Below are 576,716 nucleotides of genomic sequence, written 5' to 3' on the forward strand. Positions count from 1 at the left end.
GGACAAGATCTTCTCGGCAATGGTGATGTAACTGTGAGGCTGTCTATCAAAGCATTTCTCGTCATTGTGAGAGACTAACGGATTATAAGACTGTAAGGAGAGAGAAGTAAGATTGTGTTTGTGTTAGGACAAATAAAGAAATCTTACATTCATTACAGATTCATTAGTGAAATATAAACGATAAGTCATTTTTTTTATCTTGAAATAAATGTTGAATTGATTCATTCGCCCAAATAATCCAGATAATTTAATCATGCATTTATTTTCATCAGTAACATAAAAAACTGGCATCATTTTTCATAGGGAATGGGCCCTCATATTTTCACAGTAGGAAGTGACATCATGTGTTGTCAACATTGTAAAGGCACACCTCCTTCATAGCAATGAGGAGGAGGGCATGAGATAAACCCTGGTAGCACATTCTGAGACAGACATTCGATTGACTGCTACTGTGCTAAATTCAGGATTGTCAACCGCGTGAATATAACTCCTCCACGGATATTTGGATTCTCTCTCCATAGCAACAGAGCGTCGGGACCCAGCTGGGGAGTGTTTTATCTAGCTCTGCTCTGCCGACGAATGGCAGAGCAGAGCACAGGGAGGTAGAGACAGAATTTAAAAAAACTTGCATTCACTTCAGCTGTGTTACTGTGCGATTGTCTCTCTTAGATCAGCAGGCAGATCGACAAGCATTTCCACGCAGATACCAGAGACAAATGGAGAGATGCAACAATTTCACTCTTCACTTGATCTGCCTGAGACTGAATCACCCCAGCGCGTATCCTTTTGTGTCAGAGACCCATGTGTCCTCCTCAATCAATCCCCCAAGACCGACTGTGGGTTAACCCGGCAGACAGAGCCCCCTCCTCAGCCTCCCTCTCCCTGTCTGTGCCTCTAATGTTGCTCTGTTCCTGCTTTGCCAGTTTCTATTTACCCCAGCTAAGTAACCTTCCTCTTTCTGCAAAGCTCTCGCCCTTACTCTCGCTGTCTCCCTCTCACTGCTTGCTATCTCCCTACCCTAGCTTCTTCAAAGCCAGCAGCTTGCTTTTCTCTCCAGGCTGCTTGCTACATGATCTCTTGGAAAACAGTGCTCGAGGCTGCTCTCTCGCTGCTCGATGCCGGAGCTCTCTCAGATTTTCATCTCAAGAACGTCAAGATGCTCCTGCAGAGGGATTGATCCCACCTTTTCCCCTCTTGTTCTCCCCTTCCCCTCCCCTTTCCTAATCTCCTGACCTCTGACCCTCACGCCCCCTTCTCTTTCCAGACACCCCTTCCCATTCTTCCTCACCCCAAGTCTCCACTCCTCCTCTCTGCGCTTACCCTGTTGACCATGTTGCCATGTGTCTGCTGGCTCCAGCCTCTCGTCTTGCTGTCCTCTGTCTTACGGGCTCAGGGGGAAAACTGCCCAGCGAGCTGCCTGTGCCCGGATCCCCACACTGTGGACTGCAGCGGCCGTGGACTCACCCGTCTTCCCGATGAGATCCCCTTGGACGTCCGCAGGCTCCTTCTGTCTGACAACTGGATCCCCCGCATTCCCTCTGACTTCCTAGTGCTCTACAGTGACCTGGTCTACCTGGACCTGCGGAACAACGCTCTGTCCCACATCGAGCCGGGCACCCTCAGCACCTCTTCCAGGCTGGTGTTTCTGGACTTAGGCAGCAACAACCTGACTGACATCCCCTCGGGCACCTTTGGGCAGTCCCGTAGCCTGATCAAACTTCGCCTGAGTAACAACCCCTATCTGAGCATGGTCAACGAGGACGCGTTCCTGGGCCTCACCTCGTTGCGTGAACTGGAGCTGGAGCGTAATGCCCTGTCTGGCCTTCAGGTGGGGGCGCTGAGCCAGTTGCCCTCTTTACGGGTGGTGAGGCTGGAGGGCAACCCTTGGGTGTGCAACTGCAACTTTGCCAACCTGTTTGCATGGCTGGAGGAAAACAGTCACAAGCTTCCAAATGGTAAGTGGCTTCGTCAGGGGGATGCTACTTTGCTTACAGCTTGCTTGACCTAAATAAAAAGGAAAGCCGTGCAACACTAAGATAATATTATCTTAGCAAATGTTCTGCCATGCTATTGCTGTGTGTTCTATTTATATTTTCCCAGTAGAAAGAGGAACCTCTTCGTCTGTTCTAATTTTGGCTTCCTCCTTCTTTCCTGGCTAAACCCACAGTGCTAGGGAGAGTAATGAAAGAGAATGAGAGACGAGCTCTGGGGGGAGACCTTCAGGGGGATGGTCTCAGATTTATTACACAACAGAGTGTCTGTAGCTTCACCCACAGCAGCAACACAACAACAGAAAACCAACACCTCACGTTTTCTGCTTGAGCATGAGATGTTGCCATGGCTGTGTGCGTAGTGTACTGTCCATGCCAAACACCTGCCTCTCTCCTCAGGCCGGTGGTCTATTAACGTTGTGCTAAATCAATCAATTAGTGAGTACTGTTTGTATGACCAATGTATCCAAGCCCTTCCTCTCTCCTTCCTGGTGGTGGAGGCTGGAGGCCATCGGGTCCTTCACCATTGTGTTTCTGCCTGGGTTAGTTAGGTCAAATTATGGCATTGATGTGTTGGCGTGGGCCCCATCTCTCTCTCTCTGTGTCTCAAGAACGCAAATTTGGAAAACAACAAAAGACAAAGGGGATGACAATTCTCCCACAGGAGTGTGTATCCCACAAAGGGTAACATCTGCTTACATGGAGATGATTAGACTGAACATCCAAACCCAGAGGTTATTGTTCTGGGATTCATGTGTTAGTAATGCAGAAGGAAACAAAGCCCAATTGAGGAGATGTTCATTTCTTCCACTCTTTCAAGATAGAAACATAACAAATCCCAGACTACGGGATTCACAGTAGCCTACACTGTAGCAACTCAATAGTTTCACATTTTACAACCTCGTCACTTTAAGAATTTACTCCACATTACTCCAATCACCAATCGTTGTATTTGGAGCTACTAACAATAGGACGGCCATATGTTGTTTGCTTGACATCCTATTTTAATATTATTTAGATATTGTCCTTGAAAACGCAGAGGACATCTATTCATGATAATCATTTTTAGCAAGACTGTGTATAGACTACCAGTTAATATATAGAATCCACTAACATACAGCACACTGTTTGAATATTTGCACGAAGGGTCAAATAGTTCAGGTCTGCTAAAATAACCCCTGATGAATGTGGTAATACACTGATGACATCTGTGGGTGTACAGTATACTGCACATGTGCACAGTATTCAATTCCAAGATTCACAGCATAAACATCATGAATACATAAGTGGGCATATGAACCAATAGACATAGTACATAAATAAGCGTGCACGGCTGCCAAGGTCATTCCACGGGGGACATTAGATGACAATCTACATAAACATGGGACATCAACACAATGTAAAGACAAAGATCGTCCCATAAAAGCCTAAATAGGCTTTTATCCTTTTAAAAATATGATTTCTTCCGGTGAATGATGAAGAAAGTATTACAAAGATAAACTAATACAATCTATAATTCAGGCAAAGTGGGTAAAGCTTCTAAAAGCCCAGGGATCCTATCCATTATGTCTGTGTGCGGAGCTACAGTAAATATTAACATCATGATCACATAAATCAAATCAAATCAAATCAAATTTTATTTGTCACATACACATGGTTAGCAGATGTTAATGCGAGTGTAGCGAAATGCTTGTGCCTCTAGTTCCGACAATGCAGTGATAACCAACAAGTAATCTAACTAACAATTCCAAAACTACTGTCTTATACACAGTGTAAGGGGATAAAGAATATGTACATAAGGATATATGAATGAGTGATGGTACAGAGCAGCATACAATAGATGGTATCGAGTACAGTATATACATATGAGATGAGTATGTAGACAAAGTAAACAAAGTGGCATAGTTAAAGTGGCTAGTGATACATGTATTACATAAGGATGCAGTCGATGATGTAGAGTACAGTATATACGTATGCATATGAGATGAATAATGTAGGGTAAGTAACATTATATAAGGTAGCATTGTTTAAAGTGGCTAGTGATATATTTACATCATTTCCCATCAATTCCCATTATTAAAGTGGCTGGAGTTGGAACAGTGTCAATGACAGTGTGTTGGCAGCAGCCCCTCAATGTTAGTGGTGGCTGTTTAACAGTCTGATGGCCTTGAGATAGAAGCTGTTTTTCAGTCTCTCGGTCCCAGCTTTGATGCACCTGTACTGACCTCGCCTTCTGGATGATAGCGGGGTGAACAGGCAGTGGTTCGGGTGGTTGATGTCCTTGATGATCTTTATGGCCTTCCTTTGACATCAGGTGGTGTCGGTGTCCTGGAGGGCAGGTAGTTTGCCCCCGGTGATGCGTTGTGCAGACCTCACTACCCTCTGGAGAGCCTTACGGTTGAGGGCGGAGCAGTTGCCGTACCAGGCGGTGATACAGCCCGCCAGGATGCTCTTGATTGTGCATCTGTAGAAGTTTGTGAGTGCTTTTGGTGACAAGCCGAATTTCTTCAGCCTCCTGAGGTTGAAGAGGCGCTGCTGCGCCTTCTTCACGACGCTGTCAGTGTGAGTGGACCAATTCAGTTTGTCTGTGATGTGTATGCCGAGGAACTTAAAACTTGCTACCCTCTCCACTACTGTTCCATCGATGTGGATAGGGGGGTATTCCCTCTGCTGTTTCCTGAAGTCCACAATCATCTCCTTAGTTTTGTTGACGTTGAGTGTGAGGTTATTTTCCTGACACCACACTCCGAGGGCCCTCACCTCCTCCCAGTAGGCCGTCTCGTCGTTGTTGGTAATCATGCCTACCACTGTTGTGTCGTCCGCAAACTTGATGATTGAGTTGGAGGCGTGCGTGGCCACGCAGTCGTGGGTGAACAGGGAGTACAGGAGAGGGCTCAGAACGCACCCTTGTGGGGCCCCCGTGTTGAGGATCAGCGGGGAGGAGATGTTGTTGCCTACCCTCACCACCTGGGGGCGGCCCGTCAGGAAGTCCAGTACCCAGTTGCACAGGGCGGGGTCGAGACCCAGGGTCTCGAGCTTGATGACGGGCTTGGAGGGTACTATGGTGTTGAATGCCGAGCTGTAGTCGGTGAACAGCATTCTCACATAGGTATTCCACTTGTCCAGGTGGGTTAAACTTACTTCTTTATTTTTTACCCTGTTTTTCATTTCATGATAACTATCTTGTCTCATTGAGCTCAGGAGAGGTGAAAGTCAAGTTACGAGTCCTCCGAAACATGACCTGCCAACCTGCGCTTCTTAACACTCGCTTCTTAACCCAGAAGCCAGTCGCACCAATGTGTTGGAGGAAACACTGTTCAACTGACGACCGAAGCCAGCCTGCAGGCACCCGGCCCGCCACAAGGAGTTGCTAGAGCGCAATAAACCAAGTAAAGCCCCCCCAGTCAAACGCTTCCCTAACCCAGACAACGCTGGGCAAATTGTGTGCCACCCTATGGGACTTCCCAGGCTGTAGTGATGTTGCAACACTGCGATGCAGAAATCTTAGACTGCTGCACCATTCAGAAATCTCTCGTAACTTTACTTCTTTCTTTTTAAATCATAGGAATGCAAGTAGTTATGTTTTGTAGAGGCTTATGTGGACACAAGCAGTGGGTGGACATTGCAAACTGCTGACAACTAACAAAAACATTCTCACACATTTAGTTAGTGCTGTACCATGCAATTGTCTACCTTGTTTGTCTCCCTCCTACTCCTCAATAAGAAAGCATCCGCAAAAAGTTGGGTCTGTGTGAGAAAGAGAAGTTGATAAATTGGCAGGAATATCTCATTCCCCCTGGTAAGAAGCTGCAAATGCATTCATCACTTGTCCTCAGTGTTATCTACTGCAGGCTGTAATGAATTCTATTAGATATGCTGGAAAAGCACACATCAGCAGCAACAAATAACAGGCCATTGGCCCAGTCAGGCAAACCCTCTGGCATACCTGCCAACTGGGCCCCGAGATGCACTCTCATATTGAGTTAGCAGTGTAGCGTCTCACCTCATGTAATGTATTTACATTGAAATCAGTGTTTGCTGTGTGACCTGGCTAGGAGGCAAAACCACCTGCTAACTATTAATAAACCATAGTGACCTTTTCTATTTAGCATCATCAACCAAACATACACACACACTCACACACAGACTGTATAGCTTTATTTAGCAGTAGACCTGAAGAACACTATGCAGTTTGCATCAGCACTGGGCATATGCGTGATACAGTACATACTGATGAATGCATTTGCAAGTAGGAAATTCGTAGAGCACAGGGGTGCAGTATTATTCTGTGACTGCCTCTGTGCTCATTAAAAGGAGGAAATGTTGTTGATGCATATGGGTAAAATTAAGAAAGCCGTACATTCGAAATCAAAGGAGAACTTATGATTTCAAGTCCCTGGCTGAAGCTCCAAAGGCATTTTCAGGTAAATGTCATTTCTCAGGGTATCTGAAACTCTGTGTATGATTCAACCAGTCTCTTCTCAACTGCTCACATTTAGGAGGAATTGTTGTGAACCACACATACAGAAACTGTTCCAAGGATAGATTAGAGTCAGACACACCTACACACTGCTAACAATAACAAGTTGCTCTTGCTGAACAGAAGTGTTGGTGTGAAAACTTCAAACCACCCAAAAATGTATTGAGTATTATGACAGGACCTGATTCATGAGTGGTGAGTGTGTGTGTCTGTGTGAGTTTGTGTGTGTTTGTGTGTGTGCATGCGTGTACGCTTGAGTGCATGTGTGCATGTGTTTTTGTGTTTGGGGGTAGGTCTGTTGACCACCACTACTCCTACAGTAAAGGATGGACAGTCATTTATAGAACAAGGCTGACTTGATAAGCTCTTCAACATGTATCAACACTTCACAGAACCATCATCAGCATCCTCCTTGGCGCATGATTTGTCATAGAATAATGGTACCCTTGAATCCAGAGCTAAAATGGTAATGGTTAGGATTGATGCACAACCAGCATCAACAGTCAGTTTATATTACCATAGAGTGGTCATGGAAACATGGAACAATGAAAATATAGACAAATTCCTCCACCCATCAAATCCTTCCCAAATCACCACCCAAGAATCCCCCCTTCTGTCCTAATCCTGTTATCATGGATTAGACCCTGTTTTGCATTACTGTAGCAGCAGCAGTGTAGACATGCTCCGGACCTGTTTGTGCCTGTTCTCACATGCTGATTTCCCATGTGATAGACGTACTGTATTGTACCAGTCCACTGCACTGCACACAGCATACGTTGTGCATAATCTGTTTGCATAACTCTGATTGGGTAACTGTGTAAACTGTGTTATAAATGCCAAATATGTTGGGCTTTTATGGATTAAAAGGGTCACTGTCCAGATGACTCTTTTTTTTAACCAAATTGACAGATTTCCAAGACACATATTATCGAATTAAATCAAATCAAATCAAATCCAATTTTATTTGTCACATACACATGGTTAGCAGATGTTAATGCGAGTGTAGCGAAATGCTTGTGCTTCTAGTTCCGACAATGCAGTGATAACCAACAAGTAATCTAACTAACAATTCCAAAACTACTGTCTTATACACAGTGTAAGGGGATAAAGAATATGTACATAAGGATATATGAATGAGTGATGGTACAGGGCAGCATAGGCAAGATACAGTAGATGGTATCGAGTACAGTATATACATATGAGATGAGTATGTAGACAAAGTAAACAAAGTGGCATAGTTAAAGTGGCTAGTGATACATGTATTACATAAGGATGCAGTCGATGATATAGAGTACAGTATATACGTATGCATATGAGATGAATAATGTAGGGTAAGTAATATTATATAAGGTAGCATTGTTTAAAGTGGCTAGTGATATATTTACATCATTTCCCATCAATTCCCATTATTAAAGTGGCTGGAGTTGGGTCAGTGTCAATGACAGTGTGTTGGCAGCAGCCACTCAATGTTAGTGGTGGCTGTTTAACAGTCTGATGGCCTTGAGATAGAAGCTGTTTTTCAGTCTCTCGGTCCCAGCTTTGATGCACCTGTACTGACCTCGCCTTCTGGATGATAGCGGGGTGAACAGGCAGTGGCTCGGGTGGTTGATGTCCTTGATGATCTTTGTGGCCTTCCTGTAACATCGGGTGGTGTAGGTGTCCTGGAGGGCAGGTAGTTTGCCCCCGGTGATGCGTTGTGCAGACCTCACTACCCTCTGGAGAGTGCTTTTGGTGACAAGCCGAATTTCTTCAGCCTCCTGAGGTTGAAGAGGCGCTGCTGCGCCTTCTTCACGACGCTGTCAGTGTGAGTGGACCAATTCAGTTTGTCTGTGATGTGTATGCCGAGGAACTTAAAACTTGCTAACCTCTCCACTACTGTTCCATCGATGTGGATAGGGGGGTGTTCCCTCTGCTGTTTCCTGAAGTCCACAATCATCTCCTTAGTTTTGTTGACGTTGAGTGTGAGGTTATTTTCCTGACACCACACTCCGAGGGCCCTCACCTCCTCCCTGTAGGCCGTCTCGTCGTTGTTGGTAATCAAGCCTACCACTGTTGTGTCGTCCGCAAACTTGATGATTGAGTTGGAGGCGTGCGTGGCCACGCAGTCGTGGGTGAACAGGGAGTACAGGAGAGGGCTCAGAACGCACCCTTGTGGGGCCCCGTGTTGAGGATCAGCGGGGAGGAGATGTTGTTGCCTACCCTCACCACCTGGGGGCGGCCCGTCAGGAAGTCCAGTACCCAGTTGCACAGGGCGGGGTCGAGACCCAGGGTCTCGAGCTTGATGACGAGCTTGGAGGGTACTATGGTGTTGAATGCCGAGCTGTAGTCGATGAACAGCATTCTCACATAGCTATTCCTCTTGTCCAGGTGGGTTAGGGCAGTGTGCAGTGTGGTTGAGATTGCGTTGTGTGTGGACCTATTTGGGCGGTAAGCAAATTGGAGTGGGTCTAGGGTGTCAGGTAGGGTGGAGCTGATATGGTCCTTGACTAGTCTCTCAAAGCACTTCATGATGACGGAAGTGAGTGCTACGGGACGGTAGTCATTTAGCTCAGTTACGTTAGCTTTCTTGGGAACAGGAACAATGGTGGCCCTCTTGAAGCATGTGGGAACAGCAGACTGGTATAGGGATTGATTGAATATGTCCGTAAACACACCGGCCATCTGGTCTGCGCATGCTCTGAGGGCGCGGCTGGGGATGCCGTCTGGGCCTGCAGCCTTGCGAGGGTTAACACGTTTAAATGTCTTACTCACCTCGGCTGCAGTGAAGGAGAGACCGCATGTTTTCATTGCAGGCCGTGTCAGTGGCACTGTATTGTCCTCAAAGCGGGCAAAAAAGTTATTTAGTCTGCCTGGGAGCAAGACATCCTGGTCCGTGACTGGGCTGGGTTTCTTCTTGTAGTCCGTGATTGACTGTAGACCCTGCCACATGCCTCTTGTGTCTGAGCCGTTGAATTGAGATTCTACTTTGTCTCTATACTGACACTTAGCTTGTTTAATATCCTTGCGGAGGGAATAGCTGCATTGTTTATATTCGGTCATGTTACCAGATACCTTGCCCTGATTAAAAGCAGTGGTTCGCGCTTTCAGTTTCACGCAAATGCTGCCATCAATCCACGGTTTCTGGTTAGGGAATGTTTTTATCGTTGATATGGGAACGACATCTTCAACGCACGTTCTAATGAACTCGCACACCGAATCAGCGTATTCGTCAATATTTTTATCTGACGCAATACAAAACATGTCCCAGTCCACGTGATGGAAGCAGTCTTGGAGTGTGGAGTCAGCTTGGTCGGACCAGCGTTGGACAGACCTCAGCGTGGGACCCTCTTGTTTAAGTTTCTGTCTGTAGGCAGGGATCAACAAAATGGAGTCGTGGTCAGCTTTTCCGAAAGGGGGCGGGGCAGGGCCTTATATGCGTCGCGGAAGTTAGAGTAACAATGATCCAAGGTTTTACCACCCCTGGTTGCGCAATCGATATGCTGATAAAATTTAGGAGTCTTGTTTTCAGATTAGCTTTGTTAAAATCCCCAGCTACAATGAATGCAGCCTCCGGATAAATGGTTTCCAGTTTGCAAAGAGTTAAATAAAGTTCGTTCAGAGCCATCGATGTGTCTGCTTGGGGGGTATATATGGCTGTGATTATAATCGAAGAGAATTCTCTTGGTAGATAATGCGGTCTACATTTGATTGTGAGGAATTCTAAATCAGGTGAAAAGAAGGATTTGAGTTCCTGTATGTTTCTTTCATCACACCATGTCTCGTTAGTCATGAGGCATACGCCCCCGCCACTCTTCTTACCAGAAAGATGTTTGTTTCTGTCGGCGCGATGCGTGGAGAAACCCGTTGGCTGCACCGCCCCGGATAGCGTCTTCTTACTCCGGCGCCGACAGAGATGGCCGCCTTGCTTCGCGTTCCTAGGAAACTATGCAGTTTTTTGTTTTTTTTACGTGTTATTTCTTACATTAGTACCCCAGGTCATCTTAGGTTTCATTACATACAGTCGAGAAGAACTACTGAATATAAGATCAGCGTCAACTCACCATCAGTACGACCAAGAATATGTTTTCCGCGACGCGGATCCTGTGTTCTGCCTTACAAACAGGTCAACGGAATGGATCGCATGCAGCGACCCCCAAAAAAAACAACAATGTCCAGTCTCTTGACAACAAGGTTGATGAAATCCGAGCAAGGGTAGCATTCCAGAGGGACATCAGAGACTGTAACGTCTTCTGCTTCACGGAAACATGGCTCACTGGAATTATACATATTGATTTCAGAGTCCCAATTGACTGTGGATCCCCATAGACAGTCAGTAGATAATGCAACTGTTGTAAAATGAGTAATAACAGATATTAATCTGCATAATATGTAAAGATTACCAACCTTGCAAATCAATTGACAACCTCTCTCCATAAACCTGTCAAGGATACAGTCTTTGTAATCAGATGTTTGTCAGTCCACTCTTCCGAGGGGACGTTCCTTTGCGCAGGTCTGCCATCAATCAGGTGCCTAAATGTTTTATCAGGGAATGAGTGTCAACATGATCCACTGCTGTCTCCAGAGCTCTTGGGTTAAGGAGGAACATGTATCATTTAGAGAAACACAGTTCTATAGCACCAACCTGGCCTCAGGTAACATAGTAAATGTAAATCTGGGACACTCCAATTAATATTATAAGTTTGGTTTTGTATGGTAAGTATTCATTTGTTTCGTATGATCCATTTCGTATGATATGTTACAAATTGCAATTTGTAAAATATATTAACAAAATTGCAAAACGTATGACATGATACCAATTCAAATATATTGTGGCTCATGTTAGCTAGGTGGTGAAGGTGGCTAACGCTAATGCTAAAGTAAGCTAGGTGGCGAACGTTAGCTAGGCTCTCCAAAAATGTCAGTTCCAATACCACACTTACAATGTGCAGGGATACTGGACTGATAGAGCTAGATACAGTGCCTTGCAAAAGTATTCATCACCTTTCGCGTTTTTCCTATTTTGTTGCCTCTCCTATTTTGTTGCCTATATTTTAAATGTATTTTAATTTGAATTTCATGTAATGAACATAAACAAAATAGTCCCAATTGGTGAAGTGAAATGAAAAAATACTTAAAAAACTGAGATGTGGTGGTGCGTGCATATGTATTCACCCCTTTTGCTGTGAAGCCCATGAATAAGATGTGGTGCAACCAATTACCTTCAGAAGTCACATAATTAGTTAAATAAAGTCCACCTGTGTGTAATCTAAGTGCCACATGTTCTGTCACATGATCTCAGAATATATACACCTGTTCTGCAAGGCCCCAGAGTCTGCAACACCACTAAGCAAGGGGCACCATCAATCAAGCGACACATTTACATTTACATTTAAGTCATTTAGCAGACGCTCTTATCCAGAGCGACTTACAAATTGGTGCATTCACCTTATGACATCCAGTGGAACAGCCACTTTACAATAGTGCATCTAAATCTTTTAGGGGGGTGAGAAGGATTACTTTATCCTATCCTAGGTATTCCTTAAAGAGGTGGGGTTTCAGGTGTCTCCGGAAGGTGGTGATTGACTCCGCTGTCCTGGCGTCGTGAGGGAGTGTGTTCCACCATTGGGGAGCCAGAGCAGCGAACAGTTTTGACTGGGCTGAGCGGGACCTGTACTTCCTCAGTGGTAGGGAGGCGAGCAGGCCAGAGGTGGATGAACGCAGTGCCCTTGTTTGGGTGTAGGGCCTGATCAGAGCCTGGAGGTACTGAGGTGCCGTTCCCCTCACAGCTCCGTAGGCAAGCACCATGGTCTTGTAGCGGATGCGAGCTTCAACTGGAAGCCAGTGGAGAGAGCGGAGGAGCGGGGTGACGTGAGAGAACTTGGGAAGGTTGAACACCAGACGGGCTGCGGCATTCTGGATGAGTTGTAGGGGTTTAATGGCACAGGCAGGGAGCCCAGCCAACAGCGAGTTGCAGTAATCCAGACGGGAGATGACAAGTGCCTGGATTAGGACCTGCGCCGCTTCCTGTGTGAGGCAGGGTCGTACTCTGCGGATGTTGTAGAGCATGAACCTACAGGAACGGGCCACCGCCTTGATGTTAGTTGAGAACGACAGGGTGTTGTCCAGGATCACGCCAAGGTTCTTAGCGCTCTGGGAGGAGGACACAATGGAGTTGTCAACCGTGATGGCGAGATCATGGAACGGGCAGTCCTTCCCCGGGAGGAAGAGCAGCTCCGTCTTGCCGAGGTTCAGCTTGAGGTGGTGATCCGTCATCCACACTGATATGTCTGCCAGACATGCAGAGATGCGATTCGCCACCTGGTCATCAGAAGGGGGAAAGGAGAAGATTAATTGTGTGTCGTCTGCATAGCAATGATAGGAGAGACCATGTGAGGTTATGACATAGCCAAGTGACTTGGTGTATAGCGAGAATAGGAGAGGGCCTAGAACAGAGCCCTGGGGGACACCAGTGGTGAGAGCGCGTGGTGAGGAGACAGATTCTCGCCACGCCACCTGGTAGGAGCGACCTGTCAGGTAGGATGCAATCCAAGCGTGGGCCGCGCCGGAGATGCCCAACTCGGAGAGGGTGGAGAGGAGGATCTGATGGTTCACAGTATCGAAGGCAGCCGATAGGTCTAGAAGGATGAGAGCAGAGGAGAGAGAGTTAGCTTTAGCAGTACGGAGCGCCTCCGTGATACAGAGAAGAGCAGTCTCAGTTGAATGACTAGTCTTGAAACCTGACTGATTTGGATCAAGAAGGTCATTCTGAGAGAGATAGCGGGAGAGCTGGCCAAGGACGGCACGTTCAAGAGTTTTGGAGAGAAAAGAAAGAAGGGATACTGGTCTGTAGTTGTTGACATCGGAGGGATCGAGTGTAGGTTTTTTTTCAGAAGGGGTGCAACTCTCGCTCTCTTGAAGACGGAAGCGACGTAGCCAGCGGTCAGGGATGAGTTGATGAGCGAGGTGAGGTAAGGGAGAAGGTCTCCGGAAATGGTCTGGAGAAGAGAGGAGGGGATAGGGTCGAGCGGGCAGGTTGTTGGGCGGCCGGCCGTCACAAGACGCGAGATTTCATCTGGAGAGAGAGGGGAGAAAGAGGTCAGAGCACAGGGTAGGGCAGTGTGAGCAGAACCAGCGGTGTCGTTTGACTTAGCAAACGAGGATCGGATGTCGTCGACCTTCTTTTCAAAATGGTTGACGAAGTCATCTGCAGAGAGGGAGGAGGGGGGGAGGGGGAGGAGGATTCAGGAGGGAGGAGAAGGTGGCAAAGAGCTTCCTAGGGTTAGAGGCAGATGCTTGGAATTTAGAGTGGTAGAAAGTGGCTTTAGCAGCAGAGACAGAGGAGGAAAATGTAGAGAGGAGGGAGCGAAAGGATGCCAGGTCCGCAGGGAGGCAAGTTTTCCTCCATTTCCGCTCGGCTGCCCGGAGCCCTGTTCTGTGAGCTCGCAATGAGTCGTCGAGCCACGGAGCGGGAGGGGAGGACCGAGCCGGCCTGGAAGATAGGGGACATAGAGAGTCAAAGGATGCAGAAAGGGAGGAGAGGAGGGTTGAGGAGGCAGAATCAGGAGATAGGTTGGAGAAGGTTTGAGCAGAGGGAAGAGATGATAGGATGGAAGAGGAGAGAGTAGCGGGAGAGAGAGAGCGAAGGTTGGGACGGCGCGATACCATCCGAGTAGGGGCAGGGTGGGAAGTGTTGGATGAGAGCGAGAGGGAAAAGGATACAAGGTAGTGGTCGGAGACTTGGAGGGGAGTTGCAATGAGGTTAGTGGAAGAACAGCATCTAGTAAAGATGAGGTCGAGCGTATTGCCTGCCTTGTGAGTAGGGGGGAAGGTGAGAGGGTGAGGTCAAAAGAGGAAAGGAGTGGAAAGAAGGAGGCAGAGAGGAATGAGTCAAAGGTAGACGTGGGGAGGTTAAAGTCGCCCAGAACTGTGAGAGGTGAGCCGTCCTCAGGAAAGGAGCTTATCAAGACATCAAGCTCATTGATGAACTCTCCGAGGGGACCTGGAGGGCGATAAATGATAAGGATGTTAAGCTTGAAAGGGCTGGTAACTGTGACAGCATGAAATTCAAAGGAGGCGATAGACAGATGGGTAAGGGGAGAAAGAGAGAATGACCACTTGGGAGAGATGAGGATCCCGGTGCCACCACCCCGCTGACCAGAAGCTCTCGGGTGTGCGAGAACACGTGGGCGGACGAAGAGAGAGCAGTAGGAGTAGCAGTGTTATCTGTGGTGATCCATGTTTCCGTCAGTGCCAAGAAGTCGAGGGACTGGAGGGAGGCATAGGCTGAGATGAACTCTGCCTTGTTGGCCGCAGATCGGCAGTTCCAGAGGCTACCGGAGACCTGGAACTCCACGTGGGTCGTGCGCGCTGGGACCACCAGATTAGGTGGCCGCGGCCACGCGGTGTGGAGCGTTTGTATGGTCTGTGCAGAGAGGAGATAACAGGGATAGACAGACACATAGTTGACAAGCTACAGAAGAGGCTACGCTAATGCAAGGAGATTGGAATGACAAGTGGACTACACGTCTCGAATGTTCAGAAAGTTAAGCTTACGTAGCAAGAATCTTATTGACTAAAATGATTAAAATGATACAGTACTGCTGAAGTAGGTTAGCTGGCAGTGGCTGCGTTGTTGACTTTGTAGGCTAGCTGGCAGTGGCTGCGTTGTTGACACTACACTAATCAAGTCGTTCCGTTGAGTGTAATAGTTTCTACAGTGCTGCTATTCGGGGCTAGCTGGCTAGCAATCAGTGTTGATTACGTTACGTTGCGTTAAAAGAACGACAATAGCTGGCTAGCTAACCTAGAAAATCGCTCTAGACTACACAATTATCTTTGATACACAGACGGCTATGTAGCTAGCTATGTAGCTAGCTACGATCAAACAAATCAAACCGTTGTGCTGTAATGAAATGAAATGAAAATGTGATACTACCTGTGGAGCGAAGCAGAATGCGACCGGGTTGTTGAGTGCGGAAGTTCTATTCAGTAGACGTTGGCTAGCTGTTGGCTAGCTAGCAGTGTCTCCTACGTTAAGGACGACAAATAGCTGGCTAGCTAACCTCGGTAAATTAAGATAATCACTCTAAGACTACACGCTCTAAACTACACAATTATCTTGGATACGAAGACAGCAAAGACAACTATGTAGCTAGCTAACACTACACTAATCAAGTCGTTCAGTTGAGTGTAATAGTTTCTACAGTGCTGCTATTCGGTAGACGGTGGACGTTTGCTAGCTGGCTAGCTGCTGGGCAGATAGCAGTGTAGACTACGTTAGGACGACGAAATACAAAGTTGCAATAGAAGTGCTGACTGTTTCACTTTGTTGTCCTCTTTCTTTTCCTTTTTCTTCTGTCCTTCTTTTGTCCTTATTTTGTCTTCCTTTCTTCTGTTAACTAGATATTTTTTGTTGTTATTCTTTGTAAGCTAGCTAGCTTCTTCCAGGAGAGTCCCTAGCAACTGCTTAGCAACAAGTAAACAATTCTGCTAGCAATTCAGTTAGCTAAGATAACTGTACAATTTTATGAAAAATAGTTAATTTTTCAAAAGCCTGTCTTTTTTGGTTTGTTCCTTGTTTTGTCTTCTATTGAGTCTTGCAGTTTTCTCTTGATTTTTTCGATGTACTTCACTCTAAAAAAACATTTAAATCTCAATATATACAGGAGCTCATTTTTCAGCAGCTGCTCAATTTAGAACTCCGGAACATACCACCAAGGAACTCTCCAAACAGGCCAGGGACAAAGTTGTGGAGAAGTACAGATCAGGGTTGGGTTATAAAAAAATATACAAAACGTTGAACATCCCACGGAGCACCATTAAATCCATTATAAAAAAAATTGAAAGAATATGGCACCACAACAAACCTGCCAAGAGAGGACCACCCACCAAAACTCACAGAACAGGCAAGGAGGGCGTTAGTCAGAGAGGCAACCATGAGACCAAAGATTACCCTGAAGCAGCTGCAAAGCTCCACAGTGGAGATTGGAGTATCTGTCCATAGCCATAAACTCCACAGAGCTGGGCTTTACGGAAGAGTGGCCAGAAAAAAAGCCATTGCTTAAAGAACAAAATAAGCAAGCACATTTGTTGTTTGCCAAAAGGCATGTGGAAAACTCCCCAAACATATGGAAGAAGGTACTCTGATTAGATGAGACTAAAATTGAGAATTTTTGGCCATCAAGGAAAATGCTACGTCTGGTGCAAACCCAACACCTCTCATCACCCAGAGAACACCATCCCTACAGTGAAGAATGGTGGTGGCAGCATCATGCTGTGCGGATGTTTTTCATCGACAGAGACTGAGAAACTGATGATGGATGGTGCTAAATACAGGGAAATTCTTGAGGGAAGCCTGTTTCAGTCTTCCAGAGATTTGAGACTGGGATGGAGGTTCACCTTCCAGCAGGACAATGACCCTAAGCATACTGCTAAAGCAACACACGAGTGGTTTAAAGGCAAAACATTTACATGTTGTGGAATGGCCTAGTCAAAAACCAGACCTCGATCAAATTGAGAATCTTTGGTATGACTTAAAGATTGCTGTACACCAGCGGAACCTATCCACTTGAAGGAGCTGTTTTGCCTTGAAGAATTGGCAAATATCCCAGTGGCTAGTTATGCCACGCTTATAGACTCATACCCCTATTGTTTCACAATAAAAAATATTTAGCATCTTCAAAATGGTAGTCATGTTGTGTAAATCAAGTGATACAAACCACAAAAGAGTACTTTTAATTCCAGATTGTAAGGCAACAAAATAAGAAAAGTGGGGTGAAGACTTTCGCAAGCCACTGTATGTATGGGGTAAGGTGACTAGGGATCAGGATATATGATAAAAGAGTAGCAGCAGCGTAAATGATGATTGTATGTCCTTGTGTTTGCGTGTGTGTAGAGTCAGTAAAAATGTGTGAGCATGTTATGTGTGTGTTGGAGTGTCAGTGTGCGTGAGTGTGTAGAGTTCTATGAGTGTGCATAAAGACAGTGCAAACATAATATACAAGGGTCAACTCCAATAGACCGTGTAGCCATTCTATGAGCTATTTAGCAGTCTTATGGCTTGGGGATAGGGTTAGGTTCGGCTTAAGGTTAGGTTAAAGGGTTAAGGTTAGGGTTAGGGGAAGGGTTAGCTAACATTCTAAGTGGTTGCAAAGTAGGAAAACATTTGTAAGTTGTTTCAAAATTGCTAATTAGCTAAAATACTAAAATTGTCCAAGGTGAGAATCAAACACGCAAACTTTTGGTTGCTAGATGTTCGCATTATATGTCTACCTTAGTTTTTGCCTAAAAGGTAAAGGTATACTTTGGGATTTTGGCAATGATACCCTTTATCTACTTCCCCAGAATTCATGGATACCATGTTTATGTCTCTGTGTGCAGTTTGAAGGAAGTTGCTAACTAGTGCTAGTAGATACCCATAGACTTTCAGTCATTGCGCTAACGCTAGTTAGCATTGGCTCGCAAAACTACCTCTGACTTCCTTCTTATTGGACATAGAGACATAAAAATGGTATCCACGAGTTCATTTGACTCCGACTTGCCAAAATCCAGAAGTATCATTTTAAGTAATCTTCTGTCTTATGTAACCATACCAAACGTAACATATCACACAATTTGAGTGCCCTGGATTTATATTTACTATGTTACGTCTAGTCTATAAGACCAGGCTGATACCACAGTGAATAGCTGGGTAACAAGGGCCACAGTCATCCACAGGGCAGGCCAAAGCAGGGCATAGCAGTGCAGGGCGGCCTAGCTGCCATGGGTCCCATGGGCCAGTGTCTGAGGCCTAATAAGACAGCTATCAACACTGTTCATGATCCACAGCTCATGTGACAGGGTCAATGTCAAAATGTTCCTTCACAGCCTATCAGGTTACTCCACAGAGTGCTGTTACCACACTGCATGAGCAGCTCTGTAAATATGACATCACTGTGAATTCACTGGCCTTCCACATCAATGTCTCATATTATATTCAGTAAGGAGTTAACATTGCATTACATTACAAAATCATCAACTGTCTTTGCCTCGGGCATGGATGTCAGGAAAAATGTATTATTTCACTTACTTGAGAAGAGAATGTATTTGACCTTGGCCATTTAATATTTATTTAACATTGAATGAATTCAAGCTGACATTGAAGTGTATAGCTTAGAAAGCAATCAAAAAGGTGCTATGTTATGAGTAATAGATGTCTAAATGGCAAGTATATAATTCTGAGAAAAGAAAGATCAAGCTAGTGCTTTTTACAGCTGTGGATTGTCTGTCTGTTTTATGTGCGCATGTGTGTTGAATGAGCCGTGCTAAATGTTTGTGCTGAGAGTATCCCCATGTGACTATGAGATCACTGAGTCCCTGTGCATAAGGTAAACCCCTCCTGATTTGAATGACTCACACTTGGCCTCACTGTCACATGAAGGGTTGTCACTTTGTTCATTCAGACACTCTATCTCTATTTGTCTCTTCCCACTCTCTATCTCCCTCTGACTCTCTGTTCTTATTTTTCTTTGATTTCTTCTCTGTGATTGTCTTTGAGTAATAGAAAATACATGTATACCCATTCCACAGTTTAATTAGGAATTATGAGACGATTGCCTTTATGCCATGGGTCAATCTAATGATTCTCACTCTTCTGCTATCGACGTTGGAATAAATCACGACAGCCACTGTTGTGTTGAAGTGGGAGGAGAGACAATCCTCCAAAATCAGCCTACGACAGCCAGCTAGATCAATCACCCAGGAGACAGGAATTTGGATACAAATGGATACCACTATTCCCAAGGCTGGCTGTAATCCTGATTGTAATCCATCACGAGGCAACACGAGCTGTAACATAACCGTGTGGTTGCCCATACCTGTGCATGCTGGCCAACCGGATTGGTTTCTAGCTGTATCATATTCTGGATGACTATATATTGGTGCACCTTACTCTTGTGGCCCATACTGTATTTATGGCGATAGCAGTAATAGACTATGGCTATTACTCACCAATATCTGATCCACCTCTACTCAGACAACACCATTCTGTATACTTCTGGCCATTCTTTGGACACTGTGTTAACTAACCTCCAGACAAGCTTCAATGCCATACAACTCTCCTTCCGTGGTCTCCAACTGCTCTTAAATGCAAGTAAAACTAAATGCATGCTCTTCAACCGATCGCTGCCCACACCTGCCCGCCCGTCCAGCATGACTACTCTGGACGGTTCTGACTTAGAATATGTGGACAACTACAAATACCTAGGTTTCTGGTTAGACTGTAAACTCTCCTTCCAGACTCACATTAAGCATCTCCAATCCAAAATGATATCTAGAATCGGCGTCCTATTTAGCAACAAAGCATCCTTCACTCATGCTGCCAAACATACCCTCGTAAAACTGACTATCCTACCGATCCTTGACTTCGGCGATGTCATTTACAAAATAGCCTCCAACACTCTACTCAACAAATTGGATGCAGTCTATCAGAGTGCCATCTGTTTTGTCACCAAAGCTCCATATATTACCCACCACTGCGACCTGTATGCTCTCGTTGGCTGGCCCTCGCTTCATATTCGTCGCCAAACCCACTGGCTCCAGGTCATCTATAAGTCTTTGCTAGGTAAAGCTCCGCCTTATCTCAGCTCACAGGCCACCATAGCAGCACTCACCCATAGCGCGTGCCCCAGCAGGTATATTTCATTGATCACCCCCAAAGCAAATTCCTCCTTTGGCCGCCTTGGTCGCCTTTCCTTCCAGTTCTCTGCTGCCGTTGACTGGAACGAATTGCAAAAATCTCTGAAGTTGGAGACTCATATTTCGCTCACTAGCTTTAAGCCCCAGCTGTAAGAGCAGCTCACAGATCACTGCACCTGTACATAGCCCATCTGTAAATAGCCCATCCAAGTACCTCATCACCATACTGTTATTTATGTTATTCATTTTGCTTCTTTGCACCCCAGTATCTCTACTTGCATACTCATCTTCTGCACATCTATCACTCCAGTGTTTAATTTCTATATTGTAATTATTTTGCCACTGTGGCCTATATATTGCCTTACCTCCCTATCCTACCTCATTTGCACACACTATAGACTTTTTCTATTGTATTATTGAATGTATGTTTGTTTATTCCATGTGTAACTCAGTGTTGTTGTTTGTGTCGCACTGCTTTGCTTTATCTTGGCCAGGTCGCAGTTGTAAATGAGAACTTGTTCTCAACTAGCCTATCTGGTTAAATAAAGGTGAAATAAAACAATAAAAAGATTTGGTGGAAATAAGATATTGCTCTGGCAATGATTGAGAATTTGATACACTAGCCTGTTAAGACTACAGTGGCCAATTCCAGACACTAGATTTACTGGTAATTACTGATATAATGTTTAAATGACTTATTTGATTAATTTCCCACAGTTTTATAAGTCAGAACAATAAAAATGTGACAGTTCAAGGACACTCATAGGCCTCGCTGTCGAACAAACGCGTCTATAGCCCCCTCTAGCGGTTGGCTGCGTCATTACAATCAATTTGGTCATCTCTGCTACTTCACGTCAAAGGGGCGGTCCTTAGAAAAGCAGCTCTTTAGGTTGACTTGCACACTACACAGACATGACACTGGATTCCTATGAAACAGGCAGTTCTAAATATATAACTTTCATAGCTGTACAATAAAGAATGCGACTTACACACTTCCTAATATACGTTATTTATTATTTTACAAATGACAAATTACAAAAGTAATTTTGTCAAAAACAACGTCTCCTTGTCGATAGGGTGGACACGCTGAATAAATGCCCAAAATGTGATTTAGATGTTCACAAATGTCATACATTTTGACTTGCACTAATGTCATGATATTTTGGGTAAAGTAATAAAAAGGTTAAATATTTTGGATAGATGTGCCTAAAACTGATTGTAACTCACATCAACAGCATCCTCCCAGATACCTTAGACCCACACCAATTCGCATACCGCCCCTACAGATCCACAGATGACGCAATCTCAATCGCACTCCACACTGCCTTTTCCCACCCGGACAAAAGGAACACCTATTGTGAGAATGCTGTTCATTGACTACAGCTCAGCGTTCAACACCATAGCGCCCACGAAGCTCATCACTAAGCTAAGGACCCTGGGACTAAACACCTCCCTCTGCAACTGGATCCAGGTGGTAATGGTAGGCAACAACACGTCTGCCACGCTGATCCTCAACACCGAGGACCCTCAGGTGTGTGTACTTAGTCCCCTCCTGTACTTCCTGTTCACCCACGACTACATGGCCAAACATGTCTCCAACACCATCATTAAGTTTGCTGATGACAGCCTATAGGGAGGACGTTAGAGAACTGGCAGTGTGGTGCCAGGACAACAACCTCTCCCTCAATGTGAGCAAAACAAAGGAGGTGACCATGGACTACGGGAAAAGGCGGGCCGGACAGGCCCCCATTAACATCAACGGGGCTATAGTGGAGCGGGTCGAGAGTTTCAAGTTCCTTGGTGTCCACATCACCAACAAACTATCATGGTCCAAACACACCAAGACAGTCATGAAGAGGGCACAACAAAGCCTTTTCCCCCTCAGGAGACTGAAAAGATTTGGCATGGGTCCCCAGATCCTCAAAAAGTTTTACAGCTGCACAATCGAGAGCATCCTGACCGGTTGCATCAACGCCTGGTATGGCAACTGCTCGGCATAAAAGGTGCTACAGAGGGTAGTGCATACAGCCCAGTACATCACTGGGGGCGAAGCTTCCTGCAATCCAGGACCTATATAATAGGCGCTGTCTGAGGAAAGCTAATAAAATTGTCAGAGACTCCAGTCACCCAAGTCATAGTTTCCTCTGCTAGTGCATGGCAAGTGGTACCGGAGCGCCAAGTCTAGGGCCAAAAGTCTACCCCCAAGCAATAAGACTGCTGAACAATTAATCAAATGGCCACCAGACTATTACATTGACTGACCCCCCCCCCCTCCATTTGTTTTGTACACTGCTGCTACTCGCTGTTTATTATCTATGCATAGTCACTTCACCCCTACCTACAGTACATGTACAAATTACTTCTAACTCGTAACTCCGCACACTAACTTACTAACTACCCCCAATTGAGGTAGTACTGTCAGATATTTTTTACTTGAACCAACAACATCCTGAACTTCTGTGTCATAAAAGACCATAAAAGACCAGTCCAGAGCATGCCAGACATGGGCTAAAGTACACTTACATACGGTGAGGTAGTTGCTCTTAGCAACACTAGTAACACTTCATTATTTTTATGTTATTGTGTTACATTTGATTATTTTTTACTTTAATATATTTGGTAAATATTTTCTTAACTCTTCTTGAACTGCGCTGTTGGTTAAGGGCTTGTGAGTTAGCAATTCACGCTAAGGTCTACACTTGTTGTATTCGGCGCACGTGACGAATAACGTTTGATTTGATTTGAACTACATGTCAAGAATTCATTATGATATCATCATATTTGTATATGGTTTATTATACTTTTATTCTGTACTACATAATATGAGTTGAAAGTGTTATGTTCAGGTGAAAGCCAATGTCCATAAGCCCATAGCAAAACAGTGCAAAACGGATGTTAGCTCAAGAGGCTAGCTGTTCTGTCTTGTAACATCTGCACATAATACCTTTGTGGTTTAAGGTTTAGAGGCCAGTTGCAGAGACTGTAATCCCAGCACCCAGAACCAAATCATATCAGTCTGTCACAAGAAACTACAGAGCCTGTGACAGACAGGAACTAAATGAGCTGTCTGTCATCTATAGGAAATCAAACTAGGATGTTTGTCTCAGAGACAGACAGTATTTTGGAAATCGTCCCAGTCAGAATTATTGTGTCCGAATTATATAATAGGGAATATTTGTGTAACAGGTGTCCACTGAAGCTTAGTGTATGTACAGTAAATTGCACAAATATTTGGGGCACAGTGTTCAAATATTTGGGGCACAGTGTTCAAATATTGGAATTTCTTTTCTATTAAAGCGGCAATCTACAGTTGCTACATCCATTTTTAGACTGATAAATGTATAATATGCACCCATTGATTCTTGAAGAATATAACTTAGATGAACTTAGTTAAAATCTCATCCCCCATCATAACCCAAAATACAAGCGTGTTTTATTTACTCCAGTGTTTGTAAACAAAGTAAATGTCAACAAACCCTATATAGCCTCAAAACATTGTTAAACGTATGAAACTATTGATAGTTGTTACATTTCTCCAGCTCAATCCCTTAGTTTTTACCAAAACAGTATGTTTTGTTATTGTTTCAACTGCTGATTGCTGCTTTAAATAAATTATAATACCATAATACTGCTCCATTTGCAAAATAATGAAGGCCTATTGTTTTCGGTGTAAACTGATTTCACCCATTTTCAGTAATTTCCACATACCGAAAAAGTGTCTGTGGTTTCCTGCATAATGTATAAAATAACATGTTAAGCCACTGGATAATCAGTACAGATTAAAAATATCCACTGTCAGCTGAGCAGGGATTCATTTAGTGCTGGGAAATGGGGCCTGTCGTCTTGCCCCACAGGGAGCAGGATAAAGTTAATATCAGTAACTCTAACAGGACCCTGTTAAACAGGCAAACTTTGATATCCAATCTCATTAATCACTGTGTAGGGTGATGCTGGGACTGAGTGGCCAGAGAGACAGGCCCATCTCAGAGCCTAAGGCTGGGTCTCCTGGGTGATGAGTTTGCCATTTAAAGTGTGGTGTGAATATAAATAGAGGCCATTAATCTCATACTTAAGTGGGCAACACAGCTGGCATAAGCAATGCATAAGATTCCCAAAACTATACCCGACTCCTCTCAACTTTGAGTTGAATTGATATGAGTTGAATTGATATGCAGCCTCTTTATACATTTTCTTTGGCTGTTCATGTGAACTTTCCATCTGACCATGTAATCCCATTATAAAAGCCTAAGTAAGTTGTCATTTGATTTTATTTGATTTAGTAGGATCCCCATTAGCCGACGCCAATGGTGACAGCTAGTTTTACTGGGGTCATGCACTTCAAAGTGTTGTGAAGAACAGCATTGTGACACTTGTAAATGGGTGGAGCATATGGTAGATGATGTAACACTTTCATTTGAGCCTTAAGTTTATGAAACATATAAAATAAACAGCATTATGCCACACTGCATATATGACAAGTTCTAAAGCAGAGTGGATTGTAATGTTGACAGCAGAACATGCTGCTACAATCTGGGCTATCTGTGTGAGAGCATGTGTGTGTGTCTGTGAGAGAGCGTGGGAAAGCGTTTGTGAGTGCATGCTTTGGCATGTGGCAATGGTAAGTATGCACCCACCTCCTCTAGGCTTCCTTTCTGACCACCTGGGAGTTGACATTTGCATCGATATGTCTAGATTTTTCATCCCAGTGTAAAGAGGCAATTTATTTACTGTACATACGGTTCTCCTTTCAAGCGGCCAACCATGTTTGAGGAGGAAAATGCAGTTCTCATTTTATACCTACCTTTGCTAGGGGTTCTGATTATTAAACAGTGTTGATAATAGCCTGTGCTGTGCAACAATATTGAGGGAAGAAAGGGATATGGTCAACTATACAGCGATGACAGTGTAGAGGTCAGGGGTCAATAAGTGTGTCAGTGTCGGTGACTAACCAGTGGCCTACAGAGCTTGTGTTAGACAACTATAAAAATGCATTTCAAGCAAAAAAGACACTTTGTATCAAACATTCATCACCAGCCGGCCTCCACCCAGTACCCTGCCCTGAACCTTAGACACTGTTACGAGCCGGCCTCCACCCAGTACCCTTTGATTTGATTTGATTTGTTTAGCTTATAGGGAAACATATCTGACTAAAGTACAGTGTCTAAGGTTCAGGGCAGGGTACTAGGTGGAGGCCGGCTAGTAACAGTGTCTAAGGTTCAGGGCAGGGTACTGGGTGGAGGCCGGCTAGTAACAGTGTCTAAGGTTCAGGGGCAGGGTACTGGGTGGAGGCCTGCTAGTAACAGTGTCTAAGGTTCAGGGCTGGGGTACTGGGTGGAGGCCGGCTAGTAACAGTGTCTAAGGTTCAGGGCTGGGGTACTGGGTGGAGGCCGGCTAGTAACAGTGTCTAAGGTTCAGGGCAGGGTACTGGGTGGAGGCCGGCTAGTAACAGTGTCTAAGGTTCAGGGCAGGGTACTGGGTGGAGGCCGGCTAGTAACAGTGTCTAAGGTTCAGGGCAGGGTACTAGGTGGAGGCCGGCTAGTAACAGTGTCTAAGGTTCAGGGCAGGGTACTGGGTGGAGGCCGGCTAGTAACAATGTCTAAGGTTCAGGGCAGGGTACTGGGTGGAGGCCGGCTAGTAACAGTGTCTAAGGTTCAGGGCTGGGGTACTGGGTGGAGGCCGGTTAGTAACAGTGTCTAAGGTTCAGGGCAGGGTACTGGGTGGAGGCCTGCTAGTAACAGTGTCTAAGGTTCAGGGCTGGGGTACTGGGTGGAGGCCTGCTCGTAACAGTGTCTAAGGTTCAGGGCTGGGGTACTGGGTGGAGGCCGGCTAGTGATGAATGTTTAATATTCTGATGGAGGTAGAAGCTGTTTATCAGTCTCTCAGTCCCAGCTTTGATGCACATGTACTGTCTCTGCCTTCTAGATTGTAACGGGGTGAACAGGCTGTGGCTTAGGTGGCTGAGGTCCTTGATGATTGTCTTGGCCTTCCTGTGACACAGGGTGCTGTAGATTTCCCTCTGGAGAGCCCTGTGGTTGCGGGCGGTGCAGTTGCCATACCAGGCGGTGATACAGCTCGACAGAATGCTACATCTGTAGAAGTTTGAGACGGTCTTAGTTGAGGAACTTGAAGCTTTTGACCTTCTTCACTGCGGCCCTGTCAGTGTGGATGGGGGAGTTCTCTCTCTGCAGTCTCCTGTAGTCCACGATCAGCTCCTTCATAAACAGCCATGATTGTAATTTAGCACACAATACATGAGCTAATTAAACCAATGAATCAGCTGTTTAACAACATAGTTTTGTCAACCAACATTTTTGCAGCAACAATTGTCAAGAGGCTTGTTTGTTCATTACTTTGCATTGCTATTCTCGACAGCATACAAATAAACGAAGGCAGTAATAGCTCAGCTGGCAATAAAATCCTGGATTGGAAGTGCGTAGCATGACAAGGTTGTTTGAAGTTGCCAAAATACATTATAGCATTTTATTCTGTTCAGTTTTGGGAGTTGTGCAGCCAAGCCACCTGAAAATCTCTCTCACATAGCGCATAGCTAAAAGCCTTCCATTTGCGGAGGTAGAATCAGTGGAACTACAACAGCCTGTGAACTAGCCAGCTCTCTCGTCTCACGTAATGTTATCCCATCAGCACAGCACAGGGCATGTCAATGGCACTTTAAATATTTAGTCACTGTTAACAAATTGGTTCAGTGAGGCGATGATCCACATCTCGTGTAACCTTGGGACTCAGACTTAAGACTAATGACGTTACAATGGAAAAAGACCAATGGTTTGTTCTTCCCTTAAAATGAATGGGATGAGTGAAAACTAACCTTGAAATCCACAATGTGTTGTGTTGTCATCACAGCCACAGGAAGATGTTTTGAGATGGGGATTAATTTGCATAGTACCATACAGTGGAGCCGACCAGGTTTTACGAATTCCACACATGGGAATTTTTTTGTTGTAGGGATGGTAAATAATGTGCCTTTTATAAAAGCCTTTCATGCAATTCTACATAATTTACATGATAGAAGACATAAGCAGAATATTTTTTTCAACCACACAAATTACCAAATACTGTGTAACACGTCATTCAGGTAGGATGCAATTTTGGAACTTGTTTTTATCATTATTCTTATTGAATATCATTGCTATTAAAGTAGGTATAGTGGCAATAAAAAGTATGTGAACCCTTTGGAATTATCTGGATTTCTGCATAAATTGGCAAACAATTTGATCTGATCTTCATCTAAGTCACAACAATAGACAAACACAGTCTGCTTAATTAAACTAATAACACACAAACAATGGTCAGGAGGAATTTCTGTTGAGCTTCAATTGGCAGACAGATAGCCTTACATTCTCCTGCAAAATGTCTTGATAAACTTAGGAATTAACTTGTCTGTCAATGATAGCAAGCTGTCCAGGCCCTGAGGCAGCAAAGCAGCCCCAAACCATGATGCTCCCTCCACCATACATTACAGTTGGGATGAGGTTTTGATGTTGGTGTGCTGTGCCATTTTTTCTCCACACACAGTGTTGTGTGTTCCTTCCAAACAACTCAAGTTTAGTTTAATCTGTCCATAGAATATTTTGCCAGGAGCGCTGTGGAACATCCAGGTGCTATTTTACGAACTTCAGACGTGCAGCAATGTGGCACCGTCGCTTCTTCCATGGTGTCCCCCCATGAACACTATTGTTATTTAGTGTTTTACGTATCATAGACTCGTCAACAGAGATGTTAGCGTGTTACAGAGATTTCTGTAAGTCTTTAGCTGACCCTCTAGGATTCTTCTTAACCTCATTGAACATTCTGCACTGTGCTCTTGCAGTCATCTTTGCAGGACGGCCACTCCTAGGGAGAGTAGCAACAGTGCTGAACTTTCTCAATGTTTGGACAATTTGTCTTACCGTGGACTGATGAACATCAAGGCTTTAAGAAATATTTTTGTAACCCTTTCCAGCTTTATACAAGTCAACAATTCTTAATCTTAGGTCTTCTGAGATCGCTTTTGTTCGAGGCATGGTTCAAATCAGGCAATGCTTCCTGTGAATAGCAAACTCAAATTTTGTGAGTGCTTTTTATAGGGCAAGGCAGCCCTAACCAACATCTCCAATCTCATCTCATTGATTGGACTCAAGGTTATCTGACTCCTGACTCCAATTAGCTTTTGGAGAAGTCATTAGCCTAGGGGTTCACATAATTTTTCCAACCTACACTGTGAATGTTTAAATGATGTATTCAATATAAACAAGAAAAATACACAAATTTGTGTGCTATTAGTTTAAGCACACTGTGTGTGTCTATTGCTGCGGCTAAGATGAAGATCAGATCAAATGTTATGACTAATGTATGCAGACATCCAGGTAATTCCAAAGGGTTCACATACTTTTCCTTGCCACTGTATATGTATTAATCTTGCCAGTTCTTTAAATAAGCTAAATGTGTTTTGTTTCACTCTGTTGAGACATTTTTGTTGGATAAATTAATTCAATCTGTTTTTTTAATTGTGTGCTCTGTAATTAGTTTAAGATTATAAGTAGGCCTTTTGTAAAATAAATGTTATTAGCCTATTGCTTTAATTTGTTTTGTACTGCACCAGCCTTTCTTGGTAATTGCCTGTTAAAAAGGTTTGAATCATTTCACATGTGTTTGTTTTATTCTGCTGAGACATTTTCTTTGGCCAAATTAAGCTCCAACTGTAATGTGGCCTAATTTTGGCAAAATTATTTCAATATATCGGGGGGTGCAGCACCCCCAGCACCCCTACTTCCCTCAGCTATGGTTGTCATTGATGGTTTCATAGAGCCGCTGTATGATTGGTAAACGATATGTCATAGCGACTGGGACACTGGCGAGGATGACAGACCGATTTATAATGCTTACATCTTGAGATGAGTTCAGTGAACGTGCTCCTTGCCTTCCGGCTGTTCCAGCAATGCCTTTTCCAAGATGGCGTAGCAGTAAGTCGTCCTGCCGTATCGTCTCTCTGTAAATATCGTCTCTTTTTCGTTTTAGATATTTTTCTTCGCATATCTTTAAACATTTTGCTAAACCTAAGCTTCCAAATACTCTCCTGCAACCCGCCTCACCCAATGTAGCTACTTTTCCTAAAGTATTTATATTTACTTTGGAACCGGAACCCCTCAACTGAAGCTAGCCAGCTAACCACCAGCTATGCTAGCGGTCTTCAGCTAACCGGTCATCAGCTAACCTTTAGCTCGGAAATCTCTCACCAGTTCGAACAACGCGACGCTAACCAGAGCATAACGGACCTATTTATTTTTTTTATCCCCGGATTCCCACCGCAAACTGAACATTTTTCAGCTGGATCTTCACAACTAGCTATCGAGCTAAACCGCAACCCTGGTTGATTACTCCTGGCTAGCGTTTCCACCCACGTAGCTTGAAGCTAACCCGGCCAGAGCTCCTGTGCTCCTAGCACACTCCTGGGCTACAATACCCGGACCCACGACCGGTCTATCGATGTCACTGCATGAAGAGGAATAAACAGACTCACCCCATCGCGACGTTCTCCAAAGGCTAACTCTCTAGCCCTCGCTATCTCCTTGCTTGCTAATTCGGCATGCTAACTGCTAGCTTGTTTAGCCCAGGTCCGCTAACTACTACCTTGTTTACCCCGGCCTGCTAATCTGTTAGCTTGTTAGCACAGGCCTGCTAACCGTCTGCATCGCCGCGTCCCAAACACGCAGTGGCCCATATGTACTTTCTATCTCTTCCCGATTTTTAAAAATGTGTTTATACCTTCCGGAAACCTGCCTCACCCAATGTGATACGGAATCACTATTATTTTTAATTTTTAGAACACACTCAAGAACCTCCAGAAGCTATCCAGCTAACTAGCTATGAGCTATTTAGTCATTGTTCGTTTTTTAACCTGGATAACACTCGCCAGTCCAGCCCCCCTGCCCCATCCACCGCTGCCCCTGGACTCTGATCACTTGGCTACATAGCACGCTGGACTGTCCATTAATCACGGTACTCCATTCTGCTTGTTTGTTTTATCTGCCGGCCCCATTGCCTAGTCAATGCCATTTTACCTGCTGTTGTTATGCTAGCTGATTAGCTGTTGTCTCACCCACTGTTTTAGCTAGCTTTCCCAATTCAACACCTGTGATTATTGTATGCCTCGCTGTATGTCTCTCTCAAATGTCAATATGCCTTGTATACAGTTGCTCAGGTTAGTTATCATTGTTTTAGTTCACAATGGAGCCCCTAGTGCCACTCCTCATACCCCTGATACCTCCTTTGTCCCACCTCCCACATATGCGGTGACCTCACCCATTACAACCAGCATGTCCAGAGATAAAACCTCTCTCATCATTACCCAGTGCCTGGGCTTACCTCCGCCGTCCCGCACCCCGCCGTACCCGCACCCCACCATACCCCTGTCTGCGCATTATGCCCTGAATATATTCTACCATGCCCAGAAACCTGCTCCTCTTATTCTCTGTCCCCAATGCTCTAGGCGACCAGTTTTGATAGCCTTTAGCCGCACCCTCATACTACTCCTTCTCTGTTCCGCGGGTGATGTGGAGGTAAACCCAGGCCCTGCATGTCCCCAGGCACCCTCATTTGTTGACTTCTGTGATCGAAAAAGCGTTGGTTTCATGCATGTCAACATCAGAAGCCTCCTCCTAAGTTTGTTTTACTCACTGCTTTAGCACACTCTGCTAACCCAGATGTCCTTGCCGTGTCTGAATCCTGGCTCAGGAAGGCCACCAAAAATTGTGAGATTTCCATACCCAACTATAACATTTTCCGTCAAGATAGAACTGCCAAAGGGGAGGAGTTGCAGTCTACTGAAGAGATGTAATGTCATACTTTCCAGGTCCATACCCAAACAGTTCGAACTACTAATTTTGAAAATTACTCTCTCCAGAAATAAGTCTCTCACTGTTGCCGCCTGCTACTGACCCCCTCAGCTCCCAGCTGTGCCCTGGACACCATTTGTGAATTGATTGCCCCCATCTAGCTTCAGAGTTTGTTCTGTTAGGTGACCTAAACTGGGATATGCTTAACACCCCGGCAGTCCTACAATCTAAGCTAGATGCCCTCAATCTCACACAAATCATCAAGGAACCCACCAGGTACAAGCCTAACTCTGTAAGCAAGGGCACCCTCATAGACGTCATCCTGACCAACTGGCCCTCCAAATACACCTCCGCTGTCTTCAACCAGGATCTCAGCGACCACTGCCTCATTGCCTGTATCCGCTACGGTGCCGCAGTCAAACGACCACCCCTCATCACTGTCAAACGCTCCCTAAAACACTTCTGTGAGCAGGCCTTTCTAATCGACCTGGCCCGGGTATCCTGGAAGGACATTGACCTCATCCCGTCAGTTGAGGATGCCTGGTCATTCTTTAAGAGTAACTTCCTCACCATTTTAGATAAGCATGCTCCGTTAAAAAAATGCAGAACTAAGAACAGATACAGCCCTTGGTTCACTCCAGACCTGACTGCCCTCGACCAGCACAAAAACATCCTGTGGCGGACTGCAATAGCATCGAACAGTCTCCGCGATATGCAACTGTTCAGGGAAGTCAGGAACCAATACACGCAGTCAGTCAGGAAAGCTAAGGCCAGCTTCTTCAGGCAGAAGTTTGCATCCTGTAGCTCCAACTCCAAAAAGTTCTGGGACACTGTGAAGTCCATGGAGAACAAGAGCACCTCCTCCCAGCTGCCCACTGCACTGAGGCTAGGGAACACGGTCACCACCACCACTGTTAACCCTCGCAAGGCAGAAGGCCCAGACGGCATCCCCAGCCGTGCCCTCAGAGCATGCGCAGACCAGCTGGCCGGTGTGTTTACGGACATATTCAATCAATCCCTATACCAGTCTGCTGTTCCCAAATGCTTCAAGAGGGCCACCATTGTTCCTGTTCCCAAGAAAGCTAAGGTAACTGAGCTAAACGACTACCGCCCCGTAGCACTCACTTCCGTCATCATGAAGTGCTTTGAGAGACTAGTCAAGGACCATATCAACTCCACCCTACCTGACACCCTAGACCCACTCCAATTTGCTTACCGCCCAAATAGGTCCACAGACGATGCAATCTCAACCACATTGCACACTGCCCTAACCCACCTGGACAAGAGGAATACCTATGTGAGAATGCTGTTCATCGACTACAGCTCGGCATTCAACACCATAGTACCCTCCAAGCTCGTCATCAAGCTCGAGACCCTGGGCCTCGACCCCGCCCTGTGCAACTGGGTACTGGACTTCCTGACAGGCTGCCCCCAGGTGGTGAGGGTAGGCAACAACATCTCCTCCCCGCTGATCCTCAACACGGGGCCCCACAAGGTGCGTTCTGAGCCCTCTCCTGTACTCCCTGTTCACCCACGACTGCGTGGCCACGCACGCCTCCAACTCAATCATCAAGTTTGCCACAACAGTGGTCGGCTCCAACAACGACGAGACGGCCTACAGGGAGGAGGTGAGGGCCCTCGGAGTGTGGTGTCAGGAAAATAACCTCACACTCAACGTCAACAAAACTAAGGAGATGATTGTGGACTTCACAGATGGAACACCCCCATCCACATCGATGGAACAGTAGTGGAGAGGGTAGCACCTCAATACACATCACAGACAAACTGAATTGGTCCACTACACTAACAGCGTCGTGAAGAAGGCGCAGTTTCAACCTCAGGAGGCTGAAGAAATTCGGCTTGTCACCAAAAGCACTCACAAACTTCTACAGATGTACAATCGAGAGCATCCTGGCGGGCTGTATCACCGCCTGGTATGGCAACTGCTCCGCCCTCAACCGTAAGGCTCTCCAGAGGGTAGTGAGGTCTGCACAACGGGGGGCAAACTACCTGCCCTCCAGGACACCTCCCACCCGATGTTACAGGAAGGCCATAAAGATCATCAAGGACATCAACCACCCGAACCACTGCCTGTTCACCCCGCTATCATCCAGAAGGCGAGGTCAGTACAGGTGCATCAAAGCTGGGACCGAGAGACTGAAAAACAGCTTCTATCTCAAGGCCATCAGACTGTTAAACAGCCACCACTAACATTGAGTGGCTGCTGCCAACACACTGTCATTGACACTGACCCAACTCCAGCCACTTTAATAATGGGAATTGATGGGAAATGATGTAAATATATCACTAGCCACTTTTAACAATGCTACCTTATATAATGTTACTTACCCTACATTATTCATCTCATGTGCATACGTATATACTGTATTCTACATCATCGACTGCATCCTTAGGAAATACATGTATCACTAGCCACTTTAACTATGCCACTTTGTTTACTTTGTCTACATACTCATCTCATATGTATATACTGTACTCGATACCATCTAGTGTATGCTGCTCTGTACCATCACTCATTCATATATCCTTATGTACATATTCCTTATCCCCTTACACTGTGTATAAGACAGTAGTTTTGGAATTGTTAGTTAGATTACTTGTTGGTTATAATAATAATAATATAATAATAATTTATGCCATTTAGCAGACGCTTTTATCCAAAGCGACTTACAGTCATGTGTGCATACATTCTACGTATGGGTGGTCCCGGGAATCGAACCCACTACCCTGGCGTTACAAGCGCCATGCTCTACCAACTGAGCTACAGAAGGACCGTTATCACTGCATTGTCGGAACTAGAAGCACAAGCATTTCGCTACACTCGCATTAACATCTGCTAACCATGTGTATGTGACAAATACATTTGATTTGATTTGATTTTATTTTGATCCATAATTATCGAAAACTTCAACAAGCATTTCTCAACGGCTGGCCATGCCTTCCGCCTGGCTACTCCTACCTCGGCCAACAGCTCCGGACCCCCGGCGCTCCTCGCCCAAGCCTCTCCAGGTTCTCCTTACCCAAATCCAGACAGCAGATGTTCTGAAAGAGCTGCAAAACCTGGACCCGTATAAATCAGCTGGGCTTGACAATCTGGACCCTCTATTTCTGAAACTATCCTCCATTGTCGTAACCCCTATTACCAGCCTGTTCAACCTCTCTTTCATATCGTCTGAGATCCCCAAGTATTGGAAAGCTGCCGCAGTCATCCCCCTCTTCAAAGGGGGAGACACCCTGGACCCAAACTGTTACAGACCTATATCCATTCTGCCCTGCCTATCTAAGGTCTTCGAAAGCCAAGTCAACAAACAGGGCACTGACCATCTCGAATCCCACCGTACCTTCTCCGCTATGCAATCTGGTTTCCGAGCTGGTCACGGGTGCACCTCAGCCACACTCAAGGTACTAAACGACATCATAACCTACATCGATAAAAGACAGTACTGTGCAGCCGTCTTCATCGACCTTGCCAAGGCTTTCGACTCTGTCAATCACCATATTCTTATCGGCAGACTCAGTAACCTCGGTATTTCGGATGACTGCCTTGCCTGGTTCACCAATTACTTTGCAGACAGAGTTCAGTGTGTCAAATCGGAGGGCATGCTGTCCGGTCCTCTGGCAGTCTCTATGGGGGTGCCACAGGGTTCAATTCTCGGGCCGACTCTTTTCTCTGTATATATCAATGATGTTGCTCTTGCTGCGGGCGATTCCCTGATCCACCTCTACGCAGACGACACCATTCTATATACTTTCGGCCCGTCATTGGACACTGTGCTATCTAACCTCCAAACGAGCTTCAATGCCATACAACACTCCTTCCGTGGCCTCCAACTGCTCTTAAATGCTAGTAAAACCAAATTCATGCTTTTCAACCGATCGCTGCCTGCACCAGCATGCCCAACTAGCATCACCACACTGGATGGTTCCGACCTTGAATATGTGGACACCTATAAGTACCTAGGTGTCTGGCTAGACTGCAAACTCTCCTTTCAGACCCATATCAAACATCTCCAATCGAAAATCAAATCAAGAGTCGGCTTTCTATTCCGCAACAAAGCCTCCTTCACTCACGCTGCCAAGCTTACCCTAGTAAAACTGACTATCCTACCGATCCTCGACTTCGGCGATGTCATCTACAAAATTGCTTCCAACACTCTACTCAGCAAACTGGATGCAGTTTATCACAGTGCCATCCGTTTTGTCACTAAAGCACCTTATACTACCCACCACTGCGACTTGTATGCTCTTGTCCGCTGGCCCTCGCTACATATTCGTCGCCAGACCCACTGGCTCCAGGTCATCTACAAGGCCATGCTAGGTAAAGCTCCACCTTATCTCAGTTCACTGGTCACAATAGCAACCCCATCCGTAGCACACGCTCCAGCAGGTGTATCTCACTGATCATCCCTAAAGCCAACACCTCATTCAGCCACCTTTCGTTCCAGTACTCTGCTGCCTGTGACTGGAACGAATTGCAAAAATCGCTGAAGTTGGAGACTTTTTATCTCCCTCACCAACTTCAAACATCAGCTATCTGAGCAGCTAACCGATCGCTGCAGCTGTACATAATCTATTGGTAAATAGCCCACCCATTTTCACCTACCTCATCCCCACAGTTTTTATTTATTTACTTTTCTGCTCTTTTGCACACCAATATCCCTACCTGTACATGATCATCTGATCATTTATCCCTCCAGTGTTAATCTGCAATATTGTAATTATTCGCCTACCTCCTCATGCCTTTTGCACACATTGTATATAGACTCCCCTTTTTTTTCTACTGTGTTATTGACTTGTTAACAGTTTACTCCATGTGTAACTCTGTGTTGTCTGTTCACACTGCTATGGTTTATCTTGGCCAGGTCGCAGTTGCAAATGAGAACTTGTTCTCAACTAGCCGACCTGGTTAAATAAAGGTGAAATAAAAAATTAAATAATAATAAAATAAAAAATAAAAACCAGAGGTTATGACAAGTGATTTATCTTGTTAATTGACTTATATTTAACCTCAAGGATCATAATTCATAGAATTTGAAAATAATCCAGACATTCCATTTAGGAAAGAAGACGTAAAAAAATGTGTCTTGAATAACAAAGGTTATTGCATCTAGAGGTCAAAATCTCTAGAGTTGATGTTATTTGTGAAGGTTAATATAATAGTTTCTGCCAGAGGAACGGTTTGTTTTACATGATGATAATGATAATGGGGGCTATATTGTTGGGTTTTCTGTCTGGTCCTAAACATATCCCTCTTCTTTGTCCCCTTGTAGGAGTGGAGGGCATAGAGTGTTCACTACCCATGGATGGCAGACAGGTGTCCCTGAGCCAGCTCTCACAGGACAGCTTCCGGGAGTGCCAGATCACCCTTACCTTAACAGACTTACTTATCATCATCTTCTCCGGCATCTCTGTGTCTGTAGTGGCCATCATGACCAGCTTTTTCCTGGCCTCCATTGTCCACTGTTTCCAACGTACAAGCAAAACCTCTAAGGGAGATGAGGAGGAGAGTGAGGAGTGAGACTGTCTTAGCCCCAGAGCATGCCTGAACTGACACTTCATCTGGTTCAACCTTGAGACCAGGCTGCTGCCCAACAACAACTTTCCACCTCACACTGGTAGAGAACTGGGAGAGGGATAGACTGTTTTAGTGGCACATTTTGCAGTGGATTGTGGGGTTTTATAGGAGCCCTGATATTGCAGGAGATATTGTCCTCTCTAGGTGGGAAAAATATATAAACATGTCCCAGTATGAATTATAGTCACAGACAGAATATACAATACTCTCTGTCTGTGCTGTTGACAGTATACACTCTTAGAAGTAAAAAGGTCTGGAATATCTTTTTGGGGTTAAAAAAATTGCCACAGAGGTGGAACCTTTCCCGTTCAAAAAGGTTCCCTGAGGAACCCCTCTGAAAAGATTATTTGAAGAACCCTTTGCTACATTGAAACATTAAAGGTTCCTCCAAGAACGTCTCAACTAACCAAAGGTGCAAGTATGAACCATTGACCATCAATGCTTCCTTGAGGAACTCCAAGCATTCCTTGGGGATCGCCAGGGTTACGGAAGTCTCCACTAATTCTAAGAGTGTACTGTGGTTGCTCTTTGAAAAAATACTGTATAGCTCTGTTATACACACAAATTAACTGGTGGCTGATGATTCCATAGGAACACCAAGATGTAGAAAAAATCTCAAACAATGTTTAGAAAGAATTGCACGTTTTGCAGTTAGCTTTTCGGTGCCCAGACTCAAACAAAGACATGCATTCTTTGACGAAACATCTCCAATCAACAGTGGATGAACAGAAGAGAAAAGCAAATAATACAGACTTTACAGGAAAACTATTTAAATTTTAGGTTTGACATTTTTACATCTTAAAGATGTTTATACAGTCATCAAACTGTGAATAATTGTGAAATGTATTAACAGCACCAGCTATAAGTAGCAGCAGGCACTTTTAAAGCCCAAAATGAATGCACTGAGCAAGTGAAAACGTTTGTAGGAGGATACTGTATGTGTCATATTGAACCAGGGCCTTAGACTGCCAGCCATGTAAAACACATGATACACTATATGGAGTGTCCTACCTTCTCAAGGAGGTTTTCAACATGTTTTATTCTGAGATTGCTTCACAAGTTAGCTAGCATTCTACAAAAATGGCTTTGCTGTTTCAGCATGCGATAGTGATTCAGGGCAGCAGCCTGGGTAAGAGGGGTGTGATGTGATGGACAATATAATGAATCTGACACATGCAGATAGACTCCGATGTATAGGTCTACAAATGGTTTTATATACAATATATCTCCACAAATGTCTGTGTCGATGGAAATATAGTAAGCAAAATGTTAGACAAAGAGGATAAATGTTTCCTAGATTGAGAATTGTGAATTGTGTAAAATTCCATGCATATATTCTCATAAACAATGAGAATTAAATAGGATTGATGTGTCAAATACTGCACTTTAAATGGTGACCATTGTACCTGAGTTTGGCCCATAAATTTATAGAGTGGACTAGTGTTACCTATATCTGCCAAAGATTAGGTGTAGAGGAAATTGGTATTAGGAACTTACATGTGGATTATGTTGTGTACAGTGTAGGAGAGTTGGTCTTTAAAAGGAATCTGCAGTATAACCAAATATTTTATCAATGTAATTGTAAAATCACTTATTTATGGTCTCCATGCAGATTGCAAATTGCCTCAAACCTTGGATAGGTTGCCTATTCAAAATTATCATTCCAGCTACTGGTGTTCCCTCAAATGCAAAGAAAAATTACATTATATACAGTACCAGTAAAAAGATTGGACACGTACTTATTCAAGGGTTTTTCTTTCTTTCTTTTTTACTATTTTCTACACTGTAGAATAATAGGGAAGACATCAAAGCTATGAAATAACATATGGAATCATGTTGTAACCAAAAAAAGTGTTTAACAAATCAAAACATATTTATATTTGAGATTCTTCAAAGTAGCCAAACTTTGCCTTGATGACAGCTTTGCACACTCTTGGCATTCTCTTAACCAGCTTCATGAGGAATGCTTTTCCAAGGAGGGAGTTCCAACATATACTGACACTTGTTGGCTGCTTTTCCTACACTCATCCCAAACCATCTCAATTGGGTTGAGGTCGGGTGATTGTGGAAGCCAGGTCATCTGATGCAGCAATCCATCACGCTCCTTCTTGGTCAAATATCCCTTACACAGCCTGGAGGGGTGTTTTGGTTCATTGTTCTGTTGAAAAACAAATTATAGTAACACTATGTGCAAACCAGATGGGATGGCGTATTGCTGCAGAATGCTGTGGTAGCCATAATTGGTTAAGTGTGTCTTGAATTCTAAATAAAACACTGAGAGTTTCACAAGCAAAGTACCCCAACACCATCACACCTCCTCCTCCATGCTTCACGGTGGGAACCACACATGCGGAGATAATCTGTTCACCTTCTCTGCGTCTCACAAAGACATGGCGGTTCGAACCAAAAATCTCAAATTTGGACTCATCAGACCAAAGGACAGATTTCCATCGGTCTAATGTACATTGCTCGTGTTTCTTGGCCCAAGCAAGTCTCTTCTTCTTATTGGTGTCCTTTAGTAGTGGTTTCTTTGCAGCAGTTCGACCATGGAGGCCTGATTCACACAGTGTCTGTTACTTGAACTCTGTGAAACATTTATTTGGGCTGAAATTGTCATGGTTCAACTTGTCAACAGAGGGCGTCAGAGACCATCCTAGAGACAATTATGACACTTCAGTGCACTCTATTAGTCATTATGATTTCCCCTTTAAAAGAGGTGTGTTTTCCGTTTCTCTTTACAGAAGATTGAATTGTTTACCATGTGCTTTTGTTTCCTGAGTGAGTTTTAGAGACTTAGTATTTGTTTGTTTTTTCCAGTGTACTGTGATCCTGTGGCTACTGTTTCTCAGTAAAGTATTTATGTTTATCCTTAACCACTGATGGTTATATATATTTTTTTATTAAATGATCGTGATTCACCGAATTGGGGTTGGAAGGAGCACAGATGTTTCACTGTGGGGGTAGTCCTGAATCAGGACAAGGGGTGACAGTGAAGGGTGGGGGATACAAATATTGGTTAAGGGTATAGTAATTGATGCAGGGAATCTTGTTGGGTCTGGTCTCTTCTCTGCATCTGGGTCCAACCTCGCCATGTCAGAGCAATATGAGGTGCTGTTAACTCTAATGAACTTATCCTCTGCAACAGAGGTAACTCTGGGTTCCTCCTTTCCTGTGGCGTTCCTCGTGAGAGCCCGATTCATCATAGCGCTTGATGGTTTTTGCGACTGCGCTGGAAGAAACTTTTAAAGTTCTTAATTTTCCGGATTGACTGACCTTCATGTCTTAAAGTAATGATTTGCTGTTGTTTCTCTTTGCTTATTTGAGCTGTTTTTGCCATAACATGGACTTTGCCATTTACCAAACAGTTTATCTTCTGTATACCACCCCTACCTTGTCACAACACAACAAATTGGCTCAAATGCATTTAAGAAAGAAAGAAATCCCGCAAATGAACTTATAACAAGGCACACCTGTAAATTTAAATGCATTCCAGGTGAAGCTAGTTGAGAGAATGCCAAGAGGGTGCAAAGCTGTCATCAACGTGAAGGGTGGCTACTTTGAAGAATCTGTTAAACACTTTTGTTGGTTACTACATGATTCCATAAGTGTCATTTCATAGTTTTACTGTCTTCACTATTATTTTATAATGTAGAAAATAGTAAAAATAAGGAAAAACCCTTGAATCAGTAGATGTGTCCATACTTTTGACTGATTAAATATATACTACCGTTCAAAAGTTTGGGGTCACTTTGAAATGTCCTTGTTTTTTAAAGAAAAGCATTTTTTTTTGTCCGTTAAAATAACAGAAATACAGTGTAGACATTGTTAATGTTGTAAATGACTATTGTAGCTGGAAACAGCATATTTTTAATGGAATATCTACATAGGCGTACAGAGGCTCATTATCAGCAACCATCACTCCTGTGTTCCAATGGCACATTATATTAGCTAATCCAAGTTTGTCATTTTAAAAGGTTAATTGATCATTAGAAAACCCTTTTGAAATTATGTTAGCACAGCTGAAAACTGTTGTTGTCACAGTCGTAAAGAGGAGACCAAAGCGCAGCGTGATTAGAATACATGTTATACATTTTAATAAAGACGGACACTAAACAAACAACAAAACAACAAAACAATAACCCAAGAAATACCCAAAGAAGATGGCTGCCTAAATATGGTTCCCAATCAGAGACAACGATAAACACCTGCCTCTAATTGAGAACCAATCTAGGCAACCATAGACACATATAAAACACCTGGATGATAAACAACTCCATAAACCTACAAAACCCTAGACAGGGCGTGACAGTTGTGCTGATTAAAGAAGCAATAAAACTGGCCTTTTTTATACTAGTTGAGTATCTTGAGCATCAGCATTTGTGGGCTCGATTACAGGCTCAAAAAGTTCAGAAACAAAGGACTTTCTTCTGAAACTTGTTAGTCTATTCTTGTGCTGAGAAATTAAGGCTATTCCATGTGAGAAATTGCCAAGAAACTGAAGATCTTGTAAACGTGGTGTGCTACTCCCTTCACAGAACAGCGCAAACTGGCTCTAATCAGAATAGAATGAGGAGTGGGAGGCCCCGGTGCACAACTAAGCAAGAGGACAAGGAGATTACAGTGTCTAGTTTGAGAAACAGACAACTCAAAGGTCCTCAATTGGCAGCTTTATTAAATAGTACCCGCAAAACACCAGTCTAAATATCAACAGTGAAGAGGTGAAAACGGGATGCTGGCCTTCTTTCTGAAACATTATATTTACATAAGTATTCAGACCCTTTACTCAGTACTTTGTTGAAGCTATTTTGGCAGCAATTACAGCCCCAAGTCTTCTTGGGTATGAGACTACAAGCTTGGCACACCTGTATATGGGGAGTTTCTCCCGTTCTTCTCTGCAGATCCTCTCAAGCTTTGTCTGGTTGGATGGGGAGTGACGCTCCACAGCTATTTCAGGTATCTCCAGAGATATTTGATCAGGTTCAAGTGCGTACTCTGGCTGGGCCACTAAAGGACTTTCAAGGAGACTTGTCCTGAAGCCATTCCTGCATTGTCTTGGCTGTGTGCTTAGGGTCGTTGTCCTGATGGAAGGTGAACTTTCACCCCAGTCTGATATCCTGAGCGAGCTGGAGCAAGTTTTCATCAAGTATCTCTCTGTACTTTGCTCCGTTCATCTTTCCCTCGATCATGACTAGTCTCCCAGTCCCTACCGATGAAAAACGTCCTCACTGCATGATGCTGCCACCACCATGATTCACTGTAGGGATGTTACCATGTTTCCTCCAGACGTGACTCTTGGCATTTAGGCCAAAGAGTTCAATCTCGGTTTCATCAGACCAGAGAATTTTGTTTGTCATGAAAAGCCCTCATTTCAGCAAACTCCAAGTAGCCTGTCATGTGTCTTTTCCTGAGGAGTGGATTCCGTCTGGCCACTCTACCATAAAGACCTGATTGGAGTGCTGCAGAGATGGTTGTCCTTCTAGAAGGTTATTTTTCTTGGTCACCTCCCTGACCAAGGCCCTTCTTCCCCGATTGCTAAGTTTGGCCGGAAGAGCTCAAGGTAGGAAGAGTCTTTGTGGTTCCAAATGTTTTCCATTTAAGAATGAGAGAGGCCACTGTGTTTTGGGGGACCTTCAATGCTGCAGACTTTTTTTGATACCATTCCCCAGATCTGTGCCTCGACACAATCCTGTCTCTGAGTTCTACGAACAAGTCCTTCGACCTAATGGCTTGATATTTGCTCTGACATGCTCTGTCTACTGTGGGACCTTATATAGACAGGTGTGTGACTTTCCAAATCCAGTCCAATAACTGTAATTTACGACAGGTGGACTCCAATCAATTTGTAGAAAAATCTCAAGGATGATCAATGGAAACAGGATGCGCCTGAACTCAATTTCGAGAGTCATAGCAAAGAGTCTGAATACTTATGTACTAGTCAAAAGTTTAGACACATGTACTCATTCCAGGGTTTTTCTTTATATTTACTATTTTCCACATTGTAGAATAATAGTGAAGACATCAAAACTATGAAATAACACATATGGAATCATGTAGTAAGCAACATAATTGTTAAACAAGTCAAAATACATTTTAGATTATTCAAATTAGCCACCCTTTTGACTTGATAACAGCTTTGCACACTGATTAGAATCAATGTGCCCCATACACTTTTAGCACAGAGAATTCATATAAAAGGAATAGTTAAGAGCTCTCAGACACCGCCGTTGGTTGTTGATTATGTACTGATTTCTTTTCTTCAATGGGATAGGTTGATCAGTAGAATATATTCTAGGAAGATTCTAGTTCATATTTACAACCCTCAGATGATAGTTTTTCATCCTCTGAATATGATGTCTCCTATCATTAGTGTTGGTTGCCAAGGACAGCAGGGAAGATGAAGTTCATATATTTTTTGGGCAACTACATAAATGTTTTATTATAGTTAGTTATATGTCCATCATACGCCATGTAGTATAACATAGATATGTGTTACCAATATGTCTGTTTAGGCAGTTTCCTATGAACATAGCCTGGTGCATGAAGTAACGATAATAGCAATCTGTTAATTGTCAAGCATGTTTGTCATTCATCATATTCAATATAAAGGCAATTAATTATCCTGACTAATAATCCACCACCACCACAGTGGGCAATGTGAAAGTTATTGTTTTTCTTTTTACCATGAATAAGTAACAATGTGTAATAGCGGATATATCTTACATGAATCCTTAGAATATTGGAAGTTGAGGTCCTAAGAGCCACAGAAATACACCTTGCAAGTACCGCAGATTACTTCTAACTACCATGTAGTTACAGTGAAATTCATTACAAATATTTTTGTTAGCTTTGAGACATTTTCAGCATGTCGTTTATTTAATTATTTTGATTATTTGTAAGTTAACGAATTTATCATTAGATACAAACAAAGAAGCATGTAACCCTAGTTTTTAATTCTGATTTCCAGATTAATTTGTATAGTTTTCTATTAAAGTTTATGGGATGCAAGTCTACTGTGTTTTCACATATCACATGGGAGGTCCCCTGGCTGTCTGTGCCAGTTCACCTAAACAATGGTTGTATAACCGTGAAGAACACGTCATCAATGGATACTCTCCTATGTGTTTATCTCGACATCAAATGAGACGTCACTCCACTTAATGTTGAAAAAGTCGAAAGAGGTTTCAAGGCTATTGAAACCATTTGTATGTTTGCAAACATTTGAAAGGTGTGAGTTGTGTGAATCCATGTCATAAAGATTGTAACAATGGTTTGTCAGTGTGAAGACTGTCTAAAACCATACGAGACAAAGTCAGTTAGGCTTCGTCTGTATTTGTAATGTTACCAGACCTGTAAGCCTTCTCGCGTAAAGGCGTACTATTTTGCTCATGTCATTACATTTTTCTCTCAGGCTGTGTAATCTTGTGTTAAGTACATAAATCATTAGCATTTGCATGGCCTGGACATCCTCTTATTCTTTTACATGCATCAATACATTGTTACCTGGTAATTAATCACTCTTCAAGTGGCATATGCAGTAAAATGTGTAATACAGCTGTACATCTGATGGTAGGCTATATGCAATCGGAATGTTTCAGTTGGCAGCACTTAGGAAAATAATGTTCTCAAAATATTTGTTTTGCTCCGTTTGCTGTGTTGCTGTGCGTTTTGTTGCCAACCTTACTTTGCTACCTGACAACTTTACGGTTTTTACTTTTTAATTACCGTTTATATTTTTTGTTTTTCCCTCACTCAAAAATGTTTTCATTCATATTTTTCACTCTGGACGTTTTATCTGGACATGGTTCATCAGGACCTCCAACAGCAGAAGCTTAGTAAGTAACATAAACATGATGCCTTCTAATTGCAGTGCTAATAATATACAGGAGAATGATCACCCTATGGCGAGGATAGCTGTGCTGCAAGCCCAGCTTCAGATGCAAGCGTTAGGCAAGGGTAATTTCAGTGTAGGAAAGGATGAAACAGCGTCTGTGCCACCAGTAAGTACAGATAGTAACTTTAGTATAAATCCCCTCGCACGGTCCCCGCAGCCGGACAACTTTCTCATGGCTTCTGGAGGGAAATGCTGTAGGAATGCTCAACCGGTGTCGCTCATTCAGCCAACAGAAACTTTCAACCGGTTTTCCCCATTAAACAGCCAGTTGGAGTCTGAGGCTGAGCCTTCTCTTGTCTCTACTCCTCCAGTTACGGGGTCTGAGAAGTCGAAGCTTCCCACCATTAGCTCTGACAAATTGAAAACCCTAGTCATTGGCGACAGCTTTTTTCCATCTACGTAACATTGCAGAAATAGGAAACTTTCTGTCCAAAAATTATGCAGACAAATTAATGCATGCTTTTGTTATTTCTAGGATAGACTACTGCAATACTCTACTTTCCGGATAAAGCACTAAATAAACTTCAGTTAGTGCTAAATACGGCTGCTAGAATCCTGACTAGAACCAAACAATTTGATCATATTACTCCAGTGCTAGCCTCCCGACACTGGCTTCCTGTTAAGGCAAGGGCTGATTTCAAGGTTTTACTGCTAACCTACAACGCATTACATGGGCTTGCTCCTACCTATCTTTCTGATTTGGTCCTGCCGTACATACCTACACGTACTCTAAGGTCACAAGACGCAGGCCTCCTAATTGTCCCTAGAATTTAAGCGAAGCAAACAGCTGGAGGCAGGGCTTTCTCCTATAGAGCTCCATTTTTATGGAATGGTCTGCCTACCCATGTGAGAGACGCAGACTCGATCTCAACCTTTAAGTCTTTACTGAAGACTCATCTCTTCAGTGGGTCATATGATTGAGTGCATTCTGGCCCACGAGTGTGAAGGTGATCGGAAAGGCTCTGGAGCAACGAACCGTCCTTGCTCTCTCTGCCTGGCCGGTTCCCCTCTCTCCACTGGGATTCTCTGCCTCTTACCCTATTACAGGGGCTGAGTCACTGGCTTACTGGTGCTCTTTCATGCCGTCCCTAGGAGGGGTGCGTCACTTGAGTGGGTTGAGTCACTGACGTGATCTTCCTGTCTGGGTTGGCGCCCCCCCCCTTGGGTTGTGCCGTGGCGGAGATCTTTGTGTGTAAGTTGGTGGTTGAAGATATCCCTCTAGTGGTGTGGGGGCTGTGCTTTGGCAAAGTGGGTGGGGTTATATCCTTCCTGTTTGGCCCTGTCCGGGGTATCATCGGATGGGGCCACAGTGACTCCTGACCCCTCCTGTCTCAGCCTCCAGTATTTATGCTGCAGTAGTTTATGTGTCGGGGGGCTAGGATCAGTTTGTTATATCTGGAGTACTTCTCCTGTCTTATCCGGTGTCCTGTGTGAATTTAAGTATGCTCTCTCTAATTCTCTCGTTCTCTCTTTCTTTCTCTCTCTCGGAGGACCTGAGCCCTAGGACCATGCCTCAGGACTACCTGGCATGATGACCCCAGTCCACCAGGCCGAGTTTCAATTGTTCTGCCTGCGGCTATGGAACCCTGACCCGTTCACCGGACATGCTACCTGTCCCAGACCTGCTGTTTTCAACTCTCTAGAGACAGCAGGAGCGGTAGAGATACTCTTAATGATCGGCTATGACATTTACTCCTGAGGTGCTGACTTGCTGCACCCTCGACAACTACTGTGATTATTATTATTTGACCACGCTGGTCATTTATGAACATTTGAACATCTTGGCCATGTTCTGTTATAATCTCCACCCGGCACAGCCAGAAGAGGATTGGCCACCCCTCATAGCCTGGTTCCTCTCTAAGTTCTTCCTAGGTTTTGGTTTTTCTATGGAGTTTTTCCTAGCCACCGTGCTTCTACATCCGCATTGCTTGTTGTTTGGGGTTTTAGGCTGGGTTTCTGTACAGCACTTTGAGATATCAGCTGATGTAAGAAGGGCTATATAAATACATTTGATTTGATTTTGATTTGCAATTCCAACAGCAAAAGTTATGAACGTCATTGTCAAAGCAGGATGTTTAATGTACATGTGTGTGTCAATGTTTAGCAAAAGAAAAACACTTGAAAAAGTGCATTTTTTAAATAAATATGTCTTGTTTTTACCTTTTTCAGTAGGCATACACACACACACACACTCACAGGCATACATGCACACAATCTCACACACTCTTCTATAACACTCTAAATGAGGTGCACACTGTTGCGATCATCGTACACAGCAATATACAAAAATAGATTGAATGCGGCATCCCACACTCCACAGAGAGGTGAAGGAAGAGGCAGCATCTGACTTTGGTCAACTATATCCACTCTCAACTCACTGCTCCACCTTAACTTTCAAGGACTAAATTTGTGATGATAATGGGCTAGTACACGGTCAATTTCCTGATACCAGTCAAGAATACCAAGAATACCAATAATGGTTTGTTGTATGGGCTCAGCCATTCACTGAGCCCTGCTGTGTTCTGCAGTAAACATCTCTGTAGTCACTGCACGCTTTGTTACCGAGCACAACACTGTTATCGTACAGTGGGTATGCAAACGCTACTCTATTTTTGGCAATTGTGAAACAGAGAAGTAAGATATTTTACCAAACCATTGTATCCCTCTCTCCATTCTGTATTTGAGCTGGTTGGTCCAGATATATTCTTCCAAAAAGATTTGTCATTTATGATGAAAAAAGGTTGATGTACTGTTATTATACAAACGTATTATGAGGCCAAGTATAACACACTAAAGGAAATGCACAATTCCAAATGAATGCCACACATAAATTATTCACTTCACATCTGACAGTGGGGCTGCTTTTGCAGATTTCTCAGGTGAATATAAGTCGTAAGGGCATGGCAGTTGGCTGAAATCCGGCTTGTGTTTTTTCCCTTGAAGATTTTTCCACGTGTCTGGCACATACGCAGGTATCTCACTATTATGTCCTATAGTGTTTGTCAGAGGCTGTCTTTACAAAAGCACAGGGCTGGAGAGTGATCTGACTAAAGCAAGATGACCCTATAGGCAAAGAGGACACAAACCCAACCAGAGACATAGCATGGCTATTAATGGGAAGACTATCTCTGGAGAATTCCAAAATGCGAGGAAGGGGCATAAATAGTATGGAGTGTGTATATCACCCTAGTGTGAGCCAATGAACAGAGCCCAGGGAGGTTGGTGGTGATGAGGATTCTCCTGCAACTATTTACCTCATTTGGTTGTCATGGCTACACAGCCAGAGGCTGGTGCTCTTGGAATACAAGGTGGGAATGGAGAGAGGAGAGGGAGAGATGTGGAGCATGGCCCTGAGCATGTCTGCATTGCCTATCCCTCTCCCACTGATCTAACTGGACCTGGCATTTTTAAAAAGTCCTCATAAATCACTATGCCTCTGTGAGCTGGTCTCTGACTCCTGCCTCCGACTAATATACCTCCTGCAAATCTCTGACTCCTCTACAATATGACATCTAATAGGTTTCCTAAGGTCAATTTTTTCATTGCCTCTTTTTTGGCATCAGGCTTTTTGGTGCCATATTGGCATTAGAAACATCCTGCTACACATATCAGTAGATACTCCTACACTAATCATTTCAGATTACAGATGTTACATCCAATCATCTCTGTGTTTTGTCTTTTTACACAAGATTGCAACATCATACACATTATATTGTCCCTGCAAGTACATGCCCAGCACACATTCTCTGTATGGAAAAAGATTGCAGTGGATTAAATTCTATATAAATACTAATACTTGTTTCCACCCCCTTATATACAGTGGGGCAAAAAAGTATTTAGTCAACCACCAATTGTGCAAGTTCTCCCACTTAAAAAGATGAGAGAGGCCTGTAATTTTAATCATAGGTACACTTCAACCATCGACAGACAAAATGAGAAAAAAATTGTAGGATTTTTAATGAATTCATTTTCAAATTATGGTGGAAAATAAGTATTTGTTCACCTGCAAACAAGCAAGATTTCTGGCTCTCACAGACCTGTAACTTCTTATTTAAGAGGCTCCTCTATCCTCCACTCGTTACCTGTATTAATTGCACCTGTTTGCACTTGTAATCAGTATAAAAGATGCCTGTCCACAACCTCAAACAGTCACACTCCAAACTCCACTATGGCCAAGACGAAAGAGCTGTCAAAGGACACCAGAAACAAAATTGCAGACCTGCACCAGGCTGGGAAGACTGAATCTGCAATAGGTAAGCAGCTTGGTTTGAAGAAATCAACTGTGGTAGCAAGTATTAGGAAATGGAAGACACACAAGACACTGGTAATCTCCCTCGATCTGGGGCTCCACGCAAGATCTCACCCCGTGGGGTCAAAATGATCACAAGAACGGTGAGCAAAAATCCCAGAACCACACGGGGGGACCTAGTGAATGACCTGCAGAGAGCTGGGACCAAAATAACAAAGGCTACCATCAGTAACACACTACGCCGCCAGGGACTCAAATCCTGCAATGCCAGATGTGTCCCCCTGTTTAAGCCAGTACATGTCCAGGCCCGTCTGAAGTTTGCGGAAACATCATGCTTTGGGGCTGTTTGTCTGCAAAGGGACCAGGACGACTGATCCGTGTAAAGGAAAGAATGAATGGGGCCATGTATCGTGAGATTTTGAGTGAAAACCTCCTTCCATCAGCAAGGGCATTGAAGATGAAACGTGGCTGGGTCTTTCAGCATGACAATTATCCCAAACACACCGCCCGGGCAACGAAGGAGTGGCTTCGTAAGAAGCATTTCAAGGTCCTGGAGTGGCCTAGCCAGTCTCCAGATCTCAACCCCATAGAAAATCTGAAAGTCCGTGTTGTCCAGCAACAGCTCCAAAACATCACTGCTCTAGAGGAGATCTGCATGGAGGAATGGGCCAAAATACCAGCAACAGTGTGAAAACCTTGTGAAGACTTCCAGAAAACGTTTGACCTCTGTCATTGCCAACAAAGGGTATATAACAAAGTATTGAGATAAACTTTTGTTATTGACCAAATACTTATTTTCCACCATAATTTGCAAATAAATTCATTAAAAATCCTACAATGTGATTTTCTGGATTTAAAAAAAATAATTTTGTCTGTCATAGTTGAAGCGTACCTATGAGGACAATTAAAGGCCTCTCTCAACTTTTTAAGTGGGAGAACTTGCACAATTGGTGGCTGACTAAATACTTTTTTTGCCCCACTGTATGTACTGTAAATGACTAAGCTGCCACCAGTCCGAATCACTGTCATCCATGCAATGACCTGGAAACCACTGTATCAGGAAACTCTGCAGCTTAAGGAGGAAGGTTTGAATGAATAATGGCATGCTGGCCCACAGTGGGATTGGAGGTGAGGGAGGAGTGTCACGTTGACACCGGTAACAGGAGCGTCTCCTCATACTAGCTTACCCAGGACTGGCCTGAGTGCACAGGGACACGGGTGGTTTCAACTCTAGAGCTTCATGAAAGTAAAGTGTGGGTAAATCCTGAGGTCTATATATGACCATACAATGATTGTCAGTTTCTAAAGCCTTGTTCACGCTGCAGACCTTACTGCTCAAATCTGTGTTGGAATAGTGTCTGTCCAAAAACAACAATTTACAAGTGACCAAATCGAATATATGTGTGTTCAGACAGCAGTCATTTGGTGACATGGCTACATAAATTGTCATAGTAATGATGGGTGTGTCCGCAGTTGTGTAGGCTGATTGGTGGTGGTGCTCATGCTTTCCATCACACAGAAGTTATGTACTGTAGCAAGCTAAGATGACAACAATGCCTGTCATGGATGTTTCCCAGTTGCTTTGAATGGTCGAAATTGGAGTGTAAGAACACTTAAAGCGTCAAAGGATAAGATTATTCAACTTTCAAAACAAGACCTTTTTGGCTAACTAGCTCTGTAGCTGTTTAGCTTTCTATCACATTCACTCATTTGTTTGTGTTGTCCCATGTTCTTGTCATATTGTCAATGGAGTAGCTGGCAACAAGATGCTGTATGCCAAATAACAGTCTGAAAAACACAAATAAATCAGGTTTGACCGTTCAGACACATGGCCAGGAATCAAATTTGTATCTGATTTCAAAACCCTCTACAAAAGTGGTTTGAAATGTGGCTTAAAATATCAGATTCCATGTTCTTTTTGGCTGTTCAGACTGCAGGGAAAACAACAAATTCGAAGCGGATATGCAAAAAAACTGCAAAGCTTTGGGAGGAATACCTACAGTAGCGGTGGACATCCAAGCATTCACTTGGCTAAGGGAGCAGCCAGAATTTACACAATTATTACCTGGAGCAAAATGGGGAAGGGCCATGCTTTTTCAATTTCAGTATTTTTTTATTTAGTCCAGGGGAGGGTCATGTCATTTGTAATTGATTAAATGTCATAATGCTCAGAGTTTGAGAGAGTTTCTTATCATTGTATCTCACGTGTGCCCCTAATCCCTGATTCTCTGCTGGGCAGATTTCTGTCTGTACATAAATAAATAAATAATTTTTGATTGTCTTTTGTTTGGAGCGCTCCATGTGAACATTGAGCATGTGTCTGGTTTCTCTGTTGAGGGAGCATGCGTGCGTGCCTGAGCATGCATAGAAGTACCTGGCCTGCTGTGTGGAAATATAGGAAAGTGTTTTTTTAACATCCATTGCTAATGATAATATACAAAACATTTGACAAATCTTTACACAATCTCCCACTCGATAATCACCAATCCTCGGTGTGAATGAGCAACGGAAGTTATAGGCCTACTGATGCATTGGCCTATAGGCCATGAGTTCCGTGTGCTCATTTCCAATGGATCATGGCGTCTCAATGTGTCCATATTGCAGAGACTTAACATTTAGATTATAATTTTAATTGATATTTTATGCTAAACAATGTGATAATGATTTTGAGAAACAAACATATTATTGTTGAAAGAACACTATTCCATGAAAATGCACATATGAAAATCATAACTGGCATGTTACAAATTGTAAGCTTTCCCAAACTTGAAACTCACATGCCACCTATGAAGGCTTATAAAAATAACTGCCTCCACATTTCCATTGTCGGATTTTGTAAACAGTGCCTTCGGAAAGTATTCAGACCCCTTGACTTTTTCCACATGTTGCTACATTACAGCCTTATTCTAAAACAAATTTGATAAAACAATATGTCCAGCAATTTACACACAATACCCATGCTTTGATTGATAAAAGCATAGGCCTACTCCTTGTTATCTTAAGATTTAGAAAAAAGTTAAATGGACCTGATTATATAAAATGCAAAAAGACGCGAATCCAATGCATATGGGATATCTTTGGTTTGTCAATGATATTCTGACACTGCACTACAACCTACATATATATAGCCAAGGAGACTCTTTCCCTATCAATTGACTTTCAACATTTCAAAAAAGCTATTAAACAACATACTAACACTAAGCAGGAATGAAAATGAATTATTTCGGCTACATTATGTTATTTTAAGGCTACAGTCTGCCATTTAAGAAACAAATTGTGAAGCATATGTGACATGCTACAGGCTGGCAGGAGTGCTCAGCATTTCAAAAGCAACTACATGCCTATAAATGTCGCATTTAGGCTGTATACAAATAAAATAAATAAAAATAATGACTTTGAATTGAATAATGAAACAAAAAAATGCCTTATTAGGCTATACAGTCAATCTACAGTGCCTTTGAATTCACTTTTAGAAATATGAGTTTGGTCAGTCTTTGGTTTGAGGATCATGCCATGCATGCCTAGTTTGTTAATTTAGCCTATCAGATGCTCTTATATTCCCATGCCCGTATCACAGTCAACACAAATCTATTTTGTAACAATATCATGGAATAAAATATAATACATTTGAAAATTATATGTTCCCAAATGAAGAAAAAAAAGTTACAAGTGCATATAGGCCTTCCTGATGATATGCAGCTACTGTGTTAAACAACAAATGGACTTTTCTAGAATTCATTTATTTTCAGATACTATCAGGAATCAAGGTAAGAACCAAGCACAGACTGTGAAGTAAAACTGTTTAATGTAACCACAGGTTACAAGATGGTATCATATGAATTACCCAACAAGATACAGTGGGGCAAAAAAAGTATTTAGTCAGCCACCAATTGTGCAAGTTCTCCCACTTAAAAAGATGAGAGAGGCCTGTAATTTTCATCTGTAATTTTCATCATAGGTACACTTCAACTATGACAGACAAAATTAGAAAGAAAAATCCAGAAAATCACATTGTAGGATTTGTAATTAATGTATTTGTAAATTAAAAATAAGTATTTTTTCAATAATAAAAGTTTATCTCAATACTTTGTTAAATACCCTTTGTTGGTATTGACAGAGGTCAAACGTTTTCTGTAAGTCTTCGCAAGGTTTTCACACACTGTTGCTGGTATTTTGGCCCATTCCTCCATGCAGATCTCCTCTAGAGCAGTTATGTGTATTCGTCAATATTGTTGTTTGACACAATGCGGAACATATCCCAATCCACGTGATCGAAGCAATCTTGAAGCATGGAATCAGATTGGTCGGACCAGCGTTGAACAGACCTGAGCGTGGGAGCTTCCTGTTTTAGTCTCTGTCTATAGGCAGGGAGCAACAAAATGGAGTCGTGGTCAGCTTTTCCGAAAGGAGGGTGAGGCAGGCGCCTTATATGCGTAGCGGAAGTTAGAATAACAATGATCTAGGGTTTTACAAGCCCTGGTAGCACAATCGATATGCTGATAGAAGTTAGGGAGTCTTGTTTTCAGATTGGCCTTGTTGAAATCCCCCGCTACAATCAATGCAGCCTCAGGATATGTGGTATCCAGTTTACATAGAGTCAAATAAAGTTTGTTCAGGGCCATCGATGTGTCTGCTTGTGGGGGACTATATACTGCTGTGATTATAATCGAAGAGTGAGGAATTCTAAGTCAGGTGAACAGAAGGACTTGAGTTCCTGTATGTTGTTATGATCACACCACGTCTCATTAATCATAAGGCATAATACCCCCCCGCCCCTCTTCTAACCAGAAAGATGCTTGTTTCTGTCGGCGCAATGCGTGAAGAAACCAGCTGGCTATACCGACTCTGATAGCGTGTCTCGAGTGAGCCATGTTTCCGTGAAGCAAAGAACGTTACAGTCTCTTCTGTCTCTCTGGAATGCTAACCTTGCTCGGATTTCTTCAACCTTGTTGTCAAGAGACTGGACATTGGCGAGTAGTATGCCCGGGAGTGGTGCGCGATGTGCCCGTCTCTGGAGCCTGACCAGAAGACCGCTTCGTCTGCCCCTTTTACTGCGTTGTTGTTTTGGTTTGCCGTCTGGGATCCGATCCATTGTCCTGGGTGGTGGGCAAAACAGAGGATCCGCTTCGAGAAAGTCATATTCCTGGTCGTAATGATTGTGAGTTGACGTTGCTCTTATATCCAGTAGTTCCTCCCGACTGTAATAAAACCTAAGATTACCTGGGTACCAAGGTAAGAAATAACACGTAAAAAAACTAAATACAGCATAGTTTCCTAGGAACGTGAAATGAGGTGACCATCTCTGTCGGCACCGGAAGTGTACAATGACACCTTTGTTTTTAAGCCCTTATTTTCTAATCTCTTAATATTATTGTTGGGTAGGATTTTAAAAGCTAACGTTTCGATGGCAATAACAAATAGATATGCTGATAGTGGACAACCTTGTTTTACTCCTCTTGACAGATAAAAACTTTCTGAGATGTAGCCATTATTTAGTATTTTACACCTAGGTTTACTATACATAACTTTAACCCATTTTACATGGATCGTTCTTACAGTATTACAGACCCCAAGTCATAACCGTAGGATAAATAAAGGGCAGATAATGGAAGCTCTTACAATATTGTAACAGTGTTCTTCTGTTGAAGGAGAAGCGGACCAAAATGCAGCGTGGTGGTTACTCATGTTCTTTAATGAAGAATCGACGATACATGAAATAACTACACAGAGACAGGAACAATCACCCACAAAATACACAGTGAAACCCAGGCTACCTAAATATGGTTCCCAATCAGAGACAACGAGAATCACCTGACTCTGATTGAGAACCGCCTCAGGCAGCCAAGCCTATGCTAGACACACCCCTAATCAGCCACAATCCCAATGCCTACAAAAAAAAAACAATACGACAACACAATAAACCCATGTCACACCCTGGCCTGAACAAATAATTAAAGAAAACACAAAATACTAAGACCAAGGTGTGACAAATATTCGGTGATGACATTTCTCTAAAGCAGGCTAAAGGCTCCATGTGCACCACCAAGTCAGAACAGTAGGCTAAATTATGAGGGGAAAAGGGACCAAATTATTAGGGTGAGACACTTGGGCTACTAACACCTTACTACACAACATACACTTAATAATACTTTCTTAGCTACAGCATACATATCTCCCTGGCATATTAAATCATTTATGCAGCCGCGTACAAGACATTTTTGTGCTGTGCTCAGTTGAAAAGGAAGGTGGCGTGGCGGTCCTTCGTGGGCAAATTGTGTCATCAAACTTTGTCATCAAAGTCTGGCATTCTCTGGATTTATGTTGCTTTCAAGACAACTGGAAACTCTGGAAAAAACAAGGTTGAACTAGTGATATTCATGTTGTAGCTCTAGAAAGAGGCCTGAGTTCCCCCCACCTTGCAATTCTGAGTTGGATGACTGCTCAAAACGTATTTTCCCAGTCGGAGCTCATTTCATTTCAATTTCCCAGTTGTCTTGAACTCACTGAATTCTGAAATTTCCCAGTTCTGAGTTTCCAGTTGTTTTGAGCGTGGCAGAAGTCATGTTGGATTGACAGCACACTACACACTTCCACTGAATAGAGGGTTAGTGATTGCTGTGCAATGCTTGCAGTTAGCCGCTGATTCCTTCCATCCCACTCATTGTTGAATTTGCAATTTCCAACTTGTTGTGCAATGTTTATGTCCAATGGCTGATGAGCACCGATATGTTTTATCCATCATTTCTGTTCATATGACAAGGATTAAAAATGATTTGCCAGTAGATTGTCGACTTGATTCATGATGATGACTGCTAGCTTGCTAGCTAAGGTTTTGAAAGTATGATTTTGCCATTTGTTTTAGCTTAAGGTAGGGCTCAGGTAGGGCTCAAAACCAGGTAGGGCTCAAAACAGCTGGGGCTCTGCACCTGCCCTGAATGACCGGTCGTCACTGCATACACATAATCTGCAGAATGTGTTGTTCATACTCTGATGAGCTTTTTTATTATAGGCTGTGATATGAAATGTATTATGAGGACATTGAGAAATGAAACATGTTTCCTAATCATACTAAACTTAATGCCATCTCTTTTCAATTTTGCATGACAATGGGGATGTACAGTAATAGGTAGAAGATTGCCATCTAGTGATGTGGTTCTGTGACTACACTGCACTACTCTGAACCTACTTAGCTACAGCAAAGAAACAGATATCCTTTAGGTAGGTACAACTAAATTAGGAAAATTATTTTGAAATTAGGTCAACTATACCATCAAGTTACTTGAAAAAGATGGTAAACTAGTAGTTAAAATATGGGTGATTTATACTCCCCAACACTGATGCACTGCAATATGGAGAATTAAATGCCCATGCAAATTAAACAAAATTATGAAAGCATGTTTGCTTGCTTGCCTGATGTAGATAATATTTCATTAGAAATAAGAGGCTGGCTATAGCCTGGAGTTTGGTTGAACAAAGAGAGGGTTCATTCCCACCACTAGAGGGCACCGTAACAATGTAGGAATGGCAGGTACGTTATCATGATACAGTCCTTTTTTATAAAACAGTAACATCTGAAACATAAACATAACAGCCAGAGGGATTTCACAAAGAAATAAGAGTAGAAAAAAACAAAAAAACACACATCCACATTCTATATATTGTTGACAAAATGATAATAGAACAGTTACAGCTTCGGTTGGATAAGAATACAGGTTTGTATTCAATCCCTCCAAAGGAACACATTTCAAACCGAATTTAAAAGCAGAATTGGCCAGCTCACCTTAAAATCTATGTTTTATCTACAATTTATCTTGTGGAGACTTGGCTTGCCTTTGAGTCCTCGTGTGTCATCCCCACCCCTATAATGACACAATGAGGGAGATTTTACAGTATTATATTGTCATTCTAATGATGTGTTTAATCCTTAACTTTCTTTATTGGACTCCTCGATTTGGCTGAGATTCAGCAGAGATCAAACTATTATCCACTCCACCAACACACTAGATCTGTTCATGGATATTATATGATTATAGTATTAACAGGGTACTATACTATTATTACTATCTGAGAAAAATAATAATCCTACTGCAATTTATTTTTAAGATGCAGCCATTTTGTTGCAGTCCTGTCAATGACATGACTTGTCATGTCCTTATATTTGTAATGCAAGTCTCGTTAAAGGACAGGTTGACTTTTTTCTTGTTCTAAAAGTGTCCAGACACTTTTTTTGCGATTTCTCTTGGTTTTGAGAAACTTATCCCACCACCGATGGACTTCCTCATGTTCGTTCTGCAGTTCCAGTGGCACATATTAAACACCCAAATACATCATTTTAGAAGTGGCAATACTTCTTCTGTGTACTTCCGTGTAGCCCGTGCATGCACAAATGGAAAAGTATCGCTTGAGTCCAACTAAATGGAATATAAAGTTGCATATATAGTTCAGAATGACACAATTTCATGTGTACAATATCTAAAAAAAGTGAACCTGTCCTTTAACTATCAACTCAAACAGTTGTGCCACCACCACTGTACCGCAAGGGGGTGCAAAAATATCTTTTTTCACTCGTGTCAGCTGTGCAGCTGACATTTTATTGATTCTACAGGTTAACAGGTTAACTTAATTTGATCACTCTTTTGTTGCTGATCATTTTGCTGCACTGCAGGAAATGCAGATGAGATTTGTGATTTACAAAAATTAACTGAAAACCCACACTAACACACATGTTAACATTATTGCACTTTTCATGCAGTCTACTTTTCGCCAGCTGATAGCCTAACCACTGATCAAGCAACATTCTGGATTAAAGGTGCAATATGCAGTAATCACTAAGCCATTTCCTGATTGCAGAGATTCTAGTAGTTTGCCAAATTTCAGTTTATATGACAACACAAGCAGTCATTGTGTAGATAATCATTCTACCATCTAAACCGCTCTGAAATATATTTAACCCATAACCCAATATATTTAACCCATAACCCAAAATATTGTATTTTCAGCTGTTTCAAGTTGGTGTCCAAAACCGAAAGTTAAAGACGCAAAACCAAAACTTAAGAACAGAAGCATAGAAATATTGCATATAGAACAGATCTACTGCTTCTAAGACTTCTTTCAATGAGAATGACAGATCTATAACTCACAATCTATGTGAATTTGGTTGGGTCGTACAAAAGTTACATATTGTAGATTTAAGCGTTCAAATGTTGTTGCTGCAGAATCATTAGGTCAAATTAAGATCCTAAATCTGCAGGCTGTTTAGTCATTAAATAATGTTGATAATTTTAAGAATAGGCTGTCACTCAGAGATAAATCAAATCAAATGTTATTTGTCACATGCGCCGAGGTGTAGACCTTACAGTGAAATGCTTACTTACAAGACCTTAACCAACAATGCCTTAAGAAGTTAAGAAAAAAAACAGTGTTAAGTAAAAAATACAAAAAAGTAACAAATAATAAAGCAGAGGCAGTAAAATAACAAGTGAGGATATATACAGGGGGTACCGGAACAGAGTCGATGTGACGGGCACCAGTTAGTAGAGGTCATTGAGGTAATATGTACATGTAGGCAAAGTTAAAGTGAGTATGCATAAATTATAAACAGAGAGTAGCAGCAGTGTAAAAGAAGGGTCTGGGTAGCCCTGTGATTTGCTGTTCAGGAGTCTTATGGCTTGGTGGTAGAAGCTGTTAAGAATCATTTTGGACCTCGACTTGGCACTCCGGTACTGCTTGCCGTGCACTAGCAGAGAGAACAGCCTGATATAGAGGTCCTGGATGGCAGGAAGCTTGGCCCCAGTGATGTACTGGGCTGTATGTACTACCCTCTGTAGTGACTTGCGGTCGGAGGCCGCACAGTTGCATTACCAGGCAGTGATGCAACCGTTCATGATGCTCTTCATGGTGCAGCTGTAGAACCTTTTGAGGATCTGAGGACCCATGCTAAATCTTGTCAATCTCCTGAGGGGGAATAGGCTTTGTCGTGCCCTCTTCATGCCTGTCTTAGTGTGCATGGACCATGATAGTTTGTTGGTGATGTGGACACCAAGGAACTTGAAAGTCTCAACCTGTTCCACTGAGAATGGGGGCGTGCTCGGTCCTCCTTTTTCTGTAGTCCACAGTCATCTTCTTTGTCTTGATCACGTTGAGGGAGAGGTTGTTGTACTGGCACCACACTACCAGGTCTCTGACCTCCTCCCTATCTCATTGTGGTCGGTGATCAGACCTACCACTGTTGTGTCATCGGCAAACTTGATGATGGTGTTGGAGTCGTACCTGGCCATAAAGTCATGAGTGAACAGGGAGTACATGAGGGGACTGAGCACACACCCCTGAGGGGCCCCTGTGGTGAGGATCAGCATGGCGGATGTGTTGTTCCATACCCTTACCACCTTGGGGCGGCCCCAGGTGGTAACGTCCAGGGTCCAGTTGCAGAGGGAGGTGTTTAGTCCCAGGGTCCTTAGCTTAGTGATGAGGTTTGAGGGTGCTATGGTGTTGAAATCTGATCTGTAGTCAATGAATAGCATTCTCACATAGGTGTTCCTTTTGTCCAGGTTGGAAAGGGCAGTGTGGAGTGCAATAGAGATTGCATCATCTGTGGATCTGTTGGGGCGGTATGCAAATTGGAGTGGGTCTAGGGTTTCTGGGATGATGGTGTTGATGTGAGCCATGACCAGCCTTTCAAAGCACTTCATGGCTCCAGACTTGAGTGCTACAGGTCGGTAGTCATTTAGGCAGGTTACCTTAGTGTTCTGCTTGAAACTTGTTGGTATTACAGACACTGTTAGGGACAGTTTGAGAACGTCAGTGAAGACACTTGCCAGTTGGTCAGCGCATGCTCAGAGTACACATCCTGGTTATCTGTCTGGCCCTGCGGCCTTGTGAATGTTGAAGGTCTTACTCACACCGGCTACGGAGAGCCGTTGTCCAGAACAGCTGGTGCTCTCATGCATGCCTCAGTGACACTTGCCTCGAAGTGAGCATAGAAGTAATTTAGCTCATCTGGCAGGTTTGTGTCACTGAGCAGCTTGTGGCTGTATTTCCCTCTGTAGTCTGTAATAGATTGCAAGCCCTGACACATCCGACGAGCATTGGAGCCCGTGTAGTACGATTCAATCTTAGTCCTGTATTGACGCTTTGCCTGTTTGATGGTTTGTCGGAGGGCATAGCGAGATTTCTTATTAGCTTCCGGGTTAGAGTCCCATTCCTTGAAAGCGGCAGCTTTTTTGGCTTCTGGTTGGGGTATGTACGTACAGTCACTATGGGGACGATATCCTCGATGCACTTTTTAATGAAGCCAGTGACTGATGTGGTGTACTCCTCAATACCATCGGAAGAATCACAGAATATATTCCAGTCTGTACTAACAAAACCATCCAGCAGCTTACTATCTGCTTCATCTGACCTCTTTCTTATTGACAGAGTCACTGTTGCTTCCTGCTTTAGATTTGGTTTGTAAACAGGAATCGGGTAGATATAATTATGGTCAGATTTGCCAAATGGAGGGCAAGGGAGAGCTTTGTACGCATCTCTGTTTGTGGAGTAAAGGTGTTCTGGAGATTTTTTTCCCTCTGGTTGCATATTTAACATGCTGATAGAAATGAGGTAAAACTGATTTGAGTTTCCCTGCATAAAATTCCCGGCCTCTAGTAGCGCTGTATACAGTTGATTGATTGTGGTCTTAGTGCCAGCATCGGTCTACGGTGGTATATAGACAGCTATGAAAAATATAGTTGTAAACTCTCTTGGTAAATAGTATGGTCCACAGTTAATCATGAGATTGGAGGGCGAGGGAGAGCTTTGTACGCTTATCTGTGTGGAGTACCTCAGGTGAGCAAAACCTCGAGACTTCCTTAGATTTCGTGCAACAGCTGTTGTTTACAAATATACCTAGGCTGATGCCCCTTGTCTTACAAGAGGCCGCTGTTCTATCCTGGCAAAAAGCTTAAAACCCGCCAGCTGTATGTTAATCATGTCGTCGTTCATCCGCGACTTGGTGAAACATAAGATATTACAGTTTGGTAGGATATACATGCTTGTAGTTTGTGTATTTTATTATTGATTGATTGGCTAATAGGACAGATGGTAAATGTATTTTCCTCCAACAAATGACGGGGACGAGGGCCTTGTCGGGTGTCTGGAGTAAATCCTTCCCGTCTGACTTGATGAAGAAGAAGAATTCCTCCAGTACGGGGTGAGTGTTTGGCGACATGAGTGAAGGAGGCTTTGTTGAAAAATAGGAAGCAGATTCTAGTTTTCATTTTGGATTGGAAATGTTTGATGTGAGTCTGGAAGGAGAGTTTACAGTCTAACCAGACACCTAGGCATTTGTAGTTGTCCAGATATTCTAAGTCAGAACCGTCCAGAGTAATGATGTTGGACGGGCGGGCAGGTGCAGGCAGCTATCGGTTGAAGAGCATGCATTTAGTTTCACTTGTATTTATGAGCAATTAGAGGCCACGGAAGGAGAGTTGTATGGCATTGAAACTCGTCTGGAGGGTTGTTAATTAACGCAGTGTCCAAAGAAGGGCCAGAAGTATACAGAATGGTGTTGTCTGCGTATAGGTGTATCAGAGACTCACCAGCAGCAAGAGCGACATCATTGATGTATACAGAGAAGAGAGTCGGTCCAAGAATTGAACCCTGAGGCACCCCCATAGAGACTTCCAGAGGCCCGGACAACAGGCCCTCCGATTTGACACACTGAACTCTATCAGAGAAGTAGTTAGTGAACCAGGTGAGGCAATCATTTGAGAAACCAAGGCTATCAAGTCTGACGATGAGAATGTGGTGATTGACAGAGTCGAAAGCCTTGGCCAGATCAATGAATACGACTGCACAGTATTGCTTCTTATCGATGGTGGTCCTTCTGTAGCACAGTTGGTAGAGCATGGCGCTTGTAACGTCAGGGTAGTGGGTTCGATTCCCGGGACCACCCATACGTAGAATGTATGCACACATGACTGTAAGTCGCTTTGGATAAAAGCGTCAGCTAAATGGCATATATTATTATTATTATATATTATATATTTATTATTAAGATATAGTTTAGGACCTTGAGCGTGGCTCAGGTGCACCCATGACCAGCTCTGAAACCAGATTGCATAGCGAAGAAGGTATGGTGGGATTCGAAATGGACTTTAGGAAACAGCAGAGGGTGCACCCCGCTATCGACATCGACGGAACCGCAGTGAAGAAGGTGGAAAGCTTCAAGGTCCTTGGCATACACATAACTGACAAACAGAAATGGTCCACCCACACAGACGGTGTGGTGAAGAAGGTGCAACAGAGTCTCTTCATCCTCAGGAGGCTAAAGAAATTTGGATTGTCACCTAAAGCCCCTCTCAAACATTTACAGATGCACAATTGAACGCATGCTGTCGGGCTGTATCCGCCTGCACCGCCTGCAAGGCACTTCTGAGGGTGGTGTGGTCTGCCCAATGCATTACCTGTGGCAAACTACCCGCCTTCCAGGACACCTACAGCACCCGATGTAACAGGAAGGCCAAAAATATCATCAAGGACATCAACCACTCGAGCCACTGCCTGTTCATCCTGCTATCATCCAGAAGCAGAGGTCAGTACAGGTGCATCAACGCTGGGACTGAGAGACTGAAAAACAGCTTCTATCCCCAAGTGATCAGACTGTTAAGCGGCCATCAATAGCACATTAGAGGCTGCTGCATATAGGCATAGCCTAGAAATCAATGGCCACTTTAAGGAATGGAACACTAGTCACTTTAACTTCTTGGATATAGGGGGCGCACTTTTAATTTATGGATAAAAAAACGTTCCCGTTTTAAACAAGATATGTTGTCATGAAAAGACGCTCGACTATGCATATAATTGACAGCTTTGGAAAGAAAACACTCTGACGTTTCCACAACTGCAAAGATATTGTCTGTGAGTGCCACGGAACTAATGCTGCAGGCAAAACCAAGATGAAATTACACACAGGAAGTGCCCCAGATTTTGAATGTGCTGTGTTCCAATGTCTCCTTATATGGCTGTGTATGGGTCACGAATGAGCTTAGACTTTCTGTCGTTTCCCCAAGGTGTCGACAGCATTGTGACGTATTTGTAGGTAAATCATTGGAAGATTGACCATAAGAGACTACATCTACCAGGTGGCCGCTTGGTGTCCTCCGTTGCAATTATTGCGTAATCTCCAGCTGCGTGTATTTTTTGTTTGCTTCGAGGAGAAACACAGCTGCCACGAATGATTTATTATCGAATAGATATGTGAAAAACACCTTGAGGATTGATTCTAAACAACGTTTGCCATGTTTCTGTCGATATTATTGTCGTTAATTTGGTAAAAAGTTCGGTGTTGTAGAGACTGCATTTTCAGATTTTTTTCTTAGCCAAACGTGATGAACAAAACGGAGCGATTTCTCCTACACAAGTAATCTTTTTGGAAAAACTGAACATTTGCTATCTAACTGAGAGTCTCCTCATTGAAAACATCCGAAGTTCTTCAAAGGTAAATGATTTTATTTGAATGCTTTTCTTGTTTTTGTGAAAATGTTGCCTGCTGAATGCTATGCTAGCTATCAATACTCTTACACAAATGCTTGTTTTTATAGCTTTGATACTACAGGCAAAACACTTGCACTCCCCAATGAACATTACACTTTCATCAATACTAATTTCTGTCTTATCAAAAGTGATTATTGAAGACATTTTTCAGAATGTAATAGCAAGACAATGTTTAGCAGGCACTAATTTGAATCTTGCCAGTATTCTCAATTGAGTTATTTTTATTTTTTATTTTATTTAACCTATATTTAACCAGGTAGGCAAGTTGAGAACAAGTTCTCATTTACAATTGTGACCTAGCCAAGATAAAGCAAAGCAGTTCGACACATACAACAACACAGAGTTACACATGGAGTAAAACAAACATACAGTCAATAATACAGTAGAAAAATAAGTCTATGTCTCCATCTCCCTCCAGGTGTTGCCCTTCTTCCCCATTATTCCCTGTGAATTTATACCTGTGTTCTCTGTTTGTCTGTTGCCAGTTCATCTTGTTTGTTCAACTCAACCAGCATTTTGTGTCTCAGCTCCTGCTTTTTCCAGTCTCTCTTTATCTGACCCTCCTGGTTTTGACCCTTGCCTGTCCTGACTTCGAGACCGCCTGCCTGACCCCTCTGCCTGCCCCTGATCCTGAGCCTGCCTGCCGCACGGTACTGTTGCCCCACCTCTGGTTTACTGACCCTTGCCTGCCTTGACCTGTCTATTGCCTGCCCCTGTATATAAAACTATTGTTTATATGACGTGGTCTGTATCAGGGTCTTACCTTTATACCTGATAGTACGAACTGGCCAAGACTGACCAAGCAGACCCGGACCAGCTGCCCAACGCCATTTTCTCCCAAGGTGCCTCCATTGGTAGGCACGAGAAACTGCTTTGTGGGCTGATGGAGGGGGTCCAAACCTTGGCTGAACACCATGACCGGGCATTGGACATGCTGCTGGAGAAATTCTGCAGGTCATCTGGGGGGCAGCCTGCCACGGTGGACACCACACTGGCTTCTGGGCGGAACACCCCCACTCAGCCCCTCTCCATTCCCGTGGATGTTAGAGCGTTGGAAGGGTCACCCTTAGAACCACACCCATCAACCTACGGGTGTCAGGGAATCACATCGAGACCATTCAGTTCTGGTTTTGGGATTTTCATGGCTCCAGCGATTGTCTGAAGTCGGCACAACCTGCCCCAGTACGTCTTCCTGGGTCCTCGGAGGTGGTTCGGAAGTGGTTCCGGAATCTCTCTGCCATTCCCCCGGTGTACCAGGATCTCCAGGACGTGTTCAGCAAGTCCCGGGCCACTTCCCTTCCACCCCGGGGGCATCTGTACTCGCTGTTGGGACCTTGAAACCAAGGCTATAGAGGACTACATTGGGGACTCCCTAGCTAATGGATTTATCCGTCCCTCTTCCTCTCCTGCTGGTGCAGGATTCTTGTTAGTGGAGAAGAATGACAAGACTCCCATGCATTGACTACCGGGGACTAAATGCCATGACTGTTAAGAACCGTTAAGAACCGTTATCCGCTACCACTCATTTCCTCTGCCTTCGAGCTGCTCCAGGGGGCCACTGTGTTCTCCTCCAAGCTGGATCTACATAACGCCTACCTCCTGGTGCGGATACGAGACAGGGGCGAGTGGAAGATCGCCTTCAACACAGCCAGCGGCCACTACGAATATCTGGTCATGCCCTTTGGCCTCACCAACGCCCATGCCATGTTCCAGGCTCTGGTGAATGACATTTTCCGTGACATGCTGAACTGGTTGTCTTCGTCTACATTCATGACATCCTCGTCTTCTCCCTCTCCCCCCAAGATCATGTGCTCCATATCCGGCAGGTTTTACAGCACCTTCTGGAGAACCAGTTGTTCGTTATGGTGGAAAAGTGTGAGTTCCATCGCTCCACCATTCCCTTTCTGGGCTACATTATCTCTGCTGGGAGCTTCAAGATGGATCCCGAGAAGGTGAAAGCGGGGTGGATTGGCCTCAGCGTACATCCAGCTGCAAAACTTCCTGTGGTTCCTCAACTTTTATCTCCACTTTATGCGGGGTTACAGCACCCTGGCCTCCCCCTGTCTGCCCTCAGCCCTACTAAGTTTCCGTTCACGTGGTCCACGGCTGCAGACCGGATGTTCCGGGACCTTAAACACTACTTTGGCTCCGATCCTGGTTCATCCGGACCCTTCCAGTCAGTTTGATTTAGAGGCTGATGCTTCGATTGTCAGAGTTGGGGCTGTTCTTTCCCAATGTTCTGCCCTGGACTTTAAGCTGCATCCCTGCACCTTTTTCTCCCATGGCCTCACCGTCAAGGAGAGGAACTGCGATGTGGGGATCGGGAGATTCTCGTAGTGAAGATTGCATTGGAGGAATGGAGGCACTGGCTCGAAGGGGCGGAACATCCGTTCATTGTGTGGACCGACCACAAAAACCTGGAGTATCTCCGCACCGCCAAGTGCCTCAACTCCAAGCAGGCGAGATGGGCCCTGCTGTTTCCCCGGTTCAACTTTTCCCTCTCCTACCGGCTGGGATCCAAGAATGTCAAGCCTTATGCTCTGTTTCACCGCTATAACCCCACGGCTACCACTCCTTCCCTCCTCATGCCTGGCGACGGCACTCAGCTGGGGTATCGGGAAACAAGTCCGGGAGGCGCAGCTGTCCCAGCCGAACCCTGGGGGGGACAGATAACCGGATGTTGGTGCCTAACGCTGTCCGCTCCGCGGTTCTGGAGTGGGCCATTCCTCCAGGCTTGCCTGCCACCCAGGCTCCCGTCGGACCCTGGCTTTCGTGCGACAATGCTTTTGGTGGCCTACCATGGTTCCGGACGTTGCAGCCTTTGTCACCGCCTGCTCAGTCTGTGCAAGGAACAAGACCCCTCAACAAGCTCTGGCTGGCCTCCTCCAACCTCGGCCAATCCCTCATCGCCCTTGGTCTCACATCTTGCTGGACTTTGTCACAGGTCTCCCCCGTCTGATGGCAACATCCACCACAGCCACCTGACTGTGGTGGATAGCTTTTCCAAGGTCGCCCACTTCATTCCTCTCCCCAAGTTACAATCTGCCAAGGAGGCGGCCCAGTTCATGTTGCAGCACGTCTTCTGGATCCATGGACTCCCCTTGGACATGGTCTCTGACAGCAGCCCTCAGTTCTCGTCTCGGTTCTGGAAGGCGTTCTGCACCCTCATTGGATCGTCGGCCAGCCTGTCCTCTGGGTTCCACCCCTAGTCTAACAGCCGTTCGAGCGAGCTAACCAGAACCATGAGACCCCCCTGTGCTGCCTGATCTCTGCCAACCCCACCACCGAGAGCCAGCAGCTGGTGTGGGTGGAATATGCAAGCAACACCCTTCCCTGCTCTGCCACAGGCCTATTGCCCTTTGAATGCCGTCGTCGTATCTGGAGGAGAGCCCGGTCGGCCATCCTCAAGACCACCTCCAGGTATCGCAGACAAGCGTATCGCCATTGGACCTCGGCCCCCCGGTATCGTCTCGGGCAGAAGGAATGGCCAAAGTCTCCCCCTGGTTTATTGGCCCATTTCCCAAATCTACAATTATTAGTCCCTCTGCTGTTCATCTTCTTTTGCCGCATACCCTTCTTATACACCCCACCTTTCATGTGTCCCGTGTTAAACCCGTGTCTCACAGCGCTTTGTCTTCTGTTTCCAGGCCCACCCCTCCTCCCCATGTCATCAATGGCCATCTTGCGTACACGGTGAGATGTCTCCTGAGTGTCGACCACAGGGCAGGGGTTTCCAATACCTGGTTGACTGGGAGGGTTATGGCCCGGAGGAGAGGTGCTTGGTCTCCCATAGTGATATCCTGGTTTTGACCCTTGCCTGTCCTGACTCCGAGCCTGCCTGCCTAACCACTCTGCCTGTCTCTGACCCTGAGCCTGCCTGTCGAACTGTACCTTTGCCCCACCTCTGGTTTACTAACTCCTGCCTGCCTTGACCTGTCTATTGCCTGCCCCTGTTGGAATATTAAACTATTGTTTATTTGACGTGGTCTGCATCTGGGTGTTACCTTCTTACCTGATAATATTGCATCACCTTTGATAGCAGGACTAAAACTGCTCCATGATATTTGTCATGTCCACTCCTGCCTTCCCGCTCCGGTGCTCGACTTCACAAGTCTACCAACCACCGGTCCTGACAACCCATCTTTACGCACACCTGGCAACTATCATTAAGAACACATGTGTCTCATCATCAGTCACACATGAACTTCATTATTCCCTTAATTACCTACTAATTACCTACAGTGGCTTGCGAAAGTATTAACGCACCCCGGTATTTTTCCTATTTTCTTGCCTACAACCTGGAATTAACATTTTTGGGGTTTTGTATCATTTGATTTACACAACATGCCTACAACTTTGAAGATGCAAAATATGTTTTCTTGTGAAACAAAAAAAAACTTGAGCGTGCATAACTATTCACCCATCCAAAGCCTTTTTAGAGACACTTTTTGCACAAATTACAGCTGCAAGTCTCTTGGGGTATGTCTCTATAAGCTTGACACATCTAGCCACTGTGATTTTTGTCCATTCTTCAAGGAAAAACTGCTCCAGCTCCTTCAAGTCGGATGGGTTCCACTGGTGTACACCAATCTTTAAGTCATACCACAGATTCTCAATTGGATTGAGGTCTGGTTTTTAATTAGGCCATTCCAAAACATTTAAATGTTTCCCCTTAAACCACTTCAGTGTTGCTTTAGCAGTATGCTTAGGGTCATTGTCCTGCTGGAAGGTGAACCTCCATCCCAGTCTCAAATCTCTGGAAGACTTAAACAGGTGTCCCTCAAGAATTCCGTGTATTTAGCGCCGTCCATCATTCCTTCAATTCTAACCGGGTTCCCTGTCTCTGCCAATTAAAATGGATGGTTTTCTCTGGGTGATGAGAGGTGATGGGTTTGTGCCAGACGTAGCATTTTCCTTGATGGCCAAAAAGCTACATTTTAGCCTCACCTGACCAGACCACTCTCTTCCATATGTTTGAGGTGTCTCGCACATGCCTTTTGGCAAACAGCAAATATTTTTGCTCCCTTTTTTCTTTAAGCAATAGCTTTTCTGGCCACTCTTCCGTAAAGCCCACCTCTGTGGAGTGTACGGTTTAAAGTGGTCCTATGGACAGATACTCCAATCTCCGCTGTGGAGCTTTGCAGCTCCTTCAGGGTTATCTTTGGTCTCTTTGTTGCCTCCCTGATTAATGCTCTTCTTGCCTGGTCCATGAGGTTTGGTGGGCGGCCCTCTCTTGGCAGTTTGCTGTGGTGCCATATTCTTTCAATTTTTTAATAATGGATTTAATAGTGCTCAGTGGGATGTTAAAAGTTTTGGACATTTTTTTTATAACCTAACCCTGATCTGTTCTTCTCCACAACCTTGTCCCTGACCTGTTTGGATAGCTCCTTGGTCTTCATGGTGCCACTTGTTTGGTGGTGCCCCTTACTTAGTGGTGTTGCAGACTCTGGGGCCTTTCGGAACAGGTGTATATATACTGAGATCATGAGACACTTCGATGGCAGACAGGTCGACTTTATTTAACTAATTTTGTGACTTCTGAAGGTAATTGGTTGCACCAGATCTTATTTAGGGGCTTCATAGCAAAAGGGGTGAATACATATGCATGCACTACTTTTCCTTTTTAATTTTTTAGAATATTAGTTATTTTTTATTTTCACTTCACCAATTTGGACTATTTTGTGTATGTCCATCACATGAAATCCAAATAAAAATCTATTTAAATTACAGGTTGTAATGCAACAAAATAGGAAAAACACCAAGAGGGATGAATCATTTTGCAAGGCACTGTACCCTTTATTTAGCAGACTTTTTGTGCAGTCATTATGTAGTATTGTTTGTGTTTTCATGTCAGGCGCTTCGCTTATTTTGTATCATTCCATGTTCGTTGTTATTAAACTCACTAACTGCACCTGCTTCCTGACTCCCTGCGTCTACGTTACAATGCATCACTTATTTTAGATCTATGTTAGACAGAACTGGAACGGACTAATACCACATTCCTCACCCCTCACTGTTTAACATCCAGCTCTCTCTATATTCTCTTCCCTCTTTTGCACGTACACATGCAAGCATGCACAGACACACACACTCCACATGCACTCACAATCCTTCACCATCAGGATGTAGGGGTAAGGAAGTGGAGTGGAGGGGCTATACACTTGAAAGGGCTCTCGTCTTCCTGAAAGAGAAGTCAAGAAAGCTAACTAGGTGACATGGAGTGGGGGTGGTGGTGGAGGGGTTTGATTCTGCTCTGGAAAATGTATTGGCCTATTTGGAAAAACACACCAAAAAAAAGAGAAGAGCAGGAAAATGTGAGGGGTGAGGGGAACCGGAGCTGTGGCCTGTGGATGAACTCAACAGGGACTTTGCTTGGTGGGGTCATCCCAAGTTCAGGTCTTTCCCTCACTGACTCCACGAGAGTGGAGGAGCTGTCCGTGGCTGACGGCCTCCAGCCCCCACAGAGAGCCCCCCAGGGTCCCTGTAACACAAACCCATTTCCAGCAGTCCTCTGGGCTGTGTGGGGGATTTGGGCTCACCATGGGTTAGGGAAGGTCACGCTGAGGGGCGAGAGGGTGGGGAGCCACCACGACCAATAAATATCTGCTTCACAGATAAGGGCCTGTTTTTTTAAAGTGCCCATCTCTATTTCCCACTCTGTAAAGGTTCCAGTTACTCTCAATAGAAAAGCTTTGGCTCAGTAGAAAAGTCCTTATAGAGGAGCCACACTGACATGGGAAGAGTGGAATCTAAAACAGTCCGTTTTTTGGGGTGTTAAGTTTGTTATGGCTGCAATGATGATTTGATAATAGAATAAGTTTACTTGAAGTTCTATCCCAAAACTACTTGATCAATCAATTTTTCAAATGAATAGTCATAAATACTCACACACGTATGATTGAAAGGGAATGACAGGAGGTCCAGGTGGAGACATGACTGGTACAGATGGACACAGAGACTCCAGCGGTCTTTGATGGAGACAAATGAGAGACAATCTATTATTCTGCACTCACAGAGCCAACAGTGAGTCAGGGGTGGCCAACTAATCAGGCAGTTTGCACAGACAGCCCAGCATGGGTTCTTTGAGTGGATAAGTGGTCCCTCCCATTATGTCAAGAGTAAAGGCTGTACCAGGATGGTGGGGAGAGGTTGGCAGGGAGTTAATGAGACCTGTTCTTCCCCTGCAGAATGAACATACTTGTTTTACGTCTATCACGGCTAATGTAAGCATTCAAGCTCCAACTTAGGAAACAGAGCATCGCTACCCTATCCTCTGGGTCAGTTGTGTCATTAAAAGATGTGATTACGCTGCATTGTTGAATAGATTTAATTGTATTGAATTTTCCTCTAATTTTCAGTCTCTTTCAAAAATCTATATGTTGTAAGTTGCTTTTTTAAATACAATACTATATTCAGCAGTTTGACATAGCCTACACCTGATGAAGGCAGTGTAGGCGGGGCTTTCTGCAACAATAATAGAATTGGCTTTTTGCTGGTAGGAGTTCAGTTTCTCTTGATACAAACACCAACATTCGAGCTTACATTCGAGCCTTCATATAGAAACCTGCAGTCACAACTTCTAGGCAGCAGGAAGTTCCACATTCACCTGGTCATACAGTAGTTTACGTATATCTACAGTATATTACAGTAATTCTGACCTTGGTATGCATCATAACATTTCTCAATTTTAAAAAATGCAATCAAAACTAAAAGTAATTTTGCCTGTGTCACTAACATCCCTTACGGAAAAATCACATGCATTTGACATGTGTTCTTATGTGAAGTTAATGTGATAACATGTCAAAGCAACATGATAGATCACATGAAACTACACATTTGAAAACATTTGATCTCATGTGAAATCATGATATCATGTGAAGTGTTCCAAAACCACATGGTTTCACATGATTTCACATGTGTAATTCCACATTAAATAACATTTTACATGTCGAAGATGTGAACATTTCACATGTGAAATCATGTGTTTTTTTCATTAAGGAATGAACATGCTGAAACTTGTTTATGAGTGTGGTCTGTGTGGTTAAGTTATAACACAAGGTGTCTGGTATGTAAAGCAATTTGTTCCGAATGTGCATGTCTGTAGGAGCCGTCTTCCTGAAGTGCCAACATGCTGTGTAGAGACTGTTCCTGTCTTGTGACTACGGCATGCGAAAACTACACGTGAAAACATTTGAGCACATATGAAAACATGATATCATGTGAAATAAATGTGACAACATGGGGATGCAAAATTTCAATATGTGATAGTTTCAAACTACACCTACAAATGCAGTTCCACATGTAAGAGTTAGATTTTCACATGTAAATGTTTCTTACATGTGGAATTGCAAATGAGATTTCACGTGTTTGTTTTTCATATGTGAACTTGCAATTCCACATGTGAATGTTTTTAACATCTGAAAATGCAATTCCACATGTGAAAATTCTAATTTGATTTTCATGTGAAAGTTTCTGCAATTCACGTGAGGTGAAAACATGTTATTCGTCTCACATGTGAAAAGGTGGTAACATGTAAACTCAAAATGTAATACATGTGAAGATATGGTTTCCACTCAGCATGTGAAAACAACTATTTTCCATGTGAAATTCTTATTTGAAACGGCAAATTTCACATTATATTTTTTTGTAAGGAAAGTAATTAAATGCTATGGGGGGTTTTAAGGTAAGTGGTACGCTTTAAAATCTTTAATCAAAGCTCATGACCTTTTACATTAACACTTAACTACCACTGACTTTTCAATATGACTCCAACTGGGATTTTAACTCACAACTTTGGAGTATGGCAATATTTCTGCTTCACCAGAAAGTCTGACGCATTCTCAGAAGTCCCCTAGAAATTCTCTGCATTTAGCAAAATAGTGCCATCTGCACTGCTTTTTTAGTTATCAGTTAATCTGACTTCTCTTATCATTGATTTCATTGACTTATTTCAGCAATTTAAGGGTTTTCTGTATAGTTGTCTAATGTTGGTGGGACATATTATTCTGTTTTAATGTTACTTCTGAATCACTATGAGAAATATAATAGCTTTTCTTAATTGCATTTTCTACAAAACTGAGATTTACTTGGAAGTCAAATGTAGGAATATGGGTGAAATCAGTCATTGACACAGCCATGGTGGTGCAACAGGAAGATCAGAATGCCATGAACCAAGAGTTTCTGAGTCCCAAATCCCAAGTGAGGACAATGTAATCACGTATGTCAAATAAAATATATAAGTTGAGAACACTGCGACTGTTTGGTGACATTCTGGGGACATCTTAACAACTCATTTTTGTTTGCAAGGCATTACCTGTGAAATCTCATGTAAAAAATATTCACGTGAAATGTTTTAACCACATGTGAAAGGTTAGGTGATCACATTGGAAACGTCATGTGAAATATCATCACATGTGAAGTGTTCCATATGAAATAACACTTTGAAATCATGTGGTTTTTCAAGGGATGAACTTATTGAAATTTGTTTTATGAGTCTGATCTGTGTGGTTGAGTTATAACACAAGGGGTCTGGTATGTAATTTGTTCTACATTTGCATGTCTGTAGGAGCCGTCTTCCTGAGGTGCCAACATAGAGGCTGTTCCTGTCTGGTTAACTACGGCATGGTGGAGAGAGAAAGAGGGAAAAGAAAGAAAGGGAGTGAGTAATAGAACAGAGCACAGAGGGAAAGCTTGAGAGAGGTTGAAGGGAGAGGGAGGGTAAAGAGGTGAAGGAGGGTGTTGAGGGAGCTGAAAGGGGGTGAGGAGTGGGAGGGAGAGGGGGGAGAAGGGGGGCTGTGCGTGAGGAGAGGACCTCCTCGTGAACTGTGCAGTCGCGAGCCGGGTCATCGGGGCGAGGTTGTGAGAGCGTGCCTGAAACAGTACACCCAGGGGTTCAGCCAGAGTTCACACACTCAATGTGCAGGATCCATGTCCTTCAGTCAGCGCTCGCCAGCCAGCCCAGCCACACTGTACACCAGCACATACACAGAAACACAGCCACATAGCACACACTCACACAAACATGAGCTCAACACAGACAGGCAAACACAGATACAAACATAAAACCTTATCAATCTGCTTAACTTTGAAAGATGCAGACCTAAATACACACATGCAAACATAACACATTGCCCCACATTGTCCAACAAGTCATACAGAGAACATGCTGCTACCATCTCAACGCATCACACGGATGATGACACATGATAAATACGCACACAACAACATGATCTGATGAACTCTGCAAAGTAAGTAAACAGAACTGTTTGCTCCAGGAAAAAAGGTACTTCTGTGAAACTAATACTGTAACTGATATTTCTGTCCGTAGCCTGTAAAAAGAGCCGCATGGTTTGAACTGTGAGAAAGATTGCACTAATTTCCAGTCAGTATGGTTTAAATAGGAAAGGCCACTAAGCCAGCATCCCCTCTGTGTTAATGAGCTCTTTGTGGGAAGCTGTCTGCTTTACTCCCATTGAAGACTGGTTGGCCCATTGTCAAACCCAGAGCTTGACCTGGTGCTGAACTCAATTGTCAAACTGGCAGTGTAGTGTGGGACTTTGGTGAGGGAGGAGGGGCAAGAGTGTGGCTAAGTTGAGTACAGGAAGTTTTAAACATTATGAGTCCCTTGTGATTTTATTTCGCTGTGCTCAATATACACAATCAGCCAAATATGTTTCTATTGTTGGAAAAGGCACAATTTCAGGACAAAACCATTGGCACACAATTCTTATACAATCACAGTACTGTTGGTGTGAAAAATGTTGGATATTCTATGTGCCTCAGAGGCCTATCCGTCTGATGGCCTGCCCTCCTCATTCTCAGGCGAGGGATAAGTCGTTTCTCTCCTCTGTCACATGAGTATTTGACAGGCAGGCCCAGCTGTGGCTGTCAGGCGCCAGAGCACCGCGCCCTCGGAGCCTGAGGCAGACAGGGCCCATAACCCAGAACAATTCAGCCTTTGTGGATCTACTGGAAACCATCAACTGCATCCAAATGACCGCAAGCTGCAGATACAAGCCAGATGTTGGAATTCCATGGCTCAGTTCAATCCCAGTCCAGTCCGGCTCATCCCAGCCTGGCTCAGTAAAGCAGTGGCAGTCAGGGTAGTTATGGAGCAATGGAAGACACAAACTCATCCCAATGGCAAGTTAGATTGGGATGTCCACAGTGAAAGTAATCTGCTGAGAGGGGTAACAAGTACACTGTAAACACCAATGCAATGTAGAAACAAAACATATTTATTAGGCCAAACATTACTGCTGTATACAGTAGCATACAACAAAACCATAAACATATGTAAACCAAAAGTATATTCTTTAGAATACAGTAAAGAACACAATGGTGTGTGTGGGGTCCCGGGGGGTGGTCCAGGAATTGGTGGGGGGAGGGGGGGCAGTCACCAGTGCTAAGTTACGCTTCATCTCTTCTCCGGCCTGGGTCTGGCCACAATACTTTGTCCACATCACAAGATACGTTTTCTCTTGCCAAACATCAAGGGGAGTATCTCCTAGCATGGCGTATCCAACCTTGGACAGAGGCAACCTCTATGTCCCCACATGGAGGGAAGTATCTCCTAGCGTGGCGTATCCAACCTTGGACAGAGTCAACCTCTATGTCCCCACATGGAGGGAAGTATCTCCTAGCATGGCGTATCCAACCTTGGACAGAGGCAACCTCTATGTCCCCACATGGAGGGAAGTATCTCCTAGCATGGCGTATCCAACCTTGGACAGAGGCAACCTCTATGTCCCCACATGGGAGGGAAGTATCTCCTAGCATGGCGTATCCAACCTTGGACAGAGGCAACCTCTATGTCCCCACATGGAGACAAGTATCTCCTAGCATGGCAGAGGCAACCTCCAACCCTTGGACAGACAGAGGCAACCTCTCTGTCCCCACATGCGTCCTACATTGCCTGGAGAAGCGACATGCGGGCATAGGGTTGGCGATCATATACTTTACAGCGCCAGGCTGAGAACAATTCCTCTATGGGATTCAGAAAAGGTGAATATGGGGGTAGGTACAAAACTACAAATTGTGGATGGGTGGCAAACCAGTTTTGGACCAGAACAGCCCGGTGAAAACTAACATTGTCCCATAAAAACGACAAATCTAGCAGGCTCCTGATCTGGATCAGGGACAAGCATTGTGTACATTGCATCCAGTAAAGTGAGCATATGGCCGGCGTTGTACGGACCCAGTGTGACATTGTGATGGAGAACCCAGTTTTGAGTGATGGCAGCACACAGTTATATTATCCCCACGCTGTTCAGGGACATTGGTAATTGCCCTCTGTCCTATTACATTTCTTCCGCGGCGCCTGGTTTTGGTGAGGTTGAAGCCAACCTCATCCACATAAATAAATTAATGGCGAATTACATGGGCATCCAGCTCCAATACTCTCTGTAAACGACAAAAAGGATATACAGATGAGTAAATATGGCATGTCTGAAGTACTGGAAGTAGTGTTGCATACATACCTCTACAAAGTCATGTCGCATATTCTTGACTCTGTCAGAGTTTCTCTCAAATGGCACCTTGTAAAGTTGTTTCATCGTCACTCGTTGCCGTTGAGGGATGCGTTGTGTGGTCGACAGGCTTACAGCATTGATGTTGTTAAATATGTTGTCATTATTCAAGATATGCTTTCTTATCTCCCGAATCCTAATTGCATTGTTGGCCAAAACCATATTTATAATTACAGTTTCTTATACATATGTAAACAAGCGTCCTCGTCCTCCATGATGTCTTTGCCTTTCCACTCTGTACAGAATTCAAACACAGTATGTGTTCAGCACAGGAACTGTAAACAATGTACAAAAAAATGTAGTACAGCATGATAATCAACCTCATTCATTCATTGCAGTGCAGTAAATGGATGGCTCTAGTTGCATACCTGTTCTCATTTCTGAAGGTTTGAATTATGGACGCCACTGTAAATCGACTCAAGTTGGGCTGGACTCTCAGTCCAGCCTCTCTCATGGTCAAACCGTGGTTGATCACATGATCAACAAGTGTTGCCCTAATCTCATCATAGATGGGTCTCCTTCCTTCTCTTCTTTTCCCCCGTCCTCCTCTCCCTCTTCCTCTCCCTCCTACTCCTCTTGCTCTCTGTCCATTGTTGGCATCCATTGTTAAAAACAGGTAATCTGACCTTTGACCTATTTATAGGCCTATACTACAGTAAAGCAGTGATTGGTAAGTGATCAGTTAAACTATGTGTTTGTGAGGAGTGTGTGTGTGACCTGGTGAATAATTGTAGCATTTTGATTGGTTGCGTTTGGAAAAGGAAAGCAAGTCACTTCATGTTAGATTTGTGTGTTTTAGGTAGAGAATTGTGTGTAGTGTTTTGAAAAAAAGTGTTTTATACAATTGATAACTGAGTCAAAGGCTGAGAAATAGCTTATGGTTTTGGATATTTGGTGTGTAGTTTTGCACTTTGAGTGAGAGGTTTCAAAAATTGTGTGACATGAAAAGATTTTGTGTGTAAGCAGTTGGAAAAAACTTTAGTAGTACAGACTAACCTATAAACAGAATGTTCAGGATGACATGATGACATCTTGTCAGGGCCCAATTCAGACATGCCCAAAGCTGGTTGTTAAAATACTATTTTTTTCCTCTGCAGGATAATTACGACAAATAGTGAGAGCCCCTGTCTCCACAGTCGATCTTTCACCTCAGAGGTGTTGAGTAGACAATTACTCATTTCAGCTTCTGTGTGAGGCACAGACTGTTTTTGTGTGTGTGTGTGTGTGTGTGTGTGTGTGTGTGTGTGTGTGTGTGTGTGTGTGTGTGTGTGTGTGCGCGCATGCGTGTGCGTGCGTGCGTGTGTGTGTGTGTTTGTGTGTGTGTGTGGGGGGGTCGTTCCACGAAAAGAGTACCTTTTGTGTCCTTTTGGTATTTTAAGTAGAAATTGTGCATCAACATTGAATTTTAAAATTGAAATGCCCTTTAATATAGACCACATGGAAAATGGAATAAATCTGATTTTTAATATGAATAAAGACTTGCTAATGGCAAAATGAAGCCTCTGTGCATCCTGTGTGACTTATTTTATCCCACTTAACCCCAACATTTCTACAAGTTTACAACATTATTGTAAAGCCCATGTGACCTACTTGTTGTGTGTATGTACTGGCATGTACAGTATGTGTAACTTATAGATGCACATACACACACACTACATATTCATGTTTTTACATTTTTGTCAATTGTCACATATTTTGTCTGTAATGTCTTTTTGGTTTTGTGTCGGACCACAGTCACCATTGACGTCGGGGATCCTAATAAATTAAATCAAACAATCATTGTAAAGTCCTAGTTATTTTATTGCTTTGACAAACTCATTACTGAAGACTATTATTTATTTCATGTGATTAGGCATTCATTTACATCTTTCCCTCATTTTAAAGTCAACCCTGTTATGTGAACTGAACTCTAGTTTTAATATGTTGAAACTATTCCTTTTAAAATATATATACAGTACCAGTCAAAAGTTTGGACATATTCAAGGCTTTTTCTTTACTTTCACTATTTTCTACATTGTAGAATAATAGTGAGGACATCAAAATTATGAAATAACACACAAGGAATCATGTAGTAACCAAAAAGTTATTTATCAAATCAAAATAGATTTTAGATTCTTCAAAGTAGCCACCCTTTGCAGTAATGACAGCTTTGCACACTCTTGACATTCTCTCATCCAGCTTCATGAGGAATGCTTTTCCAACAGTCTTGAAGGTGTTCCCACATATGCAGAGCACTTGTTGGCTGCTTTTCCTTCACTCTTCAGTCCAACTAATCCCAGGTCTGGTGAGGTCAGGTGATTGCGGAGGCCAGGTCATCTGATGCAGCACTCCATCACTCTCCGTGGTCAAATAGCCCTTACATAGCCTGGAGGTGTGTTTGGCGTCATTGACCTGTCAAAAAACAAATAGTCCCATAGTCCCACTAAGTGCAAACCAGATGGGATGGCATGTCGCTGTAAAATGCTGTGGTAGCTATGCTGGTTAAGTGTGCCTTGAATTTTAAATAAATCACAGACAGCGTCACCAGCAAAACACCCCCACACCATCACATCTCCGTCTTCATGCGTCACGGTGGGAACCACACATGCGGAGATCATCCATTCACCTACTCTGCGTCTCACAAAGATACAGTAGTTGGAACCAAAAATCGCAAATTTGGAATCATCAGACCAAAGGACAGATGTCCAGCAGTCTAATGTCCATTGCTCGTGTTTCTTGGACCAAGCAAGTTCTTCTTATTATTGGTGTCCTTTAGTAGTGGTTTCATTGCAGCAACTAGATCATGAAGGCCTGATTTGAACTCTGTGAAAACATTTACTGGGACTGCAATTTCTGAAGCTGATAACTCTAATGAACATATCCTCTGCCGCAGAGGTAACTCTGGGTTATTCCTTTCCTGTGGCGTTCCTCATGAGAGCCAGATTCATCATAGCGCTTGATGGTTTTTGAGACTGCACTTGAAACTTTCAAAGTTCTTGAAATGTTCCAAATTGACTGACCCTCATGTCTTAAAGTAAAGATGGACTGTCATTTCTCTTTAATTATTTGAGCTGTTCTTGCCATAATTTGGACTTTGTCTTTTACCAAATAGGGCTATCTTCTGTATACCACCCCTACCTTGTCACAACACAACTGACTGGCTCAAATGCATGAAGAAGGCAATAAATTCCACAAATTAACTTTTAACAAGGCACACCTGTTAAGACACTAACAGCTTACAGACAGTAGGCAATTAAGGTCACAGTTATGAAAACTTAGGACACTAAATAGGCCTTTCTACTGACTCTGAAAAAAATCAAAAGAAAGATGCCCAGGGTCCCTGCTCATCTGCGTGAACGTGGCTTAGGCATGCTGCAAGAAGGCATGAGGACTGCAGATGTGGCCATGGCAATAAATTGCAATGTCCGTACTGCGAGACGCCTAAGACAGCGCTATAGGGAGACAAGACGGACAGCTGATCATCCTCGTAGTGGCAGACCACGTGTAACAACACCTGCACAGGATCAGTACACCCGAACATCACACCTGCGGGACAGGTACAGGATGGAAGCAACAACTGCCCGAGTTACAGAGAGAGGCTGGACTGAGGGCTTGTAGGCCTGTTGTAAGGCAGGTCCTCACCAGACATCACCGGCAACAACGTTGCCTAAGGGCACAAACTCACTGTCGCTGGATCAGACCGGACTGGCAAAAAGTCCTCTTCACTGATGAGTCGCGGTTTTGTTTCACAAGGGGCGATGGTCGGATTCATGTTTATTGTCGAAGGAATTAACATATTGTCGAGGCCTGTACTCTGGAGCGGGATCAATTTGGAGGTGGAGGGTCCGTCATGGTCTGGGACGCTGTGTCACAGCATCATCGGACTGAGGTTACTGTCATTGCAGGCGATCTCAACGTTGTGCGTAACAGGGAAGACATCCTCCCCCCTCATGTGGTATCCTTCCTGCAGGCTCATCCTGACATGACCCTCCTGCATGACAATGCCACCAGCCATACTGCTCGTTCTGTGCGTGATTTCCTGCAAGACAGGAATGTCATTGTTCTGCCATGGCCAGTGGAGGAGCCCGGATCTCAATCCCATTGAGCACGTCTAGGACCTGTTGGATCGGAGGGTGAGGGCTAGGGCCATTCCCCCCAGAAATGTCTGGGAAGTTGCAGGTGCCTTGGTGGAAGAGTGGGGTAACATCTCACAGCAAGAACTGGATAATCCAGTGTAGTCCATGAGGATGAGATGCACTGCAATACTTAATGCAGCTGGTGGCCACACCAGATACTGACTGTTACTTTTGATTTTGACCCCTCCCCCCCTTTTTTAAGGGACACATCATTCCATTTCTGTTAGTCACATGTCTATGGAACTTGTTCAGTTTATGACTCAGTTGTGGAATCTTGTTATGCTCATACAAATATTTACACATGTTAAGTTTGCTGAAAATAAACGCAGTTGACAGTGAGTGAACATTTATTTTTTGCTGAGTTTAGTAGAAATAAAGAAAAACTCTTAAATGAGTAGGTGTGTCCAAACTTATGACTGGTACTGTATAGATTACACCTCAATTGCAATGTCAGGATAAGATAAGATAAGTGTGTTGAATATGACTGTCAGCTCTACCACATGACATCACATGAAAAGATAGTAGGTAGAAAAAAGTGGATAAATCCTCTTAATAAAAAAATGTCAGTCTTGTTCTTGACATTTGTGTTGTTATTTTGCCAGGTGGGAGATGTAACGATCCTGGTGAATAACGCTGCAGTGGTTATGTGTGTGTTCACAAGCACTTTCACAAATGACTGTACCACCTCCACTGTCAGTGGACCACCATGTGTAGGAGGATGCTCTGTTTACACCACCCACACTTTGTAAGCTCTCAGTCTTTGTGTGGGTGTTCTTTAACGCACAAACTTATACGTTTTGTACATTTGTTAGTGCAAGGTTTTTGGAGAACAATTTATATCCACGTTGGGATTCCATTTTCCTGTTTGAAGCCCGATATATGCTCAGCTGTCTGGTAGACTTCTCGTTCACCTACCCTATCCTCTCTGTCAGTATTTGGGGCGGCAGGTAGCTTAGTGGTTAGAGCATTGGACTAGTAATTAAAAGGTTGCAAGATTGAATCCCCGAGCTGACAAGGTAAAAATCTGTCATTCTGCCCCTGAACTAGAGAGTTAACCCACTGTTCCTAGACCATCATTGAAAATAAGAATTTGTTCTTAACTGACTTGCCTAGTTAAATAAAGATAATAAATATTTAAAGGGGTTGTGGAAATGCTAGCCTAACCAATGTGAAGTAGGAGCTGCTGCCATGTGCAACAACGTGGACTGTCCAAATTCAACAATTGGAGAAGTCCAGAGCCAGTGGTGAAAAAGGAGGGAAGGTTATGTACCAAAGTGATCAGAGTGGTTTGATTATCACCTCTATAATTACTGTGTTTTTCCACAGTGATATTGCTGCCTAGACAGCTATCTTAGCTACTCACTCCTCTGGGAAAGAGCTATTCTTCTGTCCTGCACTGCTTGATAACCCACATCCACTCCTCAAAACACCAGCAAACAGCTCTCTGGGGAAATGCTTTCATCATGACGCACTCTGTGTATTTGGGCTGTTTCCATTTAGCTGGGTTCAGGTGTAGTTCACAGAGGCCGCCTCCAAACCCTGGTCACATGACTAGTGCTTAGGCCGTGGACGTGAGAGGCCCTTGTTGATGGAATATTGCCTTGGCATGGATTAACAGGTTTTCCATGCCAAGCCAGCAATAAAAGTGCAGTTTGACTATACCACCTTTTTATATAAGTCCAGAAAATGAGATATTTATTCCATCAAACGTTCCTGTTAATAGTAACAAATGGCCTAAAAAGTCCACACAAAAGTTCACATCTGGTGTCTCACTCAGTCGTGACTTGGCTGCCGTGATTTGGAGAGAGAGAGAGTGCATAAGCTTTTTAAGATGGTCCCTGCTTTTGCCCAGGGCCCTGTGGTAAAGACTGTATCCTCCTCCATTTGACCCACCTGTGATTCACCTTGATCAAGGCAGGCTGCTAGCAGGGCAGCAGGGAGAAGCTGATCTGAGGCTGATCTGACAGTAGAGTAAACTGATTCTGTGCACCTTTGCGTAACCTATACTGAACAAAAAATATAAATGCAACATGCAACGATTTCAAAGATTTTACTGAGTTACAGTTCATAGAAGGAAATTAGTCCATTGAAATAAATCAATTAGGTCCTAATCTATGGATTTCACATGACTGGGCAGGAGTGCAGCCATGGGTGGGCTTGGGAGGGCAAAGGCTCACTTACTGGGGAGTCAGGCCCAGCAAATAAGAATGAGTTTTTCACCACAAAAGAGCTTTTCCCCCTCCTCAGATGATGCTTCAGGTGAAGAAGCCAGATGAGGAGGTCCTGGGATGGCGTGGTTACACGTGGTCTGCGGTTTTGAGGCCGGTTGAATGTACAGCCAAATTCTCGAAAGTGATGTTGGATGTGGCTTATGGTATAGAAAGAAACATTACATTCTCTGGCAATAGCTCTGTTGGACATTCCTACAGTCAGCTACTTGTGGCATTGTGTTATGTGACAAAACTACACATTTTAGAGTGACCTTTTATTGTCCCCACCACAAGGTGCACCTGTGTAATGATCATGCTGTTTCATTAGCTTCTTGATATGCCACATATAAAGAATATATCCACGTCAGATGGATTATCTTGGAAAAGGAGAATTGCATAAAATTTGAGAGAAATAGGCTTTTAGTGCTAATGGAACATTTCAGGGATATTTTATTTTGGCTCATGAAACATAGGACCAACACTTTACATGTTGAGTTTATATTGTTGTTTCAGTATATAAGGAAGCAGTTCAGTAATAAAGAATCTGCCTGAGACGGTCCATCTGGGAACAACATTTTTCAGCCTAGCCTCCTGACGTGATGCCTGGTGGGCTTTATAAATATCCCCGGCCCATTCACACAGTGTGAACTGTGTTTCACCTACACACACCCTTCCCTCCAACAGTTTGCCAAGGCTTTGCTTTGTTTGCCCCTGAGCGTTTACCTCCCACTTTCTCCAGTTAACTGTCAATGTTCAAAAGCATAACATTCAAAGACACACGCACACCAGTCCCATCTCAGTTTGACCTTAAGATAATCATGCCTTTAGCAAATATCAGGAAAGATTAACAAATTCCATCTAACTTTAGGGTAGAAAAACTGAAACAAATCGCAAACATTGATTGACCGAACCCAGGTCTTTCATGCCAGACTGTTTCAACACAGAGACGCTTGAAAGTGATCAAGTTTCTTTCACGAGAGTCGAGACTCCGTTATGCAATTCCTTGTCAGCTGGGCACGGCGCTCTCTGTGATCTCTGTGACAAGGTTGCTGTTCCTGATCAGATATGCCCACGTGATAAGCTGTTCCAGAAATAAACCTTCATGAAAAACAAGAGATAAGAGTAGAGGAAGTTTGCAGTGTGGCTCCAGCCCCCCCCCCTAAAAAAAAAATCATATGAAGATATGGTGTTCTGCACAGTTTGTTGAGAGACCAGTAGGGCTTTGTGTGGCCAACAACCAATAATGAATTGCACTATACTCTTAGAAAAAATGGTTCCAAAGTGTTTTTCAGCTCTCGCCATAGGAGAACCCTTTTTGGTTCCAGGCAGAACTGTTTTGGGTTCCATGTACAATAGAAACCTTGGTGGAAAGGGCTCTACATAGAACCCAAAAAGGTTTTTACCTGGAACCAAAATAGGGTTCTTCACAGGGTTATCCTATGGGGACAGCCAAAGAACCCTTTTAGGTTCTAGATACCACTTATATTTCTAAGTGTACTCAGTACGTCTTTTTGTATTGAATTGGTACACTTTGCAGTCACTTAGTAGTATCAAGAAAATACTTTAAGATTTTGATTTTAAAAAATAAAAAATTCAGTAATTGCAAATATCAATCAATGTTAGGTAGTATATGAAGTAGTAAAGCAATGAAAATCACTCACATTTGACCATCATGGAGCTGTATAGTTGCTTGATTACTGTCAGAGTGGCTGGCCAGGTCACCTTCAGTGTACACAAACAGTTTGGCCACAGCGTGTGTGTTCGGCCACAGCTATAACCAAAGGCATTTACTGGCCTTCGACACCCTCTGAGCTCACTGGTCCTTTGACCTCTAACCTGCTGCTCAATATTTCTTATTGTTTGACAGGCCAACCGAGGCTGGAGGTTGGCCCCTTGCTGGGGGTTAGTACTGAACCTTTTATCACACAACCAACCTGCCTCTTGATGGATGAACATAGCATCAGAGTGGCAAGAATGCTAACAAAAACGAACAGAAAAATAGGATAAGGCAGTGCAGCAAGTAATACAATTAATGCACTCTTGGTCCTCCTATTGTGGGACATATCTGAGACATTTGTTTCTCTCATTGGAATACAATAACTGCATTGAGTCAGAATATTTATTGCAGGATAATTCCATTCCTCATTGTACTCCTAGCACTTATCAGGATTTTTTTTTTTGGGGGTGAGGAACCTGCAGCCAGGAAAGTCAGAGTCGGGGGATCCATGAGATTATGGGAAGTGAGAGACGACAGAATCCTCCACTGCCCAGAATTTTACATGCGTTCGGCATCACTGCAAAACCAGCTAAATGGACTCCAGATCCTAGGGCCTATAACATATTTAATGGATCATTGGAGGGGGACTTTCCAAGCCCTTCTGTTGGGATTCCAAATGCTTGGAAATCATATAGGAAAGTACACTTAGGCTTGTAGCTTTAAAGTGAAGCACAAATGTGGTAGATTATTACAGTTAATTTAAGATCAATACAACAATAGTTCCTAATTGCTGATGGGGGAGAAGGCTGTGAAAGAGAGGACAGTGGACTATATCTGTCTTCGATTGAAACTTTTAATTTTTTTATTTCACCTTTAGTTAACCAGGTAGGCCAGTTGAGTACAAGTTCTCATGTCCAACTGGCCTGGCCAAGATAAAGCAAAGCAGTGAGACGAAAACAACACAGAGTTACACATGGGATAAACAAACGTACAGTCAATAACACAAAATAGCTATTGTCTTGATTTGAATCTAAGACAATTGCTGCACTGAATTCTTCATCAGCTCAAATCCGTTACTATTACTGAAACTTTAGTAACTTTACAAAGCTCTGCATCCTATTTCTTTGGTTACTTCATGCCAGAATGTCATAAGTGTAGTTATTCTGGATGAGGTCAATCAAATAGTGTAACATGTACTGTAATTCTTTCAATCTCTCTCTATGCATCAACATCCCAACCCTAGTCAACCCTCTGCTTCCCCATGGTCCATCAAGCTCAGAGAGAGTGTGTGTGTCTTTCCAACCCCCCTCTGTCTCCCCTCTTGATTTATCCACTATTTGGCTAACCTTGCTCTGAACCTGCCCCGTGAGACTCAAGCCATTTCAGCCCTCCTCTTCCACCATACTTGCACTACATGGCTCCCTCATCGACCTAGTTCTGTCTCAACATGCCTCTATCTTCTCCCTCCTCTTTCGCAACAGCTATAGCCCACTCAGGGAATGAAAAACAGGCCCTTAACAGAGGCTAAGGTTCTCACCCAGCAGAGCACATCCTTTCTCCCTCTATCCAGCCTGGTGTGGGTCACCTAGTGATCACAATGAGCGGCCCTATCGTGAGCGCACAGGAGGGCATTTATGGTTCGCTTGGATTCAAATGAATGTTTATGAGCCTTGTCTGGCAGCCAAAGGGCAGACACTATTCCCGTTTTTACAGTCATCTCTTATTGGTTGGCCCGGGGCTGTGAGTGTGTGCTTGCCTTGACTTGTGCTCAGACATAGGGTATGTCACAACAACACAGCTCTGGGTCTCTAGATCTGTACACTATAGATCACTTCATTAAGTGGGTGAAGTTTATATCTCATAGCAAGGAGTGGAAATCTAACTGTACATTCTTCCTCTGATGCTATGATACAGTATGTGAAAGTCAGAAGCAAGGCCCATTCATTAATCATTAAAGTCATTCTTCTAAATCAGGTATTCCCCCACAGCACATATACTGTAATTTGGACAGGTTATCTTTGATGATCTCAGGAATACATGTTGCAAGGTCTTTTGAACCATGTTTTAGATTACTCAATAAAACATCTAATGGTTTCATGAATAACCTTTTTCCAGCATGTAACAACTTGAGCCGTGATTCAATCCGAGTGGCAAGTCGACAATGCAGCTCTTAAATGCAATTTAAAATGTCAAGCGCACTATAGCATTGTTTTGGATTGGATTCCAGGCCTAACCTACTTTACAATGTATAAGTTTGGGGCGGCAGGGTAGCCTAGTGGTTAGAGCGTTGGACGAGTAACCGAAAGGTTGCAAGTTCAAATCCCCAAGCTGACAAGGTACAAATCTGTCGTTCTGCCCCTGAACAGGCAGTTATCCAACTGTTCCTAGGCCGTCAATGAAAATAAGAATTTGTTCTGAACTGACTTGCCTGGTAAAAAAGTTAACAGTGTACGGCTGTTTTGCCTTCCAATGAATGTTGCTCATTTGCTGTTTGGCATAACTGTGTTATCATTCTCTATCATTTCATCTGGTTAGCTCTGCTGTGCTGACGACTCACTAGACATTTGCCAGTCTATGTTAACAAAGGGACACTTTGGTTGTCTGTAACATCAATTTATTAATGTGATTCCATTCAAAGACACATGATTGGTAGAAAACAAAGGATAATAAAAAACAGACTTGAAACAAAAAACTGCTGTTTATCCAGACTAGTTTTGCATGGCTTCTGCTCAATGTGTGAATGGTATTTAGTCCGTCCAACTACACACAGGAGATCAAGAAAGAGACCAGGATAAGTTCCAGCAGCGTGTAAGTGAAATCTACCCCGTCGGAGCAACCATATACAGTACGCTAAAGTCTCCAAGACACCTTCCTGCATACTTTCAAAGGGCATCCATTGTTTCCCAATGTCCTGTAGCCCATGGATACTTCCCTTCAACATCCTCCAGACTTAGTGAGATTCCTCTGATATGTATTGACATTCAGGATCATTAGTTTTTATGTCCTCCCCTTGAATGTATTCATGCAGGTATAGCTTCCAGAGAACTTGTGGATCTCTTCAAGAGCAGCTTGTGGCATGAAGCTAGGGTGTAGAGACAGTAAAGAGATATGAGGTTACATATGAGGTTACATATGAGTGAAAGACATGTACAGTTGAAGAAGGAAGTTTACATACACCTTAGCCAAATACATTTAATAAACTCAGTTTTTCACAATTCCTGACATTTACCCCTACAAGAAAATTCCCTGTCTTTGGGTCAGATAGGATCACCACTTTACTTTAAGAATGTGAAATGTCAGAATAGTAGTAGAGAGAATGATTTATTTCAGCTTTCATTTCATCACATTCCCAGTGGGTCAGAAGTTTACATACACTCAATTAGTATTTGGTACCATTGCCTTTAAATTGTTTAACTTGGGTCAAACGTTTCAGGTAGCCGTCCACAAGCTTCCCAGAACAAGATGGGTGAATTTTTGCCCATTCCTCCTGACGGAGCTAGTGCAACTGAGTCAGGTTTGTAGGCCTCCTTGCTCCCACTCACTTTTTTTCAGTTCTGCCCACAAATTTTCTATAGGATTGAGTTCAGGGTTTTGTGATGGCCACTCCAATACCTTGACTTTGTTGTCCTTAAGCCATTTTGCCACAACTTTGGAATTATGCTTGGGGTCTTTGTCCATTTGGAAGACCCATTTGCGACCAAGCTTTACTTCCTGACTGATGTCTTGAGATGTTGCCTCAATATATCATCATAATTTTCCTACCTCATGATGCCATCTATTTTGTGAAGTGCACCAGTCCCTCCTGCGGCAAAGCACCCCCACAACATGATGCTGCCACCCCCGTGCTTCACGGTTGGGATGGTGTTCTTCGGCTTGCAAGCCTTCCCCTTTTTCATCCAAACATAACAATGGTCATTATGGCCAAACAGTTCTATTTTGTTTCAATAGACCAGAGGACATTTCTCCAAAAAGTGCGATCTTTGTCAATGTGCAGTTGCAATCCGTAGTCTGGCTGTTTTATGGTGGTTTTGGAGCAGTGGCTTCTTCCTTGCTGAGCGGCCTTTCAGGTTATGTCGATATAGGACTCGTTTTACTGTGGATATAGGTACTTTTGTACCTGTTTCCTCTAGCATCTTCACAAGGTCCTTTGCTGTTGTTCTGGGATTGATTTGCACTTTTCACACCAAAGTACGTTCATCCCTAGGACACAGAAAGCGTCTCCTTCCTGAGCGGTATGACGGCTGCGTGGTCCCATGGTGTTTATACTTGTGTACTATTGTTTGTACAGATGAACGTGGTACCTTCAGGCGTTGGGAAATTGCTCCCAAGGATGAACCAGACTTGTGGAGTTTTTTTTTCTGAGGTCTTGGTTGATTTCTTTTGATTTTCCCATGATGTCAAGCAAAGAGGTACTGAGTTTGAAGGTAAGCCTTGAAATACATCCACAGGTACACCTCCAATTGACTCAAATGATGTCAATTAGCCTATCAGAAGCTTCTAAAGCCATGACATCATTTTCTGGAATTTTCCAAGCTGTTTGAAGGCACAGTCAACTTAGTGTATGTAAACTTCTGACCCACTGGAATTGTGATACAGTGAGTTATATGTGAAATAATCTGTGTGTAAACAATTGTTGGAAAAATGACTTGTGTCATGCACAAAGTAGATGTCCTAACCAACTTGCCAAAACTATAGTTTGTTAACAATAAATTTGGGGGTGGTTGTAAAACAAGTTTTAAGGACTCAAACCTAAGTGTATGTAAACTTCCGACTTCAACTGTATGTACTTTAAATAGCCAAAATGATATGAGACATTACCTTTTGAGGACAACGAGAGCATGCATGGTCCAGGGCATGTAAACGTAGGCTGTGTTAGTTCTGACTGCATCCACAGTCCTTTCAGCAACTGTCTCTGGCTTGAGGGGAGGGAAGAGCGCTGGAAACCTACAGGACCAGAAAACCCAGAGAGATTAGCTTTACAGTAACTACAATACATGCATGTAGAAAATGGTGCATAGCAGTAGTGGTGGTGTAATCTAAACTAGATTGTGAAGAACCATGTTGTAGGCTTGCTCACCTGACTCTCATGCCCTGGAACATCTCAGTGTTGGTGTGGAAGGGGAGCACGGTGGTGCAGCCCACTCCGGGACAGTCCAGCAGGCCCAGAGTCAGGCTCTCCATGAAGGCCAGGGAGGAGGCCTTGGAGGTACAGTAGTCGATGGCCCCAGGGATGGGCGACTGGGACAGGATGGAGTTTATACAGACCACGTGGCCGTGCTGGAGCTCCAGCATCCGTGGCAGGAAGGCCTTTGTAGTCTGGATGAGGGAGAAGAAAGGGGGGCATTGGGGAAAATGTACAGTTATACACATGAAAAAGAGACACACAGAGGAAACAGGCCCAAGTGGAGCCACATATTGAGTTTACATTTTTTTTCGCTGATGATTGCATTTATGCAACCTGAAAGTTTGATCTCTATTCAAACAGAGACTGCTATAGGTTTCAGAGGCCCTCTGATGTTCTACCTAGGGGCTGAAGCAGTAAGCCTATAATTTGGAAATACCCCAACACTCCTGTAAATTAACCTGAGACTGACACAAAGGGACATTGGCCAATAAAAGCAATTTTGGAGAATGATAAGACTGATCTAACTGTAAGGTAGCACGCACCTCTCTTCCTAAACCTCCACAACACTTACCCAGAACTGTCCCATTGTGTTGATATGTTGAGATTTCAAAAGACAGTCATCGTCGCTGTCCATCAGACTTTTCCCATGGACCACTGCAGCGTTATTCACCAGGATCGTAACATCTCCCACCTGTAAAAATAATAACAAAACAAATGTCAGAAACAAAACTGATGTTTTTTTATTAAGAGGATTTATCCACTTTTTCTACCTACTTTCTTTTCATGTGAAGTTATGTGGTAGAGCTGACAGTCATATTCTTATCTTGACATTGACATCTTGACATTGTGAATCATACAGTATCAGTCAAAAGTTTGGACACGCCTACTCATTCTCAAGGGTTTTTCATCATTTCTACAGTGTAGAATAATAGTGAAGATATCGAAACTATGAAAAAACACATAAGGAACCATTTAGTAAGCAAAAAAGTGCTAAACAAATCAAAATATATTTTATATTTGAGATTCTCAAAGTAGCCACCCTTTGCCTTTATTACAGCTTTGCATTCTCTCAATCAGCTTCATGAGGAATGCTTTTCCAAAAGCCTGGATGGAGATCCCACATATGCTGAGCACTTGTTGGCTGCTTTTCATTCACTCTGCGATCCAACTCATCCCACAGCATCTCAATTGGGTTGAGGTCGGGTGATTGCGGAGGCCAGGTCATCTGATGCAGCACTCCCTCACTCTCCTTCTTGGTCAAATAGCCCTTACAAAGCCTGGAGGTGTATTTGGGTCATTGTCCTGTCAAAAAACAAAATGATAGTCCCACTACGCACAAACCAGATGGGATGGCGTATGGTTTAAAAATGCTGTGGTAGCCATGCTGGTTAAGTGTGTCTTGAATTCTAAATAAATCACAGACTGTCACTAGCAAAACACTCGCACACCACCTATTCAATGCTTTACGGTGGGAACCACACATTCGGAGATCATCCGCTCACCTACTCTGCTTCTCACAAAGACACGGCGGTTGGAACCAAAAATCTCAAATTTGGACTCATCAGTCCAAAGGACATATTTCCACCTTTTAATGTCCATTGCTCGTGTTTCTTGGCCAAAGCACATATTTTCTTCTTATTGGTGTCCTTTAGTAGTGGTTTCTTTGCAGCAATCTTATTTTCCTGTGGCGGTCCTCATGAGAGCCAGATTTATCATAGTGCTTGATGGTTTTGGCGACTTCACTTGAAGAAACTTTCAAAGTTGTTGAAATTTTTCAGATTGACTGACCTTAATGTCTTAAAGTAATGATGGACTGTCCTTTGTTTTGCTTATTTGAGCTGTTCTTGCCATAATATGGACTTTGTCTTTTACCAAATAGGGCTATCTTCTGTATACCCCCCTACCTTGTCACAACACAACTGATTGGCTGAAATGCATTAAGTAAAGAAATTCCACAAATTAACTTTTAACAAGGCACACCTTATTTAAAAAATATTTTTTTACTCCTCCGAGGAGGACAAATATCTTTTAGGTTTTTTTTACAGCTTTTCTGCTACATATACAGTTGAAGTCGGAAGTTTACATACACTTAGGTTGAAGTCATTAAAACTCATTTTTAAACCACTCCACAAATTTCTTGTTAACAAACTATAGTTTTGGCAAGTCAGCTAGGACATTGATGCCATGGCTTTAGAACCTTCTGGTAGGCTAATTGACGTCATTTGAGTCAATTGGAGGTGTAACCTGTGTATGTATTTCAAGGCCTACCTTCAAACTCAGTGACTCTTTGCTTGACATCATGGGAAAATCAATAGAAATCAGCCACAAAAATAGTAGATCTCCACAAGTCTGGTTCATCCTTGGGAGCAATTCCAAATGCCTGAATGTACCACGTTCATCTGTCCAAACAGTATTACCTAAGCAGAAACACTATGGGACCATGCAGCCATCATACCGCTCTGGAAGGAGACACGTTCGGTCTCCTAGAGACGAATGTACTTTGATGCGAAAAGTGCAAATCAATCACAGATCAACAGCAAAGGACCTTGTGAAGATGCTGGAGGAAACAGGTTCAAAAGTATCTATATCCACAGAAAAACTAGTCCGATATCGACATAACCTGAAAGGCCGCTCAGCAAGGAAGAAGCCAGTGCTTCAAAACCTCCATAAAACAGCCAGACTACGGATTGGAATTGCATATGGCGACAAAGATCATAGTTTTTGGAGAAATGTCCTCTGGTTTGGTGAAACAAAAATGGCCATAATGCCCATCGTTATGTTTAGAGGAAAAAGGGGGATTCTTGCAAGCCGAAGAACACCATCCCAACCGTGAAGCACGGGGGTGGCAGTATCATGTTGTGGGGGTGCTTTGCTGCAGGAGGGACTGGTGCACTTCACAAAATAGATGACATTATGAGGTAGGAAAATTAGGATGATATATTGAGGCAACATCTCAAGACATCAGTCAGGAAGTTAAAGCTTGGTCGCAAATGGGTCTTCCAAATGGACAATGACCCCAAGCATACTTCCAAAGTTGTGGCAAAATGGCCTAAAGACAACAAAGTCAAGGTATTGGAGTGGCCATCACAAAGCCCTGACCTCAATCCTATAGACAATTTGTGGGCAGAACTGAAAAAAAGCGAGTGCGAGCAAGGAGGCCTACAAACCTGACACAGTTACACCAGCTCTGTCAGGAGGAATGGGCAAAACTTCCCCCAACTTATTGTGGGAAGCTTGTGGAAGGCTACCTGAAATGTTTGACCCAAGTTAAACAATTTAAAGGCAATGCTACCAAATACTAATTGAGTGTATGTAAACTTCTGACCCACTGGGAATGTGATGAAAGAAATCAAATCTGAAATAAATCATTCTCTCTACTATTATTCTGACATTTCACATTCTAAAAATAAAGTGGTGATCCTAACTGACCTAAGAAAGGGCATTTTTACTTGGATTAAATGTTAGGAATTGTGAAAAACTGAGTTTAAATGTATTTGGCTAAGGTGTATGTAAACTTTCGACTTCAACTGTACATACATTTTACATATATATTTTGCATGCACATTTTGAATACACATTTTATATACATGTTACTTTTATATAAAGTATAGTTGAATAAAAAATAATACATTACCAAACATAAGCGCTTTAATCCCACCCCTCAGCCACTCTCAGCCAATCCTACCTATCACCATAGACCAGCCTTGTTTGGTTTACATGTGCCAGTTATATTTCAATTGTGCTGTGATGTTTTATATAATTTTTTAACCTGTCTAATGTGGCGGGCCAGGCGCACGCAAGCTGACATGGTTGCCGGGTGTACGGTGTTTCCTCCGACACATTGGTGTGGCTGGCATCCAGTGTCAAAAAGCAGTGCGGCTTGGTTGGGTCGGGTCGTGTTTCGGAGGACGCGTGGCTCTTGACCAGAAAGTTCGTATGGGAGTTGCAGCGATGAGACAAGACTGTAACTACCAATTGGATACCATGGAATTGGGGAGAAAAAGGGGTAGAAAATGAAAACCTTTCCTATGAGTATTATTTATTGACTGACTATGGCTTTCCAAATGTTTTAACCATTCCTTAACCTGTGACCAGAAACAAGCTACATAGGTGCAATACCAGAATAAATGATCTATTGATTCTGTCTCTTTGCAGCAAAATCTATAGAGCTGAGAATGTTGTATGCCCCATATATATAGCATTCTGTTGGTGGCAAGAATTTTATATAATAATTTACATTAAAAACTCGAAGTGTTGAATCAAGTGCAAGTGTAGTTTTTTCTTCTTCTCCATGTGCCATGGAATTGGTACATCAGAAATCTCTTTCCATTTAGTTTGTAACCTGTATGGCACAACTGTTAATTGAAAGGCATGAGAGAACGCCAATAGTGTGCAAAGCTGTCATCAAGTCTACTTTGAATAATATAAAATATATTTTGATTTGTTTAGCACGTTTTTCGTTACTAAATGATTCCATATGTGTTATTTCATAGTTCTGACGTCTTCACTATTATTCTATAATGTAGAAAATAGTACAAATAAAGAAAAACCCTGGAATGAGTAGTGTGTGTCCAAACTTTTGACTGGTACTTTATGTCAGATGGGGAGAGGAATTAAAATACAATGAATCCCTGCCAGTTCTGTAGACAGGAGTAACAGCAGTGAGAGAAACATTGACCCATGAGCGTTTCACTGGCTCCAAACAATATGTATGTGTGGATAAAAATTGGATTTATAATAGATCTAAATAGCGTACCTTCTCCCTGACCACCTTGGCCTGCTTGTAAACTTCCTCCCGATTGGCCACGTCGCACAGGAAGTAGTGGCACTCTGTTCCAAATTGGGAGATCTCTTCGCATGTCTCTTTCAGACACTTCTCTGTGCGGCCCCACAGGATCACCTGTAGAGGGTAAACATTAGCCAAGGGTTATAAAATTGCATAATAGTGTAATATGCTCTGAATAAAATATGAGCAATTAGCTCAGCTGAATGAATAGTAATATTTTGCTTTTCAACAATCAGTCAACAATCAGCTATCTGTACACTTATTGTTATCGAAATCCTGAGAAAACATGGCTAAAATACGTTTCATGGGTTGCCAAAGCCAAACAACTATGCCGATGGCACATGCTCTCAACAGGTGTACAGACATTTCATGTTTGCAGCATTTGGCCCTAGGATGAGATGAGATAATTTTGTTGAAATGTTCCTTTCATTCAGAGAACAGAGAGACCATGTTTAGAAGCAACAAATAGTTTCAGAGTGAGATTAAGGGGGTGGGGTTGCAGTGTGAATGAAACGTCTCTTCATCAGCCTGGAGAGGGTAAATTAAGCTCAGTCATTTGAGCAGGGAACATGGGCTAGGATGGAGGTGGGGGGCAGCGATTGGGCAATTAGATCCGTCAGTCTATGGGGTCAAGGAAAGGTAATGAAATCAGGGGGTGAGCCCTCCTCATCTCTCAAACACACATTCTCAAAGAGATTACACGGCCTGTTGGGCAGATGAACCCAGTCATTTCTGGTCAGGGAGTCTGAAAACAGTTTGTGTGTGAAGTGCTGATGGGGCCAGTGTAGGGCTTGGCTGGTTGCCAGTGACCAAGGTTAATATTTTTGCAGAAAGTCCTCTGGAAAGTGATCCTGTGTATGTGTGTGTGTGTGTGTGTGTGTGTGTGTGTGTGTGTGTGTGTGTGTGTGTGTGTGTGTGTGTGTGTGTGTGTGTGTGTGTGTGTGTGTGTGTGTGTGTGTGTGTGTGTGTGTGTGTGTGTGTGTGTGTGTGTGTGTGTGTGTGTGTGTGTGTGTGTGTGTGTGTACGTGCCTTTCATCCACCCTTACAGTATGATATCAATATTGTGTGAATACAAACAAATCTTAATTCTACATGTAGATAAGGAAGATAACAAACACAAGCAGAGGTCACAGTGACATCCTTGTCCTGATGGAGAAGAGTACAGAGACAGCCAGGCTATAGCCACTCATTTATTTAGGAATGAATAGGAGGATAGTGAATGTATATCTCAACATCTTAAACATGCTTAGCTAGCTTGCCGAAGGTTTTGCCGCTATCTGTCTTGTTTTACTGCAACACTACATCTAGGGCAGCTGTCTGTGACAGTGTATTCAGATCCCACCAATGTTTTAATGATGCTAGTCCCTATGGGCTTATGTTTACTTGCATAATGGGAGCATTAAAACTGTAAAGCGAAATGTTTGCTTTGGGGGAGATACGGGAGGGTCACAATCTGCATGATATGCAGTTTTGAGCAAGTTCCAAGAGTTAAAAAATGTTTGGCTTTCCACTGGATGGGTCTTTGTTTGAGTTTCTTTAGATTGCTTTTGTGTTTGCTTCGTTTGCCAGCCCATTTAAGTAATCAGCAGAGGTGAACGGATGGGTCTAGGTAAATTACTGAAAGCCTTTAATAGGATTTCATCCTAACAAACAAACCTGACATTTCTCATTAAAAATCACCACTCACCCTGTGCTCTCCTGTTATTTAATTCATTATGCTTATCTGCCAGTCCCAACACACTGGGGCTTCAGGATAAACAATGGCTGGCCAAATCTAGAGCTATCAGCTTAGAATGTCTAAGTGTTACGGAAAACGAATTCTAAATTCCCTCACATCGAGTGACTAAGTATCTCTGATAAACCAGTGATTACTCTGTCTGAGGTGCCATATCTGACTAGATTAAACAACATTCACCAATTGTGTAAAATTGATGGTCTGTTCAAGGACATGATTTATTCAAAGACATTAAGTCTTGCAAATCGCCAAGTGTTGGTGTATCAGGGTGCAATGATGATGAGCTGGTGATGTGGTGGACCTCATCCACATCCCTACAACAGAACGCAATAATATTTCACAAGGAAGAAAATGGGTTCAAGGATGGGCACGAACCCTCTTCTTCACACCAGTTGTAGGGGATAGGGGCTAACAGGGAGGGGAAACAGGGAGTTCAGGAGGCAGTCGCCTGCCCTACCGCTGTCTAATTAGTGCGGAGACAACAGGGTCAGTTGCAGGGCAATACCCAGCTGGGAACAGTGTGCTTCCCGCCTCCACAACCCATCCACACACACACACACACACACACACACACACACACACACACACACACACACACACACACACACACACACACACACACACACACACACACACACACACGCACACACACACACACACACACACAATAGAGCTTGCCAATGTGTAAAGCCACTATCAACCTGGGTAGTGGCATATGTTCCCAGTTCTCCTAATGAGTAGCCGTGGTTGAGAACGATGCCAATATCTCTTACTATCTTCAATTGTACTTTCTTCGCCACATGTTCAAAATATTATGATCCACAAATTGAGTCGCAAAAACAAAATGCACAACTAAGTACCTTATTAAATTCTACATGCTGACATTTTTAACCAAGGGCATTTTGGATTTCTGGTTTGGGATGCCAGTGGAATATACTTGAATTGCATAGGGTACATTGAGAGCATATGTGAATATGTTGCTTCAACCTCTGAAACATTTATTGTGGTTGTGCTAGAGGCCCCCTCCCTCTTTCTCTGTTCTCTGAACTTGGGTGCTCAGCTTTTGTAAAGTTGCTGTGGTTTATTGTTTTAGTGCTTCACTCTGTAACGGCTCTTTTGACGACACACACAAGGCCTCACTCCCCCTCTCACCTCCCTCTATCCCCCTCTCACCAGTCTCTCCTTTTCACCTCACATCATTCTTTCATCAATGCTGTGGCTAGTGCACTCCCTACCGTGAAAGCACCAAAGCTACTAGAGAGAATAGAGAAATTCCGTCTGCCAATCACAATGGACCTCAAACTGGGGTAAAGTCTTTCCTAGAGGTTATTTGTGATGAATGTCCTACTTCTTTTTAGCATATCTTAGGCGGGGAGTGATTGTGAGGCACATTAGTGCAGGTGTTGTTTTCAAAGCCTTTCACACCTTGATAATACCCAACAATGGGGTCCTGACAAGAATGGTGACTTCCTTTGTTGTGCAGCTGCAAATTATAGCGTTTAAAAGCCACAGTTTTTTGTGGGTTGTTCCCTGAGGAGATGTTGATGGAAGGATGAAGAGCAAGGCCAAAGCACTTAAACTTAATATGGGATATTTTAGCTTGGACACATAATGTAAGGATATGCAAAAGCTGCTACATGTGGTGCTCCATCTGACAATTCATAAAGCTATAATTATTCCTCTAAGTTTGCATCGGTGAAAATACAACTAGCTATTTAATAATTTGTAAAAAATAATACTGAAACAAATAAAGTGGGGTGGGTTGGTGGTATTCACATGGAATCATTGTGAAATGCTTATGTCGCCATCTGTGTGTCTGAGACTCTGTCCATTACAATTCAGAGCTAACAGAACATTATGGTGGCTCACTATGCACTCAGCTGTGTAATGTTTGGATTGTAATTGGAATAGTGGGTAGTCCGACCAGTAGTGGCGGCCTGGCGGGGACTGTCAATGTAGTCACTGGGGCATTTCAAGCATAAGTGACTGTTTCTTGTTAAGGGGGAGGGTGGGAACAGGTTATTTATAAGAACTTTGGCTGACAGATGCATGTTTTGGATGGGTGAGGCAGCTGAAACATGCCATTTTCCTCTGTGGGCTTAATTTCACCTCAATAATAAACTCAGTGTAAGGTAGCAGGTTGATGTTTATTGTCTTGTGTCTTGTCCTGGGGGCAGAACTGGGCGATTTCTCCTTTGATAGGCCAGCTGCTAAGTCAAAATTGGCTATATTGTAAAAATTAATGAAAACAAAAATGTGCTTTTGGTCTTAAATTATGGTTAGGGTTAGGAATTATGGTTAGCAGTGCAGTTAAGGTTAAGTTAAGTTTCTGCCTTGCTGGTTTGTTTGAAAAACACATCTGAATCAGTGTTTTATTATGGCATTGTGATGTCTTGTGTAGGCACTTGGCACAGTTAGTGTTTTTCTGCTAATCCCAGCAGGACTACAACATTTCTCCTGTGAGGATAAGGTGATTAGCTTTTAAACATGTTTCTTCAGAAAGTTGAAAAACTTCATCCCAATTCCATAGAAGTGATATGTTATCACTTGATCAAGGTCACTCCTGTTGGCAGTCATCAATGTATGCACACATGACTGTAAGTCGCTTTGGATAAAAGCGTCAGCTAAATGGCATATATTATTATATATTATATTATCAACAATAAAACTTTATTCTGGACATTAATGATGCTTGATCTCATCCAATATCAATGTTAAGCCATAACTCCTTTTTCTGAGCTTTGGCTGAACAGAAATCATTCCGTGAGTCACTATAATACGGCAGCAGTCAAATGGTCAGAGGGAGACTTTTGCCCTTCTGCAGAGCTACTCCTGAGTGGCGCAGCGGTCTAAGGCACTGCATCTCTGTGTTTAGAGGTGTCACTACGGACACCCTGGTTCAAATCCAGGCTTTATTACAACCGGCCTTGATTGGGAGTCCCATAGGGCGCTGCACAATTGGCCCAGAATCGTCAGGGTTTGGCCAGTGTTGGCCTGTCATTGTAAATAATAGTCTGTTGTGCCAAAATTGAGGGCCCTGTCCTGCAATCTGATTGGCATGATCTACTCCATTCATGTTACAGAGGAAACAATAGATTGGAGGAACATGTGGACAAACTAATGTCGTTGCCCTTGCAATGTAGGCTACCTGCTGCAAACCTATGGTGCTTTTGGTTAAGGAGGATACGGGATACGTCAATACAAATAATAGTTATGGAAAGAAGTGCGCATAAAAAATACTAGGTATCGCACAGAAGGTGTTCAGAGGTTGGCTTCAGGGTATCAACTCAGTTATCGTTATAACCATGTAGCCTAATCAATGAGCGTACTAATTCAAAAGATAGAAAATATGCACAGGTCTGGGGAACTATAGGCTATTTTAGGAGTGCTTATATTACTCAAGGTTAAGTGAACCCAATCACGTTTGATGCTCAACAAGTTGCATAATACAATTAATAAAGTGCAAAAAGTAAACGCATGCATGTGTTTTATTTACCTTTTTAGCCCCCTGCTTGGCAAACTCCTGAGCCAGGTGACGACCGATACCTCGTCCCCCGCCTGTGATCAGGACCACCTCCTTGATCAGGGTTCTTCGTCTACTTGGTAGAATTAAGTACACACTTGCTTTCAATATGTAGTAGACAATGTGTATGGGGAAAAACACTATACAGCTCAAACACTTAAAATCCATGTTCCTTCTTCTTACAGTAACCTAAATGCTCTGAATTTTTCGAACACAAACAGTTTGATATAAGTTTGATATCCTCCAATCGTGATGTCCTTGGCAGAGCGGATTTTAGGTAAATATCTGGTTAAAACCAAACTCAAACTAGCCAACTGCAGCACTTGAAGTCAATGTTTCATAACATTTAGGCTATTATGTCCCAAGCTCAGAAATGCGTCAATATACGGAGCTCTGGCATTTTTATCGATTATTCAGTTTATTGGCAAACTATTTTTTTTTTTTTTTTTTTACTAATGACCATATTACACCGGTAATCCGCTGTTACTTTTCAACTATCCTAAAGAAGGCGAGAGTGTCTCCGAAGGCATGCGCTACTGAATCGTCTACACAACAAGTGTGTTGTGTTCCTATCCTTGGCCGTTACCGCCTCTGACTCCGATAGCTTACTTTATAGCGCTCTGACTACCCGTCCCGGCAGTGTTGAAAAAAAGACCTGCGATCTGAAGGGAGTTTTTTTTAAAGACCATTAATCCTGATTGACAGGTTGAATGGTGAGGAATATATTGCTTTACTGTGTGTCGACTGTGACTGGTTTTATTTCTACCCAGCCCCGAGAAGCGTCTGCCACAACTGCTGTGATGCCGTGAAGTCATATTTCAGTATTTCAGTCCTCTATTAAAATCAATAATTTTCTTCCTCCCTAAGTTATTAACAGTGAGCTAAATGCTCTGTTTTACGGTTTTTGAGATGTGCCAATGTTTCTCAATTCTCCTTCAAGCTGTGACACTCTCTGGGAAATAATAGTTGGATAAGCTTCTCATGCACTTGAGAAGTGCCATAACATACTTTGATAGCTTACTTTGAATAGTTTGATGAGACAACATTCACCCAAACTGGTTGGGCTTGATTACATCACATGTATCCTACAGTACTAGTATCAACGTTTAAAAAAAACACACACTTTCACCTAAGATGCTGCGTGATGCTGCTGCTACTCTGTTTATTATATATCATGAATGCCTCGTCACTTTTACCTCTACCTACATGCTGTATTACCTCAATTACCTCAACTGCCTTGTACCCCTGCACAATGACTTGGTACTGGTACTTCCTTGAATATATCCTCGTTGTTATTTTATTACGTTATTATTTCCTTATTATTTACATTTATTTAGCAAGCTTGTTTCTTACTTTTTAACTCTGCATTTTTGTGAATGGGCTCATAAGTAAGCATTTCACAGTAAAGTCAACACCTGTTGTATTCGGTGCATGTGACCAATACATTTTTATTTGATTTTACACACACGCACGCGCAAGCACACACGCACACACACACACACACACACACACGCACGCACGCACGCACGCACGCACGCACGCACGCACACACACACACACACACACACACACACACACACACACACACACACACACACACACACACACTATCTCTCTCTTGCTCTCTCCCTCTCTCTCTACATGTATCTTTCTATCTCTTTGTCTATAATCACAATGTATCAGATATTTGTTATGACTGTGTGTTTTGCTGCTTGTAATAAAATATATTGATCCACTCCTTTTTTTAAAGTGTATACGGTGGGAGTAAAAGTGATGAATACTCTATAGATTTTTTGGAGAACCACCCTCACATGATGAGTAACCTTGCCTGAGACCTTAAGTCTTGCATGAGCTCCCTGAGCTAATGTCTAGACTTGAGTTCAGTGGGCTAACACAGTGGTGACCAGGTGACCCGAGTTCAAACCCAGTTGGCTACATCTGCATTGACCTACCTATTACAGGTAATACACAGGTTTTACTATCTGCATTGACCTACCTATTACAGGTAATACACAGGTTTTACTATCTGCATTGACCTACCTATTACAGGTAAATACACAGGTTTTACTATCTGCATTGACCTACCTATTACAGGTAAATACACAGGTTTTACTATCTGCATTGACCTACCTATTACAGGTAATACACAGGTTTTACTATCTGCATTGACCTACCTATTACAGGTAAATACACAGGTTTTACTATCTGCATTGACCTACCTATTACAGGTAAATACACAGGTTTTACTATCTGCATTGACCTACCTATTACAGGTAAATACACAGGTTTTACTATCTGCATTGACCTACCTATTACAGGTAAATACACAGGTTTTACAATGTGATGTAAAAGTTGGTCAATCTAGCTGACATGAAAAAAGGGTGCTTTTTGCGTATATAACGGTGGCATACATAATTACACACTACTTCATGTGATAAAAGTTCATTTCAATGCATGAGAAGATGGGACGCTGTGAAGACTAGACATAAAGACCCCTGATCTAGTGATCTGTCACTTGAAACACATCTCTCTCTGTGACAATACAGAATTGGGTCAGTCCCAGAAACTTGGCAAGGTAAGAATTAGGGACCTGCATAAATACCTCCTAAACAAATCCAGTAAATTCATGGGCTGCAGACAAGATTCCAGTCTGTGATTTTTGGGCCAGGCCCTGTGATTTTTGGGCCAGGCCCTGTGATTTTTGCTGGGTATAGCTGATGAATGGAGGGCTTTTTCAGAAACTGGGATGGGTTTAAGAGAGCAGTTTGACAATGGCGGCTTTGTGCTGGGCTCAGCTTCTCAGAAAAAAAAGGCTGAGAGACTCTTTGGGACAGCTAAAAGGTTGACTAGTCCTAGAAAACAGCTCCAGTTGCTGTCATTTTCATGCACATTTCACAGAGCTACAAATCATAATGCATTGAAATACAACACCAAAGTATTTTCAGAGATTTCATTCTGAATTATAATGAACATAAATTGTTTTGTAAACACCACCACATTATAGGGTTCCAATTCGAAATACCATGCATTTTGTTTACAAATGTGTCTAGACTAGAGATCTTATCTGACGGAGAACATCATCTGCTATCACTAGGCATCACTGCCATCTACAGATTAACATTAAAAGTTCAGATACCAGTGTCCTCTGCTTCACAATAAATGATATGATTTATTTGAAAGGACATTTAAAAGGTATTATTACAATTGTATATATGCAAATCTATATTCATAAAAATATCTAATTGTGAAATATGTGTTTAATGTGTAATTGCTTTAGCCCATAAAATACATTGAATAAAATTATGAATGTTCCTTTGTCACTGGCACTCAAAGTCATCTCGATAGAACAAGGTCAGAGCAGGGTGTACACAAAGTTGTAGGAGGGGCAAGGATACCCAAGCAACTGGATAACATATTCACACTTAATGACTTACTTCTACTGTAGCCTACTTGGGATCGCACTACAGCACCATGGACATCAGCACTGCAATTTTAATAATTGGCTTTGCTGCAGTGATTGCAGCCTTCTTCCTTCTGGTAATTGGTCTAATGTACTCTGAGATGATGAATTCAGACATTCCTCAAGGGGTTGCAAATCGAGGGAAACTGCATGTAGTTCATGGCTTGTTTGTTGGCATATCAATTGTGGTGAGTATCTACGGAATTGTTATTGCTTATTATTTTATGTTTTATGCAAGTCAAATCATGTTCAAGTCTGTAGAAATAATGAATTATTCTTACTCTTTGGTGAAAACAAAAACATGCTTGTACTCGAATACTAAAAGAGAACTCTGCTCTTTTAAAAGATGCTTGTCCTTTCTCTGTAATCGAAACACTGATAAAGCGTCAAGTGTGTAGATAAGAGAACAGGTCTGAATAAATGATGAAAAGCCAAAGTCATTCAGGCGTTCCATTGTTTGGGTAAGGACATAGCAGCAGAGTTTCACGATACTAACTAGGAGTGGTGAGGAGGTGGAGTCTACCGTGTCCGGAAGAGACTTCACCATTCATTTCCGGGATTCAGGTTCACTCAAACATTGTTTTAAGCTTCGATTTAGTATTGACAGTTACAGCTGTCTGATTTCGGGAACTGTATATCGATTTGGTCTCTTTTAAATATTTGCCACTGATTTATTATTTTGAGTCTCTGATTCGTTTAAACAAACTTTTCACCTCCGGCTCCTGATATCAAGGCATAAAACTTCAATCTAAAAGCAGATTCAGCTTTGAGATCTTGGAACTGTGACAGCCTCTCTCCTCAATGGGATTTTTAGTAATTGCACATACACTCATACAGTAGTGGGCAGATACATCTTCATACTGGTCCCCCATGAGAATCAAACCCACAACCCTAGCCTTGCAAATGCCATGCCCTACCAACTGAGCCACACAGGATATTTAGTAAGATTGCCATCAGAGCCACATATGTACACAGTGTTGTGCCCTTAACCCTTTCTAAACAGACTATTGTATTTGTTAATTAAATCTGACTTAATTTGTATTATTATTGTTATGTCATTTCTTTAGTGGGTAGATCAGCTTCAATATTGCAAATATATTGTGGCTTGTATCAATGTAATTGTCTGGATCATTTCCAATCCCCCATATTATTTTGGGGTAAATATCTATATATACTGAACGAAATTTTTAACGCAACATGTAAGGTCTTTGTCCCATTCTTCATGAGCTGAAATAAAAGATCCCAGAAATGTTCCATATTTCTCTCAAATTGTGCAGAAATGTGTTTACATCCCTGTTAGTGAGCATTTCTCTTTTTCCAAGGTAATCCAGCCACCTGAAAGGTGTGGCATATCAAGAAGCTGATTAAACAGCATGATCATTACACAGGTGCACCTTGTGCTGAGGACAATAAGGCTACTCTAAAATGTGCAGTTTTGTCACACAACAAAATGACAAAGATTTCTCAAGTTTTGAGGGAGCGTGCAATTTGCATGCTGACTGCAGGAATGTCCAACAGAGCTGTTTCCAGACAATTGAATAAGCCACCTCCAACGTCGTTTCAGAACATTTGGCAGTACATCCAACCAGCCTCATAACTGCAGACCACGGGTACCCATGCCAGCCCAAGACCTCCACGGCTTCTTCACCTGCGGGATCATATATCGGGGGTGGGGGTGCTCAAGAGTATTTATGTATGTAATAAAGCCCTTTTGTGGGGAATAACTCATTCTGATTGGTTGGGTCAGGCTCCCCAGTGGGTGGACCTGGCTTCCAAGTGGGTGGGTATATGCCCTCCCAGGCCCACCCATGGCTGTGCCCCTGACCAATCATGTGAAATCCATAAATTAGGGCCTAATGAATTCATTTAAATTGACTGATTTCCTTCTATGAACTGTACCTCAGTTATCTTCTTTGAAATGGTTGCATGTTGTGTTTATATTTTTGTTCAGTATATATACTGTATATATTTCAAATATATTTTTGTTCTTCATTATTTTCCCCTAACCCTACCACCCCTACCCAAATTGAAGTAAACTAATGGACAACGATAATACAGACACAGTGTACATTAGTTTTCTTTTGTTCTGCTTTTAGTCCCATCCTTCAGCTACTCTCAACCCATCCCATCTATCTCTAGCTGCCCTATATTTTTCCACTGTGCTGTGATGTTTCACAACAGTTCTCAACCTTCATATTCTCATAGCAACTCTACAGAGCGCCAATAGCTACCATGAATGGCTAAATTACTTCCGGACACGAATGGTCCACAGAGCTCCTCCTCCTCCTTGCCACTCTATTGGAGTCAATACAAAGTCCACCTATTGGTAAAACCTTAACTCTGTCATGGTGTCATTATGGCCCTATTCCCTGTATTACACTCTTGAATATTGCAACAATTCACAAGCATGTATGTGCAGACAATTTTACAGGGTTTATTTTCTTGTCTGTAGGCTACACTTTAGTTTCAAGACAAAAGCACAGAATTGCTATAATGGATGTCTTCAGTACCATTAACCTATCAAAAATGAACAATTAACCCTCGTAAGAATTTAAAAGTACAGCAAACCTACCTTACAACGTTACAACACAATTTACTCAAATGTAATCTAAACGTAAACCAGGCTTCATTTTTATCAACATCATGCAAATCCTTACCTGGTGAAATCCATTTGCAACTGAAAATGTGGGTATAAGTGAATTCACTGAGAAGAGCTGTTTTATATGGAAGCCATATAAATGTTGACATATCATGCCACATGATTTGTCAACATGCACAATTAGTCTGTGCCTTAGTCTGATCAGCAATAGCCTACTGATAACAACCACAGCTGCAGGTAGCCTAGAGAAGCCTATGCGCTCTGATCCCATCTGGATCTGGCCAGGGGAAATGTAACATCATGTTTTCATAGCCTAAATGATGTATTTATAGCCTAAAATAGGCCCATTTATTTGTGTTCTGAGAAAATGTGAATGTGATGTTGCTTATATTCACACTTCGGTTGGCTATGCTACCTAGGCCTTTTTAATACCAAATTATTGTCTGGAATGAATCAATCAACACAATAGTGATGATATGCTGTCTGACTATCTTTTTAGTTACAGGTGAAAAGGCCGACACAATGCAACCTTGCATACAGCAAGCTCAGCCTCGTTAGTTTTTAACCAATCACATTTGTTGTCTCTGTCTGTGAAAAAGGTTTTCATGTTTTCATCCTCCCTAGAGCCAGGATTATTTTTTACTGTATGACCTGATTAGAAAAATTATCTGGTCCCATCATAGCCCATATAAAACTTTTTAAAAAATAATAATTTTACAGCTCATTTATGACTATGTCATACTCTACAACTATGGTCTGGAGTTGGTTAAGTTAGCCTACTACCAGATCAGAAAAAAATCTGTGACCCAATAAAACAATCCCCCAACTATTCTGGGACCTGTGGTACCACCTCTGAAATCACCACACAATGTTACAAATGAAAAAACATATCCTATTTGTATGATCCAACACAGTTATATATATGTTGGGGATGGGCTTCCATAGTTTTACGTGGCTCAGTGCAGCCGGCAGCTACTGTCACTATTTCAGAAAGTAACAGGCTGTTACTGCAATTGTAGTTAAAAACTCAAAATAAGTCTCAAATATTATGAAAACGTACTGTGTATACAGTGGGAGTGTTGTCTCATCAAGACAATTCTGTATACACTGCACTGCATCAAGGTGGGCAACTGTCGGATGAGTGTTGTGCGTTGAGACGTAGCAAGTATCCAAGTTTACATTTGAGTCGCAGACCATATTTCTACAATGTTTAGTAAGTGTGAAGAGGCTCCTTAAAATTAACTGAGCTGTTGCATTCATTGTAGCATAATTTGCAAGCAACAAGAAAAGCTATATTGTTGTAATTTAAAAATATTCCAGCTCACAATGGTTCGTGTTGACCTTATTTCTAAGATAGGCTATAGGCTAAGCCACCTGAATAAAGCTGCATACAATGTATTAGTCCTTTAACAAGATATGCCCCCCCCATTCTCTGTCTTGTCAGGGCCGTATCCTGGACCGTCTGGGTCTGTGTCATCAGGTCAGGTTCACCAGGTGGTTCAGAAGACGGTTCCTGGTCCGTATAAGACCAGTTCCCCCAGGCCTACGTGTGAAAGACCTGACCTTCTCTGAGGTGCCAGTCAGAGTGTATGAGCCCACGACTGGTTCAGTGGGCCTGAGGAGGGGACTGGTGTATTTCCATGGAGGAGGATGGGTGTTGGGCTGTTTGGGTAATATGATAAGACAAAAATAATGTCTAGATGAAATACTCTGAGTCGATATTGATGTAATAATAAGGAATTCTCCTCGACCACTCCCACACATTATTTCCCATTGACCCCAGTGTAAAAGAGCCAACTTCGTTGTTGATTTTTTGTTATAAAGAAATACTGTAACAAAAGATGACGAAAAGCTGCTGTGTTATGCAATTTACATGTAATTGGGTCAGAAATCCCAACATACAGTTCGCTCAGTAATGCTCCCACAAACGGAAGTAAAGCCTGTGAGAAGAGCCCTGTGTTGTGGAAAATTGTGGGGAGCCGGTGTCCAAGTAGGATATATGTACAATGTATTTGGAAATTATTCAGACGCCTTGACTTTTTCCACATTTTGTTACATCACAGCCTTATTCTAAAAAAAAATGTTTTTTTAAAATCCTCATCAATCCACACACAATACTTCATAATGACGAAGCGAAAACAAGTTTTTAGGAATATTTGCAAATGTATTAAAATAAAAAACAGAAATAACTTATTTACCTAAGTATTCAGACGCTTTGCTATGAGACTCGAAATTGAACTCAGGTGCATTCTGTTTCCATTGGTCATCCTTGAGATGTTTCTTCAACTTAATTGGAGTCCACCTGTGGTAAATTCAATTGATTGGACATGATTTGGAAAGGCACACACCTGTCTATATAAGGTCCCACTGTTGACAGTGCATGACAGAGCAAAAACCAAGCCCTGAGGTCGAAGGAATTGTCGGTAGAGCGCCGAGACAGGATTGTGTCTAGGCACAGATCTGGGGAAGGGTACCGCAAAATATCTGTAGCATTGAAGGTCCCCAAGAACAGTGGACTCCATCATTCTTAAATGCAAGAAGTTTGGAACCACCTAGACTCTTCCTAGAGCTGGCTGCCAATCTAAGCAATCTGGGGAGAAGGGCTTTGGTCAAGGAGGTGACAAAGAACCCAATGGTCACTCTGACAGTGTTCCAGAGTTCCTCTGTGGAGATGGGAGAACCATCCAGAAGGACAACCATCTCTGCAGCGCTCCACCAATCAGGTCTTTATGGCGGAGTGGCCAGATGGAAGCCACTCCTCGGTAAAAGGCACATGACAGCCCTCTTGAAGTTTGACAAAAGGCACCCAAAGGACTCAGACCATGAAACAGGATTATCTTGTCTGATGAAGCCAAGATTGAACTCTTTGGCCTGAATGCCAAGCGTCATGCCTGGCGGATACCTGGCACCATCCCTACGGTGAAGCATGGTGGTGTAAGCATCATGCTGTGGGGATGTTTTTCATCGGCAGGGACTGGGAGACTACTCAGGATCGAGGGAAAGGTGAATGGAGCAAAGTACAGAGAGAGATTTGATGAAAACCTGCTCTAGAGCGCTCAGGATCTCAGACTGGGGTGAAGGTTCACCTTCCAACAGGACAATGACCCTAAGCACACAGCCAAGGCAACACAGGGGTGGCTTCGTGACAAGTCTCTGAATGTCCTTGAGTGGCCCAGCCAGTGTCCAGACTTGAACCCTATCGAACATCTTTGGAGAAACCTGAAAATAGCTGTGCAGCAACGCTCCCCATACAACCTTGAGAGGTTGAGAGGCTCTGCAGAGAAGAATAGGAGAAACTCCCCATATACAGGTGTGCCAAGCTTTTAGCGTCATAGCGGAGAAGACTCGTGGCTGTAAACACTACCAAAGGTGCTTCAACAAAGTATTGAGTAAAGGGTCTGAATACTTATGTAAATGTAATATAATCTTTTTTTATTTTAAAAGATTTGATAAAATAAATAATAAAACGTTTGTGCTTTTGTTCTGGTGTATTGTGTGTAGATTGATGCGGGGGGGACTATTTAGGCTGTAACGTATCAAAATGTGGAACAAGTCAAAGGGTCTGAATACTTTCCTAATGCACTGTAGCTCAGTATGTGTCAAACATTTAATCACATGTAAGACATTTAACTTGTTTGGTCTAGTCTGTTTGTAACTCTATTCACTACTTGTAGCTGTATAGTCTGTTTATTTGTGTTGTTGGTCTTGGCTAGCTTAATTTTCTGGTTGGTGGCTAGCACTCACTCACGTGGCTGCTAGCACCATCATGAATTTTCTTAATTTTTTTCTGCGAAGTAGTGAGAAAGCTTGGGAGCAGGCAATATTGAAAAGTAATCTTTAGACATGTACTTTTCTTAACTGTAGTTTTACAATTGACTAAAACAACAAGAAAATTGTGTTTGAAAAAAGTTTTTGCTGTGAGCAAATGGGGTAACCCAGGTAACCGCAGGTTGTTTTCCTGACAGGCTGGCGTGGCTTACCGATTGGGAGTATTGCTTGTCTTGCAAAATGTTCATCCTCTGTTTACTAAGCCTAAAACTAATTTTCTGTTTCTCGTGATTAGACACTGCAGATGACGTCTGCAGGCACATTGCCAAGGAGGCTGAAACCACTGTGATTTCTGTTGGGTAACTTTTACTTTCTGACTCACTGCCTCAAAATGTGATTCCAAAGCTGATTAATGCAGTGAAAGGGGCTGTGAAGCTGTCAAAGACTTGACATGTTGCTCCTTTCTCTACCCTCATGCCTTTTAGATATCGGCTTGCCCCTGAACATCGGTACCCCACTCAGCTGGATGACTGTGACGCTGCAACGTGCCACTTCCTGTCTGTGGCAGAGGCAGAGTTCGGGGTGGACCCAGGCAGAGTGGCAGTCGGGGGTGATAGTGCTGGGGGAAACCTGGCAGCTGCACTATGCCAACGTCTGGCCAAGAGAAAAGATGGACATCTGCTGTCTCCCTGTGCCCAGGTTCTCATTTACCCAGCTCTGCAGATGGCAGATTTCAACCTGCCCTCATACCAGCAGAATCATGCTGTGCCCATATTGTTCCGTGGCCGGGTGGCATTCTACTTCCTGCAGTATCTCAACGGGGACACGTCAGTGTGCCAGGACCTGCTGGAGGGGAACCATATCCCTGCTGAGATGAGGCTAGCCTTCAAGGAGTGGCTCTCCCCAGAACACCTCCCTCCTGAGTGCAAGGTGCGGGGCGAACTCCAGCAGGTACACTCAGCCTTAGACTACAAAGGAGAGGTGTACCACATAATCAAAGACGGTTTGGATCCGGAGGTCTCGCCGCTTCTAGCGGAGGATGCTGTTATCCGTCTGACCCCACCGGCCTTTATCCTGACCTGTGAGTACGACGTGCTGAGGGATGATGGAATCCTGTACAGGAAGAGGCTGTTGGACCTGGGACTGGATGTCACATGGCATCATGTTCCAGACGGCTTCCATGGAATTGTGGATTTTTTCAAAAAGGGCTGGCTAACCTTCCCGTCTGCAACACAAGCTATAAATAGTATTGTAAGCTATGTAAAAACACTTTAAGAAATGGATGTTGAAGTTTGATCTCTATTTCATGTTCCTGGCAAGGGAAAGCAAATAAACACCTACACAGCTTAGTACATGTTTTACTCTTATTTTAATCAATTAAGGCATTTGTTTTCATTTCTACAGAAAATATAATAATATTCATTATTTTTTTAAATTAAGACATATATATCATGTATGAGCTATAGACTAACTGCTGCATAATTATCTGACATTTTATAATACATTTTATAATGCAATTCTAAAGTTTTGCATGCAGGTCTTACTATAATGCAGGTCCTGTGCCTCCTATTTGCCTCCGCTACTGCTCCAGTATTCTGTCTGTCAATCACAGAATGTTTGCTGTATCCATCGCAACAGAGCTTCCTCTCCTGTCTGGTGCCTATATGACAATAAGATCAGGAGGAATGCACCATCATCCGTTCTGTTTGATCTAACTATGCTCTGATATTAGGACCAAACCAGCTCATGATCGATCAGCTGTATGTGACACATCATGTTTAGTACCATGTACAGTATGGGCAAACAGGAAAATGGACCCAACCTGGCTGGAGAATGGCGCAGAGGTATGCAAACAAAGTTCTAATTGGAAACTGGGTGGAAGAGAAGCTGCAGGTAGGGTTTATAATCTATTACATATTACATTTTCAGAGGAGACTGTCATGCCTCAAAGAAGAAAAAAACATTGGGGACTCAGCATTCTCCACCCTAGGCATTAGGAAATGGAAATCCCTCCCAACTACCTTAATCACTAGTGACTTAGATCCTCCTCCATGGAGGTCAAAGTGTGGATCAAGGAGAATCAATCCAGCACACATTGACTTATTCTTATTCCACTCAAGTTTCAAGTGTCCTGTATATATGGTATTATTTGTTCTATTTTGTGTTTCCTGTATTTGTTTTAATCTGTTTTGTGCAGGTGGGTCTAATCCTGAATGCTGATTGGTTAAAACCGCATTCCAGACGGTTGCTATTCCACAAATTACCACCAGCGAAATCTATGACGTGCACAATCCACTGTCTCATCAGTTTAGCCAAACAATTTATAAACTTGACCTCCACTATAAAAAGCATCTAGACATTATTTCACATTTCCTTTAGACTAACATTTAGCTTTCAACAGCGGAGATTTGAATAAACCTTGCTGTCTGTCTCTCCGACATTGATTCAATATTCAAATTTCATCTCCAGCTGTCCCATAGCTATAGAACAAAAAGACTGAACGACTGGGTCGCATCTCTAGCAACAGAACCGATAGAACCAACGACGAGCCGGCTTGGGTAGCAACCCTAGATTTGTGTCGGGACTAAATCTTGTGGAATATAAATAAATTAATCAGAATAACGTTTTTAATGAAAATATGTCAATCATGATTTGAATATGTTGGTTGGTAACCCGTTGTATAAAGGTGATAATGCCCTTGAAGCCGATGTTTGGAGGATATATCGGCCCTTCGTCTAGGGCTTAACAACACCTGTGCCAATATATCCTCCAAACCCCAGCTTCTTGAGTATTTATCACTTAAATATCCCACTATACTACTGTGTGAGTGATGTGTTTATGTATTGAATTAACTTAATATAGGACTGCCGATGAAAATGAATTATGCTTAGATAACTCTGTTGCAAACATTGACTATTTGAAATTTGTTTAAAAATTGCAAATGGTCCCTTTAATGTAAACTACGACTATAATCATATAAGTTTATTTGGGGATTTTCAGCTAACGTCTATGAATTGCTGTTGCTATTATACGTTGCCTGTGATGAATGTTGATAATTCATCAAATAATGCAACATTTGGCAAGAGTCATGAACAGTAATTATCAAGAGTTTAAATTACAGCAAAGTGTTGGCACAGCAGCCTTTCCTTTCTATCCAAATGAGATTATCCCAAGAAAAACCTGCACTGAATGTGAGAATGTGCTCTATCTCCTGCTTTCGGTAGCCAAAGATCTTCAACAAACTAGTTCAATGGCTGGTTTCCAAGGGTTCTGCTGCTTCTCAGTTGGTTTGCAAAATCTATACAAAAATGATTAGAGGGCTTCATTTAAGCTATCTACATCAGCACAGACTCCCAGTGTGAGAGACTTGAGAGTCAATCTAATTGCATTGATGCCAAGCAGGGCCATGGGCTGCTGCTTCAGGATCTGACTAGAGGGATAACTTTAGAAATACTGTACAACAGCATGGATCGATGGTGAAGTGTGAGTTTTGCTGAGCTCATGCTGGGCTCAAGCTTAAGTGGCTGAGCATTCCCTCTTCTTCTCATCCTCCTCTCTCCCTCTCCTCCTCCTCTTCCCGTCTATTTACCTTGTCTGTCCAAGACAGTTCACCCGAGAGTGTAAGACAGCCACAACAGCACCAACTGTGCAGACTACCAGCCACAGAGGGCCAGACGTCATCGTGAGACAAATGGCGCCATGGAAAGCTGAGGTCAGCCTTACACAGCAGGATCATGATGTTATTAGCATTAGCAAAAAGCTAGTGAAGTCTGTTATAACAAAATCCAAACCTAGACCATTCGCATCCACCGAGATAATGAGCTAATCAATCAAAGAAACAGTGTGCCCTCTTGTCATTCAATGCCATACAGCACTCCTTCCGTGGCCTCCAACTGCTCCTAAACGCGAGTAAAACCAAATGCATGCTTTTCAACCGATCGCTGCCTGCACCCGCATGCCCGACTAGCATCACCACCCTGGATGGTTCCAACCTTGAATATGTGGACATCTATAAGTACCTAGGTGTCTGGCTAGACTGCAAACTCTCCTTCCAGACTCACATCAAACATCTCCAATCAAAAATCAAATCCAGAGTCGGCTTTCTATTCCGCAACAAAGCCTCCTTCACTCACGCTGCCAAGCTTACCCTAGTAAAACTGACTATCCTACCGATCCTCGACTTCGGCGATGTCATCTACAAAATGGCTTCCAACACTCTACTCAGCAAACTGGATGCAGTCTATCACAGTGCCATCCGTTTTGTCACTAAAGCACCTTATACCACCCACCACTGCGACTTGTATGCTCTAGTCGGCTGGCCCTCACTACATATTCGTCGCCAGACCCACTGGCTCCAGGTCATCTACAAGTCCATGCTAGGTAAAGCTCCGCCTTATCTCAGTTCACTGGTCACGATGGCAACACCCATCCGTAGCACGCGCTCCAGCAGGTGTATCTCACTGATCATCCCTAAAGCCAACACCTCATTTGGCCGCCTTTCGTTCCAGTACTCTGCTGCCTGTGACTGGAACGAATTGCAAAAAATCGCTGAAGTTGGAGACTTTATCTCCCTCACCAACTTCAAACATCAGCTATCCGAGCAGCTAACCGATCGCTGCAGCTGTACATAGTCTATTGGTAAATAGCTCACCCTTTTTCACCTACCTCATTCCCATACTGTTTTTATACTGTTTTTATTTATTTACTTTTCTGCTCTTTTGCACACCAATATCTCTACCTGTACATGCCCATCTGATCATTTATCACCAGTGTTAATCTGCAAAATTGTATTATTCGCCTACCTCCTCATGCCTTTTGCACACATTGTATATAGACTGCCCATTTTTTTCTACTGTGTTATTGACTTGCTAAATTGTTTACTCCATGTGTAACTCTGTGTTGTCTGTTCACACTGCTATGCTTTATCTTGGCCAGGTCGCAGTTGCAAATGAGAACTTGTTCTCAACTAGCCTACCTGGTTAAATAAAGGTGAAATAAAAATAAAATAAAAATTGTTTTAAAGCCATGATGACCAGAATAATAGTGTGTTGTGGTGTGTTCCAGGGCCTTGCTGCCAAGCTGCTCCTCTCCCACCACGGCACGCTGCCTTCCCATTACCTGGTCACCCTCTATGATGAGATGTACAGGCGCCAGGGCTCCTCCACCCTGCTCACATTGTGCTCCTGGCATCCAGACAGGCTGGCGAGGATCCCAGAGAAGTCTGACCACCACCGTTATCCAATCTTGTCAGCTGTAATTACAAACTGGTGTCAAGTAAATAAAAGAAGTCAAGAAAAAAAGAAGCAGTGTTCCACAGTTAAAGTTTAGGCAGAATAAATGGCCTTTGATTATTCCAAATATGTCACAGATATACTGAAACTAATGGCTGCATCACTGTAACAGCTGAGCTCTCTCTCCTTCTCTCTCCCTCCCACCTCCAACTAACTTTGGCCTGGTGGAGTCTAGACAGGTCTGTCTGGACCAGCAGCAGCCCCCCTTCTCGACGCTAAGTGTGTACAGGACAGCGTACCAGAGGCACCCACTAAGTGCATTCTGCCAGCCCCGCTTAGCCAGTGTGCCACGTGACCTTTCCAGCAAGCTCCATCCTGACAATCTGAACAACAAGGACCTGGAAATCAAACAACAGTCTTGTAGACAAGTCCAAGACAACTCAGTCTCCGCGAGCCTCTTCCCTCCCCTCTCTTGGGTGTAGTAACAGAGCTCAGGCTCACAAGCTGTTTAGATACTCAGGGGCCGTACTCAACGTGGTGCTGTTTGAGGATTACATTTTTTATTAGTCTGAGGCATGAAAAATTTAATGGAGCAGAACATTTGGGAAATCAAAAGACGTAAAAATTAAACAGGAGTCTCATTATAATCTCTTAAAGTCTAGGCTCTCTCTTCCAGTGTGTGTGTGTGTGTGTGTGTGTGTGTGTGTGTGTGTGTGTGTGTGTGTGTGTGTGTGTGTGTGTGTGTGCGAGCGTGCGTGCGTGCAGGAGAGGGAGGGATGGAGAGTCCGCAAATCATCTGATAATTTAGGATAATCACATGTAAATTATTTTTCTTCACACTTATCTAATATTTGCTACTCAAAGGGCTGTTAGTAGTGCCCTACCCTAGGTACTTTGAAATCAAAGAAAGTGTTGATGTCAGAGCTGACCTGGGTATTCATTCAAATCAGGAGCCATGAGTCATGTCAGGGGAACTCTGAGGGGACCATTCCATTAGGTGTTTAATTACAGGGAATCAAAGTGTTTAATTAGGAGGAATCAAAGATGCTTATGTTTGATGGTCAACCATCTGCGTCTCTCTTCTGCTGCTGCCTCAGCCAGTGCAGCTGAAGCCCTTTGCCTGCTTCTCTGTTACTCATCTCAATACTTAAGTGCACTGCTGATTTTGTGTGAGTCAGAAGACGGGTAGGTTGTGTGTTATTGGTTATGCTACACACAGTGCAAATTACTCCTTTGCACTTTCATGTTTAGTTATTCAGACACAGTCTATATATACAGTGTACACATATATATATATATATATATATATATATATATATATATATACATAGACCAAACCACATGATGGCGCTATTGCGGCATGTCACAAACTGAAATCCCAGGCAAGGGTGCTGTATCACTCACTGTTGTTCTTAGTCTATGATTGCTCTTTGTAAGAACAAACAGCTTGTTTTAAATGAACAAAGAATTATACTTTTATTTCAAATATGTATATTGTCAATGTAATTACGCAACACATCCATTATTAACAGCCACATCTATCCTCCTACAAATGCATTAATGAAGTCTGCTGTCAGAAACAACACATCACACAGAGCAGAGCTCTGTTTGTTAGATTGTTGATGACTTATCATTGGAAATCTGTCACTGTTTGGAAGGAAAATGAATTTAATTTTAATAATGTTTAACCACATGACACAAACGCTAGCACATTGTTGCACAAAATGCTTACCGTTTTTTTTTTCAACAGGGTTGTATGACTGCTTAGATAAGTCACCTTCAATGAAATCTGCATATTTCTTTCTTCTGGTGATTAATACTTTACAAATGTAAGGATAAATGTTTGTACTTTCATTACAGTCATTCGTTATTTTGGTACATGAATAACTGAACATGGTTCAGTGCTATCCTTATATCAACAATGTTGAAAACAACAGCAGAAATCAGGCGTATACTATGCCCCAATCTTGGAGGAGATTCAAAATGAGCAATTACTTTTGTTTATTGAAGCTCACATACATTATGCTGTAAGTCACAACCTTTTACATCATGTCATATTTATAGATCACATGTGGGTAATTGTATTGAGTCCAGTCCCTGTGTGAGTAATATTTGTTCCCTATATAGTAACCAACTGTGATGGATTATTACTATATTACCCCACTGCTCCAAAGCATTATGGCTAGAGTGAATTAACTTAAGAATTTTTTATGAATTATTACAGGGGAGAAAGTGCACATCTTGCATGATTTAGGAGTAATGTAGTGCAAGGCAGGAGGAAAATGAAAAGAACAAAACACCTTCACAATACATAGAATTTCTATGGCAGTGTACCCTAAATAAATCTAAACAAGCAGTAATCGAATTACCATTAATGATGTTAATACTTTACTTTCATTGCCTCTGATTAAGACAGCTGTGCTTCTCAGTAGGATACACTCAGCTCTGAAAAATGGCCTTGGTGCACAAGTGAATTAGATACTCCCTCACTGCTCTGTCCTTGTCTGTGCTGAGGAGAAGCATTCCAGGTTACACACTGGTCTGGTAAGCCTTCGTATCAGGAAGTGAGAGGACAAACGGGAAAAGGATGCCCTTGGCTCCAGAGAGGACACTCAAATCATCTGCTACAAATCTTGGAGAGATCTCTTCAACCAGGAAGCTCATGGTGAGCTGGTGGCTCATGCAGTAGATGGTGTCGTCCAAGGCGACACACTGGAAGGCGAGGCATTGGTCAAGGCATTTGGTGCAGCACTCGTAACATAGTCGTGCCACAGTGTGATAGCGGTACACACTGATGCCTAGCTGCGGGCTGACATCAAAGCAATATAGGAAGTTCCTCACTCCCACTATCTTGGTGGTTCTCTCTTTGCTGCCCGTTATTGAGCTTTTCCTCCACACGTTGATATTTGGGTTGTAGCGCAACATTGTGTATCTCAGTGTTCCTCCTAGAACAAAGAGCTTCCTGTTGCACACTGTGACATGATGGGCCACAGCAAATGTATCATTGGGCAGTGGGGCCACAAAAGTCCATCTGTCAGAGCGGGGGTCATAGCGCTCTACGGTAGACAGACACTCCCCTCCGATTGCATAGATGTAGCCCTGCAGGGCTGCCAGTTTGCAGTGGGGCCTGGACTCGTTCATAGGACTGATCTCTTTCCAAATTGATGTTACGGGGTTGTAGCAGAACACTCTCTTGGAAGGCTTCATCTCTCTATCTGCGCCCTGCTGGCAGCCCCCCACTGCTACAAATAAGTAGTTGTCCATAGTGCACATGGCACAGCCTTTGGAGATGACTTCCTGAGGGATGGGACACAGTGGGTGCCAGCTGTCTTTATAATCATCATAATAGTAGAGACCACTACATGGTATGGTGGTGACTCCCTGCTCCCTTTTTGTCCCTTGAGGACTACTCCCCACCCAGTCCTGAGGGCCCATGTTGCCTGCCATTAGGAACTGCCTTCCTCTCATACGCTGTTTCTGGATCTCATCCTGATCACCTGCTCTCAGCCTCCCATACAGACCTGGGTCCCTGAGGATCTGGAGGTAGTTGTCAGACATTACTCTAAGAGCTGACTGCTGCAGAGGGGCCTGCCAATGCTTCTTAGACAGCTCCACCTCCACACAGTTGCCCAAATCCAACTTGGCCTTAAAGATCTCCAACTCTGAGCTGCCCATGTTCTCTGGAGGCAGATTTATACATTTGGCCCCAGCTATGGTTTCTAGGCTGTGCTCCTCCCATGCACTGGGGTGCTTGGTGTCTGTGGTAGGACTGAGTGGGCTGGTGAACTTAACTAAACGACGGAGAGTTTTGATTGTGTGATATTAGATTGCTTCTTGTGTAAATATTTTCTGTCTGGATTTTAATGATTTGTATGATCCCCTGATGAAGAGGCCCAAGAGTGGGGAGGCTCAGTGAGGCTGCTGCCACATCTTCCAAACTCCACCGACTGTGAGTCCAGTGAATTCCCCTCAAACAGACCTAATATGGAGTCTGTGATGGAGTGCGAGGAACATTCCACATAGTATTCATAAATCTTTCCTCGCACAACGCTCTGCTTCCCAGGTCCCTCCATCACGAGGTTGGCATCCTCCACTGTGATCTCTGCCTTTGAGAGGAAGGTGGAGTAGGCCCCATGCAGCCCCAGGTCTTGCCTCAGTTACCTGCCCACACCCACCCCCACACTGCCCTCCAGCCTCTGCAGAAAGCAAGGGGACAGATGGCCCGATGGGCTGGCCAGACCACTGTTATTAGGATAAGGGAGTTTCAAGGTGGATCCAAACTTGCAATTTCTGATCTTAATCTCAGCCTCTTTAACTAACATGGGGATATCTATCTCAGCCTCCTCAACAAACACAGGGACTTCTCCCTCCAACTCCAAGCTGTTGTCTTCTACATTATTATTTGATCCATCCTGCGGCGTAACCATTTCTTCAGTGTTTGCGAGCCGGCAAAAATATTTTGTCTGGGGCAATTCTCCTTCCCCTGTTCCTGTATTGGTGTTGTCAGGTCATCCCTCACAGGGCTAATCTGTGAGTGGCCAGGCTGTTTGTCCCCATTGTTGCTGGAGTCATGTTTGGCTGTGCTTTGAGGCAACAGTTCCATCTTGCAGTTCCGACAGATTCCATTGGGTGCTTCAGTGGGCCCGTCTGAAGGAGGCCTGTACCCATGGGGCTGTAGAATCTGTATACACAGGAGATGAGCAGCACAGCGGCCAACGAACACGTCAGCCTCCCCAGCAGGTGAATGTCAAACTGGACACCCAGCAGGTCTGCTATGGGCATATCTAAACAGACGAGTTGCCAAGTTTAACAACCTTCTTGTCTGGGTATTTCTTTCAGTGCATCTTAGCCAATGGTAGCTGGCACCCAGCGTGCTGCAGAGATCTGATGACTGTGTCTGTTCTCTCTTCTCTCTCTGGACAACATGTAAACTGATACTTGCAGCAACACTATTTGCATCCCTCACCGGAGGGGTGGGGCAGCGGTCACGTTCTACTTGCAGCAGGTGATCATATTTGCTCTGTCCTTCACTATGTAGAAAATAACATATTTATACCGGGATGTTTTTTGACTCAACTCAAGATGAGTTTATGATGTTGTTTACTGAGTGAGTATTTAAGTGTTTTAACAACTTGGAAACTACTGTATACCACCACAAGGTTAAACTTGGATTCAGACTATTTGTGCTGTTTAGCCTAATGTTTGCATTATGTGTAGGAGTGGTCTGGATCATATGTCTCTATAGATATATCACACTCCCTCTCCAGTTAAACACATGGCAGGTTGCTATCTGCTGAGAACAGGGTTTGACTAAGGTGTGCAAAAGGCTGATTGGAGGCATTTGAGGCCATAATTACCAGGATACAGTTGTTTGCACAGGCAAAAGCCAATAGCAAATGTCTCTTACTATGCAACACACACTATACAACACATTTGTTTTGGCTCAGCTACAGAGGGAAAAGAGACCAGGGGTGATGTATATGTAAAATGTAACTATACATTTGGTAACACTTTATTTGGATAGTCCATCTGTACACGCTTAGAAAAAAAGTTGCTATCTAGAACCTAAAAGGGTTCTTCAGCTCTCCCCACAGGATATCTCTTAAAAGAACCCCTTTTGATTGCAGTTAGAACACTTTTGGTTCCAGGTAGAACCCTTTCTACAGAAGGTTCTACATGGAACCAAAAATGGTTCTACCTGGAACGAAAAAAGGCTTCTCCCTGGAACCATAAAGGGTTCTCCAATGGGGACAGACGAAGAACCCTTTTGGTAACCCTTTTTTCTAAGAGTGTAGATGCTCTACAGAGTATCAGTAACATTTCAAATAACTATGTACTAACCCTTATCCTAACCATAAACTTTACCCTAACCCTAACCTTTATTCTAAACCTAAACCTAATTGTAACCTTTGCAAACAGTTGCTTATCAACAGATAGTTTGTTGATAATATGACAATCTGTAGAGCATCTACATATGGAAAATTCGGACTATTCAAATGAAGCGTAACCATACATTGGTAATTTAAGCACAGACTTTTAGTTTCGAACGAAATGACTGTGTTAAAGTATTAATGATGTTGTCACTTCTATCACACTCCAATGAACACGTATTGTACCATGTAAGAGGGATGCAGTCAGACAACCGTCGGAGCCTCAATGCCAAAAAGGAGTGTTGACTGTATGAGTCTGACAATATCATCCATATTTATAGACTGAATGGGCATACACACATACATCTCTGTCACACTGGAGTCCTATCGCTCAGTCACTGCAGTTGAGCTGTCAAATTTGAATTTGTGTTGCCGATAACGCTTGACTGAGTCCAGGGTCACAACAAAGAGCTGGTCCAGCAGCGATGCAGTGACACTCAGGGAGACGTGTCACTCAGGTAGCCATTTCAACGAGTGTCCTCTGTGACATAGACACTATTTGGCCATCTGATAGCATAGCTTCCAGAGGCCCGTAAAGGGATCTTGATTCAGCAGGCACGGTTAGTCGTGAATAATTCACTGGTGTGCCACAAAGGCAGCTCCTTCTCTTCTGTGCCGCCGCTGTCTCAGGTGTACCATTCAGGAGCACTGCAGAACAAAATGATTGCCAGCATGTGCAGTGTTGTGCGGAGACTCTTTCACCTCTTCCCCTTCTGTGATATCATATGGACAGAAAGTGGGAAATGTAAAGAGTTTAAACAGCCGTAACTATTTGAGGTGAACCATACTACTGCAAGCGTTATTCTTGGAGGATGGGTGGATTGTGTAATAGATTAAGATCATGAAAGGGAGGCTATGGGGAAGTGAACGCTGTGGCTACATGACTAGCAGAGGACGAAATAACCTTAAGGTAATTCTGATTACAAGTTTAGCACTGAAGTATGAACAAACAAAGCAATTGATGCGTATATGTAATTCAAGCAAATATATTTACCATACTCTATATTTTTTTTCATTTGGTCTGAGCCCCTTTGAAAAAGCACTGATGTACTCATGAAAAACTATTATTGCATACTTCACAAAAATGATTACATTGGCAATCAGATATGCATGCCCTTCAAATAATGCGAACACAGCAGAAATGCATACTATAGAGCTAGGATGTCAAACAGTTTTCATAATTCAATGTGGTGTGCTTTAATTTGGTCTACTGTCTCTTTTATCATGGATGGCCTTCAATGAAGATCCACATGTACTTTTTGTAAGTTAAATACTGGAAGCGTTCTTTTCTCAGATGGACTCTGAGAAACATAAATAGCAAAACAAATGAGTATAATCATGCACTCACAGAATTGATAATTTTGTAAATAAAGTAATGAAGTGCATTTTATTCAGGCAGAATAATTCAAGTCATTAAAATACAATTAGCATAAATCATAGCTGATCCAACAAATGTAAATGCCTGGATATGGCTAAACACCATTGGGACTTTGAACCGGTGCTTTGGTCAGATGACATGAAAATAGAACTCTTTGGCCTTGCACATAAGAGGTGGTTTTGGCATCTAAATGAGAATGCATAAGTAGAACAAAACCCCATTCCTACTCTAAAATATGGTTGTTGATCTTTGATGTTACAGGGCTATTTTGCATCCAACGGTCCTGTGGCCCTTCTATACCTGCATTGCTTGCTGTTTGGGGTTTTAGGCTGGGTTTCTGTACAGCACTTTGTGACATCAGCTGATGTAAGAAGGGCTTTATCAATAAATGTGATTGATTGATTAAGGTCAAAGACCCCATTAACTTTTCCTAGTAGCAGGACATTTTAGCCATAGACCTGGTTGCCTCTGCCAGTGAATCTTCCAGCAAGACAATAACCCCAATCATACATCAAAATCCACAAAGAAATGGTTAATTGGTCACAAAATCATTTTGCATCTCAGTCTCAGGACTTGAAACCCATTGAAAACCTATGGTTTTAATTGAAGGCTTTCCATAAGTGCAGACAAAGGATATTAAGGAACTGGATTGTTTCTGTATGGAGGAGTAGTGTAAGATCCCTCCCAATGTGTTCTCCAACTCATAAAATATTTTAGAAAAAGGCTCAGTGCCATTATCCTCGCAAGGTGAGGTATTGAAAGGTATTGAAAACAGGGGTGTCAATAATTTTGACCCCTTCCTTCTTGAGAAAAATATGTTTAACTTGTTAAACAAAATATCTTTCTCTGAGCAATTCTATTGGTATAAAATAATATAATTTCCCAATTATTTTGAGAAAACAGTATACAGTACATGACCAAAAGTATGTGGACACCTGCTTTTCAAACATCTCATGCCAAAATCATGGGCATTAACATGGAGTTGGTCCCCCTTTTTCGGCTATAACAGCCTCCACTCTTCTGGGAAAGATTTCTACTAGATGTTAAAACATTGCTGCGGGACTTGCTTCTATTAAGCCACAAGAGCATTAGTGAGGTTGGGATCGGTGTTGGGTGACGAGGCCTGGCTCGCAGTCGGCATTCCAATTCATCCCAAAGGTGTTTGATGGGGTTAAGTTTAGGGCTCTGTGCAGCTCAGTCAAGTTCTTCCACATCGATCTCTACATAAGAAATGTTTATGGACCTCGCTTTGTTACATGGGGCTTTGTCATTCTGAAACAGGAAAGTGCCTTCCCCAAGCACAGAATCATCTAGAATGTAATTGTATTCTGAAGATTGTATTCTGAAGATTTCGCTTCACTGGAACTAAGAGGCCTAGCCTGACCCATGAAAAACAGCACCAGATCAGTATTCCTCCTCCACCAAACTTGACAGTTGGCACTATGCATTTGTGCAGGCATCTGCCAAACCCAGATTCGTCTGTCGGACTGCCAGATGGTGAAGTGTGATTCATAACTCCAGAGAACGCGTTTCCACTGCTTCAGAGTCCAATGGAGGCAAGCTTTACACCACTCCAGCCGACGCTTGACATTGTGCATGGTGATCTTAGGCTTGTGTGCGGCTGCTCGGCCATGGAAACCCATTTCATGAAGCTCCCGCCGAACAGTTCTTGTGCTTCCGGAGGCAGTTCGGAACTCATTTGTGAATGTTGCAACCGAGGACAGACGATTGAAAGTCACTGAGCTCTTCAGTAAGGCCATTCTACTGCCAATGTTTGTCTATGGAGATTGCTTGGCTGTGTGCTCGATTTTGTACACCTGTCATGCTTTGGTATATATAGATTAGCTCTGTACATGAATTCTTTATTTTATACAGTAATTTTTGGCTCATTTTTATGAGGGTGTCAATCATTTTGGACCCCACTGTATCCAGATCAGCATAAAGGGGTTTAATGTCCGTGTCAGAATACTGTATATTCCAACCTAATTATTTCCAGAAACTGAACTTGAAATATTTGGCAGTTTTATTGTAGATCTTCTGTAAAGAAAAGGCCCAAGGGATAATCTCTTGACCTCTGGAAGGTCATCAAATATTCCTGCCAAATACCTCCATATACACTTTGTCATGTCCCCAAAGTAGAGAAAGTCATAGTTGATGTGTTGAGAGGACATTTGCATAGATTCTTAATTTTTCCTCATATATTGGAATATGATTATTCTAAAGGTCATGTATGTATATTAACCTGTTATCCAATATGTGATGAAATAAATGATTAGGTAGGCCTATCTATCTCCCATAGTAAAGAGTGTAAGGCCGTTTTACTGTATGTCATTTAAAACACCCTTAGGTTGTAGAAGTAAAGTCAAGGCAGATTATTTGATAATCTCTCCATTTTAATACAGGTGATATGAAACAAATGCAACAACCCTGTTAGCACTCTGCTTCAGGTGAGCATCTTCCTGAAATGGTGGCTAACATGATCCTACAAGGAGATGTCAGGGGGAAGAGTTACATATTGTACATAATGCAACGTCACTTAAGTATGTAACAAGTAAATAACTGGATTACAGGCCAGTGACAATGAGATGCAGTGTTGACCACTGCAAAACACGAAAAGGAGAACGAATTGTCAAACGTCACATGCACTACAAATCCAAAACGGCAGACATAATGTAGGATATTTGCATTGTTTTTTCTGTCCTCATTTTCAAACTTGTCACACAGATGTAGAGACTGAATGAATGGGATCAGAAGGCTGTAAACTGTTCTGTCCTGACAGCCTATAGGATTATCTCTTGAAACAGCGATAAAGGATGAGAAAATACAAAACAAAGGCTGTGAGCAGCTGCAAACCCTCCCAACTCTTCACCAACCAATCCTAACCTGAACCCATAAAACCTCTTTGATTATCTTCAATATTTACACAGATGTACACAAAATACACTCAAAAAGGAGATTTTCCATTTTCTCTTTGCGTTTAGTCCTCTTGTACATTCCAAGCCATCCAAGAAAAGAAATACCTGTAATCGTGATAAAAAAGAATGTGCTCATTGAGCGGTCACATTTGTTCCCAGTTGTTTATGTGTAGCTTAAAGACTGGGTACAACACAGCCCAGTGAATGGGACAACTGGTTGGCCCTCCCACACTCGTCGGCTCAATGTCTCTCTTCACACTTGCAACATTTGAACATATCAAAACAAACCCAAATGCTTTTTATTTTCCTTTTTTAACAACTAATTTTATTGATCAACAGGCAGAGGTGTGACAAGAAACAAAAAGAAGGTGTGGTCGGGGGAAGGGGTATACTGGAGGTGGTTATTCTCATGTTCAGGAAGTTGTTTTCTTTATATTATAATCTTTGTTATTATTTCATTTCAAAAACAGAGTAGAGGCCCATCGGGTGGTGGCACTGGCTCCTGAAAGACTGATGCATGGAGGGCAGGTCTGATGACTGGAAAAGGCTTGCAGGACTGTGTGGTGTGGTTGTATGTGTGTCTGTTTGTGGTGTGGTGGTGTTTTGGGTATGTGTATGTGGTGTTTGTATGTGTGTTGGAAAGGCTTGGGATTGTTTGTGTGTGTGTGTGTGTGTGTCTCTGTGGGTCTACTGTGTGTTGTGTGTGAATTGTGTGTGTATACAGAGTGTGTGTTGGCTGGGAGTGTTCACGTCAGTTCCACGGTCACTGTGAGGGCCAGGGACAGCACCATCCATATTAGTCCGACTACATCCACGCGAGGGGCTCCATCTGCAAGGGCCAGAAAAAGAGAGAAGAGTCAGATACAATCACTATTTATAATTGCCAGTCACTAGACAAAACAGACTTTAATCTCAATAAAAACACTGATTGGTCAGTTACTTCTTTGTCAGGTCATAATTTCCTTTCTATGTAATAAAAATGAATGCAACCAAATCATGTACTGCCAGAGCAGATCTGGTCAGATATTATGTCTCGGTAAAGCCTTTCAAATCAAGGGCAATTGGGAATCCTGGCTCTTTGCTTTTATGTCAACTTAACCACATTCTCCACTGATGTTAATGATGCTAAACATGATATTCCTTCTAGAACTACAATTGTAATAGCCTTACGCATTCCGCTTGTTTAAGTAGGATTGCAATAAACAACTACTACGGGCCACTGCCCCACTTCCCATGCGTCTCTATACCTCAGTTAATTTCCACTATCATCAATATTCTAAAACATTTGTTAGGACAGCGAGAGGGTTGAAACTCTGACAGAGATGGATGGTGGCCCTTAAAAGGTATGTGGTTTGTTGCTGTTCTCTGCTGTGGCCTCTGTGCTGACTGACAGATAGGGTGGACTTCCCACACACACAGAGGGAGGAGTTGGCAGATCAGCCACTGAGCGATCAGACACGTGTGCGACCTCAGGGGCCATGTTCTACACCGATTTGACTTGCATGCGAGGCATATCTGCGCCTCGCTCTGCGATCAGTACCTTCCTCACTGACCTGATTCTGTCCTTGCTGTGGCAAACCTGCTCCTGCCGGATCATTTGCATATTAAAATTTACATCCGTAAGATATGGCAAGCAAAGCAGCAGAGAGAGAGAGAGACTGAGAAAGAGAACTATCATATCCCTCTGCGCTTTTTTTGACAATGCCTCATCTTAACATATGATAATTGGAGGTGCTGCAAATGAGGCCCCACAGTGTGTATGAAATAACCCTAATCTCACAGTTCTCACAAATGTATACAAGTGGATAGTGACTGAAGGAGTATTGTATCTGAACATAGGGGGAGAGATTTGTGTTGACGATAGAATGACAGACAGTGTTCACCTGTCGTCAGTGTGTCTGTCCATCAAACCCTAACCAAGAAGTAGCTAGTAGCTAGTCATTTGTTACTGTCCCATTTTGGATACAGATTGCATGCTTGTCATCTCAAATGTATTCAAATACATCTTCAAAAATGTGTGAGAAAAACAACATTCAAACAAACAAAAAGGAGAAATGCTCTTTAAAAGACTACAAAATAAACTTTCTCTGTGAGTGGTCTTCATGGGTGCCATACTTACTGTTCAGATTCTGAGTGTTTTTCATCATGGCAGGATTTTCTGTTGATAGAGATGAAGGGAAAATAGAGAGAGGGTAAACAGAAAGAGAGAGAGAGATATTGTACTATTACACTAAAAACTTTGAGAGTGTAATGTTTACTGTTCATTTTTCATTGTTTATTTTACCTTTGTTTATTATCTATTTCACTGCTTTGGCAATGTAAACATATGTTTCCCATGCCAATAATGCCCTTTGAATTGAATTGAGAGAGCGAGAGCGAGAGCGAGAGCGAGAGCGAGAGCGAGACAGACAGACAGACAGACAGACAGACAGACAGACAGACAGACAGACAGACAGACAGACAGACAGACAGACAGACAGACAGACAGACAGACAGACAGACAGACAGACAGACAGACAGACAGAGAAAAGAAGTGAAGTGATGATGAGAAAATAGTGAGCTGACATGGGTAGGGGGTCTAATGAAGCTGAACTCTACGTTCCTTAAGCTCATGTTAAATGACATCCCGCTGGTGAGCCTGTATTAATAGAGCTGTGGACATTGGGCTCTCTGGTAAGTTAGAGCAGCAGTTAGGTGGGGCAAGAGGGCAATAGCAGAAAAGAAACTGCTGATCTATTAGCATCCACATGCGATTTCCCTACTCAGTCCACAAAGACAGAGATAAATCAGTGTGTTTGTGACAGCCAGCCTCTTCACTGCTGAGTAAGACCTTTAAACAGGTTAACATTTACAAGGCTGCAGCACCAGACGGATTACCAGGACGCGTATTCAGAGCATGCACTGACCAGCTGGCAAGTGTCTTCACTGAAATGTTTAACCTCTCCCTGACGTAGTCTGCAATACCTACATGTTTCAAGCAGAACACCATAGTCCCTGTGCCCAAGAACTCCAAGGTAACCTGTCTAAGTGACTATCGCCCCTGAGCACTCACATCTGTAATTATGAAATCCTTTGAAACGCTGGTCATACCTCACGTAAACATCATCATCCCAGACACCCTGGACCCACTCCAATTCACATACTGCCCCAACAGATCCACAGATTATGAAATATCTACTGCACTCCACACAGCCCTCTCTCACATGGACAAGAGGAACACCTATGTGAGAATGCTGTTCATTGACTACAGCTCAGTGTTCAACACCATAGTGCTCTTCAAGTTCATCACTAAGCTAAGAAACCTGGGACTGAACACCTCCCACTGCAACTGGATCCTGGACTTCCAGAGGGGCCAAGTGGTGGGGGTATGCAACAACACATCCACCAACATGAGGGCCCCTCAGGGGTGTGTGCTTAGTCCCCTCCTGTATTCCCTGTTCACCCACGTCTGCATTGAGGTGCAAACTTCAACACCATTATTAAGTTTGCTGGCGACACAATGGTGGTAGGTCTGATCACTGGAAAGATGAAACGGCCTATAGGGAGGAGGTCAGAGACCTGGCAGTGTGGTGCCAGGACAACAACCTCTCCCTCAACATCAGCAAGACAAAGGAGCTGATCATGGACTACAGGAAACGGGGGGACGAGCACACCCCCATTTACATTGACAGGGCTGTAGTGCAGCGGGTCGAGAACTTGTTTCCAAACAGCTACAAGAGCATTAGTGAGGTTGGGCACTGATGTTGGGCGATTAGGCCTAGCTCACAGTCAGCATTTCAATTCATCCCAAAGGTGGTCGATGGAGTTGAGGTCAGGGCTCTGTGCAGGCCAGTCAAGTTCTTACACAATGATCTTGACAAACCATTTCTGTATGGACCTCACTTTGTGCACGGTGGAATTATCATGCTGAAACCGGAATGGGCCTTCCCAAAACTGTTGCCACAAAGTTGGAAGCACAGAATCATCTACAATGTCATTGTATTCTGTAGCGTTAAGGCTTAAGAGGGTGTGAACAATGCTGAATTTGAAACATCACATGCACTACAACTCCAAAATGGCAGACATACTGTAATGTAGGATATTTGTAAACTATTTCAATTGTTTCTACATAAGACCGAATCGAGGCGGTCGGTCACATATGTGACTCACCACCTGGATTCCGTCTTATGTAGCAAAATTTGAAATGTTTTTTTTTTACATTGTCAAAAAGTAGAGACTCAGATCTACCAAAGGGTATGTCATACACTGCATTTTCGAAGAACAATGGGGAAGTAATTCTGCTTTGAAAGGTGATAAACTTGTAAACGCATTTTGATTAAAACAAATAAAAATGTACATTCGAACGGCTCTCCTGTGAAGTCGTGACTTGTGACATATGCCTAGTTTCCTGAAACCACTCACATATATAATGTGTCAAGTCCAGACACATCCAACACAGTCATGAAGAGGGCACAACAACGTCTTTTCCCCCTCAAGATGGTTTAGCGTGGGTACTCAGATCCTCAAAACGTTTTACAGCTTCACCATTGGGACCATCTTGACTGGCTGTATCCCCGCTTGGTATGGCAACTGCTTGGCATCTGACCGCAAGGCCAAACAGAGGATTGTGCGTATGGCTCAGTACATCACCGGGGCCGAACTCCCTGCCATTCAGGACCTCTATACCAGGCGATGTCAGAAGAAGGCCTTAAAAATTGTCAAAGAGTCCAGCCACCCAAGTCATAGACTTGGTCTCTGCTACCGAACAGCAAGGGGTACAGATGCAAGGACCCCGAACAGCTTCTACCCGAAGCCATATCACTGCTAAATAGTTAGTTAACAAGTCACATATGTTGTATGGACTTACTCTGTGTGCAATACTAGTGTTTAACATGATTTTTTAAATGACTACCTCATCTCTGTACCCCACACAAACAATTATCTGAAAGGTCCCTTTGTCTAGCAATGAATATCAAGCACAGATTCAACCACAGAGACCGGGGAGGTTTTCCAATGCCTCGCAAAGAAGGGCACCTATTGGGGAACATTTTAAAAAGCAGACACTGAATATCACTTTGAGCATGGTGTAGTTATTAATTACACTTCGGATGATGTATCAATACACCCAGTCAGTACAAAGATACATGTGTCCTTCCTAACTCAGTTGCCCGGAGAGGAAGGAGACCCCTCAGGGATTTCACCACGAGGCCTCATGGTGACTTTAAAACAGTTACAGAGTTTAATGGCTGTGATAGGAGAAACCTGAGGATGGATCAACAACATTGTAGTTACTGCACAATACTAACATATTTGACAGAGTGAAAGAAGTAAGCGTGTACAGTATAAAACTATTCCAAAACATGCATCCTGTTTGCAACAAGGCACTAAAGAAATACTGCAAAAAGCTATTAACTTTTTGTCCTGAATACAAAAGTGTTATGTTTGTGGCAAATCCAATACAACATATTACTGAGTACCACTCTCCATATATTGAAGCATTCAAGCATAGACACTGGCAAATTAATTCACCTTTCAGCAGGGCAATAACGCAAGGCCAAATCTACACTGGAGTTGCTTACCAAAAAGACAGTGAATGTTCCTGAGTGGCCGAGTTACAGTTTTGACTTAACTCTACTTGAAAATCTATGGCACGACCTGACAATGATTGTCTAGCAATGAACAACAACCAATTTGAAAGAGCTTGAATACTTTTAAAAATAATAATTGGCCAATGTTGCACAATACAGGTTTGGAAAGCTCTTAGAGACTTACCTAGGAAGACTCACAGCTGTAATTGCTACCAAAGATGCTTCTACAAAGTATGGACTCAGGGGTGTGGATAATTATGGAAATGAGACATTTCTGTTTTTCAATTTCAAAACATTTGCAAACATTTCTAAAACCATGTTTTGACTTTGTCATTATGAGGTATTTTGTGTATATGGGTGAAAAAAAAACCATTGAATACATTTTTGAATTCAGGCTGTAACACAACAAAATGTGGAATACGTCAAGTGGTATGAATACTTTCTGAAGACACTGTATGTACATATCTTCCTCAATTACATCATACCCCTGCACATAAACTCGATACTGGAACCCCATGTATATAGCAAAGTTATCGATACTCCTTGTGTATTTATTATTACTATTATTATTACATTGTATTTATATGTTTTAGTATTATTTATCTATTTTCTTTGTCTCTGCAAGGTTGGGAAACCCCTATAAGTAAGTATTTCACTGTCAGTCTACACCTGTTGTTTACGAAGCTTGTGACAAATAACATTTGATTTGATGAGTCACTTCAGTGTAATCACCAAGGGTACGTGGATATGTTCATGATCAAGATATGAGAACTGCTTTCTGCCAGTGGAGAGTCTCAATAGCATGCCATCCTTATACTCTGTTATACCTGATGATGTATAATGAACAGTTTGCCAAGAGAACAGAGCTCCAAATATCCACTCTGGCCCTGGAGAGAGAACACACTAGGCACACACTGGTTGAATCAACGTTGTTTCCATGTCATTGTTAAATGAAGTTACACCGAAGTAATGTGGAATAGATGTTGAATTGACATCTCGGCCCAGTGGGAAGTGTCCCATTTCAAGGCCGCGGGGGACGGTTTCAAGGTCACTCAATCACCATTCTGCTCCTCTAAACATGAGTGGAAGCCATCTATACTAGGACAGAGACATAGACACACAGACAGCCAACATTCTGCACGTAGCATCAGGGTGTTAAATAGGCATTAGTGTTCTTTCTACCAAAACGCTCCCAAAGGTAACACCTTCCCAAAGAGACAGTTTCACTACCATATTTTTAAAACATTGCTCACTGGAGGATGTCCACGTGCGGATTTATCAAACGATGGACAGATAATTTCTTAATGGCAGTGCAGGCAGATTACTGTGTGGAATGGCCTTCTCTGCTGAATGGACCTGAGCTGATTTACCCTCTGATTGTCCTGCGGTAGCTACACACATGTCCATATATATATATATATCAATTCCAACTCTTGCATGGCAGTTATCTCTAACACGAGAGTAGATAATATATAATACAGGGGAGAAGACCTTCATCCTCGTTGCAGCGGTTTTGATTAAAACAGAGCAGCTATGATTGACAGGCCTCTGATCAAGTTCTCACATAGGAAGCAGTCATTCCACAGGGCCCAAGGGCAAACACACCAGGGCAGCAGGACATACAGCAGTAATAGAGTCAGGAAGCAAGCCAATTCCCACATCAACTAAAGCAAACTCAGGACTTGGGCACTGCGATAAATAGCAGCACATCATGAAAAGACTGATCTAGCTTGCTCAAGGTGGGTTGTTGAACAAAGAGATGACACTGTCAACAACAAAGATAATTTATTCTATTATGGGCCTTTCATGTGATTATTAGTAGTCAGTGTTGGAGAGAATGGGTACATTACATGCTGCTTGTGGGATTCCCATGGCTGTTGGATTTCTACTCACCCACATGAGGGGCATTACTCACTTGCATAAATCAGCCTTTGTACTAGAGACATTGCTGAGTCATTTAGTGATACAATCACTTATTACTCATGCACTTAGTTCGCATTGATAATTCATATCTAAAAATGGGCAGATAAATATATATTTTTTACATAAATGCATTGCTTAATACTTCAGAGTATGTGGATGCATAATATTAACAGTTGAAACACAATTTTAATGGTTTTTGAAATTTGAATGAGGATATTCCTTTGACTAGTGGGAATAAAACATACCATGAACAAGAACAAGTACTACATTTGTGATTCTCTGCAATGCCCTCTAGGATGACAGAATATGGTAACGAGTTTGGACACATACCAAAGACGATGAGGCGGGTGTGCGTGTCCGTGGAGCCCAGAGGATTCTGGGCCGTGCAGCGGTACATGGAGCCGTTGAGTTCGGCTGGCACTCGCTCCAGAATCAGCTCCTTCCCATCCCGCTCAGCACTCCCGTCAAGCAGACGGCCCCCGACCCGGGTCCAGGTGAAGAGAGGCTCAGGGAACACCTCATTCTATTAACAGACCACCACAAGTGTGTGTGAGAGAGGGTTGGACAAGAGGGGAAAAAGTTTAAGTCCCAGTCAAGAGATTAAGAGCAAAGGCTACATGAATAATACAAGCTCAATTCCCTAATGCAATGGTACGTTAGCAGTATGAATTAATAATCAACACTACATACTGACGCCACACACACAATCACACAATCACACAAACACACAAACACACAATCACACAATCACACAATCACACAAACACACAATCACACAATCACACAATCACACAATCACACAAACACACAAACACACTTTTGAAATCACCACATACGCTGCTGCTGCCTATTATCTATCCTGTTGCCTAGTCACTTACTACTACTATATGTACATACTGTACAGTAGCTACCTCAATCACCTCCTTCCCCTGCACATCGACTTAGTACTGGTTCTCCCTGTATTTAGCCTTGTTATTTTGACTCCTTATTGTTATTCGTTATTTACTATGTATTTATTTCTCTGTTACCATTTAAAAAAAAATATATATATATATATATATTTATTTTTTTATATTTTGCTCTGCATTGTTGGGAAAAGGACTCCTAAGTAAGCATGTCACTGTTAGTCTACACCTATGAAGCATGTGACAAATAAAATATGATTTACATTTGCAAATGTTTTCAGATGCTCATGCCTCTCAAGAAATTTCCCAGTTTCAAAATATTCCCCTTTTCAAAATGTCATATAATTCTCCCTCTGAGGGAAGAAGCCTTTCTGCAGTACTCCTCTGGATGTCTTTTCTGCCATCTGCTGGATACAGACATGTTATTCAAATCAAAACAGCTGGAGAACATGTCAGTAGAGGAGGAGAGGGCGTTTAGTAGTAAAGTGCAACGAGGGGTTGTGGCGCTCAAATTCAAAGGGAATTCAAAGGGAACAAAAGACCATCAGGAATTATGATCACTTCACACATTGTCAAAGAAGGACAGGCGTTTCTTCTGTTTCTGTGAATCCAGCTAGGGAACCCCGTTTCATCTAGTTTATACTGCAGGGCCGAGGGCCAAGAATGTTGCTGTCGTACATCTTGAGCGAAAGGCCAGAAAAAGATAGATGTCTAATCCTGAAGTGTGATGCAACAGAATGAAATTCCATTGAGATAAACTATTGATAATATGACCAGATTTTCTTTTACCATTTTGAAATGTGACCTCCCAGCCCTTTTGATAAAGGCCCAATGCAAACGTTTTTTATCTCAATATCAAATCATTTCAGGGTAACAATTAAGTATATTACCGTGATTATTTTTAATGAAAATGGTCAAAAACAATCAAAAAATTGCTTATTAGCAAGAGCAGTTTCTCAAGCAAGAATTTAGCTAGGACTGTTTGAAAGTGGTCTGAGTGGGGAGTGGAAAACTGAAAACTAGCTTTTATAGGCAGAGGTTTGAAACTCTCTTTCTTATTGGTCTATTAACTAATTTGCCGCCTTGTGACGTCACCAGGCAGGCCAAAACTCCATCCCACCAAAACAGGCTGACATTTCAGGTAGTCTTTTCAAACAGCTCGCACACTACAAGGACATTATTATCAATTCACAATTGAAAATGTCTTAAAGAAAATACCACGACTAGACTCTTGTCACTGTGTGACCCATACTGTAGAAATGCTTTAATGAACTGAATGTATGCCTTTAAGGAGCTGGTGTGTCATCATTCTGACTAAGCTAGTGTGATTTGTGTAACCTTTAAAAATGACTGCCCTGATAGGAGTTCTGAAACCAAAGAATTCACATGGTGACAGAAGTGAAAGTAGTTTGTTGATCAGGGGCAGTCATGGCATAAGGTTCTATCAAGATAAAAAACATGAAAGGTCCTATCACATATCCCCAATGGCATTACAGAGCCTAAATGAAAAAGACAGCTCCAATAAAAGCACCAGGGCCTTTCTTATCTTCATATGGATTAATACAGAGTGGGGACAAAGCATATCAAGTGGAAAGAAAACTAAAAGCCCACCCTGTGTGATTATGTATAATTCTGATATTATAAACCGTAGGGGATACTGATATCTTTTTTATCACACAATGAGAAGACAAGAGAGGTATATGTCTTAGCACTAAATCTTATCTACTAGTGAAACCCTAGAGCCTTGGTCCAGTGAAGGATAAGGGAGATTTTCTTTGGGATGAATCTCCATGCACGGATGTTTGTTTCCGAAGGGCCTAATTTGCTCTATGTCCCAGTCAAGCCTGTTTATAGTGACCATTCTTAACACTATTCAAAGGAGATCTTCAAATAATATGACATTAATGGGTGGAGATAGTCGTATACATCTGCCAAGACTCTAAACTGCTACACTAAACCCAAGGCACCGAATAAGTGCCATTATTAGATTGAAAGTAGCAAACCAGAATAAAGCAATGAAAAACAAACACTTTATAAAAACACACAGCGCTATCATGCCCAGAAATTCATGAAGCATTGAATGAAAAGTAACAAAGGTGATTGGTGTGCTGGTCCATTAGCATGGCATATCAGAATTTGCCTTGTACTCTCCACCTGGTTGGCTCTAGCAGGCAGAGCCAACACCGTGGCATCCCTATTCCTGTCACTGAGATGGGGATCAGCTACTACTGGAAACATATCATTTTTGGGGGCAGAGGATGATAGTTACACAAGGACAATCTCCTGACTGGAATGCTCTAGCAGGTACAAACCCAAACTCTGCTCTGCTGAGCAATCCTCTAACAGCTAGCTTGAGATGCATGCCTTAAGGAGATAGACTTAAGAAAATAAAAAAACATCAGAGAATTGGAGCTATCCATAAACAAACAGATTTTGAATGGGTTATTTATTTCACATTGAAATAGTTTATTGCCTTGAGGCATAGTCAGAACCCCACATTGAAAAAATACATGTGAAAAGATAAAACAATTCCCCCAAATTTCTAACAAGTCACTTTTTCCAATAGTGCACTTTTTTCCAAACAAAAAACAGTATGCTAGCCTTAGACCGAGAAGACGTATGGTATATCTCTCACCCTGTAAGAATGGCCACTATATCAGAAAACTCGACAGGCTTAACTGCACATCTCCCTATCCCGTCCTATCCCAAACTGAACATGGCCCTCCGGTTTCATAAACCCCCATGCACTTACCCCAGGAACCCCAGCGCCTACCTGGAATCCTTGCACGGTGATGCGCACCGTATCCCCTACCTTTGCCCTGGTGGGGGTCATCAAAAGCTTGGGGCCCTTAGGAGCCGCTGGGAGAGAGAGAGAGAAAGAGAAAGAAAATAGAAAAGAAGTGTCAACCCAGTGGCATGTCAAGTAAATACAGGAGGTACCTATTTTGTTTGGAGGGAAGAAGAGGAGATGGAGGCGAATACAATTTCCTCGGGACCTCCATGTCCTTTCATCCACAGCTAAGGCCACTGCAGATTTATTCCCCCTTGGAGAGAGAGGGGACTAAATTGGATAGACAGTCATTACTGGAGGAGAATGGGAGCGCACCAGTAGGAGTGTGGTGGCAACGAGAGAACTAATTCCCTTGTCTTAGCACATACGGAGCCCCCAGATGGTATCCATTAGGTTCCTATTGAAACAATGGGAGTTTCAGGAGAAGGGACAGGGAAGCTTTCATATTGTTCACTTTCAGAGGGGCCTATATGGATTATGTATGGAGCAGAGATTGAAGACATTGAATGATTTGCATATGATTTAAGGGTGCAATATGCAGAAATAATCAAGCTTTGATTATTTGAGTCAGATGTGTAGTGCTAGGGGAAAAAAACTAAATGTGCACCCCTTGGGGTCTCCAGGACCGAGTTTGGGAAACACTTGTAGAGACTCATTGTACAATCTAAACCGCTGTGAAATATCTGTTCAATAACCAAAGACGTTGTATTTTCAGCTGTTTGAAGCTGGAGTACAAAACTGAAAGTAAAAGACTAAAAAACAAAACTTAAGAACGGGAAGCATAGAAATAGCATACATAGAACATATCTACCGCTTCTTAGATTCGCTTTCAGTAAGATCTATACCTCGTATTTCTATGTGAATTTGATCAGGTCTCCCAAAAATGTACATATTGCAGCTTTAAGATTGAGTGTCATCCATTTAAGATTACACTATGCAACCTTAGTGATGTACTATACAGCATTGTAGCAGGAGGACAAATTGTAATTCTGTGGTGATGTGGTAGTCGTAGGGGCTTAAATTGGGCCTGCATAAACTGGTTCTGCTTCGCTTCAGTTGACTGACAATTTCCCTCTAGATAACCATATAGCACGCTTTCTGATCCCTTATGTTAGACAATGAACCAAAAAGAAGTAATGAGATTTGGTTGGACGAGGGGAATCCTAAATAGGTCAGATATGCACGCCAACATCTAGTTATTCAGGAACCTTACAATGAATCAAATTCACTTTTCTCAATATAAATCACAATGTGCTTGTTTCAACTGATGAGCGAAACTAAAATAAATAAATAAACAGATAAATGACCTAAATTCCACCCATAAATCACGTCACAAAGCGTCGGCTGGAACTAATGAAGCATGCCTTTTCTTGGGCAGACACTGATTCTTACCCTGCATCTGGCTAATGGATTAGGAGATCTTCCATCACATTTGAAAATATCGGAACAAAAATATAAACGCAATATGTAAAGTGTTGGTCCCATGTTTCATGAGCTGAAATAAAGGATCCCAGAAAAACAAACAAAAAGCTTATTTCTCTACATTTTTTGGCACACATTTATTTACATCCCTGTTTGTGAGCATTTCTCCTTTGCCAAGATACCTTGTGCTGGGAAAAATAAAATGCCACTCTAAAATGTGCAGTTTTGTCACACAACACAATGCCACAGATGTCTCACGTTTTGAGTGAGAGTGCAATTGGCATGCTGACTGCAGGGATTAAATGTTAATGTTCATTTCTCTACCATAAGTCGCTTCCAACGTCATTTTAGAGAATTTGGCAGTACGTCCAACCGGCCTCACAACCGGCCTCAAAACACACCACGTGTAACAACGCCAGCCCAGGACCTCCACATCTGGCTTCTTCACCTGCGGGATCGTCTGAGACCTGATGGAACTATGGGTTTGCACAACCAAAGAATTTCTGCACAAACTGTCAGAAACTGTCTCAGGGAAACTAATCTGCTTGTTTGTTGTCCTCAACAGGGTCATGACCTGACTGCATTTCGGCATTGTAACTGACTTCAGTGGGCAAATGCTCACTGAAGTGCTCTTCACAGATGAATCCCAGTTTCAACTGTAATGGGCCGATGGCAGACAGCGTGTATGGCATTGTGTGGGGCGAGTGGTTTTCTGAAGTCAACATTGTGAACAGAGTTCCCTATGGTGGCAGTTGGGTTATGGTATGTGCAGGCATAAGCTACAGACAACGGACGCAATTGCATTTTATCAAAGGCAATTTGAATGCACAGAGACTCATTGTAGTGCCATTCATCCGCAGTCATCACCTCATGTTTCAGCACGGTAATGCGCAAGGATCTGTACACAATTCCTGGAAGCTGAACATTTCCCAGTTCTGGCCTGCATACTCAGACATTTCACCCATTGAGCATGTTTGGGATGCTCTGGATCGACATGTGTTCCAGTTTCTGCCAATATACAGCAACTTCGCACAGCCATTGAAGAGGAGTGGGACAACACTCCACAGGTCACAATCAACAGCCTGGTCAACTCTATGCAAAGGAGATGAGCATGGTCGTCACACCAAATACTGACTGGTTTTCTGATCCACACCCCTACTTTAAAAAAAAGTTATCTGTGACCAACAGATGCACATCTGTATTCCCAGTCATGAAAAATGCATAAATTAGTGGCTAATTAATTTATTTCAATTGACTGCTTTCCTTATTTGAACTGTAACTCAGTAAAATCATTGAAATGGTTGCATGTTACATTTGTATTTTTGTTCAATGTACAGTATATCAAGTCAGGTGACCCTTTAAGATAACATGATCTCCTTCCTTCTACTTCTGTTACTATCTTCCAGAGATGTGAATTAGATTGTGACATTACCGCGTAGAGCACAGAGTGGTGAGATAGATGCAAGACAAGAGAGAAGCTTGTCAATACATACCTCAATGACAACAACGACTCCCTACAGTTACTATGTTGAAATTAAATGGATCTAAGTCAGGCTACCTAAACGTGGAAAAACAATTATCTGAAAGAACTGGACAGAACTGGGGAAACTATAATCCAGCTCTTGCATTGAGTTAGGCCTAAAGTAGACATATCAATTATCAGCCCTAAATGAAAGATTTGACATTGAATCAAGCTCATCATACACATCAACATTACAGTATTACACTATAAGTGGTCTCAAGTCCATGATGAAGATGTCACTTGTCCAGTTACCTGGGGAGTGTGATTGCTACATTGTCTGCTTCCCACCTCCCACTTCCCGTCCGAAAGGTATTTTCAGTACTGGTGTCATGACGTCACAGTGCTTGCTGGCACCGTTGAGAGGATGATGGCTAATTTCTGGGACCCACTCCAACAACGACAGTTGGCGTCCAACGTCATCACCTTTGATTAGAACAGCATGCAATGTGACTGACATACTGCGGCACCTGGGAGGGCATTGGCCTCACAGGGAAATAAGCCCTACTCTCCCAAGATGTTGACCAGCAACCCAACCTCCTCACTGGTCAGCCTGGAACTGTTAGCACTGTGGGATGGGTCAGTGGACACACAGTGCTCTCAGTAAACAACAGCGCTCTCTGCATCAGGTGTGCTTTGTGATTCAGCCAAACATCAGCAGGCCTAGTTTCTGACTCTACAGATTTGGATGACTGTCGATAACTCAGAAATAGACAGAGAACCTGCAGCTTTGTCTGGTTGAGTTGTAATCGAAAAATAGTGATGGAAGAAATGTGAATGATTATAAAACCAGTGATAAAGATTCAACTAGCTTGGCGTGTTGATTCAATTTGGCATTATCCATATGGATGGCTGTATCTCACAGGAGGGAGCCACACCTTTGCCGTGGCAATGTCCACGACGAAACATTAGCACGGAAGTACTGGGGTCACTGATGCCAGGAGAGGTGTGGCGACTGATGAAAAGTTGAATTTACAAAATGTATGTTACTATTTGCTTAACACTATAAGGATTGTTTTAGAGTGTTCTCATTTGTTCCAAACTCATCCCTCTTGAAGGGGGGGGAGAAATAATTGTTCATCACCGTATATTGTTTGAATTTTTATTTGCAATGATGCTGGATTGTAATGGTTTTTTGTTGTGGTTGTTTTTTACTTGTTTCCTTTTGTCCATTCAGAACTTGTGTCTACTAACTCGTCCTCCGTTTGGGTCAGATAGTTGATGGGATAATTTTGTTGGCTATTTTCTATATTAATGATAGGGAAACTTTATTCACAACTCTTGTCATGAGACATTTACTGCGTAAACTCTATTTTTCATACATTGTAGAATGTTGGCAAGTTGAAGTGTGTACTTTCACTGTATTGCTATTTGGAATGCTTTCCAAGGCTTTCACAAAGAGTGGGGATTCATCGAATTTGCAAACTGACTCCGATGATGGGCCTGAATTGTCCAGCTAACCCACACCTTCTGATGGAGGTGATGGAGGATTCCACGATGGGACAGCTGAGAATTCTATGCAGGGTACCTCTAAAGACTGACATTCCACCCTGGTGGGACTATACCTTCTATGAGGAGAGCTCCAGGACTGTAACTGCCATGGATGAGCAGTTCATGCAAGCCAAGCTGGGGGCGACCATCTTCTTGAGTGCCTCCACTGCCTTGGCCAAATACGCATACACCTGGGACTTGGTGTATCACGCATGCGTCTTGGCGAGCCTGCTTGTGGTAACTATAACACTGGTTCAATGCTGTTATTTCACAACTCAAAGGTTCCAAACGGGGGATTACTGTAGTTGCTAAAAATAGAAAGAGTGAACAAATGTGAACGATGATGAAGGCCAGCGACGAAGAGGTGTCATGTAACTAGCCTGGCGTGTTGATAGTTGATAGTAATTTACTCTGTTATTCTGTAACGCATCATGTATTTCATGTACACTGTAATTGTTTGAGTGTTAATTATTTCATGACTAATAAATCCAATTAGTTGAATTGAGTAAATATATTCCTAATTTTACAGAGTGATTATTTGATTGACTTTACAGTCATAATTTAGTAGGTGTATTGGTAGTTGTTATTTACACTACACATAGCATATGCTTGGGTTCCACCTTGACATCCTTGATCTACTTGACTCAATAAATTAATGCTAGAACACTGGTTGCCAGGATTAGCTATTTGTATCTAGCCTCTTAATAATTGCACAACGGTCCAAGATAGACACATGTTCATTATAGTCATACTGAGTCGGTGATGCAAGGATTCACACATTCATCTCACACATCCAACCCGCAGCCTGCACTGGACTCCTTACAATACCAAGATGAGAGTGTGATAAATATGGAGATGAGACACAGGTGAACATAGAGACACACGCATGCACGCACACGCACCACAAACATCAACACACAGACAGACACTCTCAAACTGTACACCAGCCCTCCTGAAATAGAACATCTGCTCTGTGATTATCACGGTCTGGGGAGGAAATGACTGGTGGACGCAGGCATGGATCATATTTCAGCATCGTATATGAAATGATAATTCCTCCAGTCTTTTCATGCTGCTGAATAATAGATGATGCAAATAAAAGGAGTACAGTCCTTTTAATTATTCAGATGCACTGAGTTAATGAATTCTGGAACTGAGGCGAATGGTGAGACCCAGGCAAGAAACTCATAGAGGTGTGGTCCATTCTGAGAAGCTCCCAAGGCCCCATCCCAAATCAATTTGTAAGGCGAGCACAGAGCAGCTTGTTAATATTCATGATATGTAATACAACTTTGGTCAGTTGCCAGAATGTCGCTCTGTCTCATTCGGTGTGCATACCATCCACTGCTTTCAAGTACATCATTCGCCAATGTTCGGTCCCTGGACAATAAAGTAGACGAGTTCAGGGCGAGGATCTCCTTCCAGAAAGACATCAAGGACTGTAACATAGTCTGTTTTACGGAATCATGGCTTTTTACGGATAAATTGTTCCTGTCCATTCAGCCAGTGAGGTTCTCCATCCGTTATGCGGATCGACAGGAAGAAAGAACTCTCCAGGCAAAATAAAGGTGGAGGGGTTTGTTTCATGATTATCAACTCATGGTGTGATTGTGGTAACGTACAGGAACTCAAATCCTTTTGTTCTCCAGATCTGGAATACCTCCTCAACATATGCCGAATGCATTACCTCCTGAGAGAATTGTCTTTGATCATCGTCATTGCTGTGTATATTTCCCCCAAGCTTACACTGAACTGTGAACTGCATATCCTGAGAACACACACTTTTTGTATCTGGGGACTTTAATAAACAAAATCTTAGGAAAACACTACAGAAATTCTATCAAGATATCTCCTGTGCTACACGCACAACAAGGACCCTGGATCATTGCTACGCTCACTTCCGTGAGCATTACATAAGGCCCTCCCCACCCTTCCTTTGGCAAATCAGATCACGCCTCCACTCTGGTCCTCCCCACCTATAGGAAGAAACTTAAACAGGGCGGCATTCAGTAAGTTTTTATGTTCTGGAACGTTCAATTGAATGGAAAGAGTGCTGTGATGAACGACCAGTTGAAAAACAACTGACGTGGAGTTCCAGGTCTCCGGTAGCCTCTGGAACTGCCGATCTGCGGCCAACAAGGCAGAGTTCATATCAGCCTATGCCTCCCTCCAGTCCCTCGACTTCTTGGCACTGACGGAAACATGGATCACCACAGATAACACTGCTACTCCTACTGCTCTCTCTTCGTCCGCCCACGTGTTCTCGCACACCCGAGAGCTTCTGGTCAGCGGGGTGGTGGCACCGGGATCCTCATCTCTCCCAAGTGGTCATTCTCTCTTTCTCCCCTTACCCATCTGTCTATCGCCTCCTTTGAATTTCATGCTGTCACAGTTACCAGCCCTTTCAAGCTTAACATCCTTATCATTTATCGCCCTCCAGGTCCCCTCGGAGAGTTCATCAATGAGCTTGATGCCTTGATAAGCTCCTTTCCTGAGGACGGCTCACCTCTCACAGTTCTGGGCGACTTTAACCTCCCCCACGTCTACCTTTGACTCATTCCTCTCTGCCTCCTTCTTTCCACTCCTCTCCTCTTTTGACCTCACCCTCTCACCTTCCCCCCTACTCACAAGGCAGGCAATACGCTCGACCTCATCTTTACTAGATGCTGTTCTTCCACTAACCTCATTGCAACTCCTCCAAGTCTCCGACCACTACCTTGTATCCTTTTCCCTCTCGCTCTCATCCAACACTTCCCACACTGCCCCTACTGGATGGTATCGCGCCGTCCCAACCTTCGCTCTCTCTCCCCCGCTACTCTCTCCTCTTCCATCCTATCATCTCTTCCCTCTGCTCAAACCTTCTCCAACCTATCTCCTGATTCTGCCTCCTCAACCCTCCTCTCCTCCCTTTCTGCATCCTTTGACTCTCTATGTCCCCTATCCTCCAGGCCGGCTCGGTCCTCCCCTCCCGCTCCGTGGCTCGACGACTCATTGCGAGCTCACAGAACAGGGCTCCGGGCAGCCGAGCGGAAATGGAGGAAAACTCGCCTCCCTGCGGACCTGGCATCCTTTCACTCCCTCCTCTCTACATTTTCCTCCTCTGTCTCTGCTGCTAAAGCCACTTTCTACCACTCTAAATTCCAAGCATCTGCCTCTAACCCTAGGAAGCTCTTTGCCACCTTCTCCTCCCTCCTGAATCCTCCTTCCCTCTCTGCAGATGACTTCGTCAACCATTTTGAAAAGAAGGTCGACGACATCCGATCCTCGTTTGCTAAGTCAAACGACACCGCTGGTTCTGCTCACACTGCCCTGCCCTGTGCTCTGACCTCTTTCTCCCCTCTCTCTCCAGATGAAATCTTGCGTCTTGTGACGGCCGGCCGCCCAACAACCTGCCCGCTTTACCCTATCCCCTCCTCTCTTCTCCAGACCATTTCCGGAGACCTTCTCCCTTACCTCACCTCGCTCATCAACTCATCCCTGACCGCTGGCTACTTCCCTTCCGTCTTCAAGAGAGCGAGAGTTGCACCCCTTCTGAAAAAACCTACACTCGATCCCTCCGATGTCATCAACTACAGACCAGTATCCCTTCTTTCTTTTCTCTCCAAAACTCTTGAACGTGCCGTCCTTGGCCAGCTCTCCCGCTATCTCTCTCAGAATGACCTTCTTGATCCAAATCAGTCAGGTTTCAAGACTAGTCATTCAACTGAGACTGCTCTTCTCTGTATCACGGAGGCGCTCCGCACTGCTAAAGCTAACTCTCTCTCCTCTGCTCTCATCCTTCTAGACCTATCGGCTGCCTTCGATACTGTGAACCATCAGATCCTCCTCTCCACCCTCTCCGAGTTGGGCATCTCCGGCGCGGCCCACGCTTGGATTGCGTCCTACCTGACAGGTCGCTCCTACCAGGTGGCGTGGCGAGAATCTGTCTCCTCACCACGCGCTCTCACCACTGGTGTCCCCCAGGGCTCTGTTCTAGGCCCTCTCCTATTCTCGCTATACACCAAGTCACTTGGCTCTGTCATATCCTCACATGGTCTCTCCTATCATTGCTATGCAGACGACACACAATTAATCTTCTCCTTTCCCCCTTCTGATGACCAGGTGGCGAATCGCATCTCTGCATGTCTGGCAGACATATCAGTGTGGATGACGGATCACCACCTCAAGCTGAACCTCTAGGCAAGACGGAGCTGCTCTTCCTCCCGGGGAAGGACTGCCCGTTCCATGATCTCGCCATCACGGTTGACAACTCCATTGTGTCCTCCTCCCAGAGCGCTAAGAACCTTGGCGTGATCCTGGACAACACCCTGTCGTTCTCAACTAACATCAAGGCGGTGGCCCGTTCCTGTAGGTTCATGCTCTACAACATCCGCAGAGTACGACCCTGCCTCACACAGGAAGCGGCGCAGGTCCTAATCCAGGCACTTGTCATCTCCCGTCTGGATTACTGCAACTCGCTGTTGGCTGGGCTCCCTGCCTGTGCCATTAAACCGCTACAACTCATCCAGAACGCTGCAGCCCGTCTGGTGTTCAACCTTCCCAAGTTCTCTCATGTCACCCCGCTCCTCCGCTCTCTCCACTGGCTTCCAGTTGAAGCTCGCATCCGCTACAAGACCATGGTGCTTGCCTACGGAGCTGTGAGGGGAACGGCACCTCAGTACCTCCAGGCTCTGATCAGGCCCTACACCCAAACAAGGGCACTGCGTTCATCCACCTCTGGCCTGCTCGCCTCCCTACCACTGAGGAAGTACAGTTCCCGCTCAGCCCAGTCAAAACTGTTCGCTGCTCTGGCCCCCCAATGGTGGAACAAACTCCCCCACGACGCCAGGACAGCGGAGTCAATCACCACCTTCCGGAGACACCTGAAACCCCACCTCTTTAAGGAATACCTAGGATAGGAAAAAGTAATCCTTCTCACCCCCCCCCCCCCCCTCCCCTTAAAAGATTTAGATGCACTATTGTAAAGTGGCTGTTCCACTGGATGTCAATTTGTAAGTCGCTCTGGATAAGAGCGTCTGCTAAATGACTTAAATGTAAATGTAAATGTAAAAACAAGAAGTGTTTGGGTTGCAGGTTGGGGAACGCTGTCAGCATGGTCACTGCCCTTAACGTCATTCATTGCTTCAAGCCACACCTCGCCACACCCACCAAACTGGAGCAAAGGTACCTCAAAGTCTATTCAAGAACATACAATAACGTTTTGGGGGACTGTGCTGACCAATCGGAATCTATGCTTCAAGATTGTTTTAATCACGCGGAATGGGAAAATGTTCCAGGTCGCCTCTGAGACAAAGATCAACAGATAAACTGACGTGGTGACGGAGTTCATCAGGAAGTGCATAGAGTATGTTGTTCACACTGTGACGATTAGAACCAAACCAAAACCTGTGGATAAATGGCAGCATTTCTGCAAAAATGAAAGCGCTTTTAACCATAGAGAGGTAACTGGGAGCATGGAGGTGTACAAACAGACAAACAGACCAGCTACAAACTCAGTAAGACAATCAAAGAGGCAAAACGACAGTACAAGGACAAAGTGGAGTCACATTTCAACGGCTTAGACTTGAGAAGTACAGAACCAGTCAAAAGTTTGGACACACCTACTCATTCCAGGGTGTTTCTTTATGTTTTACTATTTTCTACATTGTAGAATAATAGTGAAAACATCCAAACTATGAAATAACACATACGGAATCATGTAGGAACACAAAAAGTGTTAAACAAGTCTAAATATATTTTACATTTTGATTCGTCAAAGTAGCCACCCTTTGTCTTAATGAAAGCTTTGCACACTCTTGGCATTCTCTCAAAAAGCTTCATGAGGAATGCTTTTCCAACAGTCTTGAAGGAGTTCCCACATATGCTGAGAAGTGGTTTCTTTGCAGAAATTCGACCATGAAGGCCTGATTCAGGGTGACATGTAGCCTAGTGGTTAGAGCGTTGGACTAGTAAACGAAAGGTTGCAAGATTGAATCCCTGAGCTGACAAGGTAAAAATCTGTCGTTCTGCCTCTGAACAAGGCAGTTAACCCACTGTTCCTAGGCCGGCATTGAAAATAATAATTTGTTCTTTACTGACTTGCGTAGTTAAATAAAAATAAAAATAAATATTTTTTATAATCATGCGGTCTCCACTGAACAGTTGATGTTGAGATGTGTATGTTACTTGAACTCTGTGAAGCATTTATTTGGGCTGCAATCTGAGGTGCATTTAACTCCAATGAATTTATCCTCTGCAGCAGAGGTAACTCTGGGTAGTCCTTTCCTGTGGCAGTCCTCATGAGAGCCAGTTTCATCATAGAGCTTGATAGTTTTTGCGACTGCAACAGTTCTTGACATTTTCCGTATTGACTGACCTTCGTGTCTTAAGGTAATGTTGGACTGTCGTTTCTCTTTGCATATTTAAGCTGTTCTTGCCATAATATTGACTTAGTGTTTTACCAAATCAGGTTATCTTCTGTAAACCACCCCTACATTGTCACACCCCCGATTGGCTCAAACACATTAAAAAGGAAAGAAATTAACTTTCCACATATTCACTTTAAAAAAATCACACCTGTTAATTGAAATGCATTCCAGGTGACTACCTCATGAAGCTAGTTAAGAGAAGGCCAGGAGTGTGCAAAGCTGTCATCAAGGCAAAGGGTGGCTACTTTTTTCAACACTTTTTTGGTTACTACATGACTCCATATGTGTTATTTAATCGTTTTTTTCCTTCACTATTATTCTACAATGTAGACAATATTAAAAATAAAGAAAAACCCTTGAATGAGTAGGTGTGTCCAAACTTTTGACTGGTAGTGTATATGACAGGGAGTCCAGACATTTACGGATTATAAATGGAAAGCCAGCCACACTGACGCCTCGCTCCCGGATGAGCTAAACACCTTCGCCCACTTCGAGAAAAACAACATAGAGCCGTCAACGCGCTCCCCCGACGGTCACTTGGACTGTGTGCTCTCATTTTCCGTGTCAGATGTGAGTAAGTCATTTAAGCATGTTAACCCAAGCCTTATCTTAAAAGCATTTGTAGACCAGTTGGCTGGAGTGTTCATGGATATGCTTGAGCGGTATACAGTATATACCGTATACCGGGGTATTTGGAAAAAAACACAGGATGGTTTTTCAATACAGTCAAAACTATTTCTTCAAAGATGTTCTATAAATTAGAATATTAGTAGCTACTTCATAAGTAAATACCTGCAGTCAACTTGTGCAATGCACTACATTACAAAGCTTACCGTAGTTCCCCAGAACAGTTGAGCCAGTCACGTGTTTGTTTGTTATAGCACAATGGGAGAAAGCGGGAGATGGTGAGTCCATATCGTTCTGTATCTATCGGCGAATTTCTGTTGTGCGGCGCACATGAGGTGATGAAGTTACACTTGTATGCAATTCACTACTAAATATTTGCCATCAGATATCTAATAATGGATTTCTGCCAGAAATCAAAGAGCTCTGGATGAGTTATCTGTACAGTTGTCATTTCTTCCTACTAGCTTTTCCCCTCTGCTCCTTTCCTTCAGAAAAGCATGCATCACAACTTTGTTAATTTGCACAATTTCTCTAGTTCCCTTTCGCTTGAAAATGTCCACACTCAACGAAAATGGCAATCGGTAGCTATTAGATATGCTTGTATTACTTTATGAGCTGTATTTGCTTGTCTTTGCAATTAGTTTGTTCGTTTTCACTCATTTAGCTAACAGCGTCTATGTGATTTTGCTATTGGCTTGTGCTAATTTTGTTAGCATTATGGGAATTGAGGCCCAATGGGATTTTCTTTTTATTTTAGCACCACCTAGCCGATAATACCGTAAATCCCGGGATGAGAGAAGACCAATAGGACAATATGATCATCTGGATACCACCCCAGCCTAATTACAGACATATTCAATCTTTCAATATCCCAGTCTTTTGTACCCAATTGCTTCAAGATGTCCACCGTTGTTACTGTACCCAAGATAGTGAAAGTAACTTAACTAAATGACTATAGCCCCGTAGCACTGACTTTGGTCATCATAAGGTGCTTTGCGAGGCTAGGGAACATCTATCACTTCTACCTTAGCCAGCACCGTAAACAAACTACAATTTGCATATCTTCCCAACAGATCCATGGAAGACATAATCGCCATTGCACTGCACACTGCTCTATCCCACCTGCACATGAGAAATACCTATGTAAGAATCCTGTTCATCGACTACAGCTCAGCCTTCAACACCATATTCCCTCCAAGCTCATCACTAAGCTCAAGGCCCTGGGTCAGAACCCCTTCCTGTGTAACTGGGTCCTGGACTTCCTAATGGAAGTCAGCTTGGTCCCTAAGACCATCACAAACTTTTACAGATGCACAATTGAGGGTATCCTGTCATGCTGTATCACCGCCTGGTATGGAAATTGCACAGTCTGCAACCGCAGGGCTCTCCAGAGGGGGGTGCGGTCAGCCCAACGCATCACCGGGGGCACACTGACTACCTTCCAGGACATCTACAACAGCCAGTGTAGATGGGAAGGACAAGAAGAAGATCATAAAGGACAATTTAGAAGGCTGGAGACAGTAGAGGTGCATCAAGGCTGGGAACGAGAGACTGAGAAACAGCTTCTACAGTATTTTCAGGACAACAAACACTCACAACTAGCCGGCCTCCGCCCAGTACCCTGCCCTGAACCTTAGTCACTGTTATAGCCGGCTATCAACTGGTAATCTACCCTGCGCCTTAGAGATTGCTGCCCCATGTAAATAGTAATTGAACACTGGTCACTTTAATAATGTTTACATACTGTTTTACCCACTTAATATATACTGTATTCCAATCATGGTTCATCCTATAGCACTACCACTGTACACACATCTTCTATTCATATACTGTCCATACTTCCAAGATGGCGTAGCAGTCGGACGTGTGTTTTGTCTTGTCCCGTCCTGTCTAGTGTAAATATAGTTTTCTTCGTTTTTTTTCTGTATATATTTCGTACATATTTTAATCTCACTTTCAAACTAGAGCTGAATATACTCTCCTGCAACCCGCATCACCCAATGTGGTACGGATCTGCTTTTTCTATACTTTACTTTAGAACCGGAACCACCATTAGAAGCTAGCCAGCTAACTAGCTACTAGCTCGTACTCAGTTAGCCATTGCTAGCGGTCTTCTAAGCTAACTAGGACACCAGCGCGACATCAACCCAGAGCATATCAGACTGCTCTTTCTCTACCACATCTCCGGATTCCTACCGCAAGCTCTGAACCTTTACACCGGATCATCGCAACTAGCTAGCTGCAATCCGAGTGGCTACTCCTGGCTAACGCCTCTGTCCCAAAACAAGCTACAGTTAGCCTTGAGCTAAGCCCATCTCCCGACTAGCCGAAGAGGCCCAACAATATCTCTTTTGCCAATTGGCCTGGACCCTTTACTGCCGACACGGAGCCCCGCCGATCCATCACGACTGGTCCGCCAACATAATCGTCCGAGGTGGTTTCAACAGGCTTTTTCGTTGCGACATCGCCAAAGATCCATCTGCTGGCCAAGGCCCGCAAGCTTTCTGAAACGCTGTGTCTCCAGCTCACCCAGCGTACTAGAGCTCCTGTAGCATACTCCTGGGCTACAATTACCCGGGCCCACGACCGGTCTGACGATGTCACCGCAAGAAGAGGAATAAACAGACTCACCCCATCGCGACGTCCCCCAAAGGTTAGCTCTCTAGCCCTCGCTATCTCCCTGCTTGCTAATTCGGCCTGCTAACGGCTAGCTTGTCTAGCCCGGGCCTACGAACTGTTAGCTTGTTAGCACAGGCCTGCTAACCATCTGACTCACCGCATCCCAAACACTCTGAACCCATTTACTTTCTATCTCTCTTTGATTTTTATTTTGTTTATACCTTCCGGAAACCTGCCTCACCCACTGTGATACGGAATCGCTATCACTTTTAATTTTTATTTTATTTTTATGACACACTCAAGAACCTCCAGACGCTAACTAGCTAACTAGCTACAAGCTATTTAGTCATTGTTCGTTTTTTTTTTTTAAACCTGGATAACACTCGCCAGCCCAGCTTCCCTGCCCATCCACCGCTGCCCCCTGGACACTGATCTCTTGGCTACATAGCTGACGCACGCTGGACTGTACATTAATCACTGTACTCCATTCTGCTTGTTTGTTTTATCTGTCGGCCCAGTTGCCTAGTCAACGCCATTTTACCTGCTGTTTGTTGTGCTAGCTGATTAGCCTCGCCTACTGTTTTTAGCTAGCTTTCCCAATTCAACACCTGTGATTACTGTATGCCTCGCTGTATGTCTCTCCCAAATGTCAATATGCCTTGTATACTGTTGTTCAGGTTAGTTATCATTGTTTTAGTTCACAATGGAGCCCCTAGATCCACTCTGCATACCCCTGTTACCTCCTTTGTCCCACCCCCACACATGCGGTGACCTCACCCATTACAACCAGCATGTCCAGAGATACAACCTCTCTCATCATCACCCAGTGCCTGGGCTTACCTCCGCTGTACCCGCACCCCACCATACCCCTGTCTGCGCATTATGCCCTGAATATATTCTACCATGCCCAGAAACCTGCTCCTCTTATCCTCTGCCCCCAACGCTCTAGGCGACCAGTTTTGATAGCCTTTAGCCGCACCCTCATACTACTCCTTCTCTGTTCCGCGGGTGATGTGGAGGTAAACCCAGGCCCTGCATGTCCCCAGGTACCCTCATTTGGGGCGGCAGCGTAGCCTAGTGGTTAGAGTGTTGGACTAGTAACCGGAAGGTTGCGAGTTCAAACCCCCGAGCTGACAAGGTACAAATCTGTCGTTCTGCCCCTGAACAGGCAGTTAACCCACTGTTCCCAGGCCGTCATTGAAAATAAGAATTTGTTCTTAACTGACTTGCCTGGTTAAATAAAGGTAAAATTAAAAATAAAAAAAAATTGTTGACTTCTGTGATCGAAAAAGTCTTGGTTTTATGCATGTCAACATCAGAAGCCTCCTCCCTAAGTTTGTTTTACTCACTGCTTTAGCACACTCTGCTAAACCTGATGTCCTTGCCGTGTCTGAATCCTGGCTCAGGAAGGCCACCAAAAATTCAGAGATTTCCATACCCAACTATAACATCTTCCGTCAAGATAGAACTGCCAAAGGGGGCGGAGTCGCAGTCTACTGCAGAGATAGCCTGCAAAGTAATGTCATACTTTCCAGGTCCATACCCAAACAGTTTGAACTACTAATTTTGAAAATTACTCTCTCCAGAAACAAGTCTCTCACTGTTGCCGCCTGCTACCGACCCCCGTCAGCTCCCAGCTGTGCCCTGGACACCATTTGTGAATTGATCGCCCCCATCTAGCTTCAGAGTTTGTTCTGTTAGGTGACCTAAACTGGGATATGCTTAACACCCCGGCAGTCCTACAATCTAAGCTAGATGCCCTCAATCTCACGCAAATCATCAAGGAACCCACCAGGTACAACCCTAACTCTGTAAACAAGGGCACCCTCATAGACGTCATCCTGACCAACTGGCCCTCCAAATATACCTCCGCTGTCTTCAACCAGGATCTCAGCGATCACTGCCTCATCGCCTGTATCCGCCACGGAGCCGCAGTCAAACGACCACCCCTCATCACTGTCAAACGCTCCCTAAAACACTTCTGTGAGCAGGCCTTTCTAATCGACCTGGCCCGTGTATCCTGGAAGGACATTGACCTCATCCCGTCAGTTGAGGATGCCTGGTCATTCTTTAAAAGTAACTTCCTCACCATTTTGGATAAGCATGCTCCGTTCAAAAATGCAGAACCAAGAACAGATACAGCCCTTGGTTCACTCCAGACCTGACTGCCCTCGACCAGCACAAAAACATCCTGTGGCGGACTGCAATAGCATCGAATAGCCCCGTGATATGCAACTGTTCAGGGAAGTCAGGAACCAATACACGCAGTCAGTCAGGAAAGCTAAGGCCAGCTTCTTCAGGCAGAAGTTTGCATCCTGTAGCTCCAACTCCAAAAGTTCTGGGACACTGTGAAGTCCATGGAGAACAAGAACACCTCCTCCCAGCTGCCCACTGCACTGAGGCTAGGAAACACGGTCTCCACCGATAAATCCATGATTATCGAAAACTTCAATAAGCACTTCTCAACGGCTGGCCATGCCTTCCGCCTGGCTACTCCAACCTCGGCCAACAGCTCCGCCCCCCGTAGTTCCTCACCCAAGCCTCTCCAGGTTCTCCTTTACCCAAATCCAGATAGCAGATGTTCTGAAAGAACTGCAAAACCTGGACCCGTACAAATCAGCTGGGCTTGACAATCTGGACCCGCTATTTCTGAAACTATCTGCCGCCATTGTCGCAACCCCTATTACCAGCCTGTTCAACCTCTCTTTCATATCCTCTGAGATCCCCAAGGATTTGAAAGCTGCCGCAGTCATCCCCTTTTCAAAGGGGAGACACCCTGGACCCAAACTGCTATAGACCTATATCCATCCTGCCCTGCCTATCTAAGGTCTTCGAAAGCCAAGTCAACAAACAGGTCACTGACCATCTCGAATCCCACCGTACCTTCTCCGCTGTGCAATCTGGTTTCCGAGCCGGTCACGGGTGCACCTCAGCCACACTCAAGGTACTAAATGATATCATAACCGCCATCGATAAAAGACAGTACTGTGCAGCCGTCTTCATCGACCTCGCCAAGGCTTTCGACTCTGTCAATCACCAAATTCTTATCGGCAGACTCAACAGCCTCGGTTTTTCGGATGACTGCCTTGCCTGGTTCACCAATTACTTTGCAGACAGAGTTCAGTGTGTCAAATCAGAGGGCATGCTGTCGGGTCCTCTGGCAGTCTCTATGGGGGTGCCACAGGGTTCAATTCTCGGGCCGACTCTTTTCTCTGTATATATCAATGATGTTGCTCTTGCTGCGGGCGATTCCCTGATCCACCTCTACGCAGACGACACCATTCTATATACTTTCGGCCCGTCATTGGACTGTGCTATCAAATCTCCAAACGAGCTTCAATGCCATACAGAACACTCCTTCCGTGGCCTCCACCCGACTAGCCTGGATGGTTCCAACCTTGAATATGTGGACATCTATAAGTACCTAGGTGTCTGGCTAGACTGCAAACTCTCCTTCCAGACTCACATCAAACATCTCCAATCAAAAATCAAATCCAGAGTCGGCTTTCTATCCCGCAACAAAGCCTCCTTCACTCACGCTGCCAAGCTTACCCTAGTAAAACTGACTATCCTACCGATCCTCGACTTCGGCGATGTCATCTACAAAATGGCTTCCAACACTCTACTCAGCAAACTGGATGCAGTCTATCACAGTGCCATCCGTTTTGTCACTAAAGCACCTTATACCACCCACCACTGTGACTTGTATGCTCTAGTCGGCTGGCCCTCACTACATATTCGTCGCCAGACCCACTGGCTCCAGGTCATCTACAAGTCCATGCTAGGTAAAGCTCCGCCTTATCTCAGTTCACTGGTCACGATGGCAACACCCATCCGTAGCACGCGCTCCAGCAGGTGTATCTCACTGATCATCCCTAAAGCCAACACCTCATTTGGCCGCCTTTCGTTCCAGTACTCTGCTGCCTGTGACTGGAACGAATTGCAAAAATCGCTGAAGTTGGAGACTTTTATCTCCCTCACCAACTTCAAACATCAGCTATCCGAGCAGCTAACCGATCGCTGCAGCTGTACATAGTCTATAGGTAAATAGCTCACCCTTTTTCACCTACCTCATTCCCATACTGTTTTTATACTGTTGTTATTTATTTACTTTTCTGCTCTTTTGCACACCAATATCTCTACCTGTACATGCCCATCTGATCATTTATCACTCCAGTGTTAATCTGCAAAATTGTATTATTCGCCTACCTCCTCATGCCTTTTGCACACATTGTATATAGACTGCCCATTTTTTTCTACTGTGTTATTGACTTGCTAATTGTTTACTCCATGTGTAACTCTGTGTTGTCTGTTCACACTGCTATGCTTTATCTTGGCCAGGTCGCAGTTGCAAATGAGAACTTGTTCTCAACTAGCCTACCTGGTTAAATAAAGGTGAAATAAAAAAATAAAAATAAATACTGTCTTTACACACCATTATATGTATATATATATTTATATTCAGGTCTCTGGCATTGCTCGTTCTGATAGTTACACTTGTATGCACTTTGTCTTTTACATTTTTATTATTGCTTGGTACTACCACATTGTTGGAGCTCGAAACAAACATTTTTCTGCATCTGCGATAGTATCTTCAAATCTGTGTATGTGACCAATAAGCTTTGACTTGATATTAAATCAGTGAAATATGTATTACTTATGGACAGTGCAAAAACTTCCCTCTGATTCAACACTGGTTGAATCAACGTTCTTTCCACGTTCTTTCCACGTATGAAATTATATTGAACAAACGTGGAATAGATGTTGAATTGACGTCACTGCCCAGAGGGTTCCTTTTAATTTCCTCACCAAACACAGATCTGAAAGCCAGGGCCAAGGGACAGGAGTGAATGACAGGTCCCGGGAGCAATTAGCTGGATTAAACTGTATAATCAAAAGATGGGTTCTGGCCCGTCTGGGGGAAATACTTCAAATGAGTCCAGTTTTAGATTATTACATCCAACCAGGATAGACGTATATTAGAGATAATGTTTTCAAGTGGTGACATAATTCTAACCATACGTGATATTTACTACAGTATATGAACACATGTACTGGCTATTATTACTACTCTATAACAACAGCAGTTCTCACTCATACTACCCCAGGTTCAATCTGCTTCAAGCAGGTTTATGAATGCTTTGAATTTCAAGTGTACTCCAATTAAAATCAACAAATGCACATTTTCTGTTCTCGACTCTCGGGGTGGTGAGGAGGAATGTCTGCAGAAGCTGTTTTCATCCCTTTAAAGAAGAAAGCTACTGGTAAATTAATGGCTTGAATCACAGCATAGAAAAACCTTGTCAAAATGTGAAAGCCATTGACAGTTAGCAAGGCTTTCTCTGGGCCTACACCCCTCTGGGTCCAGAATATTTTTACCATTAACATGTAACAACAGTAAAGAGGAGGCTGTTAAAATCATAATTTCAGCAATCTGTCCTGAGAAGACAGATAATATGAGTATATCCTTATGAAATAGTTTTCCTTCTAAAATATGGTAATTAAGTATGTTAAAAAGCAGCTTTTTTGTGTTGGAATTGTGTGGGCGTATCCCAACAACAGAATGGTGTGGGCGTATACCGGTCATTAAAAATAATCATGCAAATAGACCTCTAATTGACCAGATCATCCTTCTCTAAACTGCTGATTTGCCAGCTCATCCTCCACAAGGAGATGACATCATGTTCTACGTGGAAATAGGAAGCATTTTTAAATGGTCTGTGTTTTTTTTTCCTTCTACAATTTATGCTTTGGCCACAAATATGAGTATGGGACGAGTCAATTAAATTATTTGGATGAGTTAACAGAATATGAACTTTTAAAAGTGAGATTTTCACTGGGAAGTTACTTTAATATACAAGGGTATAATTACAAACAGATTGAACGTGTATTATTTGCAGTATGCAGGCCCTTAAGCAGTGAGCTAGCTCTATGCTGACACATAGGCACTTGTTAGCCATGATTGGTAAACCCTTATAGACCCTAAACACTGGTCCTTCTGTGTTGGTTGAGGGTTGTTGTTCTAACAGAAAATCTCCAAAAGCTTCACACAGTTAAAGTGTGAGCGGTTAGAGCCGCCCCATGTCTATCAACACACCACGGAGAGAAAGGGACACTAGCAGGAGGAGAAGGCCCCTCTAAAGGTGTGAAGGAGATGAAAGCTGGCGCTCTGAGGAAATTAAGTGTGCACACAGCGTGTAACTTGTAGCAGTACGAGCAGTAGCAGCTTCTCCTTACTGCACCACACTCCGCCCTCTACCATTTACTCTTTTCTCAGTGAACTTAATGTTTCTGTTTATCATATCAGCACTGCATCGCCTCATCCAAGAACCTCCTCCAATACAGGACATCACGTGGCTGATTGTGTATAAATTCTCATTTGACTTCCTTAATTCAGGTTGACTTCTTCAATAACGGTTGTGAGTTAACTCAATTTAGCTACAGACAGCTCGATTAATTGCCTTGTCAGTCACTACACAATTAAGCATCAAATGGAAATCAGTGTTGTTCTGAGTAGATTCGCGAGGGATACATAAGGAGGCTCAGAGATTGAGTACGGCGATGGGGAAACAAGGAGAGAGGAGTGGGTTAGGAGAAGAATATTTCTGTTTTACTCACCCAGTGTGACCTCTGTCTGCATGGGCATGGAGAGTGCTGGGTGCTTGACCTCACAGCTGAACATGGCGTCATTGTCCAGCTGGGGGTTAAGGGTCCAGGTGAGTCTGGCCTGCACCAGAACAGAGCCATCACTCTGGGAGATGTGGGTGTGACTGAAGTAGTAGAGTGGATCAGTGCTCTGGACCCAGCGAGGGAACTCTCGGCTCACAACTGTCTCTGGAATGATCTCAGTGGCAGGGCTGGGCTGCTCCTTCTGCTGCCGACCCTGGGTGTGCTGGCCCGGGGTCCAACGACGCTCAGGGCTCTCGGTGAACATGCGGGCTGGCCGGCCCTCGGGGTCCAACAGGGAGAGGGACCTCTGCAGCTTGGTGTCGTCTAGGTCTCTGCTGATGAGTGGCCTGGCACCACGTACCCCTGCTGAGCCACCGCCGTCCTCGGCTGAGGGGTGGATGTAGGATATCACCTCTATCAACTCTCCATCCCGCTTAAAGTACACCTGAGAGAGAGAGACCGAGGGGAGAAGGGGAGAGATCGAGAGACAAACAAAAAATTGTTAAGAGAGGAGAGATTTGGGTTGAATTACAGTATATCCTTTCCAATTGTCTTATTACAACTTATTACAACCAGTTGTGTTAATGGTATGTGGTTATTCAGTCACCAGTGAGCTGGTGACGAGGAGATATGTGTAACGGCTCTCTTCTATCTCCTCCTCTGACGAAGAGGTAGAACAAGGATCGGACCAAAATGCAGCGTGATGATGATTCATGATATTTTAATGAAGGAAAAACTAACATGCAGAAACTACAAAAATAACGAAACGAAATAACGAAAACCGAAACAGCCCTATCTGGTGCAAACACAAAGACAGGAACAATCACCCACGAAACACTCACAGAATATGGCTGCCTAAATATGGTTCCCAATCAGAGACAACGATAATCACCTGACTCTGATTGAGAACCGCCTCAGGCAGCCATAGACTACGTAGACACCCCACAAACCCCTAAGACAAAAGCACACCACAATAACCCATGTCACACCCTGGCCTGACCAAACAAATAAAGAAAACACAAAATACTAAGACCAAGGCGTGACAATGTGTCAGATGTTTGCTCGGTGCTGGTGTTCAGCAGGGATTTTCAATGATATTACAGGAGTTTCCTTACATCATTATGAGGATATAATGATCTCCGGCTGGTTAATCTCTTGATGGGAAATTCAAGCTCCTATTTTAACACATAACCTCCAGATATTAGCTTTAAAATCAGGATGCAGAGCTACTGCCCTTGGCATCGGTAGTTGTGAAGCTCCCTACTCATACCGTGATTTTTGATTTTCACTTTTCTTTATTTGAAGAGAAAAATGTAATCCGCAGTCAGTTACGGGACCTTTGGACATTTGGAACCAATTTGCACGAGATCAAAGTATCGTTACCTTATATAGTACATTTTACGCCAATGTTTGGATTTTCTGTTAAAGGGGATTGTTGAGGCATGCTTTGATTTGACGCCACCTCAGGGGCTTTTCACTCTGCTGTGTAAATAGCAGTAATTTGTGTAAACAACTGTGACGTAAGGCCATGCTCCTGGGGATTGACTCTGTATGGCTCCATGTGAACAATAGGGAGGAAACAGACAATCAACACTCTTCCTAACATGAACACAACACTTTCAGGTTTATAGGCTTTCACCTACAGCACATCATAGACATTCCACAGCCATTGGTTAAACAATGATCAAGGGATTAAACTGACACCTCCATATGGTGTACTATATCTCCTTGTGTAGCACAACAATGCATGTACAGTATCCGTGCAAGTAACAAGATAATACAGTAGTACTACAGTGTATATTGTACAGTAGTAACACAAATACAAATACAGAGCCTTGAATATAAATGAACTAATCAGTGCTGTGTTGACTGCACTGTGTAGGCCTATACCTGAAACATCAAGGGAGATTACGAGCACTGTAGGTTCTGGTATGTACTGACCTCAACGCCTCCTAAACTGACTCTGTTTAACAACTTTCACAACTCTAGAGTATCAGCTAATCATTGACCTTCCTCCCACCATTACCTTCTGTACTACCTACCTGCACAATAAAAAATCATTTTGTTTGGGTACTGTAGAAAACCAATTTGGTAAGAAATGTGGAGAAAAAGGATAATGTAATGAACTTGTGCTTGTTTTCTCTTGGGAAAACATTGTGTGGGCTGTAAGTATTTAATTATGTCACTGGTGATGGCTGGCTACATTGGCTGGCTACATTGGCTGGCTACATTGGCTGGCTACATTGGCTGGCTACATTGGCTGGCTACATTGGCATTTAAAAAAGTTCTGAATCTATAAATCACCACTGTTTTGATCCAGAACATACAACAAAGACAAGCTCTATGATGTGTCATTCCTATTCAGAGAGGGGAAATATGATCAAGATTTGCAGAAGCAATGGCACATTTGATGCAGTTCCATCTTATCTATCTACTCCTGACCAGTGTGGGGCACTATCTCTCCTACTTTCCCAAACAATGAAGTTAGTGCTGTACCCATTGTAAGTCACAAGGACTCAGCCAATGCTGTAAAAACTAAGTGTAGTGATCTCCAAGGTTAATACTACTGTACATTCAGTTTATTTATGCTTTCTTTAATTAAAATACTATACATTTTGACAGAGAACTGTTGCTCTGTTGTGTTAGGCCTGGAAGGTTTGCATCATATGAACCTCAGGTGCTAGTGAGCGAGCATCATTACACATGTATATACAATCCCATTATTATTTTATTTTATCTTGAAGTGGCTCAATAATTCACACACAGGTACTGCATATGTGGGATAGACGGTACTCTCTGGGAGATAGAAGGCTTTAAAAATAGTTTTATTTTATTGGTTTACTATACACATAGCTTACAATTACTACATAGTGGTGGGAAAAATACCTTTTGTTGCATTTCATGGATTCCCTTTTATGAAATCCTCTGTCACATTATGAAAGAAATACACTGATCACTCTAACATTGCTTTAAATTTGTAAATACACCTTAGGTAGAAGAGATAGAAGATATCTTCATATTCACAAGTCAAACTGATCCACCTACCTAAAATACCTAACCGTCCAGTTTTCACTTACTTTAGGTTAGGCCTAATCAGCATGCTCCAGGCAATGAAAACCCCATTATTATAGAGATGTCTTGAGCAGGCAATTTTTTGGGGGGTCAGCATATGAGTCTTGCTGCTGGCTGTAATTTAGACAGTGGGCAGTGGTAGCTGTGCTGTAATGAGAAGCTGTTTGTGGTTTTCAATGGTCTCTATGCATGGCCCTTCACAGTGGAATTAAGTGATTATCAATCACCCCTCTGTTCTACATCCCCAAATGCTTCAGACAATGGAGTCAGAGAACACTCCACCTGCTTCAGAGAGCTTCGACAAACAAACAAGGAAGTCATTCTGAACGCCCGCCAAAGCGCAATGCATTGGCAAAATTAAGCTGGTGCGTGTGCGGCATGAGGTAGGCTCTGCATTCCGCCTGTGAATAGACATTGATGAAAAGCACCTGCACTTCAGATAGTGCCAGCCTTAACCCCCTGGCCCTAACACCTCGACTCCAAAGCTCATTTGAAACATAACAATTAGCGTTGCAAAGCTACCGGTACCTTACCAAAGTTACTGGAATCTTCAGTAATTTTGGTAATTAACTGACTTGCCTAGTTAAATAAAAAGATTACAGACACCTGTAAAAATAATAACTACCCAAAAGGATCACTAGATGTATTGTTATAGATTATATACAATCCTTGAGATATACCCAAATTCTAGGAAATTTACTGGCAAACATTGAAGGTTTCCAGTAATATACCCTCCCTTTGCAACCCTTTCTCTTCACTCAATGACCCAAATATACCTTAATGTTGCCACAATGAATCATTGTGCTGTCAGAAGGCGCGTGAGAGAGAGAGAGAGAGAGAGAGAGAGAGAGAGAGAGAGAGAGAGAGAGAGAGAGAGAGAGAGAGAGAGAAAAAAAGCGAGAGACAGAGAGAGAGCACATGAGAGAGAGAGAGAGTGAGACAGTGAAAAAGAAAGAAGCTTAATCATCTCTCATTATTTAGCTGTCATTATCCTTCCCGTTTTCAATCAATGGTTACTTGTGCTCTGAGGATTCTGTAATGGATGTCATGAGAACTATTACTATTATGTGAATAGCTTGTTAAAAGTATCTAAAACGGAAGATGATGCACCTTCTACAGTACCTAGTGACAACAACAACACGCTTGTTCCTTGTATAATAAGCTACAAGCAGACAAATTAAGCGTTCTGATGAATAACTGGTGAAAGAAAGGAATGCACAGTCAGTGCACAGCTCTTTGTATACAGCCATTGATTATGCTTACATGTTATATTTTGTCTCAACCAGTCATGTAATGGTACAAAAATATGTGGGTAAAACAATATTTAGTTGCAGTGAAAAAATGTTTTCTGCAAATTATGGGTAAACTTGCATTTTCCCTTCACTACACCACTGGCCTCAACCTAAAAAACTCCTGCCTAGAAACAAATGGCGGCTGAGCACATAAGCTGCAATGTGAAAGGATGTAGGCTACACAAAACTGTTGACCAGTTAAATGGTGTTTGTATAAACACAGAACATGCTTTGATAAACATTTAGAAAAGCATCTAAGACTGGGCTTGCAAAGATATGACAGAAATAGGGCTGACAACAGCTAGTTTTGTATTAAGATGCCAGGCAACAGCACTGACAAAGAGAAAATGAGTCACATTAAAAGGCAGAAAGGCCTCAGTATTCTCTCAGAAAAAAATAGTTTAGATTTGTTCTTAAAGAAGAACAACTGCTTGTCACTTGGTTTGTATCTTGTAAGGTCATCCTTTGTACCTTTTAGTTATAGGAACATAATTTCCCCCAGTTCATATCTGAGGTAGGAACTGGGGAACCCCCACAGTGACAAAGCCATATCCCACTGGGCGCAGATGTCAATTCAACATCTATTCCACGTTGGTTCAACATAAGATGGAAACAACGCTGATTCAACCAGCGTGTGCCCAGTGGGATGTTCCTAGTAAGTGACAAAATGTACCTCCACCATAGACCACTTTAACAGGTACAACACAAAAAGCCATACTAAGCCATGCCTCCAATATAGTTTCCCAGTGTGCCTTGCCTTTGAGTGAATTGTAGAGTTGTTGAATTCATTCAATTTCAGGCACATCAGGCATACATGTAGGGTTGCAAGAAAATCCTTGTTGATGGATTTCCTGCTTATTCCCTCCCATTTTCAGGAGGGAATACGGGATTTCTGAGGGATTTCTGGAAAACGTGGGACATTTGAGAAAGTTACCAGGATTTTGCAACTCTAGTTGCAAGTTACATTATACTGCTTTCAAAGTGATATGTAATTCCTATTGGAATCCAGACAGAATTAGGATATCCAACAGTTGGAATTTTGATTCACCTGCAACCCTCATTCATAATGGGGATTAGGAACATTGTGAGGAGACTACTTAAACCATTTAAACTGGAACAACCATTTCAGTAATGGGTGCATAAAATCTAACTAACTGATTGGATTAGTTTAGAAAAATGTATGTTGTTTATCTTTGTGTAGCATAAGATTAATCAATCAATCAATGTACATGTAAAAACGCAGATATTAAAAACAATTATTTAAAAAAATCTATGTGCAGTAGAGCATTCTAGGAAATATGATAATGATTATTTTACATTTACATTTAAGTCATTTAGCAGACGCTCTTATCCAGAGCGACTTACAAATTGGTGCATACACCTTATGACATCCAGTGGAACAGCCACTTTACAATAGTGCATCTAAATCTTTTTAGGGGGGGGGGGGTGAGAAGGATTAATTACCCTATCCTAGGTATTCCTTGAAGAGGTGGGGTTTCAGGTGTCTCCGATTATGGTACAAAGGGTACCACCTCAGTGACAAAGCCTTTAGTTTCTTGTCTGTGGCAAAACATGTGTCATTGTACCTTATGGCCGGTGGGTACTGAGGGTACACAAAAACATTTGTACCCTTGGAAACAGAAATGTAGCTTCACACCTTAATCCATTTTTGAGAGTGTGATTATTGTACCTTCATATTCAAAATGTTGGGTACAAAAATGTACCATTACTCTCTTTATCTACACATGTGCCCTAAAAGGTACTGGACAGTACCATGTGAGATCCCTGTGTTTTCCTCTGGTTAGTTTCTGATATGCACAAAAAAAGTTGCAAATATTGGAAATACTATGCTGGTGATTTCTTCTTATTTGACTTTTATTATTATCAATGCTTTCATCCACTGGACCACAGCACTAGATCTTCAAGGAGATTAAAAAGAGAAATGTGCAGGATTGAGGAGTGGAGAGACACTCCTGTTATAAAATCTATCTCTGAACACTGTCAAAATATGTTTACTGGGGTTTGATTTAGTCCTACACCACTGGGCAATTCTGGCAGGGTGATTAACTCTCCACAGAGGCATTACAACTTCTTCTGGAGTCAACAGAATTATTCGCCACTACTTAGAATTATAGCTTAGCTATGTTACAAACACAGACAAATTATTCATACAGTACTTCAAGCACAGTTGCTTTGACTAAAATGGTTACATTTCCTTGGAGAAGACTCTCCTGGTCAACCAGTTTCCTCCTCATAGCACTCTCTGCCCACTCATACCTCTCAATCTTCATCCTGAAAAATGTAAGATGAATGTTACTTGCCTCCTCTTAATGCTTGAAGCTCTGAGTGCTTTTGTATTGAGTCCCTGATTTATGCTTGGGCTGGCTTAGTGATGATTTATTTTTAAAGACATGGGATTAAATAATACTCAGTAATAAAAGGCAGGTTTCTTGTCTAATTTCCCACAGCCTAACAGTTAAACAAAAGTTCAAAGGTTATTTATTGAATCGGTTGAATGATACATACCCTTAGGTTGGAGTCATTAAAACTCATTGTTCAACCACTCCACAAATTTCTTGTTAAAACCTCTTGTGACTAGGGGGCACTATTCTCATTTTTGGAAAAATAACGTTCCCAAAGTAAACGGGATATTTTGTCAGGACAAGATGCTAGAATATGCATATAATTGACAGCTTAGGATAGAAAACACACTAAAGTTTCAAAACTGTAAAAATATTGTATTAATATTACTTTTTCTATGTATTCCCCAAGGTGTCTACAGCATTGCGACGTGGTTTTAAGCATTTATGTAGAAGAATACCCGTAAGCGGCTACATTGTGTAAGTGGTCACCTGATGGCTCTCAGAGTGATTCTCGAGTAAAATACAGAGGTAGCCATTTTTCCAAACGGTCCTACTGAAAAACCAATTGTCCCGGTGGATATATTATCGAATAGATATTTGAAAAACACCTTGAGGATTGATTATTAACAACGTTTGCCATGTTTCTGGTGATATTATGGAGCTAATTTGGAATATTTTTTGGCGTTTTCGTGACCGCAATTTCCGGTCGATTTCTCATCCAAACGTGAAGAACAAACGGAGCCATTTCGCCTAATATATAATAATAATAATATAATAATAATAATAATAATATATGCCATTTAGCTGACGCTTTTATCCAAAGCGACTTACAGTCATGTGTGCATACATTCTAAGTATGGGTGGTCCCGGGAATCGAACCCACTAGAATATTTTTGGAGAAAAGGAACATTGGCTATCTAACTTCGGTAGAAGTCGTGACAAAATGCTTGTCTTGCTTTGGCTGTAAAGCATATTTTGAAAATCTGAGTTGACAGGGTGATTAACCACAGGCAAAACTGTGTCTCAATATATTTCACATGTGATTTTCATGAATAGGAATATTTTATAGTAATATTTATGTCCGTTGCGTTATGCTAATTAGCGTCAGTCGATGATTACGCTCCCGGACCTGGGATGGGGTGTCACTAGAGGTTATTAACAAACTATAGTTTTTGGCAAGTCATTTTTCCAACAATTGTTTACAGACAGATTATTTCACTCATAATTCACTGTATCACAATTCCAGTGGGTCAGAAGTTTACATACACGAAGTTGACTGTGCCTTCAAACAGCTTGGAAAATGCATGGCTTTCGAAGCTTCTGATAGGCTAATTGACATCAACTGAGTCAATTGGAGGTGTACCTGTGGATGTATTTCAAGGCCTACCTTCAAAATCAGTGCCTCTTTGCTTGACATCATGGGAAAATCAAATGAAATCAGCCAAGACCTCAGAATTTTTTTATAGACCTTCAGAAGTCTGGTTCATCCTTGGGAGCAATTTACAAACACCTGAAGGTACCACGTTCATCTGTACAAACAATAGTACAGGAAGGAGACATGTTCTGTCTCCTAGAGATGAACGTACTTTGATGCGAAAAGTGCAAATCAATCCCAGAACAACAGCAAAGGACCTTGTGAAGATGGTGGAGAAAAGAGGTACAAAAGTATCTATATCCACAGTAAAATGAGTCATATATCAACATAACCTGAAAGGCCGCTCAGCAAGGAAGAAGCCACTGCTCCAAAACCGCCATCAAAAAGCCAGACTGTAGTTTGCAACTGCAAATGGGGACAAAGATTGTACTTTTTGGAGAAATGTCCTCTGGTCTGATGAAGCAAAAATAGAACAGTTTGGCCATGAGAACCATCGTTACGTTTGGAGGAAAAAGGGGGAGGCTTGCAAGCCGAAGAACCCCATCCCAACCATGAAGCACTGGGGTGGCAGCATCATGTTGTGGGGGTGCTTTGCTGCAGGAGGGACTGGTGCACTTCACAAAATAGATGGCATCATGAAGATGGAAAATGATGTGGATATATTGAAGCAACATCTCAAAACATCAGTCAGGAAGTTAAAGCTTGGTCTTCCAAATGGACAATGACCCCAAGCATACTTCCAAAGTTGTGGCAAAATGGCTTAAGGACAAGAAAGTCAAGGTATTGTAGTGGCCATCACAATGCCCTGACCTCAATCCTATAGAACATTTGTGGGCATAACTGAAGAAGTGTGTGCGAGCAAGGAGGCCTACAAACCAGACTCAGTTACACAGTTCTGTCAGGGGGAATGGGCCAAAATTCACCCAACTTATTATCGGAAGCTTGTGGAAGTCTACCCGAAATGTTTGACCCAAGCTAAATCATTTAAAGGCAATGCTACCAAATACAAATTGAGTGTATGTAAACTTCTGACCCACTGTGAATGTGATTAAAGAAATAAAAGCTGAAATAAATCATTCTCTCTACTATTATTCCGACATTTCACATTCTTAAAATAAAGTGGTGATCCTAACTGACCTAAGACAGGGGAATTTTATCAGGATTAAATGTCAGGAATGATGAAAAACTGAATTTAAATGTACTTGGCTAAGGTGTATGTAAACTTCCGACTTCAACTGTAGATATGAATGGTAAAAATGACCTCGGTAGGTTTTAGCGGGATATGTTAGGGCATAAAGTGCATTAACATGCCCAATCGAATCAATCTCTGTGAATAATCTAATAGCCTTCTATAATGATTAGCATATTGTAAAACTGAAAGCACGTATCCATTTAATCATGGCAAAGCGACTGGAAATATGGGCGAATACAAACAGTGTAGTTATTCCCTCCGTAAGGCAATCAAACAAGCAAGTGTCAGTACAGAGACAAAGTGGAGTCGCAATTCAGACGCTCAAACACGAGACTACCATTCAAACGTTTGTGGTCACTTAGAAATGTCCTTGTTTTTGAACGAAAAGCAAATTTTTTGGTCCACTAAAATAACATCAAATTGATCAGAAATACAGTGTAGACATTGTTAGTGTTGTAAATTACTGTTGTAGCTGGATATGACAGATTTTTTATGGAATATTTACATAGGCGTACAGAGGCCCATTATCAGCAACCATCACTCCTGTGTTCCAATGGCACGTGGTGTTAGCTAATCCAAGTTTATCATTTTAAAAGGCTGATTGATCATTAGAAAACCCTTTTGCAATTATTGTTGGCACAGCTGAAAACGGTTGTCCTGATTAAAGAAGCAATAAAACTGGCCTTCTTTAGACAAGTTGAGTATCTGGAGCATCACAATGCTGTGTGCTACTCCCTTCCCAGCGCAAACTGGCTCTAACCAGAATAGAAAGAGGAGTGGGACTGAGCAAGAGGACAAGTACATTAGAGTGTCTAGTTTGAGAAACAGACGCCTCACAAGTCCTCAACTGGCAGCTTCATTAAATACTACCCGCAAAACATCAACATCAACAGTGAAGAGACGACTTCGGGATTCTGGCCTTCTAGGCAGAGTTGCAAAGAAAAAGCCATATCTCAGACTGGCCAATAAAAATAAAATATTAAGATGGCAAAAGAGCACAGACACTGGACAGAGGAACGTTTTACGCGCTTTGATGACAATACAGTGCCACCAACGCGGCCCACTACCAAAGACTGTGGGCTCTGCTCCGTGGCCGATGTGAGTAAAACATTTAAACGTGTTAACCTTCGCAAGGCTGCCGCCCAGACGGCATCCCTAGCCGCGTCCTCAGAGCATGCGCAGACCAGCTGGCTGGTGTGTTTACGGACATATTCAATTAATCCCTATCCCAGTCTGCTGTCCCCACAAGCTTCAAGATGGCCACCATTGTTCCTGTTCCCAAGAAAGCTAAGGTAACTGAACTAAATGACTATCACCCCGTAGCACTCACCTCTGTCATCATGAAGTGTTTTGAGAGACAAGAAAAGGGATCATACGGTATCACCTCCACCCTACATGTCACCCTAGACCCCCTTCAATTTGCTTACCGCCCCAATAGGTCCACAGACGATGCAATCACCATCACACTGCACACTGCTCCATCCCATCTGTACAAGAGGAATACCTACTTAAGAATGCTGTTCATTGACTACAGCTCAGCATTCAACATCATAGTACCCTCCAAACTCATCAATGAGCTTGAGACCCTTGCTCTTCACCCCATTTGTTGCAACTGGGTCCTGGACTTTTTGACTTGCCGCCCCCAGGTGTTGAAGGTAGGAAACATGCCCACTCCGCTGATCCTCAACACTCGGGCCCCACAAGGGTGCGTGCTCAGCCCCCTCCTGTACTCCCTGTTCACCCACGACTGCGTTGCCATGCACGCCTCCAACTCAATCATCAAGCTTGCAGACGACACAATAGTGGTAGGCTTGATTACCAACAATGACAAGACAACCTACAGGGAGGAGGTGAGGGCCCTCGGAGTGTGGTGTCAGGAAAATAACTTCTCACTCAATGTCAGCAAAACAAAAGAGATGATCGTGGACTTCGGGAAACTGCAAAGTGAGCACCCTCATTCTCACACCGACGTGACAGCAGCGGAGAAGGTGGAATGTTTTAAGTTCTCAGTGTACATTTCACCGACCAACTGAAATGGTCCACGCACACAGACAGTGTAATGAAAAAGGCGTAACAGCGTCTCTTCAACCTCAGGAGGCTGAAAAATGTGGCTTGCCCCCGAAAACCCTCACTAACTTTTACAGGTGCACAATTGAGAGCATTCTGTCGGGCTATATCACCGCCTGGTACGGCAACTGCACCGCCCACAACCGCAGGGCTCTCCAGAGGGTGGTGCTGTCTGCACAAAGCATCACCGGGGGCAAACTACCTATCCTCCAGGACACCTACAGCACCCGATGTCACAGGAAGGCTAAAAAGATAATCCAGGACAACAACCACTCGAGCCACGGCCTGTTCACCAAGATTCCACCCAGAAGGCGAGGTCAGGACAAGTGCATGAAAGCTGGGACAGAGAGATTGAAAAATAGTTTTTATCTCAAAGCCATCAGATTGTTAAACAGTCACCACTAGCACAGAAAGGCGGCTGCAGACTTGATATCATTGGCCACTTTAATAAATGGAACACTAGTCACTTTAATAATGCCATTTAAGAATGTTTACTTATCTCGTATTACTCATCTCATTAGTGTATCATGTATACTGTATCCTTCAATATTCTATTCTTTATGATCTATTTCATCTTAGCTGCTCTGTCACTGCTGTATTTCATCCATGTATTTTATACTTATATATTCTCATGTCATTCCTTTACGAGATTGTGCGTATTAGGTTTTGTTGTGGAAATTGTTAGATATTAGGTTTTTTGTTGTGGAATTATTAGATATTTCCTGTTAGATACTGCTGCACTGTCGGATCCATAAGCCTTTCGCTACACTCACAGTAACATCTGCTAACCATGTGTATTTGCCCAATACAATTTGATTTGATTTGATATTTGATATTTGCTCCAGAGCAGGAAGAGCAAATAATGGCCATGCATGGTCAGCATTTAGTCTTTATACTACCTTCTATATGTATTTAGACAGAAGATTACAGTCTGACCAAGTCCGTAGAAGCATCAGTGATTTGATGAGTCATCACCATCTCTGAAACCAAATTTCTAACCAATTGCATGAGTTGATTCTCCCTATTACCAGGGCTACTCAGGGAGTCTAATGAACAGAGTACAGGCATGTTTGGAGAGATGGCCTTTCAGATCTATCTCATTTCCTCCAACAAGGTTGGTAGAAAAGTCCAGCAGCGCAAGAGTGTAATGACTGTGGGATCCTTATACCAGAGTGCTAGGAAGACGATTGAATGTACTCGTGTTGCTTTATATAACCAGTCAGTCAGTACCTGAGAGACGGAAATAATGTTCACCTTGTATTCACCTCTCACTGGGTTCATAATTGCAGGAGATAAGCTGTGAGATGGATCTGGAATACATTATGATACACCCGTGGACCATGATTAATGGACCAGTAGGGATGAACAACGAGTGGCTTCACTCAAGCAGCTCATATGCTAGAAGACAGAGGAGCATGAGGATTCAGCTATCTCTACTACCCTGTCTGCCATCTCAAAAAGTTGAGGGAATAGCATTGGGGGCCATTACGATGTCTAATGGCAATTCCTGGTACAATCATTATTAATGATTCACTTTGTGATAAGATTAATGATCCTAACTCGGACTACACATGTGTCTCTGGTTGATATTTTTTTTAAATAATCTCTATAGTGATTACATTGCCAGGTGTATTTGTAGTAATTATGATTCACAAGTCAAACTTCCATTGAAATGTATCTCTTCAAACATCCCCCTCTACAACTACTTTTCCTCATAATGTATGCTTCAACCGTGACTGTGGTCACGGCTCAATGCGGTGGGGTACACATGACTGGAACCTTTCAGAATTATTGTTAACAGTGAATTGGCTTCAAGTCATATGTGTGTCTGTCCCTATATATACTGCACTGAATGTGCACTGTATATCATGTTCAAGTGCCTAAATGTGACTCACTGAAGGTGCAGGTTTGCCTCCCTTTGCAGTGCACAGCAGTGTGAAGTTCTGGGCCTGGTACCGGCTGAATGGAGCTGGACAGTTCTCTGCCGAAACTGAGATGTTGTTTGGAGGTGCTGTGGAAAGAGAAAAGGACAGGTTAGGCAACAACACATGACGGCTAAATACATTGACACAGTGTGCTCAGTATTGTTTGTGTCATAAAGCAGGGCTGTTGGCTAGGGCCCTATGCTGTGTTCAGGATCACCTGAACACAGGGGATCCTGTGGTCCAATGGGGCTGGTTGAAGATGTGGAGCGGAGCTCATGCATATCATACAGTATCAGCAGTCTATCGTCTGGCTGTCTTAGGGGAAACCTACAAGCTTGTCACTGCAAAAGTAAAACATGTGAGCACAACTTCACAGCAGAGTGGAGCAATGGGAGTTAAGCGGAGGAAAAAGGAAATAGACCCCACATCAAATGAGATGCTTAGCATGTGATACATATTACAATATACTGGTGATGCTTTTTTGAATGCAAGTTCCTAAGATAGCAACCTTTCACTGAATGTGTAAATCAATAACAAATCAATCAAGGCTGATATAGAAGTGGATGTCCAGGCATGTGAAAAGGGGTTGAGTTGAATAAATGGATGAATCACTATGTAAATTCAGATGGCTGTCACAGTGACAACATCAGTTGAGGAGAATGTCTAAGTCTAAGACATCTGCATTTCCTTGCTACTCTGAATGTTTAATGCTTTCCCAGTTGCTGCATTCTCGTGGGGGGTATTAGATATTCTGTCTGCTATATTATCACATGAAACACTTCCTGTGAATTTCCCTTCACACCCGGCGTAAAGGAAGCAGAATGCGGCAGTAGCACTGTTCTGGTCCGTTTGACTTCTCTGAGCCTTTATAGGAAATAGAAACAGTGTGTGTAACCAGGGGAGAGGGTTAAAAGAGAGCCCAGTGGGAGTTCCTCCATGAATCTCTCAATTGATAAGATCCCACATCAGTAGTGCTGGCCTGGGAATAGAGATGTTTCATGTGTCACTTTTACGTCTAAATCCATTTGGGGTTTTCAAACAAAGATGCCAAAGCGATTCATTGATTAGAACAAAGGGGGAAAACGTCTGCTGGCCAGAGTGCCTTTCATTTCCACACCTCTTAATTGCATATTGATGCAGGACGTATGGCTGGAAATTAATATTAGACAACTCCATTAGCTGTCTAACAGAGGCCGGTCTCAAACAGGAGCATGATTAGCTGTTAGAGGCATCACAGGTGCAGATGGCCAGGGATAACAGTAGAGCCTAACATTAAATGTACAGTAGCCATACATTTATCTAATCAGTTCTCAATTGTTTTTATTCCCCTTTCTGCATTTCACAATTCCTCTTCATCTTCATTCCATTTCCAGATTGAAACTAGAATTTCTACTGCATGGTAGAAAATCTACTGTATGTAAAAACACTTGTAAAATGTGGTAAGTGGAAAAGCCATAGCAGCTAAGTTTTCTAGACACACGTGAACAGTGACCAACTAATTTCATATTAAAAAACAATATCCCCTTGTTATGTAAGAAATCCAGGGCAGAGTAATATTTACACTTTGAAGAGGATGTCAATGTCTTTGACAGCTGAGGTTTGTCAAAAAAAAAAACCTGAGCGCAACTGGATAGACCAGCCAGAGACCAGGCCTCAATGCTGTTAAACACAAATAATATTGAACATGTCTGCCTTTTCTCTGTACATGTAAAGCCTCACATTCTAGTGCTTTGCACATGCTGCTTAACTTTGTGCCTTTGCATCCTGACTGCTACAGCCTCAGTAGCAATATCACGGCATTAAATACAAAGGCAAAACGTGTTTGAGAGGACATTTGAGAGAAGGCCTGGGAAGAGAATCAAAAGGCCCTCAAATCCAGGATATTAATCTTATCAACCACTACATTTGAAAGGGTGTATGGTAAAACTGCTCTGAACTTATTGGCTACGACAAGGTCAGAGCCTTTAAAGATACAGCCCCTTCTCCTACATCTATCAACTCTAAAGAAATATAACAAAGTGGAAAACTATTTATTTTCCCTTCTCAGTCAACTCGACAGAACGGTTTATACCACTAACTGTCCATGCCCCCCTCCCCCTCTACCGCTTCCTCTGCACACCCTCAAGCACCATTACCCTGAAGTCTTAAAAAAAACTGCAAATGGGATTGGAGAGTGTGTGGAGCAGGACCACGTTTAACAGAGCTCCCTGGGGACTGCTCTCCCAGGCCTGCTAATTAAGGGATTTAGTGCTCTGTAGACAGTGTTTGAACAAGGCATACTCCCAACATCCCTTTTTACTCAGCGTGCAGGTCTCAAGTCCACATCTCCAGGGTTTGAGGGAGAAAGGACAAAAGGAGAAGGTCACCGAGGCCATTCTTGGCTCCTTTTCACAGAAAGTAATTTAGTGATAACTATTTAATGGATTTGTATATTTTTTATCATGTGCTAAGAGGTCCCAAAGTAATCAGTCTAAATGTATGCATGGCCTCTCATTTGTTTCAGTCTCCCAAGAGATTGTTAGAGGTGTTGTCCTTTGTGGCTTGCTCATAATCACAGACAAATTACCTTCTTGACAAATGAACAGCCTGTGTAAAATTGGACTCAATAATATCCATAACAGCTCTCTGTCATTGATGGTGATAAGCTACTTATCAGACTGTAGGGCGTTCTGACTCCAAGTGTCCATATGACCTAATTTGAGTAACATACTGTATCTCCTCCCTGTAACTGGCAATTGGTGCTAAAATGTAACCTTTGTATGAAGTTATTATTGAGGAGTTGGAAACATACATTAATATTCCAATGAATATTTAAACTGAATATGTGCACATTACTCAGGCTTGGTAATAAATCATGCATTTGTAACCATAGTTTTACTGGGTGGCAGGTAGCATAGTGGTTAGCGCATTGGGACAGTAACTGAAAGGTCACTAGGTCAAATCCCCAAGCTGACTAGTTAATTATCTGTTGTTATACAAGGCAGTTAACCCCACTGTTCTTTGGCAGTCATTGTAAATAAGAATTTGTTCTTTAACTGACTTGCCTGGTTAAATAAAAAAATGGTGTATATAATTAAATTAAGCTGGGTGCTTATCCAGAAATGAATATGCACCAGTATTTTCAGAGACAAATTATTATTATTATTATTCCTAAAAAATGTATTTCAAGAATTTAGAAAAACAGTAATCTCAAGTAAGCAATTAAATACAACAATTCAGAAATAAACCAATGCCCATAGTAAAGGAAACCCCCCACCAAAAAAATGCATATCTAAGTGGTACCACTTTCTGCAATGTTTTTGAAGAGCCCTGATGTGATGGAGGTGGATCTATGTAGGCCACTAGATGATCCTTCGCTGATCATGTAATCCTTCGTGATTACTTCAGAACCAGTTCCACCTTGTAGCAACAACAATGGTGAACAATGTACAGGTGCCCACAGATCAAATCATATCAAATAAAATATTATTTGTCACAAGCTCCGAATACAACTGGTGTAGATTTTAGGTTTTGAGGAAAGAGATGAGGTGACGAGTGGCTAAACTGCCCTTGCCTTCCGTTCTGCTAGCTAACGTTCAATCGCTGGAAAATAGATGGGGTGAACTGAAAGCACGGATATCCTACCAACGGGACATTAAAAACTGTATTATCTTATGTTTCACCGAGTCGTGGCTGAACGATGACATTAAGAACATACAGCTGGAGGGTTATACACTCTATCGGCAGGACAGAAGAGCAGCCTCTGGTAAGACACGGAGCGGGGGCCTATGTATATTTGTAAACAATAGCTGGTGCATGATATCTAAGGATGTCTCAAGGTTTTGCTCGCCTGAGGGATACTAAAGCTGTAGACCACACTATCTACCTAGAGAGTTTTCATCTGTATTTTTCGTAGCTGTCTACATACCACCACAGACCAAGGTTGGCACTAAAGGCGCACTCAAACATCCAGAGGTGGCGCCCCTAGTGGCCGGGGACTTTAATGCAGGGAAAATTAAATCAGTTTGACCTAATTTCTATCAGCATGTTATATTTGCAACCAGAGAGAAAAAGATTCTAGACCACATTCACTCCACACACAGAGGCGCGTACAAAGCTCTCGCTCACCCTACATTTGGCAAATCTGAACATAACTCTATCCTCCTGATTCCTGCTTACAAGCAAAAATTAAAGCAGGAAACATCAGTGACTCGGTCTATAAAAAAAAGTGGTCAGATGAAGCAGATGCTAAACTACAGGACTGTTTTGCTAGCCCAGACCGGAATATGTTTCTGGATTCTTCCAATGTCATTGAGGAGTACACCACATCAGTCACTGGCTTTATCAATAAGTGCATTGAGGACGTAGTCCCCACAGTGACTGTACGAACATACCCCAACCAGAAGGCATGGATTACAGGCAACATCTATACTGAGCTAAATGGTAGAGCTGCCACTTTAACCTCTTGAAGCTAGGGGACACTATTTTTATGTTTGGAAAAATAACGTTCCCAAAGTAAACGGCCTATTTCTCAGGACCAGATGCTAGAATATGCATATAATTAGGATAGAAAACATTCTAAAGTTTCCAAAACTGTCAAAATATTGTCTGTGAGTATAACAGAACTGATTCTTCAGGCGAAACCCTGAGGAAAATCAAACCAGGAAGTGGCTTCTATTTAGAAAAATCCATGTTCCATAGCCTGCCTTTGCTCCATTTAAAGGGATATCAACCAGAATCATTTTCCTATCGCTTCCTCAAGGTGTCAAAAGTCTTCAAGACATAGTTTCAGGCTTTTATTTTGAAAAATGAGCAAGAAAGATAACATCACGCCAGGTGTTCGCATGAGTTTTACTCGTGCAACAGTTTGGGCAGCCATTGTCTCTCCCTCTCCTACTGATAAAGACAGTTGCGGTTGATATATTATCGATTATATATTTTAAAAACAACCTGAGGATTGATTATAAAAAACGTTTGACATGTTTCTGTGGACATTACGGATATTATTTGGAATTTTTTGTCTTGACCGCCAAACAAACGGAGGTATTTTGGATATAAAAATAGTCTTCATGGAAGAAAAGGAACATTTATTGTGTAACTGGGAGTCTCGTGAGTGAAAACATCCGAAGATCATCAAAGGTAAGCGATTAATTTGATTTGCTTTTCTGATTTTCGTGACCAAGCTACTTTGATGCTATGTTCATAATGTTTTGTTGAGTGATCGATAAACTTTCGCTGTAAAACATATTTTCAAAATCTGAGACGACAGGTGGATTAACAAAAGGCTGAACTGTGTTTTGCAATATTGCACTTGTGATTTCATGAATATAAATATTTTTAGTAATATTATTTTAATGTGGCGCTGTGCAATTCAGCGGTTGTTGATGACAGTTATCCCGCTAAAGGGATGGGTAGCGTCAAGAAGTTAAAGAAGTGTGACTAACCCGGAAGAAATCACGCTATGCCCTCTGACGAACCATCAAACAGGCAACGCAACAATACAGGACTAAGATCGAATTGTACCACACCAGCTCCGATGCTCGTCGGATGTGGCAGGGCTTGCAAACTATTACAGACTACAATGGGAAGCACAGCCGAGAGCTGCCCAGTGACACAAGCCTACCAGACGAGATTAATAACTGCTATGCATAAAAGCATAATCTGTTTTGGACGACTGTGTGATCACGCTCTCCACAGCCGATGTGAGTAAGACCTTTAAACAAATCAACATTCACAAGGCCGCAGGGCCAGACAGAATACCAGGACATGTACTCTGAGCATGCGCTGACCAACTGGCAGGTGTCTTCACTGACATTTTCAACCTCTTCTTGTCTGAGTCTGTAATACTAACATGTTTCAAGCAGACCACCGTTGTCCCTGTGCCCAAGAACACTAAGGTAATGTGCCTAAATGACTACCGACCCATAGCACTCAGGTTTGTAGCCATTAAATGCTTTGAAAGGCTGGTCATTGCTCACATCAACACCATCATCCCAGAAACCCTAGACCCACTCCAATTTGCATACCACACAAACAGATCCACAGATGATGCAATCTGTATTGCACTCCACACTGCCCTTTCCTACCTGGACAAAAGGAACACCTACGTGAGAATGCTATTCATTGACTACAGCTTAGCGTTCATGTTGCCCTCAAAGCTCATCACTAAGCTAAGGACCCTGGGACTAAACACCTCCCTCTGCAACTGGATCCTGGACTTTATGACGGGCGGTTGGTTAGGGTAGGTAACAACACATCCACCACGCTGATCCTCAACACGGGGGCTCCTCAGGTGTGCGTGCTCAGTCCCCTCCTGTACTCCCTGTTCACTCATGATTACATGGCCAGGCACGACTCCAACACTATCGTTAAGTTTGCTGATGACACAACAGTTTACAACTGGCTTGATCACCGACAACGATGAGACAGCCTATAGGGAGGAGGTCAGAGACCTGACTGTGGTGCCAGGACAACAACCTCTCCCTCAACGTGATCAAGACAAAGGAGATGATTGCAGACTACAGGAAAAGCAGGACTGAGCACGCCCCCATTCTCATCTACGGGGCTGTAGTGGAGCAGGTTGAGAGCTTCAAGTTCCTTGGCATCTACATCACCAACAAACTAACATGGTCCAAGCACACCAAAACAGTTGTTGAAGAGGGCACGACAAAACCTATTTCCCCTCAGGAGACTGAAAAGACTTGGCATGGGTCCTCAGATCCTCAAAAGGTTTTACAGCTGCCCTATTGAGAGCATCCTGACGGGTTGCATCACTGCCTGGTGTGGCAACTGCTCGGCAGTTGAGTGTCAATTTAATGTGTGTGAGCTTTTATATGGTTTGTATACAGTATATAGTTTAGTGAGGGTACGTAGGGTCAGTGCAAGATAAAGTCAGTGCAAATAGTTTGGCTATTAACTGTTTGGCAGTCTGGCTATTTAGCAATCCTATGGCTTGAGGGTAGAAGCTTTCTCGGAGCCTGTTGGTCCAAGAGCCAATGCTACAGTACCATTTGCCGGATGGTGGCAGTCAACAGTCTATGGCTTGAGTGGCTGGATTCTTTGGCAATTTTTGGGGTCTTCCTCTGAAGATGTACTGTGCTGCACCACCCTCTGTAGCACTTTGTGTTCAAGAGTGGTGAATTTGCCATACCAAGTGGTGATGCAGCCAATCAAGATGCTCACGATGGTCTTGCTGTAGAACCTTTTGAGGATCCGAGGGCCCATGCCAAATCTTTTCAGACTCCTGATTGGGGAAGAGGCACTGCCGTGCCCTCTTCATGACTGTGTGGGTGTATGTGGACCATGTTAGGGCAGTAGTGATGTGGACAACAAGGAACTTGAAGCAATCAACCAACTCCACAACAGTCCTGTCGATTTGGAAGGCGTGCTCTCCCCTCTTTCTCCTATAGTACACAATCAGCTCCTTGGTCTTACTGACAGTGAGGGAGATTTTGCTGTTCTGGCACTATACTGCTAAGTCTCTGACCTCCTTCTTGTAGGCTGACTCATCATCGCTGATGATCAGCCCTACCATCGTCATGTCGTCAGCAAACTTATTGATAGTGTTGGAGTCGTGCATAGACATGCAGTCATGCAGTCAGCCATGCAGTCACACTGACCCCTTGTGTTGAGGGTCAGTGTGAAGGAGGTGTTATTGCCTACCCTCACTGCATGGGGCAAGCCCATCAGGAAGTCCAGGATCCAGTTGCAGAGTCAGGAGTTCAGTCCAAGGATCCCTAGCTTGGTGATGAGCATGGACGGGACTATGGTGTTGAACACTGAGCTGTAGTCTATGAACAACATTCTCACATAGTTCTGTTCCCTCTTGTCCAGATGGTAGACGGCAGTGTGAAGTGCTATTGAGATTGCATCATCTGTGGATTTGTTGGGGCGGTATGCAAATTTAAGTGGGTCTAGGGTGTCTGGGATGATGGTGTTAATGTGTGTCATGACGAGCCTTTCAAAGCACTTTATAACTACAGATGTTAGTGCTACAGGGCAATGGTCATTTAGGCAGGTTACCTTGGCGTGCTTGTAAACAGGGACAATGGTGGTCAGCTTGACACAGGTTGGGATAACAGACTGGGACAAGGATAGATTGAAAATGTCTGTGAAGACACTTGCCAACTGGTCTGAGCATGTATTCAGAACAAGAATGTGGCGACTTCAACCTCCCAACATCTTAATTTCTTACCAACTCTCACTTTCCCCTCCTTGCCTCCTTTTACCTACCCTTTCCCAGTCCCCTCCCACTCACAAGGCAGGCAATACGCTTGACCTCATCTTTACTAGCGGCTGTTCGCCTACGATCATTTGAGAGATATAAAGGTGAACCCTAAAGAGCATGGAGGAGAGGCACTTCATTCCCACTGCGCCCTGCCCTCTAAGACCATCCTACTCTACAGAACAAACTGCAATAGGAACATTGAGCTGTACTTTCAGGTTTAAATATAACCACAACATGAAGCCATGAAAAGAAAACAGAGGGAATGAGAGTGGAGTGAGACAAGCAAAGACAAAGCCCACCCACTGGAAGGAGAAGACCTTAGACCCCAAAAGAAAGACTGCATCCATTATTCATATTGTAAAATGACACAACGTAACACTTGCATTTTGAGGCAGACCCTCCTCTGACTCAGAAACGAGCTTAGGCATAATAATAAAAAAAATGTCTCCATACTTTCATGCAGATTTAGGAGATATTAGTCCCTGACTTATGAGTCAGAGTTCCAGGGAAGGCATTTTGCTGTTGCACATATTCCAATGTCTGATTCGCTCTATAGAAATGTATAAATTCTCACAGCACTGTGTATGTGTGGGAGATGCTAAGATGATGAGAGCATCACTATAGCAGACAATGAAGCATAGACAGATGTTAATGTTACAGGGAATTTACCATTGTAAACAACCAACAAACAGCAGAAGCTCTTTTATAATAACTGACACTATCTCTTCAGATGGGACTTACTATGCACTTGAGAACTAAGAAAACTTGTATACTGTAGTTACACCTCCACAATGACAGTAATTCTCTCAGATGAAACTAGAGTGGGGCTAAGTGAGACAATGACATGCGACAACTTTGCCAAACTGCTTGCTTTAAGTAGTCCTGCACTTGGAAGGTATACGATAGAAGGCAGAAGATGGAGGGCAGCCTAAAAAACTAGATACATTAAGTCCTCTCTGGGAGGGGGGGGGGAACGTTGAAATGAGTGCTGGTGAAAGGCTCCAAGACCTACAGTGGAGAGAACAAGTATTTGATATACTCACGATTTTGCAGGTTTTCCTACTAACAAAGCATGTAGAGGTCTGTATTTTTTAAAATCACAGGTACACTTCAACTGTGAGAGACAGAATCTAAAACAAAAATCTAGAAAATCACATTGTATGATTTTTAAGTAATTAATTTGCATTTTATTGCATGACATAAGTATTTGATCACCTACCAACCAGTAAGAATTACGACTCTCACAGACCTGTTAGTTTTTCTTTAAGAAGCCCTCCTGTTCTCCACTCATTACCTGTATTAACTGCACCTGTTTGAACTCGTTACCTGTATAAAAGAAACCTGTCCACACACTCAATCAAACAGACTCCAACCTCCCCACAATGGCCAACACCAGAGAGCTGTGTAAGGACATCAGGGAAAAAATTATAGACCTGCACAAGGCTGGGATGGGCTACAGGACAATAGGCCAGCAGCTTGGTGAGAAGGCAACAACTGTTGGAGCAATTATTTGAAAATGGAAGAGGTTCAAGATGACGGTCAATCACCCTCGGTCTGGGGCTCCATGCAAGATCTCACCTCGTGGGGCATCAATGATCACGAGGAAGGTGAGGGATCAGCCCAGAACTACATGGCAGCACCTGGTCAATGACCTGAAGAGAGCTGGGACCACAGTCTCAAAGAAAACCATTAGTAACACACTACGCCATCATGGATTAAAATCCTGCAGCGCACGCAAGGTCCCCCTGCTCAAACCAGCACATGTCCAGGCCCGTCTGAAGTTTGCCAATGACCATCTGGATGATCCAGAGGAGGAATGGGAGAAGGTCATGTGGTCTGATGAGACAAAAATATAACTTTTTGGTCTAAACTCCACTCGCTGTGTTTGGAGGAAGAAGAAGGATGAATACAACCCCAAGAACACCATCCCAACCGTGAAGCATGGAGGTGGAAACATCATTCTTTGGGGATGCTTTCTGCAAAGGGGACAGGACGAGTGCACCGTATTGAGGGGAGGATAGATGGGGCCATGTATCGCGAGATCTTGGCCAACAACCTCCTTCTCTGAGTAAGAGCACTGAAGATGGGTCGTGGCTGGGTCTTCCAGCATGTGTGTGTGTTCCACCAAAACACACAGCTAGAGCAACTAAGGAGTGGCTCTGTAAGAAGCATCTCAAGGTCCTGGAGTGGCCTAGCCAGTCTCCAGACCTGAACCCAATAGAAAATCTTTGGAGGGAGCTGAAAGTCCGTATTGCCCAGCGACAGCCACGAAACCTGAAGGATCTGGAGAAGGTCTGTATGGAGGAGTGGGCCAAAATCCCTGCTGCAGTGTGTGCAAACTTGGTTAAGAACTACAGGAAACATATGATCTCTGTAATTGCAAACAAAGGTTTCTGTACCAAATATTAATTCTTTCTTGATGTATCAAATACTTATGTCATGCAATAAAATGCAAATTAATTACTTAAAAATAATACAATGTGATTTTCTGGATTTTTGTTTTATATTCCGTCTCTCACAGTTGAAGTGTACCTATGATAAAAATTACAGATCTCTCCATGCTTTGTAAGTAGGAAAACCTGCAAAATCGTCAGTGTATCAAATACTTGTTCTCCCCACCGTAAGTCTGTGCCTTTGAAATCCCCTTCACAGGACGAGCAGTACCAGGAGATAAAAGACACTGAACTGATTTTTAATCACTTTTCCATTGTGCTTTCAGCATTTGCATTTGCCTCCACCCCTTCATTTGCATTCATCATAACTGCGCTGTCAGCTTTTATCAAGTTCTCTCACCGCTAACGAACCAGGAACAAGGAGCAGGAGGGAGGGTAAGATGGGGTTCCTTCAACTCTGTTGACTGTCAGGAAGAGGAAGAGGATGACACACACAGACAAAAGCTTGTGTCACTTTGAACTAATTTCCTAGTTAGGAAGCCCATTAATCAAACCAAAAGCTGTTGAAAATGTAGCATGTACACCAGTGGCAGTCGGTGATGTTTAAGATGAGGGAGGACACTTCTTTTTTGTTCATGACCATGTCCTTATTTCTATTATAGAGTTTTGGATGACTGTCATTTATTTTCCATTCACCCTGTTCAATATAACATCGATAGGTTTGGGGTACGAAACTCAGCTAAAAAAGAAACGTCCTCTCACTGTCAACTGCGTTTACTTTCAGCAAACTTAACGTGTGTAAATATTTGTATGAACATAACAAGATTCAACAACTGAGACATAAACTGAACAAGTTTGACAGACATGTGCATAACGGAAATTGAATAATGTGTCTCTGAACAAAGGGGGGTGTTCAAAATCAAAAGTAACAGTCAGTATCTGGTGTGGCTACCAGCTGCATTATGTATTGCAGTGCATCTCCTCCTCCTGGACTAGATTTGCCTGCTCTTGCTGTGAGATGTTACCCCACTCTTCCACCAAGGCACCTGTCAAATTCCTGGACATTTCTGGGGGGAATGGCCCTAGCCCTCACCTTCCGATCCAACAGGTCCCAAATGTGCTCAATGGGATTGAGATCTGGACTCTTCACTGGCCATTGCAGAACACTGACATTCCTGTCTTGCAGGAAATCACACACAAAACGAGCAGTATGGCTGGTGGTATTGTCATGCTGGAGGGTCATGATGAGCCTGCAAGAAGGGTACCACATGAGGGAGGAGGATGTCTTCCCTGTAACGCACAGCGTCGAGATTGCCTCCAATGACAACAAGCTCAGTCCGATGATGCTGTGACACACCGCCCCAGACCATGACGGACCCTCACCTCCAAATCAATCCCGCTTTAGAGTATAGGCCTCGGTGTAACGCTCATTCCTTTGATGATAAACGAGAATCCGACCATCACCCCTGGTGAGACAGAACTACGACTCATCAGTGAAGAGCACTTTTTGCCAGTCCTGTCTGGTTCAGCGTCGGTGGTTGGTGCCCATAGGCAAAGTTGTTGCCGGTGATGTCTGATGAGGACCTGCCTTACAACAGGCCTACAAGCCCTCAGTCCAGTCTCTCTCAGCCTATTGTGAACAGTCTGAGCACTGATGGAGGGATTGTGCATTCCTGGTGTAACTCGGGCAGTTGTTGTTTCCATTCTGTACCTGTCCCGCAGGTGTGATGTTCGGATGTATCGATCCTGTGCAGGTGTTGTTATACGTGGGCTGTCAGTGCAATGAGGATTTATTACCCTGGCCACATCTGTAGTCCTCATGCCTCCTTGCAGCATGCCTAAGGCACGTTCATGCATATGAGCAGGGACCCTGGGCATCTTTCTTTTGGTGTATTTCAGAGTCAGTAGAATTGCCTACCGTCTGTAAGCTGTTAGTGTTTTATTGACCGTTCCACAGGTACATGTTCATTAATTCTTCATGGTTCATTGAACATCCATGGGAAACAGTGTTTAAACCCTTTACAATGAAGATCTGTGAAGTTATTTGGATTTTTACCAGTTATCTTTGAAAGACGGGGTCCTGAAAAAGGGACGTTTCTTTTTTTGCTGAGCTTACATGATACTCAAATGTTCCCTATACCCATCATGAGTTTGCTATAACCTAGCCAATGAATGAAACATAGGTGCACACAGATTGAGAGAAACATTTGAGGTGACAGACAATGACACGTTCAATACCTCTTAGTTACACTCTTGCCTGCATCTAGCTGATCTAGGGTGTAATCATGAGTCCAACAGTTGCAAACCAGAGATTCTATTGGACAAATTCAGGTATGTTTATCCCCGTTTCGTTCCGTTTGCTTCCGTTTCAGAAACGTTTTTCAACAAAATCTGCAGAATGAATACACCCCTGATCACGCATAAACACAGTTCCCTTTCATGGCAGCCATGTGTTATTCCTTTTTGCATCTATGTGCTCACCTCCACTCGCCTTTTCCCTTCGCTTGTGGACTTTAATGCACAACACATCAGCTGTAGGAGACCAGGGGAAAAAAACTTTCCAAGCCAAACCATATCATAACCAATACACACAGCCTACATTGTTGTCACCATATTAGCTAAAGTAATCATAGTCAACATGGCTAACAGATATAACAGTAAACCCGCTACAATCATGCAGTAACATTACAGTGTACAGTCAGTCATTAAGCAGTTAAGCTGTTACACCGGTGGGCCCCAGTGACAGAGAATTAGTAAAACCAAAAGCTTACCTTGACTTAGAAGAGTTCCAGTGTTGTGTTGGATAGATATAACCAGCTCGCGAACATAGCATCCCTCTGTTTGAGCAGGGTGTTTGAGTAGGATAAACTAGCTGGCTAGCTAAGTAAGTGAAACTGAATGTGAAAAAAAGAAGAAGAAGACATCTCTCTCTCCCTCTTGCTTCACCTTCATTTTTGAAGAAATTAACTTGTTAAAAATTATTCAGCTATTGTTTTTCTCTCTCTTTTAGTCAACTACTCCCCATATTATTTGCACTGCAGTGCTAGCCAGCTGCAGATTATGCTTTCAGTACTAGATTCATTATCTGACCCTTTGATTGGGTGGACAACATGTCAGTTCATGCTGCAAGAGCTCTGATAGGTTGTAGGATGTCCTCTTCAAGTTGTTATAATTACTGTGTCTATGGAAGGGTGTGAGAACCATTATTATTTTTCCTTTAGGCAAGTCAGTTAAGAACACATTATTTTCAATGACGGCCAAGGAACAGTGCCTGTTCAGGGGCAGAATGACAGATTTGTACCTTGTCAGCTCGGGGGTTTGAACTTGCAACCTTCCGGTTACTAGTCCAACGCTCTAACCACCAGGCTACCCTGCCGACCATCAGCTTAATAGGTTTTGTATTAAAGTCAATGTACCCAGAGGAGGTTGGAAACTAGCTGTCCTCTAGTACACCATTGTCCATCATTGAAAAATAGTGTTTTAATCAACTATTTGGTGACATTAATATATTTAGCATAGTTTTATCTAAAGATGATCCTTCTAAATAAATAAATAAATACATTTCTTAATTAAATTTACTGAGGAGGATGGTCCTCCCCTTCCCCCTCTGAGGAACCTCCAATGATGTACACATACTATGTGTTGGAGAGCTTCTGTGAGTGCATGTGTGATTGTGTGTGTTTGCGTCTTTGTAAACATATGGTTTCATTGATATACTGTATCACCTAGCTGGAAGGGCTGTCATTAACATAGGGGTTCACAAACTTTTTCCAACTTTGAATGTTTAAATTGTGTATTCAATGTAGACAAGAAAAATAAAACAATGTGTGTGTTATTAGTTTAAGCACACTGTGTTTGTCTATTGTTGTGACTAAGAGGAAGATCAGATCAAATGTTATTGTCAGCGTTTTGCTGCTGGTCATTCGAGTCAAGTGCAGGAGAGCAGAGACAGACGTTCCATGAACGCCCTCCAGACTCTCGAAGTGAACTGGAGACCTCGATCAGACACTATATCCTCAGGCACCCTGTAGTACCGGAAGATATGTGTAAACAAGGCCTCCACAGTCTGTAGGGCAGTAGGGAGACCGGGCAGAGGGAGGAGACGACAGGACTTAGAGAAACTATTCACAACGTCCAGGATCGTGGTGTTTCCCTGTGAGGGAGGAAGATCCGTCAGAATATCCACCGACAGGTGTGACCAAGGCCGTTGTGGAACAGGTAAGGGATGTAGCTTACCTCTGGGCAGGTGTCTAGGAGCCTTACACTGGGTGCACACCGAGCAGGAGGAAACATAAACCCTCACATCCTTTGACAAGGTAGGCCACCAGTACTTCCCACTCAGACAGGTCACCTTCCGACCGATCTCCGGATGACCAGAGGAGGGTGAAGTGTGGGCCCAATAGATCAACTGGTCACGGAGAGCAGACGGAACATACAGCCGCCTGACGGGACACTGGAGGGGGGAGGGTTCTGTACTTAGCGCCTGCTCCCACACGACCGGCACTACCAGGCAGGAGGCCGGTAGTATGGGAGTCTGATCCATGGGCTGCTCCTCTGTGTCATACAGCCGGGACAGTGAGTCTGCCTTAACATTTTGGGAACCTGGTCTGTAGGACAGGGTAAACACAAAATGGGTAAAAAACATGGTCCACCTTGCCTGACGAGGATTCATTCGTCTCCATAGCCGCCGTCTCCGCTTGTGACAGAGGATACGCGTGACTCCTGGGAAGTGTAGCGTCTACCAGGAGATTTATCGCACAATCCCCCTGTCGATGGGGTGTTTTTCCCACTCCAGAGCTCTCCCCGAGAGACACGAGACGAGGGCGGACACCCCTCCCTTCCCGAGGGAGCTGGGTGAACAGTGGCGAGGTATAGGTCCAGTTGTAATGGGAACCCCTGGCACCATGCTGTTGTCCCATCATACTCCCTGGGAAAGGAGAGACGCATCCCACTGGGACCGGATACAGGAGGGACGGCTAGAGGTAACCCCGGTTGTGCTGGTCGAGACGCTGGAGAGACTCCCTGTCTCTCCCAGTGGTCCATGGTCTGGACAACGCGATCCATCGTGGCGCCGAGATGTTGTAGCATCGCCAAGTGCTCTCGGACGCGCTCCTCGACTCCTCTGACCAGGATACCTGCTCCTGCTGACTCCATGGGTGGTGTGGAATTCTGTCAGGGTTTTTGCTGCTGGTCATTCGAGTCAAGTGCAGGAGAGCAGAGATAGGTGATCAGGCGACTTTATTTGCCAAGAGCAATAATAGACGGGCGCAAACAGCTATAACTCAAGCCAACCGGCAAAAGGGCAAAATACCGTCACGAATACAACCATACGTTTCACCAAAATTTCCCCAATAGGGTACAGGCAATGCCCAGGGTGAAAAAAAACAGACTGGCGCGAAACAAAGCATTTTACACAAAGACATGGGGGGAACAGAGGAATATATAGATGCAGTGTGATTAGGGAATGTAAATCAGGTGTGCGGGGAACAAGACAAAACAAATAGAACAATGAAAAATGGAGCGGCGATGGCTAGAAGTCCGGTGAAGTCGACCGCCGAACGCCGCCCGAACAAGGAGACGAGACAGTTATGACAAGTCGTGACAGTTATGACTAATTTATGCAAAAATCCAGGTAATTCCAAAGGCTTCAAATACTTTTTCTTGCCACCGTATGTATAAGATGTTGGAAAATATACATTCCAGTCAAAAGTTTGGACACAGCTACTCATTAAAAGGTTTTCTTTAGTTTTTACTATTTTCTGCAATATTAGTGAAGACATCAGAACTACGAAAAAACACATATGGAATCATGTAGTATCAAAAAAGTGTAAAACAAATCAACATATATTTTACATTTGAGATTCTTCAAAGTAGCCACCCTTTGCCTTGATGACAGCTTTGCACACTCTTGGATTCTCTCAACAAGCTTCATGTTGTAGTCACCTGGAATGCATTTCAATTAACAGTTGTGCCTTGTTAAAAGTTAATTTGTGGAATTAATTTCCTTCTTAATGGATTTGAGCCAATCAGTTGTGTTGTGACAAGGTAGGGGTGATATACAGAAGATAGCCCTATTTAATACAAGACCAAGTCCATATTATGTGTCATGATGTTGGCCTCTTTGGGTATAGCAAGCCCCATCCCCCTCTCCCTGCCTCCCCCTTTGCCACCTTCAACTAGGTTGCTGTGGTCAGAGAGGTCGTAAATAGCTGAGAAGACCATGCCACATGGCCACACAGTATAGAGAGAGTAGATTTTCATGGAGAACAAAGGGGTACGAACAAATTTCGTGTTCCGGAGAAAGTATAAAAGATCGGTGAAGAATCCAGCTACGAACTTGTCTGTTTGTCACAACTTGGGGAAGCTCATGGGAGACGGTGTGGCCACATTACCATAACACTGTTTATATAATAGCCCCATATATGAGGTTTACATCTAATTGTTGTATAAGATGAATGAGTGAGTATGATACTGTTTACACAATTTTACAATGTGATTTTGGTTTTCCTTCTAATGAAGGAAAACTCAAAAAGGGAATTGGATTTGAACTAAATCAGAGGACCGCCCCTGAGCCCAGTTAGGGTCAGACATCCTGAGACAGCCCTTTTCTGCCATTCCGAAAGAAAAAAAACATTCGGGTTTTCGATCAGCAGACCGAGTTTACCTCAATTACGAGATGGCTAAAGGTTGCAGACCATGTTTTTCTCCATTAGGAAGACAAAGGTTGTAGACCATTGCTCAATCTTTTAACCATACCACGTGGTTAAACTCTTAGACTATTGATACCGACAGAATAAGAACAAGTCTTTGATATGAATTACTAGTCTGCAGCTAGGAATTCGGTATCATAGAACGCGAAGAACGACAACCGCCGAAACATCCACTCTATAACGAGATGAATGAATGTCACTCTGAACTATCCACTATAACCACGTCAGAGAGAGAGAGGGAGAGAGACGGACATTCTACAAAATACATTTTTCAACAGCGATCAAGATGACACACTGAGCGTAAATATATATTTTGATTGCAATTGTTCCCGAATGAGTGAGCGTTCATGTGCAAAGGATTAGCATTTCAATTGTTATAATTATCACTTGTAGTGACTTCTTAGTCAACCCCCACTTCCCCTTTTGTCTAACAAGCCGCCATGCTGATTTAGGCCACTAGGGCACATTTTCATTTCATGTAACCACATTTACCTTGTTTGTTTGTTTGTTTATGCATTTCTGTGAATTACTTAGTTAGTAATAAATAAATAATTGAAGACAATTGATGTATGGATGACTCATAGTGAAGACTGGGTTCGTGCAGATAACCAACAATTTACGACGTTTGGAATGAGACTAACGTGAGGTAAAGTAAATAATTCATTAATTCGAAGACTAATTGATCAGATAAAATATCTGAAAAGTTATTTTAGGAAATTATAACTTTGTAATCTGAATATTTTTCCTTGGTGCCCCGACTTCCTAGTAATTACGGTTACATGATTAATCAGTCTAATCGCGTAATAACTAATTACAGAGAATCTTTGATAAAAACGATCAGTCTTCAGTTAATGATAGTAAAGACACGACATATGGTTAAGAACAGCTCAAGTAAGCAAAGGGAAACGGCAGTCCATCATTACTTTAAGACATGAAGGTCAGTCAATACGGAACATTTTAAGAACTCTCAACGTTTCTCCAAATGCAGTCGCCAAAACCATCAAGCGCTATGATGAAACTGGCACTCATGAGGACCGCCACAGGAAAGGAAGACCCAGAGTTACTTCTGCTGCAGATGATTAGTTCATTAGAGTTACCAGCCTCAAAAATTACAGCCCAAATAAATGCTTCACAGACTTCAAGTAACAGACACATCTCAACATCAACTGATCAGAGAAGTGTGGGAATCAGGCCTTCATGGTCGAATTGCTGCAAGGAAACCACTACTAAAGGAAACCAATAAGAAGATACTTGCTTGGGCCAGGAAACAGGAGCAATGGACATTCGATGTGGAAATCTGTCCTTTGGTCTGATGAGTCCATATTTGAGATTTTTGTTTCCAACCGCCGTGTCTTTGTGAGACGCAGAGTAGGTGAACGGATGATCTCCACATGTGTGGTTCCCACCGAGAAGCACGGAGGAGGAGGTGTGATGGTGTGGGGTGCTTTTCTGGTGATAATGTCTGTGATTTATTTAGAATTCACGGCACAATTAACCAGCATGGCTACCACAACATTCTTCAGCGATACGCCATCCCATCTGGTTTGCCCTTAGTGGGACTATAATTTGTTTTTCAACAGGATAATGACCCAGCACACCTCCAAACTGTGTATGGGTTATTTGTACAAGAAGGAGAGTGATGGAGTGCTGCATCAGATGACTTGGCCTCCACAATCACCTGACCTCAACCCAATTGAGATGGTTTGGGATGAGTTGGAACACAGAGTGAAGGAAAAGCAGCCAACAAGTGCCCAGCATATGTGGGAACTCCTTTAAGACTATTGGAAAAGCATTCCAGGTGAAGCTAGTTGAGAGAATGCCAAGAGTGTGCAAAGATGTCATCAAGGCAAATGGTGGCTACTTTGAAGAATCAAAAATGCAAAATATATTTTGATTACTTTAACCCATTTTTGGATACTACATGATTACGTATGTGCTATTTTATAGTTCGATGTCTTCACTACAATGAAGAAAATGGTAAAAATAAATAAAAACCCTTTAATGAATAGGTGTGTCCAAACATTTGACTGGTACTATATGTGACATCATACGAAAGGGGTATTTTCTAGGAGAGCTAAATATTGACTGGTTGTCATCAAGCTGCCCACTCAAAAAGAAGCTCAAGCTGTAAACAGTGCCTGCAATCTGTTTCAAGTCAACAGTCAACCTTTACAATCAGAACAGGAACTAAATCATCCACGTGTATGGATCGCATATTTAATAATGTTGCAGAAGTCTTCTCTAAAGCAGTCTCCATACCCATCGGATGTCGTGAGAATAATATAATAGTCATATCGAGAAAAAACTAAGTTCCAAATATTGGACCTAAAATTGTCCATAAACGATCATACAAGAGGTTTTTCAATGATTCCTATTTCAAATATGTGAAAAATATTTGTTGCTCTGATGTGTGTAAGAGGAACATCCGGACACTGCACTTGAACCATTTATGAAACTTCTTCTGGTTAGAGCTGCCAAATCCCCATGGATAGATGATGGATAGATGATGAATTGAAAAAATGTATGGTTGAGAGGGATGAGGCAAAGGGAATAGTAAATAAGTCTGACAACATAGCAGACTGGCAAACATAGAGTAAATTGAGAAATCACGTAACTAAACTCAACAAAAAGATTAAGAAACTACACTCTGGAACAAAGATAAATTATATAAAATAATATCAGTAAAAAGCTCTGGAGTATTTTAAATGAAATTCTAGGCAAGTAAGCAAACTCGGCACCATCTTTCATTGACGCAGATGGCTAGTGCATAACAAAATCCTTTGCTGTTGCCAACCACTTTAATAACTTTTTTGTTGACAAGATTAGCAAATGTAGGTATGACATGCAAACCACACATGCTGAGCCTTCATTGTAATGAATACTCAGGGAGAAAAAGGTGTAGATTCACGTGCAGGGCGCGGCAGATGTTTATTACACCATCGCAGAAGGCAGGAATTGTGGTCACAGGCAGGCAAAGGACAAACACAGGTAGGCAGTTGTTATGGATTTTATGAATAATGACTAAACAATGTATACATTTAATGAGGACTATAACTAATTGAATTCTACCCTGTTTTATTATATCTGATTAATAATGTTAGTTCATAAGAAAGAGGTTATATAGCATGGACAAGGTGTAATTGGAAATGATAACCTTTGTGGAAGAAGGAATGTATGTGTGTGCCTAAAGTAAGCAAAGGGAATCCTTAACCTATGTTTGAACCGACCCGGCTATAACTCCTTGGACATAAAATAAGACAGAGAGAGCCCCTGGGTTTTCCATATCTGGGGGGGACTGGAACTGTTAGCTAAGTGGTAATAAACTGTGGTTAGACTTCAGGAGATAATCCAGTAATAGTGTGTAATGTATGTACGTTAGTGGGTTGGAATGGATTTTTGAAGCTGCTTTGTCCTTGTCGGAGAGAAGGAGGGGCATTTAAGACGCTATGACGAAATGTGATGTGTATAAACCAATGTACATGGTATTATGACCAGAGCTCTCGGGAAGAAGCACTATTAATTTATTTTGAGACTGATCTTTGTCTATTTTATGAAACGGACAAAGTGCTTTGCTTTGTTATAATTTAATTGGTTAATGAACATATAGGAATTGTTCAATTCCTTTAATTAACACCAGTCAAAAACAAACAATACCTCACAACCATACAAACAGAAAGAACTGAACTAAATAGGGAGCTGAAGAGACCAGGTTAGAAACAAACAAAGGTGAAATCAATGAACAAAAATAAAAGGCAGGGCTATGTTCCAGAACACAAAGAAACAGGGCTACGTTCCAGAACTCAAAGAAACAGGGCTGTGTTCAAGAAAACAAAAAAAGAACAGAAGGTTAACTAAGAAAAGAAAAGCAAAACCTTACATTCATATGCATGAATAATGGAACAAATAATGAAAGACAAGTACTGTAGTTTTGAGTTCCATAAAGTAGATGTGGAAGAGGTGATTTTTATTTTTAAATTAGGCCAACCACCTGGTACCGACAACCTGGATGGTAAATTGCAGAGGTTGGTAGTGGAATACATTGTGACTCCTGTTTGCCAAATCTTCAATTTAGGCAAAGGTCATTCTGCTACCCAAGAATAGCAGAGCAACCTTTACTGGTTCAAAATGCCGATCAATCAGCCTGTTACAAATGCTTAGCAAACTGTTGCTTGATCAAATACAAAGTTATTTTTACAGAAAACAAATTAACAACAGACTTTCAGCATGCATGGAGAAGGACACACAACATGCTCACCACTGACACTAATTACTAATAATTGGATGAAAGTCATTGATAGTTAGAAGATTGTGAGAGCTGTTTTTTAAGACTTCAGTGCAGCTTTTGATGTAATTGATCATATCCTACCACTGACAATGTTTTGGTGTTATGGATTTGCATCCTCTGCCGTATTATGGATTGAGAGTTACCTATCTAATACAACACAGGGTTTTCGTTAATGGAAGCCACTCTCATGCAAATTCAGTGTGGTGTACCACAGGGCAGCCAGCTCGGGCCATTACTGTTTTCTGTTTTTACAAATGACCTTCCATTGACCTTAAATAAAGCCAGTGTGTCTATGTATGCTGATGACTCAACAGTATACACACTGGCTGCAACATTAAAATAAATAACTGAGTCACTTTACATAGAGCTCCAGACAGTTTTAGAATGGGTAACTAGCAATAGGCTGGTGCTAAATATCTCAGAACTAAAGGCATAATCTTTCGGACAAATCACTCGCTCAAACCTAAACCTCATTTAGATTTAATATTGAATAATGTGGCTATTGAGCAAGTTGAGGAGACTAAACTGCTGGATGTAACCCTAGATAGAAAGCTTCATGGTCAAAACATTTAGACTCAGTGGTTGCTAAAATGGTAAGAGGTCTGTACTGTACATGATGGGCATTGCTCTGCCGTCTTGACATCTTAGTCGACCAGACAGGTCCTACAGGCTCTAGTTTTGTTACAACTGGACAACTGCCCAACTGTGTGGTCATGTGTGGCAAAGAAGGACATATAGTTGAAGTAGGATGTTTACATACACTTAGGTTAGAGTCAAAACTCATTTTTCAACCACTCCACACATTTCTTGTTAACAAACTATAGTTTTGGCAAGTCAGTTAGGACATCTACTTTGTGCACGACACAAGTAATTTATCCAGTTAGGGCTAGGCAGAATACTGCCCCCTTTGGATGAATTGCGTGCCCATAGTAAACTGAAATAAAATCTGTCCAAAATTGCTAATATATGCATATAATAATTATTAGAAAACACTCTAAAGCTTCTAAAACCGTTTGAATTATGTCTGTAAGTATAGCAGAATTCACAGGGCAAGCAATCTCCCAAACTATTTTTGGGAGCCTGAAACTTGGGGCAACTTTGACGTCATCGCCCCCACCCTTCCCAACCAGCTATGGATCTGGAGACACTTTCTATGTCTTCCACTAGATGTCCTCATTCAGTACAGCGTTTAATTGTGCAAATCCCGCAAGTTTTGACCCTTTGGGAGGCGAAAGAGTGGATGTCGCGAGAAAATACCTGGAGACTAGAGCGCGCATTTAGGACAGATCTTCCTTTGTTCCAGAATGCCTCAGAAGAAGCACGTTTGTCCGATAGATTTGAGAATGGTTTTGTACGTTTAGAACATCCTAAAGCTTGATTCTACACTTAGTTTGACCAGTTTAGTCGACATACAATATGTAATTTTGAAGTTTTGATGCGCAACTGTTCAGGACCAGAAGTAATTTTGTTAGGATTTCAGCTGGAACTCGTAGCATATACTAATACAAAGACACACGACTTGAAACCAAACGATGTATTGGGTAAGTATGACTCCTTCCACTACATTCTGATCGAAGACCATCAAAGGTAAGGGAATATTTATGTTGTAATTTTGTGTTTCTGTTGACTCCAACATAGCGGAGAAATATTGCTTATGTCTGAGCGCCGTCTCAGAATATTGAATAGTGAACGATTTCTGTAACGTTAAACAGAAATGTGACTAAACGAATGCATTAAGAAGCAGTGTATCTTTCTAACTACATGTAGAACATGTATATTTAGTCAAAGTTTATGATGTGTATTGCTGTTATCTGGCATTATCTGGTGGAGCTATCTATAATTTCTCCTGACATTTTTTAGCATTTTCTGAACATGGTGTCAATGTAAACGGAGATGTATGGATATTAGATATACACAGAGGGAAAGTGTCAGTCACATGCATTTTAGTCTCTCCTGGCTCAAAGTTTAGGAGATTATGACTACATCACTATTGGTCTTTGTGCAAGCTATTGATCTATTGAAGGTACGAAACTGTCTGTTCAAGCAGTTGGCACACAGTTCGGACAATCATCGGTACAACACAAGACATGCAACCAGAGGTCTCTTCACTATCCCCAGGTCCAGAACAGAGGCTGGAAAACACACAATATTAAATGGAGCCATGACTACATGACTCTCTGCCACCCCAGGTAACTCAATCTAGCAATAAAACCAGTTTACAAAACTGATGAAAGAACACTTTACGGCACAAAGGGGATTTTGAAGAGACACAGCCATTTTATATATCTTGTATTGTAATTTGCACTGTACCATGTAATAGACCTAGATATTGTGTGTATGTACTGATATGTAGGCTTTGTGTGAAGTTTCACAATATACAGTATGTATTTTTTTAGTCCTTGACTTATTTCATGTGGACCCCAGGAAGAGTAGCTGATGCTTTTATTTAACCGAAAATACCAAAAGCCCAGTGCTACCTGCTGTCTGCAGTGTTTGGATGTATCGCGGTGGATATGTCTCTGTCAGATAAAGAAAGCTCTATTGACTTCTTTTTTTAATCCATTGTTTCTTAAATATGCCACCTTGGACTGATAATTCTTAGTCTTTCAGAGCAAAACCTCTCAACGTTTCCAATCAAATAAGAGCACACACATTTACAAAGGATGGCTTTCTTTTACTAGGGAGCGATTTGCACATTTAAGCTCAATTGTGAGATTATCTGTTTTCGCCCTCTGTTCCCATACGATGTGTACAGCTTTATTGTCACTCCACTCTCCTGTGCCTGCAGCTCTCTGAGGGTAAAAACCAGCTGTGGAATTAGAGCTCTGTGAATAAGGCCTGGTTCAGAAGGGACAAAAGGGAAGGATTTTTTGTGAAAAGCAGAGAGTGGCAGATGGGCACCCAGTACATGGCACAGTATCAGTAATGCCTCGACTGGCACCTTCATCCATAAAGTATTTTTTCCTTTTCGGATGGAGAGAAAGGGGAGGGTTGGGGGAAGCTATGCAATCTGCTCTGACTTGGCCCCCTTTTACATCTGGCCCAGTCCCCTTCACTTCGGCAGCTTGGTTATTTACAGGGTCCAGGCCTGCCCGCTCCTTTAGGGCTCCCTGGTGCCCACGGTCCCCAAGACAAATTAGTTGATCAGTGTGGTTGTAAGGCCTGGTTCAGATGCTTTCTTTATGACACCTAATTTATAATACAGGGGGCCATAAAATTATACGAGGCCAAAGACAGTCAGACGATGAGGTGGAGTATCTATCATTCAATTCTCCACCGTTGGTCCTTGACCATCTTTTGAGCAATCCCTAAAGAAGTCTTTGAAAGAGTTTACATCAAATTCCCTCAGCTAGACGGCCACTAGCTCCCCAACTGTCGGCAAGTAGTATACTCAGCTTTCGAGGACAGACAGGCAGAGGAATTCATATTTCAAACTGACAACGCCTGGGGGTTTGATGGGGAACAGCCATGAACTCATAACAAAGACAGATGGATGACAATGCACCCAAGAGTTCTTTTCAAAACTAGAAATTCTGTACCCCCAGAACCTGCTTAAAGAATTCCTTTGGTAGTGTAGTGAAGGAAATAGGCGGCAGGTAACATTAGAAAGGAGCAATAGCACATTTTGAGTGGATGTCTGTGTATCTGCCTCAGTGGTATCATGGAACACAAACTTTGTTTTACCTCTGTAAACCAATAATTAATTAAATGATTATGGCAAAATGGCACTGTCTATTACATTTTCCCATTTCTGATTGTGTATGTCAAGGAGTCGTGTGGCTTAGGGACAGAAGCTGTTCAGGAGCCTATTGGTGTCAGACTTGATGCACCGGTACCGCTTGCCGTGTGAAAGAGAACAATCTATGGTTTGGGTGACTGGAGTCTTTAAAGATTTTCCGGGATATAGAGGTCCTAGATAGGAGGGAGCTCGTCCCCAGTGATGTACTGGGCTGTCTGCACCACCCTCTGTAGGTCAATGCGATTGAGGGGGTTGTTGTTGCCATACCAACCAGTGATGCAGCCAGTCAAGATGCTCTCAATGGTGCAGCTGTAGAACTCTTTAAGGATTTGAGGGACAATGCCAAACCTTTTCAACCTCCTGAGGTGGAAGAGGCGCTGTCGTGCCTTCTTCACGACTGTGTGCAGAGCCTGTGTAATATGATTACACTTTATTCCTATAATGTCCTATTGCTCGTTTGATGACTCTGTAGAGGACATAGTGGGACTTCTTGTACTAGTTCCTGTCCCCAGCCGTAGCTTCAGGGTTGTCTGTGATAGCCCTGTGTGTGGTAGCCCTGTCATTTAGCTTTGCTACAAGCTCGGTGTTAATCCAGGGCTTTTGACTGGGGAAGCAGCAAACCAATGTGCGGACAACGATGCATTGCCTTACTAAGGATGGTGGTCAGCTCGTCGACGTTATTGGCAGAACATTTTCCAATCAGCACTAGCAAAGCAAATTAGAGCCTTGCTCAAGGGCAGATCGACAGATTTTTTACCTGGTAGGCTTGGCGATTCGAACTAACAACCTTTTGGTTCCTGGCCCAATGCTCTAACCTCTGTGTGTGTGTGTGTGTGTGTGTGTGTGTGTGTGTGTGTGTGTGTGTGTGTGTGTGTGTGTGTGTGTGTGTGTGTGTGTGTGTGTGTGTGTGTGTGTGTGTGTGTGTGTGTGTGTGTGTGTGTGTGTGTGTGTGTGTGTGTGCGTGCGTGCGTGCGTGCGTGCGTGCGTGCGTGCGTGCGTGCGTGCGTGCGTGCGTGCGTGCGTGTGTGTGTGTGTGTGTGTGTGTGTGTGTGTGTGTGCTAAAGCATTTAAAATGGTGAAGTCACCCTAGGTGGTGTTGGTAGCACTGATTGGAAACTCTGCCAATATTACCTCTCACTGGTTGCCCACAATAACCAAAGTGCTCTGTGAAACAACTTCAGAGGCTGTTGAAATAAATGGCATATAAAATATTTACACTTGAGAATCCACTGATGTAGTTCGACCCAGAGTGTGCCGATCTGCCTGCAAATCAACTGTTCACTTTATATCCTGCACTCCCCCTCTTGCATAACACAACTGGTCAGCCTAGATGTTACATAAATGTCGTCATCAGGATATGGAAATACAGTAGTCACGCTAATAATGGTAGTTATTTTGTATATTTTTTCTCCATCCAACATATTATTCTTACTTCCTGAATAGGTACATGTTCTGCTTTGACAAAATACCCTTCCACCCTGAAAAGCTCTATTTCTTGCTAGATCTGCACATTTCCTGTGTTAAGCAAAGGGAAATGTTGCCTAGGTCTATTTTTGGGAGGGATGGGGTGGTTACGACATAATATCGGACTGGGAATTAATTCATAAGCAAGGAAATCCATTCATGAATTCTTCATGGGGATATTTTCCATCTGCATCCAGAGAATTTCACATGGATACTGTAGAGGTGTTGGGATTGTCTCTTGTATCGTAAATAGCACATTGTGTTGGGGACTGAGAACAGCTCTGTTCATTTAAGCCTATAACTGACAAGCTGGACCTCTTAGCAGAGCATAAAACAAGGAAAGAACAATTAAGAATTATCCCCGAGTATCTTTGTTGCTGATATGTTTTAGAAGAAGCAGACACAGGGGAATTAATGAAAGAAAACAAATTAAGGGAGTTTGTAGGAATATTTAAATACATTTGTCAACCTATGTATCCACTATCTATTTGTAGTGTCAATTTAGTTGCAAAAATAGGGTATTCCGTTGGGATAACTGTATATAAGTCTGCAGCACTGGGAATTTGTCATCATCAACCCCTCCTCAATCTGAAGAACAAAAAAATTCAATTTTCCACCTGAGATATTTCACTCTCAGCAGATTGCCAAACATCCTAAATTGAATCTGTAACGTTTTCCTCTGGACATGAGATACTTGGTTTCAAGGGTGCCTTTCATTACTCAAATACTTCAGAATTTCATCTCCCAAGTGAGCCTTTTATTGTCATAAACCCAGTGGCTATGGTAGTATTGGCATTGCTATAATAGTAAAAGAGCAATGGAGAGGAAAAGTAATTATATGTTGAGCAGGTAGAAATGTGCTGTGAATGAAAATAACAGGAATATCTCACTGAAGTGCATTCCTCTGTGGTCTGTGAGCATGTGTATGTGTGTGCCTGTGTGTGTGTGTCTGTCTGTGTGTGTGTGTGTGTGTGTGTGTGTGTGTGTGTGTGTGTGTATCTGTGTGTGTGTGTCTATCTGTCTGTCTGTCTGTAAGTGTGTGTGTGTGTGTGTGTGTGTGTGTGTGTGTGTGTGTGTGTGTGTGTGTGTGTGTGTGTGTGTGTGTGTGTGTGTGTGTGTGTGTGTGTGTGTGTGTGTGTGTGAAGCATGATAAGGGTTCTTTGATGTATTCTGAGCCAGAGCAAAAGCTTAATTACATGACTCTGGGCTTATATTATGAGCCCCAGCATGTCTTTTTCTTGTAGGCAGTACTGACATCATTTCAATAATAAAGTATCAGTGTAATATCAGGAACAGGGGACAGCAGCACATTAATGTATTCTCTGTGAGATTACCACTTTATATCCACACCCCAACCCCAGTTGGTGCTAAATATTCTCTCTTAAAAAACTCACATTGGAGTTTGGTATCTAAGCTTGTCAGACACACAAATTGATGTTTCCACCCCTTACTCCTAAAGCAGACAACCTACAGTATAGCAGTATGAGGACAGAACAAACCAAAAGGACATGGAAAACCATATGACTTTAAACCGTCACTTTCAAAGTATAGATTTAGGCTAAATACTTCCTATTGACAATAGGTTGAGACTGAATGTACATTTACAGTATAGAGTACATGCCTACTGCACACACTGTCTTTGATCAGAAGGTCATGAATGTGCATAGAAATGTCTCCGTATGAACCTTATGTTGATCACCAGCAGAGCGCTCCCTGAACTCTCCTGTATGTCTGTCTGTGACTGTGATTAAAGGCTGGCTTCAATCCCCTGCCTGTCTCTGATACAACATGCAATAATTAGGATGACCAGATTGCTCTGATTTACCCTGGGGGCTGTAGAGTGGAGAGGGGGGTTGTGTGTCCGCTAAACATAGTCATTTGTCACTCTTAGACGCTACTCCTCTATGCAGTGTAACTACAGGGCCAGACTGTCTCACACAATCCTCTTCGCTTGTACGTTTCAATAGGGAAAATATATCAAAGGAATAATTATCATCCTCTTCTCATATTACAAATGGAACATGGAAATTATAAGTTGACATGAGTAAAGTCATCAGAGGAGAGCTTCAGAAGATAGGTAATTTGTGTTCTACATTCTTTAGACAATGAGCCACTTTCACTCATATGTTTGGTCACTGATGTAGTCAAGTTCACTCTGAAGGTTCAGCCCAGCCTCTAAGGTCAGGTCAACCAACACTAACACACTGTCACACAAGGTTGAAGGTGAACTTCACACTGCTGGTCATTGAATCCAAGGACATTCACCTACCACAGTGAAAATCCTTGCATGCTGATGTAACATGTTGTGTTGAAGGACAACAGTGTGGATTACGAATCTTGATATGTCCATATAATACCTCTTAATGAATGACACCCAGACCCTCCCCTATAGGTTTAGGTTTTGCGGCCGGAGTCCAAACTTTTGGGGGGGGTACTGTCACATTCTGACCTTAGTTCCTTTGTTTTGTCTTTTGTTTTAGTATGGTCAGGGCGTGAGTTGGGTGGGTTGTCTATGTTAGTTTTTCTATGATTTTCTATTTCTGTATTTGGCCTGGTATGGTTCTCAATCAGAGGCAGCTGTCAATCGTTGTCCCTGATTGAGAACCATATTTAGTTAGCCTGTTTTCGATTGTGTTTTGTGGGTGGTTGTTTTCAGTCTTTGTGTGTCTACACCAGACAGAACTGTTCCGGTTGTTTCTTTGTTGTTTTGTTATTCAGTGTTCAGTTTACTTTATTAAAAGGGTGAACACATACCACGCTGCGCATTGGTCCTCTTATTCCACCGACGACGGCCGTTACAGTGGGGCTGCAGTCATATCATTAATAATGGATGGATGATTCTCATAAGTTTCTGTGAAATCAAGCTACTAGATATAAATCTGCTACCTGTCAAAATATAATGACAATAAATCATGGAAATATGAGGAGAATTCAGTGGGGAAAAGAAATTCACTTTTTGAATTGTCATCTAAAACTTTAAAGGCAAAATGCATAATATTAGCTACTCTGGTTTGAATGTAATTATGCATTAAAGACATGATAGATGGTAATCTTCACCTCTCCTTGATTTCATTGACCTTCACCGGGGACAATTAACTTCATTATATTCTGTTTGGAGAAAGAAGAAAAACACCACCATTATACATCTCTCCATGTATTTCTCTTCAGATCAGTAGAGCATAAAGCCAGGGCAGAGACAACCTCTCACGTCCAAACAGGAATAGTCTGGCTATAATTGTAAGTCAGGTTGTGAGCCCATTTCTATTCGACAGTCATTCAGTCACAATAGGTTAGAACAAGTGAGAATATGCTCTCGGGCAAAGTCACAGCCAACAGCAAGTGCCAAGTGAAAGAGTCTTCATTATATGGAACAAGGTATCATTTATGGAGCCGGGCTACTCTGTTCAGGGGCAATCTGACAAACATATTGACTTTGACACCATTTGAGGCTGCAGATATTTCTGCACCTCGTTTCCATTATGCCCTAATATGATTTCGGAGGTACCTTGGCTCAGTAGAAAGATACCTTCATTTATGCACCTCATACCATTTTGGGTGTCAACATTACAATGGAGGTATTTCAAGTCTCAAAAGAAACAGAAATTAAATGTATAATACAACTACATCAATTGACTACAATATGGTATAATAAAATATTTGGATTTTCCGACTTAGGGTTTTTTAAGAACAGACGCTGGGAGACGAGAAGCAAGTAAAGGGAGTGAACATTTAATAAATAACTGACAAAAAAACCAACAAGGACAGTGTCAGAACAGAGGAAACATAACGACAATAATGATGACACAGGGAACAAACTGAGGAACAGGCAGCTATAGAAGGGCTAATCAACAAAGTGAAGGAGTCCAGGTGTGTGGGCAGTCTGGCGCCCTCGAGGGCCAAGGAGGGGGGAGCGGGAGCAGCCGTGACATTACCCCCCCTAAGGCACCAACCGGCGTCCCACCTGGGCGAGCCTGACGGGCCGGCCCGAGACATGGGAGCCGGACGAGCCGGCTGAGGCGTGGGAGCCTGACGACCCGGCTGAGGCGTCAAATCAAATCAAACTTTATTTGCCACATGCGCCAAATACAACAAGTGTAGACTTTACTGTGAAATGCTTACTTACAAGCCCTTAACCAACAGTGCAGTTCAAGAACAAGAAAAGATGTACCAAGTAGGCTAAAATAAAAATAAATAATAAAAAGTAACACAATAAGAATAACAATAATGCGGCTATATATAGGGGGCACCTGCACCGAGTCAGTGTGCATGGGTACAGGCTAGTTGAGGTAATCTGTACATGTAGGTGGGAGCAAAGTGACTATGCATAGGTAAAAAACAAACAGCGAGTTGCAGCAGTGTATAGGGGGGTGTCAATGAAAACAGCCTATTCTGGAGTCTCTGACAATTTTATGGGCTTTCCTCTGACACCACCTATATTATAGGTCCTGGATGGCAGAAAGCTTGGCCCCGGTGATGTACTGGGCCGTTAGCATTGCCCTCTGTAGCACCTTACAGTCAAATGCCGAGCAGTTGCCATACCAGGCGGTGATGCAACCGGTCAGGATGCTCTCAATGGTGCAGCAGTAGAACCTTTTGAGAATCTGGGGGCCCATGCCAAATCTTTTTAGTCTCCTGAGGGGGAAAAGGTTTTGTTGTGCCTTCTTCACGGCTGTCTTGGTATGTTTGGACCATGATAGTCCGTTGGTGACGTGGACACCAAGGAACTTGAAACTCTCGACCCGCTCCAGTACAGCCCCATCGATGTTAATGGGGGCCTGTTCAGCCCGCGTTTTCCTGTAGTCCACTATCAGCTCATTTGTCTTGCTCACATTGAGGGAGAGGTTGTTGTCCTGGCACCACACTGCCAGTTCTCTGACCTCCTCCCTATAGGCTGTCTCGTAATTGTCGGTGATCAGGCCTACCACTGTTGTGTCATCAGCAAACTTAATGACGGTGTTAGAGTCGTGTTTGGCCACACTGTCGTGGGTGAACAGGGAATACAGGAGGGGACTAAGTACACACCCTTGAGGGGCCCCAGTGTTAAGTATCCGCTTGGCAGACGTGTTGTTGCTTATTCTTACCACCTGGGGGCGGCCCGTCAGGAAGTCCAGAATCCAGTTGCAGAGGGAGGTGTTTAGTCCCAGAGTTTTTAGCTTAGTGAAGAGCTTCGTGGGCACTATGGTGTTGAACTGAGTTGTTGTCGGTGTACATTCTTGCATTCTCACTAATCTCAAGCCACTTTAATAATAAGTAATTGAATGTAATAAATGTATCACTAGTCACTTTATACATAACAATGCCACTCTATATAATGTTTACATACCCTACATTACTCATTGCATGTGAATATACTGTATTCTATACCATCTCCTGAGTCCAATATTGCGCTGATGCGCATAATGATGGTGACAGGTGCGCATGATTATGGGCAGCCTGGCGCCCTTGACCGCCAGGGAGAGGGAGCGGGAGCAGGCGTGACAGGATTTTAGTGTGTTCAGCACAAGTAATGCGAGAGTATTGCAGATTACATTAGCATCCCTCTGTTATTCAATAGTTGGTCATGTATGGATATGTGGCATACAGACACAACTCTTTCCAACCACTACCTCATGCTCTTATGGTTGGAATGTGCCATAGAGTACATTAATAATTCAATAACAGTAATGGTACTTCATAAGTACACAAAAATAGTTGCGCCGTGTCATTGACATTGCCTGAGGAGCTCACCATTTGTGACAGAGTTTGCTCAAGTTACAGTGAGAGGCCACACATAAACTACATGAATATGTAATAGATAAAAGCCAGTAGTGTTGTTCTCCCATGAGGAGTCGTTACACATCTCTCACTCCAGTGCAGCCTCGTAGTTACATTCCAGACATCTTGTACATGGCTTTTCCATTTAGTCAATTAAAATACCCTCCCACCCTCATGGTCTAACGTGATGGATTCTGCAGTTGAAAAGTAAGGTCCCAAATTCAGGCTGAATTTCCCTTTCTAATGTCTCCCTTTTCGCTCCCCTCATCTAATTTGTATTCAAGTTTAGAAAAATGGGCATAGTGGAAAGAAATCCATTAGATGCATGCCCAAAGGCTGCTTTCAGGAGCTCCTAAACCTGTATTTCATCCATCTCCACAAATGTATCGCCTGTCCTGCTGCCTTTTGTGCAGCCGCCAGAGATGAGTGTGGAATATCTAAGACCACTGTCAAGGGGTGCTCAGCAATGCTCCAAAATGTCTGCCGCATGTCCCTCTCAGACTATGGCCTGTTAAAGTTTGGCCATACCAAGTGTCATGTACAGTGTAAGCTCAGGATGTTTGAAAAGGACTAGGATTTGAACCTCACTAGTTGGTAACAGCTATGCCATCAACTATACCCCTACTATTGTATAGTTGTGCTGGCTGTGCCACAGAACATTGGCTTTATGTAAAGAACTCCAACTGAAAGCTACAACACTCCATGGTTATGCCAATAATATCACATGGTTGGTTTTATTTCAATTGTAAATTAAAACATTTTCTGACACAGTAAACTTTTGTTGAACTTATAAAGTCAGGGACTATTTTAAGAGGAGGTAGTTTAGAGGAAAGGGAAAGTTATTATGCACAGTGATATTCAGGCTTCCAATAAAATAGCTTGTCACACAGAGGGAAAAGGTATCATGAAAAAATAGATATATTTTCTCATCTTCGGGTACAATCAGCGTATCTCTGTGGAGGAGCTGTATCTCCTCTGTCGCCCCCCTGCTCAACAGAGGGGACCTTGACGGGGAGCGGGAGTTGGTAGGGTGCTGGGAGCAGAGTCGAGGCAGTGATAGAGACATCCTGGGAGGGGAGCGAGATAGACACACTTCTACACCAGGAATGAAACCCAAACCTCACACTGATGAGACGTCAGGAGAGGACTGTACACAATATCAGACACACATCAGATACAGACAGCAGGATGAAGGGAGGAATACTACTCAGGAAAACAGAAAAGAGCTGCATCACAAAAGACCTCACAAGGTTATGTTTTAAGCAAAACATTTTTGTATTTTTTTTAAAGGAGTTTGGGAAATATTTGAAGATGAATACTTTCAGAGGTTTTTAACTGTATTCCTCCTAAAACTTTGCTGAAAGTTACTTTTTGTCAAGAGTGGCTCTATGTCTGCATGAATATGATAATCACCAGTTATCACCCAAGTGTGAATAATTAATAAGGGTCATGTTGATATTGTGATTCAGAGTGCACACTCATAATAACGACTCATAAACATATAAATCAACTCTATTACAAGGGAGGTTAGAGAGATTATCTGAGATTAACACTGGGTAGTTTGAGGATTCTGCATTCTACAGCCTTTAATAAAGAGTCGTTTGGGCTCATGCTGTGAAAATAATAATGTTTTTTCCACAGGGCTGCCCAATGTAAATGCATGCTATTAAACAATAGCCCTGCATGGGGGAGAACACACAGCAGGTCCTACTCAGGGCACTGAAAAGTCAAGTGAACCACTTATGTGCCTGCAGGATCCCTTGTCTGTAGATAAGTACACTTAGTACGGAGAAGTACACAAACACTTTCAGAGACAGGTGCTGGATTGAGCGGTTGGGTTCATCAATTACTATGTAGAGACATGTACTCTATTTTCTTTGTTTTCATATGATTGTCAATGCTACTGCTTACTAGTTAAAAGAGATTGACATTGGTTTCAATGCATATGATTAACAATGGCAATGTGTCAAGACTTCCTATACAGTCCTGACATCAGCACAAACCCATCAACAACAACAAATATCACTGCAATATTAAAGATGGCGTAGCAGTAAGTCGTCCTGTCGTATCGTCTCTCTGTAAATATCTGTAAATATCTTCTCTTTTTCATTTGAGATATTTTTCTTCGCATATCTTTAAAAACATTTTGCTAAACCTAAGCTTCCAAATACTCTCCTGCAATCCGCCTCACCCAATGTAGCTACTTTTCCTAAAGTATTTATATTTACTTCGGAACCGGAACCCCTCAACTGAAGCTAACCAGCTAACCACCAGCTATGCTAGCGGTCTTCAGATAACCGGTCATCAGCTAACCTTTAGCTCGGAAAGCTCTCGCCAGTTCGAACAACGCAACGCTAACCAGAGTATAACGGACCTATTTATTTTTTATCCCCGGATTCCCTCCGCAAACGGAACATTTTTTTCAGCTGGATCTTCACAACTAGCTATCGAGCTAAACCGCAACCCTGGTTGATTACTCCTGGCTAGCGTTTCCACCCACGTAGCTTGAAGCTAGCCCGGCCAGAGCTCCTGTGTTCCTAGCATACTCCTGGGCATCTATACCCGGATCCACGACCGGTCTATCGATGTCACTGCATGAAGAGGAATAAACAGACTCACCCCATCGCGACGTCCTCCAAAGGCTAACTCTCTAGCCCTCGCTATCTCCTTGCTTGCTAATTCGGCATGCTAACTGCTAGCTTGTTTAGCCCAGGTCCGCTAACTACTACCTTGTTTACCCCGGCCTGCTAATCTGTTAGCTTGTTAGCACAGGCCTGCTAGCCGTCTGCATCGCAGTGGCCCATATGTACTTTCTATCTCTTCCCGATTTTTAAAATTTGTTTATACCTTCCAGAAACCTGCCTCACCCAATGTGATACGGAATCGCTATTATTTTTAATTTTTAGAACACACTCAATAACCTCCAGAAGAGAACCAGCTAACTAGCTACAAGCTACTTAGTCATTGTTAGTTTTTTTTTACCTGGATAACACTCGCCAGTCCAGCCCCCCTGCCCCATCCACCGCTGCCCCTCGACTCTGATCACTTGGCTACATAGCTGATGCACGCTGGACTGTCCATTAATCACGGTACTCCATTCTGCTTGTTTGATTTATCTGTCGGCCCCGTTGCCTAGTCAATGCCATTTTACCTGCTGTTGTTATGCTAGCTGATTAGCTGTTTTCTCACCCACTGTTTTAGCTAGCTTTCCCAATTCAACACCTGTGATTACTGTATGCCTCGCTGTATGTCTCTCTCAAATGTCAATATGCCTTGTATACTGTTGCTCAGGTTAGTTATCATTGTTGTATCATTGTTTTAGTTCACAATGGAGCCCCTAGTCCCACTCCTCATACCCCTGATACCTCCTTTGTCCCACCTCCCACATATGCTTTGACCTCACCCATTACAACCAGCATGTCCAGAGATAAAACCTCTCTCATCATCACCCAGTGTCTGGGCTTACCTCCGCCGTACCCACACCCCACCATACCCCTGTCTGCGCATTATGCCCTGAATATATTCTACCATGCCCAGAAACCTGCTCCTCTTAATCTCTGTCCCCAACGCTCTAGGCGACCAGTTTTGATAGCCTTTAGCCGCACCCTCATACTACTCCTTCTCTGTTCCGCGGGTGATGTGGAGGTAAACCCAGGCCCTGCATGTCCTCAGGCACCCTCATTTGTTGACTTCTGTGATCGAAAAAGCCTTGGTTTCATGCATGTCAACATCAGAAGCCTCCTCCCTAAGTTTGTTTTACTCACTGCTTTAGCACACTCTGCTAACCCTGATGTCCTTGCCGTGTCTGAATCCTGGCTCAGGAAGGCCACCAAAAATTCTGAGATTTCCATACCCAACTATAACATCTTCCGTCAAGATAGAACTGCCAAAGGGGGAGGAGTTGCAGTCTACTGCAGAGATAGCCTGCAAAGTAATGTCATACTTTCCAGGTCCATACCCAAACAGTTCGAACTACTAATTCTGAAAATTACTCTCTCCAGAAATAAGTCTGTCACTGTTGCCGCCTGCTACCGGCCCCCCTCAGCTCCCAGCTGTGCCCTGGACACCATTTGTGAATTGATTGCCCCCCATCTAGCTTCATCGTTTGTTCTGTTAGGTGACCTAAACTGGGATATGCTTAACACCCCGGCAGTCCTACAATCTAAGCTAGATGCCCTCAATCTCACACAAATCATCAAGGAACCCACCAGGTACAAGCCTAACTCTGTAAGCAAGGGCACCCTCATAGTCGTCATCCTGACCAACTGGCCCTCCAAATACACCTCCGCTGTCTTCAACCAGGATCTCAGCGACCACTGCCTCTTTGCCTGTATCCACTACGGTGCCGCAGTCAAACGACCACCCCTCATCACTGTCAAACGCTCCCTAAAACACTTCTGTGAGCAGGCCTTTCTAATCGACCTGGCCCGGGTATCCTGGAAGGACATTGACCTCATCCCGTCAGTTGAGGATGCCTGGTCATTCTTTAAGAGTAACTTCCTCACCATTTTAGATAAGCATGCTCCGTTCAAAAAATGCATAACTAAGAACAAATACAGCCCTTGGTTCACTCCAGACCTGACTGCCCTCGACCAGCACAAAAACATCTTGTGGCGGACTGCAATAGCATCGAACAGTCCCCGCGATATGCAACTGTTCAGGGAAGTCAGGAACCAATACACGCAGTCAGTCAGGAAAGCTAAGGCCAGCTTCTTCAGGCAGAAGTTTGCATCCTGTAGCTCCAACTCCAAAAAGTTCTGGGACACTGTGAAGTCCATGGAGAACAAGAGCACCTCCTCCCAGCTGCCCACTGCACTGAGGCTAGGGAACACGGTCACCACCGATAAATCCATGATTATCGAAAACTTCAACAAGCATTTCTCAAAAGCTGGCCATGCCTTCCGCCTGGCCACTCCTACCTCGGCCAACAGCTCCGCCCCCCGCAGCTCCTCGCCCGAGCCTCTCCAGGTTCTCCTTTACCCAAATTCAGATAACAGATATTCTGAAAGAGCTGCAAAACCTGGACCCGTATAAATCAGCTGGGCTTGACAATCTGGACCCTCTATTTCTGAAACTATCCGCCGCCATTGTCGCAACCCCTATTACCAGCCAGTTCAACCTTTCTTTCATATCGTCTGAGATCCCCAAGGATTGGAAAGCTGCTGCAGTCATCCCCCTCTTCAAAGGGGGAGACACCCTGGACCCAAACTGTTACAGACCTATATCCATTCTGCCCTGCCTATCTAAGGTCTTCGAAAGCCAAGTCAACAAACAGGTCACTGACCATCTCGAATCCCACCGTACCTTCTCCTCTATGCAATCTGGTTTCCGAGCTGGTCACGGGTGCACCTCAGCAACACTCAAGGTACTAAACGACATCATAACTGCCATCGATAAAAGACAGTACTGTGCAGCCGTCTTCATCGACCTTGCCAAGGCTTTCGACTCTGTCAATCACCAGATTCTTATCGACAGACTCAATAGCCTCGGTTTTTCGGATGACTGCCTTGCCTGGTTCACCAATTACTTTGCAGACAGAGTTCAGTGTGTCAAATCGGAGGGCATGCTGTCCGGTCCTCTGGCAGTCTCTATGGGTGTGCCACAGGGTTCAATTCTCGGGCCGACTCTTTTCTCTGTATATATCAATGATGTTGCTCTTGCTGCTGGCAATTCCCTGATCCACCTCTACGCAGACGACACCATTCTATATACTTTCGGCCCGTCATTGGACACTGTGCTATCTAACCTCCAAACGAGCTTCAATGCCATACAACACTCCTTCCGTGGCCTCCAACTGCTCTTAAACGCTAGTAAAACCAAATGCATGCTTTTCAACCGATCGCTGCCTGCACCCGCATGCCCGACTAGCATCACCACACTGGATGGTTCCGACCTTGAAAATGTGGACACCTATAAGTACCTAGGTGTCTGGCTAGACTGCAAACTCTCCTTCCAGACCCATATCAAACATCTCCAATCGAAAATCAAATCAAGAGTCGGCTTTCTATTCCGCAACAAAGCCTCCTTCACTCACGCTGCCAAGCTTACCCTAGTAAAACTGACTATCCTACCGATCCTCGACTTCGGCGATATCATCTACAAAATTGCTTCCAACACTCTACTCAGCAAACTGGATGCAGTTTATCACAGTGCCATCCGTTTTGTCACTAAAGCACCTTATGCTACCCACCACTGCGACTTGTATGCTCTAGTCGGCTGGCCCTCGCTACATATTCGTCGCCAGACCCACTGGCTCCAGGTCATCTACAAGGCCATGCTAGGTAAAGCTCCGCCTTATCTCAGTTCACTGGTCACGATGGCAACACCCATCCGTAGCACGCGCTCCAGCAGGTGTATCTCACTGATCATCCCTAAAGCCAACACCTCATTCGGCCGCCTTTCGTTCCAGTACTCTGCTGCCTGTGACTGGAACGAATTGCAAAAATCGCTGAAGTTGGAGACTTTTATCTCCCTCACCAACTTCAAACATCAGCTATCTGAGCAGCTAACTGATCGCTGCAGCTGTACATAATCTATTGGTAAATAGTCCACCCATTTTCACCTACCTCATCCCCACAGTTTTTATTTATTTACTTTTCTGCTCTTTTGCACACCAATATCTCTACCTGTACATGATCATTTATCACTCCAGTGTTAATCTGCAATATTGTAATTATTCGCCGACCTCCTCATGGCTTTTGCACACATTGTATATAGACTCCCCTTTTTTTCTACTGTGTTATTGACTTGTTAATTGTTTACTCCATGTGTAACTCTGTGTTGTCTGTTCACACTGCTATGCTTTATCTTGGCCAGGTCGCAGTTGCAAATGAGAACTTGTTCTCAACTAGCCTACCTGGTTAAATAAAGGTGAAATAAAAATACATTTAAAAAAAGAACGGGAAAGCTGCTTTCAACCTTGATGCAGAACTATTCAAATGTATTCTATTCAAACATAGACATGTAGTTGTAAATCGAATGCAGAAGGGTTCACTATCAAACTGCAACATCACGTGGAACATCACATTTTGGTTTACACCATTTTTAAAAAATACATTTTTTAATAGGCAAGTCAGTTAAGAACTAATTCTTATTTTCAATGATGGCCTAAGAACAGTGGGCTATGTGCCTTTTTTCAGGGGCAGAACGACAGATTTTTACCTTGTCAGCTCAGGGATTCAATCTTGTAACCTTTTGGTTACTAGTCCAACACTCTAACCACTAGGCTACCTGCCGCCCCACGGAACATCACACTTTGATCTATACCGAGAACAAAACAATATACACACCACGTTGACCAGCAATAAACAAGCTGATTTCAGTAAAGGAAGGAGCTGAAAATACCAGGATTTTTTTTCATTCTAACCAGTGTCAATGAGCACCACTGAGCATTGCAGCACATGGTAGTAATCTGCCCGTATTGTAAACATCATTCAGTGGTTCAACAGCAATGTTATTTCACAACTAGACAAACTTTGATAGACAAATACAGTATGTTAGTTCAGCATATCTTTGTTTCTGTTTTCAATAAACTGGGCCATGCAACATACAAGACAAAGCATGAGGAATAGAAAGCAGATGAAGAGCCGATGCCCTTGCCCGTTTCTCATACACCAACAGACATACCAACACATACTGAAGAGAAGAAAGAGACGTCAGTCCTATGGACAGAAAGTCAGGTTGGTTATCAACTGCAACAACAGCACAGGTCTGCAAATCATCAACATAGAAAGTAAGACCTGAGGAGTAAAATCTTGAGTCAATGTACAATTTCACCTAACTGTAAGTCGCTCTGGATAAGAGTTTCAGCTAAATTACTAAAATGTACATGTAAGGAAGTAAAAACTACAAGGACATCTAACCAGGGATAGCAAAACATTATGTAAGTATACCCTTCAAAACTAGCCACGGCTAGTTTAGGAATCAAGTCCAAAGGCACTTGTACAAATATGAATGTGTATGTAAGTGCTCCTTGACAATACAAACAATTTCAGATTTGTTCTCGTGGGTAATTACTGTATGTGTCCCATTCGGAATTAATTGGCCAAAAACACACAAATCAGTCGACACTTTTTCAGATAAAGGTGAAAAAAAATACTTTTTAACAAATTCACTTAAACATTTTGAGGCTTCAAATCAACAGATAACCAACATGGTTTTATGTCTCCAAACTTCAGGAAGCAAAACACATTAAAAATAGGAAAAATTAAATAGGTTTAGTATTTTTATTATGTGATGTGCATACTGTTCGATGTTGGAGAGGAAATCCTTGAGGAAGTCAATGGGTTGTTTATTTTCCCCTCAATTATCACCCCAGAGTTTAGCTCAGAGAGTGTCACACCCTGATCTGTTTCACCTGTCCTCATTATTGTCTCCCCCCCCTCCAGGGGTCGCTTGTTTTCCCCAGTGTATTTATCCCTACATTTCCTGTCACTCTATGCCAGTTCCTCTTGTATCTTTCCAAGTCAACCAGCGGTTTTCCCATTCTCCTGCTTTTTGCATTCTCCTTTTTCTAGTTCTCCCGGTTTTGACCCCTGCCTGTTTCTCGATTTTGTACCAGCCTGCCTGACCATTCTGCCTGCCTTGACCAAGAGCCTGTCTGCCACTCTGTACCTACTGGACTCTGATCTGGTTTTGACCTTTTTGCCTGTCCACGGCCATTCTCTTGATAAACATTGTAAGACTCCAACCATCTGCCTCCTGTGTCTGCATCTGGGTCTCGCCTTGTGCCTTGATAGATAGATGTTTAATAATTCAATACATTTTGACTACATTTCAGTCTTTATTTTCAATGAGAGCTCCAAGCCAACCTATTATAATGAAACAAAATGCAGAAAACATCAAGGGGTCTGAATACTTTCCGAAGGCACTGTATACACCGATCAACACTATTTAATATATATTTGTGGTGTATACAGTGCCTTCGGAAAGTATTCAGACCCCTTGACCTTTTCCTCATTTAAAAAAAGACTGAGGTAACAACATGTGGAAAAAGTCTAGGGGTCTGAATACTTTCCAAATGCACTGTATACGGACAGATTGAATTTGGATTACTGATGAAGAGCTATTTGGGTTGTTAATTCGATTCGTTCTGACATTTCTTGATTTTAGTTTTTTCATTATTTTTTGTGTACTTCTTTGACATTTTACTGCACTGTTAGGAGCTAGTCAGACAAGCATTTTGCTGCACCCGCTATTACATCTTTAAACTTTAGGTTTGATTTATTCGCACTAAAGAAAATGAGTGAAAGAGAAAACAGTACAGGTAACAAACTGGTAAAAACAGTGTGCAATTGAGGTTGGAAGCCCAAAAAGCAGGAGAACGGGAAAACTGCTGGTTGACTTGGAAAAATACAAAAATATGAAAACCACACCACAAATATAAGTGCAAATGTTTGTTCAATCAGTTAGAGAAATCATATTGATTTTAATTGTACATAATATACTCAGTAGACAAGAAAAACAAGAAAAACCCTTACGTCAGGCATGGGATAGAGGTGCTCTCTCATCTCCTAACAAGTCCAGGGCACAGGGGGAATAGCTGCCCCATAGCCATCCAACAATACCCCACTGCCCCGCTATCCCTAAACTCTGACCACTAAAGCATGAAACATACCGAGAATCTTACTGCCGATATACTGCCGATTGGTACTTATCACAGTAGGAGGCTGTTCCTTCTCTTGCTAGAACAAAAGCTGTACCTGCTGCTTGTCAACCCGATAGCAACGAACCTACAGAGTATACTTAGAAAATCGCAATGCTCGTCAGTGACTTTGAGCCAATCAGTGAGAACAAACCCCCACTTGAGGGAGCCAAAAATAAAAGGGAAAAAGAAGGCCTTATCTCCGTACATCCATCCACATCCATAGCAAAGTATGCTATGGCAGGTTTTCCAAAACTCTGTCCTGGGGCACCCTGTGTTGCTGGTTTTTGGGCTGGCTGTGACCATCAGGGCTTTCTACAGAATATCAACATTATTGTAGATAGCTTCAAATCTAGACCATAAGCAATATGCACGGATATGCATTGCCAAACAATGCTACTGCCACCTTCTGGTTTGGAGTATTTAAACAAGGCTGAGTGGCTGACGACTTGCATGGTCTATGCTATGTGAACACAAAAGAGATTGATTGCCGACTCCCTGTTCAGAGGCGCTAAATACTGTTGACAAGCAAATGTTTGACAAATCTACCGGCGTGTCTGAGCTTTAACCCTTACTGCTGTGTCTGCAGGCGTTGCTGTGTTTGGGAATGACTGGAAGGTCATTAATCCAAGCCGTTTATAAACGAGTGGCTAAATATACACAGTGCTTAATTACAGTTCATAATTAAAGAAGGTATCCCAGTTTTATAGGATGAGAGTAATTAGTCCTATACACCTTAGAGCTCATCTCACTGTTTATGGGTATATACAGAAGTCGGAAGTTTGCATACACCTTAGCCAAATACAATTCCTGACATTTAATCCTAGTAAAATTTCCTCCTTGTCTTCAGTCAGTTATGATCAACACTTTATTTTAATAATGTGAAATGTCAGAATAGTAGTAGAGAGAATGATTTATTTAAGCTTTTATTTCTACACATTCAACGTGGTTCACAGGTTTACATACAATCAATTAAAATTTGGTAGCATTGCCTTTAAATTGTTTAACTTGGGTCAAATGTTTTGGGTAGCCTTCCACAAGCTTCGCACAATAATTTGGGTGAATTTTGGCCCATGCCCCCTGACAGAACTGGTGTAAATGAGTCAGGTTTGTAGGCCTCCTTGCTCGCAAACGCTTTTTCAGTTCTGCCCACATATTTTCCATAGGATTGAGGTCAGGGCTTTGTGATGGACACTCAAATTCCTTGACTTTGTTGTCCATAAGCCATTTTGCCACAAATTTGGAAGTATGCTTGGGGTCACTGTCCATTTGCAAGACCCATTTGCGACCGAGCTTTAACTTCCTGACTGATGTCTTGAGATTTTGCTTCAATATATCCACAACATTTTCCTACCTCATGATGCCATCTTTTATGTAAAGTGCCCCAGTTCTTTCTGCAGAAAAGCACCCCCACAACATGATGCTGCCACCCCCATTATTCACGGTTGGGATGGTGTTCATCGGCTTGCAAGCATCCCCCTTTTTCCTCCAAACATAATGATGGTCATTATGGCCAAACAGTTCTATTTCTGTTTCATCTGACCAGAGGACATTTCTCCAAAAAGTACGATCTTTGTCCCCATGTGCAGTTGCAAACCGTAGTCTGGCTTTTTTATGGCAGTTTTGGAGCAGTGGCTTCTTCCTTGCTGAGCGGCCTTTCAGGTTATGTCGATATAGGACACGTTTGACAGTGGATATAGATACTTTGTACCTGTTTCCTCCAGCATCTTCACAAAGTTGTTTGCTGTTGTTCTGGGATTGATTTTCACTTTATACACCAAAGTACGTTCATCTCTAGGACACAGCGTCTCTGTCCTGAGCGGTATGACGGCTGCGTGGTCCCATGATGTTCATACTTGCATACTATTGTTTGTACAGATGAACATGGTACCTTCAGGTGTTTGGAAAGCTTCTAAAGCCATGACATCATTTTCTGTAATTTTCCAAGCTGTTTAAAGGCACAGTCAACTTAGTGTATGTAAACATCTGTCCTAACCGACTTGCCAAAACTATAGTTTGTATACAATAAATGTATGGAGTGGTTGGTAAACTAGCTTTAATGACTCCAACCTAAGTGTATGTAAACGTCCGACTCAGCTGCCTCATGAAGGGTATCCTCTAAATTCCATATTTGTGCCCTGCAAAGGATAAAACAAGGGATTACTTGACATGCCGTTTAAACCCAGCGCGTGTCGCCGAGATGCTCTTCATCAAGAAGGTGAATCTAAGCCTGACATTCATTCAGCTGATGTGTTTTATAACCGACACTTGAAACACAGGAGGTCAACAGATCAATAGACAGTTGTCTTAATATGGCTCTCAAGGTTCCTCTGAGGTGCTGGACAACCACATGTACATACTGGATAAACAGTAGCTGAATTGGCGTGCTGAGACAAGGTCAGTCTGATCTCTAAGACATAAATTACTACTCCTAATATTTGAAATGTCACAGAGGTAAAAACAAATAATGACTCTATTTCTACCATTGGGAAAAGAGCTATTGATTTTTTTCATTTAGCAATGTCTGGAATTATGACCTTTGCATGCGATTTACAGGAGATTGATATGTCGCTGGAACTCTAGTAAAATGAAATTCTTTAATCTTTTGTGGTTAGCAGCAGTCAGTAACTGAACCTCCGGTGCTGTGAAAACATCAAAACCAACCCAATCACTGTATCTGAAACTTCCCTTTCATTTCACATGTCTACTAAATGACTTTGCTATACCTCATGATTCATTAGTTTTTCAGATAAGGACAAAATAAATGAATTCAAAATGACTGAAGAGGTCATACAGTTTAAGATCTACAGTACCCAAGGGTTCTCTGATTTCCATTTCAAAACCCAGCTCTTGGATTTAATTGATGTCATAATTTGCTCAAGTGAGCTAAAATTGAACTGGTGATCGTTTTAAGATCACTTGTATTGGTGTTAAAATGTTCCCTGTCTGGCTACATTTCCACTGGAACTATGGGCTCAGTAGAGAGATGTGTGAAACACATGCACTGAATCAAATCTTTACGCATAATACTGTATGTGACAGATACATTGATGCATTGTCACCCTACAACAAGTTTGCAAGATCAAAGTATATAGAAGTAACTGCATGGCCATGTTAAACTACAGATGAACTGCTGAATAGGTGTTAATAATAATGTTAATTTTCTGATATTTCATAATGGTTGGACATGCCCTGTCAAATGTATATGTTTTTTCAACATTGCTTTAACCATAAGATGACTCAAATGTTTTCTCCAGCACTCTCTAACCCGTTAACTATTTTACTCCAATGGAGAAAAGAGACATCAGAGGAACAAGTTTTTTGTTATCTTGAGCATACCTTTGAGATATAGTTTTAGTGGTTAACTGTCAATAACCATTGATTATAATAGCATTGCCTTAATAATACTCTAGCGTTGCCTTAATAATCCTCAAGGCAAAAGTCTCCCATGCCTTGAGGCATCACCAAACCATTGTGAATTTACACAGTTGAGGATAAAAGTAAAGAACATAAACTTTCCTTGAGTGAAGGAGAGTGGCAGAAGTACCAAGAGTTCGAGGTTTGGCCTTCTGAAACTGAATGATTGAATTTCTTGGCAGGGGATTCATTAAAATTATAATTCTTATTTATGAAGCCCTTTAAAAAAACTGCTTCCTATTAATTTACTTTTTTCTCTCATTTTCTTTCTTTCTCCCTTTTCCTTTTTTTCTCACTTCCCAGTGAACTTGGCACACTAATAGGTTATGAATAATTCTGTTTCAGCTTAGATGGCAATTAGCCACAATGCCAGAGGCCATTCTTCTTCTCCTCCACCAGGGGAGATTTAACACCCAGCTGAGAGAGAGTTCCCACACTTTCCCCTGGCTATATCATTCTTATATCTTGACCACCACCCCTTAATGATTAAGGGGTTAACTTGGGTGAATCCTCTCCCATTGATAAAGCTCTTTTCGCTGTGAAGAGTTCATCTGGTTTGGTTTTTCTTGTATATTGTATGGTTTTATGTTATTATGGGAAAGTGAAGGTCAGCGGAGGAGCTCTGAGAACCAAAACTAGTCTTTGGGTACACCTGCAGCCCAATGTCAAGAGCCATTGGCAGGCAATACGGTGAGGGAACAAAATGAACAAATGGACTAATTATGTCCTTGTCTTTCTCTCTCTCATGTTTTTGCGAGAAATGTTACTGTTGGTAATTAGCGATAGGCTGTACATAGAAAACCTTGCTGCTGGACTTCAAACACCAGAGAGAAGTGAGCCAGCTGTCATTAGAGAAAGTTGCACCAACAATTACTACAAAGAGGGAGCGAGAGAAGCAGCTCCTCAGGTCACTGACAGAAACATGGGAACAAAGAAACAAGTAATTCTCCAAAATAGGGTAGGTTTGCAATTATACAGATCGAGACTGGTTCAAATCCCTGTCTAGTAGTGGTCTCAGAGGCAGCATTAGATGGCATTAGAGAGGGGAATGGTTCAGTTTTTTTTGTTGTATTTTTATTGTTGTTGCTCCAGTCATGGTTGCCGTATGGAACTTGGGATTGAAGAAGGGAGAGTGAAATTGTGTTACAGCATGATATAGTACAAACTCTGCCTCTGTCTACTCTTGAATCTCTTAGACATTCCTCTAGCAGTCCCACTATCATCATGGCTGTCTCTTACCTTCACTCACAAGGAGTGCCAATGTAGATTTCTTGTCATTTTTTTGCTGCTTTACAGTATTTCCCCTTTACATTTATCTTATATAATGTGTTATTTCTTCCATTTCTAGCTATCGAAAGTCAATCCCGTTAGAAAGACAGCAGAACACCCGAGAGATAGAACTGATTAATGTTGCAGGATGTCAGAGTAGAGCAGAACTAGCCATTTTTGCATATTCACAGTCACAGGCTGACTACAGAGTAAAAATGACTCACACATAACGGTGAGAAAGACGTTTCCTGATGCCAAGACCACCTTTTCTCTCGTCGCTCGGTCGTAGATGCCCACGTGGCATTCATACGGTCCATTGTCCGAGATCCGTACCTCCGGGAGCCTGCAGAGAAGAGGCAAACATTTGAAAAAAAATGAAATACATAGACATTTTTTCATAATTTATCATTTTCACAGGAAATAGTTTGGACATTTTCAGATAATTCAATCCACTTGCAAATTGCATGACAATGTCCTTTATTGTGTTCCTGCTTTTCCTCCAAATGTCCCTATTGAATGATGTTGAAAGGAGGTGAACAGCAGACATACTCAGAACACTCAATTTGTTTGAATTCAGGAATAAATCATTTTGCCAAAACCTCATTCTTTTTCAGGAGTAAAGCCTCCATGTTTGTGTGGAGAAGTAAATGAAACCAAACAATTATTCAGCCAGCCAGCAGATATGATACGACCATTTTTGAAAGGTCTGGAAGCTCAATCTGTATTCTGTGCCCAACTAATGTGTCAACAGCAATAATCAAAGTGAGACATTACCAGTAGCATTATGGCCCCGTGATTCATTACCACAAAACGGGAACAATTGTCCTTCCTGCCCGGCGGTTTCAGGTGGAGACCTCTGTTGGAACAACGGCAGGGCACCCAGAGCGCCGGAACTCTAATGATTTCAGCAGTGCTGAGTGTGTGTGTGTAGTGTGGAGGGTAAGAGGTGATCATTCTCTTGGTGAACAGTCAACCCTGTGTGGGGCAATCATGCACCCTTCACACCCCCAGCCCATATAGAGAACATGTCCACAGTCACTTTCAAGAGTCCCCATTGGGTCACGGCTGCAGATGCTGACTGATAGAACCTCAGTGGCAGTCACATTAACATTGTATTTTATTAAGTGTTTGCTAGATTAAGATTTTACTATTTGATAATTACAGTTGACAGTATATGATTGATGTTATGATTGTACATTTGTGTACAATTCAGTCTATGGTTGCAAGAAACCAATTAAACCTACTACTACTACATGACAGGGCTGTGTTAATGCTGCCTTCAACAAAGACCTCCAGCTTTAAACAACTTCACCAAGATGATAAACACGTGATGATTGACTGACAGTAGGCTGATTTGTATTGAAAGGTGGCAACAGTGGACTCCGCTGTGCATCTCATAAACATTGCTCTGATTTAGCCGAACATTTTTTTCAGCATGTCAGATCACATGCTATGAATCTTGACCAGATATGCATTGTACTGGAATTCTTTTCACAAATGAATAATAACAAAGATGACCACAAAAAAAAAAACTTTTCCTTTAGGAGTAGCATGCAATTTCACCCCACTAATTCTAGTTTTGAGGGCACTTTGTCAAACTGTGATTATTATGTTGTGATGAGCCCTGGCACCGGTGATACCTAAGCTGGCATTACCCTCGCATCCCTCTCAATGAATTTGGCTCCACGAGCTGTGCCCACCAACTGCCATGTGACTCCAGTCCAGCATATCTCTTCTCTTTGTCTCTCTCTCTATCTTGCTCTCTCTTGCTCTCTCTCTTGCTTTCTTTCTCTTGCTCTCTCTCTCTTGCTCTCTCTCTCTCTTTCCCTCTCTCTCACTCTCTGTCTCTCTCTCTTGTGCTCTCTGTCTTTGACTTTCTCTCGCTCTCTCTTGCTCTCTCAATTCAATTTCAATTCAAGGGGCTTTATTGGCATGGGAAACATACAGTGCCTTCGGAAAGTATTCAGACCCTTCGACTTTTTCCACATTTTGTTATTTTGTATTTTTTTTCCCTCAGCATTCTACACACAATCCCCCCATAATGAAAGAGTGAAAACAGGTTGTTTGAAATGTTTACAAATTTATAAAATGAAAAAATGGCAGAAACACCTTATTTACATTACAGTATTCAGACCCTTTGCTACGAGACTCGAAGTTGAGCTCAGTTGCATCCTGTCTCCATTGATTATCCTGGAGACGTTTCCACAACTTGGTTGGAGTCCACCTGTGGTAAATTCAATTGACTGGACATGATGTGGAAAGGCAAACACCTGTCCGTATAAGGTTCCACAGTTGACAGTGCATGTCAGAGCAAAAACAAAGCCATGAAGTTGTCCGTAGAGCTCCGAGATAGGATTGTGCCGAGGCACTGATCCGAGGAACGTACGAAAAAATGTCTGTAGCATTGAAGGTTCCCAAGAACATGATTGGCCTCCATCATTCTTAAATGGAAGAAGTTTGGAACCACCAAGACTCTTCTAAGAGCTGGCCGCCCGGCCAAACTGAGCAATAGGGGAGAAGGGCCTTGGTCAGGGAGGTGACCAAAAAAACGATGGTCACCTTGAGATGGTCATCTAGGTCACAGAGATCTAGAGTTCCTCTGGGAGATGGGAGAAACTTCCAGAAATACAACCATCTCTGCAGCACTCCACCAATCAGGCCGTTATGGTAGAGTGGCCAGATCGAAGCCACTCTTCAGTAAAAGGCACATGACAGCCTGCTTGGAGTTTGCCAAAAGGGAGCTAAAAACTCCCAGAACATGAGAAACAACATTATTTGTTCCGATGAAACCAAGATCATGTCTGGAGGAAACCAGGTAGCAACCCTAAGGTCCCTAAGTTGAAGCATCGTGGTGGCAGCATCATGCTGTGCGGATGTTTTTTAGCAGCAGGGACTAAGAGACTAGTCAGGATCAAGGGAAAGATGAACGGAGCAAAGTACAGGGATATCCTTGATGAAAACCTGCTCCAGAGTGCTCAGGACCTCAGACTGGGGTGAAGGTTCACCTTCCAACAGGTATAATGAAATAACTGCAACTCTGAAAGTGTACATTCTATTTATCAAGTTTACATCTAAGTGTTGTATAAAAAATATGATTCATTATGAGAGTACTTTTGTGAAGGTAGAAATGTGATTTTATTCTTCAAAACTTTTGCTCAGTCAGTAACCATGCCCAAGTGAGCACAGACATTGTGTTGGCGTGATGGAACACCCCCTTTTTACACGAGGATAAAAGCCTTGGTAACAAAATTTACATTAGACCAAGCAGACGACGGTGTAAGCCGGACGTTACAAATGGCTGAAGCTACCAGACCAGAAAGCATGGAGTGGTGGCTACACTTTGAAATGGTTAGAATCTCTGAAACCACGCAACATGTGAGAATAAGATAAAAACTAGACCAGAACATTTGACAGTCTGCAGCTGTGCATGTAAAGAGACCTAGAACTTTGACTAAAGTCACAAGTTTGGAAGCAAGAAACCTCATCTCAGACTATCACTGATGCATCTGAAGTATCTGTCAAACAAACACTTCACTATCAAAGAAGCTCAACAACTAAGAAGGACATTGTGACCTCTGGTGGACAACCAGAGTCTTACATTGAGCCACTCCCCAGAGACGGATCGATTGGTTTCAACAGAGAGACGACAAAGAAAGACATCTAGACGTAAATATATACATCACATTTCTTATCCGAATGAACTGTGGTTCATGTGCAAAGTATTACTATGCCTTTGAGCTTAGGGTCCAAATGTATCCAAGTGTTGTCTCTCTTTGTCTCTTCCTCTCTGTACCCCCCTCTCCATACGTGTAACAAGCCGTCATATCTTGTCAGTCCACTAGGGACTTTTATCTCATGTAAGTGTGTATGTGTGTTCTGTGTTATTATTTATTTAGTTTTGTATTTATATTTGTATTTATTATGGATCCCCATACGTTGCTGCCAAGGCAGCAACCATTCTTCCTGGGGTCTGCAAAATTAAGGCAGTTATTTAATTTAAAAAACATCACAATGCATTCATGACATAATTCACAACACACTAAGTGTGTGCCCTCAGGCCCATACTCCACTACCACATATCTACAACCCAAAATCCATGTATACGTGTGTGTGTATGGCGTGTATGTTATCATGTGTGTGTATGCATGTGTCTGTGCCTATGTTTGTGTTACTACACAGTTCCCGCTGTTCCATAAGGTGTATTTCACCTGCTTTTTAAATCTGATTATACTGCTTGCATCAGTTACCTGATGTGGAATAGAGTTCCATGTAGTTATGGCTCTATGTAGTACTGTGCGCTTCCCATAGTTTGTTCTGGACAAGACTGGCATGTCTTGTGGGGTATGCAAGGGTGTCTGAGCTGTGTGCTTGTATTTTAAACAGACAGCTTGGTACCTTCAGCTTGTCAACGCCTCTTACAAAAACAAGTAATGTGGAAGTCAATCTCTCTTCCACTTTGAGCCATGAGAGATTGACATGCATGTCAATAACGTTAGCTCTCTGTGCACTTTTAAGGGCCAGCCGTGCTGTCCTGTTCTGAGCCAACTGCAATTTTCCCAAGTCCCTCTTTGTGGCACCTGACCACACGACTGAACAATAGTCCAGGTGCGACAAAACCAGGGCCTGTAGCACCTGCCTTGTTGATAATGTTGTTAAGAATGTAGAGCATTGCTTTATTATGGACAGACTTCTCCCTATTTTAGCTACTTTTGTATCAATATGTTTTGACCATGACAGTGGTTATAGTGATATGATGTGATATGATGTGACTATCATATGACATGATAGTGGTTAGAGCGTTGGACTAGTAACCGGAAGGTTGCAAGTTCAAACCCCCCGAGCCGACAAGGTACAAATCTGGCGTTCTGACCCTGAACAGACTGTTCCTAGGCCGTTATTGAAAGTAAGAATTTGTTCTTACTGACTTGCCTGGTTAAATAAAGGTAAAAAGTAGTTAAGTCCCCTCCTCATTATTCATTACAAGATGTAGTTGAGATTTTGGGTTTCGTGAATGATTTGTCCCAAATACAATGCTTTTAGTTCTGGGAATATTTAGGACTTAGTTATTCCTTGCTACCATTCCAAAATTAACTGCAGCTCTTTGTTAACCTCTTGAAGCTAGGGGGCACTATTTTTATGTTTGGAAAAATAACGTTCCCAAAGTAAACGGCCTATTTCTCAGGACCAGATGCTAGAATATGCATATAATTGACAGATTAGGATAGAAAACTCTAAAGTTTCCTAAGCTGTCAAAATATTGTCTGTGAGTATAACAGAACTGATATTGCTGGACGAAACCGTGAGGAAAATCAAACCAGGAAGTGGCTTCTATTTTAAAAACTCCATGTTGCATAGCCTGCCTTTGCTCCATTTAAATGGATTTCAACCAGATTCCTTTTCCTATCACTTCCTCAAGGTCTCAACAGTCGTTAGACATAGTTTCAGGCTTTTATTTTGAAAAATGAGCGAGAACGATAACATCGCATCATTGTTTGGCTGGGTGCCAGCAGCGTTTTGGTTGTGCAACAGAGTTTGGGCAGCCATTGCCTGTCACGAATATTACCAAAGGTGACTCCCCTTCTTGTTCGGGTGGCGCTCGGCGGTCGTCGTCGCCGGTCTACTAGCTATCGCCGATCCGTTGTTCTGTGTTCCTTTAGTTCTGTCTAATTGGTAGCACCTGTTTCTTGTTTGGTTGTTAGGGTAGGGTTATATATAGTCTGTTCAGCCCGCTTCTGTTTCGTGCGGGCTTGTTCGTCTGTTTTGTTGGTTGAGTGTATTTTGTTCGCATTTGGGTTTCACGCTGGCCGTTTATATTTCTGTTCATTTGTGTTTCCACTTTTGTTCATGTTATGTTTCCGGGACATTAAAGCGTGTTTTTTTCCCACATATTTTGCTCTCTGCGCCTGACTCCACACCTCATCACTCATTTACCGTTACATTGCCATTCCCTCTCCTACTGAAAAAGACAGTTGCGGTTGATATATTATCGATTATATATTTTAAAAACAACCTGAGGTTTGATTACAAAAAATGCGTGGCATGTTTCTGTGGACATTACGGATACTATTTGGAATTTTTGCCTGCGTTGTCGTGACCGCTCTTTCCTGTGGATTTCTGAACATAACGCGCCAAACAAATGGAGGTATTTTGGATATAAAAATAATCTATATGGAACAAACTGGGGGTCTCGTGAGTGAAAACAACCGAAGATCATCAAAGGTAAACGATTCATTTCATGACCAAGCTACTTGATGCTAGGTGTTCATAATGTTTCGTCGAGCGATCGATGAACTTACACAAAGGCTTGGATTGCTTTCGCTGTAAAGCATATTTTCAAAATCTGACACGACAGGTGGATTAACAAAAGGCTAAGCTGTGTTTCGCTATATTGCAATTGTGATTTCATGAATATAAATATTTTTAGTAATATTATTTGAATGTGGCGCTTCAATTCAGCAGTTGTTGATGACAATTATCCCGCTAAAGGGATGGGTAGCGTCAAGAAGTTAAGTGTTGCAGTCATTTCAGTCGCTGTGGTAGCTGACCTGTATAGTGTTGAGTCATCATGCATACATAGGCACACTAGCCTTACTCAAAGCCAGTGGCATGTTGTTAGTAATGATTGAAAAAAATCAAGGGACCTAAACAACTACCATGGAGAATTCCTGCTTCGACATTGATTATGTTTGAGAGGCTTCCATTAAAGAACACCTTCTGTGTTCTGTTAGACAAGTAACTCTTTATCCACAATATAGAGAAGGGTGTAAAGCCATAACACACATATTTTCCAGCAGCAGACTATGCTCGATAATGTCAAAAGCTGCACTGAAGTCTAACACGACAGCCCCCACAATCATTTTATCATCAATTTCTCTCAGCCAATCATCAGTCATTTGTGTAAGTGCTGTGCTTGTTCAGTGTCCTTCTCTATACGCATGATGAAGGTCTGTGGTCAATTTGTTTACAGTGAAATAGCACTGTACAATGGGGCAAAAAAGTATTTAGTCAGCCACCAATTGTGCAAGTTCTCCCACTTAAAAAGATGAGAGAGGCCTGGAATTGTCTTCATAGATACACTTCAACTATGACAGACAAAATGAGAAAAAAAATCATTATTTGTAGGATTTTTAATGAATTTCTTTGCAAATTATGGTGGAAAACAAGTATTTGGTCAATAACAATAGTTCATCTCAATACTTTGTTATATACCCTTTGTTGGCAATGACAGAGGTCAAAAGTTTTCTGTAAGTCTTCACAAGGTTTTCACACACTGTTGCTGGTATTTTGGCCCATTCCTCCATGCAGATCTCCTCGAGAGCAGTGATGTTTTGGGGCTGTTGCTGGTATTGAGATAAACTTTTAGTTATGGACCAAATACTTATTTTCCACCATAATTTGCAAATAAATTCATCACAAATCCTACAATGTGATTTTCTGGAGAAAAAAATTATCATTTTGTCTGTCATAGTTGAAGTGTACCTCTTTTTAAGTGGGAGAACGTGCACAATTGGTGGCTGACTAAATACTTTTTTGCCCCACTGTATCTGGTCAAAAACCATTTTTCCCAGTAGTTTACTAAGGGCTGGTAACAGGCTGATTGGTCTGCTATTTAAGCCAGTAAGGGTGGCTTTACTATTATTAGGTAGCAGACTGACCTTAGCTTCCCTCCAGGCCTGAGGGCACACACTATCTAGCAGGCTTAAATTGAAGATTTGGCAAACAGGAGTGGCAATATTGTCCACTATTATCCTCAGTTTTGTCTTTCATAATTTGGTCAGAAATATTTGGATGGAGGGCCATCCTCCTCGGTGAAATATCATAAAAATAAAAATAGTGAAACATTAAAAAGTTATCATTTTTCAAATAATTTTTAAAAATCACCAAATAGTTGATTAACAAACTTTTTTGCAATGAAGGTCTACAGTACTTTCAACAGCATTGTCTGAGGTAGCACCACAGTGCAGCTGGAGAACAGCTAGCTTCCGTCCTCCTCTGGCTATGTTGACTTCAATACAAAACCTAGGAGGCTCGTAGGACTCACCCCCTTCCATAGACATGCATGGTAATTATGACCACTTCTGGAGGACGTCCTCCAACCAATCAAATCTTTTGCAGTATGAACTGACATGTTGTCCTTCCAATCATATAATTATAATCAGAGAATGAACCTATTGAGTTGTATAGGGATTGTTCCACAGAGCATTATGGGGTTTCTATGTGTTGAGAAACTTCGTGACATTGTTGGATAGAGAGAATCCGAAGTCAAATGTCTGCTGTTTGCTGATGATCTGGTGCTTCTGTCACCAACCAAGGAGGGCCTACAGCAACACCTAGATCTTATGCACAGATTCTGTCAGACCTGGGCCCTGACAGTAAATCTCAGTAAGACCAAAATAATGGTGTTCCAAAAAAGGTCCAGTCACCAGGACCACAAATTCAAATTCCATCTAGACACTGTTGCCCTAGAGCACACAAAAACTATACATACCTTGGCCTAAACATCAGCGCCACAGGTAACTTCCACAAAGCTGTGAACGATCTGAGAGACAAGGCAAGAAGGGCATTCTATGCCATCAAAAGAAACATACATTTCAACATACCAATTAGGATTTGGCTAAAAATACTTGAATCAGTCATAGAGCCCATTGCCCTTTATGGTTGTGAGGTCTGGGGTCCGCTCACCAACCAAGACTTCACAAAATGGGACAAACACCAAATTGAGACTCTGCACGCAGAATTCTGCAAAAATATCCTCCGTGTACAACGTAAAACACCAAATAATGCATGCAGAGCAGAATTAGGCCGATACCCACTAATTATCAAAATCCAGAAAAGAGCCATTAAATTCTACAACCACCTAAAAGGAAGCGATTCACAAACCTTCCATAACAAAGCCATCACCTACAGAGAGATGAACCTGGAGAAGAGTCCCCTACGCAAGCTGGTCCTGGGGCTCTGTTCACAGACACAAACACACCCTACAGAGCCCCAGGACAACAGCACAATTAGACCCAACCAAATCATGAGAAAACAAAAAGATAATTACTTAACACATTGGAAAGAATTAACAAAAAAACAGAGCAAACTAGAATGCTATTTGGCCCTACACAGAGAGTACACAGCGGCAGAATACCTGACCACTGTGACTGACCCAAAATTAAGGAAAGCTTTGACTATGTACAGACTCAGTGAGCATAGCCTTGCTATTGAGAAAGGCCGCCGTAGGCAGACATGGCTCTCAAGAGAAGACAGGCTATGTGCTCACTGCCCACAAAATGAGGTGGAAACTGAGCTGCACTTCCTAACCTCCTGCCCAATGTATGACCATATTAGAGATACATATTTCCCCCAGATCACACAGATCCACAAAGAATTCGAAAACAAATGCAATTTTGAAAAACTCCCATATCTACTGGGTGAAATTCCACAGTGTGCCATCACAGCAGCAAGATTTGTGACCTGTTGCCACGAGAAAAGGGCAACCAGTGAAGAACAAACACCATTGTAAATACAACCCATATTTATGCTTATTTATTTTATCTTGTGTCCTTTAACTATTTGTACATTGTATACATATATATATATAATATGACATTTGTAATGTCTTTACTGTTTTGAAACTTCTGTATGTGTAATGTTTACTGTTCATTTTTGTTGTTTTTCACCTTATATATTCACTTTGTATGTTGTCTACTTCACTTGCTTTGGCAATGTTAACACATGTTTCCCATGCCAATAAAGCCCATGAATGGAATTGAATTGAATTGAATTGAATTGATAAAATGAGAGAGTTTGACGTGGCAAAATATTTTGTGTGCGCTCAAGTAGGCTTTCCACTTTCCTCCGGTATTTATTTAGCAAAAATGAAAACACATAATCACATCACTCCGGACAGACACAAGCAAAAACTAATTATCTAAATGTTGCAGCAGCCTAGGCAACACCTAAACATTAGAAATCTGACATGATCTATGGGATGAAAACTAGACCATTTTTTAGACTGATCAACTGTAGGCTACTAATAAGAGCAGCTGGTACGTACAGCCTCTGTGCCCTGTCCATTCGGTCAGGGTAAACTAATTGGTTATGAACGTTACGGATTTATAGTCCATTTGTGTGTCAGGAGAAAATGTGAATGTGATCAAATTTATACACGTTTTTAATCCATAATGCTCAACTGGAATGAATTAGTCAACATAATAGTGATGTGAGTAAATCTTTTGCCTACAGTTGCAAAGGCATGCATGATGCAACCATGGATAAAGCAAGATCAGCCCTGTGAGTTCTATTGTGTATCAGTTGTTGTCTATGTGTCTGGGTAGAGGAAATCCCCCTCCTAGTATAAATATAATTTAGATGAACAAATATAAAATAGCTGCAGTTTGACAGGGTTTTCATCCCCCCAGGGCAAGGAGTTTTTTTTCAGGAGTTTTTAAAAATTATGTGACCTGATTTGCAAAGACTGGTCCCATCATAGCCCATATAAAACCTTTTTACAACTGATGAATCACTGTCATATAAATACCTTATAAGGTCCAGAGTTTTCCTAGTTAGGTTAACATATAAGGAAAAACTCCAGGCCCCAGATGGTAAAAAATTGCCCCACCGCCCTGTAACCTATGGTGGCAACAGTCTGCTTGCAGTTGTCAGTTATCATCAGGTATGTGGATGATCAGGGCTTTATTCAGGAACGTTTCTTGGGCCACTTTGATGTGTCAAGTGGGCGAGATGCGCAGTCTGTGTTTGACTTACGAATGTTGAGATGTCTGAGTTTAAGTTCATAGAGAAACTCGTTGTACAAACCTACGATGGCGCAGCTGTAATGGAATGTATCTGCTATTTACAGTGAGCACCATAATTCATTGGACAGTGACCATTGTTTTGTTATTTTGGTTCTGTACTCTAGCACTATGAGTTTGAAAGGATACAATGACAATGAGGGTGAAGTGCAGACTGTCAGCTTTAATTTGAGGGTATTTTCATAGATACCGTTTAGAAATTATAGAAGCTTTTGTCACCCATCCTCCTTAAGTCACCAGCCTTCACAGGTGTAGTGTCAGCGTTTTTTGCTGGCATGTCATCCCTATGTTTGTTTATCTTGTCAATGAAAAAGTAATTAAATTAGTTGCCAATATCAGTGGGTTTTGTGATAAATAAGCCATCTGATTCAATGAATGATGGAGCTAATTTAGCTTTTTTCCTCTAAATGTAATTTAAGGTGCTCCAAAGCTTTTACTATCATTCTTTATCTTTCTTTGATTTGTATTTATATTTAGCTTAGTCACATGATTTCTTAAATTAAAGTATGTTTGCCAATCAGCTGTGCTGCCAAACTTATTTGCCATACCCTTTGCCTCATCCCTCTCAACCATGCAATTTTTCAATTCCTCATCAACCCAAGGGGATTTAACAGTTTTTAGTAATTTTCTTAATGGGTGTGCGTTTATTAGTCTAGAGGCGAAAGAAACGCACACCTATTTTGGTGAGGTGCTGGCTAGCGGAGTGGAACACTTAAAAAATAAAGGAGAGCCACACACTCTAGGAGCTCAGATGCAAAAAGATTTATGTCCAACGTTGCGACAGACAAGCTGTCTTTATCAGGGTATAATGACAAACACTGCGGAATGACTCTACGTTTTATTGGCATCGAACATGTCACCCTGTCTTTTGACACTATATAAATGAGTCATCCCGCAGTGTTGTCATTATACCCTGATTGTCACGAGTCCGACCGAGGGTGTTTCCCCTTCCCGGGCGGGTGGCGCTCGGCGGTCGTCGTCACCGGCCTATTAGCTGCCACTGATTGTTTTTCCTCCCCCTCATTGTATGTTTAGTGGTAGCACCTGTTCATGTTTAATTAGTTTGTCTTTTTTAGACAGCCGGCCCGCCTGGTTGTTGTGCGGGATTATTTCTATGTAACCTTCGGCTCTGTTGTAGAGGTACGTGTTAGTGCCTAGTCGTGATTTTTTCCATTTTACTTTTTGATTCCCAGGTGTTGGGAACGTACTTTTGTGAGCACCCTGTGGTGCGTTGGTGCTATTAAAAGAAGCACAGCATTGAACTCTGTCTCCTGCATTTGACTCCACACCCACGACACCCGGAGCATTACAGAATACCGCACCTATCAGATTGAATGGAGTCAGCAGGAGCAGCAGCCAACCCTCTCCCATCGATGGAGTAATGGGTTCTCCACCACACCACCGTCCTCCATCGGATCGGATCCGCGATGGATCAAGTGATGGAGAGAATGGACAAATGGGAGAGGAGTGGTCTCCTCTCTCCACCTTCGGCACCCACGGTTCCGGACTCCCCATCTCCCGACTCCAGCACCCTCCGTCTGACGCTACCGAGGGCTTGTGATGGAGCGGCGGTGGGTCGCCAGGGGTTTCTGCTTCAGCTGGAGCTATACCTGGCCACCATCAGACCCACTCCCTCAGGAGCAGAGCGGGTGAGTGTCCTCATCTCCTGCCTCACGGGTCGTGCTCTGGAGTGGGCGAACGCAGTCTGGAATGGCCCAGACTCAGCGCGGGAGCACTACACAGAGTTTTCCTGCCGCTTCCGTGCCGTGTTTGATCACCCTCTAGACGGCCGAGCGGTGGGAGAACGACTATTTCATCTCAGGCAGGAGAGGAGGAGCGCCCAGGATTACGCGCTGGAGTTCCGGACCTTGGCAGCCGGATCTGGGTGGAACGACAGGGCCCTTATGGACCACTACAGGTGTAGTCTCCGAGAGGACGTCCGCCGGGAGTTAGCGTGTCGGGACACCACTCTGTCACTGGATCAGCTGATCGACATGTCCATTCGACTGGATAATCTGCTGGCTGCCCGCGGGCGTTCAGAGAGGGTTCTGTGCGTTCCACCACCCAGCCCCTCCGCTCCCATTCCCATGGAGTTGGGAGGGGCTACGCCGAGGGGTACCGGAGGAGGAGGCCTTCCCTGCACCAACTGTGGTCGGAGAGGACACACGTCTGATCGGTGCTGGGGGGGTCCGTCTGGGAGTAGAGATGGCAGGCGGAACGTGTTGGCCACATGTTTGTCTTAACCTCTTTCCTTCACTTTTTTCCCTCTTCCCAGCATAGGGCGCTAGTCGATTCAGGCGCAGCTGGGAACTTTATGGATCGCGGACTCGCCCTTAAGTTAGGGGTTCCGCTGGTGCCGATAGATTCTCCTTTCCCCGTGCACTCCCTAGATAGCTGGCCATTAGGGTCAGGGATGGTCAGGGAGACCACGGTCCTACTGGACATGGTGACGCAGGGGAATCATAGGGAGCGTATCAGTTTTTTTATTATTGATTCGCCTGCGTTTCCAGTGGTGCTGGGGACTCCCTGGCTGGCCCGGCACAATCCTAAAATTTCGTGGAGACAGGGGGTTCTCCAGGGGTGGTCAGAGGAGTGTTCTGGAAGGTGTTTGGGAGTTTCCATCGGTGCCACGTCGGTGGAGAGTCCAGACCAGGGTTCCACGGTGTGCATTCCCCCGAGTATGCCGATTTGGCAATCGCTTTCAGTAAAGTGAAAGCGACTAAATTACCACCTTATCGACCGGGAAGGGATTGTACGATAGATCTCCAGGTAGACGCTGCGCTTCCCAAGAGTCACGTGTACCCACTGTCCCAGGAGGAGACGTTGGCAATGGAGACATATGTCACGGAGTCGCTGGGACAGGGGTACATTCGGCCCTCCATTTCACCCGTCTCCTCGAGTTTCTTTTTGTGAGGAAAAGGAGGGAGGTTTGCGTCCGTGTATCGATTATAGAGGTCTAAACGCCATCACAGTGGGGTATAGTTACCCTCTACCTCTCATCGCTACGGCGGTGGAATCGTTCCACGGAGCGCAGTTCTTCACAAAACTGAATCTCAGGGGCGCGTATAGTCTGGTGCGTATTCAGAAGGGAGACGAGTGGAAAACCGCATTTAGTACTACATCCGGCCACTATGAGTACTTCGTCATGCCGTATGGGTTAAAGAATGCTCCAGCCGTTTTCCAATCCTTTGTAGACGAGATTCTCAGGGACCTGTGCGGGCAGGGAGTGGTTGTTTATATCGATGACATTCTGATCTACTCGGCCACTCACACCTCGCATGTGTCTCTGGTGCGCAAAGTGCTTGGTAGACGGCTGGAGCATGACCTATACGTCAAGGCTGAGAAATGCGTGTTCTCTAAACGAGCCGTCTCTTTTCTGGGATATCGCATTTCCACCTCGGGGGTAGTGATGGAGGGTGACCGCATTAGGGCCGTGCGTAATTGGCCGACTCCAACCACGGTAAAGGAGGTGCAGCGGTTTTTGGGTTTTGCCAACTACTACCGGAGGTTTATCCGGGGTTTTGGCCAGATAGAAGCTTCCATCACCTCACTGCTGAAGGGGGGCCCGGTGCGGTTGCAGTGGTCAGCAGAGGCGGACAGAGCATTCAACAAGTTGAAGGCGCTGTTCACTGATGCGCCCGTGTTGGCGCATCCGGACCCCTCTCTAGCATTCATAGTGGAGGTGGACGCGTCCGAGGCTGGGGTGGGTGCCGTGCTATCACAGCGCTCGGGTACGCCACCAAAACTCCGCCCCTGCGCTTTCTTCTCAAGGAAGCTCAGCCCAGCGGAGCGTAACTATGATGTGGGGGACCGGGAGTTGCTAGAGGTGGTTAGAGCTCTGAAGGTGTGGAAACACTGGCTTGAGGGGGCTAAGCACCCTTTTCTCATCTGGACCGACCACCAGAATCTGGAGTATATTCGGGCAGCTAGGAGACTTAACCCACGTCAGGCAAGGTGGGCCATATTCTTCACCCGGTTCCGGTTTACTTTGTCTTATAGACCGGGCTCCCAGAACGTGAGGGCTGACGCACTGTCCCGCCTTTACGACACGGAAGATGGGTCCACCGAACCTACTCCCATCCTTCCCGCCTCAAAGCTGGTAGCCCCAGTGGTATGGGAGGTGGACTCGGACATCGAGCGGGCGTTATGGGCTGAACCCGCGCCTCCTCAGTGTCCAGCGGGGCGAAGGTACGTGCCGCTTGGTGTTCGGGACAAACTGATTCGGTGGGCTCACGTCCTACCCTCCTCGGGTCACCCTGGGGTGACGAGGACAGTGGGGAGCCTTCAGGGGAGGTATTGGTGGCCTACGTTGGCTAAGGACGTTAAGGGTTATGTCTCCTCCTGTTCAGTGTGCACTCAGAGTAAGGCTCCTAGGCACCTTCCTAGAGGGAAGCTACAACCCCTCCCCGTTCCACAGCGGCCATGGTCACATCTGTCCATAGATTTCCTGACCGATCTTCCGCCTTCTCAGGGGAACACCACGGTTCTAGTGATTGTGGATCGGTTCTCTAAGTCCTGCCGTCTCCTCCCGTTGCCCGGTATCCCTACAGCCCTACAGACTGCGGAGGCATTATTTACCCATGTCTTTCGGCACTACGGGGTGCCGGAGGACATCGTTTCTGATCGGGGCCCCCAATTCACGTCTCGGGTATGGAGAGCGTTCATGGAACGCTTGGGGGTCTCTGTCAGCCTGACCTCCGGTTATCACCCCGAGAGTAATGGGCAGGTGGAGAGAATGAACCAGGAGGTGGGTAGGTTTCTGCGGTCGTATTGCCAGGATCGGCCAGGGGAGGGGGCACGATACATTCCCTGGGCTGAAATGGCTCAGAACTCACTACGCAACTCCTCTACTAACGTGTCCCCTTTTCAGTGTGTGTTGGGGTACCAGCCGGTCCTGGCACCATGGCATCCGAGCCAGACCGAGGCTCCTGCGGTGGAGGAATGGGTACAGCGCTCCAAGGAGGCCTGGAGGGCCGTCCAGGAATCTCTACGACAAGCGAGTGGACGGCAGAAGAGGAGTGCTGACCGCCACCGCAGTGAGGCCCCCGTGTTTGTACCGGGGGACAGGGTCTGCCTCTCGACCCGAAACCTACCTCTCCGCTTGCCCTGCCGGAAGCTGGGTCCGCAGTGTGTAGGGCCCTTTAAAGTCCTGAGGAGAATAAACAAGGTGTATTATCGATTACAACTCCCTTCATATTATCGTATTAACCCCTCGTTTCATGTGTCTCTCCTCAGGCCGGTGGTAGCTGGTCCCCTGCAGGACAGTGAGGTACCGGAGGTCCCTCCCCCCACCTCTGGACATCGAGGGGACCCCGGCGTACACGATCCGGGCCATTCTGGACTCAAGACGCCGGGTGAGGGGCCTGCAGTACCTCGTGGACTGGGAGGGGTACGGTCCGGAGGAGAGGTGCTGGGTACCGGTGGGGGACATCTTGGATCCATCCATGTTGAGGGATTTCCATCGCCTCCATCCGGATCGCCCTGCACCTCGTCCTCCGGGGCGACCTCGAGGCCGGTGTCGGCGCGCTGCGGGAGCCGCGCGTCAGGAGGGGGGTACTATCACGAGTCCGACCGAGGGTGTTTCCCCTTCCCGGGCGGGTGGCGCTCGGCGGTCGTCGTCACCGGCCTATTAGCTGCCACTGATTGTTTTTCCTCCCCCTCATTGTATGTTTAGTGGTAGCACCTGTTCATGTTTAATTAGTTTGTCTTTATTAGACAGCCGGCCCGCCTGGTTGTTGTGCGGGATTATTTCTATGTAACCTTCGGCTCTGTTGTAGAGGTACGTGTTAGTGCCTAGTCGTGATTTTTTCCATTTTACTTTTTGATTCCCTGGTGTTGGGAACGTACTTTTGTGAGCACCCTGTGGTGCGTTGGTGCTATTAAAAGATGCACAGCATTGAACTCTGTCTCCTGCATTTGACTCCACACCCACGACACCCGGAGCATTACACTGATGAAGGCCGCTTGTCTGTCGAAACGTTGGACATAAATGTTTTTGCATCTGAGCTCCAAGAGTGTGCGGCTCTCTTTTATTTTTTTATGTGTGCTTATTAGTAACTGGAATAAGCAATTTCATAAATATGTAAAGTGCAGCATCTGGATACTACTCATTTCACACCAGAGACCAGCGAATATTCTTTACGTCATCAACACATGAATCACCACAACAAGTATTGTATGACCTCTTGAACACTATATTAGGCTCAGCCTTTGGAAATTTGGATTTCCTAGATATGGCTATTATATTGTGATCACTACATCCTATGGATTTGGATACTGCTTTAAAGCAATTCTTTGCAGCATTAGTAAGGAAGTGATCAATACATGTTGATGAATTCATTCCTGTGCTGTTTGTAAATACCCTGTTAGGTAGCAGGCACTGGTGACAGGTTGAAGTTTTTTTCTTTCATGGGCAGGTTGATGAGAGCCAATCAATATTTAAATCACCCAGAAAATACTTCTCCGTTGATATATTGTACATTATCAAGCATTTCACACATGTTATCCAGTTACTGTTAGCACTTGGTAGCCTACAGCTGCTTCCCACCAGAATGGGCTTTGGGTGAGGCAGATGAACCTGTAGCCATACTACTTCAACAGTATTTAGCATTAGATATTCTCAAAGCTTTATGATGACACATTGTCACAATGATAGTGATTAGCTGAGCTGGTCTTGGGTCATTGATAAGTCATTGTTTTAATGCAGCCTTGAAATGGGTGGACAGGAGTCCAGGAACCAAGATGATTTGGATGGACTCTGTCATCCCTGTTGAGTATCTTCTGTTTCCAGAAGGCGTCAAAGTTATCTATAAAAGTGACTGTGGAGAGCCGATACGGCGGTGACACTTCCACTAGAGCGGCGTCTGGCTACTGGGGTGAAAGAAAAACTAGGCGGGCGTGGATTCCCCAGTAGTTTATGTAGGTTTGCTACTTGCTTGCTAAGAGTAGCCACTTCACCCCTGTAGTACTCCTCAAGCAAGCAGTTGCTACATTGAAAGTCAGCGCGGTCCACATTGTCCAGGGAAACAAAAAAAGTAAACACAGCTCCTGCAGCGCTTGAAACGTTCAATAGTGACCTACATTTGAGACCGCTGAGTCAGCTAGGCTAGCTGGGCTTCCGTTTCTCACCCCTCTCCGGTATCTGGAGGGATCCCGAGACAGACAGCAGCGCTCACAGCAACTAAGCCCAACAGAACCACAGAATCCCAAATAAAATAAATGTATATAAAAAAAAGCTTTACAAAAACAATAAACCGAGGTCTCTCGTTCAGCTTTCAGCATTCAGCAGTGTTGTAAATGATTAAATCAATTTGTGTATTACTGAATATTCAGAAAGGCTGGGGTTCTTGCGGATCCCAGGATTATGCAACGTTCAGAATGAGACTGATATGAGATAATGATTAATGTGACTGTTATCGATATATGATATAAATATATATCTTTGAGTTTAATTAGGGAGATGGTAACTGGTTAAACAATTTCTTCTCTGGTGCCACAAATTCCTAAGGAGTTAATTGTTACATGATTAATTTAATTGAGAAACAATTAAACATATTTACTTGATTCGATAAATAACAGTCATCACATTCATGATAGTCACGTCAACACAGTTGTCATGGCGTTGGCCTGTGGGTAAGGTTTATGACCCCCCCATAAATATCTTTCTCCCTTCCCTCTCTCTTGACTCTACAGAGGGACTCTTGAATAGCCTTAAACATAGAGAGTCTGGGAACATCAAACAAGTGGAGGGAAAGGAACCATATTTTGGTAATAGAACCAGTTGAAAATATGCGTTGGTACTTAATGAATATGATGTCAGTTCGGTTTTCATCTGAGACATTATGACTGATGACAGGGTGACCTAAACTGTATCTGGGAAAGTCTACACATTATAGTTATTAGATTCACATGGAATTGTTGTGCAATTCAAATGTTTAAATATAAAATTATTTGTGAAAAGATTCAATGTAATTTCAGCTTCCAAATGAGAGATTTGGGTTTTCATAAGGTTAGGGCTCTGCTCAATCAGTGCCCCGCCCCTGTGAAGAGACATGGGTTATAAACTATGAAACACACCCTTATCTCCCTCCACTATATAAGCCATTGACGAAAATGTAATCTCCTGTTCCGGGTACATTAGGATAACGATCCAATGTCAGAAGGATTCAGATAATAACTACAGAACGAACCCAACCTCAGCGTGAGCTTTGGTTGCGAATGGTATGAACTTGGAACTCTTATTCGCTACAGAAGTGATACCTCCTAGCCGTTGAGTTAGCAACGGCCACTGTAAACGTTGGCTAGGAAAGGACGGATAGAGTATCCCGTGTAACACACAACGACGACACCACAACGTTTCCCGTTCCCCACCAGAGACACTGTTCAAAGGACAAAGGACTCTGTTGGGCAACACGGCCTTCCATCTACCACCAACCTATTGAGGCGCAGCTCCAAAAAATAAATAATTAAACCCAATTTTGTATTGCTGATTCAACTTGTGAAGACCAATAATTTATAACTTTCAGATGAGACTGATTACTATTGACTGCTATTGATGGAAAATATTACTAGGTCTTTAAGAGTTTATTCGGAAGATAACAGCTCTATAGAAATTATATTGTGGTGCCCCGACTTTCTAGTTAATTATATTTACATGATTATCTCAATCAGTTAATATTGATTACAGAGAAAGGATTTTACAGAATAGCATGTCATATCACTTAATCCGGCATAGCCAATGACACGACACAGTGTTGTAATGATGTGCAAATAGTTAAAGTAATAAAGGCAAATAAATCAAAAATAAATACAGGTTGTATTTACCAATGGTGTTTGTTCTTCACCTGTTGCCCTTTTCTTGTGGCAACAGGTCACACATTTTGCTGTGATTGCACACTGGCATTTCACCCAATAGATATGGCAGTTAATAATAATTTGATTTGTTTTTTAATTCTCTCTGGGTCTTTGTGGGTCAGTCTTACAACAAAATGGTACAGACAACTAGGGCTGCTACTAGCTCTTATGAAACTTTGCAGTATTTTGTTTTTTAATGTTATTTCTTACATTATTAGACCAGAAATGTTTTGCTGTCATTACATACATCCAGGAAGAACTTTTGGATATCAGAGCGGCGGTAAGTTATCAGAATTACCAGCATTATGACCAGGAATACCACTTTCCCAAATCAGTTCCTTTGTTCGTACCCCCCAGGGCAATTGAACTGATTCCTGAGGCTGACCAAAAACATTCCGGCGGAGGAGAGGAACTCGGAGTGGACTTCTAGTCCGACTCAGGAGGTGCGCACACCACCCACCGCTTCTGAGTATATTACTCGCTAATGTTTAGTGTCTGGATAATAAAGTTGACGAGCTCAGGACGAGTAGTTCCTTCCAGAGAGACATCAGGGATTTTAACATACTCTGTTTCACTGAAACAAGGCTCTCTCGGTATATACTGTCTGAGTCTGTACAGCCCGCTTTGAGGATTACACAGTGGCACCGACGTGGCCCAAGGACTGTGGTCTCTTCTTCTCCGTTGGCAACTTGAGTAAGACATTTAAACGTGTTAACCTTTGCAAGGCTGCCGGGCCCAGACGACATCCCTAGCTGTGTCTTCAGAGCATGCACAGACCAGCTGGCTGGAGTGTTTACGGACCTATTCAATATCTCCCTATCCCAGTCTGCTGTCCCCACATGCTTCAATATGTCCACCATTGTTCTTGTACCCAAGAAAGCAAAGGTAACTGAGATAAATAACTACCACCGAGAAGCAGGTATGGGGAGTCAACATTTGAATGAGGAACAGACTGGTAAAAGAACAGGAACAGTGTCAGCACACGGGTATACAAAGACATACAAACATTGCAGAAAGCAGGGAACAGAGCAGGGAACCAGGCAGATATAGGGAAGGTCATGACAGAGATGAGTGAATCCAGGCGAGTCCAATAATCGCTGATGCATGTGATGGGGGTAAGGCAGGTGCGCGTAATGATGATGGCAGGAGTGAGCATTGCTGGGGAGCCTGGCGCGAAGGAAAGAGTGAGAGCAGGCGTGACATATACCCACTTCAATTTGTTTACCGCCCCAATAGATCCACAGACGATGAAATTGCAATCGCACTGCACACTGCCTTCTCCCATCTGGACAAGAGGAATACCTATGTAAGAATGCTGTCCATTGACTATAGCCCAGCATTCAACACCATAGTACCCTAAAAACTCATCATTAAGCTCGAGGCCCTGGGTCTGAACCCCACCCTGTGCAACTGAATCCTGAAGAGCCGCCCCCAGGTGGTGAAGGTAGGAAACAACACCTCCACTTTGCTGATCCTCAACACTGGGGCCCCACAAGGGTGTGTGCTTAGCCCCCTCCCTGTTCACCCATGACTGCATGACCACGCACGCCTCCAACTCAATCATCAAGTTTGCAGATGACACAACAGTGGTAATCCTGATTTCCAACAATGACGAGACAGCCTACAGGGAGAAGGTGAGGGCCCTGGGAGTGTGGTGCCAGGAAAATAACCTCTCTGATTGTGGACTTCGGGAAATAGCAGAGGGTGCACCCCGCTATCCACATGTCTGTGTACATGGATTTTAATAATGTCGTATGTTTTTCTCCCAACACCACGTTCCACTAATTTGTATAGCAGACCCTCATGCCAAATTGAGTCAAATGTTTTTGAAATCAACAAAGCACGAGAAGACTTTGCCTTTTGTTTTTGTTTGTTTGTCAATCAGGTTGTGCAGGGTGAATATGTTGTCAGTCGTACCGTAATTTGGTAAATACCCAATTTGACATTTGCTCAGTACATTGTTTTTACTGTGCTGTTAATTCCAGTCACAACTTGCAGACTTGTTTACGTGTTGCTGTGCGTTTTGTTGCCAACCTTACTTTGCTACCTGACAACTTCACGGTTTTACTTTAATTACCGTTTATATTTTTAGTTTTTTCCTCACTCAACTTTTTTTTCATTCAACTTCTTCACTCCGGACGATTTATCTGGACATGGTTCGTCAGGACCTCCAACAGCTAAGTAGAAACATTAACATGATGCCTTCTAATTGCAGTCGCTGGACTCATAATATACAGGAGAATGATCGCCTTACGGCGAGGATAGCTGTGCTGCAAGCCCAGCTTCAGACGCAATCGTTAAGCAAGGGTAATTTCAGTGTAGGAAAGGATGAAACAGCGTCTGTGCCACCAGTAAGTACAGATAGTAACGTTAGTATAAATCCCCTAGCACGGTCCCCGCAGCCGGACAACTTTCTCATGGCTTCTGGATGGAAATGCTGTAGGAATGCTCAACCGGTGTCGCTCATTCAGCCGACAGAAACTATCAACCGGTTTTCCCCATCAAGCAGCGAGTCGGAGTCAGAGGCCAAGCCTTCTCTTGTCTCTACTCCTCCAATTACGGGGTCTGAGACGGCGAAGCTTCCCACTATTAGCTCTGAAAAATTGAAAACCCTAGTCATTGGCGACTCCATTACCCGCAGTATTAGACTTAAAACGAATCATCCAGCGATACACTGTTTACGGGGGGGCAGGGCTACCGACGTTAAGGCTAATCTGAAGATGGTGCTGGCTAAAGCTAAAACTGGTGAGTGTAAAGAGTATAGAGATATTGTTATCCACGTCGGCACCAACGATGTTAGGCTGAAACAGTCAGAGGTCACCAAGCTCAACATAGCTTCAGCGTGTAAATCAGCTAGAAAGATGTTGCTGCATCGAGTAATTGTCTCTGCCCCCCTCCCAGTTAGGGGGAGTGATGAGCTCTACAGCAGTCTCACAACTCAATCGTTGGTTGAAAACTGTTTTCTGCCCCTCCCAAAATATAGAATTTGTAGATAATTGGCCCTCTTTCTGGGACTCACCCATAAACAGGACCAAGTCTGGCCTGCTGAGGAGTGAAGGACTCCATCCTAGCGGGAGGGGCACTCTCTTCTTATCTACCAACAGAGACAGGGCTCTAACTCCTCTAGCTCCAAAATGAAATAGGGTGCAGGCCAGGCAGCAGGCTGTTAGCCAGCCTGCCAGCTTGGTGGAGTCTGCCACAAGCACAGTCAGTATAGTCAGCTCAGCTATCCCCATTGAGACCGTGTTTGTGCATCGACCTAGGTAGGGCAAAACTAAACATGGCGGTGTTCGCCTTAGCAATCTCACTTGGATAAAGACCTCCTCCATTCCTGCCATTATTGAAAGAGATCGTGATACCTCACATCTCAAAATAGGGCTACTTAATGTTAGATCCCTCACTTCAAAGGCAGTTATAGTCAATGAACTAATCACTGATCATAATCTTGATGTGATTGGCCTGACTGAAACATGGCTTAAGCCTGATGAATTTACTGTGTTAAATGAGGCCTCACCTCCTGGTTACACTAGTGACCATATCCCCCGTGCATCCCACAAAGGTAGTGCTGTGGCTAACATTTACGATAGCAAATTTCTATTTACAAAAAAAATGACGTTTTCGTCTTTTGAGCTTCAAGTCATGAAATCTATGCAGCCTACTCAATCACGTTTTATAGCTACTGTTTACAGGCCTCCTGGGCCATAAACAGCATTCCTCACTGAGTTCCCTGAAATCCTACCGGACCTTGTAGTCATAGCAGATAATATTCACATTTTTGGTGATTTTAATATTCACATGGAAAAGTCCACAGACCCACTCCAAAAGGCTTTCGGAGCCATCATCGACTCAGTGGGTTTTGTTCATGTAACGGCGTTCTTCGTTTGTCGAAAGAGAGTCGGACTGAAATGCAGCGTGGTTGTTACTCATGTTCTTTAATGAAGAAGCGACGATACATGAAATAACTTAATAAATACAAAAACAACAAACGGAACGTGAAACCTAATTACAGCCTATCTGGTGAACACTACACAAAGACAGGAACAATCACCCACGAAATACACAGTGAAACCCAGGCTACCTAAATATGGTTCCCAATCAGAGACAACGAGAATCACCTGACTCTGATTGAGAACCGCCTCAGGCAGCCAACCTAAGCTACACCACTACTCAGCCGCAATCCCAATGTCTACAAAACCCCAATACGAAACACAACATATAAACCCATGTCACACCCTGGCCTGACCAAATATATAACGAAAACACAAAACACTATGACCAAGGCGTGACAGTCCAACATGTCTCTGGACATACTCACTGTCACAGTCATACTCTGGAACGAGTTTTGTCCCATGGAATAAATATTGTGGATCTTAATGTTTTTCCTCATAATCCTGGACTACCGGACCACCATTTTATTACGTTTGCAATCGCAACAAATAATCTGCTCAGACCCAAACCAAGGAGCATCAAAAGTTGTGCTATAAATTCTGAGACAACACAAAGATTTATTGATGCCCTTCCAGACTCCCTCTGCCTACCCAAGGACATCAGAGGACAAAAATCAGTTAACCACCTAACTGAGGAACTCAATTTAACCTTGTACAATACCCTAGATGCAGTTGCACCCCTAAAAACGAAAAACATTTGTCATAAGAAACTCGCTCCTTGGTATACAGAAAATACCCGAGCTCTGAAGCAAGCTTCCAGAAAATTGGAACGGAAATGGCGCCACACCAAACTGGAAGTCTTCCGACTAGCTGGGAAAGACAGTACCGTGCAGTATCGAAGAGCCCTCACTGCTGCTCGATCATCCTATTTTTCCAACTTAATTGAGGAAAATAAGAACAATCCAAAATTAATTTTGGATACTGTCGCAAAGCTAACTAACAAGCAACATTCCCAAAGTGAGGATGGCTTTCACTTCAGCAGTAATACATTCAATAACTTCTTTGAGGAAAAGATCATGATCATTAGAAAGCAAATTAAGGACTCCTCTATTAAGTCTACGTATTCCTCCATAGCTCAGTTGTCCTGAGTCTGCACAACTCTGCCAGGACCTAGGATCAAGAGAGACACTCAAGTGTTTTAGTACTATATCTTTTGACACAATGATGAAAAAATCATGGCCTCTAAACCTTCAAGCTGCATACTGGACCCTATTCCAACTAAACTACTGAAAGAGCTGCTTCCTGTGCTTGGCCCTCCTATGTTGAACATAATAAACGGCTCTCTATCCACCGGATGTGTACCAAACTCACTAAAAGTGGCAGTAATAAAGCCTCTCTTGAAAAAGCTAAACCTTGACCCAGAAAATATAAAACACTATCGGCCTATATCGAATCTTCCATTCCTCTCAAAACCTTTTGAAAAGCTGTCGCGCAGCAACTCACTGCCTTCCTGAAGACAAACAATGTATACGAAATGCTTCAGTCTGGTTTTAGAGCCCATCATAGCACTGAGACTGCACTTGTGAAGGTGGTAAATGACCTTTTAATGGCGTCAGACTGAGGCTCTGCATCTGTCCTTGTGCTCCTAGACGTTAGTGCTGCTTTTGATAACATCGATCAACACATTATTTTGGAGAGATTGGAAACCCAAATTGGTCTACACGGACAAGATCTGGCCTGGTTTAGATATTATCTGTCGGAAAGATATCAGTTTGTCTCTGTGAATGGTTTGTCCTCTGACAAATCAACTGTAAATTTCAGTGTTCCTCAAGGTTCCGTTTTAGGACCACTATTGTTTTCACTATATATTTTTACCTCGTGGGGATGTCGTTAGAAAACATAATGTTAACTTTCACTGCTATGCGGATGGCACACAGCTGTACATTTCAATGAAACATCGTGAAGCCCCAAAATGCCCCTCGCTAGAAGCCTGTGTTTCAGACATAAGGAAGTGGATGGCTGCAAACTTTATACATTTAAACTCAGACAAAACAGAGATGCTTGTTCTAGGTCCCAAGAAACAAAGAGATTTTTTGTTGAATCTGACAATTCATCTTGATGGTTGTACAGTCGTCTCAAATAAAACTGTGAAGGACCTCTGCGTTACTCTGGACCCTGATCTCTCTTTTGACGAACATATCAAGACTGTTTCAAGGACAGCTTTTTTCATCTACGTAACATTGTAAAAATCAGAACATTTCTGCCCAAAAATGATGCAAAACAATTAATCCATGCTTTTGTTACTTCTAGGTTAGACTACTGCAATGCTCTACTTTCCTGCTACCCAGAAAAAGCACTTAAATAAACTTAGAGTAGAGTTCCACATCTCTATTTAACGTGAAACTTCTGCTGCCTCTAATTGGGAACCATACAAAACACCAACATAGAAATATAAATTAAAACACCCCCTGGTCACGCCCTGACCTACTAGACCATAGAGAACCAAGGGCTCTCTATGGTCAGGACGTGACAGTACCCCCCTGGGGGAGATTAGTGTCGGTGGCGGCTCCGGTGCAGGTCGTAGGTCCCACCCAGACCCCGGATCCGGCCATAGCGCCGGACACCGGTGCAACGGAGGGCTACAGCCATTGAGCTGGGTTGGACACCATGCCATGCCTGGACTGGGCACCACCGCAGAGGAAGGCTCCTGCCATGGAGCGGGACTGGACGCCATGCATGGACTGGACGCCATACCTGGACTGGCCACCGGCGCAGAGGAAGGCTCCGGCCATGGAGCAGGACTGGACGCCGTGTCTGGACTGGGCACCGGTGCAGTAGACGGCTCCTGCCATGGAGCGCGATTGGACACCGTGATGGGCATCGGCGCAGAGGAAGGCTCCGACCTTGGAGCTGGACTGTGGAGGCGCACTGGAGGCCTGGTGCATGGAGCCGGCACAGGTGGCACCGGACTGGTGACACGCACTTCAGGGAGGGTGCGGGGAGCTGGCACCGGACGTACCGGGCTGGGGAGACACACTGGAGGCCTGGTGCGTGGAGCCGGCACAGGTGGTACCGGACTGGTGACACGCACTTCAGGGAGAATGCGGGAATGTGGCACAGGACGTACCAGACTGGGGAGGCATACTTGGAGGCCTGGTGCGTGGAGCCGGCACAGGTGGCACCGGACTGGTGACAAGCACTTCAGGGAGAATGCGGGGAGGAGGCACAGGACGTACCGGACTGGGGGAGGCACACTGGATGCCTGATGCGTGGAGTCGGCACAGGTGGCACCGGACTGGTGACAAGCACTTCAGGGCAAGTGCAGGGAGCTGGCACAGGACGTACCGGACTGGGGAGGCACACTGGAGGCCTGATGCGTGGAGAACACACCTGCACAACATCGCTCCTCTCTCTCCCAACTTCTCCATCGCCTGCCTGACGGTCTCTGGCTCTTCAGGGCGAGTGCGAGGAGCTGGCACAGATGGCACCGGACTGATGACCCGTTCTTCAGCACACCTTCAGCACACCTTCTTCAGCATTCCTCTCAAAGATTTTAGAGAAGGCTGTTGCGCAGCAACTCACTGCCTTCCTGAAGACAAACAATGTATACGAAATGCTTCAGTCTGGTTTTAGACCCCATCATAGCACTGAGACGGCACTTGTGAAGGTGGTAAATGACATTTTAATGGCATCGGACCGAGGCTCTGCATCTGTCCTCGTGCTCCTAGACCTTAGTGCTGCTTTTGATACCATCGATCACCACATTCTTTTGGAGAGATTGGAAACCCAAATTGGTCTACACGGACAAGTTCTGGCCTGGTTTAGATCTTATCTGTCGGAAAGATATCAGTTTGTCTCTGTGAATGGTTTGTCCTCTGACAAATCAACTGTACATTTCGGTGTTCCTCAAGGTTCTGTTTTAGGACCACTATTGTTTTCACTATATATTTTACCTCTTGGGGATGTTATTCGAAAACATAATGTAAACTTTCACTGCTATGCGGATGACACACAGCTGTACATTTCAATGAAACATGGTGAAGCCCCAAAATTGCCCTCGCTAGAAGCATGTGTTTCAGACATAAGGAAGTGGATGGCTGCAAACTTTCTACTATTAAACTCGGACAAAACAGAGATGCTTGTTCTAGGTCCCAAGAAACAAAGAGATCTTCTGTTGAATCTGACAATTAATCTTAATGGTTGTACAGTCGTCTCAAATAAAACTGTGAAGGACCTCGGCGTTACTCTGGACCCTGATCTCTCTTTTGAAGAACATATTAAGACCATTTCGAGGACAGCTTTTTTCCATCTACGTAACATTGCAAAAATCAGAAACTTTCTGTCCAAAAATGATGCAGAAAAATTAATCCATGCTTTTGTCACTTCTAGGTTAGACTACTGCAATGCTCTATTTTCCGGCTACCCGGATAAAGCACTAAATAAACTTCAGTTAGTGCTAAATACGGCTGCTAGAATCCTGACTAGAACCAAAAAAATTTGATCATATTACTCCAGTGCTAGCCTCTCTACACTGGCTTCCTGTCAAAGCAAGGGCTGATTTCAAGGTTTTACTGCTAACCTACAAAGCATTACATGGGCTTGCTCCTACCTACCTCTCTGATTTGGTCCTGCCGTACATACCTACACGTACGCTACGGTCACAAGACGCAGGCCTCCTAATTGTCCCTAGAATTTCTAAGCAAACAGCTGGAGGCAGGGCTTTCTCCTATAGAGCTCCATTTTTATGGAACGGTCTGCCTACCCATGTCAGAGACGCAAACTCGGTCTCAACCTTTAAGTCTTTACTGAAGACTCATCTCTTCAGTGGGTCATATGATTGAGTGTAGTCTGGCCCAGGAGTGGGAAGGTGAACGGAAAGGCTCTGGAGCAACGAACCGCCCTTGCTGTCTCTGCCTGGCCGGTTCCCCTCTTTCCACTGGGATTCTCTGCCTCTAACCCTGTTACGGGGGCTGAGTCACTGGCTTGCTGGGGCTCTCTCGTGCCGTCCCTGGGGGGGTGCGTCACCTGGGTGGGTTGATTCACTGTTGTGGTCGGCCTGTCTGGGTTGCCCCCCTTGGGTTGTACCGTGGCGGGGATCTTTGTGGGCTATACTCGGCCTTGTCTCAGGATGGTAAGTTGGTGGTTGAAGATATCCCTCTAGTGGTGTGGGGGATGTGCTTTGGCAAAGTGGGTGGGGTTATATCCTTCCTGTTTGGCCCTGTCCGGGGGTGTCCTCGGATGGGGCCACAGTGTCTCCTGACCCCTCCTGTCTCAGCCTCCAGTATTTATGCTGCAGTAGTTTATGTGTCAGGGGGCTAGGGTCAGTTTGTTATATCTGGAGTACTTCTCCTGTCCTATTCGGTGTCCTGTGTGAATCTAAGTGTGCGTTCTCTAATTCTCTCCTTCTCTCTTTCTTTCTCTCTCTCGGAGGACCTGAGCCCTAGGACCATGTCCCAGGACTACCTGACATGAGGACTCCTTGCTGTCCCCAGTCCACCTGGCCATGCTCCTGCTCCAGTTTCAACTGACCTGAGCCCTAGGACCGTGCCCCAGGACTACCTGACATGAAGGCTCCTTGCTGTCCCCAGTCCACCTGACTGTGCTGCTGCTCCAGTTTCAACTGTTCTGCCTTATTATTATTCGACCATGCTGGTCATTTATGAACATTTGAACATCTTGGTCATGTTCTGTTATAATCTCTACCCGGCACAGCCAGAAGAGGACTGGCCACCCCACATAGCCCGGTTCCTCTCTAGGTTTCTTCCTAGGTTTTGGCCTTTCTAGGGAGTTTTTCCTAGCCACCGTGCTTTTACACCTGCATTGTTTGCTGTTTGGGGTTTTAGGCTGGGTTTCTGTACAGCACTTTGAGATATCAGCTGATGTACGAAGGGCTATATAAATAAATTTGATTTGATTTGATTTGACCTGGGCTGCAGCATACTCGCTAACCAAGGGCTCTCTATGGTCAGGGCGTGACACCCACTGTAGTTATTGGGGTCAAATGTGTCTCCACCTTCTTGGATTGGGGTGATCAGTCCTTGGTTCCAAATGTTGGGGAATATACCAGTGCTAAGGATAATGTTAAAGAGTTTATGTATAGCCAATTGTAATTTGTACTATCAACAGCACAAGCCTTTTTGGGTTGGAGAGATTGTATTTTGTCCTGTAGTTCATTCAATGTAATTGGATAATACAGTTGGTTCTGGTAGTCTCTAACAGTTGATTCTAAGATTTGTATTTGATCATGTATATTTTTTTGCTGTTTGTTCTTTGTTAGAGGGCCAAAAAGATTGGAGAAATGGTTTACCCATACATCTCTGTTTCGGATAGATAACGCTTCATGTTGATGTTTGTTTAGTGTTTTCACAGAAGTGGTTAGAGTCTATGGATTCTTCAATTACATTGAGCTGATTTCTGACATACTGTTACTTCTTTTTCTGAAGGCATAGACTCAGGTTTTCTGGGTCTCTATGTTTTTGGTTAGATAGGTTTCTCAATATTTTTCCTTGGATTTTGCATTATTCATCAAACAATTTGTCATTGTTGTTAATTTTCTTCGGTTTTCTTTTGGACATGTTTTGATTTGATATGGAAGCTGAGAGGTCAAATACACTGTTTAGGTTTTCTACTGCCATGTTTACACCTTCACTATTACAGTGGAACATTTTGTCCAGAAAGTTGTCTAAAAGGGATTGAATTTGTTGTTGCCTAATTGTTTTTTGGTAGGTTTCCACACTAATTTCCTTCCATCTATAGCATTTCTTAATATTATTCAGTTCCTGTCTCATGATTGAGTGTTGTTGTGTTCAAGTAGACTGTGATTTTGCTCTGATCTGATAGGGTTGTCAGTGGGCTGACTGTGAATGCTCTGAGAGACTCTGGGATGAGGTCAGTGATAAAGTAGTCTACAAGATTGCTACCAAGAGATGAGCTATAGGTGTACGAACTATAGCAGTGCCCTCGAAGCCTACCATTGGCATATCTGGATCCTGGAATGTGATGAGACAACATCAACAGGAGAAAGAGCAAGAGAAGAACAGAGCACTAGAGGAGAGGATCAGAGTGCTGGAGGAGAGGGTGAGGTGGGATGCGTGTGACAGAGAACAACACATTAGAGAGCTGGCCACCCCCACAGAGAAGCCAGCAGAACAGCCCACCTCAGCCCCATACCAAAGTCTTGCCACCACAGCAGAACAGTCCACCCAGGTTTGGCCGGGTTGGGCTGCCAAATAAAGGTTAAAAAAGGCAAGTCAGTTAAGCACAAATTCTTATTTACAATGATGGCCTACCCCGGCCAAACCCGGACGACGCTGGGCCAATTGTGCGCCGCCCTATGGGACTCTCAATCACGGGCGGATGTGACACAGCCTGGATATACCCAGTGTGTGACAGAGCTGCAGGAGTTGTGACCCGTTTTGTTGGTTATGTTGTAGTAGTTGTGCCTAGGGGGGCATATGGGGGAGGGAATGCTGTCACCTCCAGATCGGTGTTTGTCGCCCTGTGTGCTGAGGGTGTCAGGTTCTTGTTCAGTTCTGGCATTTAGGTCGCCACAGACTATTACATGTCCCTGGGCCTGGAAATGATTGATTTCCCCCTCCAGGATGGAGAAGCTGTCTTCTTTAAAGTATGAGGATTCTAGTGTGGGGATATAGATAGCACACAGGAGGACATTGTTCTCAATTGAGATAATTTCCTTTTGAATTTCTAGCCAAATATTACATGTTCTTGTTTTGATTAATTTAATAGAGTGACTTAGGTCTGTTCTATATCAAAATAGCATACCCCCTGAGTCCCTTTCCTGTTTCACACCTGGTAGTCTGGTGGATGGGACTACCTGCTCTCTGTAACCTAGGGGACAACCAGTGGGTCCATCTCCTCTATACAATGTTTCTTGTACGATGACAATGTCTGTATTTCAGATTTCTTTGATGAAATCCAGGTTCCTGCTCTTTAGGCCAAGATCACCTCAGGGCTGGGATATTCCAGGATGAGAAAGTGAAGGCTTTGTGTTCCAATGTGTCCAATGCTGTTAGTTGTGTGGTCTGGCCTCAGACCAGTAAGTGTAAGCAGAGCCTGCTGAGCATCTGGTACATGCCACTGGCTTGGCCTAATGTAAGAGTGGGGGTTGGGCCTGGTTGCCTGCTCACGGCTTTGGCATATGTGTAACTTTCATTTTGAGGCCCTCTTTGCGGGAGTTGGGGGCATGGAATGGGCAGGTGCAGCAAATGTCTGACCTGAGGAGGCCTAAATGGGGTGTGGGCATGGTTGACATGAAGGGGGGTGTTGATTGGTTGGGGTGGGGGTGTGGATGTGGCTGGGGGTGTTGTGGTCTGGATGTAGGGTCTTCTCAGCGTGAGACCTCTATGTGTAGGTCTGAGGAGGGGGGGTCCCGCAGGTCTGGGAGAGTGTCTCGCTGGTCTGAACGGGGTGTTTATTGATCTGTTGCTCCTGTGTGAGGTGTTGTGGTTGCGGTTGAGGGTGATGTCCTTTAGGGTCCGGGCGAAGGTGGGCACGGCTGTCTGTGCTTCTACACCTGCATTGCTTGCTGTTTGGGGTTTTAGGCTGGGTTACTGTACAGCACTTTGTGACATCAGCTAATGTAAGAAGGGCTTAATAAATACATTTGATTGATACATTTTATAGATGGACCTGGTTGTAAAGGCTGTTCAAGTCCAGGGTGGAGTGGAGGGCCAGGTAAACCTTTGGTTTTGAGGCACAGTCACGGGAAATACTTGCGTTTACCTGCTGTATGGTAGCAGGGTGGAAATATTTTTGTAGTAGTATGGTGGAGATAACCACTTGTGCATTGGGGAAAGTATAATACACTTATTCAATCACTCCGTTGACTGCTGTGGCCACCCTTTCTTACTGTGCTCTCAGGTTGTTCGTGCCTTTGTGTATTAATATGTGGCTGGCTGACCCTAGTTGGTCCTCAGACAGAAGGTCAAGGGCGCGCTGAGTGTTTGGACACCAGAGTTTAGACACTGTGTTTGGGAAGCAGTTTATTTTCTTGTATATATTTCCATTTGAGTCCATAAGGAGTACAATCTGCGGCTTGTGTATGTCCTCAGTGGGTGTGGGGGGTTGTTAGGAGGGCTATCAGGATGGCTGACGGGGGGTGCTCAGAGGGGTGGTATCGCCTGGGCTTGGAGTTCTTCATTTGTCTGACCTGCTGTAATGTTGAGGATATGATCAGTGTCTGGTTGGACTGTTCTGCTGTGGTGTCAAGACTTTGGTACGGGGCTGAGTTGGACTGTTCTGCTGGTTTCTATGCGGGGGTGGCCAGCTCTCTGGGTTGTTCTCTGTCACACGCCAGCCCCCTCACCCTCTTCTCCAGCACTCTGATCCTCTCCTCTAGCGCTCTGTTCTTCTTCTCCTGTTCTTTCTCCAGTTGATGTTGTCTCACCACAGTCCAGAGTGCAGGTATGTCTCTATCCACTTCCAGCTCTCCAGGTCTAGTTGAGAGGGTGTTGTTGAGCTGGACTATTTTTTTGTGCTGACTGGAGTGTATTCACCTGCTATTCCAGCTCCACCGGTCTTACCAGCTGGGTGAGTAGTACTCTGTGCTGAAAGGTTTTACTTTCTGCTTGGGGTTGCTCATCTGTGGGTTTGTGTAATGAAGAGGTCTTGTCTGACACGCTCGGAGTGGGGGTATCTTTCTCAAGAGAGATCTCTTTGATAATGTGAAAGTCTAGCTGAAACTGTATGGGATTGCCCAATATAATTACTGTTCCAGATTTGTACACGTTCATATTGGCTGACTCAGAGTGGTTGTCTAGTATTGTCTAGTAACTTGAGTTTGCAACCATCGGTAACAGTTGCTTATGTTCCCATTTTTTATAATAGCCAGCAAAAACTCTCTCTGGACTTTCCATAAGGACCTTATTTTTGTACTCTTTTCGTACCTTATCATTTTTTACATCCAGCGGGTACTGTATTGTAATTACCTCTGAACAGCAGGAGGGGGCTTCAAAGGCCTCTGCATTTGGGTGGGTTAGGCTTTAAGACTCTCCTGCCATTGTTGGGCTCAAGGGCTTTGACACCTCTCACTTCAAACGTCAGTGCTAATTGAAGTTATATCTGTTCTGTCCTTGCAAGCTTGGTAGCCTTAACTTAGCATTCAGTCCTTATAAAGTAAAACATATAACTGCAATATATTTTTCTTCTTGGCTTTAAAATAGTTTCAGACTGAACGTCACTCACTCAGTTACAGGTTGGATGGTGTTTTCGGGTTTCTGTTGTTTGTTTTCCAGAGCATTTGCTGTGAAGCTTGGAAATAATAATTTTGGTATTAGGAATCCTTCCAGGTGATTTTGTTCAAAATCAGGTTGTAGGTTTGGAGTTTTGATTTGGAGTGAAGGTTATGTTATGGAGGGTAGTATCCTTTATAAAAATCCAAGTTTATCTGTCACGCCCTGATCTGTTTCACATGTCCTTGTGATTGTCTGCACCCCCTCCAGGTGTCGCTTGTTTTCTCCAGTGTATTTATTCCTTCGTTTCCTGTCTCTCTGTGCCAGTTGGTCTTGTATGTTTTCAAGTCACCCAGCATTTTTCTCGTTCTCCTGCTTTTTGCATTCTCCTTCTTCTAGTCCTCCTGGTTTTGACCCCTGCCTGTTTCTGGACTTTGTACCAGCCTACCTGACCATTCTGCCTGCCTTGGCCACAAGCCTGTCTGCCACTCTGTACTTCCTGGACTCTGATCTGGTTTTGATCTTTTTGCCTGTCCACTACCATTCTTTTGCCAACCCCTTTGAATTAATAAACATTGTAAGACTCCAACCCTCTGCGTCCTGTGTCTGCATTTGGGTCTCGCAAATAAGAATGTTATTTAAAAACATTCAGAACAATGCAGGTGCTCATCTGCTCATGACCCCCCGATGATGCATTGTGAGTACAGTGTATTTTTAGAGCATTTAGCATTGCCAGAAGTTCTCTATACTGCCTTAAAACCCATGGCTCATTAATCAGCAACTGATACAATTTTGGCATCAAAATTATCACTGGTGTACTTAAAATGTGTATAATTAATTGATTGAGCACAGTACAGGCGAAAAAACATACTATGTACTGTTTTATTCACACTTTAGAAACACAACCCCCCCCCACACACACACAAGGATAGGGTCGATGGTCTCTCAGAAGAGCAGCAAAAGCAAAAGAGAGGGAGTGGGAAAGAGAGGGAGAGATCAATCCTCCCTGGGGAGTAGCCTCTAACTTTAACTCTGTATTTTCTTCTTGTGGCCCTCTCTGTGCTGTCCATGCCTGCCAGCTGTGCCGTGTTACAGGGACAGGGAGGGAGAGAGAGAGTCATCCTGACAGAACACTGCACAGAGCAGGCCCTGTTAGCTCAGCCAGACAATCTCTTCAGCAAATCAGCTATCGTGGTGTCAGGAACTGGGCTTCTGCTTCACTGTGCTCTTCTTAGCCTTAAGTGCAGGCACCCTGTATCCCTGCATTAAGGCTGACTAGTGGGAGGATTGGCTGATTTAAGTATATGAGAAACACAGACTGTTAGCCTAGAGGACAGAGATATGAAGAGAATAGAGAGGTGTGTAAGGTAGTAAGGCAGAGGCACACTGTGTCTCTGACATTGTTTCCTCTGGAGATAATCATGAAAGGGGAAAGTCCTATTATAAACACAATTCCATTGATGTGAACACTGAGTCTTTGTGCTGGGAGAGGGAGATGGCTTTGCAGGCTACTATGTGTAACATATATGCAGATCTGGCCCATGTCTGTGTTTATACTCAAAGCTGTATATTGTTGCTGTCCACAAGCCTGGATGTTAAACTCACACAAGAACAGAGGAATATTCTGAAAAGACAGCTCTTAAACAAGATGGTGCAAGGCATGGAGAGATAGGTGAAACAGTGGCAAAGGGTCACAGAGAAACCTCACAACACAAAGTTATTTTCCTAAGTAAGAGCCTGTCTGTGAAGCCTCTTGAAGAATAACAGCGGGTCTTGCTCTTCAGATTTAGGAATGGGGAAAAAGGGAAAAGGATGTACAAAATGAGTATGATGCATAATATTGTAATTCCTATTAAATATTCAGACTGATGGATTTACATTTCAAACATCTTCAACTTATTTTTCCATGACAGTGTTACATAAACAGTCAAAGGCTGTGCACACGAAGAAACAATCTTTAAATTGGCATTTTGAATGTAGTTTTATTTTTTTTAATTTTTTTTACATATTAATTGTCATTCATCTTTTCCCACAAGGTTTTGTTTTTTATCAAAAAGCAATCAACTCGTCCTTACCTTATGGTCTTTATCACTGCCATTTTGTTAAGCAGCTACAGTAGCTGTCTAATTCTAAGCTCAGTGGCAGTTGATGACAATAGAAAAAAACAGACAAAATCCCTCCAGCTAGTACATTTGGTTCCCTGAACGTTGTGTACATTTTTGGTATCCCATTAGTTCTGGGAATGAAGCCATACATTTCCTGACCGATAAAACTGAAGTTGTTTAAACATTTTGAGAATGGAAGTGAACATGTTAATTTTTAGGTTGCAGGGAGGTTCTGAAAACTTTTTACTATGGTTCCAAAAATGTTTTCCTAGTGGTTTTATTAGTGTTCTGAGAACAGAAATGAAAGGGTTTGTAACGTTCGTCGTCCTCGTCTGAGGAGGAGTAGGAGAGATCGGACCAATATGCAGCGTCGTACGTGTCCATGTTAATTTATTCAACAGAACACTAAACAACATAACAATGGAGAATGAAACTAAACAGTTCTGAAAGGTGACGTACACTAAACAGAAAACATTCACCCACAAAACACAGGGGGGAAAAGGCTACCTAAATATGATTCTCAATCAGAGACAACGAACGACACCTGCCTCTGATTGAGAACCATACCAGGCCAAACACATAAACACAACCTAGAAAAACAAACATAGACTGCCCACCCCAACTCAGGCCCTGACCATACTAACACAAAGACAAAATAAAAGAACTAGGGTCAGAATGTGACAGGGTTATTAAGGTTGCTAAGACTTTTAATAACCCAAACTAAGAAAGCAGTGTTAACTGTTTTCAACTCCAAGCACAGATAGGACACATGCATATGAATTTGCTTAGGCATGAATTAGCTCTGACATGTATTTTTTATTCTGGCAAGGCGTCATATGATCTTCTGTTCTCTATTCATGGTTTAGTCTACTGCGCCACCAGAATGAACACAGCATAGCGTGTTGTTTTACCTATACAAAGCTGTGAATTCTAGTCTATTCAAACAGACCCCATTTCAAAGGAAATTAAGATAAAGATCAGTTTTGACCAATTAGTGAGCACGGCCAACACACTTGAACACGCTTAATAACAAGATAAAGGATAGATGGGTTGGTTGTTTAGCAACAAAATCGATGCATGGAACTATGGGGCAAAACAGACGGAGTTGGCCTAGATTGTTGACTACATGTGAACTATATTCAGGCTCCAATGTTTATTGAGAACACAAAAACATTTGCACAATGACCGTGGCCAGTCCTTGCTGTTCTGCCACCCTTAGGAGAGACCAGAAAAGGTCTCCCCCGCAAAACTAGAATTGTCACAGTAAGCAAAATTACATTGAAAAGACATGTAAAATATATATTTTCCAGACGTTGAAGTTAGGTTACATTTCTGAATGAAAGATGAAAAGATGTATTTTCCATTGGTTTAAAATATTTTTCCGGACTTTGAAAAGGCGTCTTTTCCGGATGTTGAAAAATACTTATTTTCCAGATGTTGAAATCAGGTTCATTTTCGGTTCTGAATGAAAGTTGAAAATACTGATTTTCCAGATGTTGAAATAGTTTTTTCAATGTTTTTCAAGATGTTGAAAATATAAATACATCCCAATTTATTGAAATCAGGCTCTTTTTTTTGTTCTGAATTAGTAGACAATAAGTATTTTATACATGTCTATGTTTGAGCCAAATCAAGGCTGATCCAGATCGGACAAAATCTGAACCAAACATAGACGTCTATGATTGATTCAAAATTTGTCCAGACTAGACCAAAAACCAATGTCTGTGTATGTGGAAACCAAGGCCGGTCTGGACTGCACCAAAAAAAGACATCCAAAAGACGCCTGCTCGTGTTTCTTGGCGTGTAGCCTACTATCGCGGCCACAATGGAATTTTATGAATACGTAAATGGTATGTCCACCATTTGTAAAACAGACCATTTTATTTGGTTTTATTAGTCCTTATTCCTGTGAATAATCAATTTGGCTGTTCATTAAGCTCTGAATATCAGCTACCCAACTTCATCATGAGTTGAGCCTGTTTGCAATGTGTTTACAGAGTGGGAAATGCCGAAGAATTTTCTTTTTTGCTATGATCAGCTTGTCAAAAAATATACTGATACAAACATGAAACCACTGATTATGACAATGAGGTGAAACTCCTGGACAACAGTTGTGATTGTCCATTCCATATTGTCCATTTTACACTGACCTGTCCTGTTTTTAGGATATGTTGTTCGTTAACATGACAGCACATTTTTTATTTGACTGGAGAAACCTGCATGATGTAAAAAGTGTCTGTCTTATTACATAGTCATACATTTTATCTCCAGCCTGTAGGCTACACAAAATGCCACATACCTTCTACCATATCCTATATTTGCTACATGATTTATGTTAGATTCTTTTTTGGACGGAATGTTGGTGGAGCACCGCAGCGATGTGTCTCTCTAGCAGGACCCTGGAGAGGGGCGCTAGTAATGGACAAGAAAAATATTTTGCTCCTCTACCATGCCTTTGACCAAGTGGGCACTGTTAATCACATGGTGGGATCAGCGCTCACCTAAAATCCCATATGCCACTGGTTGAGAGAAATTGTCATTGCTTTTGGGTAGAATTATGTGAGGTATTATATGTTGTTGTTGGAGGTGCATCTTGGTCAGTTTAGCTCAGAAAATGCTGCCCTCGTCAATCTGACGCCATAACTGTTAATTTGCCGACCTAATCATGCCTAATGAGTGGGCAATCCGTGACAATGAGCACTTGTTGTATCTGAAATACATTGTTATAGTTGTTGGTTACCTAGCTAGCTAATTTTTGCCATATTAGCAAAGCTGTAACATCAGTCAACCACCTCAAAACAAGACATTGTATCAATAACAAGATGTATTGAGCTGAAACGAGCCACCTACAATTCCTCACATGGTTGCTTCCTGTCATTGTTGCAAGCTATCTGGCCATCCAGAATCACAACAACACACAAACTTCTGCCCCATTGAAGTGCGTGCATTGTTTTTGTGATGTTGTCAGCTAACCAGAGAGAGTTTTGTCAACGCTGAGAATGGAATGCATATGTTTTTAAATAACATTCTTATTACGTTCTTTGAATGTTACTAATGTTTTCTTGTGGTCTTTATTGACATTTTTCATAATGTTCGGAGAACATGACTTTAAATAGAACCAAGAGGAAATCTGTAGGAAACATTATGCTGAAGTACTGGAATTCCCATAGAATGTTGTTTTTAACGCATTTATGTTGAAGAATAGCCGTAGGGGGCTACATTGCGTAAGTGGTCACCTGATGGTTCCCAGGGTGACTCTCGCATAAAAATACAGAGGTAGCCATTACTTCAATCGGTCCTACTGAAAAACGAATTGTCCCGATGGATATATTATCGAATAGATATTTGAAAAACACCTTGAGGATTGATTATAAACAACGTTTCCCATGTTTCTGTCGATATTATGGAGCTAATTTGGAATATTTTTCGCCGTTTTCGTGACTGCAATTTCCGGGCAATTTCTCAGCCAAACGTGAATAATATAATAATAATAATAATATATGCCATTTAGCAGACGCTTTTATCCAAAGCGACTTACAGTCATGTGTGCATACATTCTACGTATGGGTGGTCCCGGGGATCGAACCCACTACCCTGGCGTTACAAGCGCCATGCTCTACCAACTGAGCTACAGAAGGACGATCAAACAGAGCTATTTCGCCTACAAAAATAATATTTTGGGAAAAAATGAACTTTGGCTGGGAGTCTCGTGAGTGAAAACATCCAAAGTTTATCAAAGGTAAACTATTTAATTTGATTGCTTTTCTGATTTCCGTGACAAGGTTGCCTGCTGCTAGCAAGGCATAATGCTATGCTAGGCTATCGAAAAACTTACACAAATGCTTGTCTAGCTTTGGCTAGCATATTTTGAAAATCTGAGATGACAGGGTGATTAACAAAAGGCTAAGCTGTGTCTCAATATATTTCATTTGTGATTTTCATGAATAGGAATTTTTTCTAGGGATATTTATGCCCGTTGCGTTATGCTAATTAGTGTCAGGCGATGATTACGCTCCCGCATGTGGGATGGGGAGTCAGTAGAGGTATTAAGCAGAACAAAATGCAAATTCTGGATCGATTTTTAACCCATTCAACTTCCTTACTCCTCTCCACTTTGTGAACTCAAATCCGAGGTTTACTCCATCTTGGCCCAGGCTCTATCACTCCCCAAATGTATCTGTATCTTTGGCTTAGATGGAGGAGTAGTTGCTGTTGGGTCAGGTATTTTGCCCCTCATGTCTGCCATGTCTGTAAGCTAGCTATCTTTGATAGCCATTAGCCAAGTGTTGGCTATGGGCTCAACTAGCAAGTTATCTCTTTCTGCGCGCCACAAAATCTGGCGGGAAAATTTGACACGGGAAAATGAATACCAGCAAATACAGCAGTTCTCAAGCAAACTAGGGGCACACTATTGTTATTGTTGCATTACATTGGATGACCACTAGTGATTTATTGGAGCGTTTTAACATAAAAAATACAAAACTTTACATATTACAGGTTTAAATTGAAGAATAAGGAGGTAACTTATCTTTGGTATATACATTTCTAACAACAAATCTCGATCAATGTATACCTGTTTATGATGCTATGATAAATTAAAATAAAACCTTTTCTTTTCAAACTTTTCTCTTGCAACATCAGTCAATTGCTACAACTCAATTATTTTTTATCAAGCGAGCAGATACACAGCAAATTGGCCAGTGTAACCTAGTTTATATTTTTCTGTGTAACATTTCTAGTGTTGATACAGGAATTAAATTAACTTTGTAAGATAAAAGCATTTTCGGCAATTAAACGAAACTAAACATTATTTATAAAAAGCTATATTTTAATATGTTTTTTAACACTGTAGTTTGTTTACAAGAATGATAGCTGCACTTTTAGTTTATGGTTGACACAGCTTGTTGGCCATTAGCCAATCAGTTTTTTTCAACGAGTTCAAAGCATGTGAATGCATCAAACTGATATTTATGACTTCACAACTGGTAATAATAATTCATTACCACGCCCATAGTTATCATATTTCCCAGCATACTCTGCTGCAGATATATTATGTGTTTTTGCATGTACTGTATATTGATTGATGAATCTTACAGTATTCTACTTAAAGTTAATTTACACATTTTTCAGTTTGTTAGATTTGTTGCATCAGTTACTGAAATGGTTGTTCTAGTTTAAATGATGTAGGTAGTCTCCTTTTGTGGGTTAATAAAAAAATCCAACTGTTGGATATTCTAACTCTGGCTGAATTCCAATAGGAATTACACATCACTTGCAAGCCAGCATAATGTGCCTTGCAGGCCTGATGTGGCCAAAACCATTATTTTCAGGCCACTGTATGAGGGTAAAACTATTCCTTTAAAGTAAGCCTTGATGATATAAGTAATGTATTGCCATAAAGAGTTGAATTTTAATGATAACATTCACATAGGACATGGGTGGTCAAATTACGGAAGGGGAGGTGCAATTAAAGATTTTGTTTGAATGATGTCTGTGCGTATAACAGAACTCATATGGCAGGCAAAAACCTGAGAGAAATCCAACCAGGAAGTGGGAAATCTGAAGTTTGTAGTTTTTCAACTCATCGCCTATCAAATATACAGTGTCTATGGGGTCATATTGCACTCACTAAGGCTTCCACTAGATGTCAACAGTCTTTAGAACATTGTTTGAGGATTCTACTGTGAAGTAGGGGCGAATGAGAGCTGATTCAACCAGAGGTCTGGCAGAGTGGCATGAGCTGATCACCTGCGTTCCATTGCATTTCTAAAGACAAAGGAATTCTCCGGCTGGAACATTATCGAAGATTTATGTTAAAAACATCCTGAAGATTGATTCTATACCTCGTTTGACATGTTTATACGAACTGTAATATACGTTTTTGAACTTTTCCTCTGAACTTTCGCCATGACTTTCCCGCGCCTCGTGAGTTTGGATTTGTTTACTAAACACGCTAACAAAAGGAGGCATTTGGACATAAATGATGGACTTTATCGAACAAAACAAACATGTATTGTGGAACTGGGAATCCTGGGAGTGCATTCTGATGAAGATCATCAAAGTAAGTGAATATTTATAACGCTATTTCTGACTTTTACTGACTCCACAACATGGCGGGTATCTGCATTGCTTGTTATTGCTTTTTCCCTAAAGCTTTTTTGAAATCTGACACAGCGGTTGCATTAAATGTGTTGAGAACTATCCTGAACTAATCCCAGAAAGTTGTGGGAAGGTTGTATACAAAACACCTTAGGAATAAAGGTTAAATAAAATAAAAAATAATTAACCGCGCTCTCCCCCAGCTCTAAAAACAAATATGGTTTTCAGAACATGATATTCTAGCTGGGACCTCCCTTTCTGTTTATGAATCTACACCAGTAATATAGACACAACAAGCACAGCATATTCCTGCTATTTAACACTGTATTCTGAAAAAGACAGACCTATGAGAATCTAGGGCTTTCTGTTAAATTTACAATGTTACAGCTTTCATTTGTGGTCATACGGTTGGATTTGTCAGAATGCCAGGGCTTTGAAGAGAAGACTTACCCCTCTCAGGTGGAAATGGGAGATTATGTTCCACATCCCTCTTTGCTGTTGAGCTCTGTGTTCTGCCATAGAGGAAGGCATGGGATACATAAGGGAGAGTTCAGATTCCTCCTGACTGGTCTTGTGTGACTGTTGCAGTAGCCTCTTTACCTCTCTGCTTGACGAACACTGGCTAAGCACACCGCCAAACAGACAGGTCAGAGCAGGTACCGTCGAACTGTTTCTCATGCTGGGTCTGCCGATTCAAATCCTACTGAGTGCGTCAGTGTGTGTGTGTGTGTGCACAGTTGTGTCTGTATTCTTGTGTGAGTACATGTGTAAAATAGTCCATTCTGATGGTGACTACTCCCCTGAAGGTACTGTGGGATTTTCTGAGCACATCGTACTCAGTTGGGAAATGCTCAGTAGCTCAGAAATAAAAGATACATTTGAGAGAGGACAGGAAAAGTGGGGAGGGGAGGAGTGGAGGAAAGAGTAGTGATAGGGGGGAGAAAATCGATACAGTTACATATCGGGGTATTATTTTTGACTATATACTGTATCGTTTTGACAATAATATCGCAATACTATTTTTGCACTTGTTGGCTGTACCTGCACAGAAACTCCAGTATTTTTCTTCATAGCTTGTTTCCATCTTCTTTTTAAATATGGAGGCAATTTTGTTTCAGCACTTTTATTTCCATGACTGATCAAAACAATTGGTTATTATGAAATTATGGAGAAAAGGGGGTAAAAAGTAAATACAAAAAACTTGTTTTCTCATGGCTCTCTCTTGTCCCTCTGCAGAAGACACATTTTGAGCAATATGTTTGGAACATCGAATTGCAATAAAATCACAGCATCGAATCGCAAAACATATCGTATTGGCACCTACGTACGTATCGCAAATGTGGTATCGTGTAGCCCTAAAAGACAGTGAAGGAAAAACACATGAAACTAAGGAGTGATGAAAGAGTGGGAAGAAAGAGGAAAGGAATGATATGGGGAGCAAATAAAAGGCAGGGAAGGAGAGAGGTAGAAAGTTATTGGAATAATGACAGGGAAAGACAAAAAATGCATTATAATCAGCATGGGTCATAAACACATTACAGATAAATGGTAACAGACCGATGCAGTGTGTGGGCTTCTATTACTCCTTTATACAAAGAATGAGTGCCAATATGAGAGAGGGATGGAGGGAAGGAACGCAAGTGGGGAGAAAGCAAGACAGGGAAGAGAGGGAGAGGGAGAAGGAGGGGAGCAGATGCCAGCCATATTGTTGAGACCTAAGGTATAGGAAGACAGTCCCCAGGACTACTCAAACGTGTAATCTACCCAACAAGATCCAGATGATTTCTAACGCATCCCTTTCGTAAAACTGGCTCATGCATAAACAGCAGGGCTCTTTATTCTGGCATCGGCAGGACTGTATATGTACAGTATGTGTGTGAGGGTAAGGAGGTGTGATGCATGCAGCATAGGCCTCCATGCAGTAGTACTGCCCCAAGCTGTGCCAAAATTGAACCACACTACCTGGAAAACATGCAGCTCTGCGGTGGGAATGACGATTGGTCTGGCCAGCTGTTCAGTCAGAGTTCAACACTGAAATGTACATCCTGAGCAGCAGATTGGCTGAGTAGAACCTCACCACTTCCTTTCCCCTCCCTCTTTCTGCCAAGACGATGATGTGTTGACCCTCCATCGGGGTCATCACATCCAGGCCCAGTATCACCCGCAGCAGATGGTACAGTAGGAAGGAACTAGCAACGCTTCGCAGTAGTACCATAGCTAAATCTTGGGTAAGGCATACTGCATTTCTACACAATTTATAAACTATAAAATGTTATTTGGACAACAGCAAAAACAAACAAAAATGACTGCAGCCATTAATTATCACTGCAATATTCGGTTTAAAGGTCTATGGAATAGCGTGAGTAAAAGTATGTGGTTTTAAAATACTTAAGCATCAAAAGTAAATGTATTTGGTAATATATACTTCATTATCAAAAGCAAAAGTATAAATAATTTCAAAATCCTTATATTAACCAAACGGCACAATCTTAATTTGTTTTACATTTACAGATAGCCAGGGGTACACCAGGGTGATCTCTTGATAATTGCATGATTCGTACCATTTTAATATCCTGTTAATGTAACGAGTACTTTTGGGTATCAGGGAAAATGTATGATGTAAAAAGTGCATTATCTTCTTCAGGAATGTAGTGAAGCAAAAATAAAATGTGTCAAAAATACCCCCCAAAACTACTTAAGTAGTGTTTTAAAAGTGCTTTTACTTACAACACAGTTTTCCCAGTCATCTGTAATAATGATTAACAGACAGTGCTGATGTCATCTTGCGTGGACTTACAGTTTGTTGTCATCTTGCTGCAGGTCTCTTTCAGGACATCCACCTCTCCCTGGGAGAACTGTAAACGGTTATTGTGGTCTTGGACATTTCTGGTCAGATCATCCATTATTTTGGTAGTTGAGTCCACCAGTATTTGGACAAAGCTCTTGAAGCTATTTTCCTGTTTCTGTAACAACTGCTTGTAGACATCTTTTTGTTTATTTAAAATATCATGCACCTGTGATAGCGAAACACTGTCCTCTCCATTACTCCAACCTACTTTAACTTTCGGTTGCATGATGGTAGCAATGGCCGATGGAAACAGCAACAAACAGCAGGGATTTAAACAGCCACAAGCCCGGGACTATCCGCGGTCCCAGCCACAAAAGGGCTAACCGCGTCGCGGGCTGTGTTCAAACTGCCAAGGAAACCTGGCTAGCTTGATAGCTAGCAGCTAGGCTAGCTGCTTCACCTAGCAGCAGCTCTTCAGACTTTAGGGTTTGGCAGTATCCTGGGACAGGTAGAAGTGGTCCCAGCAACTGAGGCTGTGTCGCAAATTAAACAGGTAGGCTAGTAAACAAGCACGTTTTCAAGGAAACACTTTTTTTTTTAAACATTAAAAACAACAAATTGTTCAGAGTTCAGCATGCACCCTCATGATAGACTGTAAGGGCCAAACTAACAGTAATTGGTTGTGATGCTTACCGGACCGTAGATTGGTAGACAAGGTCTTCCCGTTTGCGGTAGTCCTCCATATGAGAGTAATTGGTATTAAACATAGCATCGTAGGTGAAGATTTTCTGCTTAATGGTGCCCCCATCTGTGACCTGTCAAGTGAAAAGAGAAAGAATTAATCAAATAATATGGTCTATAATACATGGAACAGATATTTCTATACCCACGGACCTACCCTATGCATAAACCTGTGTTCTGCTCAAATTAAATATATTATAAAACTTTGCTCAGAGGCAAACTTAGTACCCTGGCCATCAATTATCTAATTTATCAATTTAATGCCACGTTAAGGTGTTTTTTTCTATCTTAAAGGGGGAGTGAGGAAGAGTCTTTCAAGCTAATTCTGAAAACTGCCAACATAGGAAATGAGTGTGACACTCACTTATATAGCTTTAGGTATGTGCCCATGTATACAGCCGAGTCTTAATAAAGAGTGATGCTCTGCAGCGTTCTGTAGGTGTCAAGGAGTCAGAGTTATTGGCTTGTGACGAGATATTGCGAAGGTGGGGATATATTCAAAACAACATAGTCTCATTTTGCATCCACTCCTCTTTTTTGTGTGCTGCATGGTAAATGATGGAGCAATACTCTCCTTTCTAATATTCACAGGGGAGAGGAAGTCACTTAGCATTTGAATGACTGATTTCTCTACTCCTCAGCGCCACAGACAGACGTAAAGAAAAAGGGTGACAGGATTTTAATGGAGCCGCTAATGCCGCTTTGAAGGAGGAAATTGTTGGTGGGCTAGGGATCTTTCTTCCCTTCGCCACTGAAAATGCCATCGCCCGCTTCCTAATCCAAACCCCTCAGAGGTAAATAAGGCCTATGTGATTAGTTCCTGCATAATGTACACAACACCTCACGAGGGGACAGTACTGGGTAATTACTTTATTTGAGTGAATAATTCCCGGTGCCCCATAAATGTCTGTGGGACAACTCATCACCTCTCTGCCTCTAGGGAAGGGAGCTAAATACCTCAGGCTGTTGCTAAATGATGGGGTACACAGAGGTAGAAGAGCTCAGAGGTAAACGTGCTGGAACAACAAATACTGTGGGTGGGTTTTAGGGTATGCAGAGCAGTTACACGCATGTAGTTGGCATTAGTGGATTACATTTACTTTCCTCTCCTGTAACAAATATCCCACTAGGCACAGACGTCCGTTAAAGTTTTAATGTCACATGTACAAGCATAGTGAAATGGCTGTCTTGCTAGCAGCAGCGTATATGATGATTGTATCTGAGTAGGTGTGTTTAGACTCAGTATAAATGTATGTGCTTATTATGTGTGTGTGTAGGCAAACAATGGTGTGAGTGTTTGTGTGTTGGAGTATCAGTGTGTGTAGTGTGTAGGGCCATGTGAGTGTGCATAGAGACAAAAACAATAAGAAAATACAAAGGCAACTCCGATAGTCCATGTAGCCATTCTCTTAGCTATTTAGTTAGCTATTTAGCAATCTTATGGCATGGTGATAGAATTTTTCAGGAGCCTGTTCAGAACCCTAACTCTAACCATAATTCAACATCTATGCCACGTTGGTTCAACATAATTGAAATGACATGGAAACAATGTTTATTCGATCAGTGTGTGACCGGTGGGGTGGGTGACATCACATGTTCATTGCTATGGAAGATGAATTGCAGGGAGGTGTAATCAGTGAAAGTCACCAGGACCCACTGGTGGGGCTAGGGACCATGACCTTCCACAGGTAAAAAGTGTTCACTTGGCTTGGCCACAAACAGAATTTCCTTACTTTTCCTAATGAATGCTTTGGCACCACATTCAAGGCCCCACGATTATTATAGCCATCTGTTCCTCTTTTAAATGTCAATTCAGTGATGTAGAGGCACACCGGCAAAGTGGCATCATTCTGAGGTTTACAGGGAGAGGCAACAGCAAAAGGTTTGCCGTTAAAAGCAGAGCCATGTTGGAAAATTGTACTTTCCCACCAACCTGCTCTGTTCCTGGATTGTAGCGATTGTAGAAATACTGTAAGAGGTATTTCTGTCTGACATAACTGTACAACAAAGCATGGAAAAAGTATAAGTGCTCTGTGCAACTGAACACAAATATATCCGTTCTGAGTGAGTGGACAGAAACATGACGATGGCAAGTTAAACTCAGGGAAATGTGGTTAGTTTGAGGTATAAAAGTTAGCTATCATACAATAATATGACATTTAGCAGAGTTTAATGACAATTATTTAGCAAGTTCAATGACAAGTTCAGGTCAATGACAAATACAGCATTCATAACATAGAAGGGTGTATTGTACACACCTGAAACATTTGCATAAACGTGCTTAGTCAGAAAGTGCAAAATAAGCTTTATTCTACAGTATGTGCTTTAACAACAAGTGCACAAGGCCAGTATGAAAGTATCATGGCAACATTACAACTCCCCTATAGGAACAGACTCACTGCACTCCCAGTACTACAGTAACACTGTTCCTGGTGCTGAGTCATGAGGCTTTCAAAAAGCCTAATGATAATGCTCTCTGGGCCCTGAAGTACTATACAGAGGTGTGTAAAATTGACATTTTCATGCCCCCCTCTCTTTTCACAGTCCATCTAATCCAATAGACAAAACAACACCTGTCTCACAATGGACTCATCAGTGGACAGACCCTGTTCCCAGAGAAGGGACAGCTTTGTGGTGTGAGTGAGAGAGAGTGAGAGAAAGAGACATATGGAGACAGACAAATGCTGTGCAAGAGTGAGGGGCGGAGGCGAGAGGTAGAGGAGCACTCTTTGATGGTAGAAAAACACTGTTTCCTTCAGCTGCTTTGCTGATTCCAGGCCATGATTTACCGAGGCACGAACAAAGGCATCAAGGCCTATCCCAACACCTCTGCCATCTGGATTTATAAAAGACAGGCATGGGTGGGCACGCCACTTCTCTTCCTCCCTCTGTGACCAGGAATGACCAAGGGACCAAAAGGGGAGAGGTGAAAAGGTAGCTGACAGGGGTTGAGGTTTGGGCACACACAGTAGAGAGTGCTACAAAGGGTCCTACAGTGACCTAGAGATATGATAGTGCAGTGATCTCTCCAGATGGAGAGTGAACCATATCCTACCTACTCTCTCTGCTGTGCTCCCTGTTGTTAGGATGCTGCTCCATTATTGAGGTCAGGCGAGGGAGGCCCAGGTCTCTGGGGTTAACCCCTTTTCCTCAGCTCATCAGAGATGTGCTTCTTTATAGGCCGCAGCTGAATCAGTCACAGGAGAGAATACAGCGAACTAGCTACAGTAACACTGCCGTCTAACTTGAGGAGTATAAACCAGAACACTTCAGGTCAATCTGGCATTCTTTCACATCACAACCATGACAAAGACTTGCATAACTAAACAAAGATAGACCACTGCCTGTCATTTCCAATGGGAATAAATGAGTCATAGTGGGCAGAAGAAGCAAGGAGGTGGGCAGAGCCAAGCGCGAGCTAGCAAAATCCTTTTTGTGTGTTCTAGCATACATCTGCATATTTCCGTTAGGAAACGCCTCCTCTGTGAACTGTGCGTGTGCAATGTGCGTGTGCAATGCAAAACTTAATTCGCTTGTGCAATGCAATTTTTTAAAAGGGTAAAGTTTACAAAACTTAGTCCACTCTGTTCATAACAGATGATACTTTTGGGAACAGAAAACTGTATTGAGATCAAATGATCCATCGATGAGAATATTTGCAGAATGTTAGACAAAATCCATCTCATTCCATCTTCTCCCACTGCCAGCCAGAGGGCTTCCTCTCACTACCATATTTGGTAGTGAGTGGAAACGCCAAGTGGATGCTTCACATTTAGACATCTGGTGAATAATCTGTCTCATTGTTCTATCTGTCCCATGCAGTCTCCTCTACTGCTGTTACTATAGCTTAGGTGTGGGCTGAGAGGATAGATGGAAAGGATCACTTACTTTCTGGGAACATTTCACATGAAATTGTACTTTTACAAAAATTCTCACTTGCTATTTTTAAATCTACAGGGAGGCGGAGCAATAGTAGCTTCTGGATCAATCGGCTGTTTCTTGTGAATAATGAATAACACACAGAGCAGTCATAATAACTCTTGAGCTCCATTTAGCTGTTCAACTGAGGCCTCAAAGGAGGCCTAAATGGGAAGCTACACTAAACAAAGAAAACAACCAGTATAACAAGACATGCTATATTCTCTGAAATCATTTGTTAAGGCACAGCGATAACGATAAAACATTTCACTTATACAAAGCAGAAGAGCTTCACCTTAATGGCAGTCAGTGGTGACAGCTGTCAACACAGAATGCTGCAGTGGGTTGTCCACTGATCCTGTTAAGATGGGGTGTGCTGCAATGCTTTACTCAGTACGTGTGGTGCTGGGTAATGAATCCTGTAAGTAAACATTGTGCAGCTGTACAGTCATCCAACCTAGTTAGTGCTCCACCCTGTTAACCTGTAGATGTACTGGACTGTCTGCTGCCTGTGGCCTCCTGCTGGGCCCTGAGTGTCACACAACCTGTTTAAGGGGATTTCACTGACCAGATGGCACGCTCCGCTCCTACTTACCTCCTCTCCTCCCTCCATCGCTCAGTCTCTGCTCCCCGCAGGAAGGAAAATATGCTAATTAAACCATGTTTTTCATAGATGACGCACACATTCTTCCATTCACATAGATGTTGGTGACCCTACTTTATCATTCTGACAAAGATGGTCTGTGCTTTGACAGATAAAAAGGCTTTGGTGGTGCGGTAGTTCAGTTATGTCACACGCGAACTAAGAAAGGGGAGTTTTGCTTTTATGTCTGTACCAGAAAGCAACAGGGAATCTGATGCACATTGCGGTCCTATATTCCATATAGAGCCAACTACTGCAACTGACGTTTTTCAATGCAATGTAAATAAACATGAGCTTGATTGCTTGGGATCCCTTAGTGTGAGCAAATACACCAGCCAGAGATGACTATCAGCGTGGTGGATATTTTCACTCGCCTGTTATCTATGTCACATTCTCTCTGCATGCTATCACTCATTTTCATCCCAATTTAACTGAGTAGCACTGGCTTGCGATTGCCTAAGGCTTGGTTTGGCAGATTGGCATGCAGGGATTAAAGCTGTGGCTTCATGAATCTGTGTCACCAACAGGGAGGACCAAGCCTTGTTTGCAACCATGTGTGGGCGAGGCAGAGGTAGGTTGGGGGAAGCTGTGTGGAGGTCAACCAACCTATTTCAGGGAATGACATGCAGGTTGAAAAACAATGCACAAGGGCTTACTAAAAGTGCCCATCTACAGCCATTAGACAAGGCAATTGAGAAGTGGTTATTAATGTTGTCAGTGACAGGGAGACAGCCTGATTGTGGCCAGATATTTAGCGTGCAATGAGATCAAAGCAAACCAGACCTGAAGGAGACTGCTGGTAAGGAGCAGATATTATGCGTATACCATGACTCTCTACTTAACCCCCTGACAAAAAGAGAGTTGGACCAGAGCAAGAACAATATGAACCCTACCCCTCACTCTAGAAACAGCATTTTGTTTTCAAATGAAATCCGAGCCAAAGTTGGCAGTAACAGAGCTTTAGCTGTAGAACGGAAGGCACCTAACACAAAATGAGTTCCAAATAGCTCCCACACCTATCAAAAAGTTAACTCTGCCATCCCATGGATATCGTAAAGAGAGGGTTGAATAAGTACAGTATACTGCTGCAAATACCGTGAGTAATACAGGACTTGGTGCTACTTAGCGGACCGAAAATGTAGCCTTGGTGCATTACTAACATCACATTATTTAGAATTTTTGTCCTTGGGGAACCAAGTTAGACCAAGGATTTTTTACAAATGCCTCAGCAACTCTTATACACATCACATATTAAGCAGCACCAGAAGGTCACAAATAATAACATTAAAGTGGAAAAACAAGAAAGCCTACATAACTGCAGAAGTGAATGATATGTTGTGTATTACAGTGTTTCTATCTGAAAACAAAGGGGATGATCAAGGACAGGTGGATAATGAAATGCAGCTTCATGTCAAAGTGAAAACATAATTTTGTGCACTTGTTGTAAGGGTTTTCTAGGTGTGGTGAAGGAGAGTCGGACCAAAACGCAGCGTGTAGATTGCGATCCATGTTTAATCAAACAAACGTAAACACGAAATAACACAAACACTACAAAACAATAAACATAACGAAAACCGAAACAGCCTATACTTGTCAACTAACACAGCGACAGGAACAAAGACACTAAGGACAATCACCCACGACAAACTCAAAGAATATGGCTGCCTAAATATGGTTCCCAATCAGAGACAACGATAAACACCTGCCTCTGATTGAGAGGCACTAAGCTACAATCCCAATACCAACACCAAAGCCCCAAGACAAAACACACCACAATACAAAAACCCCATGCCACACCCTGGCCTGACCCAATACATGAAGCTAAACACAAAATACTTTGACCAGGGCGTGACACTTGTCCTTAAAGTTGAACTAAGCAGAAATTGCTCCGCCATTTCCTGACTGCTAAAAATCTCCAAAAAAGTTACATATTACCACTTTAATCTGTTTAATCAATGAGCACTAATTAAGTGAACCCAGGACTACACACTCACACCTTCCTCTAATTTGGAATTAATCATCAGACATCCAGTGGACGTTTTCTCTCTCTCATCTCCACGTACAGCAGCAATGTCACCAGAGGACTAGACTTATGGAGTCAGCACGTTCCACACTGGGCTTACATGAAGTCTGGAGCCATTTAAGTTGAACTAAGTATCAAAGCAAGGCTTGCAAAGCTACCAGTAATTTACTAAAGTGAAAGGTTTTTTTTTAAACATTTTATTTCACCTTTGCTTTTTTCACCAACTGCAACCTGGCCAAGATAAAGCATAGCAGTGTGAACAGAAAACACAGAGTTACACATGGAGTAAACAATTAACAAGTCAATAACACAGTAGAAAAAAAGGGGAGTCTATATACAATGTGTGCAAAAGGCATGAGGAGGTAGGCGAATAATTACAATATTGCAGATTAACACTGGAGTGATAAATGATCATGTACAGGTAGAGATATTGGTGTGCAAAAGAGCAGAAAAGTAAATAACTAAAAACTGTGGGGATGAGGTAGGTGAAAATGGGTGGGCTATTTACCAATAGGTTATGTACAGCTGCAGCGATCGGTTAGCTGCTCAGATAGCTGATGTTTGAAGTTGGTGAGGGAGATAAAAGTCTCCAACTTCAGCGATTTTTGCAATTCGTTCCAGTCACAGGCAGCAGAGTACTGGAAAGAAAGGCGGCCGAGGGAGGTGTTGGCAGTCTATGGTAACTTTGGTAATTAATACTTTAATGATAAAACATATATATATATTAATATTTGTGCAGTATATATTTTTTATACACTATCTGTGTTCATGTTGTCCATATAGTAGACAAACCATATGGTTCAAAAGAAAATGGCCTGATAAATGAAAAAATTATCTAATTAACAATGGCATTATTTTCTATTAACTCTGCAACTCGTCCAACTATTGCATTTTTTCACAACTACCACCAGTTTGGCCTCAAAACATTTCCAACAAAGACATATTGACATAGTAACATAAATAAAAGTTTGTAAAAAATAGATATTCTGAAATCTACCAATGGTATTCACTAAATTGATGGTTTATATTTAGGATAATGTTTAATGGCTTTGTCATTCGGCTTTGTCATTGTTTTTTGAAAGTCAACTTATTAAATTTAAAATATATATATTTTACATGTAAGAAGGCCACAGAGAGGGCCAGAGATATTAATAGACACCTGTGATGATCTGTAGTGCCCAAAAAGGACACTAGATGTAATCCAGTAAAATTCCACATATTCCTTGAAATTTCTGGTAGTTTACTGTTAGACTTAGTACTTTTCTAGTAATATACCCTTCTTTTGCAAGCCTAATCTCAGCAATGAGCTTTTATTCAGTTCTATATACAGTGGGGCAAAAAGTATTTAGTCAGCCACCAATTGTGCAAGTTCATCATAGGTACACTTCAGCTATGACAGACAAAATGAGGAAAAAAAATCCAGAAAATCACATTGTAGGATTTTGAATGAATTTATTTGCAAATTATGGTGGAAAATAAGTATTTGGTCACCTACAAACAAGCAAGATTTCTGGCTCTCACAGACCTGTAACTTCTTCTTTAAGAGGCTCCTCTGTCCTCCTCTCGTTACCTGTATTAATGGCACCTGTTTGAACTTGTTATCAGTATAAAAGACACCTGTCCACAACCTCAAACAGTCACACTCCAAACTCCACTATGGCCAAGACCAAAGAGCTGTCAAATGACACCAGAAACAAAATTGTAGACCTGCACCAGGCTGGGAAGATTGAATCTGCAATAGGTAAGCAGCTTGGTTTGAAGAAATCAACTGTGGGAGCAATTATTAGGAAATGGAAGACATAAGGTGAATGCACCAATTTGTAAGTCGCTCTGGATAAGAGCGTCTGCTAAATGACTTAAATGTAATGTAAATGTAAATACAAGACCACTGATAATCTCCCTCGATCTGGGGCTCCACGCAAGATCTCACCCCGTGGGGTCAAAATGATCACAAGAACAGTGAGCAAAAATCCCAGAACCACACGGGGGGACCTAGTTAATGACTTGCAGAGAGCTGGGACCAAAGTAACAAAGCCTACCATCAGGAACACACTACGCCATCAGGGGCTCAAATACTGCAGTGCCAGACGTGTCCCCCTACTTAAGCCAGTACATATACAGGCCCGTCTGAAGTTTGATAGAGAGCATTTGGATGATCCAGAAGAAGATTGGGAGAATGTCATATGGTCAGATGAAACCAAAATATAACTTTTTGGTAAAAACTCACCTCGTCATGTTTGGAGGACAAAGAATGCTGAGTTAAATCCAAAGAACACCATACCTACTGTGAAGCATTGGGGTGGAAACATCATGCTTTGGGGCTGTTTTTCTGCAAAAGGACTAGGACGACTGATCCGTGTAAAGGAAAGAATGAATGGGGCCACGTATCGTGAGATTTTGAGTGAAAACCTCCTATCAGCAAGGGCATTGAAGATGAAACGTGGCTGGGTCTTTCAGCATGACAATGATCCCAAACACCACCCGGGCAATGAAGGATTGGCTTCGTAAGAAGCATTTCAAGGTCCTTGACTGGCCTAGCCAGTCTCCAGATCTCAACCTCATAGAAAATCTTTGGAGGGAGTTGAAAGTCTGTGTTGCCCAGCAACAGCCCCAAAACATCACTGCTCTAGAGGAGATCTGCATGGAGGAATGGGCCAAAATACCATCAACAGTGTGTGAAAACCTTGTGAAGACTTACAGAAAACGTTTGACCTCTGTCATTGCCAACAAAGGGTATATAACAAAGTATTGAGATAAACTTTATATATATATATATATGTATTACCCCTTTTTCTCCCCAATTTCATGGTATCCAATTGTTTTAGTAGCTATTACCTTGTCTCATCGCTATAACTCCTGTACGGGCTCGGGAGAGACGAAGGTTGAAAGTCATGCGTCCTCCGATCCACAACCCAACCAAGCCACACTGCTTCATAACACAGCGCGCATCCAACCCGGAAGCCAGCCGCACCAATGTGTCAGAGAAAAGACTGTGCACCTGGCAAGCTTGGTTAGCACGCACTGCGCCCGGCCTGCCACAGGAGTCGCTGGTGCGCAATGAGACAAGGATTTCCCTACAGGCCAAACCCTCCCTAACCCGGACGACGCTAGGCCAATTGTGCGTCGCCCCACGGACCTCCCGGTCGCGGCGGGTTACGACAGAGCCTGGGCGCAAACCCAGGGTCTGAGGTGGCGCAGCTGGCACTGCAGTACAGCACCCTTAGCCACTGCGCCACCCAGGAGGCATAGTGAAAATAAGTATTGACCAAATATTTATTTTCCACCATAATTTGCAAATAAATTCATAAAAAATCCTACAATGTGATTTTCTGGATTTTTTTTCTAATTTTGTCTGTCATAGTTGAAGTGTACCTATGATGAAAATTACAGGCCTCTCTCGTCTTTTTTAAGTGGGAGAACATGCACAATCGGTGCCTGACTAAATATATTTTTGCCCCACTGTATACAATTTCTCCTATTTTCCTCCTACCACTGCAGATGGGTGCGGGCTCACAAAGGCGTGCGAGCTGGAATACAGATGGTTTAAAAGACATCGGGGCACTGTGGACATGACAAGTCTGCATATATTTTGGAGCTATACAGTTCCTATCCACCCCCCTCTATTCCTTATACACTCTAGATAGCTACATTTCCCATCTGCAACTGTTGGTAGCACAATATTAAGATGTTGTTATTCATTACATGGAAAAAGAGCAGGTTGGCTGAACAAAGGACTGAAACAGATTTGGTGTTTAAGTAATTGTGAAGGTTTGCTTAGTTTGCACAGTTCTATACTTCATTGTAATGCTTATGTATTTAACGTGTTTCAAGGTTTAAAGTTTATTCGCCAAGTGCACAGGACACAACAGGTGTAAAACAGTACAATGAAACTCTTACCTTGAGAGCTCTTTCCCAACAATACAGTGATAATAATAATAATATAGATACTTGTTGTGACTTTACTTTCATTTATTCTGATGACTGTATTTATCTAATCAACTATGTTTAATTGTTACCCGATTCAATTAATAACGTAACAATTAACTCATTAGGAATTTGGGGCACCAGAAGAGTGGTTGTTAAAGAGCTATTCTTACCTATCACATCCATAAAACAGTCAATGTATTAATCATAACCTCATATCATATCATCATTCTGAACAGTTGTAACCTCCTGCATCTACAAACCCCCCAGCCTTACTTATGATTCAGTACTACACAAAATGGTTTAATTATTTATTTACTAACTAACTAAATGGTAACACAGGAGAAACATACACACTTCATACAAATAAACAGGTCCCTAGCGGACTGACAGAACATGGCAGCTTGTTACAAAAGAGATAGAGAGGGCGAGATGGAGAGCGCGAGAGGGAGGGTGAGAGAGAGGGTGAGAGAGAATACTTTGGTACATTTAGAAGCTACTCTCACAGCAATCATATGCATTGCACACAAACCGCCGCCCGATTGGAGTAGGAAATCATGAAGATGTTTACATGTAAAGGCCTTGGTTTGCCAGGTATCTCTGTCAGAACCAAGCCTTCTTAGAAAGGGACTTGGTTGGACCTTTCCGCGGCTCGCTTGTAATGCTGTGATTCTCCAAAAGGGGTCCCGACGCATTTATTCTACTGTTGCTCTCCTCTTCCGTCGCCCTGCATCCGGCAACCCAACGTGTAGTCCTGAACAGAACTACAGAGCTGACTCTGCTTCCACTCGCTATGGAAGATGATTCTTTGAAGATAGGCTAGCCATACAATTTGATGGTTCTCAGTGGGGTGATGAGAGTCGTAGAATATGATGGTTTGAAGAGTAGTAGAATGGTCCCGCATAAATACTCTTTTCTAGATATTTTACTTAGTACAGCTACTCAGCCATACGAGTGATTGTCCGGGGCGTGACGTTATCGTCTCTCATGTTGAGATTGAGTTCAAACCACTTTCGACATGAGCTGCAGCTAAATGTCTCTTTGGTCTGACATGTTCATTCTTAACCCACCGATTTATACAGTTAATTCAAAACATTCCGGTCATGGGTGGTGCAGACAGTGAAACAACCAGACAGTGAAACAACCAGTTTCTCTCAACGGTGCAGCTGTAAAAGCAGCTGGAAAAGCAAATCCGTGATCGGAGGTCATCCAGTGACTATTGGTCAATAGATTGGAGGGAAGTAGTTGCTGGTTTCCCCTTCGCCTTAGTCTCAACAGGATGCCCAATCTCTTGCCACTTTTTCGTCTATGTTTTCTCTTGGGTGCCCCGAAGATTGGATCGGAGGTACATAAAGAGCTCAGGGCAGATTAATCAAAGTGGAAGTCGAAATTGAGGTTAGTAAGTGCCGAAATGATGTTCAAAAGTTTTTTTTTCGGATCATAAGAAATGATAGCAAATAGATTTTGTGCAAAAATAGTAAAGATAAATGCCAAAATAATCACAAAATAGAAAAGTTGGGTCGGAGCTCTCAAGACGCCAGCGATATAGTAGGGCACCATCTTGTACACTCAATTAACACTTTGTTACTTTTTTACCAATGAATAAATAACAATTTCAGCTCTTCAATATTAATCTGCAGATGAAAAAACTAAATCCTGCCCATAATTCATTACTGCATGGTAAAAATATATATTTTATATAGAATTTCCAAATCAATGATGAATTTAATCTGTTGTAGCTATTTGGGTTACACCTATTAAAAGGCAGCATTGCCTCCCCATATGGGAAGTTTATCAGTAATCCAGTGGATGAATTTAGCTTTTATTAAGTTGTGATGAGGTGTCAGGCAGGTTACTGAGGGATTAACAAAAAATATTTGCACCAATCCTCCTTCACATTCTCAGTGCAACCACTGAATATGGATTCTTCCTGGGTTGGGGGAAATATTAATCAATCTGCAATGTGTTGAGCACAGGGGCTCATTTCATGCTTAAATACATAAACTTTCTAATCCCTAATGTGTCGTGGGCCCTTTTTTCATGTTTAATAAGACATTCTTGAGTTAAATTGAGGAATCAGACAGTGGTACACATTATTTACTAGTAATGCACGTTTTCAGGGTGACTTTGCATCCCTGTTGAACTGAGTGCAGTACTTAATTATGAAACAAAAATCGTCATTCAATATCAAATAGTTACATTTTTTTCATTTTCACCACACGTCTAATCTGATGTTCCACTGTTTATCTTTTTTTCTTGTGGTGTTGACTGAAGAGCTTTGGCGCTTTGGGGATATTCTCTGACAGCTAAGTGCACACCTAAGAGACTTGTGCTTTAAATTAGATGTAATGCTGTGATCTAAATAGAGACCAACTTCCAGACAGTAGGCTACCTAGTGTTTCTTGCCATAATGCAGCACTGATGAGCGCTAATGTCTCTGTGTTTTTCATCTGTAAACTGTTCCATTTACAGTGGGGAGAACAAGTATTTGAAACACTGCCAAGTTTGCAGGTTTTCCTACTTACAAAGCATGTAGAGGTCTGTAATTTTTATCGTAGGTACACTTCAACTGTGTGAGACGGAATCTAAAACAAAAATCCAGAAAATCACATTGTATGATTTTTAAGTAATTAATTTGCATTTTATTGCATGACATAAGTATTTGATCACCTACCAACCAGTAAGAATTCCGGCTCTCACAGACCTGTTAGTTTTTCTTTAAGAAGCCCTCCTGTTCTCCACTCATTACCTGTATTAACTGCACCTGTTTAAACTCGTTACCTGTATAAAAGACATCTGTCCACACACTCAATCAAACAGACTCCAACCTCTCCACAATTGCCAAGACCAGAGAGCTGTGTAAGGACATCAGGGTTAAAATTGTGGATCTACACAAGGCTGGGCTGGGCTATAGGACAATAGGCAAGCAGCTTGGTGAGAAGGCAACAACTGTTGGCGCAATTATTAGAAAATGGAAGAAGTTCAAGATGACGGTCAATCACCCTCGGTCTGGGGCTCCATGCAAGATCTCACCTCGTGGGGCATCAAAGATCATGAGGAAGGTGAGGGATCAGCCCAGAACTACACGGTAGGACCTGGTCAAGGATCTGAAGAGAGCTGGGACCACAGTCTCAAAGAAAACCATTAGTAACACACTACACCATCATGGATTAAAATCCTGCAGCGCACGCAAGGTCCCCCTGCTCAAACCAGCACATGTCCAGGCCTGTCTGAAGTTTGCCAATGACCATCTGGATGATCCAGAGGAGGAATGGGAGAAGGTCATGTGGTCCGATGAGACAAAAATATAACTTTTTGGTCTAAACTCCACTCGCCGTGTTTGGAGGAAGAAGAAAGATGAGTACAAACCCAAGAACACCATCCCAACCGTGAAGCATGGAGGTGGAAAAATCATTCTTTGGGGATGCTTTTCTGCAAAGGGGACAGGACGAATGCACTGTATTGAGGGGAGGATAGATGGGGCCATGTATCGCGAGATCTTGGCCAACAACCTCCTTCCCTGAGTAAGAGCACTGAAGATGAGTCGTGGCTGGTTCTTCCAGCATGGCAACTAAGGAGTGGCTCCGTAAGAAGCATCTCAAGGTCCTGGAGTGGCCTAGCCAGTCTCCAGACCTGAACCCAATAGAAAATATTTGGAGGGAGCTGAAAGTCCGTATTGCCCAGCGACAGCCCCGAAACCTGAAGAATCTGGAGAAGGTCTGTATGGAGGAGTGGGCCAAAATCCCTGCTGCAGTGTGTGCAAACCTGGTCAAGAACTACAGGCAACATATGATCTCTGTAATTGAAACAAAGTTTTCTGTACCAAATATTAAGTTCTGCTTTTCTGATGTATAAAATACTTATGTCATGCAATAAAATGCTAATTAATTACTTAAAAATCATACAATGTGATTTTTGGGATTTTTGACCTCTACATGCCTTGTAAGTAGGAAAACCTGCAAAATCGGCAGTGTATCAAATACTTGTTCTCCCCACTGTTTATAATTCCTCCAGTACATGATGCAAATTGAGTTCTCACATATCAAGAGAGTTCATTAACAACAACATTGACAATTCCCTGAGAACCTTCCATTAATGCAATCAACAACTTTAATCATCCTGGTTTATACCTGCTCTACCAGAGAGAAAAATTTGCCAAAATGTTTTTTGGTGTGTTACTTTGAAACAATCACATTGCACTTCACCAAATAACTCAGCTTTCCATTCCACATTAAATCCAGGACAGCTAACCGGCATTTCTTAATTAAAAGGATGGCTCTCAAATAACAAGATGCTAATTAACAATGCTGGCACTGAGTAGCCAGAGTAGCCATTTGGAGCACACAAACTTGACAGCTACAAAAATATATTAATTGCCTATGACATGACAAGTAAACCAAATCAAGGGGTAAATTATTATTAGCAGGGGAAACCTGTTTATAATTACCCATAAAACAGTAACATAATAGGCTTGTTTTCTTGTCACAGGGAGATTTTTCAAGGCCTTCAAAGCTTCTTAACAGTAAGTCAAATGTGTCATTAACACTGCATTCAGTACATGACAAACACAATGGTTGTCTTCAACGATCTGATTTTGTCCCCTATGTGGAATAAATGTCACAGTCTCGGGAGATGGAGGAAGATAGAGAATTATTCAATTTCACTGCAAAGTGTTTGAACATATTGCAGGAGGGTATGGGATTTGAAGTGAAGGATTCTCAGTAGGCCAGCTTGGTATGAAGAGTAAGGCATCATACAATCACAGTGTGAGCTACTGAGGTACAGTTGGAGTGAGCACATCCGTAGCATTGACGCAAGACACACACAGACACACACACACGTTTGTTTTACTATCCGCGTGGAGACCAAACAATTGATTCCCATTCAAAATCCTATTTTCCCTAAATCCTAAACCTATCCTTAACCCCTAACCGTAAGCCTAAAAATAGCCTTTTTCCTTGTGGGGACCGGCGAATATTCCTTATTTCTTATGTGGCACAAAGATAGTAAACCTCCATAAACACACATACACGCATGCAAAGCTACTCCATAAATTAAGCACCCCCAGGCCACTAGAAGAAGACATTGCTTATATCTAAATAAATAAATATTCCCCCAGGGTTATGAGGCCTCCAGCTGTGTTGACATTAAAGGGCTTCTGAAGCGGCAGCCATGCTTTTGCTGAGGCAACACATTTTGCACAGCCCTGGTATGGTAGTCCAAAATAGTTCCGATTCAGGGCTCTGGGTGGAGGGATAACAGCATCAAAACTGTGCCGCTGGGCACCAGATCTGTCTGTCCTTGCATCATCCAGTCTGCTGTGATGGACAGGGACTCCGGTCCCCTCTGTGACCCACTGTGAGAGGAGTCTGGACAGGACAGGACGGCTAATCCGAAAGGACTGGGAAGAAGACTGGGCAGCCATTTGATCTCTGCCCTCTCCCTGCAGGGCACATTCTCACTGCAAAGAGCCATCAGCTGGTCTAATGATGAGCAGCAGGCAGTAACCTCTCCACTGATCACAATTCACACTTTATAAATCGGGGCATCCAACACGTGTGATCTGTTGACCCCTAACCACACCAGTAGCCACGTCACTACCCCCCCCACCCCCTCCAGTCTATGGAGGCTCATTCAAAAAGGATCTTTAAAAGGGACTGGTGTTACTATCCACTGTAAAGACATAGTAATGGCTCCCAATGTGAGAGAAGAAGCAGAGAGAAAACGATGAGCGGGTCCATGGCGGAAATGTTTACTTGTGGCAATGAGAACATTAAACATGGCCTTGATTCAGATGAGTCTCACAGCTAAGGGGAGATAGGGTGGAGCAAAATCGTGCGGTGGACAACTTGTTACCGTCTCGGGACCAGAGAAATATGAACCGTGTTTGAGAGGCATTTTGGTCGTCTGGCGAGGGCTGGGGGGATTTCAAAGCCCTGTGATCAAGCGGCACTGGCTAATGAAGTGAGAGACACATCACATGGCAGAGAGGGTGTAAGGTGTAAATGGGATGGAGGAAAAGTCTCTCTCTATCCATCTCATTCTTTCTTTCCCTCGCTCTACTTAACAAATCTCCTCTCATTAGTCTGTTTCCTAGTGTTGTGCACAACATTTCAAGTCTGCTGCAAGCAAGAGCTGTCAAATGAAAGTGTTAAAAAAACTATTGATTCCTTAGAGGGAGGTCTTGGGAAAAGATTCCAGAGCACAGTCAAATCACACACTGCAACTGTAAAACTCACATGAGGTAGCAGGCGAAAAACAGTGTCTGTCTTCTGAAGAAAACCATTACATGAGGTTAGCTGTCCTCAAGGTAGAGCCCACACTTGGTGCAGTGATTTTTGTCTGTGAATAGATGTTTTCTTCTCCATACTGATCTTCAAAGCATAAAAGGTATAACAATGTTTCAGTGGGGTTGAGAAAGCCTGAAAGCTAAAAGCATCCAAACATTCCCCATGGGAGGTCTAACAGACTAAACATGGAACAAAACTGTCAGACTAGTCAAGATAATAAAATGTTACCATAAATAAAGCTCCACAAACATTAAAGTCATACCTACCACCTGGACACAGAGAAACATTATTAAACAGTGCATTCGGAAAGTAATCAGACCCCTTGATGTTTTCAACATTGTGTTAGGTTACAGGCTTCTAAATCTACACACAATACCCCATAATGACAAAGCAGAAACAGGTTTTTAGACATGTTTGCTAATTTATAAATAAATAAAACGGAAATATGACATTTACATAAGTATTCAGACCCTTTACTCAGTACTTTGTTGAAGCACCTTTAGTCTTCTTGGGTATGATGCTACAAGCTTGGCACACCTGTATTTGAGGAGTTTCTCCCATTCTACTCTGCAGATCGACTCAAGCTCTGTCAGGTTGGATGGGGAGCAATGCTGCACAGTTATTTTCAGGTCTCTTCTGAGATTTTCGATCGGGTCAAGTCCGTGCTCTGGCTGGGCCACTCAAGGACATTCAGAGACTTGTCCCGAAGCCACTCCTGCATTGTCTTGGCTGTGTGCTTAGGGTCTTGTCCTGTTTGAAGGTTGAAACTTCGCCCCAGTCTGAGGTCCTGAGCGCTCTGGAGCAGATTTCCAATAAGGATCTCTCTGTACTTTGCTCCGTTCATCTTTGCCTCAATGCTGACTAGTCTCCCAGTCCCTGCTGCTGAAAAAACATGCCACCACCATGCTTCACCATAGGGATGGTGCCAGGTTTCCTCCAGACGTGACGCTTGGCATTCAGGCCAAAAAGTTCAATCTTGGTTTCATCAGACCAGATAACCGTGTTTTTTATGGTCTGAGAGTCTTTAGGTGCCTTTTGGCAAACTCCAAGTGAGCTGTCATGTGCCTTTTACTGAGGAGTGGCTTCCGTCTGGCCATTCTACCATAAAGCCCTGATTGGTGGAGAGCTGCAGAGATGTTTGTCCTTCTGGAAGCTTCTGGTTGGGCAACTCAAGGACATTCAGTCACTTGTCCCGAAGCCACTCCTGCTTTGTCTTGGCTTTGTGCTTAGGTTCACTGTCTGTTAGAAGGTGACCCTTCACCCCAGTCAGGTCCTGAGCACTCTGGACTAGGTTTTCATCAAGGATCTCTCTTGTGGCCATCGTACCTTGCACTTTCATATTCCCCCTCAATCCTGACTAGTCTCCCAGTCCCTGCTGCTGAAAAACATCCCCACAGCATGATTCTGCCAACACCATGCTTCACCATAGGGATGGTGCCAGGTTTCCTCCAGATGTGACGTTTGGCATTCAGGCCAAAGAGTTCAATCTTGGTTTCATCAGACCAGAGAATATTGCCTCTAATGGTCTGAGAGTCTTTAGGCTGTCATCTGCCTTTTACTGAAGAGTGGTTTCCATCTGGCCACGCTACCATAAAGGCCTGATTGGTGGAGTGCTGCAGAGAAGATTCTCCCATCTCCACAGAGGAACTCTAGAGCTCTGTCAGAGTGACCATCGGGTTCTTGGTCACCTCCCTGACCAAGACCCTTTTCCCCCGATTGCTCAGTTTGGCCAGGCGACCAGCTCTAGGAAGAGCCTTGGTAGTTCCAAACATCTTCCATTTGAGAATAATGGAGGCCACTGTGTTCTTGGGGAGCTTCAATTCTGCATTAAGTTATGCTGCAGAATGTTTTTTATGGTACCCTTCCCCAGATCTGTGTCTCAACACAATCCTGTCTCGGAGCTCAACGGACAATTCCTTCAATCTCATGGCTTGGATTTTGCTCTGACATGGACGGTCAACTGTGGGACCTTATATAGACAGATGGGTGCCTTTCCAAATCATGTCCAATCAATTGAATTTACCACAGGTGGACTCCAATCAAATTGTAGAAGCATCTCAAGGATGATCAATGGAAACAAGATGTACCTGAGCTCAATTTAGATTCTCATAGCAAAGGGTCTGAATACTTATGTAAGGGTTTGCTCTGTCATTATGGGATATTGTGTGTAGATTGCTGAGGATTTAAAAAATACAGGTAATCCATTTTAGAATGAAACAACATTTTTTTTAAATCAAGACTTCTTAATACTTATCGAAAGTACTGTACTGTATAAATAACCTGATGAGAGATGTCCTTGACAACTTCTTTCTCAGACATTGATGTGATTCTAAAGTCTTTGTCAAAATGGATGTTCTTGTAAGAGGTCTTGGAGTTTGTGTTTTTCTCCTCTTGCTGCAACTGGATTAGTGTTGGTCCAGCTCTGGTCAGGCTAAGGAAAAATGACCCGTTCATTCCAACAGTAAAATGTGATAAACAGCTTTGCCATGAACAGTAACCCTTCTCCTCTGAATTATACTATGTTTTTATGGTTGAGTAGGCAAGGAAATAATGTATTTTTTTTAGACGGACCACAATGCTGAATGGTTCAAAGAGAGGCAGTGGGAAAAATGATGCTCAAACGGCATGACTGTTTCGCGCATCACAGATTCCTGACCTTTGTGAGCTAAAGGAGAAATGCTTTGTTTTGTTGGCGGGCAATTGAAGAGGTCTAATAAATCTGCCATGGCTAAAACCGTGTCGCGCCGTAACTGACTGGCTATCTGTCTTTTACAAACACATAAGTGATTAGGTTTGATGAGAAGATCTAAAACAAGACTACAAATAGCCATGGGATATCTGTGTGAGTGTGTCACAAAGCCTGATGCTTATACAGTAACACTGAGCTGGAATGAGGAGGATCCATTAAAAGTACCTTATCCTTTTACTCGCCCCATACCTTTCCAGACATGCTAACATCAGTTAGTTGCATCACATTCAATAGACTGAGTCAAAACAGAATGAAATAAGAAGAAGCTGCTTATCATGTCCTTGTCCTCATAGGAAATCCTTAGAAAAATATGAAAAGGTGAGAAGAAAAGACAAAACAAAGATGTGAAAGGTTTATAAATACTCCTGACGGTGCTGGCATCTTTTGTGAATATCAGACACAGAAACACCTACATGGTAAAAGGTTTCTAAGATTATATAAAAAAAAAAACACTATCTGAAAATAAACATTTGCATTAACCCAAAACAACATTTTTGTTTTTTTTGTTCTCCCATATGCTCACAAGGCTAAACAAGAGCTTTGTGTTTATAAAAAATGATTCAGCAGGATGTTGAGTGGTTTTTCAGATATTTTAGCATCTCCAAGGCCAAGGTTACAAGTGACATGATTTTACTGAAACATAAAAAAAAGCTAAAATGCATGATAGATAATTAAAAATAAATGATGGAACAAGCTTAAGCTCCATATTCTTCAGTTGTTGCTTCAATGTGGATTTTTTTACTACAATGGTGGAGCTTGTATGTAGAGATATCAATTCTAGCGCAACACCAGAATCTGCCGAGCAATAACCATGTTGCCAAGAGGCCACAGGGGAGGGAGGCAGTGGTTAGACTACATACAGTACACAACCACATCCACATATCCAATCAAATGTCTTGTTTTATTCAAAAGCGGCCAACTGGAGATGTCAGCTAAGGACTAGGGATGTCAAAGCACTATCAATGCATCACAGCTGCTCTACATCTCAGTCTATCTTTCTGTCATTGTTCTCAACTCAATTCATCAGGGCTTTTACTCTGCAGCCATTCATTCACTCACTGAATTGTACTGATAGGAAGGAACATGGCTTGACTTAGAGATATCTTAACAACCTTTAATAGACACATGAAGAAACCCAGTGACAGGTTTATCTGATGCTATGAATTTCAACTGATGTTTATGTATCTCTGCCTTTTATGAGACTGTAATTAATAGGGTAATTGAACCAGTAAACAACAGGCCTTTTTAAATACTAACTGCACTCCTGAGGATGCTCTTCCTCTCTCATGGGAATCCTGACATGGGCTGGGCACTCTATATCAACATGATATGTTCACTACAATTACAGGAGAAATAAAATCAAGCCAAATAAGGTTTACTCTGAAAAAAGTGACTTATCTTAGAGCATGGTATCCATTTTAATAGTAACTCGCTTCCAAATGAGATCATATTCAGGGATAACATTTGTTTTAAATACTTTGAAAACATAATTGTCCCATAATTGTCAAACTTTTCAAACAGGTATTCTATCTGTTCTATCTGCATTACATAAGACAGGTGAACATTTCAAATGAAATGATCAGAGTGAATAGATGAATAGACCGAATCTGTAAAGTTCACATCAGCTGTGGTTGTATGTTGTTCTTCATATCAATGCCACATAACATTAGCAGTGGGATGTTCATGAAGTACTCTCTGGGCTGGAGGGGGATCAGTCGGAAGAGGGACCCATTAAATAATAGTAGCTATAAGTACAAAATAATTCTTACAAGATTTAAAGTGGGACATTTGCTGTCGCAAGTCTCATGGAAAGAAAAGATACAAACGTTCTGCTCCTCTGCTCCCGACTGCATGTGCTGTCATATAAATAAAATGAATAGAACAGGCATCCCCCTTCAAGTCATTGACAGCATAATACCCATAGGAGCAAATCAGAAAGTTAAAGCAGGAAGTTATGCTGCAGAATGTTTTTTTGGTACCCTTCCCCAGATCTGTGCCTCATCACAATCCTGTCTCGGAGCACTACAGACAATTCTTTTGACCTCATGGCTTTTCTTGCTCTGACATGCACTGTCAACTGTGGGACCTTTATATAGACTGCTGTGTGCCTTTCCAAATCATGTCCAATCAATTGAATTTACTACAGATGGACTCCAAGTTGTAGAAACATCTCTAGGATGATATATGGAAACAGGACGCTCCTGAGCTCAGTTTCAAGTTTCATAGCAAAGGGTTTGAATATTTATGTAAATAAGTTATTTCTGTTAATTATTTTCAATATATTTGCAAACATTTCTAATAACCTGTTTTCGGTTCGTCATTATGGGGTATTGTATGTAGATTGATGAGGACATTGTTTTTATTTAATCAATTTCAGTATAAGGATGTAACGTAACAAAATGTTGAAAGAGGGAAGGGATCTGAATACTTTTGAATTCACTGTATGTTGTAAACTTTCTTTCATAGGCGAGGTTGTCGAAACTTCATGATAGGTACAGGGAAAATTTGAGTATCATATAGTAGCCTAAACCTATCGCTGTTACATTGAACTGGGTGAAAGGAGTATGAATGATAGACATCCAATTTGCTGCAATAGAAATAATGCCATGCTCATAAAAAAATAATAATACTCCCTCATCTTAAACGGCAGCGACTGCCACTGGATAGACTACTGTAACAGGCTGGCTGTTGGAGATAAATGAAAACAGTGGCCATGACTTGTGCTAATTTTTACTCATCTTTATGCTTCCAGGATGCTTTAAGGATTCTACTTCAAAGGAATTGTTTGTATTTTTTCTGAACTTTGATACTACATGCCTTAAAACCTTTTATGGCTACTGTCCCTGTACAGGGATCAACGTCAGTGAAAATTTCAGAGTGACAGCTAATAGTACTCGATACAACTCAAACTTTCATTAAAACACACATGCAGGGTACTCAATTAAAGCTACACTTGTTGTGAATCTAGCCAACATGTCAGATTTTTAAAATGCTTTTCGGTGAAAGCATAAGAAGCTATTATCTGATAGCATGCAACCCCCCGAAATACCTAAAGGGGACGTAAACAAAATAATTAGCGTAGCCGGCGCTACACAAAACGCAGAAATAAAATATAAAACATTCATTACCTTTTACGAGCTTCTTTGTTGGCACTCCTATATGTCCCATAAACATCACAATTGGGTATTTTTTTTCGATTAAATCCGTCCATGTATACCCAAAATGTCCATTTATGAAGCCCGTCTGATCCAGGAAAAAACTGCTTTCCAAAACGCAACGTCATTTTTTTAAATTAAAAAAGTTGCCTATAAACTTTGACAAAACACTTCAAACTACTTTTGTAATCCAACTTTAGGTATTAGTAAATGTTAATAATCGATCAAATTGATCACGGGGCGATCTGTATTCAATAGCAGCAAGTCTTAAAAATCATGGTCCATATTATCTCTTTCAAAACTTCCTCCTGTGTACTCGATGACAGGAAGTGCCTATTTCTCATTTCACCAAGGATTAACTTCAAACCAATTGTCAAGACTGGTGACATCGTGTGGAAGCTGTAGGAACTGTAAACTGGGCCCTATCTATTTCCCTTGCCATAGACAATACAGAGACTGGTAGAGGGATATTTTTGTGTGTTTTTTGTGAACAGTTTTCCTTGGGGTTTTGACTGCTACACACGTTCTGTTATAGTCACAGACATGATTTAACCAGTTTTAGAAACTTCAGAATGTTTTCTATCCACACACACTAATCATATGCATATACTATATTCCTGGCATGAGTAGGAGGACGTTGAAATTTTGTGCGATTTTTAACAAAAAGCTGAAAAAATTCACAGCCTCTTTAAGAGGCATTTAAGAGGTATTTGTCAAATGAGTATTCATCAAAAAAAGTAAAAGTATCAATTGAATTAAAAATATCAAGCGTTTCTGTAAATTACAACTGTCATGCCCTGATCTGTTTCACCTGTTCTTGTGCTTGTCTCCACCCCCTCCAGCTGTCGCCCATCTTCCCCATTACCCCTGTGTATTTATTCTTGTGTTTTCTGTCTGTATGTTGCCAGTTTGTCTTGTTTGTTCAATCCTACCAGCGTTTTGTCTTAGCTCCTGGTTTTCCCAAGTCTCTCTTTTCTCGTCCTCCTGGTTTTTGACCTTTGCCTGAGCTGATCCTTTACCCACCGGCCTGACTACTGCCTATCTCTGAACCTGAGCCTGCCTGCCGTCCTGTACCTTTGCTCCACCTCTGGATTACCGACCTCTGTCTGACCAGACCCTGAGCCTACCTGCAGTTCGGTACCTTGGCCTCTGCTCTGGATTATCAACCCCTGCCTGCCTGGACCTGTCGTTTTCCTGCCCCTGTGGTTACAATAAACATTGTTACTTCACACAGTCTGCACTTGGGTCTTACCTTGATTCCTGATAACAACATAATCCAGGTAGAATCAGGAATTCCCCAGGGCAGCTGTCTAGGTCTGTTACTTTTTTCAATCTTTACTAACAACCTGCCACTGGCTTTGAGTAAATCTATGCGGATGACTCAACACTATACACGTCAGCTACTACAGCGACTGAAATGACTGCAACACTTTACAAAGAGCTGCAGTTATTCTCGGAGTGGGTGGCAAGGAATAATTTAGTCCTAAATATTTCTAAAACTAAAAGCTTTGTATTTGGGACAAATCATTCATTAACCTCTTTGGTCGACCCGACACGCAGGCGTCCCACCTAGACATCTGGAAATGCAAATGCGCTACACTAAATGCTAATAGCACTCGTTAAAACTCAAACGTTCATTAAAACACACATGCAGGGTACTGAATTAAAGCTACACTCGTTGTGAATCCAGCCAACAAGTCAGATTTTTAAAATGCTTTTTGGCGAAAGCATGGGAAGCTATTATCTGATAGCATGCAACACCCCTAAAAACCCGCAGGGGACGTAAACAAAATAATTAGCATAGTCGGCGCTACACAAAATGCAGAAATAAAATATAAAACATTCATTACCTTTGACGATCTTCTTTGTTGGCACTCCTAGATGTCCCATAAACATCACTATTTGGTCTTTTTTTCGATTAAATTGGTCCATATATAGCCTAGATATCGATCTATGAAGACTGTGTGATCAAGGAAAAAAACAGCGTTTTATAACGCAACGCCATTTTTTTAAATGAAAAAAGTCGACGATAAACTTTCACAAAACACTTCGAAATACTTTTGTAATGCAACTTTAGGTATTAGTAAATGTTAATAATCGATCAAATTGATCACGGGGCGATGTATATTCTATAGCTCTACGTCTTGAAATAATGTCCGGATAAATCTCAACCAAACATCCGGTCGGAGACCGGAAGAAATGGGCTGTCTCTTCTTCGTTTGACCAAGAAACAAAGCCTATAACAGAACGCACTGTAACGGCGTTCTTCGTTTGTAGAAAGAGAGTCGGACCGAAATGCAGCGTAGTGGTTACTCATGACTTTAATGAAAAAAGTGACACATGAAATAACTATACAAATACAAAACAACAAACGGAACGTGAAACCTATTACAGCCTATCTGGTGAAACTACACAGAGACAGGAACAATCACCCACGAAATACAAAGCGAAACCAGGCTACCTAAATACGGTTCCCAATCAGAGACAACGAGAATCACCTGACTCTGATTGAGAACCGCCTCAGGCAGCCAAGCCTATACAACACCCCTAATCAGCCGCGATCCCAAATACTACAAACCCCAATACGAACATACAATATAACATAAACCCATGTCACACCCTGGCCTGATCAAATAATTAAAGAAAACACAAAATACTAAGACCAAGGCGTGACACGCACGTTCTGTTATAGTCACAGCCGTGATTTAACCAGTTTTAGAAACGTCTGAGTGTTTTCTATCCACACATACTAATCATATGCATATACTATATTCCTGGCATGAGTAGCAGGGCGCTGAAATGTTGCGCGATTTTTAACAGAATGTTCGAAAAAGTAGGGGGTAGGATCAACAGGTTAAACCCTAAACCTCAACTAAATTTTGTAATAAATAATGTGGAAATTGAGTAAATTGAGATGCCAAAACTGCTTGGAGTAACCCTGGATTGTAAACTGCTATGGTCAAAACATATTGATACAACAGCAGTCTGTCTATAATAAAGTGCTGCTCTACGTTCTTAACGGCACTATCAACAAGGAAGGTCCTACAGGCCTTAGTTTTGTCGCACCTGGACTACTGTTTAGTCGTGTGGTCAGGTGCCACAAAAACAGACTTAGAGAAATTGCAATTGACTCAGAACAGGGCATTACAGCTGGCCCTTGGATGTACACGGATAGGTAACATTAATAATATGCATGTCAATCTCTCCTGGCTCAAAGTGGAGGAGAGATTGACTTCATCACTACTTGAATTTATGAGAGGTATTGACATGTTGAATGCACCAAGCTGTTTGATGAAGTACTGGCGCACAACTCGGACACCCATGCATATCCTACATGACATGCCACGAGATCTCTTCACAGTCCAGAACAGACTATGGGAGGCGCACAGTACTACATAGAGCCATGACGACATGGAACTCTATTCCACATCAAGTAACTGATGGAAGCAGTAAAATTTGATTTTGAAAACAGATAATAATACCCCTTATGGAACAGTGGGGATTGTGAAACAACACAAACATAGGCACAGACACATGCATAAACACACACGATAACATACGCACTATACACACACGTACACATGGATTATGTAGATATGTGGTGGAGGAGGGGCCTGAGGGCACACAGTGTGTTGTGAAATCTGTGAATGTATTGTAATGTTTTTAAAATTGTATAACTGCCTTCATTTTGCTGGACCTCAGGAAGAGTAACTGCTGCCTTGGCAGCATCTAATGGACATCCATAATAAATACAAATACAAACTAAATTCCGGGGCATGTTTGGACCTACAGTAAATCAAGGATACAACATACACACACCAATGTGAAACGTACTGTATCTTGGGCGGGCCACATGGTGATGAAACATTATACACTACATCTGATGGGTTTGTTTTCATGAATTTAAATACATTGTCTCCTATTTCTAATCTACATGTACATATGCCCTGAAGCATGGCTCGACTGAATTCATTACAATACTTTATGAGGCAATCATTTTGAAGCAATTTTTAGCAATCAGAGTGGGTGGAATTGGATGATCAAGTCTACATTCAGGAGTATGAAAAAGCATGAAGATGCCATTAGAAAAGATTAAAACATTACTGGCACTAGCATACACACTGTAGCTCAGGACAATGGTCAGCAAAACAAGGCATCTGGGAAAGCACTATCAATGGTTGCGGGATTTCAATCCTCTGAAAGTTCTACAGCTATACCATTGAGAACAACTTGACTGGCTGCATTACATCTTGGTACGGCAACTGCAAGGCACCCGACCGCAAGGCACTAAGAGGGCAGTGTATACTACACAGTACATCACTGGGGCTGAGTTCCCTCCCATCCAGGACCTCAATACCAAGTGATGTCAGAGGAAGGCCCCAAAAAATGTCAAAGTCTCGAGCCAACCAAGCCATAGACTGTTCTCTCTGCTACCGCAAGGCAAGCACCAAGTCTGGAGCCAACAGGACCCTGAACAGCTAAATATCTATTCAAATAGCTACCCGGACTACCTGCATTGACTTTTCTTTGCACTAACTCTCTTGCACTGACTCTATGCACACACACTGTGCTCTACCCACACACTCACACACACACACACACACACACACACACACACACACACACACACACACACACACACACACACACACACACACACACACACACACACACACACACACACACACACATATATATATATACACAAACACACACACGCCCACACACACAAAAAATCCGGACACATGCATACTAACGCCAAACACACACCCACACACACACTCACCACATACACTACCGCACCTACTCTCTTATCTACCTTGCCTAATCACTTATGTATAGTACATAGCTACCTTAATTATCTCGTACTCCTGCACATAAACTCAGTACTGGTACTCCCTGTAGCCATGTTATTTTTACTCGTTATTGTTATTCGTTTTTTTTATTTGTATTTATTCCTTGTGTGTGTCACTATTTAAATGTATTTTTTTGTAATTATCTTTAACTCTGCATTGTTGGAAAAGGACCCGGAATTAAGCATTTCAATTTTAATCTACACCTGTTGTTCACAAAGCATATGTCAAATAAAATGTTATTTGATTTTGATTCCGACAAACAGCATAATGTACGTAACACAGTAAGCTTTCTTGTTGACAAATTAAGGCTGTGTTTAAATAAAAAAAATGCTAATAATGTGAATACATTTGGCAGTGTATTTTTGCTTGAAAAAAAATGAGGAAGGATTCAAAAATGTTTGATGCCACTTGGCTCAGCATGTCTCAGTCATTAGCTTCATAAGGAAAAGGGTTTAACCAGACCATAGATAATCCCGGCTGAGATGCCGGGCCTCAAAGAAAGCCTGGAATCACAGTCTCTCTCCAAAATTATGACAAAGACTATGGATGAAAGAGAGCTTTCGGGTTTCTAGTAGATTCCAAAGGCTATACCATTGACATATAAAGAGAAAGGAGAGATGAAAGCTGTGGTGTTTTCTATCATTACATCTGGGTAGTAGTGGCAAAATGCCTGAAAGTAGATCATAAAGCATTTGCTTTATGTTTGGAGTTGTGGAGTGTTTAAACCTACAATCAGGTTATAAAAGCTCTCATGCTAACAGCTTTTCTTATAGATCCTTATATGTTGTTTGACGTTGAGCTCAGGTTCATCCTGCTTCCATTGATCATCCTTGAGATGCTTCAACAGCGTCCACCTGTGATAAATTCAATTGTATGGACATGATTTGGAAAGGCACACACCTGTCTAAATAAGGTCCGACAGTTGATAGTGGATGTCAGAGCAAGAACCAAGTCACGATGTGGAAGGAATTGTCCGTAGAGCTCCGAGACAGGATTGTGTTGAGGCACAGATCTATGGAAGGGTACCAAAAAATGCTGCAGCATTGAAGGTCCCCAAGAACACAGTGGCCTCCATCATTCTTCAATTGAAGAAGTTTGGAATCACCAAGACTCTTCCTACAGCTGGCCTCCCAGCCAAACTGAGCAAGGGCCTTGGTCAGGGGAGGTGAGCAAGAACCCAATGGTGACTTTGACAGAGCCCCAGAGATCCTTTGTGGAGATGTGAGAATGTTCCAGAAGGACAACCACCTCTGCAGCACTTGACCAATCAGGCCTTTATGGTAGAGTGGACAGACGGAAGCCACTTCTCAGTAAAAGGCACATGATAGCCCACTTGATGTTTGCCAAAAGGAACCTAAAGAACTCTCAGAACATGAGAAACAAGATGTCTGGTCTGAAATTGAACAAAATGAGGATAAACATACCAGAACTTTAAACATACCATTAAAACACTCATTTGCAACTCTTGGACTAATGATTACACCCTAGACCAGCTAAATGCAGGCAAGGGTGTGCAAGGTGGTATTGAATGTGTCTGTCACCTTGATTACTCAAAATTATCTCGATAAAAGTTTACAACATAGGCTATGTTGCAGCAACCTCATGAAGGGTACAGGGATAATTTTAGTATCATGTAGTAGCCTACATCTATAGAATTTACATTGAGCTGGGTTAATGAAATATGAATCAGTCATCCAATATGCTGTAATAGAAATTAGGGTACGCTCATAACTTCTCTATTTCACTCTATTTCATTTTTTTTCTGCAGAGGAGGTGCTTATTTATCTAAATAATAGCAGCAGAAAACTTTGCCTTAATATATTACAATCTGTTAACACCTTTATCAACAAATCAATGTTCTCCTTTACTTATCACATACATTAATATACTAACAGGAAAATCCACATTTGAGATAAGTGAAATTAAGTAAAACTACCCACATCTCCCTATAGAATTGTGTATGTACATGCATATCAATTTGCATTTGTATTCTATTTGTGAAACAAGTGTTGTGATGTATGTTATGGCAATTTAGTCACCCCAGCTCCAATTTAGGTGATAGTATTTTCAGACATGCAAAGTCATTTTAATGAAAGAGTATTTGGTCACAATAATCCTTTTCGTGATTCTAACTTTACCTAAAAGGTTCATGATGGCCCTTGCACCAATCACCAATACCAGGGTGAGAAATATAGAGCGGGCGAGCAGCTTGTCAATACTTCAGTGCCGCAGTAATGGGAAAACTAACATAACACTTTGTCTCAGTGGATGATCGATCGTAAACGAGTCAACATAAGCTACATCAGCAGGGAAGAGAGGCCACGGAAGCCTAAATTACAGAGACATCTTTGTTTGGAAGTGGCTAATCTTCTGGATCACATCAGTCCCGGGGAATAACATCATTCTCACATACCAGGAAGTATTTGTATACCTAATCCAGGAAGAAATATTGGTTTTACTAAATGGATGCATGTTTCTACACAAAATAGTACTTGAATATAGGATATTGCTTCTTTATCATCACAATATTGAATCAGGGGTAGTCCAACAATGGATGAATTTGACCTTAGGAATATTACTTTGGTCTAGCTCATGGGGAGACTGAGATATATATCTCTCTCCATTTGTCAGGCTGAAAGTTGCTGAAACAAAGCTAACACAGGAAACAAATATGACGTTTTCAGTCAAGGAGTTGTTATAATTGTCATGGCATTTGTCATCTTGTTTCCTTATTCCTTTAACTACATAAGGGGTCTGCCAGGCAAGCTATAATACAGACAATGATTCATGGCAACCAGTGAGAAACCATTTACACAACAGGACAGAGAATAGCCATCTGTATAAATAGTTGAAAGCTTGTCAAGATCAGTCCTAGTATGATAAAAACAATGGACAAATAGTGTATAGAAAAATATAATGATTCAAAATGCCTGAAGAATTATTCACATTACAGAGCACACACACACACACTGCCCTACCTCATCCTTAATGGACATATCAGACTATAAAACCAGTGACACAATCTCCGAGAAAATCGTTATACTATAATAGTGTCCATTGATAATTTAAAAAAAGAAGCTAAATACAACAATGCATCTCTGTCCATTTCACGCATGTTTTGGTGCTTAATGTGACTCATTTTCACTTATCATCCCTACTCATTGTAGATGATGCAATTCCTGTGTTAAACGGCTGTGATTCTTGTGCATAGATTAGGGGGAATATGATTTTTGTTACAACCCTAAGGTAACAGTGTAAGGCAAAATAATATGAAAAATATATTCCATAAGAAAATCAGCCGTTTCCAGCCACAATAGTCATTTACAACATTAACAATGTCTACACTGATCAATTTGATGTTATTTTAATGGAGAAAATATGTGCTTTACTTTCAAAAACAAGGACATTTCAAAAGTGACCCCAAACTTTTGAACGGTAGTGTATATTTCGCCTGAGTGACACTACACAATAGCACATAGAGTAATTTTGCACTTTGGTTGGTTCTAAAAGTCACATGGTTGTAGAGCTGATAAGGGGGTATTAAAAAGTGAATCATGGAAACAGTTGAGGAAACTGTAAAGGTCGGATAAGGCAGCCACTGGATTATTTCAAAGAAAGGCCACAAGAGATGCACCCATTGGGGAAGGGCATGCTAAAGTTAGGGCCAGATTAAAAGAGAAATTAACAACCCCAGAGAGTGAAACTTATAAAGTCATACAGTAGATACAGTCAGTGCATGAGTGGTGCAGGGCAGAGGTTGTGGAACTTCTGGAGTGACCAGAGGACTAACCAGGAGGAAATTATTGTTTACCTCACCAATTATAGACTTGGGCCTCAGCTGCAATGATCGATTTCGTTCAGTCACCAACACTTGACTTAACCACTCACTTGAGTTTCTATCAAGAGGAGTTTCAAACCAATCTCTTGCTGAAATACACACAACAAATCCCAAAAAATGATTTTTTTAATAAGGGTGGAATAAATGGTGGTAACAACCATTTAGTGTTGTTATTCTGTGCCTCTATAAAAGATGGACAACGTCATACATCATGCCTTACAAAAAATATGGGCTATTCACCATTCTCTTCCCTGCTGGCCCTTCTGAAAGCAGAGATGGAGGTCTCAGCATGATACCCATGTTAAATGGCCTTTAAAGACAACAAAGAGCCCAGAAAACTGACACAGCTGACCTCCCTATCCCTCTAAAATGACAAAGTGCAAACGACTATGTCCAAAAGCCTCTGACGGCAAATTGCAGGATTTAAGCAGCGGCATCATGTCTCCCTCGGCCTCACCCAGATTAAGTGGTCCTCTGAAAGCTCCCTCTCCTAACTTAATATTTGTGGCTGATCTACTGTAAATAAGGGGAGCATTTGTGGACTCTTACTGATGCATACACACACACACACAACACAAACAAACACACACACACTAAAGATAGGCTAATGCTTTTATCCTGTTATCTTGTAAATTGTCTGGTATATTGTCTGGTTCAAATGCCTCTTCTCCCATTGCTGGAGGTTGCCATGACATCCTTGTGTTCAGTATATCGCTCTTTTTATTTTGGTGTTTGGCATTCATTCCCGGAACCAGTCTCTCTTTCCAATGTCCCCAGAGGAACTCACTTAGTTGTATTTACAAACAGGCTACTGCTAAGACTCAAAAGCATGGAAATCTCTTCCCCCTCCAAGGCAAATGTCACAATCAGCCCCTGATCCACTCCTAATCGCTAAGTAATCACTTTCATGTTTGATCATTCTGTGATAGCAAAATGGATTTAGAAAATCTGCTGTGGTTTTACTTTGGAGATTGTCGATGTCCAAGCTTTGTAAAAGTTACCAGAGCTTTATGTTTCTGTGGAGAGGAGGAGTATGTCATGTTTTTCTTCAGCATCATTAGATAACACAAACCACTGAGGAACGGAATACAGAATTGGACCTGTCGTCTGCACCACTATAATCCATGAATATGGTTCATTGCTTCATGGGAGGAATTATATAAATTGTAAGTATTGAGATGGAGAGTAGTGTAAGATTACACAGGAACGTCGGAAACAGTTAAAGTATTTTTCAATGAGTCATCCAATTAGGTTAATGCTCATAGAGGTATAACGTAATGAATTATATACAGTATTGTAAGTATACTTGTAAAATGGTGGTAGCACTAGATTATGTCAGAATCCTGGGTGATCTAAAGGAATTCAATGTGAGGAGATGGTGCTTATTCACTGATAACAGTGCAACAATACCATGCTTTACCCTAATTACATTTGAAACATACAGATGTAATGCCTTCGGTCCCAGCATCATGAGTGAAAAATTACTTCTTGCAGTTTGTTGACACAGCAGAGTAATTATAATGTAATATAGGACAGGCGGCTTATTTGCCATGGTGACATCCTCAAAAGGGAAGGCTGTGGTGCAGTGATCTATATCACCTTATCTCCACTATCCCCTTGGGGCCAGATTCACCAGAGAGCAATAGACTGATTGAGATGATGACAGAGGCTTTTGTTAGGAACAGGCTGTGGACTCTTATCATTGTTTTAGTAAGTTTTCTATTTTCATGTAAAGTATACATCGGAAAGGAACGCACTGCAATAGTTATTTTTATTTAAATAAACATTGCCAAAGTCTCAGATCAAAAGCATGACTGGATGATTTTCACTGCAGAAATTTGATGACAAATGTATAACTACTTTGCAACATCCAGGGATAAGAATCAACAGCAAAGGAACTGATTAGAAATCAGTGCTGTTTCATATGTCCCATTATACCCGGTTTCTATTTAAATTGTACATGCTCATATAATTACCAGCCAGACCAGGAAAATCATTATAACAGACTGTAATAATAAAACTTCCAATGTATTTCGAAGATTTCCTTTTCTTTTGGAAACATAGATCATGCATATCATTCCACCGCCTATCTAACTAGAACTAATTGCAATTTCCACAACATATTAACAAGGTAGTACTCATTAGTAAATAGTATTATGTTGGGGGTCATCTACATAGTGTGATCTTCAGTGGCTGAAATTAGGGGTGGCTGAGGACCCAAATATCTGAGTGGACAATAACCCCATTATCAACATAAACTTAAGCATCGGACACTAACTTTTCAATTTTCCGCTTAAAATGACATACCCAAATCTAACGGCCTGTAGCTCAGACCCTGAAGCAAGGATCTGCATAGTCTTGAAATTTGTCGAAATGTGAAATTAATGTTGGAGAATATAACACATTAGATCTGGTAAAAGATATTACAAACAAAAAACAAACAATAACAACATTCCATAATATTTTGCATCTTTGAAATGCAAGAGAAAGACCAGACAGTGATGAAGGATTCTAGGTGTAATTTAGATGTTGTCCACAAGATGGCAGCAGCGTGTCTGCAAAATGTCAGACTGATCCAGTGAAGAATTACATCACTAGACAATATTTTGTATCAAGTCTGCCAGGAGTTTACCAAAATGTGCCGAATTGGTCAATTTCTATATTTTCAAGTACATAACTATGGAGAACATACAAAAATGTTAAGGTAATAAAAAATGTGAGGCTACACACTCGCAGGAATGTCATACATGATGGATCATTAGCTTCCTTACAGAAAATACACTAAACTTCACATATCTAGATGGCCGTGCAGGGTGGGTGTGGAGCCAGAGATAGCAGTGGGGTCAAACTGCAGAACCCAGATCCTACATTCGAATATACAACTTGATTTTATCAAACAAAACTACACTACATTTTATCTCTGGGACCCTCAGGATAACAAATCAGAGCAAGATTACCGAATGTAAGTACATTGTTTACCTTCAGATGTGAATGTTTCAAACCAGTTTCTGTGATAAAAGTGTTTTGTTGTTGTGCACTATTCTCAAATAATAGCATGGTGTTTTTTTTAGCTGTAGTAGCTTCTTTAAACTGGACACTGCAGTTAGATTAACAATTATTAAAGTTTTCTGCCCATATAAGACATGTCTATGTCCCGGAAAGTTGGCTGTTGTTTACAATGTCATTCTAGTCACATTATTGCATATTGAGCAACAACTGTGCCGGTTTAGGGACACCGATCCCATAGAGGATAATAGGTCAACAATGCATCTCTGAAAGTTAAAGTCTATTAACCAAATGCTAAACTGTCTTTAAACATCTGAGCATGTCAAACAACTACTTGGATCATTGATTGCAAGAATCATGATCAGGGCGCTGTATGCGACTCCACTGGGCCAGCTTCAAACATAAATGGATCAGTGAACAACCAAAAGAGTCAACATGGATTTCAGCCCCATGTTCAGAAGAACTACCAACTGGAACAAATGGCATTGGTCTTTCTAAAATAGTACTCACTCATTTATGTGGAGAGTTATAGACAATATCCAAATAAATCACATTCACTACCTGAATATGTCCTATTCTTGTTAATACAGCCATGTGTCTTTGCACCGTATGATCTACACTGAGTATACCCATTCTTGATACACACGGGAAATTGTTGAGTTTCAAAAAACCAAGCTTTGACAGAAAGAAGTACACCTGGCACCTACTGCCATTCCCCTCTTCAAAGGCATTTTTGTCACGACTTCTCCCGAAGTCGTTGCCTCTCCTTGTTCAGGCGGTGCTCGGCGGTCGACGTCACCGGTCTTCTAGCCACCATTGATCCATTTTTCATTTTCCATTGGTTTTGTCTTGTCTTCCTACACACCTGGTTTCAATCCCATTCATTACTTGTTGTGTATTTAACCCTCTGTTTCCCCTCATGTCTGTCAGAGATTGTTTTATGTCAGTGTTGTTAATGTTTGTATAGGTGCGCAACGGGTCTTCGTACCCTTGTTTCTTATGTATGTACATTTAGTGTTTTGGAGCATGTTTAGTGGACATATATTAAAAGGACTCCATTACACTCGTTTTTACTCTCCTGCGCCTGACTTCCCTGCCACCTATACACACGACTTTGACAATTTTAGTATTTTTTCTTGCACATTCACCATCTGAATGGCTCACATACACAATCAATGTCTCAATTGTCTCAAGGCTTAAAAATAATTTGTTTAACCTGTCACCTCCCCTCCATCTACACTGATTGAAGAGAATTTAACAGGTGACAACAATAAGGGATCATAGCTTTCACTTGAAGTCACCTGGTCTGTCTATGTCATGTAGAAAGCAGGTGTTCTTAATGTTTGTATACTTAGTGTATACCTCAGTGTATATCAGTTGTTGGGTTAAGAATCCAGATATATTTTTAAGCTGCTACACATTATTCAGAGTCACCCATCACTATATACCGTTGGAGTCGGAAGTTTACATACACCTTAGTCAAATACATTTAAACTCAGTATTTCACAAATCCTTACATTTAATCTGAGAAAAAATTCCCTGTTTTAGGTCAGTTAGGAGCACCACTTCATTTTAAGAATGTGAAATGTCAGAATAATAGTAGAGAGAGAATTATTTATTTCAGGTTTTATTTCTTTCATCACATTCCCAGTGGGTCAGAAATCTACATATACTCAATTCGTATTTGGTAGCATTTCCTTTAAATTGTTTAACTTGGGTCAAACGTTTCGGGTAGCCTTTCACAAGCTTCCCACAATAAGTTGGGTGAATTTTGGCTCATTTCTCTGGTCAGCTGGTGTAACTGAGTCAGGTTTGTAGGTCTCGTCACTCACACACGCTTTTTCAGTTCTGCCAACAAATGTTCTATTGGATTGACATCAGGAATATGTGATGGCTACTCCAATACATTGACTTTGTTGTCTTTCAGCCATTTTGCCAAAACTTTGGAAGTATGCTTGGGGTCATTGTCTATTTGGATGACCCATTTGGATGACCCATTTGCTTGTTTCTTGGCCCAAGCAAGTCTCTTCTTTTTATTGGTGTTCTTTAGTAGTGGTTTCTTTGCAGCAATTTGACCAGGAAGGCCTGATGGCTTGAGATGTTGCTTCAATATATCCACATAAGTTTCCATCCTCATGATGCCATCTATTGCAGCAAAGCACCCCCACAACATGATGCTGCCACCCCCATGCTTCACGGTTGGAATGGTGTTCTTCAGCTTGCAAGCTTCCTCCTTTTTCCCCCAAACATAACGATGGTCATTATGGCCAAGCAGTTCTATTTTTGTTTCATCAGACAGGAGGACATTTCTCAAAAAAGAACGATCTTTGTCCCCATGTGCAGTTACAAACCGTAGTCTGGTTTTTTATTGGGGTTTTGGAGCAGTGGCTTCTTCCTTGCTGAGTGGCCTTTCAGGATCTGTCGATATAGGACTCGTTTTAATGTGGATATAGATACTTTTGTACCTGTTTCCTCCAGCATCTTCACAGGGTCCTTTGCTGTTGTTCTGGGATTGATTTGCACTTTTTGCACCAAAGTACGTTAATCTCTAGGAGACAGAAGACGTCTCCTTCCTTAGCGTGGTGATAGCTGCATGGTGTTTATACTTGCGTACTATTGTTTGTACAGTTGAACGTGGAACCTTCAAGCCTTTGGCATTTGCTCCCAAGGATGAAGCAGACTTATGGAGGTCTGCAATTTTCTTTCTGAGGTCTTGGCTGTTTTCTTTTGATTTTCCCGTAATGTCAAGCGAAGAGGCACTGAGTTTGAAGGTAGGCCTTGAAATAAATCCACAGGTACACCTCCAATTGACTCAAATTATGTCTATTAGCCTATCAGAAGCTTCTAAAGCCATGACATCGTTTTCTGTTTAGAGGCACAGTCAACTTAGTGTATGAAAACTTCTGACCCACTGGATTTGTGATACAGTGAATTATAAGTGAAATAATTTGTCTGTAAACAATTGTTGGAAAAACTACTTGTCATGCACAAAGTAGATGTCCTAACCAACTTGCCAAAACTATAGTTTGTTACTAACAAGAAATGTGTGGATTGGTTGAAAAACGAGTTTTAATGACTCCAACCTAAGTGTATGTAAACTTCCGACTTCAAATGTATATATACAGTACAAGTCAAACGTTTGCACACACCTACTCATTCAGTGTTTTTTCTTTATTTTTACTATTTTGTACATTGTAGAATAATAGTGAAGACATCAAAACTATGACATAACACATATGGAATCATGTACTACCTAAAAAAGTGTTGAACAAATCAAAATATATTTTAGATTTTAGATTCTTTAAAGTAGCCACCCTTTGCCTTGATGACAGCTTTGCACACTCTTGGCATTCTCTCAACCCGCTTTATCTGGAATGCTTTTCCAACAGTCTTGAAGGAGTTCCCACATATGCTGAGCACTTGTTGGCTGCTTTACCTTCACTCCGCAGTCCAACTCATCCCAAACCATCTCAATTGGGTTGAGGTTGGGTGATTGTGGAGGACAGGTCATCTGCTGCAGCATTCCATCACTCTCCTTGGTCAAATAGCCATTACACAGCCTGGAGGAGTGTTGGGTCATTGTACTGTTGAAAATCAATTGATAGTCCCACTAAGCGCAAACTAGATGTTAAGTGTGTCTTGAATTCTAAATAAATCACTGACGGTGTCACCAGCAAAGCACCCCCACACCATTACACCTCCTCATCCGTACTTCACGGTGGGAACCACACATGTGGACATAATCAGTTCACCCACTCTGTGTCTCACAAAGACACGGTGGTTGGACCAAAAATCTAAAATTTGGACTCATCACCACCAGTTTAATGGCCATTTCTCGTGTTTCTTGGCCCAAGCAAGTCTCTTATTTTTATTGGTGTTCTTTAGTAGTGGTTTCTTTGCAGCAATTTGACCATGAAGGCCTGATTCACGCAGTCTTCTCTGAACAGTTAATGTTGAGATGTGTCTGTTACTTCAAGCATTTATTTGGGCTGCAATTTCTGATGCTGGTAACTCTAATGAACTTATCCTCTGCAGCAGAAGTAATTATTGGTCTTCCTTTCCTGTGTCGGTCCTCATGAGAGCCAGTTTCATTATAGTGCTTGACATTTTCCAGATTGACTGACCTTCATGTCTACAAGTAATGATGGACTGTCATTTCTCTTTGCTTATTTGAGCTGCTCTTGCTATAATGTGGACTTTGTATTTTACCAAATAGGGCTATCTTCTGTATACCACCCCTACCTTGTCACAACACAACTGATTGGCTCAAACTCATTAAGAATGAAAGAAATTCCACAAGTACATTTTTAACAAGGCACACCTGTTAACTGAAATGCGTTCTAGGTGATTACCTTGTGAAGCTGTTTGAGAGAATGCCAAGAGTGTGAAAAGCTGTCATCAAGGCAAAGGGTGGCTACTTTGAAGAATCTAAAATGTAAAATATTTAGATTTGTTGAACACTTTTTATATATATATATATATATATATAAAAAAAAATTAAAAAAATCCGAATACAATCGAGATACTCCAACTAACTGAGCCATTTTTACAATGACACAATTACACTTAGGGGTTTAAAGCAGCAGGAAGTTGGGCACACAAAAAAAACCACAGGAGTGTGCTGTGTGTACACAGTCAGAGAACTCTTTACTGTGCTCGCAGATTCCTGTTGCCTGGGCAACCCCGTCTCTGAGTTTTTCCAACTCGGATTTGGAATGTGACGCCTCCCTCGTCTCTCCGCAGTCAGGAAACAGGATTACCGGAGAGAGAAACACACCACTTCTGCGTCAAGTATCATATAAGCCATCCTCTCCCTGTTCAAATGTACATATATTTGGACAGAAACACTTAACTCTGGACTGAATAGTCCAGCCAGCTATAGATTTTGCCCTTAGACAATGCACTTGGTGTTGTACTACTGCCAAGTGAAAAGTAATTTGCATACCCATGATCTTGTGCTCTTTCAGTGTCAATATCTTTAATGGGATTTGTACAGAAATGTGGGCCACAAGTTAAATCTGATGCACAAACAAAGACAGTGTAAACGTAAGAGATATTAGAATAGGATGAGGTGCAGGGGGAGTCTGTGTGGGCAGCAGCAGCAACTCTCTCAGTCTCATCATCATGCCACGATTGCTTTTATGTTCCAGCTTAGACTGCAGGAATCAGGTCACAGTGTGTTAGGAAACACTTATTTTTTAAATTAATTCTCTAAGGAAACCAAACAGAAGGACTGAAACAATGTATTTTAATAATATATATTTCCAGGAAACTTCCATGTTTCCATATTTGAAAGATGTGTAAGCAGTTAGCTAACATTTACCAACAAAAGGTTGGATAGTCATCAGGGGGATGGTTGTTGAGGGGGAGGTACAGTATTGATCAGTATATCACATTTGAATATAAGTTCTCAGAGAATGACGGCTTTGCATTCCTTTGTTTACTCCTTTGGTAGTTATAGGTTCATTGTTCATGCTCATAGCACTGTATTTAGCAGAGATAAATATGATTCAATGTTCTTCTCATATATCCTAATCATTTATGCTACCTCTCTCAAATAACTGGTTTCTCATTGTCTAATAGTCCCAAGTGAAGCACTCGTGGGAGACTGTAATGTATTACACAGAAGAAAAGCAAAATCAGTGAAAAAGAAAATGGATTCCACACCAAATAAGTGCTACTCCCATTACAGCGCACTGAACTAGTGACAGCAAACATCAAAGTCCTTTCAGTAAGGAAATTCTGAGATAGGCTTACTTTCAATATAGCCTACCTCTATTTAGAAGAGCAGCACTTACTGTACATCTCTCCTTGTCTGTCTTTAAATCGCCTCTCTCTCCTTGCAATCTGTACTTGTCAATCAACAGTAATTTCTGCATGAGAGTCCATGTGATCTATTCAAGTGGAACAATAGCAAGTGTCTAACCAAATGCACACAGCAATACTCTAGAATTCAACTTAATCAAGACAAGGCTCATGAATGACATTATTTTCATATAATTTACTTGAACTTAAACATCACAGATGGCTTGCCATGTCTATAATCACACTGTTGAAAGCAAAACAGTATCTTAACAGCATCTTCTCTCTCTCCCCTGTAAGAATTACTATTATTAACAATGAGGGTAAGAATAGAGCTCAAATTGACAAAGAGCATGTTGAAGACCTGACCTGAGTCATTATAATGGAACAGGCTGACGTTAAAATGCCTGAACCATGTGGACCATATGAGTGAGATAGCATTCATTCACACGCATGAGCCTATCAGATAGGTCAGTGGTAAAAGGCCCACGTTTGGAGCACTAGGCTATGCTGGCTATGCTGGCCAGAGAGATGATCCCATAAGAGTGCTGTCAGAGTGGGTGGAGGGATGTGGTAATGAGACAGGGGACGAGGGAGAGGGGGATGAGGGATATAGAGAGAGAGGTTAACTTAGGGAAGATTAAGCGTAATGCAGAATGACACTCAACAGGCATCCAAGCGGAAACCCTGCACCATCACCGCCAGCACTACTGAGTTCCCCATAGGGAGAGGGTCATGGGTATCTCTTCATTAGAGTGACATAATCAGAACAAGCACAGCATTAGGTGAGCTGCCATGAGTCTCAGTGAGGAGAAGTCTCCACAGGCCTCCCCAGCCAGCATCGTATCCTTCCATGTCCCTACTGCACATGTTCAGAATGGTTTCAGAGCTGATAGAGATTCTCTCCTCCACTCTATCTGTAGCCCCATCAGGATGAAATGCTATTACAATGTTGAGGACAGCTTGATGGTATTACATATCCACAGTGCCTAATCCATGGCCTGACAGAACCCACTGCACAATACATGAATGTGGCTCTCAGTGGAATATAACATGCACTCAAGATGCTTTTATGTGTTTGCTTCAGGAGCATTAGTGCTTCGGTCTGACTAATACATTTAAACATCCAATAGATGGGAAAACACTCATTGTTGAGTGAGCCTTCTCATGTATTATAGCCCACCTGCTTTTTCTTGACTTTTTTGCTCTTCACTAGAGCTACCGCACCAAGACTGCTAGAAATATTTCATTGAACATTCTTCCGATTCTACTTTTGGATAAAAATAGTATAAACTGCCATTTTGCATTATTGGTATTGTTGCAACAAAAATCTTGGATGTTGGAGTAGTCATCCATTTTCCAATATTTACCCCAAAATTACTTTTAGCCCCAAATGGGGTGAGCTTATATATCCTCTCACAGAGAAATCCCTAACATAAACATTGTGTTGACATACAGTATGATGCAAATCTGCTCTACCTTCCTGGGAGATATCTGGCATTGTGCTGATCTGAATAGCTTCTTTATAAGGTGCAAATAAACAATATTACATTCCCAAACTATAAAAAGAGGCACGCAGAAAACGGTACAAAAAAAATAAACACATTGAACTTCCGTCAGTATATGCAGGTTGTCTGACTATGTGATGTTCACAAATATCTTTATCAGGTGTGTGCCCAATGTTAAATGCCACACATGAATTGTTGAAAAAAATCAAATGAACAATTTTGAATAGCAGTAAAAGCTTTTAACAATGTAATTAAGAAGAGATTACTATTGTATATCTTTCTACGTACCAAAATACTGCGCAGTAGTACTCTATTAGGCCAGCCTGAAAGCTTCTCAATAGCAATCTTGATTATCTTGAGTGGCTACACTAGGTCTTAGCAATGCTAAGGATGTGCATGGTTTCAAGGAGCAGGCTGCCACTGGTGTGCATTACAGAATCCTCAAACAGAATCTGTTAAGATAACGGCACCCTGGTAATGAATGAGGCTAGCTGAGGTATTTAATTCATTCAGCTTCTGTCTCGTTGGCCAGACTTTGATTAGATATGATGATTCCCAAGGTGGGCGTCAACCCCAGTTACATTTGAACGTGGGGGGGAAATTAGAAGTCGACAGTTTAGCCAAATAAAAGACAGAGATTAAAGAAACTTTGGCAGCCGAGTGTGGATATTTATATATAATGTATGAGCTGTTGCATTGAGTAGTGTGCACAAGAGAGATGAGGCTGGTTTCTCTTTACAACCTTTGCATTTTCCTCACTAACCAATAGTTGATGTGGACAGCCTCACTCTCAGTGAGTGGAGTTTGTTTTACACTACAGCTGTAAATCCCAAGACAGTCTGGTTCCTGCCTGGCAAAAACGATAGTGAGGACTACATTAAAAATGATCTATTATTGAGTAAATGTGCATTCTATTAACTTTCCTCTTCCAAACCCATTTCCCCAAAGAGAAGACAGTTTCACTGTGTAAAAAGCATTGCATTGATCAAGAGAAACTAAATTACTTCAAATACTCTGCATTCATATCTGCACCAAATGTAAACATTGTAGAATAACGCATGAGAGCAAGAAACTTAAAATCCCAACAAAGGTAAGGACTCCATATAAACTTAACTAAACCCTCAAAATCCTTCCTGATTCAATGACATTTTCAAAGCGGAAAACATTATGTATTATACTGAGGTTGATATGTAAAGTGTCTTTTTGTGTCCTGTCTTGAAATGTCAGCATTTGTAAAGATGAACCTAGAGAAAAGGTTTTCTTCCAAGAAAAGGCTATATAAAAGAAACAATCTAACAGGAAATCTCATAATAGAAGTGTCACTGCCTCAGCCATATACAGTGCATTCGGGAAGTATTCAGACCTTCTTCTAAAAAAAATCCCCTCATCAATCTACACACAAGAGCCCATAATGACAAAGCAAAAACAAGTGTTCAGACATTTTTGCAACCAAAAAATAAAAAATACTTATATATCAAATTTACATAAGTATTCAGACCCTTTACTCAGTACTTTCTTGAAGCCCCATTAGTAGCAATTACAGCCAAGCTACAAGCTTGCAATACCTGTATTTGGGGAGTTTTCCCCATTTTTCTCTGCAGATCATCTCAAGCTCTGTCAGGTTGGATGGGAGGTGTTGATGCACAGCTATTTTCAGGTCTCTCCAGAGATGTTTGAACAGGTTCTAGTCCAGCTCAAAGACATGACTTAAGGACCTTCAGAGACTTGTCCCGAAGCAACTTTCCCTCGATCCTGACTAGTCTCCCAGTCCCTGCCGCTGAAAAACATCTCCACAGCATGATGCTGCAGCCATCATGCTTCACCGGTCCTTCTCCCACGATTGCTCAGCTTGGCCGGGCAGCCAGCTCTAGGGAGGGTCTTGGTGGTTCCAAACATCTTACATTTAGGAATGATGGAGGCCACTGGTCCTTCTGTGGCTCAGTTGGTAGAGCATGGCGCTTGTAACGCCAGGGTAGTGGGTTCGATTCCCGGGACCACCCATACGTAGAATGTATGCACACATGACTGTAAGTCGCTTTGGATAAAAGCGTCAGCTAAATGGCATATATTACTGTGTTCTTGGGGACCTTCAATGCTGCAGACATTTTTTGGTACCCTTCTCCAGAGGGATGATCAATGGAAAAATGAATATATCAATGGAAAGCTAAATTTGGAGTCTCATAGCAAAGGGTCTGAATACTTAACGTATTTTGGTATTTTATTGTTAATATATTTGCAGCAGTTTTCGCATTATGATTATTGGGTATTTTGTGTAGATTGATTATACATTTTTTAAAATCAATTTTAGGATAATGTTGTAACATAACAAAATGTGGAAAAAGTCAAGGGGTCTGAATACTTTCCTAATGCACTGTAGTTTGACTCAATAATCAGCAATGTTGAGGCAGTACAGTTAAGGGAACAAAGGTGAATGGGATAGCGTCAAGTCTACTTATTGTAGACATTTCATTTAAACTTGGTCATTGATGCACTTCTATTTAAACAGATTTACATTTAGAATAATGACCCGTCTTTCAAAATGTAGGATGCTCATATTGGAAAATTATGGGCAATTAAATGGGCACTCTGCAGTAGATACATCTGTTTTTGGACTTATAAATGAATGATATGTACCCATTGATTGCAAAATATGCGAAATATTATCTTGTTTTAGCTAAATGTAGCAAACATTGTATAGCCTCAAAACATGGTTAAAACTATTTTTTTATATAATGGACGGTCAGTCCTTGCATCCAGATCTATGTCTATGAACTTGAGAGTGGTTACATTTATCAAGCACTATCCCTGTGCTTTTTAGCCAAACAGCGGTGTGTCCACATAACATTTCCCCCAGGATTTAGACTTGGTTAGGTGGGTTTATAAGAAGGCTTCAATAAGGCTTTCGTGTGTCTCGTTCAGCAGTGGGGTCTTCTTATGTTTACCAATGACCAAATGAACGAACACCCTCCCAACAATCTAACATGGGGGAGGTTCGATACTGCTGTGGGGTTGCTTTGCTGCCTCTTGTACTGGTGGCCTTGAATGTGTGCAAAACATCATGAAATCAGCAGATTATCAAGATTTTTTTGGAGTGGAATGTTTAACCCAGTGTCCAAAATGGGTCTCTGTTGAAGGTGGTGGGTATTCCAGCAGGACAATGTCCCCAGACACACATCAAAGTAACAAAAAATAACGCTGGTATGTTCTGGAGTGGCCAGCAAAGAGTCCAGATCTGAATTACATTCATATCCTATAGCGAGAGCTGAAATCAGCAGTTGGTGGAGGGAACCCTCTCAAACACTGAAGAATTAGAGCAGTTTGCTTCTAAAGACAGTGCAAAATTGCCAGTAGAAAGGTGCAACAAACTCATTGATTGCTACAAGAAGCATTTGTTGGGAGTTATCTTGGCTGTGCAACCAAGCACTAGCTTCAGGGTGCCCATAATTTTCTCTGTTTGATTCTTATTTTCAAAATAAAAATTAATGTGGTTTTGCAATGTTGAAAATCCAATAAAATGTATTTTCAGTTCAACTTGTTTTACAAGAAATAGGGAATTATTTACTGCAATGCTCTACTTTCCGGCTACCCGGATAAAGCACTAAATAAACTTCAGTTAGTGCTAAATACGGCTGCTAGAATCCTGACAAGAACCCCAAAATTAGATCATATTACTCCAGTGCTAGCCTCCCTACACTGGCTTCCTGTCAAGGCAATGGCTGCTTTCAAGGTTTTACTGCTAACAAAGCATTACATGGGCTTGCTCCTACCTTTCTCTCTAATTGGTCCTGCCGTACATACCGTTTCATACCGTCCCTAGGAGGGGTGCGTCACTTGAGTGGGTTGAGTCACTGATGTGATCTTCCTGTCTGGGTTGTTGCCCCCCCTTGGGTTGTGCCGTGGCGGAGATCTTTGTGGGCTATACTCGGCCTTGTCTCAGGATGGTAAGTTGGTGGTTGAAGATATCCCTCTAGTGGTGTGGGGGCTGTGCTTTGGCAAAGTGGGTGGGGTTATATCCTTCCTGTTTGGCCCTGTCCGGGGGTGTCATCGGATGGGGCCACAGTGTCTTCTGACCCCTCATGTCTCAGCCTCCAGTATTTATGCTGCAGTAGTTTATGTGTCGGGGGGCTAGGGTCAGTTTGTTATATCTGGAGTACTTCTCCTGTCCTATCCAGTGTCAAGTGTGAATTTAAGTATGCTCTCTCTAATTCTCTCTTTCTCTCTCTCGGAGGACCTGCGCCCAAGGACCATGCCTCAGGACTACCTGACATGATGACTCCTTGCTGTCCCCAGTCCACCTGGCCGTGCTGCTGCTCCAGTTTCAACTGTTCTGCCTGTGATTATTATTATTTGACCATGCTGGTAATTTCTGAACATTTGAACATCTTGGCCATGTTCTGTTATAATCTCCACCCGGCACAGCCAGAAGATGACTGGCCACCCCACATAGCCTGGTTCCTCTCTAGGTTTCTTCCTAGGTTTTGGCCTTTCTAGGGAGTTTTTCCTAGCCACCGTGCTTCTACACCTGCATTGCTTGCTGTTTGGGGTTTTAGGCTGGGTTTCTGTACAGCACTTTGAGATATCAGCTGATGTACGAAGGGCTATATAAATACATTTGATTTGATTTGATTTAAGAAAAGCGCAAAGCTGTAAATATATTTTGTCCAAACTGTATCAGCCAGGGTACTGTCTATGACTGCAGAATTCCACAGAATAAATATAGCATATTTCATACTGCGTACTTGTATAATTCCAACCGGCGCGTAATTGGGGAGTTCTGGGTAAATGAAATAATCAGGCCGTGAGCTAACAGCTGTTGCTGCATTGACATCCATCCAAGTGCTTCGGTGTGACCTCTTTGGAACACCATTGTTTCAGTAGATAAAACCTCTGAACTGTAATCATCTGCTATTAATGTCACATTAGCTTCTATTTTATGCAAAATATCCGGGCATAACTGAGAGTAAAATCATATTCCTAACCAAAAGCCAGAGTGACACCCTTCACACCTGGCATGAATTACCTGGCCCTTATTAATTCTTAAAATTGGAATTTGTCACACTATACCACTAGAGGAAGAGAGGCTAATTGGTATTTGGTCAAGAGTTAAATACCTACATCATATAAAATATATGAAATAAAAATAAAATGGATTAAGTCACACTGATTAGTATTGAAAGGCTGGTGTACATGGCATGCATATACAGTATAGTGTATGAACTTGCTTTACTCACCCTATACCACACGATCTCTCGAAGTCTTCCATCAGTCTTGAAGTTGCACTTCAGGGTGACAGTCTCTCCCACAACAACAGGAGGAAGGGGCTCAATGGTTACTGTCAAATATCCTATAGGGCAGAAGACAGAAATAATGAGTATGGTTTGTAACGTCAATTCATGACTATATACAGTGCCTTCAGAAACTATTCACAACCCTTGACTTTTTACAGATTTCGTTGTGTGAGAGCCTGAATTGAAATGGCCTGCACACAATACCTCATAATGTCAAAGTGGAATGATGTTTTTCTTCATTTTTACAAATTAATACAAAATGAAAAGCTGAAATGTCTAAAGTCAATAAGTATTCAACCCCTTTGTTATGGCAATCCTGAATAAGTTCAGGAGTAACAATGTGCTCTACAAGTCACATAAGTTGCATGGATTGTTTAATATGATTTTTTAATGACTACCCCATCTATGTACCCCACACATACAATTATCTGTAAGGTCCCTCAGTTGAGCAGTGAATTTCAAAAACAGATTCAACCACAAGGACCAGGGAGGTTTTCCAAATTCTCGCAAATAATGGCACCTATTGGTATATGGGTAAACATTCAAAAAGGAGACATTGGATATCCCTTTGAGCATGGTGAAGTTATTAATTACACTTTGGATGGTGTATCAATAGACCCATTCACTGCAAAGATACAGGTGTCCTTCCTAACTCTGGTGCAAGAGAGGAAAGAAACTGTGCAGGGATTTCACAATTAGGTTGATGGTACCTTTAAAACAGTTACAAACTGAGGATGGATCAACATCATTGTAGTTACTCCACAATACTAACCTACATTTTAGAGGGAAAAGAAGGAAGCTTATACAGAATAAAACATATTCCAAAACATGCATCCTGTTTGCAACTAGGCACTGAAGTAATTCTGCAAAAAATGTGGGAAAGCAATTAACTGCATGTCCTGAATACAAAGTGTTACAATATATTTTGCGAAAATCCAATACAACACATTACTGTGTACTACTCTCCATATTTTTAAGCATAGTGGTAGCTGTATCATGTTATGGGTATGCTTGTAATCGTTAAGGACTGGGGAGTTTTCAGGATAAAAAATTAATGGAATGGAGCTAAGCACAAGCATAATAATCCTAGAGGAAAACCTGGTTCAGTCTGCTTTCCACAAGACACTGGGAGATGAATTCAGCTATCAGCAGGTCAATAACCTAAAGCACAAGGCCAAATCTACACTGGAGTTGTTTACCAAGAAGACAGTGAAAGTTCCTGAGTGTCTGAGTTACAGTTTGGACTTAAATACACTTGAAAATCTATAGCAAGACCTGAAAATGGTTGTCTAGCAATGATAAAGCTCTTAGAGAGTTACCTTGAAAAACTCACAAGTTTAATCACTGCCAAAGGTGCTTCTACAAAATATTGACTCAAGGGTGTGAATACTTATGTATATGAGATATTTCTGTATTTAAGTTTCTATAAATTAGTAACATTTTCGAAAAACACATTTTCACTTTGTCATTAAGGGGTATTGTGCGTAGATGGGTGAGAAAAAAATACTTAATCCATTTTGAATTCAGGCTGTAATAACAAATGTGGAATAAGTCAAGCGATAGGAATACCTTCTGAAGGCTCTGTAATAGGAAGCTTGCTATCAACAATTCAATGGTAGATCAAACTCTGATCCCTGTTAGTGGAACATCAGCACATGCATATTGATATGATTGTTTCAAACATGGAAATATGTCTAGTTTGACGAAATGTTGTATTATTATATTTTAGAGTCTATTTCAGTGGGACTTTCTAAATATTGACTTGATCTGAAACAGATTATATAATGTATTGACATGTTTTGTTTTTCATTACTACATGTATGGGGAATACATTTTCAGGGGATTGCACACTTCTCATTGAAATTAATTAGAAAAGGGACCAAAAGCAGTGTAAGGTACTGTATACACATGTATTATACCTGTATTTGAAATAAATTTGGATTACACCACAGTAAACATCCAAAACCAATATCTTTTACTACTGATTGAATGCCCAACATGATTTGTTCAAAGTTTTCTCAAAATTTTGAGGTCCCAATAGATAAAAACAGTGACAAATACATGGATTCAAAACCAACAAAAACCAAACCAAAATAAAATTAGTCTGTGCAAAGCTCCGCATGTTTTGTATGTTGTTTCAGCGACTTTCGCTTATGTTACGATAACTAGACAAGAAACAGCTGAAGTGAAACAAATGTTACTGAAACAGCATAAACCTTGCTCAGCTATACTTTGAACATTCTTATATACAGTATAACAGCTTTGTTTGTGTAACATTAGAAAAAAAACATAGATCAGGCTGTTTGACATTGGATTATAACTTCCTCTCTCAAGCAGCACCAATTTGCACATACAGTGCCTTCAGAACGCATTCATACCCATTGACTTATTCCACATGTTTTGTTACAGCCAGAATAAAATAAAAAGTTCAATATTTTTTTGTATCATCTATGTACACAATACCCAAAATTGACAAAGTAAAACATGTTTTAAAGAAATATCAAATGTATGACTCAGCTGTTGCTGCTCAAAGCCCAGCTAACTAAGCTGCCAGATTTTCTAGACTCACAGTGGGAAGGAGCTCTCTTCTTCCCTCCAGTCACTTACAGTAAGTCACACATTACTGTTCTGTTATAATCTCCACCACGCAAAGCCAGAAGAGGACTGGCCACCTCTCAAAGCCGGGTTCCTCTAGGTTTCTTCCTAGGTTCCAGCCTTTCTAGGGAGTTTTTCCTAGCCACCGTGCTTTTACTGCTAACCTACAAAGCCGATTTGGTCCTGCCGTACAAACCTACATGTACGCAATGGTCACAAGACGCAGGCCTCCTAACTGTCCCTAGAATTTCTAAGCAAACAGCTGGAGGCAGGGCTTCTCCTATAGAGCTCCATCTTTATGGAATGCTCTACCTACCCATGTGAGAGACGCAGACTCGGTCTCAACTTTTAAGTCCTTATTGAAGACTCATCTCTTCAGTAGGTCCCATGATTGAGTGTAGTCTGGCCCAGGAGTGTGAAGGAGAACGGAAAGGCACTGGAGCAACGAACCGCCCTTGCTGTCTCTGCCTGGCCGGTTCCCCTCTCTCCACTGGGATTCTTTGCCTCCAGCCCTATTACAGGGGCTGAGTCACTGGCTTACTGGTGCTCTTCAATGCCGTCCCTAGGAGGGGTGCGTCACATGAGTGGGTTGAGTCACTGACGTGATCTTCCTGTCTGGGTTGGCACCCCCCCCTGGGTTGTGCCATGGCAGAGATATTTGTGGCCTATACTCTGCCTTGTCTCAGGATGGTAAGTTGGAGGATGAAGATGTCGATCTAGTGGTGTGGGGGCTGTGCTTTGGAAAAGTGGGTGGGGTTATATTCTGCCTGTTTGGCCCTGTCCGGGGGTTTAGTCGGACTGGGCCACAGTGTCTCCCGACCCCTCTTGTGTCAGCCTCCAGTATTTATGCTGCAGTCATTTGTGTCGGGGGGCTAGGGTCAGTCTGTTATATCTGGAGTCCTGTGTGAATTTAAGTATGCTTTCTCTAATTCTTTCTTTCTTTCCGAGGAGGACCTGAGCCCTAGGACCGCGCCTCAGGACTACCTGGCATGATGACTCCTTGCTGTCCCCAGTCCACCTGGCCGTGCTGCTGCTCCACTTTCAACTTTTCTGCCTGCTGCCATGGAACCCTGACCTGTTCACCGGACGTGCTACCTGTCCCAGACCTGCTTTTTTTCAACTCTCTAGAGACAACAGAGATACTCTGAATGATCGGCTATGAAAAGCCAACGGACTTACTCCTGAGGTGCTGACCTGTTGCACCCTCGACAACCACTGTGGTTATTATTATTTGACCATGCTGGTCATCTATGAACATTTGAACAGCTTGGCCATGTTCTGTTATAATCTCCACCCGGTACAGCCAGAATAGGACTGCCCACCCCTCATAGCCTGGTTCCTCTCTAGGTTTCTTCCTAGGTTCTGGCCTTTCTAGGGAGTTTTTCCTAGCCTCCGTGCTTCTACACCTCCATTGCTTGCGGTTTGGGGTTTTAGGCTGGGTTTCTGTACAGCACTTTGAGATATCAGCTGATGTAAGAAGGGCTTCATAAATACATTTGATTTGATTTGATGAGTGATGCCAATGCAATTGTGTAGAAAACCCTAATCTCAGTTTTCAAATGTCTCTAGCTGTATGTTTGCTATGGAAAGCCAACTGTTTAATGTATGTTAGAAGACTATTTAGAAGGATCCAAACTTGTATGCAATTAAACATGAGGTAAGTCTGACATACTGTAATATAATTCTACACACGTTAATTGTGATAGTGTGTTGCTTGTCATAGTCAACAGGCCCTTAAAGTGAAACCACAGAGACCTGTGATGGAACGATTAAGCTCCACAGCTTGAGGAAAGACTAAGGTCTCTCCCTTTTAAAGCACCTCCATACACTTATTACAGAATCTTACTTTAATCATCAGACTTGAGAAATCCTCTCTGTGGAGTTGATTTGAATGGATAAGCCCTGCTGAAGACTGCAGGTCATTAACACGAGCTGATGCTCTTCGAGCAAATCCCAACCACTTAGTACCGACGCTCCACATTGCTCTCTAAGACATGAGGAGCCCAGCCACGGCTCGTACAGTACTGGCGTCCCTCCCTGTGAGTTCTCTTTAAATGGATGCAACTCTCACATGTTGAAGGGAAATAAAAAATGTAACCATGGAAATGTCAACTGAGTCAGTGGGATGCAATGTCACTCACCAGGGGAAAGAGTCTATCATGCCTTGTCTAAATGGCAAATGTCACAGTAGAGGCTGTGGAAACGTATCACTGTATGAATAATGCAGTTCCACATACAGTGCCTTCAGAAAGTTTTCATACCCCTTGACTTATTCCACATTTTGTTGTGTTACAGCCAGAATAAAAAATGTATTAAAGATATATTTTTTGCATCCATATACACACAGTACCCCATAATGACAAAGTAAAACACGTTTTACAAAAATATCTAATTTAGATAAGTATTCACACCCCTTGCAATGACACTCCAAATTGAGCTCAGGTCCATCCAATTTCCATTGATCATTCTTGAGATGTCACTACAACTTGATGTCACTACAACCACCTGTGGCCAATTCAATTGTTTGGACATTATTTATAAAGAAATACACCTGTCTACAGAAGGTCCCACAGTTGACATTGCATGTCAGAGCAGAACTTATACCATGAAGTCCAAGGAACTGTCCATAGATCTCAGTGATATAATTGTAATGAGGCATACTATATATCTGGGGAAGGGTAGAAAACCATTGTTATAGTGTTGAAAGTTTCCAAAAGTGCTGTGGTCTCCAGCATTGGGAATTAAAAACATACGGAACTACCCAGACTTTGCCTAGAGCTGGCCATCTGACCAAAAAGAGCAACCGGGTAAGAAGGACCTTGATCAGGGAGGTGACCAAGAAAACAATGACCACTCTGACAGAACTACAGTTCCTTGGCGGAGATGGGAGAATCTGCCAGAAGGAGAATAGACTCTACAGCACTTCACCAACCTGGGATTTATGGGAGAGGGGCCAGACAGAAGCCACCCCTTAGAAAAACATGACAGAACACCAGGAGTTTGCAAAAAGGCACGTGAAAGATTCTGAGAGCATAAGGGAAAAGATTCTGTGGTCTGATGCAACAAACATTTTACTCTTTGGCCTGAATGCGGAACACTATATCTGGAGAAAACCAGGCTCAGCTCATCACCCGTCTAACACCATCCCTACAGTGAAGCACTGGGGTGACAACATCATGCTATGGGGATGTTTTTCAGCAGCAGGGACTGGGCGACTGGTAAGGATAGAGGGAACAATGAATGGAGGCAAATACAGGAACATCAATGATGAGAACCTGCTTCAGAGTGCAAATTACCTTAGACTGGGGCAAATATTTACATTTCAAGAGGACATTGACACCAAGCATACAGCCAAAGCAACACTGGAATAGCTTCAGAACAAGAATGTGAATGTCCTTGAGTGGCCCAGAAAAAGCCAAGACTTGAATCCCATGAAACATCTGTGGAAAGACTTGAAGAGTGCTGTTCATTGATGCTCCCTGTTAAACTTAACAGAGCTTAAGAAAATCTGCAAGGAAGAATGGGAGAAAATCCCCAAATCCATATGTGCAAAGCTGATACAGATACATCCAAATCAAATCAAATCAATCTGTATTTGTCACATTTGCAGCATACAGCATGTGTAGACCTTACAGTGAAATGCTTACTTACAAATGCAACAATTTAAGTTTAAGTTTAAAAGAAAGTATTTTGTAAAATAAACTGAGGTAAAAAATAAGTAAATTAAATAAAATAAATTGAAAAATAAGAACAAAAAATTATTAAGGAGTAACAATAAAATAACAGTAGCAAGGCTTTACACAGGGGGTGGCGGTACAGAGTCAGTGTGCAGGGGCACCGCTGAGTTTCGGTAACTGAGGTAATATGTACATAGGTAGGAAAGAGGTAAAGTGACTATACATGAATAATAAACAGAGAGTAGCAGGAGCGTAAAAATGGGGTTGTGGGGGAAATGTAAATAGTCCGGGAAGCGATTTGATGAGCTGTTCAGGAGTCTTTTAGCTTGGGGGTAGAAGCTGTTAAGAAGCCTTTTGGACCTAGACTTGGTGCTCCTGTAGAGAGAACAGTCTATGACTAGGGAGGCTGTATTCTGGCAATTATTTGGGCCTTCCTCTGACACCGCCTGGTATAGAAGTCCTGGATGGCAGGAAGCTTGGCCCCAGTGATGTACTGGGTTGTTCTCACTACCCTCTGTAGTGCCTTGCGGTCGGAGGCCGAGCAGTTGCCATACCAGGCAGTGATGCAGCTGTAGAACAGCTGTAGAACTTTTTGAGGGTCTGAGGACCCATGCCAAATCTTTTCAGTCTCTCACGACTGTCTTGGTGTGTTTGGATCATGATAGTTTGTTGGTGATGTGGACATCAAAGAACTTGAAACTCTCAACCTGCTCCACTACAGCTTCATCGATGAGAATGCTCGGTCCTTCTTTTCCTTTAGTCCACAATCATCTCCTTTGTCTTGATCACATTGAGTGAGCGGTTGTTATCCTGGAACCACACCTCCAGGTCTCTGACCTCCATACAGGCTGTCTCATTGTTGTCGGTGATCAAGCCTACCACTGTTGTGTCATCTGCAAACTTAATGATGGTTTTGGAGTCGTGCCTGGCCATGCAGTCATGGGTGAACAGGGAGTACAGGAGGGGACTGAGCACGCACCCCTGAGGGGACCCCATGATGAGGATCAGTGTGGCAGATGTGTTGTTATCTACCCTTACCACCTGGGTATGGCCAGTCAGGAAGTCCAGGATCCAATTGCAGAGGGAGGTGTTTAGTCCCAGGGTCCTTAGCTTAGTGGTGAGTTTTGAGGTCACTATGATGTTGAACGCTCAGCTGTAGTCAGTGAATAGCATTCTCACATTGGTGCTCCTTTTGTCCAGGTGAGAAAGGGAAGTGTGGAGTGCAATAGAGATTGCATCATCTGTGGATCTGTTGGGGCGTTATGCAAATTGGAGTGGGTCTAGGGTTTCTGGGATAATGGTGTTGATGGGAGTCATGACTGGCCTTTCAAAGCACTTCATGGCTACAGATGTGAGTGCTATGGGTCGGTAGTCATTTGGGCAGGTGACCTTAGTGTTCTTGACAGCAAGATTCAGTCCTCCTCTTGGTACTTTTACTTCAATACAAAACCTTGGAGGCTCTTCGTTCTCACCCTCTTCCATAGACTTACACAGTAATTATGACAACTTCCGGAGGACGTCATCCAACCTATCAGAGCTCATGCAGCATGAACTGACATGGTGTCCACCCAATCAAATGTTCTGAAAATGAATCTAGTACTGAAAGCATAAGCTACAGCTAGCTAGTACTGCAGTGCATAAAATGTTGTGACTAGTTGACTCAAAGAGAAAGACAATAGTTGACCAGTTTTCAACAAATTAATTTCTTTAAAAATGAAGGAGAAGCAAGAGAGAGAGAGAAAGAGAGATTTGGTCATTTATTTTCACTTTCAGTTTCACTTACTGTTAGATGAATTCTAAATTCCTATGTTTTGTAGCCAAAACTTACACTATCTATTTCATAATAAGTTGTAAGTTCATAATTTCTTGCATGAAATAGATCGAGACCAGTCTTAAAAGTCAGGTAACAGCGTTTAATTCAAGAGAGTACTGACTCAAAATACAAAGAACATTACATTTTAAAGAGAGAACATAAAATGACGTCATCAGTTTCTCACACTCTCTCCGATCCACACAATAGCGCAGTGTCTACAGTTCTGGAGATCTTCTTCTACTCCCCTCATAAAACAAACATTCCAATCTGTCTAAAAATACATTTTCTCCTCCACTAATGGAACATCAAAGGACATTCTTATATGTCTGAAAAGATATGCCATCCCTCTCCCTTAAACCCACAAGGTACAGACAATTAATTCGTTTTACTTACATTTTCAGTCCTAGTTTAACCAAGAACCCATACATTTCATACCATAACATAATAGTATTAAAATAAATGGTTCTAATTTAAATGTATACATAATTAATCATTTCAACTATAATTTCCTCCAACACTTAGCTAGCAAATGCAGCTGTCTAGTTAAGCCTACTCAAACACCCGGCTCAAATAGAGGGATGCTATGTTAGCCTCAAATGTTTCTCTCAACCTGTGTGCATCTACGTTGTAAGCTTTCATTCATAGGCTAGGTTGTAGAAACCCCATTGAGGGTATAGGGAAAATTTGAGTATTATGTAGCCTAAACCTGTCAATGTTACATTGAACTGGTTGAATGAAACATGAATGACAGTCATCCAATATGCTGTAATAGAAATAAGGCCATGCCCATGAAAAAAATGTAATGTACACCCTCATCTTAAATGGCACTGACCACCACTGGTACTCAGTAAAGTCTTGTATTTGCCCCAAATATATAACATGTTATATTCAGGACATTAAGATAATTTCTTTGCTACATCATTTGCAGTTTTACTTTAGTTCATTACTGCATGTTTTTGATTGTTTATATTCTGTAGACGCTTCCTTCTTTTCACTGTCATTAATGTTAGTATTCTGGCATAACTACAATGTTGTTGATCCTTCCTCAGGTTTCTACTATCACAGTCATTAAACTCTGTAACGGTTTTAAAATCACCATTGGCCTTTTGCTGAAATCTCTGAGCAGTTTCCTTCCTCTTCGGAAACAGAATTAGGAATGACGTCTTTGTAGTGACTGGGTCTATTGATACACCATCCAAAGTGTAATTATTAACTTCACCATGCGCATAGGTATATTCAATGTCTGCCTCCTTATTTTCAAGCACGGTGGTGACTGTATCGTGTTAAGGGTATGCTTGACATCAGCAAAGACTGAGGAATTTGTCCGGATAAAAAGAAAGAAGATGGAGCCATAGCCATGACAAGTAGGGGTGCTGAGGGTGCAGTAGCACCCCACTAATAAATTGAAATTTATCAGGGGTGCTACGTTGACAAAAATCTCCTCAGCACCCCCTGGAGTTCCACTTCTTTCAGCAAAAAAAAACAGCAGTTGCTATGGGCTAAGGACTGAAAACACGGGACATTAGAAAAACATTGCCTGGTCTGATTAATCCCAGTGCCTGCTGTTTCACGCTGATGGGAGGACTAGAGTATGGATAATACCAAGAGTACATGCATCCATCATGCCACATATCAACATTGTAGGCTGATGATGTGAGGGTGTGTCTTCATGGCACATATTGGGCCCCTTGATAAAAGTGGAGCAACGTTTGAATGCCACAGGATATCTGAACATCATTGCCAATCAGGTGCATCCCTTCATGACAGCAGTGTATCCATCTGCAAATTGTTTTTTTTTCAGCAGAATAATGCCCCATGCCACAAGGCTAGGATGGTTCCATGAACATGGAAGTGAATTCAGCTTACTACAGTGGCCTGCCAAGTCACCAGATCTCAATCCAATTGAGCATCAGTGGGATGAGATGAAACAAGCTATTTGGAGTAGAGGTCCAGGACCAGCCAACTTGACACATCTCTCTGGGTAATATTGGAGTAAACATGTGCCAGCATTCCTGTGGAAACTTTGTAGAGTCCAGGCTCTGATGAATTGAGGATATACTGAGGGAAAAAGGGGTTGCAGCTCAATATTTGAAAGGTGTTCCTAATGGTTTGGGCACTCAGTGTATACCAGTTATGGCACAGGTATAACCAACTATTTTTTTATTTCACCTTTATTTTACCAGGTAGGCTAGTTGAGAACAAGTTCTCATTTACAACTGCGACCTGGCCAAGATAAAGCAAAGCAGTGTGATACAGACAACAACACAGAGTTACACATGGAATAACATGGAATAAACAATAAACAAGCCAAAAACACAATAAACAAGTCAATGACACAGTAGAAAAAAAGAAAGTCTATATACAGTGTGTGCAAAAGGCATGAGGCAATAAATAGGCCATAGAACCGAATAATGAAAATTTAGCAGATTAACACTGGAGTGATAAATGAGAAGATGATGATGTGCAAGTAGAGATACTGGTGTGCAAAAAAGCAGAAAAGTAAATAAAAACAGTATGGGGATGAGGTTGGGTGGGCTATTTACAGATGGACTATGTACAGCTGCAGCGATCGGTTAGCTGCTCAGATAGCTGATGTTTAAAGTTGGTGAGGGAAATATAAGTCTCCAGCTTCTGCGATTTTTGCAATTTGTTCCAGTCACTGGCAGCAGATTACTGGAAGGAAAGGCGGCCAAATGAGGTGTTGGCTTTGGGGATGATCAGTGAGATATACCTGCTGGAACGTGTGCTACGGGTGGGTGTTGTTATCGTGACCAGTGAACTGAGATAAGGCGGAGCTTTACCTAGACTTATAGGTGACCTAGTGCCACTGGGTCTGGCAACGAATATGTAGCGAGGGCCTGCCGACTAGAGCATACAGGTCGCAGTGGTGGGTGGTATAAGGTGATTTCGTAACAAACTGATGGCACTGTGATAGACTACATCCAGTATGCTGAGTAGAGCCACACTTCTGTAAAAGGCACATGACTGCCAGATGAACGTTTGCCAAAAGGCACCTAAAGGACTCTCATACCATGAGAAACAAGATCTGGTCTGATGAAACCAAAATTGAACTATTTGGCCTGAACGCTAAGCGTCACGTCTGGAGGAAACCTGGGGCCATCCCTACGGTAGCATGGTGGTGGCAGCATCATGCTGTGGGGATGTTTTTCAGCAAGAGCGACTGGGAGACTAGTCAGGATCAAGGGAAATAATAACGGAGCAAAGTACAGAGAGCTCCTTGATGAAAACCTGCTACAGAGCCCTTAGGACCTCAGGCTGGAGTGAAAGTTCACCTTCCAACAGGACAATCATCCTAAGCACACAGCCAAGACAACATAGGAGTGGCTTCGGGACAAGCCTCTGAATGTCCTTGAACATACCTGTGCTGAAAATACCTCTGCAGCGAAGCTCCCCATCCAACTTGACAGAGCTTGAGAGGATCTGCAGAGAAGAATGGGAGAAACTCCCCAAATGCAGGTGTGCCAAGCTTGTAGCGTCATACCCAAGAGGACTTGTGGATGTAATAGCTGCCTAAGTTGTTCAACAAAGTACTGAGTAAAGGGTCTGAATACTTATGTAAAAGTGATATTTCAGTGGATGTTTTTATACATTTGTAAAAAAAAATCGAACAACCTGTTTTTGCTTTGTCATTATGGGGTATTGTGTATAGATTGATGAGGGGGAAAATCCATTTAATCCATTTTAGAATAAGACTGCATCGTAACAAAATGTGAAAAAAGTCAAGGAGTCTGAATACCGAATGCACTGTATATACAGCACAAGTCTAAAGTTTGGACACACCTACTCATTGAAGGGTTTTTCTCAATTGTTTTTCTCTACATTGTAGAATAATAGTGAAGACATCAAAACTATGAAATAACACACATGGAATCATGTAGTAACCAAAAAAGTGTTAAACAAATCGAAAAATATTTTGTATTTGAGATTCTTCAAAGTAGCCACCCTTTGCCTTGATGACAGCTTTTTACACTCTTTTTTTTAAAATGTAAAAAAAATATTAATTGAATATTTGAAACATACAATATACGTGCATTGAAGCTGCTCAACAGCTACATCATACCAGTCATCCAACAGATTCCCATTCAGAGCGATACACAAAAGCATCCAGGGTCAATGCCCTGTTCAAGGGCATGTTGACCGATCTACCACCAAGCCAAAAGACGTGAACCCGAAACCTCCAAGATCCCTCCACAGTTCCGCAATAGCTGTCCCTCAATAGCTTTTCACACTCTTGTCATTCTCTCAACCAGCTTAATGAGGTAGTCACCTGGAATGCATTTTAATTAACACGTGTGCCTTGTTAATAGTTCATTTGTTTAATTTCTTTCCTTCTTAATGCATTTGAGCCAATCAGTTGTATTGTGACAAGGTAGGGGTGGTATACAGAAGATAGCCCTATTTGGTAAAAGACCGAGTCCATATTATGGCAAGAACAGCTCAAATAAGCAAAGAAAAAGTACAGTTCATCATTACTTTAAGACATGAAGGACAGTCAATCCGGAAATTTTCAAGAACTTTGAAAGTTTCAAGTGCAGTCGCAAAAACCATCAAGCGCTATGATGCTCTCATGAGGACCGCCAAAGGAAAGGAAGACCCAGAGTTACCTCTGCTGCAGAGGATAAGTTAATTAGAGTTACCAGCCCAATGCTTCACAGAGTTCAAGTAACAGACACATCTCAAAATCAACTGTTCAGAGGAGACTGTGTGAATCAGGCCTTCATGGTCGAATTGCTGCAACGAAACCACTACTAAAGGACACCAATAAGAAGAAGAGTCAAGAAACATGAGCAATGGACATTAGACCGGTGGAAATCTGTCTTTTGGTCTGATGAGTAAAGGAAAAGCAGTCAACAAGTGCTCAGAATATGTGGGAACTCCTTCAAGAATGTTGGAAAAGTATTCCAGGTGAAGCTGGTTGAGAGAATGCCAAGAGTGTGCAAAGCTGTCATCAAGGCACAGAGTGGCTACTTTGAAGAATCTCAAACATAAAATATATTTGAATTTGTTTAACACTTTTTTTTGTTACTACATGATTCCATGTATGTTATTTCATAGTTTTGATGTCTTCACTATTATTCTACAATGTAGAAAACAGTAAAAATAAAGAAAAACCCCTGAATGAGTAGGTGTGTCTACACCTTTGACTGGTACTGTATATATACACACACTTGGAGTCAAAGTATCGATGCAATATTGTCTAAAATAACATTGTGATATGTAACTGTATCGATATTTCCCCCCATCACTGCATTCCTGATAAACATAACATTCATTGTGTCTTGTGTACAAGTTGAAGAGGGGCAGCTGCAGGATTTAGACATAGGCCAGGCAGAAGCTGGGCAAATCAATTTCCTTTGGAGACAATTACATTTGCTTAGGAAGGTACTATTCAATATGAGCTCTACATTCGAATTTACTTCATAATACCAAGTTACAGTGAAGAAATTCCATCTTTAGTGTCATGTGGTGGATATCTCCAGTAAGCTCTGACAAGGTCTGTCTGTCTGTGTAGAAACACCTCAGGTTTAGTTGGGCTTAAATTCAACAGGGAGGCTTACATTCTGTTTTAATACTAGTACTGCACAATATTGATCCTTCAAGTGCCATAAGCCCTACATTCTGAGGAATCTGAGAAGATACAATTATATCCTTTCTCACCACCATCTGTTCCTATCCTTATGAATCAGTAGTTCAGTTGGACTGATTTTCCCATCAGATGTCACACAGCCAAGCACAGAATACACCATCATGGCTCCTCAGGCATTGACTAAAGCACAGTGTCTCCAGACTGACATGAACAACTGGGGTAGTTATAATACCATGGAACTGGTGTGGTGCTGGGTTGATACGAACTGCTGCCATCGGCGCAGATCCCTTACTAAAACGCTAAACATAAACTACTGTAAGGGTAACGTAGTGTAAGTGTACACCTCCATAACACCAAAAGCTGTGCAATAAAGCGGCAGACTGCATTATCATTGTTGGGCAACATAAAACACTGTGGAGAGGCTGCAGAGTGCATGGCTTTAATTGGCTCATGTTAACTTGTTGTAGAGGCAGACGAGGCCTCCGTCTGAGGCGCTCAACATCTAATGAGGGCGGCAAACTATGCTTTCTTCCATTATTAACAGCAATTTGCTCAACTGCAGTGAGAAAACAAAACCATTCCCAATGATGAACCAGCCCAAAATGTCCTGCTATCGTGCGGCACAAAATGTTCTACTACATAGATGTCAGTGCTACTGACTGTATGAGAAAAATGTATGGCAGAGTTTGTGCTCCACCGGGTCTCCTTCTCCCTGCTTCGAAAGCTACGTAAACAAGGAGACCTGATTTGTAGTGTCTAGGACATATTTCAGCAATATCATGTCAAAAGAGGGGGAGAGTGAGAGCAGAAACTGTAGTGACAATATGTAGTGTTTCATGTAGATGATGCTTGTTGAGAACAAAGACTGGTGATGCAATAGTAGCAGGACACCAGAAAAATGTATTGGGTCCATGTTTCATGTATTGTTTCAGTCAATGTTAAGCTGACACCTACATTGTGTTCTTTTGAACTGCAGTATAACATAAGCTTGCCCACAAAAACAGGGAGTAGGGATGGGTACTGAGCAACTATATAATATGGCATTAATACTCTATTAATACAACAGAATGCCCAGAAGGCTCTGCGTGTTTTCACCACTTCAATGACTTCTAAGCAGCAAGTCTTTTTCTGGTAATTTGTTCACTCCTGCCTTTTCACTTATGGTGAAAGGAATACATGTAATTAGCAGAAATACTAGTTCTGGTCAATATGTTCCATTAAATGGTAAGCTATTTCATAATGCAGCCAAGGCCTTAGTCTGAATATAATATGTGAATCTACAAATATAAAATTTAGATGCAGACTTTACATACTCTGATAATGTGTAATATGAGACACTCGCTGGTGTCAATTAAAGCTGTTGAGTAGAGAGGCGGCTGAGCTGATGCTGGGAACATTGCCTCTTGTCTCTCAGCCCAATCTGCACATCAGAGTGGGTCAATGAAAGTCAACTCCAACTCGGAAAGAAAAACATTGTGAGAAATGAGATCAGAAGAAGAACATTTCACCGATATAATCCAACTATCATGATATCGTAAGTGAATATAATCTATAACATTTTAGAAAGTGGTTTAGTTATTCCGGCGTCGAGTGGTTGTCCTTTGTAACATTATTGTAACAGTCTGTTATGTGGACATAACCATTTTAAAGAACTCAAACTGGTTATTGTAACATTATAAGCATCAGTCTCTATAAAGCCTGAATGTAGAGTGCATCTTTTTGCTCCAAAATGCTTCATTTCCTGTGGCACTAACAATCTAAATGGCATTCCTGACAGCAAATTATAACTGGAAGCACAATGATGCTACACATAATTGCTGCATGACTGAGCGTTATGTTTGTCACATCTTACAAACACCAAGAGAATCATGATGAGTCCATGACTAGTATGAGTCCATGAAAAGTACATTTTTATCCCCCAAATAATAGGGTTCAGCATGTGATGATTTGTCATTGAATCAATTTCCAAAGGGGTTGGTTGAGGAGTGCTCTGAGTGGTGTGAACCAGGACTATGACTGGCTCTTGATTTATGCTGCTGAAGAACACAATCTGGGCCTGTGGAGCAGGTCCTGCTTTGTAAACAGGATGCTGGGAGATGATGCGTTTTTCAATCAGAGTGATTTACTGTTTAATGACACGCTTCAGCTTGGAGAGTGTCAGCGCCGTCCGCTGTAATCCTGCCCCCTCCCACAGGCCCATGCTGCCACAGTGGATAGCAATCAGGAAGAACTCATATCACCAGGACCTCATTCTGAAGAGCCCTGGGCGAGTGGAATTATCTCTCCGTCGCCAGCACAAGGAGTCTGGGGCAGTAGGGAAGCGCAGCCAGGCAGGCTACTTGGCCACGTGTGCCTCGATGCACTGGCATATCTGCCAATGGCACAGCTGACCAGGCACAGTCTAATGAAACCACAGAGATCTCTCTCTTCTCTCTATCCCTCTGTCTTTCTTTTTTCCTTTTTCCCCCTCTCTTCCTCAATTTTTGCAAAAGCCTGCCTCCCAGAGTATGGTCGCGGATGACCACTAGTATGGCGTGCTAAAGTTCCCCAGGGACTGTGAGAGTCAAGTTTTCTCCCAATAGGTGCAAATCATTCTCAGACTGCTGAGTCTGATTGGAGGAGTAAAAAGTTGTATTGCATGTGCAAAACAAATGAGCCCTAAGCATGTGTGCCTTTTTCTGGAGATTGTACCAATGCAAACAACTCAACTCTAATGGATGATATAATCTGTTAAGGCAAGTGGAAAGTTGAGGTCCTTTTTGGGGTGGCATGGAAGGTTTTTTTGCTATGCAAATGGTTTTATTTCTATTTATGGACCTACAGTACAAGAAAAAAGAAAACAGATTGCCTTCAAAAAATGAGAGTCCAGGGAAATCAAAGATAGACCGTTTGAGGCAAACCGAGATTGATTTGGAGAAGGTTTTCCCAAGCAATTTTGTCTCAGTGTATGAAACAGTCAAAACCCATAAAGGGGGAGAAAAAAGGCTGCTTCTTTGACTTGACATTGGCAATTATTTTCTGAAATACAAAATGTATGAAAACAAAATTACTATTTTGATCACTCTATCTGCTGAAGAAATAGAAAATAAACAATGTATGGATTACAATGGCAATGGCTTCCTTTTCACACGGTATTGTTCTTAGCCCCGGGCTATCTTAGCCCTAGGCTAAGACTGGCCCGGAGCTAGCTTATCCTGTGTTCACACAAGCATTTGTTAACCTTTTTGTTAAGCTTTAGCCCTGGGCTAAGGTGTGGTGTGAATATGCCTAAAGAAACCTGTCACAACATCTCATAATATAATTGTGATTAAACATCCAGAGATAAAGATGGTCTACTACACTCAATCAAAACCTTTTGCTCAGAAATCGAGTATACAAGGTTTTCCTTACCATAACGATAGCATTTCACAGCACCATGTTGACCTCTAACCTAACACTTGTGTTCAACATTTTTTATCTTTCAATGAACAGCCCTAAAAGCCCTTACCTAACGACAAGCCAGTCAGTCCACAGTTACCCAGGGAGCATGTTGTCCCGGTAACCCAGAGAGATCAATCACTGTTTGTGCATTCAATCTGCTCCCCCTCACACCTATGCTGCTGCTAAAATGATTAGTGATTAGATGTATTACTACCACTACGCTGCTGTTCATTGATTGTTGATTTACATTACCATTAGAATCTACCTATATATCCTGCTACTGGTCACTATTACTCCTGTTTACATGTATATATTACCAGTAGTCATAATTATATATTTCTGCTACCAGTCACTTTTCAGCCTTGTTTACATGTATATCCACCTATCATACCTACACTGACACACACACACACACACACACACACACACACACACACACACACACACACACACACACACACACACACACACACACACACACACACACACACACACACACACACACACACACACACACACACACACCCACCCGCCCACCGCCACATACTGTTTATTATTATTATTATTAATCCTGCTACGAGCCACTTTCTCCAAATCCCTGCCTACATGTACATACTGCATCTACTTCAATACTCCAGTATTTGGTACTGGCACTGACCCTTCCTCTCTTCTTTCTTATTTCTCTTGATTTCTTTTCTTATTAGTTATACTTTTTTGATATTGAATACTGCATTGGGATAGGCTTGCAAGTTAGGCATTTCACTGTACTTGTGCATGTGACAAATAAAACTTGAACTTGAACAATATGGAGACCTCTGCATCACTACAGGTCATGAGCAATGGCATGAAATGAAAGAGGAGACGGGGGCAGTGTAGAGAAACTGCCATTCTCAATTGTCAAATGGGCAGATTCAAGGAATGCATGCTGCATACAGGAACATAAACTGCAGAGTCCATCTATCAAAGTGGAATTGCTGCTGTTACATTTCATGGAGTAGAGTGAACCCTGTTTCACTGTTCATTTGCAATCTCTCCAAGGGTGTGCTCTTCTCACTTCCTCCTCTTGCATGCCTCACTCTAAATAAAGTACCACACTCGTCACATCCAAAGACCACAGGCAGTAAGTAGTCTTTCACAGTTAAAAACCACACAACTACTGAGGGTGAAAACAATGTATTTCCAGCTTGTCTTGATGTGTCCAAAGAATAGAAAAACCAATGTTCGGGGACTGGCCTCAATTATGAGATCAAACCGCCTTTCGAGTGTGCTTGAGTGAGCCTTGCCGGGTTGCAGTGTTGCTAGTGCTCATCTCCCTTGCGCTGTATAATGTATTTCTATTAACTCGCTTGGCCCCCAAAACAAACTTCCCTGAAGTTGGATCCTTGTCTCTTTGCTTATGGCCCTGCATGTGTACTTCCCTCTCATACTGAAGCAATGCTACAAGACACCACCGGAAAAAAACTCTATCCACTCTCCATCTAAATGGGGACACAAAAGACACATTGTGCCTGACGTAATGAAGAACTGGATCGCATAATCTACAATCTACGCCTACACAATCATGATGCAGCTTAGGGGGTGCTGGAATCAATTTATAAAATGAGAGAGAGAGAGGATGCCGACTATTTCACAGGAAAAACCAACAAAACAAAACACTTACATTATTTTCTATAAGGCCAGGCTGAAATGACAATTTTTTGCATCTACCTATCAAGTTTGAGATTTGATGGTATTTTGTTCCATTAATATTAGTATTTTCAAAAAGTAAACATAAAAATGTTAAAAACTTGATAAAAAAAATATATTTTCTTTAGTTTATCATCCTACCGTTATCAAAATAATGAATTTTAACTGCTTTATAATTGACATACATCAATCATTTCTATGCTCACTACATTAAATTACACATACTTGAAAAGCCCAATTGATAGAAAATGTTAACCACTGGACTATATTAGGTAACTTAATTTGAAGAGATAGTGATTGGGTCTAAGCATACTGGCGTTTGAAAGTCTAAGTTCAGTGTACTTGTCTTTAACCTTTTACACTGGTAGGAATTGTCATAATTGGATAGGGCTAAATTTAAACGTTTCTTACAGAAGAAATATGAAATGCATAGCCATGGTAGCAGCTGAAAGGGAACAATTTCAATGCACTTTTATGACTCAAAGAAGAGTCTTCAGCTATAAGGTGCTTTTTCGAGCTCTCCTAGCTGTGCCGTTGAGGAGCTAGAACATGCAAACTTGTAGTAGTTTTGTTTGGAACACAACTCAACATCCCTACCATCACCAATTACTGTTGTTGTTTCATGCAATCGAAAAATGGCCCATTATAAATCACAATCTGAGTCACATGGGCATCATTTGAAAGCTTATTCTATTGCCAACATGACGAGCAAAGTCATAAAATATGATATTACAGCGTTAAGCTTTCACAATGCAATTCAGGGAAACAGATAATTGTGGTGCGCATAGAAAGTCATGAAAGCATTCAGGTGCGTTTTTCTTTGGAGAAATACGTTTTGCGTATATGTCTTTAGTATTTTACAGATACAAAGATGGAAAAAGTATTTATCAACAATCTTCTCTGGACAAGTCAAGTCCTCATTTGCATATGTTAATACAATCTTTCAGAAAAAATATATATTTGTGTCGACATTCAACTGGTAACAGTTGGGGGAAAAATATCCTATGACGACATGGTGCCTGGCTTTATGTGCTTCCCAAATGCAAAAATACTCTGAGGGTTTGATTGACATATTGGACAGGAATACATCAAAGAGTGGGCTAATTAAACTGTGTAGCTATGATTATTACAAAATACAACAAGGAGAAAAAATAAAGATGGTCTGCAAAGACTGAAAAGACCTGGTTTAAGGTCTGGTGAAACAGCAACACTTTCTGTACATTTTAGTAATTTAGCAGATGTTCTTAGCCTGAAGGTAGGGAGGGGAAGTTCCCCATGTTGTTCCATAAAGAGGTGGACAATTCTTGTTCTATAGGGTTACAGGTTGGAGAGGCTTTAGTTCCAGACCAGGCCGAACATACCTGTTTCAAAGATTCAGCCAAATGATCAATTCAAACCACAACGAGAGTTGTTATTATTATACCTCTGGACCACAGTCTTCGTGGCCATACAACAACAGTCATGATTAACCTCTCCATTTGTGCCACCCGGGTAACAGGTCAAGCAGAGTTCAGGTGCAACACTTGAGGCTCTCTGTCTCTCATTGTTTTAAAGAGTGGGAGAGAAGGGAGGAGAGATCCCACGTAGCTTTTATTGGCTGTGCTTGGTTAACTAGGGAGGAGTGATCTTGGTGTGTCTGGAAGTGAGATGGAACGTTCTGGCTGTGTTTTAAGCTGCACCGCTCCCCAGTGATCCAGTGAACCACAGGACCATGCACCTGCTGGCCCATCACTCCCCTCAACCAATCTGTCGCGAGGCAGTGGGGGTAATCTGGGGTTGGATATTTGATCAAAGGGCCTGAGAGGCGAGTGGGGGTTTGTTCATTACTCAAGGGCCAGGCAAACTGGTGAGGAGGATAAAAATGAAACACGCATGTCGATTTATCAGCACTGCGGCAAGGATTAAAAGACTGCCAGCCTCCTGCCTGCGTTGCCAACCTGCTGCCGGCTTGCTTTGTTTCAGCAGCTTTTAAACCCCCTCTGTCTCTCAAGATGTGCTTCATCACTTCAGTAGAATTATGCCTTCTTCTCACCCACATCGCAGAAAAAGAATTGCATGGCGGAGCAGAGATAGAATGCTCTACTTATTGATACAAATCACCTCTATCAAGGTACATAAGCATTCTGGTGAGAAGAGTAAAGAGCTTTTTTCATAACTCAACCTCTGCCTTCATATGAAGGAGAAAGGAGCACACCCAAACCCAATTACAGGGTTTGTTTTGATTCAAACAGAGGCCCACATGCATACTGATAGATCATAACCACCCCCCACCACCCCACCATCATCCCCTTCTGTATTTCTCCTACACTGCAGTCTACAACCAGTCCTGCCATGCTTTTGTATTGTGGAGAATATCATTCAATTCGGTTGCAAAATCCAAAGTAACTACTCAGCCCAGGCTGGAATTATTCATTACGAGGGGAAGGCAGCGGCAAGCGGACCTGTATTAAAATTTGCCTGAAGAGGAGACAGCTGTCCCTGCCCACGTTCTTATGTGATCTCTGCTTAGGGAGCAGGCTGGTATTTCCAAAACCCCATCTGAAAACAAATTAAAGAGGATTAGAGCCTGCCACTGCAGCTCCTCTGCTCTCCATTGTAGGAAATAGAAGGTCCTGCCTGGTGGCCAAAACTGTGACCTTCACACCAAGTTCCAGGCCTCAGTAACAGGGGCAGAGCGGGAGGGCTACATGTGAAGACAGAAACTAGTATTGTCACATAGCAAGAATTGAAAGTAAGAAGTCTTATTACCGTACTTGTATAAGGTACTGTTGCCATGTAACTTCCGGGGAATGGCTGAAATTGCATTTTTACTGCACAGTAATTTTCATGACTGCACGTTTGTTGGTAATATTCACTGAAATGTTAGAGTACAGATAACAACGGATGTTATTGGACTGAAATCATCATACACTTCAGGAGCCTATATGTGTTTAATGATTAGCCTAAAATTAATCTAAGTTCTTGTAAGCAAGAATTGCTATTGTGGTTAAAATGATAGATACAGGTTCTAAACTTGTGAGGAACATCTGCAGAGGATCTAGCATGTCTATATAACTGTGATGAAACCACACCAGAATTCTTCTTAGCAGGTCATATATAAATACTGTATGCTTTTCACACACAACAAAACATGTTTGTCACAAATAGGAATCATGCCAGATATCATAACCCTTCAACTAAACAATATCAACATGTCACAATAACAAGGAGATTACTGCTTCTTGGCTATGCAAATCGACTACACGTCTTTCCCCACTCACTGACCGTTAGAGTCCCAGTGTTCTGACGGATGTCAATGCATCCCATCCCTACAGCTCTCCTACCTACTTTGACTTGAACCAAGGGCATCAGTACTGATTAGAAAGACACTGGTGTGATCATCTTTCAACACATTTACTCTGTGGCTACATGTATACCTAACATTAATCAGCTTTCATGACCTTTGGGGTCACATGTATAATTCTGCTGTCCTTTCACCTGCATATCCACCCCCCTCCTTCCCCTGATCCACAGGTATGAATGTGAGATGAGCTACTTTGTCTTTATCCTGCAGGGATCCTACTCAGGATTAGAAATACAGAGAACTGACAGTGATAACAGTAATAGCGGATGCCAGTCTAGTCAGAGTCTGGGGATCAAAGTGCAGAGGTTTAGAATTGAGGAGTGGACAATCTGAAAACAGCTAAAAGAGATCGCTCCATTATATTACCAACCAGTGTGTTTTAAGATAGAGGGGAATCTCACTGGCTGACAGTTCTAGTTTTTCCTTTTCTGCAGGGCTGAATTGGCTACATTTATTTTACTATGTCAGACCCACTTTCCTAATCTTATGAACCTCAATTAACTTCCTCCATCCTAGCTCTAGTCTAGTGCTTCTGCAGCTCTTTTTGTTTATATTTTTTAGAGGTGCTGGTTCACAAACGTAGCATGAAGATGGAGCAGTGGCAAAAAGATAGAGAGCGAGAGAGAGAGAGAGAGATGACTCCGCCATCACCACTTGCCTCTAGTGAGGGGAAATGGGAAGCATTGGTATTCACAGACATGTCTCCATTTTGGATCTCCTTCAGCACTTGGCCGCGGCCAACTGCAGCCCTAACACATGCACATCTTCCCTCACACTGTTAGTAAAAGAGCCACTGTGTTAATTGGGCTAAACTGCATTAGGAGGGAAGGGGAAATTAATGCACGGCTCTAAGCAGGAATGGATTAATCACATCTGTCAGGTTTATGAGATCAAAGAAGACGTACAGTGCGTGTGTCTGTAGCGTTTTATTTTCTGTTTGTATCTGGTGCACTGGACAGCTTGCTCTACTTAATGGAAAAAAAATCGACATTAAAAAATCACTATGTGTGCTATTTCCACATAGCAAATCCTACAGTGCGTGTCGGTATGTTATACATGTGAGGACAGACGCTGGGAGATGAGAAGCAAGTATAGTGAGTGAAAATTTAATGGATAAACGGACATATAACAAAACAAGAACAGCGTCTCAACAGGGGGAACAAAACAACATTAATGCAGACACGGAGAAGAAACTGAGGAAGTGACAGATCAAATCAGATCAAATTGTATTGGTCACATACACATGGTTAACAGATGGCCTTTCTAGGGAGTTTTTCCTAGCCACTGTGCTTGCTGTTTGGGGATTTAGGCTGGGTTTCTGTATAGCACTTTGATATAACAGCTGATGTAAGAAGGACTATATAAATACATTTGATTTAATGCGAGCGTAGCGAAATGCTTGTGCTTCTAGTTCCGACTATGCAGTAAAATCTAACAAGTAATCTAACAAATTCACAACAACTACCTTATAAACACAAATACACACTAATGTAAAGGGATGAATAAGAACAGGTACATATGAATATATGAATGAGCAATGGCGTGCGGCATAGGCAAGATGCAGTAGATGGTGTAGAGTAGAATATATACATATGAGATGAGTAATGTAGGATATGTAAACATTATTAAAGTGGCGTTATTTAAAGTAACTAGTGATACCTTTATTAATTCTGATTATTTAAGTGGCCAGAGATTTGAGTCTGTATGTTGGCAGCAGCCTCTCTATGTTAGTGATGGTTGTTTAAAAGTCTGATGGCCTTGAGAAAGAAGCTGTTTCTCAGCCTCTCGGTTCGGTCCCAGCTTTGATGCACCTGTACTGACCTCGCCTCGGGTGGTTGTTGTCCTTGATGATCTTTTTGGCCTTCCTGTGACATTGGGTGCTGTAGGTGTCCTGGAGGGCAGGTAGTTTGCCCCTGGTGATGTGTTGTGCAGACCGCACTAACCTCTGGAGAGCCTTGCGGTTGAGGTGGGTGCAATTGCCGTACCCGCCTGGTACGCCTCAGATATAGGGGAGGCAATCAATAAAGTAACATAGTCCAGGTGAGTCCCATGAAGCGCTGATGCGCGTAACGATGGTGACAGGTGTGCATAATGATGGCCCGCTTGGCGCCCTTGAGCGCCAGAGGGAGAGCGGGAGCAGGTATGACAGTACCCCCCCTCCGAGCCTGACAGGCCTGCCGAGGCGTGGGAGCCGGACAATATGGCTGAGGCGTGGGAGCCGGACCAGATGGCTGAGGCGTGGGAGCCCGATGAGCCAGCTGAGGCGTGGGAGCCCGACGAGCCACCTGAGGCGTGGGAGCCCGACGAGCCACCTGAGGCGTGGGAGCCCGACTAGCCACCTGAGGCGTGGGAGCCTGACGAGCCGGTTGAGGTATGACGTGGGATGGGAACCTGACGAGCCGGCTGAGGCATAACGTGGGATGGGAGCCTGCCGAGCCAACAGAGGCAAGAAAACCTCTCGAGCCAGCTGGCATGGAAGCCCAACGAGCCAGCTGAGGCACCCCGATGCTTCCAATATTGGTGTCTGCATTCTGTGAGGACAGATGCTGGGAGACGAGAAGCAAGTACAGGGAGTGAAGATTTAATAAATAACCAACATATTACAAACACAGACAGCGTATGGATAGGGGAAAGTAACAACAATAACGCAGACACCGGGAAGAAACTCTGGAAGTGACATATTTAGGGGAGGCAATCAATAAAGTAATAGAGTCCAGGTGAGTCACATGAAGAGCTGACGTGCGTAACGATGGTGGCAGGTGTGTATAATGATGGGCTGCCATCATTATAGAGGGGGAGCAGGAGCACGCGTGACAACACAGTTATATTGGGTCTTTCATAAAGAGAAGCCACCGTTTATTTCCAAGTGTCTGGCTTATGAGTTACCCCCTTATAACAACCATGAACCGTGTGATGTTATACTGTAGCAATCTGATTGTCGTGACTCGAGTAATCATGTACAGTAGATCTACAGAGACACCCAGACAGTAAACATCCATGTCCATCTCTACAGTACATCTCACAAATCAATGTCTGAAAACACGTGTTACGACATCTTTATTTCCCATGTAACCGTAAAATCAAACCACGCTAATCCTCAAGCTGAAGCAACCACTGTCACGATTCAACTGCTGAAGTGTCTCTCTCTCTCTCTTTTTGTGTGTGTGTGAGACAGTGTGTGTATGAGTGTGTGAGAGAGAGAAAGTATCAATGTTCAAATCAAATTAACAATTTGTGAAGTGCCTCTCACAATTGCAGGTGGCTTCACAAAGCCAATCAATCCCAACTAAAGAACAAATTACCATTATAGCTAATAATGGTTCCCGGATACCTGAATTATTTATTTAATATTAACATGGGATATGTTAATTCTCTAAATTAATTGTGTACATTTCTGTAGAGCTCCATGTTTAATGGCAGGTAGTCTTCTCTAGGGACCCTATCACTAGCCTGAGCTATGTCCCAGTGGAGCCTCACTGCCAAGACACAATGCCTATGGCTAATAATATGGTTGCACTGAACACAGGCTGATAGTCAACATTTTCAAACACAACTCATACACAACTCATACATACAAGATGCATTGGCAAAGATACTGGGTGATCTCATCCTGTAGGAACTGTTTAAAACCAGGAGGTTAGGCTTAAATTGTTATCATATATACATTATTGATTTATCCTTATAGTCCCTCTCCTTTAGTGAAATATTATAGGAGGCACACTGTATGTAGAAAGCACACCATTACACTCAACATGTTGATATGGAAGAAAACATCTTGAAGCATCCTGCATCTTGAAATTAAACAATGGCTGAAAAATAGAACATTCCGCAACCATTATTTGATATAGTTCAAGAATTTTCTACAATTTGCTGCATATCAGCCTGTTGAGTCGTACCGTGTACTAGCAACTAACATGAATGGTTAATCAAATTCATCTTGAGCCAAAAAAGAAAATCTAATTATTATTAATTTTCTCTTAGTGGATACTTGGACCAAAATAACAACAGTTCCTACTCCCTGTGTACTTATTTGGAATAATTATAAACAGAGGGAGGCAGAGCATGTAGTTGGTTGCTGCCAGTGTTGGTTGCAATCAAACACAAAACATATGAAAGACTGGTGATTTTTAGACCAAGCAAGGCACTTTAAGTGGAACTGACTGTTTTAGCAACATGTATGATCTTATTCAAATCTGTTCATATAAACCCCCAGGAAGAATATGACAATGCATTTTACATTTTCTGACAAGCGACCACTTAAATATGGTCCTTTTCACATTTTCATGAATTCATTGAATGTTTAGGAATGACGTACTGTAGAGTAAGGCACTTGTGAAAATTCTATAGCAATATAGAATGGGAAATCAGCCATGCGTTTGGACAATTAATAGACACCTCAGTAAATAAAACCTGATAAAAAAAACTGCTGCGTCCAGGACCGGCATCTACGCAGACCGGTGCGCCATAGCCAATCACACCGGTGCGCCATAGCCAATCACACCGGTGCGCCATAGCCAATCACACCAGTGCGCCATAGCCAATCACACCAGTGCGCCATAGCCAATCACACCAGTGCGCCATAGCCAATCACACCGGTGCGCCATAGCCGGTCACACCGGTGCGCCATAGCCAATCACACCAGTGCGCCATAGCCAATCACACCAGTGCGCCATAGCCAATCACACCAGCCAATCACACCGGTGCGCCATAGCCAATCACACCGGTGCGCCATAGCCAGTCACACCGGTGCACCATAGCCAATCACACCGGTGCGCCATAGCCAATCACACCGGTGCGCCATAGCCAATCACACCGGTGCGCCATAGCCAATCACACCGGTGCGCCATAGCCAATCACACCGGTGCGCCATAGCCAATCACACCAGTGCGCCATAGCCAATCACACCGGTGCGCCATAGCCGGTCACACCGGTGCGCCATAGCCAATCACACCAGTGCGCCATAGCCAATCACACCAGTGCGCCATAGCCAATCACACCAGCCAATCACACCGGTGCGCCATAGCCAATCACACTGGTGCGCCATAGCCAATCACACCGGTGCGCCATAGCCGGTCACACCGGTGCGCCATAGCCAATCACACCAGTGTGCCATAGCCAATCACACCGGTGCGCCATAGCCAATCACACCGGTGCGCCATAGCCAATCACACCGGTGCGCCATAGCCAATGACACCGGTGCGCCATAGCCGGTCACACCGGTGTGCCATAGCCAATCACACCGGTGCGCCATAGCCAATCAGAGCTACAGTAGACCTTTATGCAAATAAGCCATTTGCCACACAGGCCTGCGATCATTCACTTTGAACTGGACTGTGTATTTGTTTACAGGCCTTAGGAATAGCTTGACTTTATATAATCAGAACACATTCTCCAAAAGCCACAAAATACACCTGAATGTATTTCTGCAAATATATACACTAAATACCACGGGAGTCCTCTTACATTTGGGAACTTCATGGCCCTATTGATCAAACAACCATGAAAAAGGTAGGTTCTCTCTCCCTCAGTTATGCACAATAACAAGATCAACAGCTAATACTAGCCAGAGTGAGATAAGCAAAACATCTAATAAGACAACATCAGATAAACCCTCTCAAACTTTTTCAGCTAGTTGGCCATCAAAATTGCAATTCTAAAAATGTGGAATAGTAGCCTGCTGTAAGGTTCTGTATTTATTTCCTTTGTCAACCTTGTGTTCTGTTTTGTTGTGTTCTTAAACATAGGCCTGTTTCTTTGTGTTCTTGAACGTAGCCCTGTTTCATTTTAGTTCACCTGTGTTAGTAACTCACCTGGTATCATCAGCTCTTTATTTAGTTCAGTTCATTCTGTTTGTGCCTTTGTGAGGTATTGTTTGTTTTGACTCTACTAAGCCTTTTCCTAGCTTGTTTGTGAGAACCAGTTACAGCTTTCAGTCCTAGTTTTGTTTCACCTACCTGTATATGACCATTGCCTGCCTGTGACCAGGATTCCTGCCTTCTGCGAAGGCGAAATAAACACCTGCTGTGCTCTGCGAGTGAATCTACACCTTTTTCTCCCTGAGTATTCATTACACCTGCTCATCCTTCTGGATCTTGCCTGCTAATGCATGCTTTTCCCAACCCACGTTTTGACAATTGAATGGGAACTTGCCTGTCTGCCGATTTGGTCAATGCCAAATACATCTGATTGACAACTAAGGGTGCATTCGTAAATTGCCTCCAGTGTGCTCTGCGTTCGTAAACCATAACATTGTCAGACTGTCTGTTCATAAATTTAGAGCGTTCACTGTCCTTGCGCACACTGCACTATTGACACTAGACGCTCTGGCCGAGGAGTAGACTTGATTTGAGCATTCCACGGTGGCAGTCAAGCACCAAAGATAACTGGTTAAAGTTGGCTTGCTTGCTAGCTACTTCCAGACACAAATGAGAGAATACCTCACCCTGATCATTTTACTCACCCTAGCAGAGCTGGTTAGGAGTAGTATATTATTCACCTGCAGTGAAACTGCTCAAAATCGCATAACATTCAATCATCTAGCAGACGCTCCCATCCAGAGGAACCAGGGTCAAGCGCACCACCCAAGGACACATCCTGAATATTTGTATTGTATTGACATTCCCAGCCTTAGTTACATTAGTTTTTGTCCGTTTTTGTCCCAAAAAATTGAGTAATTGAAACAGTGCATCCCAAATGGGTGGAGGCAGCATACAATGTACCAGGTCAGCTGTGATTTACAACCTGATGGCAATTTTTGGGGACTTCCAAGAAATGTATTGGTGAATTATATTAATCATGCATTGAACTGCATCTAATGCTGTACTGTATGTCATGGAATTGAGTCCAATATAACCTATTTTTAAAACCTCAAAGTTTGTTTTGTAGAATAAACTGGGAATTGTATATTTTTTACTGATATTATGATTGCCTGTTTCATATATCTAAAACGGTCTAAGTTCCACTTTAGGCTGCAATAATTGCATGATGTTCTTGATATAAATGAGTAGTGTTTTGTCTGGATGTCTTAAACTGACACTGTTTTGTCTTTTACTTCAGCGACTTCAGCTGTAAACTGTTCAATAAAAACATCTTAAAAGTTTTCTTTACAGCAACATCAAAACACAATATTATTTTTGACAGCTCCTTTCACGCCTTTGAGAAGGCAATAATTGTGTGCGATGAGGGGATTTCAGCGGCAAAGGACAGGTACATGTGTCACATAGAGGCTGTTAAACGCTTGGCTACTTTTGATGGTTACACTGCTACCATTTTCTTTGGCTTGTGTTTGTGCTTATTTATTTTCAGCGTGTCATAAATAATTGAATTTGTTTCAAACAATACATATCTGCCAGAAAAATATGTCCCTTCTAAATAACCAAAGTCTGAGCACAGAAACAATTTAAGGTCCAGAGAACATTTTAAATACGTGGTCCTCTGTGGCTCAGTTGGTAGCGCATGGCACTTGCACTACCAGGGTTGTGGGTTTGATTCCTGGGGGCACCCATATGAAAAATAATATGTACATGACTGTAAGTTGCTTTGTATAAAAGCGTCTGCACAATGGTATATATTATAACAGTGAGCCAGCTTAGAATGGCAGCTGTCTCTCCCTCAGCAGTACTGTGCTACAGCTACCCTTTCTGTCACTCACTGCAATGAGAGACAGGCCCCATGTCCCTGCACACAACAGGGGTCTCTCACAATCTCTTCTCATTATCTACACCTAGACTTGCTCATTCAGAGAACTTTGGTAAAAGCAGCATGTGCTTATGGTTATAGCACTGAACATGAGCAAAGCTGATACAGAGTCCTAAATATGCACAGGTAAGAAGCATTTCCAAGAGGGGATAAAATTTATGAAAATTTATGAAAATCCCTGCTGTAGGTTCAACTTACAGAACACTCTTTTGTTTCGGATTCCTGCTCACAAAAGCAACCTAAATAAGGAACACAGGACGCATCCTTGCTGTGGCTCTGAACTTCTCCACAAGGTCAGCCATCCCATAGGGGCCCTGGGCTACTGTCAGGAAGTCTGGAGCAATCAGGTGTGAACATCTGCTCTCAGAGAGCTTTCCCTGGGCTCCATGGTGCTGCAGCTCCAGGGGCCCACTGGGCAGTCGTGAGGGTAGAGAGGCTGGGTGAGGCCAACAAAGGTCTAGGTGGAAAAAGGGATGAGGGAGCTAAGCCAATACTCCTTAACTCTAACACAAACACACTGCTTTGATGGAGCTCAATAGGCTACATGATATGCTTCTACTAATGGGTTATTTTGCAGAAGAGGCTGATATCCAAGGTTCACATTTCATTGATTTTCTAATTGGTCCTTTAATTTATGAGGTAATCCTTACTTAAGTCACCAGAAAAATTGAGAGATCAATACATCATTTAGTTCTCTCCATGGCAAGGCGTCCCCTCCCTGCGGCCCTGTCGGGTGAGGACACACACCTTTACAGCTGAATGGGAGCATTGGGTGGAAATAATAATGATTGTCTGTGGTAGCTTGTGATAGTGCGATCCAGACTAGCCATATCCAGTGAAGGTCAGTGGGATACTAGGAGAGATGACAGAGATCTGACAGATACGTAGGCTTTGTTTTCTCTCTGGTTCTTCCCACTATCCATTCCACCTGCCTGCAAAGTCACTATACACACATTCACCTGGGTAAAAAAAAAGAAATAGGCTTCCAGGTTCAAATCTGCCCTCATTTCATTTATTCACCTTTTGTATCTAAATTCACCTTTTGTATCTAAAAATGATTCCATGATGTCCCCAACCTCAAAATGGTACACTAGTTTGCTTGTCCCAAATATCAAGTTTAATCTTGTTCACTGCAAAAGCAACAAAGTGACTCATGGGCATGTCTGTTGATAGATTATTTTGCGAGCTGTCAGGTTTGGGGCCTGTAATAATGTGACAATGCCTCATTGACTTTTAATAGGATGCAATTTGAGCACCATTTCAGTGTTTAGAGCAGTGTGGTGGTAAAGGGGGAAATGAGTGTTGCCCCTGTTCCTCCTCACCGCTGACATGGGCTCCTTTGAGGCTTGTAAACATGTAGCAGTAGGAGATATAAAGAACAACAGTCAAGGGAGGCCTACCAGACTACAGGGGAGACTGAGGAGATCATTTTGACTTTGTGGCATAGGAAAGGAGCATCAATGTCAGCCAATGACAGGAAGACAGATGCAATAAACATTAGCTCAGGAAGACATATGCTGCATAAGATGATGACACTGAGCTGCCCGAATTGGCTGTCAATCACTCATTGAGTGTGTAAGGTAAATGTGGTATATAGATGCGTGACCCTTGCATGAACTGGGGGATTTTTTCTGCTTGGGTGAAGGAGAAAATGACAAAGGGATTGCTTGAGATGGATGGAGCAGTGGAGGAGTGGAGGTAGGGAGGGAGGGGATGAAAAACAGGACTGTTTTGACATTGTCCTCTCTTGACATTCATAATGGCTAAAGGACACTGCGAGCATCCAAAGCCCTCCTCCTCTGTCGCTTTATGACAGGCTCAGACACTCTGCAATCTGGTGGCACCCAGGTACCATCACTCCAGTCATTATCTCTAGAAACCCATTCCATTCGACCTCTACTGTTGATACACATTATTCACGATAGGGAGATTCTCCTTCACACGCACACACCTCAGCACTGGTGAAGGAGAAGCAGATGTAGGGAGAGGAGGAGAGGAACAGAGAGACAGCAACAAAGCATTCAACTGAAATGTGTCTTCCTCATTTCACACAACCCTTCTGACACAGTACTGGGTTAAACAGCTCAGGGGAGTCTGATCACACACTAACTCACATTAAGAACTGGTGGTCACCTTCAAATAAAAATTAAGTGACCGCTGAACGTCTCCACCCCATGGCCAGCGTCCCTCCTGCCTCCTCATTAGCGCGTAAGTACACCTCTAATGAGTAGGAATAAACCTCTGTGTTCCAGACAAGATGAATGGATGTGAGGAGTGTCTCCACACTCATCTGTCTGATACCAAAGGGCCCCAAGAGCCAGTCATTAAATTATTTAACAAATAACTCACAAAAGCACTATACCATGGAAACCTATTCAGATGAAACCTCTTCATGGATCAAGAGCAGGTAATGATGCTTATTGAGTGACGTGTGTCTACAGATGGGGAACAACATGGTCACTCATTTCTGTTCCTGTATCTCTCTTCACTTCTGGGCAAGGCCTTATTGGTCTACTAGAGTATTGTGAGAGACTTTGGACGTCCAGGGCTGTCCTGGTTCAATCTGATAGTATCTGTGTTTTTATGTAACCTAGCAGAGTGGTCAGACAGCAATATTAATTTTCTTGGGTCTGACCTTTCAACCACTTTAGGTCAACCACAGGAAAGTAGAGCATGCCATTAGTGCTGTGCATCAATTATGGAACCTGAAAATACACAGTTTGGCTGAGGGGAGATAATGCTCTTGGATGATCCCTTGTAGTAGACTAACTTTGCTGTATTTCCCATCGAATACAATATAAAAAATTGGGTTAAAGTGAAAGGGTTTTGAAAAAGCAATGTAGGCCTATTGACTGACAAATTGTTAGAGCTTGTTCATACCTGGTTACTGTATGCAGAAAACTGTATCATGAGTGGCTAATACAACATTGTAATAAGGGGTAGGGCATTGTGACTAACCAAACAGTACTTTCACTATTATGACTGATTACCTTTGAAATCTTTGTTATTACAAGTTATGAAATACGGTGGTTCTAGTGCAGGGCCAGAGTGGAACACATAACCCAGTATGTCATAATTCTTTCAGAAAAAAGGGTACCTAGATTCATCAGACCGAACAGAGGGGGCTAGTAGAAGACTGTGGCATTACTGAAGTGATGGATAGAGCTGTTCTGTGGTTCTCATGACTCATTTGGAATAATCATTGTTCGGAGCTAGAGAGCATAGTGTAATGCAATTGCTTGCAGAGAAATTATTAGTAGACTACTGATTCAGAATCATTATAACTTCCTTTGTTTCCTATATGAAAGCATGTTCTAACAAAATGATGCAAACACATGCTAATGAACCTAATTGTTTACAGCACGTGGAACTAATTTAATATTGTAATTCCAGCACTGCTAAAATATTATAGTTGTACATATGATGTATTTTCTGCTAATTTCAGTGAAAGTGGTCTGTTGTTTGGAGTAAGTGCAGCTTGTACTTAAAATCTCTGAATATATTCATTCAGACTTTGTTTTCAAAGGTCTTCACCGATATACCAGCAACAATGGAGGCTGGCACAATGGTTGAAATCCCTATAATTTCATTTTTCAATACATTTCCAAAGGCCGGCATGGCTGGTCTGGCGAGCAGAACATTTACATTGAAATGGACAAATGGATGTAATGAGGAGATAATGGATAGTTGAAACTCAGCTGAGAAAGGCACCAGGCAACGTACCATCTGCAGTCCCACTGTTTGCAGGGCAGTAATTTGGAAACATTGTTGCAATACATTACTGGCCACTCAGCATTCATTGAAAAACCAAACTGCTTATCCAAAATGGATACAACACTCCATTTGACTATCCCATTTAAGAATAGGACAGTTAGTCATAAAATAAGCAGCAATAACTGTGAAAGACATTACTGCAGTATATAGGACGATGCCTGATCTAGTTATGAATGGGAAGTATACCATCTAATAATTGAGATTCAGGGAGCATTTCAAGGTGCAAAAATAAATGTAATGAGCAACAGCAGGCGAGCTATGATGAAACAACATATTCTAAATGCCTTCAGTTTGGCACAGGAATTGATTCATTGAGTCATTTGATGTCTACTCACTTGCCAAAATATACTTTTTACCATGTCTCCAAGGAAATCACACTTAACTTAAGCTATTAGGGTTCTGCTCTTTGGGAGCCAGTGGTGTGAGACGACACATAAATATCTGCCAATCAATCTCCTTGTATCCTCTCGTCTCTCTCCATCCCACACAGAGGAACACAGTCTAGGGCAGAATACAGACGTCGGCAAATCCTGGCTTGACTGAGGAAAGGGGAAAGGGGAAAGGCATTCCTAGTTAGTTGCACAACTGAATGCATTCAACCGAAATCTATCTTCTGCATTATACCTAACCTCTTTGAATCAGAGAGGTGCGGGGGACTGCCTAATCGACGTCCACGTAAACGGCGTCTGGGAAGCAGTTGTTAATAGGGGTTAACTGCCTTGCTCAAGGGCAGAACAGCTGATTTTTCCACCTTGCTGGCTAGGGGATTCTAGCCAACGACCTTTCAGTTACCGGCCCAAAGCTCGTAACTGCTAGGCTACCTGAAAATCCATCCAATAGTTCACTGTTGACACAGTCCCAAAAGTTTTGCATGTCAATAGTCAAGTTTTCAAGATATTGGACTTTCAAGAAGCAAAGTGTCACCAGCCACATCATGATGATGATTCAAGACAGGGTACCAACACAAGCACCATTCTGCCCTGGACTCAGGCACACCTGTGTCAACCATGACAGCCACTCCACTTATATGGTTTAATGAGGTGGTTCAGCACAATGTGACACATTGCTGGAGAGAAGGAGACCACGGTGCAAGGCTTGGCATTTTTGAGGCAATTCCTTGAGGGCTGTAATTTATGTGTCAAGGACTGTAGGAGAGGGATGGTTGTAGAGTTACAAAAACAGTTTAAAAAGTATCACAAAGTATCACTGATCTAGGTCAAATAAATCAGAAAAGTTTATCAGACAATCACAGTTTGGTAATATTCTGCCAACCTTAATAATGTTATCCCCAACTCCCCCTGCTTTGTCTGACAGATACATTATCCATTACATGGAGAGGACCCAGTGGGCACAGATGTAATTTCAACATATTGTTTTGATTTACATTTGGTTGAGATGTCAACTAACGTGTATTCAACATGAAATCAACAAAAAATGTCACTATGCCATTGGATTTACGTTAAAAGTTGTGAAAAAATATGAAACTCCCTTACGTTGATGACTTTTGCAAGTCCAATCAGTTTTCTACTGTGATTCAATGTCATCAGATAGATGTTTTTGTTGAAATAACGTGGAAACAACGTTGAATGCAACGAGTTTTTATCCAGTGGGGACTTTGAATCAAGTGATTTGTCGGCCCAACTGAAGGGACACCTTGTACTCTTCTGCTGTACCCTGTCCTTTATGTTCCCTCGAAAGGAAGGTGGCTGTTTTGTATGCACCCCCTGCCTCTGGCACCAAGTTCACATTGTGTTGTTTGAAATAAACTGATCGAGCTTCAGTTGAAACTGTGTTATTTTGCATACGGGAACATTTGCAAAGCACAGCTAAATTAAAACACTTGTCTGTGCAAGAAAAGGAAGGGAGCTTGGAGACACATTTTTATCTTGAAAAATACATTTTGAAAATAGTCTTCCGTAGATGCGAGAGTGTTTTAATCTTCCTGTCTCTAGTCGCTACTCTGCAGTTTCAAGATGCGCTCTGGGTACAAACTTTTGACTTATCTGCTGAAATGAATCTGTTTTATTTGGTATTTTAGAATGTTGTTTCCCAATTCGAAATGGTCGAGCAAACTGTTGCACAAGTCAGTTATTAACACAGCGTAAGACTTTTTCTTCCCATCCTCCTCGGATACATTTTTACAAAAGTAGGAATGTCACCCCACTGTGACCTAAGGGAAACAATGGACATGACAGAAATATGAGGCATACTATTCTAAAGAGGCATGGGTGATGATTGGAGTACTGCTGACTAGAATTCCTCCTCCATCAAGCAAACCAGATGTGACAAGTGTCACAAATTGGTTGTGATTTTCTATAAATTACTCACTGTCAATTCAGAAGTGCAGGGAAGAGCAAATTTTCGGACTGATAATTGTAATTGAGATATCCATGATCTCTTTATGGTCCTATCCCTATGTTATTTTAATTTACAGGGACACGAGTCAATTCATAATTCATGGGTATAAACTCATGAAATAATGTGCCATGCCTGAAAATGGTACAGATGTAGTGTAGCTCTAGGCTATTGAAACTACCATGGAGGTCTCTTCATTATAGCATATTAAAAACTCATCGTGGTGAAAGTGTTACATACAGTGCATTCGGGAGGTATTTAGTCCCCTTGTTATGTTAAAGCCTTATTCTAAAATGTATTCAATTGTTTTTCATCCCATCAACCTACATACAATACCGCATAATGACAAAGCAAAAACAGTTTTTTAGATTCTCTTGCTAATTTATATATATATATATATATATAAAAAATGAAATATCAAATGTACTTAAGTATTCCGACTCTTTACTCAGAACTTTCTTTAAATCACCTTTGGCAGCAATTACAGGCTGGAATCTTCTTGGGTATGACGCTACAAGCTTGGCACACCTGTATTTGGGTAGTTTCTCCTAATCTTCTCTGCAGATCCTCGCAAGCTCTATCAGGTTGGATGGGGTGCGTCACTGTACAGCTATTTTAAGGTTTCTCCAGAGATGTTAGAACGGGTTCAAGTCCAGGCTCTGGCTGGGCCACTCAGGGACATTCAGAGACTTGTCCCGAAGCCACTCCTGCATTGTCTTGTCTGTGTGCTTAGGGGCGTTGTCCTGTTGGAAGATGAACCTTCACCCCAGTCTAAGATCCTGAGCTCTCTGGAGCAGGTTTCTTTATTCAGGATCTCTCTGTACTTTGCTCTGTTCCGCTTTCACTCGATCCTGACTAGATGCTGCCACCAACATACTGCACCATAGGGATGGTGATAGGTTTCCTCCAGATGTGACGGTTGGCATTTAGGCCAAATAGTTCAGTCTTGGATTCATCAGACCAGAGAATCCTGTTTCTCATGGTCTGAGAGTCCTTTAGTTGCCTTTTGGCAAACTCCAAGCGGGATGTCATGTGCCTTTTACTGAGGAGTGTGTTACATCTGGCCACTCTACCATAAAGGCCTGATTGGTGGAATGCTGCAGAGAAGGTTGTCCTTCTGGAAGGATCTCCCATCTCCACAGAGGAACTCTGGAGTACTTTCAGAGTGACCAGCGGGTTGTAGTTCACCTCCCTGACCAATACCTTTCTCCCCCGATTGCTCAGTTTGGCTGGGTGGACAGCACTAGGAAGAGTCTTGGTGGTTCCTAATTTCTACCATTTAAGAATGATGGAGGCCACTGCGTTCTTGGGGACCTTCAGCGCTGCAGACATTTTTTGGTACTCTTCCCTAGATCTGTGCCTCGACACAATTCTGTCTCGGAGCTCTACTGACAATTCCTTCAACCTCATGGCTTGGTATTTGCTCTGACATGCACTGTCAACTGTGGGATCTTATATAGACAGGTGTGTGCCTTTCCAAATCAAGTCCAATCAATTCAGTTTACAACAGATGGTCTCCAGTCAAGTTGCAGAAACATCTCAAGGATGATCAATGTAAAAGGATGCACCTGAGCTCAATTTCGAGTCTGTTTTTTGTATATATTTTTGTATATATTGCAAAAATGTCTACAAACCTGTTTTCGCTTTGTCATTATGGGGTATTGTGTGTAGACTGATTAGAATAATGCTGTAACGTAACAAAATGTGGGAAAAGTCAAGGGGTCTGAATACTTTCTGAATGCACTATATGTTTACTCATAGCATTATGAAATAATAATCTCAGAAGAATAAAATCTGTGAATAGTATCAACGTATACACTGAGTCAGTGACTAGGTTCATCAGGAAGCGCATAGAGTATGTTGGTCCTACTGTGATGATTAGAACTAATCCAAACCAAAAAAAAAAATGTGGATAGATTGCAGCAGTAGTGCAAAACTGATGACGCGAACCACCACATTCAACCGCTGCAAGGTGACGGGGAACATGGACGTGCACAAACTGACCAGCTATGATCTCTGAAAGGCAATCAAAGAGCCAAAACCGCAGTATGAGGACAAAGTTGAGTTGCACTTCAATGGCTCAGACACGAGATGCAAGTACCAGGGACACCAGACAATGATAGACTATAAAGTGAAAGCCAGACACGTCGTGCACACCGATGCCTCACTCCCAGACAATTTAAACACATTCTTTGCCCGTTTCGAGGAAAACAACACAGAGCCACTGATGTGGACCCAATATGCTCACGAGGACTGTGTGCTCCTGATCTTCATGACCGACGTGAGTAAGACATTCAAGCGTGTTAACCTTTAAAGGCTGCCGGCACAGACGCCATGCCAAGCCATGTCCTCAGACCATGTGCAGACCAGCTGGATGGAGTGTTTACAGACATATTCAATCTCTCTCTATCCCAGTCTGCTGTCTCCACTTGCTTCAAGATGTCCACCATGGTTCCTGTATGCAAGAAAGTGAAGGTAACTGAACTAAATGCCTATCGCCCCGTAGCACTCACTTGTGTCATCATGAAGTGCTTTAAGAGGCTAGTGAAGGATCATATCACCTCTACCTTATCCAACACCCACCCCCGCGAAAACATTTTATTTTAGCAGATTTCTCCAAAAAGTATGATCTTTGTCCCCATGAGAAGTTTCAAACCGTAGTTTGTTTTGGAGCAGTGGCTTCTTCCAGGCTTAGCAGCCTTTCAGGTTGTCGATATAGGACTTGTTTTACTGTGGATATAGATGCTTTTGTACCTGTTTTCCTCCAGCATCTTCACAAGGTCCTTTGCTGTTGTTCTGGGATTGATTTGTACTTTTGCACCAAAGTACATTCATCTCTAGGAGACAGAAAGCATCTTCTTCCTGAGCGGCGCGACAGCTGCATGGTCCCATGGTGTTTATACTTGCTTACTATTGTTTGTACAGATGAACGTGGTACCTTCAGGCATTTGGAAATTGCTCCCGAAGATTAACCAGACTTGTGGAGGTCTAAAACATTTTTTGCTGAGATCTTGGCTGATTTCTTTTGATTTTCCCATGATGTCAAGCAAAGAGGCACTGAGTTTGAAGGTAGACCTTGACATACATCCACAGGTACACCTCAATTGACTCAAATGAAGAAGCTTCTAAAGCCATGATATACTTTTCTGGAATTTTCCAAAATGTTTAAAGGCACAGTCAACTTAGTGTATGTAAACTTCTGACCCACTGGAATAAGTGAAATAATCTGTCTGTAAACAATTGTTGGAAAAATTACTTTTCATGCACAAAGTAGATGTGCAAACCAACTTGCCAAAACTATAGTTATATACGATAAACCTAGAAAATAAAACATAGAATGCCCACCCGAATCACACCCTGACCAAGCCAAAAAAGAGACATTAAAAGGCTCTCGCAGGTCAGGGCGTGACACCCACTTTATATGCACTTACTGTATTCTAGTCATGGCTAATCCTATATAACATCTGGGTTCGATTACAGGCTCTATATGGCCAGAAACAAAGAACTTTCTTCTGAAACTTGTCAGTCTATTATTCTTCTGAGAATTAAGGCTTTTCCATGCGAGAAATTGCCATGAAACTGAAGATCTCATATAACACTGTGTACTACTCCCTTCACAGAACAGCGCAACCTGGCTCTAACCAGAATAGAAAGAGTGGAGGCCTATAGATTATAGAATATAGATTCCCTTGTTCATGCGTGGTTCAGATGGACCAGTCATCAGCACTATCTGCAGTGCCTCTAGTCACATGACTCTCTCCCAACACACACGCCATATGCTGCTAATACTATTAAAAACATGTATTCCACTGCTCAGCCACTTTACCCCTGATTGTAGGCATATCTATCACCTCATCTATCACTGAATATGATTATTGATATTGTTCTTGAACATACTGTATATTATTTTATTTATATTGACACTAACTATTTCTGATATTGCTACTATGCAAGTAACCATTTGGCTGTACCGTTTACTTTACACCTTCTGTAGAGACCCATCCACTTATCGAGATGTGGCTGGGGGTTGTAGCATTTCTTTCACATGACCCATCAATTTAGTGTGTCTGGATAAGCGTCATCTAATATTTATTAAATATTTTTATGTATTATATTTTTTACTTTCTGTTTACCTGAAAATGTTCCTTATTGAAACACTTTTAGTCTTAATCTTTACTACAATGACCTTTCAAGCAACAAATTGAGGAAAAATCTGATTTTCAAGGTAGGCCTATTTCAGTACTTGAATTTCTGAGCTCCAAATTCAAGTTCATGTAGGCTACTTCAAGCCAATTTTATTGTTAATAATTACAGGTGTAACATGGAAATCAAAATGTATTTGTCATGTTATTTCATTACCAGATTATATTGCGAATAAACCCACTAGGCTATGTAATTTGTTGTCATTATTTCCAGAATAATTCATAGGAATAACATTGGGTGTTGCGCAATAGTCTATCCTACACAACGGCGAACAGTACACTCTGTGTCTAATCCGAGACACAAAACATATGATAACATGGACTCGTGATTCACCTTCAATTCGCTAGGGATGTTAGAGCCAATGTGGATCCAGGCACAACTGTCTTCACCTGCATAACGAATGAGAAGCAAGTATTCTGGACATTACTCACAAACACATTTTTTTCCAGCATCTGGGCTGTTGTTGCATCACTTGCGCTTTCACAACAGCTGATCCTACTTGACTGTCATTCAGAAAATTCCTCCCTGGATTAGATGAGTAACTAATCAGCTGGTCACCAAATGCGCATCCAAGAAGTGTTATGCATAATGATTGAAGAACCACGTTGGACAGTATCGATTTGTGATTAAGTATCAAGACAAGGTGACTCTTTTGGTTAGAAGCATTCGAAGCATTTTGCAATCGCATGTATTATTTTGGATTTGTGTGCCCATTATTTTTTGTTTACCCCATTACATAAGGAGATATTCACTGCATTTGAGATCTTTATACAAAGAACTGTCCAACAGCTAGATCCAGGATTCTTACAGGGTTCAAGTTCAATTTAACTGATTAATGATTAATATATGATTTGTCTTCCACTTACACTGTCATACATGCAAGGACAGAAAAGCAATCTTTTATGTCACACGATTTTGGACAAATCCATCAACACCATGATAAAGTTAAACATAGGTTTTACATTTATTGAATATAGCTATGATCCCCCTTAAACATTGGCAGATTATTAATAGTTACTTAACAACAGTGGTAACAAGTTGTCCAGTGTAGGACTTCCTCACTCGTAGTTTATATTACTGTTTGATCATTGTAATTGCTAGATATTACTGCACTGTCAGAAACATAAGCATTTCGCTGCACCTGCAATAACATCTGCAAATCTGTGTTCAAGACCAGTAAACTTTAATTCGATTTGAAATGGCTTTACTATTTTAAATTTAAGTGGAGTTGAAGGGTAAGTATAAGAGCTATAATTCAAATACTGATTTTGCCTGAGCATGAGGAAAATATATTTTGCTTTGCCTACTGATAGAAGAGGGTATCTATATCAATGCACGGAACTAAGCTTGCAAAGTGGCCCTTGAAAGCAAAATGGATAGCTCTCATATCAGGCACCAATATAAATATTATATTAAATTAAAATAAATGCATAGCTGCGGGAAGTAGGGATGGTGAGGCTGCTGCAGCACCTCCCGATAAATCACAATAAAACATATAATGAATATAACAACAACAACAAAAATATATATATTATAAATTATTTTACCAAATGTGTGCACTAGGCCTTTAATACCCCTGTATGAATGGAGTGGAGCAAAAACGTATACAGAAAATGTGTGGAGCCTCAATTGATCGGGGCATGGACTCTACAAGGTGTCGAAAGCATTCCACAGGGATGCTAGCCCATGTTGACTCCAATGCTTCCCACAGGTGTGCCAAGTTGTCTGGATATCCTTTGGGTGGTTGACCATTCTTGATACACATGGGAAACGGTTGAGCGTGAAAACCCAGCAGCGTTGCAGTTCTTGACACAAACCATTCCACCTGGTACCTACTACGATACTCTGTTGAAAGGCACTTTAATATTTTGTCTCGCCCATTCACACTCTGAATGGTACACGTACACAATCCTAGAGGCAATTGTCTCGAGGCTTATTATTTACCCTATCTCTTACCCTTCATCTACACTGATTGAAGTGAATTTAACAACTGACATCAATAAGGGATCATAGCTTTCACCTGGGTTCACCTGGTAAGTCTATGTCATGGTAAAGGCAGGGGTCCTTAAATGTTTTGTACACTCAGTGTATTCTGTTTGCATGGAAACAGTTTTTTTTACCACTCAAAAGCAGCTACTATATAAGGACTCAATTCAAACGATCCACTGAAAAATGGCTCGAAAGAATACAATTGCAATACCACATTGGAGCTGAAGTTCTTTCTGCATTTCATTAAAAACGGCTTACAAGTGTCTTAGAGAGCATTTGTTGTCTATATGAATGCCTACATGTCACAATAAAAGGTAACGGGCTCTCTAGAAACAATACTCATCTGCAAACTCTCAAAGAATCAAACAATAACTTGCCTGCTTTAAATCATGATGAGTGCAATTACAAACTATTAGAACGTGTGCAGCTTGATGATGTTATTTTGAAAAGGTATTATTGTGTTATTCGAGTATCAATGCAAATATCGATCACCCTCCACTGATTGCAACATACTGTAAGTTTGTTATGATAAGACCACCTGACAAATTAAAATGGTTAACATTTTTACAGAAAACAGTATGATTTATGGGGTCTTTTATTTTGAAATAATATCTAGAATAATCTAACACACTGTTCCGTATTCATGTCATAAATTGCATGGATGTTACATAAATACTTTATAAAGGCTGACAACATTTATTAAGGTGCTATGAAGTAGCTATGTCAGATGTTAGGGAAATGTTATGTATAACCCTTTCATATAAATTATCATGAAAACAATGTAAAATGGTGAACTTATCCCAGTCATGAGACGGTATGACTCTACAATCAAGGGTAATTGCGACTAAACTGGAATGGCCTTACATCAACCTTGTCCCTAATTATTCTATCTGCAAAGTGAAGGACAAGAGTAATCAGAATAAAATATTTGTAGTTGTCCCACACAGTACTTGAATAATAATTTGTGTTAATAATGTGTCTGCTGATTCTACTGTGGAGCTTATCTTTACTGAAGCATAGGTGCAGGTAAACTACATTATATTGAGTCAAAATATACTACACACTCACAGGCCTGAGAAAAGTCCTTCAGTTTATAACTGAAAGTGGGAACTCAATCAAGATGAGTTTAGTGATGAGGAAAGTTCTACCACATTATTGTCTCCTCCTGTCAACACTGTCGGTGTCACGCCCTGATCTGTTTACACCTGTCTTTGTGCTTGTCTCCACCCCCCTCCAGGCGTCGCCCCTCTTCCCAATTATCCCCTGTGTATTTATACCTGTGTTCTCTGTCTGTTTGTTGCCAGTTCGTCTTCTTCTTTCAAGCTAACCAGCGGTTTCCTGTCAGCGCCTATCGTTTCCCAGCCTCTCTTTCCTCGTCCTCCTGGTTTTTGACCTCTGCTTGTCCTGACCTTGTACCCGCCTCACCTCTCTGCCTGTCCCTGACCCTGAGTCTGCCTACCGTCCTGTACCGTTGCTCCACCTCTGGATTACTGAACTCTGCCTGTCCCTGACCCTGAGTCCTTCCGCCTGCCGTGCTGTACCTTTGCCTTACCCTGGATCTTCGACCCCTGCCTGCCTTGACCTGTCTTTGCCTACCCCTGTTGCTACAATATACATTGTTACCTCGACAGTCTGCACCTGGGTCTTAACTTGATTCCTGATAGCCGGACTGTCTCAGACAATTTCACTCTGCTGGAAACAGCCACCAGGAGGGTTCATATCAAATGTCTGCTTCCCTTATTATTCTAATCATCACTGTCAATGTTGATGGATTAGCATGTGCATTATCGATCTAAAACTACAAGAGAGACAGGCTCAGCACGCATCATTGAAGGAGCAGTTTGGTTTTATGGGCAAACCCATTAGGGGTGTTAATAAGGATAAAATATATATCTCATCTATTTTCAGTGGCTGACCTCAATAATGAGTCATTAACTATTGTGTTTCAGAGAAATCCATCCCCATCTTATCCCCAAAATTCTCTGAGATTCATATTAGTCCCCTCTCTCAACCAAAGTAAAACAGAATATATCATTTTAAAGACGTTTGCAGTGGAAGATAGACCTAGCAGAAATAGATTAAACAAATGCATTATGGGGCTAATCAGAGAAAGGCAATAATGCCTGTGCTTGTCAAATCATTTTAAGAGAATAACTATTTCCATTATTCCAGCAGAATGTAACTATTATGCTAGCCTTGCAAAATGAAAGATCCACTTGATTCCATGTTGGAAAGAGTTTCAGGCTATTGTGTTACAGTTTTATAAAGCAAATATTTTTATTATGACGATGCAATATAAATAATTTGTTAAAACTGTCTGTATTCAGATGTAGATGTAGAAACTAACAATAATTTGTTACATATTCAGATGTTTTTAATCTATTCAATAAGGTTCAAGAGTGCATTAAATGATATACAATAATAAGAATGAATTTCTTCTACCATTGCTCAGTAAGAAACTCTCAAAGCTCGCATGCAGAAAAAAGAGGTTTTAATATTAAAATGACCCATTGAATTCCCCTCTCTGTTCTCCAGCAAGAGCATGACATGCATTTGTTAAATATAAGGCTCTTTAGCTAATTAAATATTATCATTTTGTCAAAATTGTATGTTAGGCATGTGTTAATGCTACTTAGTCTAATTGAATTAGCTATGTGACAATAATGCAATGTGGAGTGATTTCGGTTTAGCCAGTCTCTTTCACACAATGTTGAGAGAAAGTGTATTAATAGATGACAAAGTAAAGGGGGAATCTTGAGCAGAAGAATGTATAGGATGCTGCAACAACAGAGAGTAACATCATTTGCTTCCATTGATCTTTCTTGACCTTGACACAAACTTAACCTCAACAGAAACCATTTCATAAGACTCTGCACATGCTGTACAGAAAACCGGAAGAAACATGAAGTACAAGTGAAGGGATAGGCACCGAAAACCAAAGTGGGGCCCAGTTTCCACACTCTTAATATTCAAATAAGTCTGGATAGTGAGATCTATGACCACCCAGAAACTGGGGAGCGTATTGATTGTGTTAATGAAAGGATGTCCTATTGGTTTAGCAGCTCCAGGGAGAGCTGAGCTCTTCAGTTTTGCATTTCCTTAAATACAAAGGCTAAAGACTGCAGGATAAGGTGTAAGGATTCTCTGGTGGATCTCCAGAGAACACATCTGTCTACTTCTAAACTGGCTTCATTATATCAGACAACTCAGCCAAAATGAAAGAAGAAATTTAATGCGCTCATATAAAACAAATCACCTGAACAAGCGTACTAGAATAAATGTAGCAATATCAACTTTTATTAGCTTTTTTCAACAAGGTGTTTTCAATGTCTGGTGCCATCTATAGCCTCAAGTGTCTAAGCATACAGTGCATTTGGATTCAGTATTCACACTGTCGTGTCTGGACTATCATAAAATGTGAAGACTTAAATCAAATCAGTTCTCTAGGTTGAATTATTACGTGATTAAACTAATCACAAATATTCATTAACTAGGAAGTAGGGGCACCACGAAAAATGTTGACATTACAAAGTTATAATTTTCTGAATATAACTTCTCAAATATTTTAATATCTGATCAATTAGTCTTCTATTAATGAATTATTACCTCATCAGTTCTCATTCCAAACGTCGTAAAACTCTTGGTTATCTGCACAAACCCTAGTTTCCATGATGAATCAGAAATATACAAATTGGCTTTATTATTTATTTACTAACTAACTAAATAATCACACAGAATTACATAACAAACAAACAGTAGATATTGGTTACTAACAATGATGGAAAAGTCCCTAGTGGGCTAAACCGATATGATGGCTTGGTAGACAAAGGGAAGAGGGTGTGGACTGAGAAAGAGCGGGAAAGACAACATGTCTTCCTCACACACAGTCTATAATTATATTCATTGAAATGCTAATCCTTTGCACATGAATGGCCGCTCATTCGAGAATAATTGCAAAATATATATATTTATGTCCGTATGTCGTTGTTTTCTTCTCTGTTGGAATGCCCAATCATCTTGTAGGGTTCATCAGAGTCTCTGGTTAACTTTCATTGAAGTCACACAGTCTTTCGTGGTTAGAATGGATACTTCAGAGTACCATTCATAAATGTTCTCATACGATAGATGCTTCAGCAGTTGTCGGTATTCTTGTTCTAGGTTTACGTAATTTCTAGCATAATATTGGCTTGTTGTAGTTTAAACCACTTCACACACCAGCGTCACCCGGCATGCTTTGGTCTTAGAAATTCAACCATTTCCAAACTTAGTTTACACCGTGGTTTGCGTGGTCTTAACCATTTAAGAAGTCCGGGTTACTGTGGGTCTCTTTGGCATGAAATGTACATTTCGTCATGGGAGGTATTATACATTTCAGAGAAAAGGGAAGTTCCGTGGCCACTGACTAGTTCAACTTTACATGGAAGGCAATTCTCTCATAGTTTCACCTTTACTCATTCATTTTAAACAGGAATTAGATGCAAACCCCATAATTGAGAAATGTACACAATCAGAAGGACAGTTGTGTGTTTCCTGTCCTTCATGAGATCACCAAATGAAACACACTCAACATGACGGTCCCTTAAGTGTCCACAGACCATTCCCACAGTCTCAAATGTATAAATATAGTTTAATTTTCTAATTTTGTGGATTTAGGAGTTTGGTCAAGTCTTTATTTGTTCTCCCTAGGCTCTCTACCTCCATACTGCATGGTAGTTTCTACCCGGTATTTATGGAAATGTTTAAAAAGTTAAAAAAACAGAAATACCTTATTTACATAAGTATTCAGACCCTTTGCTATGAGATTTGAAATTGAGCTCAGGTGCATCCTGTTTCCATTGATCATCCTTGAGATGTTTCTAGAACTTGATTGGATTTCACCTGTGGTGAATTCAATTGATTGGACATGATTTGAAAAGGCAAAAACCCATCTATATAAGGTCTCACAGTTGACAGTGCATGTCTGAGCAAATACCAAGCCATGAGGTTGAAGGAATTGTCTGCAGAGCTCCGAGACAATGTTGTGTCGAGGAACAGATCTGGGGAAGGGTAACAAAACATTTATGCAGCATTGAAGGTCCCCAAGAACACTGTGGCCTCCATCATTCATAAATTGATGAAGTTTGGAACTACCAAGACTCTTCCTAGAGCTGGCCGCCTTTCCAAACTGAGCAATCGGGGGAGAAGGGCATTGGTCAGGGAGGTTACCAAGAACCCAATGGACACTCTGACAGAGCTCTAGAGTTCCTCTGTGGAGATGGGAGAACCTTCCAGGAGAACAGCCATCTCTGCAGCACTCCACAAATCAGGCCTTTATGGTAGAGTGGCAAGACTGAAGCCACTCCTCAGTAAAAGGCACATGACATACCGATTGGAGTTTCCCCAAAAGTCACCTAAAGGACTCTGACCATGAGAAACAAGATTCTCTGGTCTGACGGAACCAAGATTGAACTATTTGGCCTAAATGCCAAGCGTCATATCTGGAGGAAACCTGCCATCATCCCTACTGTGAAGCATGGTGCTGTGGGGACATCATTCAGCGGCAGGGTCTCGGAGACTAGTCATGCTTGAGAGAAAGACAAATGGAGAAAAGTACAGAGAGATCCTTGATGAACACCTGCTCCAGAGCACTCAGGACCTCAGACTGGGGTGAAGGTTGACCTTCCAACAACGACCCTAAGCACACAGCCAAGACAATATAGGAGTGGCTTCGGGACAAATCTCTGAAAGTCCTTGATGTTATGTGGGGTGGAGCAGTGCAGACTCAGACAAGGAGACAGGAATAAGGTAACCAAGCTATTTATTGAAAAGCCGGGGGGCCAGGGGGAGCCTGGGCGGGTAGCAGGGAACTAGAAATTGAGGCTGCGGTCGGGTTAAGGGGAGTAGGGTCAGGGTAAGCAGGTCAGGAATGGAATCCAAGGAAGCAGTAGAGCAGGTTCCAGGGCTGGGAAGCAGGACCGACGAGACAAGGGACTGGAGACAGGGACCAGAGTCAGAGTGGATGGAACTGTAGCGGAGAGAAAAGCAGCATCAGGCTAGGGAAAACAGGCACCACAGGATAACAAGATCTATGTAGGAACAAAAGGCTTGAAATGCAGACTGACTGAGGACAGGCTACGATCTGACAGGGTAGAAGTGGCAGGGCTCAGTATTTGTAGAGGTCTTGATTATGGAACAGGTTGCAGCTGGTGGGGATCTGCTCTGACTCCAGAACACGTCTCCACTCACACAGTCAGATACACCCACACATAGAGAGAGAGAGGGAGAGAGCACTGGGGGAGTGGCGGCAGGTTAGGGAGACAGGATGAGAAGTAGAGGGTGTGGCAGAGGCATATGTAACATTTGAGTGGCCCAGCAAGAGCCCAGACTTGAACCTGATCAATCATCTCTGGAGAAACATTAAAATAGCTGTGCAGTGGGGCTCCCCATCCAACCTGACAGAGAATGAGAGGATCTGCAGAGAAGAATGAGAGAAACTCCCCAAGTACAGAAAGCTTGTAGCATGATACCCAAGAAGACTTGAGGCTGTAATTGCTGCCATTGGGGCTTCAACAAAGTAATGAGTAAAGGGTCTGAATACTTACAGTATGTAAATGTGATATTTCAGGATTTTTTATTTGATAAATTTGCTAAAATATTTAATAACTGTTTTTTGCTTTGTCATTATAGGCTATTGTGTGTAGATTGATGAGGGGAAAAAAACGATTTAATCAATTTTAGAATAAGGCTGTGACGTAACAAAATGTGAAAAAGTCAAGGGGTCTGAATACTTTCTGAATGCACTGTATTTGCAATGTATGCATTCTTATATAGTTTAGTGAGTTTTCTAGCATTTTTGCACAGTTCAGTGCTGTTTTGTAATTTGAGCCCTGAGGCACACAATATAGTTGACAAAAAGGTATGCCTGAGGTGGAAACTCACTTGCCAAGTTGTATTCCTCAACAACATACTGTCCTTAGCCTCTTTTAAATTTACCATGAGGTGTGTGTGAGTGTTTGCAAGAGGGCAATAATATACAAAACACGATTATTTGCATGTGCCTTTTAATTAGCCCAGCAGATTGCTCTGCCTAGCGTTTAATCGAGCATTTAATCAATTCACCATGTACAGCTGTGGAGCTTCACTGTTTTGGTCTTCTTCTAGGCCTCTCGTCTCTCACTCAACCCAGCCAAGCACAACAACCTGACAGCCTGGCTCATTCAATCATAGATTTAAAAAAAAAAGTCTACTATCGATGAGATACCAATGGTAGGTATTCAATATGTTCTTTGATACTGGAACATATTTGGTTAAATCCAGGCTGAATAAAAATAAATTGAGAGAGAGAGAGAGAATCCTGTATTAATGTTCAAATCAAATTATCAATCAAAGCCAATCAATCCCAATTAAAGAAAAAAATACCATTATGGCTAATAATGATTCCCAGATACCTTAATTATTGCTTTAATATTAACATGGGATATGTTAATTTGATCAATTGTGTCCATTTCTGTAGCGCTCCGTGTTTAATGGCAGGTGGTCTTCTTTAGGGACCCTGTCACTAGAGAGCGAGCGCGAGAGAGACGGAGAGAAACTGCATTTGATAAAATAAACCTAAGGTAAACTTCCACTGCTAACCACACCAACATGTATGTTAAATAGTTCTGAGGTGGGCATTCAAAATGAAGCATTGTAAACAACCACAAAACATTGCCACAGTATGAATGAGCATATCCTGGGATATAATGAGTGCTTAAAAAAGTCATCCACTGTTTTCATTACAGTAAAAAAAATGTTTTTAATATAGTCAGAGTCCACACTATAAATCATTTTTACGTTTCCATTGTTGTTGAAATACACCGTTAAAATGAAATGCTCTGTAACACTAAATCTAGTGGCAACTGAGCTAACATCAACATTGACCTTAAATAAGAACGTAAACCTGAAATTTGAGTTAGTATTATAATACACGGTTGTGATATTATTGGGACAGATTTATGGTGTTCTGAAACATGACATGGTGTGTTGTAACATCACCTAATCAAGAGCTGTGCAACACCTTGCCAGAGACTGGGAGCACTAACTAGGAAAAGGTTGAAAACACTATTATGGGGTTTCGAGTCCTGTGTAGTGCAGAATTAGGATGGTGAAACTTGCATCCAGCCAACTTGCTTGGCCATTCGGCCATCACTCATCCATGTATTTATAAGTACATATTCTTATTAATTACTTTACTTGTTCGATATTATTGCACGGTCGGAACTAGAAGCATAAGCATTTTGCTAAATGTATTAACATCTGTGTAACCATGTGTATGTGACCAATTAATTTTTATTTTATTTGAACAAGAAAAGCAAGGAGCAGCAAGTCAGGCATTCTTGAAAGTCGAGACAATCATTGCCCTGCAAAGAAACATTATTTTATTAGCTGAAAAACACATTTAGCAAGCTGTAAAGTATAGAAATAAATGTGGTGCTTTATAGTTATGTAATAATAATAATAATAATATATGCCATTTAGCTGACGCTTTTATCCAAAGCGACTTACAGTCATGTGTGCATACATTCTACGTATGGGTGGTCCCGGGAATCGAACCCACTACCCTGGCGTTACAAGCGCCATGCTCTACCAACTGAGCCACAGAAGGACCACATCATGTGCCCCATATACCTTCAAAATGATTAGGGAATCATAATTTATTCAGAAAACATTGTTTCCATCAAAGTTTAATAAAGAAATACGAAGGAAGTTTTTTTGTTGTTAATATTTTCAACATTTCTCTTATAGCTGCCATTTCCATTACACGTCGTAATGTTTTTTTTTCCGACATTGATTTTGTAAAAAAAAAAAAAAAAATGGGTCAATTGGAAACCAGCATAATGACTGCTAATGTCAGCAGTAGCACTTATACAAAACTTGTAATCAGTAGTACTCAGGGGTTGATTTACCTTTCAGAAGTTCCTCCTTTTTAAACTATTTCACCTGTGTTTCAAATTGAAAGTCCAGTGTTTGTTTGCTTCAATAGAGTGATAAGGGGCATGCAACTGTAGTTTTTCTTCCCACAAAATACATTAGTGCAACACATTCAGCAGAAAATCATTTTCATCAGATGACAACAACTGTGCAACACTTTTTGAATTATAATATTATTATTATTATTTGGCTAGCAGCCACACATAACTAAATTAGCTTACAATGAAAAAACAAAGTATTTTTTGGCAAAAACAATGCATGGCCATCATATTTTTAGTATTTACTAAATAAATGTTTTAGCGAGCTACATTTCCTAATGTTTTGTTTGAAGTTAATCTTGCTATCAGAGAAAAACTACACAGAAAGAAAGTTCCAGAGAAAAGTAGCCTATACATCAGTCAGAGCGCTGTCTAATAGTCCAATGACAAAAGCAACTATGGTTCATCCGAGTGGAGAAGTGCAACATTTATCCTTTTCCATTTGTGATTTGGAGTGAACCCTGACTGAAGCGGAGCAGAATTTACAATAAGAAACATTTAATATCTGCGTAAAAATACTTTTCCTGTGTTTCATCTTTTCCTTTCTGCGTGAAAAATGCAGCCTACTGCATTAACGCTAGCCCTGAGCACTTATACAAATTTCATCCCAGTGCTAAATACGATCTACCAGTCATCCATTATACTAGTGTATCTGAACTGAGTCTTTATATTCAGATGATGGTACATGGTATGGAAGGTTGTTCAAATGGATTGAATCACAGTACAGTTGAGTTAGATGATATGATTGACAGTTTACAGTTCAGTTGGAATTGGTCTGTGATTTTTGTCTTTGGTTAGGATTGGCCAGCCAATGGTTAACATAGTATGTACAGTGCATTCGGAAAGTATTCAGAGCCCTTGACTTTTTCCACATTTTGTTACGTTACAGCTTTAATCTAAAATTGACTCAATTGTTTTAGTTTTATTCGTCAATCTACACAATACCCCACAATGACAGTGTAAAAACTGTTTTTTAAATGTATTTTTCAAGTATCTAAAAAATAAATAAAAACTGAAATATCATATTTACATAAGTGTTCAAAGCATTTACTCAGTACTTCCCCAGATCTGTGCCTCAACACAATCCCGTCACGGAGCTCTACGGACAATTCCTTCGACCTCATAGCATGGTTTTTGCTCTGACATGCACTTATGTAAATAAGGTATTTCTATTTAAAAATTTTAATAAATTTCCAAACATTTCTAAAAACCTGTTTTTGCTTCGTCATTATGGGGTGTTGTGTGTTAAATGCTGAGGACATATAGTTTTATTTAATACATTTTAGAATAAGGCTGTAATGTAACAACATTTTGAAAAAGTTTTTAAAAATGTCAAAATGCACTGTATGTATGTTTATCTACAGGGAGACAGAGAAATATGAAAAAACAAGAATTATAGTGCATGAGTGCATAATTATAGGAGTGGCAGGTAGCCTAGTGGTTAAGAGTGTTGTGCCAATAACTGAAAGGTCGCTAGGTGAAAAATCTGTCCATGTGCCCTTAAGCAAGGCAGTTAACCCTAAAAGCTCCTGTAAGTCACTCTAAATAACTAAATAACTAAAACGTAAAAATGATTGCAAAATGTATACGTGATTAAGCCAATTACATGGGCTTGCTCCTACCTATCTCTCTGATTTTGTCCTGCCGTACATACCTACACATACCCTACGGTCACAAGATGCAGGCCTCCTAATTGTCCCTAGAATTTCTAAGCAAACAGCTGGAGTTAGGGCTTTCTCCAATAGAGCTCCATTTTTATGGAATGGTCTGCCTACCCATGTGAGACGCAAACCAGGAGTGTGAAGGTGAACGGAAAGGCTCTGGAACAACGAACCGCCCTTGCTGTCTCTGCCTGGCCGGATCCCCTCTTTCCACTGGGATTCTCTGCCTCTAACCCTATTACAGGGGCTGAGTCACTGGCTTACTAGAGCTCTTTCATACCGTCACTAGGAGCGGTGCGTCACTTGAGTGGGTTGAGTCACTGATGTGATCTTCCTGTCTGGGTTGGCTCCCCCCCTTGGGTTGTGCCGTGGCGGAGATCTTTGTGGGCTATACTCGGCCTTGTCTCAGGATGGTAAGTTGGTGGTTAAAGATATCCCTCTAGTGGTGTGGGGGCTGTGATTTGGCAAAGTGGGTGGGGTTATATCCTTCCTGTTTGGCCCTGTCCGGGGGTGTCATCGGATGAGGCCACAGTGTCTCCTGACCCCTCCTGTCTCAGCCTCCAGTATTTATGCTGCAGTAGTTTATGTGTCGGGGGCTAGGGTCAGTTTGTTATATCTGGAGTACTTCTCCTGTCCTATCCGGTGTCAAGTGTGAATTTAAGTATGCTCTCTCTAATTCTCTCTTTCTCTCTTTCTTTCTCTCTCTCGGAGGACCTGAGCCCTAGGACCATGCCTCAGGACTACCTGACATGATGACTCCTTGCTGTCCCCAGTCCACCTGGCCATGCTGCTGCTCCAGTTTCAACTGTTCTGCCTGTGATTATTATTATTTGACCATGCTGGTCATTTATGAACATTTGAACATCTTGGCCATGTTCTGTTATAATCTCCACCCGGCACAGCCAGAAGAGGACTGGCCACCCCACATAGCCTGGTTCCTCTCTAGGTTTTGGCCTTTCTAGGGAGTTTTTCCTAGCCACCGTGCTTCTACACCGGCATTGCTTGCTGTTTGGGGATTTAGGCTGGGTTTCTGTACAGCACTTTGCGATATCAGCTGATGTACGAAGGGCTATATAAATAAATTTGATTTGATTTGATTAAGCTATGCAAATTTACCAACAATAAAACAATATGAATGTCAAAAGTAGATGTGGGGGCCTCCCGGGTGGCGCAGTGGCAAAGGGTGCCATACTGCCACCAGAGACCCTGGGTTCGCGCCCAGGCTCTGTCGTAACCGGCCACGACCGGGAGGTCCGTGGGGCGACGCACAATTGGCATAGCGTGGCTAGGGAGGGCTTGGCCGGTAGGGATATCCTTGTCTCATCGCACACCAGCGACTCCTGTGGCGGGCCGGGCGCAGTGTGCGCCAACCAAGGTTGCCAGGTGCACGGTGTTTCCTCCGACACATTGGTGCGGCTGGCTTCCGCGTTGGATGCGCACTGTGTTAAGAAGCAGTGCGGCTTGGTTGGGTTGTGTATCGGAGGACGCATGACCCTCAACCTTCGTCACTTCCGAGCCCGTACGGGAGTTGTAGCGATGAGACAAGATAGTAACTACTAACAATTGGATACCACGAAATTGGGGAGAAAAGGGGGTGAAAATAAATAAAAAAATATAAAAAAGTGGATGTGATAACATGTGGTGTGGTAGGTCAATGCTAGAGCAGGATAAATTGGTAGCGGCTATTTAGTGTAGCATATAACATGTGGGTCATACATAAAAAATAGATTAAGCTCATAATGTTAGTAGCCAGATAAGCCAGCAGTATTAACTACAAAGCAGGACTCAATTTGTATATAAAACAATTGCATGAAAGGTGCAAACAATGACTGGTGTAAATTAAGAACTGCACGTAACATCATGAAAACTGATCAATGAATCAAAATGTCTGTTTGGACTCAGACTATTAGCATTAGCGGACAAAATGCTACACAAAACAAATGTTCTTCTTGAGTGAATCCTTTCATATAATGATGTTATGTTTCATACCAGAGCTCAGAGGCATGCGTCGAATTCACTAAGCAGTGTACTTCGAAGCAGTGTATCGATGCCCGTTTCCCTTTTTCAGAAGCATGTTATCAAATATGTCCGAAGCTTAATTTTGTCCAGCAACTACCTTATTGGTTTGGTAGAAGACAAAAAGGCAAAACTGGGCCTGCGCTACGGTTTGTGATCAGCCGCCAAGGGCAGCATCTTGCTGGGGGCGGCATGGGGCGCCCGCACAAAATTGTTTGAAAAGGTGACATTTGTGCAATCATTTTTTTTATCGCTTATTTGCACATCACGTCAATTATATCATGTCACCGTGTGGGACTGTGGGTCAATTAACCTTGACGGAGTGGGCACAATGATTATAGTTTGTGAGCTAGGCAGGCTACTGTCTGGGAAGGTCTCCCACTCACATGTACGAGATGGGGAGGGGGGCGGACGGAGGTTGACCTCAGGTCTCCCCACTGGAAGCCCGAGGTAGGTGGAGCGGGAAAATCTATCAAATAGCGCACCTCTAACTTTGTACAGTGCTCATGCAATTAGTAAAATCAGTCACACACTGAAATGCTACCAAATAAATTCATTCATAATACCCTGAATATATAGTTTCACAGACATATTGTTGCATTTTTTTTCTGGTTTGTGCAAAATTGTTAAGAATAATATAAAACCCATCTGCACACCAACAATGTGAATTGGTTTAGTCTTGTCTCTCTGTTGACAGTTTTGGTCGATGGCTAATGTATTGATGCTCGAGTGCCGAATCAACACAAATTTGTTTCTATTTGTCTTTGTTACTTCTGTAGCACAGGCAATACATTTTTTCCTGCATCACCACCCAACCCGCCCAACCCTAACGCATTGGTGAAAAGAATCGCATCACCCCAAAATACTTGCCTCCAGTAATGAACCTATTTTCGACAAAATTGTCTGGAAAACCTCAATTCTTGTGTGATAACATTTTATATTCACATTTTCATCGACACATACTTTCTTGGATTCTTTTGGAGAGTTTCATCTGGTCGTTTGCTCTGCTCTCACCTGTCTGAGTTCGTGCAGGTCCCAAATACAGGGGAGGCGCCTGCAAATGTTCCTGCTTTTATACTTGACCATAGTTACCACAGACATAAAGTCATAAATCCCGCCTATTTCTTCAATTTCTCATCCTAAAATGTCATTTTAAACCTAACTTAACCCTTCTAATCGTATGCCGAATTCTTACCTTAAATGAAAGACCAAAAAGCACATTTTTGTTTTCATGAATTTTTACTATATAGCCAATTTTGACTTTGTGGCTGTGGTAACTAGGGGAAAGCCATAGAGTTTTCTAGAGGGTAACACCTGCCACGCATGTTCTTTTTCCACCTCCATGCCACAGACTGGCTTCTGATATTGTGTCCCAAGTTCTTCACACAGTACGTTGGGGGTTCATTTCCCACTTTCACCTGTCCATCTTTCACTCCTTCTTTGTCTCCTCCTGTTTCTAATCTGTTGTAAAATTATTTATAATCTCTAATCTCATCTCAATTATTTATCATCTTTATAATTATTTATAATGGGCCTGGTAACTGTAGCTTATAATAGGTGTCAAAGTTTAACCAAGGAAAAATATTAATTTCCCAGTCTCTTCTTTAAAATGTTAATCAAAACATTGACTGAAAATCATCAATCTATATTTATGCAATAAACCTATTATAAATTGATAAACCATTTGATTGAATGAGAGACAGTCTGTTTTGGTGCTGCCTTTTACATGCACTGAAACACCAAAAAGTGTCTTCACAAAACTCTCAAAAAAACACAATTATTCAGATTGAAGAACCACTTTGGGTATGTCAGAGTACTTCCATTCTGTTTTGAAATATATTCAGTGTATCATAACACTTACATTGGGTTTACATTCAAACACCCTCCAAACCCAAAATCTCAGCTTGGTTGCACTACTTTTCAAGGCTTTACTCCACAATGTTTTGTCTTTCTATTTCATCCTTCATTCGAGATTGCGGAACTATTTCCTCGGACTTTGCTGTCTAATCCAATTCCCATACTATTCCCCTCTAATGTTATTTCTTTATTTCACACTGCCTCGTCTGACAAAATAAGTCGAGTTCACACACCAGACTAACACTGAAAGATTTATATTTCAAGTAGCTGCCCCTCGATTGGAAAACCCTGCTTTGGTTAGAATTATGAGTGTGGAACACGGGGGAGCGATCAAACGGTCTCTTATAATGTGGGCAGATTGAGCAAGAGTAATTCAACCTGTTCTTTTCTTTTACAGCTGGCAAAGTCTTTGAACAAGACCGATGCACTGAACTGTCCCCTGAACACATATAACGGTATCCAGAGCAACAAAAAAGGAGCTATAACATCTTCTATTTAATGTATACAGGATACATGAGAAATGTAATTGCCCTTACAATCCACATTTATCAGTGTTAACTTGAATACAGAGTATTTGATTAGGCTGCTGGCATCAGACTTGTTGTTGGAGTGGCTTTAGTTGTAATAGTGGAGGAGGGACTTTAATGAGTATGACGTGTGTTTAGGAAACGCACAGCTTAGGAACTCCCTGCTTGACACGTCAGTGCTTTTCACTTCCTTTAAAAAGAAATGTTCTTGTTAACCAATAGCCAGTCCCATATCTTATCCTGCTGTTTCACACTCAGACAAAGCAAAGGTTTAATTTTTCCTTTATTTAACTAGGCAAGTCAGTTAAGAACAAATTCTTATTTTCAATGACAGCCTAGGAACAGTGGGTTAACTGCCTTATTCAGGGGCAGAATGACAGATTTGTGCCTTGTCAGCTCAGGGATTCAATCTTGCAACCTTTCGGTTACTAGTCCAACACTCTAGCCACTAGGCTACGCTGCCGCCCCAGGTTAGCTCTGCAACTGTACAGATGTATTTGATCACTCCTTTGTTGCTGAGAATTCCGCTGCACAGCAGGAAATGCAAACTTGTACTATATTTGAGTTTAAAAAAGCTTCTAAAGTTTGTAATTTACACTTGATTTGCCCTAATAAAAAATGTATCAACCCCTACAAAAATGTCCTCTCATTATAATCCACATTTCTTTTTTGTCTGCTGTAGAAAACTGGCTCAAGTTAAGATCCTACATGTACTCTCCATGTGAGTGGGATTCATATCCACCCCCAATTAGTCACTGTGGTGGAGGATCGAATCTGACACGTTCTCTACTTTTCATCCACTTCCTTCTGTCTCCCTCTCTTTCCAGCTGTCTGAATAAATGTCAAATATGAAACTAAAAAAGCACAACAATGTCACAATGATGCTTGAGATAAACGTTCAAGATATACAGGAAGTGGGTTCCTTTAAGTGACTGTTCGGATGCACAAGCACACAAACACATGCTGATGGCTGTGAAATGTTTTTCCCATCCTCTGTAAATGTGTAATGATTGCTCAATGCGTACACTTTGCAGCAGAGGAAGTTGATTTTCTCTGGGTGTCTTCAGAGAAGAAATACATGTGGTAAAACGCCTATTGGAGATTCCCAGATAGGCTGACATTTCACACTGATGAGGAGGACTATAATCTTCATTGGGAACACTGGACTGGCTCACATTCAGTATGTATGTACTCTAGTCCCCCTCCTCTCTCAATTCATAAAAGCACCTGTCTGACTGGCCTCGTGATACAAGAACAGTTACGTTTACTGCAAGTCAATGATTGTGTTAAATGGTTAAGACAGTTAAATACCTCTAAATGGTTTTATGTATCAACCTTCCTAAAGTTAGAAATTACATTAAAAAATAATCTACATAGCATCTCTAACTACATTAAACCCTCATATGTGCAGTGGGCATAAACAATGAAGATGGTGCAAACAGAACAAAAACATGTTGAGTTCTAGCCAAGAGGACTAGCCAAGGTCAGCTTCAAACAATACACTCATCCTTGCCCCTGGTCGTTTGACTTTAGCATTCACATGAAACACTGTCATATATCACTGTGTCCAGAACACCTGGAGGCAGACTTTAATATTACTGTGTGGTGCTGAGAGCACACAAACATTTTAATATAACTCAAACTATGGAATCTCCATACTCATTCAGAGATTAGCATATCAAAATATACATACGTAATATCATACTAGCATGCTAGCAGATATGACCTCACCCCACATACCTATCATCCCAATAACAAAAACTCCAAGACAATAAAAGTCTGAAATTGCTAAAACGACTGACATTTAGACTTTAAAGTCTCATCACGTTGTTATTGTCCCTTTCCCCGCAACGGCAAGGGCATTTTACTGCCCACTTAGGTCATCTGGAGGAAAACTATCCATCTGAATATCAAACAGTCTGAGCTTCGTCACCTGCCCTTTTCCATGCCACTGACTTCATATATCACAGCCTTGTCTGGCCACAGCCCTTGGAACATGGAATTTATATGAGATTAGTTTAACTGTCTCCGATTATTCCTATGGCACCAAGCCAGGGCTGTGACAAAATAACCACTAATGCAGTGGTTGTGGGGGACAAGGCAATAGTATTTACTCGCAATATTTATGTGAGACATATAAAGGTTGAGGGAACTTCAGGCATAATCAGACATACCGAATTAGTACAGAGATTGTTTCTGCCGAGGAGACTATGTGCCTGGAAGTTTATTAGAGGTAGGCCTGATGAAAGAAATGTGGGTTTTGGACTTCTTAGACTCACCATTTATTTTATCAGGATGACTTGCTCAGCCAACTCAGTCTCAATATTAGCCAAGATGTATTTCTGCAGAGCGCATGTCCTTGGCAGTGAGAGCAGATTAAATCTTAGCTGCTTCATTACATGTTGTTAATGCAATTTGGTTGTAAATATCTGACATTTCACTTAGCCTATATACTGTATACACTGCATGTTCGCGCATATCTAATTTAGAAATAGAAATACTGCTACAGTAGTGAGGTTACATAATATATAATCAATTTCAAGTAATGTAAGTTAATGTACTATAGAGATAGATAAACTGACATGTCATCCAATGTTTGACCAAAACATATTTCCTCAGCTTGTTCCGCTATGGCTAAGAAGTGCTTCTGCTCTCATCACAGGTCTGAGGCAGTGGTTTGCTTACATTTTAACAATACATAATATAATAATAATATAATAATAATAATAATATATGCCATTTAGCTGACGCTTTTATCCAAAGCGACTTACAGTCATGTGTGCATACATTCTACGTATGGGTGGTCCCGGGAATCGAACCCACTACCCTGGCGTTACAAGCGCCATGCTCTACCAACTGAGCCACAGAAGGACCACAGAATACATCCATAATAAAGCAAACCTGAAATACAATTTTAATCGATATATATTTTCCAGTTGAAGTTATTGTGTTATATATACAGACTACTGTTAGGATCATTAGTTCAGTTGTGTTGTATTTGATCACTTCCAATCAATACCATTTCACACCGTTCGTCATCATCATCATCAGTCCTGTTTCTTTATTTCTTATTAAAGCTCATATTTCAGGGAACAATGTTGTGTCAGAGACTAATTATTGACTGCACGCTGAAAGTTATGAATCAGAGTAGACTCACTCAGAGAAACACGTCAATATTCATTACCAATTGGCACAGTCACCTATCACATTGCTTTCCTTATATCGACTATCTTGTTATTCTAGAAAATGAAAACCTTATAACAATGTCATCCTGGATTGATGGTTGTGAGATTCATTTGAGTCCACCCTATCACAATGTAATTTCCTGTTTTAAATGTGCAACCTTCAACAGCTCATATAGCCTATATGTCCCAATAAATTATATACTTTTTTCGATAAAAGTAATGGGAATTCATTCACACTTCAGAAATGCTATATATCATAAGTTTAAGGAACTTATGAAAGAGATTGGTGTTTTTTTTCACTATCTAATCAGGGTTGTGATTAGATATGTATTAGTTTAAAAGCTATCACTTGATGCTTTCATTTTAGAGAGACAAATAATAAATGCTCTATTTCTGCCTCACTCTCAGAGAAATAAGTAACAGTCCTAGTCAAATCTAACACATAACTAAATTTTTTATAAAGAACTTTACAAATTATACATTTGTGACCTGAATATAAAATAAATATAGAGAAAATGTTTTATTTAATACAGTAATATTAGATCAGTAAATATTTTTTTTGTCATTTAGCAGATGCTCTTATACAGGGCAACTTACAATTAGTGCATTCATCTTAATATTGCTAGGTGAGACAACCACATGTCACAGTCAAATATACAGGATAACAACATTCCATTCCAGTTAAACAATGGATATATAGCATTTTCCAAAGAAAAGCCATTTGAATTCACATCTAAAATCTATTAATAAAAAATATGAAAACAGTAATATTTTGCACACACATGAAAGTACCCATAAACAGTAATTTCAGATGAAAAAATACATATAGCGTTTTGGAAATAAAACAATATAAAAAAAAGGTCAAAATCAGAAGAAAAAGTTACTGTTAAAACCTGTTGTAACTACCCATCCCGTGTCCGGGATTGTTGTCATCATCTGACACTAATTAGCATAACGCAACGGACATAAATATTACTAGAAAATATTCCGATTCATGAAATCACAAGTGAAATATATTGAAACACAGCTTAGCCATTTGTTAATCACCCTGTCATCTCAGATTTTGAAAATATGCTTTACAGCCAAAGCAAGACAAGCATTTGTGTAAGTTTATCGATAGCCTAGCATAGCATTACGTCAAGCTAGCAGTAGGCAACTTGGTCCCGAAAATCAGAAAAGCAATCAAATGAAATCGTTTACCTTTGATGAGCTTCGGATGTTTTCACTCACGAGTGACCCAGTTATATAGCAAATGTTCCTTTGTTCCAAAAATATTATTTTTGTAGGCGAAATAGCTCCAAGTTTGTTCTTCACTATTGGCTGAGAAATCGACCAGAAATTGCGGTCACGAAAACGCCGAAAAATATTCCAAATTAGCTCCATAATATCGACAGAAACATGGCAAACATTGTTTATAATCAATCCTCAAGGTGTTTTTCAAATATCTATTCGATAATATATCAACCGGGACAGTTGGCTTTTCAGTAGGACCGAGAGGAAAAATGGCTACTTCTGTATTTTATGCAAGAATCACTCTGAGAGCCATCAGGTGACCACTTACGCAATATAGTCGCTCATTCTTCAACATTAAATGCGTGAAACTACGTCAAAATGCTGTAGACACATTGGGGAATACGTAGAAAAGGGAATCTGGTTGATAGCCCATTCACTGCTCAATCCTAAACTGTCCATTAAATGCATATTCTAGCATCTTGTCCTGACAAAATAGCCCATTTACTCTGGGAACGTTATTTCTCCAAAAATGAAAATACTGCCCCTTAGTTACAATTAAAGGATAGCACCACCACCATTGTGCAAGCTGTCAGTCCTTTATTAGAACATGGAGGAGCAGAAAATGTGACGTATCTTATCTGGGTTTTCCTTGCCACTCTTTTCATAGCCCTTTACACTCGTATCCATTGAATATGCAAGATTTGGACAATGATAATCACCTAAATTGGAACACAGTGGCTGTACAGTACCATGCAATACATGACATCAGAGCTCAATGTCCCTTCACAGGGTTTTGACTGACAGACGTTTTGAACTTGAGCTCCACATGCACATAACAAGAAGTTGCCCCCTTCCCTCCTGCTAACTGGGTAACTTTTGAATAAAAAACTAGAAATCTGAGTGAGGAAAATGCTGTAAATTAATAGGACGCGCTGTACGATGAGACATTGAGGATTATAATAATTACTACTTTGATGTCATACAAGTGAACCAAAAACTTTGAAATATGTGCTTCACATCTCCATATAATAAAACTCATGTAATATACAGTGTCAAGGTTTATGATCACTGTCTTTGATGTACAGTTACAAGATGACATGGCGTCATACCCCGGGGTTGTCCTGAACAGAGTGAGCGTATGTTTGTTGTATTGTGAAGAAAATTTGCCCCGGACTACACATCTGATTGCACTCATTCTATGTGCACCAAAATTACAATCTGCTTCTCTGAATTAATTTGTGAAAGGCTAACACTGTAAGATCATATTTGATAATTTAGCAAGTTATGTTGACAATATAACAAACTTTCAAATTATGCCCACCTGACCCAGATTACGGTTTATAATGGACCATTTTTGGATTGCGTAAACAACAACAGTAATTGTGTAAAGGCAGGGATGTAGGTCCAAATAAAAGTGTGCTTGGTCCAGTTCCTCAACGGCCAACCTGGTCTGGCATTTCATATTATTCTGTATGTAAATCCAAAACACTCCATTTAGTATGATATGTTAAATTGCATATGGTATGTATTAATTTGTGGATGTCCATCACCCATTTCTTTTTATATGTTATTAATTAGCCATATTCGTCGACCTGGCCAAGGCTTTAGACTCTGTCAATCACCGCATTTTTATTGGCAGACTCAACAGCCTGGGTTTCTCAAATGACTGCCTCGCCTGGTTCACTAACTACTTCTCAGATAGAGCTCAGTGTGTCAAATCGGAGGGCCTGTTGTCCGGACCTGTGGCAGTCTCTATGGGGGTGCCACAGGGTTCAATTCTCGGGCCGGTTATTTTCTCTATATACAACAATGATGCTCTTGCTGCTGGTGATTCTCTGATCCACCGCTACGCAGAAGACACCATTCTGTATACTTCTGGCCCTTCTTTGGACACTGTGCTAACAAACCTCCAAACAAGCTTCAATGCCATACAACTCCTTCCGTGGCCTCCAACTGCTCTTAAATGCATGTAAAACTAAATGCAAGGTCTTGAACCGATTACCGCCTGCATCCGCCCGTCTAGCATCACTACTCTGGTCGGTTCTGACTTGGAATATGTGGACTAGTACAAATACCTAGGTGTCTGATTAGACTGTAAACTATCCTTCCAGACTCACATTAAGCATCTCTAATCCAAAATTAAATCTAGAATTGGTTTCCTATTTCGCAAAAAGCATCCTTCACTCATGCTGCCAAACATACCCTCGTAAAACTGACTATCCTACCGATCCTTGACTTCGGCAATGTCATTTACAAAATAGCCTCCAACACTCTACTCAGCAAATTGAATGTAGTCTATCACAGTGCCATCCGTTTTGTCACCAAAGCCCCATATTACCCACCACTGCGACCTGTATGCTCTCGTTTGCTGGCCCTCGCTTCATATCGCCAAACCCACTGGTCATATATAAGTCTCTGCTAGGTAAAGCCCCGCCTTGTCTCAGCTCACTGGTCACCATAGCAGCACCCACCCGTAGCACGAGCTCGAGCAGGTATATTTCACTGGTCATCCCCAAAGCCAACCCCTACTTTGTTTGCCTTTCCTTCCAGTTCTCTACTGCCAATGACTGGAACGAATTGCAAAAATCACTGAAGCTGGATTCTTATATCTCCCTCACTAACTTTAAGCATCAGCTGTCAGAGCATCTCATGTGTAACTATGTGTTGTTGTGTGTGCCGCACTGCTCTGCCTTATCTTGGCCAGCTCGTAGTTGTAAATTAGATATTGTTCTCAACTGGCCTACCTGGTTAAGTAAAGGTTTTAGCATTTGTTATAAATTACAATTCGTATTATACGTAATGAATTAGTACATTTCTAAACGTACAATTGGTTTACCAATTTACTAAAGGGTAATGCAAAATGAATATTTTGTTATGAATTTGCAAAATGTATGATGTTACGAATTCTATCTAGGTGGCTAGGTGACTAACGTTAGCTAGCTCGCTAACATTAGCTAGGCTCGGGGTTAGGGTTCGGGGTTAGGGTTAAGTTTAGAAGTTTGGTTAAAAGGGTTAAGGTTTGGGTTAGGGGAAGGGTTAACTAAAAGGGTTGAGGTTAGGGTTAGGGTTAGCTAGCATTCTAAGTAGTTGCAATGTAGCTAAAAAGTAGTAAGTCGTTGAAAAGTTCCTAATTAGCTAAAGTTGTCTGTGATGAGATTTGAACTCTCAACCTTTGAATTGCTAGACATTCACATTACATGCTGACCAGTTCACCCGAACCAACCACCCTCCTTTTGTTGTTGCCTTAAGCAACCATCTGTCTTATGTAACCATACCAAACGTAACATATCAAACTAAATGAAGTGTCTCGGATTTACATACACAGAATAATACGAAATGCTCTGAGGTTGCAACTGCAGATTGGTGAGCTTAAAAAAGCACCTCGTAGTTGAAGATTCTTTGAGTCATAAAAGTGCATTGCAATTACTTAGGAACTGTGCATTTTGCACCTACCCCAAAATAATATTCTTAGCATGTAACTGAATGTACTGATAGTATTTTGTTATCAACAAATGCAGTAAAAAAGTACAGGGAATATAAAATGCACATAAAATCAACAGTGTAATGTTTGGATTCAGTCTTGTGTCAAGTGAACTGTTGTCTCCTCACCTTCAGTCTAATAATTTTCCTATAATCCCCAAACTGTTCCCCTTTAATTGCTACCACGTTTATGCATATGCTTTCAATATTTCTTATGTAAGAAACATTTCAAATCAGCGGTGTGCATATAGGCCAATTCCCAAGAGTGTAAGGGGTTAATTAGATCCACATTTTGTCTCACCTCAGTCCTCCACTTCTTTGGCAACCTCTTGATTGTTTATATAAGTCTCCTTTGTGTTCCATTTTCAGTCTCATTTATGTGTTCCTTTTTCAGTCTCATTTATGTGTTACATTTTCAGTCTCATTTATGTGTTACATTTTCACACAGATTCCAAGTTCCTTTCTCCATGGCCTTTCCTCCTTATCAGTGCTAAAAATTATCTATGTGGTCATTCTGTTCTGACAAAAATGACAATTGTCTTTCTTTCTGTGATGTATCTTGGAATTAGCTGACAGTATAGACTGACCCATGTTCATGTTCATCAGAGATGTCATATTGTTAAGCTACATAAAATATGTGAGGTAGACCTATGTAGCTGACATTTAAAAAAAGCCTTTTGGTGCGTATATCATCAAAACCGATGGTAAATGCCACACACTGTAAACACAGACATCAGCAATTAGCCACCAGCAGTTAATAATGCAGCTCTTAACATCAGTACATTAATGATTCCATCATACTCAGCAACGACACTGGGAAGCATTTAGCTGTAGGAATTATTACGTGATTTGCCATCTTCAAGACGGAAAATAAAGACACAAAATGCCTCTCAGTCAAAGTGTTTTCTATCCTTATGGAAATGTTGTTTAAGAGATGGAAAAGAAGTCTGACTGAAGTGTAGTTACGCAACAGTAAGCTTTCAGATCACAGTCATGTCCCTAAATTGAATTCAATTGTGAATGCAAAGACAACTTTGAAAAGTACTAGAAACATTGCACATTTCTCAGTTGAAAATAAAGTTAGAGAATTTTTATTGGATGTTTTCCAATTGCTCAAATTCACTAAACAGTTTAAGAATTACTTAATGCTGCTGTAGGCCTACAAAACAAAAATACAAATCCTGTTTCTTTAGCCAAAAAGTAAGACAAGGCTTATGGGAAAAAAAAGACATGCTTAAAATCACATGATTGTAAGCTCCTGACAAGGATTTCTAAAAGCATGATGGAATTAATCAAAATATTAATAAGTATTCAACCAATTTGTTATGGCAAGCCGAAATAAGTTCAGGAGTAAACATTTGCTTAAAGGAAAAGTTCACCCATTTAGAATTGTGTATTGTTTTTGTGCATCTCTGAGTGATGTTCTATCGATACCCAGGTTGAAATAAAATAAAGGTTAAATAAATAAATATAATGAATTCAAGCAGGCAGAAATCCGGCTGCTATGACGTAGCATTGTGATAAAGTTGCTCTCACTACAGGACACTTGAAGTTAATAGGAATACATTTCAGATTTCAATACTGGCCGAGAGGATGTCTTCTCTCGATTGAGCGATATTTTTATATGTCACGATTCCAAAGCTAATCGATAATACAGATAGCAAGTTAATTGTCTCACATTGCGGAAAATATTTGTAATGTTGATGAAATTCGTGCTAATGTTGATTTTTTGATCTAGCATCCAATAGAATCCCATTCACTCCTTGAAGGAGAGTGCTCCTTGTCCCGGAATGCACTACTTGGCCTATTGACATTGCATGGGCAACGTTTCCCATCTCCTCAAAAGTATATCTGGCTTTGTGAATGTTCGACTCCACTCTTTCAGGCACATCGATCTGCAGGTTGAATATGGTGAGATTCTAGACACTTAAATTGACAGTGGAGTTTGTTTAGAATATTTTACAGCTAACCTGTTACGTTACATGCTGATATTGTCTTTGGTATTATTGTTTGTAGCTACGTTTGCTAGCTTCTTATGGCTGGGGGCAGTATTGAGTAGCTTGGATGAATAAAATGCCCAAAGTATACTGCGTGCTACTCAGGCCAAGTTGCTAATATATGCATATTATTAGTATATTGGGATAGAAAACACTCTGACGTTTCTAAAACTGTTTGAATGATGTCTGTGAGTATAACAGTACTCATATGGCAGGCAAAAACCTGAGAAAAAAATCAAACCAGGAAATGGGAAAGGTGAGGTTGGTCGTTTTTCAAATCATTCCCTATTGAAGATACAGTGGAATATTGGTCATGTTGCACTTCCCAAGGCTTCCACTAGATGTCAACAGTCTTTAGAAACTTGTTTTAGGCTTCTACTGTAAAGGAGGGGCTCATAAGGGCTCTTTGGGGCAGTGGTCTGGCAGAGTGCCACAAACTCGTGACGCTCGCTCACGAGAGAGGTAGCTCGCGTTCCATTGCTTTTCTACAGACCAATTAATTCTCTGGTTGGAACATTATTGAAGATTTATGTTAAAAACATCCTAAAGATTGATTCTGTACATCGTTTGACATGTTTCTATGGACTGTAACGCAACTTTTTGACATTTCGACTGCTCCTAGGTGAACGCGCTTCGTGACTTTGGATTTGTTTACAAAACGCGCTCACAAAAGTAGCTATCTGGACATAATTGATGGATATTATCGAACAAAACAAACATTTATTGTGGAACTGAGATTCCTGGGAGTGCATTCTGATTAAGATCATCAAAGGTAAGTGAATATTTATAATGTTATTTCTGACTTCTGTTGACTGCACAATATGGCGGATATCTTTTTGGCTTGTTTGGGCTCTGAGCGCCGTACTCAGATTATTGCATGGTTTGCTTTTCCGTAAAGCTTTTTTAAAAATCTGACACAGCGGTTGCATTAGAAAGATACACTGCTTCTTAATGCAATCGCTTTGTCACATTTCTTTTTAACGTTACAGAAATCGTTCATTTTTCAATAATCTGAGACGGCGCTCAGACATAAGCAATATTTCTCCGCTATATTGGAGTCAACAGAAACACAAAATTACAACATACATATTCCCTTACCTTTGATGATCTTCGATCAGAATGTAGTGGAAGTAGTCATACTTACCCAATACATCGTTTGGTTTCAAGTCGTGTGTCTTTGCATTAGCATATGCTACGAGTTCCAGCTGAAATGCTTCCAAAATTAAGTGTATCTAAAGTTCCATGTATAACACTTGTATTTTCATCAACATTTATGATGAGTATTTCTGAAAATTGATGTGGCTCTCTGCAAAATCACCGGATGTTTTTGGAACTACTGAACATAACGCGCCAATGTATACTGAGATTTTTTTATATAAATATGAACTTTATCGAACAAAACATACATGTATTGTGTAACATGAAGTCCTATGATTGTCATCTGATGAAGATCATCAAAGGTTAGTGATGAATTCTATCTCTATTTCTGATTTTTGATTTTTGTGACTCGACTCTGGCTGGAAAAATGGCTGTGTTTTTCTGTGACTTGGCTCTGTCCTAACATAATCGCTTGTGATGCTTTCGCAGTAACACCTATTTGAAATCAGACACTGTTGTGGGATTAACAAGAAGTGTATCTTTAAATGGTGTGAAATACTTCTATGTTTGAGGAATTTTAATTTTGGGATTTCTGTTGTTTTGAATTTGACGCCCTGCACTTTCACTGGCTGTTGTCATATCGATCCCGATAGCGGGATCTCAGCACTAAGAAGCTAGCTAGATACGTTTGCTAGCTAGCCAGCCAGCCCATAGAGAGAGCATTGTATTGTGGATTCTGTAGTTGATTAAAACTGCAAGAGACTTCCCCAAAGATTTACCAAGTTGCTACCAACCTGATAATAAAGGCAAAATATGTAACACTGTAAAGTAAAGGAATTTGTGGTTTTGAGGGAATGTTTCCTTAGCAAGTCACATAATACGTTGCATGGACTGACTCTGTGTGGAATAATAGTGTTTAACATGATTTTTCAAAGACTACCTCATCTCTGTACCCCACACATACAATTATCTGTAAGCTCCCTCAGTTGAGCAGTGAATTTCAAACACAGATTCAACCACAAAGACCATATGGGTAAAAAAAAAAAAGCAGATAATGAAAGTCCCTTTGAGCATGGTGAAGTTATTAGTTACACTTGGATCAATACATCCAGCCACTACAAAGATAAAGACATCCTTCCTAACTCAGTTGCCGGAGAAGACGACAACCATTTAGGTATTTCACTATGATGACAATGGTGACTTAAAAAAAAGTTACAGAGTTTAATGGCTATGATAGGAGAAAAATTAGGCTGGATCAACAACATTGTAGTTATTCTACATTAATAACTTAAATGACGTGAATGTGAAAAGAAGGAATCCTGTACAGAATATTCTAAAAGTTGTTTGCCATAAGGCACTAAAGGAAAACTGCAAAGAATGTGGCAAAGAAAATAACTTTGTCTTGACTACAAAGCATTATGTTTTGGGCAATTTGTACACAACACATCACTGAGTACCACTCTTCATGTTTTCAAGCATACTGTAGTGGTGGCTGCATAATGTTATGGGTATGCTTTTCACTAGGGAGGTTTTTAGGATAAAAATAAATGGAATAGTCCTAAGCACAGGCAAAATCCTAGAGGAAAACCTGGTTCAGTTTCCAACAAACACTGGTAGTGTTTCAGCAGGACAATACCCTAAAACACAAGCCCAAATATACACTGGAGTTGTTTACCAAGATGACATTGAATGTTGCTGAATGGCCTAATTACAGTTTTGACTTAAATCGGCTTGAAAATGGCTGTCTAGCAATGATCAGCAACCAACATGACAGAGCTTGAAGAATGTTTAAAAGGATAATACAGGTGTGCAAAGCTCTTAGAAACTTACTCAGAAAGATTCACAGCTGCCAAAAGTCATTATAACATGTATTGGTGTGAATACTTATGTAAATTATATATTTCCGTCTTTCATTTTCATTAAATTTGCTACAGATTCTAAAAACATGTTTTCACTTTGTATTTATGGGGTATTGTGTGTAGATGGGTGAGAAAAAATATATTTAATCCATTTTGAATTCAGGCAGTCAAGGGTTATGAATACTTCCAGAAGGCACTGTACAAATATTCAAGCAAATTGGGTGTTCTCTGATATTGTCTAAAGCATTATCTGCTGTGCCACACTAGGAATCTGGGGCACTGACCATTGGTCCTTCCTTCCATCCAGAAAAATGACTCGTGGTGAGCCTAACAGGATAATCCCATAACCCAGTGAGTCATGCTTAGCTGCTCCTGTGTGCAGGGCTGCCCGTTCTTTTTAGTTGAATGGAATCAAAATAGGTTATTTCTAATTATATAACAGTGGTCTTATTGTTGTTGTCAATATCACATATCAGATATCTAACAACTGAAGCCACCCATATCAGCATAAATCTGATCTAAGCTACAAACATATACAATATGATACATTATTTATTTGCTATTACTGTGAAACGTGTGCATTCATTTTCATGAGCCCGGTCTGGGGGAATGGATAATATAGTAAACAGGACGCCCAATGGGGTTATCTACAATCCCAACGCATACTTTAACTGCCATTTTACATTCCAGCGTGCTACTGCAACATGACCGAGGTCTCAGAACCCTGCAGAATGTGATGTTCAGTCAGCTGTGACCAGGACTAATGTGAGCCTTCCATCATGTGCCAGTCTCCTAGAAAAGAGGCAGTCACACGCGTAAACTGCACATCTGAAAACATAGGTCAGTCTAACTGAAGAAATGACTTTACACCAACTGAGAGGATTACTAACACTTTCCCACTTAAACGATTCACAGTGACACCGAGTGACCTCAGGCACAGGATTTACATTATATTTCAGCTAAGTTTATATATCTATCTTTATAATATCTAATATACGCTAAACAAAAATGTAAACGCACATGCAACAATTTCAAAGATTTTTCTGAGTTACAGTTCATATAAGGGAATCAGTCAATTTAAATACATTCATGAGGCCCTAATCTATAGATTTCACATGACTGGGAATAGATACAGTTGAAAATCTTGTTAACAAACTGTAGTTTTGGAAAGTTGGTTAGGACATCTACTTTGTTCATGACACAAGTAATTATTCTAATAATTGTTAACAGACAGATTATTTCATCAAGGAAGAAGCCACTGCTCAAAAACCACCATAAAAAAACAGACTACGGTTTGCAACTGCACATAGGAACAAAGATCATACCTTTCTGAGAAATGTCCTCTGGTCTGTTGAAACTAAAATGGCCATAATGGCCATAAAGACCATTGTTATGTTTGGACGAAAAAGTAGGAGGTTTGCAAGCCGAAGAACACCATCCCAACCGGGAAGCACAGGGGTGGCAGCATCATGTTGTCATGTGTCTGAGCTGTGCGCCAACACTTCTTACAAAAACAAGTAGAGATGAAGTCTCTTAATCTCTTATCCACTTTGAGACATGCATGTCATTAATATAAGCTCCCTGTGTACATTTAAGGGCCAGCTGTGCTGCCCTATTCTGAGCCAATTGCAATTTTCCTAAGTCCTTCTTTGTGGCACCTGAACATACAACTGAACACTAGTCCAGGTGTGATAAAACTAGGGCCTGTAGGACCTGCCTTTTTGATAGTGTTGTTAAGATTTCAGAGTAGCACTTTATTATGACATACTTCTCCCCATCTTAGCTACTGTTGTAACCATATGTTTTGACCATGACAATTGCTTGTTCAATTTCCACAGTATTCATTTTACCTTTATTTAACTAGGCAAGTCAGTTAAAGAACAAACTCTTATTTTCAATGACAGCCTAGGAACAGTGGTTTTACTGCCTGTTCAGGGGCAGAATGACAGATTTGTACCTTGTCAGCTCGGGGATTTTAACTTGCAACCATCCGGTTACTAGTCCAACGCTCTAACCACTAGGCTACCCTGCCACCCCAAAGATACAAGATTTAGTTGAGGTTTAGGATTTATAGAATGATTTGTCCCAAATAAAATGCTTTAGGTTTTGAAATATTTAGGACAAACTTTTTCCCAGCCACCCATTCTGGAAATACCTGCAGCTCTGTTAAAAATTGTTGTAGTCATTTCAGTCGCTGTAGTAGTAATTCAGACTCTGTAGTAGCTGACATGTATAGTGTTGAATCATCCGCATAGATAGACACACTGGCTTTACTCAAAGTGGCATGACGTTAGTAAAGATTGTTGAGTATGCAGGCATTTTCAGCATCCAGGAATTGTGTACAGATCCCTGCTAGATGGGGCTGTGGATTGTCATGCTGAAACATGTAGATGAATGGCATGACAATGGGCCTCAAGATCTCTATGTCACGGTATCTCTATGCATTCAAATTGGCTCGGGTGGCTGAGGGCCTTGATGATCTTATTGGTTTTCCTGTGGCACCGGGTGCTATAGAAAACCTGGAGGGCAGACCACACCACACTCTGGAGAGCCCTGTGGTTGCGGACGGTGCAGTTGCCTTACCAGGCAGTGAAACAGCCCGACAGGATGCTCTCAATGGTGAATCTATAAAAGTGTGTGAGGGTCTTAGGGGCCAAGCCAAATTTCTTCACCCTCCTGAGTTTGAAGAGGCACACTGTTTGTGTGGTTCTGAATGTCAGTGATGTGTATTCATAGGAACTTGAAGCTTTTCACCTTCTCCACTGCGGCCCATTGATGTGGGTGGGGTTAATGCTCTCTCTGCTGTCTCCTGGTCCACGATCAGCTACTTCATTTTGTTGACGTTGACGGAGAGGTTATTTTCCTGGCACCACTCTGCCAGGGCCCTCACCTCCTCCCTGAAGGCTTTCTCATCATTGTTGGTAATCATTACCTCTGTTACCTCTTCAGCAAACTTGATCATTGAGTTGGAGCTGTGTGAGGCCCCGCAGTCATGGGTGAACAGGGGGTACAGGAGGGGCTTCAAAACGCACCCTTGTGGGACCCCTGTGTTGAGGATCAGTGTAGTAGAGGTGTTGTTGCCTACCTTCACCACCTGTGGGGGTGACCTGTCAGGAAGTGCAGGACCGAGTTCTACAGGGCGGGGTTCAGAGCCAGGGCCCTGAGCTTAATGATGAGCTTGGAGGGTACTATTGTGTTGAAGGCTGATCTGTAGTCAATGACCAAAAATACAGTGCATTGCGAAAGTATTCACCCCCCGTGGCATTTTTCCTATTTGTTGCATTACAACCTGTAATGTAAATGCATTTTTAATTGGATTTCAAGTAATGGACATACACAAAATAGTCCAAATTGGTGAAGTGAAATGAAAACAATGACCTTTTTCAAAAAATTAAAAAAATAATAAACGGAAAGTGATGCGTGCATATATATTCACCCCCTTTGCTATGAAGCCCCTAAATAAGATCTGGTGCAACCAATTACCCTCAGATGTCACAAAAATAGTTTAATAAAGTCCACCTGTGTGCAATCTAAGTGTCACATGATCTCAGTATATATACACCTGTTCTGAAAAGCCCCAGAGTCTGCAACACCACGAAGCAAGGGGCACCACCAAGCAAGCAGCACCATGAAGACCAAGGAGTTTGGAGTATCTGTCTATTTGAACACTTTAAGCTGTACATTCCACAGAGCTGGGCTTTATGGAAGAATGGCAAGAAAAAAGACATTGCTTAAAGAAAAAAATAAGCAAACACGTTTGGTGTTCGCAAAAAAAAGGCATGTGGGAGACTCCCCAAACATATGGAAGAAGGTACTCTGGTCAGATGAGACTAGAATTGAGCTTTTGGGCCATCAAAGAAAATGCTATGTCTGGCGCAAACCCAACACCTCTCATCACGACGAGAACACGGCGGTGGCAGCATCATGCTGTGGGGATGTTTTTCATCGGCAGGGACTAGGAAACTGTTCAGAAATGAAGGAATGATGGATGATGCTAAATACCGGAAATTCTTGAGGGAAACCTGTTTCAGTCTTCCAGAGATTTGAGACTGGGATGGAGGTTCACCTTCCAGCAGGACAATGACCTTAAGCATACTGCTAAAACAACACTCAAGTGATTTAAGGGGAAACATTTAAATGTCTTGGAATGGCCTAGTCAAAGCCCAGACCTCAATCCAAGTGAGAATCTGTGGTATGACTTAAAGACTGCTGTACACCAGGGGAACCCATCCATCTTGAAGGAGCTGGAGCAGTTTAGTCTTGAAGAATGGGCAAAAATCTCAGTGGCTAGTGCCAAGAGACTTGAAGCTGTAATTGCTGCAAAAGGTGACTCTACAAAATATCGACTTTGGGGGGGGGGTGAATACTTATGCACGAATAAATCCAAATCAAATCAAATTTTATTTGTCACATACACATGGTTAGCAGATGTTAATGCGAGTGTAGCGAAATGCTTGTGCTTCTAGTTCCGACAATGCAGTAATAACCAACAAGTAATCTAACTAACAATTCCAAAACTACTGTCTTATACACAGTGAAAGGGGATAAAGAATATGTACATAAAGATATATGAATGAGTGATGGTACAGAGCAGCATAGGCAAGATACAGTAGATGGTATCGGGTACAGTATATACATATGAGATGAGTATGTAAACAAAGTGGCATAGTTAAAGTGGCTAGTGATACATGTATTACATAAGGATGCAGTAGATGATATAGAGTACAGTATATACGTATACATATGAGATTAATAATGTATTATTATATATATTATATTATATATATATATTAGGTAGCATTGTTTAAAGTGGCTAGTGATATATTTTACAGAATTTCCCATCAATTCCCATTATTCCCATTATTAAAGTGGCTGGAGTTGAGTCAGTGTGTTGTCAGCGGCCACTCAATGTTAGTGGTTGCTGTTAAACAGTCTGATGGTCTTGAGATAGAAGCTGTTTTTCAGTCTCTCGGTCCCAGCTTTGATGCACCTGTACTGACCTCGCCTTCTGGATGATAGCGGGGTGAACAGGCAGTGGCTCGGTGGTTGTTGTCCTTGATGATCTTTATGGCCTTCCTGTAACATCGGGTGGTGTAGGTGTCCTGGAGGGCAGGTAGTTTGCCCCCGGTGATTTGTTGTGCAGACCTCACTACCCTCTCGAGAGCCTTACGGTTGTGGGCGGAGCAGTTGCCGTACCAGGCGGTGATACAGCCCGCCAGGATGCTCTCGATTGTGCATCTGTAGAAGTTTGTGAGTGCTTCTGGTGACAAGACAAATTTCTTCAGCCTCCTGAGGTTTAAGAGGCGCTGCTGCGCCTTCTTCACGATGCTGTCTGTGTGGGTGGACCAATTCAGTTTGTCTGTGATGTGTATGCCGAGGAACTTAAAACTTGCTACCCTCTCCACTACTGTTCCATCGATGTGGATAGGGGGGTGTTCCCTCTGCTGTTTCCTGAAGTCCACAATCATCTCCTTAGTTTTGTTGACGTTGAGTGTGAGGTTATTTTCCTGACACCACACTCCGAGGGACCTCACCTCCTCCCTGTAGGCCGTCTCGTCGTTTTTGGTAATCAAGCCTACCACTGTTGTGTCGTCCGCAAACTTAATGATTGAGTTGGAGGCGTGCGTGGCCACGCAGTCGTGGGTGAACAGGGAGTACAGGAGGGGGCTCAGAACGCACCCTTGTGGGGCCCCAGTGTTGAGGATCAGCGGGGTGGAGATGTTGTTGCCTACCCTCACCACCTGGGGGCGGCCCGTCAGGAAGTCCAGTACCCAGTTGCACAGGGCGGGGTCGAGACCCAGGGTCTCGAGCTTGATGACGAGCTTGGAGGGTACTATGGTGTTAGTTATCAATTAGTTATCAATCTTCAGTTATTTAGTCTTATTTCTTGTTTATTTCACAATAAAAACATATTTAGCATCGTCAAAGTGGTAGGCATATTGTGTAAATCAAATGATAAATATATATTTTAATTCCAGGTTGTAAGGCAACAAAATTGGAAAACTGCCAAGGGGGTGAATACTTTCGCAAGCCATTGTAGGTATTCTTCTTGTCCAGATTGGATAGGGCAGTGTGCAGTGTGATGGCGATTGCAGCATCTGTGGATCTATTGGTGCAGTATGCAAACATCAGTGGGTCTAGGGTGTCTGGTAAGGTGGAGGTAATATGGTCCTTAATTTAACTAGCCTTTCAAAACACTTCATAATGACAGAAGTGATTACTTCGGGGCCATAATAATTTAGTTCAGTGACATTCGCTTTCTTGTGTACAGGAACGGGACATCTTGAAGCAAGTGGGGACAATAGACTAGGATAGGGAGAGATTGAATAATCCGTAAACACTCCAGCCAGCTGGTCTGCGCATGCTCAGAGGACTCGGCCTCTGGGCCGACAGCCTTTTGGGGTTTAATATTCTTTAATTTCTTATGTTGACCTCGGAGAACGAGAGCTCACAGTCTACCAGGCCGTTTTCATCTGAACAGGTGAAGAAGGTGTTTAGCTAGTCCTGGTTTTCTTTTATAATCCATGATTGTCTGTAGACCTTGCCACGTATGTCTTGTGTCTGAGCCGCTGAATTGCGATTCCACTTTGACTCCGCACTTATGTTTTGCTTGTTTGACTGCATTACGACTGAACTGTTTGTACTCATAGTATATCATCCCTATATACTTCCTCATTAACTCAGTCACCGTGTCAGTGTATACGATGTAAGAATGCTGTTTATTAACTACATCTCAGCATTCAACACCATAGTACCCTCTAAACTCTTCATTAAGCTCGAGACCTCGGGGCTCGACCTCGCACTGTGCAACTGGGTCCTGGACTTTCTGACGGGCCGCCCCCAGGTGGTGAAGGTAGGAAACAACATCTCCACCCCACTGATCCTCAACACTGGAGCCCCATAGGGTGCATTCTCAGCCCTCTCCTGTACTCCCTGTTCATACATGACTGCATGGCCATGCAGACTTCCAACTCATTCATCAAGTTTGCACATTACACCGCAGTGGTAGGCCTGGTTACCAACAACGACGAGACAGCCTACAGGTAGGCGTACACATCACAGACAAACTGAAATGGTCCACCCACAGACAGCGTGGTGAAGAACAGGAGGCTGAAGAAATTTGTCTTGTCATCTAAAACACTCACAAACTTTTACAGATGCACAAGAGCTATGGCAATTGCACCGCCCTCAACCGCAAGGCTCTCCAGAGGTTAGTGCGATCTGCACAAAACATCACCAGGGGCAAACTACCTCCCCTCCAGGACACCTACTGCACCCGATGTTACAGGAAAAGATCATCAAGGACAACAACCACCCAAGCCATTGCCTGTTCACCCCGCTATCATCCAGAGGGTGAGGTCAGTACAGGTGCATCAAAGCTGTGAACGAGAGGCTGAGAATTAGCTTCTTTCTCAAGGCCATCAGACTATTAAACAACCATCACTAACATAGAGAGGCTGCTGCCAACATACAGACTCAGATCTCTGGCCACTTAAATAAATGGACTGAATAAAGGTATCACTTGTCACTTTAAATAACGCCACTTTAATCATGTTTACATATCCTACATTACTCATCTCATATGTATATATTCTACACCATCTACTGCATCTTGCCTATCGCTCATCCCTATATGTATATATACGTATTTATCTGTACAGTCGTGGACAAAAGTTTTGAGAATGACATAAATATTAATTTTCACCAAGTCTGCTGCCTCAGTTTGTGTGATGGCAATTGGCATATACTCCAGAATGTTATGAAGAATGGTCAGATGAATTGCAAAGTCACACTTTGACATGCAAATGTACAGAATCCCCCAAAAACATCTCCACTGCATTTCAGCCCTGCCACAAAAGGACCAGCTGACGTCATGTAAGTGATTCTCTCGACAACACAGGTGTGAGTGTTGACGAGGACAAGGCTGGAGATCACTCTGGCATGCTGATTGAGTTTGAATAACAAACGGGAAGCTTCAAAAGGAGGGTGGTGCTTGGAATCATTGTTCTTCCTCTGTCAACCACGGTTATCTTCAAGGAAACATGTGCCGTCATCATTGCTTTGCACAAAAAGGGCCTCACAGGCAAGGATATTGCTGCCAGTAAGATTGCACCTAAATCAACCATTTATCAGATCATCATCAACAACTTCAAGGAGAGCGGTTCAATTGTTGTGAAGAAGGCTTCCAGGCGCCCAAGAAAGTCCAGCAAGCACCAGGACCGTATCCTAAAGTTGATTCAGCTGTGAGATCGGGGCACCACCAGTACAGAGCTTGCTCAGGAATGGCAGCAGGCAGGTATGACTGCATCTGCACGCACAGTGAGGCAAAGACTTTTGGAGGATGACATGGTGTCAAGAAGGGCAACAAAAAAGCCACTTCTCTCCAGGAAAAAGATCAGGGACAGATTGATATTCTGCAAAAGGTACAGGGATTGGACTGCTGAGGACTGGGGTAAAGTCATTTTCTCTGATGAATCCCCTTTCTGATTGTTTGGGGCATCACGAAAAAAGCTTGTCCGGAGAACACAAGGTGAACGCTACCATCAGTCCTGTGTCATGCCAACAGTAAGACCATTCATGAATAAAGAATGTTACCAACACATCCCGAGAGCAACTCCTCCCAACCATCCAGGAACAGTTTGGTGACGAACAATGCCTTTTTTCAGCATGATGGAGCACCTTGCCATAAGGCAAAAGTGATAACTAAGCGGCTCGGGGAATAAAACATTGATATGTTGGATCCATGGCCAGGAAACTCTCCAGACCTTAATCCCATTGAGAACTTGTGGTTGATCCTCAATAGGCGGGTGGACAAACAAAAACCCACAAACTCCAAGCATTGATTATGCAAGAATGGGCTGCCGTCAGTCAGGATGTGGCCCAGAATTTAATTGACAGCATTCCACGGCGGATTGCAGAGGTCTTGAAAAAGAAGGGTCAACACTGCAAATATTGAATTTGCATCAACTTCATGTAATTGTCAATAAAAGCATGAAATGCTTGTAATTATACTTCAGTATTTCATAGCAACATCTGACAAAAAACTGAGGCATCAAATTGTGGAAATTAATATTTGCGTCATTCTCAAAACTTTTGGCCACAACTGTACATATTATTTTCAGCCCTTTACAATTGTGTGTATTTGTTTGAATACTTGTTAGATTTTACTGCAGTCAGAACTAGGAGCACAAGCATTTCACGACATTCGCAATGATGACGGCACATCTGCTAACCATGTATGTATTATTATTATTATTTTTTTTTTTACCTTTATTTTACTAGGCAAGTCAGTTAAGAACAAATTCTTATTTACAATGACAGCCTAGGAACAGTGGGTTAACTGCCTGTTCAGGGGCAGAACGGCATATTTGTACTTTGTCAGCTCGGGGGTTTGAACTTGCAACCTTCCGGTTACTAGTCCAACGCTCTAACCACTAGGCTATCCTGCCACCCATGTATGTGACCAATAAAATTGGATTAGATTTGAAAGTCACTGAGCTCTTCATTTAGGCTGAAGTTGTGGTCCTTCTGTGGCTCAGTTGGTAGAGCATGGCGCTTGTAACGCCAGGGTAGTGGGTTCGATTCCCGGGACCACCCATACGTAGAATGTATGCACACATGACTGTAAGTCGCTTTGGATAAAAGCGTCAGCTAAATGGCATATATTATTATTATTATTATTAGGCCATTTTACTGTCATTGTCTGTCTACGGAGATTGCATGGCTGTGTGCTCGATTTTATACACCTGTTGAAATAGCCAAATCCACTCATTTGAAGGGATGTCCACATACTTTTGTATACATTGTGTATGTGTCCCAAAGATTCATGAAGAGTGTGAAAGTGTGCAAATCACAGCAAAAGAATGGAATGTCTTTCTCTCGTAAATGGGATTAGAGTTTTAAAGCAGTATAATTTACCCATGTTTCCTCTAAATAAAGTGTATGATATGCAATTTTCAAGCTCTAAGTCTTTATTTTTATACAATGTTAAAAACACCATTTCAAATTTTGGAACATAAAAACATACCATAAATTCCCTTGATGCTCTTAACCAGCAACAGTTTATTGAGTTGCTGTGTTTGGAATATGAAGATCATCTTTTAAATCTCAGTTTAGGTCTGTTTCTGCAATGTTGTCATATACTCACATAAACCACAATTGATTTTCTTAAAAGTAAGGATGTTTACAAAAAACGCCCTGCAGACTAGTATATAACTTAATGTTAACTGCAAAGTCTGTTTGCACATCGCTAATGATCCACAAAATAAAGATTGGGCTCAACCTCTTATATAAATGAGCATCATGCATGAGAATGAACAATAAATGATGTACTCTGCTTTGGCCTTGCATATTGAGACACAACGATAACACATCTTCCCATCATTATTCACATTAAGTGACAAAGTGTTCCATACCAGATGTACTTCCACAACAACTGCTAGACCTGAAGTAGTGACACATCAGTACAAGGTAAAGACAGTTTTGAAAGTGTCAACATTAGCATTATCCATCACGTGGCAGGAGCCATTTGTTAACGTTTATTCATATTTCCACTGAGTGTCACCATGAGAAATCCAATTTGCTCATGGGAAATTAACTCAGTGAACTTGCGTGTCAGGTCAAGCAATGGATCAAAGGTTTTAGTGAGCTTGGTGAACATTGTACTAAATGACAGATGTTATGTGATGATTATGTACTGTAGGGCTTATATAGACTCCTTCAATAAAACCCTTCCCAAATACGGTGGCTAAGACCTCAAGTGGCGGAGGATTTGGCTAAATTATGTTTTTACGATTTTTGGTAATGGGAAGAAACACCCCAGGACTGCAATCCCCAGGAAAGAAAGCTTGTCTATGGCTCACAAGGAAGAAGTCGCCATGCATAATGGGAGAAAAAAAGCCTGTGGTCATAAGATGCACTGCCCACACAATCCCCCCTCAACCATTCCATCCTGCGCAGCTCCTGCCCATCCAGACTGACGTCAATGTGCAAATTAGGATACTACTCCTATTTTTTCTATCTCTTATTCCCCCTTCTCGCCTAATCTGAATGCAGGACAACAGAGAAAACAGAGATGGTGCATTCCCTGTAGGGAATATGGGTTTTAGATACTGTAACTGGAGATGTAAGTAACTGGGTTTCCTCACTAAGGCAAACTTAATGTCACACCAAAAGCACTGATATACAATTATTTCAGCTAGAATCTCAGGCTATTGGAGACAACAATGCTAAGTTGATGGAAATGCAGACAAATCAATAATACCCAAATGTAACGTAGCTAAGGAAGGCTTGAGGTAACATCAACTCTGGGATGGGGCAGGAATCATAGAAATGGTAGGGTGGATATGGCAGGTATCACTCTGTCAGGGCAGAAGATGAAGGCAGAGTTGGAAAGATAAATCGTTTCAACACATTAATGTCACACACACTTATCGGGTGCTGTAGGGTTCATTACAAGGGAGGGCTTTAGCCTGCAATGGTGATAGTACCAGCAGTATTTTTCAGATATTTGAATGTGCGTGCTCAAGCACATTAAGACACTCCCTGTCATGGGGACCTAAAAATCTTTGAGGATGTTCCTTGAAGAATATTTTTTCCTGTAAATGTGCCAGTCCTTTCTTTTCTCCATGTAATTTACACACACATATTTCCTTTTTAGAACAGGCACTGCAGTGTGAAGACATATTTCTCATCTTATTATCTCAGATTTGACATACTTTATAAATGCTAATGGATTCCATGCCGATACTTTATTATATGCATTTCTACTCTTGATATAGCATGCATCAAGGAAATGCAGAAGCATATTGTTTAAAGCTGAGGTCATGGTGACACTGAATAAATCTAGTGCTTCCTGGTAGGCAGATGTTCTAGTCTCTTGGGGAATGTTATTGTATGAATGGTAGAAGGGAAAATGATAAGAATGAGTTAAGATGTTGACAGAGATGAAAAATCCTCAGTGCTTAGGAGTGCTATTCCTAGAGGCTTAAGCCCCCTGTGATGAACCATGAACACAGAGATAAGTGGCACACTGTATTGTAGGCTGAGGTACTTTACCAAGCCTCTAATAAGAAGCCTAATGTGGGGACACAGTGGGACAGCAATTTTTATTGCTCAGCAGCCATGTTTGAACACAATAAACAAGACCAGATAATACATATTAGGATGTAGGAAACAATGAGGAACGATTTCAGTGAAACTGTTGATCAAGACATCCCAGGTTGTGACAGTCACTAATCTCACTAAAAGTAACTGCAGAGATAAGGATATTCTGCTATTTTGACCAATCCACAAAGCTGTCATGTACATGATGTACACGACTCACACATACAAAGTTATCACGGGTGAAGCTTGTTGTAAATAGCTAAAGATGTATGCCATTTTCTATCAAAGGAGGGGAACCTACCTCTAAATTCCAACATGTGCCCTATAGAGATCATGGACAAGAGCCACACATTTTGTGCTTCACTGTTGGACCCCCTGACATCACAGCCTATCCACTCATTTGCACCACCAGCTGCTAGAGGAATCAGAGTTCCTTAAAAATCACACAGGCGCTAAACTCAGCAGCAAGCATGCTCTCTTCAACACAACACACAGTGCAGGACTTTGGGTCAAGGGGGAAGTTACCATGCTGTTTGAACTCTCTTGCCCCTAGCATTTACTTGTCTCCACTAATCATAGTTTTTATCATATCCAAAGCCCTTGCCTGAGATGGGAGACTGCACTGTAGCAATACAGGCCAAGCAAAGTTCATCTACCAGGACTTTCCCTTTGATTTTCCCCCACTACACAAGAATGATGGCAGCGAGGGAGGACAGATTTGGTATAATGGCTGCAGATTTCTTTTACATTATTTGCAATATGGGAAGTCCTCGGGTGTTCCCCTATGATGTAAGGCAACTCGGTAAAAAGTGATCTTGTATGCAGAACCCATTTCAGTGGATTCACTGTTAATAAAATATGCTAATTATATTACCACGACTGGTTTTCAACAAATGGAGCACTTAAAGCTGGTCCCAAAATGGCAAAAGTATGGTTAGGGATTACCATTATCTGAAAGGCAAATAGATCTGACATTCATGCAAATACCCAATGGGAATGCTGATTGGCTGAATAACTGGGGTGCGGGGTGTTTGGAGTAGTCAACAAAGCAGCATGACAGAAATATGATGGCAAGTTTTCTAACTACTGGTATTTTCTTTGAAAAGATACAGTACCTTCGGAAAGTAGTCAGACCCCTTTACCTTAATAAATTGATTGTCTCTTTTAAAAAGTGGAGGATCCATTCAGCTTTCTATAGGCTAGGCCGACTATATTGATTTCTCAACTTTCCTAATATTAAGCAAATATTAAGCACATTTCTTCTACCTGGCTGGCATGAAAATGAACCACAGGAAAAGTGTCCTCCATTCGCTGTTGGCATGCCCTGACCTTAGTTATCTCTTAGTTATTTTGGTTAGGTCAGGGTGTGACGAGGGTGGTATGTGTGTTTTGGATTGTCTAGGGTTTTTTGTATGTCTATGGGGTTTTGGGATTGTCTAGGTAAATGTAGGTCTATGGTGGCCTGAATTGGTTCCCAATCAGAGACAGCTGTTTATCGTTGTCTCTGAATGGGGATCCTATTTAGGTTGCCATTTTTCCATTTTGGTTTTGTGTGTTATTGTCTATGTGTAGTTACCTGTCAGCACTTGTGTTATATAGCTTCACGTTTGTTTTGTTAGTTTGTTTAGTGTTCTTTGTTTTAATAAAGAAGAATGTATTCATATCACGCTGCACCTTGGTCTCCTCGTTATGACGAATGTGACAGAATAACCCACAAAAAAAGGACCAACCAGCGTGAAAGAGAGGAACAGTGCTTTGTGGAAAAACGGACCTGGGAGGAGGTAATGTCAGGGAACAAGACTCTGCCATGGAAGCAGGTGGAGATGATACGGAGGAGTCAGGGCAACCACAGAAACCCAAATAAAAAAAATTGGCGGGGGCACATGGAGCAGTCGGCGGAGACGAGGAGTAAACCTGAGCCAGTCTGGGAGAAGGAGGAGGATTCGCAGGAGAGAGAAATGGGGGAGTTGTTGAGTTGGTGGAGGACTCACGGATTTGGAATAAAAGAACGTGTTGTCAGTTTGGTGCCACCTGAGTCTGCTCTCCGTACTCGTCCTGAAACGTGTGTTAAAGTTCCGGAACAATTGATGCCGGCTATACACACCAGGTATCCAGTGTACCTTCACGTGTTATTGACTTGTTAATTGTTTACTCCATGTGTAACTCTGTGTTGTCAGTTCACACTGCTATGCTTTATCTTGGCCAGGTCGCAGTTGCAAATGAGAACTTGTTCTCAACTAGCCTACCTGGTTAAATAAAGGTGAAATAAATAAAAATAAAATTAAAAAGAGCCAGTGTGTCTTGTGCCAACTCCTCGCACTCTCCCTCAAGTGTGCTTTCCCAGTCAGGTTTGTCCTGTTCCTAATCCTTGCACTTGCCCTGAGGTGCGTGTCACCAGACCGGTACCACCAGTTCCGGCACCACGCACCAGGCCTCCAGTGCGCCTTCAGAGTCCAGTACGTCCTGTCTCCTTCCCGAACTCACCCTGAGGTGCGTGTCCTCAGCCCGGTACCGCCAGTTCTGGCACCACGCACCAGGCCTCCAGTGCGCCTTCAGAGTCCAGTACGTCCTGTCTCCTTCCCGAACTCGCCCTGAGGTGCATGTCCCCAGCCCGGTACCACCAGTACCGGCACCAGGCCTACAGTGCGCCTCCCCAGTCCAGAGCGTCCGGCGACCAGTACCCAGTCCAGAGCGTCTGGTGACAGTACCCAGTCCAGAGCGTCCGGCGACCAGTACCCAGTCCAGAGCGTCCGGCGACCAGTACCCAGTCCAGAGCGTCCGGCGACCAGTACCCAGTCCAGAGCGTCCGGCGACCAGTACCCAGTCCAGAGCGTCTGGTGACAGTACCCAGGGCAGAGCATGCGGCGACAGTACACAGACCGGAACCTCCAACGACGGGCCACAGTCCGGAGTCACCAGCGACGGTCCCCAGTCCGGAACCACCAGCGACAGTCCCCAGTCCGGGGTCTCCAGAGACGGTCCCCAGTTCGGGGTCTCCAGCGACGGTCCCCAGTCCAGAACATCCGGCGATGATCCATGCAACGAGGGTCCCCAGCCCGGGGCATCCGACGATGATCCACAGGTCAGTGCTACAAGAGCGGACTCAGTATAAAAAAGGGGGGCGGCGTCCAGAACCAGAGCCGACACAGAGGTTAGATGCCCACCCAGACCCTCCCATATAGGTTTAGGTTTGCGGCCGAGAGTCGCACCTTTGTGGGGGTTACTGTAGGCCTTCAAACCCTAGTCTGTTTGTTTTATGGCAGTTTTGGAGTAGTGGCCGCCATTCAGGTTATGTCGATATAGGACTCGTTTTACTGTGGATACAGATACTTTTGTACCTGTTTCCTCCAGCATCTTCGTAAGGTCCTTTGCTGTTGGTCTGGGATTGATTTGCACTTTTCGCACCAAAGTACATTAATCTCTAGGAGACAGAACGCGTCTCCTTCCTAAGCGGTATGATGGCTGCATGGTCCCATGGTGTTTATACTTGCGTACTATTGTTTGTACAGATAAATGTGGTACCTTCAGGCATTCGGAAATTGCTCCCAAGGATGAACCATATTTTTTTTCTTAGGTCTTGGTTGATTTATTTTCATTTTCCCATGATGTCAAGCAAAGAGGCAATGAGTTTGAAGGTAGGCCTTGAAAAACATCCATGGGTACATCTCCAATTGACTCACATGATGTCAATTAGCCTAACAGAAGCTTCTAAAGCCATGACATCATTTACTGGAATTTTCCAAGCTGTTTAAAGGCACATTCAACTTAGTGTATGTAAACTTCTGACACACTGGAATTGTGATACAGTGAGTTATTGTAACGGCTGATTGGTCTTTTTGTGGTGGGGAGTTCTGTAACGACTCTCGTGGGTTGAAGAAGGAGACCAAGGTGCAGCGTGGTAGGCGTTCATGATTTTTAATAAACACTGCAACAAAATAACAAAGTAGAAAAAACGAAAGCGCACAGTTCTGTCAGGCAACAAAACAGCTAAACAGAAAATAACTCCCCACAAAACCCAAATGGAAAATCACAACTTATATATGATCCCCAATCAGAGACAACGGTAGACAGCTGCCTCTGATTGGGAACCACACTAGGCAAAACAACAAAGAAATAGAAATCATAGATTGTCACACCCTGACCTAACCAAACATAGAGAATAAATAACGATCTCTAAGGTAAGGGCGTGACAGTACCACCCCAAAAGGTGCGGACTCCGGCTGCAAACCTGAACCTATAGGGGAGGGTCCGGGTGGGCATCTACTCTCGGTGGGGGCTCTGGTGCGGGACACAGACCCCACCCTGCTTTAGGCTCCCCCCACTTTGGTGGCGCCTCCGGTGCAGGGATCGTCGCCGTGACCTCCGGTCCGAAGATCATCGCCGGGGGATCTGGACTGCGGATCGCCTGCTGGAGGCTCGGGACTGGGGACCGTCGCTGCAGGCTCCAGACTGGGGACCATCGCTGCAGGCTCCAGACTGGGTACCATCGCTGCAGGCTCCGGACTGGGAACCGTCGCTGCAGGCTCCGGACTGTGGACCGTCGCTGCAGGCTCTGTGCCATGGATCGTCGATGGAGGCTCTGTGCCATGGATCGTCACTGGAGGCTCCATGCCATGGATCGTCACTGGAGGCTTCGGGCCATGGATTATCACTGGAGGCTTCGTACGTGGAGCCGGAACAGGTCTCACCAGACTGAGGAGACGTACTGGAAGCCTGGTGCGTGGAGCCGGCACCGGATACACTGGGTCGTGGATAAGCAATGGAAGTCTCAAGCGTAGAGCTGGCACAACCCGTCCTGGCAGGATGGTTACTTTCGCCCGGCAAATGCAGGGCGCTAGCACACGACGCACTGGGATGTGCAGACGCACCGGACACACAGTGCGCAGAGCCGGCGCAGGAAATCCTGGGCTGAAGAGATGCACCGGAGGCCAGGAGCGCTGAGCTGGCACCATCTGTCCTTGCTGGATGCCCACTCTAGCCAGGCCAATGTGGGGAGCTGAAATATAGCGTACCGGGCTTTGACTGCACACTGGAGACATGATGCGCATCAACGCATAACACGGTGCCCGACCGGTCACACGCTCCCCAAGATAAGCACGGGGAATTGGCTCAGGTCTAAACCCTGACTCCGCCAATCTCCCTGTGTGCTCCCCCCAAACATTTTTTGGAGCTGCTTCTCGGGCTTCCGTGCTAGCCGTGACCCCTTGTATAGTTGCTCCCTCCTTGGTGCCTCCGTCTGCTCCCATGGTAGGCGATCTTTCCCAGCCAGGATCTCCTCCCACGTACAGGATCCTTTAGCATTCAGAATGTCCTCCCACGTCCATTCCTCCTGACCACGCTGCTTGGTCTTTTTGTGGTGGGGAGTTCTGTAACGACTCTCGTGGGTTGAAGAAGGAGACCAAGGTGCAGCGTCGTAGGCGTTCATGATTTTTAATAAACTGAACACCGCAACAAAATAACAACGTAGAAAAAACAAAAGCGCAGAGTTCTGTCAGGCAACAAAACAGCTAAACAGAATATAACTCCCCACAAAACCCAAAAGAAAAATCACAATTTATATTTGATCCCCAATCAGAGACAATGACAGACAGCTGGGTCTGATTGGGAACCACACTAGGCAAACAACAAAGAAATAGAAAACATAGATTCTCCCACCCAAGTCACACCCTGACCTAACCAAACATATAGAATAAATAAGGATCTCTAAGGTCAGGGAGTGACAGTTATAAATAAAATAATCTGTCTGTAAACATTTGTTGGAAAAATGCACAAACTATATGTCTTAACGGACTTGCCAAAACTATAGTTTGTGGTTGAAAAACGAGTCTTCATGACTCCAACCTAAGTGTATGAAAACTTCTGACTTCAACTGTATTTAAAAAAATAATGGATTTATTGTGAAGGGTAAGCTATATTACATGGATTCACTATACTTTTTAAAATGTAGATGTTCCCAAAGTCTGCATCATTGGCTAGTAGGCTATGTGTGATAGCCAGGAGATGCTAAATGTGTTCATGTTAATTAACAGTCAGTTACAGTGAGACCGACAGTTATTTGCTTGACAATCACCGTCTGATGAAATTTCATGACTGCTACAGCCCTAGGTGAAGTTACACGTGGTCTGTGGTTGTAAGGCCGGTTGGACGTACTGCCAAATTAAAGTGGGCTTATTAAAGAGAAATTAACATTAAAATCTCTGCCAACAGCTCTGGTGGACATTCCAGCAGTCAGCATGCCAATTGCACACTCCCTCAAAACTGTAGACATCTGTGGAATTGTCTTGTGTGACAAAACTGTACATTTTAGTGGCATTTTATTGTCCCCAGCATAAGGTGCACCTGTGTAATGATCATGGTGTTTAATCAGCATCTTGATATCTCACACCTGTCAGGTGGATGGATTGTATTGGCAAAGGAAAAATTCTCACTGACAGGGATGTAAACAAATTTGTTTTTTGAGTGTATTTGTGAAACATTTCTGTGATCTTTTATTTCATCTCATGAAACATGGGACAAGCACTTTACATGTTGCATTTTTTTAGATACATTTTTTATTTCACCTTTATTTAACCAGGTAGGCCAATTCAGAACAAGTTCTCATTTACAACTGAGACCTGACCAAGATCAAGCAAAGCAGTGTGACACAAACAACACAGAGCTTCACATGGAATAAACAAATGCACAGTCAATAACACAATTGAAAGATCTATATGCAGTGTGTGCAAATTAAGTAAGATTAGGGAGGTAAGGCAATAAATAGACCATTGTGGCGAAATAATTACAATTTAGCAATTAAACACTGGAGTGTTAGATGTGCAAGTGGAGATACTGGGGTGCAAAGGAGAGAAAAAAAATAACAATATGGGGATGAGGTAGTTGGGTGGGCTATTTACAGATGAAATAATCTGTAAACTACGCTGACGGCTGATGCTTAAAGTTAGTGAGGGAGATATGAGTCTCCATCTTCAGTGATTTTTGCAATTCGTTCCAGTCATATTTTTGTTCAGCATATTTAGAATGAGCAGCCAGCTAATGAACAAATGAGTGCATCAGGGAGATAGCAACAAACATGCAGATGCAATAAGAGAAAGTAGATTATCTAACTGAAGATACTGTAGCTAGCTAACATGATGTCACACAGCATGATGCGCTAGCCAGCATTCAACGCCCGGCTATTGTCATACTGAAACAGGAAATTGCCTTCCCCAAACTGTTGCCACAAAGTTGGAAGCACAGAATCATCTGGAATGTCATTGTATGCTATAGCGTGAAGATCTCAATTCACTGGAACTACGGGCCCTAGCACGAACCATGAAAAACAGCCCCAGACAATTATTCCTCCTCCACCAAAATGTACAGTTGGCACTATGCATTTGTGCAGGTAGAGTTCTCCTGGCATCCTCCAAACCAAGATTCGTCCTTCGGAACCACATTAGGGTGAAGTGTGATTCATCACTCCAGAGAATGTGTTTCCACTGCTCCATAGTCCATTGGTGACGAGCTTTCTGGCATTACGCATGGTGATCTTAGGCTTGTGTGCGGCTACCCGGCCATGGAAACCCATTTCATGAAGCTCCTGATGAACAGTTCTTGTGCTGACGTTGCTTCGAGGCAGTTTGGAACTCATAGTGAGTATCGCAACCATGGATAGACGAGTATTACGCACTTCAGCACTCTTCAGTAAGGCCATTTTACTGTCAATGTTTGTCTATTGAGATTGCGCGGCTGCGTGCTCCATTTTATACACCTGTCAGCAACAGGTGTGGCTGAAATAACCAAATCCACTAATTTGAAGGCGTGTCCACGTACGTTTGTATACATAGTGTAGATGTTCCGTTTATCAGGTCCCAATCTCCAATGACTGTAATGACTATTTATTTACAAGTTAATTACATTATTATTTTTGCTTTAGCACCATCTGTACCTGATCTAGTCTCATGTCCGGAATTATGCCGTTTGGAGGAAGATACTTATTGAGAGAGAGAATAGAGCAGACCCAGAGGTTCTGACTGGAGGTGACAGGATGGTCAATTTACTTTGTGCTGTTATAATTTATGCTATCAAACCCTGTGATTTCAATGGAGTAGTTCCCCATCATAGCAAATAGCTAGCAAAACAATCCAAGCAATGTTCGCACGCCCTACGTGGCCTCGCAGCTGCTGGCAGGGTCACAGAGGGGCAGCATTTATACCCATCCACAAAAAAAAAACATTTTGTGTCGGAGGAAACACCATACACCTGGTGACCGTGTCAGAGTGCATGCTCCTAGCCGCCACAGGAGTTACGACAGCGCGATCGAAGAAGGACATCCCGGCCAGCCAAACCCTGCCTTAACTCGGACAATGCTGGGCCAATTGTGTGTCGTCTCATGGGTCTCCCAGTCACGGACGGCACGGGTCTCAAACCAGCATCTGTAGCAACATTACATTACATTTACATTTAAGTCATTTAGCAGACGCTCTTATCCAGAGCGACTTACGACACTGCAACCACTGCAGTGTCGTAAACCGCTGCCCCACTCGGGAGGTGCCATCTACAAAGTTTTTAAAGCTTATCAAATTGCCTTGCACAAAGTATCAATATACTAAAATACTACACAGGACTCAAAGAATTTCTTTAAAACGTTAATTGTATTTTTTGATCACAGAAACAATTAGGAAAATATGGAAAAAATAAATAAATAATTAAATGTTAATTATATAAATTAATATAATTAATATAAATTAATTATATAAAGCAGCCCGTGTAATCATCTGCCAGAGAGTAGCCCCAATGTCACTCCTGCTCCCGCTCTTCCCCCCTGGCGCTCGAGGACACCATGCTGCCCTGTATTTCGTACTCCTGCCACCATCATTTACACACACCTACCTTCCCTCTTCACGCACAACAGCGATATTGAACTCACCTGGACTTACTCAATAACCTTATTTCCTCCCCTATATTTGTCAGTTCCCCAGCTCTGTTCCCCGCTGCTGCATTGATTGTATTTTGTCTGTGTTACCCGTGTGCTGACGCTGTCCTGTCTCGTTCTATGTCCATTCCCTATTAAATGTTTCACTCCCCGTACTTGCTTCTCTCCAGCGTCATCCCTTGAAAGAATGCAGCAGCCAACACAGGAAGCATTGGGGAGTACTGGCGTTCCGATTGGTGGTGACGTCGGCCCTGGGTCGCCGCCAATGGAACCGGGGGTGCATAGCCAGCTTGTCGGGCTTCCATGTCCTAGCTGGCTTGAGAGGTTTCCTTGCCTTGGTTGGCTCAGCAGGTTTCCATCTGAAGTCATGCTCCACCGGATCATCGGGCTCCCACGCTGCAGCGGGATCGACAGGCGTCCTTGCCTCAGCCGGATTGTCAGGCTCCTATGTCTCAGCCAGCTTTCCAGGCTCCCACGCCCCTGCCGGTTTGTGGGGAGTTTACCCCCAGCCGGCTTACCCAGCGCCCATATCTCGGCTGGTTCGCCCAGGTGGGAAGCCTGGTGGCGCCCTTAGAGGGGTGAGTACTGTCACGGCTGCTCCCGCTCTTCCCCGATGGCGCTCGAGGGAGCCTGGCTGCCCTGCATTACGCACTCTTGCCACCATCATTTACGCACACCTGCCTTCCCTCGTCATGCGCATCAACGATATTGGACTAACCTGGACTCACTCAATCACCTGTTTATTACTTCCCCTATATTTGTCAGTTCCCCAGCTCTGCTGCATTGATTGTATTTTGTTTGTGTTACCCGTGTGCTGTATCGTTCTATGTCCGTTCCCTATTAAATGTTTGACTCCCCGTACTTGCTTCTCCTCTCCATCGTCATCCCTTGACACCCAATGGGCCTGAGCCCCAAGTAATACATTTGGGCCAGATAACTCTCACCGGAATTGGCCCGAGCCTTAAATAATACATTTGGGTCAGATCACTCACACCGGAATCGGCCTGAGCCCCAAGTAATATATGCATTTGGGACAGATAACTCTCACCGGAATCGTCCCAAGACCCAAGTAATACATTTGGGCAAGATAACTCGCACCAGAATTGACCCGAGCTCAATCCCCGCATCCTATCCATAAGTACTACTGCCAAATGCGATCCAGACTCGGGCCACATGACGTCGGCCGAGTCTCACTCTCAGCCGTGTGCCGCGAATCTCAGCCGGCTAGCTTTAAACAATATATTTTTGAAACAGGAAAATGTACACATTTACCACACTTTTATGAGCATTTAAAACTTAATCCATGAATAACATAATATATATCATTTATATATACTTTTTTACCAATCACAAGTGGGGCGCAGCCCCTAACACCCTAATGGGCAGCCTCCACTACAAAGACCCTATGAGCTTTGGTGGTATCCACAGTAAAAAAAAATTATGTGGCTCAATATTGTGCCATAAAAGATCAAACAAATGCATATGTTGCCATATCATGGCATGAATCTTAAAGAATCTGTGATTGGGTACTAAAAAGTAAAGTAAGGCCATTGCTCTCAACTATAGAACTGTCTGAAGAAGAGAGTAAACAAAAATAATGCAAAACATGATTGAATGTGGCCAAACATTTGATGATTGTAAACTAGATGGGTCCACACCGGTTTATAAAAATGTTTTATATGACAGCTGAGCAGCATTATAGAGCAGCAGTTCGGAACATGGTGTATTGGTGGAATCTAAACAACACATTACAGTTAATTAGGAAGAAGCCTCCAGCCCTGCCTCCTCTTTCATCTCTGTTCTTTCCTTTCCTTTCCTTATCATTGACAGAACACAAAGCTATTTCACTGGGGGAAAGCTTTTTGAGCTACACAATACTAGAAAGGCAATGTTAGGTCAATTTGATTTTCTATAACAGCCAAATGACTTGCAGTCAATTGGTCTACGTAGAGGTAAAAGCTGAAAATCTTCGTAATGTGTGAGTCACTGTGGTCTTTGTGGTTTCTTATACCTCTCTTTTTACAGGGGTCACAAGGCTTCAGAAAATCCAAATTGCAAGGTTAAAAAGGTTCAGAATTCAACAGGCAATCATTGTTCTCCATATAGATGGAACAAAAGCACGTCTACTTAAACTTTTTTCAGGATATCATTCGTATATTGCTCGTAACAGCGCCCGATGTAATTCCAAACATGTTTTCGGAATCACAATGCATGGTTGCCACATTACATGACCCTGCATGTAAAGAAGACACATATCAGATAAATCAGGAAGCTGCGCTGACAAAATAGCAAAATAACATCAAATGAAACCACAAAGAGGGTAGGCTTCGGATTTGTTCATAATCATTTATATAACTGCTGAAAGCGGCCCTGAAATAAAGCCCAATGATTGGTGGATGTAGGCACCACCAAAGCCCATATTCCTGCCAATATCTATTCTTACTTCCTGTGAGTCAAGCCCAGCTGTCACTAGCAGACGTGGACAGTGCACAGAAAAGCCTCAGATCAGCTCCAACACACAGCTTTTTCATTCTCCACTAAATCTGCCCCCTGTGTTATGATCCACTGAAGTGAATCAAGCCATCAAAGTAAACATCTAAGATGACTTATACTGTAGTCTGAAAGAACTAGAAAGAGACTAAACAGACTACAAGCCAAAACAAACAAGAATGCTGTATGTAAAACTATGATTTCAAATATTTCACTATCTGATCAGTCTTAACGAGATGTGGGTTGATAAAATTGAATCAGTACATTGACCTATAACAGAGCAGAGATGCAACTACAGTGCGTAGCCACCACACAGTATTTGTGTCTGTGGAATTGGAATAACACATGATGTTCAGTATCCGTGAGCCCTCTGCCCCTGGTGTGCCTAAACAGTGATTATTACTATACTTAACCCTGTAATGGAGAGATGTTCCTATCAGATCCAACCAGCAGCACATCATGTGACCACATCCCATTTCTTGATTCAAATATTTTAAAAAAGGGCTTTGTTCATCCCACATTGCCCTTTAAACCCACAGAGTTTAAATTTCATGGTGTTACCTCGCTCAGACTTTGCATGCATCAACAAATGGTTGTGTGCCACTTCCCTGACTGTGTCAGTGAATGAGAGATTGCTTTGACATTTGATGTGGTTAGCTTATATGTAAAATACCTCATGTTGTAAGATCTGGCATACACCAGCAACGCCTAGGCAGAGGAATGGACCCTTCAACTTGATTTCCTTTTTCATATTGAATTGGTTTCAAATTGGTTTGGTTTCATATCGAATTACCAAGATCACGTAATAATGATCTCATAACATCAATTTAGTCAAATTCATCAATTTATCTTGTGGTATTTACAAACAATTTAGTAAACTGTATAAAGCATTAAATAACTAAATCACTCATGCAAAATGTATGCTGACAAAATGTGTCCTCTCCATTGGAACTGTTTCTAATCGATTTTTGATTCTGTTTGCATTTACACCCTGATCCTGTGGAGGAGAGGGCGGCGTGGGTAAATAGGATTATGGCTAGTTCAATGTAGAAGGTTAAACTCTGCCCTATGACCTAAAGAATTGACATGGAATACATTAGAGCAAGCTACAAATCAATACAAAATATCCTTTGGCTTGTGTCTTCTCCACAGACTCACACATGACATGAACAGCAATTAAATACATCTGAAGCATTTGGAATTCAGCAATAATAGACAATAGAGTGTTGCCACAATGTGCACATAAAAATAGGTGACTAAAAAAGTCTCTCCACGTGGGGGGTACTTATACAAAGTGGCCAGCTAGACAAAAAAAGAGCCACTAGGTGTTCAGTTGCTCTGGCAGAGTTGACTCACAGAAAACAAAAGAGAGCAAGATGTTTTGGTGAGAAAACATATGCCCACAGTTGGACAACGCTGCCAAGAAACATTGAAGACAGAGCTGCATTGGAATGCAAAAAGGAGTATACTGAACAACATGACAAACTATTGCTGTGTATCTATACCATGGCAATTTTATGTGTATATCTGTGGGAAAGACTTCCAACCTGGCCCCTCATACAATCATGGCCATCTAATAATCCCATGATTCCAATTGGAAAATGAACCCCTCACCTCTCCACTGTGATAGCTGATGTGTGGTGAGTAGTCATGCTTAAAATGGATTAACCAGGTAGGTGCTTTACATTGGTGCTGGATGTGGTGAGTTTCTCAATGTAAAATGTTTTGAGATCCATTGAAAATACTATATACTGTAAATGCAATCTAGGATCATCTGTATAATTATACTTTTTTATATAGATATTTATATACACTACCGTTCAAAAGTTTGGGATCACTGAGAAATGTCCTTGTTTTTTAAAGAAACGCACATTTTTATGTCCATTAAAATAACATCAAATTTATCAGAAATACAGTGTAGCCATTGTTAATGTTGTAAATGACTATTGTAGCTGGAAACGGCTGATTTTTAATTGAATATCTACACAGGCGTACAGAGGCCCATTATCAGCAACCATCACTCCTGTGTTCGAATGGCAAGTTGTGTTAGCTAATACAAGTTTATCATTTTAAAAGGCTAATTAAAAACCCTTTTGCAATTATGTTAGCACAGCTGAAAACTGTTGCCCTGATTAAAGAAGCAATAAAACTGGCCTTCTATAGACTAGTTGAATATCTGGAGCATCAGCATTTGTGGGTTGGATTACAGGCTCTATATGGCCAGAAACAAAGGATTTTCTTCTGAAACTTGTCTGTCTATTCTTGTTCTGACAAATGAAGGCTATTCCATGCGAGAAATTGCTAAGAAACTGAATATCTCGTACAACTCTGTGTACTACTCCCTTCACAGAACAGCGCAAACTAGCGCTAACCAGAATAGAAAGAGTGAGTTGGAGGCCCCGGTGCACAACTGAGCAAGAGGACAAGTCCATTATAGTGTCTAGTTTGAGAAACAGACGCCTCACAAGTCCTCAACTGACAGCTTAATTAAATAGTACCTGCAAAACACCAGTCTCAACATCAACAGTGAAGAGGCGACTTTCGTTTGCTAGGTTGCACAAGAAAATATCAATCATGCATTCCCTGGATATGTCAGATGAAATGGCTTACTTTTTTAACATAAAACTACAGGCCCCCAATGCATTTATAAACTGGCAGTGATAAAAAAAAGTTAACATTGAAACCTGAGAAAATCTATCCAAATCAATGTAAGAACATAGGGGCATGCTAATTTAAAAAAGGACTAGTCATTATTAGCCTGGTTCTGTATGGAATGCAGGTACATTATGGGACCCATGTTAGGTCATTATCTCCTCAGGTTGGTGCGACCAAATCATGTGCTGATGCCATTTCCAGAGCAGCATAGATCTAGTGGCAAGTGACCTTACTTTCCTGACTGTATGCTTTCACTAGAAACATCATCGTCCCCAGACATTGTGTAGCGGACATGAGTCAGACTCATGGTCCTGTGATGAGGTATCCCTGACTGCAACTTCAAAATCAGTGTTACCCTCGTCAAATGGTCAACATGTTGGTTTTTCCCATGGGAGACTAGGGTTCATTTCCTGCCCATGACAATGGTGCCCAACTGTGGCAGGATCTCTCATGGGGGAGGAGGTCAAAGGGGGGTGAATGTAGAAGATATACATCTGGCTCATGGTGTCGAGATGATGTAGCCCTGCCGCCGGCGACTTCAAAATGAGTATCACCCTCGGTTCAAGAGGAAAGTGTCAAAGTCTTCACCCCCTCAATTGGTTATTGTGCAGTTATTGATGATTTGCGTGAAGTTCAACTTTCCTCAAACTTTTCATCTCAAACCTTCCATTGAAAATGAATGACATAATATTTTGTCACCATCTATTGCTTTCAGTGACCAGTTGGTTAGATTGCTCAGCCACTGTATTTCAAACGTCTTATTTAGCAGAAAAGTTATTTTAACATTGTATGAATGGGACACGACAGTCAAGAGGCAGCCTATAGATTACATCTGTGAAGGCCAACGTGTGAATGTAGCTTGCTTCAAAAAATGATGGGAAGGTCGGCTCTTTTTACTGACTCTGATCTTTTTGACTTGTGCAGTCAAAAGAGCGAATGTTTCGACTCATTTCGTTCGAGTCGTGACCACATTTACATGCACACCAATATCCCATCATTATTCGGGATACTATTGTGTTTTTGAGTTGACGCATATAAACATCATATCCATTTTACAATAACCCTCATAGCTCCTATCCCGATTTTCAGAAATCCGAACAAGATACCTGGGATTTGCTGATCATAGACTGGATACTGTGGCATGTAAAATACCTTATCACATTTGATGTTATTTTTCGCGGTCTGCGCAGGCTCAGTTCAGATAGGAACAGCAATAGTTGGAATAGGAACTGAAAGTCATTTTCAAAGATGTTCATTTCCTTAATTAAAACCGGTCAACAAACTGATGTAATATGGACATTTTGCACGGAAAAATCTCCCCAGTCCCTAAACTCCTTTGTTCAGCGAGAAAAACAGAAATGAAAGGCAAAACTTTACTGATGTCAACTAGATTGTTGATGATTTACTCAATCAATTTATTACATTATTTTGGTGAGTAAGGCTTTATTTAGTATTCTAGAGCGCTAAGTAATGACAGAAGAGAAGCTGCATGCATCTAATTATAGACAAGTTGCCTAACAAATATCCAACCTAATGTCGGAAAATTATAAACAGAGAAATATCTAAATGATGCTTACATTTATTAGAATTCGCACCGAATGTCATAAAATCTTTCCGCAAACTAGGCAAATTAGGAATATTCTACTAATTCATGGATACAGAAATGCTCGTTAGCGGGATATGAAAGGTGCATGTAAACTGCTTCTCCAGTAATTCCATTATCCGGAATACTGTGCACATGCAAAGTGCTCGATAATGCCCAGAGCATACAGGACCTCTACTGGCAAACATACACTGGAAACTCGAGAAATTCATGATTCTACAAGCCTTGTTCACATGTTGTTCACCTTAATGGGCCTATATGAGCTGTCATTTGGGACCGATACTTGTAAAATCGTGATTTAATCTACGTACATTTGTTGATTGATTGGCAGCCTACATTTGAAACAAGGCCTAGTTGTGGCCACAATCGGACTAGATGGTGAACGACTATTGGCAAAATGCATTGCTTAAATGCCATGAGGGACCAGAGCACCCCAAACGGTTCGTTTTCGAATTCGAGTTTGTTGAGCAGAGGCTGTGAATGTTTTGGTTCTACAAAGATCATAACATTCAATAATCAATTAATGGATTCATTATTGTACCATATGATCAATTATCGGTTCTTAATATGCATTTGTCTTCTCTATGCTGCCTGCTGCCTCAGCATGATCGATTTTGCCTGCGTGCATATATGACAGACAGTTGTTGGTCTAAGCACGTCTCCGGAGTCACCAGAGGAGCGCATATTAATACTGCTGTGGAATTAATTGCGACCAGCAGGCCAAACGAACGACTAAAATGAAAGAGTTACTCAGTACAACGAATAATGAGTCAGTAAAAAGAGTCTATCAAAAATAACTATTTGATAGCGAACTACACATTATTAGCTTCAATGCTGTAAAATCTTGCCAGATCTTTGAGTGTCAGGCAAATAAACAAAATCTACTCTCATGGTGAATGTGATGTAGCCTTGTTTGGATAAATAAATGCTATTGATCCACATCTTATATGTAAGCTTAAGGCAAACCCTTTGGAGCCCATGTACAGCCTTCGATTATGTTTATACAATATGCAGCAGTACACAACGCCTCGATCTTATCAGAAAGTTGCAGCATCCTGTGATTAATCTGTTTCCCACTCACCATTTTAAGTATTATATGTGGGAGATATGTACCTGTTCCAATTGTCTTTAACCACAGATAATAGGCTATTGTTAATTTGTTTTTACTGGAAGTCTGGTCCTGACTATGGAGAGCAGTTGAGCTAAGGATGTGAGTCGCCCAAGCGCCCTAAACATACCGGTAGCCTATACTGTAGCTGAATGCCATTATTCAAAGGCAGCAACAGAAAGCGATCTGTTGCTGATTTATATCACATTGCAAAACATGGTAGACCAAAAGTAGTAGGCTAGTGGTATGGTAAAAGTAATAACAGTATATTCATAATAATCATAACAAAATACTAACAAGAAGAATAATATTACTTCATTTTACACTGTAAAGCTTATGGACCATTACAAATAAATAGCTTGATGTGTGTGTATTTAACCCCCCCGCCCCCTCCTTCACACAACCCTAGTTGGGTATCATATCGGAGAATGCCTGCAGTCAAAACTGAAGCTGCGGAGGAATATCATTTTAGGGTCTTAAGGAAACCATTCACTCCATCGGAAGGGGCAAAAGTTGAGACAATCGTATGTGGATATGATACATATTGAATGCTATGGTTCATAATATGAGCGACCAACATTAAAAGTGCTTAAAATGTACACGGACTGAGCCATCTGCTTTCCACACGCGTCTCTAAAATGATGACCTCACGAATGATGAAATATGTGAGAGGCTTTTGTATCCTACTCTCACAGATTGTTTTATGCAGAAATAATGACTTACCAACAGCTAAATCCAGTAGATCTGCGCACAATAGGAGACACAAAGAGAAGACAGTCATCTTTCCCTTATTTTGCAATGAATCCCAAACTCCATCCGCGTTTACATGCTCCCCGTTTTTCGGCTGTGTAATCCCCACCATTCCAAAGGTATGAGATCGAGAGGTGCCCACAAACTATTCATGATGCAGTTTAAGTATAAATGGGAAATATCAGAAGTTCGCCACAAATACACTTAAATTACAGCAATGAGGACCAGTATTCGTCTAAAGAAACGACGTAATACGCTAATACAAAATATTGTCCTGCTAGACAATCAACGTTAAGCAGTGCAGTCGAGGATTAGAAAAAACAGATAGGTTGCATGAAAATCTATGTTTCTCAGTCAATGCGTATCGCCCTCTCTCTCACTCTCTCTCTCTCTCGCTCGCTCTCCTGCGCGCTCTATCATCCTGCCCTCCAGACACAGACGCACGCACACAGTCACTCTTGATCACTCGCTCTTTATTTCGCACAATTTTCCTTAATCCTACCCTGTCCCCAAACCCTTCCCCTCTAATTCTGCCCACTAAGCCGATTTATTTCTGCAGGATTTTGTTTTTACTTAGTGAAAAGGTTTTTTTTAAAGATTATTATAACCTCCCATATACCGTGATGATTTACAGTTAACAGCAATGAACGTGGATAGTTTCAACATCTTTATCTGCCACTCATCATGGACAAGAGTATTATTTTACCCCGATTTGTACCTGCCCCACTATTCGTTTTTTAGTAGCCTGTGTGCCATGCTACTATTTCAATGATGTCAATTTCAGTCCCCTCCTTTACTCTTTTTCACGAGTCCTTTCAAATACAAATTAGTCATTGAGGTTATTGTGGATTTTGTGTCCACAAATACATTATTGGTAAGTGATCCATTGTCCATTTCTGTAAAATAATACACAATAGAGTGACTCGGGCATGAGCATTACCATGCAATTCTCTAGGGTTATGTACTCACTGCAGGTGCTCACAAAAATAGTTAGGAGTTAGATTTTTAACTCAGAGACAGCATTTCCACTAGAACAAATGAAGATGACATGGTAGTATAGCCTGGTGTAAAAGGACCAGGTTGCTGCTTTCACACTGTACAAAAACAGAAACACCTGAAGCTGCATCAAGGTCCACACAAGGTGTTCACTTCCACCCACGTACCAGGTTGTAATCCTTCAATATTATGGAGCATAAAGTATGCACTTTGATATATACCAGTAGAATAAACAACAAATGGTGGCTTATTTATCCTTTCTGGTCAGTGTATTCTATAAAGAGATTTGCATCTTGTATGACCTTCCCTATACAACACTTCTCCCCAAAATGAATTAGCAAGAAGAGATGTTACATAAAAAGAGAGAACTAGAGGCTGCTGGGATAAGGTCTGCAGTACTAATGCACTAAGGCTGTCTAGGATAAGTTCTGCAGTACTAATGCAGTATCACACATCTCTAGAGGGCAGTGTAAACAGCAAATTATTGAGGCAACAGAGTCAAACGTGTTCCTGTCTATATGGCACCTGCCCCATGAACAAAGAGGGGTATCCAGTCTTTAGGGGATACACATCTTCCATTGTTGTCATGTATGGTGTTGCCAGCACAGGTTTCATAGCAATCAACATTAAGTTAGGGGACACAAAGGGAAGCCTTTGGTTCGATAAACCATAAATGGTGTTTATTCCTTTATTTGTGAACTGAAGGACAGCAAAATCCTGTTTTTTCTTGTCCCAGATATCCTAGTCATAATAAAAAAAGGCAATATCATGTTTTCATTGACACCTGTACTAAAAACGCACTTGTATACCGCAGGCATAACTTTACGCTGTCAGCTACCTCACTATTTCACATAACTGCCGCCAGAGAGTTTTCTCCTATACGTCAAATGAGATGCACAGAGACACCATTAAAATGTGTGCAGACTCGTTACAACTTCAGCTTTAAGCACAAAGTGATTTTGTCCGTCTGTGACCAAGATAAGTGGTCTTGTTTCAATTCTATAAATTGATTTAGTGTATTCCCACCTGAGAATATCCCAGCGAGATGAAACCACAATGGTTGCTTTCACAAGACTGTCATCTTTTTCACCATATCATGTCTCCCAGGCTGGTCGTCATTCAGAGGAGAAGCAAATCGATTATTTGTCTGGATAGGCCAGAAAATGTGACACGTCACTCCCTATGCAAATGTGGGGTGTGAAACCAGACTCTTCAAGTCAGCTCAGTTGAGAGAGTGGAAGAGGAGAGCAGACAGATGGGGCTTCCTGGCACTAAAAGGCATGGGACCCTACGGCGATCACAGAGCCCTTTGTACACCAAAATATCAGTCGGACCCAGTCCAGAACCGCTCAAAGTCCCGCATATAGGGGATTTTCAACTATTGTGTTTGTGAAGTTCACATTTTATTCAAATGTGTAAATTTCAACCAGCAGTAAAATGTCATTGGTTAAACTCTAAGATGTAGAATTTTGCATCAAAGAACACATTCCATACTCAAAAGCAAGGGAATGAGTGCAGTATAGTATGCCTCTGTCCTTTCCTCCCTCTTACTGCTGACACTCACAGCTTTGAGGCTCTTACATGGTGCAAATGCTAATTTTCAAGCACATGTGAGAGGAAGAGTTGCATGCATATTATGTATGGGGGACGACTCAGAAGTCTGCCAGCAGGAAACACATTGCAATGTTCCCATACCATCACCTAAGATTAGGACTGATTTCTGAAAATGGAACGAGATCAGGCTTGAGGGGTTGACCAGGTCAGAACCAGCTGTAGACATGCTGGAGCTGAAACATTTTACGTCAAGCAGCCTGTGTAGGTACAGACAATAAAACCTTGATGTCAGCTTAAGGTTTTTCCTAGACCCGCTACCTCACATGCTACCTCACGTGACCTGTAGAAAGGTATTATGCTTTATACTGTTTTTGTGATAGTCATGTACATTTGATTGAGCTGTGGCTATTTCGCTAACTGAATTAGTTTGTAAGACCTCTATTAATTGGAAATATTACAGGATGATCTAAATAGATCATTTAAATGTCAGCATTACAGATGCACTTGAGCATCTGTACTAATGTACCCTAATGGTATTTTGTACTCTCCTGTACCTTCTTTCCTTTTGTCAAACCAGCTGGATGTCTTCAACTGGTCTTAATCACATGTTAAAATCCTAAATCACAGGCTGTGTCACTGGAAAAGCCTCCCACTCCCACTGGTTGGGTTGGCCTACATGGGAACTCTCAAGAACACATGTATCTCTTTGTGATGTCAGATTGGGGTGCAGGGGATGGCTTTATAGGGCCAGATTCAATCATTCCTGCTATAGCAATCTTTACACAGTTCCTTTTTGACTGCTGGCACACATACAGTATCCATCTTACTCTGAAGGTCTCAACAGTATTTACAGTGTCTAAAACAAAAAAACAAAAAGCAATTTATTTGTTTACTAGGAAAGGTATGTTATTGCTCCTGATTTGCATAACTGTGCCATCTGAGCTCAGAGTGAATTTGATATAATACTTTTTTTTATCAGATAAGGAAAAGTAACAGTCTAGAGTATAGTGTATGATTCATATTTTGTTAGGACATTTTCAAATGCAAAACCTTAATAGTAAATGAAAATCAACAATCACAAGCTTCTCATACAGTTGAAGTCAGAAGTTTACATACACCTTAGCCAAATACATTTAAACTCAGTTTTCCACAATTCCTGACATTTAATCCTAATCCTAAAATTCCCTGTTTTAGGTCAGTTAGGATCACCACTTTATTTTAATAATGTGAAATGTCAGAATAATAGTATAGAGAATGATTTATTTCAGATTTTATTTCTTTCATCACATTCCCAGAAGTTTACATACACTCAATTAGTATTTGGTAGCATTGCCTTTAAATTGTTTAACTTGGGTCAAACGTTTCTGGTAGCCTTCCACAAACTTCCCACAATAAGTTGGGTGAATTTTGGCCCATTCCTCCTGACAGAGCTTGTGTAATTGAGTCAGGTTTGTAGGCCTCCTTGATCGTACACACTTTTGCAGTTCTGCCCACAAATGTTCTATAGGATTGAGATCAGGGCTTTGTGATGGCCACATTTTTGCAAGGTTCTAACTGGCATTTCATCAGGAAATCCATGTTGTTATTAAAATTAAAATAGTCTGTGATAGTTGATTAGTGGCAATCCACTGGAAACATGAGGTGTGTTTCCATAATGTGGGATGCTGAACAGATTACAGGCAGTTAGTGTAACGGCTCTCTTCTATCTCCTCCTCTGACGAAGAGGTAGAACAAGGATCGGACCAAAATGCAGCGTGATGATGATTCATGATATTTTAATGAAGGAAAAACTATACATACAGAAACTACAAAAATAACGAAATGAAATAACGAAAACCGAAACAGCCGTATCTGGTGCAAACACAAAGACAGCAACAATCACCCACAAAACACTCACAGAATATGGCTGCCTAAATATGGCTCCCAATCAGAGACAACGATAATCACCTGACTCTGATCGAGAACCGCCTCAGGCAGCCATAGACTACGTAGACACTCCACAAAACCCCAAGACAAAAAACACACCACAATAACCCATGTCACACCCTGGCCTGACCAAATAAAGAAAGAAAACACAAAATACTAAGGCCAAGTCGTGACAGAACCCCCCTAAGGTGCGGACTCCCGGACGCACCTCAAAACCATAGGGAGGGTCCGGGTGGGCGTCTGTCCATGGTGGCGGCTCCGGCTCGGGACGTGGATCCCACTCCATAAATGTCTTAGTTCCTCCCCCTCGCGTCCTGGGATAGTCCACCCTCGCCACCGACCATGGCCTTGTCGTCCTCACCCAGAACCCCACTGGACTGAGGGGCAGCTCGTGACTGAGGGGTAGCTCGGGACTGAGGGGAGGCTCGGGACTGAGGGGCAGCTTGGGACTGAGGGGCAGCTCAGCACTGAGGGGAAGCCCAACACTGAGGGGAAGCCCAGCACTGAGGGAAAGCCCAGCACTGAGAGGAAGCTCAGCACTGAGAGGAAGCTCAGGCAGGTAGTTGACTCCGGCAGATCCTGGCTGGCTGGCGGATCTGGAAGAGTCTGGTTGACTGGCAGATCTGGAAGAGTCTGGTTGACTGGCAGATCTGGAAGAGTCTGGCTGACTGGCAGATCTGGAAGAGTCTGGCAGACTGGCAGCTCTGGCTGCTCCATGCAGACTGGCAGCTCTGGCTGCTCCATGCAGACTGACAGCTCTGGCTCTGGCTGCCATGCAGACTGACAGCTCCATGCAGACTGGCAGCTCTGGCTCTCTGCAGACAGGCAGCTCTGATGCAGGCAGCTCTGGCTGCTCCATGCAGACTGGCAGCTCTGGCTGCTCCATGCAGACTGGCAGCTCTGGCTGCTCCATGCAGACTGGGAGCTCTGGCTGCTCCATGCAACCTGGCAGCTCTGGCTGCTCCATGCAGACTGGCAGCTCTGGCTGCTCCATGCAGACTGGCAGCTCTGGCTGCTCCATGCAGACTGGGAGCTCTGGCTGCTCCATGCAGACTGGCAGCTCTGGCTGCTCCATGCAGACTGGCAGCTCAGGCTGCTCCATGCAGTCTGACAGCTCAGGCTGCTCCATGCAGACTGGCAGCTCAGGCTTCCGCTGAACAGGCAGGAGACTCCAGCAGCGCTGTAGAGGAGGAAGGCTCTGGAAGCGGTGAACAGGTGGGAGACTCCAGCAGCGCTGTAGAGGAGAAAGGCTCTGATAGCGCTAGACAGGCGGGAGACTCCGACAGCGCTGGAGAGGCGAGGCGCACTATAGGCCTGATGCGTGGTGCTGGCACTGGTGGAACTGGACCGAGAACACGCACAGGAAGCCTGGTGCGGGGAGCTGCCACCGGAGGACTGGTGTGTGGAGGTGGCTCTGGATAGAGGTGCAGGCGCACTGGAGCTCTTGAGCACCAAGCCTGCCCAACCTTACCTGGCTCGATGCCCACTCTAGCCCGGCCAATACGAAGAGCTGGTATGAGCCGCACCGGGCTATGCACCCGCACTGGAGACACTTTGCGCTCCATAGCATAACACGGTGCCTGTCCGGTCTCTCTAGCCCCCCGGTAAGCACAGGGAGTTTGCGCAGGTCTCCTACCTGGCATAGCCATACTCCCTGTGAGCCCCCCAATAAATTTTGGGGGCTGACTCTCAGGCTTCCATCCGCGTCGCCGTGCTGCCTCATACCAGCGCCTCTCCGCTTTCGTCGCCTCCAGTTCTTCCTTGGGGCGACGATATTCTCCAGGCTGAGCCCAGGGTCCTCCACCGTCCAGTTCGTCCTCCCATGTCCAGTCCTTCTCTCGCTGCACCTTGGGGCGGCTACACTCCCCTAGTTTAGCCCAGGGTCCTCTCCTGTCGAGGATTTCCTCCCAAGTCCAGAAATTCTTGTCGCGCTGCTGTTGCCTGTTACCACACCACTTGGTCCTGTGGTGGTGATTCTGTAACGGCTCTCTTCTATCTCCTCCTCTGACGAAGAGGTAGAACAAGGATCGGACCAAAATGCAGCGTGATGATGATTCATGATATTTTATAAAAACACACCACAATAACCCATGTCACACCCTGGCCTGACCAAATAAAGAAAGAAAACACAAAATACTAAGACCAAGGCGTGACAGTTAGCTTTAGGACAGGTCTTCCATATTTGGGCACTGCACCTCAAGATAATACTAGCAAGGCAGTATTGACCAATGTACCAGCTTTCCTGAAGGTCACCTTTACATTAGTCTCACTGAGTGCCCCTTAACAGGGCCCTCTGTACATCAAACTGATTGAATTATCCTGAAATGTACAAGAAAAGAAAATGCACTGGGCAGAAAAAACCCTTGAGGTTGAGAAATTCAAATACCAAAGAAAAGTGAGCTGAGCTCCACAGTGGGATTTATGTTTATTCCAACTATTTCTCCCAAGGTCATGGCTTATATGTATTCTCAGATGTGTGTCCTGTCTTAAACATCATCCTGAGTAAAATTATATGTATTTGTTGGATATGTCCTCTATTTCTGAGAACTCCATTTGGGAAGTACAACAAGAATTGTGCATCCCTTGCCAACCTTTGTGATGCACTCACATTATTGGAGTTTAACATACTGAACAAGAGGACATAAGACAGGACCAGTATTTTCTCAGTCAATTGCTAGGTTTCCATCCATAGACTACAGATTTTCATGCAAATATTCAAACATCTGCTTAAAGAAAACATGCACATTTTCCCCACCAGTGGTGTTTCAATCAAACATAATTTTGCGGATAAAAATCAGTGTGTGATGACGTAGTGCACACAACATTGTCTTTTTCACTTACATTTTTAGTTCAATGTGTTTCCATTGCATTTTCAGCTCTCACAAAACTGGTGCATTAGATAACAAATGTGCCTCCTGTGGTCTTGGCACGTATGCTCTAGCCAACAGCTCGCAGATACAGTGTGGGTACGCTGTAATGTTTGCTCATCTACATGATCATGATGAGATTATTATGGACAAGAGCAAGAATATTTTTATTTGTCAAATAGCAGTCAAGCATCGATCATCATGTCACCAGAATAAGACCCTCAATATTTATTGGAAGGGAGCATCAAGTTCATCGCTTTGCACTTTCACCACCCTGTGAAGTTCATCATAACTTATTTAATATGTAGCCTAATAAACTGCATGGTTTTCCAAGTCATAGTGGGAGGACCACACACCATATAATTTTGTGACTACAAGATTACTTCAATATGATGGTTATTATATCAATGCTTGCGCATAAAAGAGATTCCACCGCCATTTCTCACATATTTAATTTTACAGAAAAAAAAAGATCTCGAACACACACATTATTATGGTTGGCATTTATACAATTCCTGTTTCCATTACACCCGTTTTTTAAAATATGTTTTGACTTTACTCGCATATAAACTGTGGTTAGAAACGTGGTTATTGATTGGTGTATTCTATAAAATGAGAGAAAACGTGACATGTACAAAACATACCTTCTAAAATGTCATTTTAAAAATATACTGTGAATGTTATGACGAAGGAAAGGAGTGGGCTTCTAGGAATCCTGGAAAGAAGTGCTGTCTTTTGTCAGAGTGGTGCTGCACTGAGCTGCGCTGTCCATGGGGCTGGTCTTATCTCTATTCAGCAACATTGTGTTGTACTGAACTGTCCATGGCGTTGAGCCCATATCTAGTCAGCAACACTGCTTTGATTACAACTGTCTATGATGCTGAATCTGGATCTGTTCAGTAGCATTACATGGAGCTGTCCATGGTGCTAAATTGAGATATTTTCAGTAACACTGCATTTCAAAGAACAGTCCATGGTGTATCTCTCAATGCCACAGACCCCTTAAATTCCCCTTGTGTTGCTACACAATGTTTATGACTGTGATACTTGCCAAGTACAGACTGCCCATGGTTTTTAGTCAATGATCATGGGATGAGGTTGTGACTGACAAATCATCCATTGTTCTATCACTATGCTGAAAACAAATTGAGACAATTCAGTCGGAAGCTCTTATAGGAGAAGATCCCCCACGCACTATACACATTACTTGGCAATGCCTTTTGTCAGCTTCGGTTGCTTGCCTGCATCACAGATCTACATTGGCTTTCATATTTCTCTGCTATCCGTCATAGAATCTCTATCCGTACCTCTGTCGCTGTCTCCGTCGTACTTTATCAGACTAAATGCACTGAAGGGACCAGACCCACTCATCTCGCTCCCCTCATCTTCTTATTGATAGTAAGCAATAACCGCATGAATGTGTGTGCACTGGACCTCAACACCATTAATCCAAACAAAGAAATATGCAAATTCTGCATGCTTCTTGAATTTCCCAGTACTGACAAATTGAGATAATATTAAGCCATCCATAATAGCCCTAAAGCTTATTTTCACGTTAAATGGTCACCCATACTGTGCAATGTTATTACAACCAAATAAAGGAATACCGTAGTCATGTTAAGATCCTGGCATCACTGTTATTATTTGCCTAAATTACTTTGTAGAGGATATTCTTGTACTGTAAATGGGATGAATGAGGGATATCTAAGTGATGCGTTTAGGGATCACTTTTCAAAAACATTACGCAATCTCAGAACATTATATGAATCAACACAAATTATAATTCATTTCAGGAGAGTAAGAGGGAACAAGAAAACGACATCTCCACGCACACAGAGCTGTTCCAGATTCAGAATTTGAGTGTTAATTGTGTAGTGTAAAATGGTCTTCCTGAATAGATATGATGATGGCCATGTTGACAACCAAAGCATCATATCGATTGAAGGAATGATACAGATTTCAAAAGAGAGTGTCATACTTTTCATTTACTCATTGAAACACGGGAGGATAAGTGGGAACCCTTAAGGCCTCAGATGACAGATAACAGGACACGTAGTCATGTTAGTTTTGCACTCATACTATTATGCCTCTTTCCAGTGTCCATATTTTACAGGGGATGTTACGCTCAATAGGCAATCAGGACAATTGACACAATGTGCATCATCTTCATGTCTGGTCTCCCATCTGGATTACTAAGTGTGCTGTGAATGTGTTAATAAGAAACAGAGAAGGAAAAAAGGAGACAAAAACATCAACAACATGTAATGTAACAAAGTGGCCATGATTGGAATTCAGATCTAGATTTATTTTCTCCCCTCACTGTGTTTGATCTCTTCACACCTCTCTGGAAATTTAACTCTGGAATCAATTGACCCTTAGCTAAGCCTCTACCCAGAATTTGGGACAACCAATCGTAGCACTCCAATGGAGAGCAACTGTCGTCCAGTCCAACACCTCAGACAAGCTCACAACACATGAAAGCCATTGAGGGCATTAAAAAAACAAATAGTTTCAATTGCTTAATAATAATTGAACAGTGCATCAGAGGTACTTCCTGAAAAACAGAGCCTGTTGGAGTATCAAATCAAATCAAATGTTATTTGTCACATGCGCCGAATACAACAGGTGTGGACCTTACAGTGAAATGCTTAATTACAAGCCCTTAACCAACAGTGCATTTTTAAGAAAATATATCTTACTTTTTTTTAGGTAAGAATAAGAAACAATTAAAGAGCAGCAGTAAATAACAATAGCGGGGCTACATACGGGGGGTACCGTTACAGAGTCATTGTGCGGAGGCACCCATTAGTTGAGGTAATTGTGGTAATATGTAGTTAGCGTTATTAAAGTGGCTATGCATAGATAATAACAGAGAGTAGCAGCAGCGTAGAAAAGGGGAGGGGGCAATGCAAATAGTCTGGGTAGCCATTTGATTAGCTGTTCAGGAGTCTGATTCAGGAGTCTGCTTTGGGGTAGAAGCTGTTTAGAAGCTTCTTGGACCTAGACATGGCACTCCGGTACCGCTTCACAATTTTTAGGGCCTTCCTCTGACACCGACTGGTATAGAGGTTTTGGATGTCAGGAAGCTTGGCCCCGGTGATGTACTGGGCCGTACACACTACCCTCTTGCGGTCGGAGGCCGAGCAGTTGCCATACCAGGCAGCGATGCTCTCAATTGTGCAGCTGTAAAACCTATTGAGGATCTGAGGACCCATGCCAAATCTTTGAGGGGGAATAGGTTTTGTCGTGCCTTCTTCACGACTGTCTTCATGTGCTTGGACCATGTTAGTTTGATTGTAATGTGGATATCAAGGGACTTGAAGCTCTCAACCTGCTCCACTACAGCCCTATTGATGAGAATGGGTGTGTGCTTGGTCCTCCTTTTCCTTAGGTCCACTATCATCTCCTTGGTCTTGGTCATGTTGAGGGAGAGGTTGTTGTCCTTGCACCACACGGTCAGGTCTCTGACCTCCTCCCTATAGGCTGTCTCGTTGTTGACGGTGATCAGGCCTACCACTGTTGTATCATCAGCAAACTTAATAATGGTGTTGGAGTCATGCTTGAATAGGGAGTACAGGAGGGGCCTGAGCTCACACCCCTGGGGGTCCCCGTGTTGAGGATCAGTGCGGAGGATATGTTGTTACCTACCCTTACCACCTGGAGGCGGCCCGTTATGAAATCCAGGATCCAGTTGCAGAGAGAGGTGTTCAGTCCCAGGGTCCTTAGCTTAGTAATGAGCTTTGACGGCACTGTGGTGTTGAACACTGAGCTGTAGTCAATGAAGAGCATTCTCACATAGGTGTTCCTTTTGTCCAGGTGTGAAAGGGCGGTGTGTAGTGCAATAGAGATGGCATTATCTGTGTATCTGTTGGTGCGGTATACAAATTGGAGTGGGTCTTGTGTTTGTGGCACAATGGTGTTGATGTGAGCCATGACCAGTCTTTGAAAGCACTTCTTGGCTGCAGACGTGAGTGCTACGGTTCGGTGGTAATTTAGGCAGGTTACCTTAGTGTTCTTGGGCACAGGGACTATGGTAGTCTGCTTAAAACATGTTGGTATTACAGACTCAGACAGGGAGAGGTTGAAAATATCAGTTAAGACACTTGCCAGCTGGTCAGCACATGCTCGGAGTACACGTCTTGGTAATCCATCTGACTCTGCGGCCTTGTGAATGTTGACCTGTTTAAAGGTCTTACTCACATCGACTGCGGAGAGCTTGATCACACAGTCGTCCGGAACAGCTGATGCTCTTATGCATGTTTCAGTGTTACTTGCCTCGAAGGGAGCATATAGGTTATTTCGCTCGTATGGTAAGCTCGTGTCACTGGGCCGCTCTTGGCTGTGCTTCCCTTTGTAGTCTGTAATAGTTTGCAAGCCCTGCCACATCAAACGAGCGTCAGAGACGGTGTAGTAAGATTCGATCTTAGTCCTGTATTGACGCTTTTCATTTTTGATTGTTCGTCTGAGGGCATAGTGGGATCTTTTATAAGCTTCCGGGTTAGAGTCCCACTCCTTGAAAGTGGCAGCTCTACCCTTTAGCTCAGTGTGAATGTTGCTTGTAATCAGAGGCTTCTGGTTGGGGTATGTAAATGCCTTGCAAAATTATTCATCCCCCTTGGCGTTTTTCATATTTTGTTGCTTTACAGCCTGTAATTTAAATTGATTTGTATTTGTATTTCATGTAATGGACATACACAAAGTAGTCCAAATTGGTGAAGTGGAATGAATATAATAGCTTGTTTAAAAAAAATACAATTTAAAAGTGGTGTGTGCATATGTATTTACCCCCTTTGCTATGAATACCCTAAATACGATCTGGTGCAACAAATTCCCTTCTGAAGTGACATAATTAATTAAATAACGTCCAACTGTGTGCAATCTAAGTGCCACATGATCTCAGTGTTCTGGAAAGCCCCAGATTCTGCAATACCACTAAGGAGGAGGCACCATCAAGCAAGCGGCACCATGAAGACCAAGGAGCTCTCCAAACAGGTCAGGGACAAAGTTGTGTAGAAGTACAGATCAGTGTTGGGTTATAAAAATATCAGAAACTTTGAACATCCCACAGAGCACTATTAAATCCATTATTAAAAAATGGAAAGAATACAGCATCACAACAAACCTGCCAAGAGAGGGCCGCCCACCAAAACTCACGGACCAGGCAAGGAGGCCATTAATCAGAGACGCAACAAAGAGACCAAAGATAACCCTGAAGAAGCAGCAAAGCTCCACAGTGGAGATTGGAGTATCTGTCCATTTTCAGCCAATCACTCCACAGAGCTGGGCTTTACAGAAGAGTGTCCAGAAAAAAGCCATTGCTTAAAGAAAAAAATAAGCAAAGACGATTGATGTTCGCAAAAAGGCATGTGGGAGACTCCCCAAACATATGGAAGAAGGTACTCTGGTCAGATGAGACAAAAATGTTGCTTTAAAACTATCAAGGAAAAAGCTATGTTTGGCACAAACCCAACTCCTCACATCACCCCGAGACCCTATCCCAACAGTGAAGCATGGTGTTGGCAGCATCATCCTATGGGGATGTTGTTCATCTGCAGGGACTGGGAAACTGGCTAGAATTGAAGGAATCATGGATGGCGCTAAATACAGAGAAATTCTAGAGGGTAACCTGTTTCAGTCTTCTAGACTTTTGAGACTGGGACAGAGGTTCAGCTTCCAGCAGGACAATGACCCTAAGCATACTGCTAAAGCAACACTTGAGTGGTTTAAGGGGAAACATTTAAAAGTCTTGGAATGGCCTAGTCAAAGCCCAGACCTCAATCCAGTTCAGAATCTGTGGTTTGACTTAAAGATTGCTGTACACCAGCGGAACCGATCCAACTGGAAGGAGCTGGAGCAGTTGTGCCTTGAAGAATGGGCAAATATCCCAGTGGCTAGATGTTCCAAGGTTATAGAGACATAACCCAAGAGAGGGTGAAAAGTGGGGGTGAATAGTTATGCACGCTCAAGTTTTCAGATTTTTTGTCTTATTTCTTGTTTATTTCACAATAAAAAACATTTTGCATCTTAAAAGTGTTAGGCATGTTTTGTAATCAGATCACGAAAAATATATATTTTATTTCCAGGTTGTAAGGCAACAAGATAGGAAAAATGCCAAGGGGGTGAATACTTTCACAAGCCACTGTCCAGTCACTGGGAGACACTGTTCTCGATGCACTTATTGATAAAGCCAGTGACTGATGTGGTTTAATCCTCAGTATCATCGCAAGAATCCCGGAACATTTTTCAGTCTGTGCTAGCAAAACAGTCCTGTAGTTTAGCATCTGCTTCATCTGACCACTTTTTTTATAAACTGAGTCACTGGTGCTTTCTGCTTTAATGTTTTTAATCCCAAATTATACTTTTGTTACATTGTTTGCTAGCTCAGTAGTTTAAGTAGTTAGCTCAGACCACCCAACGTTGCTAACGTTAGCTAGCCAGTTAATAACCAGTTTTTTTCTAAATGTATGTTAGCTAATTTATCTATGTTATGAATAAAACTATCATCTTGTATAAAAATAACTTGTAGGGGACTGTTCAAGACTACTGTAGAGGTGTGGTGGTCTTTTCTGGTGTTCTTATAGTCGTCGAAGCATCATCATGGTGGGTGTTACACTTTGATAGTGGATGATCCAGCGTACTTACGGAGGAGGAAGAGACGACGTGCCTGATGAAGAGCTACGGGCCTGTCTACCAGTATCTGAATGAAGTTTTCTTCCTGCCCGTCTGTCTCATCAATGCTCACTCCACTCAAGCTACTGCTGCTGACTGCCTTTCTGAACCGCCTTGACATCTGAAGCTGTGGAAGACCATCAGCCATGAACTGACAGATCCCTACATTTGTTTTTGTTTTCAAGCGACTTTGAGATTCTTGTTTGTAATGAAAAGCGCTATTTATAAAAATGTAATATATTATTATACTACCACTACTACTATTATTATTATTATTATTATTATTATTATTATTATTATTATTATGTGCTGTCGACATCAGGATACAATTTGAGAGCAGTAATGTAACTTTGGCTGCATGCCATCCATTGGCTAGCCACACAATATTTTACCAGGTTCCTGTGAAGCAATTTTAATGACAGACAATGCACCACAACATACGCGAGAGACTCCTGATTAGCAAGGGGTAGTCTGTGTTTAATTTCATTGTGTCTTAAAAACACAGTTTGAGATCAGTGGCAATTTTTGCCAGTGGTAAGAAGGGGAAATTGGACATCCCGGGACAATGTTGGCAGGCATTCCAGGAACAATCATGGGCAAGGGTTCCAGGAAGAATATTCACAAACCTATCTGCAGATTTTTGATATACTGTATGGTATTTAATTTTTAAATGCCATTCAAATATATTGACCCAGTACTACTTTATTTGACACAGATCCTCTGGAATAATATGACATATATAGAATATGACGAGCATAGAATTCCTTAGGAGAATGGATGGCTACACCTGAAGCTCAGTGATACATTTTTAATAAAGCGTTTGGTAAGGATAATAATATATCTGTAAAAACTATTATTCCTCTTTTTTAAAATCTTTTTACACTCTTTCCTTTCGTATCTCACATGACCAGAAGCTTTTTCAGTCTGTCCAGTGGTGAAAATGTTTTTCCTTTTTTCTCTGCAAGGCCCCTGGCAAGAGCTTGAGAGATTCTAATTTAAGTCTGAGAGAGCATGAATGGGGAGGTGAACATACAGTAGCACTGGCAAAGGAAGATGGATTGTGGCTTCCTTGGGAACCTTTTAAAATGAGTCTTTCAAGGGTCATTTTGAAATGCAAGGGCCTAGAACAGCATTTGAATAATAGCTGGGGGGGCAGAGTACAGCATAACCTAATAGGAGGTACCAATTGCACACTTTAAAGAGTTTGTTGGTTGATTGATTTAGCTAACTCTGAGGTCCTGTACTGTCTTTAACAACTATGCTTTCTGCACTTACATCAAGGGACCTGCAGGTAATCAATCTAATATGGACCAAATTAATAGGTAATTCCCCCATCTGCAGCAATTAAACCCTCTGATTCCAGAACAGCTGAATCATGAGTTATCTTCATAAAGCCACCCATACTCACACATATACAACAACAAAAATGTTTTTACAGTGAATACAGAAAGTATTCAGACCCCTTCACTTTATTCACATTTTGTTATGTTACAGCCTTATTCTAAAATTGATTCAATTGTTTTCTTCTTCATCAATCTACACACAATACCAAATAATGAAAAAGCAAAAACATGCTTCTCGAAATTTTTGCTAAATGAAATATCACATTTACATAAGTATTCAGACCCTTTACTCAGTACTTTGTTGAAGCACCGTTGGTAGCGATTACAGCCTTGAGTCTTCTTGGGTATGATGCTATAAGCTTGGCACACCTGTATTTGGGGCAATTCTCCCATTCTTCTCTGCAGATCCTCTCAAGCTCTTTCAGGTTGGATGGGGAGTTTTGCTGCACAGCTATTTTCAGGCCAATCTTGGTTTCATCAGACCAGGGAATCTTGTCTCTCCTTTAGATGCCTTTGGCAAACTTTTCTTCAGATCAGTACCCTTCTTCAGATTTGTACCTCGACACAATCCTGTCTCGGACCTCATGGCTTGGTTTTTGCTCTGACATGCACTGTCAACTGTGGGACCTTATATAGACAGATGTGTGCCTTTCCAAAATCATGTCCAATCAAATGAATTTACAACAGGTGACTCCAATCAAGTTGTAGAAACATCTCAAGGATGTTAAAAATTGTCCAAAGTACAACAAAATAAGTAACAGTTAATAATTAAACAATTGCCCTGTAGCTAGTACATGTAGAACAATTGTATGGTAAAACAATTATGTTTGTGAAAAACAGAATTAACAAGTATGTGGATGTATACAGTACATACCTGTTACAAGGTCATACATGAGTTATTAATTTTATAGTTACCATTGAATAATTTAATGTAGGCTCAATGTTCTGCCAATGAAACCTTCACATGAAGCTGATCTGAGAATACAAGTTGTGGTTGAGAAATACGTTTGCCGGGAACATTCGTAATGACTACTCATTTTTCACAGACCTATTACCTTTTTCTCTCCCCAATTGGGTTCTCATAATGGCACATTGAATATCACGAAAAGATATTAAGTGTGCAATGAAATTCCTTTATTATCACAAGGTTCACTCAATTAGCAATTGTGTCTCATAGTGCGCCATTCTTCTGCAGAAGAGTGGAGTTGAAAATGGAGTGTGTCTGAAAATACTGCCATTTAATTGGTGCAACCTGCTTCCCTACCTTATACCTAATTCACTTATAAGGGTCGTCAGACATCCCCTGACCTGAGTGTAAAGTCATAGGAACCCCATGCCATCGCCTACTGAATAGAAGACTCATGTGGGCTGGGTTTAAAATACCACCCATTGTTCTCTGCTGAATTCAGACAGGGCATATACTCCCTCAAGTGCCAACAACTGTTAGGGAATTAACATGCAACTTTTTTAAACATTCCATTAGCTGTTGGAAAAGGTATGTCATGCAGGGAGAAAACTCTGCGTGGTTGACTGAGAAGTAAATGTAATGGTCTGAATCACTTCTCTTTTATTCTTTCTCGAAAACAAATGTAATGGGGTAATTACTTCAATTTGTGTTTCAGCCATGTTACTATCACTTATTGAGGCCTTGATTCTAGGCTAAGCACAGCTCATACCTTCATCCTGTTTACTTTGCAATCTTCTAAGGGCCAGGGACTGGGCTTTTACTAAGCTAACACACAGAATTGTTTTAAGAAAGTCATACCAAAGATAATTTGGCTCTTTTATTTAGAATTGTAGGACCCCTGTACATATAAAAACATATAGAAAATAATTTGAGGAAACATTGAATTTGGCTTTAATGCTATTTTCCCATAGAAATGCATTAAATAACATATTTGGTCCCACTTTAAATGACATTAAGCTCAAAAAGGCTTCATAAAGCCTCCAAAATGCGTTCATAAATTCCAAATTAATGTGTTACAAAGCATCTATAACCATACGTCAAGCTTTATAAATGGTTCGTAAATGTGGCCTAACTGACTTCTGCCCGAATGCACGGAAGACCTGGTGGACCAAGGCATCAAACCTGTCCTTCATTAGTTAGGGTTAGGTTTAAAATGACATTTTAACAAGATACATTGTGGAAATGGGCAGGATTTTGCCATAATTATGACTTGTGGATGTCTTTCATAAATCAGCAGAATGTTAATAAACTATTCATTGACACAAATGAAATGTCCAGTAATACTTAGTTTGAAGTGAGACACCTTCGGTAATTCATAGCACATACATAAAGGCTTAATGATACAAAACCAAATGTATTAACACTTCAGGAATTATCGCTATCAGCTAAAACAAAATAAACATTAAAGTCATGTTTAAACCATTACATTTCATTTTATTTTTACATTTTTAAAACAATACAAATACATTAAGTTTTAAAATGTCCAGCGATGTAATTGTCATGGCCGTCGTAAAGAGGAGACCAAGGCGCAGCGTGGAAAGTGTACATATTTCTTTAATTAAAGAAAGAATACTGAACAAACTATCAAAACAACAAAACGAACCGTGAAGCAAATATGCATAGTGCAGACATAGAATAAGAACCCACAAATACCCTATGGCAATCTAAATATGGTCCCCAATCAGACACAACGAAAAACAGCTGCCTCTGATTGGGAACCCATTCAGGCAATCGTAGACCTACATATACCTAGACATACAAAACCCCCTAGATATATCGTCGGGAGAACAAGTATTTGATACACTGCCGATTTTACAGGTTTCCTACTTACAAACTATGTAGAGGTCCCAGCCACGACCCATCTTCAATGCTTTTACTGAGGGAAGGAGGTTGTTGACCAAGATCTCGCGATACATGGCCCCATCCATCCTCCCCTCAATACGGTGCAGTCGTCCTGTCCCCTTTGCAGAAAAGCATCCCCAAAGAATGATGTTTCCACCTCCATGCTTCATGGCTGGGATGGTGTTTTGGGGGTTGTACTCATCCTTCTTCTTCCTCCAAACACGGCGAGTGGAGTTTAGACCAAAAAGCTCTATTTTTGTCTCATCAGACCACATGACCTTCTCCCATTCCTCCTCTGGATCATCCAGATGGTCATTGGCAAACTTCAGACGGGCCTGGACATGCGCTGGCTTGAGCAGGGGTATCTTGCGGCGCTGCAGGATTTTAATCCATGACGGCATAGTGTGTTACTAATGGTTTTCTTTGAGACTGTGGTCCCAGCTCTCTTCAGGTCATTGACCAGCTCCTGCCGTGTAGTTCTAGGCTGATCCCTCACCTTTCTCATGATCATTGATGCCACACGTGGTGAGATCTTGCATGGAGCCCCAGACCGAGGGTGATTGACCGTCATTTTGAACTTCTTCCATTTTCTAATAATTGTGCCAACAGTTGTTGCCTTCTCATCAAGCTGCTTGCCTATTGTAGACACGCCTCTCTGGTCTTGGCCATTGTGAAGAGGTTGGAGTATGTTTGATTGAGTGTGTGGACAGGTGTCTTTTATAGAGGTAATGAGTTCAAACAGGTGCAGTTAATACAGGTAATGAGTGGAGAACAGGAGAGATTCTTAAAGAAAAACTAACAGGTCTGTGAGAGCCGGAATTCTTACTGGTTGGTAGGTGATCAAATACTTATGTCATGCAAAAAAATGCAAATTAATTACTTAAAAATCATACAATGTGATTTTCTGGATTCTTGTTTTAGATTCCGTCTCTCCCAGTTGAAGTGTACCTATGATAAAAATGACAGACCTCTACGTGCTTTGTAGGTAGGAAAACGTGTAGTGTATAAAATACTTGTTCTCCCCACTGTTTACAAAACCCCCTAGACAATGCAAAACTAACACACCCACCCTAGTCACAACCTGACCTGACCAAAATAATAAATAAAACAAACATAACTAAGCTCAGGGCATGACAGCAATTACATTGTACATTACACAGCCGGACTAATTGTTCTTGCCTCTCTGCCCACTGGAGGTACTGCATGTTGGTTACAACCTTGAAAGTTAGCAGATCTGTTAGGAAATGCCTTTGTCACACCATCGGGATAAGGGAATTTCTATACTGCGCCACAAATTCTGTAAATGGGGAGATGGGAAACTCATGAAATGACTTTGAAAAGTGGCTGTATCTAGGTCAGTGTTACTGACCATTTTTTGTAAGGGGGCCACTTTGGGTTGAGACAGAGGGCCGCACAGATCTTTAATTTGTTTTCTTCCAATATTATCAGTTATCACTTGAGAGCAAATTCATAGCAATAGAGCACATGCAATTGATTTTATACAGCACATCACAAATATATACATACACACATCAAATAGGCTACATCACATGTATTCGACCCATATTAAGGGTTACCTCAGTAGTTGGATGAATGAAAATGTCCCTTCTGCTCCTTGACTGAATTTATTCTAAATTTATAGTTTGTTGTTTCTATCCTTGTGAGGCAACCCAGGTTTGCATTGGTCAGTCTGTTTATCTGTTTTTATTTCACAATATTCATTGTTGAGTCCCTTCTCCTTCCCTCACATGTTTAGGTTGCCGTCCGTGTACACAGATGCCAGATTTGACCAGTCAATATTATTATCAGCAAAAAAGGTTTTTCAGAATACCCTCTCCTTGTGTTTGTCCCTGTAGGGGCAGTAAACATAAAAATTCCTCTCTGAATGACCCGTTTTGAGGGAAGTGGACCCAAACACATAATTGGCCAATGCCACTTACTGTCCATCAGTGCTTTCGCCAAGCGCAATACTAAAACACGGCGCGACAGATATGCCAGTAATCAAATGCTTACTGATGTCCTCGCCGATGTCTTCTATGTGTCTTGTCATGGTTGAGTCTGAGAGTTGCAGTCCCTTACTTTGCTTTAAAATAGCTTCCTTGTTTGTGAAATCAGCATACAATATTTCGTCAATCTCCACATCTGTGAATGCCTTCTTGTTTCTTGCGAGTATCCAAGCAATCTCATATATATGCTGCCTCTGTCATTTCCTCTGTTGTACATTGAGCTGTCCTTTGAGTTGCGCTATTTTGTTGCTTCTGAGGTTGATTTGTGGAGGATATGTTTTGTCAAAGTGGGCATGGTGTTACTGGACATGTCGCTCTAAATTTGCTCGTTTAGAACAATTGACTGCCTTCTGGCAAATAAGACAAAATGAGCTAGTTTCTTTATGCAGTACAATGAAATACTTGTCTGTCCATTCCTCTTGGAACTTTCTGTGTTCTTCTTAAATCAACCGTATCCTTCTCTTAGCCACCAGAGCCACGTTAGCTACGTTAGCTAGCTGCATTTCGCCGTCACCATCTACCTGATTTTCCTGGTTCTCCGGTGGTTGTTTGTTCATAGCTCTCACGTTGTTTTCCAGCTCTTCCCCCTTATTTTCATTGTCAAAAGATTTACATTTCTTTTTTACAATAAATTGATCCATGTCTACCAGACTGCAAAATTAGCTAGTAAACTGATATGTGTCGGTCGCTGTAGCTGATCAGTTGCGTTCGATTTCGACAAACGTTCTATTTTGGCCTTCCTGTTCAACAGTTGCACTATACTGCCATCTATCTGCCGTCCAGGGAACAATATAAATATTCTATTTAGTGATTCAGGCCTACATTAAACACATTGAATTGACATTGTCTAGTTGTTATGTATTATGAATTGAAAATAGGAATATCACTGCGAGCTACAATTTAAGGGCCGTGCAAAATTTCATAACCAAGCTAACAAGCAGTTGCTGTGAAGTCAACAAAACTATTTGAAATACTGATTGAGGTAGCTACAATTTAAGGGCATTGCGTGCAAAATTTCATAACCAAGCTAACAAGCAGTTGCTGTGAACATTTCAGGCTTCAAACATAAAGATATAAAACTGTATTTTTTTGTGAAGAATCAACAACAAGTGGGACACAATCATGAAGTGGAACGACATTTATTGGATATTTCAAACTTTTTTAACAAATCAAAAACTGAAAAATTGGGCGTGCAAAATTATTCAGCCCCCTTAAGTTAATACTTTGTAGCGCCACCTTTTGCTGCGATTACAGCTGTAAGTCGCTTGGGGTATGTCTCTATCAGTTTTGCACATTCCTCCTTGCAAAACAGCTCGAGCTCAGTGAGGTTGGATGGAGAGCATTTGTGAACAGCAGTTTTCAGTTCTTTCCACAGATTCTCGATTGGATTCAGGTCTGGACTTTGACTTGGCCATTCTAACACCTGGATATGTTTATTTTTGAACCATTCCATTGTAGATTTTGCTTTATGTTTTGGATCATTGTCTTGTTGGAAGACAAATCTCCGTCCCAGTCTCAGGTCTTTTGCAGACTCCATCAGGTTTTCTTCCAGAATGGTCCTGTATTTGGCTCCATCCATCTTCCCATCAATTTTAACCATCTTCCCTGTCCCTGCTGAAGAAAAGAAGGCCCAAACCATGATGTTGCCACCACCATGTTTGACAGTGGGGATGGTAAGTTCAGGGTGATGGGCTGTGTTGCTTTTACGCCAAACATAACGTTTTGCATTGTTGCCAAAAAGTTCAATTTTGGTTTCATCTGACCAGAGCACCTTCTTCCACATGTTTGGTGTGTCTCCCAGGTGGCTTGTGGCAAACTTTAAACAACACTTTTTATGGATATCTTTAAGAAATGGCTTTCTTCTTGCCACTCTTCCATAAAGGCCAGATTTGTGCAATATACGACTGATTGTTGTCCTATGGACAGAGTCTCCCACCTCAGCTGTAGATCTCTGCAGTTCATCCAGAGTGATCATGGGCCTCTTGGCTGCATCTCTGATCAGTCTTCTCCTTGTATGAGCTGAAAGTTTAGAGGGACGGCCAGGTCTTGGTAGATTTGCAGTGGTCTGATACTCCTTCCATTTCAGTATTATCGCTTGCACAGTGCTCCGTGGGATGTTTAAAGCTTGGGAAATCTTTTTGTATCCAAATCCGGCTTTAAACATGTTCACAACAGTATCTCGGACCTGCCTGGTGTGTTCCTTGTTCTTCATGATGCTCTCTGCGCTTTTAACGGACCTCTGAGACTATCACAGTGCAGGTGCAGTTATACGGAGACTTGATTACACACAGGTGGATTGTATTTATCATCATTAGTCATTTAGGTCAACATTGGATCATTCAGAGATCCTCATTGAACTTCTGGAGAGAGTTTGCTACACTGAAAGTAAAGGGGCTGAATAATTTTGCACGCCCAATTTTTCAGTTTTTGATTTGTTAAAAAAGTTTGAAATATCCAATAAATGTCGTTCCACTTCATGATTGTGTCCCACTTGTTGTTGATTCTTCACAAAAAAATACAGTTTTATATCTTTGTGTTTGAAGCCTGAAATGTGGCAAAAGGTCGCAAAGTTCAAGGGGGCCGAATACTTTCGCAAGGCACTGTGTATAGACTATTTATTTTCTTTTTTTTTCCTACTGTGTTATTGACTTGTTTATTGTTTACTCCATGTGTAACGCTGTGTTGTTGTCTGTTCACACTGCTATGCTTTATCTTGGCCAGGTCGTAGTTGTAAAGGAGAACTTGTTCTCAACTAGCCTACCTGGTTTAATAAAGGTGAAATAATAAAAATAAAAAAAGTATGTATGTTTTGAAGTGTCTGTCCTATATTTGAGAGAAATAAGATTTGTAATATATATTTTTTACCCATATTTAGGCATCCTGGATCAACTCAATCAATATGTACTGTAGTTATTTCCATAGAGGGGTCATATCAGTTTGTAGGTCAAACTGTTCACACGCTACAGACGCTTTCGTTGGAAGATTGATTGTTCTGGTCTGACAAACACCACTGTAGCTCTGCCATCTTCCACTGCAGAAGTGGAAGGCCGACATCGGCTGATGGGGTGGATTGAGGTGCAACCCATGAAAAAAAACAGATATCTGTAGCTTAAACAGACAGATTTTGATGGGAATGAGGGCGTGGACTTCGACTCTAGGAGAGAGGAGTGTCTATGATAAACATTGCAATTGCAGCAGTTAGGCTAATGGCATATGTTGCCAGAACGCAGAGTCCATCTTGAAGTCCCATAATAACATCACTACTTACACTGTCCAATTAAAACTCCTTTTCAGCTTGGTGTTTGATTTTATTCTATAATGTTTCTAGCAAATCTGTTTTAGGTCCTCTAGGCTGTTCAAATAGCAAGGCTCTGTAATAATTTGCTATATGCAGTGATGATAAATTGCCAACATACAATTCCGTTTATTACAGTATTGTTGTGTGAATTACTAAATGTTCAGCTTAAAGGAAATTACTTTTATATACAGTGCATTCGGAAATTATTCAGACCCCTTGACTTTTTCCACATTTTGTTACGTTACACGCATATTCTAAAATTGATTAAAAAATATATAATACTCGTCAATAGGGCAGCAGGTAGCCTAGAGGTTAGAGCATTGGGCCAGTAACTAAAATGTTGCTGGATCGAATCCCCGAGCTAACAAAGCCCTGACCTCAATCCTATAGAAAATATGTGGGCAGAACTGAAAAAGCGTGTGCGAGTAAGGAGGCCTACAAACCTGACTCAGTTACACAAGCTCTGTTAGGAAGAATGGGCCAAAATTCACTCAACTTATTGTGGGAAACTTGTAGAATGCTACCCGAAATGTTTGACCCATGTTAAGCATTTTAAAGGCAATGCTACCGAATACTAATTGAGTGTATGTAAACTTCTGGGAATGTGATGAAAGAAATAAAAGCTGAAATAAATCATTCTCTCTACTATTATTCTGACATTTCACATTCTTAAAATAAGGTGGTGATCCTAACTGGCCTAAGGAATTTTTACTTGGATTAAATGTCAGTAATTGTGAAAAACTGAGTTTAAATGTATTTAGCTAAGGTGCATGTACTTCAACTGTAAGTACTTTACACCACTGGAATTATGTTTTTTATTTTATTTAAAGCTGAAATGTCTTGAGTCAATAAGTTTTCAACACCATTGTTATGGCAAACCCAAATAAGTTCAGTAATAGGACATTTGCTTAACAAGTCCCATAATTAGTTGCAGGGACTCACTCTGTGTGCAATACTAGTGTTTGACATGATTTTGAATGACTACATCATTTCTGTACCCCACACATACAATTATCTGTTAGGTCCCTCAGTCGAGCAGGGAATTTCAAACACAGATTCAACCACAAAGACCAGGGAGGTTTTCCAATGCCTCTCAAAGAAAGGCACCTATTGGTAGAAGGGTAAAAAAAGAAAAGCAGGCATTGAATATCCCTTTGAGCTTGGTGAAGTTATTAATTACACTGTTGGATTGTGTATCAATATACCCAGTCACTACAAAGTTACAGGCGTCCTTCCTAACTCAGTTGCTGGGGGGGCGCTCAGGGATTTCAGCATGAGGCCAATTGTGACTTTAAAAGAGTTTATTGGCCGTGATAGAAAACTGAGGATGGATCAACAGCATTGTAGTTACTACACAATATTAACCTAAGTGACAGAGTGAAAAGATGGAAGCCTGTATAGAATTAACATTTTCCAAACATGCAACCTTTTTGCAATAATGCATTAAAGTAAATCTGAAAAAGATTTGGCAAAGGAAATTAACTTTGTCCTGAATCCAAAGCGTTATATTTGGGGCAAATCCAACACAACACATCACTGATTACCACTCTTCATATTTTCTAATTTGATGGCGGCTTCATCATGTTATGTGTATGCTTGCCATCGGCAAGGACTAGGGAGATTTGAATGGGCAAAATCCCAGAGGAAACCTGGTTCAGTCTGCTTTCCAACAGACACAGTCCACCTTTCAGAAGTAGAATAACTTAAAACACGAGGCCAAATATACACTGGAGTTGATTACCAAAATTACATTGAATGTGGCCAAGTTACAGTTTTGATTTAAAATCTATGGCAAGACTTAAAAATGGCTGTCTAGCAATGATCAACAACCAACTTGACAGAGCTTGAAGAATTTTCTAAAGAATACTGTTCAAATAGTGTACAATCCAGGTGTACAAAGCTCTTAAGAGACTTTCCCAAAAAGACTCACAGCTATGATTCTAACATGTATTGACTCAGGGTTGAGAATGCTTATATAAATGACATAGTTCTGTATTTCATTTTACAATACATTTTCAATAATGTCTAAAAGCAAGTTGTCACTTTGTCATTTTGGGGTATTTTGTGTAGATGTTTGAGAGAAATATATTAAATACATGTTTAATCCAGGTTGTATCAACAACATGTGGAATAAATCAAGGGTTATAAATCCTTTCCGAATGCAATATGTGATTACTTAGTAATCAAATCAAATCAAATTGTATTTGTCACATACACATGGTTAGCAGATGTTAATGCGAGTGTAGTGAAATGCTTGTGCTTCTAGTTCCGACAATGCAGTAATAACCAACAAGTAATCTAACTAACAATTCCAAAACTACTGTCTTATACACAGTGTAAGGGGATAAAGAATATGTACATAAAGATATATGAATGAGTGATGGTACAGAGCAGCATAGGCAAGATACAGTAGATGGTATCGAGTACAGTATATACATATGAGATGAGTATGTAAACAAAGTGGCATAGTTAAAGTGGCTAGTGATACATGTATTACATAAAGATGCAGTAGATGATATAGAGTACAGTATATACGTATACATATGAGATGAATAATGTAGGGTATGTAAACATTATATTAGGTAGCATTGTTTAAAGTGGCTAGTGATATATTTTACATCATTGAGTCAGTTGAGTCAGTGTTTTGGCAGCAGCCACTCAATGTTAGTGGTGGCTGTTTAACAGTCTGATGGCCTGAGACAGAAGCTGTTTTTCAGTCTCTCGGTCCCAGCTTTGATGCACCTGTACTGACCTCGCCTTCTGGATGATAGCGGGGTGAACAGGCAGTGGCTCGGGTGGTTGTTGTCCTTGATGATCTTTATGGCCTTCCTGTAACATCGGGTGGTGTAGGTGTCCTGGAGGGCTGGTAGTTTGTCTCCGGTGATCAAATCAAATCAAACCTCACTACCCTCTGGAGAGCCTTACGGTTGTGGGCGGAGCAGTTGCCGTACCAGGCGGTGATACAGCCCGCCAGGATGCTCTCGATTGTGCATCTGTAGAAGTTTGTGAGTGCTTTTGGTGACAAGCCGAATTTCTTCAGCCTCCTGAGGTTGAAGAGGTGCTGCTGCGCCTTCTTCACGATGCTGTCTGTTTGGGTGGACCAATTCAGTTTGTCTGTGATGTGTATGCCGAGGAACTTAAAACTTAATACCCTCTCCACTACTGTTCCATCGATGTGGATAGGGGGGTGTTCCCTCTGCTGTTTCCTGAAGTTCACAATCATCTCCTTAGTTTTGTTGACGTTGAGTGTGAGGTTATTTTCCTGACAGTAATTCAGCTGTTGCTCGAGCCATCGCTTACCAATGGTTTACAATATTTTGCCATTGTAAGATGGCCTGTATTTGCATTTATTGATTTTTGTATTTATTTACTTTTTACAAAATTCCTCTAACTCCGAGGGCCCTCACCTCCTCCCTGTAGGCCGTCTCGTCGTTGTTGGTAATCAAGCCTACCACTGTTGTGTCGTTCGCAAACTTGATGATTGAGTTGGAGGCGTGCGTGGCCACGCAGTCGTGGGTGAACAGGGAGGGCTCAGAACGCACCCTTGTGGGGCCCCAGTGTTGAGGATCAGCGGGGTGGAGATGTTGTTGCCTACCCTCACCACCTGGGGGCGGCCCGTCAGGATCTCCAGTACCCAGTTGCACAGGGCGGGGTCGAGACCCAGGGTCTCGAGCTTGATGACGAGCTTGGAGAGTACTATGGTGTTAAATGCCGAGCTGTAGTCAATGAACAGCATTCTCACATAGGTATTCATTCCTCTTGTCCAGATGGGTTCGGGCAGTGTGCAGTGTGGTTGAGATTGCATCGTCTGTGGACCTATTTGGGCGGTAAGCAAATTGGAGTGGGTCTAGGGTGTCAGGTAGGGTGGAGGTGATATGGTCCTTGACTCGTCTCTCAAAGCACTTCATGATGACGGAAGTGAGTGCTACGGGGCGGTAGTCGTTTAGCTCAGTTACCTTAGCTTTCTTAGTAAGCACTAAGACCATGCATAGTTACATTTGGTATAAGTAAACTGGTATAACATGGTCAAGAGGGAGGTCAATTACATTTTTGTTTATGACATGTTCACTTAATTATAAGCCTCATTAATTAGTCATCTGAAGTCTTACATCTCTTAATCATAGCACTACAAATATCCCTTTCAAAATCCCTGCCCTTTGCTTTCTGTTCGCTAATGAAAAGCAAACTGAAGCACAGACTCTTTCTTTCTCCCTCCCTGTTTTAATACGCTCAATGAAACGGGATGGAATCTAACAGCATGGGAGTTACTGGTTCTCCTGAAAGCCTCTTGAAAGCCGATATAACATTATTTGTTTTTGCATTGAATCACATATAAATGCTGGTAATTGAGGTCAGCAATACAATTATGAAACCAGCTGTGTTATTTAAAGCAAGTTAGACCATGTAGTATTGTATTGTAAATGGCAATGTCATTATATGCAATGGTAACCCACTGTAAAGAGAATTTTCAGGTAAATAAAAAGGAGAGCAGTTGTGATAATATCAATCAAAAATCTATCTGGTTTATTACAGGGAGACACCTCCAGAACAGAAGCAGATAAAATGTGACCGATTTGAGCTTATGTAGAAATATTTGAAATTGTGTTTTTTACATTGGATAAAAGTAGAGACTCAGAAAATTGTACATCAGACAATGGGAAAGAAATTCTGCTTTGGAAGTTGATAAACTTGTAACTCACTTCTGAGAAAATGGCCCTTGAATGGCCCTTGGTACCTACTGAAGAGCTCTTCTTTATCTACCCCCATTCAGCATTGTTGACACCCTCTTAAGTTTTAGCCCCACCCATCTCTTTAAGGGTTCACATGTGAGGTTATGTACTAAACAACCAAAGATTAAGACTAAAGGCTGGTTTATACTACAGGTGTGCTCTCAAATTTAATCTGGAGTGCCAGAGTGTGCTCTGGGCGTCCATAAACTCAGAGCGTTGTCAAATTGTCCGTTTGTAAATTCAGAGCGTTTCGCTCTCGGACATTACTACCCTGCACGAATCTGCAGGTAGCTAACCAACCAGGTTCAAAGTTAGCTAGCTAACATTAGGCTATAACTAGCAATGCAAATGGCTCTGAGATACGAATAAAACTACTACACAGATCATACATGTAACGTTAGCTAGCTAGCAAGCCAGCTAACAGTTCGCTAACAGATGGCACACAAATTTGATATTAAGGCACATGGAAGTTCAATGTTCCAGAAGTTATTTCTGCCAAAAAACATTCAAATGGAGCTCCTGTGAAGTAGTGATGTGCGACATATGTCTAGCTAGCTAGCTAACACTACACTTTAACTTGAAATTAAAACGACTCTGACAAAATTAGAAACGTGTAATATCTGAAAATGGTGCTAGCTAGATTATCTTACCGTATACATGGATAGACGCTTCTCCCACTCTGTCACGGATACCATGGTTTCCCTTAGTTTGAAGATGTAGTCTGGAGACAGGTGTTTTATACAACAGCCTTCTGTGTGTTTTCAATCTAATGCCAGAATTTTCACCATCTCCTTAGCGATCATACTCCAATTCCACTGATTTCAAAACTCGGTTCTCCAGAAAGTAGTGAGCAACACTTATGCAGTTCTACTACGTGATATATTTGAAAAAAGCCATGTTAGAAAGGATTACCTACACATACTGACCAGCTCATGTTATAGACAGAAGCGAGCTCCATGGCACACCAATCCAAATTCATATTTCGGTATACCCAGCCCACTCATTATCTCAGCCAATCATGGCTACTGGGAAGGTTTCTGTTTTTTCTCAGTGGCTAAACCAACTAGGCTCGTAATTTAAAAACTGTATTTGCATATTTACAGATGGCACATACATTTGATATTAAGGCACATGGAAGTTCACATGTTCCAGAAGGCATTTCTGCAAAAAAAAAACATTCAAATGGAGCTTCTGTGAAGTAGTGACGTGCGACATATGCCTAGTTATCTGAAACAAGTCACAAATGTCTAACAGCCCTTTTCTGAAAAGGCATTTATATATTAATGACACAGCACAGAAGTCTCAAGGTATTGCTCGCCTGAGGTAGAGTACCTCATGATAAGCAGTAGACCACACTATCTACCAGTTTTCATCTATATTTTTCTTAGCCACCTATTTACTACCTCAAACCAATGCTGGCAATGAGACCACACTCAACGAGCTGTATAAGGCCATAAGCAAACAAGAAAATGCTCATCTAGAAGCTCATCCAGAAGACTTTAATGTAGGCTAACTTAAATGTTTTACCTAATGTCTACCAACATATCGCATGTGCAACCAGAGGAAAAAGAACACGAGACCACCTTTACTCCACACACAGAGACGCACACAACGGTCTCCCTCGCCTTCCATTTGGTAAATCTGACCATAGTTCTATCCTCCTGATTCCTGCATAAAAGCAAAAACTGAAGCAGGAAGAAACAGTGACTCGCTCAATACAGAAGTGGTCAGATGAAATAAATTCTACGCTACAGGTCTGTTTTGCTAGCACAGAATGGAATATGTTATGGGATTCATCCAATGGCATTGGATACCACATCAAATCAAAGTTTAATTATCACATGCACCGAATACAACAGGTGTAGGTAGACCTTACAGTGAAATGCTTACTTACAGGCCCTAACCAACATTGCAATTTTTAGGCAACAAAATAGGTATTAGGTGAACAATAGATAAGTAAAGAAATAAAAAACAACAGTAAAAAGACAGTGAAAATAACACCAGCGAGGCTATATACAGTAGTGAGGATATAACAGTAGAGAGGCTATATACAGGCACCGGTTAGTTGGGCTAATTGAGGTAGTATGAACAGTACATGTAGGTATGGTTAAAGTGACTATGCATATATAATAAACAGAGAGTAGCAGTAGCGTAAAAGAGGGGTTGACTGGTGCTGGGTGGCGGGACACAATGCAGATAGTCCGGTTAGCCAATGTTCGGGGGCACTGGTTAGTCAGGCTAATTGAGGTTGTAGGTACTTCGACCTGGCCAAGGCTTTCGACTCTCTCAATCACCGCATTCTTATCAGCAGATTCAGTAGCCTTGGCTTCTCAAATCACTGCCTCTCCTGGTTCACAAACTACTTTTCAGAGAGAGTTCAGCATGTCAAATCGGAGGGCCTGTTGTCCGGACCGCTCTACTAGTTTGTTGGTGGACATCAAGGAACTTCAAGCCTTCAAACTGCTCCACTACAGCCCCATCGATGAGAATGGGGGCATGCTCGGTCCTCTTTTTCCTGTAGTCCACAATCATCTTCTTGGTTACGTTGAGGGATAGATTATTATTCTGGCACCACCCTTCCAGGTCTCTGACCTCCTCCCTATAGGCTGTCTCGTTGTTGTCGGTGATCAGGCCTACCACTGTTGCGTCATCTGCAACAGCAACTTAATGATGGTGTCACTTTACCCCTACCTACATTACAAATGGCCTCTACTAAACTGTACCCCCACACATTGACTCGGTACCGGTAGCCCCTGTATACAGCTTTGTTATTGTGATTTTATTGTGTTATTTTTTCCTTTTTTGGTTACCTTATTTTATTTAGTAAATATTTTCTTACCTCTTTTTCTTGAACTGCATTTTTGGTGAAGGGCTTGTAACTAAGTATTACAAGGTAAGGTCCACCTGTTGTATTCGCAACATGTGACTAAAAAATATTGATTTAATTTGTTTTGTAAACACCAGCCTGATACAGAATCACACAGTGTCACATATATCAGTGTGTCCTCGTTTCAGTCTGGCATCAAACTATAACCATAACATTCGACACTGTTAGACATTTGATACTGGCAGTTAAACAGGTCAAAAAGGTAGGAAGATCAGTAATTAGTTACAACAGATAATTATAGACTCAAATTAATTAATCAAATCATTTCCCATTACACCCACAAAGTATCCTCCACATTCAGTATATTATGTATTATTCATTCCTGTGAACAGAAAGTTGATAGGAGTTCACTGTTTTCAGAATGATGGAAGGTGACACTGAGGGGAAAAATACCAATTATGAATTAATCAAGGCAGTTTCCAAGTGCCCTTGAAGCCCAAATGTATTATTTTGTCCAATAAATTAAAATCACTCGTGAATCAAACATGGCTCAAGGGTAAGCGAGTTACAATGCAAATCTGCAGCTGTTAAATCATTGTGAAGTATCTTGCTGGCTTGGTATCATATTCCTCGCATACTGGACATACAACACATCTCAAGTGATGGATAAAACAGCATCTTGACAAAAGAGACACAATACCTCCAACAGATTATTGTGTGAAATCTTGGAAATGTATGCATCCATTTAACCACTCAATGCAATGCCATTTGAGAGAAGCATTCATGTTCATAACATAGAATTCAGGCCAATAAGTGCCAGGGAATCTAGCTTGAACAACTCTCGCCCCCTCCATATTGTATAGTAATGCATGTTTACCAGATGGGATGAAATTTAACATTGAATATGTACTCAGTCTTTTTGAATTTTCCTCTGCACACTTCAGTGTGCTGTTGTCAGTTGTTTTGCCCTTGGGCAGAGTTGAATCTGAAGATGGGGTTATAGGGCCCTGGAGACAATCATGCTGCACTTTTATTCATTTGTGTTTTATGTAAAGATCCTTTTCCACCTGTGTTCCCCCTCAGAGAACACAGTGGCTGAGGATAGCCACTGAATATTCATTAGGACAGTGAATGGACCAAAATACAATCAGTTTGGATTATTTTATTTTCTAATCCAGCAGATGGATCATGGATCTGACCTGAGAGTTTGACACAATTTTCTATAATCTAAATTGTAGATGTAATTTGGGCTTAAATGCAATATATACAATTAACTTAATTGATACATTCTATACATGGGCTGTACTACAAGGAGAGCAAGGAATATTTTATTTATCAGACTGATAGTTGGTGTTGCAATGCCCAGAATGCTCTCTGCAAATGAGAAACAGGAAGCAGGCATAGATAAAGTATGACCAACACATGAGATCATCATCAAAGTCCATTAATGATTAATCACATGTATGAAATTATTAATCAAATGTATGAGTCTGTGTGTGTGTGTGTGTGTGTGTGTGTGTGTGTGTGTGTGTGTGTGTGTGTGTGTGTGTGTGTGTGTGTGTGTGTGTGTGTGTGTGTGTGTGTGTGTGTGTGTGTGTGTGTGGAGTATGGATTCATTTAAGTGAATACTGTGTACCGAAAGCCTTCAATTGGTTTAATTCAAGGTGGGCCCAGGGAAGATGCCAAATGAACATAGATTTATGTCTCCACCCACTTAAAATGACCACAACCTATCCTTCTGTAGTTTAGAAAATCAACTGATTGTTATGTACAGTTTGTAACTACATAGACAATGTGACAGCAATTAAGTAAGAGTACATTTTATAAAGTCAAATAATTACTACATTTTGAGTTGATAGATTAATTAAATATTTGGGACACACCATTCTTTAATTCAATCTCAAGGGGGAGCCTTTGGTGGTGTCACTGTACTTTAGAGATTTTATTTAAATCATATTTCAGTCACGAGTTAAAACAGACCTTTTCTGTCAAACGTTTAAATATTTATTGTAAGACACAAGGGCCAGCCAAGCTCAGGGGAGGCCTTGCCTCCAGAGAGTATACTGTACCTACAGTAAAACTTTCAGTACATTCCAAATCTACAGCAAATTACATTGTATGTCATCTTCTCATCTGCCTGTATTCTCAATCATTTTTATTTTATTTTTAATTGTACCTTTATTTAACTAGGCAAGTCAGTTAAGAACAAATTCTTATTTTCAATGACGCCCTAGGAACAGTGGGTTAACTGCCTTGTTCAGGGGCAGAACGACAGATTTGTACCTTGTCAGCTCAGGGATTCGATCTTGCAACCTTTCGGTTACTAGTCCAACGCTCCAACCACTAGGCTACGCTGCCATCATTCAGTAGTCTGAATGATCATATGTTTTATATTACCCTCAGAGAATTACCCTCATCTCTAACTAAAAGTATCTCTGCTATTGCATCTGAGTGTGTTTGGACCATTAGCTAATTTACAACTGTTGGAGAGGAGATGAGGTGCTTTCATATTCATATTCCCAGCACCTGAATACATTATAGTGGTATTGTTGGATCTTTAGGTAGAGCAGCAGGTAATGAAGCTCAAGGCTGGGAACATATAAGCCTTGGAGTTTGGGCTGTAAACAACATTTTATTTCCATAGCAAGTGGAAGCTAGGTAGTACAATCTTCTACAGAATGGCCAATATGTTATTCTTTACCTAGTTATTGGACACAGTTGAAGTGTCACGCCCTGACCTGAGATATCTCTGTTTTTCTATATATTTTGGTTAGGTCAGTGTGTGACTAGGGTGGTACTCTAGTTTTTTTTTATGTCTAGGGGTTTTTGTATGTCTATGTTGGCCTGATATGGTTCCCAATCAGAGACAGCTGTTTATCGTTGTCTCTGATTGGGGATCATATTTATTTATTTATTTATTTAAGCATGTGCGAGCAAGGAGGCCTACAATCTGACTCAATTACACCAGCTCTGTCAGGAGGAATGGGCCAAAATTCACCCAACTTATTGTGGGAAGCTTGTGGAAGGTTACCCAAAACGTTTGACCCAAGTTAAACAAGGCAATGCTACCAAGTACTAATTGAGTGTATGTAAACTTCCGACTTCAACTGTACATGTAATCCCTGGTGGCCAGCTTGTGGCTGTGACAATGGAATGAGAAGAAGTGACACATGACACATTGTCTGGGAGACAATCACATGTAGGCATGTACTGTGTACACGACATGTGGCCAAGCTCTAGCCTTGGAGCTGAGGAGTGTAGGCTTGCCCTCTTCGAGGCAGTTAGCTGCTGAGGCAGGGATTTTTGCGCACTTCAATGGCTCCCAATGATGTGTCATGGCCCCTGCATGGATACTTTGATATATACATAAAGCCAGGACAGGCTTAGTAAAGCTGGTTCTCTCTCAGTCCAGTGACAGCACTGGCCGTATATATCTAGGTGGAGATGGAGGAGGCACTGCTCAGCAGTGTTTGTGAGTCTCTGTCATAAGGGTTAGAGATGCAGGCTCATCAGGTGGTGGGGGTGGGCCCGAGTGATCTTTATTACTAGACCCATCAGCAAGCACAGCATGCTCTAAAATCAACTTTATTTACAGATTGTACTAATGTTTTGTCTGAAGTTTCAGTGAACAATGATACTCTAGAATAGATCATGTAGTGTGGACAATGTGCACCACTGACAGCAGCATGTCCAACAAATATCCTAGCAGGATGTTTAAAATAAATACGTAGAAATGTAGTCTCATTTTGCCACATCTGAGTATGATAATAATGCAAATGTGATGAAAGTGATTCCAGTCAATGCAGATTTCCAAGGAATGTTATCCATAGTCAAAATGGGCTCTTTACCCTTCAAAAGGTCCCGTTAGTCACTAAACCCCAGGTGGTGTAACTGTGCTGAGACCAGAAGATGTCAAGTGGCATCAGGTCTCAAAAGCCTCACCATTACTTTCCTGAGGAACTTCCACACATTCTCAGCCCAACTTCTTCTCTGGCAAAACACTCTGTGTTTGACAGGTTGAGGAGAAATAAATTCTGGAACAGCAGCTAATAGTTTATTATTTAAAAGTTCCTGAAGCCTGCTTTGAAGTGGATGTTACCACAGTAAAGGAGAGGAGCCTGCATTGTTTTAATAAAACAGGCTTTACAGCACAGCTCCGTCCACTGTGCTCCATCTTTATTATAACAATCTGTCACGGTACATCAAACAGCTCCTGGCTTATAAATTATAAAGATAATTAATGGAATGTGTTCGTCAGAGTGCAGCAGCAGTGGCACCTCCAGGCTCCTTGTTTTCAACCCCAGCAATACCACAGGGGGCTCTATTTTTGGCTGGCGTTAAGCCAGAGCAATTGTCAAACGCACGCTCATTTGCAATTTTGACCTGTGAAGCTGGCGCTTTTCTATTTTCAACCCCCTAATGCAAGGATTTGTAATTTACCGGTCTTGTATGAGCTCCTTAAACTGAGGTGGGAGGGGTAGCAATATCTGAGGTGTGTGCTTAAAACGTGCGTCAAAGTGCCAATATCAGTATGTGCTGGTGGGGATATTTAAGACCAATCGAAAGCTGGTCTTAACGGTAATGTAGGCTCGGTCATAATATACAATGCATTCAGATATTATTGAGACCCCTAGTCTTCTTCAAAACAAATTACGTTACAGCCTTATTCTAAAATCAATCTACACACACTACTCCATAATGACAAAGCAGAAACAGGTTTTAATAAATGTTTGCAAATGTATTTAAAATAAAACACCTAATTTTCATAAGTATTCAGAACCTTTCCCATGAGACTCAAAATTGAGCTCAGGTGCATCCTGTTTCAATTTATCATCCTGGAGATGTTTCTACAACTTGATTGCAGTCCACCTGTCGTAAATTAAAATTGAATGGATGTCACAACCTGATCTGTTTCACCAGTCCTTGTGAATGTCTTCACCCCCCTCTAGGTGTTGCCCATCTTTCCCATTATCCCCTGTGTATTTAAAGCTGTGTTCTCTGTTTGTCTGTGGCCAGTTAGTCTTCTTTGTCAAGTCAACCAGCGTTTTTGTGTCTCAGCACCTGCTTTTCCCAGTCTCTCTTTTTACTCGCCCTCCTGATTGTGACCCTTGCCTATCCTGACTCTGAGCCCACCTGCCTGACCACTCTGCCTGTTTGCCGACCTGTACCTTTGCCCCACCTCTGGATTGTTGACCTCTGCCTACCCTGCCCCTGAGCCTGCCTGCCGGCCGGTACCGTTGCCCCGTCTCTGGTTTACTCACCACTGCCTGCTTTGACCTGTCTTTTGCTTGCCACGTTTGGAATATTAAACCATTGTCAATTCGATGTGTCTGAATCTGGGTCTTATCTTGATTCCTGATATTGGACATGATTTGGAAAGGCACACACCTGTCTATATAAGGTCACACAGCTGACAGTTCATGTCAGAGCAAAAAAATCAAGCCAAAAGGTTGAAGGAATTGTCTGTAGAGCGCTGAGACAGGATTGTGTCGAGGCACAGATCTGGGGAACGGTACCAAAACATTTCGGCAGCATTGAAGGCTCCCAAGAACACAGTGGCCTCAATCATTCTTAAATAGAAGAAGTTTGGAACCACCAAGACTCTTCCTAGCGCTGTCAACCCAGCCAAACTGAGCAATCAGGGGAGAAGGGTCTTGGTCAGGGAGGTGACCAAGAACCTGATGGTCACTCTGACGGAGCTCCACAGTTTCTCTGTGGAGATGGGAGAACCTTCCAGAAAGACAACTATCTCTGCAGCACTCCACTAATCAGGCGGAAGCCACTCCTCAGTAACAGGCACATGATAGCCCGCTTGGAGCTTGCCAAATGGCACCTACATGACTCTCAGTCCATGAGAAACAAGATTCTCTGATCTGATGAAACCAACATTGAACTCTTGGCATGAAAGCCAAGCATCACGTCTGGAGGAATCCTGGCACCATCTCTATGGTGAACCATGGTGGTGACAGCATCATGCAATTGGGATGTTTTTCAGCAGCACGGACTGGGAGACTAGTCAGGATAATGGGAAAGGTGAACGGAGCAAAGCACAGATATCATTGAAGAAAACCTGCTCCAAAGCGCTCTGGACCTCTGACTGGGGCGAAGTTTCACCTTACAACAGGACAACGACCCTAAGACAGGAGTGGCTTTGGGGCAAGTCTCTGAATGTCCTTGAGTTGCCCATCAGTAGCCTGGACTTGAACCCAATCGAACATCTCCGGAGAGGTCTGAAAATAGCTGTGCAGCGACGCTCCCCATCCAACCTGACAGAGCTTGAGAGGATCTGTAGAGAAGAATGGGAGAAACTCCCCAAATACAGTTGTGCCAAGCTTGTATTGTCATACCTAAGAAGACTCAAGGCTGTAATCGCTGCCAAATGTGCTTCAACAAAGTACTGAGTAAAGAGTCTGAATACTTATGTAAGTGTAATATTTATATTTTTTTCTGAAAAATCTGCTTTTTGTTTGTCATTATGGGGCATTGTGTGTATTGATGAGGAACAAAAACAACTTAATCAATTTTAGAATAAGGCTATAACATAACAAGTCAAGGTGTTTGAATACTTTCCAAATGCACTGTATGTAGGGCTGCATGGCAAATGGCCCAGGAAGACAGAAAGGACAATAATTTATGGGCCAGTATGACCTTCCCCCCTTTGAGGGGCCAAACTGTATCTCTCTCTATGTGATAGTATCCAGTAGACTGACTATTGAAATGTGTGCTAGTGATGTGTTACGTTCTTTAGCAAGAAAACCAAAAATTGTCGCTCAAACAGAAGGGGGAACTAACAAAGGGTCACTGACAACAACCAAAACGAAATAGAGAGGTTTTAGGAGGGGTTCTGAAAGACACTCACAGGGGTATCCACTTACATTTGGACTAGCAACAACAACTGGGACCTAAATGACATCCACCATGAGGGCCCACTAAATTTGACCAAGAAGAGGCAAACAAAAGAAAAACCCAAACCAAACATGAAGACAGGAAGCAAACCAGAAAGTGGAGCAAAACGAAAACAGGGAATGATCAGATATTTTTTTTTCTAGAAATTAAATAGCGAGAGCCAACTAAAGGGGTAAACCCTCCACATCTCTCGAGACCACTGGAGCACTGGGCCAGGCACTCTTAATAAATATAAACTGGACCAGCACAGGAGAAACACCTTCCGACTAACGAGGTGGCATTAATCGATGAGCCCCACGTGTTGTGCTAACGTCCAACCTGTAAATATAAATGGAAAAACCAACGCCTGTAACAGATGCTATTGCATCCATTTTTTGTATGTATCTAAAACTTGACCTCCGAGGAGGTCTCTGATGCCATCTATATGGATGCATGATCTCTGTGGTAACTTGTATCTGTAAAGGGTGAGCTACTTTATGCAGAAGGGGTTTATTGTCTTTAGGAATTCTGGAAAAAGGGATCGGTGGCAGCTAGTAGACCGGCGACGACAACCGCCGAGCGTCACCCGAACAGGAAGGGGAGCCACCTTTGGTGATATTCGTGACAGTTATTTAATAATACTTGCTTTGATATTGGCTTCTCATGACAATTCCTTGATTTTAGTCAGCTAAATGCATAATACTTGATTGCACATATTTTACTGTAATGGAGTCAGATAAACATTGTTATTATGCATAGTCTTATTACGGGTCGCAGGTGAGGTATATACACTCAGTGTACAAAACATTAGGAACACCTTCCTAATGTTGAGTTGAACCCTTTTAACCTTCATGCAAAGAGCAAGTATTTCTGATGTTTTGTCCACTCAGTATATATAAATAGTTATATATACAACATTACCGCACTACAGTAACGTGGTTGGTTGTGGCATGGATTTTGACAACGGAAGCCCATGTGCACATGGAACAAGAGAGATATGTATTTGTGCTCGTATACCTTGTATCTAGAAACTTAAAACACTAATGTTTTTCCACCATTTTTTTTTTGTCCTGCCCAATGCATTTGCCAAGTAGGCCTCGTCAAGAATATCATAAAGGTTTTGGCTCATGAAATCGCTTTAAAGAAAATCTGAAATCACCAAAGCTTTATTAAAAGATCACGTTTCGGAGCATCCCCTTTTCATCTATGTAGGCTATTGTACAATATTTTAGCCAGCTCTTGTTATTATTTTGGATGTGCGTAAAAAAAACTATGTCGGCTATATGCCCATCATATAACAAGTGATGAGATGATCAGGTGGCACTCCCATTTAAAAACCCTCATAGGCTATCCTTACCCTACTATAACAGAAATGTGTCTGGTGTCTTTCTTATCCTGGCCCTGCATTAGCAAAGTAGCCTGTCCATAAAGAGTTTCTAAATAGTCTACTTGTGAGGCTTTGCCGTCATGCTTTTGCATAATTCACAATTCACATAGGCCTACCTGCAGTGCATAGGCTACTCCATTTGGCTTGTATCTAGCCCCATTTCCAAAGAGCCTCTTGTCCGGTTACCAAAGACTCGCTTCTCCAAACATGTTCAAATTATTCAGTCCTATGATGCCAATGACTGACTGTCAGTGAGTGACAGATAAAAATATCTAAATTGCTGATGCACAACCAGGTTTTGAAATTGCACCTTGCGTGTACTAACGCTAAACAGTAAGTTGAGAGCAGTACAGAGGTCGGTGTCCTTATATGTAGTTATAGCCCTGAACACCATATCGACGGTAGGCCTAGGCTATATCTTGCTTATTGAGAACATGCCTCACACATACAATACAATTTACCGAAGCTTGATATTTTTTATTTGAGGAGATGTGCGATATGTAAAGGCCCTTACTTGTTGAAGTCAATTGCAACAATGTTGACTGTCAACACACATATTAAGCAAACACTGGATGGTTTTTTTTTACTGTTGCAATTAATCTTTACTATAGCCTAAGCTATTTAATAAACTGTATCGATCCAAAATGGACTGTAAAGATAATATTTGGTGTCCCCAGCTGAATTGGAGTTGATGAGAACACAAAGACGGAAAATAACCTACAAAACATGAGACAAGGCCATGCAGTATTAAGCTATGAAAATTGGCCAAGCCCTCCTCACACCTAAAATGTATTTATTAACTAAAACCCAGCCCTTTTGCACCACCACCAGCTATTGCGCTCATAATTCCAGCAGTAAAAATATTTCTGACACACACCCAGACCTATAGCCCTACCACCAGCGCTAAGATTTACCATTGCCTTAGGTTTGTTAAAATAGAGCCTTACTGTATGAGAGGAGGTGCAGAGGAAATAAAAAGTTCTGATGAAGCAAGTAGGCATTTCTATCGCTCCTTAGTTTATAAATACATCCTTTATACAATAGTTTAAAAACAGCATTGACATTTTGGACAGTGCTCATATGTCTATGAAAAAGAAGAGAACATTTTTAGTGTATTATGTAATAATGTGATCAGTCCAAGATCATCCAAAGTCTTTAGGCTACATAAAATCATCTCATGGATGGTCTCTATTAGTCTTTCTACACACAGTCACCCTCAGTATAATTTGGCATCAATTGTTTCAGGCAATTGCACAGTCCGCATCCAGGGCATCTTCATGAGTATCACTGTCTCCACTGGGATCTACTGTGATTGGTGGTAGGCAGAGTTTTCCAAAGAGGATGTTTTGCAAACCTGGGATGATAGAGAGTGTGCCAGACTTCTGATGAGTAATTATGGCGTTTTCTTCAGATAGTAGTGCTCAACAGTCCTATTAGCTACAAACCTCTTTCAAAGCTCTCATAAACCATGTTTCCATCCACAGTTTTTATGCGAGTAAAGTTGTTCCCTATAAAAAATAAATCACAATAGCTGTATTGGAAACAGGTAATTTCAGTTGAATTCTATAAATGTCAACAGATAATTTGTTCGTTGGACATGATGGGATCTTTTTGTGTCTGTAATATTAATTATGCAAGAAATGGTGGTGGAAAAGCCTTTATGCACAAATACAACTAAACTTGGAGTCACACGATGACATGTTGTGTTGTTCTCCCACTATGACTCAGGAAGCAGTGCAGTTTATCAAGCTACAGATTAAATAAGTTACGATGAACTTCACAGGGTGGTGAAAGTGCATGGTGATCTAGATGCTCCTTTCCAGTAAATATTGAGTGTCTTTTTCTGGTGACATGATGATCGATACTTGCCTGCCGTTTTGAAAAATACAAATATCCATAATAATCTCATCATGTAGACTAGCCTACCAGCACAGCCTATCCGCACTGTATCTGTGAGCTGTTGGGCAAGTGCCAAGACCAGAATAAGCTCATTTGCTATTCAACGCAAAAGTTTAAAAAGTGTTGAAAATGTGATGGACTTAGATTTTTATTTGGGTACACGAAGATTAAAGCAAAAAGGTACATTATCTGGGTACTATGTACTTAGATGACTAAAAGTGAGTATATTCAAATTGGCCCATAACTCCAACTATATAACAACATAGGCCTAGGACTATGCTGTACATCTTTTAAGTAGGGTTCACAGACATTGGCAAGTCAAATTCAAGGACTTTTTCAAGCACTTAATTGTAATTTTCAAGGATCTGAATGTTATGCAATTGTATAATTTATATAATTGTACACATAGTGCCCAATATAGAACCCCCCTCCCCAGAAAAAGAATGCAAAAAGTGTACAAAAAAAGAGGCCATTACCACTAAGAATAATGCATTGATATATCATTACATTTACATTACATTTAAGTCATTTAGCAGACGCTCTTATCCAGAGCGACTTACAAATTATGCCAATGCATTGATGTACAAATTATTATTACATTTTAAGATATGTGAGAATAATGTGGACATTGCTTGACTAAATAGATTGGATGCAAGCACAGCGATTTTACTGTAGACTATGTGGCCGACGCAGGCACACATAATAAAGCCATGAATAGCGGTAGCATTAATCTCACCATTTGAATCACACCGTCACTGTTTTTAGAATGAGAAAGTGACCAAAAAACAGGTTCCAGCCAATAATAACAGTACATGGTTTTTCCACAACAGTGTAGCGCAACGCACTTCAATTGAAGTGGCTGGAAACAAACAAAAGTGACAACATCTCTCACAAAAACAGATCAAAAATGAAATCATGGATAAATATAAGTGAGCAGGAGAATCTTATAAAATTGCCTACAATAATTAAAATAACTAAGCACTTAATTGACAAAATGTCTGATTTTAAAGGTAGGCCTACCGCTAGAGATCCAGGAACCTCTACAGGGTTCAAGTTCAATGTCTAATTTATCTGAGTAATGCTTAATATATGATATAATGACAATTTACACGGACACTCTGTGTGCAATACTAGTGTTTAACATGATTTTTGAATGACCACCTCATCTCTGTACGCCACACTTACAATTAATGATATGTAAGGTCCCTCTGTCGAGCAGTGAATTTCAACCACAAAGACCAGGGAGATTTTCCAGTGCCTCACAAATAAGGGTATCTATTAAAAACAAAGATGGTGTTGGCTGCATCATGTTATGGGTATGCTTGTCATCGGCAAGAACTAGCGAGTTTTTTAGGATACAAATATATGTAATATAATTAAGCACAGGCAAAATCCTAGAGGAAACCTGGTTCAGTCTGCTTTCCAAGAGACAAATTCACCTTTCAGCAGGACAATAACCTAAATCACAAGGCCAAATATACACTGGAGTTGCTTACCAAGATGGCATAGAATGTTGCTAGTTACAGTTCTGAATTAAATGGGCATGAAAGTCTATGGCAAGACTTGAAAATGTCTGTCTAGCAATGATCAACAACCAACTTGAGAGTTCGAAGAATTAAAAAAAGAATAATATGCAAATATTGTACAATCCATGTGTGCAAAACTCTTACGCCGTTCCCAAACTGGCCGAGAGCGTGCGCCATTGTGCGCAAATTGATTTTGTCCCCCCACCCAAACGCGATCATGACAAGCAGGTTAAAATATCAAAACAAACTCTGAATCAATGATATTAATTTGGGGACAGATCGAAAAGCATTAACATTTATGGCAATTTAGCTAGCTAGCTTGCAGTTGCTTGCTAATTTGTCCTATTTAGCTGGTTTGTTGTTGCTAGCTAATTTATCCTGGGATATAAACGTTGAGTTGTTATTTTACCTGAAATGCACAAGGTCCTCTATTCTGACAATTAATCCACACATAAAATGGTCAACCGAATCGTTTTACCATGACGACGACCAACCTCACCTTCCAGGCTTTTTCTTCTCTGGACTTTATATGACGATTGGCATCTAATAGTATTACCATGACAATGACCAACATCAGTTCATCTTTCAATCACCCACATGGGTATAACCAATGAGGAGATGGCACGTGGGTTTCTGCTTCTATAAATCAATGAGGAGATGGGAGAGGCAGGTGTTCAGCATCACAAATAGAACGGACTTCTATTTTAGCGCTTGGCAACACAGGCGCTCGTTGGCGCGCGCGAGCAGTGTGGGTACAAGAATTGAATAACATGTATGTTTACATTTATTTTGCAAGCACGCGGCGTGACGCGAGCGGTAAGCATGTTAGAGACTTACCCAGAAAGACTCACAGCTGAATCTCTGCCAATGTATTGACTCAGGGTTGAATACTTATGTAATCACGATATATTAGTGTTCTATTGTTCATATTTGTCTTTACAAATGTTAAAATTTTGTGTAGATAACAATTAAAAATGACAATTAAAACATTTTAATCCCAACTTGTAACAACAAAATGGGGGAAAAGTCAAGTGGTGTGAATATTTTCCTAAGGCAACTAATCTATGTGCCAAACACTCCACAATCAGCAAGAACCTACAATTATCTTGTGTTCGTTGCAGCAAAGTCTTTACTCATAGATACTAATAACATGCTGTATACTGATAGATGCTTTATTGACGCCATGTCCTCTGGTTTCACTTTTGATAAATCTGCCCCATTGTTTATGTTTTAAATCTATTTCAATATACCCTGAAAAGTGAAAGATGTGCTGACAAAGGGACTTCTGAGGTTCTCTCATCCTGAGCATTCCCTTACTTTGTTCCTGTTAACATCAAAGTACTAAAGCACGGAGAAGATTATGCCTGGGATTTTCTGCTGATCAAAAAAATAAAAATGTGCACCTTGGGGGTGTGGTTGGATGTCGATGTGTTATGTTCGTTATATCGTACCCTGGAAGTTATTGCTGTTTGTCCCTCTTGAGTGATGGTAGCAACATTTCACCTTCAAAATAGATAAATTAAAACATTATGTGTATGTTTTTGCAGTGGTCTTACTTGCACAATTTTACATCTGCTAAGGTTTTTGGTGCAGTACTTCTCATGTAATTTGTTTGCATGAACTCTAGTATCAAGTCAGCTGCTAATGCGCTAAGGACTGATTTCTAAGAACATGTCTACAACTTAAATCAGCAAGCTATCAAACTATTGTAAATAAAGCACAAACTACACGCTGTTTATCAGTGCCCAATATATCTTTCCAGATAACTAAATTCAATCTCTGTTTTTGTCAATGAAGTTAACTAGAAGCTAGCAGGCACACTGAACAGGTAAGCTGCATTAGCTGAATCAGCTTATCAAGTCACAGGTGAGTGGCGATATGTGCTTCAGTAGGTTTAGTTTTTCCATCTTTCTCACTATAGATTACATGAGTGTGCATATGTCTGGCAGTGATTCATGCTAATCATGTTATAAAGTAGATTGTGGCGGGACACAAGATCCTCGTAAATGGGTTTCAAATGTTGGAATATTGACATGCCGTAGTTGGGATGCAAGTGCACATCGTCTCAATTCTCATTTTGCCCAAAACAGTGGCAGACTGGAGTGATCACTATCAAACACTTGGTTTATGGGCCACGTGTTCTTTCAACATAACATTGGCGATATGTTGTCTTATGTAAACAAGTCCGAGGTTAACTGGCAGGTCTGTGTCACTGTCTGGAGGTTCTGCTGCTATGATAGGATAGAGCACAATCAGCACTGCTGTTTCCCCGTACATGACAATTCTCCCTAGGCAACATATCGCCAATCGCCATCCTGTGTTAGTGGGAAAGTGAGCAGCATTTAAATAAAAACCCAACTCCTCCAAGAAATGTAACGCTTCCATAAATCTCAGTTTTGGACATGAAATGGTTTCTTGTTCTGGAGGCAGCACTGCAAAGTGATCATTAGCTTACACATAACATCCTAAACAAACCTAAACTTAACGCTAACCTTAAATTAACACCAAAAAGCAAATGTTTGTTTAAATTTTTTTGTACCATGTATCTAAAATGTATATATTTATTAGGGATCCCCATCAGCTGCTGTCAATGGGGACCCCTCTTCCTGGGGTCCAAACACATTAAGGCACTTACATGTAATACAAAGAGAAAACAGTACATCATATAACATTATTACACCACGACATATCTACAATACAGAATGTATAATACCAGCATACAACAATATTACAATGTAGATGTGTGTGTGCTAGTGCTTGTGTGCGTATGCGTGTGTTTGAACCTTTGTGTGTGTCTCTTCACAGTCCCCACTGTTCCGTAAGGTGTATTTTTACCGGTTTTTCAAATCTGATTCTACTGCTTGCATCAGTTACCTGATGTGGAATAGAGTTCAATGTATGAATAGAATAGAGTTCAATGCTATCCATTTGTTGTTTGTATGCTGTTCTTTGTATGACATTTTAATATTTGATAATTAACCAATGATATTACGCCACTCTTGGCAATGATTACAGACACCTGTGTCTTTTGACAAAACATAAACGAGTCATCCCGCAGTGTTTGTGTTTATACCCTGATGAAGACAGCTTGGCTGTCGAAACTTTGGTCATTACATTTTTGCATCTGAGCTCCTAGAGTGTGCGGTTCTCTTTAATTTTCAAGTTTTCTACTCCACTAGCCAGCACCTCGCCTAAATAGGTGTGCATTTCTTCTTCTTTTAGATTATGTCTTGTGGGGTATGCATGGGTGTCCGAGCTATGTGCTGGTAGTTTAAACAGATAGCTCGGTACATTCAGCTTGTCAACACTTCTTACAAAAACAAGTAGTGATGAAGTCAATCTCTCTTCCAGTTTGAGCCATGAGAGATTGACATGTTAGCTCCCTCTGTACTTTTAAGGTCCAGCCATGCTGCCCTGTTCTGATCCAATTGCTATTTCCCTAAGTCCCTCTTTGTGGCACCTGACCACACCATTGAACAGTAATCCAGGTGCGACAAAACTAGGGCCTGTAGGACCTTCCTTTTTTTTATAGTGTTGTTAATTAAGAAGGCAGAGCAGCACTTTATTATGGACAGACTTTGCCGCTAGCCTATCTAAGGGAAAATCATTCAGTTATGCCTCCAGGACAAGACTCATGATAATAAATGTCAACCTGCCTAAATGAACGGGTGCAGCTCTAAAACCTCCCATTAATGGAGATACTGAGATGAGGCTATTCATTAATCAAATAAAATCTAATTCTATTTTATTGGTCACATATACATGTTTAGCAGATGTTATTGCAGTTGTAGTGAAATGCTTGTGTTTCTAGCTCCGACAGTGCAGTAATATCTAACAAGTAATATCGAACAATTTCACAACATATACCCAATACATACAAATCTAAGTAAAGGAATGTAATTAAGAATATATAAATATACGGACGAGCAATGTCAGAGCGGCATAAACTAAGATAAAGTAGAATAGTATAGAATACAGTATATACATATGAGATGAGTACTGCAAGATATGTAAACATTAATAAAGTGACTCGTGTTCAGTTTATTAAAGTGGCCAGTTATTTCAAGTCTATGTATATATAGCAGCCTCTAGGTGCTAGTGATGACTATTTAACAGTCTGATGGCCTTGAGATAGAAGCTGTTTTTCAGGGTCTCGGTCCCAGCTTTTATGCACCTGTACTGACCTCGCCTTCTGGATGATAGCAGGGTGAACAGGCAGTGGCTCAGGTGTTTGTTGTCCTTCATTACCTTTTTGGCCTTCCTGTGACATCGGGTGCTGTAGGTGTCCTGGACGGCAGGTAGTTTGCGCCTGGTGATGCCATGGGCAAACCGAACCACCCTCTACAGAGCCCTGCGGTTGCGGGCGGTACAGTTGCCGTACCAAGTGGTGATACAGCCCGATAGGATGCTCTCAATTGTGCATCTTTAAAAGTTTGAGAGGGTTTAAAGTACCAAGCCAAATTTCGTCTGCCTCCTGAGGTTGTGATGTGTGATATGTACGCCAAGGAACTTCAGGCTTTCCACCTTCTCCAATGCTGTCCCATTGATGTGGATGCTCCCTCTGCTGTTTCCTGAAGTCCATGATCATCTCCTTAGTTTTGTTGACTTTGAGTAAGAGCTTACTTTCCTGGCACCACACCCCCAGAGCCCTCACCTCCTCCCTGCAGGCTGTCTAATCCTTGCTGGTAATCAAGCCTACTACTGTTGTTTTGTCTGCAAACTTGATGATTGAGTTGGAGGCGTGCTTGGCCATGCAGTCATGGAAGAACAGGGAGTACAAGAGGGGGCTGAGCACTCATCCTTGTGGGGCCTCCTTGAGGATCAGCGAAGTGGAGATGTGGTTTCCTACCTCCACCAACAGGGGGCGGCCCATCAGGAAGTCCAGGACCCAGTTGCACAGGGCAGGGTTCAGACCCAGGGCCTAAAGCTTGATGATGAGCTTGGAGGGTACTATGGTGTTGAATGCTGAGCTATAGTCAATAAACAGCATTCTTACATAGGTATTTCTCTTGTCCACATGGGATAGGCAGTGGTGTAAAGTACATAAGTAAAAATAATTTAAAGTAAAGGCTATTTCATTTCACAAATAATATTTTATATTATTAATTTCAAACAACGGCACGGGCATGAGAAAAACTTACCAGTCCAAAACGATGTCCTCTCCGTTCAAAAAATATTCCTCCATTTAGGAATCGCTAAATGAATCGTCCTCCAATAATCTCTGTCTAATTTTCCATATCAATTTCTTCTAAAATTGTGTGTACATCTGTATATCTAGACTTAGATTTAGCTTTCCCTGACTTAGTCGCCATACTGATTGATATATAAACAGCTGAAGACGAGCTTTACCAAAGCAACGCTGTGTGTAACATGCGTTGCTCCTTCCGGTATGAAACTTCAATGGCGAATGAACCTCTTTACGCCGAAGTTTACTACATGGGTTGGTCTTCCAACACATAAACATTACATATTGCCGTTTACCTCAGCTCATTGGCTATCTACCCAGCTAGATTTCAAGACGATCAGTGGTCATTGGGTTAAAATACAGTCAATCAACGAAACAGCGGGCAAATCATTGGTGCACAATGATGGCATTACTTGTTGTCTTCAAATCGGTTTCTTTCAGTCAATACGTCCTGCGAAATGACCCATCAGGTTTGGTTGTGTTACAAAAAAACAGTTGATTGCAATGAAACCAAACATGAATGTGTCGTCGAAAATGGAATGAGACGGAATTCACGACACAAGCAGTTCACAAAATGTTTTGTGTTAGGCTATAAAAATGGATTTTATCAAACAAAAGACCATTCATTGTGTAACAATGAGCATTGGGATTGCAAACAGAGGAAGATCGTCAAAGGTAAACAATTTATTTTATTGCTCTATCATCAGATAGGGGCTCTATCCTCAGATAATCGCATCGTATTCTTTCGCAGTAAATCCTTTTTTAAATCTGACAACGAAGTTGGATTAGCAAGATTCTAGGCTTTCGAAACATGTGAGACACTTGTATTTTCATGAATGTTTAATATGACTATTTTTGTAGCGATCACCGTATGTTGTCGAATTTCATCCCACTACTGGGTTCGGTGCGCAGAGAGGTTAAGGGATCTTTACTTTTACTCAAGTATGACAATTGGGTACTTGGCATCGTCTGTGACTCTATTGGGGCGGTAAGCAAATTGAAGTGGGTCTAGGGTGACAGGTAAGGTAGAGGTGATATGATCCTTGACTAGTTTCTCAAAGCATTTCATGATGACAGAAGTGAGTGCTATGGGGTGATTGGTTGGGTACAGGAACAATATCAAGATGAGTAGAACTTAGCTGAATAAAATAGAAAGGATATATATAGAGACCTGCACGGGCAGGGTGTAGTGGTGTATATCGACGACATTCTGATATACTCTGGGAAGCTGGGATAGGAGCAGTGCCCCCCCTAGCACTCAGGTATGCCACAGAAGCCCGGCGGAGCAATACTATAATGTGGGGGATCGCGAGCTGTTGGCTGTCATCAAGACCTTGAAGGCGTGGAGACATTGGCTTGAGGGGGCTAAACACCCTTTTCTCATTTGGACTGACCATTGCAATCTGGAGTACATCCGGGAAGCGAGGAGACTGAATCCTCATCAGGCAAGGTGGGCCATGTTTTTCACCAGTTTTGTATTTACCCTCTCTTACAGACCAGGCTCCCAGAACGTGAAGGCAGACACACTGTCCCGGCTGTATGACACAGAGGAGCAGTCCATGGATCCCACTCCCATACTCCCAGCATCTTGTTTGGTGGCGCCGGTAGTGTGGGCGTCTGTACGTTCCGTCTGCTGTTCATGACCGACTGATCTATTGGGCCCACACGTCACCATCCTCTGGTTATCCTGGGATAGGTCCGACGGTGCGCTGTCTTGATAGGAGGTAGTTGTGGCCCACTTTAGCTAAGGAAGTGAGGATTTATGTTTCATCCTGCTCGGTGTGCGCCCAGAGCAAGGCTCCTAGACATCTGCCCAGAGGTAAGTTACAACCCTTACCCATTCCACAACGGCCGTGGTCACACCTGTCAGTGGATTTTCCTGATCTTCCTCCTTCAGAGGGTAACACCACGATCCTGGTCGTTGTGGATCGTTTCTCTAAGTCCTGTCGTCTCCTCCCGTTGCCCAGTCTCCCTACGGCCTTACAAACTGGGGAGGCTCTGTTTACACACGTCTTCTGGCACTATGGGGTGCCTGAGGATATAGTGTCTGATCGGGGTCCCCAGGTCACGTCAAGGGTCTGAAGGCGTTCATGGAACGTCTGGGGGTCTCGGTCAGCCTTACCTCAGGTTTTAACCCCGAGAGTAATGGGCAGGTGGAGAGAGTTAACCAGGATGTGGGTAGGTTTCTGCGGTCTTATTGCCAGAACCGGCCGGAGGAGTGGGCGAAATTCGTGCCCTGGGCAGAGATGGCCCAGAACTCACTACGCCACTCCTCCACTAACCTTTCTCCCTTTCAATGTGTATTAGGGTATCAGCCGGTTCTGGCTCCATGGCATCAGAGTCAGACCGAGGCTCCTGCGGTGGACAATTGGTTCCGGCGTGCAGAGGAAACCTGGGAGGCAGTCCACGTCCACCTTCAGTGCGCCATCATGCGCCAGAAAGTCGTCGTCGCGGTGATGCCCGGTGTTTGCACCAGTGGACAGGGTCTGGCTTTCAACCTGAAACCTGCCCCTCTGCCTGCCCTTCCGGAAGCTGGGTCCGCGGTTTGTGGGGCCGTTTAAAGTCCTGAGGAGAGTGAACGAGGTATGTTATAGGTTACAGCTACCCAATAATTACCGTATTAACCCCTCGTTCCCATGTGTCTCTCCTCAGGCCAGTGGTGACTGGCCCGCTCCAGGAGACTGAAGTGTGGGATGTTCCTCCGCCTCCTCTGGACATCGAAGGGGTCCCAGCGTACTCCGTTCGATCCATTTTGGATTTGAGACGCCGGGTGAGGGGCCTTCAGTACCTTGTGGGCTGGGAGGGGTACGGTCCGGAGGAGAGATGATGGGTTCCGGTGAAGGACGTGTTAGATCCTTCCATTCTGCAACAAATTCCACCGTCTTCATCCGGATCTACCTGCGCCTCGTCTCCGGGTCGTCCCCGAGGCCGGTGTCGATGCGCTGCTGGAGCCGCGCTTCAGGGGTGGTACTGTCTTCTGCCGAAGTTGATGCCTCTCCTTGTTCAGGTGGTACTCGGCGGTCGACATCACCGGTTCTCTAGCCATCATTGATCCATTTTTCATTTTCCATTGGTTTTGTCTTGTCTTCCTACACACCTGGTTTCAATCCCATTCTTTACCTGTTGTGTATTTAACCCTCTGTTTCCCATAATGTCTTTGTCAGAGATTGTTTTATGTTCGTGTTATTTTGTATTTGGTGCACGACGGGTCCTCGTACCCAATTTGTTTCATTTGTACAGTATTTATGGTTTTGGACTTGTTTTGTTTTATTAAACCACCTCTTAGGCCGCCCCATCCCGCATGCGGGATCGTGACTACAGCCTCAAGCTCATTACCATAACGCAACATTAGCGATTTCTGAAAATTGCAAAATAAATGAAATAAATATGCCTGTCCTCAAGCTTATCCTTTTCTTAACAATCCTGTCGTCTCAGATTTTCAAAATATGCTTTAGAACCAGAGAAAATCAATAATTTGTGTAACCCCGCTCCTCCGCTCTCTCCACTGGCTTCCAGTTGAAGCTCGCATCCGCTACAAGACCATGGTGCTCGCCTACGGAGCTGTGAGGGGAACGGCACCTCAGTACCTCCAGGCTCTGATCAGGCCCTACACCCAAACAAGGGCACTGCGTTCATCCACCTCTGGCCTGCTCGCCTCCCTACCACTGAGGAAGTACAGTTCCCGTCAGCCCAGTCAAAACTGAATGGTGGAACAAACTCCTCACGACGCCAGGACAGCGGAGTCAATCACCACCTTCCGGAGACACCTGAAACCCCACCTCTTCAAGGAATACCTAGGATAGGGTAAGTAAGGGTAGGTAATCCAACAAGATTTAGATGCAAACTGGTTGTCAAAGGTGTATGCATTTGTGTAAGAGCGTGGACTGTAAATAAATGTAAGAGTGGTGATAGCTAGCTTAGCATTTAGCGTTAGCATTTAACATTCACAAAAACCAGCAAAGGGATCAAATAAAATAATTTACCTTTGAAGAACTTCAGATGTTTCAATGAGGAGACTCTCAGTTACATAGCAGATGTCCAGTTTTTCCTGAAAGATGCTTGTGTAGGACACAACGTTCCGTTTTGTTACTATGCATTTGGCTACCGAAACTAACCGAAAATTCAGTCACCTAAACGTCGAACTTTTTTCCGAATTAACTCCATAATATCGACTGAAACATGGAAAACGTTGTTTGAATCAATCCTCAAGGTGTTTTGTCATATATCTCTTCATTGAAATGCCAGTCCTAGAAGCGTGCATTCTTCTCTGATTCGGATGGAAAAATACTGGGACCTGACTTTTGCGCACCAATTTCCACGCAGACACCATGCGGGACACTTGGTAATTGTAGGCTCTTATGGCCAATCTTCCAATGATATGCCTACAAATACGTCACAATGCTGCAGACACCTGGGGAAACGATAGGAAGTGTCCGTTCATTCCTGTCGCATTCACAGCCATATAAGGAGATCATGGAAAACGTGCCTTCAGAAATCCTGTTGATTTCCTGGTCACTCAAACATCTTGGTTTTGCCTGTAGATATTGTTCTATGGCACTCACAGTGAAAATCTTTGCAGTTCTGGAAACGTCAGAGTGTCTTCTTTCCAAAACTATCAATTCCAAGCATAGTCGAGCATCTTTTCGTGACAAAATATTGCGCTAAAAACGGGCACGTCTTTTTATCCAAAAAGGAAATACTGCCCCTATAGGTCTAACAGGTTAAATTACTCCATTTTTACCAAGTTTAATTCTCCTGCGCCTGACTTCCCTGCCACCTATACACACGATTGTGACAGATATTCGTTATATCTAAAGGTAATGTGTCACCAATTAATTATGAAAATGTAAAAATGCCTAGGGTTTTACGTTCTCTCCCAGACCCATAGATAGAAATTTGAGCAGAAGGTAACCAGTCCATCCAGTATGAATAAAAATACAGTCCACACTCATAGGCAATTACTCAAATTTGTTTAATTTTGGAGTATAGGCTACACCAATTATGTACCAAAGTGATCTTAAATTTATTTTTGTTCTTTTTAAAAAAAATGTGTAGGCTATGTATTGTATGCAGTAGCAGCACAAACATCATTTTTATCAGGGAGGTTTTCAGGCTTGGGCTCATAAGCTTATGCATAAACTCTAATATGCATATGAGTGTTTTGAATTAATCATCACCTTAGAAAACACTGTCCGTTTTCGTTGTGTTCGGCTTTGAAACAACATCCACAACAACTATGTTTTACATTCAGTTTCAACCTGCTGTTGATCTTCTTTCTTCAAATGGATCATCACAGTCAGGTGAGTTTTAAAAGCATGAGTACCGGGCCATTAATACCTAATGGTAGTTAGCAAGTTAGGTACAGTACTACCAAACCATGTCTAGAGTGCATAAAAGGAGATTACCGTGACTCAATTGTCACATGGAATTTTACTGCGGTCATGACTCATGACTCATGTGGCGATAATACGGTCATTGCAACAGCCCTAGTCGTGGTACAGACATGTAGCGATATCTTATTAATATAACAGAGTGTTATTAAATATGAATTTATTTGACACTCTATTGGACACACTTCAACATAATTTGAATGCAAGTTTATAGAAGTCTATAGAAATCAGTTATACAAGATGAGAATTGTGTTTTTTATCCTCTCTCCATTTCAAAGAATTGAAAGCAGGAAAATTGTGTATTTGATGAGTTTGGTAAAGCTATTTATACAGTAATAACAGTCATGAGGAGAGGCCTTGTTTAAAGTGGCCCTTCTGCAAAAAGCATAATTAAAACGCACCATTCATACACAAAGGATATGTTCATAGTCTGAGTGGTATTAAATTCGATTTGCATTATACTGTAGTGCATGTTCAGAATTATTTATTTATTTTTACCTACACTGTCAACATAATTACACAATCTTGTTCTGTATAATATGCAATTATATGTCTTAATGGTCTGTCCACATCTTGGTTGAGCAAAAAGTAGCCAGAGTTGAAACAGAGAAACTAACATTTTATTATTTGAAGCGATCATATTGGAAAAAGAAGGGTTGTTCTGTAAATATATTCACGACTAGAAGAAGATAAGCATAGAACTCACAGAACAGTAAATACATTCATTAAAAATAAATGCTATTGATTTTCAGTTCTTATCAAAGCGCACATTCACAAATAAGTGCTAAAATAATGATAAATAAACAAAAAGGGAAAAGACAAAAATCCAATTATGCTAAATCTAATTACATGTGTAAATCAGATATTTATTTGGCTTACTATGACTAATGCTTTTCTATTCAATCACAGATATACAGACTGTCAAAACTCCTGCTAGGCAAAAATACCTTGATGGGTTACATTTTTCCCAGTGACACATTCAACATTCATGCCACTTGTCTTTGACTCAGACATGGGGTATCAGTCTCCTTTGCCAGGATTTAATGGAATTCCTGCTGACATTCAGAGTAAGCTATCTGCTTGCAGATGGATTTCCTCATTTCATTAGTGTTTGACTTGTTCACAGGTCACCTTGAGCAACCCTGAAATTACCAATATGAATGACAGGGTGGCTAAAATATCTATATTTAACATTGAAGGATTGCTGACGAGCGGTACACATAGAGTAGGCAATATTACATGTGTACATACCACGTCTTGCAGTACAAATGCATAATATATGTTTGCTTAGCATGTTAGGATATAGTCTTTTAACTTCATTCATGCCCATGCATTCGTAACTTGTTAATAGCACAGTGAGGTAAATGTACTGCATGTGGTATATTTTAATACATTAGCTAATTAGCTACCTAGGAAACAAGATAGCCCAGCTATCGACAGTGCCCTGCGAAAGTATTCACACCCCTTGACTTATTCCATATTTTGTTGTTACAGCTTGAATTCAAAATGGGTTACATATATTTTCTTCTCACCCATCTATAGACAATACCCCATAATTATGAAGTGATTTTTTTTTTACATTTCAATTTATTTTTAATTGCAGCAAATTCATTGACAATGAAATGCAGAAATACCTACATTTACACAAGTATTCACAGCCCTGAGTCAATACATGTTAGTATCACATTTGGCAAAAACTTTTTTGCAAATTATTATTTTTATTTTATTCTTAAAGCTCTGTCAAGTTGGTTGTTGATCATTGCTAGATAGCGATTTTCAAATCGCCATATATTTTCAAGACGATTTAAGTCAAAACTGTAGCTAGGTCACTCAGGAACTTTCATGGTTGTCTTGGTAAGAAATTCCACTGCATATTTGGCCGTGCGTTTCAGGTTGTTGTCCTGCTGAATGGTGAATGTGTCTCCCAGTGTCTGTTGGAAAGCAGACTGAACCAGTTTTTCATCTAGAATTTAGCATATGCTTGGCTCTATTCTGTTTAATTTCATCCTAAAAAACTCCCTTGTTTTTGCAGATGATAAGCATACCCATAACATGATGCAGCCACCCCATGCTTTAAAATTTGAAGAGTGGTACTCCGTGATGTGTTGTGCTGGATTTGCCCCAAACAAAATGCTTTGTATTCAGGGCAAAAAGTTAATATCCTTGTCTCATTTGTTGCAAACAGGATACATGTATTTAAATATTTTTTATTCTGTACAGGCTTCCTGTTATTTAGGTTAGTATTGTCTCCATTGGAGTCACCATTGGTCTCATGCTGAAATTCTTGAGCGTTTTCCTTCCTCTCCAGCAACTGAGTTAGGAAAGACGCTTGTATCTTTGTAGTGGCTGGGTGTATTGGTACACCATCCAAAGTGCAATTAATAACCATACCAAAGTTATGTTGGTCTGTTCAACTAGGCCAAAACAGCATGGGATACAGTTATGTATGGGAGGAGTACAAATTGAAGAAGTGGCAGAATCCAAACTATTGGGAGTGCAGCTAGACAACGGCTTATCATGGTTGTCTCAAATAACTAATCTCTGTAAAATATAAAACAAAACAGCATGAATAATCAGAAGGATTGCTACATACTTACCAGGAAAAATTATTCAACAAATAACACAAGCATTAATTGAGAGTCGGGTGATCTACTGTTCTGTGGTCTGGAGAAATGCATCATCAAGTGAAGTTAGGAAGCTGCAGAATGCACAGAACAAAGCAGCAAGTATGGTTTTAAGGTGGATACATGGTTCTTCTGTTGCAGTCATGCGCAGTGTTCTTAGTTGGTCATCAATCGACAAGATATAGTGGGGAGAACAAGTATTTGAAACACTAACGATTTTGCAGGTTTTCCTACTTACAAAGCATGTAGAGGTCTGTAATTTGTATCATGGGTAAACTTCAACTGTGAGAGATGTAATCTAAAACAAAGATACATAAAATGACATTGTATGATTTTTAAGTAATTAATTTGCATTTTATTGCATGACATACAGTAAGTATTTTATACATCAGAAAAGCAGAACTTAATATTTGGTACAGAAACCTTTGTTTGCAATTACAGAGATCATACGTTTCCTGTAGTTCTTGACCAGGTTTGCACACACTGCAGCAGGGATTTTGGCCGACTCCTCCATACAGACCCTCTCCAGATCCTTCAGGTTTCGGGGCTGTTGCTGGGCAATACGGACTTTCAGCTCCCTCCAAAGATTTTCTATTGGGTTCAGATCTGGAGACTGGCTAGGCCACTCCAGGACCTTGAGACGGGGCCACTCCTTAGTTGTCCAGACTGTGTTTTTCGGGTCGTTGTCATGCTGGAAGACCCTGTCACGACACATCTTCAATGCTCTTACTGAGGGAAGGAGGTTGTTGGCCAAGATATATATATATATATATATATATATAAGATCTCACGATACATGGCCTCATCCATCCTCCCCTCAATATGGTGCAGTCGTCTGGTCCCCTTTGCAGAAAACCATCCCGAAAGAATGATGTTTCCACCTCCATGCTTCACAGTTGGGAAGGTGTTCTTGGGGTTGTACTCATCCTTCTTCTTCCTCCAAACACGGCGAGTGGAGTTTAGACCAAAAAGCTCTATTTTTGTCTCATCAGACCACACAACCTTCTCCCATTCCTCCTCTGGATCATCCAGATGGTCATTGCCAAACTTCAGAAGGGCCTGGACATGCGCTGGCTTGAGCAGGGGGACCTTGCGTGCGCTGCAGGATTTTAATCCATGACGGCGTAGTGTGTTACTAATGGTTTTCTTTGAGACTGTGGTCCCAGCTCTCTTCATGCATGGAGCCCCAGACCGAGGGTGATTGACTGTCATCTTGAACTTCTTCCATTTTCTAATAATTGCGCCAACAGTTGTTGCCTTCTCATCAAGCTGCTTGCCTATTGTCCTGTAGCCCATCCCAGCCTTGTGCAGGTCTACAATTTTATCCCTGATGTCCTTACAAAGCTCTCTGGTCTTGGTCATGGTGGAGAGGTTGGAGTCTGTTTGATTGAGTGTGTGGACAGGTGTCTTTTATACAGGTAACGAGTGGAGAACAGGAGAGATTCTCAAAGAAAAACTAACAGGTCTGTGAGAGCCGGAATTCTTATTGGTTGGTAGGTGATCAAATACTTATATCATGCAATAAAATGCTAATTAATTACTTAAAAATCATACAATGTGATTTTCTGGATTTTTGTTTTAGATTCCATCTCTCACAGTTGAAGTGTACCTATGATAAAAAATTACAGACCTCTACATGCTTTGTAAGTAGGAAAACCTGCAAAATCGGCAGTGTATCAAATACTTGCTCTCCCCACTAGTTGAAAAAAACATGCTTATTTTATTTCATAATATACATCATTTAAAACGGCCAAGTTCTATTCACAACGGTATTCAGTTGGTAAGAGACAGACATTCCGTAAATACTAGGAATAGATTGTCCACCATCTATGCTTTATCCAGACAGAAAAGAGAAATAGGCAATAGAACATTTCGATTTAGAGCAATAAAGAAATTGAATAAATTAACTGAGCAAACTAAGAAACCTTTCAATATATAAATGTAAACATTAGTTAAAAAATATTTTAATATAATACATAGAAATGTTGTGGGACTATAGTAGATGAAGAATCAGTATTTTTTAGATCGAGATTTTTGGGGGGTCATTATGTTAGTATATTATGTATGTTTGTAATAGTGTGTTATATGTGAAAATGTGTTCGTATTATAAATTCTATTTTAATGTTTAAGGACTCTTGGAAGATTAGTCCAAATGGGGACTAAAAGAGATCCAAATCAAATCAAATCAAAGAGGTATTCAATGCCTGCTTTTTAAATGTTTATCCATCTACCATTAGGTGCCCTTCTTTGCGGGACATTGGAAAACCTTCCTGGTCTTTGTGGTTGAATCTGTGTTTGAAGTTCACTGCTCAACTGAGGGATCTTACAGATAATTTTATGTGTGGAGTACAGAGATGAGGAAGTCATAAAATAATTATGTTTAACACCATGCAGGTGTTAAACTTACTTATTGACTCAAGACATTTCAGCTTTTCATTTGCAATGAAATTGTAATAATGTCTGAATAAATAATTCCCCTTTGACATTATGGGGTATTGTGTGTAGGCCAGTGACACAAAATCTCAATTTAATCCATTTTAAATTCAGGAGTGTGAATTCTTTCTGAATGCATCTAGTTAGCTTACAATGGCTTGCTGCTAGCTAGTCAGCTAGCTACAATATTCTAGTTTACAATGTTAAGCTAGCAAGTTCTCACATTTGTTTGTTTTGAACTGGGTTTTAGCTAGCTAGCTATTTATTGATTAGATACGAATTGGCTCCGGTTGCTAGCTATCTTTTGTTAGATTAGCTAGCTAATCAGTACAATATTCTGGTTTACAATGTTGAGCTAGTAAACTAGATACCATAAGCAGACTTCCTACTTGGAATTCCACATTTCATAGACATCTGCCTTCTAAGTTAGCTAAGCTAGCTCAACTTTCTAATACCCTGGGGGAAACTGTACAATCCTACTACGTTGAGGGTACCTACTGCCTTGAGGGTACCTATAAACATAAACTAAGCACATGTATTTACATCGGATCTGGAACCCCTCAACTGAAGCTAGCCAGCTAACTAACAGCTATCAGTCAGAAAACCATTGCTAGCGGTCATCAGCTAACCTTTAGCTCGGAAAGCTCTCGCCAGTTCGAACAACGCGACTCTAACCAGAGCATAACAGACCTATTATTTTTATCCCCGGATTCACACCGCAAACGGAACATTTTCATCTGGATCTTCACAACTAGCCAACTGCAACCCCGGATGACTACTCCTGGCTAGCGTTTCCATCCACCTAGCTTGAAGCTAGCCCGGCCAGAGCTCCTGTGCTACCACCGAAGCATACTCCTGGGCTACAATATCCGGACCCACGACCAGTCTATCGATGTCACCGCATGAAGAGGCATAAACAGACTTAACCCCATCGCGACGTCCCCCAAAGGCTAACTTTCTAGCCCTTGCTATCTGCTTGCTTGCTAATTCGGCCTGCTAACTGCTAGCTGTTTAGCCCCGGCCTACTAACTGTTAGCTTGTTAGCACAGGTCTGCTAACTGTCTGAATCGCCGTGTCCCCAGCTAGCCCAACCACTCACCGGACCCATATTTATTTTCAATCTCTTTTCGATTTTTAATTTGATTATACCTTCCGGTAACCTGCCTCACCCAATGTGATACGGAATCGCTATTATTTTAAATTTTTAGATCACATTCAAGAACCTCCAGAAGCTAACCAGCTAACTAGCTACAAGCTATTTAGTCATTGTTAGCCACTGCTAGCGGCTTTTACCTTCTGCACAGCCAGCCAGTTTTTTTTTTGCCTGGATAACTGTCTCTCCGAGTCTGAATCCTGGCTCAGGAAGGCCACCAAAAATTCAGAGATTTCCATACCCAACTATAACATCTTCCGTCAAGATAGAACTGCCAAAGGGGGAGGAGTTGCAGTCTACTGCAGAGATAGCCTGCAAAGTAATGTCATACTTTCCAGGTCCATACCCAAACAGTTCGAACTACTAATTTTGGAAATTACTCTCTCCAGAAATAAGTCTCTCACTGTTGCCGCCTGCTACCGACCCCCCTCAGATCGCAGCTGTGCCCTGGACACCATTTGTGAATTGATCGCCCCCCATCTAGCTTCAGAGATTGTTCTGTTAGGTGACCTAAACTGGGATATGCTTAACACCCCGGAAGTCCTACAATCTAAGCTAGATGCCCTCAATCTCACACAAATCATCAAGGAACCCACCAGGTACAACCCTAACTCTGTAAACAAGGGCACCCTCATAGACGTCATCCTGACCAACTGGCCCTCCAAATACACCTCCGCTGTCTTCAACCAGGATCTCAGCGATCACTGCCTCATTGCCTGTATCCGCCATGGAGCCGCAGTCAAACGACCACCCCTCATCACTGTCAAACGCTCCCTAAAACACTTCTGTGAGCAGGCCTTTCTAATCGACCTGGCCCGGGTATCCTGGAAGGACATTGACCTCATCCCGTCAGTTGAGGATGCCTGGTCATTTTTTAAAAGTAACTTCCTCACCATTTTAGATAAGCATGCTCCGTTCAAAAAATGCAGAACTAAGAACAAATACAGCCCTTGGTTCACTCCAGACCTGACTGCCCTCGACCAGCACAAAAACATCCTGTGGCGGACTGCAATAGCATCGAATAGTCCCTGTGATATGCAACTGTTCAGGGAAGTCAGGAACCAATACACGCAGTCAGTCAGGAAAGCTAAGGCCAGCTTCTTCAGGCAGAAGTTTGCATCCTGCAGCTCCAACTCCAAAACGTTCTGGGACACTGTGAAGTCCATGGAGAACAAGAGCACCTCCTCCCAGCTGCCCACTGCACTGAGGCTAGGTAACACTGTCACCACCGATAAATCCATGATTATCGAAAACTTCAATAAGCATTTCTCCTGGCTACTCCAACCTCGGCCAACAGCTCCGCCCCCCCGCAGCTCCTCGCCCAAGCCTCTCCAGGTTCTCCTTTACCCAAATCCAGATAGCAGATGTTCTGAAAGAGCTGCAAAACCTGGACCCGTACAAATCAGCTGGGCTTGACAATCTGGACACTCTATTTCTGAAACTATCCGCCGCCATTGTCGCAACCCCTATCACCAGCCTGTTCAACCTCTCTTTCATATCGTCTGAGATCCCCAAGGATTGAAAGCTGCCGCAGTCATCCCCTCTTCAAAGGGGGAGACACCCTGGACCCAAACTGTTACAGACCTATATCCATCCTGCCCTGCCTATCTAAGGTCTTCGAAAGCCAAGTCAACAAACAGGTCACTGACCATCTCGAATCCCACCGTACCTTCTCCGCTGTGCAATCTGGTTTCCGAGCCGGTCACGGGTGCTCCTCAGCCACACTCAAGGTACTAAACGATATCATAACCGCCATCAATAAAAGACAGTACTGTGCAGCCATCTTTATCGACCTTGCCAAGGCTTTCGACTCTGTCAATCACCATATTCTTATCGGCAGACTCAGTAGCCTCGGTTTTTCGGATGACTGCCTTGCCTGGTTCACCAATTACTTTGCAGACAGAGTTCAGTGTGTCAAATCGGAGGGCATGCTGTCCGGTCCTCTGGCAGTCTCTATGGGGGTGCCACAGGGTTCAATTCTCGGGCCGACTCTTTTCTCTGTATATATCAATGATGTTGCTCTTGCTGCGGGCGATTCCCTGATCCACCTTTACGCAGACGACACCATTCTATATACTTTCGGCCCGTCATTGGACACTGTGCTATCTAACCTCCAAACGAGCTTCAATACCATACAACACTCCTTCCGTGGCCTCCAACTGCTCTTAAACGCTAGTAAAACCAAATACATGCTTTTCAACCGATCGCTGCCTGCACCCGCATGCCCGACTAGCATCACCACCCTGGATGGTTCCGACCTTGACTATGTGGACATCTATAAGTACCTAGGTGTCTGGCTAGACTGCAAACTCTCCTTCCAGACTCATCAAACATCTCCAATCGAAAATCAAATCAAGAGTCGGCTTTCTATTCCGCAACAAAGCCTCCTTCACTCACGCCGCCAAACTTGCCCTAGTAAAACTGACTATCCTACCGATCCTCGACTTCGGTGATGTCATCTACAAAATAGCTTCCAATACTCTACTCAACAAACTGGATGCAGTTTATCACAGTGCCATCCGTTTTGTTACTAAAGCACCTTATAGGTATAAACAAATTAAAAATCGAAAAGAGATAGAGAGTAAATATGGGTCTAGTGAGTGTTTGGGACTCGGAGATTCAGACGGTTAGCAGGCCTGTGCTAACAAGCTAACAGTTCGTACAAAGTCTATCGGTAAATAGCCCACCCAATTTTACCTACCTCATCCCCATACTGTTTATATTTATTTACTTTGTTGCTCTTTTGCACACCAATATCTCTACCTGTACATGACCATCTGATCATTTATCACTCCAGTGTTAATCTGCAAAATTGTAATTATTCGCCTACCTCCTCATGCCTTTTGCACACAATGTATATAGACTCTCTTTTTTTTCTACTGTGTTATTGACTTGTTAATTGTTTACTCCATGTGTAACTCTGTGTTGTCTGTTCACACTGCTATGCTTTATCTTGGCCAGGTCACAGTTGTAAATGAGAGTTGAGAGTTGTAGAGTTGAGAGTTGTAAATGAGAACTTGTTCTCAACTAGCCTATCTGGTTAAATAAAATAAATATATATATAAACAGCTACTAAATTAGCTCAACTTTCTTCTGCCCTGGGGGAAACTGTACAACCTTGCAGCTTTGAGGGCAACTAGCAATAACATACCTCTAACAAGTGCAACTTTCTTCTGCTCTTGGGTAACTGTACAACCTAGCTGCTTAGCACCTATAAATGCCTCTCTAGCTAGCACTACTTTCTTCTGCTCTAAGGGCACCTAGTGTGCACACAAAAAATTGAATAATAGTACCCTGCAAGCAGACTGAGATTGATGCTTATTAATTTATAAAGGGTAACTACCTTATTAACAATAGCCTATTGCTTTTCACGGTAGCTTAATATCCCACTTGCCAAAATGACATTATACATTGAGTGCTTTGGCAGTATTAGTGTTAACAATCTAATTATCTTTTACAATGTTCAGAAAATGTAGAATTACTGGCTGAGGTGAATTGAGAGAAACCTAAAGAAATGAAAGACAACAGGTTCCATACGGAGGTGCTGAAATATACATGAGGATGAGAAGGAATTCATGCAATCATACATTAACATGGCACAAGAGGAGAACAACTCTTATTTCCAAGCTCCAGTGTCCACCAGCAAGGACTACAACAACTACGCATGTGAAAGAGCCAATAAAGCTACAGGAAAAAGCAAGGGACAAAGAACAGGACCAACTCTTGTGGGGCATACATTTGCTTCAAAATGATGCGGTTTTAAAACGTTTAGTAATTCATCAAATTCTGCAACACACTGGCAATGTTTCACATTAAAACCCCCGAAACAAAAATGAGGAGTGCATAGATGTGTCAATCTGATGTGTCACATTTTTTAACCAACATTGTAAATAGGAGATATACAGTGCCTTTGGAAAGTATTCAGACCTCTTGACCTTTTCCACATTTTGTTAGGTTACAGCCTAATTCCAAAATTGATTACATTGTCCCCCCTCTCATCAATCTACACACAATACCCTATAATGTAAAAAAAAAAATGATTTTTTAAAAATGTTTGCTAATTTATTAATAATAAAAAAACTGAAATATCACGTTCACTCAGTATTTTGTTTAAGCACCTTTGACAGCGATTACAGCCTCGAGTATGAAGCTACAAGGTGGTTACACCTGTATTAGGTTGGATGGGGAGCGTCACTGCACAGCAATTGTCAGGTCTCTCCAAAGATGTTTGATCGGGTTCAAGTCCGGGTTCTGGCTGGGCCACTAAGGACATTCAGAGACTTGTCCTGCTACCACTCCAGCATTGTCTTGGGTGTGTTGGAAGGTGAACCAGTCTGAGGTCTGGAGGTGGTTTTCATCAAGAATCTCTCTGTACTTTGCTCTGTTCATCTTTGCCTCGATCCTGACTAGTCTCCCAGTCCCTGCCGTTGAAAGACATCCCCCAAGCATGATGCTGCCACCCCCATGGTCCACCTCCCTGACAAAGACCCTTCTCCCCCAATTGCTTTGTTTGGCAGGGCGGGCAGCTCTAGAAATAGTCTTGGTGGTTCCAAACTTCTTCCATTGAAGCATGATGGAGGCCACTGTGTTCTAGGGGACCTTCAATGCTGCATGAATGTTTTGGTACCCTTTCCCAGATCTGTGCCTCAACACATTCCTGTCTCGGAGCTCTACAAACAATTCCTTCAAAGTCATGGCTTGGTTTTTGCTCTGACATGCACTGTCAACTGTGGGACCTTATATAGACAGGTGTGTGCCTTTCCAAATCATGTCCAATCAATTGAATTTACCACATTGTGCTCCAATCCAGTTGTAGAAACATCTCAAGAATGATCAACGGAAAAAGGATGCACCTCAGCTCAATTTTGAGTCTCATATGACACCACCCGCCCATTGTAAATCATAAGGCAGCAGAAAAAAATCACGTTGTCCTCTAAGTATGGAGGAATGTAATGTATAGTGGGCCTATGAAGAACCTACCTCAGAACAGTAACATGCAATAAATGGACTTTGGACAATATGTTTCGTCAGCTAAAATGATAGTAATGACGATAGATGGAATATGAAAATGAATATAGTTTTTGTTATGTTATTAAAAGTAAAATGATGACATTATAACAAAAACATTGTAACTTGAAGAGTTTTCACAAGATGTACCTGATGTTTGCATATTGTACATTTTGTGGAAAATGCCCAGATTGAAGTGAAGTTAGTAATCTAAATTGGATCTGAGTAAAATCCACACCTTGCCTAATAACTAGTTATGCCCAGAGAACTTGCCCTAAAGACAGAAACGCCTATTTCTGACCCGAGAGTATAAAACATGTAAGGTAGGAATTATGATGACTAGGGAACACGAGCTGCAGCCAAAGTCCGATTAGTTGTAAACCCAAACCGAAACTCGAGGCTTAAGAAGGCAAAGGAACCTTTTAACAATCCATGCTATGGATGAGTATCTGTGTCTAAGAGAGTGAATTCAAGCAGGACCACCCGGTTATTCTCTCCAAGGAATCGTATTTCTACACTGTTTTCATTCCCACACTTGAACCATCTACACGACTGATTAGCCATCCTCAGAAGACCCCTCTTTCAGAACAAGGGCGAGGAAATAGAACACAAAGAGAAAGGACACTGACATCATGAGGACAAACAGAGAGTTACACCCGGTAACCGAAGAAAGGCCGTCATCAGAGAAGGCGAACCTGGTCCACGAAGAGACACCCCATCGGAGACCTTCGATACATAATTACATAATTATTTTCTGACCCATAAGAGCGGCAGTTCAGGGAAAGTTTATGGTTAAACTAAGCATAGCTTACAAATGTACCCTAGTATACCATTTCTCTCGGGCACTCTCTCTTTCTCTCTCCATTGTGTGTAACACATATCATATTGTGTTGGTCCGCTAGGGACCTATTTCATTGTACTAAGCTCTAATCAATAGCCTAGACTGTGTGTTTGTGTACGTGTATCTTATATTATCATTTTAACTTGTTAGTTAATAAATAGTCAACTCAACTGGTGTGGTACGGACTTAATTAGTGAGACTTGGGTTGGTGCAGATTCACGTATTATGCAACATTCAGAATGAGACTTTAGAGGAAATTGATTAATTACCGATGGTTGTAAAATCGATATTCTGATATTCTTTAAATTATTTTGGGAAATAGAAACTAAATAAATCCAAACTTTCCCATGGTGCCCCAGGTTAATTATAAACAATGAATCATTTGATGAACATCAGTCATCACATTAACCAATAAAACTTTACGACATATATGGCACCCCCTGTGAGGATTGACATTCTCTGATACAGAGCAGAATTCATAGTTCCTTCTAAAGGCAAGTCATCCAGGTTCTGAGGTAGCAAAGCATCCCCAAACGATCACACCACCACCATGTTTGACCATTGGTATGAGGATCTTACTGTGGAAAGCAGTGTTTGATTTTTGCCAGGCATAATGGGACAATTTTCTACTTGCAATTCATTGTAAGAAATCAGTGTATTCAGTGTATCAGTGAATAAGATTCATAAAAAATGTATTGAAAGAAAAATGGATCTGGTTTCATATCTCCACATCAGAGTGGCGGATATGTCCTTGAGGGCATTTTTTTATATTTGAAACATATGCACATTTTTACTTACCCGAAGACAGGCCACTTTACACCATTAAATGATGTCTGTGTCTAAGCTATGTTCCTTGCCAGATGTGGGGTTTTGGCAAACTATATTTGTACAGTTATTCCTAAAGTATTTTTATTACCGTTACTATAGTGTTATACCCACAATAGCCTACATGGTGTGTTTAATCTGAGTCATAAACAGAACAAAGTTACTGAAAATATGCAGATGGACTATGTTTAATTAAGTAGGTAGCCTACTGTACCTATGTAAATCAGCACTGAGCTCCATGAAAGCAAACTGAAATGTGATTGATGGAGCAATGCTTTCAGTTTTCATGGAAGTAAGCAGTGTTTTACCTTGCCATCTGTTCAAATTGCATGTTCTTGATGATTTATAATCGCTATGGAGGTCTTGGTTGGCATATCTGAAATGAGGCTAGTTACAGAGGTACACAACTGTTTCATTAAATCACTCAATCTCGCTCCCTCTCTCTCAAAATACCTCTAGTCAATCATATACTCAATGATTCTAAAAATACATGGATAAAAGATCATCTGAGTAGTGTTATTGTCTGAGTTGTCTGAGTAGTAAGTAGTGTAGTGTAGTCTGAGTAGTGTTATTAGTTATTATTAGTAGTGTTAGGTGTCTGTCAGCTGAGGAAATGATATGCTTGAAGGTTGTCTCAATGGATGTGCTAGCTTCTGTGCCATAATAGAGCTTAATGAGAATTTACATTTTTACTGACAGTCACCAAATAACAGATATCCTCCCATGAACTGTCTACACTTGGATATATATGAAAGCACATTTTGTGTGGATTCAGCAGGGTCCTTTCCACTGGAATTTAATTATCTAAACAGATAAGGCATTGCAAGGTCCCTGGGTAACAAGCAAAAATGAGTACCCAGAGCAGCCATATGTTCAGCATGGATGACCAGGGGCTTGAGGTTAAACCTGATCAAATTAGCTAGGTGATGTAATCTCCCACTTCTCAGGCAGTCTCTCCACTCCAAGTCTGAGATGGTGGAAGCACATGAGAGCTCAGCAGGTTATACAATCTGTGTAGTTCCTTCCCATATCAGTAACATTTGCCCAGTGGTGGAAAAAGTACACAATTGTCATACAAAAAATAACTCACCCAGTAAAATTCTACTTGAGTAAAAGTCTAAAATTATTAGATTTTAAATATACGTAAGTATCAAAAGAAAAATGTAATTGCTAAAATATACTTAAGTATCAAAGTATAAATAATTTAAAATTCCTTAACATAAAGGAATCTATTTCCCCAGAGTCAGATGAAATCATGGATAACGTTTTATGTCTCTGCATCCAGTTTGAATGAAGTTAGTGGTAGTTTTGCAAGCCAATGCTAACTAGCGCAATGACTGGAAGTCTATGGTATACTATATGGCCAAAACTATGTAGACACCCTTTCAAATGAGTGGATTCTGCTATTTCAGCCACACACATTGCTGACAGGTGTGTAAAATCGAGAACACAGCCATCCAATCTCCAAAGACAAACATTGTCAGTAGAATGGCCTGTACAGAAGAGCTCAGTGACATTAAAAAAGTGACAGAATCATAGGATACCACCTTTCCAACAAGTCAGTTCGACACATTTCTGCCCTGCTAGAACTACCCCAGTCAACTGTAAGTCAAATCAAATCACATTTTATTGGTCACATACACATGGCTATCATGTTAATTTGAGTGTAGCGAAATGCTTGTGCTTCTAGTTCAGTAATATCTAGTCCGTAATATCTAACAAGTAATCTAAAAATTCCTAAACTACCTAATACACACACGTGCTGTTATTGTGAAGTTTAAATGTTTAGGAGCCACAACGGCTCAAATGCAAAGTGTTAGGCCACACAAGCTTACAGAATGGGCCGCAGAAGTGCGCAGCACATAAGAATAGTTTGTCCTCAGTTGCAACCTTCACTACCAAGATAAAAAATGCCTCTGGAAACAATGTCAGCACAAGAACTGTTAGTCGAGAGCTTCAAGAAACGGGTTTCCATGGTCGAGCAGCTGCACACAAGCCTAAAATTACCATGTGCAATGCCAAGTATTGGCTGGAGTGCCATTGAACTCTGGAGCAGTGGAAACGCGTTCTCTGGAGTGACGAATCATGCTTCACCATCTGGCAGTCCGACGGACGAATCTGTGTTTGGCGGATGCCAGGAGCCAGGTACCTTCCCCAATGCATAGTGCCAACTGTAAAGTTTGATGGAGGAGGAATATTGGTCTGGGACTGTTTTCATTGTTCTGGCTAGGCCCCTTGCTCCATTCAAGGGAAATCTTAATGCTACAGCATACAATGACATTCCAGACGATTCTGTGCTTCCAACTTTGTGGCAACAGATTGGGGAAGGCCCTTTCCTGTTTCAGCATGACAATGCCCCCGTGCACAAAGCTAGGTCCATACAGAAATAGTTTGTCGAGATACCTTTGGGATGAAATGGAACTCCGACCTTGAGCCAGGCCTAATCGCCCAACATCAGTGCCTGACCTCACTAATACTCTTGTGGCTGAATGGAAGCAATTCCACACAGCAATGTTCCAACATTTAGTGGAAACCCTTGCCAGAAGAGTGGAGGCTGTTGTAGCAGCAAATGGGTAACCAATTCCATATTATCAGATGTTCGGCGAGGAGGTGTCCACATACTTTTAGTGTATCTACTAGCATGCTAGCATGTATCATAGACTTCCAGTCAATGCGCTATAGATACAATAGGCTTCCAGTCATTACACTAATGCTGATTAGCAATAGGACTAACGCTTGTTAGCAAATTCCTTTCAACTGCACACAGAGACAAAAATGGTATCCACGAGTTAATCTGACTCTGAGGAAGTAGATAAAGGTCTTCATTGCCAAAATCCTAAAGTATCTTTTTATGCAAACCAGATGGCATGATTTTCTTGTTTTTTATTTATTTACCTATAACCAGCAGCACACTCCAACACTCAGACATCATTTACAAATGAAGCATTTGTGTTTAGTGAGTCCACCAGATAAGAGGGAGTAGGGATGTTCTTTTGATAAGTGTGTGAATTGGAAAATGTTCCTGTCCTGCTAAGCATTCAAAATGTAAAGAGTACTTTTTGGTGTCAGGGAAATTGTATGTATTAAAAAGTACATTATTTTCTTTAGGAATGTAATGGAGTTAAAGTTGTCAAAAATATAAATTGTAAAGTAATGTATAGATAGATATGTGTACTTTACACCACTACATAGCCACATTTATTGCCAACACCTAAAGATTGCTTAACTATCGAACAGGTGCCAAAAGCGATTGTTCTTTTGGAGGGGCAAACTTGATTTGAAGCATCTGGGAATATTTCCGCCAAAGGGCCCCTGGAGAAGGTTGCTTGTTCATTTGTAAACGCAACCGCTGGCCAGTACCCCTAATGAGCACTAACACACTTGATTCAAAGCCCATCAGTGTTTTAATTACCGGTCCAACAGCACTTCATTTTCAATCATTATTTCTGTCATTGCCAATGCCCAATCACTTTGCCAACCAGGTCCCAGGTTACGTTTACATAACACACCCAGCAGAGGAGACTCAACATTCGAGGAGTCTAAAATGCTACAAGAAAGTTGAATACTTCTTCCCTCAAACAATGGTCTGTGTTATCAGCAGTCAGCCTCCCCTTGGCAATGTACATCACTTTAACACTGGAAAAATAGAGGATAAAGTTAATGGTATACCCATATACAGGGCCGGCTCTACCCTAAGCAAGGTTTGGTTGGGGGCCGCTCCCCACATCATGGTCAAAACATTTTAGTGACCACCCCACCTCCCTTGAAGGCAGAGACATTTACATTTTAAAGTGATTTTCCTGCAATTCTATACATTTTGCCATGGGGTGGAGATACATTTAAGCAATTTTATAAAAAATGTCATGTAATTCTACTAATTTTGCCATAGGGCAGAAAGAAAATATGTGTAATTTTACATATAATTTCCTCCAATTCTACCCATTTTGCCATGCGGTGGAGATACATTTTTTCAGTTTAAGGAAATTTCCTGCACAGCTAAACTACTCATTTTGCCATAACTTATGCCATGTTAATGATATCTGAGTGAGAGTGCCTAACATAATCAACGGGGGACCCTGATGGCCAGGGCCCCTGGGAACGTGCCCTGCGTGACTGGTTGGTATTTGGCTATGATTACTACAAATTTTGATAGCTGGCTAGACTAATTTACCATTTGAAAAATTGTTAGCTGGCATGGTTATTGAGTGACTATCAGTGACTGACATAACAAGATACAAATGTCTGATGCACTACCACATTTTGAACTTGCACCTTATGTATTCTACTATTCTTTTTTGAGGGGAGGTTGGGCTCCCTTGTGTCCTGCGTCCCTAAGCGACCGCTTATGATGCTTATGCCCGGAGATGGCCCTGCCCATATAATACATACTAGTAACAATGATGACCTTTTTATACCTCTTATATCTTTTAATCTCTTAAGGATATACCCCTTCTTTTCAATTTTAGCCTAAAATGACATACCCAAATCTAACTGCCTGTAGCTCAGGCCCTGAAGCAAGGATATGCATATTCTTGGTACCATTTGAAAGGAAACACTTTGGACTGTGTGGAAATGTGGAAGGAATGTAGGAGAATATAACAGAATATATCTGGTAAAATAATACAAAGAAAAAAACAACCATTCTTTTGTATTTTATTTGTTCTTTGAAATGTATTTTATTTGATCTTTGAAATGCAAGAGAAAGGCCAGAATGTGTTATTCCAGCCCAGGTGCAATTCAGAGTTTGTCCACTAGATTGCAGCAGTGTACAGTGTGTGCAATGTTTTAGACTGATTCAAAGAACCATTGCATTTCTGTTCAAACTTTTGTATCAAGACTTCCAAATGTGCCTCATATGTTTATTAGTAACGTTTCATGTTCAGAATTATGCACTCTCCTCAAACAAGAGCATGGTATTCTTTCACTGTAATAGCTACTGTAAATTGGACAGTGCAGTTAGATTAACAAGAATTTAAGCTTTCTGCCAATATCAGATATGTCTATGTCCTGGGAAATTGTCTTGGTACTTACAACCTCATTCTAATCGCATTAGCCTATGTTAGCTCAACCGTCCTGTGGAAGGGACACCAAACTGAAACGGAACACACAGACCTGCTGAGCCAAGGTATATTTCTGGGGAGATTCAGTGAGTTGTTACCTGAAATCAAGGAGTTTGTCAAGGTTTCCATACATGCAGCATATGCCCAGCTAGAGGACACACAATGGCTCCTGGACATAGCTTTTCTCACTGATCTAACTTACATGCTTAAATGTCAACAAGTTTATTTTCCGAACGGTCAGTCACATTCGCCAGCGTCCTCTCCGTGTTAAACTCCTGCATCTGCCCATCTTGTTTCAACACCTGACTGAACCACTTTTAATAGCTTCTCCCCCTAGGGGTCTTACAATAACTAAAACTCCTACAAGCATATGGCTTGAGTCAAAATATTTAGTTCAAAGAGGGGGTCAGTGCAGATAGTCCAGATAGCTATTTGGTTAACTATTTAGCAGTTTTATGAGTTGGGGGGTAGAAGTTGTTCAGGGTCATGTTGGTTCCATACTGCACCGGTATCACTTGCCATGCGGTAGCAGAGAGAACAGTCTGACTTGGGTGGCTGGAGTCTTTGAACATTTTTAGGGCCTTCCTCTGACACCGCCTGGTATAGGTCCTGGATGGCAGGGAGCTCGGCGCCAGTGATGTAGTTTACAGCGATGTTGTGCCTTCTTCACAACTGTGTTGATGATGATGTTGGAGATGTGTGTGGCCAGTCGTTGGTGAACAGGGAGTACAGAAGGGGATTAAGCACGCACCACTGAGGGGCCTCCGTGTTGAGGGACAGAGTAGGCGGATGTGTTGTTGCCTTCCCTCACCACCTGGGTGACGGCCCGTCAGTAAGTCCAGGATCCAGTTGCAGAGGGAGGTGTTCAGTCCCAGGATCCTAAGCTTAGTGATGAGCTTGGAGGGCGATATGGTGTTGAACGCTGAGCTGTAGTCAATGAACAACATTCTCACATAGGTGTTCCTCTTATCCAGGTGAAAAAGGGCAGAATGTAGTGCAATGGAGATTGCGTAATTTGTTCATCTGTTTGGGCGGTATGCAAATTGGAGTAGGTCCAGGGTGTCGGAGATGATGGTGTTGATGTGAGCCATGACCAGCCTTTCAAAGTATTTAATGCCTACAGATGTGAGTGCTACGGGGCTATAGTTATTTAGACAGGTTACCTGGGCGTTCATGGGCAAAGGGACTATGGTGGTCTGCTTGAAACATGTAGGTATTACAGACAGGGTCAGGGAGAGGTTGGAAATGTCAGTGAGTACACTTGCCAACTGATCAGTGCATGCTCTGAATGTTAACTTGTTTTAAGGTCTTACTCACATCGGCTACAGAGAGGAGAGTTATTGTGGAATGATCCATGAATTTTCCAACATTTAGAACAAGCAATCCATGTTCCTTTATTAAAGCAAGAGATTTCTTGAGTCTGTAGAGCTTTGGCTGCATTACATGTACCAACCTCTATTAGTAATGGCCCACGAGACTGGTGATCCTACTGTTGTCGTCAGTCAGGTGATAGAACACAGGGCAGATGGTGTGATAGATCTGGCCCTGGGCAGTAAATACATAGGCTTGGTGTCCGTACAGAGCTGCTGTGTGGACCGTATTGACTCAGAGAAATGACTGTGCGGCCAAGGGAGCTAACGCATGGGGCCTGAGAGGTAAAATGAAACAGTTAAAAAGAAAAGGAAATCAATGAGTCAGTTGAGCCAGGGACGTGGCTCTCTCCCTCTGGGCATCGTCCCCTGTGTTTGTTTCAGTGACACATCTGTCAGAAGGAGTAAAAATAGCTTTAGTCACTGTATCAACTGAAATTAAGAAAACACTTCACTGCCATCTGTCATATGTCACCGTCATCTGTAACTTGTTTCGTATATAGAAGCTTTCTATTTTATTTTAACATTAAACAGTTGGATGAATACTAATTAAAATCAAACATTCATACTAGGTCATTACAGATTCAAGTTATGACTTGGTGGCCGGAAGAGAGTTCCATACAAAAGGAATGATTAATGATTCATTGAAGATTTAAATGCAGGAGCATCCCTTTGTACTAAGTTGTTTATGCCTGACTGAAGAAATTATCCCCATTTGGCAAGTTTAACTTCTCCCTTTCAAGACTGTCTGCTGGTGCTACAGCTGCTGATGCTGACACGGTGACACTGATTAAAGTGTCAGCTTAGAGTGGAGAACAGTGAGAGGTAGTGGAGGTTAACCTGGGCCAGCCCGCTGGACCCACACTATAATGAAACGCAGCCATATACCATTGGTCCTTCTGTTTCTACTGTGACAGTTCAGTTGTTTAATGTTAGTGAAAGTCGGAGTGGATTTACATAGCCACTCTTGATTGTCTAGATAGCACCTTTTTGTGTACAAATAAATACTACCTGGAGAGAAAGTTTGAATTAAGAAACATGCCCATTGGTAAGTACATGTTTCTTTTAAAGTACAGCGCTAAAACAATAAAATACTGAGTTCCTCTCTAATTACACAATATTTGTATTCCAAGTTTAAGAATACACATTGCATAGGAATTCATGCATTGAAATGTATTTAAAATGTTATGTTATGGCTTTGCTAGCAATGTTATGTTATGGTTTTGCTAGCATCCTAGAGGACATTCCCATCATAACATCTGTCAACCTAAAAATAAATATTGGAACTGAAGAACCGAAAGAAATCAATGTTGAATTTCCTTTACATCAGCTGAGTATCTATTGTACATAATGGGTTGGTCTGAGATTTTCATAATAAAAATAATAACAGTAAAAATTGCACTGAATGTTCTGAAAATACACTGAGTATACAAAACATAAGGAATAACTAAATATTACGAAGATGTTCCTAATGTTTGGTATGACTGAATAGAAGATGACAATGAGTAAGTATTTTATTTCAGAGACCTGGCTCCTTAGTGATTCTGATTAATCTAATAGCAAATTTAGACCTTGTACAAGATATACACTGCTGTCAGAAAGTATTCTCACCCCTTCACTTTTACCACATTATATTGTGTTACAGCCTGAATTTTAAATCGATTAATTTGAGATATTTTTTCTCTGGCCTACACACAATACCTTATCATGTCAAAGTGGAATTAGTAGCTTGGATGAAATCAAATCAAATCAAATGTATTTATATAGCCCTTCGTACATCAGCTGATATATCAAAGTGATGTACAGAAACCCAGCCTAAAACACCAAACAGCAAGCAATGCAGGTGTAGAAGCACGGTGGCTAGGAAAAACTCCCTAGAAAGGCCAAAACCTAGGAAGAAACCTAGAGAGGAACCAAGCTATGTGGGGTGGCCAGTCCTCTTCTGGCTGTGCCGGGTGGAGATTATAACAGAACATGGCCAAGATGTTCAAATGTTCATAAATGACCAGCATGGTCGAATAAGAGAGCCCCAGTAAGCCAGTGACTCAGCCCCTGTAATAGGGTTAGAGGCAGAGAATCCCAGTGGAAAGAGGGGAACAGGCCAGGCAGAGACAGCAAGGGCGGTTCGTTGCTCCAGAGCCTTTCCGTTCACCTTCACACTTCTGGGCCAGACTACACTCAATCATATGACCCACTGAAGAGATTAGTCTTCAGTAAAGACTTTAAGTTTGAGACCGAGTTTGTGTCTCTGACATGGGTAGGCAGACCGTTCCATAAAAATGGAGCTCTATAGGAGAAAGCCCTGCCTCCAGCTGTTTGTTTAGAAATTCTAGGGACAATTAGGAGGCCTGCGTCTTGTGACCGTAGCGTACGTGTAGGTATGCACGGCAGGACCAAATCAGAGAGATAGGTAGGAGCAAGCCCATGTAATGCTTTGTAGGTTAGCAGTAAAACCTTGAAATCGGCCCTTGCTTTGACAGGAAGCCAGTGTAGAGAGGCTAGCACTGGAGTAATATGATATTTTTGGGGGGTTCTTGTCAGGATTCTAGCAGCCGTATTTAGCACTAACTGAAGTTTATTTAGTGCTTTATCCGGGTAGCCGGAAAGTAGAGCATTGCAGTAGTCTAAATTAGAAGTGCCAAAAGCATGGATTAATTTTTCTGCATCATTTTTGGACAGAAAGTTTCTGATTTTTGCAATGTTACGTAGATGGAAAAAAGCTGTCCTTGAAATGGTCTTGATATGTTCTTCAAAAGAGAGATCAGGGTCCAGAGTAACGCCGAGGTCCTTCACAGTTTTATTTGAGACGACTGTACAACCATTAAGATTAATTGTCAGATTCAACAGAAGATCTCTTTGTTTCTTGGGACCTAGAACAAGCATCTCTGTTTTGTCCGAGTTTAAAAGTAGAATGTTTGCAGCCATCCACTTCCTTATGTCTGAAACACATGCTTCTAGCAAGGGCAATTTTGGGGCTTCACCATGTTTCATTGAAATATACAGCTGTGTGTCATCCGCATAGCAGTGAAAGTTAACATTATGTTTTTGAATAACATCCCCAAGAGGTAAAATATATAGTGAAAACAATAGTGGTCCTAAAACGGAACCTTAAGGAACACCAAAATGTACAGTTGATTTGTCAGAGGACAAACCATTCACAGAGACAAACTGATATCTTTCCGACAGATAAGATCTAAACCAGGCCAGAACTTGTCCGTGTAGACCAATTTGGGTTTCCAATCTCTCCAAAAGAATGTGGTGATCGATGGTATCAAAAGCAGCACTAAGGTCTAGGAGCACGAGGACAGATGCAGAGCCTCGGTCCGATGCCATTAAAATGTAATTTACCACCTTCACAAGTGCCCTCTCAGTGCTATGATGGGGTCTAAAACCAGACTGAAGCATTTTGTATACATTGTTTGTCTTCAGGAAGGCAGTGAGTTGCTGCGCAATAGCCTTTTCTAAAATTTTTGAGAGGAATGGAAGATTCGATATAGGCCGATAGTTTTTTACATTTTTCTGGGTCAAGGTTTGGCTTTTTCAAGAGAGGCTTTATTACTGCCACTTTTAGTGAGTTTGGTACACATCCGGTGGATAGAGAGCCGTTTATTATGTTCAACATAGGAGGGCCAAGCACAGGAAGCAGCTCGTTCATTAGTTTAGTTGGAATAGGGTCCAGTATGCAGCTTGAAGGTTTAGAGGCTATGACTATTTTCATCATTATGTCAAGAGATGTAGTACTAAAACACTTGAGCGTCTCTCTTGATCCTAGGTCCTGGCAGAGTTGTGCAGACTCAGGACAACTGAGCTTTGAAGGAATACGGAGATTTAAAGAGGAGTCTGTAATTTGCTTTCTAATAATCATAATATTTCCCTCAAAGAAGTTCATGAATTTATCACTGCTAAAGTGAAAGTCATCCTCTCTTGGGGAGTGCTGCTTTTTAGTTAGCTTTGCTACAGTATCAAAAAGGAATTTCGGATTGTTCTTATTTTCCTCGAGCAGCAGTAAGGGCTCTTCGGTACTGCACGGTACTGTCTTTCCAAGCTAGTCGGAAGACTTCCAGTTTGGTGTGGCGACCATTTCCGTTCCAATTTATATAGCACGACTTTTGATGTTCCTTGGTTGGGGTCTGAGCAGATTAGTTGTTGCAATTGCAAACGTAATAAAATGGTGGTCCGATAGTCCAGAATTATGAGGAAAAACATTAAGATCCACAACATTTATTCCATGGGACAAAACTAGGTCCAGAGTATGACTGTGACAGTGAGTGGGTCCAGAGACATGTTGGACAAAACCCACTGAGTCGATGATGGCTCCGAAAGCCTTTTGGAGTGGGTCTGTGGACTTTTCCATGTGAATATTAAAGTCACCAAAGATTAGAATATTATCTGCTATGACTACAAGGTTCGATAGGAATTCAGGGAACTCAGTGAGGAACGCTGTATATGGCCCAGGAGGCCTGTAAACAGTAGCTATAAAAAGTGATTGAGTAGGCTGCATAGATTTCATGACTAGAAGCTCAAAAGACGAAAACGTCATTTTTTTTTGTAATTTGAAATTTGCTATCGTAAATGTTAGCAACACCTCCGCCTTTGCGGGATGCACGGGGGATATGGTCACTAGTGTAGCCAGGAGGTGAGGCCTCATTTAACACAGTAAATTCATCAGGCTTAAGCCATGTTTCAGTCAGGCCAATCACATCAAGATTATGATCAGTGATTAGTTCATTGACTATAATTGCCTTTGAAGTAAGGGATCTAACATTAAGTAGCCCTATTTTGAGATGTGAGGTATCATGATCTCTTTCAATAATGACAGGAATGGAGGTGGTCTTTATCCTAGTGAGATTGCTAAGGCGAACACCGCCATGTTTAGTTTTGCCCAACCTAGGTCGAGGCACAGACATGGTCTCAATGGTGATAGCTGAGCTGACTACACTGACTGTGCTAGTGGCAGACTCCACTATGCTGGCAGGCTGGCTAACAGCCTGCTGCCTTGCCTGCACCCTATTTCATTGTGGAGCTAGAGGAGTTAGAGCCCTGTCTATGTTGGTAGATAAGATGAGAGCACCCCTCCAGCCAGGATGGAGTCCGTCACTCCTCAGCAGGTCAGGCTCGGTCCTGTTTGTGGGTGAGTCCCAGAAAGATGGCCAATTATCTACAAATTCTATCTTTTGGGAGGGGCAGAAAACAGTTTTCAACCAGCGATTGAGTTGTGAGACTCTGCTGTAGAGCTCATCACTCCCCCTAACTGGGAGGGGGCCAGAGACAATTACTCGATGCCGACACATCTTTCTAGCTGATTTACACGCAGTAGGTATGTTGCGCTTGGGGATCTCTGACTGTTTCATCCTAACATCGTTGGTGCCGACGTGGATAAAAATATCTCTATACTCTCTACACTCGCAAGTTTTAGCTTTGGCCAGCACCATCTTCAGATTAGCTTTAACGTCGGTAGCCCTGCCCCCTGGTAAACAGTGTATGATCGCTGGATGATTCGTTTTAAGTCTAATACTGCGGGTAATGGAGTCGCCAATGACAAGAGTTTTCAATTTGTCAGAGCTAATGGTGGGAAGCTTCGGCGTCTCAGACCCCGTAACGGGAGGAGTAGAGACCAGAGAAGACTCGGCCTCTGACTCCGACTCGCTGCTTTAATGGGGAAAACCGGTTGAAAGTTTCTGTCGGTTGAATGAGCGACACCGGTTGAGCGTTCCTACAGCATTTCCTTCCAGAAACCGTGAGAAAGTTGTCCGGCTGCAGGGACTGTGCAAGGGGATTTATACTACTATCTGTACTTACTGGTGGCACAGACGCTGTTTCATCCTTTCCTACACTGAAATTACCCTTGCCTAACGATTGCGTCTGAAGCTGGGCTTGTAGCACAGCTATCCTCGCTGAATAAGGTGCCCAGAGTAAACTGCCTGCTACTCAGTCCCAGATGCTAATATATGCATATATTTGGATAGAAAACAATCTGAACTTTCTTAAACTGTTTGAATAATGTCTGTTAGTATAACATAACTCCTATGACCGGCAAAAACCTGAGAAAAAAATCCAACCAGGAAGTGGGAAATCTCAGGTTGCTCATTTGGGTTGTGGGTAGTTGTTTCCTGTTTTGTCACCTAATAGGACTCTTTCGTTTTTGTCGTGTTTTCTCCTTTGTTATTTTTGCGTTCAGTTTAATAAATATAACATGAACACTTACTACACTGCTCATTGGTCCGGTCCTTTATACTCCTCGGCAGAAGAGGAGGAAAACCGTTACAGAACTACCCACCACCAAAAAAGGACCAAGCAGCGTGGTAAACAGGAGCAGAGGGTTCTGGACTCCTGGACTTGGGAGGAGATACCGGAGAATGGAGTTGGCGACACAAAAAAGGCACAAAAAAGGCAACAGAGGCAGCCCCCAACATTTTTTGGGGGGGTGCACACGGGTGCACACGGGGAGATTGGCGGAGACAGGCGATAGACCTGAGCCAACTCCCTGTGCTTACCGGAAGAAGCGCAGTACTGGTCAGGCACTGTGTTACGCGGTCAAGCGCATGGTGTCGCCAGTACGCGCTCATAGCCCGGTGCGCTTTAGGCCAGTGCCGGTATTGTGCCGGCTCAGTGTGTTTGGTCTCCGGTACGCCGTTTCAGCCCAGGGTAACCTGCGCCGGCTCTGCATGCTCTGCATACAGCTGTCAATCGATGTCTCTGATTGAGAACCATACTTAGGCAGCCTGTTTTCCCACTATGGGTTGTGGGTAGTTGTTTCCTGTTTTGTGTTTTGTCACCTAATAGGATGGTTTCGTTTTTGTTGTGTTTTCTCCTTTGTTATTTTTGTGTTCAGTTTAATAAATATAACATGAACACTTACGACGCTGCGCATTGGTCCAATCCTTCATACTCCTCGTCAGAAGAGGAGGAAAACCATTACATGGGCGTAAATTCTGATGAATATCATCTAAGGTAAGTCAATATTTATAATGTTATTTCTGACTTCTGTTGACTGCACAATATGGCGGATATCTTTTTGGCTTGTTTGGTCTCTGAGCGCCGTACTCAGATTATTGCATGGTTTGCTTTTTCCTTAACCTGTTAGACCTATAGGGGCAGTATTTCATTTTTTGATAAAAAGATGTGCCCGTTTTTAGCGCAATATTTTGTCACGAAAAGATGCTCGACTATGCTTGGAATTGATAGTTTTGGAAAGAAGACACTGACGTTTCCAGAACTGCAAAGATTTTCACTGTGAGTGCCAAAGAACAAAATCTACAGGCAAAACCAAGATGTTTGAGTGACCAGGAAATCAACAGGATTTCTGGAGGCACGTTTTCCATGATCGCCTTATATGGCTGTGAATGCGACAGGAATGAACGGACACTTCCTATCGTTTCCCCCAGGTGTCTGCATCATTGTGACGTATTTGTAGGCATATCATTGGAAGATTGACCATAAGAGCCTACAATTACCAAGTGTCCCGCACGGTGTCTGCGTGGAAATTGGTGCGCAAAAGTCAGGTACCAGTATTTTTCCATCCGAATCAGAGAAGAATGCACGCTTCCAGGGACGGCATTTAAATGAAGAGATATATGACAAAACACCTTGAGGATTGATTCAAACAACGTTTTCCATGTTTCAGTCGATGGAGTTAATTCGGAAAAAAGTTCGACGTTTAGGTGACTGAATTTTCGGTTAGTTTCGGTAGCCAAATGCATAGTAACAAAACGGAACGTTGTGTCCTACACAAGCATCTTTCAGGAAAAACTGGACATCTGCTATGTAACTGAGAGTCTCCTCATTGAAACATCTGAAGTTCTTCAAAGGTAAATTATTTTATTTGATCCCTTTGCTGGTTTTTGTGAATGTTGCGTGCTAAATGCTAACGCTAAATGCTAAGCTAGCTATCACCACTCTTACACAAATTATTGATTTTCTCTGGTTCTAAAGCATATTTTGAAAATCTGAGACGACAGGATTGTTAAGAAAAGGATAAGCTTGAGGGCAGGCATATTCATTTCATTTCATTTGCAATTTTTAGAAATCGCTAATGTTGCGTTATGGTAATGAGCTTGAGGCTGTAGTCACGATCCCGCATGCGGGATGGGGCGGCCTAAGAGCTATCGTATCCAATTTTAAAAAGGCTTTACAGCGAAAGCACAACATACGATTATGTTAGGTCACGAACGCGTTACGTTCATTAATGTTTTGCTTCCAAAACATCCGGTGATTTTGCAGACAGCCACATCAATTTACAGAAATACTCATAATAACCATTGATAAAAGATACAAGTGTTGTTCAAAGATTTAAAGATAGACTTCTCCTTAATGCAACCGCTGTGTCAGATTTCAAAAGATTTTTACGGAAGAAGCACACCATGCAATAATCTGAGTACAGCGCTCAGAGACCAAACCAGCCAAAGAAATATCCGCCATGTTGTGGAGTCACCATTAGTCAGAAATAGCATTATTGTCACGTTCTGACCTTAATTCTGTTATTATATCTTTCTTTTAGTATGGTCAGAGCGTGAGTTGGGTGGGTTGTCTATGTTCGTTTTTCTTTCTATGTTTGGTTTCTGTGTTTGGCCTAGTATGGTTCTCAATCAGAGACAGGTGTCGTTAGTTGTCTCTGATCGAGAATCATACTTAGGTAACCTTTTTCCACCTGTGTTTTCGTGGGTGTTTGTCTTCCGTGTCAGTGTTTGTCGCCACACGGGACTGTTTCGTTCATTTCACGTTTATTGTTTTGTATTTCGTAGTGTTCAGTTTATGTTTTAAAATAAACATAATGGACACTTACCACGCTGAGTTTTGGTCCTCCGATCCTTCTCGTTTCTCCTCCTCAGAAGAGGAGGATGAGATCCGTTACAATTATACATATTCACTTACCTTTGATGATCTTCATCAGAATGCACTCCCAGGAATCCCAGTTCCCCAATAAATGTTTGATTTGTTTGATAAAGTTCATCCTTTCTGTCCAAATTCCTCCTTGTTGTTAGCGCGTTCAGCACAGTAATCCATCTTCATGAGGCGCGAGCACTAGGTCCAGATGAAAAGTCCAAAAGTTCCGTTACAGTCCGTAGAAACATGTAAAACGATGTATAGACTCAATCTTTAGGATGTTTTTAACATAAATCTTCAATAATGTTCCAACTGGATAATTCTGTTGTCTTCAGAAATGCAATAGAACACGAGCTACCTCTCACGTGAACGAGCGTCACGAGCTTGTGGCACTCTGCCAGACAACTGACTCAAAGAGCCCTTATGAGCCCCTCCTTTACAGTGGAAGCCTTAGGAAGTGCAATTTGACCCCATAGACAAACGTCAGATTTCCCACTTCCTGGTTGTAATATTCTAAGGTTTTCACCTTCCATATGAGTTATTTTATACTCACAGACATCATTCAAACAGTTTTAGAAACGTCAGAGTGTTTTCTATCCAAATCTACTAATACTGTGCATATATTATCAACTGGGACTGAGTAGCAGGCAGTTTACTCTGGGCATGCTTTTCATCCAAACGTGAAAATGCTGTCCCCTATCCCAAACAGGTTATTAACATGTGTAAATATTTGTATGAACATAACAAGATTCAACAATTGACACATGAACTGAACAAGTTCCACAGACATGTGACAAACACAAATGGAATAATGTGTCCCTGAACAAGGGCGGAGGGAGTCAAAATCAAAAGTAACAGTCAGAATATGGTGTGGCCATCAGCTACATTAAGTACTGCAGTGCATCTCCTCCTCATGGACTGCACCAGATTTGCCAGTTCTTGCTGTGAGATGTTACCCCCCTGTAACATGTTAGTGTCTTAATAACCTCTTGATTCTAGCCATCCCGGATCCGGGATCGTGAATACAGCCTCAAGCTTATTACCATAACGCAACGTTAACTACTCATGACAATCGCAAATTAAATGAAATAAATATGCTAGCTCTCAAGCTTAGCCTTTTGTTAACAACACTGTCATCTCAGATTTTCGAAATATGCTTTTCAACCATAGCAAAACAAGCATTTGTGTAACAGTATTGATAACTAGCGTAGCATTTAGCGTTTAGCGTAGCATTTAGCGTTAGCATTCAGCGGGCAACATTTTCACATAAACAAGAAAAGCATTCAAATAAAATAATTTACCTTTGAAGAACTTCAGATGTTTTCAATGAGGAGACTCTCAGTTAGATAGCAAATGTTCAGTTTTTCCAAAAATATTATTTGTTTAGGACAAATCGCTCCGTTTTGTTCATCACGTTTAGCTACCAAAAAACCTGTATCCAGGAGTGTAATTATCCCGCAAGCTCATTAGCATAACACAACGTTAACTATTCATGAAAATCGCAAATGAAATGAAATAAATATATTAGCTCTCAAGCTTAGCCTTTTGTTAACAACACTGTCAACCATAGCAAAACAAGCATTTGTGTAAGATTATTGATAGCTAGCGTAGCATTTAGCGTAGCATTTAGCATAGCACTCAGCGGGCAACATTTTCACAAAAACAAGAAAAGCATTCAAATAAAATAATTTACCTTTGAAGAACTTCGGATGTTTTCAATGAGGAGACTCTCAGTTAGATAGCAAATGTTCAGTTTTCCTTGAAAGATTCTTTGTGTAGGAGAAATCGCTCCGTTTTGTTAGTCACGTTTGGCTACCAAAATAAAAAACGAAAATTCAGTCATCAAAACGCCAAACTTTATTCCAAATTAACTCCATAATATCGACTGAAACATGGTAAACGTTGTTTCGAATCAATCCTCAAGGTGTTTTTCACATATCTCTTCGATGATATATCGTTCGTGGAAGTCTCCTCTCTCCTCTGAATCACATGGATGAATGCGTGCAGCTGAAGATTACGCACCAATTTCGGCAAAGGACACCGGGCGGACACCTGGTAAATGTAGTTTCTTATGGCCAATCTTCCAATGATATGCCTACAAACACGTCACAATGCTGCAGACACCTTGAGGAAACGGCAGAACATGTAGGCTCGTTCAGGGCGCATTCACAGCCATATAAGGAGACAATGGAAAACAGCGCCTCAAAAATGTTGCTCATTTCCTGTTTGAAGTTATCTTGGTTTCGCCTGTAGCATCAGTTCTGTGGCACTCACAGATAATATCTTTGCAGTTTTGGAAACGTCAGAGTGTTTTCTTTCCAAAGCTGTCAATTATATGCACAGTCGAGCATCTTTTCGTGACAAAATATCTTGTTTAAAACGGGAACGTTTTTTTCATTCAAAAATGAAATACTGCCCCTAGTGTTCCAAGAGGTTAACGACCGCTCCACAGGTGCATGTTCATTAATTGTTTATGGTTAATTGAACAACCATGGGAAACAGTGACATTTTTAGGATTTTCATGAATTATCTTTGAAAGACAGGGTCCTGAAAAAAAAGAGTTTTTGTCCTTTCAGTGTCAAAATGGCTAGTAGTTCCTCCTTTGTACTCATGTTGTCAAAAGCCATTTTGATGAAAATGTATATCTGTGCCACATCTATCATATCTGTGGACTCATCAAACTGGAGGGAATAACACTCGCAGTTGTCAGTATCCTTCTTCAGTTGGTACTCAAGGTTCTCCGCTATTCCCTCATCTTCCTGTCTCCATATTTCTGGTCAACTGAATGTCATTGATGGCAGCCATAATTTCAGTCTTATTCTTAAAATACCAAAACAGCGAGTCTGCAGCCTCCATAAATGGTTCATTGATCATCTCCCTATCTTTGAACAACTTTTTATGCTTTGCAAAAACCCGACTCACACGATAAGATACTATGGTTGCTGCCTTCCCTTTGGTCACAGGCCTTGTGAAAATTGACTGCTGCGCTGCCAGTTGTTTTTTTAGTTCTTGTACCTTTCTTCTACGTAATTCAGTCTTTGCTGGAACATCTCTTTCCTGGATTTTGTGTGTGGTTTTAAAATGTTGTTCTATGTTACCTTTCTTTGGGATAGCGATGCTATTATGGCAGATGAGGCACACACGTTTTGAGTTTAACATGACGAAAAAATAATCCTCCTCCCACTCAGTTTATTTGTATCCTTCCCTTCACTCATTATTGCTGTGGCGACCACACAACGTAAGAACAATTTAAGAATGAATCTGGCTACAAAGTTAGCTAGCTAGCTTCCTGCCTGGCGTTACCGTTACCTCGACTTGGAGTTGGCGGGTGGCATCTGAACCGCACTAACTAGGCATACGTAAATAAGTGGGCAGGGACTGGTCATATTTTATGTAAATCATGTGACTTTTCAGACATTGCTGTGAACATTAAAACAGAAAGAGATTACAGGCATTTATTTGTGTGGCTGAATTTTAGTAGATGTATAATCATCTCACGATCGACTTGCAAGCACTTTGCGATCGACTGGTTGGGCACCCCTGCTCTAGCTAGCTCATCTTTCTTCTGCCCTGTGGGAAACTGTACAACCTTGCTACTTTGTGGGCACCTATAAACATTTCTCTATATAGCTCAACATCTTTTGCCCCAGGGGAAACTGTAAAACCTTGCTTTGAGGGCACATATGAACGTTTCGCTAGATGATATGACACCTCTAGCATTAATTTATCTCTCTGTAGGACCTAAGAGAGGTGCACAGATATGAGCCTGGTGTGCTTGTCTCAACACTAGCTGATGATAAAGATGAGGCTGAGTTCGAGGCTGCAGAAGTTTCACCACCAGCAACACAGCAGCGTGCAACACAGGTTGTGCTGCTGCTCCAGTTTCAACTGTTCTGCCTGCAGCTATGGAACCCTGACCCGTTCACCGGATGTGCGAACTTGTCCTAGACCTGCTGTTTTCAACTCACTCTCTCTACAACACTTGCTGTTCGACCTCTGAATGCTCAGGTATGAAAAGCCAAGTGACATTTACTCCTGATTTACTGACCTGATGCACCTTCTACAACCACTGTGATTATTATTTGACCCTGCTGGTCATCTATGAATGTTTGAACATCTTGGAGAACAATCTGGCATTAATGGCCATGTACTTATATAATCTCCGCCACAGAAAGAAGAGAACTGGTAACCCCTCAGAGCCTGGTTACACTCTAGGTTTCTTCCTAGGTTCCTGCTTTTCTAGGGAGTTTCTCTTAGCTACAGTGCTTCTTCATCTGCATTCTTTGCTGTTTGGGGGTTTAGAGTGGGTTTCTGTATAGCCATTTGTGACATCTGCTGATGTAAAAAGGGCTTTATAAATGTATTTGATTGATTGACTTTACACTAGAACCGCCATAGACCAATGGCCACTGACGCTTGATTTTGTAAAAATAATAATATTCTGAACCTCAAAAAATCTGTCTTGCTCCTTCCCTGACTTTTCCTAAATGGTTTTATTTTACACACTAATTTTGAAATCACAAACAGAAAAGCATTTCGAGCCTTTTTACCTGTTTTCTTCACACCTATTTCCAACTTAACCTGCCAAGACAATGTGTTGTAGAATGTTGGTACCCAGCCAGGCACTAATGCATCTCTCTCTCCTCACTGAATGAATGACAAATGGATGAATGGGCGATAATTGGGCACCATACTCCACAATCAAATTTAAATTAGGCCTAACGGAATGATAAGGAGGGTGAAGAGGTTGATTTAATTTAGGAATACAATAGTATAATTGTGAGTTTGTGTTATGCCTATTGATCAGAAGCTAATATTTTGCCCGCACGCCTTGCAGATTGATACCACTCTCTTTCGTATTTTACTATGTAAAAAATAAACTGTTATGGTATAATTGTATTTACTGTAACTCTTTACTAATCAAATGTATTGTAAGTGAAATGAAAACATGTGACATGTTGCAGTAGGCCTTTAGAATAATGCAAAACTTAATCCTTTTTATTTTTTAATTTAAATTAGGCCAAACTGAATGAGGGTGAAGAGGTTGATTTAATTTAGAACAACATTAGTGTAATGATGAGCTTGTGCTATGGTTATTTATCAGCATTGACTGTTTTATGTATCGTAACTCTATTACTAATTGTATTATAAGGGAAACATTATACGTGTTGCTCTAGTCCTTTAGAATAATGTAAAACATATCCTTGACTCCATCCAAGTTGACAAGCAGGAAACAAATGATGCTAGTCAGCCTGCACAGCCAGCCCATCGAAACTACATCTAAGCAATACCGAAACTAATTTCACACATTGTAGGAGTTAGCCTATAGACAATATTAGATTGACAATAATCTGATGAGTGACAATATTAGGCCTATTAGTTGTCAAATTGTACATGAAGAGATGTGCACATCTTGTAATTGACAGATGCAGGGAAAGGAGCATCACTTTATCAAATCCTCAGTCAGAGTCACATGTAGGTAAAACGTTTTGATTTCTATGTAGTATGAGAAAGATGACAAAGAGCATATTATGCAGTTTCTATGACACTTACCTTTTTCAAATTACTCTCAAAATTCAAGAGGGGCAGCTCCATTTCCAAATGTTACTTTTTCCAAGAATATCGGTGCTGTCTATGCATTCACCACATGACCACTCACGCAGCAGCATTGCTCTTGCTACTAATCAAAAACTAGTAACATAATACAATTGAAATATGCTATTCTGTTGTCAATGGATGAAGGGGCGATAGAAACCAGATAGAACTGATAATGGTGCATTTGACTTCAATGAGCTGAATGATGAGGAGGTTGAACAGGGTAATTTAACTTGATTGATCTGAATGATGAGAGTGAAGTGGATGATTGAATTTAGAACAATATTGTAATGATGATGAAGAATTGTTGGTGTTGTGGGCGGACCAATTATTTTATTATGAAAGGATGGAAATGGTTATAATTTCTCCTTAGAGAGTCAAATAAGACACTGAGTACCACATACAATGTGTGTTGTTCACAATGGCGAGCCGAACCAACAGAATTGACACACATGAATTTAGGTGAGTTGGAGTTGGTTGGAGCGTCGGATATTGAGCTTGAAATCGACATTGCTGATGAAGAGTCTTCATCTGATTTGGGTTGTTGACTTCGAGCCTCCACCTCTGATGCCTGAGCCACACCGCAGAAAAACAAAAACAGAGCCAACTAATATGGTGATCCCAACTGCCACAATGAGACAGTAGTCTGGGAGGGATGGCACGGTTTGGGTAGAAAAGAGTGATGAGTTTGTGACATGCAGATGTTGCAACACATCAGAGATTGTATTGTTGCTCATGCGAACTGAAAAGGAAACTACTTTGGACATGTCTATGGACGAATTCAAAGCATTTATTGCACACTTGTATATCCGCAGGGCACACGGCAGAAAGACATGGATGTTGAGTCATTTAGGTCTGATAGGTATGGGGTGGACTTTTTCAGAGAGACCATTCCACGCAACCACTTCAGAGAGATTACGCGGGACCTGCAGCTGGTGCACACGGAACAAGGCCCATGAAAAATGTATGCAGTTCAACTGATTTGTTTGTGGCGCTTGCTCACACAAAGCCTCTAAGCTGTGTCCTGACTGTGATCCTAAATCATAAAGAGAAGACGAATCATGCGTAAAAGCACGCAAATAATTAACGAGACATGGTATGGTCATAACAACATACAGGAACTCAAGTCCTTTTGTTCACCTGACTTAGAATTCCTCACAATCAAATGCCGAGCGCATTATCTACAAAGAGAATTCTCTTCGATCATAACCACAGTCGTTTATATTCCCCCCAGCAGACACATCGACAGCCCTGAACGAACATCATTTGCCTCTATGTAAACTGGAAACCACATATCCTGAGGATGCATTTATTGTAGCTGGGGATTTTAACAGGGCTAATCTGTGAGCAAGGCTCCCTACATTTTATCAGCATATCGATTGCGCGACCCGGGCTGGCAAAACCCTGGAACATTGTTATTCTAACTTCCGCAACGCATATAAGGCCCTCTCCCGCCCTCCTTTCGGAAAAGCTGACCACGACTCCATTTTGTTGCTCCGAACCTATAGACAAAAACTAAAACAGGAAGCACCCGTGCTCAGGTCTGTTCAACGCTGGTCCGACCCATCGAATTCCACGCTTTAAGATTGCTTCGATCACGTGGACTGGGATATGTTCCGCATAGTGTCGAACACGCTGATCCGGTAGGCGAGTTAATTAGGAAGTGCATCGGTGATATTGTACCCACAGCATCTATTAAAACATTCCCCAACCAGAAACCGTGGATTAATGGCAGCATTCGCACAAAACTGAAAGCGCAATCCACTGCTTTTAATCAAGGCAAGGTGACCGGAAACATGGCCGAATACAAACAGTGTAGCTATTCCCTCCGCAAGACAATCAAACAAGCTAAGTGTCAGTATAGAAACAATGTAGAGTCAAAATTCAGTGGCTCAGACATGAGAGGTATGTGGCAGGGTCTACAATCAATCATGGACTAAAAAAGAAAAACCAGCCCCGTCGCGGACCATGATAAACTAAACAACTTCTTTGATCGCTATGAGGACAATACAGTGCCACTGACACGGCCCGCTACCAAAACCTGCAGGCTCTCCTTCACTGCAGCCAACATGAGTAAAACGTTTAAAATGCTGGCTGGTGTGTTTAAGGACATTTTCAACCAATCCTTATGCCAGTCTACAGTTTCCACATGCTTCAAGAGGACCACCATTGGTCCTGTTCCCAAGAAAGCTAAGGTAACTGAGATAAATCTCATCATGAAGTGCATTGAGAGACTAGTCAATGACCATATTACCTCCACCCTACCTGACACCACAGACCCACTCCAATTTGCTTACCGTCCCAATAGGTCCACAGACGACGCAATCGAAATCACACTGCCCTAAACCATCTGGACAAGAGGAATACCTACAGAGGGGAGAACAAGTATTTGATACACTGCCGATTTTGCAGGTTTTCCTACTTACAAAGCATGTAGAGGTCTGTAATTTTTATCATAGGTACACTTCATCTGTGAGAGATGGATTCTAAAACAAAAATCCAGAAAATCACATGTGATTTTTAAGTAATTAATTTGCATTTTATTGCATGACATAAGTATTTGATACATCAGAAAAGCAGAACTTAATATTTGGTACAGAAACCTTTGTTTGCAATTATAGAGATCATACTTTTCCTGTAGTTCTTGACCAGGTTTGCACACAATGCAGCAGGGATTTTAGCCCACTCCTCCATACAGACCTTCTCCAGATCCTTCAAGTTTTGGGGCTGTCGCTGGGCAGTACGGACTTTCAGCTCCCTCCAAAGATTTTCTATTGGGTTCAGGTCTGGAGACTTGTTAGGCCACTCCAGGACCTTGAGATGCTTCATACGGAGCCACTCCTTAGTTGCCCTGGCTGTGTGTTTCAGGTTGCTGTCATGCTGGAAGACCCAGCCACGACCCATCTTCAGTGCTCTTACTGAGAGAAGGAGGTTGTGGCCAAGATCTCGCGATACATGGCCCCATCCATCCTCCCCTCAATACGGTGCAGTCGTCCTGTCCCCTTTGCAGAAAAGTATCCCCAAATAATGATGTTTCCACCTCCATGCTTCACGGTTGGGATGGTGTTCTTGGGGTTGTACTCATCCTTCTTCTTCCTCCAAACACGGCGAGTGGAGTTTAGACCAAAAAGCTCTATTTTTGTCTCATCAGACCACACGACCTTCTCCCATTCCTCCTCTGGATCATCCAGATGGTCATTGGCAAACTTCAGATGGGCCTTGACATGTGCTGGCTTGAGCAGGGAGAACTTGCATGTGCTGCAGGAATTTAATCCATGACGGCATAGTGTGTCACTAAAGGTTTTCTTTGAGACTGTGGTCCCAGCTCTTTTCAGGTCATTGACCAGGTCCTGCCGTGTAGTTCTGGACTGATCCCTCACCTTCCTCATGATCATTGATGCCCCACGAGGTGAAATCTTGCATGGAGGCCCAGACCGAGGGTGATTGACCGTCATCATGAACTTCTTCCATTTTCTAATAATTGTGCCAACAGTTGTTGCCTTCTCACCAAGCTGCTTGCCTATTGTCCTGTAGCCCATCCCAGCCGTGTGCAGGTCTACAATTTTATCCCTGATGTCTTTACACAGCTCTCTGGTCTTGGCCATTGTGGAGAGGTTGGAGTCTGTTTGATCGAGTGTGTGGACAGGTGTCTTTTATACAGGTAATAAGTTCAAACAGGTGCAGTTAATACATAGTGGATATATAGTGGAGAACAGGAGGGATTCTTAAACAAAAAACTAACAGGTCTGTGAGAGTCGGAATTCTTACTGGTTGGTAGGTGATCAAATACTTATGTCATGCAATAAAATGCTAAAAATTGGTTAAATAAAGGATAAATCAAATAAAAATGACTAATCTCACATGTATATACTGTACTCTATACCATCTACTGCATCTTGCCGATGCCGTTCGCTACACTCGCATTGACATCTGTTAAATGTGTATGTGACAAATACAATTTGATTTGATTTAATGGCACACTACAGTGTACAATACGATCAACAAATGACTGTTTTACTATCTTGTCATAAATATATCCTTCACAATTGATCATGCACTGGTGCGTTAGTTTAGGAATTTAGCAAATAATTTCACTTGCGCACCTGGCTGGTTATATTATTATTAATATTATCTTTTTTGTTTATACTTTGTCAAAAGAAGCTGTAACTGTAATTTATTAATTACTATTACTCTATTGCTAATCGAATCTACAAATATATTTGATAAATGCTTACACTGTAATGTCATAAGGTAAACGAAAATAGGCTTGAAGCCTTTGTTTTTTTCTAGCACTGTAGAATTATGCAAAACATGTCCTTGACTTGAAATAACAATTTCTTTAAAAAATATATATTTCCACAAATATTTCTACATTCAATTAATCCTAGAATAAATAAAAAAATCCCCATTAATATCGGTCAGTTTAAGATAGAGATATCTGTTTTTTTGCATTGAATGTATCTCAATCCACTGCATCCGCATGTCACACAGCTTGACGGGTGTACGTTCCGCTGGAGGTTCAGGACAGGCTGATCTGGTGGGCTCACATGTGGTGGGCCCTCCTCTGGTCATCCGGGCAACAGTAGGACAGTGCGATGTCTTAGTGGGAAGTACTGGTGGTCCACTTTGGCCAAGGACGTGAGGGTTTATGTGTCCTCCTGCTCGGTGTGCACTCAGTGCAAGGCTCCTCGGCACCTGCCCAGAGGGCAGTTACAATCCCTTCCCGTTACACAGAGGCCTTGGTCACACCTGTCGGTTGACTTCCTGACCGATCTGTCTCAGTCACAGGGCAACATCACGATCCTGGTCATTGTGGATCGGTTTTCAATGTCCTGTTGTTGCCCGGTCTCCCTATGGCACTACACACTGTGGAGGCCTTGTTTACTCACGTCTTCCAGCAGTATGGAGTGTCTGAGGACATTGTTTCTGATCGGGGTCCCCAGTTCACATCCAGGGTGTGGAAGGCGTTCATGGAACGTTTGGTGGTCTCGGTCAATCTGACTCAGTTACACCAGGTCTGTCAGGAGGAATGGGCCAACATTCACCCAACTTATTGTGGGACGCTTGTGGAAGGCTACACAAAACTTTTGACCCAGGTTAAACAATTTAAAGGCAATGCTACCAAATACTAATTGAGTGTATGTAAACTTCTGACCCACTGGGAATGTGACGAAAGAAATAAAAGCTTAAATAAATAAATATCTCTACTATTCTGACATTTCTCATTCTTAAGATAAAGTGGTGATCCTAACTGACTTAAGACAGGGAATTTTTAGGATTAAATGTCAGGAATTGTGAAAAACTGAGGTTAAATATATTTGGCGAAGGTGTATGTAAACTTCCGACTTCAACTATAAATACACGTATACATATATATATACCAAAAAATACATGGAGGATTGGAAATGATGCAGAAAATAACATTGATGGAATTTACAATCTATCTCAGTATTAAAGCTGATCTATCCTCTTAAAAATAATACAAAACAAGAATGTCAAACAACAAGAATAACATAAATCATACCTTTTGTCTCTCTATAGACAAGCTCCTACCTCCTCCATGTTATTTGTGTAAAATTAAACTTCATGATTTTCCTTACAATTCTAGGACAGTTCATCCTGCCTTGTAGCTTTTGCTGTACTTTTGCCCCTCTCAGATTCGACATTGTTTATTCATGGTAACAGTCCAATTAACGAAACTCTGCAAAATGCAGACATCTTGTAAGAGCCTCTGAATCACCCTGTAGATATGGCATTATCACCAATTTTTTGCTAATCACAAATGGAATGCATTATCTCTGGATGATTTGTGTCAGTAAGTACATACAAGTTGGATATGGCAGAACACAATCATTCCTTCTGTCTCCATTCGTCTCAGAGCTGAGGTAGAGGTCAGTCTGTAGGGGCTTACATCAACCAACTAACTAGTCAAGAGTTGAATTAGACCAGGTGTTCTCCATATAGGTACGATCACTTCTCTTTACTGTATGTTTTATTAGACTATGTCTGAGTAATCTTACTGGTCATGGCAACTGCTCATTGCTTTTATTACAACTTTTTGAAATAGAAAGTGTTAAAAGCCCCAAGCATAATTTAAATAGCTACACACAATCTTCATTAACTTAGTTGAAAGGCTCGTTCAATTGAATACATATTTTTTAATGTGTGTAGCCATTTAAATTTCAGCACACCTAATGAGGCATTATGGAGTAATAGACTTTCAGAGCTAAACAAACTGTTATCCCCTTATTTCTGATATATCTATCACTGATGGGGCCTCCCGAGTGGCCCAGCTGTCTAAAGCACTGCATCGCAGTGATTGACGCGTCACTACAGACACAGGTTCCATCTGGGCTGTGTTGCAGCCGGCCGCGACCGGAAGACCCATGAGGCGGCGTACAATTGGCCCAGCATCGTCCAGGTTAGGGGAGGGTTTGGCCGGCCGGGATGTCCTTGTCTCATCGCACTCTAGCGACTCCTGTTGTGGGCCGGACGCATGCATGCTGACACAGTGGACAGTTGTTTAGTGTTTCCTCTGACACATTGGTGCGGCTGGCTAAGTGAGCAGTGTGTCTCGAAGAAGTGTGGCTTGGCAGGTTCGTGTTTCAGAGGAAATATGTCTCTCGACCAGTGGCGGATTTAGGTAAAGGTGACATGGGCAGCCGCCCTAGGCGGCATCTTGCGTGGGCACCCGTGCAAAAACCATTGATTGGAATGGTGACATTTACAGGATTGGTTTTCTATTGCTCATTTGCACTTCACGTCAATGATATTATGTCATCGTGTGGGAAGCCAGCCGCACCAATGTGTCAGAGGAAACACTACACAACTGTCCACTGTGTCAGCATGCATGCGCCCGGCCCACAACAGGAGTCGCTAGAGTGCGATGAGACAAGAGACAAGGACATCCCGGCCGGCCAAACCCTCCCCTAACCTGATTCTAGTTTGTGAGCTAGGCAGGCCACTGCTTGGGAAGGTCTCCCACTCAGAAGTATGGGATGGGGAGGGGGCGGGGGTAGGTTGACCTCAGGTCTCCCCACTGGAAGCCCGAGGTAGGGGGATCGGGGGAATCTATCAAGTAGCACACCTCTAACTTTGTACAGTTTCTAATGCAATTAGTCAAATCCGTCACATTACAAAATGCTACCAAAAAAAACACAATTTATTCATAATACTGTGAATATATAGTTTCACAGACATATTGTTGCATTTCTTTCTGGTTTGTGCGAAATAGTTAAGAACAATATAAAACCAGTCTGCACACCACCAAGGTGAATTGGTTAAGTCTTACCTCTTGGTTGACAGTAATGTATTGATGTTCGAGTGCCAAATCAAATCAAATCAACACAAATTTGTTTCTATTTGTCTGTGTTACTTCTTTTTGATATTTATGAGTCTTATTTTTGTATATTTTTGTAAATTTATAAATGTTATGATTATTTATTTGTGTCTAAATAAAAATTACAGTTAGTGAAGGCAGGGTTTGCCCAGGGAGCCATACAAGCTATAACCTCCACTGCTCTCAACCTTCGCCTCTCCTGAGTCCATACGGGAGATGCAGCAATGGGACAAGACTGTAACTACCAGTTGGGGAGAAAAAGGGGTAAAAAATAAAATATATAAGATTTTTGTTTGCAAACTGTTCTTCAATACATCAATATCTCACACAACGACCAATTATGATACAAGCAAAAACTAAATCAGGAAGTACCTGTGAGTCTCTCAATACGGAAGTGGTCAGATGACGCAGATGCTAAGCTACAGGACTGTTTTGCTAGCACAGACTGGAATATGTCCAGGATTCTTCGAATGGCATTGAGAAGTACACCATATCAGTCACTGGCTTCATCAATAAGTGCATCGATGAAAATAGGGTCCGATCCTTAAGAGCTTTAAGTATATTTAAAACCAAATACTTTTACTCAAGTAATATTACAGTGCTTGTCTATCATTATTTGGTCCATTATGCATGAATATGAAGGCTCAGCATTTGTTGTTTGCATATGTCATACCTTTGTTAATCTTGTGAACTAAAACGTTATTAAAGTGGTTGCCAATGTCAAAGGGTTTTGTTATGAACAAGCCATCTGCCCCAATGAAGGATGGAGCTTTTCTTGACTAAAATTTCATTTAAGGTACTCCAATGGCTTTTTACTCTCATTCTTTATATAATTTATCTTCGTTCCATATTACAGTTTCTTCTTTTTATTTTGTTATATGATTTCTCAATTTACTGTATGTTTGCCAGTCTGCTGTGTTTCAGACTTATTTGCTCTTCCCTTTGCCTCATCTCTCTCAGCCATACCGTTTTTCAATTCATCATCTATCCATGGGGCTTTGGCAGTTCTAACAGTTTGTTTCTTGATGGGCGCATGCCTATCACTAACCGGAAGAAGCAGTTTCATAAATGCTTCAAGTGCAGTGTCTGCATGTTCCTCATTACACACATCAGATCAACAAACATTTTTCACATCATCGACATTAGGAATCAATGCAAAACCTTGTGTCATCATTTATCCACAATTTTAGGTCAAATCTTGGAAACATAGTTTTTCAAGATATGGTTATTATATTATGATCACTACATCTGATGGGTGTGGATAGTGCTTTGGTGTAGATTTCTGCAACTTTAGTAAAGATATGATCAATACACATGGATGAGTTAGTTCCTGTTCTGTTTGTAAATACACTGGTAGATTGACAGATGATTTGAACGACATTAATGGCAATGGTTACAGTTGGAGCTTATTTTTAAGCGGGCAGTTTGATGACAACCAGTCAATATTTAGGTCACCCAGAAAATATACCTCTCTGTTGATATCACATATAGTCCAACTACTGACGACTTTTAGCACTTGGTGGTCCATTGCAACTTCCTAAGGGAATAGGCTTTAGGTGAGGCGGATTGACCTGTAGCAATATTACTTCCACATCATCATGAGAACCTCGCTGAGCCTAACAGGAGGGAGTTAATGTCTTGGACACGGGCGCTTGGGTGACAGTGGATCTTGGTCGGCCCACAGGTCTCAAAATCTCTTGTGATGGAATCCAATGGGGAAGGAAGAAGGAAGGACCTCGCGCAGGAGGGAGGAGGTTTGCCTCGAACCAAGCTAGCCTGACTCACCGCACATGTACCAGCAGCAGCGGATGGGGTCTGAATTCTCGGGGGGATGGAGGAGGTCCCAAAACCTTGTTTCCTTTGGTCAGTGACAGGCTGAGCTGTGGAGGGTGCCCCTGGATGGCTGCTGGCTGTCCATGTACTCCCAGGATCAGAGCTGACTACCGGGGCCGGGATATCCGCCTCCAGCCTGGCAAAGCTGTTTAGTAGCTGGATCTGATCTTCTAGGATATATGTAGGCCAACCATACTGCCTCCCACCTGCCCTTCTTTGCTGTGTCAGTGTCCTGTCTTCCACTGGCCACAGAGTTGAGCTTACCATCTGTCCAGTCAATTGGAGCAGGTCAGTACCATCCAACTCATCAACCATCTTCATGGAGGAGGCATTCAGAACTGAAATTCTGTGTGCCTGGGCTGCATCAAAGTACTTAGAAAGCACATCTTGTTTTTCCCGCAGCTGAGCAAGCAGCCGGAGAATCTCTTCCCTAAGCTGCTTGATGATGATACATTTGGAACAAAGAAGATATTTCTTTATCAGTTCCACCATATTTTTCTCCTCTTGCGTATACCTGAGCTAATATAACAAGTCCTCACGATGCTAAGCATCAAGCCTTACAGTGATGGTAGACACCAACGCATCCTGCTGGTAGTGTCCCAGAGAGTGTGAGAAGGAGATGTCAAGTGTCTCTTGTGCTCTTAGTGTGGTTCCTTGGTAGGGACCAGGAGCAGTACATACCCTGTAGTCATTTGACATTTAGAGGGAATTGAGAGCAAAACTGATAGTCAACGAAGATGTTCTTTTATCAGAATGTACCATTATTTTATTTAGCCTATCCGTCATGACACTTTTAGTAGCACTAGAAATGGCAGATTAATGTCAGGTGTGAAATTCTCCCAGTCTGTACACTTTGGAAACATAGAGATTGGGTGAAAGGTAGATTCACCATGTTCAAAAGTACATGTCCAGCTATGTGGAGCGAGTTAACAGTTGATAAATAAATCTAATCAACAATCATATGAGCACTGAATGACCCCACCAGTACTGATATGCAAACGTTGCATCATTTTAAAAGGCTTAATAAATCCAGCCCACAGACTTTACATTTCCATCGTGTGCAATACCATAGTGTGCCAAAAGAAAAGAAAAACATTTTAGAGAACCAATCAAACCCATTGCACAATTTCTGAGCGAATATTGCATTAACAAACGACCTCCTTTCCAGACCAGTGTGTCACAGCTCTCCCTGCACTGTGAGTAGGGTTGCAAAATTTCAATAAATAAACTTTCAATAAATTCCCTGGTTTTTCCAAAATCCTGGTTGAAGTATTCTAGATTTCCTGCTTACTCTGTCTTGATTCCGGGAACCCTCCAACCGCGATTCCGGTAAAACCATGGAATTTATTAAACCTTCCAGGGGCCTCATTTATCAATATTGCATATAGACTTTTCTAAAATACATTATATGAATGGAATTTAGAATGTTTGTTAGCATAGAAATAGTGTGATTTATCAAAAAATCATACGAGCGTCATACGCACACAGGTAGGAGATCACCATTGATAAATACCAATGTTCTCAGCATCAGTGCTGAGAACGCCCATGATTAATCATATATGGTCAAAATCATTCCTTTAAAGCATGTGGGGAATATACAACGCCGTAACGTGAAATACAATAGTGCAACCAAAAAAAAGATAAGAGATTAGCACTTTCAAAAATACTCAAATCAAATCAAATTGTATTTGTCACATGCGCCAAATACAACAGGTAGACCTTACAGTGAAATGCTTACTTAACCAACAATGCAGTTTTAAGAAAATATCCCCTCAAAAAGTGGGTAACTGGCAGCAGGGAAGTCAGGCTCGGGAGAGCAGAAATGTGTAGCAAACGGAGCCCTTTATTGAGGCGAACAAAACACAGCACTCAGAAAACTAAACACACACATACATTTACACATAACAATTTCACACACAGACATGGGGGGAAACAGAGGGTGAGATGCAAGGCAAGTAATGAGGGAATGCAAACGAGATGTGCTGGAAAACAAGACAAAACAAATGGAAAATGAAAGGTGGATCAACGATGGCTAGAAGACCGGTGATGACAACCGCAGAACGCCACCCGAACAAGGAGAGGGACCAACCTCGGCGGAAGTCGTGACACTCATTGAGTGGTTTTAGGTAGATAGTGTGGTCTACAGCTTATCATGAGATACAGCTGTTGTTTACATGTATGCATAGGCCCCGCCCTGTGTCTTACCAGAGGCTGCTGTTTTATCCTGCCGATATGGTGTATAACCCTCCAGCTGTGTGTTATTAATGTCGTTGTTCAGCCACGACTCGGTGAACCATAAGATATTACAGTTTTTTATGTCCCGTTGATAGGATATACAGTGGGGCAAAAAAGTCCTCTCTCATCTTTTTAATTGGGAGAACTTGCATAATTGGTGGCTGACTAAATAATTTTCTTCCCCACTGTATGTGCTATAAGTTTGTCCCATTTCTTTTCCAATGATTGCATGTTAGCTAGCAGGACGGAAGGCAAAACTGTTCGCTGCTCTGGCCCCCCAATGGTGGAACAAACTCCCTCACGACGCCAGGACAGCGGAGTCAATCACCACCTTCCGGAGACACCTGAAACCCCACCTCTTTAAGGAATACCTAGGATAGGATAAGTAATCCTTCTCACCCCCCCCCCCCTAAAATATTTAGATGCACTATTGTAAAGTGGCTGTTCCACTGGATGTCATAAGGTGAATGCACCAATTTGTAAGTCGCTCTGGATAAGAGCGTCTGCTAAATGACTTAAATGTAAATGTAAAATTAGCCACTCGTTGCCTGATCCTCACAAGGCACCCTGATCTTTTTCCCCCAAAACTCAGTTTCCTTCTCCAGCTAATGACGGGAATCTGGGCCTGGTCGGGTGTCAATAGTATATCCCTACCGTCCGACTCATTTAAGAAAAACTCTTTATCTAATCTGAGGTGAGTAATCGCAATTCTGATGTCCAGAAGCTCTTTTCAGTCATAAGAGACATCCTCGATGCACTGGAGGTGCTAGTGTTGAGTACAAACAAAATGTTTTATTTTGCTTGCTCAGTTGTGGTTTCTGCAGCAAAAATAAAAACATAGCTACAAAGAGAAGACCATTAGGACTATTAAAGTTGCTTTAGCAATTGCAAATATACAGTACTGCAATGATTAGAGAACAATAAGCCATCCATCCTCAACAGCTCCCTCCTGTCGGCTTATATGCCAACATTGCTGTTCTGCAGAGTGAATGAGTCGTGCGTGCCACCTTGCCACCATTTTCAGCAGCATATTTGCACATCACAGAACTTATCACCTGCACATTAAGAGTGGCAGACTTTTCTTTTCACATAGTTTAACTCGTTTTAGGATGGTGCTTTCATGGTGATGTTGGTGCCGTCTATTGCTACGTTCATATTTGGGAACTCATTGATGTCAAGAAAACCCCTCTCGACTTCAACCTGTTGTGCAATGGTGTCTGGAAATGATATGTAACTGTTCATTTTGCTGATGATTGCATCCAAAATATAGGCTCATAGAGGGATGCAGATAGCACTTGGATGTGCACAGAAATGTCATGTGTTTGACTTTCTAAAGTAGGTCTTAAATCCTTGCAAAAATCAAATAAGATTGGTTTTAGCAAATGATATCTGATGAGCCATTCAGTACTTTCTGTAAAACACCTGCCTGTCTCTAAAAATGCACTCTCTGGGAAATGCAGCATGTGCCAAATCGTCCAACAGAGCAATATCAGCCTCTCATTCGATTTCTCATTATCTCAGTCTTTTGGTTTCACTTTCATACGTGCCTCTAATTCAACACATTTCTGTACTTTATATGGATTACTATTGTAACAAATGCACTGATGTGGTCAAATTGTTGGATGTAGCCTGTCAAGATGTTGCACAAATTCACAATGGCAATACAATGAAATTGAAAAATTATTTAGTTATTGCTCTCACAATTTCAAAATGTTTCAACAAACAGTATATTTTCTCCATTCACTAGGCTACGCTTGACAAGCAGTTCCCTTATTTCACCACTTGGTACTGTGCGTAATCATAGTAATGGCTGTGCGTACATTTACCACACTCTCAAGGAAACGTTCATGTTGATAAATCTCACACTTTGCATGGAAATGATCCCACACATGGTTTACCCACAGATTTATGCCTATGCATGATTGATAAATGAGGCCCCAGGAATTTTGCAACCCTAGCTGTGAGCCATGTGGGGTCGTGTCAGCCAGGCTAGGTTGTTACTGTAATGATGTTATTTTTCTGTTGTAGCCATTACCTTTGTAAAACATGTTTCATGAAGCATGCTTCCCACACGGCGAATGAGGGGGAGTGATTGACTGAATTTATCTAATTACCTCTAAAGTTCTCTTTTGCCCATCTGTTCCCCACGGAATCCAATCCAGGCATCCTGCGCTGTGTTCTGTTTACTATACAAAGACATGCTCCAGGTTTTTGAAAGACCTTCTTGGGAGTATAGTAGATTTAGACAAATGCACACATTTTTTGTAAACTGGTTTTAGTCCATGAGTCCCAATACTATATTTACAATACCCCTTGTGGTCAAGTTATTGTGCTTTATGTAATACAGCATCTACAAAGCCAAAAGCATGTACCTTCTCATATCCCCATTGAAAGACAAGGAAAGAGTTGAATAACGACTTATAAAATAGTGTTGTTGAGAAGCAGATGGTTGGTTTGTCTCTCTTTGCTTATTTTGTTTTCTTCTTCAAAACAAAGTTGCAATGTAACATCTGCTGTGAAAGACATGCATTCTTATGAAGTCTTATGAAAGTCTATATCAAGTGGAAAGATATCAGAAATCTAATTCATCCATATCCAACAATGGCAGATTGACTGTAACGGTTTTCTTCTTGTGAAAGAGAGGCGGACCAAAATGCAGCGTGGTGGTTATTCATGTTTAATTTATAAAGACACTATACATGAATAAACTAACAAAAACAATAAACGTGCGAAAACCTAAACAGCCCTATCTGGTGCAAACACAGAGACAGGAACAATCACCCACAAAACCCAACACAAAACAGGCAGAAACAAAAAAAAACAGATATGGTTCCCAATCAGAGACAATGACTAACACCTGCCTCTGATTGAGAACCATATCAGGCCAAACATAGAAATAGACAAACCAGACACACAACATAGAATGCTCACCTCCTGACCAACACTAAAACAAGGAAAACACATACGAACCATGGTCAGAACGTGACACTGACTGTGAGGTTAAATATTTCCTGCTGAATATTTATTTGGATTAATATTTAATGGAGCTGTAAGGATATGGCTTGTGTCTGTGTGTGTGCATGCATATGTTTTTGAGTGGACGCATGTTATTTTTAGGCACCAACCATGGATATACAGAGAATATTTTTTTTAATCACTCCAGCACAGCTCTATTCGCACTTGTCTTGGTTGTTCATCTTCTACATGATGCACAAACTAATCTAACTCACCTTTCCCTACCTGCAAATGTGTTCCCTGAAGGACAGTTAAAAGCTTTCACAAATGATATATGGATATTTTTCTTCAAATTTCCTTCCTGCTAATGTTCAGAATTGGTATAATGGCTGTAGTTGATTTGGACACATGACCGGCCAGAGAAGTTAATGGAACATTCCAATCTCCCTGCATGAAATTAACTTGCTAATTGTGAATCGAAAAGCCAGTTCACATAATCTATGAAAGGAACCTGAGAACAAGCCAATTGTAATCTACCTGTTACCATTCTAGACGTGGCAATTGAATTAGTATGTAAACTAATGACAGCAATGCACCAAAATTATGTACATGTCAGTGTGCACACTATTCTTATTCATTTGCATCACTCAGAAGCTAGTAGAAAGTCAACCTTTCCAGGTGGATTGGCAGGTCACGTCACTGAAGATGTACAGTCATTGCCAAAAGTTTTGAGAATGACACAAATATTAATTTTCACAAAGTCTGCTGCCTCAGTTTGTATGATGGCAATTTGCATATACTCCAGAATGTTATGAAGAGTGATCAGATTAATTGCAATTAATTGTAAAGTCCCTCTTTGCCATGCAAATTAACTGAATCCCCCAAAAACATTTCCACTGCATTTCAGCCCTGCCACAAAAGGACCAACTGACAGTGATTCTCTTGTTAACACAGGTGTGAGTGTTGACAAGGACAAGGCTGGAGATCACTCTGTTATGCTGATTGAGTTTGAATAACAGACTGGAAGTTTCAAAAGGAGGGTGGTGCTTGGAATCATTGTTCTCCCTCTGTCAGCCATGGTTACCTGCAAGGAAACACTTGCAGTCATCAAATCAAATCAAATCTAATCAAATCTAATTTTATTTGTCACATACACATGGTTAGCAGATGTTAATGCGAGTGTAGCGAAATGCTTGTGCTTCTAGTTCCGACAATGCAGTAATAACCAACGAGTAATCTTGCTAACAATTCCAAAACTACTACCTTATACACACAAGTGTAAAGGGATAAAGAATATGTACATAAAGATATATGAATGAGTGATGGTACAGAGCGGCATAGGCAAGATGCAGTAGATGGTATCGAGTACAGTATATACATATGAGATGAGCATGTAAACAAAGTGGCATAGTTTAAAGTGGCTAGTGATACATGTATTACATAAAGATGCAGTAGATGATATAGAGTACAGTATATACGTATACATATGAGATTAACAATGTAGGGTATGTAAACATTATATTAAGTAGCATTGTTTAAAGTGGCTAGTGATATATTTTACATCAATTCCCATTATTAAAGTGGCTGGAGTTGAGTCCGTGTGTTGGCAGCAGCCACTCAATGTTAGTGGTGGCTGTTTAACAGTCTGATGGCCTTGAGATAGAAGCTGTTTTTCAGTCTCTCGGTCCCAGTTTTGATGCACCTGTACTGACCTCGCCTTCTGGATGATAGCGGGGTGAACAGGCAGTGGCTCGGGTGGTTGTTGTCCTTGATGATCTTTATGGCCTTCCTGTGACATCGGGTGGTGTAGGTGTCCTGGAGGGCAGGTAGTTTGCCCCCGGTGATGCGTTGTGCAGACCTCACTACCCTCTGGAGAGCCTTACAGTTGTGGGCGGAGCAGTTGCCGTACCAGGCGGTGATACAGCACGACAGGATGCTCTCGATTGTGCATCTGTAGAAGTTTGTGAGTGCTTTTGGTGACAAGACAAATTTCTTCAGCCTCCTGAGGTTGAAGAGGTGCTGCTGCGCCTTCTTCACGATGCTTTCTGTGTGGGTGGACCAATTCAGTTTGTCTGTGATGTGTACGCCGAGGAACTTAAAGCTTACTACCCTCTCCACTACTGTTCCATCGATGTGGATAGGGGGGTGTTCCCTCTGCTGTTTCCTGAAGTCCACAATCATCTCCTTAGTTTTGTTGACGTTGAGTGAGAGGTTATTTTCCTGACACCACACTCCGAGGGCCCTCACCTCCTCCCTGTAGGCCATCTCGTCGTTGTTGGTAATCAAGCCTACCACTGTTGTGTCGTCCGCAAACTTGATGATTGAGTTGGAGGCGTGCTTAGCCACGCAGTCGTGGGTGAACAGGGAGTACAGGAGAGGGCTCAGAACGCACCCTTGTGGGGCCCCAGTGTTGAGAATCAGCGGGGTGGAGATGTTTTTACCTACACTCACCACCTGGGGGCGGCCCGTCAGGAAGTCCAGTACCCAGTTGCAGACGGCGGGGTCGAGACCCAGGGTCTCGAGCTTGGAGGGTACTATGGTGTTAGTTATCAATTAGTTATCAATCTTCTTGGGAACAGGAACAATGGTGACCCTATTGAAGCATGTGGGAACAGCAGACTGGGATAGAGATTGATTGACTATGTCCGTGAACACACCAGCCAGCTGGTCTGCGCATGCTCTGAGGGCGCGGCTGGGGATGCCGTCTGGGCCTGCAGCCTTGCGAGGGATAACACGTTTAAATGTTTTACTCACCTCGGCTGCAGTGAAGGAGAGCCCGCATGTTTTGGTTGCGGGCCGTGTCAGTGGCACTGTATTATCTTCAAAGCGGGCAAAAAAGTTATTTAGTCTGCCTGGGAGCAAGGCATCCTGGTCCGTGACTGGGCTGGTTTACTTTTTGTAATCCGTGATTGACTGTAGACCCTGCCACATACCTCTTGTGTCTGAGCCGTTGAATTGCGATTCTACTTTGTCTCTGTACTGACGCTTAGCTTGTTTGATTGCCTTGCGGAGGGAATAGTTACACTGTTTGTATTCGGTCATGTTTCCAGTCACCTTGCCCTGATTAAAAAGCAGTGGTTTGCGCTTTCAGTTTCACGCGAATGCTGCCATCAATCCATGGTTTCTGGTTTGGGAATGTTTTAATCGTTGCTATGGGAACAACATCTTCAACGCACGTTCTAATGAACTCGCTCACCGAATCGGCATATTCGTCAATGTTGTTGTTTGACGCAATACGAAACATATCCCAGTCCACGTGATGGAAGCAGTCTTGGAGCGTGGAATCAGATTGGTCGGACCAGCGTTGAACAGACCTCAGCGTCGGAGCTTCTTGTTTTAGCTTCTGTCTGTAGGCAAGGAGCAACAAAATGGAGTCGTGGTCAGCTTTTCCGAAATTAAGGCGGGGGAGGGCCATCGCGGAAGCATTGCGGAAGTTAGAATAGCAATGATCCAAGGTTTTACCAGCCCTGGTTGCGCAATCGATATGCTGATACAATTTAGGGAGTCTTGATATCAGATTAGCCTTGTTAAAATCCCCAGCTACAATGAATGCAGCCTCAGGATGTATGGATTCCAGTTTGCAAAGAGTCAAATAAAGTTTGTTCAAAGCCATCGATGTGTCTGCTTGGGGGGGAATATATATGGCTGTGATTATAATCGAAGAGAATTCCCTTGGTAGATAATGCGGTCGACATTTGATTGTGAGGAATTCTAAATCAGGTGAACAGAAGGACTTGAGATCCTGTATGTTGTTGTGACCACACCACGCCTCGTTAACCATAAAGCATACGCCCCCGCCCCTCTTCTTACCAGAAAGATGTTTGTTTCTGTCGCCGCGATGCGTGGAGAAACCAGCTGGCTGCACCGACTCCGATAGTGTCTCTCGAGTGAGCCATGTTTCCGTGAATCAAAGAACGTTACAGTCCCTGATGTCCCTCTGGAATGCTACCGTTGCTCGGATTTCATCAACCTTGTTGTCAAGAGACTGGACATTGGCGAGTAGTATGCTAGGGAGTGGCGCGCGATGTGCCCGTCTCCGGAGCCTGACCAGAAGACCGCTTTTGGGTCGCAGGCTGGGATCCATTCCGTTGTCCTGGGTGGAAGGCAGAACACAGGATCCGCTCCGGGAAAGTCATATTCTTGGTCGTACTGATGGTGAGATGACGCTGCTCTTATATTCAGTAGTTCTTCTCGACTGTATGTAATGAAACCTAAGATTACCTGGGGTACCAATGTAAGAAATAACATAAAAAAAATAAAAACTGCATAGTTTCCTAGGAATGCGAAGCGCCGGAAGTACAGCTGTACATCATTGCTTTGTACAAAAAGGGCTTCACAGGCAAGGATATTGCTGCCAGTAGGATTTTACCTAAATCAACCATTTATCGGATCATCAACAACTTCAAGGAGGGCGGTTCAATTATTGTGAAGAAGGCTTCAGGGCGCCCAAGAAAGTCCAGCAAGTGCCAAGACCGTCTCCTGAAGTTAATTCAGCTGCGGGATCGGGGCACCACCAGTACATAGCTTGCTCAGGAATGGCAGCAGGCAAGTGTGAGTGCATCTGCACGCACAGTGAGGTGAAGACTTTTGGAGGATGGCCTGGTGTCAAGAACGGCAGCAAAGAAGCCACTTCTCTCCAGGAAAAACATCAAGGACAGACTGATATTTTGCAAAAGATACAGGGATTGGACTGCTGAGGATTGGGGTGGTCATTTTCTCTGATGAATCCCCATGCCAATTGTTTGGGGCATCTGGAAAAAAGCTTGTCCGGAGAAGACAAGGTGAGTTCTACCATCAGTCCTGTGTCAGGCCAACAGTAAAGCATCCGTTGTAAGAACTTGTTTCATTATAAGGTTTTACTGGTCTTGTTGTACCTATGCCCCTTTTATGCAGCATATGTCTATGTAGTACATTAACTACTGACACTGGCATCCAACAAAGGTTCATTAGTATTTCAATAAGAGAAACCCCTAATGGAGGTGAAAGTCACATCCATTGAGTAAATGGGAGCGTGGTGACGGTGACACCAGCGAGAGTGCCAGGTCTCCTGGACGATGATGGATGGTGACAATGGCTTCCATTATTTCAGAAGAGAAGGAGAATGTCTTTTGTGATGTTGAGGAGGACATTATTACACAATGCCCTGTCAAAACACATCAGACTAATGGAGGTCTTGGAGTTCATTCCAAAATATTAATTAAGTGTGTGTTGAAAACAGGCGTACTAAATTATGGAGGGTAGACAGCTTAATGACATGGATGTACAGAAACAGGGGAATATTAAAAGCCCACTCCTTTTTCTTCCATGGTCTTTATTCCTGGTAATGTTATGAAATGAGCAATAATTAGTCTAACCAGTAGTTATAGTTGCTTTAGGCTACTCGTTTAGTTTTAGTTTCATGGCTAAATAGAATGTAGTAATAATTTAGCTCTGTAACTTGCATAATGCAGACATCCAACAGCTTGTTGATTGCCTCCCCAATATTCTTAATGGAGAGTCCAATGGGCTGACACTGAACAAAGTTTAGCAGAAGCAGTGCATGAGATAGTCACCGTAATTTACCTTGACAGCTGCTCTTTTCACTTTCCTAAAACTAATAGATCCCTCTGGTTATCAGGTCTAATGCAGAGAAGAAGTGAAAAACTGGCATCCAGCCATTCGTTTGATGTGATGTGATACATTTTCCCAGGAAACTCAACCAAAGACATACACTAAATAAAAAGGGAACATACAGTGGGGTCAAAGCTTGTACAGAAAGCACCAGATCAAACATTTTTGGTGTCAAGATATGATTTTGATTTTCTAACAAATGTTTTCACACTTTAAAAACCAATGTTATTTATGTTAGGGATGACTTCCTTGCAATAAAAATCTGTACTTAAACGATGATCTGCTAATCAAAGTAAATTGCAGCATTTAGTGAAGATCCCAATGGCATAAAAACATAATTCCTTTCAGCACAATTGATGGCTTGTTTGCCCATGGTCCTCTGAGAAATGAGGATTCTGTCTTTTCACACTGCATGTCTGCCGACAGCCCTGCTCCACGTTTAGCAAACAATGTCCAAATATTTTATTAATATTAAAGAAAAGCTATTTAGCCAGGTATCAATTATTCCACACAACATTGCTTGCTCCACTGCCTTCAATCTTCACTATCAGCACACAGTGTAGAGACCACCTTACACAGAAAACCCTCTTTAAAGTAATGTTAACAGTAATGGAATAAAAAAAAGTAATGCAAATGTGAACTCAGTTACCAGGATTGATTGAAGATGACAGAGTTATGGAATATACCGATCATATAATATTAAGGGTGATGTATCAATAAAGTTATGAATAAATAAAGTAACCAATAATGTATTTTCTGTCATGATAAATAATGTAATTCTGTTAGTTAATGAGCTAAAACAGCCCGTTGGAAACACTGAAATATAGAAACACTGTTACAATGATAATTCTCTCATTAAAAGCTGTTCCAGAGTATTCATAGCCATTCATGCCAAATCAAAGTTAGACAAAGAAGGTGAGCAAGATGAAGCAAATAAAGAGTTTGGAAAAAACATGCTTTCCTGATTGATATTCAAATAAACCCTAGAGGAATCAACATGAAAAACGAAAGACCAGATGGTCTCTGTGGCAGTTACATTGGAATTTGCACATGTAAGAAAGTGATGGCAATCAAAACAAGGAACACATACTGAAATAACTTTATTCTTGACATTTTCCTTGTTTTTAATTTAATGCCCAACATCTCATCCTTTCCATCTCATCCCTTCATATTGGAAAATCTGGTTCAGCATTTGATATGGCACCTGCCCACTGGGCACACACTGGTTGAATCAATTTTGTTTCCACATAATTTCAATGAAATTACATTGAACCAACATGGAATAGACATTGAATTGACATTGGTTCCCAGCAGTGGTGTAAAGTACTTACAGTTTTTACAATTGCTTAAAGGCACACTCAGTGAAACCATTATTAATGCATGTGCCTAATCTTCAGACCAAGTCTGCAAAACTGCAAACACCTTATCTGCTTTACTCTCAGTTTGCAATTGTAAAACACACTTTTTGCAAAACACTAAACACATTTCTCTACATTAGACACATCATTTAAACTAACAGGTATTTTGTATTTGTATTTATTATGGATCCCCATTAGCTGCTACCAAAGCAGCAGCTACTCTTCCTGGGGTCCAGCAAAACAAGGGAAATTTATACAATTTTAAAACATTACAATACATTCACAACACACTGTGTGCCCTCAGGCTCCTACTCCACCACTACCACATATCTACAGTACTAAACACTGCGTATGTTATCCTATCCTGTGTGTATGTGTGTGTGTGTGTGTGGTGTGTGGTGTGTGGTGTGTGGTGTGTGTGTGTGTGTGTGTGTGTGTGTCAATGTTTGTGTTGCTTCACAGTCCCCACTGTTCCATAAACTGTTTTTTTTATCTGTTTTTTAAATCTAATTTTACTTCTTGCGTCAGGTACTTGTGGAATAGAGTTCCATGTAGTCATGGCTCTATGTAGTACTGTGTGCCTCCTGTAGTCTGTTCTGGACTTGGGGACTGTGAAGAGACCTCTTGTGGCATGTCTTGTGAGGTATGTATGTAGTTTAGACAGACAGCTCGGTACATTCAACATGTCAATATCTCTCATAAATAATAGTAGTGATGAAGTCAAGCACTCCTCCACTTTCAGCTAGGAGAGATTGACATGCATATTATTAATATTAGCTCTCTGTGTACATCCAAGGGCCAGCCGCGCTGCACTGTTCTGTGCCAATTGCAATTTTCCTAAGTCCTTTATTTTGTGGCACCTGACCACACGACTGAACAGTAGTCAAGGTGAGACAAAACTAGGGCCTGTAGGACTTGCCTGTAGGACCTGCCTTGATGTTAAGAAGTCAGAGCAACGCTTCATTATAGACAGACTTCTCCCCATCTTAGCTACTACTGCATCAATATGTTTTGACCATGACAGTTTACAATCTAGTGTTACTCCAAGCAGTTTAGTCACCTCAACTTACTCAATTTTCACATTATTTATTGCAAGATTTAGTTGAGGTTTAGGGTTTAGTGAGTGTTTTGTTCCAAATCCAATGCTTTTAGTTTGAGAAATATTTAGCACTAACTTATTCCTTGCCACCCACTCTGAAACTAACTGCAGCTCTTTGTTGAGTGTTGCAGTCATTTCAGTCACTGTAGTAGTTGACGTATATATAACGTTGAGTCTTCCGCATACATAGAAACTCTGGCTTTACTCAAAGTCAGTGGCATGTCGTTAGCAAAAATTGAAAAAGCAAGGGGCCTAAACAGCTATCATGGGGAATTCCTGATTCTAACTGGATTATATTTGATAGGCTTCCATTAATTAACTCTTGGGGGCGGTATTTCATTTTTGGATAAAAAACGTTCCCGTTTTAAACGGGATATTTTGTCACGACAAGATGCTCGACAATGCATATAATTGACAGCATTGGATAGAAAAACACTGACGTTTCCAAAACTGCAAAGATATTGTCTGTGAGTATAACAGAACTGATGTCACAGGCAAAACCCAGATAAAAATCCAATGAGAAAGTGCCCCATATTTTGAAAGCGCTGCATGCCAATGCCTATGTGGCTGTGAATGGGCTACGAATGGGCTTATTCTTTCTACGTATTCTCCAAGGTGTCTACAGCATTGTGACATATTTTTACGCATTTATGTTGAAGAATAGCCGTAAGGGACCACGTTGAGCAAGTGGTCACATGATGGCTCCCTTAGAGAATCTTGCGTAAAGTACAGAGGTAGCCATTATTCCAATCGCTTCTAATGAGAAACCAATTGTCGCGGTGGATATATTATCGAATAGATATGTGAAAAACACCTTGAGGATTGATTCTAAACAACGTTTGCCATGTTTCTGTCGATATTATGGAGCTAATTTGGAAAAAAGTTTGGCGTTGTAGTGACCGCATTTTCCGGTCGATTTCTCAGCCAAACGTGAAGAACAAACGGAGCTATTTCGCCTACAAAAATAATATTTTGGGAAAAAGGAACATTTGCTATCTAACTGGGAGTCTCGTGAGTGAAAACATCCGAAGTTCTAAAAAGGTAAATTATTTAATTTGATTGCTTTTCTGATTTTCATGAAAATGTTGCCTGCTGCTAGCAGGGCATAATGCTATGCTAGGCTATGATAAACTTACACAAATGCTTGACTAGCGTTGGCTGTAAAGCATATTTTGAAAATCTGAGATGACAGTGTGATTAACAAAAGGCTAAGCTGTGTCTCAATATATTTCATTTGTGATTTTCATGAATAGGAAGATTTTCTAGGAACATTTATGTCCGTTGCGTTATGCTAATTAGTGTCAGGCGATGATTACGCTCCCGGATCAGGGTTTGAGAGTCACAAGAAGTTAAAGAACACCCTCTGTTTTCTGTTAGACAATATTTATATTGTCCATATATTTATCCACATTATAGCAGGGGATGTAAAGCCATAACACATATGTGTTTTTCCAGCATCAGACTATGATTGATAAAGTCAAAAGCTGCACTGAAGTCTAACAAGACAGTCCTCGCAATCATTTTATCAATTTCTCTCAGCGAATCATCGGTCATTTGTGTAAGTGTTTAGTGCCCTTCCCTATAAGCATGCTGAAATTCTGTTGTCAATTTGTTTACTGTAAAATAGTATTGTATCTGGTCAAACACAATTTTTTCCCAGAAGTTTACTAAGGGTTGGTAACTGGTTGATTGGTTGGCTATTTGAGCCAGTAAAGGGGGCTTTACTTTTCTTGGGTAGCTTCCCTCCAGGCCACGCTCTCTAGGGGGCTTAAATTGAAGATGTGGCAAATAGGGGTGGCAATATCATCTGCTGTTATCCTACGTAATTTTCCATCTAGAGTGTCAGAACCTGGTCTAGAAAACACACATTTCTTCACCTCTTCCACACTGACTTTACGGAATTCAAAAGTGCAATTCTTGTCTTTCATAAATTGATCCCATATACTTGGATGTGTAGTGTCAGTGTTTTTTGCTGGCATTGCATCCCTAAGTTTCCCGAAGTTTATCTTTAGTTTACAATATCAGTGGGCTTTTTGATGAAAGAGCCATCTGATTCAATGTATGAAGCAGCCGATTTGGCTTTTTTTCCCTAAATTTAATTTAAGTTGCCCCAAAGCTTTTTACTATACTTATTTATATAATTTACCTTTATTTCATAATGTGGTTTATTTTTATTTAGTTTAGTCACATGATTTCTTAATTAGCAGTATGTTTGCCAATCAGTTGGGCTGCCAGACTTAATTGCCATTACCTTCACCTCATCCCTTTTAACCATACAACATTTAAATTCCTCATTAATCCAAGGGGATTTAACAGCTTTTACAATCACTTTCTTAATGGGTGCGTGCTTATTAGTAACTGGAATAAGTAGTTTCATAAATGCGTCATGTGCAGTGTCTGGTTGCTGCTCATTACACACCACAGACCAGCAAATATTCTTCAAATCATCAACATATGAATCCATACAAAACTTCTTATAAGACCTCTTATACACTATTTTAGGCCCAGCCTTTGGAACTTTGGTTTTCCTAGATATGGCTATTATATTGTGATCACTACATCCTATGGATTTGGATACGGCTTCAAAGCAAATATCTGCAGCGTTAGTAAAAATGTGATCAATACATGTTGATGATTTCTGGAAGGTTGACTGATAACCTGATCCAGGCACTGGTTACAGTTAGAATTGTTTTCCTGAGTTGGCAGCTTGATAGCCAGTCAATAATTAAAATCACCCAGAAAAAATCGGACCAAAATGCAGCGTGATGATGATTCATGATATATTTTAATAAAGAAAAAACTATACATGCAGAAACTACAAAAGTAATGACATGACATGAAATGAAATTAAATGAAATAATGACAACCGAAACAGCCCTATCTGGTGCAAACACAAAGACAGGAACAATCACCCACGAAACACTCACAGAATATGGCTGCCTAAATATGGCTCCCAATCAGAGACAACGATAATCACCTGACTCTGATTGAGAACCGCCTCAGGCAGCCATAGACTACGTAGACACTCCACAAAACCCCAAGACAAAAAACACACCACAATAACCCATGTCACACCCTGGCCTGACCAAATAAAGACCAAGGCGTGACAGATATCACATATATTATCAAGCATTTCACACATAATATCCAGATACTGACTGTTAGCACTTGGTGGTCTATAGCAGCTTCCCACAATAATGGGCTTTAGGTGAGGCAGATGAACCTGTAGCCATATTACTTCAACAGTATTTGACATTAGATTGTCTCTTAAGCTTTACAGGAATGTGGTTCTGAATATAGACCGCAACACCGCCTCCGTTGGCATTTCTGACTTTTCGGTAGACGTTATGAACATGTATTGTTTCCACTGTATCATTTAAGGTATTATCTACGTTAGTTTCAGAGATAGTCAGAATATGAATGTCATCTGTTACAAGCAAGTTATTGACTTCACTGACCTTGTTTCTTAGGCTACATATGTTAATATGGGCTATTTTTAGCACTTTATTGCTTGATTGTTTTTAATGCTTTACCGAGAAGCTTATCAGTGTATACTAACAGTGTAACCCTGGTTTATAGGCTCATGATTACTTCTTACAATAGCTGTAGGATAAACAGATGTATTCGATGCAATTATGGGTATATCAATTAAATGACTTACATTGTGTTTTCCAATGCCCCTAAGATCATGTACATTTGATGCAGCATTATGACAACTCATTGTAACAATGGTAGGGATTAACTGAGCTGGTCTTGGATAATTTACCAGTCATTGTTTCAACGTAGCCTTGAAATGCGTGGACAGAGTCCAGGAGCCAAGATAATTTGGTTAGACTCCGTCATTCCTGTAGGGTATCTTCTGTTTCCAGAAGGTGTCAAAGTTATCAATATAAGTGACTCCAGCATAACTACAGTTGTCTTTTAGAAAGATCTGTAATGCCAGCAGTCTGCTGAATCTTTCACACCCACGGCCCAACGATGGTACTGGACCTGAAATTATTGGCCATTTTTTTTTGAGTCTATTAATGCTAAAATCAGTTCTTTAAAATCAATTTTATAAATGTTCTGAGCTAGCCCTCCTGATGATGTTTGAACCCACATGAAATATGACTGTGTCAGCTCCATGCATCTGTGGTAGAACAGTTGGAAGCAGCCTTGTTATGTCCTTTACTCGTGCTCCTGAATACCACGGGGTTTTTGCCTTGGGGACCGAGATTTTTGCCTTGGGGACCAAGTTTCTCACCATAGACCTGCCTATGATGACAGCTGGTAATGTTAAATGGGCCGGTACCTCAGACAGCCTCACATCTCCAAGGATCTGAACCCGGGGTAGAAGCCACTGGAGAGGGAGACAGAGCCAAGGACGAAGACGCAGGTACCTCCAGATCCGATCTTGATTGGGAAGCCACCACGGACGAAGGCGTCGGAACCTCTGGATCCAGGGCGGCAAAGCTTTTTCTGGTCTGTATCAGTTCTGAGTTCAACATCTCCATGGAGACCCCGTTGCCAGAGGACGCCTTCTTCGACTTCCACGGTGAGTGACGTACCTCCATGGCTAGTTGGTTGGGTCGAGATCAGCTATATTCTTCATGGAAGGGGGAGACCCCTTCGGGGATGGAACCCTGCCTAGCACCTGCCAGTCGGCTGTGGAGAGCCGACCCGGCGGCAAAACTTCCACCATACCAGAGCGGTGCCCGGCTACTGGGGTGGAAGAAAAATAAAAAGTAGGTGGCCATGGGTTCTCCAGTAGCTTATGTAGGTTTGCTACTTGCTTGCTAAGAGTAGCTACTTCGCTCCTGTAGTCCTCCGCAAGCAGTTGCTAAATTGAAAGTTAACGTCCACATTGTCCCGCTACCAAGCAAAGTAAACCCAGCTCCTGCAATGTTGGAAATGTTCAATAGCGGCTTCCATTTGAGACCGCCAAGAGAGCTAGGCTAGCTGGGCTTTCGCCTCTCTCCCCCTATGTGGAATCTGGCAGGATCCCGGGACATATAGCAGCACTCACAGCAATTTAGCCCAACAGAGACGCAGGATTCCAAATAAAATGAAAGTATATAAAAACACTGTCAGCTTTTAAACAGGGGTATTTAGTTTGGTTTCAGAGTTCGACAGGTTTCAGTTTTGGCGTTCAACAACAACAAACATATATCGTGCTCAGGTCTTGTGTTCCATTTGGAACACACTGCCATTCAAAATGCCACACTCATTTACTGATTACCTACACCCGGTGCTCACGTGTGAAAACACTTATAGCTAATTTCTTCACTTAGAAATCAGAGCTTTAGCACTATAAATAGGCTTCAGGTTGGTTTTCTTGGTTTGGACAACAATGGAGGCCAATTTTGGAGAGAGAGTGAGAGTAAGAGGGGGACGAGGACAAGAAGGAGGAGGAGGAGGAGGAAGAGGACAAGGACGAGGACGAGGAGGAGGCCTGTGGTGACCTAAATGAGGGGGCATGCCAGGGCTGGATATGCCACTCCAGACACTTCTTCCCCCGCTGTTTAGCCAGAGAGAATATTGCTTGTGATGTTGATGAGATGCTGTGGCCAGACCAAAATAGGAGACAGGTTGCACCCTAACTGTTTTTTATAGTAACAAGCCTATTTGTTTATCTTCTACTGTATTTGTTTTGTCTGTTACTGTTCATCCCACTGCACACTGAACATGCAAAAAACACAAGATAGTAATGTTTTACATTTGTCACATCTGTGTGTTGTTGGCTTGTATAAGAGCTAATCATTTGATGGTTAGTGTGTAGAGTTTTGATGCAAAAACACCATTATGAGAGAGTTGAAATTGTTTTGAATGGAGTGCTTGGTTTTGGGGTTTTCTGTGTAGAGTCTGAAGAAAAGGAGCTATAATTTCAGAAAGCATGTGTACGCAATTGTCAAAAAGTGTAAGTAAAAATACTTGAACGTTCTAATTAAGTCGGCATCTCTACTTTACTTTCTTTATAATTTCGCCAACAGTTACTTTTACTCCACTACATTCTAAAGAAAATAATGTATTTTTTACTCCTTACATTTTCCGAGACACCCAAAAGTACTAGTAACATTCTGAATGTTTAGCAGCAAGAAATTGTCTAATTTACACACGTATCAAGAGAACATCCCTGGTCATCCCTACTGCCTCTGATCTGACTCACTAAACAAAAACGCTTCGCATGTCAATGAAGTCTGAGTGTTGAAATGTGCCCCTGGCTATATGTAAATTTTAAAAAACAAGAAAATTATGCTATCTGGTTTGCTTAATATAAGGGATGTGAAATGATATGTAGTTTAGTGATTACATTTACTTTTGATACTTAAGTACATTTAAAAACAAATACTTTCAGACTTTTACTCAAGTAGTATTTTAATGGGTGACATTTACTTTTACTTATTTTAAGGTATCTTTACTTTTACTCTAGTATGACAATTGGGTACTTTTTCCACCACTGGTGCCCAAGGGGGTGTGTCTGTAATATTTCTCATTAGACAGCTTTCTTGGGTATGTGCATGAGAACATACCCTTACAGAGTGTAGGCATGGAAGTGGTATCATAGAGGGTTGACTTGATGACAGTTGATAGTAGCTGTTCAAACATTGTTTCTGAAGGACAAAAGCCTGAGAGAGAGAATCTGCTCAGCTGCTTGAAGAAATCAATACTATGGAAGGATCGATGGCAAATATTTAGCAAGAACATTTTATTTTTTATTGTTTTATTTCACCTTTATTTAACCAGGTAGGCTAGTTGAGAACAAGTTCTCATTTACAACTGTTACCTGGCCAAGATAAAGCAAAGCAGTGCGACACAAACAACAACACAGAGTTACACATGGAATAAAAAGCATTCAGTCAATAACACAATAGGAAAAAAGTCTATATACAGTCTGGAAATGATATAAGATAAGGGAGGTAAGGCAATAAATAAGCCATAGTGGCGAAATAATTACAATTTAGCAATTATACACTGGAGTGATAGATGTGCAGAAGATGAATGTGCAATTAGAGATACTGGGGTGAAAAGGAACAACAACAACAAAAATAACATGGGGATGAGGTAGTTGGATGGGCTATTTACAGATGGGCTATGTACAGGTTCAGTGATTTGTGAGCTGCTCTGACAGCTGGTGCTTAAAGTTAGTGAGGGGGATATGAGTCTCCAGCTTCAGTGATTTTTGCAATTTGTTCCAGTCATTGACAGCAGAGAACTGTAAGGAAAGGCGCCAAAGGAGGAATTGGCTTTGGGGTGACCAGTGAAATATACCTGCTGTAGCGCATGCTACGCGTGGGTGCTGCTATGGTGAACCGTGAGCTGAGATAAGGCGGGGCTTTACCTAGCAAAGACTTATAGATGACCTGGAGCCAGTGGATTTGGCGACGAATATGAAGCGAGGGCCAGCCAACGAGAGCATACAGGTCGCAGTGGTGGGTAGTATATGGGGCTTTGGTGACCAAACGGATGGCACTGTGATAGACTACGTCCAATTTGCTGAGTGGAGTGTTGGAGGCTATTTTGTAAATGACATCGCTGAAGTCAAGGATCGCTAAGATAGTCAGTTTTACCAGGGTATGTTTGGCAGCATGACTGAAGGATGTTTTGTTGCAAAATAGGAAGACGATTCTAGATGTAATTTTGGATTGGAGATGTTTAATGTGAGTCTGGAAGGAGAGTTTATAGTCTAAATAGACACCTAGGTATTTGTAGTTGTCCACATATTCTAAGTCCGAACCTTCCAGAGTAGTGATGCTAGTCGGGCAGGATGTTGCGGGCAGCAATTGGTTGAAGGGCATTCATTTAGTTTTACTAGCATTTAAAAGCAGTTGGAGGCCACGGAAGGACTGTTGTACGGCGTTGAAGCTTGTTTGGAGGTTTGTTAGCACAGTGTCCAAAGAAGGGCCAGCTGTATACAGAATGGTGTTGTCAAGACATTGGCCTGTGGGTAAGGTTTATGACCCCCCCCCCCCATAAATACGTTTCTCCCTTCCCTCTCTCTTGACTCTACAGAGGGACTCTTGAATATCCTTGGTTAACCTGTAGTGACACCCCATCCCGTGAACGGGACCATTGTCATCATCTGACACTAATTAGCATAATGCAACGGACATAAATCTTCCTAGAAAATATTCCTATTCATGAAAATCACAAGTGAAATATATTGGAACACAGCTTAGCCTTTTGTTAATCACCCTGTCATCTCAGATTTTCAAAATATGCTTTACAGCCAACGCTAGACAATCATTTGTGTAAGTTTATCATAGCCTAGCATAGCATTATGCCTTGCTAGCAGCAGGCAACCTTGTCACGGAAATCAGAAAAGCAATCAAATGAAATCGTTTACCTTTGATGAACTTCGGATGTTTTCACTCACGAGACTCCCAGGTAGACAGCCAAGGTTCATTTTTTCCCAAAATGTTATTTTGTAGGCAAAATAGCTCCGTTTGTTCTTCACGTTTGGGTGATAAATCGCCCGGAAATTGCGGTCACCACAACGGCGAAAAATATTCCAAATTAGCTCCATAATATCGACAGAAACATGGCAAACGTTGTTTAGAATCCATTCTCAATGTGTTTTTCTAATATCTATTCAATAATATATCCGTCGGGACAATTCGTTTTTCACTAGGTTCGATTGGAGTAATGGCTACCTCTGTATTTTACGCGAGAATCTCTCTCGGAGCCACCATGTGACCACTTACGCAATGTGGCCGCCAACGGCTATTTTTCAACAGAAATGCGTAAAACTACGTCAATGCTGTAGACACCTTGGGGATACGTAGAAAGCGTAAGCTCGTTGATGGTACATTCATTGGAACTCAGCACTTTCAAAACCTGGGGCACTTCCGGATTGGATTTTTCTCAGGCTTTCACCTGCAACATCAGTTATGTTATACTCACAGATAATATCATTACAGTTTTGGAACCGTTAGAGTGTTTTCTATCCAAAGCTGTCAATTATATGCATATTCTAGCATCTTTTCCTGACAAAATATCCCGTTTAAAACGTGAACGTCTTTTTTCCAAAAAAGAAAATACTGCCCCCTAACACCAAGAGGTTAAACAGAGATTTTGGGAATCCAACCAGCTGAACATATGCGTTGGTACTTAATGAATATGATGTCAGTTCGGTTGTCGTCTGAGACATTCTCATCAATGATATGATGACATAAACGGTACAGTGGAAAGTCTACACATTATAGTTATCAGATTCACATGGAATTGTTTATTTAAATGTTTGAATATAGAATTATTAGTTAAACGATTAAATGTAATTTTAGCTTCCAAATGAGAGATTTGGGTTTTCATAAGGTTAGGGCTCTGCTCAATCAGTGGCCCACACCTGTGAAGAGACATGGGGTATAAGACTACGAAAACACACCCTTCTCCCTCCACTATATAAGCCCTTGACGAAAATGTAACCTTCTGTTCCGAGGACGTGAGGACGACGGTCCATACGTTAAAAAGGAATAACGTGTCAACTGCAGAACTAAGCCAACCTCAGCGTGAGCTTTGGTTGTGAATGGTATGAACTTTGAACTCTTATTCACTAAAGAATTGAGACATCCTAGTCTTTGATTTAGCAACAGCAGCTAAAAATGTGGGCTAGGAAAGGACAGACAGAGTATCCCGTCTACCACCCAACAACGACACTACAACATTTCCCGTTCACCACCAGAGACACTCTTCAAAGGACTCTGTTGGGCAACACGGCCTTCCATCTACCACCAACCTATTGAAGTGCAGCTCTGAGTAAATATTTAAAATGCATAGGATATTGTATTTACGATAGCACAGCTTCTCCCTTTGTTCCTCAGTCTTCCCGCTCTTTCACTCAAACCCAACCAACTTTCCTTTGTGTAAACAGCTGTCATATCTGCTCCATCCGCTAGGGACGTTTTCCTTTATGACATATTTTGTAATCAAGGTATGATTCATTCTGTGTATATGTAATTCGGGGTGATTAGTTAGGTATTTGGTAAATAAATAATCAAACACAATTTTGCATTGCTGATTCAACTTGTTAGCCAGGGTTTGTGAAGAATTTACAACTTTCAGATGAGACTGAAATAAGGTGACGGTTAATATTGACTGCTATTGATGTAAAATATTACTAGGTCTAAGAGTTTATTCGGAAGATAACAGCTCTATAAATGTTCTTTCGTGGTGCCCCGATATTCTAGTTAATTACATTTACATGACTAGCTCAATCAGGTAATATTAATTACAGAGAAAGGATTTTATAGAATAGCATGTCATATCACTTAATCTGGCATAGCCAAAGACACGACAGTGTCATCTGCGTAGAGGTGGATCAGAGAATCACCAGCAACAAGAGCAACAACATTGATGTATACAGAGAAAAGAATCGTCCCGAGAATTGAACCCTGTGGCACCCCCATAGAGACTGCCAGAGGTTCGGACAATATGCCCTCCGATTTGACACACTGAACTCTACTCTGTCTGAGAAGTAGTTGTTGAACCAGGTGAGGCAGTCATTTGAGAAACCAAGGCTGTTGAGTCTGCTGATAAGAATGTGGTGATTGACTGAGTTGAAAGCCTTTGACAGGTCTATGAATACAGCTGCACAGTATTGTCTCTTATCGATGGAGCTTATTAAGTCGTTTAGGATCTTGAGTATGGCTGAGGTGCACCCATGACCAGCTCTGAAACCAGATTGAATAGCGGAGAAGGTACGGAGGGATTCGAAATGGTTGATGATATATTTGTTAACTTGGCTTTCGAAGATCTTGGAAAGGCATGGTGTGTAAGATGTAGGTCCGTAGCAGTTTGGGTCTAGAGTGTCTCCCTTTTTGAAGGGAGGGATGACCTCGGCGGCTTTCCAATCTTTGGGGATCTCAGACTATATGAAAGAGAGGTTAAACAGGCTAGTAATAGGGGTTGCAACAATTTCGGCTAACAATTTTAGAAAGAGAGGGTCCAGATTGTCTAGCACTGCTTATTTGTAAGGGTCCAGATTTTCAGCTCTTTCAGAACATCAGCTATCTGGATTTGGGTGAAGGAGAAATGGGGGAGGCTTGGCTAAGGGGCTGTGGGGGGTAAGGGGCTGTTGACCAGGGTAGGGTAGCCAGGTGGAAAGCATGACCAGCTGTAGAAAAATGATTGAAATCAATTATCGTGGATTTATCGATGGTGACAGTGTTTCCTAGCCTCAGTGCAGGGGGCAGCTGGAAGGAGGTGCTCTTATTCTCCATGGACTTTACATTTTGTAGTTTGTGCTGCAGGATGCACATTTCTGTTTGAAAAAGCTAGCCTTTGCTTTCCTAACTGCCTGTGTATATTGGTTCCCAACTTCCTTTAAAAGTTTCATATCACAAGGGCTATTCGATGCTAATATAGTATGCCACAGGATGTTTTTGTGCTGGTCAAGGGCAGTCAGGTCTGGAGTGAACCACAGGCTATATCTGTTCCTGGTTCTACATTTTTTAAGTGGGGCATGCTTATTTAAGATTGTGAGGAAAGCACTTTCAACGAATAACCAGGCATCTTCTAATGACGGAATGAGGTCAATATCCTTCCAGGCTACCCGGACCAGGTCGATTAGAAAGGCCTCCCAAAAGCATCATCTTAAGGCTAAATGCATTGTTGAACCATAGGATCAGACTTGTTTATGTGTTGCTGAGCGTTTTGTTGCCAACCTCACTTTGCTACCTGACAACTTTACGGTTTTTACTTTTTAATGACCATTTCTATTTTTGTTTTTTCCCTCAACTTTTTTTTTTTCATTCAACTTTTTCACTCCGGACGCTTTATCTGGACATGGTTCGTCAAGACCTCCAACAGCGAAAGCGAAGTAGTATCATTAACATGATGCCTTCTAATTGCAGTCACTGTACTCATAATATACAGGAGAACGATCGCCTTACGGCGAGGATAGCTGTGCTTCAAGCCCAGCTTCAGACGCAATCGTTAGGCAAGGGTAATTTCAGTGTAGGAAAGGATGAAACAGCTTCTGTGCCACCAGTAAGTACAGATAGTAACGTTAGTATAAATCCCCTCGCACGGTCCCCGCAGCCGGACAACTTTCTCACGGTTTCTGGAGGGAAATGCAGTAGGAATGCTCAACCGGTGTCGCTCATTCAGCCGACAGAAACTTTCAACCTGTTTTCCCCATTAGCCTCTTAGGCCGCCCCATCCCGCATGGATCTGTTTTCCCCCTCATTATCCTTTTTCTTAACAATCCTGCTGCAAAATATGCTTTAGAACCAGAGAAAATCAATAATTTGTGTAGTCGGAGTCAGAGGCCGAGCCTTCTCTTGTCTTTACTCCTCCCGTTACGGGGTCTGAGACGCCGAATCTTCCCACCATTAGCTCTGACAAATTGAAAACTCTCGTCATTGGCGACTCCATTACCCACAGTATTAGACTTAATATATGCCATTTAGCAGACGCTTTTATCCAAAGCGACTTACAGTCATGTGTGCATACATTCTACGTAACGAATCATCCAGCGATCATACACTGTTTACCAGGGGGCAGGGTTACTGACGTTAAGGCTAATCTGAAGATGGTGCTGGCTAAAGCTAAAACTGGCGAATGTAGAGAGTATAGAGATATTGTTATCCACGTCGGCACCAACGATGTTAGGATGAAACAGTCAGAGATCTCCAAGCGCAAGATAGCTTCAGCGTGTAAATCAGCTTGAAAGATTTGTCGGCATCGAGTAATTTTCTCTGGCCCGCTCCCAGTTAGGGGGAGTGATGAGCTCTACAGCAGAGTCTCACAACTCAATCGCTGGTTGAAATCTGTTTTCTGCCCCTCCCAAAAGATAGAATTTGTAGATAATTGGCCCTCTTTCTGGGACTCACCCAAAAACAGGACCATGCCTGACCTGCTGAGGAGTGAAGGACTCCATCCTAGCTGGAGGGGTGCTCTCATCTTATCTACCAACATAGACAGAGCTCTAACTCCTCTAGCTCCACAATGAAATAGGGTGCAGGCCAGGCAGAAGGCTGTTAGCCAGCCTGCCAGTATAGTGGAGTCTGCCACTAGCACAGTCAGTGTAGTCAGCTCAGCTATCCACATTGAGACCATGTCTGTGCCTCGACCTAGGTTGGGCAAAACTAAACATGGCGGTGTTCGCCTTAGCAATTTCACTAGGATAAAGACCTCCTCCATTCCTGTCATTATTGAAAGAGATTATGATATCTCACATCTCAAAATAGTGCTACTTAATGTTAGATCCCTTACTTCAAAGGCAATTATAGTCAATGAACTTATCACTGATCATAATCTTGATGTGATTGGCCTGACTGAAACATGGCTTAAGTCTGATGAGTTTACTGTGTTAAATGAGGCCTCACCTCCTGGCTACACTAGTGACCATATCCCCCGTGCATCCCGCAAAGGCGGAGGTGTTGCTAAGATTTACTATAGCAAATTTCAATTTACAAAAAAATGACGTTTTCATCTATTGAGCTTCTAGTCATGAAATCTATTCAGCCTACTCAATCACTTTTTATAGCTACTATTTACAGGCCTCCTGGGCCATATACAGCCTTCCTCATTGAGTTCCCTGAATTCCTATCGGACCTTGTAGTCATAGCAGATAATATTCACATGGAAAAGTCCACAGACCCACTCCAAAAGGCTTTTGTAGCCATCATCGACTCAGTGGGTTTTGTCCAACATGTCTCTGGACCTACTCACTGTCACAGTCATACTCTGGACCTAGTTTTGTCCCATGGAATAAATGTTGTGGATCTTCATGTTTTTCCTCATAATTCTGGACTATCGGACCACCATTTTATTACGTTTGCAATTGCAACAAATACTCTGCTCAGACCCCAACCAAGGAACATCAAAAGTCGTGCTATAAATTCACAGACATCACAAAGATTCCTTGATGTCCTTCCAGACTCCCTCTGTCTACCCAAGGACGCCAGAGGACAAAAATCAGTTAACCACTTAACTGAGGAACTCAATTAAAAAGATAGGGCTGACTACTGCCCCCTTTGGAGGAATTGCGTGCCCATAGTAAACAGAAAAAAAATCTGTCAAAAATTGCTAATATATGCATATAATAATTATTATTGAATAGAAAACACTCTAAAGCTTCTAAAACTGTTAAAATGATGTCTGTATGTAAAGCAGAACTCTCAGGGCAGCCATTCTCCCAAACTCTCTCTCGTCATCAGAAAATTTGGCCCAACTTTGACGTCATCGCCCCCACCCCTCCCAAGCAGCTACAGACCCAGGAACAGTTTCTCTGTCTTCAGCGCAATGTCTGCTTTCAATGGGGCTTCTCATTGTGAGAATCGCACGTTCACGAGACTTCTGGCGGGCTGAGGGCGAAAAAACAGGTTACTCTCATGCCCGCTCGGCTCAGGTGCTCTCTTTCTTCCAAGATTGACTAAACGATGCGTGTGTTTCTGTTCGTGCTCAGGATTGTTTTCCACCTTTATAACATGCTAAAGCTTGATTCTGAACATAGTTTGACAAGTTTAGTCGACATATAATATGTAATTTTTGACGTTTTGGTGCGCATCCACTTGAATTTTGGCTGCATTTCAACCGAAATATGTCGTGTTTGATAACCGAAAGACACAGACTTCAAAACTAAACGCTGTTTTTGGTAAGTATAATTCCTTCCAGGTCTTCTGATGGAAGAACATCAAAGGTAAGGGAATATTTATGTGGTAAATTTGGGTTTCTGTGGACTCCAAGATAGAGGAGCCATAATGCAAATTTCTGAGCGCCGACTCATATTATAGCCTAGTGAACGAATTCTGTAACGTTAAAAATAAATTTAACACAGCGATTGCATTTAGAAGAAGTGTATCTTTCTATATATATGTAGAACATGCATATTTAGTCAAAGTTTATGATGTGTATTGCTTGTTATCTAACGTTATCTGCCGGAGCTATCGTCATTTCTCAGGACATTTGAGTAGCATTTTTTGAACAATGCGTCATTGTAAACAGAGATTTATGGATATATATAGCATATTATTGAACAAAAACATAAGTGTACTGTGTACCATGTTATATTACTGTCATCTGATGAAGATTTCAAAAGGTTAGTGAATTATTTTTCTTTTAATCCTGCGTTTGTTGATTGCATATTTTGTTAAACTTGGCTATGCAAATTACCTGTGTATTCGGTGGTGGTTTGACATAAATATGTGCTATGTTTTCGCCGTAAAACATTTTAGAAATCTGACTTGCTGGGTAGATAAACAAGGTGTTTATCTTCCATTTGAGCTATTGGACTTGTTAATGTGTGGAGGTTAAATATTTCTAAGAATATTTTTGCATTCCATGCGCCACCTTCCAGCTGAACATGGGAGCGAGTCGTTCCCAAATGGAACACTGAACCTCAACAGGTACCTTGCGCAATACCCTAGATGCAGTTGCACCCCTAAAAACGAAAAACATTTCTCATAAGAAACTAGCTCCCTGGTATACAGAAAATACCCGAGCTCTGAAGCAAGCTTCCAGAAAATGGAACAGAAATGGCGCAACACCAAACTGGAAGTCTTCCGACTCGTTTGGAAAGACAGTACCGTGCAGTACCGAAGAGCCCTGACTGCTGCTCGATAATCCTATTTTTCCAACTTAATTGAGGAAAATAAGAACAATCCGAAATTCCTTTTTGATACTGTCGCAATGCTAATTATAAAGCATCATTCCCCAAGATAGGATGGCTTTCACTTCAGCAGTAATAAATTCATGAACTTCTTTGAGGAAAAGATCATGATTATTAGAAAGCAAATTACGAACTCCTCTTTAAATCTACGTATTCCTTCAAAGCTCAGTTGTCCTGAGTCTGCACAACTCTGCCAGGACCTAGGATCACGAGATACACTCTAGTGTTTTAGTACTATATCTCTTGACACAATGATGAAAATAGTCATGGCCTCTAAACCTTCAAGCTGCATACTGGACCCTATTCCAAATAAACTACTGAAAGAGCTGCTTCCTGTGCTTGGCACTCCTATGTTGAACATCATAAACGGCTCTCTATCCACCGGATGTGTACCAAACTCACTAAAAGTGGCAGTAATAAAGCCTCTCTTGAAAAAGCCAAACCTTGACCAAGAAAAAAAAAACTATTGGCCTATATCGAATCTTCCATTCCTCTCAACATTTTTAGGAAAGGCTGTTGCGCAGCAACTCACTGCTTTCCTGAAGACAAACAATGTATACGAAATGCTTCAGTCTGGTTTTAGACCAAATCCCAGCACTGAGACTGCACTTGTGAAGGTGGTACATGACCTTTTAATGGCATCAGACCGAGGCTCTGCATCTGTCCTCGTGCTCCTAAACCTTAGTGCTGCTTTTGATACCATTGATACCATTATCTGTCGGAAAGATGTCTCTGTGAATGGTTTGTCCTCTGACAAATCAACTGTACATTTCGGTGTTCCTCAAGGTTCCGTTTTAGGATCACTATTGTTTTCACTATACATTTTACCTCTTGGAGATGTCATTCGAAAACATAATGTTAACTTTCACTGCTATGCGGATGACACACAGCTGTACATTTCAATGAAACATGGTGAATCCCCAAAATTGCCTTCCCTTTCTACATTTAAACTCGGACAAAACAGAGATGCTTGTTCTAGGTCCCAAGAAATAAAGAGATCTTCTGTTGAATCTGACAATTCATCTTAATGGTTGTACAGTCGTCTCAAATAAAACTGTGAAGGACCTCGGCATTACTCTGGACCCTGATCTCTCTTTTGAAGAACATATCAAGACTCTATCAGGGACAGCATTTTTCCATCTACGTAACATTGCAAAAATCAGAAACTCTCTGTCCAAAAATGATGCAGAAAAATTAATCCATCCTTTTGTCACTTTTAGGTTAGACTACTGCAATGCTCTACTTTCCGGCTACCCGGATAAAGCACTAAATTAACTTCAGTTCGTGCTAAATACGGCTGCTAGAATCCTGACTAGAACCAAGAAATTTGATCATATTACTCCAGTGCTAGCCTCCCTACACTGGCTTCCTGTCAAGGCTAGGGCTGATTTCAAGGTTTTACTGCTAACCTACAAAGCATTACATGGGCTTGCTCCTACCTATCTCTCTGATTTGGTCCTGCCGTACATACCTACACGTACGCTACGTTCACAAGACGCAGGCCTCCTAATTGTCCCTAGAATTTCTAAGCAAACAGCTGGAGGCAGGGCTTTCTCCTATAGAGCTCAATTTTTATGGAATAGTCTGCCTACCCACGTGAGAGACGCAAACTCGGTCTCAACCTTTAAGTCTTTACTGAAGACTCATCTCTTCAGTGGGTCATATGATTGATTGTAGTCTGGCCCTGGAGTGTGAAGGTGAACGGAAAGGCTCTGGAGCCACGAACCACCCTTGCTGTCTCTGCCTGGCCGGTTCCGCTCATTCCACTGGGATTCTCTGCCTCTAACCCTATTACAGGGGCTGAGTCACTGGCTTACTAGGGCTTTTTCATACCATCCCTCGGAGTAGTGCGTCACTTGAGTGGGTTGAGTCACTGATGTGATCTTCAACAGGGTCTCCTGACCCCTCCTGTCTCAGCCTCCAGTATTTATGCTGCAGTATTTTGTGTCGGGGGGCTAGGGTCAGTTTGTTATATCTGGAGTACTTCTCCTGTCCTATCCGGTGTCCTGTGTGAATTTAAGTATGCTCTCTCTAATTCTCCCTTTCTCTCTTTCTTTCTCTCTCTCGGAGGACCTGAGCCCTAGGACCATGCCTCAGGACTACCTGACATGATGATTCCTTGCTGTCCCCAGTCCACCTGACCTTGCTGCTGCTCCAGTTTCACCTGTTCTGCCTGTGATTATTATTATTTGACCATGCTGGTCATTTATGAACATTTGAACATCTTGGCCATGTTCTGTTATAATCTCCACCCATGCTCCTCCATGCTCCTGATGAGGTGGCGGATGGTCTCCTGAGGGATCTCCTCCCAGACTTGGACTAAAGCATCCGCCAACTCCTGGACAGTCTGTGGTGCAATGTGACGTTGGTGGATGGAGCGAGACATGATGTCCCAGATGTGCTCAATTGGATTCAGGTCTGGGGAACCGGCGGGCCAGTCCATAGCATCAATGCCTTCCTCTTGCAGGAACTGCTGACACACTCCAGCCACATGAGGTCTAGCATTGCCTTGCATTAGGAGGAACCCAGGGCCAACCGCACCAGCATATGGTCTCACAAGGGGTCTGACGATCTCATCTCGGTACCTAATGGCAGTCAGGCTACCTCTGGCAGGCACATGGAGGGCTGTGCGGCCCCCCAAAGAAATGCCACCCCACACCATGACTGACCCGCCGACAAACCGTTCATGCTGGAGGATGTTGCAGGCAGCAGAACGTTCTCCACGGCGTCTCCAGACTGTCATGTCTGTCACATGTGCTCAGTGTGATCCTGCTTTCATCTGTGAAGAGCACAGGGCGCCAGTGGCGAATTTGCCAATCTTGGTGTTCTCTGGAAAATGCCAAACGTCCTGCACGGTGTTGGGCTGTAAGTACAACCCCCAACTGTGGACTTCGGGCCCTCATACCACCCTCATGGAGTCTGTTTCTGACCGTTTGTGCAGACACATGCACATTTGTGGCCTGCTGGAGGTCATTTTGCAGGGCTCTGGCAGTGCTCCTCCTGCTCCTCCTTGCACAAAGGCGGAGGTAGCGGTCCTGCTGCTTGGTTGTTGCCCTCCTACGGCCTCCTCCATGTCTCCTGATGTACTGGCCTGTCTCCTGGTAGTGATTCCATGCTCTGGACACTACGCTGACAGACACAGCAAACCTTCTTGCCACAGCTCACATTGATGTGCCATCCTGGATGAGCTGCACTACCTGATGAGCTGCACTACCTAAATGCTCTGGTTAGAGTCACATTGTTCAAACTGGCGAGAGCTATTCGAGCTGAAGGTTAGCTGATGACCGCTGGCAATGGTTTGCTGACCGTTAGCTGGCTAGCTTCAGTTAAGGGATTCCAGATCTGAAGTAAATATAGATACTTTGGAAGAAAAAAAAGCAGATCCACGCTACATTGGGCGAGGCGGGTTGCAGGAGAGTATTTAGATGTTGAGGTTTAGCAAAATATTTTAAAAGATATTCAAAGAAAAATATGTAAAAAACTATATATACAAGGGACACGACAGGACAAAGACGTCTGACTGCTAAGCACAGGATGAATTATAAATTATATTCTTCAAGAATCAATTGGTACATAGCACTATTTTAGTTTTTAGTCCAAAAATGAATGTAGCAACTGCAGATGGCCCATTTAAGTAATATGACCCAACCAACCACCTGCAGCTACATGCAATGTACTTTATATCAAGTAGTCAGCAAAGACGGCAACATGTATTGATCTTCTGCCCTTCTAGACTCCCTCCACCTACCCTAGGACATCGAAGTACAAAAATCAGTTAACCCCTTAACTGAGGATCTAAATGTATTCTTGCATAATACCCTAGATGCAGTTGCTTCCCTAAAAACAACAACAGCAAACATTGTCACAAAAAAGTGTCTCCCTGGTGTACAGAAAATTCCAGAAAATTGCAACAGAAATGGCGCTCCACAAAACTGGAAGTCTTCCAACTAGCTTGGAAAGACAATACCGTGCAATATTGAAGAGCCCTCACTGCTGCTCGATCAGCCTACTTTTCCAACCTAATTGAGGAGAAGAACAATCCAACATTTATTTTGGGGGTTTTAGTCTAGGTTTCTGTATAGGCATGACATCTGCTGCTGTAAAAATAGCTTTATAAATACATGTGAATTATTGATCTTGGTACATGGGAAATATTCAACCTATCTAATTAGGCAACCGTATATAGTATGAACCCGCTTGCCATGAATTTAACCACCGGGTGGCTTCGTGAGGCAGGACGCGCTGTCAGCTTGGTATATAAGGATATTCTACCTACTGGACCACGGAGCTGACACAATCATGATCATATTGCATGAATTGAGCGGCCCATAGCTCCAATCAAATGTTATTTGTCACGTGCTTTGTAAACAATAGGTGTAGACTAAGAGCGAAATGTTACCTTATGTGCCCTTCCCAACAATGCAGAGAGAAAGAAAATAGATAAACAATAGAAAAGTAATAGCACAAAATAAACAATGAGTAACAATAACTTGGCTATTTACACAGGGTACCAGTACTGAGTCGATGTGCAGGGGTATGAAGTAATTGAGTAATTGAGATACAGTATGTACAATGCCTTCAGAAAGGATTCACATCCCTTGAGTATTTCCATATGTTGTTGTCTTACAACCTGAATTTAAAATGGATTATTAAGAAAAAATGAAATGTCTTTAGTCAAAAGGTATTCAACCCCTTTGTTATGGTAAGCCTAAATAAGTTGAGGAGTAAAAATGTACTTAACAAGTCACATAATGAGTTGCATGGACTCACTCTGTGTGCAATAATAGTCTTAAACCACTGGGCCTCGGGGGACACCCCTTCAGGCTAATGAGCAGTCAATTTGAGTGCAACATACTGACAGTGTAATTAATACATTTCATATATGCTCCTGCAAAAATAATGATTTGGGTTGCGTTTATGAAGGTCTAAGCCTTAGACCTTCATAAACGCAACCCAAATCATTATTTTAGACTCTAAGGTAAGGTAACATTAGACAATAGCATTTTTATCAGTTTGTTCCTGTGGGCTACATGTGAAAAAAAACACCCAAATTCAAATGTTCAATCCATTTTATTTGTGGAATGAGTTTTATGAAACAGAAACATAAAGCATATGTGTTGGAACAGGGTAACAGCTTATTTTTAAAACTACTATTTAAAAAAAAAATGTTTTACCCCAACCACCGAAACGCACGAGCAGCAAGACAAGCCGTCAAATTATAAACATATCAGTAGTGTAACGGGATTCTTCTGTTGAAGGAGAGGCGGACCAAAGCACAGCATGGTTATTGTGATACATCTTTAATAAAGATGAAACTAGAACAATATACAAAAACTGTGGGGGGGGGTGGGGGGGTGGGGGTGGGGGGTGGGGGGAACAGCCCTATTTGGTGTAACAAACACAAAGACAGGAACAATCACCCACAAACCCCAACACCAAACAGGCTACCTAAATATGGTTCCCAATCAGAGACAATGACTAACACCTGCCTCTGATTGATAACCATATCAGGCCAAACACAGAAACAGACAAACTAGACACACAACAGAATGCCCACTCAGATCACACCCTCACCAAACAAAACATAGAAACATACAAAGCAAACTATGGTCAGGGTGTGACAAGTAGCCTAAACATCTTTATAAGTGACAAGTGTGCTTGATAAATAGTGAAAATCAGCACAAAAGCAATAATGGCATTCAAATTCATATAAGTGTCAATATGACAGCAGTAAAAAATAGTCAACTATTTACACGCCGGATTCCATGACAAATTTGTCTGTTTCTTTGTCATCAAAGTGGAGGTAATATATGATCTCTCTGAAGCAATCCTGTGACATGGTTCCTCCAAAGATAAGTATGCCATACATATCTGACCAGAAGCTCTCCATATACACGCTCTTTTTACTGAATGCTCCACGGACATACAGGATTGAAATAAATGCTTCCAACTCATCAACAGACAGATCCCACACAGTGTCTCCTTGCGTGCCTAGCCACAGTACAGTCCCTGAATGCTGTCATATAAACATCAAAAGGTTGTGAGTGCATTGCTAATGTTGTGATCATATTTTGTGCTGATAATTGGTCCTTTTGCATTTTCACTTGCTTGCTTTATCTAATTGGTACCCCTTCCTCTCTCCTGAATCACTCTTTCAATTGGTAGTGGTGCGGGCACCTGCTCAGTGCTCACCGTTTTTTGCTTTTTTTGCTCTTAGGCCTCGGAGGTGTAGGTTATTCAGGCTGAGGCTCAGAATCAGAAGAATAATAATCAAAGATGTCATGATTCATTTCTTTCCCGCCATCTGAGTAATTTTCGTTCAGATCTTGTAGCTGCGCTAAAGCAGCATGTGCATCCATTCGTCTTGTTCTTCTTGCCAAATTACACATGCTCTCACTGTGTACTCCAAGTAGACTGATAAAACTGCTTGGATTTGGTGGACTGATATAGGGCACATACCATTCTCAGATTATAATTTGAATATACCAATGCAATAAAATGGCACACCCTGTTCTTCATTCACTGGTGGTTACATAATTATGCATAATTCGCTTCCCCTTGCTTATCAACTCACCCATTCTCCCCATCATACTTTACTTAATTTATTTAATCTGTTGTTATATGTGTGAAATTAGTTTAGATAAAGTTTAGGTTCAGTTTCGAGGCAATTATCGGGATGATTATCAACTGGACATGGCACATTCCACTGTCGGGAGAAGGAGCGGAGCAGGCCCTACTGTCGGGAGAAGGAGGCGAAAAACCTTTTAAAAAATGACAAGCTCTCATAAAACTGGTTATAACTCCAGTTCTGTTTGTGGTATTGTGATTCTAACAAATGGCAGTGTGTTAAATAGACCTATTTAGGAAAATTCAAGGACGAGCATGAGTTAAACGTATCACACAATACCCCATAATGACATAACAAAACAGGTTAAACCTCTTGATTCTAGCCATCCCGGATCCGGGATCGTGAATACAGCCTCAAGCTCATTACCATAACGCAACGTTAACTATTCATGAAAATCGCAAATGAAATGAAATAAATATGCTAGCTCTCAAGCTTAGCCTTTTGTAAAAAACACTGTCATCTAAGATTTTCAAAATATGCTTTTCAACCATAGCAAAACAAGCATTTGTGTAAGATTATTGATAGCTAGCGTAGCATTTAGCGTAGCATTTAGCATAGCACTCAGTGGGCAACATTTTCACAAAAACAAGAAAAGCATTCAAATAAAATAATTTACCTTTGAAGAACTTCGGACGTTTTCAATGAGGAGACTCTCAGTTAGATAGCAAATGTTCAGTTTTTCCTGAAATATTCTTTGTGTAGGAGAAATCGCTCCGTTTTGTTCATCACGTTTGGCTACCAAAAAAAACGAAAATTCAGTCATCAAAACGCCAAACTTTTTTCCAAATTAACTCCATAATATCGACTGAAACATGGTAAACGTTGTTTAGAATCAATCCTCAAGGTGTTTTTCACATATCTCTTCGATGATATATCGTTCGTGGAAGTCTCCTCTCTCCTCTGAATCACATGGACGAATACTTGCAGCTGGAGATTACGCACCAATTTCGACAAAGGACACCGGGCGGACACCTGGTAAATGTAGTCTCTTATGGCCAATGATATGCCTACAAACACGTCACAATGCTGCAGACACCTTGGGGAAACGGCAGAACGTGTAGGCTCGTTCAGGGCGCATTCACAGCCATATAAGGAGACAATGGAAAACAGCGCCTCAAAAATGTTGCTCATTTCCTGTTTGAAGTTTCATCTTGGTTTCGCCTGTAGCATCAGTTCTGTGGAACTCACAGATAATATCTTTGCAGTTTTGGAAACGTCAGAGTGTTTTCTTTCCAAAGCTGTCAATTATATGCATAGTCGAGCATCTTTTCGAGACAAAATATCTTGTTTAAAACGGGAACGTTTTTTCATCCAAAAATGAAATACTGCCCCTAGTGTTCCAAGAGGTTAAAAACAAAATGGAAATATCACATTCACATAAGTATTCAGATGCAATACTCAGTACATTGATGAAGCATCTTTGGCAACGATTACAGCCTCGGGTCTTCTTGGGTATGACGCTACAAGCCTGGCACATCTGTATTTGTGGAGTTTCTCAAACTCTTCACAGCAGATCCTCTAAAGCTCTGTCAAGTTGGATGGGGAGCGTTGCTGCACAGCTATTTCTCTACAGAGATGTTCGATCGGATTCAAGTCCTGGCCCTGGCTGGGCCACTCAAAGACATTTAGAGACTCGTCCTGAAGCCACTCCTGCAATGTCTTGGCTGTGTGCTTCGGGTGAACCTTCGGTCCTGAGCGCCCTGGAGCAGATTTTCACCAAGGATCTCTCTCTCTACTTTGCTCCGTCCATCCTGACTAGTCTCCCAGTCCCTGCCGCTGAACAACATCCCAGCCCTTCTCCCCCTGACAACTCAGTTTGCCAGATCGGCCAGCTTTAGGAAGAGTCTTGGTGGTTCCAAACTTCTTCCATTGAAGAATGATGTTGGCCACTGTGTTCTTGGGGACCTTCAATGCATCAGAAATGTTTTGGTACCCTTCCCCAGATCTGTGCCTAGACACAATCCTTTCTCGGAGTTCTACAGAACGATTCCTTCAACCTCATGGCTTGGATTTTGCTCTAACATGCACTGTCAACTGTGGGACCTTATACAGACAGGTGTGTGCCTTCACAAATCATGTCCAATCAATTGAAATCGCCACATGTGGACTCCAATTTCAAGGATGATCAATGGAAACAGCATGCACCTGAGCTCAATTTCGAGTCTCAAAGAAAAGGGTCTGAATACTTACAGTACCAGTCAAAAGTTTGGACACACCTACGCATTCAAGTTTATATATATTTTTGGACTATTGTATATCTGGTAGAATAATAGTGAAGACATTAACACTCTGAAATAACACATATGGATTAATGTAGTAACCAAACGTGTTAAATTAATCAAGATATATTTTACATTTTAGATTCTTCAAAGTAGCCACCATTTGCCTGGATGACAGTTTTGCACACTCTTGTCATTCTCTCAACTAGCTTCACCTGGAATACTTTTCCAACAGTCTTGAATGAGTTCCCACATATGCTGATCACCTGCTGGCTGCGTTTCCTTCACTGGGGTCCAACTGATCACAAAACATCTCAATTGAGTTGAGATCAGGTGATTGTGGAGGCCAGGTTATCTGATGCAGCACTCCATCACTCTCCTTGGTCAAATTGACCTTACACAGCCTGGAGGTGTGTTGGGTCATTGTATCACTGCACAATTCTGTGGTAGCCATGCTGGTTAAGTGTGCCTTGAATTCACCAGCATAGCACCCCCACACCATCACACCCCCTCCTCCATGCTACACAGCAGGAACCACACATGCGGATATCATCCGTTCACCTACTCTGCGTCTCACAAAGACAACCAAATATAACCAAATATCTCACATTTTGACTCATCAAACAAAAGGACAAATTTCCACCGGTCTAATGTTCATTGCTTGAGTGTCTTTGCCCAAAAATGTCTGTTATAATTATTGCTGTTTAGTTTGCAGCAATTCGACCATGAAGGACTGATTCGCGCAGTCTCCTCTGAACAGTTTATGTTGAGATGTGTCTGTTACTTCAACTCTGTGAAGCAATTTTTTGGGCTGCAATTTCTGAGGCTGGTAACTCTAACTAACTTATCCTGCAGCAGAGTAAACTCTGGGTCTTCCTTTCCTCGTGAGAGCTTGTTTCGTCATAGCGCTTGATGGTTTTTGCGACTGCACTTGTAGTTCTTGGAATGTTCCAGATTGATTGATCTTCATTGTTTATAAAAAAAATTGCATTTTAAATGTAACCTTTATTTTACTAGGGAAGTTAAGAACAAATTCTTATTTACAATGACGGCTTAAACCGGCCAAACCCAGACAATGCTGGGCCAATTGTGCGCAATGGGATTCCCAATCACAGCCGGTTGCGATACAGCCTGGATTCGAACCAGGGTGTCTGTAGTGACACCTCTAACACTGAGATGCAGTGCCTTAGACCGCAGCGCTACATGGGAGCCAATGTCTTAAAGTAATGATGGACTATCAATTCGCTTTGCTTATTTGAGCTTTTCTTGCCATAATATGAACTAGGTCTTTTACCAAATAGGGTTATCTTCTGTATACCAACCATACCTTGTCTCAACAGAACTGATTGGCTGAAACGCATTAAGAAGGAAATACATTTCACAAATTAACAAGGTACAACTGTTAATTGAAATGCATTGCAGGTGACTAACTCATGAAGCTGGTTGAGTGAATGCCAAGAGTGTGCAAAGCTGTCATCAAGACAAAGGCTTGCTACTTTTATATTCTCAAATAAAATCAAAGTTTATTTGTCACGTGTGCCGAATACAACCTTATAGTGAAATGCTTACTTACAGGCTCTAACCAATAGTGTGTGTGTGTGTGTGTAGGTAAGTAAAGAAATAAAACAGTAAAAAGACATTTGAAAATAAGAGTAGCAAGGCTATATACAGACACACCGGTTAGTCAGGCTTGTTGAGGAGTATGTACATGTAGGTATAGTTAAAGTGACTATGCAGGTATGATAAACAGAGAGTAGCAGTAGCGTAAAAAGAGGGGTTGGGGGGGTTACACAATGCAAATATTCCGGGTAACCATTTGGTTACCTGTTCATGGCTTGGACTGTTGAGAAGCCTTTTTGTCCTAGACTTGGCACTCCGGTACCGCGGTAGTAGAGAGAACAGTCTATGACTGGGGTGGTTGGGGTCTTTGACATCTTTTAGGGCCTTCCTCTGGCACCGCCTGGTGTAGAGGCAGGCAGCCATCCAGGACCTCTCTGAAGTGCCTTGCGGTCGGAGGCCGAGCAGTTGCCGTACCAGGTAGTGATGCAACCGGTTAGGATGCTCTCGATGTCGCAGCTGTAGAAGCTTTTGAGGATCTCAGGACCCATGCCAAAATCGTATTACTTTCCTGAGGGGGAATAGGCTTTGTTGTGCCCTCTTCACGACTGTCTTGGTGTGTTTGGACCATTCTAGTTTGTTGATGTGGATGTTTGTTGATGTTGATGTGGACACCAAGGAACTTGAAGCTCTCAACCTGCTCCACTACAGCGTCGATGAGAATGGGGGAGTGTCAGGTGCTCCTTTTCCTGTAGTCCACAATCATCGCCTTAGTCTTGGTTATGTTGAGGGATGGGTTGTTATTCTGGCACCACCCGGCCAGGTCTCTGACCTCCTCCCTATAGGCTGTCTCGTCGTTGTCGGTGATCAGGCCTACCACTGTTGTGTCGTCAGCAAACTTAATGATGATGTTGGAGTCGTGCCTGGTCATGCAGTTGTGGGTGAACAGGGAGTACAGTTGGGGACTGAGCACGCACCCCTGGGTAGCTCCAGTGTTGAGGATCAGTGTGGCCGATGTGTTGGTACCTGCACTCACCACCTGAGGGTGGCTCTTCAGGAAGTCCAGAATCCACTTGCAGAGGGAAGTGTTCAGTCCCAGGGTCCTTAGCTAAGCAATGAGCTTGGAAAACACTATGGTGTTGAACGCTGAGCTGTAGTCAATGAAAAGCATTCTCACATAGGTTTTCCTCTTGTCCAGGGGGGAAAGGGTAGTTTGGAGTGCAATAGAGATTGCACCATCTGTGGATCTGTTGCGGCAGTATGTGATTTGGTGTGTTCGGGGTGTCTGGGATGCTGGTGTTGATGTGAGTCATGACCAGCCTTTCAAAGCATTCCATGGCTATAGATGTGAGTGCTGCGTGACAATAGCCATTTAAACAGGTTACCTTAGAGTTCTTGGGCACAGGGACTATGGTGGACTGCTTGAAACATGTATGTATTACAGACTGGGTCAGGGAGAGATTGAAAATGTCAGTGAAGACACTTGCCAGCTGGTCAGCAAAGTCCACGTCCTGGTAATCCACCTGGCCCTATGGTCTTATGAATGTTAACCTGTTTAAAGGTCTTACTCACATCAGCTAAAGAGAGCATGATCTCACAGTCATCCGGAACAGCTAGTGCTCTAATGCGTGGTTCCGTGATACTTGCCTCGAAGCGAGTATAGATGGCATTTAGCTCATCGGGTAGGCTCGCGTCACTGAGCAACTCACGGATGGACTTGCCTTTGTAATCAGTGATAGTTTGAAAGACCTGCTAATTCTTTCATCTAGGGTTGTTTGAGAGTATGGTTAACATGTGAGTGCCCATTGTGCAAACAAAACTGAAGAGATAATGCAAGGTTAAAGGGAAGGAACAGACTGAAGAACCAATAAAAGCCAGTATACGGACAACCACAGGACGCTGTTGCCTTAACGTGACCTCAAACTTATTATACTGAGAGAGGAGAGAATCTTCGATATGCATGTTAATTGCTTCTCTGCAGGCCATAAAGAGTAGGCCGACAGATGGATTCCTGAGCAGAGTGGATGCCGAATATGAACTGAATCCCTGCTATTGGACCATAATAAGAAAGGGTGTATTTGCCAGACTGAAATTTGGAATAGAAAAGGCATGCATGGTTATATACACAGAAGACATTGTACATAGAGAAGAGCAGACAATAGACTGCTACAGAGCGGCACAGCTCAGCCATGACATACCATGATAGAGCATAAAACAACATACAGTATACGAACCACAGGAGGTTGGTGGCAACTTAATTGTTTGTGGTAATGGCTGGTTTCCATGTATTTGATGCCATTCCATTCACTCTGTTCCAGCCATTATTATGAGTCATCCTCCCCTCAGAAGCCTCCACTGATAGCAACAAACACCCAAAACCACAACTAAATGTTAGCTACATAACCACCTGAACTATCTACACTGAACAAAAATTTTAACGTAACATGCAACAATTTCAAAGATTTAACTGAGTTAAAGTTCATATAAGGAAATTCGTCAATTTAAATAAATTCAATGGGCCCTAACCTATGGATTTCACATGACTGGGAATGTAGATATGCATATGTTGGTCACAGATGCCATAAAAAAGGTAGGGGTATGGATCAGAAAACCATTAAGTATCTTCATGTAGCATGACACATCTCCTTGCATCGAGTTGATCAGGCTGTTGAATGTTGTCCCACTCATCTTCAATGGCTGTGCAAAGTTGCTGGATATCGTCACGAACTGGAAGCTTACTAAAAGGGATGTAAACAAATTTGTGCAAAATATTTGAGAGAAATAAGCTTTTTGTGTGTATGGAAAATGTTTCTGGGATCTTCTATTTCAGCTCATGAAACATGGGACCAACACTTTACATGTGCATGTTGGATTTATATTTTTGTCCAGTGTAAATAGTCTAACGTCATACTGATTCTGCTCAACAGTAACTGACACATCTGCAGCATATGCAAAGAGTGCACAGTGACAATCTAAAAATCTAGACCTACAATATAGTCTAGCTGAAGGTTTATGTCTAATGGTATACTGTATCCTGTGTAAGCCTTGAAAGAAAAGACGATGACCTAATAATGAGAAGAAAATACCCATTACTTGAATAAGCTTGCATATATGACTGTCTGAAATAGCTCTCTAAAAAACATTTCCATTAGAGGCAATGCACGCCAACAGCTGATGCCCATGTGGATGTTTTGCAAGCCCAGTGCATGCTAGGTAATGTTAGTATCAACATCCCATCCAACATAGCTGAACGCTATAGCGAGCCTTGATTAGTCATCGCACGACTATACAGTGTCAGCTTCCCCACTAATGTCCGAGGAAATAAGGATTATGATTATAGTTAGGCAGAAGTAATCCATTTAAAATGAGGATGTACTTCTGTGAATATATGCTTACATGATGGAAAGGATACAGTAATGTTTAGCCGGTGGCAGACTGATGCCATCCAACTAGCACAAGATATCACACTGCTTGACTGCTAAACGGCGCATGTACTGTAGCGTCCCACTTGCATAAACTTACTTAACCTACTATCCTAAAATATAGTACACTCCTAAGACGTTGCCTAACCTGATGCTTCATGATCACTACAGCGAGAATGAAAGATGAAATAACTATTTCATAGGTACAGTTGAAGTCGGAAGTTTACATCCACCTTAAACAAATACATTTAAATACAATTCCTGACATTTAATCAGAGTAAAAAGTCCCTGTCCAAGGTCAGTTAGGATCACCACTTAATTTTAAGAATGTGAAATGTCAGAATAATAGTAGAGAGAATGATTTATTTCAGCTTTTATTTCTTTCATCAAATCCCGAGTGGGTCAGAAGTTTACATACACTCAATTAGTATTTGGTAGCATTGCCGTTAAATTGTTTAACTTGGGTCAAACATTTTGGGTAGCCTTCCACAAGCTTCCCACAATAAGTTGGGTATATTTTGGCCCATTCCTCCTGACAGAGCTGGTGTAACTGAGTCAGGTTTGTAGGCCTCATTGTTTGCGCAAGCTTTTTCAGTTCTGCCCACAACTGTTCTATGGGATTGAGGTCAGGGCTTTGTGATGGCCACTCCAATACCTTGACTTTGTTGTTCTTAAGCCATTTTGCCACAACTTTGGAAGTATGCTTGGGGTCATTGTCCTTTTGGAAGACCCATTTGCAAACAAGTTAACTTCCTGACTGATGTCTTCAGATGTTGCTTCAATATATCCACGTAATTGTCCATCCTCATGCCATCGATTTTGTGATATGCACCCATCCCTCCTGCAGCAAAGCACCCCCACAACATGATGCTGCCACCCCGGTGCTCCACGGTAGGGATGGTGTTCTTCGGCTTGCAAGCTTCTCCCTTTTCCTCCAAACATAATGATGGTCATTATAGCCAAAAGGTTCTATTTTTGTTTCATCGGACCAGAGGACATTTCTTCAAAAAGTACGATTTTTGTCCCATGTGCAGTTGCTAACCGTAGTCTTGTCTTTTTTTAACGGGGGTTTTGGAGCAGTGTCTCCTTCCTTGCTGAGCGGTCTTTCAGGTTATGTAGATATCGGACAAATTTTACTGGATACTATAGATACTTTTGTACCTGTTTCCTCCAGCATCTTCACAAGGTCCTTTGCTGTTGTTCTGGGATTGATTTGCACTTTTCGCAACAAAGTGCCTTCATCTCTAGGAGACAGAACACGTCCTGAGCAGTATGATGTTTGCGTGGTCCCATGGTGTTAATACTTGCATACCATTTTCTGTACAGATGAACGTGGTACCTTCAGGCGTATGGAAATTGCTTCCAAGAATGAACTAGACTTGTGGAGGTCTACAATTTTAGCTGATTTCTTTTGATTTTCACCTTGATTTCAAGCAAAGAGGCACAGAGTTTGAAGGTAGACCTTGAAATATATCCACAGGTACACCTCCAATTGATTCAAATGATGCCAATTAGCCTGAGAAGCTAATCAGAAGCTTCTAAAGCCATGACATCGTTTTCGGGAATTTTCCAAGTTGTTTAAAGGCACAGTCAACTTAGTGTATGTTAACTTCTGACCCACTGGAATTGTGATACAGTGAATTATAAGTGAAATCATTTGTCTAAACAATTGTTGGAAAATTACTTATGTAAGGGAATACCCCCTGAATTGGACAAAAATGAATGGGAAGTCATTGGCATTGGACAAACCATATACACGATGTCCAATACCACCCAATTCGGCGTTGATTCATGCAAAGTGTATTGCAAATGCCATATGGCAATTGCCAGTTGTAACACTTTAAAAAGGACTGTATGAATATACTTTTGAGGAGGAAGGCTCTGATAGCGCTGAACAGACAGGAGACTCCGATAGCGCAGGAGGGAAGGAAGGCTCTGGCTGTGTTTTTAACAGAAGCACAGGGGCTAGGAAAAACTCCCTAGAAAGGCCAAAACCTAGGAAGAAACCTCGAGAGGAACCAGGCTATGTGGGGTGGCCAGTCCTCTTCTGGCTATGCCGGGTGGAGATTATAACAGAACATGGCCAAGATGTTCAAGTGTTCATAAATGACCAGCATGGTCAAATAATAATAATTACAGGCAGAACAGTTGAAACTGTAGCAGCAGCACGGCCAGGTGGACTGGGGACAGCAAGCAGTCATCATGTCAGGTAGTCCTGAGGCATGGTCCGAGGGCTCAGGTCCTCCGATAGAGAGAAAGAAAGAGCGATTTAGAAAGAGCATACTTAAATTCACACAGGACACCGGATAGGACAGGAGAAGTACTCCATTTACATTACATTTAACATTTACATTTACTCCAGATATAACAAACTGACCCTAGTCCCCCGACACAAACTACTGCAGCATAAATACTGGAGGCTGAGACAGGAGGGGTCAGGAGACACTGTGGCCCCATCCGATGACACCCCCGGACAGGGCCAAACAGGCAGGATATAACCCCACCCACTTTGCCAAAGCACCAAATAGAGGGATATCTTCAACCACCAATTTACCATCCTGAGACAAGGCCGAGTATAGCCCACAAAGATCTCCGCCACGGCACAACCCAAGGGGGGGCGCCAACCCAGACAAGAAGATCACATCAGTGACTCAACACACTCAAGTGACGCACCCCTCCTAGGGACGGTATGAAAGAGCCCTAGTAAACCAGTGACCCTGTAATAGGGTTAGAGATAGAGAATCCCAGTGGAAAGAGGGGAACCGGCCAGGCAGAGACAGCAAGGGTGGTTCGATGCTCCAGAGCCTTTCCGTTCACCTTCACACTCCTGGGCCAGACTACACTCAATCATATGACCCACTGAAGAGATGAGTCTTCAGTAAAGACTTAAAGGTTGAGACCAAGTTTGCGTCGCTCACATGGATAGGCAGACCATTCCTTAAAAATTGAGCTCTATAGGAGAAAGCCCTGCCTCCAGCTGTTTGCTTAGAAATTCTAGGGACAATTAGGAGGACTGCGTCTTGTGACCATAGCCTACGTGTAGGTATGTACGGCAGGACCAAATCAGAGAGATAGGTAGGAGCAAGCCCATGTAATGCTTTGTAGGTTAGCAGTAAAACCTTGAAATCAGCACTTGCCTTGACAGGAAGCCAGTGTAGGGAGGCTAGCACTTGAGTAATATGATCACATTTTTTGGTTCTAGTCAGTATTCTAGCAGCTGTATTTAGCACTAACTGAAGTTCATTTAGTGCTTTATCCGGGTAGCCGCAAAGTAGAGCATTGCAGTAGTCTAACCTAGAAGTGACGAAAGCATGGATTCATTTTTCTGCATTATTTTTGGACAGAAAGTTTCTGATTCTTGGAATGTTACGTAGATGGAAAAAAGCTGTCCTTGAAACTGTCTTGATATGTTCTTCAAAAGAGAGATCAGTGTCCAGAGTCACGCCGAGGTCCTTCACAGTTTTATTTGAGACAACTGTACAACCATTAAGATTAATTTTCAGATTCAACAGAAGATCTCTTTGTTTCTTGGGACCTAGAACAAGCATCTCTGTTTTGTCCGAGTTTAAAAGTAGAACGTTTGCAGCTATCCACTTCCTTATGTCTGAAACACATGCTTCTAGCGAGGGCAATTTTGGGGCTTCACCATGTTTCATTGAAATGTACAGCTGTGTGTCATAGCAGTGAAAGTTAACATTATGTTTTTGATTGACATCCCCAAGAGGTAAAATATATAGTGAAAACAATAGTGGTCCTAAAACGGAACCTTGAGGAACACCAAAATGTACAGTTGATTTGTCAGAGGACAAACCATTCACAGAGACAAACTGATATCTTTCCGACAGATAAGATCTAAACCAGGCCAGAACTTGTCCGTGTAGACCAATTTGGGTTTCCAATCTCTCCAAAAGAATGTGGTGATCGATGGTATCAAAAGCAGCACTAAGGTCTAGGAGCACAGATGCAGGGCCTCGGTCTGATGCCATTAAAAGGTATTTTACCAGCTTCACAAGTGCAGTCTCAGTGCTATTATGGGGTCTAAAACCAGACTGAAGCATTTCCTATACATTGTTTGTCTTCAGGAAGGCAGTGAGTTGCTGCGCAACAGCCTTTTCTAAAACATTTGAGAGGAATTGAAGATTCAATATAGGTCGATAGTTTTTTATATTTTCTGTGTCAAGGTTTGGCTTTTTCAAGAGAGGCTTTATTACTGCCACTTTTAGTGAGTTTGGTACACATCCGGTGGATAGAGAGCCGTTTATTATGTTCAACATAGGAGGGCCAAGCACAGGAAGCAGCTCTTTCAGTAGTTTAGTTGGAATAGGGTCCAGTATGCAGCTTGAAGGTTTAGAGGCCATGATTATTTTCATCATTGTGTCAAGAGATATAGTACTAAAACACTTGAGTACATCTCTTGATCCTAGGTCCTGGCAGAGTTGTGAAGACTCAGGACAACTGAGCTTTGAAGGAATACGCAGATTTAAAGAGGAGCCCGTAATTTGCTTACTTACAATCATGATCTTTTCCTCAAATAAGTTAATGAATGTATTACTGCTGAAGTGAAAGCCATCCTCTCTTGGGGAATGCTGCTTTTTAGGTTACATTTAGTTCCTCAGTTAGGTGGTTAACTGATTTTTATCCTCTGGCGTCCTTGGGTAGACAGAGGGAGTCTGGAAGGACATCAATAAATCTTTGTGTTGTCTGTGAATTTATAGCACGACTTTTGATGTTCCTTGGTTGGGGTCGGAGCAGATTATTTGTTGCCAATGCAAACGTAATAAAATGGTTGTTCCGATAGTCCAGGATTATGAGGAAAAACATTCAGATCCACAACATTTATTCCATGGGACAAAACTAGGTCCAGAGTATGACTGTGACAGTGAGTGGGTCCAGAGACATGTTGGACAAAACCCACTGAGTCGATGATGGCTCCGAAAGCCTTTTGGAGTGGTTCTGTGGACTTTTCCATGTGAATATTAAAGTCACCAAAGATTAGAATATTATCTGCTATGACTACAAGGTCCGATAAGAATTCAGGGAACTCAATGAGGAACGCTGTATATGGCCCAGGAGGCCTGTAAACAGTAGCTATAAAAGTGACTGAGTAGGCTGCATAGATTTCATGACTAGAAGCTCAAAAGGCGAAAACTTGTTTTTTTGCTATCGTAAATGTTAGCAACACCTCCGCCTTTGCGGGATGCACAGGGGATATGGTCACTAGTGTAGCCAGGAGGTGAGGCCTCATTTAACACAGTAAACTCATCAGGCTTAAGCCATGTTTCAGGCCAATCACATCAAGATTATGATCAGTGATTAGTTCATTGACTATAATTGCCTTTGAAGTAAGGGATCTAACATTTAAGTAGCCCTATTTTGAGATGTGAGGTATCATGATCTCTTTCAATAATGACAGGAATGGAGGAGGTCTTTATCCTAGTGAGATTGCTAAGGCGAACACCGCCATGTTTAGTTTTGCCCAACCTAGGTCGAGGCACAGACACGGTCTCAATGGGGATAGCTGAGCTGACTACACTGACTGTGCTAGTGGCAGACTCCACTATACTGGCAGGCTGGCTAACAGCCTGCTGCCTGACCTGCACCTTATTTAATTGTGGAGCTAGAGGAGTTAGAGCCCTGTCTATGTTGGTAGACGTCAGTTGATGACCATTCTCCCGGATCCGGGAGGGGTAGTTCCAAGAGGTTTTAACAAGACATTTGTGGAGTGGTTGAACACAAGTTTTAATGACTCCAACCTATGTGTATGTAAACTTCTGACTTCAACTGTAACTATAAGAATGCCTGTTTTATCCTGTAAGGGGCAATCTGAGATGAAGCAAGAACAATTATCAACCACTATTAGATAACTATCTAGCGGGGGAGAAGCCGGAGAAGGTGACCACTAAATGTTAACGACAGCCATGGATGATGGAAAAACCAGATAATGTACGAGAACATGGGTGTGAACATTCTACTAACTCAACTGAGATGAACTAGAATATGAATTAGCTAATAGCATTTGCTATTTACAATTCATCAAATCATGGATGAGCTCACCAGTGATCGTAATGATTGAGTAAAACAGTATTGTAACGGCGTTCTTCGTTTGTAGAAAGAGAGTCGGACCGAAATGCAGCGTCGTGGTTACTCATGACTTTAATGAAAAAAGTCACACATGAAATAACTATACAAATAAAAAAACAACAAACGGAACGTGAAACCTAATTACAGCCTATCTGGTGAAACTACACAGAGACAGGAACAATCACCCACGAAATACACAGTGAAACCCCGGCTACCTAAATACGGTTCCCAATCAGAGACAACGAGAATCACCTGACTCTGATTGAGAACCGCCTCAGGCAGCCAAACCTATGCTACACCCCTACTCAGCCGCAATCCCAATGACTACAAAAACCCCAATACGAAATACAACAAAAACCCATGTCACACCCTGGCCTGAACAAATAATTAAAGAAAACACAAAATACTAAGACCAAGGCGTGACAGGATCCCCCCTAAACCATAGGGAGGGTCCGGGTGGGCGTCTGTCCATGGTGGCGGTTCCGGCTCGGGACGTGGACCCCACTCCATTAATGTCCTAGTTCCTCCCCTTCGCGTCCTGGGATAATCCACCCTCGCCGCCGACCATGGCCTAATAGTTCTCACCCAGAACCCCACTGAACTGAGGAGCAGCTCGTGACTGAGGGGCAGCTCGGGACTGAGGGACAGCTCGGGACTGAGGGGCAGCTCGGGACTGAGGCAGCTCGGGACTGAGGGGAAGCTAGGGACTGAGGGGAAGCTAGGGACTGAGGGGCAGCTCGGGACTGAGGGGCAGCTCGGGACTGAGGGGCAGCCCGGAACTGAGGGGAAGCCCAGTACTGAGAGAAAGCCCAGTACTGAGAGGAAACCCAGTACTGAGATGAAGCTCAGGCAGGTAGTAGGCTCCGGTAGATCCTGGCTAGCTGGCGGATCTGGAAGATTCTGGTTGACTAGCAGATCTGGAAGAGACTGGTTGACTCGCAGATCTGGAAGAATCTGGTTGACTGGCAGATCTAGAAGATCATGGCTGACTGGCGGATCGAGCTGCTCTATGCAGGCTGACAGCTCCTTGCAGACTGACAGCTCCTTGCAGACTGGCAGCTCTTTGCAGACTAGCAGCTCTGGCTGCTTCATGCAGCCTGACAGCTCTGGCTGCTTCATGCAGACTGACAGCTCTGGCTGCCTCCTACAGACTGACAGCTCTGACTGCTCCATGCAGGCTGACAGCACCCTGCAGACTGACAGCTCCTTGCAGACTGACAGCTCCTTGCCGACTAGCAGCTCTTTGCAGACTGACAGCTCTGGCTGCTTCATGCAGACTGACAGCTCTGGCTGCTTCATGCAGACTGACAGCTCAGGCTGCTCCGAACAGGCAGGAGGCTCCGGCAGCGCTTTAGAGGAGGAAGGCTCTGATAGCGCTGAACAGACAGGAGACTCCGATAGCGCAGGAGGGAAGGAGGGCTCTGGCTGTGCTGAACAGGCGAGGCGCACTGACGGCCTGGTGCGTGGTGCTGGAACTGGTGCTACAGGATCGAGGACACGCACAGGAAGCCTGGTGCGGGGAGCTGCTACCGGAGGACTGGTGTGTGGAGGTGGCTCTGGATAGACCGGACCGTGCAGGCACACTGGAGCTCTTGAGCACCGAGCCTGCCCAACCTTACCTGGCTCGATGCCCACTCTAGCCCGGCCAATACGAAGGGCTGGTATGAACCGCACCGGGCTATCCACCCGCACTGGAAACACTGTGCGCTCCATAGCATAACACGGTGCCTGCCCGGTCTCTCTAGCCCCCCGGTAAGCACAGGGAGTTTGCACAGGTCTCCAACCTGGCATGGCCATACTCCCTGAAAGCCCCCCCCCCAATAATTTTTTTGGGCTGCTTTTCGGGCTTCCATCCGCGTCGCCGTGCTGCCTCCTCATAACAGCGCCTCTCCGCCTTTTCCGCCTCCAGTTCTTCCTTGGGACGGCGATATTCTCCAGGCTGCGCCCAGGGTCCTTTTCCGTCTAATATCTCCTCCCAAGTCCAGAAGTTCTTAGAACCCTGCTCCTCACGATTAACAGGGAGAGTAGGCTCAGGTCTGACTCCTGACTCTGCTACTCTCTCCCTGAGCCCTCCCCCAATAAATATTTGGGGGTGACTTTCGGGTTTCGCTCTGCGCCGCCGTGTCTTTCTTTTCGACTCCATTCTCCTATAGCCCTCTTCGCACTGCTCCAGCGAATCCCAGGCGGGCTCCGGCACTCTCTCTGGGTCGACCGCCCAACTGTCTATTTCTTCCCACGTCGTATACTCCAAGCTTCTGCTGTCCATAACGTCCTCCTTTCGCTGTTCATGCTGCTGCTGCCTGTTAACACGCTGCTCGGTCCGTGTGTGGTGGGTGATTCTGTAACGGCATTCTTCGTTCGTTGAAAGAGAGTCAGACCGAAATGCAGCGTGGTGGTTACTCATGATCTTTAATGAAGGATCACGATACATGAAATAACTATTACAAAATACAAAACAACAAACGGAACGTGAAATCTAATTACAGCCTATCTGGTGAAACTACACATAGACAGGAACAATCACCCAAGAAATACACAGTGAAACCCCGGCTACCTAAATACGGTTCCCAATCAGAGACAACGAGAATCACCTGACTCTAATTGAGAACCGCCTCAGGCAGCCAAACCTATGCTACACCCCTACTCAGCCGCAATCCCAATGACTACAAAAAACCCAATACGAAATACAACAAAAACCCATGTCACACCCTGGCCTGAACAAATAATTAAAGAAAACACAAAATACTAAGACCAAGGCGTGACAAGTATTTCTAAAAGTCGAAAGTAAACTGGCAGTGCGTAGAGTTTGTGTTCGCCGCCATGTTTGTTTTTTCGTGTCAACAAAATACAAGAAGAGGTGACAAGATGAGTTGATTCTGCTTTCAGTATGCATGTTGAAGGGGGTGTGTTGTCTACCATTATCTACTGGAAGTTTATTCAAAAGACACGTGAATCTTCCCTTCACCTCGTTTCGTTATAATTTCTTTGGTCTGACAGACGTTTACAAGACCCAGAATACAATTTATGATTTCTCCACACATACAGTGCATTCGGAAAGTATTTATTTACATAAATATTCACACCCTTTGCTGTGAGACTCGAAAATGAGCTCGGATGCATCCTGTTTCCATTGATCATCATTTAGATGTTTGACAATTTGATTAGAGTCCACCTGTGGTAAATGCAATTGATTGGACATTATTTGGAAAGGCACACACCTGTCGATATAAGGTCCCACAGTTGACAGTCCACGTCAGAGCAAAATCCAAGCCATGAGGTTGAAGGAATTGTCCGAGACAGGATTGTGTCTCAGTCACAGATCTGGGGAAGGGTACCAAAACATGTCTGCAGCATTGAAGCTCCCCAAGAACACAGTGGCCTCCATTATTCTTAAATGGATGAAGTTTGGAACCACCAAGGCTCTTCCTAGAGCTGGTTGCCCGACCAAACTGAGCAATCGGGGGAGAAGGGTCTTGGTCAGGGAGGTGACCAAGATCCCGATGCTCACTCTGACAGACCTCTAGAGTTCCTGTAGAGATGGGAGAATCTTCCAGAAGGACAACCGTCTCTGCAGCACTCCGCCAATCAGGCCTGTATGGTAGAGTGGCCAGACAGAAGCCACTCGTCAGTAAAAGGCACATGACAGCCTAAAGACTCTCAGACCATGAGAGACAATATTCTCTGGTCTGATGAAACCAAGATTGAACTCTTTGGCCTGAATGCCAAGCGTCACATCTGGAGGAAACCTGGCACCATCCCTACAGTGAAGCATGGTGGTGGCAGAATCATGCTGCGGGGCTGTTTTTCAGCAGCAGGGACTGGGAGACAAGTCAGGATTGAGGGGTAATATTAACGGAGCAATGTACAATGGCCGCAAGAGAGATCCTTGGTGAAAACCTAGTCCAGAGTGCTCGGGACCTGACTGGGGTGAATGTTCACCTTCTAACAGGACAGCGAACCTAAGCACAAAGCCAAGACAAAGCAGGAGTGGCTTCGGGACAAGTGCCTGAATGTCCTTGTGTTGCCCAACCAGAGCTCGGATTTGAACCGCATCCGACATATCTGGAGAGACCTGAAAAAAATGAAAAGAATGGGAGAAACTCCCTAGATACAGTTGTGCAAGCTTGTAGCGTCACACCCAAGAAGACTTGAGGCTGTAATCGCTGCCAAAGGTGCTTCAACAAAGGACTGAGTTAAGGCTTTGAATGCATGTTTTTGATTTGTCATTATGGGGAATTGTGTGTAGATTGATAAGGGGAAAAACTATTTAATACATTTTAGAATAAGGCTGTAAGATAACTTTCTGAATGCACTGTAGGTGGCAATTAACTTGGCATTAGCTCATCATAATCAGTACAACCTTTAAAAAAGTATTTACGCACATCATGTCTCTATTACAATCGATGCAAGACACTGGAAGCATGATTTGTCACCAGTACTTGAAAACATGTGAATAAAACATTACATAAATATATTATTACCACACAAACCATTTGCTGATAATAGTTTATTGACGTGTGCCGGCAGTCATGTAACCTCTGACACTCACTCGGAGCCATTCAGTGTTGTTGTTTATGTATGTAGCTGTAGCATTTGAAATGTCATTCAAATGGAGACATCTCACAAATGCAGAAATTCTGGATATTTTTGTAAATTGAGTCAGAGTTTGAAAGTCAGGAATCATATTCTGACAGTAAGGAGCAGCCGCCCAGACTTGTGGCCATTGTGAACCCTGAATCTTAGGACCCGTTGCCAACCAACCAAGTCCCAGGTCCCTCTGAAAATGCTGATAGTGATGGAGGCAGACAAGTAGAGGGTGAAGTATGGCAGGTCTGCGGTAGCTGGAAGGCTGCCAGCCATTTCACATCTCCTGGCCCTGCTGTTGGCTTTGAGTCCCACTCTGGAGTGTAAAGCCTCTTGCCATCTCCCTTTGAGGCAGAGTGCTGTTTCTGACAGAAGAGCTGGTGGGAGAAAATAGTGGAGGAGACCAATCACTATGCCTTGGAGCTACAGTAGAAGGGAGGGACGGGGAAGCTCACTAAATGGGTGACAACCACAATTAATGAAATGTAAACCTTCCTGGTGACAGTCCTTCTCATGGGAATAGTGAAGAACTCCCTAAGGGAATACTGGAGCATGGATCCTATGTTTTTTGCAACTCCCTTCTATGCCACTCTCTTTTCCCAAGGCAGCTTCCTAGTTCTGATGCAATGCCTGCATTTTGTCAACAATGCTACTGCCAATCTTAATGACCCCTACACAAAATAAGAAATGTACTTACCAGCCTGACATCAGCATTTGGTCAGGTCTTTGTGCCATACAAGGACCTATGCATTGATGAGCCCCTGATGTTATGGAAGGGTAGGCTGACGTTCTGTGAATATTTTCCCTCTGTCCAGTTCTTTGTTATGTTGTTGACAAGATTTGTCCAGGACATTATAGTCTACACAGAGTCCATCACTGACAGCATAGTCCGTGACTATGCTGGCTCCTCATCTCGGGAAGGTTCACACCTTTAAAAGTGGAAAATTGGTCCAGCTGGCCCACCCTCTTCCAGCATCTGCTCTCCAACTGCAGAGGGGCCTGTGACACAGTCTGGTCGAACAGAAAGGAGATGACGGCATTCGGAAGCAGGAATATGCAGAGGAGGGAGGTGGAGATCAAGGAGAACAGTCAACAACTGGCAATAAAGTGGCATGACAAACGAGATGTCCATGTCCTCTCTACTGTCCATACAGCAACCATGTCGGCCACAGCGAAGGTGGACCACCTGACGGGAGAAGAAAAGATAAAACCAGACTGTGTGCTTGACTATAACCTCAAAATGGGGGCACTGGATAAGGCGGACATGATAAACAGTTTTGTAGAATGAGCTTGGTGGTATGAGAATAGATTTTTCCATCTGATCGACACTGCTGTCCTCAATGGCCACATACACTACATGACCAGGAGTATGTGGACACCTGTTAGTCGAACATCTCATTCCAAAATTATGGCCATTAATATGGAGTTGGTCCCCTTTTGCTACTATAACAGCCTCCACTCATCTGGGAATGCATTCCACTAGATGTTGGAACATTGCTGCGGGGACTTGCTTCTATTCAGTCACGAGCATTATAGTGAGGTCGGGCACTGATGTTGGGCGATTAGGCCTGGCTCGCAATTCATCACCAAAGGTCTCCGATGGGCTGAAGTCAGAGCTCTGTGCAGTCCAGTCAAGTTCTTCCACACCAACCTCGACAAACCATTTCTGTATGGACCTCGCTTTGTGCATGGGGGCATCGTCATGCTCAAACAGAAAAGGGCCTTCACCAAACTGTTGCCATACTACATATTCGTCGCCAGACCCACTGGCTCCAGGTCATTTACAAGTCCATGCTAGGTAAAGCTCCGCCTTATCTCAGTTCACTGGTCACGATGGCAACACCCATCCGTAGCACGCGCTCCAGCAGGTGTATCTCACTGATCATCCCTAAAGCCAACACCTCATTTGGCCGCCTTTCGTTCCAGTACTCTGCTGCCTGTGACTGGAACTATGCATCGCTGGCAAGTTGTAGACTTTTATCTCCCTCACCAACTTCAAACATCAGCTATCCGAGCAGCTCCATCGCTGCAGCTGTACATAGTCTATAGGTAAATAGCTCACCCTTCTTCACCTGCCTCATTCCCATACTGTTTTTATACTGTTTTTTATTTATTTACTTTTCTGCTCTTTTGCACACCAATATCACCAATATCTCTACCTGTACATGCCCATCTGATCATTTATCACTCCAGTGTTAATCTGCAAAATTGTATTATTCGCCTACCTCCTCATGCCTTTTGCACACATTGTATATAGATTGCCCATTTTTTTTTTTCTACTGTGTTATTGACTAGTTAATTGTTTACTCCATGTGTAACTCTGTGTTGTCTGTTCACACTGCTATGCTTTATCTTGGCCAGGTCGCAGTTGCAAATGAGAACTTGTTCTCAACTAGCCTACCTGGTTAAATAAAGGTGAAATAAAAAAATAAAAAATAAAAAATTTGGAAGCACAGAATCTTCTAGAATTTCATTGTATGCTGTAGCCTTAAAATTTCCCTTCACTGGAACTAACATAGCCAGAAACATGAAAAACAGCCCCAGTCTATTATTCCTCCTCCACCAAATTTTACAGTTGGCCCTATGCATTGGGGCAGGTAGCATTATCCTGGCATCAGCCATACCCAGATTTTGTCCATCGGTCTGCCAGATGGTGAAGCGTGATTCATCTTTCCAGCGAACTCGTTTCCACTACGCAATGTTCTAATAGCAACAATCTTTACACCACTCCAGCCGACGCTTGACATTGTGCATGGTGATATTATTCTTGTGTGCGGCTGCTCGGCCATGTAAACTCCTTACATGAAGCTCCTGACAGACACTTATTGTGCTGATGTTTCTTCCAGACGCAGTTTGGATTTTGTTAGTGAGTGTTGCAACTGAGGACAGACAATTTTTACGTGCTTCAGTTCTCGGCGGTCCCGTTCTGTGACCTTGTGTGGCCTACCAATTCGCGCCTGAGGCGTTGTTGCTCCTAGACATTTCCACTTCACAATAACAGTACTTACAGTTGACCAAGGCCGCTCTAGTGAGTCAGATAATTGATGAACTAACTTGTTGGAAAGGTGGCTTCCTATGACAGTGCCATCTGGAATGTCACTGAGCTCTTCAGTAAGGCCATTCTACTGCCAATCCTCCCCACCCCTCTGCCTCTGCCTCACAGGTGAAGTGATTACCTACCAAAAGTACAGAGAACCTCATGAGAGTGCTGCTGGAGGAGCACTACACCCCTCAGCATCCATACACTGGGAGCATGCTGTAGACAATCCCCTACGCCTCACTGCGCAGGATTTTCCCTCCGAAGTCCCTCAATCTGCTGCTCAAGGCAGTCGCACACAGAGGCACTGCAAGTTCTTCCAATCTATTAAGTTGTCATTTTTTTCTCCGTTTTTGTTGTTCAACCACTACAAATACTTCAATAAAAGATCTAAGAAAAACATTACATATAGGCATACAGGCATACATGTCGTGTCCGCCAGTAAAACTGTAAAGGAGTGTATGTTCAAACAGTATGTTTTTAGCATACAAAAGCTGGCCGTGGATAAATCCGATGGTTCCCACTTTATGTTTTGCGTGAATACCACCATCTATCCAAGGTTTCTGTTTGGGTTAGGTTTTAATGGTCACAGTGGGAATAACATCTCCTATACTCTTCCTGATGAACTGTGTCCGTGTATACGTTAATGTTATTCTTAGAGGCTACCGGGAACATTTCCCAGTCCGTGTGATCAAAACAGTCTTGAAGCATGGATTCTTGCATTAAATAGACCTTAGCATGGGTACTTCCTGTTTGAGTTTCTGCCTATAAGAAGGGAGGAGAAAAATGGAGTCATGATCTGATTTGCAGAGGGAGGGTGAGGGAGGGCCTTGTAGGCATTCCGGAAGGGGGAGTAACAGTGGTCAAGAGTTTTTCCAGCGAGAGTACTACTGTATAGTCAATGTGTTGATAGAACAAATTTGCCTTGTTAAAATCCCCAGCTACAATAAATGTGACCTCAGGATATGTGGTTTCCAGTTTACACAAAGTTCAGTGTAGTTCCTTGAGGGCCATCATGGTATTGTCTTATGGGGGAATATACATGACTATAACCCATAAGAATTATCTTGGGAGGTAATACGGTTGGCATTTGATTGTGAGGTATTCTAGGTCAGGTGAACAAAAGGACTTTCTGTACGTTATCACAATCACACCATGAGTAGTTAATCATGAAACATACACCACCGCCTTTCTTCTTCCCGGATAGTTGTTTATTCCTGTCTGCGCGATGTACTGAGTACCCACCTGGCTGTATGGATGGGGACAGTATATCCGGAGAGAGCCATGAAACAGAGTATGTTGCAGTCCCTGATGTCTCTCTGGAAGGAGATCCTCTGCCTGAGCTTATCTACTTTATTGTCCAGAGACTGAACATTAGCTCTGAACATTAGCTCATACCTCTTCTCCGCAGGCAGCATCTTGGAGCAATCTCTGGGATAAGTTCAAATGCCATGGGGGGTATGAACAAAGGATCCAATTCGGGAAAGTCATATTCGTGGTCGTAATGCTGGTGAGTTAACGTCGCTCTGATATCCCAAGTTATTTCCAGCTGTATGTAGTAACACAAAAACACATTCTGGGCTAATAATGTAAGAAATATCACAATAAAAAACAAAATACTGCAAAGTTGCTGCCATGTATGTCGGCGCCATCTTACTTTAAGGAATACCCAGAGATTGCTCTGACGAATGCAATATTGGCAGCCATACCATTATGCAATACTGTGTGTAGATAATGAAGCAAAGAATATGAGCTAACACCAGATGGTGGGAACATTCACCACAGCTTTAAGAGTTGCAGCCTAAAACATATGATAGTATGTAAGGCATGAAGATGACTAAATATATGCAGAAGATTAATTAATAGCTAATACATGAGGACTAGAATTAAGCAATCACTTCAATTGGCATACAATACAATAGCAAGAAGTAAGAATCGAGTCACTAAGCTTTCACTAGAATAATACTACAAGAACACAAAGATTGGCTGACAGGGAGGGACTGCCTATGTCAAATGCATGCCACATTATTAGAACATGCCTAATAAATCAGCAACTTATGCTGCTGATAAGGATGGAATATAACTGTTCACTGAAATTATGTATGCTAATAGTTGTGACTTATGGCAACAGTATGCACTAATGAGTACAGAAAAGCAGCAAAAGAGTAGCTATACAAGTGCACCAATCCAGACCAGTCTGCAAGTTAAGTTGAATGCATTTCTAGCTTAACCTCTAAAAGTGTAAGCCACCGGGGTGGGGGGGCTTAGACATAAAATATATATTCGAACTAGTTTTCATTGGGAAGGAAGATAAATTGTTTTCATTAAAAGCAATCACTTAATCATGAAAACACAGAATCCTGCTCATTTCTCCATGTGCTTAACCTACACCACTTTTGGAACCCTGCCTGATGCCCACGAGGCAGCCCGGTTCCAAAACGAATGCAATCACTACTAAGCTAACATGTGGAACTGTTTTAAGATGGTCATACCATGGTTCATTTAGGTATTTGATTCAGATTTTTAGGATCTCTGTAGGTATCATTTGTTTAAAATTGTTATTATTAGTTAATAAAATATTGAATTTGGCCTTTACTACTATAGCCCATAGAAACACATTGAATAACCCATTCATAAATGACAAAGACAGTAAAATAAAATATTCATGAAGGAATAAGGTTTTGACGTGTCTGTCCTTTATCTAGGAGATACAAGAAAGCTCAGATGTATTTTTTACACATACTTAACCCCTTATTTTTATTGGCACAAAACTAAACAGCCATAGTCAGAAATCATTTGTACAACATTTACACTAACTAATGTGACCGAGATGACCCTTAAAATGTAGACTTTTGCTGATAGGGCACCTTGCAGCGCGACACACAGTGATAGCTACTATCGATATTGATGCTTCACTGAACAAATGAACAGCTGCATAAAGACTGAAATACGATCAAATCACTGTGATAAGCACCATCTTCTGCTCATGATCAAAAAAACATTAATAAACACTCACTCTATATTTACTCACTGTAAATAATTCATATAAAATCATTTCAGGGATTGCTTTGTTGCACTGATAATATGTCTGAATGATGTATACAACAAACAGATTGAATTTATATAAGAGTATGAACTAATTTCGTCACACTTCATTTGGATAGTCTGGATTTTCCATCCGTAGATGCTATACAGATGGTCATATCAACAAACTGTTGATAAGCAACTGCTTGCTAAGATTAGGGTTAGGTTTAGGTTTAGAAGAAGGGTTAGGGTATTGGTTTAGGGTTAAGGTTAGTACAAGGGTTAAGGTTAGGGTTAGAGCTAGGGTTAGAGTTAGTTTAAATGTTACTGATAGTCTGTAGAACATCTACAGATTGAATATCCAAATAAAGTAAAGCTTACTGTAAAGCTGTTTACTGACAAATAATTGCAGGAATAAAATGCCATTTCAGCAAGGCAAGTTTTTTTTACTATAGATAACTTTTTTTCTGAAACCTATTTGTTCTTCTTTATTTGTCACACTAAAATAATTCTACAACACACCTGTCTTTGTGTTGTGTCGGAAAACCATATATCTCTATTCAGATCATATTGAAAAGGTTAACTAACGAGCCATGAGATTTTGAATTGGACCCAGCTCTCTGAGCCAAACCATGCCATGATGTATGGGAGACTCCAGCAGAAAATCAATATGCTCACCACAATCCACGATTGACTTAACAGCACATGCCAACCAACACGGAGGGAAGATGAAACAGATTGTGGGCATGGTTTGTTATAGACATGCCATGCTGATATGGTCTCTGAGGCATGCGTCTCACTTCAGTAAATCCCCTTGCCTGCAGGAAGCTCCTACAGCATCTCTCTGATTGGATTGGAATATTTTGTTTTTTCAGTGCTGTCAGCCTCCATCCACCTTGTGTGAGACCGGTGGCACCTGCCACGACATAGTATGTTTTATCCCAAATATTGTGTGGCCTTTAATGTACAGTGAATAACTAGCTTGGGGTTCTGATGCAGTGAGAACAATGGGAGTGAAATTAAAGGCAAGCAGTCTTTGCACACAGCTTTTGTTTTCTTGCAGTGTTGTATCAATATCCTTGTGTGTTAGCATCATGTTAGTAACCCAGCATCTTAGGTAGAAACGCCTCTTCTTTCCCGTTTGTATGCATATTTGTGAATCTTAAGGATTCTTATATTTGTTATTGTGTATTAAGTTCTATATCAGCTTGCCAAAATGATCTGCGGTATCTATACCTCTGCTAATTTCCAATGATTGCCACAGCACTAGTGATGAGAGTCCACACATTTGGGCTCCCAAGTGGCGCAGCAGTCTAAGGCATTGCATCTCAGTGTAAGAGGCTTCACTACAATCCCTGGTTAAAATCCAGGCTGTATCACAACTGGCCGTGATTGGGAGTCCCATAAGTTGGCGCACATTTGCCCAACGTCGTCCGGGGTATGCCGTCGTTGTAAATAAGAATTTGTTCTTAACTGACTTGCCCCGTTAAATAAAGGTTAAATAAATGTTTTAACTAGCCTATCATTTGCCATTTTGTTCCAGCACAGCTACTAAATGAATTTGTTACAACAAATATTTTCCCTGTGGCTTTAAAGTTCACCTTAAAACTGGGATTACTTTTATATTTAGCAGAATTTGTTTATATTGCTTATTATGTATTGGTATTTGTTCAAAGGGGTCAAAAGAATAACAACATCCAAGAAAACTGGGAAGCAAATGAAACAAACTAATTGTACGATGAGGTGAAGGGTAGGCCATAGTATATTTCCTTTGTTGTCATCACTTAATTTACAGGCCTTGTTCTTATCCCTATTTTTTAAGCTGAAATTATTTTTTTTTAACAATTGCCGAAGTCTTCACCATGTTTGGATTCCTTTACTTTGTGGCAGATACCTCTTTAGCTATGAACTTTTCTTAGGTCCATTTTACAAATGTTTATTTGCAAAGCCAATTTGTAAGAAGAATGCTTGATATTTGTTTCTTAACCTTAAAAGCAGTTTATGAACTAGGAGAGATTGCAATTCATAAACTAGCCGTGTCCAGCAAAAGCTACTACCATTTTAACTCTAGTCTCCCATCTAACATTTTATGCCCTCATCAGGCTAGTGACCTGGTGTAGCATAGGGCGTTATTGCTGAGGTCAAAAGGTTGTTCATGATAATTGATTGTTGGCCGTATGTGGGTGTTATTACTTTGTATCCTTTGGGTTACCAATGGAGCTTCAGGAAAAGAGAAAAGTTGGTTATATATTCTATTATTATATGTTAATTGGATGAACTATTTGAGTATGAGGTATAGTTTGATAGTCACTTTTTTCTCTATTATTTCTCTACACAAGATACACAAATGGTTGGATCCCAGACGAGCCCCCATGGCTGGTCGGTGAACACTGGTCGCTGCAAATGCCCCTAACCTTCTAAGTAAAAATATTGATATCATGCAACTTTTGAATGCCAGGAAATCATGCAAAAAGCCTCAACATCTGAGTTTGAACATTGGAGAGTGAAGATTTTGTGAATTTGTGAATTTCATGATCAGCTGAGGGGTTTTTGTTTTCTTGGGATGTTGACATACAGTATCTTACCTCTGGTTTGTATGTATCATAAGGGAGTGACCCTTAGGAATGACCCTGTCCTGGTAACCAGTAACCCAACAAGTTTAATCGAAGAAAATCAATATCTGTGGTTCTGAGACCACAGCTTGTCAAATAAAAAGACAGTTGGTGCCATTTCTATGTGTCCGGTGGTGTTGCTGACAGTCTGAATCTTTCGCTCAGAGCATGGGATGTCAGGAATGGTCAAATAAATTGGAGCTTATCCAGAATTTCTGAACAACTTTAGATACATTTTAAGTCACCATTTTTTCTGTTTTTCTATATCCTCACAGTCATTTATTAATGCAAAACCAATCTGTCAAGAATTGCAACATCAATCATATAAAACATTTGAGTCTTTTGAATGTTTTGTATGACCATTTTATCATGAGCTATATTTTGGAATAACTGCTTATGAGGCATACTATGGCTAAAAATAAATAGGGGCTCAATTTAAAATGTCACAATGGGTTGTGAAATGGGGTTTGTTAACTGGATGTAATAATGGTGAGAGTATACACTGTATTTTGGTCTTAACCTGTGATTTGATGTTGACATCCCCTCTGGATAAACCCTGATGTTGCTGTGCTGGAAAAGTCCTTCCTTCCCTCCGCCTTTGATTAAAGAGACATGCATGAATGATCAGCCACAGCTGGCATCAGGCTGCATTTGTGAAGCTCTGTTATCCCAAACCCTGATTTTACTTTTTGTCTGCATAGCTCTGTTTCCCTCCCTGGGCTATAGCATTATTCTGATGTCCATGGATGGCTACTGACACGGAAAACGCCCACATCAGGAGACAGAATTTCATGCCTTCATACACTCTTGGGTGAGAATATCCTTTTGCTGCAAGGGGAGCCCTGTGAATGTTATGGTTATGGTAGAGAGAAGAGACTATCGTATAGGTACAATTCACAATACAATATCTTCAAATTCAGGGGCGTATGTAGGATTTTTTTTAAAGGTGGGGCATAGGGGGGTCCAAGCATCAGCTTGGTAGCCATGGGAAATCAGCAAATTATATCACAAATGGCGTTGAAAATTTGCTTGAACTACGATGCATTGTATTGAAAGATTGTTTCAACTGTTCATTTGTATTTGTCCCTAATCTATTAAAAAAATCTATTTTAAAATTAACACAGGGAAAATACTGAGTTAGATACTGTAAATGTTAACTTAAGTGGTAACTCACTGGCATTGAATAATTATCAACTTTTGAAAGTGGTAATGATGAGATGGAATGATAGTCCTACTGTGCCTTCTTTTAATCACTGATCGGATTCTGACTTGGTTAGATTGGTGAAAGCAATGAGGTGGGAACCTGGAAACCAATATTCATGGTTCTGGGTTAGGCCAATGCAGTTTCTGTGGGTGCATTCGTAAATTCACATTTATCTGTGGGTGCTAACAAAAGCTAGCTAGCAAGCTGCTGTAGAAAGTAGTGCTAATGCTTACATTATTATGAGTTTTCATGAGGCAGCAGTTCTTCTGACACAAGTTATTGCAGTAGCCACCCGAGTCAGCTGCTGTACACAGCTGAGCCCAACGATCACGGAGAAAAATGCTGATCTACGGACTGATTTCTGATAACAGTCAGTTCCTCTTAATTGTGGGGCTGCATGTCTACACCTTCAGGGTAATTAAAAAATGTTGATGTCAGGAAGGAAGAGCTAGCTGATTAGCTAGCTAGCTATGATCAAGTCCCTGCACTGGTGGCCAATGTCGTCCTTGCACAGAATTTATGCAGGAGATTACATTAAAAATGTTTCACTATTCGCAAACTATTAAATTACCGTCACAACGTTTGTAATAATTTAACTAGCTATTTATTCTGCCTATTTCATGGAGAGTCATACGAGAGTGCAGTGATATAAAAAATGAGGAACTATGTTTACATTGTTTTGAATGGCGGATGCTCAGTATCCAATTTGAATATAAGTTCCACATCCTACAAGAAAAATCAGTTGAGGGACGGGCGTCGTGGAGGATTGACGCCATCTGACGTGAGACATGGAATTATATGGGGAACATTTCAAACAAATCAAAGTTTATCAGTCACATACACAGTTTTGCAGATGTTATCGCAGGTGCAGCGAAATAATTATGTGTCACGCCCTGGCCATAGACTTAGACTGTAATGAGAGGCTTTTATTCTCTATTTTGGTTAGGCAGCGTGTGACTAGGGTCGGCATTCTATGTTCATTTTCTGTTTTGTATTTCTTTGTTGTTTGGCCGGGTGTGGTTCTCAATCAGAGGCACCTTACTATCGTTGTCTCTGATTGAGAACCATACATGTAGCTTTTCCCACATGGGTTTTGTGGGTAGTTGTTTTCTGTTTTGTGTCTTTCTGCACCAGACAGAACTGTTTCGGTTTTCGTTCATACTCTTTGTTATTTTTGTTATTTCAGTGTTCAGTTAAAATAAATTGGTGATCCTAAGACAGGGAATTGACCTAAGACAGATAATTTTTACTCTGATTAAATGTCAGTAATTGTGAAAAACTGAATTTAAATGTAAGGCGTATGTAAACTTCCAACTTCAACTGTACATTTCGGTTGTTTTACTCTAGGATGCCCACAGGCAGTCTGAAGGTCCCCTTTACCTGCTGAAAAAATGAATGGAAGTATATAGGGAGACTGTTTAGTGCAAAAACTAAGGGTTTAAATACATGTAAAATCAACCAATCAAATTGTTTTCTGATTTACGTTTCAGCAGACTCTCTTATCCAGAGCAACTTACAGTAGTGAGTGCATACTTTTTAATTCGCACTGGTGCCCCATGGGAATTAAACTCACAACTCTGATGTTGGAAGTGCCATTCTTTACAAACTGAGCCACACAGGACCTGAATCTGTTATTACATGTGTTTGTATGGGCTAATAGTAGTAAGGCCAAAATGTTTTTTTTTCATCAAATATGTTTTTTGATACTTCAAGGGGTCTTATACTCAAACTCAAATAGCTACATGATCCTTGGCATGACCTTCCTACAACAACTCCATATAGCTTAGTACACACACACACACACACACACACACACACACACACACACACACACACACACACACACACACACACACACACACACACACACACACACACACACACACACACACACACACACACACACACACACACACACACACACCTTAGTCAGGGCTTAGACTGTAATGAGTTCATGGAAGTAAATCAGGGGAAAACAATATCCCCACATTAAAATAGCCTACAATGCCACAATGTTCTGCATATGGATGAAGCCAGCACCAATTCAAGGGATGTGGGAGGGCATTTCATAGAGTGTGTAAGTATTGAAATTTTTAATGTAGAAAATGTTTTGTGAGAGACTGCGCTTGACAGCTTGTGGTACTGTGTAACCATAGCAACATATGTAAGACAATGTCTGTATGCTGGCTAGCTTACAAAACAACAAGATAGCCACACATTGTTGATGTTCAGCATGGATGAATTGGTGATACATGTGTACAATTTAACTGCTGTTCTTAATGTATTTTCTAAAAATCACTTCAAAAACTGGTGAACAATGTTTTTTTATTGATAATGTTAGTAGCCAGCCTAGTACTACATGACATTATGTATACAAAAAGGCCACCAGTGAACCCAGTTTTTTTTTTTTTGCCTATGAATGAACCGGTTCCTAGGTTTATTGTAGTGAGTCATATATTGATCTCAACTCTATTGTCATTTATTTTTATTGGCTTCATTGCATGTATTTTTGTCCTTGAAACATTACATTGCAAGACTGTAAATGACCATTAATTCCTGTGGAGTCATGTCCTTATGATGAGTATCATAACGGAGGACGGTGACTTTGGAACAGTGCCCCGTCAGTCATCGAGTGAATACATATACTGTTTATCATCGGGAGAGAAACTGTTGAGGAGACCGTGAATATTTTCCAAATGCTTGGAACAAGTGTTTTTACAAAAAGTTTCTCACTCCCCACTGGTTACTAGATCACAGCGACCTGAAGAGAAAAATAGCAGCTGAGGAGTTGTAAGAGTCATCCCCTTCAACCTCTTTCTCAGTGTAGCCTGGGCCCAGGTCTGTTTGTGTTCTTACCAGTGTAATGGCGTGAAAAGTCACCAAAACAGACACCCCATTATTATATACAGTTGAAGTCGGAAGTTTACATACACCTTAGCCAAATATATTTAAACTCAGTTTTCCCCAATTCCTGACATTTAATCCTAGTAAAATTCCCTGTCTTGGGTCAGTTAGGATCACCACTTTATTTTAAGAATGTGAAATGTCAGAATAATAGTAGAGAAAATAATTTATTTCAGCTTTTATTTCTTTCATCACATTCCCAGTGGGTCATAAGCTTACATACACTCAATTAGTAATATTTGGTAGCACTGCCTTTAAATTGTGTCAAACGTTTCGGGTAGCCTTCCACAAGCTTCCTACAAAAAGTTGGGTGAATGTTGGCCCATTCCTCAAATCAAATTTATTTGTCAAATACACATGGTTAGCAGGTGTTAATGCAAGTGTAGCGAAATGCTTGTGCTTCTAGTTCCAACCCTGCAGTAATACCTAACAAGTAATACAACCTAACAATTTCACAACAACTACCTTATACACACAAGTGCAAAGGAATGAATATGAATATGTACAATAAAATATATAAATGAGTGTTTGCCGAACGGCATAGGCAAGATGCAGTAGATGGTATAGTGTATACATATGAGATGAGAAATGTAGGGTATGAAAACATTATATGAAGTGGCATTGTTTAAAGTGGCTAGTGATACATTACATCAAGATGGCAAGATGCAGTAGATGGTAAAGCGTGCAGTATATACATATGAGATGAGTAATGTAGGGTATGCAAACATTATATAATATGAAGAGGCTAGTGATAAATTTATTACATACATTTTTCCATTATTAAAGTGGCTGGAGTTGAGTCAGTATGTTGGCAGCAGCCACTCAATGTTAGTGATGGTTGTTTAACAGTCTGATGGCCTTGAGATAGAAGCTGTTTTTCAGTCTCTCGGTCCCCACTTTGATGCACCTGTACTGACCTCGCCTTCTGGATGATAGCGGGGTGAAGAGGCAGTGGCTCGGGTGGTTGTTGTCCTTGATGATCCTTTTGGCCTTCCTGTGACATCAGGTGGTGTACCAGGCAGTGATGCAACCCGACAGGATGCTATCGATTGTGCATCTGTAGAAGTTTGAGTGTTTTTGGTGACAAGCCAAATTTCTTCAGTCTCCTGAGGTTGAAGAGGCGCTGCTGCGCCTTCTTCACCACGCTGTCTGTGTGGGTGGACCATTTCAGTTTGTCCGTGATGTGTATGCCGAGGAACTTAAAACTCTCCACCCTCTCCACAACTGTCCCGTCAATGTAGATAGGGGGCTGCTCCCCCCTTTGTTTTGTTTACATTGAGTGTGAGGTTATTTTCCTGACACCACATTCCGAGGGCCCTCACCTCCTCCCTGTAGGCCATCTCGTCATTGTTGGTAATCAAGCCTACCACTGTCGTATCGTCTGCAAACTTGATGATTGAGTTGGAGGCGTGCATGGCCACGCAGTCGTAGGTGAACAGGGAGTACAGGAGAGGGCTGAGAACGCACCCTTGTGGACACCCAGTGTTGAGGATCAGCGGGGTGGAGATGTTGTTACCTACCCTCACCACCTGGGGGCGGACCGTCAGGAAGTCTGCGACTCAGTTGAACAGGGCGGGATTGAGACCCAGTTTGGAGGGTACTATAGTGTTAAATGCTGAGCTGTAATCGATGAACAGCATTCTTACATAGGTATTCCTCTTGTCCAGATGGGTTAGGGCAGTGTGCAGTGTGATGGCGATTGCGTCGTCTGTGGACCTATTGGGGTGGTAAGCAAATTGGATTGGGTCTAGGTTGTTAGGTAGGGTGGAGGTGATATGGTCCTTGTCTCTCAAAGCACTTCATGAAGACGGAAGTGAGTGCTACAGGGCGATAGTCATTTAGCTCAGTTACCTTAGCTTTCTTGGGAACAGGAACAATGGTGGCCCTCTTGAAGCATGTGGGGAAATCAGACTGGGATAAGGATTGATTGAATATGTCTGTAAACACATTAGCAAGCTGGTCTGCGCATGCTCTGAAGATGCGGCAGGGGATGCCGTCTGGGCCTGCAGCCTTGCGAGGGTTAACACGTTTAAACGTTTTACTCACGTTGGCTACAGTGAAGGAGCAGGTTTTGGTAGCGGGCCGTGTCAGTGGCACTGTATTGTCCTCAAAGTGAGCAAAAAAGTTGATTAGTCTCTCTGGTAGCAAGGCATTGTGATCCGCGACAGGGCTGGTTTTGCTTTTGTAGTCCATGATTGACTGTAGACCCTGCCACATACCTCTCGTGTCTGAGCCATTGAATTGCGACTTCACTTTGTCTCTGTACTGACGCTTAGCTTGTTTGATTGCCTTGCGGAAGGAATAGCTACACTGTTTGTATTCCGTCATGTTTCCGGTCACCTTGCCCTGATTAAAAGCAGTGGTTCGCGCGTTCAGTTTTGTGCGAATGCTTACCATCAATCCATGGTTTCTAGTTGGGGAATGTTTTAATAGACACTGTGGGTACAACATCACACCGAATCAGCGTATTCGTCAATGTTGTTGTTCGCCGCAATGCAGAACATATCCCAGTCCACGTGTTTGCAGCAATCTTGAAGCGTGGAATCCGATTGGTTTGACTAGCGTTGAACAGACCTGAGTGCGGGAGCTTCCTGTTTTTGTTTCTGTCTATAGGCTGGGAGCAACAAAATTGAGTCTTGGTCAGCTTTTCATTTTTACATTTACATTTAAGTCATTTAGCAGACGCTCTTATCCAGAGCGACTTACAAATTGGTGCATTCACCTTATGACATCCAGTGGAACAGCCACTTTACAATAGTGCATCTAAATATTTTAAGGGGGGGGGTGAGAAGGATTACTTTATCCTATCCTAGGTATTCCTTAAAGAGGTAGGGTTTCAGAAGGGAGGGCGGGGGAGGGCTTTATATGTGTCACGGAAGTTAGAAGAACAGTGGTCTAGTGTTTTGCCAGCCCTGGTAGCACAATCGAAATGCTGATAGAATTTGGGGAGCCTTGTTTTCCGATTAGTTGTTAAAATCCCCAGCTACAATAAATGTAGCCTCAGGGTATGTGGTTTCCAGTTTACATAGAGTCCAATGAAGTTCTTTCAGGGCCGTTGATGTGTCTGCTTGGGGGGGGGAATATACACGACTGTGATTTTAGATTTTTGAGATAATTATCTTCGTAGATAATGCGGTCGGCATTTGATTGTGAGGAAATCTTTGTCAGGTGAACAAAACGACTTGAGTTCCTGTATGTTGTTATGATCACACCACGTCTCGTTAATCATAAGGCATACACCCCCACCCTTCTTCTTACCAGAGAGATGCTTGTTTCTGTCAGCGCGATGCGTGAAGAAACCAGGTGGCTGTATCGACTCAGATAGCGTGTCTCGAGTGAGCCATGTTTCCGTGAAACAAAGAACGTTACAGTCTCGGATGTCTTTCTGGAATGCTACTCTTGCTCGGATTTCGTCTACCTTGTTGTCAAGAGACTGGGCATTGGCGAGTAGTATGCTAGGGAGCGATGCGTGATGTGCCCATCTACGGAGCCTTACCAGAAGACCGCTCCTTCCGCCCCTTCTTCTACGGCGTCATTGTTTTGGGTCGCCGGCTGGGATCCGATCAATTCTCCTCGGTGGTGGGCCAAACAGAGGATCCGCTTCGGTAAAGTCGTATTCCTGTTCGTAATGTTGGTTAGTTGACCTTGCTCTTATATCCAATAGTTCCTCCTGACTGTATGTAATAAAACCTAAGATTACCTGGGGTAACAATGTAAGAAATAACACATAAAAAATAAAATAATACTGCATAGTTGTCACACCCTGACCTTAGTTATCTTTGATGTCTTTATTATTTTGGTTATGTTAGGGTGTGACAAGGGTGGTATGTGTGTTTTAGGCTTGTCTAGGGTGTTTGTACATATATGGGGTTTTGGTTTGTCTAGGAATATAAAGGTCTATAGTGGCCTGAATTGGTTCCCAATCAGTGGCAGCTGTTTGTCGTTGTCTCTGATTGGGGATCTTATTTAGGTTGCTATTTTCCATGTTGGTTTTGTGGGTTATTGTCTATGTGTAGTTGCCTGTCAGCACTTGTTATTGTAGCTTCACGTTCATAGAGGAGAATAGAGGAACGGCAACGATGTGACGTTGCACGGCTAGCACGGAAGCCCGAGAGGCAGCCCCAATAAATATTTTGGGGAGGCACACGAGGAGACAGCATGAGTCAGATAGGAGACCTGAGCTAACTCCTCGTGCTTACCGTGGGGAGCATGTAACTGGTCAGGCACTGTGTTATGCAGAGAAGCGCATGGTGTCTCCAGTGCGCTGAATGGGCATCCAGCCAGGGCGTATTGAGCCAGCTTTATGTTCTGGATCTCTAATGCGTCTCCACGGTCCAGTGTATCCTGTGCCTCCTCCCCGTATTCGCCCTGAGGTGAGTGTCCCCAGCCCGGTACCACCAGTTCCGGCACCACACACCAGGCCTCAGTGCGCTTCCAGGGTCCAGTAGGCCCTGTTCCTCCTCCACACACTCGCCCTGAGGTGTGTGTCCCCAGCCCGGTATCACCAGTGCCGGCACTTTTTCAGTTCTGCCCACACATTTTCTATAGGACTGAGGTCAGGGCTTTGTGATGGGCACTCCAATACCTTGACTTTGTTGTCCTTAAGCCATTTTGCCACAACTTTGGAGGTGTACTTGGGGTCATTGTCCATTTGGACTCATTTGCAACCAAACTTTAACTGATGTCTTGAGATGTTGTTTCAATGTATCCACATAATTTTACTTTCTTCATGATGCCATCTATTTTGCGATGTGCACCAGTCCCTCCTGCAGCAAAGCACTGTCACGCCTTGGTCTTAGTATTTTGTGTTTTCTTTATTTATTTGGTCAGGCCAGGGTGTGACATGGGTTATTGTGGTGTGTTTTTGTCTTCGGGGTTTTCTGGGGTGTCTACGTAGTCTATGGCTGCCTGAGGCGGTTCTCAATCAGAGTCAGGTGATTATCGTTGTCTCTGATTGGGAACCATATTTAGGCAGCCATATTCTGTGAGTGTTTCGTGTGTGATTGTTCCTGTCTTTGTGTTTGCACCAGATAGGGCTGTTTCGGTTTTTCACTTTTCATTATTTTGTAGTTTCCGTTTGTATTGTTTTTTCCTTCATTAAAATTATATCATGAATCATCATCACGCTGCATTTTGGTCCGATCCTTGTTCTACCTCTTCGTCAGAGGAGGAGATAGAAGAGAGCCGTTTACAAGCACCCCCACAACATGATGCTGCCACCTCCGTGCTTCATGGTTGGGATGGTGTTCTTTGGCATGCAAGCTTCCCCCTTTTTCCACCAAACATAACGATGATCATATGGCCAAACAGTTCTGTTTTTGTTTCATCAGAACAGAGGACATTTCTCCAAAAAGTATGATCTTTGCCCCCATGTGCAGTTGCAAAACGTAGTCTGGCTTTTTCATTTCGTTTTGTTTTGTGCTTTTACCTGTTTCCCCCAGCATCTTCACAAGATCCTTTGCGATTGTTCTAGGATTGATTTGCACTTTTCGCACCAAAGTATGTTCATCTCTAGGAACGACAGAACGTCTCTTTCCTGAGCGGTATGATGGCTGCGTGGTCCCATGGTGTTTATACATGCGTACTATTATTTGTACAGATGAACAAGGTACTTTCAGGTGTTTGGAAATTGCTCCCAAGGATGAACCAGACTTGTGGAGGTCTACAATTTATTTTCTGAGGTCTTGGCTGATATCTTTTGACTTTCGCATGATGTCAAGGAAAGCGACACTGAGTTGGAAGGTAGGCCTTGAAATACATCCACATGTACACCTCCAATTGACTCAAATTATGTAAATTAGCCTTTCAGAAGTTTCTAAAGACATGACATCATTTTCTGGAATTTTCCAAGCTGTTTAAAAGCACAGTAAACTTTTGCCCCACTGGAATTGTGTTACAGTGAAT

The 576,716-nt window shown here is 42.2% G+C and overlaps 5 protein-coding genes across 6 annotated transcripts; 3 read left to right on the top strand and 2 right to left on the bottom strand.

Annotated features, from left to right (window-relative positions):
* Positions 1 to 432: 432 nt before the first annotated feature.
* Positions 433 to 43,995, top strand: LOC118400209 (leucine-rich repeat-containing protein 38-like). Its single transcript, XM_035796842.2, has 2 exons — positions 433 to 1,955; positions 36,248 to 43,995. Exons 1-2 carry the CDS (start codon positions 1,331 to 1,333, stop codon positions 36,493 to 36,495), a joined length of 873 nt encoding a protein of 290 aa, XP_035652735.1. The 5' UTR covers positions 433 to 1,330; the 3' UTR covers positions 36,496 to 43,995.
* A 42,390-nt stretch (positions 43,996 to 86,385) lies between these two features.
* On the bottom strand, positions 86,386 to 99,608 carry LOC118400210 (short-chain dehydrogenase/reductase 3-like). The gene is made up of 6 exons (XM_035796843.2): positions 98,936 to 99,608; positions 93,675 to 93,818; positions 89,490 to 89,609; positions 88,871 to 89,109; positions 88,612 to 88,737; positions 86,386 to 86,875 (listed from the first exon to the last, which is right to left on the bottom strand). Exons 1-6 carry the CDS (start codon positions 99,128 to 99,130, stop codon positions 86,791 to 86,793), a joined length of 909 nt encoding a protein of 302 aa, XP_035652736.1. The 5' UTR covers positions 99,131 to 99,608; the 3' UTR covers positions 86,386 to 86,790.
* Positions 99,609 to 102,372: 2,764 nt separating this feature from the next.
* Positions 102,373 to 110,138, top strand: LOC118400211 (arylacetamide deacetylase-like 4). Its single transcript, XM_035796844.2, has 4 exons — positions 102,373 to 102,610; positions 106,466 to 106,691; positions 109,085 to 109,148; positions 109,275 to 110,138. Exons 1-4 carry the CDS (start codon positions 102,434 to 102,436, stop codon positions 110,062 to 110,064), a joined length of 1,257 nt encoding a protein of 418 aa, XP_035652737.1. The 5' UTR covers positions 102,373 to 102,433; the 3' UTR covers positions 110,065 to 110,138.
* Positions 110,139 to 110,273: 135 nt separating this feature from the next.
* Positions 110,274 to 114,767, top strand: LOC118400212 (cilia- and flagella-associated protein 107-like). The gene is made up of 3 exons (XM_052473406.1): positions 110,274 to 110,633; positions 112,393 to 112,501; positions 113,854 to 114,767. The coding sequence occupies exons 1-3, from the start codon at positions 110,623 to 110,625 to the stop codon at positions 114,115 to 114,117; spliced, it is 384 nt and encodes a 127-aa protein (XP_052329366.1). The 5' UTR covers positions 110,274 to 110,622; the 3' UTR covers positions 114,118 to 114,767.
* Positions 114,768 to 123,313: 8,546 nt separating this feature from the next.
* On the bottom strand, positions 123,314 to 408,936 carry LOC118400213 (immunoglobulin superfamily member 21-like). Of its 2 annotated transcripts, none has more exons than XM_035796847.2 (10): positions 408,468 to 408,936; positions 308,755 to 308,867; positions 261,764 to 261,885; positions 216,574 to 216,692; positions 169,440 to 169,555; positions 156,133 to 156,628; positions 135,391 to 135,497; positions 132,064 to 132,256; positions 126,363 to 126,401; positions 123,314 to 125,072 (listed from the first exon to the last, which is right to left on the bottom strand). In XM_035796847.2, the coding sequence occupies exons 1-10, from the start codon at positions 408,604 to 408,606 to the stop codon at positions 124,990 to 124,992; spliced, it is 1,527 nt and encodes a 508-aa protein (XP_035652740.1). In that variant the 5' UTR covers positions 408,607 to 408,936; the 3' UTR covers positions 123,314 to 124,989. The 2 variants fall into 2 exon arrangements, with proteins under 2 accessions (XP_035652740.1, XP_035652741.1); XM_035796848.2 differs by having other exon boundaries at positions 123,315 to 125,072; positions 135,412 to 135,497; positions 408,468 to 408,935.
* Between the last annotated feature and the right edge of the window lie 167,780 nt (positions 408,937 to 576,716).

This window comes from Oncorhynchus keta, chromosome 21, assembly GCF_023373465.1.
Source record: "Oncorhynchus keta strain PuntledgeMale-10-30-2019 chromosome 21, Oket_V2, whole genome shotgun sequence".
Lineage (NCBI taxonomy): Eukaryota > Metazoa > Chordata > Actinopteri > Salmoniformes > Salmonidae > Oncorhynchus > Oncorhynchus keta.

Coding starts and splice junctions, on each gene's coding strand:
- LOC118400209 (XM_035796842.2), top strand. CDS start 1,331: ATGTTGCCATGTGTCTGCTGGCTCCAGCCTCTCGTCTTGCTGTCCTCT. Junction 1,956..36,247: donor CAGTCACAAGCTTCCAAATG/GTAAGTGGCTTC, acceptor GTCCCCTTGTAG/GAGTGGAGGGCATAGAGTGT.
- LOC118400213 (XM_035796847.2), bottom strand. CDS start 408,606: ATGGTGGGGATTACACAGCCGAAAAACGGGGAGCATGTAAACGCGGAT. Junction 126,402..132,063: donor CACCCGCCTCATCGTCTTTG/GTATGTGTCCAA, acceptor CTCTATCAACAG/AAAATCCTGCCATGATGAAA. Junction 125,073..126,362: donor AAACACTCAGAATCTGAACA/GTAAGTATGGCA, acceptor TGGCCCTTGCAG/ATGGAGCCCCTCGCGTGGAT.
- LOC118400212 (XM_052473406.1), top strand. Junction 112,502..113,853: donor TGGCGCCATGGAAAGCTGAG/GTCAGCCTTACA, acceptor GGTGTGTTCCAG/GGCCTTGCTGCCAAGCTGCT.
- LOC118400210 (XM_035796843.2), bottom strand. CDS start 99,130: ATGGATTTTAAGTGTTTGAGCTGTATAGTGTTTTTCCCCATACACATT. Junction 93,819..98,935: donor CCAAGCAGGGGGCTAAAAAG/GTAAATAAAACA, acceptor TACCCTCTACAG/GTGATCCTGTGGGGCCGCAC. Junction 89,610..93,674: donor CCAAGGTGGTCAGGGAGAAG/GTACGCTATTTA, acceptor TTATTTTTACAG/GTGGGAGATGTTACGATCCT.
- LOC118400211 (XM_035796844.2), top strand. CDS start 102,434: ATGGACATCAGCACTGCAATTTTAATAATTGGCTTTGCTGCAGTGATT. Junction 106,692..109,084: donor ATGGGTGTTGGGCTGTTTGG/GTAATATGATAA, acceptor TCTCGTGATTAG/ACACTGCAGATGACGTCTGC. Junction 109,149..109,274: donor ACCACTGTGATTTCTGTTGG/GTAACTTTTACT, acceptor CATGCCTTTTAG/ATATCGGCTTGCCCCTGAAC.